Source organism: Apus apus, chromosome 1, assembly GCF_020740795.1.
Source record: "Apus apus isolate bApuApu2 chromosome 1, bApuApu2.pri.cur, whole genome shotgun sequence".
NCBI classification, from domain to species: Eukaryota; Metazoa; Chordata; class Aves; order Apodiformes; family Apodidae; genus Apus; species Apus apus.
The window spans coordinates 181,322,442-181,899,157 of NC_067282.1; the positions used below are offsets into that span (position 1 = coordinate 181,322,442).

General features: G+C 38.0%; 3 protein-coding genes and 1 long non-coding RNA gene across 10 annotated transcripts; 2 read left to right on the plus strand and 2 right to left on the minus strand.

Annotated features, from left to right (window-relative positions):
* The first annotated feature begins 194,034 nt into the window (after positions 1 to 194,034).
* Positions 194,035 to 467,177, plus strand: KCND2 (potassium voltage-gated channel subfamily D member 2). Its single transcript, XM_051632211.1, has 7 exons — positions 194,035 to 194,373; positions 195,559 to 196,732; positions 450,658 to 450,820; positions 459,614 to 459,712; positions 461,286 to 461,381; positions 464,999 to 465,246; positions 466,914 to 467,177. Exons 2-7 carry the CDS (start codon positions 195,618 to 195,620, stop codon positions 467,089 to 467,091), a joined length of 1,899 nt encoding a protein of 632 aa, XP_051488171.1. The 5' UTR covers positions 194,035 to 194,373; positions 195,559 to 195,617; the 3' UTR covers positions 467,092 to 467,177.
* Positions 467,178 to 473,266: 6,089 nt separating this feature from the next.
* Positions 473,267 to 523,965, minus strand: TSPAN12 (tetraspanin 12). 5 transcript variants are annotated; one of them, XM_051632278.1, is made up of 8 exons: positions 523,746 to 523,965; positions 522,861 to 522,997; positions 510,801 to 510,883; positions 510,040 to 510,175; positions 491,062 to 491,136; positions 486,665 to 486,772; positions 481,446 to 481,589; positions 473,267 to 474,859 (listed from the first exon to the last, which is right to left on the minus strand). In XM_051632278.1, the coding sequence occupies exons 2-8, from the start codon at positions 522,924 to 522,926 to the stop codon at positions 474,554 to 474,556; spliced, it is 918 nt and encodes a 305-aa protein (XP_051488238.1). In that variant the 5' UTR covers positions 522,927 to 522,997; positions 523,746 to 523,965; the 3' UTR covers positions 473,267 to 474,553. The 5 variants fall into 5 exon arrangements, with proteins under 5 accessions (XP_051488238.1, XP_051488221.1, XP_051488254.1 ...); XM_051632261.1 differs by lacking the exon at positions 523,746 to 523,965 and adding an exon at positions 523,409 to 523,613; XM_051632294.1 differs by lacking the exon at positions 523,746 to 523,965 and adding an exon at positions 523,385 to 523,406.
* A 9,709-nt stretch (positions 523,966 to 533,674) lies between these two features.
* LOC127390534 (uncharacterized) lies at positions 533,675 to 546,715 on the minus strand. The gene is made up of 4 exons (XR_007890881.1): positions 546,546 to 546,715; positions 545,195 to 545,304; positions 537,484 to 537,675; positions 533,675 to 535,031 (listed from the first exon to the last, which is right to left on the minus strand). It is a non-coding gene; the product is annotated as an uncharacterized LOC127390534 (long non-coding RNA).
* Positions 546,716 to 546,984: 269 nt separating this feature from the next.
* On the plus strand, positions 546,985 to 564,679 carry ING3 (inhibitor of growth family member 3). Of its 3 annotated transcripts, none has more exons than XM_051632225.1 (12): positions 546,985 to 547,143; positions 547,308 to 547,379; positions 552,441 to 552,541; positions 553,915 to 553,980; positions 555,236 to 555,332; positions 557,653 to 557,724; positions 558,025 to 558,141; positions 559,254 to 559,411; positions 559,776 to 559,966; positions 561,095 to 561,287; positions 563,131 to 563,169; positions 563,804 to 564,679. In XM_051632225.1, exons 1-12 carry the CDS (start codon positions 547,116 to 547,118, stop codon positions 563,918 to 563,920), a joined length of 1,251 nt encoding a protein of 416 aa, XP_051488185.1. In that variant the 5' UTR covers positions 546,985 to 547,115; the 3' UTR covers positions 563,921 to 564,679. The 3 variants fall into 3 exon arrangements, with proteins under 3 accessions (XP_051488185.1, XP_051488196.1, XP_051488206.1); XM_051632236.1 differs by having other exon boundaries at positions 559,353 to 559,411; XM_051632246.1 differs by lacking the exons at positions 546,985 to 547,143; positions 547,308 to 547,379 and adding an exon at positions 547,549 to 552,268.
* The last annotated feature ends 12,037 nt before the right edge of the window (positions 564,680 to 576,716 follow it).

Below are 576,716 nucleotides of genomic sequence, written 5' to 3' on the forward strand. Positions count from 1 at the left end.
TGCTGAATTTGTAGAATCTATAAGACCCACAATTGCATGGTACAGAAGCAAGTGCGGGAGGACAAGCTGTATAACCCAAAAACTGTAGTTGAATGGACTGTCCTTGCCCACATGGAGAGGGAGAATACAAAGGCTGTCTGTGAGTCAGAATAACACTAGTTATGAAGGACTAGATTTGCCTCTACGATATGCCTTTGAGATATATTTACCTCAAGTTATTTGCTAAGCTTTAGGCTAAACCTCCCTACTGTTCACATGCAAGGCTGTTACCCAGACTTGTATTTGCTTTAAATATTGTATTGTGTATTCCTGGTGAGGTTTCAATAGTAAGGGGACTTCAGGGCTCTGGGAAGAGAGGCTGGGGCTGCCCTGTGTTGGACAAGTTCAGTTCCAGCCAGCTCCAATGGACCCACTGCAGGGCATGCCTGAGCTCAGCAGCAAAGATGGTAGAACAGCTGGCAAAATGTGCTTAGGAAAAAAAGCTGTGAGAGAGATGAGTGGGGGAAATGTGAGTTAATGTGAAGTCTAACTGGTCCAGATTAATTCAGCTGTTTCCCTCAGGTTGTCAGATATTTGGAGTAACTTTTCAGTGAGGAAATATAATCGTTTTTTAGATACAATTTTTCACTTGCACAGCTCAAGAAAAATGTGCATTGGAGTATCTTTCTTTTTTTCATAGAATCATAGAATCATAGAACTATTCAGGTTAGAAAAGACCCTTGGGATCACCAACTTCAACCATCATCCCTAGTCTACAAAGTTCTCCCCTAAACCATATCCACCAACGCCATATCCAAATGACCCTTAAACACATCTAGTGATGGTGACTTAACCACAACCCTGGGCAGCCTACTCCAGTGTCTAACCACTCTTTCTGTGAAAAAAATTTTCCTACTGTCCAGTCTAAACCTGCCCCGTTGCAGCTTGAAGCCATTCCCTCTTGTTCTGTCGCTGATCACCTGTGAAAAGAGACCAGCACCAACCTCTCTACAATGACCTTTCAGGTAGAGACTGATGAGGTCTCCCCTCAGCCTCCTCCTTCTCAAACTAAATATTCCCAGTTCCTTCAAGCATTCTTCATAAGATTTGTTCTTTAGGCCCTTCACCAGCTTCGTTGCCCTCCTCTGTACTTGCTCCAGCTCCTCGATATCTCTCTTGAATTGAGGTGCCCAAAACTGGACACAATACTCCAGGTGTGGCCTCACCAGTGCTGAGTACAGGGGGACAATCACCTCTCTACTTCTTCTGGTCACACTGTTTCTAATACAAGCCAGGATGCCATTGGCTTTCTTTGCCAGCTGGGCACACTGCTGGCTCAGATTCAGCCACTTGTCAGTTAGAACCTCCAGGTCCTTTTCTGCCAGACACTTTCCAGCCACACTTCCCCAAGACTGTAACCTTGCCTGGGGTTGTTGTGGCCCAAGTGCAGGACCCAGCACTTGGCCTTGTTGAAGCCCAGACTATTAGCATTAGACTAGCGATCTAATTATCCAAGTTTTCCCCAGAAGTATTTTAGATTAAGTTTCAAAAGGCAAAAGAAGTATTTAAAATTATCTGTTTCATCAGAATATGACCTTCAGCAAGAAGCAGTCAACAAGATAGTGTGATAGTCAGAACTGGGCCCCAGATAAGTCAATTATATGCAGTTTTGTGAGGTTTGAGAGTCTAGAGTATTCAAATCAGACAGTAGAACCTGTAACTCTGCTAATGTTAGCCATCACTCTAGACTTACAATCTTCTGAATAGTATTTCAGCTGATTCATCTTTGTTCTGTGACAAAGACATGGATTCCAGTGATTCATTACTGTTACATTGCCATTAGCAGATTATTCACTCACCTTAAGGGCTTGTGTAATGGCAGTGCACCATAAGAAGAAACCATTCCAGGTTGTGCCAGATTTTTTTTTCAATACTTTAATTATTTTATCATCAGGTAAGTATTAAAAAAAATAAAAAAAAAGAAAAAGGATTCTCTCATGCCTGTTATTTTCAGTTAAGACCTGAAACAGTAGATAAAAACCACAATGCAAGGCAGACTGAGGATTCAAGCAGTAATGCAGACTATACGTCAAGTCCAATGTTCTGAGGTAATAATTTAAAAAGCAAGCAATAATTTAGTCCACAAGTACACGGAAGTTATTATGCACTCATCAATAACTCATCCTCAGAGTTAGTCATGAGCTAGGACTATGGAATTTGCAGCCACAATTTTTCATTTCCTTTTGCACCATGATAAATAAGAAGGATATGACCGACCAAGCTTGGTACCTGCATTTGCTGCACTGCCTCTATTCCAGGCAGCATTAACTTCCAAATCAGTCTGATAATAATTGTTCCATATTAGAAAGAGTGATACTTCTGACCCAATGAAATCACCTGACTATCTAGGCTCTCTAGATAGTCAATAGAGAAAGTAGGTACTTTCTGACATCTTGTCTTCCTAGGTCAGGTGATTTGTATTCCAAAATTCCTTACTATCTCCCTGCCTGTAAGGAAGATGGGATTTGTTAATTCTGGCTACCTGGATAATGAAGTTCAGTTGTTCAGGGATCTAGCTTAGACCAGATTCAACTCCTTGCTCTTACTAATTTAGGATTCTTAATTAATTACTTAGGTGAAATGAATCCATACCTTCAGCTGACTAACTACTAGACATCTAACTACTGCCTAAATCAAGAGACTTCAGTCTCTTTCAGACAAGTATCTCTTGGACACATATCATACTGGGAGCTTCTGCACTTAAGGCAGTTGATTTTAGTTATCACTGTAAATAACCTCTTTCCAGCCTCATCCCTTCAGTCAGCCTTTCTTCATATCACACATCCTTCACACACACACACAAAAGGTTCTTTTATCATAAAGAACTATGGTAATCCTCCAAGAATAATGAATTTTTAATATTTGTATTGTTACAAAGTCTAGACGGTAGACATGTGACACTAAACAGAACAATCCCTCTTTCACCCAAACACTGTGATGGAAAGGGCTAATTTTTCAGTCTATATATGAATTCCATCAGGCAGCTACTCAAATTAAGATGAGATACAGGGACTTAGAATTATAGCAGTCAATGGAAAATCTATCTCTGTGAATGGCAGCAATAATAGTTACAAGAATATTGTTGTGATCAACCTTACATTACAGCGTTTTCTGCCAGCAGCTGAAGTACCACTTGCTGAAGAGCTCATAGCTGTAAGAATGCATAGGTATATTTCAGCAAGTTCTATTTCATTTTGGTCTTCCTCAAATGCATGATATATTGGAATGATTTTAATTTTTCTCCTCTCCCTGCCTAATATAATTTTAGTCAAATGTACTTTTTTACTTTCAAAAGGGTTTGACTGTGTTAACAATGTTGCTATTGTTCCTCCTATTAATACTCCAAAATATTACAGGGGAAGATAGAGTCCTTTCAGTAAAATCCTACCAAGCACCTTTTAGTACTTTCTGGTAAAAAGCACTATCTCAGTCATTCCTAACAAGAAACCACAGTTTGCAGTGACTTCGTTTTTTACGAATGTTGGGGACAAATGATTCTGTTCTGCATCTGAGATGTTCGTTTGAACTGCCTAATAATGTGAATAACTGCAGTGGTGTTCTTGCTGTGTCTCCCCTTGTGTTGCTCTGTCATGCCTGCTAGAATTCTCACCATAATCAATTATCACAATATTGTGAAGCTGATGAATATGTATCAATTAATTTCATATCCTGTTTACCTAAAGAAGAATCAAAGAGTGGGATCTCGAGATAGCATAAATAAGTTTAATTCCATTATCTTTAATGAAACTCTGAGGTTCCAGTCTGTACCACAAAGGTGCCTAACTTTGACTTCAGTTAATGACCTGGTGATACAATAAAAAGTTAGTTTGAATCACTGACAGTGGAGAAAGTAGGCGGCATTTGGAGATTTGCAAGTTTGTTCAATATTTAACTTGAAGTTATAGCTCACCTTTTTCTTTCTTCAGTCTTGTGTTAATTGACATTCCTACCATTAGGCATGTACCCAACTGAAGCATTGTGGTCCTTGATACAGTCTTTCAGCACCTCTGGAAGATTCCAGGAATGAGATTCCTCCATTATAATTTCAGTAATCCAAGGTGAGCAGATCATATTAGGCCCCTTCTGTAGTTAAAGAAGAAAAGGGGTAATAAGATGCAGTTCATCTGACCTTTGGTCAGATTTATTCCATACTTCTCTCATCACTATAAAGGAGAATTAGTGTCACCTGCTGAGACATAGATGTCTTCTTCCAGCTGATAGAATATCCAACAAACTTGACAACATTTTGCACAAAATAATAAGACTATATGCAGACTTGTTAAAAAGGATAAATACTCCAATAATTAAACAATTAAATACTTACATAATTTAATAATTACTTAATCCAAAACTACTATAACTTGTGCAATCTCCTCTGATGAAGAATTATTTCCTAGATTAACAAATACACATCTGTGAATCTCTGAAGGGTGAAAATGTTGTGCCAACAATTTTTTTCCTTATAAATCAGAGTATTCAATCTGAATAATTTTTTTCTGTCCTTCTTAACAGCACTACACCAAAAAAAAAGAAAAACCTCCAGAGAAAATACTAGCTACTAGACCAGTCTTGCAATTAAAAATAATAATTATGAGAATGTGAAAAATATTTATATGGTTTATGCTCAGTCCTTGTAACTGTTTACTTAGATTTCCTGTATTTATCCATGTACTAAAATATTCTGAAGGTCACTCTTAAAAGTAAATTATAGGGTATATATATTTAATATTTCTTTAAAAGACAAGGTTTAAATAAAGAAAAAGTGGATATTAGAGGGCAGTTAATTTTTCTGAAAAGTAATTAATAATAGCAGGAACCTTATGGAGTTCAATGGGGAGAAGTGTAAGGTCTTACACCTGTGAACATGTAACCCAGGAGTGCAGTTCAGACTGGGGTCCACCTGGCTGGAAAGCAACCCTGTGTAAAGGGACCTGAGGGTCTTGGAGGATAACAGGCTCACCATGAGTGAACAGTGTGCTGCAGTGGCAAAGCAGCCAACAGGATGTTGGGCTGCATCAAGTGCAACCCAAGCTGGGATCTACTTGGTTGGGGACTAGGTCTGTGGAAAGGGGCCTGTGGGTCCTGGTGCACAACAAGTTCAATATGAGTGAACAGTGTGCTGCCAACAGGATGCTGGGCTGCATCAACAAGGGCATCACCAGCAGACTTAAAGAAGTCGCCATCCCTCTCTACTTGATGCTTGTCAGACCACACCTGGAGTGTTGTGTTCAGTTTTGGTCCCCACTCTACAAAAAGGGTGCGGACAGGCTGAAGAGGGTCCAGAGAAGGGCCATAAAGATAATCAGAGGACTGGAGGACCTGCCATATGAGGAGAGGCTGAGAAAACTGGGTTTGCTTAGCCTTGAGAAGAGAAGGCTTAGGAGAAATTTCATTACCATGGTCCAGTACTTGAAGATTGGCTGCCAAGGAGATGAAGACTCCCGATTTACAAGCACTGACATGGAAAAGACAAGGGGTAATGGGCACAAGTTTCTCCTGGGGACATTTTGATTGGACACAAGAGGTAATTTTTTCATATTGAGGACTATCAAACAGTGGAATAGTCTCCTAAGAGTAAGGGTAGATTCCCCCACATTAGACAGCTTTAAGTCTCAACTTGGTAGGGTGCTGAGCCATTTAACTCTCATTGAACTATAGTATTACCTTGAAAGATTGGACCACATGATCCTTGATGTACCTACTAACCTGGAACTCTATGATTCTATGATTCTGATTTATCACACTGTATGTTACCTCACAATTTGAAGCAGTGTACACAATTGCTAAACACCAAAATCTTGGGTGGTTTGTTGTTTTGGGTTTTTTTTATTTACAATCCCCTTTAGAAAATAAATGATTCATATCAAGGCAGTGTTTGATAAATCATATTAGCAGGTAGAAGTTAACTGAAAATAAAGCTGATTTAACACTTGTTGTAAAAAATCCATGTTATATGCTGAATTTATATAGTAAATGCGATGTTACATATGTTTGACCTTTTTTATATATATTTTTTAAATGAACTGAAACAAAGACTTTCTGACATGGCAATGACCAGGGAAAGAAGTAAAGGAAAAGAAAGAGAAAGATCTGAAAGCTTACTATTATTTCACTTAGATGTAATGCACCTGGGCAGTATTTGGAAGTTTTCTATCTTAAGTTATATTTTTGAAATTACTTAAATTTTACTGTGTTCACTTCTCTTCAGAGTTACCTTCATCTGTGCCATGTACTGTATAAAATCTTACCACATTTATTAAAATTACAATTACTTGAGAATATAATGGTCTTCTGCCTTCCCAGTGTTTCCCTGAACAACCAAGAACCATGCTTCTAATTTTACTTGGTAGATGATAAAGGGCAAAACAATTTGGTTTCTAATACATAAGCTAATAGTTTGGTATAAAGGTTGCACACTTGTGATTGCATTAGATCATTTTATCTAATAGATTTGAAGTTTTCCCAGGTGAAAAGTTCAAAGAGAGCCTCAGAATAAAATAATATATACTCAATGACTGCTGGGTTTAGTCACACAGAAAGATATTTGCTGGCTGCATTTCTGAATGTTTTGTAGGTATTGTGTGACTTGAAGTGTCTTTTTTTTGTTTGTTTATTTAAATTTTTAAACAACATGCTCTGTGTCATCTTGAAAAAGCATTAACAATGTAAAAAGATGATCCAGATCTACTTTTCTGTTATTTCAATCATCTTTACAGCTAGGAAAAAAAAATAAATCTGATTTGTTTTTTGAAGTTGTGCTTATAACTTCCCTTCTCAAAAGTCACTAGGGCACATGATTTTTTTGTCATCTGAAGCATAATAAGCAACCAGGCAAAGAATGAATGTTCCAGCAGTGCTCTCTCTATTTGTGTGCTACTAGATCCTGAAACACTTGATTAATTCACTGGGTCTGTAGCTTTCAGATTCGGCTCCTGTGAATTTCTCAAAAGAACAGTTCAGTGTGGTGGGTTTGGCCAGCTATGCTTATAGGCATGTTCATACTGTAAGTGAATGACTAAATATTATTCCTTTGGTGCCAAAGCCATTTCCTCTGCTTGATGGCTGCTAACAAAAAGTCATTTTCCTAAGACCAGTAGAACATTTCTGCCCTGCTGTTCCATGACATTTCTTGGTACTGTCCTCTTGCAGCTAATATAATTAAGTATTTCCTTCATGTTGAAATAAATCCAGCTGAGAAGAAGTTCCTGGTATTATAATTTCCCATGTCTACATTGAAAAGTTAAATCAAATTTATCCTCAGCAGTTTTCTGTTTACCTTAACGAAAAATGCATGCAAGCCAATGAAAATGCCATCAAGTCAATGTATTTTCATAATATGTTTTTTATGCTGTGGTATTATGACAGAGGAGAATTCTAAAGATTCATGTGCAGTGGTCAGAAATGTTATTATTAAAATGTATTCCATGCATTTTCAAATATGTATGAAGTAGTACGTATTTCGTTACTTCTGTAGAATATCCAGTTGCAAAAATACACCAAGAGGGCAAAATATTTAGAAGGGTGTCTGGCTTTACAAAGTCTGGCAAATTTGTATTGCTGCATATTGTGCTGTTTAGTTAGGCTCTGTCTGCATTATTTATAAATTTTCTATGTCATAGTCTTGACTGCAATTTCACACACCATGTTGGAGTTATCTAAATTCTGACTTTGGGGGACAGGTTTCAGAGCTCCATGTAGCATTTATTGAGGAAACTGAAGCAAAGGGAGGTTACCATTGTACTGGGAAGTCAGGACAGACAAACACTTTACTATCTTGTCAGACCACTGAGAGTGGCTTGTCAACTAAGCAGCATTTTTCCTGACTTTTAAGTTTTCATTTGTAAACAGAACAACAAGACAGTTGTAATGGAAAATGAGCACTCTTGTATTGAAGTGGGGGTAGCCAATCATAATGAGCTGTAGTCTCCAATTTTGCTCATTTAAAATTTCAATATAACATGGGGTCCAGACAAGTTCTATGTGCAGCACTAAATCTTTGAGTCATTCTCTGTTATGACTTGTTTCATTATTTGTATGGGATGGAGGAGGATCTAGGTTACTTTCTTTCTTTAATGAAGCAATAGGATACTTTAGGCATTATAAACAGGAGCTGTGACATCTCTGGAAGTAGCCTTAACACCAAGTTTAATTCTGTAAATCTGAGATCATAAAATGTCTCTCTGGTTCCTAAAAGGTGATACTAAACAAAACTTTTCGTTGTCTTAGACTGAAAATTCTTGCCCTCTTTTTTTGTCAGAAATGGCAGGAGCTATGTAAGGATTGAGCAGTAGAGCACAGCGGGTGATAAACTGGCAGATGTTAATTGTTTATTGTTTCAGTGAACTATGAGCTACGTATGGTACAGCTGAGGAGCAGCACACTGCCTTCAGTTGCATCTTCTGCAGAACTGATAGTCTCCCACAGGTAGTCTGGATTGGCAACCATGAAAGCACTTTCCTAACTAGCTGCATTTGGAGCTGCAAGATCTTAATTACAAAAGACCTGTCAGAGCCTGCTAATTTCTGAAACCCATGCGTTCTCTGAGTAGGTTAATATTTTTATTGCCAGTAGAATTCACATTGCTCCTACAAGAGGTCTTAAATCTGAAAAAAAAAAAAAAGACTCTTGATCTTTGAGGTCCCTTCCAAACTGGACTTCTATGATTCTATGATCCAAGAGCTTAAAGTTCAAGTACTGAGTGAGTCATCAAAGCTGATGGGATATTCTGTAGTTCTCAGTCACCACTATATTTTCTATCTGCTCCGAGTGGTTCTCCTTCATCACACACAGATTTTGAGGATTACCTTTCTAAGGAACTTAGCTTCTTTTTCAAATTAATAGGAAATGAATACGCCTATTTGTGATGCTTTGAATTATCCTCCTGGGCTGTATAAAATTCTGATGTACTGTGAAACCAGATAACCTACATCACCTCATGATGAACTAAGATGAAAGCAGAACCCATTCAAGTCAACAATGTCGATTTTTTATATATCAGTACCATGTTAAGACTGAAATTTAAAGTCGCAATATTAGCTGTGCTCAGGTTATGTGGATAAAGGTACAAGCATAATTCCCTAAGATGGTCAATGTTTTTCTCTCCTGAAAAACAATTTCAGTGGAAGCTGTTCCATGGTCAAAGTCCTTGAAAGACTGAAGCTGCCATATAGCATGTAGGGAAATATCACTAACACAAGGGAGCATTGCTTTTCAGTGAAGAAAAAATGTAAGTGGAAAGGTACAGAATTCCAAAATACTAAAAGACAAAGTTGTCTGGCCAAAAGGCTGACAATGTCATGTTGATATAAGAGAAATAAATATTGAAATGAGTTAAAGTAACATGTATAATTTTTTAGTACTCATAATGCAGTGAAAAGACTCATTTACCACTTTTACATGTTGAAAGAAATGCCAGTGGTGGTGATTTTTTTCCTTTTTCATTGTGAAATAAACCAGGATGCCTTATTTATAACTTTTTTAACAAGAGGCAGGCTAGACTGCTAACTCCAGGGTTAACAATGCCAGCTCTTAAGTTTGCACCCTGGCAAGTAGGTGCTGTGCTTGGTGTCATAAGAGATCATGTATTGATGTTTCAAGCCACTCAGGAAGTGAAAAAAGTGAGATTTTAAAGTAATCTCTACTCCATTTTTCCTTCTAACATTCAAGCTCTCCTGAGTGGTTTTCATTTGCTCCTTTTTCAGGTCATTTAGTTTCTTTTTTTAGCTGTTATTCATTAAATATTAAATTTAAAGCATTTGATCAGGACACTCACAGCTGGCAATGAGTCAGATCTAAACATTATAAGTTACTGATTTTTTTTGTCACTGTAATTTCTCTCTTACTGCTAAATGACTTAGGAGACTGCTCTAATGGAGTAAAAACCCTCTCAAACTAGCCCATGAAAAAAGTGACATAAATCAATGGGAAAGATATGGCAACAACAAGATTTATCTCCATAGTTTTTATTAGTAGGATATGAATATTAATGGCTGTCTCAGTGTTCCCTCTAGGACTTCTTCCTCTTCCCCAGGGTTCCTTTCAGATGCTAAGGGCTCTGCAAAGCCTCCTTTCCAGTCAGTAACACCACATCTTGCCATGAATCTGTCACTCTCCTTCAGGGATGAGAGCAGCAAGAGCTGCAGCAAGGAGAATTCATGGATGTTTGACCTCTCATCCAGTCTGTGTACCAATACTGCTTCAAGCTCATTCTCCAGCCTGTGCTGGGACTTCAGAGCCACAGTCTGATGCACTGCATTGCTTTTGACTCCAGACACTCTGAGAAGAAGCACTAAAATTCAAATATTATATACTGGAACAAGCTGGTTTTGTCAGTGTTCAGAATCTTGTGCCACCATTTTGTGTTCTTGATTGCTTCTCTTTTCATAGATTTTCCAGCATTTATAGATACAAGAAAAATACATGAAAATATATAATGAATATGAATGAAGTGTTCCAAACCCATCTCCTTAAGCTGGTGAACTTCCTCTTTTAGGATCCAAGCTGCTGCTGATTACTACCTCTGAAAAACTAATTTTATTTTCATACTGTTAAAAATCTATAGTTTTTTAAATCAGATTTTACTATAGCTACTGTTTGACTACAAGAAAGCATTCAATATCTCATTTTCTGTGTACTGCTCTACTGGAATAAACTTGAAGATGACCTTTTGTCTCCATCTCTCCCAATGCAAGGGAGATAAATGGATTGCAATACACATTTCCTGTGCACCTTTAGGAAATAAGGATCTGAGGTCCCCTTGCAACCACGATTTTTTGTAAATAGAACTGACTAGGGAGTCTGAAATAGAACAAAGTTTTTGGTTCCCCTTGCACACCGCATGATTGGAAGGAGATTTGGAGCTGGGCTAGACAGTGACTTAGGAGCCAGGACTCTCAGACATCAGGCAACTTAAACCTAACAGCAACAAGTATGCCCATACTGCTTCTCCCAATAGTCACTACTATAAGATACTCATTGACAAAATATGCTGCAAGGAGCCATAGCTCTATGAGCACTGTACTTCACCAGTGCATTTATTTTCTAAACAAAAGTTTTAAAGTTCCTTAAGCATAAGCCCAGATATTCTTTGCCTCACAGTTAAATTCACTAGTGACATAATTCAAGCTTCTGTGGCAAAGTAACCTACTCAGCTGATGTTGGGCAAGCACTGGACATTGCATACTTGATTTCTCCAGGGCTTTCAATATAGTTTTTCACAGCCTTCTCCTAGAGAAACGGATGAATTATGGACTAGGCAAGCGGTCTGTGTGGTGAGTGAGGAACTGGCTGACAGGCCACACCAGGAGGATGGCAGTACACAGCTCCTTTTCAAACTGGCAACCTGTTGCAAGTGGGGTCCCCCAAGGATTGATGTTGGGCCCAATTCTCTTTAATATCTTCATAAGTAATCTGAATGATGAGATCAAGTGCACCCTGACAAAGTCTGTTGATGGTACCAAACTGCATGGGGAAGAAGACATTTTGAAAGGAAGAAGCACCCTGAAGGAAGACCTGGATAGGCTGGAGGAGTGGACCAATGAGAACCTTACGAAGTTCAACAAGTACAAGTGTAAGCTCTTGTACCTGGGAAAACATAATCCAAAAGTGCAGCACAAGCTAGAATCTACTTGGCTGGGGACTAGGTCTGTGGAAAGGGGCCTGAAGGACCTGGTGCACAACAAGTTCAATATGAGTGAACAGTGTGCTGCAGTGGCAAAAAAAGCCAACCGGATGCTGGGCTGCATGAACAAGGGCATCACCAGCAGAGATAAAGAAGTGACCACCCCACTCTAAACAGGGCTTGTCAGGCCACATCCGGAATACCACGTTCTGTTTTTGTTCCCACTATGCAAAAAAGATGTGGACAGGCTGGAGAGGATCCAGGGAAGGGCTACAAAGATAATAAAAGATCTGAGAAGTCTGCCATATGAGGGGAGGCTGAACATAGTTGGTTTGTTCAGCCTTGAGAAGAGAAGGCATAGGGGCACCTTATCCCCATGTTCCAGTATTTGAAGGGCAGCAACAAACAAGATGGAGGCTCCTTCTTTCAAAGAGTCATATGGAAAAGATGAGGGGCAATGTGCACAAGTTACTCGTGAGAAGATTCCAATTGGATGCACTAAGACAATTTTTCACAATGAGAACAATCAGCCACTGGAATAATCTCCCCAGGAAAGTGGTGGATTCCCCAGTGTTGGACAATTTTAAGATTTAACTGAACAGGAGTCTGGGCAATCTTGTTTAGACTGTGCTTTAGGCAAGAAAGGTTGGACCAGATGCACATGATCCTTGAAGTCTCTCCCAGCTGGTGTTTTGTGATTCTATGATCCTCTGATTTTGCTGGACATATCCAAGAGATGAAGGCCCCATGTCTGTATTGAAATTAAAGACAGTCATGTAATTTAAAAATTCCTTATGTGCAAATAAGTATCTTACCAACAATCTGTCTGTCTTTGCACAGTATAAAACATGCAACAACTTAAAATATTTTATTGTCTCCAGGTTTTTCTCAGGAATTTTATGACAACACTTACTCTGTTTCATCATAGACCAGCTAGGCTAAAACATTCAAAGAATTTCACATTAAGACCATAGCTCAAACAGAAAAGGCATGCTCCAGATTTGCTTTCCAAAGATAGATTCCTTACCCCTATTTCACTTGACTTTACTCTTTCCATTGATTGATCAGACTCTTATGGACAAAGTAGAGTTGTGTACTTTTAAACAGAGATCATTTTAATAGTGTTGATCTAATGCAGGCTGTTGAGGCTATTCCTACTGGAAATATGAACCTGATAAGACCATTACACTCAATCTGATGCATTCAGCCTGATTGCCATTCATTCAGAGAAATAACTCTGGCCCAGTCCTAGGGTATATAATACCTATACCTTTGGAGTAAGTTCATGGTTCTGCACAGCTTTCAGAAGCAGGTTCTCCATCAATTAAATTTCCTGCAGTAGGCTGCAACAAATCAGTCCCTGCCCTAACTAGATATTTCAGCAAAATTTTAATGTGTAATAAATGAAAGGTCTGGCTTTTATCAATAAAACAAGAGATATCTATTTTTAATTATTGGTTCTAACTTATAAGAATGTGACCAGATTAGATTGTACAGAAAACGCCTTTGAAGTGTCTAATATTACTATAATTACTGTTATTCATCAGCTATGAAATGAGAATTTTAACCTGTGTTTTCTTCCATGAAGCTATCTACACCTGATACACATCTACTGCACTATTAAGTAAAAACTCAGAGGAAAAAGTCTCAGTGCTAATGTGCAGAATGAAAGGAGAAGTTTTTCAGGTGGCTACCTAGAGAACAAATTGTGGAAGGCGTTTTAGCAGCTTCAGGGCTGAACAAATTGGTCCTTATTGCATTTCCTTGTGCAGATTACTTCTAAGTCCTGTATGCCTCTGTATTTCTCCAGAGAAATAATAGCTTTTAAAATGAGTAGGCTAATGAACTCTGATACTAATAGAGCTGGGGTTTTGCAGGCTTTGTACCTTGTTTGATTGACTTTTTAGCTGACTTATACTAAAATTGCCTTTTCTGCCTGTCATACACCTATTACCTGCTCCAGTGTAACAATGTGACAGTGAATTGTGAGCTGCAGAAAGTAGCAGACTGGCATCAAAAGTTGTTAGGGAAAAAACCTTTGAATAACCCTGCTCCAATCTGCCTCTAGCCCTGTAGATGTTTTGGTGTTTTGTTTTGTTTTTTTTCTATTAACACTTACAGGGATTAACTATCTGGAAGACATCTAGACCTCCAACAAAATTCTTAGAAATAAAACAATGGATTATTAGAGGAGGATGAACAGAAGTAGCAGGTCATATGGTCTCTTAAGCTCTGTTTCTGTAGGAAAAATATTAATAAAATAGGTACCAATAATATTTTTTCATTACTGTTTGCAGCAGTATGAGAGTAAGTGGGCTAAAGAAATGTACCTGCCAAGTGGATAAACAGCACAAATTAGTTTTGTAGGGCCAGCTGAGGCAAAAATTCTTGCCACGTATGAGGATCCTAGATAAACTGTAGCTGAATCCTAATAATGCTTTCTTAATGCTTGGAGCTCATTGCTGTTTGGGTTATAGGTGAAATTGCCAGAGCTTTCTGAGGTCTCTCATTGGAAATCAATCCTTCTTAAGCAGCTGAGAGTTTACTACTGGAAGTTCAGGCAAGTCTGAAACCTCCTTATTAGCACATTGTAACATGTACATACCAGATCCTGTGATGCAATGATTTTGTGGAATTGCACTGCCCTCCACCCTACCTGCTCCAATTCCAGAATGCTCATAGGACTGTCTGTAGGCTCAGAGGTTAAGTATTGGACAAGAAAAGTAAAGCATGTAGATAATTGTTAATACACTCTAGTTTCCAAGTGAAGAAAATTTGCAGTTGAATGGAATCTGCTCTGTCACAATATTATTTAAAAAACCCACAACCAAAATCTACTTTAAATAATTAATTACAACAGAACAGCTGGAGTAATTTATTTACCTTCCTATACAAGACAACATCTTCAAGTACCCAATAGGGAAGTGTTAACTATATAAATCCAAAGTTAAAGATGAAGTGTTCAATTGATTCCCTGACTTGAAACCTGCAGCTACAGAGCCAACGCTACAGTAATTTTGGTAATTATTTCCATGAAAATATCACAGGTTATCAAAGGCCAAAACAATGTTCAATCAAAAATTAAAAAAATGCTTGATTTGCATTGATATAAAGAGGTCATGTAGATACATCATTATTATTTTTCTTGACAAGGCCACATACCAGAGATTCAAATGCCTTCTTTTAGTTTTGAAAAGTGTATCTTACATCCACACATTGTAGCTGTTGTTACTATTTTTCAAGTTATCTTAATTTTTGTGGACCCTCTATATGCAGTGTCTGAAAACATTAAAAAATATGTAGGAGCAGAGTTCTCAGGTTGTTAGGTGGCAAATGGCACTCACTCAGTACATTCTGTAAGTATGAATCAGGTGACAAATCAGTATCTCATGGAAATTAAGAACACTAAAGGAAATAAACAAGAAACATTTACATACATGTTTTCTTCTTAGGATAGATTAATTTCTGGATAAATGACACCTCATTCTTTTACTTCTTGCTTACATATATCAATTCAAATATGACATAATCATGCTTTCTGAAATCAATTGTGTGATTTTTTTTTTTTTTTTTGTATCTGACCACAGGAATGTCACTATTGGTATTCAGTATCTTGCTTCCTGCTTGCCAGACCTAGAGACAGAAAACATAACTTTTTTATCAACACTAATTTTCATCAAATTCATTTTTTCTTTCACAAATATTTACATATTTTTACATATCTTTATTGCGTTATTCTTCTTTTCTTGCAGATGTATTTATTGTCATGATTATTTGCTATGATTGCATTTTAAGCTGACATTGTGGGATATAAAAGGCAGATGAGTTTTGTGCCTTTAATCATGCTTATTAATCCACGAATCCTCGATTCTTAGGGATTCAGTCACAGAACTAGGAAATACCCTTTTCTATTCATCCATTCAGAGCTTTTTTATTTGAAGAAAATATCTTAGGAGAAACTGCTCTAACAGAATTGTTTCTGCAACTTATTCTAGGAAAACTTTTTCGTATAATAAACATTTCACAAAATAGTGATTGTGAAGGGATATTTATTTTTACATAGAAATGTAACAAAGATAATTTATGAACTATGAAATATGATTATTTGACTCTTGGCTTTGCATACTAGCTTATGGTAATGCCCTGCCTCAAGTAAGCAGTAGTAAGCAGTAATTCATGTCAGAAGATGCATTGGCTGAAATACAGATTTAGAGACTTTAGCATCTATATACATAATGACACATCAAAGGTAAGAACCAAAACTGCTATGTTCACCTTTGACTGTGCAAGAGAAAGTAACTATTATCTGCCTCATGTTTTAAAATATCTGACAATAAAGATGTTCAGCTTTTCTATTCATGATTCATTAAGTGGGAAAAAAAAAAAAAAGAGCAATCAGGTGAATTAGAGTCATTGGCTACCAGTGAACATTTGTTTTCTTAAAGGCAATTTCTTGTTTCTGCCTGGTCAAAAACTTTATGATCTATAGTCAAAGAGATTCAATTATCCTTTTAAAATGGTAGATTATCAAGCTTCAAAACAGAGCATAACAAAGCAATGTACAATGGGTACAGGCAGCCAAACTGGCATTATGAGGAGAAAGCTCAATTCTATAGGATTTATTAAATCAGGCACAATCCTCAAGCAGCGAATTCAAGCTAAAGCAAAATAGTTATATTACCATGGCCTTGATCCTAAGCTAATAAACCCTGTCAAACTTGATTCGGCACCAGAGAAAATAAGCCTAGATATCTTGGCACAATCAGTTCTGGGAAGACTCATTTGTTCAGGCAGAGCATCACATGGTCATGATAGTGTTCATCTGTCCAGTTTTGTGGTACTCTGTCAAATCCCAAAACCTCTTCAGGAACCAGATGCAGTGGTGAATGCATTGTAAAGCTTCTCACCCTGACTCCATGGATATCAACTTAGACCCATCCCCTGGAATACATTGGGCCTATAAGGTCTGAGCTATTGGAGACCAGATGGAAGATATACAAGCATCAAACTTCTGGTAAGCAACAGTTTTAGCAGTAAAGGCAAAACGAAAAGGGCTGAAAGTCATAATATTTTCCTGAAAAAAAACCCCAGCCCTTCAGTATTGAATTACTGGTCTGTCATCCTTAATAGAGTGTCTGGAAATATTTATTAATATCAAAATATATAAGCTAAATGGAAAAAAACCAACTTAAAATACATGGTCAAAGGGTGATAGGACAGATACCAGTCAGATGGCTACATCCTCTGCCTCTTTCTGGGCTACAAAGATGCCTCTTTGCAGAGCTCTTCATTTGCGCTCCAGCTGAACAAGCATGTACTTAAATCTGTACATGCTCAGGAAAGGGCTAGAGTTCATGTTTAATTATAATCACTTTAACTGCTTACAGGTGTAATCAGTGTGAATTAAGCATGTGCTTAATTGCATTGCTGAACAAAACCACAGTCCTGAACTGGTTCTCATGGAACCCAAGACGAGAGAAGTCACTTCAAATAAGATTCTTTCTCCACTTATTATATTTTCCCTACAACAACAACATTGCTTATATTCAACATTAAGTCTCTCCTGTAAACTTTACATTTCTCAAAGGTAGAACCAAAAAACTTAGGTTTCATAAGCAACATTTTTAGGAGCTTTCTCTCTCTCTTTTTTTTTTTTTTTTTTTTTTTTGTGAAGGCGATGGTTTTGTTTGTTTGTTTGTTTGTTTGTTTAAAGTAATCTATTTCCTATAGTAACCCAAGGAATACATGGGTAGTACTTTCATGGATGTTAGCTTTTTTGTGCATATTTTTGCATATGGTACCAGTGCCAAAATTAATAATTTCTTAAACTGTCAGGAATATGTCTGAGTTTGTATTCTATTGCTCACTAATTTTAGTGATTCAAATTTCTGTTTTGTATATTCAGGATTTTATCTGCAAACATGAAGGACATCACTTAGGATCAAATTTTTTCAAAACTGACATTCTCGGTAAATAACATAACTATGTTTCTGTTCTTCACTCTTTACACAGATTTTCAGTCTCTGGCCATTTTCATAATGCCTGAGTACTGCCTACCAATAAGCTTTGCAAGGAATTAATCTTTTGACCTTTGACAAGATCCCTCTGACCTCTGCCTTGGGCAGTCTGCCACCATCAACCTCTTCCTGTGGGAGCATCTCAGTGTGGGTGAAAGGCCTATATAATGATTTTTGTGGTTTTGTTCTTTATTTTAGCATCCATAAACTGTTATTCTTCACTTGATGAGAATTGACTAAATGAGTTTGTGTTTATAATTAACTAAATATTATAAAGTCTTCATGGTACAAAGTTACCTACTGCATTGTATTTGTACAGAGTTGACAGTATTGGCTTCAGTCTTGAGTTTGGCCTACAGCAGTGTGCTGGGTGTTGGTGCCCTGGCAATGGCTGTGACTGGCCCCTATAAAGAGTACTTGGAACTGCCCTGGGCTAGACACAGACAGTTTCAGCCAGCTCCAACCAACCACAGCAGGGCATGGCTGAGAGCCTCAGCTAGGATGGTGGCACCTGTATGATAATGTATTTGAGAAAAGGCAAAAAACAGGGACACAGAGAGAGAGGAGGAGGAGGGCAAAAAGAGAGTGATAAAAAGCAGTGGGAATAGCAAGGTCAGAGAAGCAGAAATCAAGGAGGTGTCCCAGGCACTGGAGCAGAGATTTCCTTGCAGGCTGGGAAGAGAGCATGATGAAGAAGGTATTTTCCTGCAGCTCATGGAGGACCACACCAGAACAGATATTCACACTGCATTCCATGGACTACCTCTGGACCAGAGCAGGTGGATATTCCCTGAAAGTCGTGTTTCCCATGCAGAGCTCATGAAGGACTGTAGCTAATGGAAGGACTGAAGCAGGGGTGAAGAGTGAGAAGGAGCATCAGAGAGCTGCTATTAACTGACTGCAGCTCCCCAGTCTCCATCTCCCCCTTGCTGCCAACAGCTAGATGGGAAAAGGTAGAGGAGATGGTGAGGAAGGAGTAAAGTTAAGCCTGGTAAAAAGGGGTATAGGTGGGCATTTTTCTGAGTCTGTTTTGCCAGTGACAGTAGTTGGTAAGTGATTTCCTTGTCTTTATCTCAACCCAGGAGCTTTTTCATCTTTGCTTTCCCCATCCTGCCAGTGAGGGGGAATGGCAAAGCAGAAGTTGGATGTCTGGCAGCTGGCCAACATCAACCTGCTCAAAGCATCTTCATTACTATTTTAGTAATCTAAGAAAATAAATTACATGTTAATTGTAGAGTAAAAGACAAAGGACAGAAAGGGGTGTTTAAGCTACAGGGCACTGCGGAAATGAAAGAACATTGACCCTTATCTTATTTTGGAGATTAAGCAAGGTATACCACTGTCGGGAGAAACATATCAGAAACTTTCAGCAAGTACACAGACAAAAGAAAGGACTAAGATCATGCTGGATCTTGCTGTGATCAGGGAACTTATGATGATTCTGACAGTTCTGTGTTCCTTCTTCTCCCTGCTATCATCATACCATTTCCTAAAAAGCTTTAGCAAATTTGCCTCTTTAAAGAAATCTTACTTACTGCAACACCACTTTGGTTTCTGTCTGTTTGGCTGATTGTATTTTAAGGTAAAAGACTATGTTCTCAAAGTGAAATACTAATGCTTGAGGTTCTTATATATATAAAGTAATAATTAAAGCAATGTAGGGAATGACACAGTCAATTACAGAACTAAATTATCTTGTGCAGCTTAGACTTTCTTGGATGTAATCCTGGTTTCAGACAGTTAACCAGTAACAGGGCAGGTCATATTTTCTGCTGGAATAGTTTTTTATTTCTTTACTGTGTATTTCATAGATAAAATACCAATGTGCATAGAGTATACCTTCATAAAATACTGTAATACTTTGCTTAGTAATTTTAACAACTTTTGTATATTTATTTTTCATTCCCTCTTAAAAAAATCACTGTTTTTTTATCACTTTGTGTGTGTATGATAATTTTTTTTTATTAGTTCTGGTTTTTTACAACCCCCGCTAGAAAAATTTTCAGGTTTCTCACAATGTTCTCTTTCCCTCCTGGTGGAAATAAAATATTTATAATTCTCCAAATGCTGTTTTACATTCTCTTGTGTAAGCTTGAAATATTTTTTCCTTTTCTCTCTTTCTCCTTAGTCATTTGGAAGAAAAAAACCACAACAACATAAAAAAAAAAAAAAACCGAGAAAAAATAGCTACAGTTACATTTTGGACTGTGTCTTTATAATCCTCATTCCCTTTTGAATGTGCTCCCCTGAGATGTAAGTTACATGTCTCAGCTCCTTCTAGTATTTCCAAAACAGCTTTAGAGTCAAAAGTTGCTTAGAGCTACAGCATTTTGGTTATATAAAGTTTAATTATGTTACAGAAAATCACTAGTAAACTAACTCTCTTTCACATCCACTGTCAGAACTCTCAGTGGAGTCTATAGGAGTTTGACCAACATAAGAAGTGTAGATTTTCTCTTCAAAGACTGCACAGAAACCCCATGAAATCAGTATAGAAGTTCCAATAAAATTCACGTGACATTACACAAGACATTAGCTTTCTGTAAGTTCCTGGATGTTCTGTACCAAAATGGTTTGGAGGAAATAGAACCCTTTTTGTTTATATGGACCCAAATCACATAATCATGTAGGTCTGAAAGGGGATGGCTACAATTGGAATTTAAAGGTATCAGGAACATCCTTTGGCCCTGACATTAAATTGCATGGTGTGTCATCAAGCACTTTTTTCCCTCAAAATAGGATGCCCAAATCCAAACTGACAATGGTCCCTGGCACATGCAATTACCTGGACAATGCAGCAGTCACCTGGGAGATTGTTGTTTGGTGTAAACCATGCTAGGGATTGTACTAAAATTTAAACAGTGTGGACAATCACAGGGTATTACAAGATCACACTCTGGAACTGTTTACTTGGAAAGACATTACCAATGAAACAGCATGACTCTTCCATTCCTATTTCTTGTATTCACAGGTAGGTTTTTCATGTACATTTATATAAGAATGGTCCACACATCTTCCAAAAGGTCTCCACTCTCCAAAATACTGCAAGCCACAGAAACGTTTCTCAGATACTCCACAAAACTTTTTTAAGCTCTGAAGACAAGCCTCCCTTTATGTGTGTGATTCATGTTGCTCTAAAATAATTATTTCAAACGGGTTATGTGAGTAATGCAATAAAAGTGTCTGTTCCTTTCCATTGGGCATAAGGAGGTAGATCATCATGTGATGATGGCAAGCACAGATGTCTCCTTGGCAGATGTCTTAGATAAATTTCATGCTGAAACCATAATACTGTGAGCCTAAATTCTGTATTTTCCCTGTAGTGGAGCTCACCCCCATTACATCATATAGTCTCTGCTATACAGTTTAAAAGCACTATCTTTAATAGTTAAATTCCATTGTAACATTTTCAAAGTTGAAGTCCAATGAGACATTTTACTTTAAAAATACAGATTAATAAAATTCTAGATTGTAGGAATTTATTCCAGTCTTTATTCCAGCTTAGATTATAATTTGATAAACAAAATAAGCTCTCTGGAGACACAGAATGGATAAATTATTTCCTTCATGCGTTAGACTCCAGTTAATGGAATCTTTAGGACAGTCAAGAAAACTCCATAAATGCTTAGATACTTCACTCAATAATGTATACTTTCTAAAGCTCAGCTTATTCTTCTAAGCCCAGCATAATATAAAAAGGATAGAGACCTGTTTAGTTGCTGGAACACAGGTTCCTTCTTTATATTAATTTTCCATTTGGATTGAGTGAAATTTCAAGAGGTTAAATTATTTGCTACTTCCAGCCACCAGCATCAAGAATCCTTGAAGTTCAAGCATTTTTCAGTTTGTGGCCACCAAAAAGACCATTATATCATCCTTTAGACCTTGAAGAATGTTCTAAATTATATATACAGCAAACAGTTTAAACAGATACAACACCTAATTTACATTTCTAATTCAAGTTGTAGTGGGTACACTTGGCAAGGTTTTTGTAGCAGGGGGGCTGCTGGGGTGGCTCCTGTGAGAAGCTGATAGAAGCTTCCTCTATGTTGAACAGAGCCAATGCCAGCCTGCTCCAAGATAAACCAGCCACTGGCTGAGGCTGAGCCCATCAGAGGTGGTGGTAGCCCCTCTGTGATGACATATTGAAGAAGGGTAAAAGACTGCTGTGCAACAGTAGCTGGAAGAAAGGAATGAGAATATATGAGAGAAACAGCTCTGCAGACACCAAGGTCTGTGAAGAAGAAGGGGCAAGAGGTGCTCTGGGTACTGCAGCAGAGATTCCGCTGCAGCCCATGGTGAAGACCATGGTGAGACAGGTTGTCCCTCTGAAGCCCATTAAGATTAGTGGTGAAGCTGTCCACCTGCAGCTCATGGATGACCCCATGCCAGAGCAGGTGGAAGCCTAAAGAAGGCTGTGATCCTGTGGAGAGCCTGCACTGGGGCATTCCTCTCCTGCAGGACTTCACCTCATGGAAAGTACCCCCACTGCAGCAGCTCATGAAGAATGGCAGCTCATGGGAAGGACTCATGTTTCAGAAGCTTGTGGAGGACTGTATTGCATGGGAGGGGCTCCAAATTGAAGCAGGTGAAGAAAGCAAGGAGGAAGGAGCAGGAGACAACGTGTAATGAACTGACCACAACCACCATTCCCCATTCTCCTGAGCCACTCAAGGGACAAAGAGGTAGAGAAAACTCGGAATGAAGCTGAGCCTAGGAAGAAGGGAGAGGTAGGAGAAAATGTTTTAAGATCTGGTTTTATGTCTCATACCTTACTCTGATTTGACTGGTAATAAATCAAATTAATTTTCTCAAGTTGAGTATGTTTTGCCCATGACAGTAATTGCTTAGTGATCTCTCCCTGTCCTTATCTTGACCCACAAGCCTTTCATTGTAATTTTATTTTTTCCTACTTAAAATAAACATTTTTCCCCTGTTTTGCACTTAAGTCCTTCTTCAGACTTCTCTTACAGTGGAATAATTATCACAAATAATCCCAGTATTACATTTATTTGTGCATACACACAATGTGAAGTAAAACTTTAAAATGTTGGTCTTAAGAATTCCACTAGGAAGATAATCTGCCTATGCTCCCTGTGTAGTCTGTTGGCATCTGAGAGTTCAGCAACCCCACATCAGAAGCAGATGCCCATCCCTTCCCACTGAAATTGACAGAGCTTGTGGCAATTTTTTTCTGATCATGAGCAGATTAGGTCTGAAGTTGGGTTAGGCTAAACTAGACAAGTATGTGTAGGATATCGCACCGTATCTGACCCTATTCTTTGCTCAATAATGGTCTCTTGTCTTAGCTTTTAAGGCCTTAGCAAGAAGAACTGTACATTAAAGGACAGGACCTGTTGAATCATCTGGGCATCTTTGCATTGTAAAATATTATTTGAAGAAATAGAAGTTTCTATGGGAAGAACCATGATTCAAGAAGGAATGATCAGAAAACCTAGGTGCAGAAAGTCAACTGGGACGATGTATGATAGCTAGCTGCTTCTGTAAAGCCCATTTTAAAATATTCTAATGTTTTAATTTCCTCACTGAGTCATTATTTTATGGTCTTTCACAATAGCTACAGTAATTATAATAACCGTTATTATTGTTAATCATAATTTAAACCCTAAGTCTTTAAGCAATTTATTCTGAGTCTATTTCTGATATCCTATCAGTGTTAAATGCACATTCTTCAGCCTTTATATTCCAATAACATGCCATTTGTATCAACTTACTTAAATCCCATTTTACAAAGGTTTTCAAGTATCAGAAGCATTCCTCAGAAATGTATTTAAATCCTCTCATTTACATTCAAATTATGCTTTTCTTTTGCTTTTAAATTCTTCCCTTTTAAAAGTAAAGTTTATATGACCCATGTCACTTAGCAGCAGAGAAAAAAATAAGACTGATATGATTTAAAAGTAAATAGTTAGTGATGTAGATTTACAAAGTGTCACTACTAAGCAAGTAATTTGCATTTGCAATTGAGTTTTATTGATGAATTGTTTCTGATAGGTTGTGGGTTTGGTTTTTGAATTTTCATTTAGAAATAGAATGCATTTTTATTCATGTACAGATTTGTTTATTCTATCTGGAAAGAAGTGAATTAATTCTCTCTGGCATATGTTGCAGGTTTGTTTCTAATGTAACAGAACCCTTTTTAAAGTTTGAATTAGCATTCTGCCTTGGCAAGATCTGAAAATTGTTCCAGCTTTATTGACAAACAGAAGAAGTATGAAATTGAACATGATCATTTGAAACCTGGATGACATCTTAGTATCATGAGTATTGCAATATTTACAAAAAAAGGTTAAGAGGTTTGTCATAAAAATTGCTTTTAGAATGGATTGACATTTTAACAGTATTTATGCCAATATTGGAATTGCTGCTGTGAGGGGAATGTGAAATACAAATATTCATATGCTTCATTGTTAGCTGGTTCTGATCTTTTGGGTCATTAATCCCATATAATATAAAGAATCCCACTATGGCAAAAGTAGAACTATGGAAAAGATTGGAGGTTGTCTGTTTTGAGTAATTGGAGTTCTTAGTTTCTCTGACTGGATACGTGCAACAGCCATCAAGCTCCAACTCTGTGGTGCAACAAATTCAGGGAATGGATCATTCCCTTTTTCTCCAGCCTCATGCCTTGATCTCAACTGGTACAAAGTCCATACATGAGGCTCTGAAGGGGTTCCAATAGTTTGGCAGTCTTGCTGCTTGAGGGACTAGGACTGTAGAATCCTCTATGGCATGCACTCAGCCATGCTATAAATCACATAGCTAAAACTGGAGACTAAACTCTTGTTCTGTCTGAACAGAAAGCATTAGGAGATAGCTCTTATGGTACACTAGAAGTCCATCTGTTCCCCAAGAGCAGAATGGGATTGCAAGGGAAATACAATATTCCTAATTTCTTAGGCAGTACAGCTTGCATTTATAGCACAATATATTCATAGTCTGGACTCAGAGATATCTAACTTGGAGTCTTTTTGGAGATATATGTGAAAATATGTATATATTTATATATATGTCACTGACTAAGTTTCATTATACTTTCACCAGAAATGTGCCCATCTGCCCTTTTTCTTTCATCTGTATTTTTATTTAGACTAGCTATTTATAATTCTGTATTTCAAAGCTTCAGTTTAAAGTTTTATTGTGTTTCCATTATTAATTTAATACTGAGTTAATTATAAAGATAATGTAAAAAGACTCTCTAATTTCCAAAGAGGATTTTCTACTTATTAACTATCTGAAATGAAACTGATGACATGTAGCAGATTTTTCTTTTAAATACTGTGAATTATGCAGTTTAATGTGGAAATATAAGCTTAATTAAATTTGAAAAAAAACACCACTAAAATTAACTGGAATTGGTAATTAATCTTATTGTAATGGACCTGCTTGCCTATCACCTGAGTGAATGTACAGATTTTTTTTTAAAGTGATTCCACTAATGTAATTTTTATGGATGTGGGAGAAGCTGAGAATCAGATCTTGGAAATCTAGGACTGCCTTCAACAGTTTACACAACTAAGCACGAATGGCAATTATCTGCCCCAAAATGCATTTCTCACCAAAGAATTTTCCACATGGCAATTCAATGGGTCAATCTTAGCATTTTACTCATGTCATATGTATTTTCTAGCCTCTAAAGGTTAAATCTCAGAAGTTAAACTAAGTAGGCTTCTAGAAAGTACTCACTCAAGGAAAATTGTTTTCCAGGGTTTTTAATGCCTGAAGAGTATATTTGGAAACAATGGCTGCTAGTAATTGGATTCAATAATTCATGAATCAATAATAAATTTATATGCACACAGACACAAAAAACCCTTCCTTGCCTAAGGCATTAGTGAAACAAGCATAATCTCCACTGTCTATTTATAGTTTGAGAATTTATTTGGTGTTCTGTTTTGGAAGAAATGTGTAATCTCTGATTCAAATACTCTCTGCTATGGCCCAGGATTTTAAAGTATCATCAGTGCTGTGTTATTTGACTGTAAAATAGTACACCAACATATTGGATCAATTCCCAGTTTATTATTTTTTTTTAATTCATAGAGGATAAAAATTAATTTTGTTAGTGTCATAGAATCTCAGTTACTTTTGGAAAGTTTCAAAAAATACAGCTAGCTAGCAAAAAATTATATGCTAGCTTCATGTTAAGACCAAAACTTTTTTACTTTTTTCCCTTGCTCCTAAATGGACTAAATGCATTTCTGAAAACATGGGATTCCAAACATACATAATAAAAAGAGAAAAATTGGTTTAAGAAATATAAGCTGGACCAGAACTGGATAAAAAGTGTGGACAAAAGCCACCATAGTAATAAAACAGCAACCTGACAACCCGTCTGATGAAAGGAACCTGGCAAATCTTTTGGTGGCTTATTTTCTTTTCAGTTTCTTCTAAACTTAGAATAATTGTGTTTGCTTTCTTTGCTCTGTAACATACAGGAAGTCGATGCTAAAAGTAACAGCGTGAATTAACTGAGTGCTTAGCCAGCAGGAGTTTGTCAGCTTTCCCAAAAAATCAGATTACAATAAGTGTCTATTATATAGGAAACAGTGGTTACATTCAGTCCCTTGAGTCTGAAAATGTTGACCCCATTTCTTTATTCCTGTTCCTCCACCTATATCAATTGAGGTAAAACAGTCTTCCGAACTACTGAGGTGTTAACTGCAGTGATATTTGAGTTTCTTAGCACTGTTACTGTTAGAAATCTGCAAAACATCAAGCATTGATTTGGGAAAGCATTAAGACAATTTTGAGCTGAAAAGCAGGCCAAAAATAATGACTATCTTCTTCCTTTTAAAGTTAGAGTCTGTTGCTCGTTTTGGTTTTTTTTTTTTCTATGCAAGCCGTTGTATTTCTTCTTGACATAGAACATAAGCACAAACCTAATTAGACTAAACCTGAGTCCAAAGCTGCAATATGAAGGCAAAGGGAGATTTAGCAGTGAACTAAGCAGAGCTAGATCCTCTAAACAAAATTTAATTTGCTGTAGATAATATTAAATGTGCAAGGAGGGCTTTTGAGTTCAGAAGGATGACTCCTAATATACAGACCTATTCATCACTCTGTATCACCTTTACTATAAATAGAAAGAACATGAAATTGTTTGTTTAGCTGCTGATCATCACAGAGCTAGAATTTCATTATTTGCTATCATAACCAGCTCAAAAAAACCACTGCATTTCTACACAATTCAGGAATGTGCTTTTTTTTGTTTGTTTTTATCACCCCTTAATTCATAAATATTGCTAATTGTGCTTGCTTTAAGAGTTTGTTGTTATTCAGTAATTTGAATAAAATCTTAAGAGTTGACATTCAGGAACATTACTTTTAATTATTTCTTTTTTCACTGTTTTTACTATTCTGGAGCTATTTTACTTTGTCTTGATATACTGCTAACATCTCAAGGACTGCTCTCAGCTTCCCAGAAACTGAACAAAAGTATCCAAATAATTTTCTTGCTATTTTTTTATTTTAAAACTGCACACCACCTTGTGTGTTATTTTCAGAGGAAATAAAAATTTAATTTAACTTAGAAATCAGTGTTCTTTACTAACAGAAACTAACACTTTCCAAAGTAAACAGTAACTTCTGTGCAGTGGTGATAATTTTATTTATCTCTATTTTTATTTGATAAAGACATTATGTTCATTCCTATTTGCTGCAAAAACTGAAGCTTATCATTAGGACTGATCTAAATAGTGTTGTACAAGTTCAATTATTAAGAATACTGTAAGTCCTATAGCCCAACAGTTAGTTATCATAGTTATTACTCAAATTAGATTTGTGACAGAACTGAGTGAAATTATTTATTTTTTTAATAATAATTTTTCTTCACCATTTATTTTAACTGTACAATTGTACAGATATTTCCCATTGTCCTAGAGCAATTTAGGCAATTTACAAGCTTTGCTTTCTTTATAGCAGATGCAGGAATAACTTTTGTACTGGTGTTTTTCCATTTAATTGCACATAACTTTTCCATGCTCTCATTTTCAAGGACATTCTTCATGTGTCACCTGTGTATATAACTGTTTTTTCTAATTCCAAAATGTAGCTTTCAGAGAAGATAAAGAAACATACAGAAGAGGGGGGAGGAAAACCCACAAACTAAAACAAAAATAACGAAAAGAAAGCAAACTCTGAAAGGTGCAGTTATTATTCATTTTAATAAAAAGAGGAGGCTTTAGAACAGTTTTTCCCTTTTTCATAGAGTTGTGACTAAAAATTAAGTTCATCAGTGAAGTGTCCCTTGTTGACAAAGGTTTCCCCATCATTCTTAGCAAAAACTAGCTGTAATTCCAGGTCCATATAGTAAAAACGTAAGCATTTGGCAATATTTCCTGGGAGACTGGAAACTCTGAAAAGATCTTCTTGGGCAATTCCTGTCTATTTGAGTCTTTGTCAATTGGACAAATCCATATGAATTAAGGCAAGTATTCCATGTTTTCATAATCTTATACACTCCTTTGTAATATGCAAACAGTGAGACTCTGCTGCTTGCTTAGAAACCTAATACTTTATGCACATCTTGCTTTGGGAACCCCCTTAATGGATGCCAGGGAAGTGAAAAGTAGGTAGAGGCAACCAAGGATAAGAATCAGCGCAAAATACAATGTTTATGTTTACACTATAAAGGTAACCTAAGTTTCCAACACAACCCATTGAGCTCAGGTTAATACCACTAGTGGAGCCAAGAGGGTGAATCCTGTGGGGGTGTCTCAGCTAACCTAAGGTTTCTCCAGTGACACTGGAATCCCATTTAGGTACTTCAATCCTTCTGTGTTGGATTTAATAGGAAATCCAGCTGGTTGACATATGTGTACAGCAACCCAAATTTAGATTATTTAGTCTTGAATGTGTAACTTCCAATACTAGAGGCCCCAAACAGTAAGCAACTCCAAAATCTTTTTATTGGGCAGACAGAAGAGCCAGCCTCACTACCTGACAGAATTAACAAAGCTAATCATTATGGAAGCTACTGCCAGGCATGTGAAAGAGAAAAAAATGGTGACTGGGTAGAGTAAGCATTTATATCTCAAAGGTAAATTGTGGTTTCTGTGCTCTGAATAAGTGATGGGCTTTGTGACTGAAGGGAGTGTAGTGGGCTGTATTTTCCATATGGTCTTCCACAGGGTCCTGGTAGCGAAACAGAAAAGATACAGATTAGATGTGTGAACTAGAAGCTGGGTAAAAAAACTGTCTGGACTCTCAGACTCAAAGGGAAGAGGCCAATGAGTCCAAGAGTACCTAGTAATCAATTATAAGCCGTGTTCCTCAGGAAGTTGTAAAGGGGCTGATACTATTTAACAACTTTGACAGTTACCTCAATGAGGATTCATCCCTATCAGGTTCAAATTGGGGGTCATGGTTGATACGACGTAGAGCTGGGTCATTATTTTTGAGGAACCTCAAAAAGATGGAAAAATGGCTAATAAGACTCTCATAAATTTCAATAAGCACAAACACAGTCTTGTATTTGGGATGCAACAAGTAAACAGGAATAAAAATTCTCATTGGTTATAATATTCAGCATGACAAGGGTCAAACACTGGAAGGGGCTGCACAGAGAGGCAGCAGAATCTCCCTCCCTGGTGATTTTTGAACCTGAACTGCTCAAGACCCTGAGCTGTCCTGGTTTGAGCTGAAGGTTGAACAGATTTGAGTCACTTGCCCTCCTATGGTTTCCTCCTTACAGTAAAAATGAAAATAACTGATAAATCCTTTCACCAAAAACATTTTATGCTATTTTTCCCCCTCTCCCTCCCAATATATTTTTCACTATTTCAAAGCCAAATCTCTTAACCTGCTGTCCAGTGATGAGGGAGTCTGATGCCTTCACAATTCCTGATTAGGCAGCAAATGCCAATTTCCAGTATGCCCTCTGGAAGTCCAAATGCAGCCCCTGACTTACAGAATTGCCACTGAAGAGACAGGAGGAAACAAGAAGAAAGTCTTTAATAAAAAAAATAACACACAAACAAAAAGCTTAGATTGATTTCCAAACCTCCTCAAAATATTTCACTGTGGCAGAGAAAGAGAATCATGTTTTAATATATTTTTCAAACTTCTAAAAAATGTCAGACAACAGATTCGTTTTCCTTGTGTCCTTTTTATTTTGTTGTCTTCCTTTTTGGATTGGAGAGATTCAGTTTACAGAGTGCAAGCAAGCAAATGTTGAGACTTACCTGTAACCAAGCTAACACAGTAACATGCTTCTGAGGGTTTCAAGACAACTATTATGCCTTGTTTTATTGTATTATGACATTAGTATTCAGCCCACATTGAAAGAAAGCAGAAAAGACCACGTTACCATTTGCATTGTGCATGTTTGTGAATTGAAGCATAAGCTGACATCCTGCAGTGGCATCAAGGAATGCAAACAGCACAATTCATAAACTTGCTTTTCTCAGGTTTCACTACATTAGGATATAAGTGCTTGTGGCACATTTTACTCAATAGGACATTCTACTCTAGTTTTTCCTTCAATAAGAAGACAACTTACCTAATTATATTTGCTGTTTTAAATATGACATTAATATTGGAGTAGTAATTTTACATCCATAGCACTGGATGCAGAAGGTTATAAACAGATATACAGAGTATATTAGAAATAGCATATCTCAGAGAGTTACAGTTGAGATAAGAGAATAAGCAAGTCCAGCATATCCAGTAAATACAGAATCATAGAATCATAGAATCATTAAGGTTGGAAGGGACTCTAAAGATCATCAAGTTCCAAACCCCCTGCCATGAGCAGGGAACCCTACCACTCAGACAGGTTGCACAAAATCTCGTCCTCCAGGGATGGGGCATCAACAGCCTCCCTGGGCAACCTATTCCAGTTCTTCACCATCCTTATAGTGAAGAACTTCCTAATATCTAACCTAAATCTCCCCTCTCTCCATTTAAAACCATTACCTCTTGTCCTATCACTGTCTTCTGTGGTTCTACTAACCACCTTGGATGTAAGAGGCCAAAGGTCAAATACTGCTTCTTTCAGATTTAGATCTGGGATTTGAACTTGAATGTACCTGGATAATTGTCCTAATCACCTGATAGCTTTTGAGTACTTTTTCCTTTACCTTTCCATATACATGTTTGTAAGATTTTCCATCAGATAATAGCGTAAGACTGAGATTTTATTATCTATTCTAAAGTTTAATGATGAAGCTTCTGTCCCTGAATAAAAGGCCTTTATTTGGTGCTAGTGAACAGCTTTTGTGTCCTGAAGATTAGTAACTGAAATACAACTCAGACATTTACATCAATCCATCTCATGTATTTGTCAGTATCTAACACTGAAGTAATAATTGATATTAACTTTGATGGCAACATACCTAATTTCTGATCTCAGTACAAGGCACTGACCACAAGTTAATTACCTCAACATCATAATTATGTCAATATAGCATAACTTCCTTATTCTGTGTGTCAAGGCAAACCACAGAGGTTAGCAAGCAATATGGCATTACAATGGCTTCAAGCTCTTCAGATCTTGAAGCCCCAAGATGTTCAGAAACATTCTAGCCTTTGGATCCAAATGTTCATCTTTACTGACCTGAGATCAGAGAGGAGCATACAGTATGAGTCTGCTTGAGGCTTACAAGTGGTTCAGCTGCAGTTCTCATGCTAAAGCAGTGTCCTGTGCCTGCCAACAATGCTGTAATGGAAAGCAGGCTTTTGGATAGTCCAAGCCTGGTGCAATGTCACCGAGAATTATCTTGCCAGTTTTCAAAGCTCACCCATACACTCAACTATACTCTCTGGTCAGCCACTGGGAAATGGAAGGAGCACCTGTCATCTCCTACCTGTGATCTGTTCCCTGAACATTCCTTCCCTTTTGAGGAGTTAACGAAATCTTTTGTACACACATTTTGTCTACAGAAGAGATGAATCTATGGTCCATAGTGTCAGGAAGACTGCTTTAGTCTACTATTTAATATTCCTCAGGAACATTTTTCCTTGGTTGCTGATCTATGTTGTTTTTCATTCTACTGTGGTCTTGGCATGGAAATCAAACCTTAACATTTAATCTACATCTGAGTATCTTCATTCTCATTCAGAATGTTTTAGAATGGTATATACTAGAACAGAAGAAGGTATCTGTGACACATGGATGAAAAGGTAGCTATGTTTGATGGTTCAGGAAAACCAGAAAACTTAAATATGCTTTTTGAGTCTTAGCTGACAAACAAAAAAAAAATAAACCCCAAACTTCTCAGAAAATTTTGAAAGCTTCAGTGATCATTGTCACAGTTAGAGATGTTCTTAAAGATTGAAGTGATTCATGGTTAAGTCTTCTTTTCAACACAGTTTTTGGATATATTTTTTTTAATAATAATTTGAGGATTAAAAGTATATTAAGAGACACCACACGCCTTAGAATGTTACTAGGGAAATATTTGCTTTTCAATATTCACTGGCTTGAAATAGAGAATTTCTGAAGTTCTGCTTCACAGTCTGTATATGTAGAAAAGATTATAATATCAGTCTGGCATGGAGGCAAATGTTGCTGAGCTACTGATACAACAATCTTGCCGCTAGACCAGGAGTGTCTAGGTTGTTTTTTTTCTGACATAACAAAAAATGTTTATTTTAGGTAGCTATTTTAAACAATATTTTTATGGAAAATAAAATATTTTTAAGGCATCTTATAGCTAACAGACCAGCTGGGCACCTTAACAAAGAAGAAATAACACTCTGATGTGTGATCTAGGATCACTGCATTGTTTCTGCAGCTTATCTGAAGCAATTTTATACAAGCTGACAGATAGTTTGGTAAATGGTACAGCAAAGCTGGAACCTGAGGAAGGAGAAGGAGCATTTTTCTGATAATAAAACCTTTGCAAGCAGGCAAGCAAAAATACAGCTCACTTTCCACCAGGATGTTGCATAAGAGATAAAAGACAAAGGGAGACTTGCATACAGTTCTTGCAAAGATTAAAATATTATTGAGCAAGAGCTCTGGGTTTCATCCATGGTGATCTTGCATTGATCTTCCACCCATTTTAAAAGATAGAAGAGGAAAACTTACATTAATGGTTGGTTATTCTCTTTTTTTTGCAATTACTCTAGGTGTCATGGGTGAAGCCAGGCTGTCAGCTAAGCCCTCACCATCTTCCTTGCTCATCACCCCATGGGGAGAGAATTAGGAAAGCAACAAGCAATAAAACTCATGGGTTAACACAAGGACATATTGGGAGGGGGAGAGGGCCAATAAAAACTCCCAGGTAAAGCAAAATCAATCACCACTAGCATACCAATGCCTGTCCAGTCCCCAACCAATTATTCTCTTTTGAAAAAAAATTCCCCTTCAGTTTTACTTTTGGGCATGGTGTTATGTGACATTGAGTAACTATTTGGTCAGTTTTGGTCAGCTGTCCCAGCTGTGCCTACTCCCAACCTCTTGCCCACCCTCCAGCCTGCTTCTCAGGGGCAGAGTGAGAAACACAAAGCCCTGTCACTGTGCAAGTACTGTCCAGGAATAGCTAAAACATTGTTATGTTATCAACTCTGTTTTGGTCACCAGTATAAAGAGAAGCATATGGAATGATGTGAAGAAAATAAACTCTATCCCAGTCAAACCCAGTACATTTGGTTTTTATACCCTGCCGTTTGTTTGCTTTTTTTCACTTTCATTTACTCCCATCTTAGTTATTGTCTTGACAACCTAAATATATGGTGTAGTGCTGCAGCGTTCTATAGCGATGACCAATTAAGAGCTGGAATTTTTCATCTTTTCACATAATCTGTTCCTCACATCTCTGTATTCACTTTTCCATATTGATGAAATGTATGATTAATTTGAATGCAAAACTTCGAACATCATCAAAATTTTTATAGTCTGCTTACACTGATGTGGGTCAAAAGAGCCAATAGGTAGATAAGACAGACTGAACACACATTCAGAAGGATCAATAAGCTTCCCCTACCTACAGAAATTACAGCCGTGCAAAAAGGAACTTATTGCATAAAAACATAATGCAATTATTTCAGCAACAAATTTCTTAGAACTCAGATACTTGATTCCTCTTGTCAGCTGTACTTACCTTCAAGAAACAAAAACCCTTACAAATTCAAAGTTTGTAAAGGAAATTGCTTTTCTTCTTTGCCTTTTGTCTGCCTAACTAGTGAAACTAAAAATGACATAACTGACAACATGAAACAAACGATTTTCTGAGCAGGTGGCTTGGAAATTGTACTAACGCTATTCTTATTAACACCAAATGCAATATTTCCAGTAAATTTACTATTAATATTTGCACTGTAATTTTCAAAATATTCCTTTCCCACACACACTGAAAATAACTGTTCACCTTCAGGAACATCACACCCTTGTTAGACAAACCATACATAAATGTATGCTACTGTCTTTTTTCTAAGCTGGGGTTAAGACATAGCACAATTTTTTAAATGGTTCCTCACAATCATGTACTTTCTTAGCAAGAACTGAAATATGTGTAATATTTTTAGATAATCTACAGCTCTAGGACTATTATTTTATCTCAGTGCAATGCATAGGGTAACTAATGTTAAATGTTTTTAAATGTTATTATTACCTTAATATTAGAATTTAAATGTCTCACTAAACATACTCCTGGATTCTGCAGCTGGGAATTCCATTTCTGTACTGCAAGCTGCAGTCCCACAGCTTTGTCTATAGAGTAAACCATTCAATCCACTCATAACTTCATTAAAATCTGGTACCTCCATGAAGATACAGGATTCTTGTTTGAGAAATGCAATTGTAAAGTCAGAATGACTGTTCTTGCTTTGCCATGTTCCATTTAGAATCTTGTCCTAGATCTCCACGATTAAATTAATATTTTATATTTCAGGCTGAGGGGAAAATATAGATATAGTAAAAATCAATAGAATGTTTAAAATTAGTTATTTTCATACTGAAGATTTCCTTTCAGATAACAGGCTAGAGTAATTATTCCTTTCTGTGAGTTTAAGGGGTTTTGTTTTAAATTCCTATTATGCCATGAGAATTTCTCTTTTCCTGAGAACAGCTGCCTATTGAATTCAGGACTTCAACTATTGTTCCATTCATCTAAAAAAAAGCTTTGTGATCCAGCAGTATTATCTAACCATAGGCTTATTACTCAATTATCTCTCTTGCTAAGTCGAGGAACAGAAGTTTTTTAATTAATTGCAATATTTTTTTGAGAAATGTTAGTGTGACTTTAGGGAAAAGTACAGGACAAACTTTAGTTTCTTTCTAATTGAGTAAAAATGCCTCTTATCTTAATAAAATAGACCTAAAGTTAATTGAGCCCTTTAATGATACAAAGTGTTCTGAATAGGTCAATGGAAATTTTAGTAGTGATGCAATTGGACAGTTGAAATAAAATAATGGACCTTTAGGCCTAAATCTTCCCATTTGCAGTCAGCCCCTCTGTCCCTATTATCAATTTTATCAATTGTTTATAATTTTTACTTTTATTTGGAATTAAGTAATCTTTGCTTCTGCTTGAAGAATTTCAAGGCTATGTTTAAGATATGTTTTCTGAAGAGAATGTTAGCAGCATCCAAGGGCAGTTCCTTCAGGTGTTGAAGGTTTTAATGGCTTCACATCAGACTGTAGATATCAAATGCAAGATCATGAGACCTTTATAAAACAAGTACGGTGTTGATTAATAAAATAAATCAAAATGAGTGCTTTTTTATGACCTTTAACCACTATTCAGGGAAAGCTAATGATGTTGGCTGACAACAAGCCAATCTTTCCTGTAACAGCAGCTATTAAATCCACGAGAAATCAAGCCATTATCCAATTCATACCAATTAATCAGTTACCTTGGCTAAGCAGAACTAATATCCTACTTTGTTACTGGGACCCATAGTAAAATATAATAGCTGTACTGGGAGTCAGTTTTGTAACAAAACTAAGGTTTTACACCTGAATTTCTTTGATTTTTGTTATTTGTATTTGGTTTTAATTAAAAACAACTTTTCTGTTCTGGTTTTGTGATATTCATAACAGTTTGCAATAAAATGAAGGAAATCTATTGAGGAGAAAGGAGTGTCAGAAGCCACCAGCCTGTGAACTGACTCTAAACCCCATCCCCTGTCCCCCTGTGCCACTGGGGAGGAGGGAGAGAAATTGGGAAAAAGTATTGTTGACCAGGGAAGAAGGGAGGGGTGGAGTTAATATATTTAGGCACTGGGTTTTTTTGTTTGTTTGTTGGGGGTTTGTTTGTTTGTTTGTTTGTTTGTTTCTTGTGTGAATTTGATTAGCAATAAATTAAATTCTTATATTTCCCCCCTTTTTTTTTTCCCCCTCTGTTTTTCCCATGACCATAATTCGTGAGCAAACCCTCCTTGTCTTTTTTCTCAACCCACGAGCTTCTAGTTGGCCTTTGTCCTCCCAATCCACAATGTGTGTGAGGGGTAAGGTAGGAGGTGAGCGAGTGGCCATGTGGGTGTTCTTTGTTGTTGGGTTAGACCTAAACCATGACATCATTGTACTGCTCTTGTGAGTGACTCTTTTTGGTGCGTATTTTGTAGGGAACTGTGTGCCTTGGTATAGAAATGCCGATGGTTGGATCTGTTGACTGTCTTACCTTTTTGGTGGAACTTTTTTCGAAGATTGGGTGGCATTCCTCACTACTGTGGTAGTTGCACTCATCCACCCTGTTGCTTGTGAGTACACAAGTGTCATGACTTTGGACCCCACCCCCAAGTTCATTAGTTTAAAACACCATTCACTAAATCAGCCAATCTTCCAGAAGATTCCTCATCCTCTTCTAGATAAGTGGATCGTATATCTCCCAATTAATTTGTATTCATTGAAGAACATCCCATGATGATAAAAACCAAAGCCCTGGTGATGACCCCACCCATGAAGCCAGGTGCTGATCTGCATGACGTGTCAGATTCTGCATGCACATCTATTTCTGACTGCGAAAACAGAGAAGATCACTTGGGCCCCTGTCCACTTCATTTGTGCCACCAAAGCTCTGAAGTCTTGGTTGATCTTTCCCAGGTTATATTTTACTATGCCATAGGTACCACATAGAAAAGAAACAGGGGAAAGCAGCCTGTGCTTTTAACCAGTTGTGGCAGTCTTCCTGTGACATACTGGATCTCAGCTCCTGAACAAGCAACAAACTTCCCTTGGCTGTATATCAGGCAGGCAGATGGGTGCCTTGGCACCTCTCAGCAGAGTCACCAATACTAGAACGCTCTATTTCCTTTGGCATCATTTATTGTGGGTAACTGGTGAGGTCTCCTCCAGCTTCTGCCTGATTCATTCTCTCTGGTCACACCTTGCACAGGTGGAGTTTGCACTCTTCTCCACCCAGGTGCATTCCTCCAGCTCGGCAGCAGCTTATCTGATAAGAAGCTTTGTCTTGGTAGCCACCTTCACTTGTCCTAGGCTCTCCTGGCTGAGTAGATGGCTCCCAGCTGCTGCTGGGACTGAGCACAGTCCTCATCTGGTCAGTACCACCAAACTTCTGAAGATTTCAAAGCACTGCCTAATAGTCCTGTCTGGTTCAGAACAGTTCAGAACAGTTCAGAACAGTTTCCCACACCTGGAGACCTCAAGACTCTGAACAGATTTGCACAGGCAGCAGCTCTCTGGAGTGACCATCAGGGCTGCAGCCTAAGCCTGTGGGTGAGCAGAGGGGGCAGCAGCCCAACAGCTGTCTGAGAGAAGTGCCCTTCTTGCACTAACCTCCAAGCAAACTGCTGTACCTCTCCCCTCAGATGCTTCTCCCTGCTGACAGGACCTGCTCATGGTGCTCCTGGTCACCAGCACTCCCCAGGGACCAGTTATGTGCAGCTTCACTAGGTTCACTTCACTTCCTTGGCCATAAGGACAACAAGCTGCCAGGGACCTCACAAGCCTCACACCTTTCTCAGCATGCAGCAAAAACTGCTGCTGCCACTGCTGCTGCAAGCATGGAAGTCAAGCATAAAAGAAGAGATATTGTAGAACTGTAAGTATTTGCTTTAAACTACCTTTGCAACAGTTGCTTATAGGAAATAACAGTAATAAAATGAAATTAAATTGTAGTAGTTATTTTTAGCAGTGGCAAGGCACACCAAAACTATCTCAAAGTACAAAATTAATGAAATGTAAACATGTGATTAGGTTCCTTTTAAACTGAAATAAACAACTACTGAAACAAATACGAAAATGGAAAAAATTCTTGTAAACAGCTCAGAGATGCCATAGGATAAAAGCAACTACACAAATGTGTTTTTGCTTACCACAATTCTGGCTAACATAAATACTGCACGGGATGTTACTACTAAGGCAATTTTGATTCAATCATACTACCTTTTTCTAAAGAAATAAAAATAAAATTATTATACACACTTAATCAATGTGAATTTTGAACAAACCAGCTATTACCTCTTCTTCCTCAAACAGCAGCACTATTGAAGGATGTCCATGGTTCTGCTTTAGCCATCTGTACAGCTGCATAAAGGCTTCACTCAGTCCAATCTTTTAGTCTTTCTTCAGCTGACTTTAAAATCCACTTAAAGTGGAACTGCACGTGCTTTACTGACTTGAGAAGTAGAGATGGGCTGATAAATACAAAAAGTTTCACTCACTCTCTGTTACCATTATCTAAAGCCTTCTCATCTTTTACTATATGTGCTCAAATTATACTTTGGCTAAAAAGGGTCAGACCACGCTGACTGTATTGTAGCTTGTTTCTAAATCTCTGTATTTAATAAGGTTAAATATTTTGCTAGTGAAATTGCATAAGAAAGCTGAGCTTCAGTGCGAAACAAAACAAACAAAAACTCCCGGCATGCATGGCTAAGTTATAAGCCCACGAAAGTATGGAGTCACAATAGAAGTGCTGACACAATCTAAACCATAGCTTTGTGAACACAGCAAACTCTAACTGCTTCCATTATTAAAGACTTGAACTTGTTGTGTGTTTCATATAACTGATTGTGCAATCTGGTTATAACTTGTTTCTTAAATACTGTTTCAAAATATTCCTGATTAAAGAAAAAAAATATAATCCTTTATAATTTGGCTTTTTTTCTGTGTCTAGTGCTCAGATATTTTCTATGGTACAGCTTAAAATTATTTCATTGTTAGTGTTACAGATGGCTACCTCTTCTCTTGGAGAACACAATACTGCAAATGCACTAATAAATTTTATTCTCCCATACCTCAGCTTCAAGTTCCTTTGTCACTTCTAGCTCAGGCACATTTTGTGTTCACCTTTTTCACCTACTAAATGATGCAGGAGATGGCACATACCTCCTTTCCTCCCCAGCACCTGCTACCTACAACACCAGCAGGTGAGTGAAGAAAAAGTAGCCATTCTGAAACCATGACTTCTGTATATTTGCAAGAGGTAAGACAGATGAGGAAGAGGGACAGAAACGGATAGAACTGAGTATGAACACTAGCACAGGTTCAGTGATACTCTTTTGAGCAAGCACAGATTATTTCTCCCCTCATTCTGCAGGTAAGAGAAAATAGATTTTGTGCGCAAGAATTATAATCTACTTGCTTTCCACCCCAGGAAATGCATCTATGTGCAGCCAAGCCAGAATTAGCTCCTTACTGTGTGGAAACACAGTTTCCTTTGATTTGTGAAATATCTGAGATGACATATTTAGGATCACCTTTTTCTCACATCAGCGGATACTCGCCTAAGAGTGTCCTGAGTGCCCGCAAAGATGATGCTGACTTATCCAGTTTGTTGAAGCAGTAATTTCTGTATTTTACTTTGGTACAAAATAGAGACGTTGTGTTCTTCTAAAGTATTACTTTTAAATAATTCCTGGGAGAATTCTAGTTGTAAAATATTTTCAGCTCTTTTCTTAAGTTGCAGACATATTTTAGCACCAGACATAGCTCCCAGCATCATAATACTATTGAACAGTATTTTCCCTTCCTGTATGTGATAGAGTTGATCCAACTCCTATTACATTTAATGACCATCTGTCAGATTCAATTTTAGTTGATTCAAATCTCTAAGCAGCAGTACTTGTCACTGCTGTCCAGCAGTACATTGTATGGAAGCAAACAATTTTCATTCACATGAGCAACTAATGTGCAACATTGCATACATTTACATGTAATATGAAAAAATGGTGTAACAGGTTTTGAAATTATCCAATATCTTCTGTGAAGTAATCTGAGGAATGATAATTTACATCAGATAAGCATATAGCCCAAATTGTTCTTTTAATAACTCTATTCACTGGGGAATTATTTATTCATTTATCACAAATATCAGAAATGTCTGACAGTTCAGGTCACCTCCCCTAAACATCTTCCTCAGCAAGCATCCTTGTGCTTCTTCCGTGCTGTGAGACCTGAGTATTTACCCCCTGACCTTTTTATAAATGGGTGAACTCCATTCAAGATTAAAGATTTGTGCAAATGACAAACTGGTTCCAACTAAATAATTTCTAGCAGAGTTTGCATCTACACAAGAAATGTCACATGTGTAAATAGTAGAATAGCATAAATGAACTTGCTTTGCTTAGTCACCTTTTGTAGTGTACCTGCAAATCATTCAGGCTTAGTAATAACAGCAGCCTCAGATTACTAATGTGAGTTTGGTAGTGTACCAATTTATAGAGCAAGTTTTAGCTGGATTGTAAAATATCAAGATGCCGTATCTTGGAAATGCATCACAAGAACATGAAAAAGATTGGAAGATTGGTAAAATTATTTATACAGATTATCAGTATCACAAAAATTTTGGGGAGCAATTTTTTTATTATTATTTGGAGTGTTGATATTCCAGGAAAGATAGGTAAGGAAAGATACAGTGTCTATTCATCATGGTTATGTATAGAGTTTATTAAGAGTTGAGTGTCTGATATTCCTTGTCCTGGTAAAAGAGAAAGCAAGAAGGATGGAATAAAGACAGCAATCTGTACAGATCTTTGTTGAAGAGTTTGATGAGGCATTTCCTTAGCCTAATTGAAAGTCTTAACGTGGTGGCATCAGAGAATTCTAACAAAATATTCACTGAAGAAATATTATGACAAGCTATAGACTGACACTCGTGCTCATGAAATGTGCTGGGAACAAACTTTGTTTAGGAGATTAGAAGGGGGAAAGCTAATTTAGATTTAGTTCTGCCTAAAAGAGAGAATCAATCGAGATGCCAAAAGTATACTGTAGTATGGGGTGAAAGTAATCACAAAATGATAAAATGAACTACCCTAAGGGAGGCAAGTGTGACAGAAGAACTGAAATAAAATACTTTAAAAAGTCAGACTTCAACAGGGAACATGAGAAGCTCATATGCTAGGTCATTTAGGAAGATACTCTGAGAGATAAGGGAATGCAGCAAGTCTGTCAGTTACTGAAATAAACCATATTAAAACACGATAGCAAAGTAGCTAATGCATAAAGAAGATGCAAACACAGTCAGAGACCATTTTATCTACATCAGGGTTTCTTCAGTAACTTGAAAAGCAAAAAGAAATAATATGAAAGGGTCCTATGACTATGGGTGATATAATTAAGATCAGAGAGGAAGAGTCCATACTTGTAAGGATAAATCCAGAAATGCACCAGAGCATATAAGTTTCAATTAGGAAGATAAATAAAATTTGGAAAAAAAAAAAGAATGAGGTACTAAAACTGTAAGAAGCTTTTGGTTCTTTCTTTTTGAAGTCTAAGTTGAACCTAGATTGCAGAATGACATTTAACAAGAATGTGGTGATGCAGGTCTGATTCTAGAAAGGACAGCTCAAAGAATGGTGAGATAGTTGTATTTAGGCTACAAGTGCTTAGCAAAATCAACTACTGTGTTTATGGCACTGTGTGAAAAACATTGAAATATTATGGTACTTTCAGAAAATGCAATTAGTAGGGAAAACTTTTGGTGACTGGAAATTGAAAAAAAGAATAATAAGCCTATCTTCAAAAGTGCAAAAAAAAAAGAGGGAAAAGAGGGGCTGTAAGCTAGTCAGCTTTGGTCCCAGAAAAGTTCTACAATATATTGTTAAGTAGTTGCTGCATCTAGATCATTAAAAAGTGTTTAAGAGAAATATTTAAATATTAGTGTCCTAACTTAAATTATCCGTAAAAGTACATTTAGACTAAATCAAAGGAATCTGTATGTGTGAAAGGCTAAGATGTGGACACAATGTACCCTACCCATGACCATAATGGACAGTGGAACAAAACAGACAGCTGGATGCCAAGCCCTGTTTGACAGAACTTTTATCTCAGCCTTCTACAACAGGGAATACAATTATTCAACTCTATTTAGCACTTGTGATCCTTAGTTGTGATACCAGAGCCAGTTTTAGGTACTGCACTTTAAGAAAGCAAAAGAGAGTCTACTAGAGGAAAACATACATGGCAGGCATGTTAGAGAATGTGTGAAGCAAAAAATAATTAAATTGTCTTTTCTGGAGGCAGGAAATGGGAAAAAAAGGTCTCCTAATTATAAAGGGTTGCCATGAAGAAATAATTATGACAGCAGGAAAGGACAAGTAGAAATTAGTTAAATTTGTAATAAAACACCATAGATAAGATTTTAATTTTCTTTCTAATGTTATAAGGCAGTGCACCAAACTACTGCGGGATGTTACAGAATGTGCTTCCAAAATGGTTTTCAAGAGCATATTAGAAAAATATTTGTTAGGATGGCTTCATTGTAAGATGATGACCCAGGTGATTTTTCAAGGTCCCTTCTCATCTTGTAGCTGTATCATTTTCCTTCCTTTTCATTTAGTCTTAGTATAAATGGAGTACTTTTTCTGTCTAGAATTCAACAGACAGCATCTTCTGGTTTTATGCAATATATGTTATGGCACTGCTAACATTTCATTAGTGGTTGTTTGCTGCAGAGATGCAATATTTTTAAAAAATCAAAACAGACCTCAAATCAGAAAAGTGGAGAGCCTCTTCATTAAATAATAATTACAGAATTATACAGAATTAATTGTATCCAGATTTTTAAAAAGCATTTCACCTGCGCCATTTTAAAACATCAGCCATTTATTTCTACATTTACTGTTTAATTTGCAGTGCAATCAAATTCAGAAATGTCCTACATGGTAATTGTTTCAGCCTGATGATAAAGCTAGCACATTTTTGTACTACATACTAAATTATACTTTTAAAATGTTCTTTTAAATTAACTATTTTAGGAGTTATGTTGTCAATAATCCAAATACATTATTATACAGGGCAGCTGAGTGAGTAACACTGGGGCCTGAATGAATACTGTGCAAAGACTTAAAATTCTGAACTACTTCAACACATCATGTGACCTATGTTGTCTTGTAGTTACAGACCAACACCTTACTAGTGCTAAGCGAAATGTAAAAATTGAATTCCAAAAGAATTCTGTCTTTAACAAGTGGTTGTAAAGCCCTTGTAAGCCTAGTCTCCAATCTGTGACGCAAGCCAATTGTATTTCTTATTTAGAGAATTATCTTCTCAATTAAAGAGAAAATAAAAAGGTCAGGCTATTTTTAGAAATCTGGTTAATTGATTAAACTGCTGGCTGGCTGCTACAGCCTTATTCATCTCCCTCCAGTAAAGCTATCAATCCTTAATCAAAACTTCTTTTTTGAAGAGTTAATACACAGCTATCTTTACCATGTAATTCTTTGTAACTGATTTCATGTGCTGACAGTTGTTGGCCACAGCTTCCTCTTTAGATAATACCAAATGTGCTAAAAAATCAACTAAACTCATGATACTACCAGGAAAAACAGCATTTCTCAATTCAAGTTTACATAATGAACTGTAAAAAAGTGTAGCTCTTAATAAATGTAGCCTGACGACAAATGGCAGGATTCCTATTCAGAGAAAAAGTTGTGGATATCTAGGTATCATAGAATGATCTTTAAGAGAAGTCTAAGTATTCATTATAGTAGATAGAAATTTGAGAAGAAGAGCATGGTGCAGTCGCCTGAACATAGGTGTCAGTACTGTTTTGTATGCCACAGAGTATCCTCCTGGCTTCCAGCTGCAGCTTCAGTGCAGGCTTGCCACAGAACCTGTCACCGGTCCCACTTTGTAGGTGCCTTAGGTATGCCAGGACATTTGAATAATATTTAAAGTTTCTACATTAACATAATAATATTCTTACTTCCTAAAGCTACTTTTATACCTAAGAAATAAAATGCTTATGCAGACAAGATTTTCTTGGTATTTAAGTAGATTTTATTGACCTAAGAATTTTTTTTCTTGTCTTTCTAACTGTTCAGAGAGCTTGAATGTTTGGAAGTTTTTTAAAGGAATGTATGTGTGAAATATCTGTTACATGAAGTAAATTAGTCTGCTTTGAATAGCCAGGCTGAGCAGAGAACTGCAGACATGCTATTTGACTTCACATACAGAAAGGATTAACAAAGAGCTCTTTTCTGTTTTCAAATGTCATAATTACTTGCGGGTTTGTTTTGTGGGGTTTTTTTAGTAGAAATTATAGTTACCTTTGAATGAATAAATGTAAATCTTGTAATTAGAAACTCTGACAGTGCTTATATTTTGGCTATATTTTTAAATTATATTTTAAATATTTCTCCAAGTTTAACACTGGGCTGGCAATTATATGAATGACAGATGCCCCCTATGAACCCCTTTCCTTTCCCAGAAAGGGAAAGGGAAGAAGAATAAGGGAGAGAGACATAAGGGTTGGAAACAAAACTCCACAGCTTTAACGAAACAATAATGATGACAAAAAAAATATTTAAATATTTAAGTTTGGAAGGGACCATAAAGATCATCAAGTTCCAACCCCCCTGCCATGAGCAGGGAACCCTGCCACTCGACCAGGTTGCACAAAACCTCGTCCAACCTGGCCTTAAAAACCTCCAGGGATGGGGCATCAACAACCTCCCTGGGTAACACATTCCAGCCCCTCACCACCCTTATAGTGAAGAACTTCTTCCTCATATCTAACCTAAATCTCCCCTCTCTCCATTTAACACCATTGCCCCTTGTTCTATCACTATCTTCTCTGATGAAAAGCCCCTCCCCAGCTTTCCTGTAGGCCCCTTCAGGTACTGGAAGGCCGCTATAAGGTCTCCCTGGAGCCTTCTCTTCTCTAGTCTGAGCAGACGTAATTCTCTTAGCCTGTCTTCATAACCGAGGTGCTCCAGGCCTTCAATCACCTGGACCTTCTCCAACAGGTCTATAACTTCCTTGTGCTGAGGGCTCCAGAGCTGTACTCAGTACCCCAGATGAGGTCGCACCAGAGCAGAGCAGAGGGGCAGAATCACCTCCCTGGCCCTGCTGGCCACACTTCTTTCGATGCAGCCCAAGATGCGGTTGGCTCTCTGTGCTGCAAGCACACAAAGGTGGCTGATGTCGAGCTTCTCATCTACTAACACCAATCACTTCCAAAGAAGATCTAACTCCCTCATATACTGCCAATATCTCCTTTTCAGTGGGAGTATAGTTGGCTTCAGGGCCTTTGTAACTTTGACTCCAGAATTTAGTGGGTCAACCTCAAGTCTCCCCTGGTGCTTTCTGACAGGGGTTCCAAGTAGGACCATTGTCCCTGGCTGAAATGTAGAGCACGTTTTTGATATATGGTCCTGTTTGCACTGGTTCAAGGGCTACTGCAATTTGGTGGGGACAGAGCTGTTATTTTGTTAATCACATCTATTGGGATTTGGCAATTCCCATCTTTTCACTTAATTCTCAGGAACTGGATCTTTCTTGCTAGTCTGTTGACCTTCCTATTTTTAATAGCAAAACTGGCTTTCAAAATAATTTTGATTATTTTCTAACCTTTCTCTAAGACTTCTGTTGTGTAACCCCACAAAATGAGGTTGTCAATATATTGTAATATTTTACCTAAAATAATCTGTACCAGGCCTATGTCTATTTCATACCAAGTCTATGTCATATTTCTAAAGTTCCCATAAAAACATTAAAGTAAATTGATCTGATTTGCTGAAAGTTCTGTATCTGATTTATTTACAAGTCCTGCAACTCAGAGGGGTAGTATTGCTAGAGTATGCTTTATAGAACCCTCTAAGAACCCTAGAAACTTGACTAAGTAAAAAGAAAATATAAATACAGTGGGTATGTTCATTGCTTTACATGGCAAAAATGAATGTGGACTTAGCAGGAAGGGAGAATTGTATAATATATGATCTTAATAATACAATTTTATTGAAAGAGCAACTATTTAAGTAATTTTCTGTAGGCAGTATATGCATTCAGGATTCCTCCTTTAAGCATAAGACCTGACACAGAGAGAAAACAAATTCCCCATTCCTCCTGAAAGTTCCAACTTTATTAATATTATTTGAAAGATATTGCTTAAATCCATTGTGTGTAATCAAAATGTGATTCTCTATTCCTTTCTGCATTTGAATTTTACCTGAAAAACCTGTGGTACTGGTTCATTTAATGATATGATTGTGAGCATGAAAAAGTGTTAGGACAAAGGTAATGACTTAAGAGACTCAGATCTCCCAGTAAACCCATGTTTGAATATACTATACCAACTAGGTAAGCATCAAATCAACTTTTCCAGTTTTAGACCTTTTCTTTTCCCCTAAATTTTGACAATATATCTGCTTTGTGTGGTTTGTGCTTATTTCTTAGGGGAGGGACTATCCCCTTCTGTCCACATGAAGAACAGCCAGTATATGCAATGGTAAATAATAATAAATATATATATAAAAATTACAAGAAGCTGAGGGGTTCCAGGTTATTTGGCATAGTATTAATTTCAATGAGATGGGTACTATCACATTTGCATCTTGGATCAAAGTTGCTGGCAGCTCTTTCTTGCAAGGAGAGCTGTGGATATGGCATGCTAGAGAAGCTGATAGATCCTGCTGTGCCCACCTGCAAAGTTCTCCACCTCCACCATGTGTTGCCACAAACCTTAAAACCCTGTCTTCAAGTTCCTCTTCAGTAATCATGTGGTGGAAATCAGTTACTTTAATATTTACTTTGGTTGATGGGGAGTTTTCCATTGCTTCAATAAATATGAATTAAGATGATACTCATTAGTGGTGCCTGATAATTTGTGGTGAAATTTTTTGAGGAAGAAAAGTAGTGTTAATAATTCAAGTTTATATGATTGCTGAAAAAATTATATTTACATTTCTGTGACTCTGTGTACCTCAGTATCTCCAGAGAGAGTGAATATAGACATGGAAAAGATTAGATATACTGCATTTTTAATTAGAATTTAATAATTACTTCTAATGGTTCGTTGCTTTTTTTTCTTTTTCCTCCAAAGTGTTCTTCCATCATCTTTCTGATTTCAATTTATATGCAATATGTTTTTACATTGCAAATATTTTTTTTAATGTGATTTGTAAAATTGTCACTTTAAAAAGAATGGTGAAACTCTTTTAGATCAGTTTGAGTTAATTTGCTTTTAAAGGAAAAGTAATGTTACTCTGTTTCAATGCATAATGAAATTATCATGCTTGGAAATTCTCAAAGCAGTCCCAAGAATGAAACCATTTCTTCCCCTTCAGGCTCACATGGATGAATTATACATTGCCCTCTCCCTCCTGCTTCCATCAACTTGCTTTCCTTGAAAACATATATAAAGGACTACGATGGAAATTATTCTGAAACTTCACAAATCTTTTCTTTCAAGTTCATTAGTAAACCATTTTTTTGCCTATTGGCACTATAAAGATCTTTAATTCTAGGTTAATCTGACAGAAAGACAGAGCTATTGAGTTGCAAGGGCAGAAATCCTAAGTCTGAAATGTAACTGTTCACACTGGGTAAGGTTCCTTAGAAATGAGTGAATAAGATATCTTGACAAATGTTGCATGCTTAAGGTCTACAGACTTTCCGGAAATCACACATTTTCTAGCAAATCAATGTATGCACTTACTCGCTTCATCTGAAATGAAAAAACTTACTTTTGAAACATTAAGCTATCACAATCAAGACGGACTCAGATCACAGATCTTGATTGCTGTACTTAATACTTTTCATTTGCTTCGGTTTATCTTTGTGTATCCTGTTCTGTATGATTAAATACTCTTGATCACTCATGAGCTCATGCTGAGCCGTATCATCTCACACAAAGCAACACAGGGTAAAGCTATTCAGGATCAACACTCACAAAGAAAGCACTTGCCCCAAATTCTTACTTCTCTGTTATATCTGCGATTCTGGAGGCAACGTATTGTCAAATTAAGGCAAAAAAAAATTATTTAACTAACACAAGGAATTTATAGAAACAAGCACAACCCCATTCTTAAAATATTTCAGTGCAGTGGCTTTGTCAAAGGTTATGAAGTGAGGTTTAACTTTCTTTTGTGGCTGAAAAGTTATCTTCCTATACTTCTTACTTGCCTAGACTTACTTCAAAGTCAGAAAGAAGGTCAAGAAGTGGTAAGTTCACAGGAGAACCCAGAGGATTTTATGAAAAGTATACTTTGAAGGAGATCTTGTTTTATCATATTTTAGTGAAAAACTAAGCTACTGTTTGGTTTTATGTGTTTGGTTTTGGTTTTTTTAATTTTTGTTTTGTTTTTTTAATAAGAGGTTTTTTTCTTTGAATGTCTATTATTTATTTATGCATTTAATGTCATGAAAGCATTAGTAGAAGTAGGGCATGAAATGGAAATGGACCAAGACCTCAAGCTTAGAGCAGCCCCTGTCCTCTAAGACTGGTCACCCAGGTTGGCAATGTGACTTTTGCATTTCTGTCAGGCAGCAGGGCATTATGGAGCAGATTATCTTGAGTGCATGTGCAGGACAACCAGGTGATCAAGCCCAGTAAGCACAAGAGCGTGAAAGGCACTGCTTGAAGTACCTGATCTTATTCTATGTCAAGGTGACCTGTTTAGTGGATGAGGGAAGGGCTGTGGATGTTGTTTACCTGGGCCTTAGTAAGACCTTTGACACAGTTTCCCACAGCATTATCCTGGAGAAACTGGGTAAATACGGCTAAGGCCAGTGTACATTTTGATAGGTAAAAAACTGGCTGGATGGCTGGGCCTCAAGAGTTGTAGTGAATGGAGTAAAATCCTGCTGGTCACATGTGGTGTTCCCCAGAGCTCATTGTTGAGGCCAGTTCTCTTTTATATCTTCATCAATGATCTGGATTAGGGGATTCGATGCACCCTCAGCAAATTTGCTGATTATACTACATTGGGAGGGAGTGTTGATCTGCCTGAGGGTAGGAAGGCTCTGCAGAGGAATCTCTACAGGCTGGATAAATGGGCCAAGACCAGTTGCATGAAGTTCAACAAAATCAAGTGCCAGGTCCTGCACTTGGGTCACAACAACCCATGCAGTGCTACAGGCTTAGGTAAGATTGGCTGGAAAGCTGCTCAGAGGAAAAGGACTTTGGTGGTGTTGAGACAGCTGAATATGAGCCAGCAGTGTGCCCAGATGGCCAAGAAGGCCAACAGCATCCAGGCTTGTATCAGGAATAGTGTAGCAAGCAGGAAGTAGGGAAGTGATTGTGCCCTGTACTCAGCACTAGTGAGGTCACACCTCAAGTACTCTGTTCAGTTTTGGGGCCCTCACTACAAGAAGGACATTGAAGTGCTGGAGGATGTCCAGAGAAGGAAAGGAAAGCTGGTGAAGGGTCTGGAGCACAAGCTCTACGAGGAGTGTGAAGGAACTAGAGTTGTTTAGCCTGGAGAAAGAGAAGCTGAGAGGACACCTTATTGCTCTCTACAACTACCTGAAAGGACGTTGTAGTGAGGTGGGTGTTGGTCTCTTCTCCCAAGCAACAACTGACAGAACAAGAGGAAATGGGATTAAGTTGTATCAGGAGAGATTTAGATTAGGTATTAGAAAAAAATTATTTACTGGAAGGATAACGAAGCACTGGAATAGGCTGCCCAGGGAGGTGGTTGAGTCTCCATCTTTCAAAGTGTATAGATATGGTGCTTAGGAGCATAGTTTAAGGATTTGGCTTGGAAGAGTTAGGTTAATGGTTGGTAGAGTTAGGTTATGGTTGGACTTGATCTTAAAGGTCTTTTCTAACCAGAATGATACTATGATTCTGTGATCTTTCTCAGGCAGGGTGGAAGAGGCTTCTCCACCTCTGCACAAGTCACCTTGGATGTGAGAGCTTTAGCTTCACAGGGAAGTGGATAAACACTTCCTAGGGTGTCACATGCCAAATTATTAGTTGGGCTGTGAAGAGCAGATCTATTTCTCTCTTTCTGTGGTCTTCAATGAGTGGGGCTTTATCACTCTGCTTAGGAGTGCACTGCCTCAGGGGCAACTTCGGTAGAAAAGTGCCTGAATTCTGGATTGCCACACAAGATAAATGGATGATAGGAGCCTTTATTTCCAGACCAGAATGCTTTTGTTGTGTGTTCATCACCTCAAAGTATTGGACTATGGTTGTTGCTAATCTTCTGGGTTTAGGCATTTTGGAGAATGACCTGTGTAGATCATGCTCTTCAAGATATGTTTTGATAGGCTCATTCTTGGTATTGTTAAGGCTCAGTGTGTTGTCTGGATCCTAACTTCAATAGTGCTGTGCCTCCAATTTCCAACAGTAAAGTAGGGGCAGAGATAATACTTTGCTACCTTATGTATTTAGACTGTAAACTAAGGGACCTTCTCATACTGCAAATTTGTACACTGACATTGACATTCTAAAAGTGAACAAAAGAAGGCCCAATAAATACAATCTTTATTGGCTTTGTCTGGTTCCCATGCAAAATTGAATTTACAGTGACTGCTGCTACAATTTATTTTTCCAGCAAATCAGTTGCTATTCAAATGTTTATGCCATCTTTTAACCTATGATACTCTCAGGACTCTGGACTGTTTTCCCAATTTTCTGGACAGAGTGAGTTTTGCTTAAATGGATACATTTCCTTTATTTCATTTAATTAAGAAGTTTCTCCTGAATAATCACTTCTGTTCATACAGTGAAAGCAGAACTTCTAGCTAAACATAGTAAAGAGTAGCACCAATTCATTTTGTTATTCCCCAAATGTTTTCATTAGAGCAGGAAAGAACATCTTTGCATATTTGTTTCCTTTTCAGGATCTAAAGTCCTTATGTATGATAGCCAGTATCTCCTCAATAAATCATATTTCTTTACCATAGATCTTTTTATATCTTGCTCGTCTTAGACAACATTGTAACTGTAATTTTTAATAATTTCATTTTCTAACACCACCTGCCTAAAATGAGACACCTGCTCTCCATATCTATTTCCATTCCTCTCCATTAGGTTTTTTCTGAATGTCTTTCCTAAAATATGACACACACAAAAAAAAAAATTTATTTATCAAGATTTTTCAAAGTTTTCATAGAAAACTAAAATATTATCCCCTTGTAATGTTATAATAGATATAAATTTTCCTTACAGAAAATAATGTCTTTAAAAGCCCATTCATTTAAGTGGCACATTCTCTTTTTTTTTTCTTTTTTTTTAATATTGCAAATTTGATATAATATTTTTTTCTCTGACCCAAAATCTATTTTAAATATATTTTTTAAGTCCCCCTTTTCTCAGACTTCTAGTCTCTCTTTAGGATTAAAATCTTCATTTTCATAAACTGGTGAATAATGAGCAGGGAAACAGATATTTTCTTTTTAAGATAAAACCTCATTATCTTACTGTGAGTGACCCTTTCAGTGGAGTGATTATATAATATTAACAGGCTTTTTGGTTTTCTTTGAATGTTGATTTTCATCCAGACATATTTCCTCATTGTTGTAACAGCAAAAATGTTTTTTTCAGTGGCCGCTCAATGCTCCTCACTATTGTTTTGTGTCTATAAATACATTGTTTTAAATTAGAATACTGATAATTTGATGAAATATTAGAAATATTAGAATAATATAATTTAAACTTGGGTTTCCAAAGTAATCTATAAAGCTTTCTATACCTCTAAGGCAGATCTGAGAATACTCAAGTTCACACTTTCCTGCTCACTACTTAAATTAGAAAATTTATTTTTCAAGACTTTGAAAACTATTTTATGTCAAAATTTGTGTCAAAAATTGAAGTCCCAATGAAAACCCCACAATCCCCTATTTCAAATTTAGTTTTTGCTTCACTGTAAAGAAAGTAGATAAGATGAAAATATATTTTCCTTTGGCTAAAACTGACTACAAAAACACTGGTCTAAATCCACACATACATTTAAACGGCATACTAATATTACTGGTGTTAACTTCAGGGGTTATAATAATAAATGCAGACTACAGTACAATGCAAGTCTGCACAGACTTTTGCAGAATGCTAAACAGATGTTGATTTAAACCAGGGAATTTGCACATGCATTAAAACCACTACCAGTTTCAGAGTGTTTCAAACTAGGGTTAGGATCTTATCACTAACCGTTTACAGTTCTAGCTTCTGCATTTCCATTACATTTGAATTAAATATAGAGAAACGTAATAGCCCATGATGTGAAATAGAAACTGATAAACATTTTGAAAATTACTTTTCTGAGTTGAGTCCCATAGATCCCCTAATAGACATAACAGACTGAAAACAACCTGCCTTTCTGCAGAAGAGTTAGCTACCTGTATTCTGAAAATGTGTATCTTTGAACCTCACCCACCTTACAATCAAGTGATATTTTAATCATAATTTAGATATTTAGTTTATGTGGTCTAGGAGTTGAACCAAAAATCATGATCTGAGTTTATTTTTTTCCTCAGTCTTCTGTTGGATGAAATATCTTTCCAGCTTAGTCAAAGTGCATTTTGCTGATAAAGGAGAATATGAATGACATGGAATATTATGTTTCACTGGAATCTTGCATAAACAGAGGAAGAAGAATCTTACATAAACCTTTTGTTCAGATATTAACAAAAATTAAAAATTCAATCTATTAAAAGCCTTATGTGTGAAATCTGATTATCTGCAACATTATACATTGAACATAGTATATAAGGATACTCAGGTGCCTTATACACCCATTTCAAGTCTGTAATCTGAGTTCCTGAAGCAAGTGTATATTTTGTTAAACCAAAGACCAGAGGGAGACAAATATTTATACCTCTTTATATGGATTTATCCATGCATGTGTATACATGAAATAATGGAATCAGAATAGTTAGAGTTAGAAAGGACCTTAAAGATCATCTAGTCCAAACTCCCCTTCTTGGACAGGGACACCCACTAGATCAGGTTGCTTCAAGCCCCATCCAACATGGTCTTGAACACTTCCAGGTATGGGGCTTCCACAACTTACCTGGGCAACCTGATCCAATGTCTCACCACCCTAACAGTAAAAAATTTCTTCCTAATGTCTAACCTAAATCTCTCCTCTTCCAGGTTCAATCCACTACCCCTTGTATTCTCACTACAAGCCTTTGAAAAAAGTCCCTCCCCAGCTTTTCTGTAGGCCCCTTCAGGTACTGGAAGGCCATTCTGAGGTGTTCCCGGAGCCTTCTCTTCTCCAGGTTGAGCAATCCCAATTTTCTCAGCCTGTCTTCGCAAGAGAAGTGCTCCAGCCCTTGGATCATCTTCATGGCCCTCCTCTGGAATTTTTCCAACAGCTCCATGTCCTTCTTATGTCGGGGGCTCCAGAACTGTATGCAGTACTCTGGGTGGGGTCTCACAAGAGGTAAGTAAAGGGGGAGAATCACTTCCCTGGCCCTGCTGGCCACGTTGGTTTTGATGCAGCCCAAGACACAGCTGGGTTTCTGGTCTGCAAGCACACATTACTGGCTCATGTTGAGCTTCTCATCTACTATCACCCCTAAGTCCTTCTCCTCTGGGCTGTTTTTGTTCCATTCTCTCCACAGCCTGTATTTGTGCTTGGGATTGCTGCCACCCAGGTGCAGAACCTTGCACTTGGCCTTGTTGAATTTCATGCAGTTTGCCCACTTCTCAAGCCTGTCAAGGTCCCTCTGGATGGTACCTCTTCCCTCCAGCATAGTGACCTCACCACACAGTTTGGTGTCATTGGCAAACTTGCTGAGGGTGCACTCAGTGCCACTGTCCATGTTGCCAACAGATAACGCCATTAAATAGCACTGGTCCAAGTACCAAACCTTGGATAACACCATTTTTAACAGGTCTTCATCTGGAATATCAAGTAATTGATCACTCTTCTTTGAGGGTGACCATCCAGCCAGTTTCTTACCCAATTAGTAGTCCATCCATTGAAAGCATACTGCTTCAGTTTTGGTACCAGGACATTGTGGAGGACAGTGTCAAAAGCTCTGCACAGGTCCAGGTAGATGACGTTGGTTGCTCTTCCTTTATTCACTGATTCCTTGACCCTATTGTAGAAAGCCACCAAATTAGTCAGGAAGGATTTTCCCTTGGGGAAGCCATGTTGGAATGTCAATTAAATTACAATTAAAAAAAAAAACTTCTGCTATTAAAAAGCTTCATTTTTGGCTCTCCTGGTCTTCTAGGCACTCTGCTGCATAATAAGGATATATGTCATTAAAGAAAACACTTATGAAGGAATTATTAAATAAAAGGACTGACAAAAAAAAAAAGTTCTGTTTGAGTCTAAGAAGGGAACTATGTGCATTCAACCGGGATAGAAAAATAATGAAATGGTAGCTGAAAGATGGATATTTACAGATAAGTGGACACTGCTAGGAGTGTTCTAGGCATTGTATCATAGAATAAAATTAATTCTGTGTCCTACAATGCATTTGTTTGAACACCAACATATTTTTCTTAATAAGATCAATAGTTTAGACACTGACATAAATTTCCAAACACAAAAGCATTTTACATAACTATGCTAAAAAGGTTAGTTTATGCATCTTGGTTTGGCTAAAAAAAAAATTACACCCTTTGTGTTATGAACCCATTGCCATAGAAAATGGCCATGAAAATCCAAAAATAGCATGGGCTAAATACTGACATTTTCTTATCCAGTTGTATTTTGCAAACTGTTGGAAATAAAAACAAGTAATAATTTCAAAAAAATATTGTAAATGTGAAAAGTAATGTGTAATTTGGTTGTAAATATGAAGCTTTAAAAATCCCTCTATGAAAGCTCTTAGAAATATTGCTAAATATATTGAAATAAACATGACTCTTCTTCTACAATCCTGTGGTTTGCAAATCATCACTCAATCATTCCCATAGAATAATTTTCACTTGTCAAGCTCCAGCTCTGATTCTCCTCGAGTTTGTTCTGTTTTAATCACTGCTAATCACAGAATCACAGAATGATAGGTGTTAGAAGGGACCTCTGGAGATCATCAAGTCCAACCCCCCTGCCAGAGCAGGACCACAACAGAATCTAGGGCAGGTTCAAAGAAACACATCCAAATGGGTCTTGAAAGTCTCCAGAGATGGAGACACTCCATAAACCTTGCAATAGAGAAGTTCTTTCTCATGTTGAGATGGAACTTCTTGTATTCAAGTTTGCATCCATTGTTCCTTGTCCTATCACAGTGTACAACTGAAAAGAGATTGATGCTTTCTTCTTTACACCCAGCCTTCAGATATCTATATACATTAATAACATGCCTTCTCAGTCTTCTCTAGTCTAAACAGCCCCAGATCTCTCAGCCTTTACCTCATAAGACAGGTGTTCCAGTTCCTTAATTATCCTTATAGCCTTCTGTTGGACTCTCTAAAGTAAATCCCTGATCCTCTTGAACTGGGGAGCCCAGCACTGGACACAATACTCCAGATGTGGTCTCACTAGGGCAGAAGACAGAGGGAGGGTATCCTCCCTTGACCTGCTGACCAAACTGTTCTTAATTCATCCCTTCTTGGCCACAGGGGCACATTGCTGCCCCATGGATAACTTGTTGCCCAAGGTCCTTCTCCATGGAGCTTCTTTCTAGCAGGTCAGCTCCTAGTCTGTACTGGTGCGTGTTGTTATTCCTTCCCAGGTGCAGCACTCTACACTTATTCTTGTTGAAGCTTATTAGGTTTCTCTTTGCCCAGCTCTCCAATCTGTCTAGATCTTGCTGAATGGCTGCACAGCCTTCAGGTGTATCAGCCAATCCTCCCAGCTTCATATCATCAGCAAACTTGCTGAGGATACACTCTGTCCCCTCATCCAGGTCGTTCATGAAGATGTCGAACAGGACTGGACCCATCAATGATCCCTGGGGCACACCACTAGTTACAGGTCTCCAGCTGGACTCTGCACCACTGATCACTACCCTCTGGGCTCTATTGTTTAGCCAGTTCTTAATAATTTTCACTGTCTGCTCTTCTACCCCACACTTCCTGAACTTGCTCATCAGGATGCTATGGGAGAGAGTGTCAAAAGCTTGGTAAGGTCAAGGTAGACTACATCCACTGCTCTCCCTGCATCTACTCATTCAGTCACAACATCATAGAGGACTATCAGATTAGTCAAGCATGATTTCCCTTTGGTAAATCCATGCTGGCTACTCTTGATAAACTTCTCTTCCATGTGCTGAGAGATTACGTCTAGAATGAGCTGCTCCATAATTTTTCCAGGGATGGAAAATCCTTCTTTCCCTTTTTGAACACTGGAGTGACACTGGCTTTCCTCCAGTCCTCAGGCACCTCTCCTGTTTGCCATGATCTTTCAAAAATGGTGGAGAACGATAGAGCAACAACATCATCCAGCTCTCTCAACACTCCTGGATGCATTCCATCAAGGCCTACGGATTTGTGTATATTCAATTTGCATAACTGATCTCTAACCCAATCCTCTTTGACCAGAGGAGAGTCTTCCTTCCTCCATGCTTTCTCTCTTACATTCAGGGTCTAGGATTCCCAAGGGCTTGTCTTAGGAACTGAAGCAAATAAGGTGTTCAGTAACTCTGCCTTCTCTGCATCCTCTCTTACCAGGGCTCCCACCTCATTCAGCAGTGGGCCCACATTTTCCCTATTCTTCCTTTTAGCACTGATATATTTTAAGAAGCCCTTCTTGTTCTCTCTTACTTCCTTAGCCAGGTTTAGTTCTAAGAGGGCTTTGGCCTTCCTTGTTGCCTTCCTACATACCTTGACAATATTCCTGTAGTTCTCCCAAGTGACAAGTCCCTTCTTCCACAAACTGTGAACTTCTTTATTCCACATGACTTTTTTCAGGATGTTGCATGTACCAAAAATATTTGAGTTCAGAATGCAGCACTGCATGTACAAGCATATTGGTAAGATACTTCCTTCTCTGCCTTTCCTACTCTCTTAATGCACTCTATATCTTCAGGAGTATGCCTCCATACACACTTTTTAATCCCACCTTTTTCTGTAATTGAACTATCTCTTCTTGTTGATTACTAGTCACTTCCCAGCCGAAGAATGGAGAAAACAGACACTGAGTTCTTACAAATGCCGTGCTATCCATCTCAAATGGTCTACCACAGGCTTTTATTTTATTACATGCACCTATAGTTTATATTATCTGCTTTAAATCTCATATCTAGCCAGTAAAATAAATGTTGCTGACTGTAACCAAGAAAGCTCTTCTCTCTATGCTCTATATGTGCCCATTTGTGTTGCTCTTTACTTTAACTGTATGCATCACAGAAGAATTGTGGACATTACACTGCCATCGTTCAGCTACACAATTACATTTCTAACATGTGGGCTATCACCTCTGCTTGTCTATATTAGCTCCTACAATGAAAGATGAGGTGATCCAGAGCAAGGTCATGTCCTCTGCAACGTCTGCAGGTCTCAGTACTGCACAGTTCTGCCAAAGCCCACCAGTATCATCCTGAGAATTATGACCGTGTAATTGCTAAGCTAAAAAGTGATGCCAATAGTCAAACTGTTCTGTCTCAGCATGTTTAAAACCTGTGTACTGGTTAAAGAGTGCACTGCCCTACCATTCCCTCTTTGTTGTATCGTACGGGCAGGATAAATAAATAAATAAATAAATAAAATCCTACTGATTAATCCTTACTTTAACACTAAAAGTGCTTAATGTAAAAATTTATAACATTGGGGAGTGGGAGGAAAAAAAAGAGAGGGGAAAAAAAAAGGCTAAATAAAACGCCCAAAGATTAATTACAATTAGATTGACAAGCCAAACACAGAGCCCTGGCTACTGAAGGATTTGCCATTTGTACTCTTTTTCATCCTGTTTTGTGTTGCTTTATTTTTTCCATTTATTTAACTGAAAAATTTCCCTCATTGATGAAGTTAGTAGGAATCTAAAAATATGGCTGCTAAATTGCCAGTGTTTATCAAAAACTCATCCACAAGAGAGAAATAACCAATATATTCTACTTTAGCTGATCCACAGACTATTTGTGACTAAAAGAAGATGCACAGACTTTAGGAGTAAATAATGAGAACCACATTATAGTAATTGTATTGCATCATGGTTGTTTTTGTTTAATATACTGTTGTTTTTAATACTGGGCAAGGATACTTTTTTCTTTGACAATACTTGGACATTATTAGTGTTCACTTTTGCTTTATTGCACTGTGTTTTTAAAAGACTGGTTTTACTAAGAATACATTTTTTATTCTTTTGATTTAACACAGAAATCTGGCAAGCTAACTCCTCTTAGTGGGGATGAACATCAGTAACACTATCAGACTTCTTAGTGTTAATACAGAACTTACAAGTCTGAATCCTTACAGTGCTTGACACATTCTTTACTCAGAAAACTCATTTGATGTCAGAGATTTGCCTGAATATACCTCAATAAGAACTTCCTAAGGCAGGGAACTGTATGCAGTTATTATTTCCAATAGCTTAAGATTCAATATGCTCTTGTAAATAAATAGAATTATTTTCATACAAAACAAAATTTTGGTCAGATCTGGATGGTTACATATTTGCATAACCTTGATAGCTATTTTGATAATCCCATTGCCATTTTCCCACACTGAGGAGACAAACCAGCTTAAATACCTGCACAAACCAAGGGACACCAAGAGTGCTTTGCTGAATTTGGCCACCACATAATTTAATTTAGAATCATAGAATCATAGAATCATGGAATCCTAGAGGTTGGAAGGGACCTCGAAAGATCATCTAGTCCAACCCCCCCGCCAGAGCAGGGTCACCTAGAGTGCATCACACAGGAAGGCGTCCAGGCGGGTTTTGAATGTCTCCAGTGAAGGAGACGCCACAACCTCTCTGGGCAGCCTGTTCCAGTGCTCTGTCACTCTCACAGTAAAAAAATTCTTTCTGATATTCACCTTAAACCTCCTGTGCTCCAATTTGTATCCATTACTCCTTGTCCTATCACTGGTCATCACTGAAAAAAGCTTAACTCCATCTACCTGACACTCACCCTTTACGTATTTGTAAACATTGATGAGGTCACCCCTCAGTCTCCTTTTCTCCAAACTAAAGAGACCCAGCTCTCTCAGCTTTTCCTCATAAGGGAGATGTTCCACTCCCTTCATCATCTTTGTGGCTCTGTGCTGGACTCCTTCAAGCACTTCCCTGTCCTTCTTGAACTGAGGGGCCCAGAACTGGACACAATACTCCAGATGCGGCCTCACCAAGGCAGAATAGAGGGGGAGGAGAACCTCTCTTGACCTACTAACCACACCCTTTCTAATACACCCCAGGATGCCATTGGCCTTCTTAGCCACAAGGGCACACTGCTGGCTATTTACTACACACTTTCTTTATTCATGGTGGCAGAATGCATGAGTTTAAATGCATTATACCTCAGAGCCCTTTATTTCCTTGCACTCAGGCAGTTCATTAACAGTTCACAAGTAAGTCAAGTCTCAGTGAAATTAAGATGAAAAACAATGCACAATAAATCATGTAGCTCATTCAGGCTAATTCTGTATTGTTTCTCAAGGTATATTTACAACCAGAATTTCCAGTATACTTTTCAAAGTTCTAGCTGTGATTCTTTTCACTTCTTTGGGAAACAGGTTTTTCTGCTCTGACTGAAAATTGTGCATGTTGTATGATCTTCTGTATAATTGTTAATGTATTTATCTGATATTTTTTCTCCCATGGTTTTCCAAAAGTGCAAAAAATTCTCATCTCAAACCCTGACAATGTGAATTACTTTCCTATCTTCCAAGTCTTTTTCCTCCTTGGTTCTATAAAACTATTATAAGAAATTATAAATGAGAAGGAAACCAATTAATATTAAAATGGAGAATTAAATGATAGAAATATTTAAGCACAGATAGATGGAAAAATGTCACTAGTTTAGGCCATGGCCAGATCATTCCTTGCTTATCTCCACAATTAAGTTTGTTAACTCATTTTGGACAAGAATGTATTTTTTCTCAAAGTACACTGCCTGAGCAGTTGATTTGTTTTCTTTTTCATTCACCCAGAACATGGAGCAGAAGTCATATTTTAACATCAAGTACATGCTTCCAGTGGGATCAATTTCTAGAAACTGAAGGGCTTGGGTGCTCATTGGGTGTTCTCTTTCTTTTAAGTAGTTCTTTTCAGTCAAGTAGCTAACAGCAACTTTCTGCTCTGATTCTGGTAGTTAAACTTTTGCTAACTCTACAGCTGATCCTACACTTCCCTGCTGTCAGAGAAAATAAGTTCTCTAGAGGAAGGGAGAATAGATCCTCGGCTATTTTATTTATTTATTATTATTATTATTATTATTATTATTATTATTATTATTATTATTATTATTATTATTATTATTATTATTATTATTATTATTAAGGTAGTCTTTAGGAGGAGTAACAGTAGGTTGCTGCTGTTGAAAAATTCAGAGCCAAGAAAAAAATTTAAGTGTTTGTTCTAGATGCACAGCAAGGCAAAACTGAAGATCAAATACTTTGCCTGAGAACTAGGCTTTCTTTTCCATGGTTTGAGAGGTTTTATACGTCTTAAATTTCCCATGTTAGTCACAAACACTTAAGCTGACACTTTAGGCCAAATTTATTCCTGTGGATGTCACATGAGAAATATTGGTGCTTGGAGGAAAAACTTGGTTGCACTGGAGTTGCTTCATAGTCTTGCAGTCACCACAAAAAATATGTGCACACTTAAAAGTATTACTTTAGAAAATCTTGTCCTATTCTTCCAAACAATTACAGATTCTTTTCTCCCACATTTTTCTCAATGAGTGCCTAGACTTGCAGTACTCCTGAACACCTTAGTGCAAAATTATAGCTGTGTGCTTAACCATGTCTTAATTTTTGAGGGATTTCTCTTTTTCTTCAATTATTCTCATTTTGATTCCTAGATTTCACCCATATACATGAATGAATTTGCCATCAATATTTCTGAGAATATATCAAAAGTGGAGATAGAAAAACAGTGTTGCTTGAAAAAGAATGCTAAAAAGAAGTCGTGGGACAGATTAATATCCTGGGCAGTACATTCAGATTTCTTTTCCATCTTTCTCCTCTTCACAACATCAGTTCTCTGGCATTTTATTTTTACTGAAGGGTGTGATATATTACAAGAGTGCATAATTTCAGATTTACCAAAAATTAAAAGACTATTCCTGCTTACATGACAGCAGCACAGGCTAACAGTATCCCTGGCTGCACTAGGTGGAAGGAGGTGATCTTTCCCCTTTGCTTAGTATGGACCCACCAGCAGGAAGCCATGGAAGCCTCCCCTCTGCTGCACTGCCAGATTCATCCCAATTCCTCTGACACTTTTCAAATGTCATTACATTACCAGCTTCTTGGGGTTCAGTGCAATAAGCTTGATTTTTGTCTTTACTCGGACAATATACAAGCCTGAGAGTGTTCAAAGTCACCAATGACAAAATGAACACTGATTAAGAAATAATTTATGGCAGGAATACAAACAAATTCTGAAAGAGGCATTCCTGCCCTCATCCTCCAGTCCTTCCTCTGACTTTCACATCTTATTCACATACTAGCTAGAATTTTTTATTTTTTATTTTTGTTTTATAGATAATAAAAGCCCAAAGTGCCACGTTATGATTCCTGTTGGAACTCAGAGCCTCTTCAGTGTTGAATAGTTCTGAACTGAAATTATACAGGAGATTTGTCCCCTTTTCACTAACTTTTTTGAATGCTCTACGCCACAAGTAAAAATTCTGTTTCCTGTTTCTTCTTACTCTTAGTAGGATTAAATAATGCTATAAAAGATAAATCAGATTCTAACTTCTCAAACATCTTTCTTTGCTTTAGATTTATTTATAATTTTAAAAATATGTAATATTTTAACTCAAATGTCTCTGGCCCTTCATCACGATTGTTTCCTCCTTCCACACTGCCTCCATCTCAGTAACAGTGGGGTAAAAACTTATTTAATTTATAGATTTATCACCACTACTTTTTCCTAAGTGCTTCATAGAAGCATGTATTTGCACTTAGATTAACTTGAAATTTTTCTCTTTTCTTATTAAGGAAGTCAGATTTCTGTTTAATTAGATTAATCTATTTTTGCATTTTGAGAAATAAAGATAAGTCAGGAGCAGTGGGCAGAAAAAAAAAAGAAGAAGCATTTAAAAGCTGAGAAAAGAAAGGGGAAATTCTGAGGACAGTGAGGGCAGTGGAAAGATTCAATTTCTTCAACAGAGGCAAGACGTCACCCCAGGTTACTGTTCAGAAAATATCCAGATGGTTTCCTCTGCCTTCCTTTCTGACTTTCTATCAGGTCATCCTCAAATAGATTCACTCGTCTATTTTTAGTTCATTCATTATTCCTCTTCATCTCCCTCTGTGGTGGGGAAGGGACAAGTCTGGTGTCAGTGGAAGCAATTCGAAATGAATAGATGTGCTAACTGACCCCTTCACGACCACATCACAAGAAAACATTTAGTGCTACTATTTATGGTCTACACAGAGGATTCAAGCTCTTAAATTAGTTTAAGATAAAACTATCATTTGGAGGTTGCTGCCACAGCTTGTCCTACACAATTACTCTCAAGGCTAAAACATTGTTTCCTAGTGACCAAAAAGGTTTTTGGTTTTCAATAATTGCTGATCATAAATAATATTAAGATTTGCAAGTACAATTAACAACAGGTAAATCTTTAGTGCAAGATATAGTTTCAAAAACTACTCATAAAAATGTTTTAGTTCAAATATACATAATCTATACTTTCATTGCTGAATGTAATCTATTTTATTGGATATTTCTCACAAAAAAAGACTCAGATACACACAGAACTCAGATACCACCTGACAGATGGGCAGAACATTCTATTCTTTTTGATCTGGGTTGCAGCCAGATTGCATCACTACTGAGGAATCACATACAGGTAAGGAAAAAAACTTAGAGATGAATATTCCAATCAAGAACTGAGTATTTGATAGGAGAGCCAAATATAATAGGCATGTGGAATAAAAGACTAAGGGAGACTTCAATTTATCTCTTAATAAGTAAATTAGATTTTTCTTAGCAATTGTGATGGCCAAGAAGAAGCTGCTAAAGAATGGACAGTAGCACTGTTAATGTGACAAGGTGAATTTGATAGGGAGTTGCAGTATTGAGAAAACCACAGCACAGAAACTGAAAGATGACACAAAGACAAGGAGACAGAAAAGGTACGCAATGTCCAAAATCAAGACTATATCAGAACCAGGAGATTCTAACTGTTTGAAAACCTTGCTAAATTTAATCTATATTCAATTAAAGGACACACATCTCCGTAAAGGGGTTCCAGTTATTCCATTTAGGCAGTGATATACATAATGTCATGGAACAAGTCTCTCTCCAGGTTTGTTCATCTCTCACATTTGACTGCACAGCAGCCACTAGTATTATTTCAGATTAAACATTCATATGGCTAAATTAAGCGGAGAGGAATCCTACTCACTCTAACAACCAGCACAATCTAGGTAACGTGATCAGCAAGAGAGCTTGTCATTGATACTTGCTTTCTTAAGTTTTCCTGTTCCAGGATAACACGTTCAGTGCCATCAAGAAGACCACAACAATATCACTGGGGGAGGTACCTTGCTCTTTTCCTCATGTGCCCTCCCCACTGACAAAAGATAGAATCATAGGTTTATAGAATCATTTAAGTTGGAAAAGACCTTTAAGATTATTGAGTCCAGTTGTAAACCTAGCACTGCCAAGTCCACCAATAAACCACATCCCTAAGTGCCACATCTATGTTGGAACAGGAGGCAAATTAACAACCAAACAGACAGTAATGAAACTGCAAGATTTTAAACTGAGCAATGGTGAACATATGATATGAGCAGCCATAGAGGTGGCTTGATTAGAAAGGGAAAATTACTGAGGAGAAGCAAGTGTCTGCTGAAATATACAAACAGAAAAATTACCTGTGGACCTGGGGTCTAGGCCTTAAAACCAGAAAAATCCTTGAAAAGTGCAGCTGGCCTCTTCAAAGTACAGCTGGGATACCTAGAAACCGGATGCATCCTGAAATACCATCCATAAGCTCAAAACCAAGAATCTGTAAAGGTGATTTATCATCTGAAAAAGAGGCAACAGTACAGGAAAATGAAATTTGTCTGAAAGAACAACGACAAAAAAAAGTCAAAATCTATTAACTATTACAAGAGAAAAATCAAAATTAACAGCATTTACAAACTGTTTGAAGTTGTGATGTCCTATGCCCTCTTATGTCTCTGATATAAAAAGGACTTAAGTTTTATCCAAAATGGAGCTTCTCTTTCTGAGAATTTACTGTGTTGCATGTGTTTTGTCTTTCCTAAACAGGTTGAACTCCTTGCACAAACATACTGCCAGATCTTGGACTCCCACTGGGGATATTTGGCTGACTCCAGCCTCTGTGACACAGACAGTTTCTGAAATGACACTGTCATCTTACTGGTGCCCTGCTCTTGGGGTCAGTTTGGTTTGTCTCTCCCACCCCTGGGATGGTTGGGTTTACCTCTGGAATCAGTTTGTCCTCCCCTTTGAGGTGGTTTGGCTCCTTCTGAAAGCTGTGTAAATCACTTGATACCAGTATCACATACCTCTGTAAGTAATCTATGATTAGCATATCTTCTGTTACATTGTTAGCAAGTTTCTTCACTAATGAGAAGTTTGTAGTAGTCTGTAATAGTATATACGTAGTAGGCTGTCGCTGTGCAATTGGTTGCTGCTGTTATTAACTGCTGCCACACTGTTGTTTGAAGCTATATTATTAATTACTGAGAGTAATTTTTAAATAGTTTATTACAAATAAGACATCTGTTTCTATAGAAGAAAGAAAGTACAATCTATTCAGTAGAATAGATATTAATTATTCACTTTTTAAAATCAAAGATTAGAGTCTAGTAGTGACTTTGTGGTGGTTTACTTGTTCACGGAGATTTTGTGGTATTTGTGGTATTCTGTAATAAAGTAGAGAAATTTAGAAGATAAAGTCTCCGTGTTCTTGTGTGTTACTGAATCCTATGAACCCACAGTCATGATCTCTACACACCCTCAGGCCAGGTAACCATTTAGGTCATGACAATATGTCACTTCGTTAGTAATGTTGGAAAACCAAAGATAAAATTATAAAATTTGAAGCTGGTAGGGTTCAGCTTATGACCACATAAACTCATACGAACTACATATATGAGTATATAAAAGTTTTTAAGAGATACATACAAATAGAAATATGGAGAAGACAGGATTTCTACTGAAGTTCTTGATAATATTTCATCTTTTACAAATGATGATTGTAAGTTGGTAATTTTCCCTGGGGAAATCTGTGAGCTAACCTCTGCTACAGTATAAACTATTCAAATCCTGAGACATCAGAGAATTATAATAATTATGTCTACTATTGTCTTCTAACAGTATTTCAAGGAAATATACAGAAAATGAAAGGCTATTCCAAGATAACCAAATGGTGGCTTCTTGCTGGATTTTTTAAATTATTGATTTAATGGTCTGAATAAATGCATTTGAAAATGCATATTGTATAAAACATTCATTAGATTTGCTTAGGGAAAGAAAGTATAGAAATTGTATCATTAAGTGCTTTCACTTTAAAAATAAGTGGTCTGGAGCCAGGGATGGGAAGAAATGGAGAGAAGGCTCTGATAAGGCCATATTCCACTAGGTCACTGCAACTGGAGTACAGAGCACTTTTAAAAAACACAGACTTAAAGCAGTTCCTGAATACCAAAACTTACAAGACCCTTCTTTGCGCAAGGATTCAGAATTTTGTATGGTTAATTAGACTAAAACTGGAATTTTTCAAGCATTATTGCTGCACAAATAATCTGCACTTTCTAAACCAGTATCTTTCCAGGGGCTTCCTTCAACAGAGGAGGCAGCTCCTCTAATGGGATACATCAATGTGGAGTCCAGCTCCCCCAAGAACAACTCTGTTATTTAATCTTTTCAATAATGCTGTCCTGTGGTGCATTTTCTCTCTCTTTTCTGTTTAAAAAAAACAACCAACAACAAAACAAAAACACACACAAAACCCTCAGCAAACAAAAAAGAGAATAATTGTCCCAGTCAAATAAAATGGAATTGTATCATGTAACAGTGAAGAGGGACCACATCCAGCTGTGCTTTAAATGTTACACAAGTTTTGAATAAACATTGTTTGGACACCCACCTGCTGTGTTAATTTAAAAAAAAAAAGGGTATAACGCAGAACTGCTAAAGAGCAAACTCTGAGAATAGATTATTGAGCATAAGACCTTAAAAGAACAACAGGATGCGAAATTAGGTATTTGAAAAACAGAAACAAAATAATAAAGTAAGATAATTAATTGAGTGCATTTATTTAATTAAGCCATATTAGATTCAGTCCAGCTCCCATTCCCTGATATTTAAGTAGAATACAAATACGAAATGTATGGAATATGTAAAGACAGGTGTCATGCTGACTTTGATTAATTTTTTGTTCTGAAATCTGAATACTGCTGATAAAGAGTTACACTTATGTAACTATCATACAAATACTATAATGGTGTTACCTTAATGCATATTAACATGACAAGATGATCAAACTTTGTTAATTTTTATGGCACCATTCAGGGTTGCCTTTCTTTTCATATTTAGAGAATTGTTGACACCTGTTCCTGTCTTTCCACCAACCAAAGAAGAGTCTCTGTCTAAGGTGACCTGTTTGCTAAATGAAGTAAACCCTACTTTTCTCTTTAACCATTTGCTAGATATGTTTCAAGCAATATTTTATATCACCCTTTTCTTTCTACTGATAATTATTTTTCCTCTCTTTTGCCATACTTTTCCTTTCTTTTTATTCTTTTATTAAATTGTTTTCTTATATTTCTTTCCTATAACATTCAAAAATGCAACCTCAGAGAATGATGCAAAGGCAACTTCTTTTGAAATATCCAAGATATTCTTCAACTTACTGTATGGTAGTTATAAAGTTCAAAGAAACAGAAAGATTGGCAAGGGAACTGACAATTCCTAAAGAAAAGGGCTAATGGTATAAAACAGAAAGAATGCTGCAACATTCTCATGCTGAAATCAGTGGAGGAAGATAGAGTGGTGCTTCTTTTGCTCAACTGAGATAATATTCCTACCATTTACAGAGTGGTGCTTCTTTTGCTCAACTGAGATAATATTCCTACCATTTACTTTGAGCTGTTGTTTTTAAGTCCATGGTGTTAACAGTTTTCAAAATTAGCCTTCCTTGGACATGCAGGGGTACCACTCTTCTATCCAAGGAACAGAAAGCTGAATTCCTGGATTCTTCTTTTTTAGCAAGACTCTTAAGGCAGAGTTTCCATTTAAATATAAACTAGAACTTAAAGATGTAGGCTCAATTCTTTAGTCCTTTTTTATACAATAAAAAAGCAACAGCTGGAATGCAAACCTTCCATGAGAAGGAACTCTGGTAAGGATTCATAGATCCAAATTTTAGCTTTCAAAAGGGAGAAAAAAAAGGAAAGAATAAAATAAAAAATAATAATAAAAAAGCATCTATTAATTTTTGGTCACCAAAGCTACATTATAAAACCAGTGGAAAATTAGAGTATTTGTCAAAAGTCCATTTGTGGCTCTGTAATCCCTCTTAAGACAACAGAAGGGCAGATGCTGTTCCAGAGCTTAATCTGAATACTCTGAATCATTTTCTAGAGGAGTCTCTAGCTCTTCACTGACTATTGTGAGATCTGCTGGGTTATTAGTCTCATTACAGAATATCCCCTGAGGAAAGTCTATAGATCACACTGTCACTCCTCTTACCTTAGTGCTCTGTTTTAAGACAGAATTCATTATCTGCTCAGGTGCCTCTTTCTCTTCTGTGAGCACAGGAAGATGTGAGACCAGCTGCCTTAGGCTAGACCCCTGCCTTTAGGTGAATTAAACTTGAAAAGATCTGCCCCGCTCCACATTCATAAAATATAAAGGTGCTAAAGAGAATCTCAACTGTAAGTGCTTTTCAGCTGATAATTCAGTTTCATCAGCAGATCTAATTTGTGATTTTAAATCAGATGTCTGTGTTAACTCTTCAGTTCATTGCAATATACTTATTATTTCAGAAGAATTTTTCCAATCATTATCTTAATCATTATCTTCATTTTGTCTCCAAAACTGTCAAAGCACGGGGTAAAAAATAACTATTAAAGTTGTTTATTAATAATAAACATATGAAAGTGTATTTAAATAATGGTTTGTAAAGGACATAAGAAAAAAAAAAAACAGCACTAAAACATTCTACTTCTACTGTAACAAAATTTGAGTAGTTGAGTACATAGACTGCATATTTTTCAGTATGCTCTCTGTAGCTCTCTGTTTTCTCATAATTTAGCTGCAACAAAGTTTAATTTATAGGATTATAGAATGGTTTGCATTGGAACAGACCTTAAAAATCATCTAGTTTCAACCTTCCTACTAAAAGGCACCATCTTAGTCATTTTTAATGTAGTTTAGAAGTTATGCTATATAAAAGAGTTACAGTTGCAGAAATTGAAAAAAAACATGGTTTGCATGTACATTTAAAGATAATTTCAGTTATTTTCAAAAGGCAGTATACCTATTCACAAGTCTCATTCAAAGCTTTGGGGTATGGAGAATTCCATAATTTTCCTGCTCTTATTACAGAAAGCAAGTTATGAGAACAACTGGCTAAAGTATTTGCAAGTGAGGCCTCAATTTGCTTTACATATTAATATATATTCACCAAAATGGAAAGTGCTTCACTATTCAGTGAAACTAAAACCATTATAAAATAAAAATATGCTCTTACTGGATATAGAAATTATGAGGTTTAGCTTTCCCAGCATGCCAGATAAATTCTCTCAACTATTGTGAGCTATAATAAATTGTTTTATATTTGTGGCAATGCAATAAATCAGCACTAACTGGGTGTTAAGCACAATGTCTACTATGTCAATGGTTTTCTCTCACTGTTCCCAAATAAGTGCTCATCACTTCAGTGAGTACCTGGTGTTGCACAAAGGTGAGTTCATGCCAAAATTTTATGTCAATCTAAGCTTAATTGATATTTGACATTTGTTACATCTCCCAATGATTATTCAAAGTCCACTGAAAGGTGAAGTTATGTGGTTATGACCATTGCAGTGTTGTGGGCAAAGGTTTGTTGAGATACTGTGTGTTAATTTTTACTGTTTTTATAATTTTCAACTATATAACTCCAACAGCAGGAAACTAAAGAAAAAAGAAAAAAAATTTTTTTTCTAGGTCTGATAACTCATTGAGAATACAACAGCTTGTGGTTTTTCAGAAGTAAAAGCTTCCTTGGTTTAGTATTACACTTTAAAAACTACTCTTCTGATTATGCCCTCTCATCAAATGTGGCTCGTGGAGTCATCTCTTAGCATGTGAAACAAGATGAGGAGTTGTATCCCAGGGAGCTTACAAATATAATATGAGATCAGCATGGATGTGTTTTACATCCTTGGGCCTTAGATATGTAAAAAAACCCAAACAAATGGTACTACCCAGTAATGTTCAGCTATTGAAATATTTGACCAGATATTATTTAACACAATGACACCCACAGGTTTTCACACTCAGATATCACAGGGACAAGGGACAAAGAGTGTTTAGTGAGACAATGGCAGTATGGGAACCATATTTCTTTTTTGTTCTGGTCTCCTATTCCCACAAATCTCAATTCAGAATTTATATTGGAAAGTGTCATAGATAGGTCAATATTTTCTGTATCACTACATAATGGAATTATATTCATGGGTGGTTAAGCAGGCCAGTTATGTCAATCCCGGTGTAATTATCTTTACTTCATCTAGCAAGAGTAGGAAACAAACATATTGTCTTTCCAAATGAAAAAAAACAACAACAAACCCACAACAAAACAAAACACAAAAAGAAAACCAAACACAAACCAACAACCTCTTCATTTAAGAATATAAATTGCCATAAAAGTACATGTATAGATTTTCTTCTAGCACTTCTTAAATAGGAGACAATACCTTTCAAATGGTGGGATTTTGTAGTCAATCTTCCTTCCTGAAATAAAAAAAGGAGAAAGAAGTAGTTCAGGATTTTTCCTCTATAAATGAGAAGATTAAAGGACTACTCAGATAAAATCTTCTCTCGTTTTCTATCTCTTTTCTTCTTTTTTGCCAGAAGAAAAAAATAAGATCAGGCTATCTTGACTTTAAATGCAGAACAATCTTTTAAATCCTCATTATTCTTAAGATTACAGAGATTACAAGTCCATACAGTATTTTCTGAAAACAGATGCAGAGAAATTACAAACAAGTATCTAAATAAGAGACTGAGGATGCTTTCTTTCAAACACTGTAAGATAAAAAGGAAAAGACACAAAACATCAGCTGTTTTTCTGCCATTCTCTCCTCAAAGCAATATGATTGAGATTAACATGAATCAGAAAGAATGGCCTAAAAGGACTTTAAGTAGGCTTCTTAATACAAAATATGCTAATCTGTAGATGGCAGATTCAGCTGCTCTTTCAAAGATGCCCTGTATTGAAAAGGTATAAACCAAAGAGTAGATGGAAGTTAAAATTTTGCTTAGAAAAATGGATGCACAAGCTCTGCATTCCAAACACTTACTTGCTTTAAAATTCTGGTATTTCCAGTTTTCCTTTTTGTGACTTATAATCATTTGATGTCAGATTCTGCTTTTATTTATGCATACAGAGAATATCTTGGCAATTCACTTACAGAGCAACACACCCCTATTGCTGTAGAGGGTGATTTGTTTCTTTTTCAAGCTTATTTTCAAATTTTGCTTGGAAAAGTCATTTAACAACCAATTGTAACAAGGTTTTCATTTTTCCAACATGCTGCCACATTTCTTGAAGTAGTTTGCATCAGTATGGCACAAAATAGAATGTACAGAACACAATAACACTAAGCTGAGTTGAGCTCTTGTTCTCTTAAAATTAATCTACATTTAGAAGAAAATAAAATAAAATAAAAGCAGTGAAAAAATGATTGTGTATTTCAAAACTGCTTTCTAATGTAACCATCATGAATGCCACGCCATCCTGCTAAAAATCAGCTGTTTCTGGAACATCTGTTCACTTCCCAAAAAGATTAATCAAAATGGTGCCAAAGTGCAGGGTATGAGTGAGGTTTTAAAAAATAAAATTCATTGACCTATGAAGCAGAGATGTGTACTGTTTGTCACAGTTCTCAAACACCAAGTTTTTCCTGATAGTTTTTTTTTTAGGTTATTGTTCCTGATCACTGAAAGTTAAGAGCCACACAATGGAAGAAAATATTTTGAGGAAGACCTAATAGTGAAGTCTGATTTATTAAAAAAAATATATGTATATTGGGTTGCTTTACCTCTGTGTCTCCTCATATTATTTAACTGGGCAATTTCTAAACAAATTAAAAGGTAGAAATCTTATACACATGAAATTCTGACATATTTTGTGGAAATTTGGTGGTGAGTAGAGGATGGAAACCAAAATAAGCAAAAGTTGGTAAGAATCTGGCTCACAGAATAATTCCAATAAAGTTAACACATTTATAACTCCGAGGTATCAATAATACATCCTGACACAGGAATATTAAAAAATAAAAGACAAAGCTAGCCCAGTATTGCAGCAACAGACTTACTAAGGAGACCTAAACACAGTCTGTAGGAAACCAGCTGTTGCTCATTCTGCAGCTCATGAAAATACCTTGGCTTTAAATATTTTTTCTCCTTGAAATTACAAAAACAGTCATCATTCTTTCAGTAGATGGGCTAGTACTTTTTCTCAAGATACTTTTACTCTTTGTAACTGTGTGTCTGTTACAATTCATGGGTGTCTTATATATTTATTTAAGATTTTAGAAATGCCATGTGTATGACAGGTGACATGTTAAGTCAGTTTGTATTACGTTCTGTTAAGTGATGTGACAGAGCTATCAAAAACCCAATAGCTTTTTGTTCCTCTCTGATCTCCTTTTAGTTTTCTTAGAACAAGTGTGGTAGAAGGCTTGATAACTCTATTTTCCTGATTTAGAGTTGTACTGGAAATTTTTTATGCTGTAACCTAAAATTTCTATTCTAATAATTTTTCTATTTTAGTTATATATGACTGGTTCTAATATGTACACCTGTTGATACATTTCATTTTGTTTGGTGGGTGCCCTTTCTGTAAAAAATGTTTTCATACGGAGTAATAAAGGATTCTTACTTACATTGTTTACCTGTTTGTTATTTTTTTTCTGGGGTCAGAAGAGACTATTAGCAAAGAGCTAATAACAGAATATTATTGTTACTTTTAAAATGCAGCCCCTTATCTCAATTACTAAGCTGAAAGCTAAAAACTGAGTTAGCTCAGGAAAGATTATAAGGAAGCAATAGAACACCTGCTGAAGGATTTGAAGCCTTTCAAGTCTTTCAAAATAATTAGTTGACTGAGGAATCCAGAACCTTACAAAAGGGAAGTCTTTGCACTGGTATTTATGAAGAGAAAAGAGAAGAGGAGAAGGAGTAAGAGTTCTGCATAGGCTCTAAGATCTTGAAAAGACTGAATAAAACATAAAGAAATATCCTTTTAAGTAGGAGCTTTTATTGTTTTTTGAAAAGGCAAAGTACTTCCTGGGCTTATCTGTGAGTTATCTGTGATTGTTTAGAAATGTGTTGTTTTGTTTTGCTTTGCTTTTTTGATTTGGCTTGGGTTGGGTTTTTTTGTTTGTTTTGTTTATTTTTAACTTGTATTTAACCCTGTTTAATGGAACTTAATATCCAAAACACATTCCTCTTGGGCACATGTCCAAAATATTTGTAGAAGCAACATGCAGGAAGGTGGTGAGCAATAAAACTTAAATGATTACCATTACCAAAGTAATATAAATTCCATAATAAGTGACTATCTGTAGTTTAACAGCAAAACAGACATTCATTAAAATGTATTTCCTTCTCTTTCTTTCCCAAAAATGAACAAAAAGCCACTACAAAGTGCCAAATTGTCTGCAATGGAATTACTTCTGTCTGCCTAGTAGACAAAGCATAACAAACCAGGCATATTTTCTTTAAATTTTTATTACCTTTATCATGCTTGGCTTTCTTCTCTGCTCTATGAAAACTAGGTTTTTGTCCACTGAAATTAATTATATAATTTCTATTTACAGAAAAGACTCTCAGTTCAGCTCTCAAACAGAGGAGCTAACCACATGCTAATTACCATTTCATCAACATGTATTTGTGCTAAAGTATACGTTTGCCAAAATAAAAATAAATATGATAAGTAGAAACTGGTTTGTTTGAGATTATTGTTGAAGGCAAGTCCTATTCTTGGATCATCCATTTACTGCTAGTAATTTGAAGTACTTCATAGCATGTTATTTTTGAATAGTGACTCTACTAAGAAGTAGGAAGTATGAACCATTAAAAAAATAACTTAGATCTTACAACAGTGGGTAGAAGAATAAGTAAACATATTGACATTGAGGATGAAAAGTTTGTGTAAGGGCACTCTTAGCATAGCTGTGAATAGAAAAAGTTTCTAGGATGACAAGTATCCTATTCTTTCAATTTCTCAGGGAAGGCGTTGAACTATTTTAGATGTAGGAGTGACTCCCTGGAGACCTACATACTAACTAAGGGTAATTGGTAGGGAGGCAAAGAAGAGGAGAAAGGAGTTCACATTTTTTCCCAGTGAAAAATATACACCTTTCAATAATTTTGGAAAGTAAATGAAAAGTATAATATTTTTGGTAATTTTTAATAGTACTAAAATATAAATTTTAATTAAATGAAAATGTTAAAATCTAACAAAGTTAACCAGTTCCAGATAACTCAACTGCAACACTGCACCAGGCTCCACACATGTTTTACAGCAGTCATTTCCCCCTTTCCATTAAATCCTTATGTGGATGGTTCTGCTATACATTTCTTATGTGTCATCACATAAACCATTATAATTCATATTTCCAAGGGAATAGAACTGAGGTTGCATGAATAAATAATATTTTAGTTTGCCTAATTTGAGCATGTTTGATTTTGAAATTCTAGTGTACTTTTGATACAAGGTGTGGGATATATTTCTCACTATGTATAATATTTTATCTTCTGCAGTTCTTTATCTTTTTATCTTTGCTCTTACAAAATAGCAATTTGGACTAAAGCTTATCAGGCAAAACACAATTTGGATGGATGGTCTGTGAGATAGGTAGGAAATTGGCCAGCAGGTCACACTCAGAGGGTGGCTACCGGTGGTTTTGACTCAGGCTGGCAGCCTGTCACATGTGTAGTCTCCCAGGGATCAATATCGGCCCTATTCTGTTCAATATCTTCAGAAATTACCTAGGCCATGGGCTTGAAAGCACCCTCACCAAGTTTGCTGATAACGTCAAACTGCATGGTGAGGTGATGTCACCGTTTGACTCAGATCTGACAACAATGCTCTCGATCCCCTCCCCCTCCCATCCAGGTAGGGAAGGAGAGAGAGAAAAAGAGAGAGACTTGGCTGGATTGAAAACTGAGCCGCACAGCTTTAATGAAACACTAATGATATAAGAAAATATATACAATTATATACAGATGTGTTCAGATATGTGCAAAAGCCTCTTGCCTCCTTCCACCCCCAGCAACTCCCACCACACTCCCCTCAGCTGGAACAGTCCCAAGAAATCCCAGAGCTGCTGCTGGAGAAAGCAGAGAGTGATGAGGGTCAGGAGAGCTCAAGCCGAAGGGTTGACGGTGCTGGATGGACGGAGCCCTCCCTGGACGCCAGCCATGGACAAAAGAGAAGGGAAGAAGAAAGAAAGAAGGAAGTTGTCTTCTGTGATCTCTGACCTTCCTCTGAGCTTACGTAGATAGATGGAATGGCATATCTCTGGCCAGTTTTGCTGTCTGTCTAACTCAGCCTCCTATGGAGGGGTCATAGATCTCCCCGTAGTGTCTGAGCCGGCAGAGTGAAGGTGCGACCTTGAATACCGAGCAGTTAGGAAAACATTCCACTGTCTTGTCAGCTTTAGAAGAACACACTGTTGCCAGTTAAAAGAAAGCTCACTGAAGGAAAAAAAAAAAAAAAAAAAAAGGAAAATTGACTTCATCCTGGCTCAAACCAGGACAGGTGAACACATCAGAAGGGAGACATATCTTACAGAAAGACCTGGACAGGCAGGAAGAGTGGACTAGCAAGAGCAATGGTAAGTTTAAGAAAAATATGTGTGAAGTTGTACAGCTGGGACAGAATAACCAATGAGTCCAGTATGGACTAGGATCTGGGTGGCTGAGGTGCAACCTTGCTGAAAGGGACCTGAAGGGGACAACAAGCTAAATATCAGTCAGCAGTGCACCACTGCAGGAACAAAGGCAAATTGGGTCTTGGGCTGCATTCATGCAGCATTACTAGCAGGAATAAACATGTAATCCCATTATATTCAGCACTTGTCAGATCACACCTGGAGTACTGTACCCAGTTCTGGTCCCCACAATCAGGAAAGATGCAGACAAACTGAAGAGGGTCCAAAGAATAGCTATATAGATGATCAAAGAGCTGGAGAACCTGCCCTATGAGGAAAGACTGAAGGAGTGAGCTCTTTTATCCCTGCAGAAGAGATATCTCAGGGGTGACCCTACCACAGTATCCCAGTACTTAGAGGGTGTCTACAAAGAGGACAGACTACACCACCAGCAGAAGGCAAGGGACAACAAATACAAATTGCACTAGGAGAGATTTTAGCTTGACATAAGAAAGGCTTTATAGTAAGAGCAATCATTCACTGGAACAACCTCCCCAGGGATGTGATACAGTCCCCATTTCAAGCTGCAATTAGACAGGGTGTCAGATAATCTCATTCAGTCTCGTTTTTCCATGAAAGGTTGGACTAAATTATCTTTCAAGGTCCTTTCCAATCTGACCTAATCTATGATTCTGTTATTCACTGATTCTTTGAAGGTACATGCTACACATTATTTTTTTCTTTCCACCTCTCCCCCAGTCATTTAAATGTTTTGGAAAAAAATGAAAATAATGTGCAAAATTTCAGGAAGACAAAACAGCTGAGTGTTTCTTGACACCTTGAAACTGTCAGACCTGAGATGATATAATGAGCCAATTGCCCTGCCAGCAAAGTTTGGAATAGAAGTTACTAGGTGCAATTCTTTTTACAGATTTTCTTTTCCCAATTTATAGAGTGTTGAAAACCTGATGAAAGATCAGGATCAGAAGCTAGCATTCAAGTTGCATTCATATATTCAGCTGATTATTATTTTTAACTGACTTGATATTCTGATGACATAATACTTCACTGTACATTGAAACAAGAAATATATTTTCCACACTTGGTTATATATGTTCTCTTCAATTTCTAGTCTTGGTGAAATTGTGTTACAGAAGTTTATTTACAACAAATTCCCTGTAATAGGTTTGCAGGATTGCAAGAAACAGCACGTTGACTGCAAAAAAAAATGCCTTTCTTCCCTGACAGGTCATTGGAAGCAGCTTTTCATAATACTCCCTACAGAGATACACTGGCAGAAAGAAAGACAAAAAATTGAGCCATTTTCCTGGTAATAACTTGAAAGTTAACAAAAAACAAAAAAAGCCTAGATCAAAGTCCATCACTATGACTGGATATCATCTCACTGATTCAGCAGGCTTTGGATCAGGCTGTAAATGTGAGCATACTGGAGAAGGCAGATAAAAGTGAACAGCAGGTCTAAGTTGTCTCTTGCAAGTAATGAAAATCAGGATAATTTCAGATACGGGCAACAGACTGGGAGAAGTAACATCCAAATGAAGCCTTTCATATTATTTTTCTTATAAAACATTAGACAAATTGACTTAAGAGACCTATTTAACTTATAAAATGCTACCTGCTTAATGAGACTGTGATTGACTGTCAGTTTGGCAGTCTAAAGTTAATTTAATATTTTATAGTTTGGGGCTCATAATACTAAATTTAAAGCTACAAATATAAACTAATAAATTTATAAATTTATTATATAAATCATATAATATACATTTTTATAATACAAAGCTACAGTTACTAATTTTAATTAACTGAACATATGAGTTTATCTGAGAAAAAAATAGCCATTTTGACTGCCAATTTCAAACTAGACTCCACAGAATTTATTTCTGTATTGTTTAGTTTTTTCATTGTTGGTCTCAAGATCTATTAAAGTATTTTACTTGGTATCATGTTCCAATCATATTTTTCTTAGCCATTCACAGGAGCTGAGGTACTTCAGCAGGCTTATAATCAGAAAATCATAGAATGGTTTGGACTGGAAAAAGCCAAAAGATGAATTTTCAAGGATAGTATCCTAAAATTACAAGGCCATGCCTGAGGCACAGATAAATGTACAGAAAGAGATATGTTTGTCGAGGTTTGGATTGACAGTTCAAGAAGAGTGTGGAGAAACCAGACAGTCCAAAGGAAGGATAACATAGTTATAAGACTATAAGAGCTATGGGAACAATCTAAGGCAACTGTCTCCTGGCAAAAATACTAGTAGAGGCACTACTGGGGACTTAGAATTGCTTGAGTAGAAGTTACAGAGGTGGTGGAACCAAGCTCTTCTTGGTAGTACCAGATGATGTAAAAAGGAGATGGTTACAAATGTGAAGCTGGGAGGTTCAAACTGTACACACAAGAGAAAAAAAATTACTATGAGAAGGAATGGCAACTGAATATGTCATCTAGAAAGGCTGGGAAATCTCCATGTACAGTGGCTTCCAAAAATGTGCTACTCAAAAAGCAATAGTCAATAGCTTTTGGGCCGTATTTTCTGTTACAGTACGGTACTTTGACATAAATTGACAGGTCCAATGTGCTTGGGAAGGTTGGGGAGATTTGGCTTTAAATAAGATGATAGATGGGTTTTCAAATCTGTCTTGTCTCAAAAGCTGAATATGCAAAGTATTTTGGCACAATGTCATGTTTCCCCTCTACAACACCTTCCTTGGCTACAGAATCTGTGTTTTGATGCTAAAGGCACACACAGTCAGTCACAGTATCACAGAATGGTTTGGGTTGGAACGGATATTAAAGGGACACTAAAGATAATCTTGTTCCAACCACCCTGCCATGGGCAGGGACTCCTCCCACTAGGCCAGGCTGCTCAGAGCTGCATGCAACCTGGCCCTGAACACTTCCAGGGATGGGACATCCACTACCTCCCTGGGCAACATATTCCAGTGTCTTACCACCCTAGGAAAAAAAATATTCCTAATATCTAATCTAAATCTATCTAAATCTAATCTAAATCTGTCCTATTTCAGTTTGAAACTGTTCCCCCTCATCCTATCACTGCATGCCCTCCTAATGAGTTCCTCTCCATCTTTCCTGTAGGCCCCTTCAGGTACTGGAAGACCACTGTGAGGTCTCCCCTGGAGCCTTTTCTTCTCCAGGCTGAACAAAACCAACTCTCTCAGACTATCTTCATGGAGAGGTGCTCCAGCCCTCTGATCATCTTCGTGGCCCTCCTCTGGACTTGCTCCATGAGCTCCATGTCCTTCCAATTTTGGGGCCTCCATAACAGGGACACAGTACTCCAGGTAGGGTCTCATGAGAGCAGAGTAGAGGGGGAGAATCACCTCCCTAGACCCGCTGACCACACTTCCTTTCATGCAGCCCAGGATACTGTTGTCTTTATGGGCTGCAAGCACATGTTGCCAGTTCATGTTGAGCTTCTCACTAACCTACATTCTCAAGTTCTTCTCCTCAGGGTGTTCATTCTCTGCCCAGCCTGGACTTCTGCTTGGGATTGCACTTGGCCTTCTTGAATTTCATGAGGTTTGCACCTCTCAAGCCAAGACAAACTTCAGTGCTGTGATGGGAACACCTGGGAGCGGAGGTGGTGGAATAAGGTTTCTCCAGGGCCACAAAGGCAGGCAAATTCTCCAGCCTAAAGGTCTTCACATTCCCCCTTATGTAAACCAACTTGGTTGCAGTTATTGACCATGTACTTCTCATTCAGACATATAACTTGATGAACCTGTGTGATTGGTTAGTCTGGACTAGCAGCCAAATTCTGACCCAGCCTCTTGTTCACACCATAAAGGGAAAATAGGGTAAATAGGAATGTGAAAGCTCATAGGTGACGATAAAGACAGGGAAATTGCTTGCTAATTACTGTTTTTGGGGAAAAAAAAATGAATTGTGAAAATAAAATTTATTTATTTTCAGTTAAAACAAATACTTAGTTACTGATTCAAGAAGTGACAAAAAAGACAAAAATGGAAGGAAACCTCTTTCTCCCTCCCTTTCCAGGCTTAACTTCACTCCTTCACTCCTGACTCCTCTGTCCTCTGATTCCACTCAGACCCTTCAACAACAAAAATATGAGGAAGGGCACCTTATGATAAGTGCTTAACACTTTCTCTCTGCTATTCTCTTCTTCTCACACCTTACCTCTGCTCCAGCATGAGTTTTTTCATGGGCTGCAGTGCTTCAGGAAAACCTTATCTAATGCAGGTTCCATGGGTGGCTCTGTCTTGGAGCGATTCCACTTCCTTCTTCACTGACTTTGATGTTTCCTCTGTTTTGCACTGCTTTTGTTCCCTCCTCCTCTCTCTAATGTTTTGTCCTTTCTCAAATAACTTTTCCCAGAGGTGCCACCATCTTGGCTGAGGGCTCAGCTGCAGGAGGTAGGTTGGAACCAGCTGAAACTGGCTGGAACCAGCTGTGTCTGGCCCAGGGCAGCTCCAACCTCTCCTCACAGACGCTGTCCCCTATTCCCGCCAACAGCGTCTGGGCACCAACACCCAGCACAAGCAGGTAGACAACTTCCTCATGAAGGTGCAACAAGCCTCATCTGGGGGTTCTGAAAGACTAAAAAGTCAATAAACAATTATCTGCTTTATTCCTTTAAATACAAATTAATAAAATAAATAGTTTTGAAACAGATCAACTCTATTTGCAGATAAGATACACTATATCTGTATTGCCATGAACAATAAAAAATTGGTTATGCCTCTGTGTAACAACCCTTGACACACCCATTGAAATTAGACAATAGAAAGATCATGTTGTTCACTGACAAAATTCTTTCTCAGTGTGTACGTGCAACAGTCAAGAGCCCCCAGATTTTTTGCAAGCATACCAACCTATTCAGGCTTGTATAGAATCTGACAAAATATTTTTTCAGAGAGAGGAGCTGAACAAAATACAGAAGATGGATATCAACTAGTATCTCTGGTTTAAATATTCTGAGTAATAGCTTGAAAAACGAGGCCATTAAGGTTCGCTTATGAACAATAAGCTGTGATATGAGGAAATCATTAACTGTTTAGATGAGCCAAAAAGTACAATAGGTACATGTCAATAGTATATAAGAATAATATTAGATGTTTGATCCAAGAAAGGATAATAATGTAGGAATTTTCCTGAAAAAAACAGAATATTATAATACTCTTATGTAATAAAGTTAACATGAAAAATTACTGAAATCTTTATCAATTAAAAAATAAGAGTATGTCAGATGCCTGATGATGAAATTTTCCACTGGAATATTTACTTTTCGGTCACATTTTCCCTAACAAAAGTTTCACAGTTTCTGAGGGAATTCAAATAATACACTTGCAGAAGCTTAATGGTTAAGCACTTTATGGAAAATGGAAAATCCATAATTAAGTCCCAGCACCACCTTATAAATAACTGGATCTGGACCTATGACATCCTTAGCAAAGTCTAATCACAAGGCTATTGATGATTCTTCAAAGATTATTGAGTCTTCTCTTTTATTAAAAAACTTCCTGATGTAGCATAGTAATTATTTTTTTAGCTCAAGGAACCTAAATTACTGTTTAATAATATTACAGAGATAATAAAAAGAGATAAATAGTGACATTGCCATCACTGGACTCTCAGTTGATAAGTCCATATTACTGACTGATTAGAAATCTAAGGAGGACTGGAGGGCTGTTTTGGTACAATCTCTTACAATTTTTAGGATCATTCCTCCACACCGCATCTTTATTAGCAATGGTTTTTATGCATGGACAGGTGCATAACTATTGGAGGGCCTTGGATCCACTTGTCACCTGAGTGATCTGCTATCTGATTTCATCAAGAGGGAAACCACTTGGATCACATAACTGGTGCCCTTGAATTAGTGTTGCAATACTCCAGTATAGACACAAGGAAATCATGTAGCTGAGAAGATATCTAGGGCAACCTAAGTCACTACATGGATGCACCAAATGCCATCACAAAAAAATGACATAAATTTTTACCCCTTACAATTCTCTGTGGTCAAAATGGAATGGATTACTGAGCTCACGGTCTGGGAAATAAGCTCACAGAAGTTGCAGTTCTCAGAAGAGAGCCTGTAAAATGTTGATAGGAACATACCTTGTTTAAAAATGCTTTTTATTAAAAAAAGATAAAGGGGAAAAAAATCCTTATTACTATTCTGGATTTTCTTATTTTTTTCTCTTTTTCCCCACACTTCAGGTTTTTTGTCCTGCTCTGCTTTCATTTTTGGCAGTTAATTTGTTTTCTTCCAGTCACTTATTTGTTCCTGAAAGTATTTGTGCTGTCTCTTAGTTCATGGACACTTGACTTCTAGAACAGTTTAATCCTCTGCTACACAATATGATATTAAGAAATGTGAAGAACAAAAAACATGGTGTGGGATGCCAACTCTAGGGGAAAAAACAACCAAACAAAAAAACAAGCAGTGAAACAGAGGTAGCCAGAGGTCTAAAATTGGTGTACCAAATGCTTATGACACCCTTGTTATTAAGTTGACCTCTGGATTTTATTCCCTTATTCCACCAATTGTGGTAGTTTGTACAATCTCAATTAGTGTAATACAAGGGCTTCCAGTAATCTCTGTCATTGGTTGTCCCTACCACCTGCCTGTTCTAAGTAGCCCACCTTCTCTACAGGTGACATACATCCAGAAAAAAAATCAGTAAGGGACCCTGATAATTTCTCTTAGATGAGGTATTCAATAAGGTGATATGAAAGGAAGAAAGGATGCTTCAGAACACTTTTATAGGTAGGAATTGGTCCACCAAATAAGCTTAATAAAACAAGGTCTTATTTAAGTAGGCACTTGCAAACACTTTATTTCTCAGAGGCAATTTGAAGTGAGGCAAGACTGGCATTTCAAGCCTACCTCAGTGATCCTGTTAGCAAAGAATCTAGAAACCCTTCAAGGCCATATCTTTCTGAATCTGCCTAAAGCCCCTACCATCAGTTTGCAGAAGGAGACAAGAAACATGTGGGATGGCTTAAAAAATTTCCTTCCAGGGAAGTTCTTGGTTGTCCCAGACTGTTGAGACATCATCAGCCTTTTTTTCTTGCAGCTCCATGAAGGTGTCTGTGTGTCTGGGTGTCTTCAGTTTAATGCACTTGCTACTGTAATAATACACTATTCTTTGAAGTCTTGTTATAGCACTGGTTCTCTCAGGCTTCCAAACTTTTTGTGACATCCTTGAGATCTGAGTTTGCTCAGATGATTCCATGCAGTCTCTGCTCTTCTCGTATAATCTATTGTGATCATAGCATGTACAAATTAAAACAGTGGTATGAATGGTCAAAGGAACCTGCAATATTTCAGTTGCAGGGTGATATATCATTGAGAATTTTTATTCATCTACTCAGAAAAAAAAATGTTCAAATTCAATCAAGTTATGCACATTGGTTCAAAAACAGTATATTTCAAAATAGTAGAAGTGGACTAGCAAATTATCTGAGATTTACTGAATTCCATTATTTCTGTGCAACACAGACAAAAGATAGCATGTAAAATTTAGCAAAATCTAATTTTTCATTAGCACAATTCAAAGGAAAAATACCCTATTGGTTTTCTCATCCAATAAAAATCACAATGACTCTGACTTACACAGCTGAAGGACAAACTAAATGAAGGACCATTTCTTTCCATCCTTGTACTACAAAAGCACAGACAGTCTTTAAGAAGGCCTTGAAAAAAACAGATTATATGTTTTTGTTGGATGCCAAGTAGCATTGAGTTTCAAAAATTACTGATCTAGAAAAACAAGGAAGAAAATTACTTTTAACAACTCTCTGTTAATTAAAATCAAGGATTGAGGTGCCATTATTTTAGCCACATTAAGATCTTTTCTTTGTCTTCAGGTATACCATGGTTAGATGTGATTAACTGACTTATTAAAAAGAAAAGCAATTTAAACAAACAAGCAACATTATTTCATAACAATGTATTTTTCTTATGACTATTTGTGTAGGGGGTTTTTAAGAGGAGTTTCAGCTTTGAGAACTGTTAGAGGAAAATAGATCATGTTGGATCCAACAGCCTGAGAGGCTAGACTATGTCCACTCCATGTCCCCAGGTCCAAAGAGTGGCGAGGCTGAAGAAGTGTTCCCAGCAGATGTACACACACAGGACACACACAGAGATATATATAGACACACCACATATACATACATGCATAAATATATCCATACACATATACATACATATATATACATGCATATATAGACATGCATGGTCAGTCATAGATCAGACAGATATGCAGAGCACCCACACAAACACTGGGAGCACTGACTGCCTCATCTTGGTTCCCCCTCTGGCTGGACAGATGGAGGACCAGTGGTGAGAATGCATATATACATATCTACAAGTCCCTCCAGCAACTGCATTTACTCAGTTTTCCCAATATGTGCCCCTGGATCCCAGTCCTCCAGTTGCTGGCACCTGGACATATAGGCCCAAAAGCTGCTGCCTCACTCCAGTTGCTGGTACAGTCACACAAACACAGCTGGCCTAAATGCATTTATTAGAGCAACAGAAATCTTACATCAAGACTGGTGAACTCTGTTGATTGCAGGCAACCTTAAATGATTTCTATTTAAGATAGGGTCAGTGAAAGGTAAGCCCCAGGTTTATTGAGGAGATTGACCTGTTCAACATTCTCTGAGCACAAGTAACAAACATGGATGCAATTGCAGCCAATTCTTTCTATAAAAATTGTTTCTATGACATCAGCCTTTCATAAATGACTGGGTAGTTCAACCCAGGAAACAGCAACCTCAGCTTTCTTCCAAGAAGGAAAATTCAAAATCCGGTCCTGTCCTATGACTATGTTAAACAGATTAAACATGATTTCTCCTTTGCAAGTCCATGAGCGAAGAAATCAATTTAAAATTCCCTGAGGCAGAGATGGTATGGATTGGTGAACAAGTAGTTTGAATTCTCTCAAAAGAACAGCAAATCATGGATCTTAATTACTACCTAATCTTGTTTATGCATTTTATCCAGCCACTTGTTAACATAAAATATAACAATCTCAGGGATGGGAGTTGAAGTGGATTTTAGCTGCTATAAAATTCTTAATTATATCTAGTCATTAGTTCTCTGAATAAAATAATACCTCAGTTCACTTTCCAAAGAGTGTTTTGAGACATGAGTCCACAGAGACAATTCAGAAAGCTCTTGATCCTACTCTCTGTTTTTCTAAATTATCATCTGCACCATAATCTAACAGTCTATTTTCTAGTGATTACAACAGTGGTTGGTAGGCTCAACCTAGTGCTGTACCACACTAAGCCTAGGCAATCACCTCTCACCTGCATGAAGTAAGATGTAAGTCTCTATATTCCTGTGTCAGATTTCCCATCCATTTCTCATGACTTCTCAAGACTTTGTGATTAACCATCTCTAATACTTACCTTTGCCTACAGTTTCTTATTTTGAACTGAAAACTAGGAATATTTTTATATTGCACTCCCTGATCTATTGCTCAAATTTAATGTCTCTGAGTAACAACATTTACTATTTGTTAATCTTGTCCCAACATTTTATTTTATGAGTATTTTCATAAACGCATTGATTACCTCATGTGTACGTAAGATGATGGCACCCATTCTGAAACAATGGTCTCCTGCAGACTCTTTCTGGATAATAATTTTGAGTAAAATACTGAACATTTTGGCAGACTCCTCTCATTTCTGGAATCTCTGCCTTAGAATAAATATTTTGCTTTTATTGAAGTTTCTTCTCCCCACCACCTGCTGTTACTGGAAGGCAGTTTTGTATCAGGTTCAAAATGTATCTCTTCTGATGTGCTACTTTATTTCCTTAATGGCAGTAAGGATTAAATAGAAACTATTTAATGACTTTGTAGTTATCAACAGTGACCAGAAAAAAAAAAAACACGAAAAAAACAAAAAAACCACAAAACAAACAAACAAAAAACAAACAAACAAAACACAACACCAAAACAGAAGAATCTGGTTATTTATAAACTCATAGTTGAACTTAAATTCCTAGAAAAAGTAGTGGCATATGCAATCAAACAGTTTGTTAAACACCTACAAGAGCACAAGGTGATGAGTAACAGCATACACAGATCTGTCAAAATCAGGTAGTGTCAGACCAATGTAACTTGCTTTTATGACAGTGGAATAGGCATTGTGAATACAGGAAGAACAGTGGATGTCAGATATCCTGGTGTTAGTAGGGCTTTTGGCATTGTTTGACATGGCATTTTGCAAACAAAGTTAGGAAGTGGGGTCCAGTTTTCAGAAAGAATGAGCACAAAGCTGGCAGGAAAGCTAGATTCAGACAGTGATATTACCAGTGAGAATAGCAGGTTTCCACAGCAATCTGGTTTGATGCTCTACTTTTCAGTAATATTTTTCATTATCTAAGTTTCAGGTAAGAAGAAATTAAGATGAGTGGCAGGCATGTTTCAGAACACTAATAAGAGAGCAAGAGTGCTAGAGAATAGGCTGGAATCCATAATATTTTTTTTTTAAAGTGGACTTATAGTCTAAAAAAAATTGGGTACTGTTCAAATAAGGACAAGCACAAAATAATTTACAATTAATGAAGAGCAAATCTGGGTATGATGCTAGATCAGAATGTGAAAAAGAAAAAAAGACATCATAAGCTGCAGCCAGGAAAAGCATTTTCAGAAGAGACAAGTGAAAAAATGTGTTTATGTAAAAAGCATTGGTGATGTATATGATACTGGCCATCCATGTTTGCAAAAGATTTATTCATACTGAAGTAGATTCAACACAAGAATGTATCTAGGAATGTGGGGAACAGGAAGCCTATTTTGAAGAAGAAAAATGGTTTTCTTCCTTTTGCCTGCAAAACAAAGGGCAAATGAAGATATAACTGAGGGGATAAATCACTTTCCCACAACCTATATTACATGTATAAGCTTCAGGGAGAGGAAAAAAAAAAAGCCTAATTTAAGGTAAAGGAAAATGTTGATACAAGAGCATGATGAATATAAACTGTCCGTAAATTAAATTATGTTGGGAATTATAATACTTCTAACCATCAGAGGAGAGACACTCTGGGGGGAGGGTGTGGAAATTCAAACCTAATAAGCTGATTAAGCTCTATCTTCAAGCTAGTTGAAGGAATTATGATGAAGCAGCTGCCTGCTATAGCAGCTGGGACTGATCTTCATGCTTTAGGAGACCCCTTTCATTTCCAATTCTTAATATTTAATAGAAATTTAGAGTAAGTATATATAGTGGTTGATATACTTCCTTTAACAGTAGATGCCTTGATGGTCTCTAATAAAAATCTCTGCCACTGCCTGACACTTTCCTGGGAGTGCAGTCTGGCTTCAGGCCTCTGATGTGCCAAGGAATTCAGAGGATGACATCCTCTTCCACAAGGGACACCATCCCTTGGAACCTCACCACCACTCCTGTGCTGACTTCTGCAGCCTTCAGCAGCAGTTCTGGGCATCTATGCACCCCCTCCCATGCCAATCCCCACGTTAATTGCCTTGCATTTATTTGCCTGTCCTGATGGTAGCACTCCTTATCACTTGTGCTCCCTGGCTGTGAGTTAAACAGGAAACCAGGCACAAATCTGCTAGGTCTACCTATGAGATTTTCTGCTCAGCAGGCAACTTCTCACATTTAGCTTTGTTTCCCGCTTGCAGCCGACTGGGTCTATATACTTCCTCCATGTCTTGTGCCAAACATGACAGAGAGTGCCTTCCTAGGTTTCAATCACACCCCACTGTGATCTGTGCTACTGCAGTCAGACTGCTTTTAGTGAGCAGGAAAGAGAGATTTAAGGTGAGGAAGTGTGGGGTGTCATAAACAAAGCTACTTATTGATAATGTGATCTGATTGTTTCAGTTAACATCCCTCCTGTGGAATTAGCTGAACATTTGAGAGCGTCGGAACAAATGATGCTGTCGCAATGAAGGAGGAGGAGTTCCTTCAAACTTTCCTTCAGCTCAGAAACTGACAATCAAGTTTTTGGTGTTTTTTTGTTGTGGGTGTTTTTTTTAGTTATTATTTCAAGTAGAAAGGCTTGTGTAGTTAATATTTTTTTATATTTTTATCTCAAGAGGCATTAGAAAGTTTGGGGAGAGATTACACTATTGAATTTAGAGAAGAACTTTTTTAACATGAAATAACTAGTTTTTCAATTAACTTTTTTTTTTTTAAGAATGTGGATTCTTGCCATAGTAACAAAAATATTAACTTTCCTTGCTACACTAGTGTGTAAAACTGCTTACTAGATATTGAACTTGCAAATGTAGAACTCAAAATTATATTCTTAACAATGTAAGAAGCAAATAAAAGGCAAACACACTGAACATAACCAAAATCTTTTATGATCTACTCATGCTGTCTTTAAAACCAACATTGAAATAAGAAATTATTTTCAATGAAATATTCCTGAAATCCTCTGCAGGAATTTAAACTAAGATAATCCAAAGCATAAAATTCTATTTATTTCTTCTCAGACTCCATTTAGGGATTATTCATTCTTGCATTCTATACTTCAAGCACTTCAAAGTTGCAGCTGCAGATTTATTAGTCAGTTTCATTCAAAACTACTCCCAGTAATGAAAAAGCATATATATACACAAACAAAAATGCGTACATGCTTATATATATATATTTACAACTATGGTATAAATTGAAATTATACAGAACCTTTAAACAAAACAGTTGTTCTCTACCAGCATTTCTGAAGTTCTATAACTAGGAATTATTTTTCTTGACATTCTGAGACCCTGCTATATTAACAGAAAATTGAAGTTTCCAGGAATGTCTGCAATTACACTGACACTTTATATAGTTAAATAAGGAATTAAAATAATCTTTAAAAGTAGCATACTATTTGAGAAACACCTGTGCATGAAGGGAGAGAGAAAGAAGTATTTCTTACTTTCTTACTTACTGCTTACACACTGACATACATTCCTGCACACAACACACACCTTCTGTGGTCTCCTCACTGGCCCCCACTGCAGACACACAGGTCCCTTAGATCTGTAGTCCCCCTCTGGCTGCTGCACCCAAGTCTGCAGACACACACACACACACACAGGACAGAGATCCCTACACGCAGGAAATGAGAAATGGAGTGCAATGAGAAGACAGAACAGGCTGCAGTGATCAGGTCTAGGGAATGGCCAGACAACTGTGCTGACCAGCCCACTGCACAGAACTGATCTCTTGTCCTTTTTCCTTTGTTTTCCCTTGTTTGTTCCTCACCAACCCTTTTTAGTCCCTCCCTTTCCTCTCCTTTGGTCCTTCCCCTCAACACCCCACAGAAAATCTTGGAGTCACAGAAAGCTCTTCCTGACATCCTCTAGTAACTCTGACATCCCCAAAGGCAGTGATCATCTCCCATTGGCTGCCTGGGGGATCAGGTTTGTGGGTGTTACCCTGGGGCCCTGGGCTGAAGCTCCTCTGGGACTGCCTGTGGAGGAGCTACCTCCAAGGCTTCCTTTGCTTCAATGAGGTTGTTGGAGTTCCCCCAACTACTACTGTTCCCCTGGGCTCTTTTGGGTTCATGAAGATGAGCCTTTAATCACATAAACTGGCTGTCACATTATGATTTCTAATCTCTGATATATACCTTTTAGTTTTCAACATGGAGAACTACTTAAAGTATTCCCCAATGACAAATATCTCTCTTTAAAAAAATAAAATTTTGAAATAAAATTGAAGTTAAGGAAAACTATTACGAGGGACAATCATAGATGAGAAAGATATATTGAAAAATGGTGTTAAATCAGAATCTACAAGCAAATCTTGAGTCACTAACCAAACAGAAGAGGGAAGTAACATGTACGAAAAGTATAGTACTATTAAATAAGCATGTAAAAGATATTTAATGTAGTGAATCGATATGAATAATACAAACATCTGGAGGAAAGAAGACAAGGAAGACTTTAAAAACAAACAAAGAAGATGCAGGAAAAAAAATGTGGAATGAAAGTGAGGAAAAATGACAAAAACCAGCACACTTAGAAATTATTTCATATAAACCCATGAAAGACAAAGGGTAAAAGAACACACAAGGCAAGATAAAATTATTACAATGAGGTATTCACATAGTACCAGAATATGACAAGAAAATAAAAAAAATATTTTTATGTGGAAGGTACTGAAATAGACATGTAGCCAAATATACATACATCAAAGACGGTATAACAAAAGTAAAGATAACATTACAGTGAGGAAGGATTACTAGAACCAAACAAACAATTATTGAGTAGTTACCATAAGTGAGATTTCTTCCTGAGTAGAAATGGTAACAGAAACACACAATTAGAAGTAAACTCCTGTGAGGTAATTTCTCTGGTCTGGTACCCTCAAGTAAATACATGATGCTGAACGTGAGCAAACTTCATCTGAAGACAACTGAAATCTTCAACAGCTGCTATTGGCCAATGGGTGGGGCTTTAACAATTGAGAAGGGGGTTAGATCCCTGCTTCCCTAGTTCCTGTCCTAAAAGGTCAGTGTTGCTGAGCACATACGTGCCCTAAGGCTGTGCCATGAGATGTGAACAACCTGCTGTGTCAAGCCTTGGCTGAAGCAGATAAGGGACAAAGACATCCTGGCCAGGGAGGCAGCAATGGGAATCACAATGCTGCTGGCAGTGTGTGGCAGGCAGTGAGATACCCAGCTGTGACCTGTTAGTTGAACCAAACCAAACCTCATATAATCCTGCTGTAAAAATAAATTGTTTCAGAAAAAGCATACAGGTTAGAAAGATGCTGCGATTGTGTGGGCTTCCTGATACTTGTCTTTGTCTCTTTCTTTGTACAAGCCATACTTTTCTCTCCAAGTTTTGTGTATGTCACTAGATGCACTCATTCAAGGCTAAGATTAGATTTCCTGCAGCTGACAATGAGCTGCTAGTACACCCAGTAGCAGAGAGACACACTTCAACACATAAAATTGCCGGAATGGGTATGACAGATGAGAAGCTTTAGAAACCAGTGCAGTGCAGTTCTATTACTTTCACTATGAAAGCAGTCTAGTAAAAAAAAAACACAAAACAAATTGCCATGAAGAAAAATACTGAGCAGAAAATCAAGGGGAAAAGGGAAAATAACCAGCTTGCAGGACAAAATTTACCCAAAGTTATCCCACATAACTTCATGAATTATTTACACAGTGATGACTGTGCTTTGGACTATATCAGTAGTATTTGCTGCTATGATGGGAAGGGGATATTTTGTAGACTACAGAGAGGCAGTTAGCATCCCAGAAAATATGGGGAGAGGACAGATAGGACCAACCTGCTTACCTTCTACTGCATTGAAGGCCCACACAGGAACTAATATGGATGGATTGCCTGTTTTTTTTAGAAGGATGGGTTGCTCTATTCAGCCATTCTAGCACTACAGATAACTAATATTGTCACAAGATGGACAACTCTTATGTCTGAGGTAATAATTATGTAACCTTTTTCTATGACAGGCCTAAAATACCAACTTTCTTCCTGTCTCTGACTCTTGAAAGCCATAACTGTTCCTCAATAATGGAGGGAAAAAAACCTGATTTTTGAATAAAAGAAAAATTCAATCAAAGGTGTAAAACTGCTTAAAATCAAGAAAGCACTGCACATGAACATTTCACATATGAAAACAGAATAGAAACCATGAACTGACTTGCCTTTAACACAGTAGAGACTGATGAAGAAAACTGACCTGGAAATGTCTTTAAACAAATCATAGAGATTAAGGTATAACTGTAAGGAAGTTTCTACTGCTGACTGTGGTCACTTAAATAAATTTTAAAAGCAAACTCAAAACTAAATTAATTAAAAATACAGCAGTATTCATTCTGAAAAGGCCACATTAAATAAAATCCTTGAGGTAGTTCTGCTCCTGGCAGCAGCACTCTAGCTCAAACTCCACTGACATTCTCTTTATTAATATTCTTTTGGATGACATATTTCTGCAGCTTCAGACTTCATGAGACTGAAATGTAGCGTGTCAGTTGAGGAGATTTAAATAGCTCTATTTAGCTATTTTTCACTTTGATTTAGTCATTGGCAAAACATTAAATTTTTGAGATTTCAAGCACTTTTATGGTATTTTAACTTTGAAAAGTAAAATTTAGTAGACAGACACTAAAGCTTCAGTTGCTCATCTTAATTGTATTACTTTTTTAAACTGTGCAGCTGTACAAGAGGCTTTCAAGAGAGTTCTTGAACATGCAATGGAAACTGCTTAGCATAACATTTTTCCATTATATATTTGGAGCACCATTACTGTACTTAAAATCTAGCAGGCAGAATATGTGTTTTCATAGCTTCTGGGAGGTTTTCTTGTCAGTCTAAAATGGTTACAAGACAATGAAATATTTTTATAGGTTTGTTTGAAGTAAATATTGGATCTGTTTTTACAACTCTGCCCATATTAACGCAGTGCATGGCAGGAATGCTGTTGTGATATTCTGCGTGGTGAGGTGATTAGTCCTGTGTTTGCTGAATAATGAGGGGAAATTGCAGTGGAAACAATAATTTCTATCAGGTTTTATTAAGTGCCCAAGAAACATTACCAGCTCTAGATATGGCGGAAACAAAGAACGGTACATTTTGCCATCCTGCCAACTTGATTCAAGAGCAAACACAAAACAGTTCAAGTGCTTTCCTTGATATATGACTTTCCTTTTTGAGCAGCTATGCACAACTCTGTGCTGAGGGTTAAGTCTGAGAAGCTTTTATGAACAATTCATGGAATTGGTTGTTTTATTGTGAAGCTTCTGTTATGACTCAGGGTCGATTTTTATTTAAGAGTTTACAAGTGATTTTTTGGAGTTCACCTTCCAAAGAATGCAAACTTCTGTCAGACTCCATGATTCTGAGGCCACCCTGGAAATTGTCTAGCAATAAATTAAAATCAGGGCAATTAAAGAAGGCACTTCAGATCTCATCAGAGTTGAAACACACTTTAATTAAACAGAGTATATGAAGGAATCTAAAACAGTTTTTGTTGTTGTTGTTTTCTGCAAGTGAAAGTTTCTAACACAAGTGTTAGTAGTCAGAAGTTATCTTCATGTCTGACTGTTGTGGCTGGGGCCCAACCAACAACAAAGAACCAGCCACATGGCCACTCACTCATATCCCCTCCCTCCCTATTATGGGATGGGGAGGACAACTACAAGCTGGTGGGTTGAGGCAAGGACAAGGAGGGTTCAATCACCATCAAATATACACAGGACACAGACAACACAAAGAGTAGTGCTTAAATGCATTACCCCCACCCCTCCCTTCTTCCCGGACACAAAATATTTTTTCCTGATTTCTCTCCTCCTTCTCACAGTGGCACAGGGGGACAGGGGATGGGGTTTAGAGTCCATTCACAGTCCATTGTTTCCTGCCACTCGTTCCTCCTCAGGGAAAAGGATTCTTCACAGTCCTCCCCTGTTTCTCCGCGAGGTCCCTGCCATGGGAGAGAGTCCTTCTGAGGCATCATTCAGAGACACCCAACTCTGCATATGCACTGTAAAGAGGAAAGTCTGGTACTTAACTTACTCCACACTTCATTCTGGGACACCTAACTCAGAAGTCCTTTGGCCATGATGCATAAAACTGTGCAAAACTCTGTATGTAAATAATTCCTCTTGAAAGGATCAGGAGTTAAGCTTAGAAATGTTTATAGATCTTAAAACTTGTGTCATGAACCTTGGCACTCTCAAGACTTGTTACTCTTACAAATAGCCTTGTAATGCTGCTGATACTTCGTTATCTCAATTCTATCTCACCTTTTAGTCCTGCACAAGAACTTATGTCATTGGCTACTGTTTGTTGTCTACATTCACATCTAACTTTGGACTTTTTTATGCCAGTCTTTATGTCAGCAATAGATTTGTAACACAAACCTACACTGAAGCTTAATTCATATTCTAAAAAACATTTCAGATATGGGGACTACACAGTATTTTGCTATTATTATGCAAGATTACTGTCTATGAATAAGCTCAACTACTAAATCTAACAGGAAGAGTAGAGGTATGTAAGTGGGTTTATTTTCCCCCACTGAAATTTTGAAAATCTTTGCTGAACTACCAATTTAAGGATTAATTGAATGTAACAGTTAAGGATTTTGAAGCATGCAGAGGTATTTATTTATTAATTTAGTTACGGTCACTAAGCAAATTAAGAATTGTGAAAAGTCAGATAACCTGAACAATCCTGTATTTCTAGAGACCTATGGAAGCACAAGTCCAAAAACACAAAAGAAGTGATAATATAATTTGGAAGAATCCTCAGATTTGGAAAAAATATCCCCAAATGTTTTGAGTGCTCAGTGACCTATTGTGATGACTGTCAATGACAGAAAATATTTTTATCTACAAGTATATGTACCAGCGGTTTTGAGAGGCCCCAAATATAAAAATTCCACTTCAGCAGTAGCTATCAAACATGTGAAGTTCAAGGGGCTTCAATACACATCTGAACATCCTCCATCAATCCTGACAATTACCTTCCTCAAACATTATGAGATTTGAATAGTGCTGATACTGCTGTAAAATCCTATCAGCTTGTATTTCCCTACCAGTACTGTAATTTTCTATCACTATGCAGTGGTTCAGCTAGATTCCCCACTACACATAATGACAGCTTCTACACAACTGAGGAGCATCAGAGAAACTAAATGTAGGGGCCACATCCTTAGATTTTGGCATCGCTGTTTACTGATTGTTGTGGAGTGTTTGGTTTATTATTTAGCATTTGGAACCAGATGTAGCTACTGAGGAAGAATTATGCTTGGTGAAGTCTGATTGAAGCAGCAATTGGCCATATTTTAAAATAAAAAGTCAGAAAGTTAAGTTTTGCAAGACACAAAGTCCTGCAGGCACTATTGTTTCCCTATCAAATGAAAACGAAGCAAATCCCCATGTTTCAGTCACATTTCTGAGCCAGACAATAAATAATCTATGAAGAGGCACACTACACTTTTCCATGTTGACAAAAAACTCCTAAATCATTGTGATGTCATATATGAGAGAACTGTGAATTCCAAATGAAAGGCAGTAACGCATGGTGCATGTTTTCCACTGCTCATCCATAGGCACTGAAATGGACACTGGACAAACATATTTTGCAGGCATTTTCCATGAACTGTTGAAAAGCTGCTGATTTCAACGGCTCATGGACTAAGGTATCTTGCTGTTGAGTTACTTTCACACTGCTCTGGAGCATTTCACTCAAGCAATAAAAGTCAGCTCCTTTGTAAATAGATTCTTCACATTAGACTTTTAACAAATGCAACACTTCTGCAGTTTGAAATTTTATGGATTCACCAGCTTTGTTGTTTTATATCTTTCTTACTCCTCTCCTTCCTCTTACTTATTTAATCTTATTCTTTTCCCTTCCCTTCTGAGTGTCAAAGTCTGAGAATGTTACTTGATGAGCAGTTACTGAGTGGGCACTTACTTTTACATCTCGTTTTAAGACTGTTAGAAAGGCTTTTATGCAACTGTTAAAGAAAGGTTTACCACAAATTGTATTAATTTTATAATTATGTTTTTATTAAATATATTTATTTATATTACAGTAATGTATTGAGCAGAAATAATAAAAGGAAATACAGCTTCTGGCAGACCCACGTCAGAGCAGAGGAAACAAGTAAGGGGAAGATGCAGTGGAAGAACAGGATGAGAAATAATTAGCAAAAGAAAGAAACCACCATGCTCTAACCCAACTTTATGCACCAATTCTCACCTCAACAAAGGGACTAACTGCAACTTGCAATGATAACAGAGGGAGCAGAGATCAAGAAAGTGGGAGGAGAGGTGTCTGAGTGAAGTTCAGCCTGGGAAACAAGGAGAAATCCAGGTTTTTTAAGTGTTTGAATGTTTGCATTCTATGTTTTCATTACCTGAATCAGTGACTACATGTTTAGAGTAATTGACAGTAAATTAAGTAAAATTCCCCAAGTTTAGTCTGTTTTGCCCATGACAGTAATATGTGAATCATTTCATAATCTTTATCTTGACCCTTGAGCCTTCTTGATCCTGTTCTTCCCACTTTCTTCCCTGGAGTGGAGTCACAGAAGAGAGAAAAAGTGGTAGTGTGTTCTTGGCTGACAGGCAGCAACAACCTACAAAATGAATAATGCATTTAAAAATGCTGACATGTTTTCTTCTCTTAAGTTGTTGCCTCATTTAACTATGTTCAACATATTTCTGAGTCAGCTTTAATTATCTCTTTAAAAATTCCATGACTAATATACAAAAGAAGTTTAAAAAGAGGCCATTAAAAATGTTCTTGCTTTCCTCAATGCCATGTTTTAATTCACAGCTAACTTGAGTGAAATTTTGAACTGCTTAAACTTTCTATTCAGTTCTATCACTGTCACAGGGCAAGTAAATCCCACTAGACAAAAAGAAAAAAAAAATAAAATAAATTGGGGAATTAAAATTATTTGAATTCTTTTAAGTCAAAATGTTAAAGAAAGTGAAAACAAAAACCTTTGAGATTTGGATTTTGAGCTTGTACACTGAAATTATTCAGCTGCCTACCCAATAAAGGTACCATCATAAAGTAGGACTAGTTGGATTATTATAACTGTGAAAGTATTGGGTTGATGGATACATATTTCACTGAAGATCTGTTTGGGAAAGTCTCAGATCCAAATAATAGGTTCAAGTGGTTCTTGTCTATTTTTCAGTCCAATTAGAAATGCCTGGCTATAACTGTAATGAAAAGCACATTTTTAAACAGGGGGAAAATTTGCTATGTAAAATGTAACCTATGACTTCTGGTCATTTTCAAATCTCAGTATGTTTCTTACTTAGCTAAATCAAGGATATTCATATAATTTAAAATAGCAAGTGAATACCAGGGTATTCTGGAGGTGTTCCTGTCTTTTTCTCTTTTTGCAATGTCAATCATTCTGCTCTTGATATCATATATATATAACAATCTGAGTCAGAGAGATCCAATTTATAAAGAAAGAGTTACTCTCCCAGTGTTACTCTTTCCTTTCAATCAGGCTCTCTGCCCTTCTCTGTTCCTCTGAAGTTCAATCTTTATTAGAAAACTGGGGGAATGAAAAAGGTCAAATGTCCTGTAAAAATGTATTTATGCAGATGAAAGAGCATCAGACTAATATTTCTGAACTTAAACCCTGGCAGCTTGGTGCTTAATGAGACAACTATGCTCAAAGATTTTCTCTCATTCACCATTCAGGCTTTGAAGAAAGTTTTCTGGGTTATATTAAAAAAAAAAAAAAAAAAAAAAAAGACCTGAAGTGGAGCTTGGTGAGATTTAACAATGAAGTCTAAAGAAGAAACTGAAAAGCTGCTGTAAGGCTGCACATAACCACCACAGGTTTGTATGTTTTCTCCAGGGTCCCTCTGGCCAGAGAAGCAAGGGACTCCTTTCAGAAGGGAGTGAGAAAACTCACAGCTAAATTTCCACCCTAAATTATCTCTGAAGGAAGTTTTATTTTCATTCACTGTGTCAGAAACCTACACAGGTCAGGTCCAGCAACTGAAGTTAGTTTTTGTGTTGAGATGTGGATTGGTGCATGTCCTGAGCTCTTTGCATCACTACAGTTCCACTTTAGTTCAAACATAAATTTGCTCTATCCACAATCCCTAAAAACTGGTGCCTATAGCTGAAGTCACAGACTGACAGAATTGTTTAGGTTGGAAGGCACCTCTTGAGATCACCTATTCAGTTCTCTGCTCAAGAGGGGTCATCTGGAACAGGTTAGCCTGTACCATGTCCACTCAGGTTTTGAATATCTCCATGAATGGAGATTCCGTGATTTCCAATATATGTCCAGTTTGTTTAAGCACTCCCTAATCTTGTCTTTTTCCACTGAGGGTAAGGCTATCTTGCTTCAGACACTCCCTCTGATCTTAGGTGCCTGCGGGTTCCTGAATGTAGGTCTTACCAGTAAAGATTGAGGCAAAAAACACATGGAGTACCTTGGCATTTTCCATGTCACCAATCTCCTGCCTCATTCAGCAGTGGAGGGGCATGTTTTGCCTAGTCTTCCTTTTGCTGTTTATGTACTTTTAGAACACTTTCTTGTTGGCTTTGCCAGATTCCCCTCCAGGTTATCCTTGGCTATCCTAATCCTATCCCTGAAAGATAGGACAGCAACTGTATACACCTTTTGGGTCACTTGATCCTGTGTTCACCTCTGATACACTTCCTTTTTTTTATCTAATATAAGTGTTCCTTGCTCAACCATGCAGTTCACATACTGCCTTTCTTTGTTTCCTACTTGATGGTATGACTCTTTCTGGAGCTTGGAGGAAGCAATCCCTGAATATCAACCAGCTCTTCTGCACGCCTCTTCCCTCTCAGGCTATATCTCATGGGAATCTTCCAAGCAGGTCCCTCAAGAAAGGAAGGTCTGCTCTCCTGAAAGACAGGATAGCAGTCCTGCTTTTTGCCTTACTCCCTCCTTTTAGGATCCTGAACACCACCAATGCAATCAAGGCTGTCTCTGACTTTCACATCCCAACCGGTTCTTCCTTATCTGTAAGTATCAGGTCCAGGAAAGATACTTTCTTTGTTGGCTCCTCAATCATGTGTCAGGAATGAGAATAGGTTAATGTGCACTTAACAGCTCAGTCTGTTGCCATTTTCTTCCTTCTAGGAAGCAGTGATATCTGTTATAGAATAACCTAACACTTTGAGCACCTGGATTTTATTTTATTATTAAAATCTGAGAGCTTTCAAAGACCTTATCCCATCTAATCAGTTATGTACCTCACTAATAGACTATATATATATTTTAACAAAGATTATCTCGTAATTATGTAATTTTTTTCTCTTTTCAAAGAGTGAACTTTATTCCAGTCTTTGAAAGGATAGCTAGAATCAGCCACCTCACAGAAAGGAGTAGTCTCAAGAGAGAGACAAAAGAACATTTATAAGTTCACACTCTAATATATACCTATTTATGTCTTTAATTAGGCTATGAAATTGCCTATTGAAACTCTTCCTTCTGCTTTATCAACTCAAGAGCTAACGCCATGACCCGTCCTAAACAGACAGTTGATAAATTAAATGTAATTAACTAAAATTATTGTGGAAAGTAGAACTAACATGAAAGATATTAAAAAAATAATGTTGAAGAAAAAAAAAGATCCATAGTATTTTGTTCTTGAAAAGGATGAGGTAAGCAAGCTTTGGCAGAAAGAGAGGAATGCTTGTCATTGATCTATATCTGAACTAGCTACCCAACACGCCTAACAGACAAGAGGGAGTGATAGTAGTTTTTTAAAGTGTGATTCATCTGACCTAGTTTGGAAACCTACATTAGGAGCTGGTGAGCTGCATTCTAGAAATGTTTGTTTTTCTCCATTGGCTATGAAGGCAATATACACTGCTGGCTCAGGCATAGACATCTATATTGCAGATGCTTACATCAGATCAGATTGATCCCATGCTGGATGTGTGAATGAGGTACATTCAGCAAGTCAAGCAACTCTTTAACTAGAGAATGTAGCTGTGCTGTTATGATCTAAGGAATGTTGATAAGTTTTGATGATACTCGGAGCTTCTGTTATGTAATAGTAGAAAAAACCGCTAAAATAAATATGAGTTATGATAAAAGATATTGCTTAGGTCTCTATGAAAGATGGAGATAAACAATGGCCCTTGTTTTCTCAGAGTATTGTATTTGTCTGTGCAGGAAGAACAGAAGTGCTACAAAAAATACTCATATGATCAGCGGAAATTTGGTTTCCTGGAAGAGCCTAAAGAAGATTAAGTGTAAATTTACCTCTTTTAAGTAGCCATAACAGTTAAATAAATGTTATAAAATCAGCACTATGTCACCTCCTTTACTAATTACAGGAAAACTCCAGGAATTTGTAAAACAATTTCTCTAATCTGAGAATTTTTCCTGCCAGCCCTTTCCATACCAAACACATACTCCATACTTCATACCTTTTATATTATTTTAGTTTTTCAGGCATTTTAATATCCGAACACTACATTATTTAAGTATTTGTTACTATTCCCTGTCATTCCTACAGCATTTGTTGAGCTGTAAACCTGCATGACTTCATAGATAAGGCAGCTTTGTGATGTTAGCAAGAGCTCACTCCAGTTTTTCCCTGTGTCAGTAACGTTTTTCCAAGCTTTCCCGGAAGATGCAGTAACAGGGTAAGAAGATCTGTATTCCCGTAGAAGGTGGGTTTTGTTTGGTTTTGGTTTTGTTTGTTTGTTTGTTAGGTGTTTTGTTTTGTTTTTTGAATTGGTTGGGTTTTGGGTTGTTGTGGGTTATTTTTCTGAGTAACAGTCAATGTCTTTTTCAGTGACATATAACTTGCTGATACAAAGAAACATAATCTGGAACAATGAGTACCTCAAATGGAGTGTAAAAAAATTTTATAGTGACCTCTGAGTGCTTGGGAGGTAATCTCAAATGACAGTGCACAATCACTACTACTATAAACTATAGCAAGCCATAGCAAATATTCAGTTAATTAATCAATCTCCTCCTTATTATACCATCTGCACATCTGTCTAAAATAACAGTTGGCAAAATGCCACCACACTGGTTGATTTGCAGTAAGAATAACATTTTTGCTGGGATCTGTTAACAACATCATGTGAAAAATTTGTATCAGAGACAAAAATAAAGTGATTTTCAGTTTGAGTTTTAAACCTAACATCACAGCTTGCTTCAATTGCATGGTTATTCCAACCTTGTTTCTTTGGGTTTTTTTGCTTTTGATTTTCAACAGCATACCAGGCTGTTGGCCTATAACCTTAACAAGCAAATCATGAAGACTGCATGAGTACATAAAAAAAATAAGTCCGTACCTTCGGTTGTCTAACTTCTTAGCAAAACATGCTGCGTTTTTAAGATTAGCCTTACTTACTACTGAATTACAACTTAATATTTGCATTTCTTTATGGTCAGTCAATTAAAGCTGTTAATCATGCTGTCCCACAGAAGAAACCATTTCCTTATTAGATGCTGTCAGTGCACAGCATCAGTAAAGGAACTACAAAGAGCTGGAAAAAGAAACTTCTGGATTCTAGATACTGGCAAGGGGTTGGCTTATCAGCTGCCAGGTATTGAAACATAGACCAACCCACCTATTGAAGGTATCAATTGTTCTCACTACACAGCATCACTGGGGAAAGATTTCAACAGTGGCTCTCTGAGAGGTTAGGTCTGTGGGCAGACAGAGCCTGCTAGGTGTACAGATGTGTATTCACAAATCTAATGTTTAGCAGGGAGGGAAGTTTTGTCTAGATGCCCTCCACAGTCAACAAAAAGAGAATGGATTCCTCCAAGAGAAAGTTCATGGCACGTGTCTAGCATAAGTGTTTTGAGACATCTGGAAAATTTCATCTTCTGCCATTTTCTATAGTCAGAGCCTAGGGAAAGTTGGGGAAGGAGAGCATATGTTTATGTTTGCATACTTGCTGTTTTCTGTGCTATATTCTTTCAGAACGATTGTGGGCAGATGAAGAGAAGGTTGGTTTTATCTTGTCTTATACAAAATGGGTTAATCGTGCCCTTTTGGGGAGGGACTGCGTTTGGCTGGGAGAGTATCAGACGGGGAGGGGATCTGGCTTACAGGCTGCTCTCAATAGTCAAGGAAAGAAGTGATCTGGCCATCTAAGAGGACTGAATTGAGTTTAATTCACTCAGGAAGTTACTGAAAGCTGCCAATTAGAAAATCAGGCTGGAAGAAAATTCCTAACTTGGCAGCTGTAGTAGGCAGGAGATAGACTTTCCTAGGATATATGATTTTTCTCATTGAGAGTGATTACTTTGCTCTTTGATCAGAACATTAGAGACTGCTGCATTGGTCTCCTGCATTGTGGAGCAGGCCTAATAGTTCTTCTATAAAGTCCTGCCCAGCTTGAGACTTATTATCACTCCTTGAGCACCTACCCTGAGCACTGCTGGAGCCTACAGTTATGACAATTCAGGCCATGATAACTGACATTTTATAAGGTTAATTTGTTCTCAAACAAATGGTTTTCCTGCATGGATATTCAATGTAAAAGGTGCTACATAGTTTCAAGCTTAGCTAATATTATTCTGATGTATAAATATTTGTGGTTTGAAATGTATCTTGTGTCCTAGAGGAAACAGCAAAACATGAAATCCCAGTTAGCATAAAAGTTTAACATCCTTATTTTTTCAAGTCACTCACATAAAATGCTACGTTTCTTTAAACTTGCGTTCTGACCCCTAAACTGTAACTCTCATTCAAAGTTTTAGTCTTTAAGAAGCCAGGGGAAGAAAGCCATGCAATCATTGAAAACCTACTGACTGCACTACATTAAATAGTAAGTCCTGATATATTCAGTAAAAATAGTGAATATTTAGTAACTATCGTTGCTGTCTACATCCTTACAAACACATGGGATTTTTGGATGCTTAGGCACATATTTATGAAATGATAGCATTCTTCACACATACTGTGATCCTGGAACTGTGTCTGTTAAAGTAAATGAAAACAAAATTATCCTTCAAATATTTTTAAATTCATGTAATACTTCCTATAACATCTCCACAATGGAGATTCCAATAAATAGTACAGCTATTTTCTAAAACCCCAGCCACTCAATTGAGAGCCAAAATAGTCTCTACATGTATTTGAGAGACATGGCTGCACAGATGAAGAAAGTGTTTGCTTTAAGGTAGAGAAAAAAGAGGAAAAAAAAAAAAAGCTAGTTGAATCTTAATTTTCTGGGTTTGACTTTATTTCAATTTTTCCTTTATCCTTTAGAGTAATAGAGTAAGGAACAGAAACACGTATTTTCAACTCCTTCTCCTGCAAGTGTTTTTCCTTATTTGTTTGGGGTTTTTTTTTCAGAACCTTTCTTAAAAATCTCTTTGTGAAAACCTATCGAGTTATGAAACTACCTCTTTGAAATGTGCTTCACAGTGAGTGCTTTGCCAGTTTGATGTTATAAGTTGTAGTTCTGTATAAAAATTTACCCTGTCTTACAGATCGTTATGGACAAAGGTAAACAAATAGTTCCAAAATTAGTTTAAAATATGATTTAAGTCTAAATTCAAATAACTGGAGGTCCATAAGGGCATGTGTTGTTTTTCTCATCTGTAGGGTTTTGCAACATTTTGTCACAACTAAATTTTTAAACTTAAAAACGACCCTGAATCTTCCTGACATTTCTAGTGGTCAACTGGTTTTTCTCTGGAATGTTGCACAACAAAGGCTGTGATGTTAGGGTTGGAATTGCAGCAGTACCATTAACTGGAGGTCATTTAAAAACTGTACCCCAGAACAGCTTTTTGGAAAAGTTCCCTTTCCAGTGGTTTTATCCTTTCATCTTCTTATGTGCATATAAGCACATCGTCAATGATCTGTCACTATTTTCTTGTTTTCCAAGTATTCACGCCTTTCTCTCAACTCTACAGTTCCAAATGAGAAAGCATTCTGTCCCCTGATATTATCTTCCTTTTAGTTCCTTCTTCTTCTTTCACTTCATCATTTTGACTGTTCAGATACTTTTGATTGACTGGCTGTATGCTGGAGGCAGTGACAGAACTTCCACAACTTTTTTCCATGCTTTTTATCATACAAGTTAGGAAAAAAAAAAAAAAAGGAAAAAAAAAAAAAAAAAGGAAAAAAAAAAAAGCTTTTTGATCACTGAAAGTGTCAGGAATTTTCTAGCTAAAAAATGTTCCCCAAACTAGAAATATCCTGTTCATGGTTGTTTAAACTGTGTTAAAACCATTCCAGAATTAAAAACTTCACTCATTTTTGTGACACAAATAAGAGGCAATTTTGAAGGAGAGTTCTGTTGATGAACAGAGATTAATTAGGTGGACCTAACTTCACTTATCCAATTTTGTGTCTTTAGTGGGGCTACCTAAGTAAGGAGTCCATTCACCTTAGGCTCCCTCTATCATTAGTGAAAAAAAGATATTAAATTCTAAAAAATGAATCAGCTTGTGTAAGATACTAATCATTCTGTCAAGATGTCTATAACTCTCCATAAGAGAAGCTCTCAGTAACTAGACTTCTAGTTTAATTGTCTCCATTAAGTACCTAAGAGAAGGTGGGATGAACTCAGGTCATTGGTTTTAGAACTGAAGCAAAAAAGAGGGACGATAATATCCCACTCTCTGCACACCTGAGTCTGGAGATCGAATTCTAACACTTGTAACATACATTCATGCATATTTGCATACCAATACACATGTGGGGTTTTTTTAAAGCCTCAGGCAAAATGGACCAAAATACTGCCACCATTGTACTGCTGTTATGTCTAATAACAACAGCAATAAACAAGACATTTATAATGAAAAATGTATGAAAATAATGTGGATAAACAGAGATGATACAGGGCTAGCTGAAAATTTGAGTGTACAGTTCTGGAGGAGTTCTACCTGACAAGTAAAATCGCTTGCTTTTGTTAAAGAAAACTGCTTATTAACTAGACTCATCCTTAAAAGTTCTTTTAATAAGTTGTTGGTCGATATAATAGAACTTATAATTTCAAGCAACAGTGACAATTTCCTGAGTCGCTGGGGACTGAACTAAATAGAACAAAAACAACCAGTCAGCCTGGGAGTGCTGTGTATTATCATGTCTCAGTCAAGTTCTCCTGAGGAATTTGACTTGTCTCAGAGAATAACTTCTCTGCTGAGCTGATGCTTCACATTCTTCAGAGAATGTGGAATTCTTGTGGTTACTGATGCAATTAATTACCAGTATAATTAAAGAGAAAACTCTCAATCTCCTAGACAGTTGCTTCAAGATGCCAGTTCTTTGCAACAACCTTCATGGCACTTTCACTAGGAATTGTATTTCACTTTTTTAAGGTATTGGATTTATTCCACTGCATCTGACTAAAACTGAAGAAGGCAAAATCGTTCAACTAATCTAATCAGTGCACAAAAATAAATGAAGTCTAGTGGAGGTACAGAATCACATTTTAAATGAATGATAGCATGCAAGTCCCTGAAGTTTTCCTCTATCAGACAAACATGAAAGAAATATCTTTGAATGATTAATGAATCATTAATTAATTTTCAAGTTCAGTGTCTTTGGTCCCCTACATATAAAAGGCAGGAATTGGAAGTTTTCAGTGATGACAACTGTAGTATGTCTTGAAATTTTGATGCATTATAGGAAAATTATTCTTACTCACAATTCAAATGCAGAGTGCTACAACATACTAAGAAATGGATATTGTATTTTAGGTATAGCACCAAGCTTGAACTGGATGGTTGCTTAGAGAATTTAGCTTCCTTCCTGTAAGATTTAAGTTTTTTTCTCTATGAGCTTTAATGCTTGATTGCTACTTTCTTATATAGCTGCTAATGTTTGGAACGTCCTGAAAACAACAATAAAATTGAAACTCCTATAAACATGTAAAGCACAAAATGATACATTGTTCTATAAGACATGACCTCCCTGAGTTCTGGCACTGAAAGTGTAAGACAGATATTCATTTCGTCTCTGTATGGGTCTCACACTTGCTGGGTATCAGACTGCAGTAAATCTAATAGAGATTGAAACAGAGCCAGAAGAGGAGAAAATCTGAAGTATAAATAGACCTTTGATTATTGTTTTATCTCAGTGTATATTAAGTCTGAGGTGTATTACCAATGAGTCCTTTTGTTCTTGAGGCTTATGTGTAGTTCTAAAGGGTAGAATTTTCCTTACTTTTTACCCAGTGTACATAATTTCATAAATACTTCCCTGAAAAAAGCAACCACAAAAAATGCTTTTTTTATCCTTATTAATTTTCTTAACCTGTTCTTTCACTTCTAATATCTCTAAATTCATCAATCAAGCTACATAAACTGCATGATGTGCTCACTGTCTTCACCTAAGACATTTTTCAGAATCAAAGTTGCTACATTTTAGGAAAGTATTATGCACTAAATTCTGTTTTTGTTTCATTGCTTTTGGAGACAAAAACGATTTTACTTCATAATAAAGAAAATACATTTTCTGGGCTCCTCATCAATCCTCTTGGTACATATATTCAAATAAGTGCAAGAGCATTTGTCATTAGATAACTGGTTCTATCATATTGAGAGCAGTTTGTTACAGTACTAGAAGCAAATTAATGAAACCATTGCTCTGTATGTGCTACAGAAATAGGCTTCCAGTGCTTGAGGAAGAGGGAAAATAAAATCCCAAGGAAACACTGAATTTTTCTAGAGAGCACATAGGCAGAGACAGTGTTTGGATTACGTTTCAAGGGTCAACGCCATACAATGTTGTTACAGCCTCAGGATCATGTTAGAGCTAGCATTGCTCGTGGAGTCATCGGTACAAAGCTTGAAACTTCTATCCCTTTTCATTCTAGTCTAGGCATGTAAATGACACAAATTCAATACTACAGTATCTAAGATCTTAGATTATGCCTTTTGCAATTGAAAGATGACGCTAATCCTCTTAAGTGATGACTTTACCATTATCACTTTATGTTTTAAATATTAAACTGATTTCTGTACTACACTCATAATAGAACTACCTCAGAATAACAGCAGAAGTTTCTTCTAATGCAGAATAAAGCTGCTAATCTCTTGAAAGGTGTGTCGAGCACGTGTCCACATCTGTGTTCACTTTAAACATTCATACTGTAGTCATAAATCTGGATGAGCAAATAAGAGCAGTCACTGATGCTCCAGAATATGAATGACTAGACTAATCATTGACATTTTAGCAATTTCTGCAAATTGTCTGTCTTCAGATATGCAGGGGACTTCCATGCCAGCTTCCTCTGCAATCTGCAAAAGCTCAGAATGTAACATCAGGACCATTTATTTTGTGTTGATTATGTGTATCTGTTTGTGCTTGCTTCTTGATTTAATCACTGCCCTGAATCACATGATTGCTTTCAGAATGATGCCATGGAAATGAGTCAATTAACATAAATGACCACGGATTTTGTAGGTGTTCTAGAATATTAAATGAGCAAGCTAGCACAAAATATCAAATGGCAGCTACCTTAAAGCTTCTCTAAGGCTATTTTGAACTCTCCTTGGTGCTTATTTTTCCAGTTGATGTATCATGTCGTTGCTCATTGCCATGAGTAATCATAGATATGGAGATTTGAGTATGGCCCTTGACACTTGTCAACATTATTACACATTTTGGGGTTCTACTGCATTCCAAATTCTCTCATATCATTTGAAGAGGAAAATAAGTAAATTGGATAAAATTTTTGAGAATCTAGCTCTTTTTAAATAGTTGGTTTTCAACAGTTAAAATTTCTGCATCAGTCAGACACAGGTAAAGATGCTGCCACATTTACTGTGTTTAGGGCTTGTTAAATGTCTGTGGTTTTGTCCTGTTTTGCTTAAAAGCTGTCCTTTAGGGATTTGATTGTTCAATCTCTGCATGAAACAGTAAAAAGGAGGTTCTATCAGTTATTTATGAAAATCTAACCATATATAGTTACCAACATTAATAACTATATAGAAACTCTATTCTATGTTCTCTGAGTCATTAAAAGTATAACTTTGGCTTTGTAATGCAAAAAATACTGGGTTGGTCTGGCTGCTGACAGGCCTTTTCTTCCATTGAAGAAGCAGGTGGTGATCTGGGCTCTGTGTCACTAGGGAGCTCCTCTGTGTTCTCTGAAGGTACAGATTTACACAGAATAGTGGATAATAAATAGGCTTTCATTAACAAGGTTTTGGAAGAACAGCTTGCTCAAAACTCAGCTCAGCACATAGTAATCAAGAAGCAATATATCCCACTCATTTTCTGTCGCTCTCCTGCAGTTAGTGGGTGCTGGTCTTTGGAAGTAATTGAAGACCTGTGCCATCATGGGATTTTAACCTGTGCTCTCTATTGGAATTTTGGCACATTTCAGCACAGAAAATTATCCACCTTGTTATAGTTAATAGACTCATGGAAGGTGGGCTCCTGAGCCACACATTAACACTTAACTGTTATAAGAGGTAATAAGACTGAAACATCAAAACACAGATTGGGTGCATTTAAATATCAGTCTAATCACAGAATCACAGAATCATGGAATCTTAGGGGTTGGAAGGGACCTCTAAAGATCATCCAGTCCAACCCCCCTGCCAGACCAGGGTCACCTAGACCACATCACACAGGAACACGTCCAGGCAGGTTTTGAACGTCTCCAGTGAAGGAGACTCCACAACCTCTCTGGGCAGCCTCATCTTTTACTCTGATTTGTTTTGAGTAAGGAGACAACATTTACAATATTTATGAAGTGTATTTTAAGTGGGATAGTTGGATCACTTAGCTTTCTGGATTGCCAATTTATTGAGATAAAAAATAAAAAGCAGCAAAATTATCCTGAAAAATTCATTATGAATCTCTGAAATTAATTTCCTAGATACTGAGGAAACTTTTATTGAATTTATTTAAAATTAAATGGTAAAGATTAATTTGTTCAACTCACAAACTTTTGTATACAACATTATTTCAAGCTTTTCTGTAAGCATATAATTTTTAATTTGCACAGAAAAGAACATTTAAAATATTTTTCATGTTTTTTTTACTTCAGAAAGTGAATTAATATCCATAGTGGTTTTATGCACTGCAAAGAATGCTAATTGTCACTAATCATATTATTTCTGTGTGATTCAGAACATTTCTACTTACCAAAGAATCATATTTTGAAACTGCAGTGTTAAAGTCTAGGAAAAGAAAGTTTCATTTACTGTGGAAAACTGGTTTTTAGTTGTGCTCAAACATCCATCACGAAACAGTTTGCTTTAATACCGAGGTTCACATAAAATCACCTCTCTTCTTTTTCTTTTTCTCTTTTTTTTTTCCCTCTCATATGATTTATTCTTCCTTATAAAAGGCAGAAGACCATGGACAGAAACTAATATTCCATCTTGCAATTCTTACAGAGCTATCATCTTGAATACAGCCTATCTCTAAACCAAGCATGAATGTCTAGGAAATAAAACCTTGTAAAAATGCTAATATTAAAATAAATGATCCATGAAATAATTATTCCAGCAAACAGCAAAAACTCTGAACTTAAATAGGGTTGTCTAGTCTCTTGTCCTTTCTATTGGTCTAGAATTCTGGTATTTTTACTGAAAATTTTCGGTAAACTCAGATTGTTTCTTAGCAAGACTTTCTAATATAGAAAAAAAGTTATTTTTGATTGATTTGTCTATTATCCTTATGATAGTTCCTGATTCTGTTCTTTAATACCATGTTCTAGCTTTTAAAAACTGTTTGAGCTATCTGCAAAAGTTACTATTTGCATGATTTCTTCAAGTATACAAAGTGTTACCCTACAGAAACTGGGCATAATATTTTTACCTGTACTATTTCCCAGGCAAAGCTAGTGAGCCAGAAGGTAAAACACTTGCTAGAATCTGCCGTTTTCAGTAGAATTGAATCCAACTAGTCCAAAACACATGGAACAGCAAATGGATGCAAATGGATAGAAAGAAATGCAAAGGGGAAGGAAAGATGTCCCAAGAAACAAGGCAAATTATGAAGTTAGTGGAAATTTGAGCAGCTGGGTGGCGATTATGAGATGATAAGGAGATGTTTAGAAGGAAACAGCTAAATTTAGCAGGAATTAGACACTGGGAATTTCTCAAGAGAAATAGGAAATCAGTGGAACTGCTTGTGAAGTAACACACTAATGAGCATGAAAAATGATGAGAGTTAGATTCTCTGTGATATTCACAAAAGTTAAGTTCTTCAAAACCATTAATGAGTTTTTGTTGCAGTGGAATTTCAGCAGGTTCTGACTATGTCACTGCTCTGGGTTGCCTTTGAAAAACTCTCCACATTTTATAACAATTTTATTCACTTTCTTAGGATTTAGTTTAGAGTTTGATTTGATCAATTTTGTTTAGTATTTGATAATTCTGTTTACATAGCTACTACTATTTTAACTCTACTGACTTAAGGGGATAAGTTTTCATTTTTATGCTAATATAATTAAGGAAACAACAATGAGAAAGGTTTTATCTAATAGTTTGTCATAAGTGTGTTCAGTCATCTTTAATATCAGCCCCCTTCTAACAATTAGATTTGAGGGCTAGTATGTGGGAATTTTAATGAACTCTCTGACTCACAGCCTGAGCTTATCCTCCCCTGCGTAGGACCAGTGCCCGAATCAACAGAGACAGGTTGGGTTTCCAGGAGTTTCAGACATGTCTAGACCTGATGCCACACAATGCTGAGGTCCTCACTAAGCTGGTTACAGAGCCAGAAGCAAAGTGTTTGTATTAGCAGAGCAGGCATTTCTGCTCTAAGGTATCCCTGAGGTTTTCCGGTCTGCAGTGGATGGCCTGCATGGTACTGCAGGCTGCCAGATCAAGACGCCAGTGGTTTTGCATCCTTCTCCACTGAAGAACTTAGGTGTGCAATGTGCCTCTAATCTCATTTTATGGGCACATGAAAAGGCAGAAATTCACTGGCAGGAATCACATAACTCTGCCAAATGCATAAACATAATTATGATAGTTACCAAGTCAATGCTGGGCTGGGGAGATCTCTCTGAGTCTCTGGTTGAAATTCAGTGAATGCACTGAAAGACACTGGGAAAGATTCTCTTTTTCTGAAACAATTTACTTATAATTGAGGTAATGCTAAGTAACATTACCAAAGCAGAACTGCATGGCTGGTGGCACAGCTGACTAATGCAAACAAGAATCTTATGGCTTTTACCCTCCAAGGGCCTTTCTTTATGACACTGTGACCTCACTGGACCCTTTAGTGCAGCATTTTTACCTAGACCAAGGTTTTCTATAACAGATTGAAGAACTGCCAATAAAAGAGGCTATGTATGTAATATATATATTTTGTGAAGCAAATTATATTAATCTGTTGATGACAAGAAATGTGGTAAAAAAAATCCAGTCTGCTTAGATGTCAATGGCTGATGAGGATACATTATTCAATTTATTGCTATTTTATTACACATTGTTTAACTAAGACACATAGACTAGTGAAATCACGGTTAATGTGGAAGATTAGCACTGGTAGAACACTAAATATTACAAAATGTATGGTCTAAAATAAAGATGTGTTTACAGTTATTGAACATATTTTATCTGTAACTCAACTCGTATTTTAATTTGGAACAAACTATTCTTTCCTCCTGTGGCACTGAATTTGTGGCATTATTTGGGTTATCCTGCCTTGAACTACTTCAAAACATCATCTTATATGAAATACTAAATCTGCTATTTTTGTTGAGATAAGTTTGCCAAGTGTCTGCTAGAGACAGTAACAGTTGTACTTTTAACTTGTGCCAGTAACTCAGAAAGTTTAAAATACCTAAATTGGGAGTGTGCTCAATTATAGACCTTTCCTATAAACTAGGAGACAATGCTAGACTGATATTCATAGACATATGATAATTTCCCTCTGGAAATTCTGAGTCAGACACCTTGATTTAGCAGAACTACAATGATATATGCCAGCTGCTGATCTGGGCTAGTAACTTTAAATAGTATTCTGTGTCCTCTGGAACTTGTTATTCAAGATTTTCTTACAGATTAATGCATAACCAGTACAACTTTTTCAATATGAAGTGAGGTAATACAGACAGTAGATGATTAGAGGAGGTAAAATGAAAAGTATGATTAAGGTGTTTTTCTTTTATTTTCAGAGCTTTCTTTCCCCTCAAAACAGTCTGGAGTACAGTTATTTTTTCCTGTCCCATTTTTTTGTATCTAACAGATGGCTATCATTGCAATAATCTGTTCATTTTTTTGACCTTTTTTTTAACCTTATTTGGTTATCCCTGATTTGTTCACTGGATTCAAGTTTTTCTTTCACCCAACCATATATTACAAGGACTTTTAATGCCTTTCCTTATGCTTTGCTATGCTTTTTCTTAGTTCATTTGGGAGCTATTTAGTCCTTTTTGAATATACAAATCAATAATTATTGGCAAACAGACACATTAAGAATTACTTCATCATTAAAAAAGCAATTGAAATAGAAATCTGCACTGTGATTAAGCATTTTCAGCAGAGAACAGAGTTAAAATGAGTAAGAGTTAAGGCAGTATCTACATTACACGAGTGATGTGGTTTTCCTGATCAAAATTTTCTGGGCAAAATCCTCACAAATTATGGTAATAGAACTGACACTTATGGGCAAGTAATGTAGGGCCTTTGATCACCTTATCTTGCTGAACATTCCCTAGCCTTGCTTCACATTGTCTTAAAATCTGACTAAAATGATATATTCCAGCTACTGGAAGATACTCAAACTTTGTGCCTGTTTGGCTCAGTCCCAAGGGGATACCTATTCACATCTACGCTGCCTATCTATTTGATTTAGCTTATTTTTGTGTGCCAACATGTTCTGCTTTCCTACACTGTGATTTACATGTCTTCTTTTAGTTATAATGTGGGGACTACATTTGCCATCAGCACCCTCCATCTTTTTCTGTTTAACTTTACCTGTTTTTTCTTTCTCATATCTTTCCACCTTGCCTTTGTTCTTTACAAAATACTCCCAGTGCATTAAAAGGTTGCTGTAATTATCAGGTTTCACTGGAGCATTCAAACATTTCTTACTGTGAAGTATTATTGCAGTATCAAGCAATTTAGATGAACTTGATAAATGACAGCAGGTTAGCTTTATTAAGGTTAATGGCTTGATGATTTACAAGTGAAGATATATTAGAGTCAAAATTATTGCTTTAATTGTTCCATCAAACAATGTGAACTTTGAGTATACTGTTTTGGAATGCCCTGGAGAAGTGTCATGACTATTGTATTAATCCTGACAAGGCATCTATTTCAGATGTGCTAACAATTTAGAAACAAATAAGTACTGCTGCTTATAGCTGCCCAGTAACTTAAAGGTTAACTTAAAGGTTACTTTCTCCTGTCAGCCATTAATGGCCAATAACAAACTGAAAATTACCTCAGACAAAAAACAGAGCAGGCTAATAACAATGTAGACTGCTGGACCTCCTGTGGTTTTAAATAATGTTAAAGCCTGGAGTGACTGGGGTTTGGCTGCAGCTACATGCAGTTCTAAGCTACAGTAAGAGCAGTGATGGACTGCTGACACTTTTTCCCTCTCTTCCTTTCAGTCCAGTCAGAACTGCTCCCCACAGAAGCCTCAGCTGTGATCTGCTGGTTTGCAGCCAGAAAAAAGAAGAATCAACAAAGCGGTGGAGAGATCATCTGAATTTTATGGCATCAGAAATGTTTTTGAAGCAGAACAGATTCCCAAGTGGTACAGTTAATTAAAGAAAAGCCTTACTTGGGGAATTAATTCTGAGACCAGAATGGGTAATAGGAAGTTCCTTCCAGTACAAAGAACATCCTGTTGATGACACTTTGAAATTTACCAATCATGTGTCAGTAATTACATAGGCATGATAACATTATTTTACTTAGCCAAGAATCATATTTTGTTTGCTGTTATTGTTAGTTTCAATAACAAAATAGTACAATGAAACCTGCTGATGGATTGTCTCATAGGTATTTTTTGATTCACCAGGGATATATCAAACTGCTATGTAGCAATGTTGTTTTCAGAAGTTTTTCACAGCAATGCTTTGAATTTCAAGGGAAAAGATCAGTATAATCCAGAGGAGATTCAAAATGGTTAATGATCCCTGCATATTTCTATACTCAGAAATACAGCTGTTATTCTTTTTCCATTAACAAGAGCAAATGTACCCAACCCAGCCTTGTTAGCTGTAAGTAGGCCTGTCTTCAGAGACCTCAGTAAAGCTATACTGTTTTCCATTCTGATTAAGATGATCAAATCTTCCCCTGTTTTATCTTCCTTTCATTTTTGCACATGGCTGTAGAATGACAAATGATTCTGCTGACTGCTTCCAGGAAAACTTAGTATAAGATTATTTGTAGCAAGTAAAGTAAAGCAAGTAATAGCAAGCAAATTAGTCTACTTAATTAATAAACCATTTACTTTAGCAAGTGATGAGTGACATCAGGATTTCAGGGGGATGGAAGACACAAGGTTCAGTAGACAGGAAGCAAAATATCATCTAGCTGCAAGGTTAAGTGTAGCTCTTTTTTTTTTTTTCTTTCCTCCCCTTTCCCTTGCTTTCAGAACTAAAAAACTGCTGCTCCTCTGCTGCTTCTGTCTTTCCACCTTCTTCTCTGTAGTTTGGGTGATTAGGGAAAGAACAGCAACAAGCCAAGCTGGAAGCTATCGCTGCTGCTTCTGATAGGAAAAAAAATCTGATAATTAGATCCTGCTTAGTAGCAACACGCTGGCAAGACTTTCACACAGTGTTCCATGGGCATGACAACTAACAAAAATGCCTATGGAAGACATAGCATTAAATTGTTTATCTGGACGTTAGGTCAGAAGGAGGGCTGGAGGAAGTGAAAGCGTGGCTAATCTTGGTATTTCAAAGATTGATTTGTAAAATTGGTAAAATACAGTGTGAGTTTTTATATTTTCCGCTCAGAATAAATAATTATTTGTAAGAATAGATTCAGGAAATGGCAGTGTGCCTTGCAGGGAAAACTTGGTCTGTCTGTGGTTTCTGTCACCTGTTGCTGTCTCGGCGTTAGTCTTGGGCATGACATTGCAAGATGAAAAAGGTATCACTTTTTGAAGATCTTTTCACTAACTTAGACTTGCATGTAAACTGTTTTCAACACTGAGCCTCAGCTTGCGCGCCCGGTGAGGCCTGGAGTGTGAATCCAATCCATAAATACCATAACAGACAAAATTGCAGGTGAACAATTGACTGCTATCACACATTTATCATTAATTAATGTGATATTTGTGACTTCTTAATGCTTCTTAAAAGAATCAGAGTTTTCTAACAGGATAGCAGCTTCTCAGGTGCTCAGCTAATTTCTTAATGACAATTTTATGGAGTAATGACATTCAATTGTACCTTTAAATTGTTTATAGCTCTTATGACCTGAAAATTGATTATTCTGCCTCATATTGAGCACTTTTAAATTTCCTTGCTGAGAATTAAAGACTTATGCAACAGATTCAGTCCCCAGTTTTACTATATAATTTCCTTCTTATTTCAGGATGCAAGTTCAAGCAGACTACCTAGAAAAAAAATCAACATGCAGATTCAGTGCATTTAGGATGTGGCCAGTGGGATCGTATGGTTCAATAAGTTGGACTATCCAGATACACCTACTCCATTGCAATGGCCAATTCCAAAATAACGTTGTTGCTGTTTATAATTGGGGAATGACCTCTGAGGTTAATAACTACCTGACACAGCAGGTAAAACAGTATTTCTTGTTTACAGTATATACTATTTGGATTTCAATATCAGAAACTGAAAATCTGGTGAAAAACTACTAGGAAGGATTCCATCCTTTCAGGAACATATGGTAATTTTACATTAACTGCTATCTTTTGTAAATGTGACAGCAGAAGCATATGTGGAAATGTTTGCATGTGGAGGGGAGCAAAATGTGTTTTGCTGAAAATAAGACTTCAGCAATTGTCACAGTGTATTTGATGGTTAACAGTGTTGATGTGAAAATGATTTGCTGAAAATTGCAGACCGAATTGACTAGTCCTTAATACTCAAGCTGAGAAAAAAGGAGATGCAAAGTAAACATCTGGGGCTTGTTTTACTACAATAACACCTAGCTCTTTCTATAGTCTCCAACTCTGACATTTCTGCAGACTGGCAATCTAAAAATTACTTACACATGTGAAGTCTCACTGCGCCCTCCCTATTAATTAATTAACAAAAAGAAATGTGTCATTGTCTCATTCTTAACATCTACTGAGGAAAACACTATTTGAAACCAAGGTGTGAAATTCCCACGTAGAAAGAGCTGTTTTATAATGTTGTGTAAGAAGATAGTACAGAATATGATGCTTTAGTAATAAAAATGGACTGCTTTTTTCTATTTTCTGTAAAGCATCATAAGCTTTAGACATCTGTTCATGAAGAAAATATTTTTCAAAACAAGGAGGCAGATTTTTAAACTAAGGGATTATAACAGTTGCATGCAGCAGATAGGATACTTGTCAGAGAATAAAAAGAACAGAAAAAATATATTAAAATATCAAGCATTATTGCAGTGCAGTAAGAAGAGTAGTTTTATATTAGAAATGAAAGATTATGATAAAAAATATCTATAAATACATATGGTAAAGGATGGGAAAAAGCTGAAAATTACACAATGTTAAATTGACGAAAGTGTTCAGATAGGGGGAAACATTGTTCTTCCTTCTGTTCTTGGGATGTCTTGTTTCTTCTGGGTTTTTTCATCACTTACTGAAGAGTCAGCTTCACATGACTGAAGAACTTGGCTGTAGTTTTCATTTTCAGCCAAATACTAAAATAGTTGTCTAAAACTTCAAGCTTTCCCACTTTGATTTTGTAAAAATAGTATAAAAAAATCACAGGAAAAGAATCTTATTTTAGCAAAGTTTCTAGCATTTAGACAGTCAAACCAGTCCAAAAATAGTACAGTTTCAGTATTTTTTTTTTTTTTTCTCCATTTATTGATCCAAATGGAAGATAATGTTTCAAGTTAAAACCTACATTAATTGTCTGAAACTACATAAAATTTCACTTGGATTCATTCAGAAGATTTTTTTTTTTTTGCAACTCCTTTTGTCATTATCTTTTGGAGGCAACCATTTAATGGCACTTTAGGACAATTCTGCTCTGAAATCATCTCTTATGGCTGAGTGTTAATATGGCAATATTAGTTCCATGTCCTGTAAAATCCTGTAAAACCAGGGGGAAAAAAGAACATCTTCTGCCATTCAGTTCCTTATAACTTTACCTCAATTTTCTCTTAGTCCAGCATTTTTACATGTCTTGTTCCTGAGAAGACCTCAGATTTTTAAAACACTTAAAAACACCAGCATTTAAAGACTGCATATTTATAGAAGACACTGTGAAATCTCTTTGGACTTTTTCTGCTTTGCACTGGTAAGCCACTCTTCCTGGTGAAAATCCCAAGGGCAACTCTGCAGAAGTGCTGCTGTCTGGCAAGATCAGTGTTTCCCTGATGTGATTCATCTGTGTTTCAGTTCTAAAAAATTATTTGAATTTTGTGGGACCAGAAAAGGGAGATATTATTGTAATGAACTAGCAAACACATGTTCAAATGCAAATTTCCAAGTTTTTTTGTCACAATATGTAAGTATATAGTCAGGTTGGAATTGGTGTGTGCAGTTACCATTTAATGGTTTTCTGTTAGAATCATAAAATCATAGATCCATTCAGGTTGGAAAAGATCCCTGGGATCGAGTCCAACCATCACCTCTATTCTACAAAGTTCTCCCCTAAACCATATCCACCAAAAATGAAAATGGAAAGGCATACAAGGTCAAAATGCAGACCCCGGACTGCATTTATAGTTTTGACTCTGCTTACTTACAGCATGTTTTTTTAGTTAGCTGAAAGACCTTTGTGAGTGCATGAAGTAAGCAAAGCTGGCTGTGAACCAGTTATAAGTTTAAACATTGCAAGATGTGACTGCTCCGTTTAAAAGAAGGCAGTAGAACAAGCAAACTACCTTAACAGATTGGATACAGGCAAACGAGATGTAGCAGGGTTGTGTTTTACAAGACTAAAACACTTCTGCAAATGCACCACTTGTGACTGTTCCTCTTCTGATCTAAAAAGGGTTGCTGCCTTTCATTTCAATCATAATGTCATTCATGGCAGGGGTAGAGCATGGGCATCTGATACCTCATTTCTGCTATTACATAGTACAGCAGTGCACATTAGAAGAATCTCTGAAGAACTATAGGGCATTCTTAGACTGATCATTGTTAATGGTATTTTCCTTAATGGTATAAAGTTTTCACCAATAGATGTTTATGAAGAAACAAATATCCATATAGGTACCATGATAATTTAGCAGGGTTATGGAGAGTAGAAGTAGGGAATAACAGAACTGTTTTCTGCAAATGCTGTACCGAAAAATTTTCCATAATGTCATAATGACCAGTAAATATCTATCAGAACAGCATCTCACTTCCATAGATTTAGTGATGTGCCCAGCCACTTCCCATAATTCTTGTTAATTTTGAAATGCTGAAAACAGCTCTTTGACCAGAAGCTTTCAACAGGGTAGCTCAAAAAATCCTAGAAAACAGCCAATCCCTGTTATCAGTTTGTTGATTCTAGCTACGCATCATAAGTAACACTCAAATGAGACATGGAATCAGCAGCTTGTAGTTTCCAGTAAAATACTTCATTTTTCATCTCAATTAATTTTTCTTCTCTAAAGAGAAATCTTTGTGATTTTTCTATTCAGTTGTGAAACTGAGGCTGTTTGCCTCCTATGCATTCACTTTATATCAAGAAGAGCTTTAACATATTAGGGACTCAATTCGAAAGAGAAAGGCTTTTGCATTGCACCTTCATGAGGGAGAGGAAACATGTATGTTAGCTCATCTATTGTTTTGATGAGCATTTAGAGAGGTAATAAATAAAAAGTGAACAGATTTTTTGTAGCTCCATAGGGCATTTAGATTTTAGATTTCATGTGCTTTTGACATTATGGGCGTGGTAATTTAATTTTAATTCTGTGATTACCATGCTTACCTTTATAAAGGTAAGCTACCAAGTCTAGATGGATGCTCCTGTAATCTGAAAATAAAGGTAAATCCTTCTGTTAGTTGTGTCAGCTTTATATCAACTTGCTCATATGCTACGGTAAAACTGTATTTCTAAGAAACATCTGACATTGATTTTAACAGTCTAGCTGGTAGAAAGTTAGAATAGAAACAGGATACAAAGCAGAATTATGAATAACATAAGCTTTACAGACAGAGATTCTGACTTCAAAGGTTGGAACCTAATATTCGCTATCATTCAGGCTTATTTCTACATTCTTACTTCTGAAGTTGAATTGACTAAATTCACTTTGACTATCAATGAGGGATGAGCATGCATACATAGAGACAGTAAAAACTTACTGGTGATTAATTATCTGATGACAGCATTCTCAACAAACAAGAAAGCTGTATGCACTGTGTCCTTAGTTAAGTCCAGGAATAATGGCTGGTCATACAATTGTGTGAAAGAAAAAACATTTTTGGAAGAGAAAATTGTATCTTTAAAATAAGTTCTATACCATAGTGTTGTCAGTGTTTTCAAAAGTGCTGAGAGCTGTGGACTTTGACTGGACTAAGCCTAGATATGCAAAGGAATTTTTAATACTGAAACCTGCCTGAGGTGTGGATTAAGTGTCCTTATTCAAGGCATAGCAAGAGAAATTTAGGCAAGAAGGGAGTTCAGTGAGATAGTCAAAATGGAGGAGGAAACAAACTCCTAAGGAGGACAAGACAAATAAACACTATGACTCAACCTTCAAAATTTGTTACCCCAAGAGGGTATGTGTAGAAATTGCATGTTGAACTTGATCTATTTTGTAAAAATAAATGTTTTTTTTTTCTTTTTTTTTTTTTTTAGCAAACATTTAAATTGAACTCCATGTATCCACATAAATGTCCCAACCATTAGAATCCGGAAGCATAGTTTTACTAATAAAAATAAATAGGATTACTGCACAAAGACACACACACACAAGAGCAATGAGCAACATAATGGTGGGAAACTATATGCCAACATCTGGGTTAGCTGCACGTTACAGACTGGCCTGGTCACTGTCAAATATCAAGTAATGTATATCAAACATATATCAGTCTAAAAGTTTTGGGTTTAGTAGTCTTTTGTGCAGGTTGAGAGTTTTTGAACATGTACCTAAGGCAATTTAATCCAACAAACACCTACTCAGAAAATTTTCTAACACCTAAATGGCATTACTCTTTTCCAACAAAATCTCTTTCACATTCCCATGGAAACTTATGGATGTTTTAGGCATAGGGACTTTTCACATTCAGCTGCAAATCCAGTCTGTGAATAACATGTGCCTGCAAAGGGTATTTGGAGGCATCTCAAATTATATGGTTTTCCAAAATTCCTCCATTTCAAAAAAGATAACTATTTGTGTCCTGCAGATAAAAGACTGTTATGTTAACTCAAGCTATATTTACAAGCTTGGCTAAGAAAGATGAGGACTATTTAGGGATCCACAAGACTGTGCTGAGATGGTTTTTGAACAGAAGATTTCTCAGTTGTGTCCCACCTCCACAAAAGGACAGGATATGGTCATGCACTATTCTCCTAATCTTCCTTTCTGTGCTTTCTGCTCCCATTTCTTCTTTTCTAAACAAAGGATATTGAGGTGCACAGGTCCAGAGCAAATGGCAATACGGCCCAATAGCCTTCATGGTACAGACATTAACATCGTGAGTAGCCTAGAGGTTGTACACACCTTAAAATACTTGGAGTCTTGCATAAAGAACTTCTGTTAATGAAGCCTGATTTATCCTGTAAGAAGCAGTTCTGTAAAGCATTCTCCTGGAAGCCAACCCCACTTGACCTCAATAAGCCTGTGGAAAGCAGTTTCTTCAATATATACTTGTAGACTAACACCAGAAACTAATTTCTGTAATAAATATCTTAAAATCTAATTATTTCCAAGTCTGAATTCCCTCAGAAGATTTCCGTTGGAAATCACTTCAGAATCAGGTACATTCTCTGTACTTGTGAATACTGACTCCTGCTGTAAGCTGCATGTGAATCACAGCCTCCGTTAAATGTGGGAAAATATTCTTCATTCTCTTCTTTCACACTTGCTTCTCTGAAGAAATTTTTATAAATCTCTGCTGTTTCAGTCACATTCTTATAGCTTATTCAGAATTCAATGGCATGCATGCCATAACACTTAACATATTGTGTGAAAGTTATCTACAATAAAGTCTGTTCCTTTTAAAATGTTTGCCATCATTTTTCATTATAGATGCTGTCAAAACTAAGTTAGACAATATACTGTTTGATCAAACATCTTGTTTCAACATATACCAAGAATGTTCAGCTAAAGCAAATGTAAATGGGTCTTGAGGAAGTAGCATTTCCTTGTCATGATATGAAGGAGTCAATGTTTTGATATATTTTTGGCAATGAATTCTAAAATCCAGACCATGAGTGCTAAAGAGCTTGTCAGTTTGGGAGCAAATGCATATGCCAAGGAAGCATTAAACAAATATGTAGCTACTCACTTCAGAGAATGACCAGAAATGAATAAAACTTTCACAAGGAACTCAAGCTGAACTACTGTTAAGTGTAAAGTGAAATTTTAATTTACTTTTGACAAGGTGGAAAAACAGACAGGGTCATAGTGTAACTGCAGTATAGCGTGCATGATTAACTTTCGGTGGACCACTTCCCTGGCAGGATTTTATACAGGCTGTATTGTAGAAATAAATAATCATTGAGAAAAAACATGTAACTCAAAATGCAAAAGCATGCAGAAATAAAATAAAATTTAAAAAGTACGGAAAAAGTGAACAAACTGATTTCATTTTCTGATCACAGGCCTTGGCAATGGGCTCTACATCACTGTTCTGTTTCCTTAAAGCCATAGGTCTGTCTTTACTGAAAAATAGGTAGAGGAGAACAACTCTCTCCAAAAACACTGCTCAACAAAAAACTTTTCTCCTCTGCATGGATGATGTATTTATTTAATCCTTTAATAGAATGCTAAGTACAGCTCTCCTTCTTAAGGTCTTAGATCAAACTGAATTTTTCACTTCTACCAGTGGATGGTACAGTCTCTTAGCATATCTGAAGCTCAAATGATCAAAGTGGGGGAAAAGCCAGCTCCTCGTGCAGTTGCTTTCAGTTTCCTCATGCGTAGTTACATCAGTGCATTGAGAAGCAATATTCTACAGGGATGGATGCAGAATTAGCCTCTGTGGTCTCACCAGAGTTTAATGGGTGATCTGATGCTAACAGCATCAGTTTCTGCCATCTGTTCATAAGGGGCCCACTAGCTGTTCAGTGAGCCCCTGTGTTAGTCATGCTAAAAGGAATTTGGATGGCAAAAAGTGAGTCATGTGAATGCCCCCACTTAACTAAACCATCAGAGTAGTAAATAACTGAAGACAGGAAAAAAAAAAAATTAAAAAAAACCGGAGCAATTAAATTCAATTTTCTCAACCCTTTTAAAGAGGTAAATGCCAAGTTTTATAGTAGAGAAACTGTATTTATTCACTAGAAATAAATTGTCTAAGCAATTTAGACATGTTTGTCTAAAACTAATCCTGGTTTCACAAATATGTTGTTTTATAAGTAGTCTAAGCTGTGTAGTTTGAATAATATTGCTACCTATAGTCTGTTTTTAACTAATAGTCTTCTACATGTGTTGTTCTGTCTAATTTCTAAAATTTCTAAAATATAAATTATATATATATATGTATTCCTGATACCTAATAAAATAGGGGGAAATAGTAATACCAGATGATATGGAAGAAAAAGTTATAAAACTAAGAAAATTAAATATTTACCCTTGTATAAGAGTATATTTAATTGTATAAAAAGCTATTCAGGAGAAAAATGTATGCAAGTGAAACACAGTTGTTTAAATATTTATTTTAAATCATATTATGGTTGAAGAAAATAGTTCTTAAATTCAAAGAAACATTGGTACTTATTATTTGCCCAGATAGGATTATGTAGAAATGCATTTCAGGAGAATTCCACAGGGTATTAAGTACAGACATGAAGCAAAGTTAAGGATTACAGCTAATCAAAAGCTAAGCATAACAAAAATCAAGGATATTTAGACAGATTTTTAATTATCTAACTGTTTAAACACAAATTCCCTGAAGGAAATTTTGTCAGATTTATAGACATCCCTGAGAAATGTGTCTACAGGAAGGAAAGGTTTTTTACTCTAAAAGTGTTTATTTGGATGTTCGTATCAGCCATTTAAGCATACTTTAGTTTGAAAGTGGCTACAAATTATATTATTATCAATTAGAGCTTGCCTTTTAAACAATGACCTTCATTGCTTCCATATTTTCTTTTCTAATTAGAGTCTGGGAAAGCAGTTATTTCAGACCAGTTTCCACATCAGTACTGAAGCAAAGTTAAATGGTTTTCCGCTCTCTTTACACGAGCTGAATAAGCTCTAGCTACTGTCTTGTTCCTCCCTCCTGCTTTTATTTATGTCATACTTAATTCCAGCTTATCTGGTCTTCCAGCAATTAAGAATTATATTAGGAAATTTTGCATTAAAAACTGTGCGTTTAGTTGAAGCTAAGTAGAAAGACATGTTCAGCTATTGTCTATTATCATGGGCTGCTCTGACCTTAAAATAAGTTTTCATGGTGATGTTATATCTGAAATATGTCTGGGCTCAAATTGGCCAGCATTCACACTGCAAGTATCCATGGGCATGCAGTACACCTACTGAGTGCACTGAGTACACAGATTAAATGCAAAGAGGAAAAACTGCTCATAGGAACAAAGATATAGGGGACTGTATCCTTCAACTCTAAAATTACACTTTAGAAAGAGAGGTCATTCATCAAGGGTTAGAATAAGATTATGCTCTTTGCTTTTTCTGCATGAGGGGTCCGTGGTGCCGCAAATCTGACCAGAAATGAGAAAATTCCTTAGTTCACAGTATTTAGGAGAGGTGTGGGGTTTATATGGCAAGGTTTTGTCAGGAGGGTTGGGCCTTGGGAGTGGTTTGTGTGAGAAGATACCAGAAGTAGTCCTCATGTCAGACAGGGGCAGTTTCAGTTGGCTCCCCAACAACCCCGCTGCTGGTCAAAGCTGAGCCCATTGGCAATGGTGGCAGCATTTCAGGGAAAACATACTTCAGAAAAGCTGAAAAATGCTGTGTAGCACATGTGAGAGAGTAGAGTGAGAAGAACGTGAGAGAAACAACCCTGCAGACACCGAAGTCAGTAAAAAAGGAGGGGAGGAGGTACTTCAGGCATCAGAGTAGAGACTCCCCTGCAGCCTGTGGAGAGACTGTGGTTGTTCCTCTGCAGCCCATGGAGGACCACGTGCCAGGGAAGGTGGACAGGCCCTGTAGGAAGCTGCAGCTTATGGAGAAGCCAGGAGAAGAGCAGGCTCTTGACAAGAGTTGTGGTCCATGGAGAGGTGCCTACATGGAGGAGGTTTTCTGGTAGGAAATGTGGCCCATGGACCCAAGCGGGAGCAGTCAGTTCTGGAGCAGTGGATAGGACCCACAGTGGAGCAGTTCATGAAAGACTGTATCCCATGGGAGGAACTCCACACTGGACTGGGGGAAGTGTGAGGAGGAAGGAGCTGCAGAGACTAAACATTGTGAACTGAATGCAACCCCCACTTCTCATTTCCCCTGCACTGGTAGTAGTGAGGGAAACAGGACAAAGAATTTGGAACAAAAGAGTGAAGTTGAGCCTGAGAAGAAAGAATGGGATGGGGGGAAAGTGTTTTAGTTTTGCTTTTGTTTCTCTCTATCCTACTCTATGTTTTGTTTTGTTTTGTTTTGTTTTGTTTTGTTTTGTTTTGTTTTGTTTTGTTTCAACTGGGAGTAAACTAAATTAATCTTCTGCAAGTTGAGTCTGTTTTGCCTCTGACAGTGACTGGTGAGCAATCCCTCTGCCTTTATCTCAGCTCATGAGCTTTTCTGTCTAATTTTCTTATCCTGTCCAGCTGAAGAGGGGGAGCACCTTGGTGGGTGCCAAGGTCAACCAACCACAGAAGTTTATAATTTTGTCACATCACATGCATCCCTCTCGGTCTTCTGGGTTCTGTTGCACCATCTAGCATATGATGAGGTGGGTGGTATTATTTTCCCTAATGTGCTAATCTAGTCTCTGTGAGTGTCCTTTGAAGCTGATGTCTCTTTCATGCCATGATCCTAAGCCACAGACACCCCATGCTTCGACATGGGGAAGGCATTCACTTAATCTGTTCCAAAATTGTGAGTTTATTTCTCATCAGTGAGCAAGAATTTTTTTGAGCTTGAGTTCCATGTTAATATTTTCATCCAGCTTATGCTGATTTATCTGCAAATAATCACCCATGACTTTGCACATCCATCTTCAGAGTGAAATCTTCAGTGAACTTCTTATGTAGATATTCCACATCTAGAGTTGCAAATTTTGCACCTACAAGAGTTCGCATTTAAAATTGTGGCCCTATTAGAACAAATTATAGAGTATTAGCATCTGCTGAAATTTCAAGGCAAAATGGTATATGGAATAGCTAAGATTCTAGAAAATGACACAAGCTATGATGACATCTATAGTATATGAGAAAGTCATGTTGATAACATAAGAGTTAAGAAATGATTTAGAGGAAGATCCTGAGACATCTTGTGTGTATGATGGCAAACTGGAATTTGCATGTAAAGGGAAAAAATATGAAATTATTTATTCTAGTGGTATGAAGTGCACCTATCCTAGCACTTGGCAGAAGCAGTGGTAGCACCTGTAAACAGGAACATTGATGGTGAAAAAGCAGTCTAGAATACATACCCTAGAGGCCCTGCAAGTAGTATCTGTTATTTTTTCAGGAAGTTTTGATATAGGAATGGTTTTAAAATAAAGGAATTTATGGTAGTTTACTTCTAAAACTTTGCATAATAATATAAAACATACACAAAATACGTAAAGCACAAGTTACAAGCCTGCAAAGGCTGCTATATGTACAAAAAAGTGCAAGAAGAGGTTACGTGACCACACTAATGAAGAAAAAGGAGCTGCAGATGGTAACAACACCACGAACACTTACCACAAATGCCCTGTTAGGGAGCCATTTATGAAAAGTATCAGGCTAATGCTCTTACACTAAACTACTGAGTATACCAGTTTTGCCTGGGGTAGTTAATTTTCCTCACAGTAGCTTGTATGAAGCTATGTTTTGGATTTGTGACCAAACTGTGTTGATAACACACTGATGATTTAGCTAAGGCTGCATGGTGCTTACACATCTTTAAGGCCTTTTTTTCTGCTTCTCACTCCACCCCACCAGTGAGAAGGCTGGGGGTGCACAAGAAGTTGGGAGGGGAGACAGCTGGGACAGCTGACCTCAACTGACCAGAGGGATATTCCATGCCATATTATGTTGTGCTCAGCAATAAAATCTGTGGAGAAGAAGGATGAAGGGGGAATATTCAGAGTTATGGCATTTGTCGTCCCAAGTAATGGCTACACGTGATGAAGCCCTGCTTTCCTGGAAACAACCTGCCTGCAGAAATACAGAAATAGAATTAATTTACTTTCTTTCTTATCAGCAAGAACTTAAAGAATTAATATCTGCTGTGGTATTTTCTGTGCAGATATAAACCCTTCTGTCAGAAAGACTGACTAACCTTGTATCTTGAGTGCAATTTGAACTGAAAGGGTAATGCACCAAGGACAAATTTCTTAAGATAAACAAATAATCAAGCAAAATCCCTGAAACTATAATTTCTTTTTCCAAAAAGTAAAGCAAATGCTTCAAATGTGGAATAAATGTTTCAGAGTTATGTAAGCTCTCTTAAAAATCAATCCTGATTTGAAATTTCACCTTTTATGTATTTTTAAATAGAAATAACATTAAATTGTTTTTGATCATTCCAAAATAATTCATACTGATTATCCAGGATTCTTGTCCCTTTGACAGTTGATTGTCTTCATACTCTTTGTGTCACAAGGCAAATTGATCAGTTAACTGTGTCTCCAAATCTTGAAGATGAAAATGTCAGTAGATTAATCAAGTCCTGTTTTCTTATACTTTGCCCCCAACACGAGGAGAAGAATATTCGTGGCTTATTTAATGTAGGGATCCCTAGTTCTTGCACAGTTACTTCTCTTTACTTTTATTTTATGGTTGCCTCTTTGCATTCCGTCACTCTTGCTATATCTTGGGGAAAAAAAAAAAAAAAAAAAGAAAAGAAAAAAAAAAATAACTACAATGTTTAGAAAATGACATTTTATTCCTGCTGTTGCTCAACAAGAGTGGTTCCAAACTCCATTCCAAAGATAATAGCTGCTTGTGTCAGCTTACAGACTGTAATGTCTCACTGCCCATTACAAAAAGTGTTGCACAAATGTACAGCCATACAAATGTCTTTGAGTTGCTGCAAACATACACTTTACTGCTCAGCTGAAAATGTGAAATGTGAAAACACATAAGCATCTTGACCATTATTCTGTTCTCTGAGTCTCACTGTAGCTTTTAATTTCTAGTAAGCATTTCAGTAACCTAGAAGGTTATCTGCATCAGATATTCAAAAGGTTTTTCCACTGTGCATCTGCATGAGTTCTTTTATTTCCAGTCCTCATAAATGATCCACAGGGGACAGAAAAAGGATCATAAATGAACAAAAAATACTAAGGGTTCTATTGTGGGTTAGACAGTCAAGGACAGGCTTCTAGATAACCTGTGAGTCCAATAAACATTTGTAAATTGCTTGCCATCTGAGTAACAAGGCAACTACTGACAGCACTTACTAGATACTAGTGGCAGTCGATGGCATTTCACCTTATTTCCTCACAGTGATTTAATGCAGATCATTAGAAGGATGAGAAGACAGATATCTGTTGACACAGAATCCACGCATGAAAGATAAAGTGTAGAGGTGCACTTCCTGTAAAGCCTGCTCTGGTGCCTTTCTTCTTAAGGACATGAAAAAAATTAATACATCATTCTCAGCCCTTACCTGGTATTTCAGACAACACAGTATCTACGTAGATCACTTCTGGAAATGTTACTCAAGGACTTCTGAGGGTGTTATTCTGAACCTATTAAGATCAATTTTTGTCTTAAGTTGAGAACATCACTTTTGGGATTCCTGAGGAAAAGGCTATGAGACCTTTCCCCATAGATGTTGGAGATGGATACAGACATCCTTGTGTCAAAAAGGAAAAAAAACACTCCTTGTATTCATGCATTACTTGGATCTGTGTGCCTTCCACATAAGACACAATTGTTTCTGGCAGTTGCAAGACTGTATATCTGCATGGGCTGAACTTTAAAGCAACAATAAAGAAAGAAGAAATGGCAGTTGATGCTTAGGGAAGAGAGTATTACATGATACATGGAAGGTGACAGCAAGATACTAAACATTGACCTTGGTGAAAGTTGCATTGGATTTATAGGGATCATCTGATTGGCTATACTGTGTTTAACATAAAGTTGTCAAAAGTAAATTTTACTGTTTGATCTTTGTGTAAGATACAAATACTGTTCTCATTAGGACTATTTAAAGAACAGGTTATAAAGGTGAAAACTGTCAGAGCAAGGTGAGAGCCAGGCTGCAACCAAGACAAAACTTTTTGTCAGAGCAGCAAAAAATAAGGCAAATAGCACAATTTGGTCAAGGCAAGAATGTTACCAGAAATGTCTGGGTCTTATTTCTGCTGCTCAAGAACACAAAGCTCAAAGCTCCCCCTGAATGCCCCTCCTCCTTACCCCAGAGAAGGGGAGCAAACCACTCCACAGTTGCACAGACTCTCTGTTGCACAGTGCCAGGTAAAGTGGAGCAATAAAGTCACACATCTTTAATTGTCTCTGCCCAGATTCTGATGCACAAGAAAAGGTAGCTTATTTTCTTCACCATATTAATCCGTAGTCTCTCTGTAATATCTGAAATAATTTTTTTTTCTCCATGCATCAGAGTGGCATTTCATTGTTAAATTTGTTTTCCTAGGAGTGCAGCAGTGGGTCAACATTTAAAAAGAGTAAACTTTTCAACTGAAAAAAAGTTGATAACATTTGTCTCTTGTAGTCTCAAATCCTCCCCATATTCTTACAAAGCAAAGACATGAAAAGGGAATACTCTAATCATGATTAACACCTGAGCTTCTGTTTATAAACACCCACTGTTCTCACAAAACTGTTGTCATTGAACTTTATTCAGAATGACAAAGGTACCTGAGAAACAAGTCTCCAGCTAGAGAGCTGAAGGATAGGATACAGTTACATTGAAGACATTTTTTTGGAGGTAGAGCTTGTGTCTTTTACTAAGATTGCTCAACACTTTCCATTATAAGGCTTTGCTTTCAGTTATTTACAAGGTTACTAAATTGAATTTGTTTGAGTTGTAAGGTTTTTTGCCACTAGGTATCTGCCTCAGGCTGAATTTCATGTATTTATTTTTCTTTGACATGTATAAATATATACCCTGAGATCAGGGACTGAGAATGTGGAAGTGGAGAGTGGATGTTTTTTGTTCTCATAAGAACTTTCCAAATTGTGCTACCAATTACACAGTAATTTCCTAGTAGATGTTCTATAGTGGTTTATTAACTATTAAAACTGTCAGGCATTTCACATGCCCTGAGATTTTCCTTTCATCCCAACCTCAGTACCTTGGATTGACCTGATCTCACTGCCTCCTGCTTTCTGTAACTCTGTTTAGTTACAGGTACTCAGGAATGATCTACCTGGATGATTATAATAACCTAATATAGATGTGACAAGAACTGAAACAGAGAATAAGAAGTAAATTATGTTGAAAGAAGAGCCTGGAGGAAAAAAAAGGCAAGAACAGAGGAGATGAAAACTGCCTGAAGATAGATATTGAAGGGAACTGGAATCTAAGAAAGGAGATTGGAGAAAATACAAGAAAATGGTAAGAGATTAGGAGGATCCTAGGAATCACGAAAAAGGTTAATCTTAATATGTCATGTTTTAAATACCTTTACCACACTTTCTGTTTTTCTCTGATCTGAAATAGGTCCCATCTTTCCAGAATTACTGTGCCCATGGCACTCGAGATAAGGGCTTACTGATTTTTATGTATTTTAGAAGCCATGTTTTTGTTTATATATCTCTGTATGATATTACTCATAAGAACATGACATTAGTAGCACATGTGCAGCTACAGCTTGGTTCTTCTTCTTAGTCAGCTGTCTCTCATCTTTTCTGTTTGCAGCTGAATACCTTTGTCTTTGAACTTTTCCACTTTGACAGCAAAAAATGTACACCTTCTATCCAAATGTATTTTTCTGACCAGTTTGTCTCTAACCTTTAACAGTTGCTTCTATAAAATGTTTACTTTGGTTGTTTGTTCAAGTATCATTGAAGTCTGTCAAAAGCCTACAGTTTCTCATCTATATAAGTCTGGAATAGAAAGAAGCAATTAAATTAGTCTGACATGATTTGTTCATGGCAATTCTGTATGGAAGATACATATATATTGGTTATCTGCCAGATGGTTTTCTACTCTGCTTCCTCCCTTTCCTACTGCATGGTAATCTATTCCCAATTTCAGTTACTTCATAATCTCAAACGAGGTAGGTCTGCATATAGGATTTAAAGATTCTTAGGATGTTGATGCTATTATGATGACATTTATTGGAATCTACTTTTGCAATTTTCCTCTGAAAATCTGAAAAAAAATCCCTCAAAACACATACAGAAGATTTTAAATAAAACAAAACAAGTACACACCAGGTAAGAAATGACAAAAGTGGAATTGTCTTATACTGTTCAAGTATAATCATACGTACCTTAATACAGTGGCAAATTTATATTTTATGAGAATTCTTGTGACTCATTCAGTATTCTAGGTATATAAAACCTTTAGCAATTCTTGGTTACGCAGTGCAAAAGCATAGGAAAACCTGACCCAGTTTTTGACTTCTAATGAAAATCTGAAAGATACAGATGCTCTTAGGACATGTAGGACATACCGCTGAGACCACCTTTAGTGGATCAGTTTGATGATACCAGGAAGGTGAAGTTATAAGAAAACTACATCCCTGCTTGAAGTTTCAGTGAGAATGTGAATTTTTATACAGTCCCTTTCTGCAAACCGTCTTTACTTTTTGTTGCGTTTCTTACTTGTGCAATGTCTAGCACAGCAGTTTCAGATAGCGTGTTTGAGAACTACAATAATTAAATCTATCATTAAGTCATCAGACAAGAATTACAGTAGAACTCTAAACCTATGTTGATCTAATTCATTTTTGCATTGTTTTATTAATTCTTTCATAAATTATTGCATTGATCAGCTTGCTGTATTAAGACAGTCACATGAGGGTCTATGATCTGGTGCAATACAGGAGAGTGATCTGTGTCCTATCAGCAGACATACCTTACTGAAAAAATATTATTCTCTTTTTCATATATTCTGCTAATGGAGGTAATGGTCGCAAGCACTGAGTAACCAGCATTAACTGCAATGTAAATAATTATTGCTTTTACATAGATCCTTTTTGTCAAGTAATTGTACCTTAGCTGAAAATCACCTTTTTATCTTTGTTGATGTTGTTCCTGTATTAAAAGGCCATGCATTAATCAAGTAAGCAACAGAGGCAATGACCTGATAGAAAGATGAAATCTGGGAATGCTAAAAATACTGCTGTATGTAAAGAGCAATGACCAAAGTGAATAACATCACAACCAGCCTCGTCTGTCATTTGCAATAACTGTATTGCAGGTGTAAACATGACAGGCTGAGTATTAGGTAATAAATGTGTGGTCCACTTTCTGTCAGTGATCAGTAGGCTTCCCTGAATCTTTATTGATTCTGTGCCCACAGACATCCCTGGAATTGCATTCAACTAAAAACTGAAAACAGCATTCAAATCACACAAAAAATTTCCTTTTAAAAAATTCTTTGATGATCAAAAAAGAGCCTTTCTGTAAGTGACAACTGAATTCTAGGCAATCAGAAAATAAGAACCTAGAATTGTGCCCTCATTAATATTTTATGCTGAATTATTTTATATATGCAAATTCAACATTTTCATTACTCACATTGCTCCACACCCTCCCCAGTGGACTGTCTATATTTAAATTCCCAATGGATTCTGTTCCCTCAGCTTCTCTTTTTATCTTCAAATATCTGCTGAATTCCCTGACTGCCTATTCTCAGAGGTTTTTAACTTCTCATGTCCACGTCTTAGTTATTCCTGACTGCATTTTTCAGTTTTTCTGACATCTTTTGTCTCCTGGTGTCACAGCTCATTGTCAGCTCTCCAGATTTCACTCACTTTTATCAGTCAAGCTTTTAAATAGTCTCTGCCTTCAGCTGGAGTTCTATCATGTACCTGCCTTATTGTAAATGTCAGTCTTAGGTCCATACCTGTTTGCCTTCACTTGTTTGGTACCCAGATCTCCAGACAGCAGCAATGAAATAATAAAGCCCTACTTTCAAATGCTCTCTAGAACCTACAGCTGCCAGAAACACATCTGCATGACTGCAGATGTACCTCTTGAACTAGATTCTGTCCTACAAAATGCACAGGTAAATATGATATGGGAAGCACTGTGTCTCTGAAGTCCAATTTTCTCTGTTCACTCCTGTTCCATAACAGCAACTATTATGGGAGCTACAGCTGCTTGTGAATGCTTAGTCTGTTGGGTATGAGAAAATGTGACACTGCTTGTAAGACCGATGGGCCAATAATGCTAATGTTGACATGCACTGCAAAAGGCTCCTAGGTGACACTCCTTTCCAGTTCTTATTCAGCACTGCCTGTGTCAGTACAAATGGTGGTGTTTGTGCCACTTGCCTTAATGTTCAAGCCAAGAACTGAAATTAAGCCAATGCTGATCCCATCCCTTATTTCACTCAGCTTCCACTCCCTAACTCCTGGTCACTTATTAAGTGAAATATGCTTGGGAACTGCAGAAGTGATCAATTTTTCCAAGTCAGCCACCCAACTGGAAAATAATAATTGTAAACAATCCACTTGGGTACTCCAAAACACTTTTAAAGTTTATTAAGTTGTTATTAAGTTAGAAAAGCAGAAAAAAAAATGACATCCAAGGAAATACTTACTTAAGCATCAAATTGAACTTTTTCATAAACTTGTATTTAGAGTGACCCCTTTATGATGCTAAACTCTGAATTATGTCATAATTGGGAGATAACTTGGTGCAGTTTAACACCAGTTAGCTGCAATTTCTACTTCAAGATTGCTTGCATTTTGGAGGAAATAATAAAGTTTTTACAGACATAATGGAAAGGCTGTGTTCTTTACTGTGTTAGCCAATGAAAGTAATGCAGTGAAACAAGGAATTGGAGTCTTCAAAGGAGTTGGTAGCTATTTATTCCAATGCACATCACTCAAAAAACCTGTCAACAGATTATGAGGATTAATTGCAAAATAAGAAGGGAAATAAGAAGTGGTTTAGTCCATAGACATATCCTGGAATAATGCCCAAAATCAGCCAGAACAAAATTTTAGAATTCTTCAGGAAATTCCATTTTTTAAAATTATGTAACCCAAGTATCATAAAATATTAACATTTTTTAAGATGTGCTATGTGTAACAGCTTTGTTAAGCAGTATCTTCATCATTTCTTTTGGCCTGAGCATGATGAACACCTTCATTACTTCATGCATTGAAGTATATTTTATTCTCTTTAAAACTAATTTAGAAGTGTTACCTGGTAATGTAGTAACTACAATGAGGTCTTCAAATCTCACTACTGAAAGAATGCTGTTTTGTGATTCAGGGCATCATAACTGTGCAAGAGATGCCAATAGCCAGAAGCAACCAGCAAACACTGTTATATGCCAGAACTTCCTTATATTGTCATTTGCCAGACTTATGAAATCTGTTCATTTCTTGCATTCATACAATTTACATGGGAAAACCACTTCTTTGCACTATAAAATGCCACTTCTTTTTTTTCCTCCTCACACTGTGTGCCATTAGCTCAATGTTGTGAAGCTCTTGCATTATAATGGCTTTCACATTTCATTAAACAAGCTATTTCCCATTCATTGTCTTATCAAAAATTAGCCCTGGTGTCACCTGAATGCCAGTGAAAAAGATGCATAAGCTTAAGGTTTTTATTTTCACTCCTCTTGTGAAGAAATACTGAAATGTTTCTGCTTGTTAACTCCAGTAGATCAGTAAACCCTTGTAACTTTAAATGCTACTGACAGCATTCAAGAAGTTGAGTCATTATGATATGCTTATTGTCAAATGTGCCCACAGCAGCACACATCAGTGTCATCTGTTTCACCTCAACTCGTATTTTCTCAATTGGCACAAAGGAGCAAATACAGCAGTCACTGTTCCAATTTTAGTATGAGTTGAAGACTGATAACGTTCATACAGGACCTGTGCTAACTTCTCATGCCCCTAGCATAAGAAGAACATGGAGCTCATGAAGAAAGTTCAGAGGAGGGCCATGAAGATGATCTGAGGCCTAGAACACCTATCCCACAAGGACAGGCTGAGAAAATTGGGGCTGTTCAGCCTGCAGATGAGAAGGATTTTCAGAGACTTTATAGGAGTCTTCCTGTACTTGAAGGGGGCCTACAGGAAAGCTGGGGAGGGACATTTTACAAGGGTTTTTAGTGAGAGGACAAGGAGTAATGGATTAAAAATGGAAGAGGGTAGATTTAGGTTAAACATTAGGAGGAAAATCTTTAGTGTGAAGGTGGTGAGGCATTCAAACGTTGCCCAGGGAAGTTGTGGAAGCCCATCCCTGGAAGCATTCAGGGTCAGGTTGGATGGAGCTCTAAGCAATCTGATTTAGTGGGAGGTGTCCCTGCCAATGCAGGGGAGTTGGAATTAGATGATCTTTAAGGTCCCTTCCAACTCAAACCGTTCTATGATTCTATGATTAATCAGCTTCAGATTTCAGGACCAAACAATGCGGTGGGAGGCCTGTGTACCCTCTTCTGCTGCTAAATAAGGTTGATGTCTATTATTTGTTTCTTTTTTCCTTATAATTTTTAAGATTATTTAAGATAACTAAAGACAGAAGAGGCTAGTCAAGAGCTTGGCAAAGCTCTGTTAAAGAAAAGCTAGAGCTCTGTGCTGTTGGTCTTTATGATGCTTATACGGTTCACCATGAGTCTGGATGTCTGCATTTTGTCTGCAAACAGTGGAAAAGCATAAAATACAGCTAACAGAATATATCTGTGGCAGATATTAAACATCCTACATTAGACCGAAACTATGTGGATCAGCCTTGCCACAGTTTTTGGCATTCAAACACATTTTTCTAATTACATTTTTTCTAATGCTTCAGCACTTGAGGCCAAGAGACTTTAGCCTTTCCAGACCTGAATATCTTGGAAAGCTCCTAGGCTCCTCTGTGTTTATGGGTGTTACAAAAACCAGGAAAGAAGAGACACTTGTTAGCATTCTCCAAATTATAGTTTTGCTGTCTGCTCTTTTTCAGTCCCTTTCAGTTGTCATTGTCTGTGTATGACGTATATGAAAAAGGAACAATATTTGTCTTGTACAATAGTTACCTTTCTGTCATGTTGATAATGTATAAGCATATTTTTGGTGCAGAGAATAACCTTGCAGTGTAAGACATGGCTTGGCACCAAGTTTGGGAAATCATGTGGCACACAATCCATAAATTTATCCTCCTCTGAATATGGGAAAGCACTTAACAAATGTTCTATTTATATAGAGTCTGGAGGCTGACTCTAACTTAGGAATCAGTACAATTAAGACAATGTATAATTCCCAAAGCAGTATATTGAATGAAACTAAAACAAAACATAGAAATTCTATAGCACTTTTAAATATATATACATCTTTGCTTATCTAAATATTTAGCTAGTGTGACATGTTGCTTGTGCATCCAAACCTGCATTATAGGACAAAGACTCTTCCCATTCTTTCCAAACCCTTTTTTTTACATATAAACATCAAAAAGAAAAATGTGAAACTGAAACCATGCATTTTACTAAGAGTAGGTCTCAGGCTCCTAACGGACAAGATGTTACTGTTGAGTCTGGCTGCTCATGCTGAAAAGTAAATCTGTGTCTCTCATAACAGCCTTCACCTGAGAACCAGACTTTGGTCTTGAGGATTATTTGCACATCAGTCACTCAATATTCTGGACATGTACTACAAGCCGGACTTAAAATGCACATCAAGCATGCATCAATAAACCTTAAGTTTCCCAGAGGTGTATTTAATAGTTGTTCTGTGACTGCTGAGTTAGAAAGTAAGGGAATTCTTGCTATGATTTAGATGGTCAGTCTGCTTTTTCATAAGTCAGGGAGGAAGAGCTTTGCTGAGTACTGGGGAATTCTGCACGTTTAGTGTCTGTCCTTTTCCCTTAAATGTTCCATCACCTCTTCAGGCAGAGGTCAGGAACACTCTCTTAACATGCATTCTGGTGCAGCAAATGGTATTAATGCAATCCCTTCAAGCACCATGGAAAAAATATTCTTAGTGAATTGTGGTTTCTGAGAAGTAGTAAGGGAAAGAGTACACTCCCTAATGCACTTGTGGGATTCGCTCTAGACACCGGTAGTCAGAGAACCTCAGGGAATTTTTAGGATTTGCAATATGCAAGCAAGTACTTTCCATAGCACAGAATAGTTAATAAGCCCTGGCTTTTAGCTTGGTGTTGCACATCCCTCAAAACCCCTTAAGAACAGAGTATCCTCTTCCCTCCCTGACTGTACAACTTAGCATTTAGTGCACTGGAAAAAAAAAAAAAAAGAAAAAAAAAAAAAAGAAAAAAAAAAAAAGGTAAAATCATACATTGCATTGGGAAGTGACGAGCAAAGATCCTCAGGACTATCAGAACTTGCTTCCATGTTTCCTTCATCTGAATTGATTTAGAATAACCCATTTCAAGTTTAAGAAGAAGCCAGTAGTCTTCTCTGAATAATGGTGGCCACTCTTTTTTTTTTTCTTTTTTTTTTTTTCCTCTCTAGGTGAACAGGAAGAGCACAAAGCAAAATCTTTAGCTCAACTTTTATCCCATTCTAAACTCTAAAGCTTTTCCCATTTGCTTTTCACATCATATTGCTGCTGTATTTCCTGTGCTTTGGCTCTGTCACACACAAGGTTAAATGCGGGAGCTCATCATGGACAGACATGCAGGAATCAATATGATTAGGTGAATGCCAATTTATTTTACTTGCCAGCCTTGCTTATATAGCCCCTTGCTGTCTACACGAGTCCGAAACCACTCTAGTCATTGGTCAGTTGCCATAAAGCCTGCCACGACCTAAACAGTGAGTGGTTCCTGGCACACGCATGCGCAGTCATGACTCTCCACCTCACTTCCTTTGGCACATCCAGAAGTTGTTTACTTCTCTGCTCACTTTTTCAGTTGGTATCCATGGGAGCATCCTTGCTCAGGGGCCCAGATGTTTACAGTAGAGGCTGGATGGCTCACATGTCCACTGCTCGCTAAAAAGCCCTCTGCAGTTAAAGTGTTCTCATTTCTCTTTTGATATGTTCACTGTCTACCTGTATATATCTGAGATGTTCATTCTAACTTCCCCTTTGTGGTCAATGGAAAAAAACCCAAACAAACAGTCATCTCCAGGGCACTGTTTATCTACTCTATTTCAGACCTCTACACCTAGATTAGTTGAATTTGCACAAGAACTTGTTTGTCTGCACAAGCTATGGAGTCTAAACAACGAGCTGAAATGTTGATGTTTGTGCCTTAAATGCCTGCATTTAGCCAAATAAACCTGACCTCAGATTTCCCTCCCTCCTCTTCAGTGGATTACACAGTATGATTTAATAAGTAATTTCCTCCCTTTAAGCTGATTTTCTACCAGAAGAAACATGTTAGCATGTATATATTATGATTTGAAACAAGTTAGCAGTGCTTTCACATGAATCGTAACTATTTTCTTTGTATGAAAGAAGGACAAATATTGAGTTTGACACCATTAATAGCACTTAGATTGAGCAATTATTTCTATGTCCTTCATGCTTTGTTTTATCCAGACTGCTTCTGGGCACTCTCACACTTATCTAACGATGGAATATAGGCTGGAAGATGCGGAGCAGAGCAGAAGGATAATATATATATACCTTTATACACCTTCTTGACTGTACTGCTGTTTTGCCTCCGAGCAGAGACCAGGGGGACCTTTTTAATTGTGTAGCATGTGATCCTCTGTAATTACATATCCTTCTTAGCAGAACTGGCATCTACTTGGCTGTTTCCTGTACTAAATATTGCATTTCTCCAATTTTCTGGATACTTTCTCATTATTAGATAATGCCACTAGTTCTAAGAATTCCTTATGCACCTAAACAAGACCCATATCACTCACTACAAATATAGTATCCTTTCTGAGACCCTTTAAATATTTGCATTCATTATTTGAGGTTGCATTTTTACACCTTCATTGCTAATATGTGATTAATATGAAAAATATTATTGGTATATGATGGCAGGAAACCTTTTTAGTGAAGACTGATACAAAAAGACCACCTAAAACTATCCTTGGTTAGTAGTTTGCCTTTACTTGGTCCTTTGTTTGCATCTGCTCTGATCCTTGTAAGATGATTCAATGATGCTTTTTTTTTTCCCTCGTGATAGTTGCCTCTTTAATCTTGTTACATCCTTTTTCTTTATAATTTTATCTCTACATGTCTGTGCTACTCTTTTAAATTCTTCCTTAGTAATCTGGCCTTAGTCCTATGTTCTGTATTCTTCATTCTTGTGTGTGGAATTTAATCAATGATCTCTTGGTAGTCTCCCTATTTTTCCTCTGCAGGGAGATAATTTGTAATTAGTCCTTTACTTTTTCTTTACTTTTTTTTTTTTTTAAAGTAACAGCTCTCTTTAATTATTTTACTTTTGTTTACCATCCCCAGAAATAGACCTTTCTACTTCTCTAACTTCATTAAACTCTACACTCCTTTTCACATTTTGTCCTGTCTTTTCTGAAGGATTATGTAGACTCTAAACAGTACAAAAGCAGAATTTAGGTGCCTGTGTTGAAATGTAATAGGAGGATTTTATTTTTGCCAATGTACAAACAAATACAGAAACTCAATGGATTCCAAATAATGAGTACATTGACAAGACATGTACCTGTCAAATATTTCTGAAAAAGTAGCGAAGCAAGCTGGGAAACTGTAATGCTTTCATTGCCAATAAAATCCAGGTTAGAAAACTCATTAAAAGATCTGTTGTTCATCATTTGAATTTCTTTGACAACCTCCTGTGCCTGAGCACAGTGAGTGGAAAATCATTTCCTCTTGCTGGAGCAAGGACACTTCTCACCAAGCTGTGTCAGCGCAATGCACCATCATTCTTCTCCCCTTCTCTCCCTGTGGCCCACACCTCCTTCTCCAGTCTGTGGACTTATAAAATCCTGGACATATTCTTAGTTTAGTAACTTGACTCCCTCCTTTTTTTTTTCCTAAGATCTTCTATGACCATTACAAAAAATATATTAGAATTGACAGGTTTATTACCTTACCTATATCCTTTCCTATGCGAAGAAATCTGAAAGTTCCAGTAGTGGTCTGGGTGGGAAGACATCAATGGAAATACGGAGTCTGAAAAACAACACAGCTTTTAGGAGACTAAAGTTGAAGCAAAGAAAATTAAGAGAACATAAGTGTCCTAGACAGATGGTTCTGACTTCTATCATAACAACCTTCCACTCTTTCTTGAGTAAAAGGGAACAGCTTTTTCCTAGTAAAAGGATATAAAGAAGATATTTGGCAGAAATATAAAAATATTTTCCTTTCTTTTTTCCTGTACAAGCTGCTTTTTATTTCAGATTTTCAAAGCACTGGAGAAAGTTATTTAAGTCACATTATCTGCTATTTAAAGCTAAGAAACTGGGATTGAGAGTTCTGAAGTAGCTTGTCAGTACAGAAAAAGTTATAGAACAGCAAAGAATTAAGCCTTTAAAAAATGTTATCTGTCTTCCTTCCTCACTCACTCCCTCTTCATCTCTACCTCTGTTTCTTCTGCTTTTCTTTCTCTTATTCCTTCCTGTCTTCCTGTCTTTCTTGCCTGTGCTCACTTTATGGTAAAGTCTGTATCTTCCTGTCAGCAAGAATCTACCATAATTTAAAAGTTGTAACAGTAATGCAAGTGAACAAATACTCAACCATCTCATATGGCATAAATGTCAGAAGGGAAATGCTCGGAGAATTGCATGTAACATATAAAATGCAAATGTAATATATAACATCCCATGTGGAAAATGAAAACACTGAGCTCAATTCTTGCCCTTTACTTGCCTTTTACTTTGACTACCACTGCTGAAAAACTAAGTCATAAACTCTCCTGAATCTCATCTCACCTTTACTACACAGATAATGCTGAAGTACTGAGGTAGCTGGTGCCTCTCAGAATCAAGATAAAATGAAGCTTCATAGTAACTTGTTATATCAAGCTCACCAGTTCTGCAAATGCTTTAGCTCACTTTGGCTAGCTAAGAACACACTTCTTTCAGCTTGCTCCTGTCATTAATCTCTCTTGACTCTACCAACAGTTTCTCCTGCAACTAGCCACTCAGAATGTGAACTTGCAATAGGAATTAGAATACTTTTACTTTCCTTGCGAAAGAAAATTGTTTTTCCTCCTTTCCATGCTATTAGCTGGTGTTTCTCCCTGCCTCCCCATCTGCTACTATAATGTCCTAAAGTTCTTAGTGAGTGGTTGTAGCTCTTCTGTTTATTTGCTTGGGGTTTTTTTCTGAGTAAAAGATGAAGCTGGTTGTGCAGTACACTATTGTAGCCTCTGTAGAATTCCTATTGAATTGCCACATTTTCAGTTACTTTATAACTTCATAAAACTTGTATGTTTTAGACTGATTTCTTTGTAATGTCCTTGGCACCTACCTCAGTTAAAACATTTTTGTTTTATATTTTTTTTAGCTTAGCCAGAGCGGTTCAGCCATTTCAAAAAGTAATACATATTTAAAAAATTCTGTAGAACTCAGTCCTTAACAGTTCTAATGCTCTGTGGTTTGGCAGAAGGCTTAGAACTGGCAGAGGGGCTGCTGTCTGTCAGAGGAGTGCTTTCATAATTAAAAACTGCTTCCCTGTGTGTTCTGAAAAATTGCCAATGCAGGAATCATTGGTGACAGTTAGCAGCAACCTTTAATAATTGCATCCTCCAGGACAGAGGCTGACCCAACCATAAAGCAGCATCTCCAATGGCACATACTTTCCATTGCAGAGTTACAGCAGAAAGATTTTGGCCAGTACCAGCCACATCCAGTAAGTTAGGCACATCTGTGACCATCTTTCATGATCAGTGTCAAGGGTCATCCTGAAGGAGAGAGCTCTCAAAATGGGATGTAAGAAACCAAAAACCAGAATATAGGGAAAGAAAGAAATTGATTTAGCAAGCCTTTTAAGACTGTAGCTGCAGAAAGTGTAGGCAACAGTTCTGAGAACCATGGGCAAAAATTCTAAGACTGGTAGCAAGCCATGAAGCAGATAAACAGAGAGGTAAAGGGGGTTTCCAGAGACAAAATCAAGAAGGAGGGAGGTCAGTCTGTTAAAGCACACAGGGTAATGCCAGGAAGCTGGAATTTCCAGGGCAGAAAGGAGACAAAGATCATAAAAGAGAGACACTGATGAGCAGAAGACTCATTCATGAGACTAGCTAAGGTATTGCTGGGGAAATTATATGGTTAAAGCCATCAGAAAGAGGATCCTGAAGGATGGTGTGTAAATACATATCTGGGCAAAAGAAATGGGACTGAACCAGGACACCACTAACACCCAGGCCGCTTATGTGTCTCCCTGCATACTGCAGCAGCTGGCACAGACTCCTTTCCTCAGGAGTGTCATCATTCCTGTATGTTGTATAGAGACTCCAGAGATTTACCTCAGAGCTGTGGATTTCATTTGGCAATAAGTTGTTCAAACATTAGTCTTTGCAATGATCTTTTTCCAACCTTCCCACCATAGCAACTGTCTATTTTCCTTTTTCCTGTATTCACATCCCCCACATCAGTGTAACCATCTGTTGAGTTGGAAAGTCAGTGTATTTTAATGGACAAATCTGGATTCATCACTAATTCAGAACAGAGTGCTTGTTCTTGGTTTAAGTTCACCCTGTCTAGTATGGCATGAACGAAAGGCAGAATTAGTTTAAAGTGGTAGGACAGTCTATACATAGCCCTTATGCCAACTCTTTGTAAATGTCTTTGTGCTGGGGAAAAAAAAAGTCTCAGTGTTCAATCAGAAATTATCATCTGAGCTAAAATAATTATAACATAATAATAATTATAACATGCCTGTACACCAATGCACGCAGCATGGGGAATAAACAGGAAGAGTTAGAGGTCTGTGTGCGGTCTAAGGGTTATGATCTGGTTGCAATAACAGAGACATGGTGGGACAGATCACACGACTGGAATGTGGCCATGGATGGCTATGTGCTTTTTAGGAAAGATCGGTCGGTGAAGCGAGGTGGTGGAGTTGCTCTTTATGTGAGAGAGCAGCTAGAATGTATCGAGTTTTGTGCAGGGGCTGATGAGGGGCAAGTTGAAAGTCTGTGGGTAAGAATTAAAGGGCAGGGTGGTATGGGTGATACAGTTGTGGGGGTCTACTACAGACCTCCTGATCAAGATGAGGAAGTTGATGAGGCTTTCTACAGGCAGCTGAAAGCAGCCTCACAACTACAGTCCTTGGTCCTCATGGGAGATTTTAACTACCCCGATATCTGCTGGAAGACTTACACAGCCAGCCTTTCACAGTCTAGGAGGTTCCTCCAATGCATTGATGACAACTTCTTAATGCAAATGGTGGACAAGCCGACTAGAAGAGGAGCGCTGCTGGACCTTGTGCTCACCAACAAGGAGGGCCTTGTTGAAGCAGTGGTGGTCAATGGCAGCCTTGGCTGCAGTGACCACAAGATGGTGGAGTTCAGGATCCTGTGTGGGAGGAACAGAATACCCAGCAGGACCAGAACCCTGGACTTCCACAGAGCAAACTTCGGCCTTCTCAATCAATTGTTAAAGGAAGTCCCATGGGACAGAGTGCTAGAAGGTAAAGGGGCTCAAGATAGCTGGACAACATTCAAGGACCACTTCTTGCAAGCACAGGATCAGTGTGTCCCAATGGGTAGAAAATCTAGTAAGGGAGCTAGGAGACCAGCGTGGTTAAAAAAGGAACTGCTGGGCAAACTCAAGTGGAAAAGGAAAATCTGTAGATCGTGGAAGGAGGGGCTGGTTACTTGGGAGGAATATAGGACTGTTGTCAGAGAATGTAGGGAGGCAACTAGGAAAGCTAAGGCCTCCTTGGAACTTAACCTTGCAAGTCGGGTTAAGGATAATAGAAAGGGCTTTTTCAAATACATAGCTAACAAAACTAACACCAGAGGCAATATAGGCCCACTGTTGAATGAGGTGGGTGCCCTGGTGACAGAGGATATAAAGAAGGCAGAGGTGCTGAATGCCTTCTTTGCTTCTGTCTTTACTCCTGCAGGCTTTCCCCATGAGCCCCAGTCTCATATAGCCCCAGAAGAAGTCAAGATAGAGGAGGAGTTTGCCCAGGTAGATGAGGATTGGGTTAGGGATCAGTTGAGTAGTCTGGACATACACAAATCGATGGGTCCAGATGAAATGCATCCAAGGGTGCTGAGGGAGCTGGCGGAGGTCATTGCTAGGCCACTCTCCATCATCTTTGGTAAGTCATGGGTAACAGGAGAGGTGCCTGAGGACTGGAGGATAGCAAATGTCACACCAGTCTACAAGAAGGGCAAGAAGGAGGACCCGGGTAACTATAGACTGCTCAGCCTTACCTCCATCCTTGGAAAGGTGATGGAACAACTTGTCCTTGGCACTATCTCTAGGCATATCAAGGACATGGGGGTCATCAAGAGCAGTCAACATGGTTTTACCAAGGGTAAGTCATGTTTGTCTAACCTTATAGCCTTCTATGAGGAAATTACTAGGTGGATAGATGATGGTAGAGCGGTGGATGTGGTCTATCTTGATTTCAGTAAAGCATTTGACACAGTCTCCCACAGCATCCTTGTAGATAAGTTGATCAAGTATGGGTTTGATGATCAGGCAGTGAGGTGGATCAAGAACTGGTTGAAAGGAAGAAGTCAGAGAGTTGTAGTCAATGGGGCAAAATCTAGTTGGAGACCTGTGACTAGTGGAGTCCCTCAGGGGTCGGTACTGGGACCGGTGTTGTTCAACATCTTCATCAACGACCTGGATGAGGGTACAGAATGTACCCTCAGCAAGTTTGCTGATGACACCAAGCTGGGAGGAGTGGCTGACACACCAGAAGGCTGTGCTGCCATTCAGAGAGACTTAGACAGGCTGGAGACTTGGGCGGGGAAAAACCTGATGAAGTTTAACAAGGGCAAGTGTAGAATTTTGCATTTGGGGAAGAAAAATGTCATGCACCAGTACAGGTTGGGGGCTGACCTGCTGGAAAGCAGTGTAAGTGAAAGGGACCTGGGGGTCCTGGTAGACAGGAGGATGACCATGAGCCAGCAGTGTGCCCTTGTGGCTAAGAAGGCCAATGGCATCCTGGGGTGCATTAGAAAGGGTGTGGTTAGTCGGTCAAGAGAGGTTCTCCTCCCCCTCTATTCTGCATTGGTGAGGCCGCATCTGGAGTATTGTGTCCAGTTCTGGGCCCCTCAGTTCAAGAAGGACAGGGAAGTGCTTGAAAGAGTCCAGCGCAGAGCCACAAAGATGATGGAGTGGAACATCTCCCTTATGAGGAATGGCTGAGGGAGCTGGGTCTCTTTAGTTTGGAGAAAAGGAGACTGAGGGGTGACCTCATCAATGTTTACAAATACGTAAAGGGTGAGTGTCAAGAAGATGGAGTTGAGCTTTTTTCAGTGATGACCAGTGATAGGACAAGGAGTAATGGATACAAATTGGAGCATAGGCGGTTTAAAGTGAATATCAGAAAAATTTTTTTTACTGTGAGAGTGACAGAGCACTGGAACAGGCTGCCCAGAGAGGTTGTGGAGTCTTCTTCACTGGAGACATTCAAAACCCGCCTGGACATATTCCTGTGTGTTGTACTCTAGGTGACCCTGCTCTGGCAGGGGGGGTTGGACTAGATGATCTTTCGAGGTCCCTTCCAACCCCTATGATTCTATGATTCTATGATTCTATGATTCTATGAACATGAGAAGTCACAAAGCTTCATTGATTTTCAAGCCCAGAAAATATTGACCATATTAAAACAGAAGCTCATAATAGTGTCCTTTTCTCAAGATGTGGCCCTCAGCGACTTAGCACTTATGAACAGGATTCACAATACACATTAGATCAAAGAGAAAGATGCTTATGCCAACCTGCTGGAACTGAAAATAAATAAATATTTTTTAAAATGAAAATTTGCCTAAAAAATCAGGTTTTCTTCTTGATATAGCCCAACTACCACCCTTTCTAAAAGACATACATCGAAGTCCCAGCTACTTGTCCTCACAGCAACTGTCTTTCTCTGTGACTTTTTAAAATCTTAAGAAAGGCAGTAGCCCTCATGAAAATGTCCTACCAAATGGAACAAGTCCCAGGGCAGTTAGTAAACCTGCCTAATTATATTGCTAGGATAAGTTCAACTCCCTCCTTGGACTTTGCCTTAAATTCCTTATTACATATTTCAATTGTTTCTAAAGAAGCCTTTAAAAAAAAAATGCAGTTAATATTTTTTCTAAATTACAAACACGTATTTTTCCTTGACTTGAAGATTGGTGAAGTATTATTAAGCCCACAAAAAAATCCAAACAACCCCCCCCTAGTTTGGACACAGAACAATATGGGAACTTTTCCCTGAAAGGGATAACTTAAACAAAGCAAAACCAACAAACAAACAAAACCCAAACAGCTGTGAAAATTAGAGGTTATATCTGAAAATATTTTGTATCCTTAACTTTCAAGTCTGTTACCATGGAATAAATGTATTGAGATAATATATTCTAATTTGATACATTTTTTAACTACTAGGCCATTCAGTTAATCCCTGCAGCTTTAAAGCGAAGAATTTGTAAGAAAGCAGAAAAGGGTCTTCATGTTTACATATTCATTTCATTTTTAGGTTTATCCTTTTTTTCCCCTCACACAACACTTTTTCTGTTCCCTTCTAATACAACAAAGCAGAAACATTTGATAAGACAATAATAAACTGTTTACTTCTGAGGAAAGGATTTCAAGATTCAATAGAACTTCAGTTCAAGTAATTAGTCTAATAGAGGAAAGGCATTATTCTTTTATCTTGTACATTAGAAAAACCTGAACTCTTTAAAAACAAATCACCAATAAACACGGAGCTACCCACAAAAAAAGTATCTCTAACAATGTCTCAACTGATAATGCTGTTTTAACAAAACCAAAACTGGGTCTGATTAGCAATTCTCTCTTGTTTCTAATTTATTACAGTTTTCCAGGTAAAGTATGGTGACCAGAATTCAGTGGTATTATAAAACCTCTACTGTGTCTATAGCCAGCAAAATTATTTTCTTTTTGTTTAAAATGATGTCACTGGAAAAACTAGACTATTTTTGCCAATAGAAATATGTATAACTCATCTGCAGCTCTTCTATCTTTCATGCCATAAGACTCTTGTTAAGTGATGTCATTGTTTAGCAAAACAGTTTTAAACAATGTCTTTTGAAAACTAGAAAGTTATAGTTATTACCCTGCCAGGGAGAGCTTCCCCATACCAGTGTGACATAGACTGTAGCCTGAACAACTTGTTTCTGCAGTGTTGTTGTTGCTATGGGAACGGATGCAAAATGCTTACTGCTGTACTATAACACAATTACGCATATTGTGGCCTCTTTAATTGCATTCTTTAAGAGTCACCACAAACGAAGAGAGAGTATCAGTCTGGGTGGACTTTCACTTACCTTGAAATGACCATTTTGAGTTAATATTGCAGGATATTCTTTCCTCTGTTTTAAATGCTACATTGTCCTATAGCTCTCACACAAAACCAATAAATAAATAAATATGTCTCCTAAAGATATCCAATTAATTACTGCATCTGAAAGACTGAAAGAGAAAAAAAATGGGTTTATGGGCTTTCTGAGCCAGCAGATCATACATAGTAGATCTTGACAATTCCAAGCTAGTAACAGTGGAAAATTCTTGAATGAAAATATGCCAGTTCCTCCCACATCACAGTCTTACATATTTAATTATATCTTCTTAAACATCTGGGATATACTGTTAATAATTCTAGATTTAAATCTTTCTTATTAGAGTGATTGTATCTCCTTTATTTGTAGTTTGTACTACAAAACAGCTCCTTTTTTTTTTTTTTTCCTCTCCTCCTAATGTTGATTCTCCCTTCTAACTTATATATTACCTGGTGAGTTACTGAGCTGCTGCCTTCAAAAGAAAGCTTTGTTGTTTCAGGGAGGAGAAAAAAAATATTAAAAAGTAACAAAAAAATCAACATAATATTTGATACATCTTGTGAAGAGACAGAAAAAGTGAGGGTAATTTCCAAGGCTCTACCAAGTTTGAATTTTTTTACTATGTTTTATGTAGTGCTAATTTCTCACTGTTTCAGATGTAGTTCTGCCCCTAACCTGTTGCTTTTGTTACCTAGCTCTTCACACAGTCATCTAGTGAAACCCCAGCTGTAAAGAAAGAATTTTCCAGGGAAGGGAGGGATGGAGGGAGGAAGGGAGAGAGAAAGTAAGCTATTCGGCAAAGCAAAGCAGCAGGTGAAAAGAGGAATATCAGACTGAGAGTCCTTGCTACCTCAGCCAGGGAAATCCTCTAGAAAGGTGATACCATGCTACTACTGTACAAAGTGCAACTTCAGAACAAAAAAAATGGAATTTCTAGCAAATTCCTCTTTGAGTTTTAATATTTCAGTAGAAATTGAAATCCCATATGAGACTGAAAATTCTAGCTTGGAAGGCTACCTAACCTGAAAATGTATAAAGATTTACTATACTTGGTAAATAGAATAAGGTATTTTCCAGAGCTCAGGTGAAAACAATCTTCTGTAAAGGAAAGTGGTTAGATCAACAATGTGAACTTTTTGACACCTTGCTCATGATTACAATTTTCATTGAGTTTTAAGAGCCACCATATAAAGCTGCCCCAACCTGAAGATCCCTGACAGCATTTGCACGCCAAGGCATTAGGATACTATGGCACTGTACACTGTACACACTGGATGGATTGTCATGGGCATGACACATAAGCTCAAGCCTTTGCTTAACACATGAAAATGCTATTATTTGAGCCATGCCTATCCTATCCATAGTGTACTGCAATGTTGAAAGGGACCCGGCTTACCACTATAGCCTTGAGTTCCATACTCCTAGCTGATGCACAAGTTACATTAACAGTAGAGATGACACCCTCTGCAATCTGCTTGCCCCCTGCAGATGATTGAAAAAAAGAATAAATCCAAAGATTTAAGGATTCATCATCTCCCATGGACTGCTTGAAAAGAGTAAAGAAGTACAAAATCCTCAGGATCTCTGAACCCTGCTGGGTGAAAATAGCAAAACAAAATACACAAATTCTGTAAGCTCAGGACAAGTTTTCAGCTTTGAACCTCTGTATTGAACTGGAGCATTCAGGTTCATCAGGAATACTAAAAAGTGCAAGCAGCAAGAGGACCTCCTAGGGGTAGAAGAGCAAGAAACAGCAAGAGCAAACACTTTGAACTGATCATAAAGAAACAGCTGAACTCTCAAGCAGATTGGCCTGTGATGGAGATCTGAGGCAAGTCATAGAAAGAAGTTTTACAGAGCTGCCAAAAGGCGGAAATGCTTGAGAGACAGCTGTGGTATGGTCCAAGCACCGTGATTTTTTTTGTGTTCCAATAATGATCGCTCTTGTTTAAACCATTATTACTAGTACCTGTATTATCATCATCACTGATATTGATAATTTTAATTTTTAAATACCTGTGTGCTTCTGTGTCCCTGAGACCTAGCTGAGGCCTCTACTGCTCCCAGCAGGAGCAATCAGGTAGATTGACATCTCACAGTCACTGGGAGAGCCAACAGAAGTCCAGGAGAAGCTACGGCCCCAGAGACAGGCTGCTCCCAGGCAAGGAGGCAGCTGATCTTGTTCCAAAACACTGGGACAAAAGCTGTGCTATGACTTGTCAGCATTGTTCCTGTCTCACACACAGTAAGCATACAGCACATTTTTTGCTGTCTGGTAACCTCAGCATCTACACAAAACTTGTGATAAGGCTCTTCAAAGTCTCACAACAGGTCAGGTGCTCTTGTCGTGTCAATCACCTGAACACTTTTCTGCTCATTATTTCCTTTTTGAAGAAAGCACTGGCTACATTCCTTTGTCAAAAAATAAGTTCAAACTCTGACTCTAACATTTGGAAGAGAGAGTATATAATACAGAGGACTACAGGGAGGACAGAAAAATATTTCAGATTATCAATGAATGCTTCATTCATAGAAGGATAGTTTTTCAGAAATTATTCATGTGTGTTTCAACAGAATAACTTCAAATTGTTAGGTCATCTGTCAGGATGAGAGAAATCAAATGGAATTGGGAAAGAAAATTAAATAATAGTAACAAATTATATATATATGTGTATGTGTTATTTCTTAATGGACATACAATTAATTTATATTTATTATCTTAATTGCTTCCTTTTCGGAACAATGCAATGATCCTCTTACAGAAGGACATTTATTTCAACCAGTATGTGACATATATTTAAAAGATTACTAGATTGGAACAAACCCACAAAAGGACATAGGCTCCTAAATCTGTCTGGAAAACTCCTTTAGATGCTTGAATCTGCTCTAGATGACCAGAGCAACCTGCTAGGCAACTTGCTCTAGATGGTCCTGGTTGAGCTGGGTAGTTGGACCAGATGACCTCCAGAGCTCACTTCCAACCTTAACCATTCTGTGATTCTGTAATCCAAAATCTAGATTCTAAAAAATCACATTGAAGAGCCATAATTGCAGAATGCCTGAGCTTTCCCCAAGTAGGGACTGTTTTTAGATATTACTAGAACTAGCTATGTAAGGACAGCAACGTAAAGTTATTTGGTCCTTTTTTTCCACATTATCTGCTAGGCTGAGTTCAGTAGACATTCATAGCACACTTGTTGGCTGAGACAAAGTATATTGCTGTCACAGGAGAATGTGTTGTTTTCTCCAGCTTTATCAGTAACGAAATGCACTTCTTCAGATTTTAGGGACATCCCATATAAAAAGCCATCCTGTCATTGTCTCTCACTACCCATGCCACTGTTGCTACCACCAGGCTTTTTTTCTGTTCCGCAGCCTGTTGAAGCAAGAGCAACAATCTAGTCCCTTCTGGCTTAGCTATTTCACTCACTAGAAAATGATTATATGTTCAGTATTCAATATTTAAGCATGACTTTACAGGCTAGTGGATAGGAAAAGTATCATTGATTATCTGCTCTACTGAATGCTTAGCATGGTGCAGTGATCACTTACTGGCACTGACTCTCTTTGTTTAAAGGAGTATGCTTTACACTGGAAGAAAGTTGTTTATGTTCACTGGTCTTACAAAAATGTCTTTATTTCATAGGGAAAAAAAAGTTTTGTCAGGAAGTAGTAACAGAAACTTATTTCTTTATGAGTTACTGTATCACATGGAAGTTTTGAGGTGAGATGATAAAAAGAGGACAGAAAAGCAAACTCTCTTCTTCTTCCCGACATGTTCTGTCAGAGAAGCTGAAATAAGCAACAGGTGTCTGGAGCCAGTGTACAGGAATGGTATCCTGTAATTGGGACTTAACTGTCTGGGTTCAAGCCCTGTTTTCACTGTCTCTTACTAGGTACTTCAATGTCTCCTTTTGCTACTTGCTGTCTTTTATGGATTTTTTTCTCCAGATATGAACTCCCATTTCTGTTATTGACCTTAATTCAGCAGACTTAATTTTCTTCAGGCGTTTATTGGAAGCCTAAGAACTGGAGCTGGGATCCTGGATTCCACCAGGCAGCAAAAAGTTTTCAGGAATCAGTATGACGCTACCCATAGCAATCCTTAAATCTTTTCATGGATCTAATCCCAAATTACTATTGGTATATAATTCAGAGGTAAAATGGGAATATGTGAGATGAGTAACATATTTTATAGCTCTTTCCTTGTTCATTTGTAAAATAAAGGGGTCAAAAATATCTTGTTCTGCCTCTAAGCACTATGAAAAATAAAGGACTTTTCCCTCATCAGGTAGTTTTGTCTCTCTGCACTACAGTGTTGTCTTTCTTCTGTAATTCAATACTTCAGTCCTAATGTTCACTTGCTTTCTGCATGTACACCTCAGATTACACCTGTTGAAGCCATCTGTGGCCACATATTTTATAGTTCTGTTTGTGTTTATGTAGGATTATCAGCCAGATCAATGCAGGGAATGTGGTGAAAAGTAAAAAAAACAGTGGATTTTCTTAAAACTGTTACACTCTACAATGACAACCAAACTAAAATAAATGAAGGCTTCATGGAGAACTTACAGCAGGCTTCTGGCTCAGAAAATTAAATTTCAAATTGTATAGTGTAAATTTTCTTGATATAACTATATTGTATATAGTTAAGGAAGCACACAGTATGGAATAAGGGGTGGATTGTCCTGGTCTGAAAGGACCAGAACTAAAATTGTGTACACTTATACTGACCTGAGGCTTCAGGGGACGCGTGTCACTGCCAGGCACAGCGGGGCGCAGCTGTGCCTGAGGGGTGGAGAGGGTGGGTCAGTGGCCCCAACGGACCAATCACAGTGCTCCAGCCAGTGCTGCTCAGAGCGCCCTCTCCTGGTCTCTCTGGCAAGGATGCTGCTTGGGATGGGATCTGTTTGTTTGTCATCACTCCCACTGCTGCTGCTGCTGTTCCTGCATCCTGTTTTGTTGATGGAAAAGAACATCATTCATTGAGACAGGTTGCTTTCTCCTGCCTCCCCAAGTAGGATCAGCCTGGCTGCTGAGTCCAGTTTGGGAATTTGTGGTCAGGATATAATTACCAGCTAAGGAGTGTGGATTCCTTATTTACATATTTGTATATATTTTATTAATCATAATAACTATTATCACTATTCAGAAAAAATATTCTATTTTTTTTCAAGCCTAAAAGTCTTTCTCCCTTATTGCCCTTTTTATCTTCCTCTTGAAGGGTAGTGCAGCGATAACAGAGAACATCTATCACCTGGTTATTGGCTAAAACCAAAGCTACATGCTTTTCTTAATAATAATTTGGAACATCATTTGTTATCTTCTTACTGTCTTTATATCCTTATATGGGATAATAGGACCTCTTGTCTATTCTGTCATGAGCCATTATTGACTACTTTTAATTTAGTGAAATAAACTTTTGGTTATCTTTCAAATAAAATGGACAGCCAATAATAATGTAAAATAACAATGGCATTTATCCAGGTTGCTTTCCCATTTCCTTCCTTCCTTCCTTCCTTCCTTCCTTCCTTCCTTCCTTCCTTCCTTCCTTCCTTCCTTCCTTCCTTCCTTCCTTCCTTCCTTCCTTCCTTCCTTCCTTCCTTCCTTCCTTCCTTCCTTCCTTCCTTCCTTCCTTCCTTCCTTCGTCCCTCCCCTCCCCTCCCCTTCCCTTCCCTTCTCCCCTCCCCTCCCCTTCCCTTCCCTTCCCTTCCCTCCTTTACCTCCTCTCATCTCCCCTCCCTCTTTTACCTCCCCTCCCTTCCTTCCCTTCTCCTCCTCTCCCTCCCTCCCTCCCTCCCTCACTTCCTTCCTTCCTTTCTTTCTTCTACAATTGAAGAAGCTAGTGCAACTATAAAATTCAGAGCACAATCGTTCCTTTCATGCAGAAGCTTTGTTTGTTTCTGTGCTAAGAGCTCATATAATTTCACATCTGAGTTTTATTTTCTATGTAAAATAATTATGTACAAATTAATTTACATAGCCATATCAATCAAGAAAATGAAGGTAAAAATTTGCATATTTTATGCTTCTCTTTTTCAAATATCCATTTATTGTTTTATTGTCACTGCTGTGAACCTAAAATCCATATTACAAACTTCAGTGTTAAACATAATCCTTAGAATGTGCTTGCTCGAAGATCATTAGGCTGTGACTGTGAAGATATCAGTTGCCACTTCTTATCAGTTCATACACTGATAGTCTGAACAACCACAGACTTAGCATGTGAAACTCTTCACTGCACTTACCTTGTGTATAAGTGTCAGTTCTCCATCACAATTGGCATGAGCAGCGAAAGGGATAAGGAAGCAGTGATCTGCTAGAGAGTCAAGAGTAAGGCACTTGAAAAGGCACACTCTTTCTTGTTCTGCAGTGGGTGTATTTTTCATTTAATTTCATTGCTGACTATGCTCTGTTATCACAAGGTCTCTGCCAGTGTCACATTTCCTATGTTGCCTATGCAGTGATCATTGCTCAAATCTTTCTTTTATTTGGCTTTTTTAATAAAGAACATGTTTAGTTTAAGGCCACAAATATTTCCTTAAAACTAATTAATGGTTAATCAACTGCAAACTGTCCCTCTTACTTCCAGAGTGGAAACACAAAAAGAAAATCTGAAAGGCATAGTGGCATTATCCTGCTGTCAGAAGAAAAGGTAAGGAAGGGGAGGATGTAGAATTTTTCCTGATGCCATCCTTTCATTTGGAACCTGGTGTGGCTGGTGGAGATCCAGAAAGGGGTATAGCTGCTGCCCAAGCTTGCACAAAGACTGTCACCAGAGACCAAGAGGACAGTTACTATAAGTGACAATCAATGACTTTTTGCTTACAGGTGTCCTAAGTTTGACTGACAAGACAGACATACTTTTGGAGAGCACTTTTCAGAAGGAGTTTGTAAGTCAATCGACTAAAGAAAAACCCTGGCAAAGAGTAGTGTATCACTTTAACACCCCATAAAATAATTGGGGAGTGAGACCTAGGTGAAATAGTTCATTGAAGAGAACATGCCCCAGGTGAAAAGTCCATAATTCTGTGCTTCCATAACTCATTAATTTAAATACCTGATGTGGTAGCTATGACAGCAAGAGGCATGACAGATACTGTGTTCTTTTTATTGCAATGTCTGTGAGTGGCTGTCTTCTAACCAAGCTTGAGTTATCTACAGTGTTTACATCTGAATTAGTTACCCTAGGCCTCCTTTACACTTAGCAAAGAGGAATTTGTGCTTCTAAGGTGATACGTCACCTCAAATTAGACATGCAAAACGTGCTAAATTAGGGCCCTATGAACTAATTGCCTCAAATATAAAAGCATGTGTGTTGTCTTTGGTGTCTGAGGTAGAATGCACTGTATGTCTTTGATGAGCTGAACATATATTCCAGTGTTGATTTAATCTGTACTTCATTATATGAATTCTAGTTTGAGAAGAATGAATACTCATCTACATTTTCAGTTTAATGAAACATGCTGCTCAAAATTCTCTGCAAGTGTCTAACTAAAGTTTAAGTATGCTAATCATGGCAACTACTTCATCATCATTCCTGTTTCTCCACTGTGACACTGTTTCCTTCTGCTATAGGTTCAGATAATCACTGCTGAAACTCCCTCATTTCATGGATCAGTTGCCTTATTGTGTCCTCCCTGCGAGTGTCCTGCCTCCATGTTACATGCAGATGCTTCATCTCTTGTCTCACATTCCCTTCCTGCTTCTTCCTTGAATCTTTATCTCCATTGAGAGCTGCAGTTTGATGTCAGGTAAATCAAACACTTGTGAATTCTTCTCATTCTTAATCTTTACAAGTCACACAGCCTAGAAAAAGATTTTTAGTGCATGAAGCTCAAGCAATGAAAGTGAATATATGTACCTGACAGGGAGCCACAAAAAAAAGGAGAGGTGGCAACATGTATCTGCAATGGTTTATATGGGTTTTAGGTAAAGTATGATTCAGCTACCTATAGCATATTGGTATAAATTGGTGCAAGTGTTAGGATAATTAAATTAATATTTTTTTCTACATCATCTTCAGCCCCATTGGCTCTTCTGGAGAACAGTAAAAAAGGGAAATTCCCCAGTAAAATTATTTCTGATTTTACAGTGTACCTTTTGTTGCAAAAAATACTGTCTTAAACATAAAATTTTCATGTCAGCTTTAAGCCCAGAGCAAAGGTTTCTTGATGAATTATAAACCCCTGAAAATAGGGAATTATAATGTAAATCCTGACACTATCCATAGCTATTGTGGTACAACTAACAATAGTATATTAAGTAGCCTACCGCATATTGTTATGTTGATAAATATGCACAAGATAAAACATGTCATTTTAATATTCTAAATTCAAATAATCAATATGTTAATATATTATAATACACTTCCCTGAAATATAGCAATGTGTGCACAAATCTCAGACAGTATTCTCTTAGAATGTCCCAGCTAAGCAGAAATAAGTAAAATGTATAGGTGATATGATTATAAATGTATTGATATATCAGCTCCTTCCTCTTACCTATTCTTTTTCATTTTTCATTTTTGCTTTCTTTCTCTTTCTTTCTCTTTCTCTTTCTCTTTCTCTTTCTCTTTCTCTCTCTCTCTCTTTCTCTTTCCCTTTCCCTTTCCCTTTCCCTTTCCCTTTCCCTTTCCTTTTCCCTTTCCCTTTCCCTTTCCCTTTCCCTTTCCCTTTCCCTTTCCCTTTCCCTTTCTCTTTCTCTTTCTCTTTCTCTTTCTCTTTCTCTTTGTTTTTTCTTGTTTTATACTATGGAGTCTACCACTAGGCTTTTCACCCCAAGGACCTCATGTTAAATCTGCCAGCGGTCCTACAGTCTAAGCTATCTTTATAGCTTTTTGCAGTTCTTAGTCTTGCCATCCTCAGGAAAGAATCCAGACTCTGAGTCCTGGAAACTTAAAAGCCCCATGTCCTTGTAAGAGTCGCAGAAGATCAGTATTGTCTCAACATTGTCATCAGTGACTAGACCCCAAAATCTGGACTAGCATCTCTACATGAGTCAGCAGTGGCTTGCTGAACTGGCTTGCAGATGCAGAAACCATGGAGAACGGACTGAGGTACGGACAGTGCCAGTACCTGGTACAGGTCTATTCTACTGGAGCAGCAAAGCAAAGAACTGCTGTCAAGGAAGATGGATCATGCTTGCTGTGCCAACACTGAGGAAGCCTCGGTTGAACTTTCCTCATTATAATGTTATTATAATACAAAAACACACCTCCTGGTAAGAAGCTACCTGCCTCCAAAGCTGGCCATGCCTCAGAGACTCCTCTCTGGGCATGCATGGAAGCCTCACTCCAGACAGGTGGAGATTGGCACATTTCCACAGGACAGAGGTGGAGTGGAGGTGGGTCCAAGGAGGAGCAAGGTGTGCTACCCAGAATAAAAGATGGTTCCTTAGTAACCGAGCTTGGAAGATCTTCCTCATCAAGAGATCACGATGGCTGAAGAAGAAGCAGTGGAATGCCCTCTGGATTTGGGACCATAGGGACGCCTTTGGACCCGTGGTGGTAGTTATTATCCTCTTTCCCCCCCTTTTTACCTCATCTTTCCTATTTTTCTTCCTTTCTATCTCAATCTGCTTTACAGGCAAGACCAATGAAGTGATTGTGTGTTGATAACTTAACTCCATGGGCTTGTTGCCATTTCATTTTTGCATTTCAGGATCACAGCTGAAACGAAGCATCACTCATCCACCGAGGAGTGGACTGTGACAGTCCTCACTAAATCATGGTCCAAATGGACTGGAGAGTAGCAAATGTAACACCCATCTGTAAGAAAGGCAGAAAGGAGGATCCAGGAAACCATAGACCTGTCAGTCTGACCCCGGTACCAGGGAAGGTCATGGAGCAGATCATGTTGACTGTTATTAGAAAACATGTAGAGGATAACCAGGGGATCAGGCCCAGTCAGCATGGGTTTATGAAAGGCAGGTCCTGCCTGATGAACCTGATCTCCTTTTATAACCTGATCATCCAACTATTGGACGAGAGAAAGGCTGTGGATATTGTCTATCTGGACCTCCAAAAAGCATTTGATACAGTTCCCCATAGAACTCTCATAAAAAAAAGCCTGGCTGTTCATGGACTGGATGAGCACACGATCTGTTGGATCAAGCACAGGCCCAAAGAGTAGTGGTCAATGGAGTCAAATCCAGCTGGTGGCCAGTCACAAGTGGTGTTCCTCAGGGCTCAGCGTTGGGACTGTATCTGTTTAACATCTTTATTGATGACCTTGATAAGGACACAGAGTGTATCATCAGTAAGTTTGCAGATGACACCAAGCTAGGCAGGAGTGTTGATCTGCATGAGGGTAGGGAGGCTCTGCAGAGAGACACGGATAGATTATAGCATTGGGCTAATGTCTGGGCTTCAACAAGGCCAAGTGCTGGGTCCTGCACTTGGGCCACAACAACCCCAGGCAAGGTTACAGTCTTGGGGAAGTGTGACTGAAAAGCTGTCTGGCAGAAAAGGACCTGGGGGTTCTCATTGACAAGCAGCTGAATAAGAGCCAGCAGTGTGCCCAGATGGCCTGGAAAGCCAATGGCATCCTGGCTTGTATTAGAAATTGTGTGACCAGCAGAAGTAGAGACATGATTGTCCCCCTGTACTGAGCACTGGTGAGGCCACACCTGGAGTATTGTGTCCAGTTTTGGGCACCTCAATTCAAGAGAGATATCAAGGAGCTGGAGCGAGTACAGAGGAGGGCAACGAAGCTGGTGAAGGGCCTAGACAATAAATCTTATGAAGAACGCTTGAAGGATTGGAGAATGTTTAGTTTGAGGAAAAGGGGCTGAGGGGAGACCTCATCAGTCTCTACAACTACCTGAAAGGTCTTTGTAGAGAGGTTGGTGCAGGTCTGTTTTCACAGGTGATTAGCGACAGAACAAGAGGGAATGGCTTCAAGCTGCAACAGGGCAGGTTTAGACTGGACAGTAGGAACATTTTTTTCATAGAAAGAGAGGTTAGACACTGGAATAGGCTGCCCAGGGAGGTGGTCAAGTCACCATCCCTGGATGTGTTTAAGAGTCGTTTGGATGTGGTGTTGGTGGATATGGTTTAGGGGAGAACTTTGTAGACTAGGGATGATGGTTGGAGTTGGTGATCCCAAGGTTTTTTTCCAACCTGAATAGTTCTATGATTCTATGATAGGAAACAAACTAAAAGACGGGCATTGGAAAAATGGGGTTTCCACTTCTCATGTTTTACCTTTTCTCAAGACAACCTAAAAATGTCTGTGTCCTCGGTAGCTAATCCATATGTGAGTTTTAACAATTCCATTAACAAATTCACATTCACTGGTATCTTGTTCTTGTTCAACTGACAGACATAGATCATACAGTCTTTTTGTTTCCCTTCATTGTATTGATTTTATTGGTAGTTCAACCTTCATAAAACAGAAAGTCAGAATAGGAAGCAATAAAGAAAAAGAACTAATCCCAAAGCTCGGCTGCTAGATTTCAGCCTGAAAAATTCTGTGCAGAAGGGTTAGTATATGGTCTGTGAATAGATAAATTTATTCTGAAGTGATATTTTTTTAATTATATATTCTGATCTATTAATAATTACACTGATATATTGTTTTGCTGTATACTGCTGTATTTCATACCCATGTTCTGCTATTCTGTATATAGTCTGAACATGGTGTCAGATTTTTTCCCCATATTCCTCCAGAGAGACATGTGACACTAGAGCATTCTCCATCTGAATAATCTTCCTAAGAATTTAGCTACGCCTGAGTTCAGCCAAAAAATTTCAGTCTGATTGTGGCAATTAGCATAATTTAGGGCTAGTAGGCAATATTGTATATATACACTCTATAGGAAAAGAGAGTTGCTCCTTTGTAGGAATAGAGGACCCCAAGTACAAATAACATAGGAAAGGTATTGAGAACCACTTAGTGTGAGGGTCAGATCTGGTGCCACCCAGCTGACACTGATGGAGAGACTCTGTTGTCTCTCCTGTGGGACAGGGAAGTAATACAATTTGTAAAAGTGCACAAAGGTGTGATTAGAGTGTTTTGGTATTCAAGCACATTTTATTCTTTTCGCTCTCATTTGGCCTTGCACGGTGAAAGAGAGTCAGCATGGTTTAACATGTGCTTACTTGTTCAGTTATATTATTGGTCCTTTTGCTTTTTCCCTCCATTTTTTTCTCTGGAGTTGATTTCTTCTTTGTGCTGAATTTTCTTTTTAATAGCGTAAATATTCCAGTGCTATCTTTGACAAGCAAGTAGATGATTTTTATTGTCATAATGGAATGTGTCTGGATGAAAGGAAGAAAATATGTTCTCTGCTTCTCCTTAGGCCTTTAAGGCCTAAACAGTCAAAGTAGTCTTATCTATTTAGTGAACATGTAAATAATTTCAGCATTACTGAAAAGCATAAAAAATAATACTTGAAGGCATATTTTAACTCACCCACCTTCAATGCTGGAAATAGAGGGAAACAGTATAAATGTACCAGATCTCGAAGAATTGAAAGTTGCAGAATTCAAAGCTGTATCATTGGCAAAGTAATGAAAAAGTTTGTGGCTTTTAGGGGATTTGAAGTAGTTAAGAGTGAGATTTTAGCACAATTTCCTAGATAAATATGTGTTTTTATTGTCCTGTGAAGCATGGCTTTATTATCTGGGCAACAAAGAAGTGACCACAGAGCTTTTCTCCTTCAGGCACTGTGGAGCAGTCAAAAGGGAAAGGTCAGTAGCTGATACTTGACAGTGTGTACAAACCCAGTGACTTGATTTCCTGTCAATTCCCATTTAAACTTCTGATAGCTATATGCCCATATTAACTACCTATCACAGAATCAGTATGGTTGGAAAGGACCTCTGGGATCACCAAGTCCAACCATCAACACAAAAAAACCCCAAACAAACACGAATGACCACACACACTCCACCAAAAAACACCCACAAAAATCCCCACAACCTTGGCTACTAGAGCATGCCCTGAAGTGCCACATCTACATGTTTCTTGAATACCTTCAGTGATGGTGATTCAACCACCTCCCTGAGTAGGTTGTTCCAGTGCCTGACCACTCTTTCAGTATAGAAATTCTTCCTAATATCCAATCTGAACCTCCCCTGCTACAACTTCAGGCCATTTCCTCTGGTCCTATTGTTATTTACATGGGAGAAGAGGCCAACACCCACCTCACTACAACCTCCATTCAAGTAGTTGTAGAGGGCAATGAGGTCTTCCCTCCGCCTCCTCTTCTCCAAAGTAAACATTGCCAGTTCCCTCAGCCACTCCTAGTATGACTTGTTCTCTAGGCCCTTCATCCACTTCGTAGCTCTCCTCTGGACATGCTCCAGCACCTCAATGTCCTTCCTGTAGTGAGGGGCCCGGAACTGAACAGAGCACTTGAGGTGCAGCCTAACAGTACTCAAGGTGTTGTTACACAAGCGACTGATTCATTGCCTGATTTTGCAGACATAGAAAGATAAAACTTTTGGAAATCTTTATATCACACATAAGACGTTCTGTTGTTTCAGGGGGGACTCCTACTCTGCCTCTGTCTTTCTGTACATAGCAGCAATAAATAAGAGTTAAACTTCTGTACCAGTCAATTTCATACTTTCCATAAGCATTAAATGCATTTGGAAGTGTGCTGTTCTTTTATGGATCCACAAAGGATGATCTTTATTATAGTATTTTAAATCTTCATTCAAACATGCTAATTATAAGCCTTTCATAAACACTGTATTTTGTATTGAAAATTGTTCAGAAATAATTTATTATTTTCTCTCTACTGCTTCTGCTATTTATGAAATGCATTTAAAAGGAAGTCATTGCTAAGAATTTAAGCTCATAGAAAAAATCAGTGATTTTGACATGATCTGAAGAAAAATATATGGTAGTTATATTCAATTTTCATGCATCTCCAATTTCTTGCTCCATAAAACATGCCGTGTTTTCTGTTCTAGTTGTGAAAATGCTGTATACATGGACATTCCACATTTTTAAAAGCTTAGTTCCTGCTTTACTAATGTAGCTGTCAGTCAATGACACATTTTTTTAAAAACTAGTGTTTTAAAATAAAAGTGCTGCAAGAAAGTTTATAATCAGCCAGTCAATAAATATGCATCTTACATTTCCTTGCTATTGCAGTAAGAAAGAGAAATGAAGGACAAAGCTGACCACAATCAATAACTAATTTCACTAAGAAGAATAGGCAGTAGTCTGGTTCAGCATGTCTACATGTTATGCTCACTCTGGATGAAGCACCACATTGGAATTTACCAGGCAACAGCTGGCTGAACAGAATAAGTTAGTGAAAAGCAAAGTATGGGAGGATTTCATTTATTTTGGAACTCAGAATACATGACGAAATGTGTAAATAACGCAACTTAGAGTGGCTTAATACTGCAGCAAAATTATATAGAATCTCAAGAAAATGTTTCAAAAATGTCTGTGCTACAAAGACAGTTGCAAGATATAAATAAAAGAAGGAGCTGAGGGCTGCCATGTCTTGCTTCAGTAGGTTATGGTGTAACAGATTTATATAGTTAACCATTTGTACACTCAACAAACAATGCTAACAGAATTATAAAGGGAAATTTCTAAATATAAACATTATTATAATATAGTTATTCTTTTTTGTTATTTAGATCTTCATAAAACAACTCTTTTGTGCTATGGTACTACAACTTCAAACTCTAGTGTCCTGCAGATTTTATGAGAACAATAAATGCCGATGTACATTATTGAGTTATATGTATTCAGAACGTAAAGATAACTGTACTAAAGAGGCATACAGCTAAAGATCAGAAATTCATCAGTATTCAAAAGTGGATTGATTGAATCTCTCTCAAAATCAGCTTTACAAGAAATATAAATTGACAAAAACACAAAGAAGGAGGTCAGCAGGAGGCCCCAAATGCAGGTGAAATTAAAAATAAATACTGAGGTTTCAAAAGGTCCATTTTCTCATTCTCACTCTGAAATGGATCAATTGGAAATACAGATAGCAATTGGAGTATTCAATCAAAAATCTCTGCTCAGAGGTTTTTTTGATAGCAAATTAGAGAGTATTCTTTCAAGGCTAAAAACACACTGAAAAGTTTTACTGCAGCTAAAATTAAGTAGGATTATTTATTTATTTATCATGTGTCTGAGTCATAATATTTTCCAGGTAATTTTAAAAAATTAAACTAAATTGGTTTTCATGCCCAGAGGGCTAACATTCAGAAAGGCAAATCCACAAACAGAATCCACATTTTGGACAGGTTCTAAAAGAAAAGATTTAATGAAAATATTTACAGGAAACAGAGAAGCAAAGATGTTTAAAGTCCATCTGGACATGGTACTGGAAAACTGGCTGTAGGTGGCCCTATTTAAGCAGGAGGATGGACCAGAAGACCTCCAGATGCCTCTTCCAGCCTCTGACATTCTGCGATTCTGTAAAACGTTCCCACTTCTCTGTCATAGCAGTCTATCCTTCCTGTTATGTCAATTCAGCTGCTTGTGAGGTTTTGCTCTGAACTCGTCATGGAACAGACCCAGATAACAAACAAAACAGGTTTTATTTAACTTCTATTGCAGTGTTGCTTGTAATCCAGATTAATATAGTAGTGTGCACGAGATCATAGAAATTATTTGGGTTACAAATAATGCTGCAGTACAAATGAGCAACAAGCCACAGTGCAAGATTGGCAAGGGGTGGCAAGGCAGAAATGCAATAAACTTCAGTTATTGCCAAAGTTTCTTCATGATGAAACTGTGGCACTCAAGCTTTTGTGTCCATCTCGTGAAAGAGAAAGACATTAGGTTAATGTTCTTCCTTCTTTTTAGCCTTACCTTGTCTAGCTTCCTTGAAACAGACTAGGAGCACTTGCACAATGACGTGCAGATGCTGAAAGGTACTTCAGGAAGCTGTGTTGTCTGAGCAATTTTGTGCTGCCTTATTTGAAGCACAGTACCTCACTGTGATCATGATGATGTCTGAAACACATCCTATGTGAAAGTACATGAGGCAAGGGGACAGATACTGCTGGCCAGCAGGAAACCCTGAACAATATTTGTCTTTCAAGTTTGAATGAGACTCCAGAATTTGGCCTCCTTTCCATACATTGGGCAGGATTCAGTGTTTTAAAAGGCCAGCAAAAGTGCCTGGTTTTGTGTACGCACTCAAAACATGCAAGAAGAGAGAAAGATATTCTAGGTCTTCCATGGATTAAGAAAATTTAGTCTGTTACTTTTAATCTTCCAGGAGTGTCTGATTATATCCACAATATCCTCTCTAAGGTTATCCTGTATAACCTCTACACTGGGACCTCTGGTCACAGGAGTCATGGAGTCCTATGCCAAGGAGCAGAGTGAGAGGTAGTCTAATGAAATATTTGGATAGAAAGGGGAAAATGGAGTTAGCATTCCTGTCAAGACAGAATTTGGGTTTCTGCTTGCTTATTTGAGCTTGCTGCTTGGTTACATGAGAATGAGGTTTCTTCCTTGTAACAGAAAGGTTTTTGCTTTTATTATGCATGTAGTCCCATGCATTTTATGCTGTTACATTTGAAAACATTTTTGCCATCCATTTTTAATATTTTTTTTTTTTTCTGGATATGGCGTTCCATCTATTGACAGTGCCTTCTCAATATCATTGTTATTAGTGAATTTTGCATCTTTACTTATTTTTCTCAGGTCACAAATGGAAATCTTAACTGACTTTTTACCTATTATCAATACCAGAAACTTCCATTGACAGTCCACTAGCTTGCACTTATTGTGTCATCTCCTCAGCCCATACGTGATCACTTTACCATTTCTCTGTTACTATTTACATTATTCTGTTAAACTAATAGTTTTCCAAGTGATATAATTTCAGATGACTTACTGAAGTGTGAGCAAATAAATTTCAGCTGAATTGCTACGTAATAGACTTGCTATGCAGGAAGTATAGTAGGCAAACTTACAAAGAACTTACTTTATTTCCTTTATCTTGAAAATCATCTAGTTTAATATTAAAATATAATATCTCAATTTGGCATGTCTGTTTGTTTTGGTTTTTTGCAAACCCAGTGTGCATTTATAATTTGGAGGGGTTTTTATGGGCCAAATCTTACTATCTGTGCAAACAAAAGATACGACGGCATTACAGTTGTCTAGACAGTAACTCAGTTCTAGCTAGAGAATAGGAACAGAAAAAACAGACATAGAAAACAAATGGGAGAAAGAGATTAATGTCTTTATTTTTTCAGTAATTCTATACTTGGTAAATAACCTCTGTTACTGAGTAGATAATTGTGATCTTATAAGCACCTCATGCTTCACATGTCAATTAGAGGCAGGAAATGAAGAAAAATTAACAAAACAAATGTTTCTTTTATAAGACTATATGTAAGAGAAAATATTACAAGATAAGTTTATGAATTACTAAATTTATTCATGTTTTTGTGCTAGCTCAAAATAATCCTTTAACATGGAATGTCAGTGGAAAATATATGGAGAAAGGAATAAGTATGCAATTCCATTTTTGTAAGCAAACACTCATGGATGATATTTATGATTTTTTTCAAATGGAAATGATTGCCCACATGAATTGAAATAGTGCTGTTGAAGTAAATCGATAATTTTTCTACATAGTGAACAGATAGATGTACCAATGATGGTCAAAGAAAGATCCTACAAGAAAACAATTTTTTTTTAATGGGAAAAATACGTGTTAATATTTTTCCGTTGTTCTAATTTCTTAACACCCATTTGCTTGTTCGCTTTATTCTTTTGCCTTTTTCATCTTCACCAATAATCTCTGCTCACCGTTCAGGTTTATGAAGTAACCTGGAACTGACACTTATTTTCAATGGGCTGAAAATATACTTGCAGATTCATTGAATTCCATTAGCTTCACTCAACAGTTCAAGTTTTTTTGACAAACTAAATAAGGCATCCTTTTTATCTTTTTTGTCATAACTGCTTTTCTGTGTCATTTCACAAAACATCTCTAAAGTTATGCATATATTTGCTAATTTAAAAAGCTATGAAATGTTAAATAAAATCCTTATGTGTATAAAGGCAACTTCAGACATGTGCCAATGCGCTGGTTCTCAGAGCCTCAAACTAAATCCTCAATTATATGTATATCACCTGACAAGTCAAGCGGTATTAAAAGAGTTTTAGAATACATGAGTCAAGGAATTGCAGCATGAATTGCAGCATGCTCTTGCACCTTCAGATAAGATTCAAAAGAGAATATCTAGTTAAGACACAGACTATGACACTTTTACATTTGTCCTGTCTTTCCTAGGGCACATTCAAGAGCATATTTGTTTATTTCTATGTGTATACATACATTTTCCATTCCTATTTTTGGGATCCAGAGTCATAAGAGTTCCTGAAAAAGTTAGTTGCTGTGGAGGGGTGGTGCACCCACAGAAATCACTCAGACTGCATAGTGCCAATCTCTCGCTGGTCTGAACCAGATTGTACTCCCTCCACTCTTTTGTGCCAGTGCTCCTGGCTGCCACATTACCCTGACTCCATACTCCCACTTCTCATTCAGACCTCTTGAATGGCTAAGAAGTTGGTCAATAGCTGTTACTTCTTCTCTCCTCTCTTTTCCATCACGTTCACATGCAGAATCTGACAAAATGAAGTATTTGCACAAAATATAAAGGATATCCTTGTACTTATGATTTTCACCCATACATGTGCAACAGGCTTCATAACTGAACCCAAAGAAAAAATAAATAAATAAATTAGTATTTTAGGAATGTGAACTGCATATAAATGAGTGTTTGTGTGGATACTGAACAGCAAAACTTTCTCAGGTATTCAAACTAAAAACTCTTTCATAACTGGAGAAGACACAGATAGCCATTCCATATTCCTTCCTCATGGTAAGTTGTATTTTGAGCCCCAATGTATGTGTGAAAAGCATGCTTAGACATAGAGACTATCACAGTATCTATATCCTGTAATAAGTCTTCCTGGAAAAGCTGTATCCTGTAGAACTGAATGTAACTTTCAAGTTAGTCCCACCTTGAGGAAGACCTTGACTAGATGAGCTTCAGAGATCCTTTCCATCTTAAATTATTATATGACATTTTGAGTCATATATTGCCTTTGAATTGGACTGGTATTTCTGGCAGATGATGACATTTATCTAAAATTTTGAGTGTTAGGTCCTTTCAAAATATCATTCTGGGAAAAGTAATTACCAAAAAAACTCACTATGCATTCAGTTCTATTTTTTTTAATTTCAGAAGCAGGAAAAACATGTAGAAAAATAATTTTTAATGAAAAACATATTTTAATAATATTTTTCAAAAAATGTTTTTATATATACCATTCACCAAAATCTTAAAATATGCAGACATTTTAATCTACTCTTTTCCATTTTTCATAAAATGTTGGTCAATGACATTGATATTTTTTTCATAAAAACAAAGTTACAATATTGGATATTATTCAGTTGTCACTTCACAGGAGAGCTATTTTCCTCCAGATACAACATTCTATGCCAGCATAAGCTGGTTATCTTCTGAAGCTGATAAAAATTCAAAGAATATTAATGATAAATATTTAAATAAGCTAAAATTATTACATACCATCAGGGCTATATAGTGTGCTGTTCTCATGTGTGCTGGTGTCAGAACAAGTTAGCTTTCCTCCTGGATATGAATATATTTCATTCAGAGATAACAGCGTTGTACAATAAAAGTCAGAATTTCCTGTCTTGGTTTATATTATGTTGTGTTATTTTTTTATTAGACTGTTTACAAAAAGGTAGCAACTTAGAAAAATTTTCTAGAGGTCAGATTCTCATTATTGGGTATGGGAAGCCAATGAAAATAAAACAACTGACAGTGGCAAGCTGATGACTGAGATCTTCTAATTTAATTAAGAAACTAACTGTTATAAACCTATTTTTTAGGAACAACTGTTGGCTACATTCTAGGTATTGTGTCTAAGTTTTTAGTGACAGGAAAGCATGTCCCAAAAGCTAGAGTAATCTATTATTCCTTGTGACTTCTTTCACAAAACAGTTTCAGACAGGATTGTTATAATAAAATGCTAGGAATAAAGGTAAAGAATGAAGCTTCCATGACAGCAGCTGATAGGTTTGCTGAATACAGCAGATATGTGGACTTCAAAAGAGAACTAATGAGAGAAAGAATAGTTGCACTTATAAAAGAAGCCCACTTCTGGGAAGAGACTGTCACTCAGATTGAAGCACAGGCAATGTTACCATTCCCAGAGCAGAACTCCTGTACCAGGTGGCCTTGATACATGGAAGATGAGCCAAACAAAACTGAAATAGCAACAGGAGTTTACTCATAGCATAAAAATAGCACACAAGTAGGGACAGGGAGAACAATATCTCTTCACAAGAGAGAACAGGAGAGCTGTAAACGAAGGAGCACAGTAACAAGCAACAGCTGGAAACTTTGAACAGCACAGAGGAGGACTGAGGGAAGTATCAGATAACTGGTACTTTCCTAACAACACAGAGGCTGGCCAGAGAATCTGCAGATAACATTGCTGTCATCAGTGCACATCAAGATCTCACATCCCAAGGGACAAGATATGCAGGAAAAAATATATGGTAGTATTCAATATTGAACTGAACCAACTATGTGTTACATTTAAAACTAACATGGGGCAACAGCTGCAGTACTGCCAGAAAAAAGAAAAAACAAACAACAAAACAGCAACAACAACAACAAAGCAACAAACCAGTACAATATTTATTCAAAGCAAGACATCTGTGGAGATCAGGTAAAACACTATATGGCCTCAGAGAAACAATGTTGGACATTTCTGTTTAATTTCAAATGTAAGATTTTTTTAAATTAATTTTGTTAAAAAAGAAGGATTGACAGTATATCCTTAGGTTCTAGAGATATTGAAAAGTCCTGGTTCACCTCCATGATAAAAGATGACTATTTAGAGAATATTTAAGCAATTCACTTGAGGAAGAGGGCTGCTTAGGCTAAGTACAAAAAAAGACTTAATCAGCAACTTCAGATGCACTCTGATTCCTGCATCTGAAAAATAACAAATAATCGAAGAGGCTGATAATAAGGAATTAGATATCACTTAGTGGAGTGGGAGCAGATTTAGCAAGAGCACTAAGAAAGCAACACTCTTCACTTTCTCCTGTTGAAGTCACATCTTATGGGACAAGGACTGATATGTAGCTGCACAGCTTCTGCATCAACACGCAGGCTGCACTGTGTCATCAAAGCGCAGCAATGCTTTATGGCAATGGCAAAATGTCTCCTATTTTATATTTACAGAACAACATTTATGCATAGGCAAAGACATATACTTTCTACAGCTGATCAAACAGTAATTCTGGTATCAGACATCAAAGTATTCCCAAGACAAGACATCTCAGCAGGCCTTGGAAAACTCCCTCTTGTAATAGTCTTAACCAAGTTTGGAAGACGCCAGTCCAATGAAGAAATACTGTCAGAGGTTAAACAGATCTCATAATTACATTATTGACTTTTTTTCTAAAGCAGCACAGAGACTGTAATGGATTATTGGATGCAACTTCTGAATTTTTCAGGTCACTTACTATATGAATAGGCAAGGAGCAGGTAACCTGGGAAGTATACATGTAATCGAAGACTTAGCAAGAGCCAAGCAAAAGTGCAATATCTGTCTTATTTTAGTATTAATACATTTGTGATACTGAAAAATCCATTAAGATAGCAATTTATTTGGGAAAGTGTTACTTCTATAACACCTACATAATAAAAACATGAAGTGATCTCCTAATGATTGTAACATAGGGGTGCTGAGGAATTTACAGGAAAATAAATAGAACTGGTATCCCTGCCTGTTTTGACAGTGTTAAACCCACTCTACATCTATATTAGCAACAGATACATCTTTTAATGCTTTTAGAGCATAGAGCAGTGCTCACACACAGCAATCAGTAAGCTAATAACATCTTTCCCTTTCATTCACGGTGTTTCACAGGCGATCACTATACTCTTAGAGCATTAATAAAGACTGAAGAGAGCAGCCACTCAACCTAGCAATGACAAAATGCTTAAAACACATCTAAGTCTGCCATTTCTCAGAGGTCCTCTGTGGCATGGCATTCTCCTCCCCTTATCCAATAACTGAGTAATCTAATAGCTCCTGTTCACCTGAGATGCATTCAAATTCCTCATTGGTCAGATGAATCTGAGGTGATATCTCCACCCACCCAAAAGAAAACAGCATATAGATATATGACTTCCTTGCCCTGTGGAAAATGGTTCTCCTTGAATTAATTCTGAAATCCTAATCAGACAAGAGATTGACTCCATGTTTTAGAGCTTAGACAGCTGAATGAAGGCTTCCTGTCTCAGATAAAAGGTTTGTTGTACAAGTGAAATAGATTTAAGAAACGTGAGAGGCTGACCCAAAGAGACTCTCATGGTTAAATCATCCCTTGGAAAAGATGTGTTCAAATGCTCTCAAGGTGAGGAGAAGGGTGAAAAAGAAATTGTGAAACTGTGTAATCTGCAGCCACTGTGAATGCTCTAACCAGCCTTTTTTGGCTATAGTATATGCAGAACATACTCAACTCAGCACAGTGCATATAGTGACCACGTCACACTGCAGAGAAGCTAGAAGAGATCCCTAGATTTTTGACTCATGGTGGGTACCAGTGGAAGAGAAACATTTATCTACTCCCTACTATCAAGAATTGATTGCTTTGGGAAATTTTACTGCAGGAATAGAAGACTTTCAGCACCTCAGGACACATTATGATAACATTAACCTATAGGCTGGTTATGTGCTCAGGGTCTAAACTTGAGACTAGGCTGGCAGAGAAGTTAGAAGAGCCCCAATTATTTGTAGCTGTAGCTCTTGGCATACAGAACTGGATTTTTCTACATACACAAATAAATTATTAGAAGCCCTCAGGTATCATCATTTCACTCATAACTAGTAGATGACCTTCTGCTACAGAGGTAAATGGCCCAAGTGGAGCAGATGCAGTTTTCTTTCAAAAACTGAGCACATCCCAGTCAGAGTAACAGTCACTGTATAAAGAGCTTCAATTAAACAGCTGCTAATGGAAGCTGAAATAACAGTGGGAGTCAAGCTCCATATTGACTTAATGAAAGCAACAATTTCAGTATTAGCCAGCTAATAATGACATTACCAGCAACAGAGATGTATTCAGCTAAAGGAAAAAAATAATAGCAAAAATAAAACTAAGAAACAAAAAAACCCCAAACAAACAAACAAAACCACCCCAAAACAAAATACATTCATCTTTCTGTAAGGTTTTCAGCAAAGGGAATGCATTTTTGACAGACCTGCTGCCACATGGGTTGGATTGCAGTTACCCATATGCAGTTGATTGCATGCTTCTGGAAGGACAGTACATTTTATTACAGCACTGTATCCTAAAAGTAATTATTTCAGAAAAGTAGAATCTAGCAACTTGTTTGGTAATCTGCCCTAAGCAGGTTAAATTCAGGCTCTTTTACAGTGCCCAAGAAGCATTCACAGAACAGTCTGGGCAAGGCACTACTCCAAACAGGTTGCATGCATAAGGACTCTGAAGAGAGAAAACTATGTGCAGATTGCCACCACAGATTGGTACTTGGCCCATTTTACTTGCTTACGAATACAGCTGCTACTAGAAAACATTGTGTTGGGAAAATCACTACCTTTATCAGGAAACACTCCAGAAAAACTCTTCAAAACTTAAACATGCAGAGGATGATTACCAGTTCTACACAAAAAGCCTTTGGTCAGACCCTCATGTAACACAAAGAGGAGCATTCTACTGATTTTAAATGAAGTCAGTAGTATTATACTGATTTCCATGTGCTAGGGATCAGGCCCATTGCTTCACAGTACAGAATCATCTTCATTTAAGGTTTTGTTTAAACAGTTCTAAGATATTTCATTTGTCTGGAAAAATTGCTTCTGAACTGTGTTTTGTTGGTCTGTGTCCCTAGATAAAAAGGGATTAGAGCCTTAAAGGCAGAGAGAACTATAAAGAACATCATCCATTTGTTCTTACAGAGGATCACTAAATGCAGTAAATCAGATACTATTAAAATCTTGGAAGAGCTGGTTCAGAGAATTTCATTGACAGAAGAATGATGCCTGCTTCTTACACAGAGTAGTGGGGTAAGAAACAAAGGCAATAATGAAGGACAGATCTTTGAATGGAAGAACACAATTTTGAGTTGCTAATAAAGGCAAAATATTTTAAAATACATATTTTCCTCTATATGTTTTAGATATCTGTGATTTAAAATAAGAGTTTTAACCTCTTTTTGGCAGGCAATGGCAGGAGAGGTAAAATTACGAGCTCTTTAATGGGCCTTCAGATGAAATGTCCAGCTATTATCTGCCTTACTTTATCTTTTAGTCAGTATCTTAAAACATTCTGACATTATAAATACATTAGAAAACTGATGCATCTGAGCCCTCTATCTAATGACTATTGCAACTCCATAACTATCACATAGCCTAAAGCCATTCTATAGTTTCTCCTTTTTTGCTGTCTCTTATTTTTCCCTTTTCAAAATTATGATTACCTCATCTGTATACTTTGAGTTGCAGTCTGTCACTTTCTATCCAAACCTACATTACTCCAAACACAGACTGATGTCCCCGTGAAAGAAAACATTGGAAGGAAAAGTAACTTTCAAAGCTGACCGTCAGGAAAAGGGAATCTGGACTAAGAAAGGGAAGTGTTTTCTCATGCATTGATAATACACAAATTCTTTTGCATCTCTCTACACATAAGTGGAATAGGAGAATGCACCAATGTTGAAAAGAAAATGAGTGAAGTTGAGTAGTTTTGCACTGAAAAGTATCTCAAGTGAGAAATTAACCTGGGTTTCCTATAGGTTCTACTTAAGACAACTGGGCTATCATGACTTCACAGGTCTTTCTGTTGGAGCATCACACTTTGGATAACTCCCATTTGGCCAGGATGACTAGAGATTGACTTTAGATGTTTCCGGTTACAGTGTTCAGGAACAAGGAGAATTCAAAAGCCCATCTAATTACTTTGAATTTGCAATTAACAACTGCAGCAGCCCGAGGTTGTCAGAGCATTCAGAATCAAATTCCTGATTTGAGTCAGAAGAACTGGGAGCCAGACTCTTTCATATGCAGACAAATTACTTGACCATGTGTATATAACATGGGTAGAGCAAGGAAGGAGGATAAAACTTGCAAATTTCTAAAAATTTGCCTTGCAAGTTGCTGTATTTTATTGCTTAATTTCCAAAAATCTTTGGGGATAGGAAAATTGATTCTCACTCAGACATCTTTGGAGAGAGACTGCTGACATTTACTGACATTCCCTAAACACAGATAACAGAGCTACAAGTCCTGGGAACTGCTCTATTTGAAATAGCTTCTACAGATCTGCTTCACAATGTGCAGGGGTAGTATTTTCCCCATCTCATCAAGCATTCTTCTACACACTTTCTAGACTGGTTAGTCAGATCAAGTTTGAACTTGCTTTTGCTGACTGCACTAGGAAAATGCACCCTAATGCTACCCGTAATCTTAGTCCTCCCCATCCTTAGTCAAAGGACTTATCTCATCTATACTAAAGCACTACCAAAAAATCATGCAAAGTCACATATTGACCAACTAGTAGTAGTCTCCAAGCTGGAGATTAAGAGCCAATTCCTATCTCAGTTACTGATGTCATTTTGATTCCTCTAAGATCACTTTATCCTGGAATATCTGTGAAGATAATGGGTTCCCAAAATATTTTTTTACAAATAGGAAAACTGGCATAAAAAAATTAGCAAGTAACTCTTTTCGATTATGCAACTGTACTCTTTAGGTTATTTCAGAACCTTAATCTAAACCTTTGGGTAGTATTTAATGCATAGCTAGTGAAGAGGCCTTTGGTAACCTCCAGATCATGCCACATGTTTCCAGTGAACCATTTTGGGAGCTTAATTCCCAGAAAGGATACAGAAACAGCTCAGGGACTACCTGGGAAATAACTAAGACAACTAAACCCAATGAGGCCTTTCACTTATAAAGGGTATTAAACTCACAAAGAGGAGAAACAAAGAGGATTTTTGCTGGCCAAAAGGTAAGTCACAAAGCAGAGCTCTGGGATGAGGGGCAATGGACTCAAACTCGAGAATAGGAAATTCCACCTTAACATGAGGAAGAACTTCTTTACTGTGAAGGTGACAGAGCCCTGGAACAGGCTCTCCAGAGAGACTTTGGAGTCTCCTTCTCTGGAGACTTTCAAGACACATCTGGATGCCTTTCTGAGTGATCTGCCCTAGTTGGTTATTTGGTGTTGGGGTGGGGTTTTTTTTGGTTGGTTTTGTTGGGTTTTTTTCCTGCTCTGGCAGGGGGGTTGGACTTGATCTTTGGAGGTCCCTTCCAACCCCTAATATTCCGTGATTCTGTGAAAACACAGCACTAATCTTGAATACCTCTGAATTTTTATTTTGGGGAGGATTTCTGTTTGTCAAATTACAATGAAGAAATAGGGCTAGACATCTACATGTCTCATCCAGCCTGGTCTTAAACACCTCCAGGGCAGAAGCTTCCACAACCTCCCTAGGCAACCTGTTCCAGCACCTTACTACCCTCATGGTGAAGAATTTCTTCCTGATGTCTAAACTAAATCTAGCCTCTTTCAGTTTAAAACCATCACCCCTTGTCTTTTTACTACTCTCTCTGATGAAAAGTACCTCCCCAGCTTTCCTGTAGGCCCCTTCAGATACTGGAAGCCCGCTATAAGGTCTTCCTGGTGTCTTCTCTTCTCCAGGCTGAATAGTCCCAGCTCTCTCAGCCCTTTGATCATACTCTTGGCCCGTCTCTGAACCCTCTCTAACAGCTCCATGTCTTTCTTGTGCTGAGAGCTCCAGAGCTGTATGCAGCACTCTAGGTCAGTATGAAGGATAAATTTGTGTATGTACTGATTTTTAGTAGCTTACATATCTGCGGTGTCTTATCGAAATTGGTTGCACTCCATACTTCTTCACTGATGAAGTTCTAGTCAATGGAAAATGTCTACTTCTCTGTTGTTTTCTGTCCCCTGGCCTCCAGAAGAACAGCATCTAAACAGACTTGCACAGACTGCACTGAGGGAACAGGCTCGCTTCTCAGCACGTGATGTAGCTGGTACCTCCATCTGCTTTGCCACGGGAGTGGAAGACGTCAATACAGGGAATGAAGACTTGGAACCGTTTCCCTCGCCTTCAGAATTGCTCAGGAAGTAGTCAGAGCCAAGGCTGTCTGACAGACAACATGTCTAATATCAGTGATCAGCATGGTGTAAAATGTGTCTCTGCATAAAACATCCATTGACCAGCTGATTTAAGATTTTGTGAGGGATCAGCCCTCAGGACCCACACTTTTGGGAAGTGGTGTCAAAACCCCATCTTAACGCCTCCCCCGCCCAGCGTCTCCCACCTGCCAGACAAAGTATGCCTGAGAGGATGGAGACAAGGATGATGGTCTGCATATGGCCTACAGCCTGCAGGTACAACAGCTGAGATAAAGACGACAATCTAGGGGTGAGGGGGCACTCCAGCTGCTCAGTCTTCTGACTCAATCACACTTACTCATCCTTGTGAAACAAGGAAACTAGGCCTATAAAACAGGGAGCTGCAACGGTGGACCTGGGGAGCCTCACTGACACCAGCTCTCCCCTGTTGGCTGGCTCAATGCTGGATGCAGGACTGGTGATCTTCTATTATCTATCTCTCTAACTTTTTTTCTCCTATTTTCTCTCTCTCTTCCTTCCCAAAATCATTAAGTAACGCAAGGCCTAACCACAATTTTTTCTCAGGCCATGCAGCTTGAACATATACGAATTGTGACTCCTGTGATCTAAATAATCAGTTTTTATGATCTCTCAGCCCGAGATAATAATTGAAGCACCACTATTCCTCCTATAATTTTAATTAAATCTAATCTTCAAATACAGACCTTGAATGTCATTTCAGCTTAAACTGGTCAAAGGGTATTGGACAGTTGAGCATTTCCTTGGACTGTGACATTTTAATCACTCTCCCTAGAAGGGCCAGATCTGAGACAAAGGTTGGATCCAGCTGCACCAAAGCTCTCTGAGGAGTTTAGAAAGCAAGGGGGTCCAATCTGAGTCTCCCTGGGTTGCTTTACTCGGGTCGTGACAGATGCTCTTGCAGGTAGGTCATCCTATATATATTTTCCTATTAAAACAGAACTATGATTATAATTAACCATCAGGATATTGTAGATTTTCAAAACCTAGCTTATGTGTTAAATACAAGTTTATATTCATGTGAAACTATTTGATTAAATTACATTAAATATTTATGTTGCTATTTAAATTTATAGAGAAGAGAAATAATCATTGGAAGTCAATTGCAATTCTAGACTAAGATTTTATGTTCTATACAAACGAAATAAATTCCCAAAGTAAAATATTCTTTTTCTATTAGTAATTACTGAATACTAAGTCTCACACAGGAAAACATCCAGTCAAATTTCACTCCACAGCTGACCTAAAAATATGTACTCCTGGACTTACTCCTTGGCATTTTCTTAATCTTCTTGTGTTGCTCAGAGTTTATAAATTTCAGGACATTTCTGTAGTGGATGGATTTCCAGCTACCCTAATAGACTCACATTTTTACTACATTTTCAGCCAAAACTTTCTGCTAATAAAGTGAGGTTTTCGCCTGCTACACTGCAAAATTAAATACAAAATGTATTTATCCAGGGAGATATATGTGTTTAGGTGTCTGCATAATCAAACAGCTTTTCCTCCAAAATATTTCATATATCTACTTTATTGTCTGGTCTCTGTTCTCCTAATCATTAACAAGCAATGGTAATATTGTTCTGAATAACAGTATATTATGGATTCTACATACCATCTCAGATCTGGTAACATTAATTTAGAAAAATACCTGTTTTACTTCTAAAAAGAGTTATAGAGAGAGATAGCTATACAGAGTTATATCTGTACAGATGCAGATATGTGCAGATATGTGGAAATACATACTGCCTAGCAGAGAGAAACTGATCAAGGACTCAGAAGATACCAGGTCAAATCTAACTTCTGACCCTGCTTTACTGTCCTATTTTCAGATGAACATGTTCCTTTCTTACTTAGTTTTCTGTATTTGCCAGACAGAGATAATGAGCTCTATTGTTGAACAGCTGTATAATAAAAGAGCAAAGTTCTCTCTGCCCTGACAGATTTCTATGAATGAGCTGGGACAAGTGATATGCGTCAAGACTGTATGAAGTTTAATTGTCCTGAAAACATCTGGGTTACTCTTTATAAGTACCGTTGATTCAATAAAAATACTCATTTATGTAAGGCTCAGCATTATGTTGTATTAGCCAGTAAAATCTCTTTATGGTTGATGTAGATTTCTTATGGGTTTCTGTTCAGCCTTTTGACTTCTGTGGAAACTTACACTGCTGAGTCCTATCAAATTCCTTTAAGCAGACAGCTAAAAGGGCTAAAAGTTTATGTTGAGACCACTGTACCAAGTATCTACCAAGTGTGAATGTTTTGCTGTTGCTGTATGTATCTGATAGCCTTCCATGTCAGAGAAACTGCAGGGCCATTCTCCCCCATCTTTATGTCATTGGCAAGTGTTCCTTTTAATTCAAGAGGAACAGAACAAGACCTTGAAAAAATAAAATTGCAAAATTATATATTCTTTGCTGAACGATGATACTTCATAAAGCCCAATTTTGACTTCAGCAATCTTCCCATTTTCTAACAGAAAAGGTTTTGAGGACAGGAATTATATTTTATGCTTCACATGCAAGACAGAAAACTGGAGCAGCAATGACTGTGCCCCAGAGCTGAGGGAATAATTCAGAGTTAATAATTTATTTGCTGAATATAGCTTCCTTTCTTTCTTTTTGAACAGTTGTGAAGAGGCTTCTCCCTTTCAGCTGCAAGAGGCAATGGCACACTGGCTCACTCAAAGTGAGCAAGAGGCCATAATATACCTTTCACCTACGTAGCCTGCATCCTTGTTGGAGTCCTTTGACCACAAGCCTCTACATGATGACCCACCTCTTGGCATACAGCCATGTGTATTTCCTGATTCGTGAACCAACCAGGCTGACATGTGGCCTCTAGAGAATCTGAGGAATTATGGTTATCTGCTGCATAGAACCAAGACCCACAGGCCTGGTTTTGGGTGTTCACAAGGCAAGCATCAACAGCATGAGTCTCATACATGCTACATGGCATAGCTCTGAACAGAAGACTGAGATTAGTTTAGAGATTCATAATATAATAATACCACTAATTTATTCATTAACATTAGCCAAATTCTGCCTGCAAATATACTTGCTAATAGTGTAGTCAGCAGTTTACTACGAGTATGGAGTAACAGGAGGCAGTAAAGATTATTTTTATTTTGATCTTTTATTATTTATTGGTACTAACAAACAGATGTAGGTCTTTTGTTTGATGCATTTGACTGCCTATGCTAATACATGTCTTGCCCCAAAAGTCTGGCTTCATAAATTTTCCATTCTACAAATAATTCTGCCCATGTTTGGTGATATTGTAAGACTGTTTTGGCTATTCATTAAGTTAAGAATATATAAAATGTTTGTACAAACAGACTATGTGTTTGATAATGATGATGGTGTGTGACTATAATTGGAAAAGAAGTGCAGGAGATTACAGGTGAAGTATTGCAGGTAGCATATAAGCAACAGACACTTTTTTTTTTTTTTGTTCTCTGCAGGGTAAAGGAGAGCAGAGCTTAGAACGAGTAGCTTATTCTTCAATTTCAATAATTGCATATTAGAACTCCAAGTATGACTTTCACTGGTATCATCTACTTTTCAGTAACAATACGTATCTTAAGTAGCCTCTCAGTAAATTAATTTCCTAGAATGTTCTTGCAAAGTGAGCACAAAACGAGTCAGAACACTGCCACGGAAATTCAATGTTTCATTTAAATAAATATTTGCAGATTTTACCCCTCATTATCTGCTTAGCAAAGAAGGGCAATGAAGCTGGTGAAGAGTCTAGAATGCAAGCCTCATGTGGTGTCTGAGGGAACTGGGGTTGTTTAGTGTGGACAAAAGGAGGCTGAGGGGAGAACGTACCATTCTCTACAACTACCTGAAATGAGGTTGTAGCAAGGCAAGGGTTCGTCTCTTCTCCCTAGTAGCAAGTGGTAGGACAAGAGGAAATGGTCTCAAGTTTCACCAGGGGAGTTTTAGATTAGATATTAGAAGAAACTTCTTCACTGAAAGTGTAGTTAAACACCAGAATAGGCTTCCCAGGGAGACAGTTGAATCACCATCCCTGGAGGTGTTTAAAAGACATATAGATGTGGTGCTTAGGTGCTTAGGAACACTGAACTTGGTAGAGTTAGGTTAATGGTTGGTGAGTTACATTATAGAATCATAGAATCATAGCATTCCAGATTAGAAGGGATCATATCGTCCAACCTTTCTAGGTACTACTATAGTTTATATGAGATGGCTCAGCACCCCCCTGTCAAGCTGAGCCTTAAAACTGTCCAATGTGGGGGAATCTACCGCATCCCTTGGGAGACTATTTGATAGTCCTCATGGTGAAAAATTTACCTCTTGGGTCCCATTGGAATCTCCCCAGGAGCAACCTGTGCCCAGGAGGGGCTGTGGGGGACAGTATCAAAAGCCTTGTAGAAATCCAGGTAGATGATGTCCACTGCTCATCCTGCATCAACCGAGCAGGTTACTTTGCCATAGAAGGTGATCAGGTTTGTCAAGCACAATTTGCCCCTGGTAAATCCATGTTGGCTTTTCCCAATTATGTGCTTCAATTGATTTGTGACTGTCCCCAAGAGGATTTGCTCAGAAAAGCCACACCAAAAGGTTCAAATGAGAGTTTAAGGTTTCCTTTCATCACTGAGGTTATTTTTTTCATCCTCAGACTACACCTGCATACTGATTTGCATGACAACTCAGAAGTCCAAATTGAATGAACATTGCCTCTGACCACCATTGCATCCTTAGGGCAACTAGTGCAAACACAATGATGTGACAATTCTTGTTACTGACAAAACGGGGTTTGCATACCCAATTAGATAAACTAGGTAAGAATTTTTATTTTCTGAAGCTAGTCCTTTTTCAGTGACTTCATTTGGATTGTCAGAAGATAAGCATCTTTTGTGTAATGTTACCTGACAGTTTTCCACAAAGTGGTTGCATGGGAATTTTTTCTCCTGATATATAAACAAAAAATAAGAGAACACAACTGTATTTACTCAAGGCCTGCAGAAAGTAAGAGGAAGAAGAGGAAAGGAAAGATACACTTCTCCACTAATTTTATTGCCATAAATGCAAAATCAGGGGGGCATGTTTTTAATTCAAGTAAAACAGATTGGATTTAGGATAATCTGTGAAATACATTTTACATCATCAAAGCAAGAAGAGTAGGCTTTATAAATTCTGTGAGAACAACAACATTTTTTTACACAATTCCTTCCTTTTCCCATCTGAAAGCTGGCAGATATACTTTACCATAAGAGAGGTTCTAGGTGACCTCACTAAGCTGGTCTTCTGAACAGTCTTTCTTTACACTCATATGTAGGAACTTACCTACCCCACCAAGGAACCTTTCCCATCTCACTCAGTCCTCATTCTCCCCTATGGGATTATTTGCCTTGAAATCCATTTTATGCTCCTTTTCCTTCTCGGGATTGCCTCTTTATTCAGTCCCAAGTAGCCATGAAAAAGCGATCTTGTCAGGAACTTCACTGATGAGATTTCCAGCATCTTTTCTCCAAGTGTTTGGTACAAAGTAAAGACACAAGCTTGAAAACTGGATTGCCTTCTTGCCCTTTCTTCCTTTTCAGGTGCTTCAGCTGGGGAACGACTCTTCAGGTCACCAGCAACAGCTTTCACCAGAGAAATGAACTGCTAATTGGTGTGGACTGCTTGCCTGTAAAGGAGGAATAGTTACCCCAATGGAGCAAAAGATTACCTTACACAATCTACTGCAGGCATCCACCAGGTGTATACATGAGGGATCTTCAGAAACCCCTTAGCTGATTCAGTTTTTAGTCTGTTATGAATGTGGCAAATTGCTCGGCAGCCATAGGATCCGAAATCCAAGCATAAAATAAATCACAGCCATGTTGCACCAATTTTGGCCAAAAGTCAGGGGAGGCATGGACTCTTACAGTAATAAATTAGATACCTTGTTTTTAATCTCTTCTTGTAATAAATTTTGTTTACCTGTAATCCACTAACACTTGAAGTACTATTAGTTTAAATGTTTATGACATTTTACATTCTGCTAATCACACATTGAGTCCATTGGAAAAATGTTGGTTTGTCTTTTATTTTCAATGAGGCTTAAAATACAAAAACTTTTATTGTTTCTGTCACTGTTTTTGCACCAGTGTAATTGTTGATTTCATTAATGTCAGCACAACTCAGAAATGAGTTTTAGATTAGTTGATCTGCTTTTGCTGACTAAATTTGCAGCAGCAAAGCATAAAGCACTTCAGGCTCTTCAAAAGCAATCTTTTTATTTCTTATTGAGAGACTGGTGGTTTATAAAGCAAACAGATACAGATTTCAATACACTCATTTTTTTGTCACCTCTATGCAATGAGGGATTTCTGTGCACTAGAAAATTAGATTATACATATTTTTTTGTAATTTGGCATATGCAAAACATGCAAAGCATTTTACCACAATTGTACAGCTGTTACAGTCACACAAGATTGTCTCTATAATTAAGAAATACAATACATCCAAACAAGCAATATATATGTGTGTATATACATAAGTACATATATATACACTCACAAAGAATAGTTATTTTGCAGTAGCAATGTATGTGTTTTGTGGCATCTGACAGTTCTCTTGGTGAAATTAAATGCACATCACACTTCGTCTTCTCAGCTTTTGCATGCTGCCTAGCTTTCAGTTTGGTGCTGCCTAGGTATGCAGCCACAGAACGTGTAACAAATTTTTTGCCTGCCATGAAATGGTGAACTCCCTCCATTATTTTTAATGAAAAATTTGCAATTAATTTAATTCTCACGGCATATTCCAAAATAACTCAGTGAAATGTTTACTGTTAGCAGTACTGGGTTTAAAAGCAATGAGAAAGGAATCAACTTTTGGAAGATTTTACATGCTATAATTTTCAGATCTGTAACCTACAGCAAGGGATGAGGGATTAAGAATATGTATGAGGATCTGAATTTCAGTCTCTGATATGACTTTTATGTATTGACATCTGGAACAAAAAGGATTAGATGCATAATTTAATCCTATCAAAGTCAACTGTAGTTTCTCTTTTCTACAGTGTTAAATGGACAGAATCTTCATGCAACAGCATTTGACTTTCTAAAAGCGATTGCATGACATGGAAGGGATGTTGACTAAAGGCACATGATATAAACAGCTTTGCAGCTCATCAGTAGCTTTTTTTGAATTAGGAGACTATGTTTCATTTTTCAGTTCATGACTTTTTCTGTCTTACAGAGTTAGACGTATTTTAAGGATGTCTTCTTGCTGTCACATATCTATTTTATGAGATGCAATTGCTTCCCTTTCTCTATGGGTAATAAAAGAAGCTTAGAATACTATCTTAGAATAAATTCTTAATTTTTAGATGTTTAAACTTAGGTGAGATGCATCCCACCTTGCAGTGGGCCTTTAGAGAACCTCTGCAGCTCTCTTCAGGTTCCTCCCTGGGCCGATTCTTCACTGAGTAATGCTTCGTGTTTCGTACAGTCTTCATTATAACCTTGCAATGTCATCAAATAAGAATGACAACCCAAGAATTACCTTTTGTTTACTTACCTCATGGAATTGCTAATATTTGTACATGTCAAATACCTAAAGATTAATTGGACAATAATTCAGTAGTTCATGCACAATACACAGCACTAAATATTATTAGGATTTCCTATTGCCACTAGTAATAAAAGTTACTCTTTACAGTTGGTATTAGCAAACATGTTCTTTTTTTGTTGTATCTGTTTTCCTGAACAACAATTACGGCAATCTATCAATCTTTTCTATTAGACACAGTTATATTATAAATGGCAAGAAGTACCATATGAACAAGAGTGTTTAATTTTTATAATTTAGGCCCAAATTGTATCCAAAACTCTGCATATTTAGCCTGCTTTGATCACTGTGGGAGATGTAAGTAAGCATGTAAGATTACAAATTAATCTTACTTACACAGCAGGAGAAAGATTTTATGTCAAGGAGCGAGAATTACAGAGGCATAATCAGAACACTTATTAGCTTATTACATATATTAGTCATATGGTAAAACATGAAATACTGAGCTGGTACTAAATTATAGGTAAACAGTGTCCAAGACACAAATAAGTTTTCACTTGAACATTTAAAAACTACTGCAGGTGTTCTGGATGGCTCTTCAGGGTCAAAACACTTGTTCAAGAATGTAAAGTTAATCATGCATGCAATTACTGGGAGGATCAAAGCCTAAAAAAATGTTAGCTTTCCCAATTATAAACTTAACCGATCAGCATAGCATAAAGCTGCAAGGTAAGCAGGTACATTCTGCTTCAAATAACTATGGATTTTCCAACTGGCTACCATACCCTGCAGGTTCCTTTCCTAAGACAACAGTATGGACATGTCCATGTTTACAGATGTGTCCTTACATGAGGAATAATGAATTTTAAAATCAGACCTTGGCCTGTCAGTAAGAATTCTGTATTGAACATCCCCATGCCTACACAAAGCCCTGCTGATGCTCATGGTACTGAACAAGGAAAAGCAAATTTTGTATTAGCTGTCACTATAGAATTGAATCCAAAGAGAGGATTGTCCTGGTTTGAGCCAGGATGAAGCCAGTTTTTCTTTTGCTGATTTTTTTTTATTTCAGTGAGCTTTCTTCAACTAGCAACTGTGTGTTCTGCTAGGTTGATAAGACACTGGAATGTTTTTGTAATTGCTGGGCTCTCAAGGTCGTACCTTTGCTCTGCCGGCTCAGACACTACAGGGGGATCTGTGGTCCCCCCCGTGGGAGGCTGGGTTAGACGAACAGCAAAACTGGCCAGAGATATTCCATTCCATATATCTACGTAGGCTCGGGGGAAGGTCGGAGATGACAGAGGAAAACTTCCTTCCTTCCTGCTTCGCTCTCTCGCCGCTTCGCCTTGCCTGTCTATCTGCCTTCCTTTTTCTCTCTTTTCCTCTTTCTTTTGTTCGTGGCCGGCGTCTGGGAAAACACCATCTGCCCATCATCGTCGAACCATCGACCTCAAGCCCTCCTGACCCTCGTAACTCTCTGCCTTCTCCAGGAGCAGCTTCGGGATTCCTCGGAATTGTCTCATCTGAGGGAAGTGCTGTGGGAGTTGCTGGGGGTGGGAGGAGGCGAGAGGCTTCTGCCACACTTTTGTATAATCACTATATATATATATACACTCTAATATCACGTATTAATATTCTAAATAAAGTTGCACAGTTCAGTTTTCAATCTAGACAAGTCTCTTTTTTTTTTCTCTCTCTCCTTCCCTACCTGGGTAGGAGGGGGAGGGGATCGAGAGCATTGTTGTCCAACTGCGTCAAACGTTGACAGGATATAAATATAAATTTTCACTTCAACAAAGAAACCTGTTTCACAATCTAAATTAATTGAGTTTTGAAAGTATACAGTAAAGAGTAACTGTATTTTATGCTCTTTTATGTATTTTTATTTTTTCCCACAAACAGTCCATTCTCTGAAAAAACAGCCTTTGGTTTGAAATAGCTTCTAATCATCTTGGCTAACAGGGGACATCTGAAATTCTGTTTTCTGACATTTTCTAGGTAGGACATTTCTTTTTATTTGGTTTTAAATTACTTTTTTGCTTTGTTAAATGCCAAAATTACAGAAAATTGGAAAAAAAACCCACCAAATTAAATGTGTCTAAGAAGATTTAATGAATAAGTTAATTTGGTTTTATTCTTTTCTTTCAGTGGAACAATCAATGAATTTCAGCTCTGCGTCAACATATAACAGTATTTTGTTTTGGTTTTGGTTTGTTTTTTTAATTTTCCTACTCAGGAAGTGAACTGGAAAAAAAAGAAATAAATCCAGTTATTTGCAGTTATACTACCAACCATAAATTATTTTATTTGAAAAACTACCAGCTTGTCAAATACATACCTAATTTCAACCAAAACAAAGAAAACCAAAAATCTATAGCAGCAATTTTTCCGTCTTTACAGCTTTAAAATGAAAAATGTTCTTGATTACAGAAAACTTGTTTATATCAAGCTTAAAATGACATGAACATGTACATTTCTTACTTTTCTATGAGTGTATACATGTAGGCCTTTTTCCTTATGTCATTTATATTTTACTTAGAATCACAGTATCTACATTCCACCAAACCAAATGGCAAAATACTTATTATTCACATATAACACTGGATTTTGTAATTTCCTGAAAGACTGAGTGCGTTTAACCAGATACTGTATTTGAGCTTTCCATATGTAATGAAACATAGTAGGAGATGATGAATTTAGAAGAAAGGCAGGCCCACTTATGGTCTGATATCATACCTTTAAAAAAAAAAAATAAGAAACTAGAATTCTTTATTGCCCTTTGTTCATGTTAGTCAAAGAAAAGAGAACAGGAGAATATTTGCAGTAGAAAAAGTGCTTCTTTCATAGCAGAAAGATTTCTTCAGTGATATAATGATATTTGCCTTTAGTTGTACCTTTGAAATAACCATTTTTCATTATACACAAACAAAACTGAATGTATTCTTGTCTCAGTTACACAAGTTTAAATTCTACTAAATCTGTTTCCATAGCTTTAATCAGAAGTGCAACAGTGTAAACTGGAGTGAGTGTGGCTTGCAGCAGTAAAATCACTCCTTGTTGAATTGCCTGCTAAAGATCAAAAGCAGAAAATGGAATCTGATCACTGTGAAATGTTTCATATATGGCGAATTAATTTTGGGAAATTTACTATAATTAAGTTGTTTGACAAACATTTTTACTGGGATTTTTTTCCTGAAGTATAATTTTGCACTGGTTTTATTGTATTTAAAATGTTAAAATGCCAAATATTTTGTCTTTTTTTCAATTTTTGTAATACTGTAAATTAAATACATATTAGTTATAAAAGAATTACCTTGTCAGGTCTTACACCAATAGAATGACTGAAACATGTAATTTATCCAGTGTATCACAGATCAATACATCTTGATGCTGACTAGGAAAAGTAATTTATACAATGGCAGCTATATTCTGAGCTGTAGTTTTACCCATGTGGCAGTATATGGAAAAGCAGATACATATTTCAAATAGGACTTCTTCCTGATGATACTGAAGTTAATAGGAATGACAAAAAAGGGCTTAAATTTAATAAATATGACCCACTCTGGTATCTTCTTGGGTGGTAAATAAGAACTTATTATTGTGAGGTGCTAAACATTCTTAGATGCCATTAATTTCATTAGGAGCAGGAGGCAGGCAGCACTTCTCAGGAGGTGCTCATCATTAGCTCAAAATTGGGTTCCTAATGAGAGTACAAATAGTTACCATATTTAAAGATGGCTTATTCTCTCAGTGGCTAAATGTCATAGAAAATGACTAAATTTCCCTTGAATATTTTCCTAAAACAGAAATGGCTTGAAGAAATGTGGGGTATTTTAACTGCTGTTCTTCCAATTCTAATTCAAGTTAGTGGGATTGGGGATGGCTTTTATCTTGGACATACTGGGTTTTATTTCCATCCAGACTTTCTGAAACTCACCAAAATCTTACTTTGTTTCTAAGTGACAGACAATGATAACAGAATGTGACTGAATCACAGAAAACAAGAACTGCATAGATTATTTGCTATCAAGGCAATACTAACAAGGTAAGATTATTGATGCTTTACATTGGAAAATGGGGAGAAAAAGGTTATTATTGTGCTTGTAAATACCTCTTCTGTGACCTTTTCACAGTCACCAAGAGATGCTACATGCCTCTCTCTGCCAGCCTGAGGATAGCCAGACAAATCTCCAATATATAAGAAGTTTCATCAAGCAACAGGTTTTACAGGTATGTTTTTTGCTAATGTCTAAGCATGTTACAGAGTACTACTCTCATCTTGTTAGTATCATTTTAATAATTTTGTATGTCCTTGGTATTTTTATTATGACATTCGCTTAAACCTTGACTGCATTAGACCTACACATACACACACATCTGTTACAATTTTTTTCTTGAGATCCCCACTAGCTACTAAGTGCTTGAGCTTACATGGACTAGGGTCTAAGCAGGAAATATGCCACAAAAGAGCTGTTGTTCAAGAACAGCTGCTGATCTACACACATCTCTAGCTACTAGCTGCAACTGTTTACGTTAGCAGCTGTGAAAAAGCTCCGGAAAGATTTTTACTTCTTAATTGTAATTCTTTGTTGCACTTCAGGGGCATTGCAGCCAGGCAAGAGAAATCTTTGTGCTATTCCTTGTAACTGTTCTGTGTAACCAGTTTTATCTACAGGGAGAGAAATATGGAAAGCCACAGTAAAGACACGGGGAAAGAGCATGTCCAAATCTCTCTTTTCTGCAGTATACTGATTAGAAATTATCAGAATTAACATATCAAAATAAGGAGAGATGGCAATTTGTTACCTGTGTTTCTAAGTAATTGAGTAAATTTCCAAGTTACTGAGTGAATGCAATCATTTCCCATGTCAGTCTGTCTGTCAAACTCACAGTAATTCTTGAACATCATTTTAGATGATGAGCCTAAAGATAAGCAGTTTTTATAATTTTATGAGAACTGGCAAGTGGATGGAGAAGAGACACCCTATTATTATTCCTTGTGAAAGAGGCTAATGAGATCACCCTTTCTTAGACATCAGAGAGAGGAGGGAAACCAGACATCATTAGTTATGCTGCACACATTACTACTCATTTTTTAAAAGCTTTCCATGTTATATTATCTTCTGTTATAATTGCTATAAGTAGGGGATGAATGAGAAGAATACAGTATGGGGGTTGGAAGGATTGATAGCCCATCTAGACAACTCTTTCATTCAGTATAATAGATAAAATTAGATTACCAAACTTATTGTGAATTATATGACCAGTTTGCTGAAGCTGATGAGAGCAGTACAGAAGCCTTAAATGGACTTTTACCCATAACAGAACTGTCATTGATTCTAGGACCTTGAGCTACACAAGTGGTTTCAAGTTGTTTCTTTAAACAGAGCTGTATTTACAGAAATGTCCCTCCTGCCTGGTGTTTCACCCCTCTGCTTATATTCCTTTAATGTGAATTAGATTGAACAGATTTTTTTTAATTATTTTTTTTTTTAAGTTCACATGGTGTATGTCAAATATCTAGACTGTAATTGCTCTAGTCTTGAGACTGTTTTATGTTATATTGTATAGTAGTTCTTTTAAGTTACTGAGAAATACTACATACACCACTGGAAGGAAACTCAAGATCTGATATTGTGATTATTTTGTTCCTTGTTATCTTGCTTTTAAAAGGCTGTAATTCAAATTAGGTATTTTCTTGCTTTTTGATTAATGAACAATGGTACTACAGCAAAATAAAGTTTTTAATTGATAAAAAGGTGCAGCCTCTTTATGAAGCAAGTGTGATTTAATTGAAACATCTTTCTTTTAACTTGGACAGCAATAATATTGTGCAAACTGTCAGATTGTCTTGGCAGCAAAACTTATAACTGAATAACCTGTGCTGAAAACTGCCCCTGAGGTGTAGCATTGTTTATCAAGCAAAAAAATATTTGTTTAACTTTGTGATGAAGCTAAATAATGGATAAGTCTAACATATCTCTGTGACATATTTCTTTTGGGAGCGTGTACAGCATAATGACCACTAAATTTATGACAGTTTTAAATTGTAACTTATTGGTTTTATGACTGCTAACTTTTTTTTATTTTATGACTGCTAGGTCCAGATGACATCCACTAATACCATGACATCAAGCCTAATTAACATGTTTCTTAGGGCTTGTTAACTTTCCTCTCTCTGCCCTCATTTGTGTTCCAGGGAAATAAAGCTGGTTTTAGATGTTATGAAAAAAAAATGCTAGCTTTTCTGATTTTTTTTTTTGCTTGATTTTTTAAAATTTAATATTGTGCAAACAATCATGGATAATGTTTCACTTCTTTAGACAAACTCCAAGATCTTTTATTTCATCCTTTCTTCCAATTGGAAGCTTGGACCTAACAATCACTAGTGACGCCACCAGGAACGCCACAAAAATTGTATCTCCTCCCTAAGCTGGAGAAGGGGCTTGCTATAAAAAACTGCCTTCTCATTGCTGTTTATGAAATTAGAAAGCAATCATTAACATGAAAGGTTTCTATTTCCTGTTCTGAACTGTGGTACAGGGGCTATTAGCAATTACTGGCATCAAAAGTGCCCCTACAGGCAGCTCTCCAGATCTTCTCAGATTTGCAGACTTACCAGTTCATGCCTGTCTGCCTGACCTGAGGCTTTTTCTTCTGTGAAGAGTTGGCTGGACTAAGGAACTAATTTGTAATGCAAGATAATAACTTTATTCAATCTACTAACTTTTGAAAAATGTTCTATATTCATATGTGCCAGTGAATGACACATTGTTTCTATTTAACTATATTTTCACACATATTCATCTCTTTCATATAGGATTCCTATAAAGCCTCTGAGATTGGAGATAGTGGAAGTTTGCTGGAACAGAAATCAGTTATTAAAAACAGGTAGTATACAATTCCAGTTGGTCTCAGTAAGAGCTGTATTACCCCTCTTTGGGTACCCTCCATATAAGGTACTGAATAGCAGAGCCAATGTAGTAACAAAGCAGTTCAGAAAGGATTTGCAGTATAAGAGAGATGGGACTAATTAGGCAAAGAGCCATTGATCGTTGTGAGGCTTTTGCAGGAACAGAGGAAGGTGGCTGTCATCCAAACCCTACATTTCCTGGAATACAAAGAAAAAGAAGCATACCTAAAATGGTAACATTTGGATACTGATTGAAAGATTCCCACTGTGTGAGTATGTTACGGAGTTAAAATAAAATAAAATTTTAAAGAAGTTAAAAAAAACACTGTATTTTTTATTTTTGTTTTGCCCAAATCATTTTGCCACACAATCTGCTGCCTGTGAGGCAAACAGCTCCTAAAGTGCGGAACACAGAGAAAGCTCTGTAAGTAAATACATTAAAAGAAACTTGAAGAAAAAATAAAGATAATCCATTTTAATTTATTTATAAGTCTAAAAATATTGTCAAGACTGAGGTAAGAAAAATTGGAATGAGAACTCCTGGAAAAGTATTAATTTTACCAAGCTTGCTTTGCTTATCTGCTTTTTCCACAAATTTTCCACATTTTTAGCAATATTGCCCATCTTAATTAAAGCAGAAGCAAATATAAAGGACACTAACTATTTTTTTGCTTTATTCAGCTAACATTAGGCATCTATTCCATCAGGTAGCATCCCAATGGAACAAAGATTTTATAATGCCACTGAGCATAGATTTCATAATTTCACTGATCAGATTACTCTTTCCAAGTATAAGTAGATAGACAAGGACAGTAGGGCTGTGGATGGCCTGGAGTAAGGAGCTTAAAACCTTAAAAGAATTATAGAGTCATAAAACAGTTAAGGTTAGAAGGCACCTTAAAGATCATCTAGTTCCAACCCCCTTACATGGGCAGAGACATCTTCCACTAGACCAGGTTTCTCAAAGCCCTGTCCAACCTGGCCTTGAACACTTCCAGAGATGGGGCTTCCACAACTTCCCTGGGCAACCTGCTCTAGTGTCTCACCACCCTCATAGTGAAGAATTTCCTCCTAATGTCTAATCTAAATCTCCCCTCTCGCAGCTTAAAGGCATTACCTCTTATCTTATCGCTATATGCCCTTATAAAAAGTCCTTCTCCAGCTTTCTTGTAGGCCCCCTTCAGGTACTGGAAGGCCACTATAAGGTCTCCCCTGAGCCTTCTCTTTTCCAGGCTGAACAACCTCAACACTCTCAGCCTGTCTTCACAGGAGAGGTGTTCCTGTCCCCAGATCATCTTTATGGCCCTCCTCTGGACCCACTACAAAAGCTCTATGTCCTTCCTCTGTTGGGGGATCCAGAACTCAACCCAGTACTGCAGGTGAGAGGAGAAACTTTAGTCTGTGATATTCTTCATAGTCTCTGAATCTGGAAGCTACTGATATGCAAACTGAATTAATTTTTACCTTGGCCATTGTCTATGGACACTTTTAAAGAAGAAAAGTAACCCAATTTGAAAATTGAAAGGCTTGAGCTTTCCAAGCTTGTGCAAATTTACTGTGTCTTCCAAGCCTTCATAACCACCCTAGCAGAGTCCATCTCATCATGGTTACACTGGATCACAGACTGCCCATGGCCCTTTCACTGTTACTCCTGTGAATCAGTTCTTCTTTAACATATCTTGCACATTTCTTTTATAAACATTTCCAGGCAAATTCCCTTCCTTCTGAGACTGAGATTCTAATCTGATTTACACTTTTCACTGTTGTAAGGCTTGAGAACTTACTTAATTTTTCAGTGTAATGTGCAAAGTAGGATTCAGTGCCTTAACTCATACATTCAGCTCACCTGGACATTTTTATTCAAGTTTTGATTCACTTACCCACTTTGATCCTTCAGTTTAGTCAAGTTTTATTCTCAATCAAGAAGAAACATATGAAGGAATGGTCATGACTGAATCACGGGCTGTTAATTCTGCAGATATCATCTGCCTGCTGCATTATGATCTTAATGTGCATTGCTTTTTGAGAACCAGATTAGATAAAATATCTTAAATCTTGTCTGATACATAATTTCCCAATTGTGCAAGCAAATGATGAGACTCATATGTTAAAGAACAAATGCACACAAAAAGAAAAAGCAAGAGGCAAACTCTATATACTTAAAAGAACCAACTAGTTGAAGTGGCATGTTGTCACACATTAATGCCAAAATCTGTCAGAACTAAGTACTTTACTAGTGCCTCACACTTCAGTATGAGGAGTGTTTCTAATCCATGCTATACATTCTAAGAGGGTTTCTTACTGCTTTTTCTCTCTTTTTTTTTTTTTTTTTTTTTTTTTTTTTTTTTTTTTTTTTAAGTTCTTGTGGAGTGAAAGATCAGTATCTGATGATACTGGAGATTCTGCATGTGATTAGAAATGTGGCTGCAGTGACACAAATAAGTCTGGCAAGAGGCATCCTTGTCAAAGAAGATTTCCCAAAAAGCTTCAGTACAACCAGGAGTACGAACTCCCATGGTTATTTAGTTTTCTGCATGAATTCACTCTCAGTTTTGCTGTCTAAGGATGTGACCTTAAATTTAGACACCTGAAGTCCAGAGTAGTTTTCTCATTGACTTAGCAGACTGGCTCAGGCTCTCATCCTCATCCTGCCTAATTTGAAGTATCCAAGACTCCAAAGTTAAGGATCACAGTCATTACCTGCCTACATACGCTCAGATTGCGTGTAGAAATGGATTGCCCCTCTGGAGTTGTTTCTCTCCCCATCAGTTCTAGGAGTTTATGATGAGTAGGGTCTTAATTAGGTAGCACAGGTGCCTAAAGCTAAGTTTCTTGAAATTAGGCCTCGTTATACAGATGAAACAACTATTCCTTTGAAGATACTATATGAACCAAAACATGAATTCAAAAAAAGACATATGTATTGATCTAAAGTAAAGTTTACAAGTTTTTTTTATTGCCATTTCATTGGTTGTTAAAGTAACAGTTATTTGAAGAGGAATTTTCAGAACTTGACATGATTAATACATAGTTTAATAGAATTAATCTTTTATATAATATCCTGCAGACCAAGAAAAACATACATAATTACTAAATCAGTATTTTTTAATTTAAAACAGATAAATTAGATATATATTTAAGATCAAATCAGCCCCTTCTTTGGAAGAACGTATGGTTTTCTTGAGATGATTCCAAGTACTGACTGAATCCCACCTTAAGCAAAAAAAAAAACCACAAAGCCACAGCTCTGCCCTCTCTTCCATGCACGAAATCTGTAATACATACATAAAAAATCTTTTACACAGATATAAGGTTAATTATGGCTATATTAACTCTCAGATTGGCTTCAAAATTTAAAAGAAATGGTGCACATTGTTCACTTCCCCCCCAGTATGTCTTAATCCTCGACCAAGTAGAGATCATTTTTTTTAACGTCCAGCACAACCCTTTTCTCCATATAGAAAGAAGGGCAACATGCACTTGCACTGCACAGTGACCTGAGCCTATTTTAGCAAACTCCCAGAAAGGTGGCTTTTTGTCTTTGGAGAATTATGCCCGTAACAAAAGCTTCCCACTTACTCTTTCTGGCCCACACTACAAAAAGCAGGTAGTTATACACAAGATAAATCTATGAAGGCAAGTAAACTGCAGACTATGAATATATGTATTTTTGTTGATTGGATGTTAGATCAAGGAATTATTTTTTCAACTTGCTTTATAGAATCCTTATCCTCTGTGACATTCTTAATCTCATGACCCAGTTCTTCAGTGGGTCTGTGATCAGTAGTCTTGAAATCCTTATACCAGACTTTTCAACTTAGAAAGTCTTAGGAATGTTTCCTTCATTGAAAAAAACCCACAAAACACAAAAAGACCCAAAAAACAAACTCAAAAGAAAACACAAAAAACCCAGTATTCTTCTTCTCAGACTGAGAAGCACTCAGACCTTCAAACAGGCAATACACAATGTAGAACAGTCAGATCAGTAGAATATTCTGCTAGTAATAACCAGAGAGTGTTTTGGAAGAAACTTTGGTGTTTTGAAGTAGTTTTGGTTCCTATAAAATTAAAAAAAAAAAGCCCTTGGCAGTTTTTTACCAAATAGTAGATAAATCTGCTTTTTTCTATGGACACTGTTCTTACGAATCCAGAAGGGGGAAATCTCTGCAAGATTTTATGCATTTGGTATTGACAGCAAAGAAATATTAGTATATGAATGCAGGAATGGTGACATTTTCTTCTAGATTAAAGAGAATGGAAAGAAAAAAGTCAGACATATAGTTTAGGCTTAAGGTTAAGGCTTACAAGGTGGCTTTAAATATTTGTAGTGTTCTTTTCTCGAAGTAAAGACCACTGGCTTAATACTAGAGGAATTAAGAAGAGAAGATGTACAAGTACATTCAATCTGTATAAAAATTCTTGGTTTCAAACATTGTAAATACTTCTGAAAGTATTAAAGAAAAAATTAAACACATTAATACAAACTTACGCATCATAGCTGTTATCTTCTTTAATCCTTAGAGAGTTCTTTGTGCTTCAAGACTTTGCAAAGAATTAAGAAATGGCTCATATTAAGAGTCCATTGTGTATTCCCCTTAGTACCATTTTCTTCTTTTCTTTCAGTTACTGGGACTCATTTTCTTTGCTTGAAAATAGGATTTTTGTCTCATTTGAGTCTCTGCTATTTAATTCCTACTTGAAGTCATAATCCTCCCTCTCACATCATGCCAATTTCTTGGTAGCTAATTCTGATGTCACAGACAGGATTTTTACTTCAGAAGAGCCGATTATTTAGGTACCCTTTATGTACCAGAATTTAGTCTTCCTGAAATGTACAGAGTAAGGAATACTGCAGCCTGACAATTTTAAGGTACTAAACTTAAGGCACAAATTGTGAAAGCTTGAGCTCCTGAGTATTACTTTTTATTAGTACATTAATGGACTTTGTGTTAGAATAAGAAGGTAATAGGAGTACACTCTGCCTTTGCCTTCCAAGATACACTTTCAGAAAGATGCCTTTGTGATACACAGGCCGGCCACAAAAATTTAAGGTGAGGTGATAATTTTTCCACACAGGCAATGGTGTCAGAAAAGACTTTGAATCTGGACTGGTTTCAAACCTCTAATTTAAAACAGACACAATGTTACAACACTACCTGATACCCACTTGTCCAAATGTATAGTGTGTGTTTGGGTTTGTTGTGTTTTTTTCCATTTCTTCATGAAATGTCTAAGTCTCTGAAACAACTTCAAGTTTACAGAAAGAATCAGTGTGATTCTTTAATGGAAACCATCTCCTCTCTATAGGGAAAACCTTTTGTTGTAAATGAAGAATTCTATTCTGGCAAAACCACAAAGAATAAAGCAGCTGAAAACAGTAACTGTCTTCTATAAACCTAGGCATGTTAAAAAATAAGGGCAGTTATTGATTACAAAAAGGATCTATAGCTGAAAATGAAACATCTTTTGATTATTTGCCTGGAAAGGAAGTCCTCTATTATAACCTCAGTGCTGTGCAGACAGGATCATAAATTGGGCTATATTAATTGCTACACAACTATCTTTTTGTAGCACCAAATAATAAAAAAAAACACCCTGATATTTCATACAGGCAAAGACTATCTGCATCATTGAAAGCTCAATACCTACAGCTGACCAAGTCATTTAAAATCAATGAATTAATTTGTAGGATATAATGTACTGAACATTTGAGCCAGAAAAAACCCAAAACAGAAAAGTAAGCAACTTCAGCATAACTACAGAAAGTATCCTTTGTCTTATGTGATATTTTATTTCATGTGATTTGATACATATGATCAATCATCATCACAAGTTTCCCTAAGTTAGTTAGGATTTGCACTCAAACATTTTTAAACCTTTTCCCTCCAAGCTTTCAAGCATTTCTTATATGAACAGCTTGGAGATGACAGTGCTGATATGTTCATATTTTTTCATGGGAACCTAAGCAGAATTTAATAGCTATTGAAGTTGAGAATATTATCAAAATACAGAAAAGAGTTACCTCTCAAGGTTAATGATATTTTCGGTGTATTATTCTTTTGGGTTTCTTTGGCATATACCTAAAATAGGTTGTCAGAGTGGGAAGTTTGTTCAGAAGATCTTCAAGTATAAAGGAACCTACTTATGATTCCCTTGGAAGCCACCTAGCACTAAACCTAAAGAAGAGTACATTAGGAGGAGGAGGAATACCTTCTGGCATCTTGATGCGAGCTCTGTGAAGGAGACACCGAGCGTTTTCAGAATCTTAACTAAAAAAACACAGATAGCTTCATCTATCTAGGGGAGCTACGAGCGCGGCACGCGGAGCTCGAGGAGTTGGGTCCCCGCTTCCCCGCGGAGCCCGGTCCCGCCGGCGGGGCCCCGGCGGGGGGCGCGGGGCGGGGGCTGCGGCCCCCCCGGCGGGGAGCGCACTTCCCGTCATCCACACGCCATCTAGCGGCGGGAGAAGGGGGCGGCTTTGCACGGGAGCGGGGAGGAGAGCAGGAAAAGGCTCCCGTAGCCGTCCCGGCTCTCGCCTTTCCCAGCGCTGGTAAGAGCCATATGGATATTGCAGCGAGGACCCCGGAGTGGCTCTGGGCGGGTTGTGAGGAGCAGCGCCGCACTTCGCTCCCAGGCATCTCATTTCGTCCCCTCTTCCTTCAATCAGTTGTGCCCCTTCCCTTGAAAGGAGCGAGCGCTCCGGAGGAATCCCCTGGATACCTCACCTAAAGCGTCTCCGCCGCCCGATCCCTGCTCTAAGCACCGACAACTCCAGCGGGGCTGTGCGGAGCTGCCGGCACACACACACAGACACACACACAGACACAGACACACACACAGAGGCGCGCGCACACACACACACACACACAGACACACAGGCACACGCGCGCACACACACACAGGCACACGCGCGCACACACACACACACACACACACACACACACACACACACACACAGGCACTCCCCGCCTGCCCTGCCGCCGCCGGCTCAGCCTTCCGCAGCCCCTTTGTTCCGCCCGCGGAGCGATGCTCTCCACGCCCGCCCCGCGCCCCGCTCCGCTGCCGCCCGCCCCTGCGCCCCTTGCCCGCGGGCGGCGGCAGGGCGACGTGGCCCGCCCGCCGTGGGGAAGGCAGCGGGAAGCCCCCCCCCCCGCCCCCGGCCGCGCCAGGGCCTCGCCGCCGCCGCCCGCAGCCCGCGGCAGCCCCGCGGCAGGGGCAGGGGCAGCGGCCGCAGCCGCGCCTGACAGCAGCCCCGCGCCGCAGGATCCGATCCGCGCCCCGAAAGGACGTGCTCCGCCGAGTTGCCAGGCGCGATTACGTTGTTTTTCCCCCCACCCACCCCTTGAACTTGTTGCTTGGCGCTCGGCGCTGGCGGACGGGGTGGGGGTGGGGGAAAGCCTTATTATCGATGTCCCTTTGGATGCGATCAAGCTTTCTCAGGAGCAACTACTTCCCCGCCGTTCGCGGCGGGGCGCGGAGATCTAGCAGCAGTACCCATATTTCCAAAAGTCTCTATGCAACTGAGCGCTCTCGACAGACTTTCCCAGGTAGGTGCCGCAGGCTGGGCACGTCCAGAGGGATGCGAGAGCGGAGCCGAGGGGAAGGGGCGAGAGGAGGGAGGCGGGAGAGGGGGGAGATCCACCGCCGAGTCTCTACGGAACCCCGTGCCCCTGCCCCGCGCCCGCCGCGGCCTCCCCCGCCGCCGGGGAGCCCCTGACCTGCTCCCGCTACACCTCCACGTTCCGCCGGCTTAGCCCTTCGCCGCCCTTTCGGCCGCTCTCGGGGATCCCCCGTGCATCCCACCTTCTGCGGGTGGGTGTCTCCATAGCCCCCGCTGCTATTGCCTCCAGAGTCACCGCGGCTCTGCCCGGCCCCGGTCTCCTCGCTCCGGAGCAGCCCCTGCCAGTGCCCCGACAGCCCGTCCCGGGGACGCTCCCCTCCTGCTTCTTTTCCCTGGGGCGCTCCCCCCTCCCGGCTCCCCTTCCCCAGAGCCCCTCTGCCCTTCAACGCATTTCCTACACGGAAAACTTGCCTTAAAAGTTTAATGCTGCCCCCCGGAGCTCCTCCCCCTGCCCCGCCGGCTCCCCCGGCCCTGAGCCGGGGTCAGGAGGGAGTCCCCGGGGCGGCGATCAAGGTCAGGGAGAGGATTGGTCCCCCTGCTGCTCCGGGGCTGCGGCTGGGGAGGTGAGGGCGGCCCTCCCTGCCCATCCCCTCCGCCCCGCCACGGCGAGCGGGCGGCGGCGCCGGGCGGCCCCGCTGCAGCCCGCCCGGGGACGGCTCCGCGGCGGCCGCGGCCCGGCTCCGGCAGCGGGAGGGGAGCTGAGCGGAACGGAGCGGAGCGGAGGAGGGGCCGGGGGACCGGCTGCATCGCGCGTGGAAGAGAATCTCCTTCCAGGTGGCTGCACCGCTGCACCAGAGCTGCTAGCCGGCTCCTGCGGTTAGTGCTTTATGGACCGTTGCTTCCTTCTAGGGGCCTCGCATGGATCTTGTATCCAAAGGATCTGGCTGCTAGAGTATCTGCTTTGAATACGTTGATTTCCAAGTGCCCTGATTTGTTGTCCTAACTAGCTAACCAGCCCCTGGAAAGGATATTCTGGGATGAAAAAGGGGAGGAAAGAAAAAGGAAGAAGAAAGGCTTTCAGTTAATACTGAAAATCACAACAATGCTCAGAAATTCTGTTGCCTTGAAAATGTGTGAGCCTTTGTATCTTTATTTTCCCTCTCTGTTTTAGTGGCTGGACCAGAACTGTCTCTAGCTTGACTTCCTTAACTGTAATAGGTGTTTGGAACCATGGCAGCAGGAGTAGCAGCTTGGTTACCCTTCGCCAGGGCAGCAGCCATAGGATGGATGCCAGTGGCCACAGGTCCTATGCCAGCTGCTCCGCGGCAGGAGCGGAAGCGAAGTCAGGACTCTCTGATTGTGCTGAATGTGAGTGGCATCCAGTTCCAGACGTGGCTGGACACCTTAGAGCGCTACCCTGACACTCTGTTGGGCAGTTCGGAGCGGGACTTCTTCTACCACCCTGAGACACAGCAGTACTTTTTTGACCGGGACCCTGACATTTTCCGCCACATTCTCAACTTCTACCGTACCGGGAAGCTTCATTATCCTCGCCAGGAATGCATCTCAGCTTATGATGAGGAGCTGGCTTTCTTTGGCATCATCCCTGAGATTATTGGCGATTGCTGTTATGAGGAATACAAGGATCGCCGGCGTGAGAATGCTGAGCGCCTGCAGGATGATGCCGATCAGGATCCTGCAGCTGAGAGCTCCCTGCCCTCAATGACAGCTCGGCAGAGGATGTGGCGGGCCTTTGAAAACCCACACACCAGCACACTGGCCCTGGTCTTCTACTATGTCACTGGTTTCTTCATTGCTGTCTCTGTTATCGCCAATGTGGTGGAGACAGTGCCCTGTGGGGTAAGCCCAGGTCGCATCAAAGAGCTGCCATGTGGAGAGCGTTATGCTGTGGCTTTCTTCTGTCTGGATACTGCCTGTGTCATGATCTTCACAGTTGAGTATCTCTTACGTCTGCTGGCAGCCCCTAGTCGCTACAAATTCGTGCGCAGTGTCATGAGTATCATTGATGTGGTTGCCATTATGCCGTATTACATTGGTCTGGTGATGACAGATAATGAGGATGTCAGTGGGGCTTTTGTGACACTAAGAGTCTTTCGTGTCTTCAGGATCTTTAAGTTTTCCCGCCATTCACAGGGGCTGCGCATCCTGGGCTATACCCTGAAAAGTTGCGCCTCAGAGTTAGGCTTCCTCCTCTTCTCACTCACAATGGCCATCATCATCTTTGCCACAGTCATGTACTATGCAGAGAAAGGTTCATCAGCCAGCAAGTTCACCAGCATCCCTGCAGCCTTCTGGTACACCATTGTCACCATGACAACACTGGGGTAAGTGCAGCTGGTGTTTGGTTACAGCCAGCATTTCAACAAGTGTATTGGCACGAATGGAAAATGCTCAATTTAAAGAAATGTTGATAGAAAAAATGCGAGGGTAAGTTTTTGTTACAGAACTTCATGAATACAACTCATCACTTCTTTCTAAATGTTTTACACCTGCAAGAGAGTTAAAAGTCTTGCTGAAGTTGAAATAACCCAAAACCTTAAAACTGCAGATAAACTGAAAAAGCAAACAACAAAACAATCTTGAAACTGTTTGGGTTCTTTGCAATTTTCTCTAACACTTTTTTTGGTTTTAGATAGTGAAATTGGAGTATGTTATGAATATCTGTGAGTTACCAGTGGATTTTTAATGGGGTAACATGTTTGCTGACAGGACTTGTTAGAGTATTGTTAAAGGAGTGATAACTATAAGGAGAGCCCAACTGTGATATTTTCCTTTGATCATACATGGAAGTACGTGGATCTGCCATTTTGTTTGAAGTAATGTATTAATGTAGACTTGGATATTGAGTTCTGTATTACCAAGTGATTTGTTTTCATATAAATAAACCAGGTATAGATACCTTAATTCTCGTAAAAAATATTCCTGGTGTTATTTAAGACACTGAATCAATTTCCTTGGATTTCCATGCACCTGTAACTTGTAAATGACAAATGTCAAGCTATACTGACTGGTAACAAACTCTAGAAAATGATTTGAGGATGTGTGAGACATAAGGCAGATCAAGAATAAGTCTTAAAACAGAGTTCTAATGAAAATGTAAATTATTTCAGAGAATTAGGAGTTTAAAGATGCCGTTATTGACATTTGACAACTATGCACTTTAGTGGAAAGATGTGAGATAGTATTATTTCATGAAGTCTCTGATACCAGAGTTGTATTTGCTGATTCTGTGCCCTAGTTGTGAAATGCATTTATCTGTAATTATAACTGGGATTTAGACAGCTGACTAATTGAGAATACAATTTTTTTCCCTATTCTTAATTTTGAGCTGTAGAGTGTCATCTATGAAACTGAAACTTTCTTGATTCCTTAGGAACTTTATTGTTCTTCAATAATTACAGATGTTAAAAGACAAACTTTTCATTTTGATGAAGATAAACCCCATAATTTTATTAGTCAAACATTTTGCTACATCTTGTTGGGACTGTTGAGATTTATGAAACATTAATAACTTTTAAATTTAACAAAATGAAAGTGCATGATTAAACTATTATTTAAAAACTTATTTATTATGTGCAATTGTAATTTAGTTGGGAAACGCACATGCAACACATTGAAAAAGATAAAGGGACTGTCTCATGCCACCATTTTTTATACAGGGCTTTTATCTTCAGCGTGGTGTAACAAATGAAGATAAATATAGTGCATTGTAAATATTTCATATGACTTGTAAGGGCAAGTTATGCTAAAAAGGAGTGACAAGGGCTTTGGGAATTCTAATCTGCTTTTTAGGTTCCTTTTTATTTTATTTTATTTTCATTTCCTCCTGGTAATGGCAAACTGAATGTACAAGTTACCAGGAGGAACAAGTTATACATGTTAACCAGTTCCATAGTGCTGTATTTCCTGATGCTGATATTTCTTGACGTGTGATTTTAATTAGAAATGTGATGATTTCCACGAATTAGGTCTTAAGAATTTACCAGTGTTTAGAATGTACAATCTGAATATAAAATGGCAGGAGCTGCTCTGTGTTTTCTGTAACAAAAGGTGTTGTTTGAGCAAGTTGTGGTGGCAGTGATGGGCAGTCTGGGCAGGACCTGTCCATGGTACTGAACATCGTTTTGTCTGGGTTTTATGGCCACTTTGCAACTGGTTATGACGTGGGTGTGGTATGTCTTTGGCATTGCTATGATATTTTTTGTTTCTTTCACACGCACAAAAAAAGTATTATTCTATAGTTCCAGTTATTGAGGCATTATTCTGAGTAAATTCTGCAAAAGTACTGATGGCCATTAAAAATCTCTTTGAATAGAGCCTAAGAACCTAGGTTAAAGTCCACAGACAGATGATGTTTAGGTCCTGAGAAGAAGAAAATGGGTTTAAATCTTGACTCCTTTTTTGAGGTAGCTTGCACAGAGAAAGTTTTGAGCAGGTTGTACAGAGATCCAAAGTTTCACCTTCAGAAGTTCAGGTATGATTATAAGTTCAGATATGACAGACATAACAGATTTCTGGGAAAACTTTAATCAATGCATTAGCTAGATGGTGTACTTTTGTAACATCATGATACCTATATAAAAGTTATATTTAAATGTTAAATATATATAAATATATTAATACATAATAATAGATTTAAATATAATTAATATAATAAAACTTTGAACTCCTTTTAGCTGACAGAGTAATTACACAAAAAGAGAGGGAAATTACAAGCAAAAGAATCAAGGGTCAGTGAAAGCTGATTGTAGTTAGTATTATTACCTTTACTCTGTGCTAAAGCTTCTCACCTGTTTACTAATACAGAACTCTCATTCTTTTTTAATTTTATTCTAGCTGAATTAGGGCTATATAAATGGACTCAATGTGAACAACTTCTTTCATTTAGTAACAAAGCAAGATGAAGTCTTTATGTTTTAAATTACAGTAGTACACAGCAGGTTATGTGGAATATTACAAAAATACAAGAAAACTAATGCTGAAGAGTGGATTAACATAAAGTTGAGATTTTGAGTCTTGGTGTCATTCTCATATATTGCTAGATGGCAGGGGTATTGAGTAAGCAACCTTTGTGATTTGGGGAGTTATTATCTTGGAAGTAGAGCTATATTTCTCAGTTCTGCATGATTGCTGAGCAATTAAAGTGTCTTTAAAAAACATAGATTACATTTTCTTCTGCAGAGTGCCAGTGATTTCAAATATTACTACATTTTAGCCTCCAAGGATATCCCAGCTAATAACTGTTCATAAGTGCTCAACTCAATTAGTACATAGTTGTACCTAGAGATGCTCTGTGAAATAACTGAAAGAAAGGGAAGAAAGGAATAGAGAAAGAGAGAGCAAGAATGACATAAAGGCCGAAAGAGAGAGAAGAGAGAGAAAGGTGGTCTTGCATAACAGCATGCACTCTGCCAGAAATTGAGCTTTCTTATTTAAAATTTCAAATTATTGTTTTATCAGTATTAGTTGTAGCAAAAGCAAAAGTAAAGTAGGGACAAGAGACAAGAGAATAAAATTGACAGGTCACAAAAAAGCTTGTGGAGGTTCAAGATAACAATGAAAAACATAGAAGTTAGGGGCATAAAGGTCAAGAAACAGGGTAGTGTAAAACCTGACAGAGAAAAAAGCTAAAGTCCTACTGAAATGGGACTGACAGGCTTACATGGGGGATTCTGAACATCTACACACGTAACAGCACAGTTATGTCACTATCTGCTGTCACCTCAGAACATGATAATCTAATAACTTCTCTTCTGCCCTGTCAGTAGCCAGCAAATGATCTGGAATAGCTGGTGAGATTTGATAGTGTGAGGGTAATGTTTGTTCCCAAATCAGACAGAGCTATAGTGTAGTTTATTTTAAATAAAGATATTCTACTTTAAATAAGAAATACAGTGCTCTTCTGGGACTAGTTCTAAAGCTAATCTAACTGCTAGAGTAAACTTCTATATTTCTAGGCTTTACATTGGGTAGCTTTGTCAAATCATACAATTTCATTTTATAAAGGGAAATATTTTATAAAGGGAAGCTTAAACACAAGACTACTCCTTTATTTGCTTTGATTATATAAACTAGCAACAGAAAGCCTCAAACAGTGAATAGGGGAATAGGGCAATGGAATTGATTTTCCTGCATATTCTGATCTCCCATCTTCTCTCCTTTTCCATTGTTACTGCATCCTTATGTGTATGTTCCATCTACTTGTGTGCTTCACTTGTTCTTTCAAATTGCCACTTTCCATAGTTCTCCTGTTCAGGGATGTGGCTACTAGCTTGTTCAGGTCAAGTTTATTTTTCATATTAAGACCCTTTTGGCTTTATCTTTTTCTGCTTCTTTGTTCCATATTTGTCATTCATCCTTCAAAACAAGATAAAATCTTTTCTTCATTGTAATTGTCATTCATTTGACCTGAACTTTTCTTGTAACAAAGTTTTTTCCTGACCTTTGTTTGATCGATTTTTTTCTTCATGAACATCATAAAATTTCCACAACGTTACTTTTTTTCCCAAATGCCACACACATTGTCTTGTTTTCCTTTTCAAATCATTGTGAGTGCATTTAGTTTCTTATGGTCTCTGTGTACCAGTTTGAAAACATCCATCTTTTCAGCACTTGTTTTTAAAAATTTGAAATGGTTAAATAGAATCTGAAAAGAGAGCACAAAATTAGAAATCTTAGTTTTGTGAATGATTTTGTTAAAAAGTTTTAAAATTCATCAGAAGAGTATTTCCAAAGGTAAAGATTAGCAAAGTTGGAATATTATTTCTGTGCCTCATAGGTTCATATTGGCTCATGGATTCATTTTGTGTTTGATATTTTCAACCCTGTGTCAAATAGCATTTTCTATTTTTGTATTCTTGTATGCAATCTAGTGAATTTTGTATTTTACGAATGTGTTTGATGTCTTAATCTATTTTCTTTTCACAGCAGAGATGTTTAGCTTGAATAGTTACAATACTATATAACAGAGGAGGGACAAAATGTAGTGTAATCACCTGCAAAGCACTTTACTAGATATTCAAAAAGGGCTCCAGGGAGAAATTGAAATACTGAATAGTAAGGGTCATTTTGATGGCAGTAAAAAAAAATATTTGTTCTCCAATAAAAAGATTACTCAAACTGTATTAGGCTGTTTTTCGCTTGACAGAGAACAGGAGTTCTTATTTATAATCTTATATATATATACTTACTGAATGTTCTTATTTAGTTACACTAGGGACCAGCTTTCCTTTAAAAAAAATCTGAAGAGCTTGTAGAGGATCAGGAGCTGCTTACTTCATGCATTTTTCTTTAGCATGAATTTCCTTACTTCAGTTATGAAGAGCATGAAGGTGTTGCTTAACTAAAAGGTTGTTCTGCTCAAAATCTAATTTCTTTGCTCCTTTGATGGAAAGAGATGGAATTTTGTTTTCTTGTTATTGTGAGTCAAGATAAGAAAAATGAGATTGGTGTAGGCCAGGATGTAGCAAAGAAATATGCTGACTTAGTGCAGCAGAAAATATCGCCTTAGAGTGTAATTATGACTGTTGTCTGATCTATTAATTATGGCCTATCATTTAGCTAATCCTCAGTGAACATTGTGATTTTATTAAAATCCTTAAGTGATCGAACCCAAGAAGTTAAAACTGAATGATGACAATCTGTACTTGACTCAACATTATTGTGCCTCTAAGAAGAAAAAAATTCAATATAAAAGCCATATAAATCTATGAATACAGTAGTAGAAATAGTGCTACTGTGCAAAAAAAAAAAAAATATCTGGAAAAGGAAACTGTAGTTCTGAACATAGGAACTTATAAATACTGCAGAAATAAAATGATCATCCAAAAAAACAGTTGAGAGCATCTTGAAGCTTCAGAGTGACAATTAATTTCTCAGTCATTTGAAATAAAGTCTAATTGATTACTCCTTTTACTTGATTTTTATACCATTGTAGTCTACTAGCAGCAGTTCATAATTTACATCATGGTAAACTGATGAGATAAGAATCTGGTTCAGCAGGGGTTAAGTGGATTGATTGTTCAAAAGAGGGAATATAAATTAGAAATACAGAAACAAAGTTTGGATTCAGCCTTACCATGCTTCATGAGTTACCTGACAAAAGAGCTCATGGGGTGCTTGAAAAGATTCTGTGTATTTCTGTACTTATCATTTACTGGGCGATAGATAGAAGCACTGCTTTTTTGTGCAAGACATGGTCTTTGAAACATCTTTTTTCTGAATTACTTGTGCAATGGAGAAAGGGTTTTTAAATTAATACACAGAATCACAGAATCACCAAGACTGGAAAAGATCTGTAAGATCATCAAGTCCAGATAGTTCTGTGCTACATTTCCCATAATAATAATAGTTACTATGCTTGGACCTTGACCTATCACAATTACTAGCCTAAATTTTACCATTATTTCCTAAGTATTTTCTGCTGGAGCATATGGTTTTGATCTTCTTATGCCTCTGGTAATATTTTTTAATCCCCCTGTTAAATAAAAAAGTTGTTGGGTTTGTTTTGACAAAGGCAATCCCTTTCACCAAAGTATACATATAAATTTGCATTATTTCCCCTCAGTTCAAGAAGGATAGGGAAGTGCTTGAAAGAGTCCAGCGCAGAGCCACAAGGATGATTAAGGGAGTGGAACATCTCCCTTATGAGGAAAGGCTGAGGGAGCTGGGTCTCTTTAGTTTGGAGAAAAGGAGACTGAGGGGGGACCTCATCAATGTTTACAAATATGTAAAGGGTGAGTGTCAAGACGATGGAGTTAAGCTTTTTTCAATGATGACCAGTGATAGGACAAGGGGTAATGGATACAAGTTGGAGCATAGGAGGTTTAAGATGAATATCAGGAAAAATTTTTTTACTGTAAGAGTGACAGAGCACTGGAACAGGCTGCCCAGAGAGGTTGTGGAGTCTCCTTCGCTGGAGACATTCAAAACCCGCCTGGACGCCTTCCTGTGTGATGTACTCTAGGTGACCCTGCTCTGGCAGGGGGGTTGGACTAGATGATCTTTCGAGGTCCCTTCCAACCCCTAGGATTCTATGATTCTATGATAAACTTCAATAAATGTGAATTAAGATGAAATACAAAATAGCGCTTCAAGCTAGACAACCTGATGTGAAATAGGTGCAAGTGTTCTGTGGAAAATTACTGCATACCAATATTTACTGAGGTATCTGATAAATGAAGGCTCAGATTTGAACATGAGCACATAAGAAGCTCATGTGACGAATGCAGAAGTCCCAGAATATTTTAGTTTCATTTAAAAATAATAATAATTAAAAAATTAATCCAACAAGATTCAGTTCTAATAATCCAAATAAGATAGCACTCCTTTTCTCACACCAGAGTAGACACACCTTATGCATTATTAGGAGGCATATCTTAATGTACCCAGTCATAAGTACAGAGTTCCTGGTATCTGTTCAGATTCTAGCAGTTAAGTGCATTTACAAAAGCTAATAAAACATTAGAAGACTTCTATCTGTGCAAATATTAAATAAACTATTCATATAAGCAGTCACATTATTTGTGTATTTTAAAAAACAGTTGTGTTTGTTATGTTTCACTGTGCAGTGTTATTCCTTACTGCTGGTCTGCAGGTCCTCTGTCCTGAAGGGGAAAGCCTTTGGAGCCATTGTATAAACCTACTTAATTAGGGCTTGATCTTGCACTGTTACAGAAAATGGGATGTTGCCTAAAAACCTACAAAAATGTTACTAATATTAAAAAAAAAAATTAATATTGCATATATCAAGTATTTAGAAGCAGTATTTTGCATTTCATACCTGGTTTCTCAGTTTCATCCGTGTTATTAGTTTCTTTGATCTGGTTGGCTTAATGGTGAAGCCAATACTTACAGAGATCTGAGTTTAGTAGTTTATAGGAGACAGACACTGCAAGGAAGATTTTAAAAGGCATTTAGGTATCTGGAGATGTAGACAGGCACTCAGCTTGAATTCTCAAAAGAGGCTTAGGTGCTTAGAAACACAAAGGAGAACGGTTGAAAGCAAGTAGGTACCTAGTCACCTTAGAGAACATAGTGTTAAGTGCACAAGAATAACTGCTAGATTGAGTACTGTACTGAGTCTCTGGGTATGTCCTACTCCTATCAGAATCAAATTGCTCTTACAAGGGTTCAGGGCTTCTGAAAATACCGTGTGCTCTGTGTCCACGTTATGCTGTAGGAGATAGAGTGTTGTGTATGTGGTATTCTTAGGAAAGACGAGTAAGTAATTCAAGAAAAAAAACAACAAACATGAGTGAAAGAATAATGTTAAGCATCCCAGGGAGATGTATTTTTTTATTCTAATTTTATCTCCCTGTGTTTTTCAAACCAACAGTTCAGTGTGAAAAAGTATGTAAGAAATGTGAGTTACGACATGCAGGTATTGTTAAATTAATGAAAATGTTTTTAGAAAACAGCTACAAAATTATAAAAGAGGAGATTACATTTTTTAAAAGAAACACCCAGTCTGAGGATTTATTGATTTCAGTAGGTCGCACATTAAACTTATATACAGTAAATTTGTTAAGATGGTGATGTTTGGTAAGAAAAAGTAAACAATAATTCTCTATTTTACCACTGCAAATGCATCTTCTTCTTTGGAGTGCTGCGAGATAATTTTATTTTGTGTCTATTTGATTTTTTAATGTATATTTTTGGTATACATAAGTGGGAGGTTTGAGAAGTACTTTGACTACATTTATTTTTCATTTCTTGTGGCACTAGGGATTTTGTAAGCATGGTATATGGCTCTGCTAGTTGATTTTTACCTTAATCTGTGTTCCTAAATGAAACATCTTTAAAAAACATTTTCCTTATTTTTTCCCAGTTCTTTGTATAAAAAGTTCTTTTCTTAATGTAAGCATTATGCATCATATCCTCTTTGAGGATACATTGTAACTTGTGAGTTGACTCTAATCAGAGGGTGTCTAGCTCAGCTTTGTACTGCCACTTGCGCTAAAGCTTCATATAAAAAAATAACACATAATATTAACAATGCTTGCCTATTTTTTTCAATTTTTTTGCATTTTAAAGTTATAAAATCTGTATCTGCATAAATAAATTTGGCTGTTCAATTAGTAAACATTTGGTTTCCTTAGTAGATAAAATTTGTTACGGTATAACAGTCAATAGGGACTTCTAGGAATTTATTTAATTAGTCTGAGTACTTTGGTAAATTAAAAATAAGTGTATTCTACTACAGTTTTAAGTCACTTTGGATAAAAAACATAAACAAAACCAACTGTGAAACTCCAGAAAAGTACTTATAGTTTAATTTTATAACATATTAACAATTCCAACTAATTATTTTTTTGGAAAAAAAACACCTGAGACTAAATCCTGACTTTCTTCATACATCTATCCAGACACTTGGGGGTTTTTTTGTATTATACTGGCAGATTCTCAAAATGTTTTGGCTGATGCACGGGGAGCAGTCTTTCGAGATATCACTTGCAAGCTTGGCCCTCCAGACATTCCTTTTAAATGGCTAAGAGTCAGACTGTGAGGTTGTGAGGAATGTAATCTAACATTGTGTAATAGCTCACAGTCTGAAAGTGTCTCCTGCATCCTAACTCATGGCTTCTTTCAGAAAGATGAACCAAAGGAGTATTCTGTATGATGGCATATGTAAGGGGAGTGGGATCCTTAACTTTTCATTCTTATTACTGTTCTTCTTCCCCCTTTTTAATAACCCAAAAGAGGAATTTTGTTACTGTGTTAGTGGCCTTATTTTCAGTTTCTGCAACTTTCATCTCTCTCAGTTGCAGCCAGTTAACAACTCCCTGAGCATCCTTATCAGCTATGGACAGCAACTACTGCACTGTGCAGTGTTGCTTAGGAACAAAATTGATGCTCTTTGACACGGTGGATTACAGCTGCAACATGCTGGTCCCCAAACTCTCTTGCTTCCCATAGAGGAATGAAAAGCAGAGAGGCTGAAGATGCTTTCTAAATCTTTTTTTGTTTTATGATTCCTGATCGCTTCATTGTTGGTAAATAGCAGGTTAAGAATTGCCTTTCTGTTGAAAGCACAGCAGTACCAGAAAGTCTTTAGTAACAACCCTTTTTAACAGCAATTTAGTATTTTAAATGCCACGGTGTCTTGTATCCCTTAAAGAATTGAGAAATTTTTTTTTTGCTTTGGTTACTGATGCATTAGTTTACATTAGTTGATCAAATCCATGTTGAGACATGGATATCAAGGACTACAGACAGGCAAAACTGTCTGTAGACAAACAGAGTATATATACCTATTCTCATACATCTAGTGAGAGCAAGATATGTTATAGGTACAGGCATTTCTTGTGTTTATTTGATATGTATATATATAAAATGAAACTTTGAATATTTGCATTGTAAACTCTACAATGACTGAGAATTTAGTTAGTTATGATTTGGCACATAAATGGAAAACTTCAAAGAATACAAATTGAAGATTCCCCACAGATAGTTTAGAGTAAATCTATCCACAAACTGGCTTCGTGATTTGACAAGCTCGGTATTATTTACTGTCTTAAGTGAAAGGGAGGCTCAAGTTTTACTGGATTTGCTTGTGAACACAGTAATCAACCTATAGGATGTTAATCTGTGTCAAAAGGTGCTGAGGTTTAGGTGTAAATATTACCAAGAAAGTTCCTTAAAAAAAATAAATGTGGTACATATGCTGTTCTTCTTGGACCATATGCAATTGCTGGCACCTCTCTCCCTTTACCCCGTGTCAGTCAGATCATTGCATAAATGGTAGCTGCTGAGAAAAACTGCAACCGTTATCATTCATTTAACCTACAGTTTCTTTCATTCCAAGGCCTAAACTTTTGAAATTTAATGCATTAAATCATTCATGGGAGAAGCAAGGCTGCTGGTCATGTTTGTGAGCCCTTCAGTACAGTTCAGCCTCTTGCCATACCAGCAGAGCTGTGACAGCCTCTTCCCTCCTTTGGGGACAGGCACAGCTGCAGTTTGTGTCTGGCACATGTGACTGTATGCAGTTCTTTTCCCAGTCCCTATGTTTGTGTGGAACAATATAGCTTTAGAATGTATAGATCATATTTTAGGTTTGTGGGTTTTTAAAGGAAACAATCAGGACATGATACTCTTTTAAAGGAGACAATCAAGATGTACTGTACAATAGAGTTATTATAGAAGAATCTGGAGGTGGAATTCAAACTTATTTCTCTGCCAGTTGCTTACCATCTCTGGGAGTTATTTGTAAGCTCTAACTTACTCATCCAAAAGTTAGATCCTTCTGAACTAGTCATCCTTTTCTTACTTAGCAGGTAGTGAAGAAAAGCAGGTATCTGGAGTTGCTCATTCCTCTGCACTGAGTGTAAATGAAATGTATTATGGTTAGCAGAGACTTAAATATTTTAAATACCAAGTGAAATGGATGAGGTAATTCCTAACCTCCATGTCTAGCTGGTTTGGTCTAGTCTCCTTGTTCCCAGTTATGTAACTCTGAAAGGCCCTAACATATTCCTTTCCGAGATCATAGCTGAGTATGTGCTTGGGATTTTATGACAATTCCCACTTTATCAAAAAGGCAATGTGTTTTCTATATTAAAACTAAAAATATTCCTGTTTTGTGTAACCCTCAAGGCCACCTCAGTGCTTTTGCCAGTTTTTTTCGGTTTTACAAAAAACACAATCCATTTAAATTTGGGAGGGGAAGAAAAAAAAAAAAAAGGAATTCTAATGTTTCTGCTGGATTAGAAGAAGCCTCAAGAAAACTGGAAGAAACATGTAGGTAAGTATCCACTGTAATTTTCTGCAGGAAAGTAGTCGTTCTTCAATAAGCAGTGCTTTTGAGTTAAGCTATACAGAGCTTGAAAGCAGCAACTTCAAAGAGTTATAAACTATTCCTTTTCTTCTGAATGGGAAACCTAGATTGCTTCTCATGGTGGTCTTATTAACTGTTTCACCAATGTCCTTTTTTATAGTGTCCTGATGGACAAGTGTCAGGCACATTCCCCCGTGCCATTATTCCAGTGTCATCCAGGAGGTGTCAGAGCTCCTGACTGCAGTTAGGCATTGTGAACACATAGCTCTGAAGCAGACATCTTAGAGACACACTAAAATGAATTTCAGTGGGGTTACTCTTCTCATTGCAGTATCCATTTTCATATTTAATTACATTTAAAAATCAAGGGAGGTGATTCTTCCCCTTTACTTTGCTCTCATGAGATCTCACCTGGAGTACTGTGTCCAGTTCTGGAGCCCCCAACATAAGAAACACATGGAGCTCTTGGAGTGAATCCAGAGGAGGGCCAAGAAGATGATGGAGGGCTGGAGCACCTCTCCTGTGAAAACAGGCTGTGAGAGTTGGGGCTGTTCAGCCTGGAGAAGGCTCCAGGGAGACCTTAAAGTGGCCTTCTAGTACCTGCAGGGGTACAGAAAAGCTGGGGAGGGACTTTTTACAAGAGTACAAGGGGTAATGACTTTAAACTGGAAGAGGGGAGATTTAGACTAGACATTAGGAGGAAATTATTCACTCTGAGGGTTGCCCCATCCCTGAAAGTGTTCAGGGCCTCTAGATGGAGCTTTGAGCAACTGATCTAGTGGGAGGTGTCCCTGTTAATGCAGGAGGGTTAGAACTAGGTGGTCTTTAAGGTCTCTTCCAACCCTGACCATTCTATGATGATTCTATATTCTTAAAAGCTGCCTCCAGACTGGAGCACTGCAGAAGCCTGAGGGCTACAAGAGAGGATTATGGTCAAAACTGCTTCAGAGTTTATGTCTTTCTCATTTGCCTTCTGAACTTTTTTCACTTCTCTGCAAATCATACCAATCTCTTCTTTGAGGAAATTCTGTAATTGGGTATGAAATCCTGTTATCAACAATGATTTGGTTTAACTCATTTTGGTTCCTCTTCATGTTCTGCTTTTCCAGAGCAGGAAGTCTCAAATTTGCCAGCTAGTAGAGTTCTATACTAGTGTGAAATAAAACCATTTCCTTCAGTATGTTTCTCTTTTGTGTAAGATTTCATGAAATTATGTTCCCCTATGCATTAAATGGCATGTTAAACTTTTTTTTTTCTTGGAAAGAGATTAATAAACTGCACAAGAAATAATGTGTCCTTTTCCCCCCCTCAACTGGATAGCTCTATCATTAACTTCCAAAGAAGTTATAAAGCAAAAGTGCTATCCTGCACCACTGCATCACTCCAGAAATTTTTCTTCCCCTTTGAGGGATAGTAAAAGAGGAATATAGATACTGAATAAATCTTACGGTGCTTCAGATGCTGAGAACCATGCATTCATGTAGCATTGGATGGGTTTTCCTACAGCATGTTGCACAGACCCTGACCATGGAGAAAAGATTCTCCTTTTTGGCCCTTTGTGCACGCATATAATTTCTTTTTATTGCCTTTAGATGAAGGCAAGGCCACACAGGTGGCATAGTCACTGGTACTGAGTTACATACAGCTCTTCTGTTACAATCATCTGGTTGGGTTTATCCTGTGAACAAGGTATTTGTGCAGAACATCACAGCCTGAAGGCTGGGATGGACATACAGCAGAGGCCTACTATGCTTACTCAGCTTCACTGTTATGTGGATTGCCAACTCTTTCATGTACTCTGGTCTCCCAGTCAGGTTCACTACGATAGGTCTGTGGTGTGAAGTAGAAGAGCAATGTGCCTGTTCACAAGTTTTCGTTACTATGGTATAAGAATGGATAACTTACTGATTCTGTTTACTGAGTTTGATCAGAGAATTATAAAAAGTGCCAAGAACCTTTGCAGTCAGACTAAGTAATATTGAGATAAGGTGAATCTGTTCAATTAATATCTAGGACTCTTCCAAAAGAAACCTCATATTTCTTCTAGAAGTTTCCTAATAAAACATCAAAAGCTCTTGCCATATAAGGTAATAGAAAAATCTATTCAGGAATCTTAGAACTTTTCATCAAGTGAAACTTTGATAAAAGCAAAATCTAGTTGGAAAATATAATGTCTGAATTTCCTGAAATGTATGAATGAAAACGCTTATTTATTTTGTGTAGAACAAAAATTTGCAGTGAAATCACATGTTTAGATTGTTTAGACTGAATTGCTTTAGGGATTTCAATTAAAAGCAATTTTGACTTTTCATCTATACATTGATAATTTTTTCAAGAAACACTGCTATGAGAGAACAATTTCATCTTTTGAAGAAGGGCCACGTTCCAGCCTTTACTGTTCCATTCTTTTTTGGTACTGAAAGGCTGATTAGAAAAATTAATGGAAAAATATCCACCAATACATATAAAATGGAAAAGGCATGTCTTCCTTGGGAAGTTGTAAGTTGCAGATTGCTGAAAGCTGAGAAAGTGTAATGGGGGAGGTACTCTTGCCTGTGGTTATGTCTTAACCATGTCATTTGCTTCTGGCCATGACAGGGTGTTGGGCTGAATGGCTCCTTCATTTTGCCCTCTCGTGTTCTCAGTTAATGGATATGACCTAACTGTGGGTGGATCAGGCTTATATTAGGGAAAAAAAAAAACTGTTTTATACTTTTTTTTCCTAAATTCTTTTAAAGAACCTTGGACATTGGATAAAAGACAGCTATCATAGAATCATAGAACTACTCAGGTTGGAAAAGACACTTGGGATCACTGAGTCCAACCATCATCCCTACTCTACAAAGTTCTCCCCTAAACCATATCCACCAACACCACATCCAAACGACCTTTAAACACATCCAGGGATGGTGACTCAACCACCTCCCTGGGCAGCCTATTCCAGTGTCTAACCACTCTTTCTGTGATTTTTTTTTTCCTACTGTCCAGTCGAAACCTACCCTGTTGCAGCTTGAAGCCATTCCCTCTTCAGTACCAAAGCTTCAGAGGTTCCAAGAGTATCAGAGAGCTTGAAAATTCTGCAAACAGGAAAAGAGCTGCTTTAAACTCACCATTATTTCTTATGTCTCTGTTTCGTTCAGCTACTTATATAATCAAAGGTCATAATCTACAAGCTGACAAGAATTTATGTCAGTTTCCAAACTCTTAAACTTAATAAGCATTTCAATGGAAGATGAATAAATCTGCAGCACCTGGGGACTGCTGAATGCCTTGCAGGATTTAGTGCTACTCACTTGATCCAAAGCCCATGGAAATCAATTAGACTCAAATTTGACCTGAGAAGACTTTGCATCAAGCTTGTGTATGAACAACTCTAGGAAGATACTGACCACGAAAAGAATTATTTATTTGAATTATTTCATACTCTAAGGATTTAAACCAAACTCTGGCATTGCAACAGGGATTCCTGGCAATACATGTATTGCTAGTAGTATCTTATACAGAGATAGGGTAAAAAAAGCAAAATATTTTAGTTATAAAATGGGAACAAATTGGCATATTTTTCCTTAGCTTATCAGTCTTTTTAACTCAAAGAAACTTTCAGGCAACCTTGAAAGAATATCACACATTGATAGCATCAGAGAACATGACAGCCAAAGCATGATGTGACTAATTTTGGACTGGTATAACAGATCTATTTAGAGTAATAAAGGTTTTATCTGTTGGTTGTTCTGTTTACTAAAATAGTCAGTGAATAATGTGCCATATATTATCTCTCCTCATTATCCTGCTGGTATAAAGGACCTTTAAACTGATAGTTCTGTGTATATTTTGGGATTCCCCTGCTTAACTACATTGGGATAAAGTCATATATAAAATGGGCATAAAGAAGAAATACCCAGTTCCCAAGAAGGATCTGTCAAACAATCAGTTAAAATGAATGGCTGGCTAAGACCCATACATATCAATGGCACAACGATTATTATGAGCATTTCTATGCTTGTGTGCCTTTCCACATTAAAATTCATCACTCCCCATGAGAGGGCCCACACTTTCTTAGATTCCTCCCATACATGATGGTCATTAGCTAATAACTTGTTTAATGAAAAGCATAAACTCGCAGGCAATTTATTTATTTTTTTAATGTGAGACACAAATGCCAATACTCTGAAAATCCCGAAAGAAGGGTTGACTGAGAGTAGGTTTATTCCATTTAACAGCACATTGCATTGTTGGCAAGGATGCACTGCATGAATGACTTTATGCATATTCACAACTGTTTCTTGGAAGGAAATGTCTTATTAAACAGCAATCATATAGCACATGTAAATGAGTTTTGTAGATAAACACATATTTTTATCCTCATTGCCTGTGATTAGTTGTCGACTTAAAAAAGTTTTTTCTCATGGCATTTACTCTTCCATTTTACAAATCATCTTGAGAAAAGAAGGCACTGGAGAGGCCTCATAGTGGCCTGAAGGGGGCCTACAAGAAAAATGGGGAGGGACTTTTTACAAGAGCATATAGCAACAGGACAAGGGGTAATAGGTTAAAACTTGAAGATGGAGTTTTAGGTTAGACATTAGGAGGAAATTCTTCACCAGGAGGGTGGTGAGACACTGAAACAGGTTGCCCAGGGAAGTTGTGGAAGCCCCATCTCTGGAAGTGTTCAAGGCCAGGTTGGATGGGGCTTTGAGAAACCTGGTCTAGTGGAAGTTGTCCCTGCCAATGTAGGTGAATTGGAACTAGATGATCTTTACGGTCATTTCCAACCCAAACCATTGTAGGTTGGAAGGGACCTTAAAGATCATCAAGTTCCAACCCCCCTGCCATGAGCAGGGAACCCTACCACTAGATCAGATTGCACAAAACCTCATCCAACCTTGCATTAAAAATCTCCAGGGATGGGGCATCAGCAACCTCCCTGGGCAACACATTCCAGTTCCTCACCACCCTTATAGGGAATAATTTCTTCCTAATATCTAAACTAAATCTCCCTTCTCTCAGCTTAAAACCATTACCTCTTGTCCTATCACTATACTGTCTGATGAAAAGACCCTCCCCAGCATTCCTGTAGGCTCCCTTCAAGTACTGGAAAGCCACTATAAGGACTCCATGGAGCCTTCTCTTCTCTCGGCTGAACAGCCCCAATTCTCTTAGCCTGTCTTCATAGCAGAGCTGCTCCAGCCTTTTTATCATCTTGGTGGCCCTTCTCTGGACCCTCTCCAAGAGGTCTATCTCTTTCTTGTGCTGAGGGCACCAGAACTGTACACAGTATTCCAGTATTATGTCTGATTTCCTCTTCTGCCTGAGAAATGTCTTTTTCCTTATTGCATACATAAAGAATGCTGATTTTTCGCTGTTCATCTTGTATCACAGACTTGAAGAAACAGAACAGAATTCAGGAGAGTCTAAATATGAGCCTAGGTGAAATAGTCAAATATATGTGTCTACTTTCAGGTGAGCTAAATGACTTCTTGGAATCATTGACTGCCATGACTGGAATGGGGGCTTCAACACTGACTCATGTGCAAAAACCTACATGTACACATCAAAAAGTATCTTCACTTTCTACTTGAATCCCATTCCCATACAGCAAAATTAACTGACCATTGTGCCAGAGCTGTGAATTCTTTTTGTTTCTTTCTTTTTTTTTCCCCTTCAGATTTGGAATCCTATTTTGTGTAATGATCTTATGAAGTTTAACTGCTGCTTATTCCATTTTCAAGCTTCTTTCCACAAGATGCTTTTTCCTAATGGCATTGTCATAGAATCATAGGACTTGTTGTTGTCAGTGTCAGGGGCAACTCGAAGAGAGTGTCAGCATCTTTCTCAGGAGAAATAGCACAGAAAATATTGAAGAGGTCAGAAAAAATTGTGTATCCATTGTCTCGTAAGGCCTTATGGTTATATTACAGTAGCCTCTGTACACATCTTTAGAGAGTCCTGGGTAAATATTTTTCTGCTAATTGAATAGAAAGAGAGAAAATACACAACATTCATGGCATTTAAATCTTTGGCCTTTGGTAGTGTGTTTAATAAACAGTGGAAAACTGCTGAAATTATTTTTTTTAGATATAAAATATTTCTAGAAGACAAAAGATATAGAGGAATATTATGGAACTGTACTACAAACTAGTGAAATGAGATGAGAGAACCTACAGCAAATAAATCTAAAGACATATATATAGTGAACATTATGACTTAGAACAAAAAGGGCACTAGAAACTACAGAGGAAATTATACTTGCTGCATTAGAAAACTATTGTTAAACATTTTGTCTTTCTAAATGTAGAAGTAATTTCATACTAGTTTCTTTTCATTTGTGACAGTCTTACTGAACTGATACAAAAGAGAAACATTTTTCGCCTATGCATTTTTTTCTAAGCAGCAATATGGGTGGAAAATTTAATTATTTCTACCAGCATTTGGATTTGGTGGCAAAGCCTACAGCAGTTAATGGAAAAGCTTTCATTTTCTTCAGAAAGCTTTATATCAGAATTCTAGATATGTCTTACTCTATATAATCTAACATTTCTATACCATTAGTTCATAGCTTTAAAAGAACTCACTCCAATGGGGACTGGAGTGTTGGATTTTTCCCACATGAAATCCAAAGTAAAGGTTTTGACCTGCTTTCCTTATCAGAAAGGAAAGCAAGTCTCTTACGATAGACTGGTGGAAATGTTAAGGAGAGCTGAAAACACTGCTAGATTTTTTTGTTTTTTAAATGTTAAATGTGTCATGGAAAGGTTTATTTACTTTATGTACTCCATGCCAAAATGTATGTTTCAGCCATCAGGGTGGAACATATCAATGTGTAAAAAATGCAATAATTCTTCAGGTCTGAGGTGAACTCTGTTTGTTAGATGCTGTGCAAGCTTCTGAGACTAGGCACCGTGACGATTTTATAGGCATCTCATTAGCAAATAGTAGCGCTGCAGCAGGCTCTGCTTTACTTATTTTTTGAAGAGATAATGGGAAATAACTGGTTTCTTTGTGAAGTCATAAATAATATGACAGAAGGAGATGAAATGCACTGAGATGTGACAGAAAAGCTAAAAACTTGTGGGGTTTAGTATTTTATGGTGCCAGTTCTCTTTTACCAGTACATGTAAAACCAATAGATATGTTATAGCTGTTTTTCTGAACACTTATCAATTTAGTGTACAAGCTACTGAAATGTGGGTGTCTTAAATCATAAACAATATCCCAGTTTTTATGGTTTTCGTTGTTTGGGTTTTGGTTTTGTTTGTTTGTTTCTTGAGGTCTTTTTCCATTTTCATTTTATACAGAAATAGCATTTCTCTATTTTTAAATTCCTGATATGAAGTGCTGACTCTACCAAGTATGAACATTTCTGATATTCATTCTGTCCATTCTTTGTTCTCAGTGGGAGTCCTGTCCTGAAGCTGCATGCAAGTATGCACACAAGGTCCACTGTGATTTCTCAGTACTTTGCACACCTGATAAAAATAAAAGCTAGCTTTTTTCCCCCTGTGTGTATGTGTGGCTGAACTAAAAAAAGAAAAATGTGTTTTATTCTGGAGTTAGACATACCACTGAGATAGAGATTGAGGTAGCACTGTCCTCACCTGTCTTGATTCCTGTTCTTTTCACTAAGAGATCTGTCATGCAGTATATTATGAATTTCCTCAGAGACTGTGGTGATTACAAAAGTAGCAATCTTGTTGGTTAGTCTTGGGAATATTTCTGAGTATCATGACCCCACAATTCTTTGCCTTAAGTTTGGCTCAACATTTAGCATGAAGCTGGTATAGAAGACAGCTCCACAGCAATTCAGCTGGTTCTTCTTAAGTTACTATATCCTGTTCACCTTCATGGTACCTAAGCATCTATAAGTAAACATGCTTCTATAAGTTGAACAAATTATTTTTCCTCCAGCAAAAGGAGCTACTTCAGAGTTGGTAGTTTAGACATTGTTGCAGCAGGCAAATGTGAAAGTCACAAATGTGTGGATCTTATCCACTATGCCAGTGTAAGTTGCCTGTGCAAAGCATTTTATGGTTTTATAACATCCATTTCTGCATCATCTAAAGACTAAGCTTGTCTTCTGAAGCATGACCACTTGACTGGTGGAGTTCCCAACATTTTCATGTGGGTTGCCGAGCCTTGTCGCTTGTTTATCTCACATCAGCTTTACAGCAGTGTAAATCCATTGTTTCATGAGCTACTCCTAGTTTCCAGTAGTGTGACAGTAGAGTGAGGCCTGATCTGTTGTGTTTAGCCCTACCACAAATTACATTTTTAATTCTTTTGGAGTAGTGAGATGTAGGAAACAGGTGAAGCAATTGTATTGTGATTTAAGTGATGTATGTATATACAAATCTAAGGTTAGAAACAATTTTCATTAACCAATTATTATGTGATGCTTATTATTGTAACTTGAATTTTCTCTTCAGGGCCAATGACTCAAGAAGATTAAATGTTTGGTTTTCATTGAACAATGGAGTGGTGACTCGGTGGTCCATACTACTCACGTAAAAAGGAGAGTTTCTTCACCAATTTTTCAAATAACTGAGAAACCACTATATAAAAATATCACTTAGTTCTGGAAGAACAAATTACAGACAGTCTTTCTCATGAATTTTAGGAAGCTAAAGATTTCTTGATCTGGAAGTACAGCAGATGAGACACATGTTGTGATCATACATAGCAAAAAGGGCAGATTACAGTTCCTGAAGTATGTGTCCATTTCTGCTAGCTATTTCATAGGGACTGTTGTTTTAAGTAATTTTTCTTTGTTTGCCCGTTTTGGATCATACTTCAGGGAAAGAAAACCCAAAATGAATAGTTCTCTTGAAATGTCAGTTCTCCATGTGAGCAAGCTATGGACTTTTTTTTTTTTTTTTTTGAAAAGTTACCAAAAAGTTACATCTTCAATCTGTTACTTATATAATACATTGAAAGATCTAAGATGCAACCCGGGTGCCTAATTTTGATACTGGGTATCATTGTAATTCTCCTTTTTGAACTGTTTGGGAGGTGTCTGAGACACAGAGCCTTTAACAGATTATTTCTATCAGCAATTCATTCAATTAAGCAGCCACACGTGGATAATCAAGGATAATAAATGGAGACCCTTGCTTGGAGTTTCAAGTAAAAGAGGCAATAGATTGAATCAGTGTTGTATTTTGCCCCAAGTGGTTTGTGGTATAATAGTTCTTCATTTGTTACTCTCTATCTTTAATACAGTTTCAAGCTGTTTCAATAATATTCCAAATATTATGTTTCAGAAAGAAAAGTGCCTAACATTTTTGGGTTAATTCTAGGTAATTTTTTTATTTTTTTTTTCTTGAGAATAATACTGGATATACAGTAAAATACCAGATAAAAGTTCTAATTATCTATGGAAAGTAGTAAATGTTCATCAATCACATCAAGTATTAGGTGTATTTTAATATACTTTTTGTCTCTTCTTTCTTCTGAGATAGTAGTTACAGACTCAGCCAATATGACATTGCTGTATAGCTTAATCCAGATTCCTCTGAGCAGTTATAGGTTTTGAATAAGCTGATTAAAAAAAGAGAATAAAACAATAGTTTGTATGACAAATTTTGCTGTCTTAAAATGCATGAAGTACATAGAATGTATCAAGCATTTACTCGTTAAATGCAGTGGGGGAATTTTTATTTTCAATATATATGATGCATTAAAAATACAATAAACACTTTTCAGCCATGAATCACTTTGCCAGGAGAACTGTAAAATAGACAGGGTTGATTTTAAAAGTCAATAAAAAAAAAAAAAAAAAAAAAAAAAAAAAAAAAAGGTTACACTAGTATTTTCTCAGTTATGTGTAGGACACAACTTGAGCAAAAAGGGTCCAAGATTGTTATTAGGCTGTTCACCTAACTGGTGGGACCATTCTGTTCTGTTTCCATTCCCAGGAAAAGATCTGATTATCAGGCATTACAACCTAGTGAGTACCTCTTTTTTGCTTCCTGCAACCTTTTCACATGTATAAATATTTCATAGAAAAATTTCTTTCCAGATTCCCTTTCTAGTGCAGAATTGTTCCATCAGAGGAGCTTGACACCCTTTGCTCTGATGGGAGGAGAACACAATTGTATTGCTCGACAGGATCTGAACCTAGAGGTGTTCTCAGTTTATGTTCCCAAATGGTGATAGATCTTCCTACCTGTGAGAGATGTAAATTTCTTAAAAAGTAACTAACTAATTTGCTATTTTTTTCTGAAAAAGCTTGTAGTTCCCCATGCAGCTGTTTTCAAAGGACTACACTGTTATATACCTGACTCTTTCTGAAAAAAATCCCAAACTTTTTGAGGCCTATTAAAAATGTACAATATACAGTTTGTACCAAATAATTTCATAGTGTGTGTATATCTGTGTATGTATACATATATATAAAAAAGTATAAACATAAACACCGAGAGTATAAATTTAGCATATATAGTAATATAAAGATAAATTATATGCAATTATAATAAATCTTTTAGAAGCACACCTTATATATACTTCAGTATGTACAAGAGTATTCAAATCTTGAAGTGCTGCAGCTCATTTTTGTCTATCTGCTTGTTATTTTAGATTGTTACAGAAGCATCTCCTTTTCTTGAGTGCTTTATTTTTGCCCCACTTAATTTCAGTAAGACTTCTCGCATATGTAAGGACTCAAAATCTAAGAGTCTCTGTTTCCAGAATCTGACTCAGACACTAGCTAAACAGTAACATCTTTACCTTGAACCTCTCTCTTTTCTTTTAAAATTGGCGGGAAGCCCAGAAATTTTCCTCATTAAAGGCATGTTAGCAATTTTTAGCCTACTTTCATGCTAATTTGTTCTTGTAATCATAAAATTAATCAAAATCTTTTCCATTGTTTAAAACTAAAGACAACATTTTTACAAAATCATTTTCAAACATCTTGAATATGAAATAAGTTGACTATTAATGACAGAAAAATAATTACGGTCAAAGTTGTGTCCTTTAGGCGAATAGTAAATAAATTAGTGGCTGATGCAAAGCCCATTAAAGATCCTGTTGACTTCAGAGAATTATGGATTATGTCTCAATAAAGAATCTTTACTAGAAAAAGACCTCAGAAGAAAGGAAAAAGTAGGTATCTGTAGAAGTATAAATTGCATCACAGTCCAATCTTCAGCCATAATAATTATCAAATTTGGGCAAAATTTTTGAAACATAATCATGGACATGCTCAATAAAGGAGGATTTCTTGTTCTACACTTATCTTTAAAATTGTCTTGTCCTTGTAAATTTTGTAGTCTAAAACATGCATTTCTAGATACATGTTCTTCCCTGGGTGTTTTGTATATAGTGCCTTCCTTCTTCTATATGCAGATTATTGCTTCCTGACATTCTCTGTAAAATAAAAATGGAACTGATAATGGAAATTCAGTTCTGGAAAAATCAAAAGAGAATACGCTTTCCAAATGGCATAGTGTTCCCAAATGGAGAGGAAAAAGAACTGAGTAGTATTAGAACAAGAATTCAAGTGGTGAAAGTGCAGTTGAAAGTGAAGAAGCAGGTTGAGAGAGCTGAGACTCTTTAGCCTCAAGAAGAGGAGGCTGAGAGGAGCCCTTATTAATGTCTATAAGTATCTAAACAGTGGGTGCAAGGAGGATGGAGCCAGACTCTTTTCAATACTTCCCAGTGACAGGGCAAGGAGCAAGGGGCACAGGCTGGAATGTAGGAAGTTCCATTTTGATGTGAGAAAAAACTTTACTATGAGGGTGACAGAGCACTGGAACAGGCTGCCTATGGAGATTGTGGAGTCTCCTTCTCTGGAGATACTCGGAACCCACCTGGATGCAGTCCTGTGTAATGTGCTGTAGGTGATCTTGCTTTAGCAGGGGAGTTGGACTAGATGATTTCTAGAGGTCCCTTCCAACTCTGGCCATTCTGTGATTCTGTGATTTTTTATTAGGACATCAAAGATCCAAAGGAATTTTGAAAATTGCTGATTCTCTTCCCATGATAGCATAAACTGAGGAGACCAGGCTCAGTGCAGGCAGCAGGGCAAGGTACCCAAAGAGAAGACATCATCAGGTGGTGCTCTTCTCCGCCTTGGTCTGAGATCCCATTCTTTGTGTGTGAGCATGTGTTTAGTCTTGGGAAGACATTAAAAGCTCTTAGTTTGGAGTTATGCATGAAGAACTTTCCCATTTTCAGATGGTCTCTAATCAGTGAAGATTCCTGAGAAGAGTTTGCTTTTCAGGAGCCACTTGTCAGGTTTGAGGTTCAGAGTGGAAGAAAGAAAAAAGATTATTTGCAGAGTAATTAAATTTATTTCAGCAAGGAATACTATTTTTACACTGATTAGCTGAGGAGAAAGTGCTTAAAAGTAACACTGGTTTTGGTAGAAAGAACAATAGGAGCCTAAGGTATGTATCTGGTTTTGGAAGATCAATGTCACAAAATATTTGCAAGAGCTGTTTCAATGCTGTCTTTTGAAGCACTGTCACTAAGCTATGAAAAAATAACAATGCCTTCTATATTGATTGTTCTGCAGGAAGCCTGCAGAATTATTCCTTGAAAATGTTTAGTTGTTAACTTACTCATCAATCATATGACTTCAACAGTATTCATCAGACATAATCATGACTAGGAAGACCTTTAGAAATGCATTAGAGGAAATAGATATGATGGAAATTCTGTTTACTAAAATTGTGCTAATACAGAAAAGCAAGAATGTATATAAGATGGTTATATATCAAATTACATGTCAGATAAATGGTAGGTCAAGCTAAAATATCTAAGTTAAAAATTTAAGGATTATTTTTATTATTTTATTTAATTGTAGGAACTTTGAGCATTTTGCATGGTATGAAACTTTCAGCTTTGCTGGCATAAAATCTATGGAAAATATTTGCATTTTTTGCATCTGAAAAAACTTGTGACAGTTTTAAATGTTTTATTATGTGATTTAGTGCTTCATTAATCCTTACATTCATCCTGTATTAAGTGAGTTTATAGTTTTTAAGAACTCAACTTTTTTTCTCAAGATCATCAGCAAACCACAAACTCACTGAATTCTGACTATCTCACGTAATAGATGTTTAAAAACTTAATTTTACTCAAGGGAATAGCTAAGCAAATTCATTGAACATGGAAATTAGTTTATGTTTGTAAGCACATAGAAAACTATCTGCTTCATAAAATCCTTCAACTTAAAATAGATGGAAGAGGAGACAATATTAAGGGAAAGCATCTAGTATGTTGGCTGTGTTTTCACTCTTTTCTATGCAGTCAGTAATGGCCACAAGATTCTGGCCTTTATACACCTTTGATCTGACACATCGTATGAATTCTTAAGTCCTTATGTCACTTCAAAAGCAGTGGATCATAACTTTCCAGTATTTTGGGTAAATGGATCAAGCCTGTGTGCTGCGGGAGTGGAGATTCCAAAATTCCAAAATGTCCCTGGTATTACTTCTTATGAGTCACCAGAAATTCTAAGGCTTTTGAACAAAATAATATGCATTCAACACATTGTCATCACATTGTCTCATAATAAATACCATATCAACATAAACATTTTGCCAGGAATTTTCCAATCAGGAATATATGTGTTGCTTATTGCATACTTAGTCAGAAGGATTATTTTGTTTTTCATAAAAAATTAGTATGGCTGGTATTTCCTTTTTAGCAAAAAGTTAAATAGTACATTGGCCAGAAAAATGGGTTAGGTGGATATAATAATGAAAAATGTTTCTAAATTCTCAACCATTAGTTCCAGTGATTTCTTTGAAAACCTTTCTACTGAAGACAGTTGCAGAAAATGTCTTTAAAATTAAATAGCTTCCAGAGGATGACAGTAATGTGTATGTAACTTTTTTTGTCTATAAGGCTGTAAGAGCTGAAAGGTAATGCTTGTGACCATAAAGTCAGCAATTTTAAATATCAATTAAACAGACTTTTAAGAATTTGAAGACATTAACTTTTTAGAAAACTTGCATCCAACACTTTAGAACACTTGATAGACCAGATAATGAATAAAATAAGTGATATTTAATTTCAGGAGCTTGTTTAAATGATCATAGTTTTCTAGTTTAAGCAATACATTACATGTTTATAAGAGAAAAGTTTGTTTTAAAGACTCTCAGGAATTACTAGACCCATAAATAAGTCTGCTGATTCATCTGAAGTCCCCTGACTTCCTCTGACTCCTCAGTCTGAGTTACTGTTTATCTCCTAGAGTGCTCAAAGGATGCTAATCCAAGTTTTGCAAAGTCTTGTCTTCTCTGATTTCTGAAATAACTCAACTGTCTATTCTGACATTGCTGTCCCACGCTCTCTGGCAATAATCACACCATGCCTGGGCTGTGGATTTTGTCTCTTAGTCACAAGTGAAGGAAAAGCTGCTTTATCATTAATCCCACAAGGAGTGTTACAATGTGGGGGATATGGCCTTACAGCACATTATTTTGTTCTTGGAGAACAAAATTGCAGAATTGAGGTGAGGTTGAAGGGGACCTCTGCAAATTGTCTTGGCCAGGGGCTCCTGCTCTAGGTAGGGTCACACCCAGCCACTTACTGAAAATCTCCTTGGGTGGAGTTTGCACAGCCTCTCTGGGAAACCTGCTCCGTTGTTTGACTACTCTCACAATGAATATATTTATTTATTTATTTTTAATTTTGAATGGTATTTGCTCTATTTCAAAAGTGGCCCCTCACCTATTTTCTCCAGATACTATTGAGAAGAGTCTGGCCCATATTCTTAGCTTCTGCAGTCATCAGGTATTTGTATATGTGGAAAAGATGCCCCTGAGCATCTTCCCCAGGCTGAACAGTCTCAGCTCTCTCAGCCTCTTCACATAGCTCACATGCTCCAAGACCTTAATCATTTCGTGGTCCTGTGCTTGACTCACTTCAGTATGTTCATTGCCCTCTTGCACCAGGGAGCCCAGCACTGGACCTAGCACTCCAGTTTTGGCGTCCCCAGTACTGTGGAAGGGAGAAGGATCACACCTTCAACCTGCAGGTGATGAGATCCTCTTCTAGATTCAGCACAGGAAAGGCTGTTGGCCTTCCTTGCTACAAGGGCACATTGACGGTTGTTCCACCAGAATATCTAGAGCCTTCTCTGCAAAGCTGCTTCCCAGCCATTCAGCTCCCCAGCCTGTACTGTTGCACGTGGTTATTCCTTCCCATGTGCTGAATTTAGCATCTCCCTCTTGAACTCCTTGAAATTACTGTTTGCTCATTTCTTTAGCCTGTTAAGATCCTTTTGGCAGCTTAAGTATCTGCTGTATCAACTACTCTTCCCAAATTTGTATAATCTGAAAATTTGTGGAGAGTGCACTTTGTCCCATCATCCAGGTCATAACTCAAGATTATTTTACTGACCCCAGTACTGATACCTTGGAAACACCACCAGTGACTGACCTCCAGCTGGACTTTTTACTGCTGACCACAACCCTTTAAGCCCAACAGTTCAGTTGGTTTTCAACTCAGTGTCTGCTGATCTAGCCTGGACTTCATCAATATGCCTTGAAAACAACTTTAAAAAATATTTTTTCCCTTGTTTAGTACAAGCTACATAATATCGCTTGGTGGTTTACAGTAACTATACTGCATTTACTATGTTTTTGGAACAAGTGTAACAGAACAAATGATATCTCATTATCAGCCTTTTTCAGTATCTTATCTTTTTGGTGGGAGAGAGTGGATTTTTTTTTTTTTTTTCCTAAGGGAAAGCAATGCCTTTTCTCATAAGTCAATCTTTCTTCTTTATCTCAAATATCTCTAGAAAAAAGGCATTTCCCTTTCAAAAGGGAAACATTCTGATGTTGGTAAACATATTGAAAAAAAGTCCTGAAACCTTCAAAATCTTTTCTAAATAATGCCATTTCAGAGAATGACACAAGATGACATAATCTCCGTTTTTTTAAAAAGGGGGTCTACAGAGGACTATTCACTCTCCTTTGTTTTTTCATTTAATTTGTTCGTGATCATCTTGAGACATGCAGCCTTGATTATATCCAGTGCATGAAGATAAGGACACACAAAAGTCTTTGCAAGGCTAAGCATATGGAAAAAGTGTAAGGACTAATAATCTGATTTCAGAAGAGCACATAATTTTAGTTAAATACAAATCAGAATATGAAACCAATACATTTCAGTAGAATATTAGGAATGGAAAGAGTCTCCTTTTCTTATGGTATGTGAGAAATATAAGTGACTGCTGTGAATATGCTTTACATTTTTGTGACTAATAAAAAAATAAGGTTCTAAGTTGAATAAGTTCAAGAGAAAAAAGGATAGGAAGCTTAAACTAGAAACCTTTTTTTATTTGTTTACTGATTTCTTCATTCACATCTAAATCTGGAAAGACAAAAATTAACATTAAGAGAAGTGCTCTTATTTGAGCAAAGTGGTGATTAGCCAGTCTTACTAAAAATTGGTAACTTCACATGGTGTGGTAAAAATCTGAAAGAAATTCAGCTTGAACAAGCCTAACTCAATAAAGTGACATTTGTTTTTACTTAGAAGTCTCCCATGACATCACCCATTCTGTAACTAAATTACTGTCTGGTTATGACAATGTTGGGTGCCAAAGTAATATGTTTCCTATTCTGTCTTGGTTCTTTGAAAGAAAAAAAAAAAACAACCCACAAACTAAACTGTTCAAAGTTGCAGTGAATATTACTACTAGGCATATACAGAAGTTTATAGAAGTTAACCTTCACAGTCAATTTTCATTCTTATTTATGGAGCATTACTTTGCTGGAGCAGTACAGTTCAGATTATTGTGTTAGCTTCTGGCTCCATATAGATTCCAGAGCAGCCATATGATTGCCATGACAGCAAGAAGCCACTGAGCTGTGGTCTGTCTGGCTCTTCTCATTCAGGCCTTCCGGAATTACGTGATTTCTTGGTCTTCATGGTCAGAATCAAAGCTCATTACATGCAAAAGTGAAAGGAGCCAATAATACTGAAAACACTGAAAACCAGGACCTCAAGCTATTGGAAAGTGTCCAAAGGAGAGCCACAAGGATAGTGAAGGGTCTGGAAGGGATGACTTATGAGGAGCAGCCAAGGTCACTTGGATTATTCAGGTTGGAGAAGAGGAGGCTGAGGGGTGACCTCATTGCGGTCTATGGCTTCCTCATGAGGGGAAGAGATGAGGCAGGTGCTGATCTCTTCACTCCTGTGACCAATGACAGGACTCAGGAAAATGGCAGGAAGCTGAATGAGGGGAGGCTTAGGCTGGATATCAAGAAAAGGTTTTTCACCCAGAGGGTGTTTGAACACTGGAACAAGCTCCCCAGGGAAGTGGTCACAGCACCAAGCCTGCCTGAGTTCAAGAAGCGTTTGGGTGATGCTCTCAGGCACATGATGTGATTCTTGGGGTGCCCTACACAGGGACAGGAGCTGGACTCGATGATCCTGATGGGTCCCTTCCAAGTCAGCATATTCTATGATTCTGTGAAAACTTAGGAAAAGGGCAGAAAATTACTTAATGCTTATAGATCAGAATGACAGAGTCCCAGTACAGAAACAAGAGAGTAAGAGGTAAGTAATTTTAATAATTTCTTTCAATCAATCAAATTTCTTCCATTTCCATATTTGCTTTAAAATTATTTTCTGTGATTCTCATTGCTCGTAGGAATTTGAAGTCTTTCTGTAAGGGGAAAATAGGTTATGGAATGAAGCAGGTCTTTCTCATTGGCCATATATAGGTTACATAGTGAAATGTGCCCAGAGCTAAACATGTCCCACATGGCTGTAAGAAGCAGCTTATATACTACTTTGAAGTTGAGACTGTGAGTCTCTAAAGCACCTCTGGACCTGCTTCATGCTTATGAGTTTAAGTCAAATTCTCCCACATAACCACAAAAAAAAAAAGAAGTTGAACCTTCAATTTATCATGTAAAATTTAAAATGGTAGTTTTAAGACATAAAAAGTTGCACCTACAGTATGTTTTAAAGTCTATAATGTATCTTCTAAACTACAAGCTCAAATAAATAAAAAAACCTGAGGAAGAAGGGAGATTTGAGAATGCTCAAGATTCAAAACAAAGTAAAAATTATTTGCAACTAATGAATTAAGAACTTTGATGTTAAATATGCGATGCATTCATTCTGTTGCATTTGAAATTTAGAGTGGATACGAGGCTGAAAACTTAGTCACATTTTAAATTTTAGACAGGAGAGAGCATTTTAACGTTCTCTGTCGGAACTCCTTTGGCATGATCAGAGCTTGTACAGAAGTCTTACATATAGTGACATATGAGTAGGCAATTCTGTAGGCATATAATGAAGGTTACTAAACAGAAGACATTAAGAAATTACTTTTTGAATTAATAGCCAATTCTGTAGGCATATAATGAAGGTTGCTAAACCAAACACATTGAGAAATTACTTTTTGAATTAAAGGTAATATGAAAAGAAGGCAATGAAGTTCTCAGTTTTTATTAAATCTGACACCTATTTTATCTTTTACAATTTGATTTCTAAGACAGAAGTGAAAACTTGTGTTTTCAATGGATGAATAAATAGTTTTGTCCAATCCATGAGCACACAAACATTGCTATCAGGAAAAGAGAAAAGGTGAATGCATCTGTGAAATGCAGTTACATTTCTGTAAAAATATAAAGACCATTGGTGATGTAAAGTTAATTATACGGGTTTCCTTTTTTTTTTTTTTTTTTTTTTTCAAAAGATCCATTTGTGCAAACTTTGTAAGGGAATTAATTATTAATTAGTTTTATTTCAGCTATAGCTCCAAATTGAATTTGAAGAGTTGAAGCAGAAATAAAAGATCTAGGTTTGGTTATGCACATCATGAGACTTGTTTTATGACATGCTTTTAAAGCAGCAAAGTTGATGTAGAAATGTTTCTGGAAATTCCTTTTTTCATTTAAATCAACTTTATTTATTTATTTATTTATTTTTAAGGTCAGATGAGACTGTTCTGATCACTGCATCAGACTTCATATCTGACACAAGGTGTAGGAGTATTCTGAATTAGTTCTGGTTTATATTTGGGAGTACAGCATAAGAAGTGCTTCCTACTCTATTTGAAGAGCCATCATGAAGAGTCCATTGCGGTCTTTTAATATCTGTTGAATGGTGTGTGACATTTCTAATTTGAATGAAGGAGTTCTTCTCACCAAAGGTTAATTTAGATGTCTCTCTACAACTGAGCAAGTTTTACAGTGGAGAGTGATAGGCCATTTAGAGCACAGTTCATTTACCTAAGATAAAAAGTAGCATGATAGAAATGTTCATAGCTGCCCACAGCCTGTAACGAGAGTTGAGGCAACTATTCATACTAAGATGTCTGCTTCTGAGCAGAAGAAAACTGAATCCCATTCAACTTCTTTGTCATCAATTTTGAACACTTGGAAGTTGTTTTATTTCCACTGAGCTTGATGGAAGAGTATATCATCAGTATGTGTTCTCTGGACAGACATTGCAGTATTCACCAGGAGCAAATCAGTCACCAGCTAATAGAGTCTCTTTGAGAAGTCAAATGGGCAATTTGGTCCTGGAGTCTTTAGTATAAAGCATGTTTTCCAAACCCCAGACACTCTTGAGGTTATTCCAAAAATTCACCTTCATTTTCAGCAGTAGTCTTGAATTATGTCCAGCAGAACTCTATGCAGTATTCTCAAAGCACTTTTTCCAGAGACAAAACTGCAAGTAATATAATGTGTAATTGTGTTTCCTATGTATATATTCGAGAGTCACACTGGCTTTTTGTCCACAGCAATAAAACTGTGGACTGTTCAGCTGATTACTACAAGTTTTGTTTAATTTCAAGTAAGTGAGGCAAGAATTAAGTGAAACCAGAAAAAGAGCATTCATACAGCTAAACTGACCCTGTGAAAATGTATTGAGATTTCCTGCGACACAAAAAACTGGAAGCACCTTGTCAGTGGGATGGAATATTTGCTTGTTCCTTAAAAATATCTGCTGTAGGTTTATTTGATCTTTACAGAAGATTTAAGTAAGACAATTGGAAAACCTGCATATTGGACCAATCAGTCAAATTTGAGATGATGAAATAAAGGAATATCATGTGTACTGAGAAGTATCATCCTTATTAATCCCACATACCAGGAGGGACTCTGCATAGTGTGCAGAAGACTGAGCAAACCAAATAGTCTTTCCAGAAGTCTTTATCTTAATCTGATACAGCTTGGAGTAAGGGCTTTGTAAGGACTGTCAGATTTTTCACAGTGGGAATTTTTTTGAGTTAGCAACAACTTCAAAAGGAAGTTGCTTCAATTCTTTTTAACAGGTCAGATATCCCAGTTAAAAAGAGGTCAACCTCAACAATGGAGCCTTGCAGTGTGGAAAAGTGTATCAAGAAAAACAGGGATAATTATCTGTGTATACAGACATATTTGAAATATATATTTATAGCAAATATTAATCCAAAATCCCGTTTGTCAGGGAAAATGTTCATATATTTAAAGTGAAGATTTATATCAATAATGGATAATTTAAAGAGCACACATACACCAGAATCACAAGAGGCTATTAATATATTTTCTGGCACTTCAAGGCCAAAAATAAGGAAGTCTTGCCACTTACTGTGCTTGTACCAGCAAGTTCAGCTTCCCCTGACATTTTTTCTTTCTTTTCAGCAACATGGGAGCTCTTGTTAGGAGTTTGGCATTAGACAGTTCCCCCCTCCCCCATCCTCTCATATTCTTTAATTCCTGCCTTTCTGAGCAGTTCTATACATTTTTCATCTGAGTGTTTGGTTTCAGTGCTCAGTGACTCTTCTAAGCTTTTCAAGCCTTTCGTAGGTTAAATATATAGCCCTATGCAATTGCTCTCTTCCTAGTGTGTCTGCTTAAGGAGTTTCAGGTTTTGAGGTGGATTTCATGCTTGGGAAGTTCTTGTTTATTTGTTTAAGCATTTGTTATGATGGGCTGATATTCAGAACTCTGTCTCCTGCCGAGACCCTTCAGAAATGTCTGCAGCTGGAACTCCTAAACACAGGCGAGATCTTAGCAGGTATTTATGTTCTGGTTGAACTGTTTCTTGCCTCTGAAGTAAATTGTTATGAAAATCTCTCCTTGAGGAATAAATGTCATGGGAAAATTCATCTCTACTAGTGCAATAATTCTAAAAATAGAAATGGGTGTATATGTATACATATGGCTGCTTCTATCGAACTGTAGAACAGGATGGCTGTCTTGGCTGACCTTGCTGATCATGTTCTGAGAAATTTAAAGACTAACAATTGCACAACTCAGAAAGCTGAAGGAAGGACATGCTTTAGATTTGGTTCATAGGTGACAGGTGAAAGCTGATCCTTGCACCCACTCATCACCTATAATGTTGGGTTAGAGTTATCATTGAATTCCACAGCAAATTATCATATCACCTTATCAGCCCGTTGTTTTACACCTTTGTGGGTTTTAAATGGTCCCAAGTCCCCATACCTACACAGTTCCACTGTCAGTTCTGAGACTAAACTGTGGTTTAAAATACTATCCATAAGCTGCTTATAGTGCAGGATGTGTGATACATACCAGATAACATCATTGTTGTGTGGCACCAATACTGCCAGTTGTTTCTCACCTTTCAGCTAGTGCATGATAGCCAAATATTTTGCTAAATCAGCTGCAATGTTCTGTCTGAGTAAATTGAAAGGCTGTTGTGTACAGCACTACTTGGAAGACTGAACATCAGTCCTGACTATACCATTTGCCTTTAACCTGAGTTTGTTATTGCTAAAGTTTTAGTGTGTAAGCATGAGTTAATCTTACAGGTGCTCATCTAGATCAGCTCTACTCTTTCCATTATTGCCCCTACAGGCACACTGTTTCCTGTCCATGACAAAGAATTTTTTCCAAGAACCAAAGCAGGGCAATTACAAAGTTATGATATATTCAGGACTAACAATCCAGTCTCACTTGCTATTATTCCTCAGGCAGTCTCTATTGAAAGGAAACAGTTCAGTAACAACTGTTTTGTGAAGAAGTAATGGCGATCAGCTCAAGGCCATCCAGAGTATATTGTCAGAAATATTATCCATTGTGCATTACTGTGCAGCTCCACTCTGGATGTTAGGCTACAAGAAGATCTTTAACAGAAATGACATTGACACAATGCAGTGCTTTGCCTCTAGTCATGTGGCATCCCTGCACTTCACTTCATAGAGCAGAGTAGCTGTTCATATACAGCTGTCATGCAGCAACAGAGTGAAGCAGTGACCGCTATTCTCTGGTGAAATTAGGCAGTTCATGCTTTGCAAAGGTTTAAGCTTACAGGTCTGAGGAGACAGCATTTTGTGCCTGTTTTATGGCGCATGTATTTAAAGATTTCTCTGGATAAATGGCTTTCCCAAACAAATGTGCATTTTCCAGCTTTTTAAGTAAATGAAAGTGAGCCATTTTTCTGGCATGAGGAACACCTGCTCATAGATGTCAATTACTCTTTCTCTTTTTCTGCCTTTAAAAAATGAACTATTCTAAATTGAATAGCCATTTAAGTGCAGTATTAATTAATATTTCATTGCTTTACACTGAAGAACAGATCAGGAAAAGGGTTTTTTTTGTTCACTGACATCTGGTTAAACAAAGCTAAGTGGAACCTTCTGACATTATCAATGGAAAGAGCTGAAAGGAAAGCTGTTCTGTACAATGGCCTCCATATATTTCTGCAAGTGTTCTGTTCTGATCTCTTACAAAATAATGCAGCTTGTGCTGGTTATATTTATTTTTCAAATAAGCTGTAGTTACAGTGTGCATGAGCAATTTTTATTGTTTTTGGAGCCAACTATAATCTATTTGCCTATGTTTACTTGATTTCCGAAGCCTTTGTGGACTAAGCTGATCTTGCCTCATTGAACTGTTAGTCTTCCCATTGAGTAGATCAATCTTAAACTTCTTTATGAACTCAGCCCTAGTGAGTCATCATTTATTTCCATTAAAATCCAGTTACCACCACCAACTACTGCAGCTCAACCATAAATGTGCCTGTGCCTTCCAGATGAAAAGCAGAAGTTCTTAATTTTGTTAGGTATGTTGTTTTCTTTATGAAAAAAATCTACTCAATAGTTATGGAATACAAACCTTCTGAACTCTACATAATATTCCAAATAAAAGGAAACTGCCTGAGGATGTTTTTCTTCAACTAATCCATTTCTAGTAGGAGTGTCTTCACTTTCCCTTACATCCTAGCTTATGCCTAATCATTCAGGTCCTGCAGCCTGCTTCTCTGATGGCAGGCACTTCCAAGAAGGCAGTCAAGAGCAAGGTCCCAGTCTTAACTAAAGTTAAAAGTCCTGTTCATAATGCTGTCTTATGTTCTCACACACAGAAGCATATGCACACATTACATTATGCAAAACAGCGCTGCATACTTGTTTTTGTTTTTATGTTCTGAAGTCATAAAGAGAATGGATTTATTTTAAACAATTAAATGTCTAATGCCAGTCTTAATCCACTAATTAGAATAAACCCAATATATGATATAAAAAGCTATTTATAATGAAGTATTTCTTAGAGACTTTAAATATGCCTATATATATATATATATAAGGGTGGAGGAATAAAACAAGCAAACAAACAAACAAAAAAGATACAGCAAATTAGAAAACATTTCATTAATAAATCCCATTCCTTATTATTCCGTGTGAATAAATTTTGACTAAATAGCTTCTTGAATTATGCTTTGAAGCTAATGAAAAGTTCTGATCAGGAAAAGAGTTTTGTGCTGCCAGTAAAGTTGACACATATAATGGAATCTAATTATTTCCACTGAAGCTTTATGTTCTCACTTAAGTGAAATGTACATATGTAGCATAAAGTAAGACATTAGGTTTTGGTCTTGCAAAACACAGGAGAGTACAATCCCTCACATTTTTTACTGTACTCTGCTCCTGCAGCTGCAATACTACATTTTCCTGAATTAATTTTATATGGTTTTATAAATTTGAGTGTTTCTTTTAATATTTTTAATAATGCTTTAATTGGTATGTTTGAGCATGAAATGCAACTTTTTTTTGTTACATGTTATTTTCATCGATGAGTTGGGAAATTTACATCATATATTCCTACAGTAAGGTAGATATTTGAGTAGACTTAATTTAACTAAAGATTCAGTTTATCTGCAAATACGCCTAGTAATTGATAAACACTGAGCTGTTGTGGCATAATAAAAATAACAAAATAAAATATTAAGAAAAAAACAGGACTAAGAAATTACAGCCATTAAGTTATTTCATAAACTGGTCTCTAAAATATTAAAATCCCTGTACACTGTTATTTAGCTGTCCAGCAGCTCAATGTGGAATATCCATAATGAGGAAAAATGCAAATAGTGTGGATATAATTTTTTAATAACATAAATCCCTTGTATAAGCCATGTTGCCAGCTCATATTTTTCTGTCTTCAGGAAGTAGAATAAATCAGATTTTTTCTTTACTTTGGACCAGGTACAGAAGCAAGGAAAATAATGGCAGCACTTTGTACTCTGTATGAACAGTGGACATTACGTGCTGCATTTTCTTTACATCCACAGCCTGGAAAGAATCACTAGCCGTACCTGCTGTAAGACATAAGCTGTGACATTCATACATTTTCATGTTGCTCTTGATCAGGGCTTACTCTGCTGTCACTTCTCTGCTTTGGTCATATGCCACGAAACTACTCTGCTGATGCCTGAATTGCAGCATAGCCAAAGGTAACCTCTGCTGACAAGGTGTGTTTCCTGCCTTTCCCAGTGTATTTCTCACATTTGTCTGTCCTTTAGTTCTGCAGACAAAGTAAATGTATGAATTTAGAAGCCTTGCCATAATTATTTTACTGATACTGCAACAAAAGGTCAAAAGCCTTGCTGAGTGGCACTGATACTGCCAATACAGCCAAACCATGAGAATTCACTTTTAGGGCTACAAAAAACTGCGAGGAAAATAGTCATTCAAAGCCTACCCTGCAATGCCTGCCCTGTAGGCATTGCAGAAGGCACTCTTCATGTTCATTAAATCAGACACCCTCCTTGGTAGCCCCTTCTTCCGACTCATTTGTAGTTTTGCCTCATTAAAGACTGATTGTGGACATAATGTTTGGCTCAGGGATAATACTGACTGGTGAATATACTTAAAGAATGAGTCTTCATTTGACTGCAATTGTACTTTACCATGTAAATTTACTATTCAGTGCTAAATTTCCCTTCTTTTGAGATAAGCTAAATGTGAGAGATCTGTCCATTCAAATATCTGGGTTTAGCAGTAAATCTAGGGGAACATACAACTTACAAAGTAATCAGTAGATGTCTGTGACCTACAGGAGGGACATACCTTTTTTTGGAAGAGCAGATGGCCCAGTCAGACGCCCTAGGCCATCTTACACAGAACTACATGCCTAGGTTTAGACAACTGAATCACATTCAGAGAGTCTATAAAGAAAACTACAGGACCCGCTGAACTTGGGAATAACCAGAGCAGAAAATGTCAAAATAAGTGAAGTTCACAATAAGGCTAGTGATAGTAAAAGTCTGTATTGAAAGAGTGGAGATATCAAACTGGAAATGCAACTTCTATATTAACCTGTTAGTACCTAATACAAAGACTGCTTTTTTAAATTAAAATGCGCTTTGTACTTATTTCTGAGTCTTTTTTTCAGAGTAAAATTTAAGTACACTAGACTACTCCACATTATATGGGATAATGAACTTACTACCTAGTTAGGTAAGAACAGTTAAGTTTGACTTAAAATAGTTTCCACTTTGATCATGTGTTAACATAGTAACATAGAACATGACACCTCTTTGCCTGTACATTATGAAAAATACCAAATATGAAAGCTGGGGATTTGCTGTATATTCTTGAGTAGAATATTTTTTAAGTTACCAACCTGTTTGATTAGAAGAGGCGTATGCATGAATATGCTTTCGTAGCCTTTGGAAATTTTTAATCTTTTTTTGAAAACATTGATCTTGAAATTTTGCTGGGATTATTGGAAGATGAAAGTCCTGGAACATGTCATTGCAGAGATTATTTCTCCAATGAATATTTAACCTGTAATGTTACAGTTAGAATATTTTGTTTATTTTTGATAGAACATTTTGGAAAAAAAATGTATTTACGCTGTTACAGGCATACATCCAATGACAACAACAACAACAAGAATTATTTATCATGTCACTAGTGGATCAATCAAAATAACTATAAAAACACCTTATGCTTATTGTTTTCATTGACTTGAGATCACCATCACAAGTCTGTGAAACTGTCATTTTTGTGTAAAGACATCTTCTTTCAGAAGTAAAAACTGAAACTAGTGTACATTCAACACTCATTGTTTCTCAGGTATAGAAGTGACTTTTAATAGTCTTTGTCCTTCATAGTAATTATCTAGTTTCATATGTTGTGTTACAATTCAGAAGTTTTACCATTTCAAACTCCTCAGGTACTTAGTCCTTCTTAGAAACCAAAGATTTATATTTTCAAAAAAAGTCAGTCTTCACATGTGACCAAGTATATGCTGTATATTAAAAAAATAAACTAGTAAGCCAGCAACCTTGGAAAGAAACAGTGTTCACATAAAAAGGTTTTGCTAAAAATAGATTTTTTTGCAATAGTAATAACAAAAAACTAGTTACATTAATAGGTGTCCTGGAGAAAATTAAGCAAATATTAGTGATTTACTACAAATTCAAAAAATAGGAAATTCAGTATCTGAAAACAGGAAGCCAAACATAAGAAAACAAAATTATGCACCTGCTGTAATACAGCATTTTAAATAATGAAATTCCTATTAATACGATTAATGGTTAACAATGGCTGAAAATGTGTACAAGATACTTTAATGTGGCTTGTTGGTATAATTCACTTCTGTAGGAAGTTTTGTAGTATAGAATATTTTTTTTTTTCCTGAGAGTCTTAAAAGATATGTAGTATTCTTTGCAGAAAGGATTTCATTTATTCTCTTATAGAAGCTTTCATTGATAAAAGAATCTTGCCACATGCTGAACTCACTAAATATATCTAGTTGTCACCGTGACTTCCCATAAATCTATGTGTTCTGAAGTTTCTCTGCATTGTACAACAGCATAAGCATTATGTTTGGGACTTCCTAAATGAAAAGTGTGACAAGGCACAGTGCCACTCGCAATACCCTGGAAGGGTCTAATCTGCAACACACCAGAAATATTCCCACTGACCTAACCAGGTGTTGTTTTGGGCCTGAAGGGAACCTGCGTAGCAGTATGCTTGTTAGCAATAGACAAAGAAGTAAGTGAAACAAGTCTGATTTTTCAAAACAGGGTTTTATTTTTTTAGAATAGAGGTAAAATCTTTGTTAGGTTTTATTTCAGATGAACCAATTTTGCACACTCTGGAAGAAATAGTACAATGACTCTAACATCTGGAGAACTGAAATGAACTTGGCAATTATCAGTGAGTATGGTATGCTGTATTTGTTTTTAAACCTTCAGTCCTTAAAATTCTTAAAGCCTTCAATCCTTAGACATCAATTTCTATCTTCAATATTTTATATTGAAGGCATGATTTATTTTAATTTCTTATTTTAAGGTAAACTCTCTGTCTCCTGTGAAATAAACCTCTTAAGTGCCTTGATTTCTACGATTAAAGTTCAAAATTAGAAGTAATACCACTTGCATATTAGCACTTCATAAGCTTATTTTACATGGTGGCATCCCCTCTGAAAGTGGTATTTCCTGACATTATTTATGGCATGTTTGTAGTGGGATTTCAGTACTGACAGTAACGATAGCACATTATTTCCTTTGGTTAACAAGAAATTTGCATTTTGTTCTAGTCGATCAGCCTTGGAAAATAAATGCATACTCATGCTACTTTTTTGTTATATGAAGAGTGATATGAATCCATTTCTATGCAGATGTTAATTCTTGCATATGAAGTTATTCGCATTTGTTTTTTGAAGCTATGTTGGAAACCTGAATCAGAATAGAAAGATTCAGAAAAGAAATTTTCATACTGGGTAAAATCTTAGCAGCACGGAAGTCAGTGGGAGTTCTGCTTCAGTGGAGCTAGGATTAAATCCTATTAGCATATAATATAATAATATTTCCCCCCCTTCTCATTTTTTCCATAAAGCTGACTAAAAAGGAAACCACAGCCCACTGGCCTTAGCCTGCAAACCAGTAGTATATTTACAATCAGTAACCAACTGTATAGTAAATCAGCAGTGTTAATTTAGTAAAAGCATAGTTTCCCTTTAGTAAAGCCCAATAGAAAAGAGTAATGGAGCTGCTGAAGGGTCTAGAGCACAAGTCTAACAAGAAGCAGCTGCAGAAACTGGGGATGTTTAGCCTGGAGAAGAGAAGGCTGAGGGGAGACCTTACTGCTCTCTGCAGCTACCTGAAAGGAGGTTATAGTGAGGTGAGGGTTGGTGACCCTAGTAACAAGTGATATGACAAGACGAAATGGTCTCAAGTTATGCTAGGGGGGGTTTAGGTTGGATATTAGGAAAAATGTCTTCACAGAAATGGTTGTCAGGCACTGGAACAGGCTGCCCAGGGAAGTGGTTGAGTCATTGTCCCTGGAGATATTTAAAAGACGTGTAGATGTCGTGCTTGGGGACATAGTTTAGTGGAAGATCACCGAGTCCACCACCCCTCCCAGATAAGGATCACCTAGAGTACATCACACAGGAAGGCATCTAGGTGGGTTTTGAATGTCTCCAGAGAAGGAGACTCCACAACCTCTCTGGGCAGCCTTTTCCAGGGCTCTGTCACTCTCACAGGAAAGAAGTTCTTCCTGATATTTACATGGAACCTCCTATGCTCCAGTTTGCACCCATTGCCCTAGTCCTATCACTGGACATCACTGAAAAAAGCCTGGCTCTGTCCTCCTGATACTCACCCTTAATGTATTTGTAAACATTGATGAGGTCACCCCTCGGTCTGCTCTTCTCCAAGCTAAAGAGACCCAGCTCCCTCAGCCTTTCCTCACCAGGGAGATGTTCCACTCCCTTCATCATCTCTGTGGCTCTGCGCTGGACTCTTTCAAGCAGTTCCCTGTCCTTCCTGAACTGAGGGGCCCAGAACTGGACACAAAATTCCTGATGCGGCCTCACCAAGGAAAAATAGAGGGAGAGAAGAACCTCCCTTGACCTACTAACCACAGCCTTTCTAATACACCCCAGGATGTCATTGGCCTTCTTGGCCACAAGGGCACATTCTCCTACACTGCTCTCCAGCAGGTCAGCCCCCAACCTGTACTGGTACATGGGGTTGTTCTTCCCCAGATGCAAGACTCTACACTTGCCTTTGTTGAATTCCATCAAGTTTCTCCCCGTCCAACTCTCCAGCCTGTCCAGGTCTCACTGAATGGCAGCATTTCAGAGAGCCAGCTGAGCACGCTGGTGGCGTCCTTGGGAGGCAGGAGGCCTTCTGGTCTTCATTAATACTAGAACAATGCACCACTAGTTCAAACCCAACTACAACCCCCTCCCACTTTGAATCTAGCTTAAACTCTATGAATGAGCCCTGCTAACTCTTGCCCTAGTACCCTTTGTCCCCTGTGGGACAGGGTCTTCGCATCCAGTGCCAGCAGGCCCAGTGTCCTGGAAATCAAACCATCCAGGAGTTTTGTCCCCTACCCCCTTCAAGTCTAGTTTAAAGCTCTCTCTATGAGTCCTGCCAACTCCTGGCCAAGAATTCTTTTCCCCCTTGTTGATAGCTCTATGCCATTTTTTGCTAACATACCTGGTGCCCTGTAAACATCTCCATGATCAAAAAACCCAAAGTTCATCTGACGACACCAGCCTCTAAGCCATTCATTAATCAGTCATGTTTTCCTAGTCCTTTCAGCTTTTCCTCCCACTGAAGGAACTGAGGAAAAGATCACCTGTGCTCCTAATTCTGCAAGTATTCGTCCTAGTCCTCTGAAATCCCTTTTAATCGCCCTGGGACTTGCCTTGGCAACCTCATCAGTGCTCACCTGCATGACCACTAGTGGGTAGTAACCAGAGGGCTGCACCAGGCCTGGGAGTTTCTCGGTAACATCCCTAACCCAGGCCCCAGGGAGGCAGCAGACCTCCCTGAGGGCTGGGTCTGGCCAGCATACAGGGCCCTCAGTTCCCCTCAAAAGAGAATCTCCCACAACAATTACTTTCCTCTTGTTCGTAGCAGAGGCACTCCTAATGCATGGGGCAGACTGCCTCGGAAACTCCCTGGACAGACCTTTGTCAGTAACCTCAGTTACCTGATTTTCCTGATCCAGGGCCATATACCTGTTCTGTGAGGGCACACGTGAAGGTGAGGGAAGCCTGGAGGGGGTTTGCCCGTTGCCTCAAGAAGGGACCCGCTTTCAGTCTCCCTCTTCTCTCAGGTCCCCTACCTCTGCCAGGCGACAGGAAGGCAGAGGATCCTTTACTTCTTGTGAAACCTCTCCCTTAGGGCTTTGTCTCCAGGTTGGTAGGGTATTACTCCATCAATCTATTTCTCTTTCACAATCCTGGATACTTTGTAATCTTTCTACCTCCTCTTTCAGCTCACCCACTAGGCTAAGTTACTCACCTGGTTACAGCATACACAGGTGGTCTCTCCTCTCCTCCGATACGACTGACAGGCTGAGACATTCTGTGTAGCCAGGGATCTGGACAGCTGCATTCTTGAGAGGGACCTCTGTCTGGGTTGCCACTGTCCTCCTGGCAATGGTGTTCACCTGAGTGGATACCATGGCTAGGTCCTCTTCAAGGGGTGGATGATCACTAGCTGAGTTCATACCCTGAACCAAGAGGGGGCCTGCGCCCTGCTCCACTCCCTGCCTGTGCCAACTGCCACACAAACTGCCGCGCCACACCCTTCTACCTCCCCATGCCCTGTTTGTCTGATTCTGGTCACCAGCGCTCCCCAGGGGCTGCTCTTCTACCTGAGGGGGTCAGGCCGCTGTCCCTTTGTCTCTGCCCATGGTGAATCAGAGCTGCTGCTCCCCAGAAGCTCTCACTCGCCACCCAGGGACAGGGGCTGGGACTGACTCCCCCCCTCCCTCTCTCTCTCCGCTTTTCTTTCTCTCTCTTGCCTTCCCTTCCTCGGTTTTACCGAGGTTTTCCTTGCAGTTTAGCCACTGCAGAAGGGGTCCACCAGCACAATCCCTCGCTCTGGTGTCCCTCGCCTTAGTGGCTTCACCAAAATGGCTGAAATGGTGCTTCCTTGCTCCTATACTCTCTGAAATGCAGAAGAATGTTTCTTAGTTGTTGAAAAAATGGACGTAGAAGGGCATTTGCAGTTAATTTTTAAGCCTTAGCACTTGTTGACTCCAGCAAACATTAGGGTACTCAGCACTTTGTATTACTGACTCCACAGGTATCACCTTACATGAATACTTTGCATAATGCACATGATCTCAGTGAACCCATTTCAGCCAAAAGAAATGAAAGAAAACATTCCTGAGAAAACAGGGTTTGACAGCAATGATTTTTTTTTTTTCTCATGTGTGGAAATTTTAGTGGAATAAAAGATGGAAGTGGGAATTTTTTTTATTTATTTAGGAAATAGACTCAGCTACTCTTTTTCTCCAACTCAGAAACACAACTGTTATTTCTGCAAAGTTTACGAAGTATGGGTAACATCAGTGCTTCTGGAGCAAGTCACTTAAGTGCTACTTCACATGACCAAACATTGCAAATAAGGCATGTTTTTATGAAGAATATTGCTTTAATTGCTGTTTAGTGCACTATTTCTACACAAGTGGATAAAGAAATCCTTCCCTTGTTTGTGTGCACAAATTATGTTTATGTTATCAAGTGTGAACTGCTGAGGATACCAAAGTTTGAGCAATCACAGGACTGATCGAGGCTAAGAAAAATATGAAAGATTTGGAAGGAATTTCCTTCTACAAGGCTATTCATAAACAACAGGTAAATGAGTGCTTTTGTCTGAACTCTTGAGTAGTTATCCATGAAAGCACTAAGTATGTCCAAAAATTATTTTAAAATATTTCTAAACTATAATGACAGATATCTCTCTGAGGAAGAATGGTGTACTTTTTCATTTGTCTGTTGTTTGTTGATTAGCTTCAAAGTGTGTCTGTTCTAATTTCTGAGTCTTGAACATCTGTTTCTTTGTGCAAGAATATCTCTTTTTACCCATTTTATCATGTCTGTTGCAGCTTTGAGTAGGAGGTGTAGTCTATTTTTTATGGTTTGTTTTGAAATGCACATCTTGGTTTTGTGTCATCTTTGAAATTCCCATGCCCACTTAACTTTAGATGAAAGAAAGCTGTTCTTTTATGCAATAAGATATGATCTAGAATGCATTTGAGGATGATAATTGCACATTTCTAAATGTCTTCAAAGACAGAAGAATGAAGGTCAACAAACTGATGTTTCAATAAAAAACAGTGGATATGCTGGCCATGCCAAAGTGATTTGAAACATTCTCTTGAGTCTTTTATGTTTTCTTCTTTCATGAACTGGACTGAAATGGGAAAAAATAATATCCACTTTGTCTGATGAGTTTCCACTTTTCTTCAAATCCAAAGTGAATCAAGTCTTTTTTTTTTTCTGAAGTGTAAGATATCTTTCTTAGAAACACTCAACAGGACATGTCTGGAATGAACTACATTCCCCAGATCCAACACTTCTAGGAATGACAATTTATTAGACAACATTTGCCTGAAACTCTAATAGAGTCCTGAGAGTCTAGACATCCTCTGGAGGCACTAGCTTTTCTTTATAGGTCCTTCCTGTGTCATACTGTAGAAAAACAGGAGTCCTTGGCCCAGGGAGCTTCTATTGGAAATTTAGGTGTAAATCCCATTACTATCTTCCTTTGAAATAGGCCAAAATTTGTCAGATCTGAAATACCTCCAGTGAAATACTTCAGACAAACAAAATGTTTTTTCAATAACAAAACCGTTTTGCTTTTTCTGGCTAATTTTTCTAACCACAGCACTCAAAAACTAATCATCACCCCTTTGTGATACTTTTGATTCCATATTATTGGAACTCATATCACGGTACAGCCACTGTTTCTATAAATTCATTGATTTCTATACATTCATCTTTCATCAAAGAAAAACCTACAGTGCTCACACTGTGAGCATTTTAGCTGAACACTGACTCCTTGGATTCTAAATGTTACTGAATCATCAAAGAAGTCCCTTAGATTGTGTTTCCATTTACCTCAGTTCTCTCTTTTCTAACATAGATGAGTCTCATTTTTTTTACGGTTAACCAAAAAGTCCTAAGTATACACTCAAGGCAGAAAAGCCTTTAATTTTAGAGAGACTATTAATTTTCAGTTTTTATTTCTAAACCAAGTAGTTAGACATGTCAATGCTACCATTGATCTGGCTTTCATGAGTTAATTCATCTACAGGCATTATGCTGCACTTGTTATTAAGACCATATTAACATTTACAAGGCAAGACTTTTTTAAAAACTTGATTGACCATCATTTGGTCCACTTACATTTTATCATCCTTGCTTTCTGAACCAATACTTGTTAGTTATAAACTGTCATGAATTGGTTTCAGGCTCTATCCTGGATTCCTCCCTCACTTTTAAAACTTCTACCTATAGCTTCACTGGCACAAGTAATCCTTTTAAAGCTAAATTAATCCATCTTTTGATATTTTTCTTTTCCAGTATGAGAGCCAATTCCCTGTGGGTCATTTGGCAGCCATAAACATATTTAATCAGCATGATTTTAAAGCCTGGTCTTTTAGAAAGTGAAGGTTTTTGGAAACACAAGAGTATGAATTTAGAATGATCAAGAACCACTACACCATTTCCTTCAGGGAACTTCTGGTAGCATACAGGATTCAGATGTAGTGCATTAGCAGACTAAACCAGATTTTAATACATTACAGCATGTTTGGATACATCTCATGTGAAAACAAAGTATAATCTAGATTAGGCTGTTTCTTATTTAAAATATGTTCCTGATTTTACTAGAGCACAATTCAGACTGGGATCCACCTGGTTGGAGAACTGCCCTGTAGAAAGGGATCTGGGGTTCTTGGTGGATAACAGGCTCAACATAAGCGAACAGTGTGCTGCAGCAGCAAAGAAAGCCAACAGGAGGCTGGGCTGCATCAACAAGGGCATCACCAGCAGAGATAAAGAAGTCATCTACTTGGTGCTTCTCAGACCACGCCTGGAATATTGCATTCAGTTTTGGTACCTGCTCTACAAAAAGGGTGTGGACAGGCTGGAGAGGGTCCAGAGAAGGGCCACGAGGATGATCAGAGGACTGGAGGACCTGCCATATGAGGAGAGTCTGAGAAAACTGGGTTTGTTCAGCCCTGAGAAAAGAAGGCTTTGGTGAGAATTTATTACCATGTTCCAGTACTTAAAGGGTGGCTTCCAAGAAGATGGAGACTCCCTATTTACGAGTGACATGGAAAAGACAAGGGGTTGAGCACAAGTTGCTCCTGGGGAGATCCCAGTTGAACACAAGAGGTCAAGTTTTCACCATGAGCACAATCAAACATTGGAATAGTCTCCAAACAGAAGGGGTAGATTGGACAGTTTTAAGTTTCAGCTTGACAGGGTGCTGAGCCATGTCATATAAACTATAGTATTACCTAGAAAGGTTGGACCAGATGATCCTTGAGGTCCCTTTCAACCTGGCATTCTATGATTCTATTACTTTATTACTATAGTTCTTAAACTATGATTTTATACTATAACAAATTTAAATGTATCACATTGTCTTATTCAGTGCTGAGACTCTGCTAATGGTTCACATTCAATCCTCTCCTTTCACAAAAACAAAATAGATTAAAATAATCTTAGATTATTTTAATAAACATTTAAGTAAGCATTCTTCTACATGTATACATGTAAATATTTACATGTATGTAGTCTTACATTTATATCTGAAATAAATATTCATTAGTTAACATGATTTGCACTTTGACCCTACTATACCCATCAAGTTGATGAGCTTCATCACAGACTCCACTGAGCTTACATGGCAAGAGGAAGATGGCAAGAACAGAATCTGTCACAATCCAATATTCGGATACGTGGCAATTTTTTTACGATTTTGCCAGGACAAAACAAAGACAACGAAACATCGGGTGCACAAAGAGGCATCGGGGCTGGCGTGCGGTCTTACAAGAGATTGGGCAGAACCCCCTTGCTTTCTAACACTGGGAGGCTGGTGCGGCTGGATTCTGCCTTCCTTCTCCTGGTAGAAGCCGCACAGCAGCTGCACCCTTTGTTGCCCGGCAGGACCTGAGAAGAAATTTAAAGGTGATCCCAAATGGTGAAATTAAGATGCAAACGAGGTCAGATGTCACACGCACAACAAACTTTTATTAGAGTAACACAGCAAAGTCCCTAGAGCAGATAGGACAGGGAGGAAAACAGAGACAGAAAAGAAAGGAGAAAGCAGAGATACAGAGGACAGCAAGCGAGAGCATAGTTACCACCACAGTCCAGCGATGTTGTCGGTGGGGAAGTAGTTCCTGGTGGGGAAGTGCTTCAAATGCACCCATAGAGTCTCAGATTTTTATACAGTTCTTGCCCACTGCACCCCCACTTTTCTCCCTGAATAAGTGAGAAAATCCTTCTATCTTCTCCATGCTTGTCAGAGATAGCAGGGGGCAGGTATGATGCCAGGGGCTATGTAGTCTTTGGCTAATTGATGAGATCAGCCATTACAAAAGAGGAGGTTGAGGGAACTGGCACCACAGGATTAGTTTGTTGCAGTGGAGTTTCGGTCCTAGGAAGTGGCTTGAGACTGGCACTCTTTGTCTTGTCCTGCTAAGTCAGTGGTTTTCATATCAAGGCCTGTTTATCACTGGATATTCTGCTCCCAGTGCCAGCTATAGAACTCCTTTGTCTCTGATCTCAGCATGTCCCACACTAAACTCCCCAGTTCTCAGGTACTCGTCGCAGGAGGGGAAGCAAAACGGTTGGGTGGGTTGCTGAGACATCTCTTTAGTCCATCAGCAAATGTTGTTCAACTCTCAGATGCCACAAGACAGACAACAGATATCCTGAGTGCCACAGTCCATCACTTATCTCTTGGAGTGTTCGAGACAAGCACTATACATCCTGAATGCCACAGAATCGTAAGATGCAAATGTTGCAGTTCAGAAAAAGCATGTTCAATACATAAGTTAATGTCTTGGAAACAGAATTCTAATACCAATTTACCAATACATCTTCAGATTCTATTTTTAAATCTTGAATGCATTTACCATTTCTGACAGTTATTTTACTCTTTTTTCTAGTATATCTCAATTGTTATCAAGTGTAAAAATGTCTTCCTCCTTCTTCCTGCTTTCTCCAAATCTGATGTGAAATCTTTTCAATCTCAATAAATCGAAGTCCGTGTTCAGAATTAGAATACTCTCCTAGTAAAGGGAAGTGGGGATTTAGCACTGCTGTTCTATTTATCAGTTGGAGGCTTAGATCTCTGTCCTACCAGCTCAGAAGTTAAAAGAGATTCACAAGATTGACGAAAGTTGTAAGGCATGTTATTAAAGCAGCTATTTTATTTTATGGCCACAGACTTCAGAGACACTTTATATTCATAGTATAGACTGGAAGAGACTAAAATTTTCACTATATTGCTGCAAAGGTTATGCAGTTCTCAGTTGAAACCACACCAGAAGCCTTTTGCTGTAATTTTTACTAATTACTTGGCATGAAAAAGCGCATGTTTTAATGACAATAATAATGAGCAGAGCCGTAACCCTCAAGAGAGAAGACTCTGATTAAGAAATAAGATGACAAACTGTGTAATAATTCTGATTAAAATATACCTTAGATACATACACAAGGTGTTGTCAGTGCAGACAGTCCCTAATGTACTTAAGGGGTATGTTAATCAGCCCCTTCACATATTTAATTTAGATTACCACTTTGCATTTTGAAATAAAGATTTTTATGCTTAAATAAGAATCTCCCTCTTAAGTTATAAGTAGACCCAAGAGACCGTTTCCTATTTCTGTAGCATTTTGAAAGAATTGTTTGTTTAAATACGTAATGGAATCAACACTACTCAAAAGGACTTTTTTCTTCTTTTTCTCTTGTTACGTGGTTAGTCGTCTTCTTTCATTTTGTCAAGACTTGTTGTCAAGTCAGCATTTATTTGCACTGTCAAATCAATTTTATACTAGTAAAATTTAGCCAGGCCCTGCTTATTTTGCTAACTGCAGGAAGATGTTAGTCAGGCTGGGGAAGTCTAACTGGTTATGAACTGTGACTTCCAGAAATCATAAGAAAAAGGAAAATCTGTTCATTACCCATCTCACTGGGACTGTAACAAAGCTCTGCTAATGAATTTAAACTATTCTGACACATCAATTTATAGTTCTTTTAAGGACTGCATTTTTAAGTATGCTACCTATTTGTTGCCATTCCTTAAATCTGGCAGAGGTTTGTGCCATATTTTGTCAAAATGAGTAAATGGGAAATATACCTTCTAGATTGCAAATACATTGTTTAGTAAGAAGTTAGAGAGATATGTGGGAAAGAACTATCCCGACCAGCATGAGATATTATTGTGCATTTGATTTGGTCATCTGCCTTCGATCATTCGGAAACTTAGGTCATGTTATTGCTAGCATTTGGGCTTAATACTCCTTTAGATAAGGGTTTGTAGCTAAAAGATACTGAAATTTTTTTCTCTTTCCATCAAATACTGAAGGCTCTGATGTTCTTGAATGAGAAGTGCTAGATAAATACAAAGGATACAGGGCATTTTCCTTATGAATTCCACTAGAAATTTCCTTTCCTCTGCCCCTCCTCTTCTTTCCTCTCAACACAGTTAGGCAACATGCCCAGGCTGTTTCCTACCACTGTGCAAAGTCTTAGTATACCCCTCTTGCAATCTGATGTAACTGCATGTGTCCATTCTCATGATCCAAAATATGAGTCCTACAAGTCTGGAATTAGGAAAGATATGTAGGAGGAAGTTTCTTAGTGTCAGTTTGACACTTTGCATAAATTAGCACCCAGACAAGCACTTTCATTGTGCTGAAGCTCTGGGTAAAACCATGAAAACAAGAGATGATAATCCCCTACGCACCTGAGAAGAAGCTACATATAATCCCAGATTCTCAATAGATTGTACCTTCCTGGTAGTGTCATGCATTGCCCAGGCTTTACCAGCTAAAAAATTTGCACATGGACATTTGCATCCTCATAGATAAGCTGAGGAAGTGTGGTCTTGATGATCAGGTAGTGAGGTGGATCATGAACTGGTTGAAAGGAAGAAGACAGAGAGTTGTGGCCAATGGGACAGAATCTAGTTGGAGGTCTGTGACTAGTGGAGTCCCTCAGGGCTCGGTACTGGGACCAATGTTGTTCAATATCTTCACCAAAGACCTGGATGAGGGAACAGAGTGTGCCCTCAGCAAGTTTGCTGATGATACTAAACTGAGAGGTGTGGTTGACAAGCCAGAAGGTTGTGCTGCCATTCAGCGAGACCTGGACAGGCTGGAGAGTTGGACAGGGAGAAACTTGATGGAATTCAACAAGGGCAAGTGTACAGTCTTGCATGTGGGGAAGAACAATCCCATGTACCAGTACAGGTTGGGGGCTGACCTGCTGGAGAGCAGTGTAGGAGAAAGGGACTTGGGGGTCCTGGTGGACAGGAGGATGACCATGAGCCAGCAATGTGCCCTTGTGGCCAAGAAAGCCAATGACATCCTGGGGTGTATTAGAAAGGCTGTGGTTAGTAGGTCAAGGGAGGTTCTCCTCTCCCTCTGTTTTTCCTTGGTGAGGCCACATCTGGAATATTGTGTCCAGTTCTGGGCCCCTCAGTTCAGGAAGGACAGGGAACTGCTTGAAAGAGTCCAGCGCAGAGCCACAGAGATGATGAAGGGAGTGGAACATCTCCCTGGTGAGGAAAGGCTGAGGGAGCTGGGTCTCTTTAGCTTGGAGAAGAGGAGACTGAGGGGTGACCTCATCAATGTTTACAAATATATTAAGGGTGAGTATCAGGAGGACAGAGCCAGGCTTTTTTCAGTGATGTCTAGTGATAGGACTAGGGCAATGGGTGCAAACTGGAGCATAGGAGGTTCCATGTAAATATCAGAACACTGGAAGAGGCTGCCCAGAGAAGTTGTGGAGTCTCCTTCGCTGGAGACATTAAAAACCCACCTAGATGCCTTCCTGTGTGATGTACTCTAGGTGATCCTGCTCTGGGAGGGGTGGTGGACTTGGTGATCTTCCGAGGTTCCTTCCAACCCCTAAGATTCTTTGATTCTGTGATTCGTATTGGAGAAAAAGAATTGTTGGGTACATGAGAGGCACCAAAAAGTTCATTTGCAGCCCACTGGAAGGTCTAATTATGGATCATGGTAGAGCTCTTCTAAAGATGAGCAGCAGGTAAGCACAGGGAGTGGATGTACCTCTGGTGTACTGTGAGGAAGAGAGTGCATGTCTGGGCCACCTCATTTTGGATCAGGATGGAAGAGAATAGAGGAAGGAGGCCTTCTTCCTTCTCCTGCTCTTTCTATAGTGCATACCATGCCAGGGCATTTGAGCACAAATTTGAATGTAGGGTTCTCCCCACAGAAGCTAAGAAGAAGGAAACTCTTTGAGGTTTGTACTAGTCCTCAGCATTGTCTTATGGGAGTGGAAGTATGGCTAAAGAGAAGCAAAGGTTTTCTTTTCTTGACCACATCAGAAAACCTATCTGACATCTCAAGTTGATGTAGCAGTTAGCTCAGAGTGTCTAGTCAGAGCCCTGTCATCTTGCTTTGACTATTGCTTTGACTATTAAATTTTGGCAAATATACAAATATATGACTTCTGAGAGTATCTAAGAAAACGAATACAGTTGCTTTTCTCTTGAAAATATTTTGTATATAGTGGATGTTATTTTTATATACATACCCGAAAAATGTATTGTGATCAGTTCCACTTGAAATCTGCAAGCCTTTATTTTGGTTAAAGATAACAAGCTCTTTCTTATGTTTTACTTTGTCTTAGTGCCTTTATCTGTCCTCCGGTTACAAAACACATTATGTCACTACATTACACACTAGATAAGCACTTGATTCTCTATTTTCAGCCTCAGATTCTCTTTTGTGTAAGTTTGAACCATCTAAAATTGCTTGAAATGAACCAAAACTTATTACTCTAACTAAAAAACTGAATATTGATTTAGAAATAACTACATTTCCTCTCTAAAATTTTTGAAGGATTAATTGGCATACTGGGAAGGATCAATATTGTACCTCTTAAAGAAGACAGATAGGATGAAATGTTGTTTGACAAGCTTGTCAGAAAGAGGGTAAAATGGCGCTAAAAGCTGTATTTAACATCAGCCCATTTGGTTATTCAGTGTGTAGGTTTTTAAGAGTTCTTCCAGCAGAATTCTTTCAGGAAAAAAAATCATTGATAGATTTTAAAGGTAACCCTCTTATTATGGACTTACACTTATGTAGGACTTAGCCTTTCATTGAATAAATATATATCTGTGGCTGACTGCATAATGGAAGAGAAAACATTCTTTTCTGTTGATCAGTTTTACTAGGAAGAGTTAGTATTTGGTGAGAATGATGATTTGGAGTTCTGTAAGGTATTTTGGATTATATTTCCTTTTTTTTCTCCACTGAAGCAAATTAAAGTCTTCAGAGAAGCATTACCTACCCCGTTGCTGTAAGCTAACAGTCTATACACTTTCAAAATTTACAGCTATTTCAATAAAAAGACCAGTCATAGAAACAGTTAAAAGTTAATACAAAACAAACAAAAAAATGTCTTGGCACTCATGACATGAGCAGAGGATTGAAACTTAGGGAATCACTGACAGGGCACTGACACATAAGTGCAGAAGTTGTAATACTTACAGAACAGCAGAAACCCCCTTGGCACACATTTTGTGTAGTTTTGGCACTGTTTAGCTGAAGCACTGAATCAGAAATAGCCATGAAGGACAAAGCCAAGGAACATCCTTGCAGGATCTCTGTGAACATATTCATGAGAATTAATGGTGCTGGAAATAGTTGTCTTGGTGCCTGCTGTTATCCTCAGGCATCAGAGTGCTAATGAAGGCCACCTCATTGATTAGTGCATCACGATGTGAGGTAAACAAGAGACTGAATTCCACCTCTCTACAGGATTTCTAAAGTCCTACTGAAGTTTCTTCAAATTCAGAATTATGTAAAATAAATATGTTTTTACGTATTACAGCAAGAGACATTAATCTCTATTTGCTGGGAAATGGAGCCGTTTAGTTGCTGTGTAAAGCAGGGTGTGTAGAGAAGAGTGAGCTTGTTCCTTCTGTATCATATGCTGTCTTCTTAACCTCAGGGAAAGTGGAAAGATGTAGGAGAGAAAGGGTAGGAAACAGCTTCACCAGCTCTCCAATGCCAAAGAATCTATCACACTAAGAATATCACCTGCGGCTGAGATGCTTTTCACTCCTCTGTGCCACCTGGTTGGTGAAGAGGGAGAGAAGTAGATGAGATAAGCCAGACCACCAAGTGCAAAACTGAAAAATACTGTTCTCATTTCAAACATGTCCAAAGCATCAGAGAATTAGACTTTATTTTAAGGAACTGAAGGAATACTGTGTGAAAGGACTGTGTCATTAAATCGGGTGATAATTACATACTGGAAATGTAAATTGTATTTCTTGTGCAATTTTTAAAATTTCATTTCTATTGTAAATACTTCAAACTATGAAGCCTAATTTACTGCAGAGAATATGTGAAATAACACACAGTAAGCTGTGCAACATCTGTCTGCATATACCAAATTTCATTCAGTAGCAGTAAAATAGTCTTTTTAATTATATTGACCATAACCTTCCCTTTCTATTTAAAAGCACATTACTGTTGAATGCCCAGCTGCAATTTTCAGTTTTTAGTTTACCACTGAACTAATGGAAAATCTTTGCAGTTATATTGCATATTCAAGCTACAAACTCAGATTACAGAGGAGATCACATGTTAATAATTACATTATATGCTTCTCTATAAATTTGAGAGTGGTAATACTTTTTGAGAGAGTACTTAAAGGTCATTTGTGTAACAGTATTTGCTTTTATAGTAGATTGAACAGCCTATTCTTTTCCTTGTATTCTCAAAACATTGGCATGGAGCAGAGAGCCTCCTGAATGTAACACAATGTTATGAATAGCTATTGCAGATGTGGACCAACAATTATTGCCAAGAAATAGCTCTTTGGAGATCTTTGAGGCTGGTGGCTAAGCTTTTGGTGCGCTTCCTAATGTGTTGTATCCACACATGAATAAACAAACATAATTAACATGATTGTGAGCAGCCTCGGCAGGATACAAGATACACTCTTGTAATACAATGCAAATGTGATAAACTTTTTCTTGAACATTATGATGATATAGTGACTGCTGTGTTGTTCTCTGCAGAAGTAGCTAGATTCTCAGAGACAGTTTCTAACCACTATCTGCCCACTTTGGACACCATTTTCTGGCCAGTCAGCATTTTCTCTGGACAAATTCATTAACTGTGAATGCTGTTGTGAAGACCCAAATAAAGGGTGACTTGCTCTGGGCTTTATATATAGGAGTTAAACATCTTTGTACGTTTAAAATCCTCTTGATTCCCATCTCCAACTTAATATGCCAAAAGACTTTGAAAATCCATTTCTAAACCATTATTGGTTCCACTTTTCTTATCTATAACATAATAAAATATGAATTATAATGCCTATCTACTTATTTGCCAAAATTATTTATTGTTTGTATTGTGCTCTGGAAATGAGAAACATTATTTTTTGTAATTGAGGTTTTAGGATCAAAAGAAGCTTGAAGAGCAGAACATTTACTATTTTATTTCTTCCAGCATTGTTGTTTTTTTTTTACTTTAAATAGATTTCACCATATTTGATTTATGCTCTAGCTCTTAAAAAATACTGAGAAAATTTATTCTTGATTTTTTCTACTTTGATACTGAGATATTGAATCATGCATTCTTACCTACTGCTGTTATTTGATTGCTTAATTTTCTTGTTTCTCAAAACATACATGGGATATATCTCAGGTGTGGCAAGTTATTGCTGGAGACCAAATCCTTTGATATGTGGGAGTAATTCCTTCTAAACAATAGTGTACGTTTGAGTATGCGAACTGAAGAATTAATAGACATAATTTCCCACCTACTCCCTAGTTCCTCTTAAGCTGCAGATGAGGCATGACATAGAATTTGATAGGAGGAAGGTCTGAACTTTCATCAGTATCAGACTAAACATCAAATAGCACTTCACTCTTATTTGTTGCTGAATGGTCTAAAACATAATTGCAAAGTACTCTTCTAATTAGTTATCTTTAAAATTTTGCCTTTAGCACATTGCATTCAGCAGCTTTGTGAAGTGTAAAAAATGTCACAGAAGTGGATAGTGTCTGGGGAAAGAGCTACTTTTTTCTAATCCTAAAAAAAACCCCAACAGCTTGTGAGGGTCAATCTTTTAAAGTGTATGCTTCACTGAATGCAATTATTAATCATTTCCCTTCAGGAAAAATATTAAATTAAGTGTTAAAGTACAGATCTAAACAGTGTTAAGGGCCCAGAGCTACTGAGTTCATTGTTTCAGCTATATTTCAGTGTAAGATAATTGACCTTCCATAATGCAAATGTAGAGCTGGCACTGAATGATACAAAATGATTCATCCTGTCTCAGTATTTTATCTCCTTGCATTTATTTATTTATTTCTGTGTCCATCCTCTGCTGTCATGAAGGTCTCTTGTCAGTGTGTTTAGGAAAGAGTCCTTAGTTTTGGATTATTTTCTCAAATACAACAACTTCCTAGTGAAGATAGATGGAAATCAAGGCAAATAATGTGTTCAAGAGTTTCTTTTTATGATTTAACAGTCCCCTAAGCCAGGTGAATTTACCAGATTAATTTACTGAGATATAAAACTGTACTTGTTTGCTATGGTTAAGACTTTCAAAGGTAAAAAAACCAATCTCCTCAAACTGTATCAATCAGGCTCAAAAAAAAGGTTGTAACAGAAATCTTCACTGTGCTTGTGATACTGAAAAAAAAACCCTAATAGGCAACCTAGTGTTTTGTTATTAAAGTGCTTTCTGTAATTACTTTTTAATACTATGCTTGACGTCACTAATTACAGATTGAGGCTTTTCCAAAGCAATACGTGATTCCAGATGCCTTCTCTAAGTATCATGCTGATAGCATCTAAACCAGAAAAGATACTGCTGGTTTACTGACCAGAAGAAGCAGATATGAAAATCATTAACAATGTAAAGGAAACAAGGCTGGGGCATGTGGTAGGATCCAAGAACAGCAGTGCTCATTTTTTCTACCTTAAATGTAGTGTCTTCGCATGTGTATGTATAAATGTGTGCATAAAGCCATGCCTCTCTCTGTATATATATTTATGCATGCATATGTTTATCTTTGTTGAAATATTCTGAGAAATAGAGCTGCTCTGTTACTATCACAATATGCTATCATGCATTATTTTGTATCCTTGGCAGCATTTTACGGTGGAAGGAGTGTTGCTGAAGAACAGTGATTTTGAAAAGTGTGATTAGGAAAGAAAGACTGCTCTGGTGGGAAAGATTATGTCCTGTGTGATCAGAGCTTACAGTTTGATTCATTACTCTTTCACAAGACAGTTAACTTTAGACAAGTCAGTTTTTCTTATCTTGTACAATGTCTGTGATTTGGCAAAGAAACACTTAATCTGAAAAAAATCCTGTTATCTCAAGTTGCAAGAAAATTATAAAAATGTCTAATTTTTTCCATGCAGAATTTTGTTGTTGATTGAAAGGCTTCGTTCTAAGTACTAATGTAGATTATCTGTAATAGAAATGTCACGTATATGCCAGACAAAATTAAGAAGATTAAATGTATTTTTTACCATCAAAAAAATCTTTCCATGATGCTTTGAAAGGTAATGACCGAAAAGGGAGAGAGGTAGGAACTAGAAGCAATGAAGAATCTTTGTTTCTTCAAATTAGAGTGGATATTTCAAAACCATTTTTGATATCTAGGTCCCAGCTGCCTTAGTGAAAACAGAGATTCTTATGTAAGTAGTTACACAATTCAGGAAGTGGCATCTGAAGAGGCTGATCACAATTATTTATATCATCTACTGTCACATCTCCTTCCATACAATAGCCTAATAGCAGAAGTGATCATGGGCAATGTGGGATGTCTTGTCCTGACCCCAGCTCTTAGAGCAGGGACTTCAACCTGTATCTCAGGCTGCAGGGCTGTAGAATCTCCTTCTCTTATGTAATACTATGATATAGAAGAGTTCCAAGAAATTACCTTATTTAAGAAGAGTTCTTCAATCACCTTCTAAAGGTCACCCCTTTCTCTGTGTGTATGGTGACTACATTTATAAATAACAGAGTTGTGTGTTCTGGGCTGATTTCTGCTCTCAGGTAACCTACTCAGTTCCAGATATAAAGAACCAGTCCAATGAAAGCCAAAGCAAACCCAGTATATCCATGCAGAAAGTTCCAGTTTTGACAACTGGTGTTTTGGTATGGAGTGATACCCTGCTGAGAAGTAACTGTGAACATAAACAACCATTTAAACATTTTGGATCTTAAATGTTGATGGCCTCCTTAGAAAATAGAACCACAATCACAGAATAACAGGTTGGAAGGAACAGCAAGGATTTTCTTGGCAAAAGCATGATTTAGACAAGATGGCCCAGCACCCTATCCAGCTGAAGCTTAAGACTGTCCGATGTTGGGGTATCCACCAGTTCTCTGGAGAGACTATTCCAATGGCTGATTGTTCTTATTGTGAAAAATTTTCCTCCTGTGTCCAATTTGAATCTACCAAGGAGTAACTTGTACCCATAACCCCTTATCTTTTCCATGAGACTCCTTGTAAAAAGGAAGTCTCCATCTTCTTTGTAGCTGCCCTTTAAATACTGGAATGTGGTGATGACGTCTCCCTGAAGGCTTCTTTCTTCAGGCTGAACAAACTCAGTGCTCTCAGCCTTTCCTCACATGGCAGGTTTCCCAATACTCTGATCATCTTTGTGGCCCTTCCCTGAACCCTGTCCAGCTTGCCTGTATCTTTTTTGAATAGTGTGAACCAAATCCGAATACAGTCTTCCAGGTGGGGCCTGATAAGAACTGAGTAGAGTGGAGTGGTGAATTAATTCTTTATTTCTGCTGATGATGCCATTGTTGATGCAACCCAGCATCCTGTTGGTTCTCTCTGCTGCAGCAGCACATTTCACTCCAGTTGAGCTTGTTGTCCACCAGGATGTCTTCTCTAAACTTTTAACTTCCTTTTGTTCTCCAGCTACTTTTGAATTTTCTTTAAGGCTGTTAGAAGCCCTTGGTAGCTCACAGTATATTAAATTCAAACACACTCTTATGGGTTTGAGTCTTGTTCAGGAAACAGTACCAATGTTTTAAGCTTTATCTTCCTTTAGATTTCCAGATGGTTCCAGTTGACTGTTCTCTGTTAGGGCAAAGTTGGAACCATGCACCACCTAATATCTGTCAAAATTTGTTAATCACATAGCAAAGCTGTCCTGTACGTTACGAAGTGGCCCTAGGAAGTGGTGGTAAAACCATAATCCAGTGTTTCAATAGATGCTGAGAAATCCAGTAGTTTATCTTATTTCATCAACACTGTGTGTAGTTCAGAGAGAGGAACAGGTTCATTCCCATGAATACCAGTTTTAGTTGCAGGTTCACAGCAACTGCTTGCTTCTGGGTTTGGCAGACATTTATTTCAACATTCATACCACTTCTTGCTTTACACCTACCCTCATTCTCTTTTTCTGGGACTTTACAGAAGACACAGCTCCTGAGGGAAAATGAGAGCAAGTTCGAAATCTTGGAGCACATGGCTTTCTCCAAGTACTTTGCTCTGAAGTCTGCTTGAGGGAGTAGTTAATTGGAAACTGCACAACTTGCCCTTTTACCTGGAGTCTCTTCTCCTTGGCTTGTTTTAGCTTCTGGAGTGCATCTGTTTATTTTTTTTTTCTAGTTTATTTTAAGTCAGTCAAGAGAAATTTAAATTTCTTTGAGACCATATCAAAATCTGTCTGACCAAAAATACTGAGCTTCTGTCTGTTTAAGCTGCGCTTCTAAAAACTGTAGTACAAAATTTGTTAGTGTGTATTTGGAGAGTTCATAGAGCAAGTTAGTCTTATGTAATTTTACTCACATACTTCACTTTGGGTTCAGACTTTCTGTCCTTGCCTTGAAAGACCCTCAAAGTTTTGCCCCAAGCTATCTGTCTAACCTTTATTCCCTACTGCATTCCTCTTCTTTATGAACACCTGTCTCAGTGCTTCATTTGTCCCCAGTCACTCTCTCCAGGCATTTTTCCATGATTGCACGTTACAGTTTCCACTTCTTTGCCAAGTCACAACCCTACTTTCATTAAATTCCAAAATAAAATAAATACATTTCTTTCATCAGATTTAAAGTATGGAAAGAAACAAATGAAAAGCCCACCCAAATCCTGATCTGAAGTGGTAAGCCAGTCTCCTGTTTCCTTGATTCAGAACTGCTTACCTAGGAACATGACTAGGCAAATAAAACTGCAGGACATAGAAGGTGATCTTTCTCACAAAAAGTAATTAGAACAGATTTATTTAAAATCTGCTGTGCTGCTTAGTCAATATCATACCAGTAATTTCAGTATTCATTCAAGTGTTTTACATGGCTGTCTTTTTAATATTATTTCTATGACCCAAACGTAAAGGTATTACTGCTGCCTGATGAAATTACTATTCAATGAGACCAATCTTTCTCATCTATTTTTAGCAATGGCTCATTAACACAGCACTAATTAGGGCTAGATTCTGTCATGAGGAAAGTTAACAAAGCAGTAAACACTTCTCTTAGAAAAGAAAGGATTTCCTTAGCGTTCCTTTCCCTTAGAGATTGTCAAAGTTTGATTCTAATCTGTGCTTCCCCCGCAATCCAGGAAGCTATTGGCACTGCTCCTTTTGCTGGAGTTCCTGGCTCTGTTTCTGCTCCATAGAAGGTTGTCCAGTGCTCATCCACCAAGAATGTAAACATCTTCCAAGAGTACCTGATGTGGTTAACATCTGTCCCATGCAGACCAGCGTCTGATTCCAACTCTGGGGAGGGTGCAGATGGAGAGTGATACAGTTCTCTTTTTCAGTTTGAGGTCTCCTTAAAATGTAAGCATAAAAATATAAACAAGCAAGCAAAAACATTTTCTATCACAGCTATTCTAGCTGCTGAATTTGAGATTTTTGCTAGAGGTTGGATGTGGTCTCTGATCACTCCTTACCCCTTTCTTCTGACTGGAAAAGGCCATCAGTACTGACACAGAAAGGGCTGTCTGCCCAACCCTGCAGGCACAGGTAGGTTGTCTTCCACCCATTGTTAACGTTGTCCAGACACACTGCAGGGCTTGCAGCCTAGTCTTTAAATGTTTGATTTGTTATTAATTTTTTACTTGTAAAAGTATCATGGCATTTAAAAACATGCTTCACTGAAAATCTGTCCTAAACTTTATCACTCTGAAATGTGAAAGTGGAGGCATAATACATAACCTTTAAAAGATTAAAAAACTTTCATCACATTTCACTCAGGAAGATCCTCTCCCTTGCCTCTTAACACTACAAAGTAGATTGGCACTACACAGAGAATGCACTGCACCAGAAAGTTTGTTTCCTAATTCTTTGACAGGCCTCCTAATTCTTTTTTCTCCAGTGTTCTAGAAAATAGACTGACAAAAAAAAAATATCTCTCAAACAATGTAACAGCTAAACTTAGCACTGTCAGACAGTACAAGATCAGAGCTATATGTTATACTCTGGACCTACAGCTGCTGTCAAGAATCTTCTAACCAGCTCTCTGCTTAACGAAGCTAAAAGATTCAGGGGGAAAAGTTGTTTGCTTTTCAGCTCACTTTTTAAAGTTGATTACTCTAGTGGGCATTAAATCTTTCTTACGAAGTTTCCTTTCAAGATAAATTGCTTGGTTTTAATTTAAAAAAAAAAGTTAAATCTTTAAAAAAAAAATCCTTCACTTTACTAGTATTAGATAGCATGTTGTCTTTTAGACATATGCAGGAATGTCCCCTAGGAATTCTAGTGTTGTTTGCCAGTATTCCTTGGGGGATTTGCAGGAATGCCAACAGCCATTCCTGCTTCATCAGTTATTTTCCTCCCATATTTTATTTTATTTATCTGTGTGAAGATTTCTTATTCCTTTTATGCCATCCTCTGCTCTCTCATTCTTCCTTACTTCCTTAGTTCCATTAAATGATCCTGAAGAAAGCAACAGATGTGTTGAAAGCAGCAGAGATGGGGGGAAAGAGAACATTCTTGTCTGGTTCATTCTCACTGAAAATAGTAGGTAAGGAAAAAGAAAGCTGTCAAAGAAAATCACAGATTGGTTTGGGTTAGAAGGGACCTTAAAGATCATCTAGTTCTAACCCCCCTGTATGGGCAGGAACACCTCCCACTAGACCAGGTTGCTCCAAGCCCCATCCAATCTGGCCTTGAACGCTTCCATGATACTGAACTTCATATCATAGAAAGTCCAAGAAGTCACTGCAACAGACACTTAACAAATCCTTCAAAGGATCCTGAAGGATTTTAAAAGAAAACTGACTTATCTGTGATATTAGTAACAGAAAGGTTGCTTCCAACAGCAACTGTGACTTCAGTGTGACCACCCATAGAAGACACTTTCTAGGTGCTTTGCTGCAGATGGTGAGTACATCTTATGACAGCAGCTGATTCATGTAAAATTAATCAATTTGCCCAAAGCAAATTTGCTCGGTTTCCACTGCTTTCGCAATTCAAAACTAACCTGTTTTTTAAGTTTCACCATTATTGTCTGAAGATATATAGAAGAATCTTAGTATGAATGACATCATCTTCTGGACTGGCTTCAAGGGCATTTAGAAATGTCACAGTTCTTTTAATTTCACCATAGTGCTAGTGATTATTCTTTTTTAATCATTCAATCTTAATCTTGCTGAAGTCAACTCACAAAGAACAATATCTACTCTCAATTAGAGAACAAATGGAAGACTTTTCAGCCTTTTAAATATCCAACTCAGATCAAAGTTTGCTAGCAGAGAAGTGCATAATCCATGGGAGGGTTAAATGATATCTGTAGTTCTAACAAAATGTAACAGAAAATTACAGCTGAAGTGGCAAAAATACTGAGCATGGAGTGTTGATAAAGGTTTACTCATTACATACATTCATCCTTTTAATATTTATGTATAGGAGAGAAGGTGTTATTCTGTGTTACAGCTGTTCTTCATTATAGGTGAACACCCTCACTGTTTTGGTTTCTGCCCATTGCTTCTTGCCATGTCATTGGGCACCGCTCGGAAGAGTCTGCCTCCATATTCTTAACTTCCACCTCTACCAGGACTTTATACGCATGTATGTGATGCCCCTGAGCTTTCTCCTCTCCAGGCTGAACAGTACCAGCTCTCAGCTTCTCCATGTAGCTCAAACACTCCAAGCCCTTCATCATCTTTGTGTCTCTTCTCTGGATTTGCTTCAGCATGTCCATGTCCCTTTTGTACCGGGGAGCCCAGGACTGGGCCCCACACTCCAGCTGTGGCCTCTCTAGTGCTGAGGAGGGGAAAGGATGACACTCTCAGCTTGCAGATGATGTGATGCTGTTCCAGAAGCAGCCCTAGAGAGACTGTTGGTCCTCCTTGCCACAAGGGCTCCTTGCTGGCTCACAAACTGCCATGGCCTTCTCTGCAAAACTTCTTCCCAGCCGGTCAGCCTCAGCCTGTACCAATAGACACTACTATTCCTTGCCAAGTGTCTGTTTCTCCAGGTTGCTGAAAATCTCTGAAAGCCAGCATAACTATGTGGTACATCAACCACCCCTCTCAGTTCTGTATTGTCTGCAGATTTGCTGAGGGTGCACTCTGTCCTGTGGTCCAGGTTATTGGTGAAGATGTTAAAACATACTGGCCCCAGTATCAGCCCCTGGAGTACACTGTTAGTGACTGGCCTTCATCTGGATTTCATGCTTCTGACCACAACCCTTTCAGCCCAGTAGTTTAGCCGGTTTTCAAATTAGCTCACCATTCACTAATCTGGCCTATACTTTATCCATTTGTCTGTGAGGATTTTATGGGATGCAGTGCTATAAGCCTTAATGAAGTTAAGAAAAATATCAAATGCCTCTCCCTGTATGCACCAAGTCAGTCATCTCATGGCAGAAAGCTTTCTGATCAGTAAGGAATGCTTCACAAATCCATGCTAACCTCTCCCAGTCACCTTCTTGCCCTTCATCCTTCACCTCACTCCATCACTTTTGCAGGGATCAAGGTGAGGCTAACTGACCTGTATCTCTGCCAATCCTCATTCCTGCCCTTCCTAAGACAGGATTGACATTTGCTGTCTTCCATTCCTTGGAAACTTCCAGTGTTTGCCATGACCTTTCAAAGATCACTGTGAGTGGTCCTACAATTACAAATCCTGAGGCCAGCCCACCTCAGCACCCTCCTGGGTGCATGATCAGATGCTATGGATTTTATTTTTTGCACATACTCACTGATCAGACCCTCCTCCACTGACGCTTCATCTTCTTTGCTACAGACTTCTCTGTTCCCAGGGATCTGGGATTACTGAAGTCTCATCATACCTGTAAACACTGAGGCAAAGAAGGCCTTGAGGCATTGGCCTTTTCCATGTCCTTAGTCAACCTGCTCCATTCAGCATTAGGGCCATGTTTTCCCTAGTCTTCCTTTTCCTGCTGGTGTACTTGCAAATGCCTTGTGGTGCCAGCTTAATTTTCCCCTTTGCAGTTCAGTTTTTCTTTACCTAAAAATCCTACAACATCAAGAAAAAAAGTGTTATGTATGAAAAAAAATTAAAAATGCTGTACTGAACCTTGCATTTTTTTTTTTACCATGATCTAATATTGATGCACTGACTTTACTATGGATAATCACTAACATCTGGTAAAATGTAGTTCTTTGCCCAGCTATAATTTAGTGCTGCATGCAAAGACTTCAGCTATCTATAGAAAGAACCCTAGAATTGCCCAAGTTATTTAAAAATTGTTATCCTACACAACACAATTATTTATGATAGTGTGAATAAATACATTGTTTTATTATACTGTAAGCACATAATTTGACTTACTAGCCTCCAGGATCCCAGATAATGTCTCATATAGCTTCTTAAAACAAAATAACTGCTTTACTGACTCAAGTATAACATTTTGTCTGGTTGGCCAATATAGTTTAAGCAAGCAAATCACATATTTTAGTATCTCCACTCTGAACTATAAGGTTCTTGTTAAGAGAAACTATGAATTTCATCTCAGTCACAGACTTCACAGTTGATACCATACTGTAGTTTCTGGAATCTACTTCACTCATCCCTATCACTCTGTGCTCCTTTTATGCATTTCTTATGGTCTGTCTCCAATCTTTTACCCATATTTTCTACTCAGTATGGTCCCTCTCTTTTTATCTCCACCTTTTTCCTCTTCATTTTCTGTGTTGACCCTTCATATCAGAGATAGCACCATTTGTTAGGCTCAACTCAAATTCACATTTTCTGTCCCTATAGAAAAGAAGCAGGGAGATGATCAATGTAGGATTTCAACAGAATTTCAACAGAAATATTTACTTTGCCATAGCTTTAAAGCAGTTTCTTAACAAATATTCTATGTGCACAGTCATCAGTAGCCTGATTTCCAAAAGACCCGGTGATATTTTACTTTGTTGTAGTTCCCTTGAAATAAAGAAAGGAGGCGGTTGGGTGGCTCTGTGTGTTACCATTCCTTAGAGTTTGCTGTGCTTATATAGAGACTTTTTCAGTGAAGTTTAATGGTCTCAATTAAAATGCAATTTCAGCCGGAAATTTGTCCTGATTGAGAGTAGTTTCACTGGCAAATGGGAATTTTCTGTCTTTTCAGTGCTGAAGTTGTTTACAACACATGAACACAATCTTTTTCTTTCCGTGGGGAAAACTTATTTTTCTCTGTAGTTCACTAAACTACTGAAATATTTGAGTCACTGTTTTACTGAAGTTCAGTGAAATAGGATATTATTCTTCCCTCTCCTTCCTTCTTACTGTGATTATGAATGTTGATTATTAGTGTTTTGTATTATTCCCAATTTGAAACTCATTTTGCACAGAAGTTATTTTCTGCACAAAAAGCAAGAGATGAAAGATGAAGTTCTGTGTCCTGATTATTTGTTCTCAGAAGATGACAGATTGTTCAGGTTTTCAGGAAATGGATGGTAGAATAGAAACAATTATGTAATCTTTCCTAGAATGACTGAACTTGCCGTTACAAGTCTAAGAAGTGAGCTCACTGGCTTCTGAGCTGGTGTAAATCATCATAAATCATCGTCAGTTAAAACTATGCTGAAGTAAGGATCATCCTTCTTTCTGGGTGGCAGGATGGTAATGAATTGCTACATCAGATTGTGCTATTTTAAAGAGATGTTAAAGTATCAGCTTCATAAAGAGTTTGACCAGCATTTGCACTAACCAGTACCTTTCAAAAGTCACTATCAAGGTGATATGCCAAATAAGACTATAACAACCCATTTATAAATTAGCTTGAATACATAGAATGTGCCAGAACAAAAGAAATTAATATAAGTCACTACATTCTCACCTTGACATAAGGCCACAGGAAAGAAATAAAACAAAGTTAATCTTAAAATGAATTCAGCACAGCCTACGAATTAATCAAGTGTAGCATCAAACAGGCTTTTGGCCTCATAGAGGGTGTCCTGTTTCTTACCTAATTCTAAAAATAAACGTCCAATCACATACCTTCAGTATCCAGCAAGTGGATTAAAGGCAGATCCTTGAATTTAAATCTAGATTTGAAGGCAGGTTTCAGTCTGGAAGAAAGCCCAAGGTACCTGAAGGTCCTTTTTTGTACTCATTTTGCATCTTTGTAGTCTCCTGTAGTAGTAACTTCAAATTTTTTGCTATCCCCTTTCATTAACAGCTTCATTCTCCCTCTATGGCAGCATAAAGATTGAGAGCTGGGCCCAGATTCTACTGTAAAAGCAAAACACATATCTTCTAAGTTCTGCACCTTCCCAAATTAAGAACCCATCCTTGTGCCTTGGTATCCTTTCTATCCTACTTTATACTTCAACTCTCTTAAAGCTAAACCCTAATTTAGTTTCTTGTACCATTCTCTTAAAGCTAAACCCTAACTTAGTTTCTTGTACCATTTTCCAACCTTTCTCATACACTTTGTCACATCCTGTTTTCTCCCTTTCTTCTCTTTCCTTGTTATTACCTACAACTTCAGAAATCATCTTGAACTTGTTACTGCCCAGGGTGATAGCTGAGCTTTTTCTGTGAAGAGGAGCAACCTCAAGAGGAGGGAGTAAGACCAGAGACGTGGGACTCAAAAGGTGATGCTTAAGTCATCAAACCATAGTCATCCTTACAGTAGAAGGAGTGAGCAGACCGCAAACTGAAATACAAGGTGCAAGTTCATTGTGCATTGCAGGACATTTTCAAGTGTGAAAAAACTGCATGGATCCATAAAAGATTAAATTTGTCAATGCTAAAACACATTCTTCTGAGGTAATGACTTACTAATTTTTTAGTAGGCGAAACTGTGTGACTTGCTATAGATTAACTCATTCACTTCCATAGGACTTAACTTTTGAATGCCCAGTAGAAGAGGGTATTTGTACAGTAAAGCAAAGCATGATCATTTACTGAAGATCAAGCAGAGGTAAACTTTGAACCTGGATGTGCTCTCCCATATGGTGTGTAGGTGTTGTAGTATTTAATCATTAAGATGCAGGTGAGGAGTAGCACCACATCTTCGTTGTTTTGCTAGAGTAAGGAAAGCTGCTCAAATTAAAAGCCTGGTTTCAATATCAACAAAAGAAAAAGTTAAATAATTCATGAAAACTATTCAAAGTTCATCCTTCTATTTTTGCTTTAGTGCTAGACTTACAAGACCTGCCGTCCTTATTCAGCGTTTCATCTGTTTGAATTTTAAGACAGAAATAAGAAAATAAGCTGCTTGAACCATAACTAAAATAACTAACATCTAATGCCTTAAGGCTTGATTTTTATAGCTATAACATCCAACCCTTCAATTTTTTAATTTGCCAAGCCATTTACAGAGTGCCACAGAAACCAGAAGGCTTTCAAGCTAGTTATCTCAAAAGAAATACGGAGAGATAACGCAATTTCTGTAAGTACTGTCACACTATGCAGCATTTTGAATTAGTGTTCATAGATCAAGATTCTAAAGAGGGCTTTGGCCATTGACCAAAAGTGGAAAGGATACATGCCTTCTGTGTGCACTCAGAAAGAAATAAACTAAAGCCAGACATAGTTATTTTCTCTACCTAGTAATTATACAAACACATCTTTTATTTATAGAAGTGTTCTATCCTTGACTCCTTGGAGTGCTATATAAATGCTCGGAACAAAAATGTTGGAAAGAGGCCAGATGAAAAACCAAAATGTCCATCAGAGGTAGAGCTAAAAAGAATGCTACACTCTAAATTAGCAGGGCTCTTCAATTCAAAAGCTGAATTTGCACTCAGGAGTGCAGTTCTGCTTTAGGGACCTGTTTGGGTTTTCACAGTTTCTTTTACAACAAGCTGTCACGTGATGTAACAAAAATGCATATTCTCGGGAGCAGATTGTATTGCAATGATTATACCAACTTTTCTTGTGATTAAAGGTAAAATAAATATAAGTAAATTAGGGGCTGGGGATTATCCAGGTGTCCCTGATAGGAAAACAGCTGTTCAGGGAGTCCTTATTTGGAGGCATGGAGATTGTTTGCTTTTTCACTAGCTGGAAATGAAGGCAAGAAAAACTGGGAGCGGATGGAGGCAGTGTTCTCTCCCACAGTGGCAAACTTACTTTCAATGCTATGAAAAATTTCAGGATCATTAAATCAGGCTGCCTGTACTTTTTCTTCCATGGCTGATGGCTTACCTGGTAGTTCAGCCATTCCAAGTAAGCTTCATAACTTAATGCATTTCTTCAGGATCATGTTTACTGACAAGCACTGGCCTAAACTCTTAGACTGCTCACAAGTCCATCCTTTAGAAAGATGTATAATTGAGGAATAGTGTTTCCTGCTACAAAGGGGTTTGAAGTAGCTTAGACAAACCTCTGTTTAGATTTTTCTAAGGAATTACATTTTGTAGAATCTATTTGCAGATACTGATGTAGATATTTCAGTCTAGAATTTTAAAGGCTCTGTACACCAGCTTTTAAGACTGGAGTTCTGTGCTCAGCACCTTGTGGCTTTACCATCATCTTACTGTGCCATTAAGCTCTGAGCCCAGCAAATACCTCAACTCAAGAGTCAGGGACCTCAGTCTGCTGAAAAAACATGGCATAGAAAACAGCTTCAGATGGGTGTAAGTGATAACGATGGAGAGGACACATATTTAGCCAAGTTACCTCAGCAATGCCTCCATCCTCTCAGTATATTTAACCATGAATTGTGTTCCCCACAGCCATCATCCAAGCATCTAGACTGTCATGGTTTTAGCCAATAACCAGATGACAGATTTCTATTATCCTCCCACTGCCTTCCCAGGGTATAGAGGAGAGAGACTTTGAAGACTGAAAAAAAGCTAGAATAGGTTTACTGAAATAATAAATAGCAATAAAAATGTTGAATTACATGCAAATATTTCAAAATATGTAAAGATATTAAAGGATATAAAGGAATATACAAATACAGAATCCACACTCCTCAGTTGTAAATTACTTCCCAACCAGAGAAGTCCCAAACTTCTTTCAGCAGCAGCAGACAGAGCCCAAGTCCAGGGTCCTGGTGACAGTCAACAAAAGCCTTGGAACAGTCAAGCCATGCCTATTTGGGGAAGACAGGGAAGGGCAACCTGTCTTAGTTAATAATGTTCTTCTTCAGCAAGAAAACGGATGCAGGACACACCAGCAGCAGAGAGAATGATGACAAACACACCCAAACCCAAGCAGCACCCAGCCAGAGAGGCCAAGAAAAGAGCCTCTTGAGGAGCCATTTTATACTAAGCACCAAGGGCAGGAACACCATGATTGGTCCATTTGGGTCACCTGACCCACCTGCTCCTCTCCACAAGCTCAGCTGCTCCCCCTGTTGTGGCTGACACAGCTGTCACAACACAGGCAGGGCAACCCAGGGAGACTCAGATAGGACCCTCTTGCTTTCTAAACTCCTTCTCAGAGAGGAGCCTTGGTGCAGCTGAATTCAGCCTTTGTCTCAGACCTGTCCCTTCCAGGGAGAGTGATTAAAATGTCATGGTCCAAGGAAGTGCTCGACTGTCCAATATCAGATCAGATTAAGGTGAAACAACACCCAAGGTCTGTTTTTGAATATTAGGTTTAATTAAAACTATAGAAGGAATACTGAAATGACACTTCATTTATTATCTCAGACTATGCTATCATAAAGGCTGATTATTTCTCATAGAAATCACAGAATGTCTTGTTGGAAGGGACCTCTAAAGAGCATCTAGTCCAACGCCCCTACAATAAGCAGTGCCTTCTCTTATGATCTCTTCTTTTTATGGTCTCTTTAGATCATAAGAGTCACAATACACGTGTTCAAGCTGCATGACCTGAGAATAAATCGAGGTTAGGCCTTGCATTATTACTTAATGATTTTGGGAAGGAAGCGAGAGAGAGAGAGAACAGGAGAAGAAAAGTTAGAGACAGATAACCAGTCCTGGATCCAGCATTGGGCCAGCCGACAGGGGAGAGTTGGTGTCAATGAGGCTCCCCAAGCCCACCATTGCAGCCCCCTGTTTTATAGGCCTAGTTTGCTTGTTTTGCAAAGATGAGTATGCATGGTTGAGTCAGAAGACTGAGCATCTGGAGTGCCCCCTTGCCCCTAGATCATCGTTGTTATCTCAAGCAGAATTAAGGCCATATGCAGACTATCATAATTGTCTCCATCCTCTCAGGCAGGCCTTTAGGGATGCAAACAAGACTTTGTTTGAGGGGTTACAATAGGGCTTTGACACCATCTCGCACAGGTGTGGGTCCCTTGCAACAGCTACAGCCTGGCAGCAGCTGCGGGATGCCTGGGTGGCCTCAGGTTAATATGGCCATGGAATTTTTTATCATGATACTTTAAAACCAAGATGTAGATATAAGATTCCTTTCCTATAGTGAGAGGAATATCCATAAGGAATGTGGGAGATGAGCTCCTCACTGCTCACCTGACCTGACACAGGGTCTTGAGCAAAGGTACTCCAAGCAGGAGGAATGTGCCTTCACCTCCACGATCTGCAGTTTCTTGCTTGATAGAACTGTTCCTTTTCCTGTTAAAATTACAGAGTGAAGGACTGGCTTATGGTTTATCTGTAGAGCATTTCTCCAAGGAGTGGCAGCCCAAGATCAAACCTCTGTGTCAATCGTTAGATAATTATTTAGACAAAACAGAACTGCTCCAGGAAGATAAATCTAAGCTCTTACAAAACTGAAAATTAGAGACGACTGCATATACAGATAAAAGGCATGAAACTGGAGCATGAGATTGGAGTGAGGTCTAAGGTGAAGGTGCTGAAACCAGGCCAATTGCTATTGCTGAGAACATGACCTTTCTAACTGCCTTGTCCTGCAAGACCAGCAGAAGTGCTGCCTGCCCTCTGTGTTAGCAGGGACACCTCAGCATTCATAGCAGGCGAAGCAAGGAGAACTCACACACCAGTACTAATTTGGTCTTGAGAACAACTGTAAGCTGGACAAGAGAATGAATGATGCTGGCATATCCCCGAGTCCAGTCCTTAAGAACTGATATCAGTAAATGTTAGTGGGATTTAGGTTTTAATGGCACTGACCTACAAAGACAAAAGAAGCTCCCTCTGATGTTCTTTGGACTAAGGTAACAAGTTTTCTTAGAGAATTGAAGCTTTAGCTGCTGCTCCAGCTAGAGCTAAGATAGCTTTGTAGAAGCCTTGTTAAAATGTTTTGCGTTTATTTTTTAGCAGCCTTATATGATTATTAATTTTTTTTAAAGTCACTTCTCAAATTGTATTATTAGCAATGGGCAACAAAACAAAAATCCTTTTCAGGATTTCTTTTCAGGATTCTTTTCAGGATCAATCTTTACAATTAAATTGCATTTAATTATAGTAATTATTAAAGTTTAGGATTATTGCACTCACAGGATTAAATGACATATGCTGTCACAATTTCTCACAGCAAATGTAGAATGTCTTTTCCATCACTTTCTTTGTTAGTTGGATCATCGAAGAGTTGGCTGTTATTTGAAGTTGTCTTAAAACTTCCTAAATTGTATATCCACACCTCTTTTCTTTGAAATCTAGGTTATTGACCAATATCAAAGTTTAGCTATTGTAATAACTATATGACCTTCTATAACTCTTTAAGCATGATGGGATGATTAAACAAATCTTTCACTTGGTAATGTTGCTTTAAAGCACTGCAAAAACACTATGTCTGTAACACTTTCTTTAAAAAATTGGAACTGATTTAATCAAAGGAAGTGGGTTTTTTAATGTATCCAAAAGGTGGTAGAACAAAATTTTGTGTAGGCTAAGATTGCCTCCTGTACCTAAATTAAACCTAATGAACTGTGGGCTAACATTTGGAAATCCAGTTAACGAGTTTTTTCCCATCAGAAGATTGCTCAGAGTTGATGAAATCAGTTTCTTTTTTTTTTTTGTATTGTACATATCCTCAAATTATTTTGAAGTATTACAGAATCAGTTTACCATATTAGAGTCTGTGCGTTGTGTTCAGAGATCAACCTGGGAAAAGAGATGGTTATTCATTTAGTCCAAGTAAGATGTAAGTTCTGAAGAAATGCTACACTTGTAGGAAGTACAGTTTCTCATAATAATCTTTCATATTCAACATCTATGTCTCAGTTATGTGGCACTGTTTTTTGTATAATATATGCAGGCAATAGTTTCACAGTTTTCATGGATTTATCAGTATTTCATAAGATGGAGTAAGGTCTCTGAGTTTTTGTTTTTATGTATCTTGTATATGTTATCTCCACAGTATTTAAGCAGTTCAAGAGTATTTTACCTGAGTTATCTACCATCTATAAAAAAAAGGTAGATAATAATTTTTCAAATCTTCTGTCAAGAGAGGAGGTTGTTTTCTATTATGCCATGTGTCTTTATGGGCTATTTACCTGTATGCTTGACTGTCTTCATCTGAGTCCATATCTTCATGTTAGTCCTAAGAAATACACTTTCATGCAGATGTGCTTCACCCTTTTTGCTTTTAAAAAACTTTTCCTTACATTACCTTTTTAGTAAATTTATTTTGCCTGTGAAATAAAACAATCTACTACAGCCCCAAACTGTTGAGTACCCTAGTCATAAGCCATTGTTTACACAGGTGCATGTTCAGTTCATTGAAAGTTTAAAAAAAATGCCTAAGTCTAGAACCACACTGTGCTGTGCATCTTGTTTATAGCTGCCTTTGTTATGGCAGGAGATATAGATGCTTCCAGTGAAAATGGAGGCAGAACTGGTTGGACTGTTTTCCACACTATCTAAGAATTTGGTAAGTTCTACTATAACAGCTGAGGAATGAAATAAAGCTTTTATCTAATCAGAAACTACAGGAAGATGAATACATACCCTAGCAACTCTTTCTACTTTTTTGATAGAATGTGATGCCTAAATTACTAGGAAGTCTTTAATGGTCTTGATAATGCAAAGTAAAAAGATTACAAAATTGGCTAGCACGGGATGGGGCGTGATTACAGAAAGAATGTCTCCAATTAATTTTAGCCCTTAGATATGGAAAAAATTATCCACATAATGCTGTATTTCTGGTATTAACATTCAGCCCTGAATTTTGAAACATACAGAACCTCAAACCCAACACACAAAACACAAGTGAAATTACTACAATAATTTCCTTTATAAATATGAACATTTATGTTCAAAAGCCCAGCTTGCTTAAGTACTTATGGAAATTCTATGTTCACATAATGGACTATGATTTTGCGTGGTTTGGAGATATTTCTGCTTTCAAAATCAGATCCTTTTATTGATTTATGGTATGCATATAATAGTGTTTCTTTCAGGAAAAACATAAAAATAAGATTATGTACTCACAATATACTTTTAAAAGTCAGCACAGTAGTGAGCTGAAATAATCCAGTAACCTAACATCCAAAGAGAATACTAAACATACAAAAATCCCAAGTCAAAGTAATAGTAAGACCATAATTTTAAACCAAATAAACTAATCAATAGTTATTCTTTTAACCTCTTTAGCAGCTTTAACAGCAGATTTATTTTCCTCTCATTACCTCTCTGTTATGAACAAAACAACACAAGAGGCTCCTAAGAAGATCATTCAGTCAGTGTCCCCCTGTGATTCTCAAGATCAAATTGAGTTTCAGGCTTTTATGTCCCTAGCCATCTTGACATGAATTTTCACGTCTCAAAATAGCAATAATGACAGAAGTTTCTATCAAAGCCACAACCATACAAGCAGACACGGGTTTGTCAATAGACCTTGCATGTGATACATTGTACACGAATCAGTAAAGGATTTATGCCTGTAACTCATTTGAAGTTTGGCTTTTGAGCCTGTACCTCAGAATTATATAAAAAGAAAGGTACATAAGATTAGTAATACAACATTTCATGCCATACTTCGGCATTTAGCTTCAGATTTTAGCTCCACTAAGATTATAGATACGGGTATAGATATTGTAGGTAAACCAATAAAGTTTTCTGTCACTGAAGAAGGGAAAAAGCTTCTTATGAGTGTGCATATTCTTTTTATTACCCTCTAGAAGTATCTGGTTTCTCCCTTGAATAGAAAGGGAGCATAGATTACTGAAGTTTATGAAGTAGCTAACTTTAGTATGATTAAAATTATGTGAAACAACATTCTTGCATTATGGATCAGTAAGCTTTACATCACATTTGTTCCTGAGAAGTGCAAGAAGAGGTACTTTCTCGCATCACCTTTTCTGTTTACCAACCAGCATTTTGGGCTTAGTGAATTACTGACTATTGAATTTAAGAAAACACAATGGGGAAATAAAATCTGTGAAGGTAGTAGAAGAAAGTAAAATGGACAGATGGTCAATTTAAATCTAGATTGTTTTAATATAATTTCAATGTTTTGAAAAATAAATAAACAGATAGATAGATAGATCAAGAGCCAGAGACTAGTGGAGGCAAGAATTCTTGCTCATTTTTTCTAATGGACATAGCATCACTATGTATTTAACCCTAACAGGGAAATTACTACTTTTCAATTATTATGTGAACCACATTTTCATGCAGGCCCATCTATTTCTGAAGGATTGGATTATTCTAAAGGGTTTACTGCATGGTGCAGGTTATTTTAAGATTTTTCTCTGAATCCTGTAAAATGCAGAATTCTTACTCGTACTGTCTACCTTTGTTTTGCAATGTAAATGTTCTTTCAAGCATGGAAAAAAAATTATCTGTGTCATGATATCTTTATTGCTTTCTGTAACTCCACACTGTGAGAACTTTGGTTTCCTGAATTTGGACACATCTTGTTTCAATCATAAATCATATTTCTTATGCTCAGTAAAACACAGCACAGAAATACAGATGTTAGAGTTGCCTAAATGTTTCTAGATTGAAACCAGGACAATTACTTCGGTGCTACACAGCAAATAACTAATCTGACCTGAACTTCAAGGCCAGCTAATTTGATACCTTTTTTTGCTGTAGAAAAACACCACCATTGCTTACCTGATGCAAGCATGGTGTCATGCTGAGCTTCGTGGACCTACTTTCATGTGTAGAGTTCATCCAAGTAGACCTACCATGACAGTGGTTTGTGCAATTAAGACATGTAAGTAAATTTAGAAATACAAGAAAACTTACCTCCCATCCTGAACTAGGCATCTGAATGGGATTGAAATTCATAACCTGGTAACCGTCACATTTATCTATAGAAGCCTGTGAGCATGGATAATTGAATCATTCTTTCCTTTTAAAAGATCAGAGCACAAAAGGGATAGAGACAGTCTGAATGGATTTGCCTAATGCTCTGGTTCTGGTCATCTAAAGAATAAGGCTTGGACTCCCAGGCTTGAGGATTTTCTCATCCTTTATTTCTGGCTTGAGACAGAAACAAGAGGTCCCTTGGCACAGTAGAATGCAGTGTTTCTAAAGACAGAGTGAATGCCAGGAATGCCCATCTCTTTGAGACATTATCTTGTGTCTTCTGCTGTCAAGCACAGTGAAATTCCAACCAATCGTACTTCTTCCGAGACAACTAATTTTTTTCACCTCTCAATGATTGGTGTTAGTTGATTGGAATTTTGATAAACATGTGGACTTTTTAGTAAATCTGGCAAGTGAAAAGGTTTCTTAGAGACTGAAGCTGTGATATAATCATAGTTGTAATATTGCATTTCTCTGCAGTAAATGGTTCATGTCTTCCACTTTAATCTGTGCAGAAAATTTATGTCATTTTAAGTGAACAGCTCATTTGTAGCTGAAAGTAAAATAAAGCTGAAATAAATGGCTAGTAAATTGTAATAGTCACTTACAGAAAATAAGACAGACTCCTATAAATGGAAAATATTTTATTCCAATATATTAAGAAGGTTCAGCACCATAAGGTTAATTGCTTACAAGGGGCTAGAGCAGAGTCAAGCCAGCTCTGTTGCATTGTAAGCTGGGTAATTGGTGGAGTGATTGAGATACATGAGATAAATGTAGATTTACTCATCTGTTAGCATTTATTATTTCTGGTTAAAGAGCTCCTCTTGGAAACTTTCTGAGTTTTGTAGAATTTTATTAGAATACTGGCAAAACTGCAGTGGGAGTAATAAAATGTAATTCCTCTGATTATACAAGCACGGACTCAAAATGGATCTGAAGGTCACTTGCAGTGCAAACTAGCTGAAGTCCAGGGTATTGACACTTGTAGTTTTCACTTGAAGTGTTGTTCTCAAAACTCTGATGTAAAAGTTACATCAAAGCAACAATTACAAGTACTCACAAATACATACATCTCTGTGGACATGTAAAGTTGTTTAGCAGTTCTGTAAGAAATGAGTAGCTATGTATATTTTGCATCACTAATCTACTAGTTACTCTTTTTCCTCTCACAGCACTAAGCTACAAAATGGTGCTCTCCTGTCAAACACCTGATCTAGTGATCTAATTTAGTCCTGATCTTCAAATACCTGTTCTGTACACTGACATCTTAAATGTAGTACCTGATAGCTTTGGGCATAATTTTTTGAATGAGAATCAATGTGTTTCTTTCAGGCTGAAACTGCGGCGTGAAAAAAGAAATTTTCCTATAATGATTAGCAACTCTGCAAAGTTAGCAGTAATTAATTAAGTATAAAGCTATATATGCAGGGCTGCTGTTTCAATTTCTGTAACTATCTCCATACATAGAATTACAGAATAGGTTACACTGGTAACTACCTATGAACTGAGTACTCAAAAAATTCATTGCAAATAATAGATTCTCTGTTTCTGAAAAGTACTTCATAGACAACAAGTAGTTGAAGTAGTGGAAGAACCAATGTTCTTGTTTGGATTTTCTATCACTTTTTTAATCTCTAATTGAAACTTTTTCTCTTTTGGGGGCATTCAGAACATATCTCTCTCTCCTGCCTGGATTTTCTCATCTCTAATTTGAGGTTAGTTCACACTCCAATGACTGCCTACATTAATACATTAATAGGTACATTAATAGGTTGCTCACAGAATCACAGAATCACAGAATCCTAGGGGTTGGAAGGAACCTCGAAAGATCATCCAGTACAACCCCTGTGCCAGAGCAGGATCACCTACAGGAACTTGTCCAGGCAGGTTTTGAATGTCTCCAGTGAAGGAGACTCCACAACCTCTCTGGGCAGCCTGGTGCAGGGCTCTGTCACTCTCACAGTAAAGAAGTTCTTCCTAATATTTACATGGAACCTCCTGTGCTCCAGTTTGCACCCATTGCCCTAGCCTTATCACTGGACATCACTGAAAAAAGCCTGGCTCTGTCCTCCTGATACTCACCCTTAATATATTTGTAAACATTGGTGAGGTCGCCCCTCAGTCTCCTCCAAACTAAAGAGACCCAGCTCCCTCAGCCTTTCCTCACCAGGGAGATGTTCCACTCCCTTCATCATCTTTGTGGCTCGGTGCTGGACTCTTTCAAGCAGTTCCCTGTCCTTGAATGGAGGGGCCCAAAACTGGACACAATATTCCAGATGCAGCCACAGCAAGGCAGAATAGAGGGGGAGGAGAACCTCCCTTGACCTACTAACCACACCCTTTCTAATACACCCCAGGATGCCATTGGCCTTCTTGGCCACAAGGGCACATTGCTGGCTCATGGTCATCCTCCTGTCCACCAGGACCCCAGGTCCCTTTCTCCTACACTGCTCTCCAGCAGGTCAGCCCCCAACCTGTACTGGTACATGGGGTTGTTCTTCCCCACATGCAAGAATCTACACTTGCCCTTGTTGAATTCCATCAAGTTTCTCCCCGTCCAACTCTCCAGCCTGTCCAGGTCTCACTGAATGGCAGCACAGCCTTCTGGTGTGTCAGCCACCCCTCCCAGTTTAGTGTCATCAGCAAACTTGCTGAGGGCACGCTCTGTTCCCTCATCCAGGTAGTTGATGAAAATATTGAATAGTATCGGTCCCAGTACTGACCATATTCATATTGTTCATATTTAGCAGCAGTCAAAAACAAACAAAAAAACAAATCATACATAAATTAATAATAAAAAACCACACACACACACAAAAACCCAAAACAAAACCAAAACAAAAACTTATTAGACTTGAAATTATTATTTATTTAGCAAATTTGGTAGACTTTGGACACTTGGTTCAAATGTTGATTGTTAATTGACAGATACACTCCAGATTATTACAGCAAACTCTTTTCCTTACAGAAACTGCCAAGCAAATGCAAAAGTGAGGACAATCTCAAAAATCTATGGAAAGATTAGACTTTTCTTCAATGCTTTCTTAAATGGGAATTAATCAGAAAAAAAACCAACAATATTTCATACTTCAGACAGAACAATCAGAATGTTATGAGTAGTTGTGGAGGCATAATATCTACCTTAACAGCCTTCATGTCTAACTGACCTGAAAACCTTGTGAGCTGAGCATCCTGGTCATCCACTGGCTCAGACCTGCCACATGCTTCACCTACAAAATGCTTCTGACTCCTCTCTGAAACCAGTAGTTATGTGCAGGCCTGGGGCACCCCAGAAAGTCTGGTAACACCTGCTACCACAATCATAACATAATTGTTGACACCGCAAATCTGGTCTTTCAAAAGGTCCCAAAATTGCCCTCAAAATGCACTGAAATCAATTGGACTCATGTAACCAATAAATCCCAGCTGTGACATTTTCTAAAATGTTCCAAATTACAGATGAAGATTTTTCTGTGGCATTTCTACTTTTTCCTCCATCAGGAAGCAGGTATTTAAAAGTGTATCATGTCTCACTGAAATTTAAAACTGTCAATATGTGAAAGCAGAGCTGAAAATGTGATTATCACTCAAAGAATGTGACTCTGACCTCTTTTTTTGAAAGGAAAGAATGCACTTACTATTTCCATGTCTCTTAAATTTAATACATTTGCAAATTATGGAGTATCGATCCAGTTAAAGCAAATTTTAAAAGTATAATTTATTATTCTACTATTCCCTTGTTTGTTTAAATTATAACAATTTTTTACAAACAACAAAAACTTCAATGGCAACCTGTTTGTTTTCCAAAGCATGTACACATTTCCTTAATGAATAGCAAAGATGGAAATATTTAGGAACAGAACAGCCTTTCAATCATTTTCCTAATGACAAAGTTTAAAGAAACTATGGAACAGATGAAGGTTATCTCTAGTCAACGTTATCTCTGAAAAATTGATTAAATCTCTGACACACACTCTTAAAGATCCTTGAAAATTTAGAGCTGGAAACATACCAAGGAACAAAAAACAACCTTACTTCTTATTCTCAGATACTTAATACACATTGGCTTAAGTTAGTAATTACATTTATTCTTGTACTTCTGACTTCTCCACTAATTAAATTTGTCATGACAAGAAGAATCGAGCAAATAATTGACTCCTTTTAGTTTATTACTCAAACTGCAAAATAGAAAAAAATATTTTCAGCTTGACTAAAATACTTACATGACAATAATTGAAAGTTTCACTATTTTTGAGTGAGGTTCATATTATTCTTAATTGTTTGTTTTTTAAAAGTGGAAACTTTTGAGTAATAAGTAAATGCATTTTTTCATGTTTTACAGGCAGCTGTTTTCAAATAATCAATTTTTACATTATCTTTAAAACACAAGTTTTAATCTGAATTAATTAATCCAAAATCAGAAAAACTGACAAGTAATTCCAGTAAAATATTTTGGTGAACAGTATCATTAAAAGACATGCATAGCCAACTGATGATATGTAATCAGATGATTCTATATAATCAATAGATTATAGATTCTGAAACATTTTGATCAACTACACTCACAACCTGTCTGAGGGAAAATTAAATAAATTTAGTTCATTCTTTACAGGCAGAGTAATTAAAAACAAAATAGAATCATAGAATCATAGAATGGTTTGGGTTGGAAGGGACCTTACAGATCATCTAGTTCCAACCCCCCTGCCTGGGCAGGGACGCCTCCCACTAGACCAGGTTGCTCAAAGCCCCATCCAACCTGGCTTTCAAAACTTCCAGGGATGGGGCTTCCACAACTTCCGTGGGCAACGTGTTACAGCATCTCACCTTCCTCACAGTAAAGAATTTCCTCCTAATATCTAACCTAACCTGCTTCCAGTTTCAATCCATTGCCCCTTGTGCTCTCACTGCAAGGTCTTGTCAAAAGTCCCTCCCCAGCTTTCCTGTAGTCCCTCTTCAGGCACTGGAAGATTCCTATAAGGTCTCTCCGGGGACGTCTCTTCCAGGCTGAACAACCCCAACACTTTCAGTCTGTCTTCTTGGAGGGGTTCTCCAGCCCTCTGATAAGAAAATAGATTGTCTTATTCCAAACTTGGCAGTATGCTGGTTGAGATCTTCTGATCTTGTACATTAGTTGATAATCTTAAATTTGCTGAATACACAAAAAAATCCCAACAACTCCCATCTCCCCCCAAAAAAAAATTAAAAAAAGAGGAAAAACAAAACAACCAAAAAAACAAGCCCTCAGAAACAGAACAAAGCAGAAAGCAAGAAAAAAGCCCTAACATTTATGATACTGAATTTGGTCTTGCCAAATAAATGTGGGAGGGAAGATCAACGCATACAGACATCTGAGAAACTGGCAATTTATTTCCTTTCTTACCCATTATTAAAAGTTCTAGGTCAGTGTCTTCAGCAGAGCAGGAGTACCTACTCCTTTCAAGTGTAGCAGCACAGAAAAAGGTGAATTATTCAAAGGCACTCTGCTGCCCTTAGATTTAATTTTAATTCATTTATCCAGTGAGCAAAAAGCTTTTACGCTTGGTGTCCAAACATTTGCTGTGTAGGGACAACAGTGCAGACAACGGTGGGACTTGTCTGTCCCAGCTGTGTTGGTATGCAAACCTCCTCCAGCCTTTTTGGGCTGATGTAGCAACAGCTTTTAATGGTGCATAATTTTGCCCTTCTTGTGATTATTCACCTAACAGTTTAAAAAAATGCACACATTAGAATTTTCTTTATTTGTCTCAGTAGTTATTGACTCTCTTCTGCTTTATGATGATGTAAATCACTTTTCTGAAGGGAATTACATTAGTGTAAAACAGCTTGCAGAGAAAAATTAGAGTTGTTCCATTTCTAGAAAATAAACAATATTATTTCTCTCTAAAAGAGTAGGAAAGAGTTTACACATTGATCCAAACTTTTTAAAGTCTCACTTTTCAATATTACTGTATATATAAAAATAGGAAAGTAATACAGTTCTAATTTACAAGGAACTGATACAGAGTTGACCATCCAAAGCAGGCACTATCCACAAGGGATCCTTTTCTTCCAGGCATTATGTTTTTACCCCTTTTGGTATGAGACTACCCTGTCAGAGAGATGCTTGAGATCCTTTTCTGTCCCAAACACATAAATCATGCATGTGAAAAGACTGTAATGCGTAAAGCAGATGAGTCCAGCTGAACTGGGCCCAAAGAGTGGTGGTCAATGGAATCAAATCCAGCTGGGGCCAGTCACAAGTGGTGTTCCTCAGGGCTCAGTGTTGGGACCGTTTCTGTTTAACATCTTTATTGATGATCTCAATAAGGACATTGAGTTTATTATCAGTAAGTTTGCAGATGACACCAAGCTAGGCAGGAGTGTTGATCTGCGTGAGGATAGGGAGGCTCTGCAGAGAGACACGGATAGATTAGAGCGTTGGGCTAATGCTAATGGTCTGGGCTTCAACAAGGCCAAGTGCTGGGTCCTGCACTTGGGCCACAACAACCCCAGGCAAGGTTACAGGCTTGGGGAAGTGTGGCTGGAAAGTGTCTGGTAGAAGAGGACCTGGGGGTTCTAATTGACAAGTGGCTGAATATGAGCCAGCAGTGTGCCCAGATGGCCTGGAAAGCCAATGGCATCCTGGCTTGTATTAGAAATTGTGTGACCAGCAGAGGCAGAGAGGTGATTGTCCCCCTGTACTCAGTGCTGGTGAGGCCACACCTGGAGTATTGTGTCCAGTTTTGGGCACCTCAGTTCAAGAGAGATATCGAGATGCTGGAGTGAGTACAGAGGAGGGCAATGAAGCTGGTGAAGGGCCTAGAGAATAAATCTTATGAAGAACTCTTGAAGGAGCTGGGAATGTTTAGTTTGAGGAAAAAGGGGCTGAGGGGAGACCTCATCAGTCTCTACAACTACCTGAAGGGTCATTGTAGAGAGGTTGGTGCTGGTCTCTTTTCACAGGTGATTAGCGACAGAACAGGAGGGAATGGATTCAAGCTGCAACAGGGTAGGTTTAGACTGGACATTAGGAAAAATTTTTTCACAGAAGGAGTGACACTGGAATAGGCTGCCCAAGGAGGTGGTTGAGTCACCATCCCTCGATGTGTTTAAGGGTCTTTTGAATGTGGTGTTGGTGGATATGGTTTAGGGGAGAACTTGTAGAGTAGGGAGGATGGTTGGAGCTGGTGATCCCAAGGGTCCTTTCCAGCCTGAATAGTTCTATGATTCTGTGATTATATCAACCTATACCCATGACAAACAGATTTGTTTATTTGAGCTTGATGTTCAGGGAGGTAGTTGCTACATTTCAGGATTGAACAGCTGGAAAAGCAGCAGGTTGCCACAGACATATGGGGAAAAAAAGATTCATATGTTTTTTGTATAAAACACAGGGTTCAGCTCAGATAGAGTGTTGGATGGGACATCTGACCTTTATGACCAGTAAGACAGAAGGGAGTTTGGGACCAAGGACTAGTCCCTTTGGGCATATGTCTTTAACTGTTATTGTCCATTTCATCAGCTACTTCTAAATATTTTCAGTAACCTGGGCTATTCATGTGAATAATGTGAGCAGGCCATCACCCTAACTTGATTAATTTGCACCTTCAAGGTAATTAGCTCCATATGTTCCTTTCCAGAGGCAACCTGTGTTATATTCCAGGCAGCAGCATAGTTGTCTTCCCTTCTGTCCGTACTCCCTTTTAGGTTACTCAAGAAGGTAAATTGTGCTCTAGAATTATTACTGCTCTTCTCTGTAGTGAAATAGGTTAATGTTAGGGGACATATCTGAAGTGCAACTAAGAAGAGCTGTGAATCTGTTTACTCATGCTTGTATTTGTGAGATTATCTTTTTCTGAGGTCAACTTCTCATTTAAATACTTCTCATTCCTTTTCATTGGTAAGAAATGATATAAATTATAGGTAGTAAATATTAGAAGTCAATTTTAGGACCTAAGGATTTAATAAGTTAGGACTTTGCTTCTGCTTGGGTTCAGTTTTTGATTAAAAAATTCACAAATTCACTTTTATAGCTGTATGTTTATTCTGTTGTATCCTCTAAAAAAGTCTTTCATTATATATCCTTCTGGGTATGCAACAGTATAATTTAGTGCTGAGGCTATTTTATATAGTTGTAGTGCTATGGTTACTGTGGCACATAAACAGAAAACTCTTGTTACACGACAAGTTGCTTGAGGAGGGCAACTTCATTTTGCTTTCAGGGTAAACAGGATGGGTAGGTCACCTGTAGGTGCATAAAGGAAACATTAGAGCTAGTACAACAGTCGCTAGATTACAATTTCTCCAAAATTACATTATGAAGCAAATTAGAGGGTGTCTTTCAAAATATTGTGATTTAATAAGACAAGTGAGGTCATTCTCACTGGGAATGATAATACCAGTATGTTAAAGGGAAGGTCACTTTTATGTAAAGTTAATCATATGAATCCCTGAAAGTTGACTGTTACGGTAAGGCATTTTATGGATCTTAGCATTGTATGACCTTTATTTGTGTTAGCATTATAACTAAAAATCCATTAATATATGAGAGCATAAAAAGGTCATCTTCTATCCTTTTATTCTTTTAAGCATTTGGATTTTTTACCATGTATTGCATACCATAGACTCAATGTAAGATTTGTCTTACATGTAAATATGTCTTGCAGGATATTTTCTTCATAAGACTGACTTTTATAGTGCAATTAAGTTAAAAAATTGAATTTCTAGATTTTGGTTTGGAGTGAAAAATACTCAATTTCCTGCTTGATTGTTATCCCATAATATGCCAAATGGGCATAGTTCACCCGTTCCTAGAAATTGTTTTGAAAAGATCTTTAATCCTTGCAGTTATTTTTTTTGGGGGGGGGATTTTTATTATGAAGACTGTTATAAAAACAACATTGAAGCATAACTGGTTTTTAAGGAATGATTGCAGAGCTTTTTTTTTTTACTTCTTTTCCCTCAAGTTTACCTTGTTGACATGACTAAATAAATCTAGATGTTCTTCAAAGTGCTGTAAAAATACTGGAATGGCAGAAGAAATTTTAAAATATAATTTTCATACAAATTTTCTAGTATTCTTTGGAATATATTTCTGTAGGTTTTTCCCAGAGAACAGAAAGTCCAGAATGTCATAAAATGTTTTGACAAAAGATTTTTAAATGAGAAATCTTCTAGGTAGTTACTCAAGATATACATCTAAACATTGGTGAAGATAATCTAAATTATCACATGTTTTTCACTGTGTTTTTCATGCATGCAACAAAGTCTTTTTTTATCTTGAATTAAGAGATGGTGCAACTGCACTCTGTAGATTTATTTTCCCCCCTGGAACTGCATGCTCTCCTCTGAACTCTAGACAATGGTCACTGTTGTGATGTTATTATGTGCATGCCCAGCAGAGTGCCAGACAGCAAGGAAAAATAACCCAACTGAGATCTGGTCTGTAGTGGTGCATTTGAGACAGAAGTTCTGCTGGAGTCAATGGATTTCCAACATTTTACACTGTCTGGGAATCTGACCCTCAGTTCCTGGTCCTCAGGGAACTCATACAGTCAGACTAAAAAAAAAACAAAACACAAGTGTGATAAATATCCCTAAATCATAGAGGAAATCAAGAATTAAAATAAGAGATCACGGTTTGCTACATGGCTTAGTCAACAATCCTGGAAGCTCACAGGAAGAAGTCACAGTGGATTTTAAGATTCTACCAAGGGTAAATTTCTCTTCCCATAGCATAACTACTGTTTTAGATTGTTTTTCACTTTTTCTATTATTTTCAATCTTTGCTTTTTGTTTTCTTGGTCTCACTCCATTCCTTGTCTTCCTATGTCTTCCTGTGCCCACTGTTGTCTCTTTCCTCATGATACCTGGGATGAACAAGAAGGGTGAGTCAGGTTAGGGAGCATGGCAAGGATCTGAATGCACAACCTGGACAGCAGCGTATGCGTCTCGAATAGGCTCCAAAGAGCTGGATGTGTCTCATGTCTGATATAAGCCATTGTAACACTTATTTTTTATCTTTTCTATATGTGAAAAAAAATTGTCAGTAGTTGATTACATTATTTAGTCATTAGGTATCATTACAAATGACCACACCATCTTTTCTTTTCTTTTTTTTTTTTCCCCTAAAAAAATAATCAGTACAGTTTTCTGCAGTAAATACAGGGGTTAAATTTGTTGTTTTAGCTATTTTCCCTCATAGCGTAGGAAATAATAAGGCATAAGGTTTTTCCACCTTTGTTTCCTTATGAGAACAGTAACACGATGAGCCTTCAGGCTTCTAAGTTCATAAATCACCTAAATAGGAAACAAGACCCATGTTTTTCCTAATTTATCATATTGTCATTTATTGTGGATATCCTTTCATTGGAACTCTTCCTGCACTGTATCTTGCTCATCTTCTTAAGGCAAACCTCTCGATTGCTGTTATGCATCTTACATTTCTGCGCTTCCTGTTGGCTCTTCTCACATCCACTTCCTTAGCTTTGTCATTCCCACCACCCCCTCTCACCTCCTGTCTGCTGCTTCAGTGATTCCTTTCTGCTTGTCCCACCTCCATATTCAGGTTTAACAATATGCTACAATATTTTCAGATCTAAAATTGTGTGCTGGAATAATGGATTTCTCAGCCAATGAGAAATTCAGCCTTTCTTGTCTCACCTAACTTTGAAGCAGGCATTATATTCTTAGTAACTGATAAAGATCACCTGTCACACCCTAAGTTATATTTCTCTGCTCTTTGTAGCTTTGTTTTCTTCTACAGACATTTTATTTTATTTTTTGCTAGAGTAAAAGTTATTTAAATAATTTATTTAACTTCTGATTGCGTAAACATCCAAAGATTTAAATATAGAAAGTTTCAAGAAGATTGCTTCATTTCTTTTCATGTTATGAATAAACTGAGCATTTCTTATTGGAACATTTCCAGAAAAATACTAAGTGATTGCCTGGTGAATACACAGCCATTGTTTTTTTATTCTTAAAACAGGCTATATTAGGTAATAATTAATTTTTTTATATTGATTAAAATTTCTGATTAAAACCTATTATATGATAAAGTTAAATAACTTCATAAATGAGCTTGAGTCTCAAAACAAACATGTAAGCTAGAACACTGAGTAAATGGTTGGGGTTTATTTTTGTTGAGATTTTACTAAGAATTATAGAAATAACTTGAAATCTTCAGCTTTTTGGACAGTGGTGGTCATTTCTAGAAATAAGATGTTAACCTGAAAAAAATAAATATTAAAAATTAAAGTCTCTCTCTCTGTAAAAACAAGCAGCACAATCCATAATGTCAAAAAATTACTTCCTAAAAATTAAGTTATCATTAGTCTGACTTTTTGAAGTTACAATATTTATGGTATGTTATCTGAAACTTTTTATGTCTTTTACCTAACTAGAAATCATTACAAACTATAGAAAGTAGCTCAGTATCCAAATACCATTTCCAAAAGTCAAATAGGTTCTCCATGGTACACTATACGTTGAGGCAAATGTTTTGAGGTTTTATTGTTTGTTTGTTCTAATATAAGAGAAAAAAAAGCATAAATACTGTAGAACTAGGACAAATACGGGCCTATAAATAGCAATCAGTCTCAGTGAAGCACAGCAACTTAATCTACATTTGCAGCTATTCTGAGCACAAAGTTAGATTGAAGGACATGAAACTTGTTTTGGTTCCCACTGTCTTCCCATCACTTTTGTCACTGCAAACATTCCCCTGTTCCCCACTTGTCTCATACTCCTCTAATCCCTCAAATTTATCTCTGTACATTTTTCTCATTCTTGACATCTCAGGTTCCTACTTTCTTTCCTCTGATGAATGACAGAGTGGCTTTCCCCTTGAATTTTCATCTTCTCATCTTTGAAAAACTGTTGTCCTTAGGCTCCTTGAAAGAAGCAGAGAGAAGGTCTTTTAAACTTGCTGACTCTTTCTGAATAAAATTAAATTATTTTATCTAGAAGAACTGCTTTTAGTCTTACCTAATACTGCTAAACCAGGCAGAGCTTCTAAATTACATATAGGAACAAACAATATAGACATATAAATAAATATAGGACACATAATATAGTGTATAAAATAAGGTGGCACATAGGAACTTAAATAAATGGTGATTTGGAGCTCTTAGGTAGACGTGTTGCCCTTGATCAATATGCCTCTCATTTCAAGCCTGAGTCTACTACAGTCCCCTGGGGTTGAGGCACATCATTTGGCAGACAAACTGTAGCAAAAAAAACAGAAAGAAAAGGGACTTCCTCAGAGTTTCTTTTTGTGTCATTCCGAACTATTTTCTTAAGAGATAGCAGAGTTTTTTCTCAAAATAGAATTGGCAAGAGTCCTCAGCTTAGACCTCACGAACACTGATATCTCTCAGAGCTTAATACCCCCTAGAATATGATTTAAGTTTCCTCTCTGAGGCAATTCGGCTTAGCATGTCTGGGCCAGTCTCCAGGGAATTTAGGATAATACATTATTATTTTTCCACAGTCACCTACGCAGCACCCTGAGGTAAGATGCTGATATGTCTAATGTCATACAGGAAGGCATTGTCAGAGCTAGGATTCAAATTGTTTCCGAGTGGTATTTCTGATCTCTTCAGGTGCAGAAGGCTATCAGTCTCAAAGACACTTGAACCGGCCAGAGTTCCACCAGTAGCTCAGCAAGAGATTGCTGTATGCATCCTGTCAGAGGCAGATAAGGAGCCAAGCAGCCCTAATGGGATCAGTGGTAGCCCACAGCTGTACCATGCTGGTTGCTGGCTGGGGTTGCACAGAAAGCCAGGGAGCAGGGGTGGGTTTTGATATTTCGTAAAATCTGCTGGGTATAATTTCTATGCTGTGTCTTGAACAGATGTTCTTTTCTGAGGTTTTCAAAGCCAAGCAGGCTGAATAGGTTGGTATGCAACTGGACATGACTAGACAGGCTGTATGCAGGTTGTCCTTCAAGCAGAGCTTGAGCTGTCCATGGAACATGCAAGGATTTGAGGCACATCTGCCCTTATCTATTCAGTGAAAGTTTGACATTGCTAACATCCCAGAAAACCAGTATAGATTTCTTTAACATGCCTTTGTTCAAGGGAGGAAATTTGTACCTGTTTTTTCTTACATGAATCAAGAGCAGCAGATACTAACCTTATCTACCTCATAGATAAGACCTGGAGTACAAGATCAGCCAGTTGTTAGGTTGTAGCCCAGGAAACTGCACAGAAGCAGCAGAAATTATTATGAGAAAAGGAAGGCATTGTCCTTCCCAAGAAGCCACTCCTCCATCTTAATCTGCTAGTCTCTGTATTGTTGTTTCAGTGCTTGCTGCTTTTTTTTGGCACCTCCTTTAGGACTCCGTGCTGCTGAATGGCTGGTAATACAAGAAAGCAGACCTGAAGGAAGCAATGGCACCAGGAATTAGAAAGCTGGCAAGGAACAGGGCTTTCACAGAGGCAGCTGCAGGGTTGGAAAGTGAGGAAAAAAGAACTCATCAGCTACAAGGCTTATAAAAGAGACATATTTGGGAGCCAGTGACCTTGAACAAGCTGATCTGAAGAGAAAATATTAATTTATAACATGAAATAGGCTTACTTCTTGTGTTTTCTTCATGTAGGATCCTGGTTAGATGCCACTCTGTGCTGTCCGAAGTAGCTTTCTTGTACCCACTCTCTTTCTTGCCCAGAACCATTTACTCAGAACCCTTACTGGGGAGGAGAAATGGGCTGAGAAGCAAAATGCATTTCTCCAGTAGAAATATTAATGCTAACATGTTCTTAATTTAACAGAATATTAAATAATTTTCAAAGCCTTAAGTATTGCTTTGTTAATAGTAGATTTTTTCAGGGTTTTTTTCTTCTGTATGTATGTTATTCAGCCTTACGTGAGTTTCCTTACAGGAAACAGGTTCTAATTTGTATGCTGCTTCTGAAGCATGACCTTGGAATCTCTTGTGTATTGATTAAGACAGCAGAGACACCTAAGTGTTTGAGCTCTAATAGGTCATTTCAGTATTATGCCCATTCTAAAAAGTTTTAATTTGATTTTTATATAAATATCACATTGTCAAATTGTTTCTTTGTCTGCCAGTGCAGTTTAGCCATGCAGGGCAGTTTGCAGTTAGCTCATATGCTGTTCTGGAGTTCTAAAGGCACAGCTGGCATATGCAAACAACCTTTATTTCTATCTCCACCTTTGCCTGTTCTGCCTGCCAAGAAGTTGGCTCTGCACACAGACCTCATGTTCTCTTTGGTACCCTCTCCTCCTGTTCCCTCTGTAGATCTGCTGGTCTATGAAGGGGAGCTATGGTTTTGCCTTTGTTGTGCAACATGTAGCAGTGGCAGACAAAAACCTGAATCACAGATGAAGATATAAAAGCCTATTATCTCTTCATTCTGAACCTTTTGTTATGACCCTTTCTCTTTCCTAAGGACAGAACTCTACATACCCCCAAGAAATGGATGCATCTTGTGGAATCAATAAAACCCTTACTAAATACCTGTCAGTCATTTCTGCTCTGTAATTCCTTTACTTTTAAGCATATTTTTTTCTGTTGTTCAGAAATCCTGTGCTAGAAGACTGCTGTCCTGGATGTTCTTGTGTTGCTTGAAGGGGAGATGACTGAGTTAAGGCTATTATTTTAGTATATCATAAACTTGTGAAAGAGAAGGTTGAGAGAAGGGAGGGTGAAGAAACCTGTTTGTAAATGCCCCAAATGTCCCAAATACACAAGGGCCTCCAAGGAGAACACTGATCTGGTGACTAATCTTCCAGATACCAGTGGGGCCACTGATGCTCAAAAGTAAGCATGCCCTTAGGAGCTTGTCTTCACAGGGTAATGCTAAGAAGCAGCATCTCCCATTGGCTGCTGGCATTCATCTCTTTCTCACCCTGTGTGCCTCCTGATGGTGCAGAAAAATGCTTTGTGTAAGGCGATGATGTAATTCAGTCTCATAAAAGAACAGCCCTTGAGAAAACAGCCACAATGATTTTACATCACACAGGAGTGATGTATAACAACCTCATCAGTCAACATTTTAAGTTTCATTTAAACTACCCTGTTGGAGCAATGGTGAGGAATTTAAACTTTAAAAAACAACTAAAAAGATGTTTTATCACATAATCGAAGCTGTCACTAAATTATTGCTAACATCATGCTTTTTTGGTTATGTCTTTTGAAAATACATGATATAAAAAGGAATGAACAATAGGTTAATAAAGCCCCAACAAAGAGAAGGGAAGGATTATGTAAGGGAATCCTATGCACCACCTGAAACGGTGGTGCATCCAAGGTATCACCCTGTTCCAGACAGTATAAGCTGACCTTGTTCACTGGGTGAAGCTGAAATGGAAAATTGAACTGCAGTTTTGGGATCACAGGGGCAGCCAAGGGCCATCCACCGCTCAGGAGCTGCCAATGCATGTTCTTGTGCTGTCCTAATCTAATCCATGGTTAGCTGCTTTCGGTCACCTAGATAAGATCTTTATACTGCTACAAAGCCCCCTTTCAGGGAAGCATCTTCCTGAGGATTTTTCTGAAAACTGTTATGTTTTTTGGTCACATATTATATGTTGTTTAAAATGATGCAAGAAAAAAACACAACACATTTTGGACATTAAACATATTTTTTCCAGTTTTTAAAAAAGATGTACATCTGACTATGCACTATACTGAGTTTCTTTTTAGGAGTAAATACACTATGACAAGCAGACTTGAGCCAAAAAGTAGCAGGATAAGGGCTTGGAATTCAGATTTTTTATAACATCCTATGCTGATCACATCACTGGTCACAGATTATAATGGTATCAAACCATCTAGCAGTGCTTTTCACAAAACTAAAAGGTAGTTCATATGTAGAAATCTGATTTTATTTTCATCAGGATAAAGGGCTCTTTAAGAATTTTCCAGTAACAGTCTCATTTGCTAATTAAAGACAGAAGGTTCTATCAAATCAACTCAAAGGCAAATCATATCTTCCCTAAATATAGAGTATCTGTTCATCTAGACAACACACAGATTATATATGTACCACCATGCCAATAAAGAAAACAGAAATACAAGGTATCCAGCATTAAACACATGTTGCCAGAGTTTATCCCTCTGTGCGTCAGAACGACTCACATCTTTATAAACTGAAACCATACACGCACACATACATATACGCTTCTTTTTTCCTCTTCTCCTATTTATACCCCTTAGATTCTTTGAAGTAAAGGTCTGATCTTTTATTACACCAAGCATGACTACATCTCCTATATTTAGCACCCTGAAAAAAAATGTTTGCACAGGTGCATCCAAAAGCACTTGGGCTTCTAGCTATTGTTATCTATCCTAGTTTCCTCCTAGATTCTATGGCATTGTATTTTCCAGAGTCATTTGGATGTTGTCTGTTTCTTATTTTGTTCCTATTTCAAGTTAATTTGGGGAGTTTCTTTAGCATTATAAGTGTGTTAACACTTCCTGCATATTCTGATTAATTTGTTTTTCACATTCAAACATTCTCTAGAGCCCTGCACTTCATGTAAACCTTTATATGTGTTCATGACAAATGCAGAATTACTATAAAATCAAAATAATGTCCATGCATATTTGCTCTAGGTGCTATACACCCATGGGGGGTTGGACTAGATGATCTTTCGAGGTCCCTTCCAACCCCTAAGATTCTATGATTCTATGATTCTATGATTCTATGAGCTGAACTTTAATGATCCACAGCTCCACAGTATATTAAAGGAAAATGGGGACATGTCTGTACTTGTAAAAAAACCTGAGCTCTTTGAAGTCTTTTGAAATATATTTTTAGGCAAGTGTTCAGTTTCAATGACACAGGTATAAAAGGAAAGTGACTGTATGTGTGTTGTGTGCATGTATGTACATTTGTAAATTAATATTTATGTAATAGTTCTTAATTTCTCAGTGATATCAATTGCTGATATATTGTTTAGCAACTGGGATTATCTGTCACACAGAAAATATTCATTACTTCAGAAAGCTGCAGAAAGCTTTATGGGATTTACTCAAAAGATATGAAGCTGTTTTGCAGAGCTTCCTCAATTAACAAAAAGAACTCAGGACTGTAGCCTCATTATAGTTCGGATAAGATTTCAGAAAACACATTGCTCAAAATGGAAATAGTTCATAGAATCACAGAACAATAGGAGTAGGAAGGGACCTCTGAAGATCATCGAGTCCAATCCCCTGCTGCAGCAGAAACACCTAGGGCAGATCACACAGAAACACATCCAGACGGGTCTTGAAAGTCTTCAGAGAAGGAGACTCCACAACCTCTCTGAGCAGCCTGTTCCAGTGCTCTGTCACCCTCACAGTAAAGAAGTTCTTCCTGATGTTGAGGTGGAACTTCCTGTGTTGTAGCTTGGTGCTGTTTCCCCTCATTCTATCACAGGGCACCACTGAAAAGAGACTGGCCCATTCTTGACACCCACCCTTCAGATATTTATAGACATTAACAAGGTCCCGTCTCAGTCTTCATTTCTCAAGACTAAACAGTCCCAGGACTCTTAGCCTTGCCTCGTATGACAGATGTTCCAGTCCCTTAAACATCCTTGTAGCCCTCCATTTGGCTCTTTCCATATCCCTGTTCCTCTTGAACTGGGGAGCCCAGAACTGGACACAATATTCCAGATGCGGCCTCACCAAGGCAGAATAGAGGGGGAGGAGAACCTCCCTTGACCTGCTGACCACCTTGTTCTTAATACATCCCAGGATACTATTGACTCGCTTGGCCACAAGGGCACATTGCTGTTGCATGGGTATCTTGTTGCCCACCAGGTCCCCAAGGTCCTTCTCCATGGGGCTGCTTTCTAGCAGGTCAACCCCTAACCTGTATAAATGCATGGTGTTTTTTCTCCGCAGGTGCAGGACTCTACACTTATTCTTGTTGAACCTCATTAGGTTCCTCTTTGCCCAGCTCTCCAGTCTGTCTAGATCTCGCTGAATGGGTGCACAGCCTTCAGGTTAAACAGCCAATCCTCCCAGTCCTTCGTATCATCCACAAACAAGATGAGGATACACTCCATCCCCTCATCTAGGTCATTGATTAAGGTGTTGAATAAGACTGGGCCCAGTACTGACTCTTGGGGAACACCACTAGTTACAGGTCTCCAGCTGGACTCTGCACCACTAATCACAACCCTCTGGGCTCTATTGTTTAGCCAGTTCTTGATCCATCTCACTGTCTGCTCTGATAACTCAGACTTCCTGAGCATGTCCACAAGGATGCTATGGGAGCCTTGCTAAAATCAAAGAAGACTACATCCACTATTCTCCCTGCATCTATCCATTCTGTCACACCATCATAAAAGGCTATCAGATTAGTCAAACATGATATTTTCTTGGTGAATCCATGCTGGCTACTCCTGATAACCTTCTTTTCTTCCACGTGCTTAGAGATGACCTCTAGAATAAGCAACTTCACTGTCTTTCCAAGGATGTAACATAATAGTAATTCTCAAAAAGGAAAAAAAAGTTCAATGTATATTTCTGTTCCAGGGGAAAAGCCAAATTCTATAATTACATTACAGGATGAGGAAAAACATTTTCTGTTAAAATTGTAGCTAGAGGTTAAACAGTAACTACTGATGTTAAACAATTTCAAGCTTCCATCTGTAGATAGCTTGCATCTAAGAGCCTTGAAATCAAGGAGCTCTCTAGATTATTACTACTGATTTTTATTTTTTTTTAGGTTTTTTTTTTTCTTGGCACAAGTAGAGAAATTGCACAAGAATGGAAGATAGTAACTATTATTTCATTATCTAACAGTAAGTCAGCCAACTTGGGAAGCAGAAACCTGCAGGAAAAGCAATGCAACAATGGTATGGAACTCAATTACTAAAGTTTTAAAAAAAGATAATAGAATGAAAGACAATCAGAAAGACAAAAGGAAGATTATTTCCCTCAAAGACAGCTTCATTTTAATAAGACTATTTCTATCGATAAATTCTGTTTACATATTATGTGTAAAATGGTCTAAGACAATGATTTAGCATTGTTCTTATTTTGATCTGAAAAATATGGGAAAGGAAATTTACCATAAACTCAAGAAGTTTAAGAGTATACTAACTAGCTAACACAAATGAACATATAGAACGAAACTTCTGCTATTCTTAAGATATCAGTCTCATCTTGTTTTAATTTATGCATAGTGAAAAAATGTTAAACAAATTTTTCAGTTGACAGAACTCAGGGTACTGATAAGTAATGAAATAAATAGTAGCTCTTGTAGAAAGCACTGCGGCAAAATCCAAATATGGTCCTTATGTGCACAACAAAACTATATTAAGCAATAGGTGATTTCATCACTTCAGTCTGTAGTGTTGATACAATTCCCGAGTGATGCTCTGTCCATCTGATGACTACTTGAAGAATTTTGATACAGAAACAGCACAGGAAAATTTCATTAAGTGTTTAAAAATGTGAAAAGTAAAATATACATTAAAAGACTGGAGAAGGGCTATGTAGTCAGTTTATAAAATAAAATGTCAAGTAAAATTGTCCATGGCATGTTCTGATGTTGTGGGTAACAAGCATAGGCTCTGTAATCTAACAGACAGAAATTATTTTTTCCACTTTAAAAACTTAATCTACATTTTTAGCAAATTCTGATACCTTTAAAATCAGAAGTAATAATTTGCTCTGATAGGTATGTTGTTTGGACAAGTACTGACCTTAAGGGAGCCCTGCAATCTTTGTTAAGCAAGTGGCATTTATTAAAAAACTACACTTTAGCTAAGATACCATTACAGAAATCAATTTCTAATGCTAAAATCTAAAAAGCCTAGAAGGTGATACTGAAGGCCAGGTAGGGATGAACTGTTCATTTTGTTGACATCATTAAGAAAAAAAAAATAATATATTCCAGCTAGTTTAATTCCTTGAAGCTGAAATCCCGTCAGGTTTTGAGAAACCCTGTATACCTTTAACATTTTATTTTATGTCTCCAATAAATTAAAAAAAATAAATCTAATTTAATTTATAAAAATTTTATTCTGGGAAACAGAGGACACAGAATGTAGGTCCTCTTCTCAGGGTGAATGGTGACAGATCAATAAGGTCCAGAAAGAGTGCCACTTCACTGGAAATATTAAAATTGGCATTTTTTTAAAATAACAATGTACAACACAGAAACCAGATACCATCTTTATCTTAGGTTAAACTTCTTTCAAACTCTGCAACTAGGATATCTGAAGCTCTTCCTCTCTATGTCTTAGGTACAGTAAAATGGTTTTAGAGCCTTACATAAATGGATCTCAGAATACTTAAAAAGAATTTTCCTCACATTAGAGAGATATGTATTGCTGTCATCTCATTTGACAGAATTGGATAGCAAGTGTGAGAGAAATTATTTTATTGATATCATGGAGGAAGGCAATGACAAAAGTGGGACTTAATACCAGGGTGTGTGATGCTGATGTGAACTGCTTCTACTGGCTGAAAGTCCTACAGACCTGGCCAGCTCAACAAGGAAACTATAGCTTATCCTCTTCGTAGGTCTGGCCATTTGCTTGCTTTCCTTCTGGTTAGCCAGAATCACAAGTAATTTGTTTCTTAACTCAGTCAAAGAGTACATGCAGTATTTATGGACCTGATCCTTATTGCATTTATTATTTTTTCTTCCAAGACAAATCAGGCCAATTCAGTCACTTACATGCTCTCTAGATAAATGTTCCAAAATAAATGGTTTTGTATATGGCCTCTGATTTAGTTAAGGAGATCCTTTGGCAACAGTCCCTAAATCTTGAATTGAAACTCATTTATGAGTGAATAGTCTCAAGTGAACCCAAATAACACGGTCCTGTCCTGAAATTATCAGGCTAATGTTGGAATAAATGTGCTTTACATTAGTGTCACAAATGCTTTTGTAACTGCTGTATCTCCCCTTTAAACTGCATATCTTCTATTGACACTGAATGTTGAAAGACACAGTAGGATTTGTTTGTTAAGTAATTAAAATAAATACTATTTATACACCAGGAAGCAATAATTTTATGTAAGGGTAAATACTTCCGTTTTAAAGGATAGCATTATAAGAAGATTAAATTATACAGTGAAATTTAAAATGTTAAAACAAGCTAAAATATATTGCTTTTGCTATCTAAATGCTATCTTGACTGTTTTATAAAAGTGGTATGGGCTTTCGGTTTGAAAGTTGAAAATAATCTCTGTGATGTTGATGGTGAAAGAGAGAGACTGTAATGACACTTAAAGTGGTGGAAAAAAAGTCCTTTTTTATCATTGTTTTACTTAAAAACAAATGATTTCATGAAAAATTATTTCATTGAAGTAGCCATTGTAACATTACTAATAATGGCAAGAGACACAGCAGGGATGTAGGAGCTAAAAATTCTGGGAAACTTTTTTTCTGGTCGGAAAACCTCTTGTTTTTAATTTCCTGACAATTTTAATGACCGATGCCTGGTGTCATCTGAAGCAGTAACTTCTTTCAGTGTACCTGCCAGCAGGAACTGAGTTGGTCCAATATTTACTAACAGCAGCATGATCAACATGACATCAAGATAAAACTTTGGAGAATATTAGAATAGTGTATAAAACTAGGAACCATCATTAATGCCATGGGTCTAAATGGTATATGCCATTTTTCTAACTGTTGTCAAAGAGAATACAGCAGGGTGCTTTGTTCCTGTAAGAGCTGCTCATGTAGCTGCACAATCTTTTGATTTAAACCCTCACAAGCATGCCTAGAATGTCTTGTGGAATAAAGCACATTGATTCAACAATTCAAAGTACTGTAGAAGGAAATTATATGTAATTCCTGTTCTTGTAATAAGCTGCTTAAGACCAGGCAAGGTAGAACACTGGTGTGGATGGAAATGCCGGACCATTTAAGGTCCAATGCTGAGAGGTGCAGAGCTTCTTGTGAAGTTCTCACTGGAGTTCAGAGGTGTGAGCATCTCTCAGGAGCAGGCTTTCACTTGCCAAATATAGACATACAGCGTTTTTGTTCAGAAGATTTGTATTAGGCTAGTCTGCATGCTATACATAGCTGCTCTTTCTTTTTGTGGCTTGTTCTTTGAGGGGGGTTATTCACACCATCAGACTTCTGGCATCTAACTTGGGGACTGAAATTAAGGCTGTGGGCTCCCTACTTAGTGGTGCTTCAACTTCAATTTAGAGCTAGTCAGTCCTAAATATCTGCTATTTTGAAAAGGTGACAAGCAACTAAAGTAAATTTTAGTACAAGATCTTTATTAGTGTGGCAGAGATTATATCAAAATACTGTACCTGAATGAAAATACATGTTTTAATCAAGGCATAAAATCACAAATAGCAAGTGTCAAATTCTGTAGACAGCTCCGTTGGCTAATGGCAGATTGATGGAAACACGTAGTGTAAAATCTATGTTTTCTTTATGTGTGACATATATGTGATATTTAAGGTTTTCACCACTCACTGCTAAACTTGAAAACAACACATTTTATTTCAGAAAATAAAGTTAAAATCAGTTGGTAATGTTTTCATTAATTTTAGACATTTTGCTGTGTTTTTCAAGGGCACTTACCTTTCTTAATGTTTCCTTATGTGTTTGTCTTTAAAAGTATCTTGTGCACTTTTAAACAGCAGCACTAAGATCAATGAGAGCTGCCAGTGTGCAGTGTCTCTAAAAATCACACCACCAAACCTTTAGGTTATGCAGGTCCAAATTACAAGTCTTGAAGCACATCTACAGTTTTTAATAAGCAGTGATGGCAGACCTGTGGCATGCGTGACAGAATTAGCACACAGGATTGTTGTCAACAGCAGAGAAACAGCCACGGTTCTTAACCTGCTGCTCGTGCAGCAGGTAACAGGCTCTGGATAATGGCAGTGGAGAGATGGATAAGAGGGAATTCAGAGGCCAAATGGAAAAGGTAATAGCACAATACATTAAAAAATAAAGCAGAACCAAACCACCACCAACAAAAACAAACATAAAAAACCCACAAACAAACAAACCAAAACCCAACAAAAGCACACGATTTTATGTAAGTCCTATAAACTGAGAATATAGAGCATATTAATATTAACATGGCAAAAGGTCTTTTTACTTTAGTTTCAGCCTCCTTGCATGAATGCAAGAGGATCAGATATAGGTAACCTATAGTTACTTAGGAAATTCCAGGTCAAACTGGAAGATACCTGGTGAATTTAAGTGGGCTGGATCCCATCCTTACTACCTCACATTTCTAAATGCAGAAATGAGATAAACTGTAAGCTACTACTCTCACAGAGTCACAGAATAGTTGAGGCTGGAAAGGACCTCTGGGGATCTCCTGGTTCAAGTCACTTGCTTAAGCAAGGCCAATTGACCAGGGCCATGTCCAGATGGCTTTTTAATTTCTCCAAGGATAAAGAATCAAGAGTCTGTTTGAGCAAAGTTTGCCAGTGCTTGGCCACATTCAGAGATAAAAAGTATTTCCTGATGTTCAAAGGGAACTTCCTGTGTTTCAGTTTGTGCCTATTGCCTCTTGTCCTATCACTGGGCACCACTGAAAAGAGCCTGGCTCCATCTTCTTTACTTCCCTTCTTCAAGTATTTGTACATATTGATGAGATCCTCCTTGAGCCTTTCTCTTCTCCAGGCTAAACAGTCCCAGCTCTCTCAGCCTTTCCTCATATGAGAGATGTTCAAGTATCTTAATCACCTTTGTGGCCCTTTAGAGGCCTTTCTCCGATAGCTCCACATCTCCCTTGTGCTGGCAAGCCCTGAAGCGTACACAGCACTACAAGTGTGGCCTTGCCAGTGTTGACTAGAGATTCACAAGGGAGCTGTGAAGATAAAAACCTGAAATATTATTAGGATCTCCAATATCCTGGTGACTGGAAAACAAAATAAATCACACAAATAAATGCAGAAAGAATCTGAGCTAAGGCAGTAAGAACAGTCTTAATTATGTTGTTACATAAGCCTCATGTGTTTGGCTTTCTGAAGAGAACAGCATTCCTGTAAGGCAGCTTGAGTTTCTTTTGTCTCAAGTTTCTCAAGTTTAAAAATTAAAGAACAGTTTTAAAAAGTACTGTGATGTGGAATCACATGGACACAGCTATGATTTATTCAGAAGACTTTGAAGGTATTCAAGAGCATGGACATTGTAGCATTAGGATTTCTATTTTCTCTAAAGAATGCAGAAAGAAGGATCTTGCCTCAGCATTGAGCTCACTTTATCTGTTCCCTTATGCAAAGGCCGTACATCCCTGGCTCCTCCTGCATGTCGCTGTTCCAGACTTCTTCAACTGCTCATCCCAGTTGTGTGTTTTCTCTCTCAAGCTATTCATCTTGATGCAATGTTCAAGCCATTGGCCAGTGTATCCACATTGCTGTCTTTCCACATTTCTGCTCTCTACTTTATGTACTGAGGAAATGCTTGAATTCCTCTTATTCAACACTGCTTACAAAAAGACCTCAAGCAACGTCTCTACTTATCCTTTCTTCCCTCTTCCTTCCCCCTTAACAATCATTACAAAATACACTTGCAGCAGGAAAACTGTTGACCTGTATTTTGGCAGTTATACCGCCAAAAGTCTTCACAGTTTTCTCTGTGAATGAAAATAGTGCCAATATTTTCACTGGCTATAGCTTTTAGAAATACAGTAACTTCTCATATTTTAATATATAAATGTGGTTTCAAATTTTAATATTTCTGTATAGAGAAAGATGTGATGCATTCCTGGTTTCCATGTTAAATCTTATTTACTGTGCACTATTAGAAGTCTACATTTCAAAAATGTTTCTCCTGATGAATCCCATTTGACTTGGCTTCTTTGGATACTTTGGCACTAGAAAGCTGTTAGTTTTGTAGGTCAAGCTCCAGTGAATGGGGAATTGAGTGTTTTAATGTATTTAAAAAACAAGCAGGGAGAGCAGACTTACAGTGTTACTTGAATCACTTTCATATGCTATGGCAATCTCAGTACTTGATGAAAAAGCACATATGCATAAACCCAAACACAGACAGACTTCAGGGTTTTTTTCTTGTATCTAAGACAGAAAAAAAAAAAAGCATTAAAATAAAAACAAGGTAAAGAAAAGTGGTCTCAAATCTTGATAGAAAACACTACAATGTTGTCAAACTTCCTACTACTACTGTACCAGAAACCTGTATTTATACGTGTAGCCATATACATTTCTTATTTTAAATCTATACTGTGATATAATCAATTAAGCAATATCTAGAGCCTCTGGACAAACCTAACTGACAAGTGCAGAGAACAATTTAAAATCATCTAATTGCCAACAGTTACAAAAATTAATTGTCATTCTATGGATATATTCTCTTTCTAGAGGCAGATCATGACGTATTAAATAGAAAATGGAATTAGAACACGCAGTATGGATTCAGTGTAACATTTTACATCTCAAGAAACAACCTTATGGGAAATATTGTGTAATACAAGGAATAAAAGTTGTATTCAGTCTTCATTGGTTTCTTTCATGGTTTTGTAAATACTGACTTGTGATTCAAAGAGGGCACATGCATTTGTTTCCTGTTTGTTTTCAATTTTCAGTCACATATGTTCTTTGGGTATATTTGTCTTCTGATTTTGTCACATCTGGCTACCCCAAAAAATAGTATCCCTTAATGAGAGAAAACAGAGTCAAAGCTGTAATGAGATTTCATCCCAGTTTAATTACTTCAGAACTATCCAGGAATGCAAGGGCAGGAACCACAACAAAATGCTGAAACAGATGGATCGTACTGAAATTCATCCCAGTCATCATGCAATACTGACTTGCATAAACCTTCATTATATTCAATAAGCATTGATAAAATACTTAGTAGTTCATAGATCCATGTGGTCTTCTGACATTTTAAATTGCAATGAAAGGTAGTTCAGTCCTTGCTACTAGGAGAACCAAGATTTCATTTGTGGACTTATGGGTGGAAGTAGCCCATTGGATCATCATGGGTGATGTTCTATCAAATGAAGGAGGAAAAAACTTATGCCTAGAAATTTCTACAACCAGTTTCTAATCATCAAGGTACAATATGACTGCAATGGGAAAATGTTTTTCCCTTTTTATATTGCATGAGTATTTTCTGATAGATTGGGGCAAGTAGAGTCTGTATCAGTCAATTAATGGAATTAATGCTGTAAATTAAGAGGTTTTTCTTTGCTTCCTTAGGGCAAAGTTCTAGTTTCTGTTCTGGCAGTGTAGTCATCTGGTAATCAGTAAGAAAACAATAATGGTGAAGTTTTGATATCTCCATTAGCATATATTGAGAATTCATATGGCCCAATTTTTTCTGTGTTGTTGATTCCTAAGGAGAGGCTTCCCACTCAGTAGCTATTATGTAAATCTCCCTGTTTAATCACCACCTGACATTTTGCCTTGACAAGGCTGATGCCTTTGCTCAGCTGATGTCTGTAACCTGCTTTCTCTGCGTCTCTCTTTTTGGACAACTTTTGCCGTGACCAAAGACACTGCAAGAACAATGTAAAGATCCAAAGAGTATAAAGGAGTTATTTTTTGCTATTGCACACAGCAGAGAATTTGGACAAACAAGAAAGGAGAATAAGTATTAATATGCTTACAGCCCCAATAAAGCATGCAGCAAGTCTGTGCTGGCCAGACAGCTTGATGACAGGTGTGAAAGGGTCAGCCTCCACTAATCCTCAGTGCTGCTGGTGTGCCATCTTTATACCTTCTCATGTCAGTGTTTTTCTCCTGGAATCACTGAGTTGCCAGCTATCCCTGTTTCAACAATCTTACCTCTGCCTGTCATTTTACCCTTCTTTTCTAGTTTAGTTCTTTTTCACAGCTCTTTCTCACAACTTAGCATTTTTCTCAGAAGTTTGAGCCAAGATCACCCAACCATGTTATATCAGAAGCAGTCCTTGAGTCGCAGACAGCTCTGAGACGATCCCTAGGAGAAAGGTTACACACTAGTGTGACATTAGGAGACTGAAGCTGTTTAGTGAGGAAAGTTCAGAGTTTTCAAGTAGGAAGGATGAAGTGCTATTCATCCCTGGCTGTACAGTAGCCAGGCTTTTGTGAAATTAAAATGACCAAAGCTTCACCTTTGTCAAGCCTAAATTTTAGGATGAAACTCTAAATAGAGGAAGAAAAGTCAAAGTACCTTTCAGCTTCCCCTCAAAACATTTACCTCAGTGAACCATGTATTTCAGAGCCTTCCATTTTCCCACTAATTCACCCCAAACAATTTATCTGTCACACATTCAAGCCTCCTCTGCCTAGGAGATTACAAGACCATCTGCTCAGGTTTAGACAACACAGTAGTTAAAATGCTGGCATCCTTTTGCTCTAGCACTTTCTTGACTGTTGCCACCAAAGGAGGTGAATAAGAGATAGCACTTCCACGTGTGTGAGGTGAGGGAGGGATGCTGAACGCCGACAACATGTTAATGAGTAGGAGAATGTGTAGATGGAGAAGTGAAAGATTTAGCTGGTGTAGCAGAATATCAAGGGAGAAGCCAGCTAAAATACTCTATCTGAAAAGGAGAGAAAAGGAATTTGAATTCCAGAGAGAAAATGAGAAAGTGGAAAAATTTAATAGATTGAGAATAAATTGTCTGAATGCCAGAGGTGTGCCAAGGTTTCTTCTGAGCAGGTCCAGAGGAATAGGGCAAGTTCATCAGAAGAACTGAGAAGTCCAAAGAGAACAGGTCACAGATCCTGCCTAGAAATTAAATGGAAAAAAAAGCAAGACATTAACTGTCCTGGTAGAAAAGATTTGTACTATACCATCATTATTATGCCAGAAGAGTGAGCTTTTTATATGCAGCATAATTCAAGACAAGGCAAGATAGGCTAAGATATGTATGTAGAAGCACACACAGATAGATATCAGTGATTATACAGCAGGTAAAATTCATGTCAGGCAGACTGGATGCTATCTGTCACAGTTAGGTTTCCACAGAAGGACTGGAAATTGATATTGGCAGCTTCCTGGTTAAACCGTCTATCTCAATATTCAAAAAAAGTGTTTCTCTGCTATTAAAGTCATCATTTGAGTTTATATTTTTTGTATGTAGACAGTAGAAATAAATCAGTATATCCTTAAGAGGCTTCGTGGCATAACAATAAATGGTTGTTTTATTCTTCAAACTGATTTATTATGTTTCAAATCCTTCCTAAGACAATTCGCTTACTCTGAATACACAGTATGTTAATCTACAAGTCTCAAGCTCTGTTTCTTCCTCACTGCTCTAAACCTGATGTTGATGTTGATGTTGAGGCTTATCATTCTCCCGTGTTTTCAGGATAAACAAAAAGTTAAAATAAAAATTCGGGGATTTTTCCTCAACCCTTATGCAAGGGGAGAAAAAAAAAAAAAAATCACACAAAAAAACCCAAATACTGGAAAACACTTTGGTGGACTAATATCACAATATTAAAAAAAAAAAAAAATCATTAAGCATTTAGACAAATTACATTATTGTTCTTTTGTTCTTAGCTTTATGTAGTAAAAATGTAAAAACTCAGAAAGACTGTATTGCTGTCCAGAAAATCCTATCCAGAAAAATCCTAGCCATTAACAAACCAGTGCTTTGATCAAAATAGACAGACTGGTCTGTGAATGAGGTGATACAATGCTGTGCTTGAATTAAATCATAAACTACTGCATTATTTTTGTGTCTGCTTTTGGGTTTATTCTGTGTATTCTACGTATTTTAACCGGAATTTCGCACACGATTTCAAATAGAATGAAGCTGATTAAAATTAAGAAGGTTGTTTATGGTGCTTGTTTCTTTTTACATTAAATACCAGCTAATCCATAAGCCATACATATTGCATTTTGCTGGTTCTCTGCCAACAACAAAAGTTATTAGAGCTTTTTAGTTTACTCTTTTAATCAAGCAACAATATATAACATGATACTTCTCCCAGTACAGTAAACTCAGAATTCCCCACTGAGTGCAGTTATCATAAGACAGAAGCTGTGGAGAATTTGATTTAAAATTGCAGCTTTTTGATTAAAAAGAAAATTAAATAAACCAACCCTGTTACCAGAAATTAGAATAATAATTTTTTTTAAGATTGCCTTGTGTTACTTCTCATGTCTTTTTACTCTAAATTTGACGCTATTAACTATCCTAATTGCAATGAATATACATTCATGTATAGAAACTGCTCATGTCTTGCAGTCTCTGCTTAATTGGCTAACCCATTTCTATATATTTTATATATATGTAATTATTTATGCATTACATAAGAATAAGAGGTTCCTGAAAAAGCCTCTGGGATTCTGGGTGGGGCTTTAAGCAACTTGGTTTAGTGGAAGGTGTCCCTGCCTATGCAGGGAGGTTTATCTTTAAGGTCCCTTCCAACCCAAACCATGTCCTGATTCTATGATTCTATGGCTCTATGATTATGACTATATGAAAGATGAGAAGAGTATTGCAAGGCATACATGAAGTAGATTATTTTTAACCAATATGTAACACTGTTGTAGTAGATCATTAGCTGATTACTGTGCCGTTTTCATAAATATGTTTTTTTATAACACCTACTCTTTGTGAATATGCTCCATGGCTGGCACCAACTCCATATTTTTGTTTTTTCTTTAGTATGAGGAACTATCTTTAAAAAAAAAAAAAAAAAAAGTTGCTTTTGTTAGATACTGAAATTTCAACTTCTTTTAAACATGACTGATAGCAGAACTTCATGCTATCATTATGTCATGCTGTTTGTGTTTCAGTAAATAAAACAAGCTTTTGAAGAGGACAGGCATCAATTCAGGAACTAAAAGATCAGTCATTCAAAGTCAGAAATTTTAGTTGAAATGTGTTGTGCTTATATTACATGCTATAGTTGTAGGATGAATTCCCCAAAACCATGGAAATTTCAAGGTCTTCAGTAGTTACACTGCTCTTTTTTATCTTAGCAAGCAAACTTTTAAAAAGCAAAAGCTGCACTGTGATGTAGCTACCAAAAGAATAGCTATAAATCCAATTTCATTCCTGTCTGGACCACAGTGTCATGTTCAGAATAAAGTCCCAGCTTTTGAATGATACCGTTGTAGTACTTTCAGCTGCAGGACTCATGATGTTTTGAGTTCTTGGCTGTCTTGGAGGGTATAAAATTTAAAGAAATTGCTAATATATATATATATATAATTATTGAAGTCTCATATTTAGGAATTAAATTCAGAGCATATAACTACAGCACAAAAAAGCACAGAAATTACCACATAGAGGCTGCTTCCTATAATTCTCAATTTTAAAATATTATTAAATAAGACATAGAGGAGAACATGCTAGCCAATCACAGTATTCAGTAAAGTCCTAAAACTAAAAATTGACATACATATCAACAGAAGAAAATTAGAAATACATACTTTAATTTACTGCGATGAGATAAATAAAAATCCAGATGTTTAACAACACATGATCCTTAATGGAAATAAGATTTAAAAGTAGATTTAAATTTCATATCCCTGAATACAGTCTAGTACTCAGAAAAATAAATAACAGCTATTAATAAAATAACAGTTAAAGCAAGTGACTTACTGGAATTTTTAGATACATAAATAATTTTTATTTTGTGACATCTTCTGTGACAAGGTCTGGAAGATAACTGATGCAAAAAATAGTATTTTTTTTTTAATTTTCTTATAGCACCTCTCATGCTGACTTTTAACCACTTCTCTTTGATTTCTTTTCAAGGATATGGAAAAAAGTTAGGACAGAAAAGGGTAGGACAGACAGAAATGTACCTTAACTCTCTAAACATGATAATTGGGTTCCAGCTGAAGTATGTTAGTAATACATTTATCATTGATAGATAATTTCTTGATGTCAGCTGAACATTAATGTTAGTACTGTTATGGAACCTCTAGGTACTTTTGATAGTGTGGATCTTAAAATTGATGTAGGCATGATTGTGACAGTGGACAAAGTTATCCTATTGTTCCCTTCATTCGCGCTCCTCAGACTGAGCGAAATTACTGTTGAGCAATTTCTTCACACTAAAGGTTCTCACAGGATGCTTAAGATTCAGGATGCTGTCACCTCTTTTAAATCTTTAAGGATGTATTAGATTGCAAGGATGTGGTGAGGAGATATCGGTTGAAATATGAGTAGCATCTTGATGATGCCCAGTTTTACATCTCTCTCGCATTAAATATTCTACTGACATCAGTCAGGGCACTGATGAAAGCAAATTGCCTTTTCATGTCTGAAGGAGATAGAAAGTGAGGAGATAATGGTGGCATGTGGGTATTTTGGCAGTCTTCCGAATCCTGAACATTTGCCAGAAATGTGGACAATTAGATTTTTTTTTTAATAAAATAATAACATTTCAGATATGGACCTTAGTATCCTGGCCCATGCTTTTGCCACCTTCAGGCAAGACTAGTTAAATATGCTTATTGTGGGCTAGGCCGAAGAGGTAAATGATGGAGCACTCAGTGACCACTTGTTATTGTGATTATTAGATACTACAACCCCACAATGCACATATCAAATGCCATAAAGTTGGCTTTCATCAGTAAAGAACTAAATAATCTCTCCTCCATGGAAGAACACTTGCTGTCTCAATTTTAATTTCTTGTCCTCTTCTGCACTATAGGATAGAGGCAAGTTCCATTATTGCTTCTTAAAAATGTACACTAATTTGCTATCACAGTAGTTTTCTCCAAATCCTTTTAAATAAAACTAACCACCACACAGGCAAACAAGAAAGCCCAAGAAATCCCCAACCAAAACCAGATAAAACCCAAATGTCATCTTCTTAAACTTCACCTAAATTCAATAAATAATTTATTCCACGTGGGCAGGATTTATTTTTTTTTTCCTTCATTGCAAAACATTAAACTAAGGAATGAGGTGAGAGAATCTGGACCATCAAGTCTTGTTTCTTCACAGCTCTCAGGATCATGCGAGAATTTTTTCCCCATAAAGGAATTAATAAAAGGGATTGCCAGCTCTGTTCCAGTGAGAGTAAATGTGTTTGTTTGAAGCAATCAGTGAAGCCTGACTAGTTCATTAAGATGTGACCATAGATAGAGTAGTAAGCCAGCGAGGGATCAGTATAAAATGCTGAAATCTCACAGAAGACACCTACAGGTAGAAATTATGTGAACCCTAATTTTCTTTCTCCTGAACTAAAGTACTGTACATGAGACAGTCCCATGAGAATATCTGCTCTAAATTCTTGCTATTTCTTCAAAACGAAACACAAACAAAAGGAAACTAAAAATACCTAGGCTCTCTAGACTCATAGCTGAAGAAGTAAATGGCCACATTCCTGGAGTACTGAACCACAGCGCTCTGACGTAGTTCATTACTAGAAAAAGATGGCTTAAGTCAAATCCTGACAAACTAGTGCTGTTAAGCAATTTCATCCTGCTTCATACTGCAGCTCAGTTTTACCATAAAATCATAGCCACCAATTGCCAACACATCATACCCTATCATAACTCTGCACAGCATGAGAGAACTGCAATTTCCAGCAAGGGGCCATCATCTGCTACACTCCACCAAGCACACACTACTGTAGCACGTCCGTGGCTGGCTGCCAGACCACTTCAGCACTCCGTGTCCAGCTCATAAGTCAGCCTACTAGCATCAGGACACCATAATGGACATCATTGTGAGAAGAAGGATTTAGCATAGCTGTAGAATGATGCAGCTGACATACTCATCCTGATACATCACCTTATAAAACCAGTAATATCCAAAAGAGGGGAAATAGAGTTGGCTGGCCAGATTACGGTGCAGCCAACTAGACCCTATTGTTCTCCAAACCTCTGTATCACATTAGCATATCAGATTTCAAACTGGCTTTTGGAAGCTCAAAATGTAACATGACATTTCATACGTAAAACCGGCATAAAATTCTCAGGCCAAACTCTGTCCTGCCTTATACCCTTTTAATGCTATGAAATTTTCTCTGTACAGTTAATGCCCAGCAGGTGTGCTAATTTTAGGAAAATGTTCTGTGTCGTGTCCATGCCACATGGACGGTAATGTCAGGCTGCACGGGAGGAGATAAAATCCACAGTGCACTGTGAAGTCGATCTAGGCTTTCAATTCCACTGGATGATTTGATGATCAGCATAGGAGGCCCACTAGAAACAACAGTAACAACAAAATTAAACCTGTCATTTTAAATGTTGCTCTGTGTGAGGAAAACTGAATTATCAGGTGAGGAAAGCTTGCATGAGCAAGTGTATTTGGCTAGTGTGTCTTAACCAAGCAATTGGCACCCAGACAACTGGATGAGTTTAAAAAACCCTAATGTATCAAGTTTAATCACCCACAGATGAGTGGCTCTAGCCTCCCTTTGGCACAGGGCTGGGTTTTACAGTCTACTAAATCCATCACACTACTATCACACTAGTTGACCTTTGAAGGACAGTAGTAGTTTTTTACTTTTGTCATCATATTTTCTGACAGGATGGTGGGGTTTTCCACCTTTCTGAGAGCAGATGTGGAAGTGCCATGAGGTAGGTTGGTTCAAGTTGTGGTTTACATAGGCACCTGTTTCTGGGCATCCACAGATAGAAGTAGAGAAAGGTGAAAAATGTTGTGATTATTGCAATCCTGGAAGGAATAAGAAGAAACTGGTGAAGGCTGTGATGTTCTTAGCAGGAATTAAAGATGAAGATCAGAATGGGGCTTGTCTTCCTTCTTAGGGGAGGATTATGCAGGTATATATTCACTGTATATTTTGACACACAAAGCACAGACCTCACTGGATAGAACGCATGGTAGAAAGAGGAAGGAGGAGGGCTGTTTGCAGACTCACATTAGGCTCCTCAGTTAATCTCTGCTTGGAGCAGAGAAGGATTGGTGTGAATTTTCTACAAACCGGAAGAAGTGAAAAAAAGAATAATGAACTGTACTGCGTGAGTTATGTCATATTATTCCCTAAAAAGTTAGAGTAACTTGTAAATGCTGAAGTAAACCATATCCCTTGCCTCCTGTCTTTCATCTCACACATTAAAGACAATCTTTACCTTTCTCTGATGTTTGGTGTTTCATGATCTTCAGCTGTTCCAAGTTCAGAGTGTGATCAAAATTTACAATCTTATTTGGATGGCCAGCAGCATTTTCAAGTATCACTTCCTGAGGAGGTATATGTTATAAAGCTTAGAGAGCACTCAGGAGCCAGGTAGTCTATGCAAGAATAAAAAGCACTTTTATTAACTCAAGAAGTGCTCAGTATAAAGCAAATTAGTTTGGATGCCTGTAAACATCCAGGCTATGATTCAGTGAGGTATTTAAAAGAGACAATTAACTCAAACCCTACGCTTACAACCTGTTAGTGAACAGCTTAAGCCAGTCTTTCATAAAGAAAGAAATGCTCTTATAAAATCCTGTCCTTTAAGTAACGTATGTGTTGAAAGTATTTTGCTTTGAATTAGGCACAAACTGAGTGTCCAAGAATGTTAGTAATACCTTTTGTAATACCATACTCTCCCATGAGCACAGCCTTTCCTAAATTTGCAGTGTGACTATCCTTTCTTTCACAATCTCTGACTTTGTGTTGCAGGAAGTTTTTTAGTACACTGACTGGATAAAATGTCCAACTAAAAATTCTAGATTGTATCTTAAATCGTGGTTTCTAAAACTACCAAAATCATCTTTATCCCTTCTGACTCTTCCTGGTATTCTCTACATTTTAACATTTAGAAAACATAATATCACCTTCCAAAATGCAAGTATGAATTTGGAGAAATGTAGACTTCATGCCTGATTTCAGGTAGAAACCTAAAGTTAAACTAAATGGAGTAATTATTGTTGTCTCTTTGTATTTTGTAAGCAGTTAAACATTCGCTTAAGATGAATGGTTTTCAGTGTTGAAATCAAAAGGAATTAGAAAGTCAGTAATCCAGGAAGTTATTGGAGGTGATACATACTTAACCAGACTCTCCAGTACTACATTTTTGGATTTGCAAGTTGTCATTTATATTAAAAAAAAAAAAAAAGGAAAAAAAAAAGGTAATAAACTGTGTCTCTTTTGTTGTTGCTGCTGGTTACATTTTCAAACATTATTTTCTCAATGGTCAAGATAATTGCTCTTCATTATGCAGTCGGAGTTATTTACATTAAAGTAACTGCTATAACTGCCTTTTCTGAGTGGAAAGGCAGGAAGGATATAGTGTGATTATAAAGGCTGTATGAAAAGGATTACTTTGAAATAAAAGCTTTGTATCTGGATGGAAGTTAGTCCTAACATTTCACCACACTGGCCCTGGGTATGGAAATTTAAACATGTATGGAAAATAAATTCTCTGTTCTGTCAGCTGGCAAAGAAGTCATGCTGATGGATGGGAAGGTGACAGTTGTCACTGAGCAAATGACTGGAAAAATCATGAACACTCCAGTTCCTTTAGGTATTTGCTGTCAAGATGAAATGAAAGAGATCTTGATAGCAAGAGCCATTGAACATCCAGATTGATCTCTTTCTTTACTCAGGGCAGAGGTACCTTTGTCCAAGGGAAATCTTTGTCAAGGGCAAGCAGGAGCAGAAAGACAAAATAAAACTTGCAAAAAAAATTAAGTAGCACTTCTAATAACCCCACTTTATCTTCTGAGATGGTGTTATGTCTGAATGAGTCACAATTTATGATAGCCCATATCATACTCATGCAACATGTAGATATCAGAACACAGGAGATAAATATTATGTTAGATTATGAATATTAGGAAAAATTTAAATAGGTACTACTCTTGCTTTTTTTCATGTAATTCATGTGGCTTTAATTTCCAGGAAATTCAGTTTGTATTACTGAATATGCAGGTTTGTAGAAAGCATATGACAGCAGTGTCTGAAAACCACCATTTATGTTGTCAACAGTATTAACAGAAAGGAAATCTTAGAACAGAAAAAAGCCTGAAATGTTTTGCTTTCTTAATATTTTTAGTGAAAATATCCACACGAAAGAACAACCTGTATCAATATGAGTAGTAATCATTATATCCACAGCTTGTTGTGTGATTTCAACTGGTGCACAATTGGGCTTGTTTGAAAAGATTGTATTTTGTATGTGCCACAGGGATTTCTCCCAGGAAAGTGCTATGTAATACAATAATAAACAGAGAAAATGAGAAGGGAAAAGAGAGGGATGTTTACATTTAAAACTATTCAAGGTAGCTACACCTACAACTGACTGAAAAGTTGCAGAAGAATTCCCAAACACTGAGTCACTGGACAATAAAAATGAAGATTCAGTTAAGTAATGATAGGTGCAAAGTGATATAAACAAAACTGTCTCCAAACATCTGACAACAATTATACAGTGATGTGCTCTAAATTAACTTTTGCCACTCAGAAAAGACTCATCATGAATAAATTTCTAAAAATACAACTTAGTGATTGGAATTCACCAAAAATAAACTGGCATAATAGGTAGAATTTGAGAAGAAATACATGATGTCATGCATGTCTGTAGTGCATCTTTATCTTGAATGCTGTAAGGAGTCATATATATACACATATTTTTTCACATACAAATTAACATACAATTACACTTGAAATCATTACTACATTTCATAAATTATACCATTAGCTTAGCCTTATATTTTGAGCTGGACACTGAAAAGTCTTGTATTGGACCTGCCATAAACAGGGCATTACAAAGAAAAACTCCTGGGAAAGACACAATAGTTTTATTTAAAATTATGAATGGCAAAAAGGCAAAGAAGAAAGATTTCTCTAAGTTTCTCACAACAGGGTTATTTAGGTGAGGTATGAATTAAAATAACACGCAACATCTCTAAATTGATCAATAGAAAGTGCTGGTTTCCTCCAGTATGTAATTTAAATTTTGTGATTAGGAGGTGGTTCATATACATAAGTTGAAACAATAATTAAATTCATGGAGAATAAGTCTCAGGATGAGTATTAATGGTTTAGAGGCAATTTGTGGCTCAAGCTATTGCTGCTTATTGCTGGAAAAAGAAAGGATCCACCACAAGGAAGAGCACTCTATTCACAAACTAGTCTTACTGTGTCTCTGTTGTTTTACTTGGGCTTCTACTCTTGGCAGCTACCAGAGACAGGCTAATGGGCTCAGTGAAGCTTTGTTCTGTCCCATTATGACAATTCATACACTTACCTTAGATCAGGTCTCCTTAGAGCGGTATGTTCCAAAGAACTTAGAAGATCTTTTTAATTTATGTTTAATTAATTTGTTTCATACTGTATAGATTTCCAAAGTAATAACCAGTCCTATCACAGTAGAAGACCAGGTATGCATGACATAGAATAAGGGGTTTTATAATTGCATCATCACATCATGACTTGCTGCAGAGCTGTTAAAGATGAAAAAAATTAAATTCACTCCTACTGCAGCAAAAAATCGCTTGTTTTTCTGAAGTACCCATTGGCCACCATTCTGGATCCCTTGTAAGTGTTCAGACTCAGCATAAATCTGCATTTTAATGCAGTTGGTGTTGAGTATAAGATATTTATGATTTCATGTGGAAACTTCTGCTTCTTAGCTCTGTCTCAATTCAGTGCTAATATCCTTTGCAGATTAACAGAGCAAGGCATTTTCCTTCTTACCTTTATAATTTTGAAATCCTACTTTTCAACTGTCTCTGCTTAGTGGCGGACATATGTCCTCTCAGTCAAGTGCTTACGTTCTAATTATAATTAGTCAAATTCCGTTCAATCCATTGCTAATTTAGAATATTAGAGGTTTAGCCATCTCAGCCTATCAGCCTCTAATTACCAGGATGTTGGTGCTTTTTGCCTTCTGACAATTGGCAGCAGTACTTTTTGTCAACCATGATGCTTGTTAGGAAGACCTTAATTGCATTTCCACTGCCCACACAAACATTAAGCAAGTATAAGGGGCTGGTAATCTCCAATTTTATTGGTAACCTTCACATATTTGTATGCTGGGCAGCCTGCCCATGCTGCAGCTGTTTAGTCTTTAAGTCATCCAGAGGTCTGGTAGTCAGGGATCCCTGGCTCTTCCTCTGCTCCCTGGGCAAACAGGCGTATTTTGTCTTGGAAATAGTTAAATGTTGTCACTTTGTTTCCAAACCAAACCATTATTGGACTGCCATACTTTGACAGAAAATGGAGATTGTGAGATTTTGTTCCAATGTGCAGAAATGCCATTCCCAAGTTAGTCAGATTGACTTCAGTTGCCACAGAGATGAACATAAACTGGGCATTCTTCATGAAGAAAATAATAATATTTTTTTTTTCATTAAGATAGTTTTAACCCTCCATCTTCACCTCAGCTTGCACATCTTCTGCACACACTCCTAGAGCTATGAATCCTTGACTAACCTCCCAAGGGGAGGTTACCACTATACTTTATATTTACCTCTTTCCTTTCACTCTCTTGGAAATTACCCAGTGTGAAAATACCAGCTGTCAAAGAGGAAAAAGAAGGTTTCTCAATATGTAATTTGTTCTCCCAAAGTCACTTGAACATCTGTGTATTTTATCTTCATTCTGGATCTGGTTGGGGAAGTTAGAAGTGAGGAAGAAGTTTAGAAGGGCATTTCAAGAGAAGATTGATTAGTATTTTCTCTTCCATCATAGCTCCTAAATATACGTTTTTTTCTCCCAAGGAAATCCAGTTACTCCCCTCTCACCTATTAAAATGCTTGGGGATTACTCTCAAAGAACAAGTCTGACTTAAATTGCTTTTTTTTTTTTTTTAAATTTCCTTTATCTATGTATCTATATGGATAGAATGTGTCTCACTGACTTTGGTATCTATAAGATGGGTATTTACATCTAGCTAACACATTGCTTGTGGTCAAGAGGAAGAGTACTCAGCAATGGATTTCTTTGCCAGTCCCTCTGTCCTGTGTTAGTCACTGCTGTATCTCTGGGTGACATTCCTCTCCACCACCTACAAGGAGTTTAGATGACTTGGTGTATCAACCCACCATGGTAAATGTATAAAATTAGGTGGGAAGAATCTCACCCTGTATGTCTAAATTATTTCATTATTTGGGGTCCGGAAAGCAGAAAGAAGTAATTTAAGTGGACAGTGTAACTGATGCCACATGGGAACTTCTGCCTGCAATATACATGCATATGATTATCCACAAAGCATGCCTGAAGTGGGAAAACTTCATTTATACCGCTAACATGCAAGTTTAAACTGTTACAAGAATGAATTTGTGCACTGGAGTATTTGTTTATTTTCTTAAGGTCCCACACCTTAATGCTTTTTAATCAGTTTCATGATTTTATGGTGCTGGAGGACCTCAAGATTTTCCCCCAAAAAATTGTGAGAAAATATTGACACTTGTGATTCATTATGATCCTGTGCATATTATTTCATGACTACACTTCAATGTAACCACATGTAATATAGATTATAGAGGTTCTGTCATATGTTTTCTTTACAGGCCTAGTATTAAATGTCTCAGCAATTTGCTTTCATTTCCTGTTGCTTTGAATGTTTCTTTCTCCCCATTTTTTAAAATTTCAGTTCCTCTTGAAGGAGATTCTGGTGCTAATAATGTTGGTAGGAATTTTGCTATTTCAGAAAATTCTTAGCTTTGTCTTAGATGACAGGTTTCATCATAGCTATATATGGTGCACTTCTCCCTAAGACTACTGGAGATGGTGTAACTAGCATCTTCTAGCTGAAGATGTGTATAGATTAAAAGTTCACTGTGAGTTCAGTTTGGATACCCATGTTTGCAAAAGTGTGGAGAATTATTTGCATGTAGATAAACAGAAATTTGGTTAAAAACCTGAAAAGTCATTTAGCTTCTCAATACAGATTGAGAGCTGAATTCAGGAGCAGAGGATTAATTTTTTCTGACAAAGAAACTACTGACTGTTAAAGGTCTCTTTAATGTGAAAAAATCCACAACCTAATAGGAACTCCTAACTGGAAGACAGTTAAAATAAGTAGGAAACTCAGCCAAAATTTGCAGCAGTGAGATTAACTGTTTGCTGGAGAAAACTACAGGAAACCAGTAGAATCTCAGTGGCCAAATGTTTTTAGATCCAGCCTGGATTCTTTTCATTAAGCTACTCGTTGCCCAAACTCAGTTTGTACAAATCATTGGCTTCAGCCCATACAATGTGCAACATTTGGAGTGATTAATTAAACTGAATAGAAAGGGTGTGGCTGCACAGTCATATTATAATTGTGTTAATATTTATTTTACCTGCATTTGGTGGAATTTTCTTAAACCACACAGAGGACTAAATTTAGATTTTATAAGCTGACACCTGTACTATAAGAGTTTTCCATTTCTAAACCCTTTATCAGCTTCCATTTTGCTGACTCTCTACAGAGCCAAAGGGCCAAAATTAGTTGAACATCTGGTATCTGTGTGTTCTATAACTTTTCTACAGTTTTCATGTGATTCTTACTGTAAATGAGAATGAAGCAACAAAGATGGTGTAGGTGTGTACAGTACATGCACATTTTTGTGAAACTATACCAATAATTCATGTCTATACTTGGTCCTGAGACCGTTTCTAACCAGCTACTACTGTGTTTAGTTGTCACCAAACATCCAGAAAAACATTCAAAAATAATTATCTTCAGTTAAATTATAAAGTGAGAATTAAATTAATTGAAAACATGGATAGCAGAGAAAATTAAAGTTCTTAATCAATTCATATTATGAAGGGGAATACTTTGATCATAGTTTGCAACAGAAATTCATAGGACAAAATTGAGACTTCAGTCCAGTAGAAAAAGTTATAACACATTACAGTCTGAGAAATGAAGACTCATAAATTTAATATCCAGAAAGGCTGCCTGGAGTTTGTGTTTTTTGCTTTTGGAATGTGAGGTTTTGGGGTGGTCTGAAGTACACTTGACACCTTGCAAACACTATATCAAGCAAATTCCTCAGAGGTTTTGTGATGCTCACTGTGCTGAAGGAGGTGCAAAGCCACAACAGATCTAGCTTCAACCAAGAGCTTTAGGATCCAAGTTTTACAGGTGACCATAAGTAAGGTGAGTTGATAGGGCACCCACCTGTTATTTATTTTAACCAATTAGCATTTTCCAGATAATTTTTCAAGGAAATTTTTCAAACAATCTAGAAATTAACATTCTAATGACTTCGCAAAATATATAGTCTGTGTGCTATAATTTGAAATATCAAAATGAGATTTTCATTTCAACCACAGCTGCTGAAAATACTAGTAATCATTGCAAGATATAATTTACAACAGTTATATGGTTGTATTAGGCAGGATATAGGACTAAATGTTCCATTTTCTCTTTGCCTGAAATTCTTTAAACTCATCACCAAGTAGCCTTTTGTCTTTATTTCAGTCTAGGATCATTTGATTCAAAAAGCAGCTATTGTTGTAAAAATCTGATTAAATCAGAAATGGAGTGTTTACTTTCTGTCTGGCTTTCCAATTGTGTAATTCCAGTGGTTATTATCAAGGTGCACAGTTAGAAAATCAGCAAATAATTTAATTCTGAATAGGTTAATAGTTTAAGAGTTTTTAAGAATCTTTTGTGTTCCTCTATGTTTGGCTCTGAAATTTGATATTAACAAATATTCAGGCTATTAAGTGAATTCTCATAATGGTACTGTAACAAAGAAAATGGCACTATCGTAGCATTGCTGACACTGCTCTTGATTCTTTACTTCCACTATGCCTGATGAAATAGTTTATTTTCTTTGTTGCTGATTCAGTTTTTACTACTTCTGCAGGTATCAAGAAGAAAAAAGCTTAATTTTAGTGCCCAAGAGTCTCAAGTATTAGACTATCAATTTCCATTTAGGACTTGACATCTGAAGTGGAATACTACAAAGAAACATTGATTTCACTTTCTGTATGACTGTACTTGAATACAGCAAGCTGAACCTGCAAACATGAATACTCAGCAATGAAACTAGGAAAAAGAACTAGAAAAATAGGCTAGGGGGAAAAAAAGGCTTTGGATCCCGTTAAGCAGATGAGGGAACCCATATGACACTTGAGGTTGCTTTAATACAGAAATGATCACAAGTTTCTTGCAAAATGTAAAGAAATCTTAGATGGGAATTGGCTTTTTATAAAGGTATCACCTTGATGATAAAATTGTCATGGTCAGTGGAATAGTGACTTTGAAATTTGCCCTTAATTGCAACCTCCCTGGCCAAGGAAACATCAGGGAAAGGTCTTTTGGAAAAGTGTGCTTAAAATAGGAATATATCATGGCAGTCATAGACAAATGTATTATTCCGTGAGTTAAGCAAAAAGTAGCAAAGGCAATAATGCAGATCCTATTTCACTATTGAACTAGCTGGCAAAATGTTCTATCTTCAGATTCTGCTTCATTGTAATAGTCTGCTATTTATCCTCCCTTTTAACCTCTGATAAACATTATTTCTAATCATGTATTGTCTTTTCTTAACATCTTATATTGATTTTGCACTCTAGTACCTCAGTAATGTGCTAGAAACTTCATAGTACAGATAAATAGCACAAGATACCTGTTACAGACCCAGAAGCTGAAGTTTATTGTCAGATCTCAAATGTGAAGCAGCAACACCTCAGCAAAGGAGGGAAAGTTTGTTGATTGTTTTAAGTTGTTGCGCAAAGGTTCAATGTATTCTGTAACTGCACTGGGAAAGGTGAATAATGGTAATTAGTAAGTTTTGCAAGATGTTTATGTAGATTATGGTGTGTTACTAAATTTACTAAAAGTGTACAAGAATTTCTGTACCTGGCATGAGCATGCTCGCAGCTTTTGGAAAGATATGATCTTGCGTATTTTAAACATACTTGGTAGTAATGAAGCTCCACTCATTGCTTAAGTGAAAGGGACAGGGAACTAATTAATGTGATCAGTGCATTCAAAATGAAACAATGAGCTTTACACATAATAAGAGATACTATATAAAGGTATTATTTGAACTATTATTTTTTTTGACAACAACTGCAATCCTTTTCCACAGATGGCCATGGTAGTTTAACTAGGCTGTAGACCACAGGGGAATCAGAACTTGGTCTGTACCCAAGCTAGTCTATCATATTCTACCTTCTGTAATAAACTACATGCAGACTTTAGGTGAAAATATACCACTTTGTTTAGATAATGCCTCACAGAATTATTCAGCTTTGACCCATTGTGCACTTCACTTTGAAAATTCCTTTGATGTTGAGTACGGGTAGAGCATAGAAGTAAATGAATTATAACCTTCATTTGTGGAGCTCAGCATTTTATCTCTGTCATACCACTGTTATGAAGTAGATGTGGTTATTAATCTTCAAATAATTTATCAGATGTGTGTTTCACTCTAAAATATATTTAACTTCTGTATAATCACATTGTGGTTTCATTATTGCACCAATAGGAGATGTTTTATTTCAGTTCTGTTAACAGTTCCTAATAAATCAGACATCACAATTTCTCTCTTTTTTAAGTACGTGATTTATAGAAAATTAAGGGCCCAGTCCAACTCTTCTGAAAGATAATGGCAGTCTTTCAGTCAGGGTGTCTCATTAGTTGTCTATTATGAGGAATAGATTTCACCACTTCAGGCATTATTTACACACATTTTTACTGATATATAGAATGCAGTTCATTAAAATATTTCTTGCAGTTAATATAAAAGAAATTAAATAAAGTAGCACTAGGTATATAAGTAGCCAGAGGATAAAATTAAGGAGTATAAAAATAAAGTAAAAAACTTTCAAATAAATGTACAGCATACAGAAACGTCTTTTTTTAGTTAACACATCTGTGGCATAGATTTAATATTTAATTATGTTTATAAATGGTACCTCAGTACCTAATGTCACTTCTATTTTAGAACTTTTTTCCTGCTATTGTAATTTCACAAGATTGAATTTCTCTATAAATATATATAGCTGCAGTGTCTTTTATTTTTTTACTTACTGTATTATATTTGAAAAGTATTTAGGGGACTGGAGGATAGAAGGACAAACAACAGGATGATATGGCTTTGGAAATGTTAGAAACCAAATTTTATTCCCATCTACTTCAGAGGTCATGGGTTTCCATTCACCCTAAAGTGGTTTGGATTAGGCACTTATTCAGACAAAATCAAATTGTCAGGTACTCAAATTGTCCAGAGACTCCTGGCAACTACCTTATTTCAGGTGAGTTCTGAGTTCTATGTAAGTTTTTAACATATCCCTAATATTATTTTCCAAGTAGTAAAGCTACAAATAGAAAGAGGGAAAAGCAGACTAATAGAAGTAGCTTGGCAATAATTTTTCCTTCTGTTATTCCACCCTTTTACTAATTTTGCTCTGCTATTTCATTTAAATTAGTACTGCTGAAGGATCAATACAGCACTTCCGTGTTTCTCAGCCTTGTCAATCTACCTGCCATACTCCTGAAGGAAAGCATCTTTATTACACTCTCACAATGTGATTGAAAATGAGATAAAGGTATTTGGTCTTGGCAGAGGGACAAATAATAGCAATTTTTCTTGGCTGGAATATAAATTATGGCATATTAAAAGTATGGAAGCTTGTGGATTTGGGTTGTGTTTGTTTTTAAAGAGGGCAAAGGCAAGAGAAGAGGAAAGGAGCAGGAGCAGAGAGGAAGGGAGACACAAAATTATAGTCCCATTTAGAGTTGTCCTAGTTTGAGCCAGGATGAAGCCAATTTTCCTTTTACCTGATTTTTTTTCCCCTCATTGAATTCTCTTTTAAGCAGCACACTTGCTGAAAGTAGCAGTCATGGAAGTCAAGCCCTCTTTTATTTTTCTTCCACCCATGGCCGGTGTCCAGGGAGGACCCTGTCTGTCTATCTCCTTTGATCCCTAGGCCCGTGTGTATGTCACCCAGTGATGACTATGGAAAGCCACAGGATCACACACACATTCAGATGTTGGACCACATCACAGATCAGTATCATAGGGGTATTTTTTCCCTTTAAGATTTGCATGGGCCACCTCTTTTTCAGCTGTAATTGAAATGCTTTTGTAGCAGCAGCTGCAGCAATTAGTGAGGTGGAGGAGTAATGCTGTAGAAAAGTATTTAATAAATTTCAAGTGTTTGCTGATAGCTCTGCTCTCCACAGAATGGCCTGTTTATTCTCAGGAAAAAGAGTCTGAATCATAGGGTTGTAAACATTCCTTTCAATTTTTTAACAGCCTTCAAGGCCCTTTGCTGCAATTCAGAGCATGAACATCAGTAGGAAAGCATGGCTTGGAAGCTCCTCAGATAGATTAATGGGATAGGCATTTGATCAGTGAAGGCAACTCTGCTGACTTACAACAGTGATCTTTCCCTACGTGCAAGGATAGCAGACAGCAGGATATTCAGAACAGTTTATATTTCATCAGCAAAAAGGACGATGTGTCTACCCAATTTACTTATTTACATATAAATGAAGACATTTTGACCAACAGAAGATTGCAAATGGAGTATTAGTAAACATTTGACCATTGTTTTTGATGTAAAAACTTGAAGTCAGTCATTTTAACCTGTATTCACCATAGTAAAACCAGCACAATTTTCCCCTCTCTGCATTCACCTGTATTACCCTATCACCTAATTTTCTGTCAATTCTTGAATATGTTCTGTGCTTTCAACCACACCTAAGTTGAATGCTTCTTCACACTTCACTGCTTTTTTGCCTTCCACTCTGAGGTTTATTTACATTTTTCACCTCCTGCACTCAGTAATACCTTTTCCCCAATGGAACCAGAGAGCTAACATTCATTATGTTTGTTGGCCATGCATCTGACATGATTAGCTCTAATTAGCAGATTTGTGTATTCATAAACATAGTTCACAGGTAGATCGTATTTCACGTGACCATAAGTGCATACTAGTAGGTCTCATAAATACCTTTATACTCAACGTCAGAATAATCTACTAACACTAAAGAACAAATCATTCTCTTCCACTTCATCCCTGCATTGTCTTTGACGAACCACTCTCAACACTGATTATAGCATTATATACTGAAGTATAGGAGCAAGCCCAGGCTAGAGTTTCTGTCTCCTTGCCCCCTTTTCCTAGATTTGCTACACTAACATTCAAGAATTACCCATAAAAATAAGCTTCTGAAACTTTATCATATCCTTCATATAATTTTAAGTAGCACGATGAACAGTGTTGTTTAATGGGTTTTGGATAATTAATCAGTATCTTCTAGGCAGAATAATAAGATTGAGAATAACCAGATTCATGTAGAACAATCAGTAATAGTTAATGCACAATGAATTGTATAGCACTTCAGTGCAAATGGGAGCTATTTTCTTCAAGCTTAGATTCATCTGTTATGAGGTTTGGTTCTCTGGAAAAATCCAGGAGCTTTAGCTGTAGCAGAAATTAAGAGATCATGCCTTTAATGGATATAGTACTTAATCAAAAACTATGTTTGTTGCCTTATATAACTCATTAAAATGTTATTTTCCTGAATATTATAGAATATGTTACGTCTCAGACATTTTTCTATCTGATCCCTGTGTAGGTACTTCCTCATAAAGACTTGCTTGTATTACATCTGGTGTTAGCTTACAGTATGAATTAGAAAGAAATAGTTAACGAAATAATAAATGATGCTTTAGCTTTGGAATTAAAAGGAAAATCCTCTTGAGATTTGTCTCTGCCCTATCTTTGCTTCAGGTTTGAAGCCACACTGTAATTGCTTTCTTTTCCATAGATCACTTGGTCACTGTAGTACAGGCATAGGTCACTGCAATCAGTTTGTGCAGCTGCTGAACCGTGGAAACCCTCATTCATAGCTGTGACTTGCAGTCCTCCAACCACTCTTTTCACACAAACTAAATCTTCAAATGCCCTTTTAGGTTCCCAGCTCAATCAAAGCATTTGGGAATAGGCAGCTGCTGAATGCAGCAACGCGTGAGTAGAGGCAAGGCATTCTCCCCACAGTTCTCTGAGTCATATTAGGATAGGCTTCTCAAAAATATAGTTATAGACAGATGTTCAGTAATTTACCTTTTAATTTCATTGACATGTCTACTCTGGAGAGAGCAATATATATTGACATTTTGCATCTAGTTACTTCCTTATTGATGGCAAGGCCAGTTGGCAGTTATTCCCCTAAGAAATGCTAAGCAAATACTGCAAAACTTATTCACGAACACTTATTTGAACTGGAAAAAACAAAACAAAACAAAACAAAAAACCCAAACAAAAAAAAAAACCTGACTGTGTCTGTGGCCCCAGTGGATTCACTTTCTGCAAATATTCTAGCAAACAATTTTAAAAGAAGGCATGTTCACTAAAGGGCCCAGCTGAGCAGCTCATGAATATTCAAGAAAATATTTAAGCATATGCTTAACTTTGAACTTCAAATTGTACTGAGTCTCAGAGGGATTCAAGCATGTGCTTAAAATTCTGATTGTAATTACTTACGTCAAGAAATTTACCATACTGTGTCCTGAAGTAAGACCATATGCACTGACAGCCATCTAAGATCAGCTGATGGATGGTAACTTGCGAAATCGGACCACTTGTGGTCTTGTTAAAGTCTTTGCATTAGTGTAAATTTGTCTCTTGGGACTTTTTAAGGTAACTTGCTTAAAAATTTCTATCAAGCACTTAACTTGCTTTACCTTAATCCACTTCTAAAGTGTACAGTGATTCCTCACAAATGAGGGATAAGAGCATATCAGAGTTTTATGAGTAGAAGAGCAACTGAAACATAGCTATGTCAAACTATATTCCAAAGCATAAAAAGCCTTGGGTCTAGATTTTTTCTGCATCTAGCTCTGTTAATAGACAGTGGAGCCTAGGTGGCATAGTCATCTAGGGTTTCCCATTTCTTTCCTATGTCTAGAAACAGAAAATATGAAAAAGCTATGTTCTTCATTTACTTCGAATAGGGTGAGTCTGAGCCTTAACCTTATAATATGGATTAAGGAAGGTATTTGGTTAGAGACTATTCTGTGACACCTTTTATTCTTCTTATCATTAAAATATATTTCTTGACCTTTAGCAACCACTTAAAATCCCAACAAAAGTTTGTGACACTTGAAAATCGAATTCCTCTCTGCAGGCATAGATAAATGTTTTCTTTCCTGCAAAACATTATATACTTCATAATAGACTATTTATTTATTTTTTTATAATGACCATGAAACTTAATTTTTCATTGACCAGAAGTTACCTAAAACATGCAGTTTGTCTGTCTGTGATGATTATTTGATGAACCCTGATATTCCCATTTTTTATTGTTTATATTGTCTACCCTAACATACTGTTCTGTCTTGACTTTGATAGTTTGCTGCAATATGAGGATATCACCATTGGTTTACAACTCCTTAAAATTGCTAGATAACTTAATTCATCTTCAGCTGCTATAATAAACACTTGATAATGATCTTTCCTTAATTGCTCAATTTATAGTTCCACTCCCTCTCTTTTGACTTTCCTCCTTGTGATAATCTGTTTTCCCTCAATGGACTTTACAGAAAGCAGAGAATTCTTCCCAGACTAGAGCTTTGATGAATTACTTCTTTTCTGTGCACCTATTTGGGGGGTATGAATTGGGATGAGTTTTTTTCTTTATATATGTGAAATGTCAAAAAAATGCCACTCCAAATGGATCACTCAGGTCAGTTAGAATATCCAAGCATTCCAGTAATAATTATAATTACCCTAACTATTATAATTTTTTTTTTTTTTAGTTTTTGACTTATATAGACAAACATCATTGTTGTTACTACCACAAAAAAAAAAGTCAATAAAAGTTTATTGTTTTCAAAAATTAATATAAATGTTTCAGTGTTCTGCAAAAAAAAAGAAAGGAAAAGACACTCATGCGAAACCTGAAGTTCTCCCTGCTTAAAAATAAAAATTGCCTTAGCGAATTCAGACAAAACCTGAAAATCTAGTGGTTCATTAAAATGGTTTCTTTAGGTGCATGAACTAATGGCAAGTCCTTTAGCAGTTTCATTTAGTGGTGTTTGAACTTCTTTCTCCCATAGTCATTTGAAAATAGGAAATGTTAGATCATGTTGACAAGTTGTCGATTAAAGTTAAATGTTGCTAGCAAATGCCATTGAGTGCCCTAATTAAAACTACCACAGCTCTTCTAAAAGTTAACAACATATGTCGTTAGAATTGTATGTTAATATCCCTTAGTACAGAAACAAATAAAAGAAAGTGTAAAACTGTGCTTTAAAGACTCATTCTCATGACTCTTTTATGCATGAAATTCCTTAGAAAATATTTGGAAACTATAATAAGTAATTTGGAATAGATAAGCATATTTTATTATTAATTTTATTCCCTTCCTCTAAAATGGTACTGACAACATGGTTTACAAGTGCTTAGTTTGTGCCCTGTGCTGCATGTACAGCCAAGCAAAAGTGGAAGGTGATTCACTGTCTTAGACTGACTTGGGAAACAGTTCTGCATGGTGGTCCACAGACTTCAGTGATTCTACCTAACTTGGTCTCAAATCAGTGTCACCACATTTTTATTGGAAAAATCTGTGAGCTTTTAAGGCAGAGAGCAGATAGTAATTAGTGAGCGGATAGTAATTTTCTTTTCCCTACATCAACCCAAATCCAATGATAGTCTTTTTTCTGCTGAAGGGGAGGAAAATTAATGTTTAAATCACTGCAAGTCTTTTCTGTAACAGGACATATTCAGCCCAAATCTTAATTGTATAGGGGCTGAAATCTATGCATCATGACAGCACTGGTACGTTTTCTTTCTGAAGACATTTATTTTTTCCTCACAAAAACAGGTTTCCAAATAATTTGGAAAATCTGAGTCCATCAAGCACAGTTGCTCATGGCCTTTCAAAGTAGCCTGGTGATTTTTAGACACATTTTTAGGCTGTCCTACCAGTTATTTTATTTTAGAACTGATTTATGACATGACTGAAATATTAATTCTGTTTCTGTAATACCCAATTAAAAAAAAGGGTAGGGGATCTGCCAAGGGGGAAATGCATTGGAGAAGACTGTAAATTAAATTACATTATCTACATATAGTGAAATATTTGTGAGGTTGATTGTGTGGGGGAAGTATGTTCCTCAGTTGGCTGGTGAATTAAGGTATAATTAACTTTGAAGTACTTGATTAGGCATTTTTAGTATTTAAATGCTTACTCATATGTTATCATGGTATTCTTGAAGTACAACATCCCCCATACACTAGCAAGACATGCAAGACAAAACAACACCAAACAGGGAAAGTCTGTACTAATGCAGTATACGGAGGGAGATGACAAGAGCCTTCCATATTCATGGTGCAAATAGCACCCAAAAATCCCAGTTCTTAGGAGGTGTAGCTTTCAGATTCTGCTGGATTGGTAAGTCTTCCCAAGCAGGAGTTCTTGCCTTATATTGAGATGTACTTACCCCAGGATCTGAGTTCACATCTCTATCAGTGACATTAACTTCCAGTTGGAAAGAAAAACATTATCCTTGTTTCTCTGGAAATATTTTTCACCTCTGCACAGACACTTGCAAAACTCACATATTACACCCAGATGATGTAATTCGACTCTTACTTGGAACAACATCTAGACATATCCTTTGATCTATGGAACAAGCTTTAGGCAGCTTTGCAAGGAAATTTTTCTGAGGCAGTGTCTAAGTGGGGGAGTTCTTTTTTGGGTAGAAGACAGAAGGGGAAAAGTACTGGAGAAGCTGTACACATTTCTTGCATGTACTTGAAGAATAAGTATCTAACTTTTTAATCAGTTTTAATCCCAGCTTGGTTTCATGTTGTTTTTATTTTGATAATTAGTTGTTGGCTTCAATCGATGATATGTATTGCCTTCTATTTGTGCAATTGGTATAATTACATAATTAGTGTAAGTAGATGCAATCATCATTAGAAAGTTTTGGATTCCATGGAACTTTATGGAAATCATGTAACATGCACTCAGTGAAAGTTAAAATACTGTAATGTCATAGAGTCAACCTTTTTTCTTAAAATTACATTGTGATTTTTCTACACTATAGCTCAAAACTGTGCCTGTATTTCAGGTTGCAGTATGAGAGCAAGCTAAGTGTATTTCTTGTCAAATATTATCCAGTAACTTCTAGAAGCATGAAATGAGAAGATTTCTCCTACTTGCCTCTAAAGCATAGGCATAAATACCAGCAACAAAAATTCTTATACAGAAATATGCAGAGACATATTAAGATTCAAATTCAGCAAACACCTCTTTAGTTTTTTACAAGTGACAGCGTAGTATTGTATTAACATCTGCTTCATATTAGACAGAGCATTAGACACATGGATGGATGGATGGATGGATGGATGGATGGATGGATGGATGGATGCATGGATGCATGGATGGAGATATAGATATAGATAGATAGATAGATAGATAGATAGATAGATAGATAGATAGATAGATAGATGTGTAAAAAAGCATAGGTCATTGGAAAGTAGGAATAATAAGTCAGAATTTACTTAATGGAGACCCTGCAATGATTAATAGGAACTTCATTCAAAATAGTCCCATTATACTTACTCAACAAATTTTTAATAGTACTTATTGCATAAAAAATATAAATTTCTGTGCTACAGGAAAGCTGGAAAAAATAAAGGTATCACAACATCCTGAATTCCTAGGAATTCTGCCTCATAGCAAAGAGTTTGATGGGCTGCTCTGCTGGGGACATCAGCTAAACCCCAGAGACAAACTCATCTGCAGACATCTCTAAGAGAGTGTTGTTTTACATTAAGATTTCAAGAACCAGTCTGAGGACCTTAGAGCAAAAAAATCCTCAATTCTGTAGAAGGGTCAAGACTTCTCTTTGCCATCTCACTATTCAGCTTTGCTGTGAAGTTGTGTGATAAATACTGATAGCAGCACTTAAGTGCATTATTAGTGGACCATATATTATATGAGGAAATGATACAGCTGTAAAAAGCTGTGGATAATGTGAGGAGTTTTCTTAGGTTTTCTGTTTCTCGTAATTCTGATATTTGACTGTCTGTGAAGAGCAATCAGATTTTCCAACAAATTATGCATCCAGGCATCTAACAGGTACCTGAAATGTGAAATTATTTTCCAAATTGTGACTGCTGAATATTAATATCTTACTTACAAGATGTAGCCCTGTATCGATTAGATAGTGATTTCTAGAGCTCCATTCATAGCAAATGTCACTTCCTCATAATCAGTATCCAGTGACATATACTGCTTCACACTAATACATGTGAGAAATTCCATTCACAGAAGGAAAGTGCTACCTAGCATGCATAAGCATTATTATGTTCCATTTACCTAATAATTTTAATCTACAAGGATATGGGAAAGGATGAAAACATTTACTTTATTGCCATTTTGGAATTGCTATTTCTAAACCTTGGAACTCTGAAACAGACAAAAGTTCTAGAAATCAGTGCGAGTTTGTCTCATTAACTATTTTATATATTAAATAGCTGAGTAAAAATGTAAATCCTTTTCCAATTACATTTTCATTTCCATACAAATATTTCTGAGATTGTCTTTCTTCTGATAGAATATGCTTTTCGTATCAGACATGTATCAGAGTCTTATTTCAAGAACAGCATAATTAAGGGTATCAGATTGCAAGATATTTTTGATATTGTGGGGAGAAAAACAAAGTACCTCCTGTGGATCATAGCTTCATTTCTGAATATGCTGCAATCTTTACCTTTTCTTAGTTTTGTTAGTACAATGACTTGAGTATTTTGAGATGTGCAACTCTTTCAATTCAGCAATCCTAGATAGGAATTAATTTTACTGTGGAGGAAATATTCTCATATTTTTATGATGTGGAGTTCCTCAAACCTAGAACACACACACCCCCCACCCTGGAGATAAAATATGCCAGTGTTTTTTACCCTTTAATGTGTGCTCCACGTTTCAAGAATGTTTGGGTTACTTTAAAAATTTAATTGGGATGCTGTGTAATGCTAGCTAGGATTGTCACTTTTGCAGTGAGGCTCAGCCATGCTCCCTGCTGCTCTCTCAATTCTGCTGATAGACTGGGAATATTAGCAAATCTTACGACGAGAATAATGCTGGCATACTTACCTTCATTTATGGTTTGAATAGTCCAATGTTTTATATTTAGCTCTACTTTATTAGGTTATTTCAATGCAAGCAGCTAATAAAGGGAATACACTGTAGACATCTGTAATCATGCTGAGCATGTGAACAAGCAGGGTTGCATTGTACACCTCAGATAATATTTTAAACTAACTCTAAGGAGAGATGCTTTATAGTCGCCCTCTGTTCTCACATAACAGGTGCATGATTCCCACTCAATTAATTCTAAGTTGAGCTACAGAAAAAAATAAGAGGTAATTTTCAATGACAGAGGTCAGTACATTAAATATTTAGATCTCTCTGCCTATAGCTCAAAACGAAATATCTTGATCACTGTTTTAGTTCTTGGAATCCTTCATTTTAGTGATTATTTGCTGCAGACAGCAGACAGCAGTCAGCCTGATCCCTCAGCTCTCTGTCGGGCTGCAGTTTCCCTCTTTGTCCTCTAAGGACCAGGAATGACACAGAGACACCTGCATCCTTCCATGCTTTGTCAGAGTCTTTCTTATCACCATCTGACCATACTTGTGTGATTTATAGACATTACTAGTTTACTCAGATTTCGCTTAAACTAAGTCTTATCTTACCACTGTAATTTGTGCCACCCTCCCAGCCTTTTCTTTACCATGTGTATTTGAGGCCTGTTCCTTCTCTGAGGGTCAATATGAGTGCACATTGAGTCATTGTGTCTGTCTATCCTCAATTAATTGTCAGTGCATTCTTTTCCCAGGAAGCAGTCATTGTCCAAAATCAACTTGCAGGTGCAGGCCTGGTTTTCTTTTTCCTCTGCTCAACAGTGCAAGGCTCTACAAACAAGATTTTTAAAAGCATTTTGACATCTATCTCCCACTGATTTTGATGAAAGTAAAATGTTTAAATACCTGGAAAAATCTTGTTATAAATGACTTAGCAAAATCCAGTTTTCCAAAGTGACTTAAGAAATACCTGGAAAAATCTTGTTATAAATGACTTAGCAAAATCCAGTTTTCCAAAGTGACTTAAGAAGACTTAGGAGCCTGAGAATTCAGATACACAATTAAGTTACTACTGCTTAACATGTTACCATTCAGGAGCTTAGCTTGAATTTCAGTCATTTCAGGCTAGGCTAAACAAAATTATCCTATATTTGCCCCTGGCTAAATCTGAGTGCACAAACATTTAAAATAGCTCAGCTAACTCAATATATCTTGTTAAGTCATAGTAATATGACAATGTTCCTATTTTTCCAGATTTTTCTATTTGAAAATAAATGAGATTTGGAACTTTGATAAAATAATGAGTTTCCATGGCATTACATTTGTGCTGTGTCAGCTTTTTATCATTGACTATCCCTTTTTTTGCTCCAACCCTTGGGCACAAGGTGGCAGATTATCCTCTTTAGTATGTTGTGGCATATGTTCATATAAAGCAAATGTTTTCACACTGAGAGCTATAGAATCTTTAGCTCATGCCAAGATGTATTATTTGTCATAACATTAAAGATCAAGATTAGTTTTTACAAGTATATCTTGGATCTAAGGACAAGGGAAGTGATTCTGACCCTCTGCTTTGGTGAAACCCCATCTAGAGCACTGAGTACAGATCTGGAGCCCTCAGCACAGGAAAGACATGGAGCTGTTGGAGAGGGTCCAGAGAAGGGCCACAAAGGTGACGAAAGGGCTGGAGAAACCTCTGCTATGAAGATGGGCTAAGAGAGTTGGGCCTGTTCAGCCTGGAGAAGGCTCCAGGGAGACCTTATAGAGGCCTCCCAGTACCTGAAGGGGCTACAGGAAAGCTGGGGAGGAGCTTTTCACCAGAGACCGTTGTGATAGGACAAGGGGTAATGGTTTTAAGCTGAAAGAGGGTAGATTTAGGTTAGACATCAGGAAGAAATTCTTCACCATGAGGGTAGGAATAGGCTGCCCAGGGATGTTGTGCAAACCTCCTCCCTGAAGGTGTTTAAGGCCAGGTTAAATGAGGCTTTGTGCAGCCTGATCTAGTGTGAGGTGTCCCTGCTCATAGCAGGGAGGTTGGAACCTGATGATCTTTAAGGTTTCCTCCCACCTTAACCATTCTATTATGATTCTATGATTCTATGATCTAAAGTTATTTCTGATCTGAATAACTAGAACTTATGTAGTTATAAGCCTGGTTTACATTAGCTGCAAGAGATAATAATGAAATTGTGGCAACATTATACTCACTGTGAGCTAACTGCATCAATATTTACCCAGCTTGTCAAACAGATGAATTTCATTTTGCAGCAGGTACACTAAAACTATTTCCCAAGCTAACAAGTTAAAAGTTTCTGTAAGAACACAAAAATGGCCACACCAAAGATCCGTGTAGTCTGGCATCTTACTTCCACCAGCAACTTGGAGCAGCGTCTCTGAAAGTATCAGATTAGGGTCAACATATTGTCATATCTCCCCTGTGATACCATCCAAAATTGCAACAATCTGAGTCTCAGTTTTCTAGTTCCAGAAGTTAAATATTTGGTTTTCATGTCCTTTGTAAAATATTTGTTACTGGAATTAATTTGGTCAGTTTTTAATTCAGTGTCAACTTCTGTATGCACATTGTCATGCAGCAATGGATTTATCAGCATTCTTTCTGGGAAAAAAAATAAAATGAAATAAAGAATCTGATTTTGTTTATTTTTGACCTGTATATAAGTTATATTTGATATTCCCCAGCTCTTTACCTGTAGCAGTCTGGACATAACTGTCTTTCCTCAAGGTCACAAAGAAAGGCTGTGATAGAGAAAAGGTCTGAATCTGTTTTCCTTATTTCTGTCTTGTGACATAGCCACAGAACCAGCCTTCTCTTGCATATATCAATTTAAACTATTTGGAATTCAGATGAGTTTGCCTTACTGCATTCCTGATCTGAATCAAGCTGGCTGGCAGTGAATTCTTCTTTGCTACTGCAGTATAGATAAGATATACTATTATGAAGGAAACATTGCAATGAAGGCACTTAAATGTTCCAAAACACCTCCCATACATCAGAAACCCAGGTGTTCCTGTTCAGCTAGTATATATGCTTTATATGTATTTTTTATTTTGTTTTATCTCACAGTAAACACTATAAATATGTAGGCTTTATTGCCAGACTATTAAGTGTGTGCTATTTCTCCAAAGAATAACCTTGTCCTATTGATTACCAGTAACATCTTTCAGCTATGCTACAAAATCTCTTGTGAATTATTGTCATGTGTTTCACTGTCATAGGAAAATGCCAGTATTACATTCCTGTGTTGTGTGCCAACATTCATCTAAATCTAACTTAGTTCCCTTAAGTGAAGGGAACAGCTCTTCTTTTTATTATTTTTGTTATTTTTTTTTAGAACTTGTGATGGTTTTCAAACATTTGCAGTCAGAGGTACAGGTATTGAGTAGTCATTCTCTCCAGTCAAGCATTTTCCCCCTTAGATACAGAATCAGAGATTCATAGAACAGTTTGGCTTGGAAGAGATGAAAGAACACCTAGTTGCAACCACCTTGCCATGGGCAGGGACACCTCCCACTTGAACAGGTTGCTCAAAGCCCCATTCAACACCATTTCTGGGATGAGGCATCCACAACCACCCTGGACAACCTGTTCCAGTGTCTCACTACCCTCAGACTAAATAATTCTTTCCTAATGTCTAACCTAAATCTCCCCTCTTCCCGTTTTAATCCATTACCCCTTGTTCACTCACTACAAGCCCTTCTATAACGTCACTCTCCAGATTTCCTGTAGGCCCCTTCAGGTACTGGAAGGCCACTAATAAGTCTTCCCGGAGCCTTCCCTTCTCCAGGCTGAATAATACCAACTCTCTCAGCCTGTTTTCTTAGCAGAGGTGCTCCAGGCCTCTTATCATCTTTGTGGCCCTCCTCTGGATTTGCTCCAACAGTTCCATATCCTTCCTGTGTTTGGGGCTCCAGAACTGGACACAGTACTCCAGGTGGGGGCTCACGACAGCAGAGTAGAGGAGGACAATCATCTCCCTTGACCTACTGGCCATGTTTCTTTTAATGAAGCTCAGGATAAGGTTGACTATCTAGGCTGCAAGCACACATTGCTGGCTTACAGTGAGTTTCTCATCGACCAACACCCTTAAGTTCTTTTCCTCAGTCTATTCTCCAGCCAGACTGTATTTGTGGTTAGGATTGCCTGGATTCAGGTTCAGGTCCTTGTAGTTGGCCTTGTTGAACTTCAGGAGGTTCACAGGGGCCCGCTCCTCAAGCCTGTCAAGGTCCCTCTGAATGGCCTCTCTTCCGCCCAGTGTGTTGACCACACCACACAGCTTGATGTCATCAGTAAACTCACTGAAGATGCATTCAATGCCATGCGGCCAACAAAGATGTTAAACAGTACTGGTCCTAGTACGGACCCTTGAAGAACTCCACTAGTCACTGGTGTCCATTTGGGCATCAAGTTGTTGACCACTACTCTTTGAGTGTGACCATGTCTTTCCAATTTAGAGAGCAGTCAGTGTCAAATGCTTTGCACAAGTCCAGGTAGATGACACCAGTTGCTCTTCCCTTATCCATCAACACTGTAGCTCCATCATAGAAGGCTGCCAAATCTGTCAGGCACCTGCTTAGTATTCATGTGCCTTAGCATAGTTCTGCTCCATGGTATTGCCAAGCGCAGATGTGAGGCTTATAGTTCCCTAGGTCTTCCTTTTTCCCTTTATAAATATGGGGGTTATGTTTCCCCTTCCCAGTCAGTGGGAACTTCACCAGACTGCCACAACTTCTCAAATATGATGGAAAACGGCTTTGCAACTTCATGCACCAGTTCCCTCAGGACCCACAGATGCATTTCAACAGGTCCCATGGACTTGTGCACCTTCAGGTTCCTTAGATGACCTCAAACCTGATCTTCTCCTACATTAATTGGTACTTAATATAATTTACAAGTTCACGCCTTTTCTGGTTCCTGGTGTATTCTGCTCTGACTGTTATCTGCAACTTTAGCATCATTTCAAGGAACCAACAGCTCCATCCCCAGGACAACATTTGGCCATTAAACTTTTTCAAGTAACAACTGTTTTTTCCAAGATGAATATTCCAACTTACTTATGTATTTTTATGTCTCTGTAAATTTATTCTTTATTACTCGGCTGAAGTGACCTGTAACTTTAGTAATGCATACAGTATGTTAGGAGGAAAACTATTCATCTGTCTGTGGCAACTTTTCATAAATCAGACCCTAATTGCATCTTACCCCAGTGTCTTTTTCTTATCACTGCATTTTCCTCAGCTGAAATAATTCTCATTGATGGACAATTTCTCTTGTAAAGCAGTTTTACATAAAGCTATTTCCTAGCAATTGGTTTATAACTATGTTGTTGCAGAAATAATTTCTCCGTAAGTTTTATTGTTTTGTTGTGTTCTTTTTCTCTTTACTTTTAATGAAGAAAAACAACAGTAATCAATGCAAGATTTTCATTCCTTTTGCTTCTCATATTTTTTTACATCTAAGAAAGAAAATAACATTTAAAAGAGAAAATATAGCAAGCAAAACCCACATTCCTTATATATGCACATAAAGGCAAAACACCATGTAGAGGCTCTATGTTCTGCTCAAAAGAAGACAATGGAAATTCTTAAAAGAAAAGGCATACAAGGATTCACTCTAAATGCATAATGTTTTGTCTATTATTAATACTTCTGATAGCTTCTTGGACACTGAAGCAACAACTGTAAATTTAAGCTAATTTGAGCGTATTTTCTTCCTTCATGTAGTCAGAAATGATGCACAGATACTTTTGTTAACCGGGTACATTTTGCACAAGGATTATTTTTAAAAGTTCAAGTCTCATTCCAAAGTGTTTTAGCAAAATTTTGAGTAATTCCTGGCAATATTCCGAACCAGCATTTGTGATTTATTTCTGTGTAAGAGAAACATTAGTACTACTAGATATTATCAATAAATGTTAAACTCTTCATTAAAAATGCTTCTGATACATTGCTTGTTCAAGAGATAGGCTTGCGTACTGTGATAGCTTTTTAAACTGAATCTACTTTTTCCTTCCATTCATCCATCTTTGAGTTTTGACATATGCTGTCTTTCCATGGAGGCTTCAAGAGCTGAAATGACCTTGCCAAAGATCAAGAGGCGTGTCTGGAAGAATTATAAGTTCTTGGAAGACAATTTATGTGATTACTGTGTAAAAGAGTACTTGTTCTGTAGTGATTGATGACAGCACTGACAGTATTGACTGATCATTAGAAATATTTATAGGGCAGCTCCTTTAGGGTAGTGGTAGATGGGAAGGGGAGATTAAATGCATATCAAGAAGTCAACAATTTCTCTGTGTATGGAAACAGAGCTTGTAGTTCTTTTGCAATATCTTTAATTATTTTCACTGTGTTTTTCTTCTTTCACAAACACAAATGTACCATCATTGTCTCCAAAATGACTTGTAGACCCTACAAAATTAATAGTGCAGAAGATGTCTTCCACTTATTTTATAAGCAGCTAAGCATCATTTTTGCTATTAATATTATAAATCACTGCTTATAAAATGTTCATAAAGACATGTTAAGAAAGATGAAGATAATGTTGTTCACCTCTTTCTCAAGGTTTGTAACACAAATGGACTTTAAAAAAATATGCATGCTCTGTTATTTTTTACACATAATTTTAGACACTGGAGTTTTCTACTTATTTACCAGGTGGTGTTGATACATTGATGAGTAACTTAAGTGATATGCTAGTATTTTAGCTGTTTATAGTAATAAAAAATAGATGGTCATTAAGGTGGCAATTTAAATACAAGTATACCTAGCATTATTCTCTATTTCAACACATCACTTAACTCCGTTACCTACTGTTGTATATAGTAAATTGAGACGCATGCACACTCGCATCCTCCCTTAATGTATATTTATGTGTAGTGAGAGTTCTTATATAGTGTGAGTAGAACTATCACAGCATGACAGAGCATATTTAATATACTTCATTTATAAGAAATCTATTAAATAGAAGTATGTTTAATTGATTTAAGATTCCTCTTCTTTCATCCTATTGCGACATTAGGAAGACTTGCTTACACTAAAGTCAACACTTTTAATTTTTTGAGCAATGGAACATATTGCTCAGATAGGTTGCAGAGTCTCCATACTTGGAGATATTCAAAGATGCCTGGACACTGACCTGGGCAGCTGGCTGTAGGTGGGTCTGTGTGAGCAGGGAGTTTGGACCAGATTACCAGGTCCTGTCCAACCTCAGTTATTCTGTGTTTCTGTGCTTCTGTGAAACTAGGCTCTGAAACTTCTCCATATAAAGTGCACTATTGCAGTTCTGATAATAGGTTGCATGTAGCACAAAGTACAAAACAGTAAGTGCTCATTAAGATGTACTGATTACATTGTTTTGAAGAACTGAAGTAGAGAACGAGCTATGTTTCTCAGGTTTTATCTTAGTGTATTTACATTCACCAGTAATAGAATAGCTAGCTATTTTAGATTATCAGGGGAAAAGTATTAAAGCTACTTATAGTATGTATCCAAATTTATCACTCCTTTCCTTCATATTACATTTTATGGTTGTTAATTATTAGTTGCTTTTAATTATACTTCATGGCCTTTGTCCTGGAGACTATCCAAAGTGTAGATCATCATGGTATGCAATTTAATGAAACAGTTTCTAGGCATCACGCCATCCTCAAGACCATGTGAAACAATTGTTATTAAAATTAGGAAAATATTAGTATGCCTATTTAGATTATGAATAATGTTAGGGAAATGGTTAACTTCATTCCATTGAGGGCTATTAGCCTGATGAAACTTTGTGGTTTGGTTTGGGTTTTGACTGTAATTCCTAACCACTTCAAAATTAAGAGCATAACAGCAGTGTGTCATTTCTGTTGCTCCATTTGCTGACAGAAAGCACAATGGTTTCTTATACTTCTGAACCTAAGTTCATGTGTAGGTGTAGAAAGACTTGCCTCAGTGCTTTGGAAACAGCTATTATGCAGGATTTGTTCTCAGAACAACATGACTTCTCAACTGAGTGATTCAGACAGCTGAGGTGAAATAAAATTGACACAAGTTCTCACACAGGCCATTGACATCAGTGAAGGACTGTTGGAAAAGCTAGGTAGATCCTTGAGCTCCTAGACCATGCTGAAATCCCTGGCCAACCATGGTTACTTGTGCAAAGCTACCAGGAGTATATTATAACATTCGTTATCGGAGGCACCTTGCAGGTGTATATGTATAAAGGCAATAAATGTCTGTGTAGATACAGAGAGATGTTACATAACTATAGGTTAATTTATGCGTTTTGGGAGCCATTTGTGATTTTACAACAATGTTTTCATAAGTAATTTTGAATTTTACTACTTGAAGAAGCAGTCATGCAAAGAACTAGAAAAACTGACTCAGAGTCTGATCCCACAAAGAATCCCACAAAGAATTGCTGAATGACTAATTTTAGTTTCCTGAATTGTCCCATTGCTGGCTCCGTGCAAATTTCTGCTGTAATGGAAAATGCTCTAATACTTTTAATGTCATTAAAATGCAGTTGAAGACCAAGTAATAAAAAAAATGTTTAAAAACAATTAGCCATGATTTAAAAAACATTTACGTATTTATGAGCTACCTGAGATCAGTGATATATTCCACTCCAGCAAAATTTGTCAGCTTAGGACCTTTGCAACGAACTAGAAGAAATAATTATGTGGAGTTCACAAAGAAAGCTGATTCTGGAAAAAAGAGTTATGCTCCAGAAGACTGTTTAGGACTAGTGAAGTGTGAAGGTACCAATTAAGCCAATATGTTGTCATATGTATACTGTAAACAAATTGGAAATCACATCAACACAAATGTAAATGGTATCAATGAAATTATAGGTATAAGTACATGTATAATTAAAAGTTCCCTAGGCCAACAATATATCATGAGGATCCAAGCAGAAGCTTTATTGTAAGAAATGCTAAAACTTTTTGCTCATATTAAAGTGCATTCAATATTACTGCTAGTAGGAAAAAAACACTTTTGTTTGGCCTGTGTGGTACTCCAATATTCTATATCATACTCAAAGTATAAAAAGCAAGACAATTTGATATAGTTGTCTCATTGAAACACATTTTAATATAAACACCAAAGACCTAATTTCTAATGAATATGATCCCATTCCAGGAAACTATAAAACTGTTAACCTAAACCAAGCACCTTTGGTTCTCTTTGCACAAGTCTGTGATTTAAGAACTTTTAACAGAATTTTTCTGACTTATTTCTTACTAAATTTGAGCTGAGATTTTAAAATTCCTAGCATTGTTCTTACATGTTCAGAAAATAATCTAAACAAAATAGATACTATTTTTTCCTTCAGAAACAAAACTTAAAATAGGCTTCATAATAGGCCTTTGGTATAGCAATCCTGGGCCTGAATTTAGCCATCAATGTTCATTGCAATTTAGCATTTTGTTATTCATGCTAGTTTTTTAACATTACTATTTTATTTATTACACAATTAATATTTTATGAGTTAAAGCTATTCAGCTGCTTCCTTTAGAACTGCTGCATTTTTTCACAGATTTTCCCCTCAGTGCTTTACTTTGCTAAACCATGCAAGCCAAATAGTCAAATTTAAGAGCTGACTTCCCTCTCAGGTATTTCACCTGTTAGCAATTTATCTGGATTTAGCAAAGTAGTTAAGCATGATCTTAAACCATTCCTGGTCAACTAAGGGGGTGCTTCTGTTTTTCTGTTTGAAACCCAAACCAGCATTTGACACCACATGAGAAAAACAACAGAGTGTTTCTCAATTACTGTTATTCTGCCCTTTGTTCTTTAGTGATCTGTTCATGGATCTCAGAAGTTTATCTCTTTCGATTGTGACATCTCACCTTTTACCTTTATTTATCTCTTTCTGCTTGTACTATTCCTGCTTTTCTGTGTTTTTAATCTTCACACATATTTTTCAGGACAGGGTGGTTTTAAAGCATTTTTTATCTGCAGTTTAAGTGGTTCACTTTTTTTTTTTCTTTTCTCAGTTCAGGGGCAACCCATAAAAATTTCTAACTCTCTTTGCACTCAAGAAATTTCACAGTGAATATGATGTGGATTTAGATTCTTACTATGGAGTGACATCTTTCTAAACTGAAAACCATCTAAACAGAGTTAATATCATGGTTTCAATATTAAAAGAAACAGTTCTTACAAACTCAGGTCATTGTCTTAAGGGTTTGTGATAGTTTAAAGTAATAGTTTTTGCTTAATTATAATGATCCTTTCATGAGTGGAATCTCATTTGTGTTAGTAGACAAATGTTGATTTTAATTTCAAAAGTTCATTGCAAGTAGGTTGTGTTCTCTTGATTTAGGTAATTATGCTCACTTAGTACGTTAATGGCAAGGACTGCTCAGGCTTTTTAAAAACCTTCTAGCTCTCTGTAGAACAGTTATTAAGAGGAGCGGAGAATATGCAGTTCTCTTTGATCACTTTAATGAATGTCAGTGTTTTTATTGCCTATTCACTTATATGCAAAATGTAGTGCAACTGTGTATTAGCTACTAATTAGAGTTTTATTCAAGATAAAACAACATAAAAGCTACCTATGAAATAATTAAGATTTTGAACAATATTATTTCTAATGATTATCAAAGAGCAAGACAAATATTTTATAATTACTTTAAAAATGCATATGCCTTATTGCAGAGCTTTTGCTCTTGCTTATTTTTATGTTTATAAGGACTTATGTTTTGTGAAAAAAGACAAATGAGAGCACAGCCATTGTCCCAACTTTTGCCAGCCCGTGGGCAGCAATAGGGGAAGAAAGCTGTGAGAACAACATTAAATTTTTATCTCCTTGTTGGTCTCAGTTGCAACATTTACATTTACATTTTCCACAGCAAACGTGGCAGCATTCTAATAAAGCTCTCAGGCAATGGATGGCCAGTGGCTACAAGTAAAGAATGTGGTTATTGAATCATGTTTTAGTTAGGTGGATCATATTTAGATAATCCTTTACCACATTTTCTGTGTATTCATGGAACACAACATTGTAATATGCATGAGATTAAATGCTCTCATTGTAATTCTGTTCCCAGTGCAAGTCCATTATTTCCAGTAGCAATTAAAGTTATAGCATAGCAGAGGAGATGGTACATTCTCTACTGCATTAACTTAACTGTTCATAGTGCAGTTCTTTGTGTGCAATACAGTAAAATATCAGGACAAACATGTCTCTGACACAAACAGATGTTTAGGAGGTGCAGGAGATAGGTTAAGAGTAATCATTTATCCAAAGAATAAAGGCCCAGAGGCATAATTTAAAAACAAACACACAAGAAGAAAGTATGTGAAATAACTTATTACGTGGGAAATCATGCTTGAAAGTACCTCTCCTGTATGGAAAATGTCATAAATAAGGAGAAAGGTCATAGGAAAGGACTATGTAAATTAACAAAAAAAAAATAATTCTAAAGAGAACCTGAATAAAATGCAAGCCCAAGTGAGAATAAAATCATGGGAAAGAGAACATAATTTTTAGGTGATGCATAAGTCTTACTTTACAGTTTATATTGGACTTCAATAATAAATAAATGTGTATTTATATCTATTTTAAAATAAATTTGAAGTTCCCCTTTAAGTCAAGTATTTCCATTCCTTTAAGAAATTCATAGGAGAATGAGATTTTTTAATGTGCACTAGAAATTAATAGTGTATAGTAACTAATCTTTGGTTACTTGAAATAAGCTCATTGATAACTGGAGGGAAAAACTGAGAGTGATGCTTAATCCCAGAAACAGGAGAGAGATGAGAAATTAGGCATAATTTTCCACTTTATTTAGCTCTAGCTTTTTATCACTCCAGATCCTCAGTGCCATTCAGCTCTTGATAAAGTCTTCCGCTTTAATAGACACAATAGCATTACTGATGCTATCTGACAGCCCACATGGTAACAAGATAGGCCAACAAAAGGTACTCTGTATGAATGAAATAAAATTATTATCTTCAAATGCTAGAGCTACAAGGAATTAATACCATTCAGAATAGTATTAATTTATGCCTACGTTTCCCTTTAGACTCATTAACTGAAGCATGCTGTGCAGCAGCTACTTCCCATCTTCCTGCAGCCAGGAGTAGTGCTGCAGATCCAAGGATGTGAGGTAGCCAAGCACAGTCAGCAGATTGGCTGTGCCTCACCACTAAGACATTTTTCAATAACCTAGAATAATGCACGAGTATTACAGAGATGCTTTTATGTAGTGCTTCTTGATATTTTTCTGTTTCATGCTTGTCCATTGATAATTTCAACACTTTCTTCAGCAAGTGACCTAAATAAACTGACGGCACAGATGCGGGCTAGGTATACCAATATAAGAAGCAATTGTTTTGGTCTCTGGACTAACACTATTAGCAATAATGTTCCAACTTAACTTTGGCCAAGCAAAAAGCTCTAGTAAAGTCTGATGGGGCTTTATCAAACACTCTGTTTTATTATTATTATTTGTATATATGCAGCAGCTTTGCTAAATGGATGGCATCATTTTCTTAATTGATGCCCTGTCAGCAGTTGTACCTAAGAGTTTTTGGAAGAGGACATTAGATGGATGTTGGAAGAAGTGACACTTTGCTCTCATTAGCCCTGTGAGACTGCTCAATCTCAGAACGGATTGCTGGTCAAATTCCTGCCTCATAACCTTGAATAAGGGCTAAAAGAACACATACTTACAGATTTCACATTGCCTCTTTTTGTCCTTCCACTGATTCCCCTACATGAAAGCAAAAATCTTGCGGAGAAATCTGCTTCTAACATCGCTGCAGCTTTCTGTTCCCACACAGCTCACTGTAATCAAGTTAACATTTTCTTCATCTCCTTTACTTATTGGCTTACCTAATGCACCTCGGTTCAGTGGAACACTTTCCGTTGGCTTGCTAGCAGCACACTGTGGGCACAGCAGCAGATGTGCAAGATCTGTATGCCTGATCTTCTTTGGCACTTCCAGCTTTCACCTGCTAGATGCTCTCCTAAGTTTCCCCAAGATTCACCAGACAAGATTCACTGTAATCTACACGATCTGGGGAATCCATTACAAAAGTGCCTGCTCAGTTTAGTGCCATCAGTTTGCAGGACCCACCCCTGCTCTTACTGAATTGTCGACAAAAAAACTTGTTACTCTATCAGATCTTGTATGCCAACATGGCATTCATTCTGTCTAACCTTCAGAAATTAGAAAACATAGCAATTATACCCTTAAAAAGTCACTTTTTAATTGACTAATTAATCATTCATTGCCCATGGCACTAATAAGTCATTAGTTGTGTAGTGGTTTATTGTAAGGTGCAATATGTAGGAGGGCTTATTTATGCAACTCTTCGCTGAATGTTGAATAGGTTATTTAAACATAATACGTGCTTGTTATGATCAATTATGACTCAGAATACTAGGTATGTGTTTTTTCTGTTGAAAAGTAACAAGGTAAAGACTCATTTAAAGCATCTTTACAATTCAAGTACTGTAAAAAGAACTGTTAATACAGTATCTCTTTCAGTACTATACCCTCCAGAGAAAGGGTTCTTCTGTCTTGCTACATTGAAATCTGCTCCCATTTGCTCTTTAGTTTTGTTTTTCAATTGCTGTTCTGTCTACTTGAGTTATTCATGCTTCTCAAATAGCTCTGCAATGTAAGAACTAAAGTGAAATACGTGTTGTAAACAGACTTCAAGGCATGAAGGAAGTTAAGTAGCATTATTCCAGTTTTATATGCTAATGTTTTAAAGGCTTCAAAATTATAATATGAAGTCAAAGTTATTGGATATATTAACCTGTGTTTTGAAAACACTGTCTGAATTTAAAAGAGACATAATTACCACAAAGAAAGAGAGAGACAGAGAGAAAAAGATGGTAGCAGGAATATTATGTGTCAACGTTTGCCAATTTAGAGTCACTGAAGTAATTTCTTAATTGCTACTTTTTGATTTTTGCCTCAAGAATCTCATTTACAACCAAACAATTAACAACATGCATTTCCCTCAAAAAGAATATAAGTAAAATGTAAAAACACATCAAATCTTCATTGCTTTAAAAAGTCTGCAGTACATTTTATCTCAATAAACATCTACAGAAAACTTCTGTTCCTGCTGGATTTGATAAACTTGAAAGACAGCACTTAGCACCTCTAGAATAGTTGCTACGGCTTCAGCCAAAAGCCCAGTCCTATTAGATAGCTGCAAAGGAAGACCTTGTTTGCTATATCCCAGCCTCCTGTAGTTGATAAAAACTTGCACACCAAGGCTGCCACAGAGAGGAAAGAAGAGCTGGAAGGTGGGGGAGGAGAAGGCAATCTGAAAGGATTCATGGTGGTGAGATGCTGGAACAGGTTGCCCAAGGATGTTGTGGATGCCCTCTCCCTGGAAGTGTTTCTGGGAGGATTGGACTGGGCTTTGAGCAACCTGTTCCAGTGAGGGGTCTCCCTGTCCATGCAGAGGGGTTGGAACTAGATAATTTTTAAGGTCGCTTCCAACCCAAACCATTCTATGATTCTATGATGATGATAACCTGGAGAGATCACCCTTGAAGGGTGAAAGTTCCCTGAGCAAAGGTTAAGAAGTCACTCATATTTCATGTTCTAATAGGTTGAGTTAGTGAATCAAACAAGTATTGTAGATGAGTACATCACACTCTGCTAACCCTATTCTTTCTCCTCCAACTAGTGAGTGAAAAAACTGCCACTTATAATATCACATTACTTTACATAAAGTTCCTGGATGCCCTGCAACTCTACTAATACACATTCAGGACAAAGAAAGCTGTTGACAGCTTTCTTTGCTGGTCACCTAAGGTAAAAGGCCGCAGTGTCTGAGTCCCATTTGCTCAAAGGCATCAGATCCCTCAGTGATGTAAAGGAGTTCACTGGAAACTCTCCCCGCAAGAGCTTTCTGCAGCCAGGGTCTAACAAAGTATTAAACATGTGCTTAAATCTACTCAACAAAATACAGGGTCTGAAGCATGGAAGATACACTTAACAGCTAAGTAATCCAGGTGAAATTAATCATGGCAATTAAGTGCATGCTTATGAAAAACAAGTATTAAAATGGTTGCTCTATTAGGGCCTGAGTTTGTTTCTGGGTTATCCCATGGAAGGGAAGACATAATTCGATAATTATGTAGTAGTCAGCCTCAAACTCCCTCTTGCTTGTAGAAATGCTTCTGTGAGCATTTTTATACAAGTTAATGAAAAAATGAATACTTCAATATTCTGTATATAAAATTACTAAATCAAAGGATTATTTAAAAATCATAGGAAAATATTTCCTAATCCATTTAAATTAAACTAAATTGGAAGCTAGTCAGTCACCTTCATAACTATTTAAAATGGTGATTGTGCAATACTTGCATGATCAAAGTTAATGTAATATTTATGCAATCAAAGTTAATGTTAAGACACATAATGATTTTACAAGATGAGCGCTGAATATAAATGATAAATTAACATAATTATTAAAGATCATAATATTTGCATGGAGAAAAAACGTATTTTTTTGCAGAAGTAGTGGTTAGTTTCATTATGTCTGAGAGGATTCCATGTATTATTTATGTTATGAGAAAGCTTTGATATGCCAGTTTATTATTTGACCTTTGTGAGTTATTTTTTTGAAACGGCAGCAGTAAGTGAGGGGTTTTTTTTAAATAGAATGATATTTAAGTGCATAGACAACTCATCTTCAGTGGCTCCTACTCAAATCTTGAGTCCAATCCATCTTGGTCATTGACTTGAACAGGAGCACACAGGCTTTCTAATTGTCCTCTTAGTTTTATATTCTATTGACACATTTTATGGAGTTGCCTTGTCTAAGTGAAAACGCAGAGACAAGAAGCCTGAGGGCGCTGCATGCAGCTTCCCCAGACCTGTGGTCCACAGTGGAGCTTCTTCTCCCCATGCTCTGGGCAGGCTATTGCTCAGCCCCTGAGACAGCAGCCATTGGGCAGGGCCTGGCACATAGCAAACTAAGAAGTGATGCCATTGTGCCTGGCTTGTCACACCTGTGGAAAGGTGAACTTTGCAAAGGTCATTTTAACTTTGCAAAGGTTTTATATTCTGACCTTGTACATGAGGTTCAACATTTCAGAAAAATAAGGATTTGCCTTCCTTTGTAAGATGCTTACAGGGTGTTTATCCATTCTCAATTAGTGACTATGGAAAAACATTCTTAATTTCCCTCATTATTTCTATTAATTATGCTCTAGCTCCTCCTAAGTGTCTTTTGGATTTGTCCCAAAAGCCTACTTCTTAAAAATCCCAAATATCCTTGACCTGTACTAGAATTATTTATCTCTTGGGTGTCTGAAACCCCCACTGAACATCAAAGAAAAAGACGTTTGCCTGAGCTGTGGGCCTAACCATTCAGTCCAAAGAGGATCTCTTCTCATGATTCCATGTCAGAGATAGAAATAATTATTAGCTGTGAATATTTCTAATAAGGATTTGTGTAGAACAGAGATAGCTTTAGGACTAGAATAAGTGACAGCCCTCAAAATTAGTGGCTATTGAAATATACTTAAAATTTTATGTTTAAGTAATGAATCCTTAGCAGCTTAGTTTCAGTGAAGCTGGCCCCAAAAATGTCGTCATATCCAAACATATATATTTGACAATGGTAAGGGTGAAATGGGCTTTTGAGGGTCTGTGGAGCTTGTTGATGTGTTTTATATACATATATAACCATGTACACAGTCATAACATAGATGGCATTTTCTTGTAATTTGTACCAATAATACAAATTACAAATGCAGTAAACCTTCTGCATGTGCATTTGTAATTATACTATATATATTTTAAAGTATTATATTGACAACAACTGTAATGTGCTCAGGCAATAAAAAATAATGAGAAGCTGTTCTGTAACATGTCCTCATGCAAATTATTTATTTTGTGCCTACTCATAGTGTACTCTTTGAAATTAAATTGAAATTAGGGAATGCCTCGAAGCCTGACTATCCTGTACCAGCTGTCTCAGTCAGCTGGCTCATCAGTCAATACAGACTGCAAATCACAGCTATATTTGACCCTGATTGGGAGACTATTTTGGGAAGTGTGCCAGTGTAGTGAACAAATTATACTGAAGAGATCATATCCTTTGCAACTCTTGAAATGAAGGCCGCAAAAATAATGATGGCTACCCAATGATGACTTCTGTTCAAAACAAAGTCATAGCCAAAAAAGCTTTTACAAAAACTTCCATAGCCAGACTGCATCCTATTTTTCTCTCCAAACATTCTATCTTACTGCCTTTCTTTTTCCCTTCCGCTCCCACTTTTCTCTTTCATAGTCTAAAAAATTACTGCCTTTCCAAGCTGTCTTAAAGCTCTTGCTGGCCAGCCACTGCCCTAGAGCATACCCCCAAGACACTGCTATGGCTTTCAGTCTTGTATCCTTCCTTGTTAGCTGAAAGCTTTTGGCAAAAAAATGTTTGTTTATTCATTTATTCTTGGAGAAATCATGTGTCACAGGCTGCTGCTGTGTTCCACATCACTACAGTTTTAATATCAGATTGGAAGCTTTGAGAGTTTCAGGTGTTGTGTTTTTCTTTTGGCTGATATTACTAAGTACAGATCAAAGTTCATTCATATGTGAACCTCCGTTTAGGTCTAGTACCTAGCCTAGCTGTTTTTTACTGGAGGAAATGTATTGTTGAACTTCTTAAGTAAAAATAGAAATCAATTTACGCCTAAATTGCTAAAACACCCTTTTTGTGAGGTCCTGAAAATCACAATGACTGTCACCATGTCATACTGTATCCTGTTGCTGAGCCACTTTATTGACCCCCATAATAATAACATCTCTGTGGTTTTAGGACTGTTTAGATGCACATAATCACCCCGACACATACATTCCCAGCTGGTTCACTCACACTCTCAGCAGACTTTTTCAATATTCATTTTCATTATTTCATCCATGACCTAAAGGTACATCCCATGAGCACCTGCCAACCTGCCTTCACCACTTTCCTTCATATCACAAATTCTGCCTTTCCTCTGCTGCAGTGCTTACACAGCCCCTGACAAAACTCTTGTCGCTCATACGGACTGATGTTACTTTGCTGTGTCTTTGCAATCTCTGTCTGCACTTGCCAATGAGCTGTCTTCAATCTAAGTTGCCTGCCTTTGTTCTTCTATTTCCACAATACCTGGTGCAGTGGACAAAGGAACCCTACCGGTGTTTCTTTGAGGTTTTATACTTAAAGTAAAGAGAGATAATATTTTAAAAGTACCTAGTACCTAGATTATCTTGCTAATAAGGGAAACAGAAGGAGTTATTACTGAAACAACACTTGTTTTCTTCTTAAATGCTAGGATAGTGCTTTCTTCTTCACGCTTTTCTGAAGAAAATCCCATTTTACCTTGACGTAAGCAACCTATTTGCTTTGAGAAAATTGTCTATAGGTAGGATTTACCATAAGAATGACTCTACTTAAATATTTTAATCTTCAGATTTCAGTTCAAAATTTAGAGTACTATGTTTAGGGAGAGAAAATATAACATCATACAAGTTCTTTCATTTTTGTTTCCTCTGCGAGGTAAAGAGGAGTAAAAGGGTAGAACAATATTCACTGTGTAAGTGTGTGTGCCTTCCTCATCGCAAGAATATCGTGCAGTGAATATCTGCTCAACTTCCCTCCCAGAAAGCTGCTTGTTCATGGCACTTACCCAAGCTGCTTTCCTCATTGCTGAACTTGAAACGCTCTCTCACCTTGGCATGGTTACAATTATGTAAGTTAAATCAAGAAGAGGTAAAGGTGAGCCAACAACACAAACACCTTTCCTGGAGAGGTATGGTGCTGACCCAGAAGTAACACTGAGCAGCCAGGACATCATTGCTACATGGAATATGGCTTTAATAGAGAAAGAATGATCTAGTGGTATCTGTGCATATTCGGTCATCGTTGTGTTCCCAGCTGTTATGGTGTGTACTTACTAGAAAGATTTAAATAAGGAAAAGGAAAAATAATGTGCAGTGTATAAAATGTTCCGCTTGCTACACTGTAGTACAGTACAGTGCAACATTTAATCATTGACATGCATCATTCTTTTATTTTTAATGATCCAGATGAAAAGCACATTGCTCACAGTATAATTTTTACCAACTTATGCAATTTCATACATTTGGGTATATTAATAACAATAATGCTTTTCTCTGCAGAAATGCAAATATTAAAGCACATTATAGTCAAGGCTTTCACAGCAAAGGTTCAGAGTAGAATAAGGAAGTGAAGGACATGACTTTATATTAAGGATTTGCTTTAAATTCTTCAAGTTGGCAACTAATTTCTTTCGGATGTTATTTTTTTCTCTGATATTATTCTCATGGCTGTATTAGGTGTCAACTGGCTTTTTATTCATATATATTATGTGTATAAAATAAAGACAAATTACTCCAAATCCTAACTGTAGTAAACAGAAATGGGCTAAGAAAGACAGGAAATTATTCAGTAAGCAAAGACTCATTTTGTTCTTTTGGATCCAGATAGCATTAGATAGTATTTCAAAAGCATTAATTATTGGCCTAACTTCTTTTCCAGTTATATCAGCTCAGTCATTGAATTCTATGAAACTTGCCATTATTCAGTGATTTTGAAAACCCTACACAAGGTAGCTATTCAAAAACAGAATAAAATTACCAACTCAAAGCTCAATGTGTTTTATTTGGCTGTTTTGTTATTTGTATCTCCTAAAAAGCCAAATGTTCAAATGTTTATGCTGATCAGCTCTTATGTTAAGTACTTAACCTGTACCAGACTTACATTAAGCCAATGAAAATCTGGGGTTTGAGTATCGATGCTGTTAACAGTTAATGTAGAAAAGATAAAACCATTAAGTTCATATAGATGTCTGAGTGCAAGTAATTTATGTAAATACATAATGGAATATTCTTGTTCATTTTACTCAATGGCCAGAAGTGGCAAATGCCAAATCCTTCTGAAAGATGGTTGTTTCTTCTTTATTAACAAATTGTGGGACACAGTTAAGATATAGTTAATTATGTTTTTGTGTTAACATCATGCCCTATTCATTAAACACAACTTTCTCTTTAATGTACCCAGCAAGAAAAGGAGATTCTTTTCTCTTAGAATTCCATCTTTGATAGGATAGTGTAACACATTCTAACTGCAATGTGCATAAATTGATAAACATGTTGCTTTGGCATTTTTGTATCACCAGTCAAAAAGAAATGTGTACCTGTTCTGTATGTTCATGCAGTTTAATTTGAACCTGAATAGGAATAATATATTTAATAGTCTGCTTCAATCATTTTGTGTCATTATGTATTACTAAAGATCTCAGAATTTGTCGAATACATTCATTAAACATGACACTTACGAAGAAGGAGTAGGCTTTTTCTTGTACTAGCTCTCCATCGGGAACAGCATATTTCATGGTGATTTTTTCTTGATGAAGTGATAGAAGTGTTGAGCTCTTTTAAAATATATTTCCCACTTTTCTGCAGTGCTTATAATGCTTGGAGACTAATGCAAATGTCACTCCCCATAAAACTGAAGTTTTAATGAGAGGAAATTAACAGATTCAGTATTGTTAGTAATATAATTTAAAAAGTCTTTAAGATGCAGATTCAAGAATTCTTCCATTAAAAAGGCTCTATTTAACATATATATCTCTAGTTTTCCTAGAGGAGATTTCTAAATTGTCTAAGTATACTCTCTAGAATATATAGTATTTCACCTTCTCTGGAAAAAAAAAAAGAAAAAGAAAAAGAAAAAAGAAAAGAAAAGAAAACATGTTTATATAGGCCATGACTACAATATTTTTCTTTACCTCTCTCAAAATACATATATACATACTGTATAAAAAAAGTGAAGGTTAATAGATATTTTTATGAACAACACATACGTTGTGTCAAGTCCATTTCATGAGTTATTAAACCTTTTCACTGATCAGTTTTTTTCTTTAGTAGCACAGTATTTGCAGTAGAAAATTTCTAGTGGAGAAAATGCACCCAGTAGTGAAAGCTTGCTGCATAATCCTTAGGAAGTTTGTTGTTTCAGAAATCACACCATGTTGGGAAGGAATACATGCTCAGGTGCCTTCGTTATGTTTTGTGTTGGTTCTGTGAAACAAGATACTATCTGGGGCATTTGATTTTGTATGGTTGGCTGTCATGCTGTTTAATCTCGCTTTAGTCATTAGACCTTAGCTAAGAGAAGAAAATTCCACAGGAATACTTACAACAGATGCCATATTGTTCTGCAAAGCTGTGTTTTAACTACCAGGCTGGGTTTGTGCATAAGCTGCTTAACATCCCAAAACTCTCAAAGCTTTCTGGTGAGCAGACTGATTCTCCCTGGTAATCAATATACCATTGAGAAATAACGGCCTTGCCAGACACCTAACTGTACCAATTCATGGCTGTGCAGGAACGTGAATCCTTCCATCATAGCTCGTAATTTGGGGTATCTGGGGGCCAAGAATGATATTTAACAAAACACACTTACTTTATATGTCTTCTCCTATAGTACAGGCATCACTTAATTGTACAGGAAAAAAAAAAAAATTATTAGGAACTAATTATAAGAACTTATCAAGTAATATATTAATTAATTTCATTTCATTTCCCATGGTAATATCTTCAGCTCATTTATATCTCATTTACATGAAGTATAAATGGACCTTAAGGGCTGTATTACTTAAAAAAAAAATTGGAAACAATGAAGCTAAGTACTTTATTGTTACCCATAACAAGTGGCTTCACCTCAGTCTTTTTCTAATTAACCTCACAATATTAGCTTTCTGTACGTTTGGGGCTAGGACACCAAAGTGACAGTTAGGCACATAAATTCAAAATTTGGATCCTCTAATCCTTACTGTCCTGTGATCTCTCACTTCTGAACTTTTTTGAGTCTTACCAAGAAAGTTTTGCAAAACCCATTCTTCCAGTGCTGAGCAGGTCCTAAAACTGCTGAACACTTTGCTCCCTAATCTCCAACAATATTTATAAACTGAAAGATCCCTCTGGCTCTTTCACAAGCACAGTGTCATCAGGAGGACAACTACGCTGTCTTCTCCTCCCCAGCTCTTCTGATAGGTAGAGTATTTGTTTAGTAATAGGGACATCTTGTCTCAAATCTATGCTTGGCCCAAGCAGGGAGAAGTCCCAAACCAAGCCCCCCATGTCTAAGTTAGTCTCTACCACTGAGCTAAAAGGCAATAGAAACTGGCACACCTCATTTATTTTCTTTAAAATGCTATACTTTTTACTAATTGAATAGTTTTTTTGCAGTATTTTAAGGATGATCCAACCCAGCAACTGTTGTAAGTGAGGTATTACTTAGACTGTATTTCCACTGGAGCTGATGCCAGGCAATTTGGCACCAAAACCATTGACACAAGTCATGTGTGGGGCCAGCCTCAGAAACATTGCTTAGGAGCTTTGCTAGTAGAAAGTTAAGTGCCAGAGTTGGTGGAGCGTTTTTAAGGTATGCACTTTGCGCTCAGTTGTCAAAATGACATTTGAAATCTAAGCTGCTGTGCAAATTTTAACCTTAAAGGTCTAATCTTAAACTGAATCCATTTTCCTATGTCACTGTAAATTCTTTAGGTTTACAAACAGCTAATAAAGGAAGGAACTGGAGTGTCAGTGTACTAAGGTCTTGCTTGTTCTCTTTAAAGCCCGCTAAACTGTTAGAAAACTCCCTATGACAAAAGGAATTGTCAGTTTCAATTATCTCTTCTTCTTTTCCCTTTTAAACCATCATGCCTGGTCCCTCTGGATTTAGGTATTTGCAACAGAGATACACAAAGGAAATTGCTCTTTTTAACCAATTCCTTTGTAGTACTTTGTGCAATTCATTTCTCAATAGAATAAGACTCCTAGCAATTGCCATCTCAGGAGTAAAATGGTCCCATAATATTTCTTCTTGCTCTTCAAGAGGAAGCATCTACAACCAAAGTTCTTAGGGCGTTCCTGGAATCAAGACTTCTGAAAGTGCTTTATGCTACAATCCACATCAACCTTGTTAGGTGATTTTAAATGCTTCTGAAATTAAAGCGTATGTATGGTCCCAGCTGAATTCAGCTTATATGAAATACAGTAATATGTTAGAATATTGACAAATTTTAAAGGGAGAAGGGGAATATAAATTTTGCTGACTTAATGATGGCTTTGATTGGAAGCTTGCAGCCAGACTCAGGTGCTGATTTTAATTGCATCACCAGACTTTGCATCATTAATTTATATGGATTTTTTTTTTTTCAATGAAAGTTCTTTGTAAAATGGAATATTTGATTCTCAGGCTTTTATGCATTGAGTTCTCAATGAAGTGTTAGACATAGCTATGAACAGTATATATTTCTAGTCTTTACATTTAGACTGAAGTTGACTTTGCCAGTTGTCACTCAGTTGAAATAAATTTTCTTAGGTCTTACAAATTTCACAGAACTCAACAGGGAACATTGCAAAGTTAGGCCCATAGAGAAAAAAAAATCCTTAACATTTTACAAATATTACGGAGATTATTTCACATTCTTGCACACTTCTTGTTTTTCCTAAAAGAGCCTGTTAGATTCTGATGTCACATTGCTACCTCTTTCTTAACATGAATTTTTTTGGGAAGTGTTTAACCAAAAGATAGCAGGAATTTAACCTCCAGTAAGGATGACAACTCTGTGAAGAAGATGGGCACTTTATGCAACCTCTTGTGTATTGGCAATAAATAAGCCAAGAATTTCAGTGAAAAAAGAAAGAAGTATGACACATTTTGCTAAAATTTGACAATTTAAATTCTGGTGTATACATGGATACACACTGATTTTTTCCAAATGTACCTACTCACATTGTTATAATGGATCTTTTGACTATTATGACTAGAATAGTCCAACCATCAAATCTACAACATGTAGCTGAGTACAGTTACGAAGTGTGGTAAATTCTAATTATTTTTCTAAAGTACAGCTATACTCAGCACAGTCTTGACCAGTGAAACCTACATGTTTGTGCTGTTCCCCTCCAAGTTATTTATGGCAGAAATGGTAAGAGAAGGCTACAAGCTGCCAAAGTCATGCCTTTTTCATTCACGTCCTACTCAGACATTTTGGAGTATGCCTTTCAAGATTCGTTGAATACCTGGAGAGGGTACTTGTCCAGGCATTTTTTGAAGCTGTTCAGAGGAAGGGAGAAGCTTCTGACAACTAAGCCATCTGGTCAAAGGCTAGAGACATGTGCATTCCAGCAATGTGAGAGTTTAAATTAAGCATATGAATTAAGAGCCCTAATTAAGTGGCTAACATATTACATACATACAGTCCATACACAGAAAGAGTTGCTGCTAAGAGCAGTATGTAACTATATAGATATTAGTCAATATTACGTGTTGTGTACATTAAAGTGAGGTGAATATCCTCAGGTGTCATAACCTGTGAACTGCCTTCATTGTGACAAGAGGAACACATGGAGATTCCTAATGTATTAGAAATAAATGGTCTCTTTGGCTCCTTAAGCTCAGTGGCAAGTTGGTCTTTTACTTGAATGAATAAAACATTTCATCCACTGTGGTGATAATAAATTTTCCAGTGATTCTGACGGTGTTTTTTCTCTAGAAGCAGATGATTGTTGCTGGGTGTATCAATTTTTTCTTCCTATTTTGAAGAGATGTTTGAATGGCATTAATTGAAGAAGGAAAAAAAGTTATTCAGCTATCTTTGGTGGATTTTATTCATTTTTCACTGGTACTCAATGCTCAGATTTTATTGGTTATATTAAAACCACTATTTTGAAAATGACACTGGGATATCTCCTGAAGGTGAATTTCAGTTTGAACTGTTGGCAATATGTTATGTATTGGCTAGTTACATCAGTCATATGGTACTGTTTATGTTAAGTTATATAGCTCTCTTGGAATCGGGGAACACAACACAGGATGGTATAACTATCAATAGGCAAAGAGTAATATACTGTAGGTACTTCTGACTATTTTTGAATGACCAGCATATTCAAACATATTGCAAAATAGATAAAAAATGGAATAATAATGAAAATAAAATACTCAACAACTTCTTCAACTAAGTTGGAAAAGGTTTTAAAAATTTGTCCATTACATTAGCTGGGAATTTTTTTAAATTTTGATGTTTTGCTGACAAGTTTTTATTCTCTGTTGTCATTATTTGTGATTGTCTCAGAAGTTAGGTTTAACCAAAAGCAAAGAAATAATAGAATTCATAATATAAAAGCCATGGTAACTTCAGGGATGCGTATGTCTTAAATAATTGATTTTAATAACATTTAATATATTCAATGTGTATTAATATTCATTCTGCATACACGATTTGAGGCATGTGAGTTCATGTCTAAAATACTATGTTTCTAAACATTACTGTATTGGCACAGGTCTATCATTCAGCTTATTTTCTTGTTGATTTTTCATATTTATACATTGCAGTTTCTTGTATGTGTAATTTAATTTTGTAGATATGGTTACCCTTACTAAAAAACTCTATTTCATTTGCAATTGCTTCCTTCAAGTAATATCATTACAAAAAATCACAAGTATTTACACTCTTAAAATTAATTTGAAAAATTTGAAACTCCCCAAAAAAGTGCTCAGAAGTATGTTATTAATCAAGAGATAATGTCAATGACAACAAAAGTTGTCTTAGGTTCATCATCTCCAGCTGCCACATTAATGTTGAGGCAAAGCCAAGACATTTATTTTCAAAGCTGGAAACATTGATCTTATGACATTGCTCTATTATGATGGCTTCATTCCTATTGTGTCAAGAAATTGATGAAGAGTTAACCATTTTATCAGATGAATTGCAGTGCAAGAGAATGACAGATGTTTGGTGTAATAGTATTCATTTTCTTCATCCTACATTGACCTTATTTATCCAATTAGGTGCTAGATTAAATTTTAAAGTAAGTCACACTATTTGCAAAAGGGGTTCTTTATCATGATGATAAATGAAAGAAAAATTATTGTGGAATAACAGATGACAATATCGGTCATCTCTCTCTTACTGTAAAGACATTCAGCCTTACCACTGCAATATAGAAGGAATGTTTTAAGTTTAGGATTCATTTTATGTGTCATATATAATTTACATGTCTAACTTCCACAGCCTTCATCTGCACTGAATGTATCAATTTCCTGTGCATCAATGGAGCAGTCAAAATATCAATATGATGGTTAGAGAAACAGATTACCTCAGATGAATGGTTGTCTTAAACCATTAACTTCCATAACATAACATTAGACAGTCAACAAATAGTGTAATGTTGCAGTGTATTCTAGAGCTTACCAACATGATATTACAAACTAGAAGCTGAGATTATTCAGAAGAGCAAAATATATATAAGCTAATTCACTTTCCTTCTTTGTGATTGTCCTTCTCATTTCTGTGAAAGCAGCATTATTTCTTAATGAAGTAGCTAGAAGTTTTACCCCAGTCCAATTTTTGAGCTTTTCAGTTGTACTCAGATTTCATCTTCAGTGCCAAAGGAGAAAGACTGACTCCACAAGTGTCCAAATAAAAAGAGAAATCTGGTAAAAGTGCTCTGCATCTTTCTCAGGAGAAGCCTGTTTCTACCTGTAGACAACTCAGAAAGCCTAGAGAGTCTGTCTTCTTAAATGAAGCACCTACAATAGGATCACTTATGGCTAGATGTTCACATATGGGAATTTTAAAGATTTTTCTTCACATGGCCATTTCCCTGTAGGAGCTTCAGCTCCTACAATGAAATTATGAATTGGCAGCAGTCCCAATAACCCACGACTTTCAACTTCAGAGTTGATACTGTTCAGAAAACTTAGTAAAGTAACTATAGTTGTTGCCGGTTTTTTACCCTTTAAGTCCCTCAGGGGGAAGAGGTAATCTAATACACTGAAATTTTAAAATCACATTATATTGTCAGAAGCATGTTTCTATTTCGTCAAGTAATTCTTACTGAGGTGTTAAATTCACTGTGAAGTCTAACATTCAGCCACTTGTTCCACAAGATAAATGGAGGTGGAAGTGGCCATCAGGTCCTGAGAAACAGCATAATCAGAAAAGAACATTTTCAGTTCCTTTTTTAAGTAGACTAAAGAAAGTAATCAATCTTTTTTTCTCTTGGGTCAGTTGAAGCTATGGATTTATGCAGTTGAAAGAGAGTGTGTTCCTCATTTGTATGAGCATGTCTTAAATCAAAATTTATCTTCATGGAGTCTTTCAGTTACAATTTCTCTAGTACAGGTTTCACTTAGGAAAATGTAATGGTTTCAGCTTCTAATAAAAAAAAAAAAAAGATTGGTTAAAAAAAGTAAAGAACAATAAAGCATACAAATTAAAAATTAAAATCAGTAGAAAATCTCCAGAAAAATGTGAGATATGGTTGGGTTTTTTGTTGGAAGAAAAATTGATATGAATGCAAGCAACTTCATAACACAGGAAAAAAAATCCAAAACATCACTTAGAAATATAAAATCAAAGCCATAGAAACAAATTTAAACTAGTTTAAAAGTTTCTGTGGTATACCTATGCTTTTTAGTATCATTTTAATGCATTTAGAAGTAAACAGTATGAAACCCTGCTTCCATAGAGCTCAAGCAGAGTTTAGCTGCTAAGTTCTATAATACCCAAATTTAAAGACTGATCACAAAGCGAAGATGCTTTGTTGGAAACAAAAGTCTTTGGCAACTCAGATAGCAGAGAGGTAAAAAGCTGAAAGCTGGAGGCTCTGCTTTCCTTACAAATTCAGGGATCCCTGCATCTGAAAGCCAAGGCGAGCCCTGCATATTCCTCCAGCAGCGAGCATGGAGGCCATCTCTGGAAGCACCAGACCACCTGAAAGGCCTTTTTTGCCCAAGTCTCCTGCTGTTTTCCTTCTGTTGACTCATCCTCCCTCTGTGGACAGATGTGGGACACTTTTTCACCTTATCCCCCAGCAGTTGCTATGGGGTGGATTTTGCCTCACTTAACACCTTTGTCTCTGTACATCACTGGTGTAATTTTATGTCTATAGCAGCTGTGGCATCACAGTTACTGAACTTAGGCTTTCTTTAAAGTCACTGAAGAGAAACAGGCATTTGCAGATTGCAGGACTTCTCCGCAGGAGTTGATTTCTGCATTAGGAATCATGCCTCCATGACGCTAAAGGATGTCCACAAAAGACAGTAAAAAACCACATGGACATCTGCAATTAGTCCAATAAATCCTACTCCCTCCCTAGCTTTAGATGTGTGTCTCACAGAGCATTCTCCACTTCCTACTACATTCAGATTCTTTTTGTGGTATTTCAGTAAGGTAAAGATTACACAAGCCTAAGCTTCTTATCTAAGAAGAGCTACAGTAAATAGAGTCCATATTTCTCATGGTTAAATCAGGGGGGCTTTAAATATCCTTTGTTTCTAGTTGATACAGTAATCTGGAGTTTAGCAGTGATCTGTTTACACAAAAATTTTGCAATGCCTTCAAGAAAAACAGGATTTTTTTAAAACCCAAATAAAACTACTGTAGATACTGAGAATACTATGAAAATAGGCACTATACTGTGTAATTGAAAAGAACACTGCTAGGATAAAGGGAAAAATTAAGGTGAAAGAACCTCCTATGCATTAAGTTTAAATTAATTTTTCATACCACATGATTAGACTCCAATATCTGATCTTCTTCTATTAGGAAAATGAGGATGTGATTGATGGAAAGTGAACATTTTAATATACACCCCTCAGATCTTGGCAAGATATTTTTCTGGGTTCTCAGAATTATCTTCTGCCCCAAAGCATATTCATAAATCATTCAATGTTGATACAAAAATGGCTGGTTTCCACAGAAAAACTTGTTTCTGAAGCCCTGGAATGATGCTTTAGAGTGTTTTATTATGTAAGACTTGTAACAGAGTAATCAATCTGAAGAATTTAGGTCATAATTTTTTAAAGTAACACTAAAATGCTTGCTAACTTTTCCACAGACAGTTGAAATTATTACCTATTCACATGTTTCAAAGTATTCTGTGAGTGTCACAAAGCTTTATCAACATGTCAGTGAAACTTCAAGAAGTTTATGTGAAATAACATAGCTACAGCATAATATTTGGATACACTGGGAAAACCATAGGAAAAGGAAATATCATAAAATACTTGATAGAAGTATCTCTTATTATTGTGAGTGTACCAGTGTTTTAAATAGTTTTAAAAGTTTTTCTTTAATGGAAAATAAGTCCTTGTTTTTCAGTTGTCTATTTCTTTTCCAGAGTTATGTTAATTCTTTGCATGTTAGTATTATAGCTCTCTCCCTAGATAGATAGTTTGTGCATAAAGACCTAGTGACCACTGTCCACCAGGGTTGATGTACTCCCTTTACTTCTCCCCAGCAGTGCCTTTCCCTTCTATTTCAGTCTTTCCTCTTTTCTGGTGGCTGGAACATTGCACAGAGCAGCTTTAAATTGGTAGCATGCTGTTCACTGGAGAGTATAGCAAATTAGTGTAAATTACAGGGTTTTGTACAATATACACTACAAAGCTCTTAGCAAACTATCTGTGGAGTTCTAAGACAATAAACTGAATTCAAAAGTTCTACCACAAAATCCACTATTGAGATCAAGGGGAATTGTATCCTAGGAGCAGGAGGAAACATCATAGACTGAACAATATTCTTCTATACAGCCAGTACAATATCACTAACTTCAAAGTGATTTTCAGAAGGAGTTTAAAAAACCTAAACTTGCTAATAAGTTAATAAGGAATAAGGGAACTATTAGTTAGATAAAGGAAGAATGCATTATTTGAAGATAAAGAAATGCAGTGTAAAAAAATAGCTAAGGATAATATATTTTAAAAAAATAATTAAAAAAAAAAAGTGATGGCTAGAGAATAATAAAAAAAGGAGATAAGAGATGGGAGGTGACAGAAAAGGACAAGGAAGTGAATAACAAAACCAGACAGGGAAAATGCATCCGAGGAACAAGGACCTGAATGTTGACTTATATATAACATTTCTTTATCTTAGACCTCTCTGCTTGTTTACTTATACTCTCAGTAGCAGGATGATAAGCTAGCAGAGATGGTCCTCTATTTGCAGCAGAGCTTAAGCCACCATCAATATCTGGCGTCAGAAAAATTAGATTTATGCTGTCCAAAAAGACTTTTCAACTCCTTCTCCAACACTGCAGTGAATTGCCCAGTCTGTCTAGAGGCCATCCTCACTGGGAGAAGCCAACCCTGCTTTGGCTATCCAAACTCAGAGGAAGTTTGGCCAATGAGATAGTTTATATGCATGAAATGGGATATTGTATCAAATAATTTTCAAAGTACTGTAGAATTATAATCCAGTGAACAGAAAAGGTCAGCAGTGAGTAATCCATACTGTTCTCAATTACTTTGATAAAACCCCTCTATGCTATTGTAGTCATAGATATTCTATATATGTCACTATATGTCATAACAAAGATAATTTTTCAAAGGTATTTCAAAGATTTCTTTTTACTATGTCTAGTTTTTTATTGTTGTACTTGCAAAGAGAGGTCGAGATCTACTGTGAAGCACACATGGGCATTAGTGTTAGAACCTTTAAAAATTACCTAGAGAGCTCTTATACACATAAATATGCAGCTATTACTAAAAACAAACAAACAAACAAGACAATATTTTTTTCTCTGAAATTTGTCAAAATTTATGGTGTGTTATGCTTAGTAGGTGGCAAATTTATCTCCCTTCCAAAAGAATTGTTAAATACACTTTACTGTGGCTTAGGTAAGAAACAATGATTCATATAAATCAGGAATTCCTAAAATATGATCTGTTTTCATCCATCTGTGAGGCTACAGGTATTGGGAATGGGATCAATTGTTTGAGCTGCTCACCAAGACTCTTGCAGTAGCCAAAGGAGAGCAAGGAGTATCTTTCAAGCATGATACTTCTCATTCTAAAGAGATTATATACTCTTCTAAAACCAGTGAGACAAATTTTATTATAAGAGTGTCTTTTTATTTTCCTTGATAATATAAAGATACTAGCTTGGCTAGTTCTGATGCAGACATCAACACTGTGGATGTTTTAATTCAGATTAAATTAATTTCTTCATGTATCAGTATCCGGACTGTAAGTATTATTATTGACTCTAGCACCAACAGGAGCTAACTTGGAGGCCCACTTTGCTGCACAAGGAAACAGTAGAAGAAGCTCTCTGATCCAGAGAATAGATGGGAAAGAAAAATAGAAGTAATATTCTCATTCTGCAGGTAGGTGTCTGAGACACAGAGTAAATAAATTAATTTCAGTTAAGAGTTTCCTTTATGTAGCTGTGTCATATTTAGCACAGTGTGCCCCCCTGAATGGGATTCTGAGGTGTTAGTGCCCTGCTGCTTAAAGCAATGATATTTCGAAAAGGCCAGAGGGAATCTACAAAGGACACGGTGACTGAGCCCTTCATTCCAAAGCCTTCATCCAGTGCTTGATCACAGATCTGTTATTCCTATTTTATTTATCTAAGATGTTTTTATGGCTACAACGGATCCAATTTTAGGTGCTTGACTGGTTTCTACAGTAAACCATACATTCATTTTACAAAAAAACCCAAAAAGACCAAAGTGCGAAGTGTAGTCTGGAGAACGAGAAAATAATCCTGATATGCTTCATATCAGGAATTCCTGATATGCTTCAATAGGAAGAGAGGATTTTATTACCCCACTTTTTAGTTCATTGATCTTGCTAAGATTTATAGATTCTTTAATTTGCATTTAATTTCAGTTGAAATTAATTTCATTTTCAGAAAATAATTCTATCTGCATTTAAAAGCAAGAACGGTTTATTTTAAATATAAAAAGTATTTTCAAATAAGTAAACATATTAATATCTGTTATTAGCTGAATAAAATAAAAGTATTACTAGTTTCAGCATTGGGATTATATTCTGCAATTTTGTCATAAATTATCTTTAATTATTCTCTTTACAGTTTGTCCGTCTAATTTTCTCCTGATTGCATCCTCCTGTGTATAAACCATGTAACAGTATTCTCTTCCTTGGAAAACAGTCTAAATTTACAGACCACACTATTTCCTGTTGGGTTATATGAATAACATTATTCAAGTTTTCAGCTGCAGGTCTGCATAAATCCTTTTTAAAACATCTCAGGGAGGAAAGGACAGAAACAGTTTTCAAAATATCAGGACAGTGTGGCCAGTTATAAAACACTGTACCACCACCAACTCAAATCCTTGTCTTTTTTTGTTATTAACTAATGCATCAAGTTTCTTTGTCACACTCACATTAATTTCCCATTACAGTGTTTTGGCATTAAAGCCAGTAGTGTCATACAGTTTGTCCTGAGGAACAACAAACAGCAAAAGGCGTCTTGTCCAGTTACTTGCCAGAAGAATAACTGGAGACTTTCACATTTTGCTATTGCTTGATGCATATCAGCAAATTAATTTTGTAGTTTCGTGTCTTACATACTTGGGTTTTGTAGAAATTCCAAGAACGATATTTTGCAGAGTATTGCTCCACTGAAAAAATGCTGCAATTAATTTCAACACCAAAATATATCGAAGTATTTTTTACACACCTTTTTTCATTATGTGTATTTCTTGAGCTTCATAAAATAAATCCCTGTTCTTGCCTTTAGCTATCTTGAGGACAGCAGAAAAAATAAACAACAGACAAACAAAAATAACAAAACAAACAACATACAAAAAAAACCACCAAAAAAATCCCAAAAAACTAAAATACAATAAGAATTATCATGAAAAACTATAAAGTATTTCTAACTGTTCCTTAACCTGCACATACCATAAGCTTGTATAAAAAATATAGGCCTTGTGGTACACAGTGAACCAAAAAGGACAATGAATTTGGAAGCTGAGTCTTCCTTAAGGTCAATTCCACTTGTTTGATAACAAAAGAGGTCTGCTTTTAAATTGAAGTGGACTTACACCATTCTGCTTTATAAAAGGTACTACCCTTAATTTTGACAAAGACTAGATTTGCAAATGATCTGAATAAATATTTGAAAATTGTAGATACACAAGTTGTTGTTTTTTTTTTAAATCTGCTACTTGGCTTAGAAAGAAGTATCTGATCAGTGAATGAGAGAGGAGATACATTTTTAAATCATCTTGTAGATGGAGAAGAGGCAGTAAAAAATACAGTAATTTTAAATCTATATGCTTTTTTTCTGAGTTGTATTTCTGAGTTGTCATAAGTTTATTAATATTTGTGTAGCAGCATAGGATCTTCCATCCAAGAATCTTAAGTAGTGTACAGATTAATTAATTTCACATCTTAATAGCACCAAAACTGAATTTCTGAGCAGGACATCAGAAATCTAGGAAGCTGGAAACACTAAATTTAATGCAACATGGGACTAGAACTGAGAATCCTGTATATGAACTCTCATTGTTTTAAACAGCTCTCTACAGAGAAGCATTTTCATTATTACTCTGCTTTATTTATAGGGTTCCAGAAGTTGGCTATTTAAAATCCAATGCTAGTAACTTCTGAACAGACGATTTTGCTGCTTCTTTTTATGGTTTGCTAAATTCATCAGCATAAAAATTAACTATAAAGAAAACGGATTTTTTTTAGGGAGGTTGTTGCATGAAGGCAAAAAGCCGTGTGTGTGTGTGTGTGTGTGTGTGTGTGTGTGTGTGTGTGAGTGAAAAGGATATGTAGCTGAAGGGATGACAGTGACACAGATGTGTGGTTGAGGGGGACCCACCTGTTGAAGCCAGAGGATTTCAGACTACAGCCCCCTTGCTATCCAAAACTCATTGTATAGAGGGATGCTGGGGGCAGCTGGACTGTGGTCTTACGTCCCAGGTCTTAACCAACAGTTTATGACTAAAGGATCATGTGTGTTTATATGTACAACCGCTCAACAGTGGCTGTCTGTCCTACTGTCCTCAAGTGCGTCCTGCCATGAGAACGGATTCCCAAGGCAGCAAATATGAAGTGGTTGGATGTAAATGTAAGATAATTTATTAAGGCAACAGATATAACAAGTTCCAGATAGCTGTTGATAAGTGCACTGACTAAACTAGCACTACTAATAGATGTTATTATTCTAGCAATAAATGCTAGCAATAATAATGTTTGCAATATACCCAGGGATGCTTTCACCCCTACCCAAAAGGTGAAAGTCATGATATCTTACCCGAGGAGGCATCCCCGCATGGGGAGAAGAACAGATCAAGCCTGTCAAACCATTGCAGGGGCTGAAGCTCTTCTCTCCCCAAATAAAGGATTTCAAGACTAATTTGGCACCTATTGACAAGGGGGGACTTAGGTCATAATTAGTGTACTGTTTGGTTCTCAACAGACTAATTATGCTTATTAATTAGGAAAAAGGTAAGGGAGACACCCAGTGCTCACTTCACATGTAAATCCAAGCTTTGTTTATGCCCAGGGCTCACTTTGTACGCAAATCACCAGAGGAAGTTGAGCAGGCTTTACTCCTGGCCTTTATGGCATGACCTCTGACCGCAAAGCCCTCACTTCTCAAGTCATGCACAGTCTGACCATGTAGACAACAACAGTGGTGTGTCCCTTCCAGCCAGTGGGTCGGACCTGTCCTCCTTCATAGACATGAATTACCCTCCTTGTTGCCAAGGCCAAATGCCAAAGCAAGCACTACTCATCTTGCAGTCCTCTGCACGGGAAAAGTAGAACAAAGTACAATATCAGTTCTGTTTTCTCACAGAGGCTGAACTTTGTTTAGCAAAATACAGATTTATACAACATCTCTTCTTTCCATTTTCTGTATAATACTGCATTTCCAAAGGATATTTTATACTATGTGTAGTTCTATACTTCAGAAAACAGACACATAAATGATAAATTGTTTTCCTAGTAAACATGAGAGGTAAGGAAATGCCTCTCACTTCTATGATTTATGTATCATTAGGATGGCCAGGAAGGCTGTCACAGCATCGCTGAGTCCCAGTTTCAATCATAGAATTATTTTCTAGAATTAGTTCTAGATTCTTAAAACACTTTTGTACCACTGGAGCACAGAAGAAATGTTAACTATACTCTTGATGTATGATGAACCAGCACACACACACTGTCATGAGACATTCATGAGAATGTGGTTCCTAATATAACACTTTGTCATTTGCAGTAATTAATTTTTCACTTAAATTCAGTTACATTATGGCTACATCACTACTGCTGCCGCTGTTACCTTCTATTGCTTCCTTTATTCACATTTATCATAATGATAGCCAGGGATCCTTTTTCAGACTTCTGCTTTGGATCCTTTATGACAAGGACAATTAAACATGCCATTCAACTTTAGGTAAGAGTCCTTTCTCCAGTATTTCAACTCCTAAGAAAATATCTGCATATGAAAAAAATTCTTCTCAACATTAGCTCTGTAAATACAAAAAATCAAATACAACAAATAAAAAATTATGGTGTATGTTTAGGATTTTTCTCCCAGCAAAGCAGAAGAAAAGCCAAGCTGCATGCTGTTATTAGGTTTTTGAAGGGCAGTTCTTGAACTGTCCTTCCTGAAATAACAGCCTTTCATGACAGCAAAACCACAGCAGCCAGTCTGTAAGCAAGAGCTTAATAATGTGCATTGCACAGTGATTACTAACCCGCCATAGTCCAGATTAGTTTTAAGAACATATCAAAGTAAATTACAATAGCAGTCCTGGGAATGTTTTTGTATTTGTTTGCATGCTGTTAAAATGTTTTAATTGGTTTCAGAAATCTGTTGACATTAAATAATTCAACTCATTATGCTGCCTCTAACAATAAACTCTAAATTACCTTGCACTTTCTCTATAGTTAAGCACAGTATGTTATATAGTGAATATCTAGAATATGTATTTTAAAGCTTACTAGGCAAAAGCTTTTTATTACAGACACACAGACATTGTTTGTGCACCTTAGAGAGTTGAGTGTATTATGGTCGATTCAGGAAGAGTAAATACATATTTTGTATTGAAATACTGAGCAATTAGTGGCGAACTACAAAATATAAACTAAAACCTATAGTGAAAGCTCCAATCTAACGCATACTTTCTGCTCCAGTCAATTTGTGGCATAATTTAAACCGAAAATTTAAATGCATTCATTGCAATTTCATTTGGTTCTCTGTGCTGTCACTGGGAGGTTTATCTGGTAGGTAACTTCCCAGACAGCGTCCCAGGTTAGAGGCTTTGAATAGAAGCCCAGATACAAAAGATTTTTCACTTGTACTGCACATACATGGTAAAAGTAGCATTGAGACTTCCTTAGGCTATAAATATAACTGGAAGATGGGTAGGAATGGCAGGGCACCAGTAAATTTTGTCTCTCTAATGTCAGAGTGCTAGGATGTGCCGTGACATTAATGAACTAGTACTAAAAAGACATCTTTCAGATTTTCAGCATAGCTGAATAGAACTCATTCACTTTAATAATATCAGTCAAAATACTGGAAAGAAAATAAAAATCCACTTACGATCTAAGGTTATTTTTGCAGTTTTTGAGGTTGGTTGTTTCTCTTCTAAAAGGATCTGTTGCTTTTTTTTTTTTTTTTAAGCAAAACTGGAAAAGCTTTTGGAAACATAAAAGCATAGTTCATCAAAAACATGCTTGCTTTCCCCAGCAAATAAGAAAATCTGATCTGCTCACTCATTCCACCAGCCAGAAGCCTGCTGCCCTTTTAGCACAGTGCTGCACAGATTGGTGCACTTTGGGTCTATATGAGGGGTGGACAGGTTTGATGTCACCCTCTGGGGAGTGGAGGAAGGTGGAAAAGTTGTTCTAAACAGGGTCACAGCTCAGCTGAGCTAAGACCTTAGACCTCGGGAATGGAGGAGGTATCCTAGTCAGCTCTGGACTCATCTGTTTCACGACCTATTCTGCCATCTATTTCTGGAAGGCAGGCTCCAAAGATGAATGAAGTGGAGACAGCTAGCAGCACTACAAAACAGTTGCTCCCAGATGTGTCCTCCCAGGAACAGATGTAGATGAAGGGAAGGCTGCCAGGCTCAGGGCTCACCTGCCCCAGGCTATGACTAGCTGCAGCATCCGTGCTGAGATTTGTGGCTGGTTGTGGGGGATACAGCAGTCTGGAGCTTGCTGAGCCATGCACTGAGCTCAAGGGTTTAATGTAGAGTGTATATGTAGCTGGTGACTTACTTTTAAAGGAAGTTACAGGGATCAGTCTTTCAAAACAATTAGAGAAGTTTGCAGCATAGAAGGATAAGATATGAGGAAGAAACCTGTTAGCCGAGCAATCTGCTATTATTTTCCATCCTAAATTGCACAAGTCATCTTGGTTTAATAGTTTGAGCATGTGAAGTCTGAGGTACAAGTGCAGGGAGACTGCTGTGTCACCTGAAGACAGCTGATATGCTCTGAAGGTCTCCATGAAGGCTGCATGGTTCCATGAAACAATTTTTTGCACATTAAGATCTTCAGATTTCTTTTACAGTCATTAAAATATTCCAAATTATGCTGTATTTAGAGGAAAGGGACTAATTATCAAATACGCTGTTTTCCCTGAAGCCTGTTTCAGTTCACGATGCTCTTCAGGGACCAGGAGAACCTACATGTGAGCTTTAAATATAACTGCAGCCATGTTCTTCACGTTCTTCTTTGGGGAGCGGATGGAACTGCTTCAGACACTCAGGTGTATTCTCCTAGGACTAAACAGAGCATTTGAAGGGGAATAAGTAATGCTGCTGTCCTCTTAGTGTATCACAGTCCTCTTTCTTCTGTTATTAGGCTTTTTTTAGACAGAGAAAGTAGTAAGAAAAAAGTATTTTATCATAACAAAACTTGTGGAAAAGCTTTATAGGAGGCACACTCTTTGTCAGATTTTATTCTTATAACTAAGACTGTGAATTTCAAGGAAGTGGAAAGAAGACTTTGACATTTCCTCACTGGGAGCTCAGTGAGTTTAGGCCGCTTTGGAAACAGGGTTACAAAGATGAAAGGCAAGCAGTGACTCCAGTACATCCTTTCACCAACCATGGTGAAATCTGAAGAGATGGGGAAAGAAGAAACTATAATGTTGATGAACCCAACTTCACCATTTTCTTTGCATTATTCAAGGTTCTTCATGACTTACCAGTTTCCAGACCAAAGCAGAACTTTTCTATGAGGTGCATTGGTCTAAAATATCTTAATGGGGGAATTAAGAGTGATTTCTAGCCCTTTGAAGAAGGTAAAGGGGAAATGAAATAACTTATGTTGCTTTCAGCAATCTGTTCTAATCTAGCTCCTTATCTATCACATTAAAGATTATTCAAGGCAATTAAGAAATTATTATCAAGAACTATGTGCTAAAGCCTTGTTATCTGGGTATTGAGAACACAGCTTCAAAATAAAGTGCTACACCTCAAAAGAGATTCTAGCAAAGTGTTTGAACGTATAAATACAAAAGTTCAAACAAACTCTGAAAAGGCAACATAAATCATTTTTTTTTCCCCTTCTTTTTTGCTCTAACGTTGAAGGTAGCTGCATAACATTTAATGATTTTAAGTTATATGGGGAAAAAAAAAGAAGCATAAAACACATCTAAAACTACAAAGTGATTTGTTTTTAATACTAAAAATGTAAACAAAGGATCTGCTTCTTTTGAATAGAGTTTAGATCATAAGAACTTTATGGTAAAATTTTAATACAGCAAGACTTCTGTTTGTGAGGATATGAAATTATTTATTCTTATTTTGAAGGCCTTAAAATTAATGGTACTTTGGACCTCTTACTTCTCCTGAATGCTCTATCTGCTGGCAGGACAACGTATTAATTTTAACCAAAATATTTCATACTGATTGTTTAGTTCAAAAGAGGAAAAGTCCTTACCAAAATATTTCATTTTAAGGAATAATAAAATAAAATTAAAAGCTCTACTCACAGCTACTAGGAAACTATTTAAATAGAAAGCAAATTTTGCTACATTTAATACACAACATTCCTGTCATGCATGACAATTAGGAGAATTTTCACTGCCAGTGAAGGCACGCAAGTTTATAACTGTTATGATTTTTTTCAAGATTAGACTTATTATGATGAATAGTAACACATTAAAGCTAATGATGACATTTCATTTGACATTTGGTGGTATATAGATTCTCTTTCAGGCTTTTCCAGATAGACTGTTAACAATGGATATGGTAAAGGGTACAGAAGATTCTAGAAATAGTGATACTTGAAAAGATCATCATGATTTCTCTATGTACTGAAGAACGTTTGTTTAAACAAAATGCACTTGTTATAAAATGTCCTTTGTATTTTGGCACATACATAATTTCTGATATTCTGTTTAACTTATCCTTTTCAGTAGGGTGAATATTTGAGCAAAAGAGTTTTCCTCCCTAGACTGAGAAGCACTAGCTTTCTTCCTGCTTGCATCTTTCTATCTTCAGTCAATCACTTTCAACACTAAGTCTCATTAAGTCCACCCTGAAACTTGAAAAAAACCACATTGTTTCCTTCTTTTTTTAAAGCTCCTTTCAAAGGCATCAAGCAAGGGAATTCTTGCTTGAGCAATCATACAGATAATGTTTTAGTCTTAGTTTATTCTGAGGCTCAACATCTTATGATTTGAGTACATGTAAGCTAGATTGAATACAAATCAATAGTCCATATCCTCTTTCTTGTTATGTATCTGCATATGACAAAAAATCAAGCCTTCCTGACACGTGCTAGGAGCTCTTCTGGGTAGGTGACTGCACAGGGTTATGTAATTAACGTTCTATTTCCATGGGTTTTGTGTGATGGGAGGGAAAGAAAAAAAAAAAAAGACAGATAAAATGTAGAGCATCAAAACAACCGATCCAGCCCAAGCATGATAAAGGATATTCCTTAGCTAGTTTAGAAAGTGCCCTGGATGAATTTTTCTCAAGGGGATTATGTAGCCTACAGGACACAGGATGGTTAAACCTGAATTAAGGTACAGTGTTGTCAATGAAGTAATTTCTAGTTACATCTACCAGTACTTCTGAGGGATGAATGTATGTCTTCACTTCAGGGAAGTCCAGCCCTACAGCCCATAATGCAACAATCACAGGTAGGAGAGCAAACGAGACTCTGACTCTGTATTTACCTCGACTAAACTAATAATTTTTTTTAAGTGTCTCGTATTAAGTGTTAATTATGCATACCAAGTCACAGGATGTGGGATTCCCCTCTTCCAAGTGAAAATCAGGCTTCTGTTTCCCTGAACACGTTTCAGTGTAAATTTGCATTCTTTTTCTTAGTTTTTCAGCTTTCCTATTGATTGCTTAAATCTTTCTGTAAAAGCTGCTGATCAGAATTCAGTGATTACGTACCAAACTTTAACATGTGACTTTCTCTTGCCTTAGGGCCCATACTGCTGCCTCTAAAACTAAAATGTGAAATATTCTCTATTAATTAGACCAGCAGTAGGAAAGTTATTAATCTGTTTAAGATGAGCAAATAACACCATGACTTTTCAGTTTATGAAAAGAACTGAAATAGGGTGCAAGTTTGAACTGGTGAGGGTTATGTGTGTATTATTTTCTTATTTTCAAGTTGACAGACCTTGTAAGAAACAAGTGATTGCACTGGATGAAATGATGAAACAATTCTTCTGAAGTGAAATGTAAATACTAACAGTGGCTGTTGAGTAGCAAGTTTTTTTTCTTGTCTTTGAAAGTGCTAGAAATTGGTTTCCTTAGCATTCTTAAGATTAAATGTTCCACTGAGTATAACTTTCTGTTGAATAAAAAAACATGACTTGATGAGTTTGATCATCCTGCAGGTGGGACATTCACAGAACTGTTAAAATTGATAATGGTTTAGCTCCTCTTCCAGGTTGCTAGAGCTGTTTTCTCCCAATATGTATGTGACTGTGGTGTATTATTCCTCTTACAAGAAGAGAGTTGCATGCTGCAGAAACTACACAAGGCCTTCTGTCTTTCTTTGTTATGATGCTTTCACTTGTTCTGATAATTCCTCAGAGTGTGTGGCTGGAGGTGCAAGGGACCTTTTCTTTAGGATGTTTCACTGAAAAGAAAAAAAAAAACAGTTGCAGGTTACCTAAAGCCTTTTACTCTCTTCAGTCTTTAATGTCAGACTGAGTTAATTTGCTCGGATGATGGCTAATTCTTCATGTTGTTTATCAGCTGGCACCTCAGAATGTAACAAGCATTTCTGTTACTTCAAAATGCTCTTGCCTATAATTCCAGCCTGTATTTCGACACATATTCCCAGACTGAAAGCCATCTTCCAGCTTCCTTTTGAAATGTCAGTTGTAAGATTTCAATTCTGTTTGCTTCTCGTTTACTTCTACTTAACAGTTTACTAACATTTCACTAAATAGAAGTGTTATTATTCACCCCAGGTGTTTTCCTTTTTGCTTACTTAGGAATTTTAGCCTAGGCAGGACCAAAAATAAATAGTTTTGTATTACTTAAGTGACTTTGATGTTCATTCTCCTAGTTATCTCTGTCAGCAGAGAGGCAACTACCAAACTTTCAGGAATTTTTATTATAGATGTATTTAGATTAATGTTAAAACAGCACAGGCATAGGATACAGACCAGAGTATATTTCTTGCTTGTAAATTAGGATGTACAGACAGCCATGGAAAATGAAATTCATTAATAGTTTGCATGAATATCAGAATTGAAGGCATTCCAGGATTCAGAAAAGGTACTGATATTGTCTGTGCTCTCATAATACTTGTTCACTGGGAATTTGATTGCTGTTACCTGTTACTGAAAATAATTGTAATATGAAAATAATTTTCTGACAGTATCAATAAAGATTGTATTTTGAACAAGAGCCCTAAGCAAGAATCCTTGGAACTGTATTTTTCTGGGAAACATGGGAGCACTCTGTAGTAGTCTTGGTATTAAAACTTCAGACTCTGCTTTTTGTATAAATACAGTGCAGAAAGTAAGTGTAACTGAAATAATTGTCAGATTGAAATCTAAACCCCTAGGTTTTACTGCAAGTTCCTGGCATAGATACAAATGTACCCCCCTGGATTTAAAGATAATGCTATTTAGGAGGCAAAAGCAACCCACTGTTCTGGCTTAAAAGAAGTCTGTCACAAAACAATTACAGTTTTACATCCTTTCTAGCAGGATTAGTTAAAATATTGAAAACTATAACTTGCCCATAGATGATACAACTGCTTCACTCCGTGTAGTTACATAACTCCACTGTAGTGTTGGAAACGGTGATTTCATCTAGTGAAAGATTAGATTGGATACATTCATGCTTCAAAATAGAATACTTTAAAAAATTCCTTGAACAGCTAGAGACTGCGAAAAAAACTTACCTATTGTGGTTTGGTAGCCTGATCCGAAGAATTGAGCCTCTAGGCAATTATATGTCATTGCATGCAGTGCTTGTCAACAAAGGAAAGAACAGCTGTCAATGAGGGGGAAAAAGGACCTGGTGTCTGTGACTTTGCAGTTATTTCACTTTGTGGCTTGTAAGGCAGAAATAGATTGGAAAAAAACATAAAATAGCTCCTCTTTCTGTCAGAATTACACTTTTGAAATTGGCCTCAGAAACAAAATAATTAAAAAGTACTTCTATTTTTAGGAAATACTCCTTTTTTGACAGTTGACCTAAAATATCAGTGCTCTTTTTGTTTGGTTTGGTTTCGTGTTGTTTGGGGTTTTTTTGCTTTCACTTTACTAAGACAAAGAGCTAAGAGCCTCTTTACTGCTTCTTCATTGCTCTCTGGTGACTGAAGCATTTGTGGAGATTTGTGGAGATTTGTGGGACAGCTACTGCCCCAGGCTAGTGGATTTGCTGTCCAGCTCAGGAGGATACACACACATTTTTTACAGCCTAAGGTTCAGGTTTCATTGCTTACAAAAATATTCTGCAAGACATCCTGAGAAGCATAAATACCATTTTATATATGTACAGATAACTATGGAAATGCTTGCCATTTCTTCAACAAGTAGTAAGGATGTATGCATGTCCCCCATGATCCCAACCAGGTTCTCGAGGGCTACCTGATCTGGTGCTTCTTTACTTGCCTCCTCTCACCACTTGTGCTGCATCTGTGCAGCAATGCAGGTAGGTGAGCAAGGGTTGTTGAAGGAATAGAGATTGGGTAGGAGGAGAACAGTGCTTTTTTGGAAAGCAGTACCTAGCTGTGTGAGGATGGTGAAAGGAGATCTGTGGCCTCAAAAGGCAATACTCTACTACAGGGATGTGAGGGAAGAAGAAAAGTAAGCTCCTAAATGGAAGAACCAGGAAAAGAAAAGAAACACAGGAAGTAAAAGACACACAGCTACCCTCGGACTCTTCTAAATTCTGCAGATCCTTCCCACCTCTTGATTTCTTCAGACCATATGCAGTCCTCCTTTCTGTCCCCTACCTGATTCATACATGCTCAATATCTCCAAAATTTGACAAAAGACTCCTCCAGTACCTGTATATTCCTTCTGTGCCCTCTCCCTCCCTAGGCTAGCATCTCCCACCCTTTCCCAGTGTTTGAAAACCACACCAACATTTCCAGATCACACCTAACACATCTCCCCCCCTCCTTGCTCAGCAGATCACCCCTGCCCAAAGCTGCCTGCAAGGATAAGAACACCTGCCCTTTTGGGGAGCAACAACCAGTTTTGCCTACGTTCATGGGCAACATTGAGCTGCTCCAGCTCTACCATATATCCCAGTTAACCACCCTGTCCTGCCCCCTCCTCATGGATGGTTGTCCCATGAGGAGTCGCCTGCACGGCTGCCTGCTGGCAGCTCTTGAGCCCACAGCTCACTGTCCTGGCATCAGGAAGGTGCAACAGCCCAAACAATTTCCTACAGCCACATGGTGCTGCAGGCTAGAGAAATTGCTTGTCAAGCAACATCTGGCCCACGTACATGTTCACTGTCAAACAAACAGCAATCACACAACAGTTGTTCACTGTTAGGTTGACATTTTATATTTCATGTTAAGTTAACCCTCATATAAAAAATAGAATCATGCAAAATACTGTCAGGTATATTTGGCTACCTGACTGTGTTATAAGAGACTACCCCAGATATTTTATTTTTCATGATATTGTAGCCTTTTCAAGACAGTTTGTTTAGTGATCAGGGGCATTTTGCAATGACTACATGAATATCTGGGCTCCTCTCCTCTTTGACCCACTCTTCGAGTCTCAGGTAAAAGTTGGAGATCTTTTTTCTGATTGATGGTATGTGTAGTAAGAGTTTTCAGCACTGTTTAGAAATGTTAATGTAAAATCTAGGCATATTCTCCTTTGTCTCAGATTTAGCAATAATAGGTCTCTTTGTTAAATCCTGAGATTCAGATTATATTTGCATTCAGATTATATTTTCAATACTGAGTATAATGTAAGTAAGAGAAAATCAGTCATCTTCAGAAAATAGGAACTTCAGTTGGTAAATAGGGAATGAGAAGATAAAACTGCTCTTGTGACAAGCTGCCTAATTATGGTCACCAAGTGCAACCCTCTCTGTTTACACAGGCTAGATGGAGGCTTTAGTTTAGCAGATGAACCCCCATTCCCAGGACTGTTGTGAATAAAACTCAATCTAAGTCAGAGCTCCTCTTCTTTGAAAAGGTTGCTCATGCTTCACCCCACCAAAGCGTGAGCAAGCTCCATTCAGCAACTACAAGGCCTCTACACATGGCTCCACATGGGCACTGGCGGCCACCATGATGCTGAGCTTGTGCTGGCATCTGGAAGACTTTCTCTCCATAGAGGTGTGTTGCACTCTGCTACAGGAGGAAACAGAGTCAGGCAGACCAAGGAGTAGGAACCACAGAAGAAAACAAGCAAGAGTAAGGAAAGTTTATGAGGAGACACAGTAGTTCAGGGTGGATGGGAAGGGAAGGAGAAGAAGCAGAGAAAATGGGAACTATCCCCTACAGCCCTGTTATCCCACCCGCCACTCTATGTAGTCTGCTATGTTGCCTCTTTTTTTCTTTTTTTTTTTTTTTTCCCTTTGTTGAGTATTAAAGTTTGGGAAGAATGGGAAAAAACCTCTTTCTCCACAGTAAACTCCTCCATCAGCCAATAGCACACTTTACACTCCTGCACTGTTTTCCACTTTTATTTTCACCCAAAGCACCATATATTCCAACTCTCCATCCCTGCAGACAGGGAGCATCACTGCATCAGGGTGGGCATAGGACTTCTATCTGTCTCTTGCTAGAAGGGCCCTCGTTTGTGCCTCATGGCAGGAGCTTCTCCCTGAGGGCTAACCCTGGTCACAACAGTCTGCAAACTAACCTTGAGAGGGAGGCAACTTCTTTGAGATCTTGAACTGCAAGTCTTTTCCAGGATCTGCCTACCCACAATTTTATAACGGGATTTGTTGCCCTGAATGAATAGAGTCCCCTCCACGTACACATTCACACTTGTCAAATTCATCCAAATTTATGTTTAATATACTAACTTAAAGATGTGAAAAAAGATATTACAGTCAGCACCAAAACAATGGGTTCCTGCTTACATAGAATCATAGAATCACAGAATGGCTTGAGTTGGAAGTGACCCTAAAGACCATCTAGTTCCAACCCCCCTGCATGGGCAGGGACATCTCCCACCAGACCAGGTTGCTCAGGGCCCCATCCAACCTGACCTTGAATGCTTCCAGGGATGAGGCTTCCACAACTTCCCTGGACAGCCTGTTCCAGTGTCTCACCACCCTCAAAAAAAAGAGTTTCCTTCTAATGTCCAACCTAAACATAAAATTAGAAAGAATTATCCAGTCCTGAACTCTGGCTTCGCATTGTACTAGGAATCAGGTTTCTTTCTGAATTGTCATGTAGAATTTCTGAGATTTGCTTTTGAAAGCTGATGGGCTGACACAGTAGAATTTCCTTTCCTGACCTTTTTCAGCTGACTTCTACAATCTGCCCGAAGAACTGGCAACCTGCTCCCCTGGGATAGCCAAGCTAGGGAGTTCTTAGCTGCTGTTTCTTCCCTGTGTCCTTTTGATCAACATGGATCTCTTTTTCCTTCCTGCTTCTATTCCTGAATGGATTCATACTGCTGTTCAATGCAAATGCAATAAGTGAGTGCTCTTCTCCACTCCTTACTCAGGGCATTTCGCCTCCTAGTTAGTGCTCCTGCTGTGTTTTTCACTTACCACTTTTCACTGGTGTAATCCTCCTGCCTTAAATGGCTTTCCTGTGAGATCGCACTGCTCTCAGAACCATTACAAAACATTATAAATCACATACTGTAAAAAGTCTTCATTGTACTACATCTTCTCAAGCTCACAAGATTCAGATTGTTTTTAAAGTTTTAGAGAAACCATGTGCCATCTGTGGCAAGGGTGACAGACTGCTTTGTCTGAGTCTGCTTCCTTCTTATTTATTCTCAGTTTTATGCAACACTTCCCCAGTGTTCCATCTACTGGGAAAACAATCATGATGCAAAATAAAATACTCAGAAGGTAGGAAATGCCAAAAATAACTTTACCGTGGCACTATTAATCTCTCCCTTTTTGCCCGGCCAGTGCATATTTTTGAATGTTAAAAATATTTGCTAATGAACAGATTGTTTGGTCGCTCAGTGAGTCCTCAAGCCCCCACATTGTGAACAAATAGCTAAATTTAATCCTCTGAAAACCAAGTAGCACAAAAGTCAACACTTGTGTCACAAATCTATAACACACAATGCTTGATGTGTATTCAAGCCTTTACCCTCATTGGTGCTCAAGACCTTAGGTTGCAGGGTAAGTCAAGTACTTTACTAACATAGATTTTATTTTAGATCAAATATAACACAAAAAGCTATCTACAGTTTGGCTGTAATTCAACCTACTCACATGAAGTTTATCACCTTTGTAAAACTGTTGCCGCTTCTTTACTCTTCCCCTGATGATTTTTCCAAAGAAATAGTGGAGGAAAGGTGAAGGGCATCCCTGCTGAGCATGCCACATGCTTCATGATGCTTTCTTTCTGTGGCAAGGGGATATCATATCTGCTTATTTCAGAACCAAATATAAAATAAATACCAAATGCAAATCAACACCAAAACTGCTTATTTCAGTGCTGCTTAGCAAGCATTTAACAGGAAGTAAAGCTTGAGCCTAACCATAGCAGGAATGATAATCCTATATGAAAAACAAAGGGTGCAAAATTCAAACATTTTAATATTTTAACATAAAAGTAGAGTTTTCAGAACACTGAAAAATTATGTCTTAGTATTCAATTATTTTTTTTAAAAAGGTGTTTTAGCCTGATTATATTCTGTAATTCCCTTTTCCTGTTTATGGGCTGAGTTGAGGCAGACACAGATCACAGCTGTGAGCTGTTAACACCAGTGTAGGCTCATGGCTTTGCACAGGTTTGGCAGACTCACAGTGTTCTGAGTTTATCAGTTGTTGCAGACTCAACAGACTTCTAGAGGTTATCAGTTCTGTTTTTCTATCCAGACCTATAGATACTTGTAGTATTTGGGGGGGGGGAGGGGAAATCACACAAAAATTTCTGATGTAAAATTTCAATAGACAATTTTAATATCTTTCATTTCCTCTCAAGTACATATATGGAGTGCCTAGTACTTATGTATGGGTACATATATATGTGAATTTATACAAACACAGAAAAACAACAGGAGTGTGTGGGCAGTGTGTATAGGTATACTAGGTATACTATGTTTCATTTAATTTTGAATACACATTTAAAATTGGCTAACATGTTCTGTATGGCTTTAAAAGCATGTGTTTTAGTATTCTATTCACTTCTCAGCCTCACACCAATGAATAATCAACAAGGGATTAAATTAAAATCCAAAGAATGTCTCCTACTTAAGCTGGAGGAAGTCAATGCCTCATTCTGCAAGATGTGGATGTGCCCTGGGTATGAACTCAGCACATTCAAAGCCTATTGATTTTATTTCCCATGGAGGGGTCTATCCAGCTCCTACTAATGCCAGTGGGCACCTTTTCACTGATTTCAGTAGGCTTTTGGAGCAGATTTTTAATCTCTTTGCTTTTAGTATGGACTTGCAGAAATCATGAACTGTAAACTTTTATGTTTGACCAGCTCTTTGATATGAAGTGTTTTAGACCCATGGAGTTAATTTATTATTTACGGAATGATTTAAATTCAAAGCGACAATAAATGTGATTTTCTGATACATAAATGCAGTTTAACTGCTCAGTGGTACAAAAATGTATTCAGCAAAGTGCTAATCTAACCTGGGCTTTGCAGAGACGTGTTTTCTGGGGGAAAAAAAAAAAAATAAAAAATAAAGTTATGTATCTATTCATTATGAGTCCATTTAGAAATCTAGAAACAAGTCATTATGCTAACTCAGTTTTAAGGCTGAGGAAATACTGAACACATATATCCATATATATCTTTCCACATTTATTTAGTTAAAGCTTTAACAGTACCTTTATAAGGCAAAACTATTTAGGATGCAGCAAATCTTGAAAAAAAGGTTCATCTTAATGGGAAATATCAAGAGGTGGATTTAATCACCTGTTCAATTACACATAAGACTCCAGTCCTCTCTCCAGTTGATATCGCTAACATGCAGGGCAATAAAAGTTAAAAAATTGCATTTTAATGATTTATTCTCAAGTTCATATTCAGAGCTTCAGCCATGTGTCTGCCATTAATGTTAATAGGGGTTACACAGCTAAAGCTGTTAAGAATATATACCAGAGTTAAAACCCTGTCATATGACAGAACATGCATTTTTGTTTAACTAATGAGATTATGGGTCGTAGTAGAAATTCACTGTGTCCTAACGTGAGCAAAAAGAAAAAGGAGGAATTATACACAGCAGATGCTGGGAAGATTGTTATTGCTAGAAATTAATTTCCACCACTAACACAACTTTCTCTCCATCTCATCCTCAAAAATGCATTTGGTGGGAAACAGGGCCCTGGAGATGATGAGTCAGAAAAAGCTTAACACAAATAAGTTTTCTGGATCTGATGTGTCCAAGAAAAAAATATGTGCAAGCTTTTCCACCTGTTTAAGGTAGGGAGAGAAACAGTAAATCTTGAAAAAAAAAAAAAACAAACAAACAACAATTTAATCTTTCAGACTTTATTTTGTTTTGATTTGATTTTTATAATCTACAAGAGCACCTTGCTGGGGATGCCTAATATGTAGGAAGAGTTGCATCAGCTTTGGGAAGCAGTATGAGATCCTGTCTCCTTCTCCTTTCCTGAGCTGTGTTAGGTTGAAGAGAGGCCATGTTTCCATTATAACCCAAAAGCTCAACGTGAACCAAAACTGCAGCAGCTGCAACTGAAAGGGAACTGGCCCAGACCACGCAGGTTGGGATGCATCAAAAAAGATGGCTGAGTGCTGAGAAGATGCCCAGCTGATCTTCCTCAGCACCTTCTCAGAGATGGTGGGTACAGGACTAGAGGATGTGAGACATGATGTTAGAAGGACTGGTTGTTGGCTTTCCTGCCCAATTGTCTCTCTTCTCCTTCCCTCTGAGATTAAATAAGAAAAGAAAGAATGTATCTGAAATTCCTAACTGTGAAGACATTAGACATTTTCTTTTATGGAACTTACAGAGAGCAGCCATAAGGTCTGGTTACCCAGGCATTGTTCCCAGCATAAGACTGGCTACAGTCTTAAGATCGTCTTATGCAAAGATAGGCTCTCTGACTTGGTGCTGGAGGGATCAGCCTTTGTCCCTGTACCCTTGGGAGATAACTGCAGCCTTGGGAGTTAGCTTCAACCTGGCTTTCCATCCTACCAGCAACTGAGCTGCTTCCCTAAACTTTGACTCTGGATTTCATGTGTTGCTGTGTGCGGAGAATGTGCAAAGATAAAAGATTCAAACAAAAGCCATAGATTTGGTAGAGTGATTCTAAAGCTTTACAGTCCTTAAAGGTTTCCCTTCACATAATAATGAAGCCTCATTTATGAAAAAATATCAAAGAGGACCTGTGATACAGGTATCTGAGATCAGATATCTGAGATTCTACATGCCAGTTCAGGTGATGGGAAGGTGCATCTTGTGTAGTATGGTGTTCATATGACTAACAGGTGGGCAAAGGTTCATGAAATAAGAGTACCACTTGTACTGAGTCCTGTGACAGGACTCATGGGACATGTTCTCCAGCGGGGGTTTGAATGTGGTGAAGTTTCATGCAGCTACTCTGGGGTCAGGATTGCAAGAAAAAGAGAGAAGCTGCTCAGCAAATGATTGTACCAAATGGGAAATAGGTCTCAGAAGCATAAGTTTGTACAGGTGCTGTGAGGTTTGGCAGGCTTGTAGAGAACCAGCAACAAGGATGAGATGGCAAAGTGCAGGAGTGCAGTAAAAAATGTGGGCAGAGGAGGAAGTGGCCAGCACAAAGCAGCTGTGTGTGGAAGCAATCTTCTCCACACATCCCCCATGAAAAAGATAGCTTTCACAATAAAGAAAGGTAGCTTGGAAAAACAAGACTCAGTTTATGGCACTGGGATTGCTGAATTTTTTCTTGAGGAGTGGGGAATATTTTTTTAAATTCAAAATTTTTTCTACTCCAGCAGAGCTTCAGATGTGATAAAGGGTTCTGGTTATGGGTTACACAAAATTCAAGCAAGATATGGAAGACAGTCATCAGGAGTGCCACTTAGTAAAGCAAAAGTACAAACCTAATTCGGAAGGAAAAAAAAAACACACAACAAACAAACAGGGAAATAAATTACTGGCCACATGCACTAGCACAGACTGTACTTGTGGCTCACTGACAACTGGTAGGATCTTCCTTGAGGCTCATTGCTAGGCTTCAGTGGTGAGGGCAGTTCTGAGTTGGCATGGAAAGGCTGTATCTAAGGTAAACCATCTTCTTCTTTTACCTTTTCGGTGATTTGAACAGTGATGTATCTGAATATGAATGGAGAACTTGGAGGTAATAAAAGAACAATGTTAAATGCTAGGGAGAAAGGCCAGAGGCAGAGCTGGAACCCATTCCTTGGAGTACAGGTTCCCCTAAGGGCCTTGCAACACAGGGTTGGCCAAGGAACCCGTCTGGCCTTCATGTATTGAAGGGTTAAGTGGCCAGAAGTTTTGATGTAAGCAGGAAAGTTGGTTATTGTTTATTATAAAACTGCATGTTCAGTATCAGAGACAAGGCAGGCAGGCAGGCAGGCAGGCAGGCAAGAAGGAAGGAAGGAAGGAAGGAAGGAAGGAAGGAAGGAAGGAAGGAAGGAAGGAAGGAAGGAAGGAAGGAAGGAAGGAAGGAAGGAAGGAAGGAAGGAAGGAAGGAAGGAAGGAAGGAAGGAAGGAAAGAAGGGAGGAAGGGAGGGAGGGAGGGAGGGAGGGAGGGAGGGAGGAAGGGAGGAAGGAAGGAAGGAAGGAAGGAAGGAAGGAAGGAAGGAAGGAAGGAAGGAAGGAAGGAAGGAAGGAAGGAAGGAAGGAAGGAAGGAAGGAAGGAAGGAAGGAAGGAAGGAGGGAAGGAGGGAAGGAGGGAAGGAGGGAAGGAAGGAAGGAAGGAAGGAAGGAAGGAAGGAAGGAAGGAAGGAAGGAAGGAAGGAAGGAAGGAAGGAAGGAAGGAAGGAAGGAAGGAAGGAAGGAAGGAAGGAAGGAAGGAAGGAAGGAAGGAAGGAAGGAAGGAAGGAAGGAAGGAAGGAAGGAAAAAATGGGGAAAATGGGAAAATGAACCACCACCAGGCTGGGAATCCAGCTGAGACAACTAGCTCCCAGTGAAAGTTCAGATAACTGTTCGATAGTGGTCCTTATAAATCAGAGTCAAGACAAATATACTGTGTCTTTTCTTAAGGTCAGAAAAGAGGATTAGAATTCCTAATATCTCAAAAAATGAGGAAGACCTTGCACAGAAACATGGGATTAATTCCTAGTGATGATGCGAGTTCTGTGTGGTGTGAGAAGGGACAGGCAGAGGAGTATAGAACATCTGGCTGTTCATCACTCAGCAAAGACCAGCTGGCAGCACAGAAAAAGAACTGTTGGCAGGTCTCCCTCAGGTGGTGGAGCTGACACTGCAGAAGTTATTGATAGTTCTCCATTGCAAACTACTTAACTACTCTGGGGGGGAAATAGTACCAAAATACAGTCTTGTTTTTCCCTGCATTACCTTATAGAACCGTATTACCTTTGTAACAAATACTTCCTGTCAAAGGGGAAAAAATGTTTGCTGTACCAAACATTATGTCTTGGATCCTTCCAGCCAAACTTTAAGGAATTTATTTTAAATTCCAGCTTACAATATTAACCCTACAATATATTTACGAATGTGGCTTCTAAAATCTTAATGCCGCGAACTCTAAAATATTCCAAAGCAGAAGGAACATAAGATGCATGATAACATGTTTCTGAGCCAGTAATCTAACTAATCCAATTTAATCAACCCAGTAATCTAACCATAACATTAAAGAACTCTGTAGTGCCAGTATCCCTTTTACTTAAATAAAAAGGAAAATGGAATGTAATGTTCCATTAACCTATCTTGGATATAATAAACTATGAAATTAACTGAAAAATTAGTTGTCTTGTAAAGTCAGTAGGAGCTTCTTATAGCGTCAATCATCCTTTCATTCATAAATCCCTCTACTACATCCTACATCTGTTTGAAAGTATTCACTTGAATTTTAAGTAAAGCTAAGCATTAGCCTTCTAGATTCACTGTAGAAGATTATAGATTATAAATAGACTATAGAAGATTAAAATGCAAGCTCATTTGATAGCTTGAATATTAAAAAGAAAAAGAAAAAAAAAAAAAAGAAGCAAAGGCTTAACAGCTTTTCAAACTCATTAAAACCACATATTTTTCTGATGGGGTGACAGAACTTCCCTGAGTGTTTCACTTTATTTCCTTGTTTTTCCACACCACCACCCACTGGTCTTGCAATCTTTTTTTTTTTTTTTTTTTCCCCACAAGTTATATCCAGACTTGTAAGCAAAGCCTCTCTGTATGTAGCAGTAATAAATGGTTGCAACGTCAAACACTGAAAAATGGTTGACTACACTTGAAACATTAACCTGGTAGCAGTTGCTGAACAAGAAGCTGAACAAGGACACTTCATCAATTGTCTCCCTAGAAAAGCCTTCCAAAAGTTGTGGTTTAAAGATAAATAGCATTTTAATTCAATCAGACATCTTTCACCCTTCAAACTGCTGACTGAGGCCAAAAGTGGCAGATGCAACTATCAGATGTACAACCCTTGCACTGATGAGCAAACAAGCTGTGTTTTAACTCTACAGCTTTCACCTGTGTATTTATATAAAACATCATTGTAGCATGATATAACAGGAAAAGTCTTTTCTCTCCTCCTCACTGTGTCCTCATCCACACTTTGTGCTGGTCTACATTTTATGGCCTAATGGTATAATTTCTCATGACTGTAGTTTATCCTAGCAGCATACACAGCATCTCACCAGGATTCCATTAATGTGCACTGGTGCTTGCCTTGGTGTCTACTGCAGGTGAATGAGAGAAGTCATATCCCTATGTGTCCACAATAACAATAATTCATGTTCCTCTTAGCTGCCAGTCCAACACTGAACGTCTTCTTGTTTTATGCATCCACTCAGCACCTCCTGCCAGAACTGCTCCTTTGGTTGGTACACTTACAGACACTGATATCTAATGCATATTTTGGAGGAAGGTTTAGGTCACATGTAGTCTACTTGGAGCTTGTAAGAAAGAGTGAACTTTATTAGGTGAAATACTATTCTGGCAGAAGTCCAGGCAGGGACTACATAAACCAGTCTCACAGCAGATGTGGAAAATGGTTTCCCCAGAAGGGCTTCTCAGAGGCCAGCCAAGCAGATTATTCTCCTGCTGGGGCTTCATTGCTTTTTTAGAAGACCCTGCCAGCTTTAGGTCTAGGTGGTATTTAAAGTAGTTATTCATAACTATGGATATTAGGTCTTGCCATTACAGCTGTAACACTGCCGAAATTGTTTTTCTGTTGCATCAAAGTATTTTGCAGCACAGAACTTCCACAGATTGTGGAAGCAGATAATAAGCATAAGAAATAGGAAGGCATTGAGTAGAGTATTTCTCACCTCGGTATGGAGAAAAGCAGATATGCCCATTTTTTTAATTGCTGAAAAGTAAATCTTCAAAAGTATAGCTTGCATTTTAGAACAGAATCACTCACTATTGTCTCACTGTTTTAATGTCAGCATAAAGAAAATTGTGCAGTAACACAGCAGGTGTTAAACATAATAACAGTCTGCGCTAGAAAAACCTTTATCTGATAACTAAATTAAGAGGAAGTTGATGGAAAAGGTCTAACTGAATATCCGTATCTGGATGATGATAGACTGCTTGTTCTTTCCTCCCTTTTAGTTTAGGCAAATGAGTGGCTGGGATCTGACCCAATTATTCTATTTAATTTCTGGAGATAATTTGGAACGTGCCTGGATGTGAACAGATGCTGAAACACTCTGAGACGTTAATTTTTAATGCTCAGGTTCTTCTCTGTCAAGTAATTTGGTTTATATAATACGGAGATCAGTAATTATTAGACCTCAGTGAGAAGCTCTCTGCTTTGAAATTCCCTTTGTGCCTATTGTTGCATTTAGGCCAGTACTGATCTTTCTAAGCCTGAAAGCTTGGCCTTTTGGATTGTTTTGTGGAATTCATTAACACCCCAAACTGTACTGATTTTCAATTTACTGGTGTGACTAGGAGACTTTCCACTGAGTTAAGCCCTGAAAAATATCTCAATCTCTCAGAGTTGCATATAGCCATCCCATACTTTAGGCATGTGTGTCATGGAGAAACAAAGCTGATAGTATCTTAATACAGAAGCTGAATGTCTGCCTGGTTATAGTACTCCGTTTTCCTTTGCTTTGGTTCAAGTTGCCTCAAAGAGGCAAGCATTTCCAAAACATACAAGGAACTATCCTATTTCTTTACTTATTTGTTTCCCCAAATTTACATTACTAAAAAAATGTCCAAATAAATGCATGTTTCTTACAATTGTATTGCAAAAAACTTAAACTACATAAATTTTTTTTTTTTGTTGTTAAAAGATATGTTTTCTCAGTGCCTTGAGCTGCCATTAGATTTACGGCAGCATTTTAATTTGTAGGGGCTGCACAGGGGTTTGGAGGTTCAGGGATTTGCAAGGGTAGATGTGTGAAGTGTCTGTTTACCATTTTATGTGCTAACCTTTAATATACTGAACGCACATTGATTTGAGAGCAATGTATTTTTTGAGTACAACGAATGCACTTTAGGAAAACAGAAAAACAGGCAAACAAAAACACACCCCAAGAATGTGAGGATCTTGGTGAATGATTCCACCTTCCTAAACAGTATAGAATGACTATACACTGAGTGTCTCTGTGTCTCTTGCAGAGATCTTTGTTCATGTTTCTAAACTATATAGACCCTTAGCTAAGGTCCATAGAGTCTAGAATATGAAACATTGGTGTGAAATTATCACCTTTTTAACCATATTTTGTGCTGTGGCCTGAAAGTCAATTCTGTTTTTTCTTTTTCTCAGGATCTTGTATGTCTTTTTTAAATGTCTAATACATGGCATCTTTATTTTCTCATAAAGCAAACATCTTGTTATTACAGGCATTGTTTTCTCATTCTGTGTGTCTGTGACTTTATTACTTTTCTCAATGACAAAAATATCATGATGAGCCTTTGTTTTTTTATTATTTTTTTTAAAATGTCTGCTTACCAAGTGTGTTAGCCTTCAGTTATCACCCATAGAACTGAGTAGGGAGTTGCAAAAGTCTCTCAAATAAATAGTGGAATCCCATTGTAAACAAGTCTCTGTGTTACAGAATGACACTCCTGTACATACTGTAGTGAAGAATTTGTGGAAGCAGAAAACCACCTGTTCTCCCCTCAGGGCACTGAGGCTGTGGTGCCTCATTCTGTATTGCTTATAACTCAAGGCATACAATGAGGAAATAGGGAACAATATTGAATAGGCTGCAGAAGGAATAAGCACATCAGAAACTATTTCATCTGCACTGTGCTGAGGTGCTTAGCAGAGCTCTTACTCAGCTTTTCTACTCAGAAAAGAAACCACTGCATAAAAAATAACACTTGAGTCCCAAACTATGGTTTAGTTACTGTTAGCAAGTGAAAATGAAGCCAGCAGGCCAAAACAAGCAGTTCTACAGAGGAAAAGGAAAGCACTAATGAATATTTAAGTTGTACTGATATATGTATATTTGTATTTATGCATATTATTTCTTTATTTATTCCGAATGTATTCCATGCCTCTGTATACATATGAATATGTATATATATATATTTGTAATTAGGAGGGGAACTGCTCCCTATCTCATGTTCCTGGGGGAACATGCCTCCTTTAATTGTATTACAGCAGACTCAAAGGAGTCTGAGTCTGGTCTGACTTGTGCTGGGACACATATATGGATTCTCAGAAGGCACAAAGAGATGTATGCAGAATAGTTCCTTAAGACAGGCAGATCTACCCAAGTCCTACTTTTGACTCAGCTGACTGTGATAATCACAACTAAAACAGAGACGTGGGAAGCAAAGGCAGCCGATGGTGACCCTAGAGCATTCATCCCTGGCATGGGACAATAAGAAACATTGCACATGAGGCTTTCACAATACTAGATATGGATACATCACTACCTTGGTGGCATTCAGCATCTTCTCTCAGGATTGCATAAGTTTTGCCCTAGTTTGTGCTTCACAGAGGAAGCAGGAAGCAACCCAGTATTCACTGTACCAGAAAAATAAGGGTATAGAAGGGGGACATCTTTTACCCACACATTTTCAGAGTATCTTCTTCTGTACAGATAGGGATAAGCAAGTTTTACGTGGCATGACATGTTGACACATGTTAACACAGATTGAGATGCAGAAAGTTTGCTCAGCCATCAGACCACTCCAGAAATCCTAATAGAGAGCTCAAGCCAATAACAACCAGGCAACACTGTCTTAGAGTTTTTGTTCTTTTATACTGGTTCTTTTTTTATTTACAATGTGATTTTATTGACTATGTTTAGGTATGTGCCTACAGTCTGCAATGGGTCATTCTCATTAGAGTTTCTTGTGTCAGCCCACTACAATGGGACACCATGTGTGAGAGCAATGTTGTTTAATAAACCACACAGTGTGACTGCCTTGTCTCCTGTGGAAGGATGGTAAACAACATTGCATCAAATTTATCTAGCTATGGAAAGCTCAGGCAGTAACCTGTTCAGTTTCCTTTTACAAGCCAATGTATTTTTCTTCTTTTGTAATGTAGTTTTCTTTTTTGTAGTGTTAAAAAAAAAAAAAGCAGGGCTGATAAATAAACAGATGGAACAGAATTTTAGAAACTTTGCCCAAGCAAATTCAGAAGCCAGTCAGAAAACTTAAAAAGAAGGAAACTAATTTATCCAACAGCAAAAACTCTACAATCTTCCCAGACTTTATGTAAATTCTTTATTTTTAACCTATGTAGAGCAGATGGAAAAACAAACCAAAAAAAAAAGGTATCTATGACTAATCAAGTCTATGAAAATGACAAAGACAAGATAAGAAAAAACATGGGATTTTCTAGTATATAGCTCTGCTATTTATACCTATTTCTGTACAGCACATTTTTCTCATGACTTAAAAAAAAATCTATTTGGATGTAAACAGATTTAAAAATTCACCTTGGGAAATAGTGCAGCAGCTGGTTAGAATTATCAGACAGGTGTTTTATATCTTATAGCCCATAAATTTGTAATACATTTATATATACATACTTTAGATGCAATATCTACAATGCATCTATACACACTTTAAATCTCCTGTCAAAAGAATATGAAACAAAAGCACAGGAAGTTGTTTAAATGTTTGATTCCTGTTTCTGAAAATGAAATAATTTTACATTTTAATTCTAGTAAGAGTGAGAATTTCTGTGAACAGTGTAGAAATGTTGAAGCATGGTCCTTAAAGTAATGATTAATGTTTAATCATTAAGTCACTTTATAATTACGGTAAGCAGTCATATAAGCTACAAAGTGTGTAATAGCTGTGTCTAATTATACATTGGTGCTATTTCAGTATCCAAATTGTGTACATTGCTCAAGATTTATTTTTATGCTAGCAATGCTATGAAAAAAAAACATTGAATATATAAGAATTTGGTTTGTCCATATGTATTAGAACATAAATGCACTTTCATTTGATACACACTTTCAGACATTTCTTGCAATTATATGTATGATTTTATCAACAGACAGGGCTATAGCACTGGTAAATCTTCCCAGGTTTTTTCAGTTGTTTAACTGAAAGGGCACAGTTTTCTGTTCTCTTGCAGTAGGGAATCCAAGTGTCTTACATCATTCTTTGAGTGGATCTGCCCTACTTTATCCTTACAGCAGGATGCTGCTGTTAGTTTAATCCAAGGGCTGATGAAGCTCAGGATCACTCAGGTGTGATGTTGGCTGGTTTATTTGATGGTCAGATGGTTCCACAGCAGTGCTCATTAGGAAATGCTGGATGCATTGATTATAGGACCCAGCACTTTAATGTCAGATTGAACCACCATCATAACAAATTAACCTACATTTTAAAGCAGGAAGTTTGGGGGTTGGGTTTGTTTAATATTTTTCTGATTATTTATTCTGATAATTCATATGGTTATAAACGTCACTTTCAGACTAGATTTACTTGTACACAGTTTATAGTCACTTGTTCTTTTGCCTATTGTTGTGTGCCTATTGTCTGTTGCCTATTATCCTGTTGTTGAAATAATTCTTTACCCTTTCCAGTGTTCACCCTATTACATGTTTTTAGTGGCACTGAGTGACCCCTCAGCTGCTTTTCCCTGCAGCAAACAAGAAGGCACTGTCTCCTGTTCTATAGGAGGCTCTGCACCCAACTGAGCACCACAATACCCCAGCCTCTGGTTTTGTCTGTGAATATTTTTTTCTTTTTGCACAGGTGACCAGAACTGCACACAAAGCTCTGCCAGAATCATCTATGACAGTGGCACATCCCACCTTTTACTGCTTTTATTTAACGAGCCACTGACTATACTTCAAAACACAGACACACACCTGACAGCATCACAGAAATGTCTCTCGATAACAGTGTATCCAGTAGATCCTTTTCCTCTTTAGTCACCTCCAGCTGGTAAAGTGCTAGATCTTGGCAGAGATTTCTGGGTCTTATCCTTAAGTGCATGTCTTTGAATGTCACATTAATGATTTTTACTTATCACAATATATTTGTAGATATAGTATCCCTATGATAACCTAGTTCTTCCCTTGACAGTAGTTCCCAACTTTCTCTATTTCTCAACTTCCATCACAATCAGCTACAGTAGTAACTGCAGAAGTAACAAAGCATGTAAAAAACCCAACCAACCAAAAAAAAACAACACCTAACAACACCCCAACAAACAAACAAGGTGATTGAAGCTAACAGATTTCACTGAGTTCTTTCTGAGAAGTGCCAAAACCCGTTCCTTTCCATCTACCAGTTTTTAGGTATCAACATTTTCCATCCAATAAATTGTAAGGGCTGCTAACAGGGAGAAGTTCATTCTCAGCTTTGGAAAGCTAGTCCAGTTCCAGCATTTTTCTAAAGGGTGCCAAACTGCAGACAAAAGTTTAAGATTCAAACCTTAAATCACACTCAAGCTCAGAAACAAATGTAGGCCTAAGCAACAGTAACAACATGCCTGCCCAATGCAGAAGGCCATGAAGGCAGCCTTTGAAGGCTGTGCATTGAAGCTACAGTTTTTTCTCTCCATCAAGCTTTAGTTGTACTGCTACCTATGATTAAACTATTGCAGTTACATTACTAAACATGTATGTGACTCAGAAGTATTAAGAGATTTGGGCATCACAGTGTCTGCAAGAGGAAAAAGCAACTGAAAAAAACTGAAACATTAAAACTTAAAATATACATCAAGGACGTTAATAAGAAATATCTAAGAGGATGGGATTACTAAATCTTTTATCATACAACATCACAGTATCAAATCACAGGTAACTAGGGACAGATAAGCAAAAAGAGAGCATTTCAATTTCAATAAGTGGATGTGAGGAATCATGACGCTTTAAAAACAACATCCTGGCTCAGGATAATCTACTTGTTATCCAGCCCCTTAAACTGAACAGGGGGAAAGGTCCTTATTGTAGGGCATGCTTAAGAAAGCATTTTATCTCTATGGGAGTTTTTTTGTGATTTCGATTTCATTTTACAAATCTGTGTTTGAAAATTACTCATGTGACTTCATTCTTATATAGCCATATAGTTAGGTTTCTTATTTCTTGGTACAGAGCAATCATTAAAACAACATTACTGGGATTTTGTCAAAGTGTCAGTGTCACCCTTTTGGATTTTTCTAGTGCATCCCAAGGCAGCAAGGTACATCTCCAGTGAGCTGCCCAGTTTGCTTTTAGGTATTCAGAAATTTACAAACAGAGCATCATTATCCAGGAAATTTAATTGTCATATAAAAAGAAATAGCTGAGAAAAATGTTATCATTGCAAGCATCTGAAAGTTCATGGAAGTTAGGCTTCTAAGTCACTTAAATTTCAAACAAAAGATTTCACCCTTAGATTCAGGAGCACTAGAACCTATGCACATAAGCCATGTAAGTTAATTTTAAAATGTTTATGCTGTGTGTAGCTTTTAGGGAATTAATTTATGACATTGACAATCTAAATTTTCCATTCCTTTCTGTAAATTTCCTATTCAGGAGGAGGGCTTCAATTGAGTTATAACTCAAGCATGCAGTAATTAACATTTCTTCAGTCATGTCTTTAAAGTGATCATTATGGTCAGGAACTTGCTTATGTAAAATCTTATTCATCAGATGCACTGCTTCTACACATTCAGTCATACCATTTCATTAACATTTGCTTCTTTGAGTGACAAAAATAATTACCAGCATCAAGTCAACACAACCATGAGATGGTGATCTGCTTCTATTCTGGATGGCAAATCACTTGCAGAATTATTAACTAAATAGCATATTCTCTATTACAGCTTATATGTCAGCCAATAAGAGAACAGAACTGAATTTATTTTCTGATTTAGTGATTCTTTTTTTCCTCCTCATTGTTTACAGAGCAAGAAAGCATGTTTGCTTACAGGACAAGGGAACACAGAACTGCATAGTGCTGTGTAGAAAGGGTTGCTTTACAGAATGAAACTGCACCTCAATATATTTGCATAAGTGCAAACAATATCTGAAAAATAAATCATTCAGAAGTTGTATTTTTTAAAAAAAAACATGCTCAATGTAGGAGGCTATGAAAATGATATTTTAAAAGGTTTTACAGTCAAGATAAACACGTTTTGTAAGATATTTTAAGTAGTTTATTTACTTACATTAAAAACAGTAAATAGCTCAGATCCCTTCCTCCCGCCCTGAAAATGCAAAGAAAACACAGTAACAATTTTGCAAGAAAGCAGAATAACAGGAAATAATTTGTGTCACTTATATTTCCTACTTTTTAGGGAGATTTTTAAGTCTTCTTTTTTCTTACTCTCACTCTTGATGTCAAAATTCTTCAAGTGATATTAATTAGTTTAGCAAAACTCAGGGAGTGTAGTAGAGTCTAGTTTATTTGTAAAATCAGTACAGATCATTCTCATTTGCCAGATTGTTTCAACACCTTGTGGTAGACAGAAGACTGAATTCTACATGTAGCCCTTGGGACATGAATATACATAACGCTTACACTACAGAAATAACTGCACTTTTCCTCACCCCTTCCCTGTTTGCAATGTCCAGTGCCAGGAGAAGAAGTTAATGTAATCAAAGGGTTGAAGGAGAGATTAAGAAAATTGAGAAACCCTGCACTGCCATTACTTCTGTCCATAAACATAATAGATGATCCTTCCTCTTTCCCTTGTGTCAGAATTGCTTTAAGTCAATAAATTTGACTTTGGCAAGGAACAGAAAGCTCCATGCTCTGTTACCAGTCTCCTCCTCCAGTTCCACCAGCCCCACAAATCTGCCTTTTGGGCAGGTTGCAGTTCTGTGGCACTTCAGTTTAGTGTGCATTTCATCATATATTAATAATCTTTATGCAAAAAATATTCTGTGCTTTATTAAGCTCTTAAAAAGCAATGTCCCTTAGCAACTGGGGGCTGCTCAGCACACAAAGAAGGTGGTAAACCAGTCCTGAGCTGAGTGATGTTTCCTGACAGGGAGATAATACACTCATAATAGGATTCAATTTTAAGTGTTTGCTTGGCTCAAGACCACAAGTAATGGCATGCCATTGTGGTGTAATTCTTGAAATAATCATGCACATCCTAGTTCCTTACAGATGAAAGCACTTTAATTTAACCAAAATATACAGTCCTGAGCAAACTGTGTTATTTGTCTGAAAGCTGATTTCTTATAGAGCCAAGAGACTGTTCTTTTAACCACTAATTGGTGTTTTCCTCATTTGATAGATTTTAGAACTCTTAAGAAGACTTCTTTCCTGCCAAGCTGATGTCAGCTGAATCCATCAAGTAATGTTCTGTTTATATCAAGTTTACACATGGCTCACTTGAACATATTTTTTAAATATTTCATTGAGATGTTAATGTGAAAAAGTTGAAAATGTGTCTCCCCTTAAAAAGTAGTTGCCAAAAGAAAATAATCTGTCCAGTTTCATAAAACTTACGATAACTCAAAAATCACTTACAGTCATATATACAGATTCATACACTCTTCATGCATTGATATGTATTGTACAGGGAGATTCTTTAGTGGTAAGAAGAATGGTAATGACAATAAGGGTATTGTCAAATACTGGAAACTGTATTGGTGAGAATCACTTTTAAACTGTGGAAGTGTGATTCCCCTTGCAAGCAAAGTGAAGTCCAGCTTTTGAAGACTCACAATCTATACCAGGGATAAAACATTTAAGAGTAAGGACTACACTGTGTTTCATTTCTGCACAGATTAATACAAGGGCAGGAGCATGATAACTTCACATTTTCTCCTTGTATCTCTGTGTTAACTACCATGTGTTTGCAAACAAGTGAAGAACAATGTAATAGGGCAAGAACAGAGAGAATAAAGAGTTTGGTGGAGATGGAGGTCTAGGCTCATTCTGTCTGACTTGACTGAGTCTCCTAAATAGGGTGCTAGTAGTAGTAGGTTACCTTTACAATCAATGGCTGGAGGCAGATGCCTCTAGAGAGCAATTTGGCCCACCTCAGTAAGTGAATGGGGACTTGCTTTCTCTCTCCATGTTGATCCTGAACTCAAATGCTATGAATCCAGACCAGAATTTTATCTGTTGCCCTTGTATAGTCATGGCTATGAAAGTATATCGTGTGTATGCTTAGAAATGAGTTGCAGTTGGCTTGCAGAAGGGATCCAGTGAATATTAACAAAATGTAGATGCCGTATGGTTTGTTGCAACTGGCAGTAAAATACAGGAGCCCTTGCATTTTTTTAACACAGAAGCAGGTAGCACCTGAAGAAGCTAATTTAATTACAAAGTGAAGGCAAAAGCAAATATATTTTCTTATAATTTGCATACTTCTTAGTGAGTTACTTCTGCATAGTCTACCTAAATAAATTAAGAAATACATTCATTAAAAGCAATCATGATTTATTTATTTTTTATTATTCATTTTGGAAACAATTTTTTAATGAGAACCAAGTTGTCTGTTTAGGTCACTTCATTTATTCATTGTTCCCACTGTACAGAATTGTGTGGCTCTGATTCATACTTGATTGGATTGCTGGATCACAGGAAACAGATTACTGTTAAGAGACCAGACCCGTGTCAAATATGTTTAAATGGGAAGAACATTTATTTTGTAATGTCATTGTTGCTTTGTGTCCAATTTGAGAAAATAAATCTCTAAGAGTACTGTTAGGCCTCGGAGGCAAAAAATCGGAGGAAAATCACTTTTCTGTGTGCTTCAAAAGAATCCTCAAAAGAGTTTAAGAAATTAATCCCAACTACCCTGAAATGATCTACAGAAAGTTGTCATTAGGATAACTTACGGTTTGTTGAAATACACCAATATCTGCCAAGGCAATATGAAAGTCTTTGAGGGAAAACATTAAGGGATTCTGCCTGCAGCAAAACATTAAACTCTTGACACAAAGGAAAGCAGAGGATACTCATTTGTCAAGCTTCAGCTTTGCTCTACACTGAGTGTAAAAAAGCATGCAACCTGCAATAACAAGCCTAGAGCTTTTGCTACAGACATTTGAAGCTGTCCTCTCCATTTCACAAGCTGATCTTCCCTACACAAGATTCCCGTTACTACCCAGCTGATGGACCTTGTGATTTCTGTGGACCACTACTCCAAAAATTTTAGTGCCTTACAGAGCACTAAGCTGAAACAGATCTCAGATCACCCAATCTATCTGCCTGTGCCATAAAAGCAAAATGAAGATTAACTACATTCACGTTGTTTCTTAAAGGTTTTGCCTATCTAGTTCTTTGATTTTCTACATATTTCCTCCTCTGTAGTATCTTGCCCAAAGCAAGAATAATTTTTTAATTCAAATTTCCTTTCATGTTAGACCTTGTTCACAAAATGGCCTGAAGTTCAAGTACAAAAATAGCAGTGGGATATGCAGTATATATTTAAGAAGTAGAGTTCTATATCCTAAGAGTGAAAGGTTCCTCTGAATGATGAAATTGCTGTGTGTAGTTACACTGCTTTGCAGATTCACACATTGGAAAACTTTCTTACAAGCAAATTCAGTCCAAATCTCTTGTTCTGACTAATGTATCCAGCCAGAATTAAGAAAGAGAGAAAATGCAAGATTACTTTTTATCATGCTCATACTGCACAGATCTTGAGGCCAGATGAAGACTATGCAATATGTAACATAATAGGTACAATAATGTGCATCCATATGAATAGTTAGTATATCTGGCAGCTTTCAAAGCCAGTTCCTCTAATTCCTTGATACATCAAGCAATAGATTCCCTTTCCTCAGTGTTGTGCTAGGAATGGAAATGTGTAAAGGAATAATAGAGCACATCTCTGTCCTGAAATAATACCCCTGAGCAAGGTAAAATCTCATGAGGTGAAGCCACTGTCTTAAGTAATCACCAGAGCAGGAAAACTGGGAAAGGCCTTCACCAACCCTACAGAATATGCCACTTTTCTTCATACTCAGTTAAAAACACTGGGTACAAGAGGAGAAAAGGAGGAGTATGACTGCAGAATACTGTCTGCAAAATTATTGGCATGTGTGACAATCCCTGTCTGAAGAACGTATTTTCCCTGAGTAAAGTTTAGCCAAAAAATTTGTGGCATGCAAAGGAATACTGCATTTTTCCCAGGTCCCACTGAAGACTGTTGCCAATGAGTGATACTGGCCATTAGTGAGAAGCTTTCCCCCCCTTTCCAGGGAAGAAGCCCGGTTTTCTTCTCATTTTTCTTCTCTCTCTTTTTTTTTTTTTTTTTCCTTTTTGCATGTTTTATCCTGTTTTTTTTCATTGCACATCTACAGAAGTCCTGTTCCCATTACATAAAAAAAATATGGATCTGCCCTGAGTAATTCTGTTTTTCTGGCCTTAAATTGTTGTGGATAAGCCATGAGAATGTGTCCTGATCTTCCTGATCTATAAATCAGTGGTGAGTGTTAAGGAATGGCTGACTCCATTGGGCTTGGGTCCCCAGAGAGCTTCCCCGTCCCTGTTAACCAGGGCAACTCTGGGTCTGTAAAATTGCCATGGCTGAACAAACTGGACACAGGAAAGAGGACACAGGCATGTGCCAACACCCACACACATACACACACACAAGCACAAATGTGTAGAGGATGCTTTTCCTTGATCCTGCCTCACTTACACACACTCATTCATACATGCATTTGCCCTCTCCATGTTCTCTTCCAGACAACCAGTAAGTTTTTTTATTACAAAGGCCAGTTTGTAGTGGACTATAGGGAGAGGAAGGTGACAGTGAAGCAGACAGAAAAAGGAGTTGTGCATATATATATATATGTGTGTATACATATGCCAGAGGAAAATAAAATAAATATTATTAATATATTTTTAATTTACACAAATACTCTGAAGGAATATGTAGTAAACTGCAGATCTGATGATAGCAGTTCTCCAGTGGAATGATTTGAGTGGGATGATTTCAAGTAATGAAATGAATATTTCATGTCCCCGGTTATAAGGGCCTACACATTCAAAAGGCAGGTAATACTGTCATCTAAACAATTTGTACTTTAGATCCCTAAAAACTATATCATAACTCACACTTAATGAACTTCTTAATTAATGACAAATAGACACTGTTGAATAAGGAATTATTAAAATTTGCCTTTGTAAGTTATGCATTTTTAAAATATTAATAATACTACCCTTTGAGTAGAAATATACTTATGAGAAGTGGTCTGAAGTATTAATTCCCAGAATTTATGTACAGAGGCACTTTATTTCAGGTTGATTACTGCTATCAGCTGCCTCCCTTTAAATTTCTCTAGATAATCATAGTTTAATGAGAAATTTATTTCATGTGACTACATACTTGAGTGTGGATCTGTTCATAAGTCTTCCTGCACAGTACCTGATGTCCTTGGAATATGTTTTCAAAATATCTACTCACTAAATACTAGTTTAGAGATACTTTGTACTTTTACACAAGAGAGATATACTCAAGAGAAATAATGGATAGAACAGCTGGTGATGATTAATTTTTTATACAGGAAAGTGGTATTGAGAACAAATTAACTGAAGAAAGTAATATAGATGTTTGGCAAGGGGGCATAAACATAAGGTATTTTTGATGGAAACAAAGAAAAAAATCAATGGTTTTGGGTTGCTGATGCTGTGCTCTCTCCTTCAGTTATAAATTATAAAATGAAAACAGATGGAAGTTGGTTCTCTTTCTTTTATCTTCCTTATCTGCATCTAATACAATGATCTTGTTAGCTATTAAAAAACATGGCATATTCCTTCACTGTGCATTGGCTTCCTTTGAGTTCATTTAGCTCACCAACAAGACATTTTGCAAGATTCAGACACTCCTGAATGGAGTCTACAGCTTAAGAAATACAAAAAGCTTGAACATCTGTCTCGTAACATTTAATACTATTCATTAAAATAGTTGTGTTAAAGTTACTTCCTTTTTAAGGCAATTATAGAAGAAATCTTGTGGGGATTGTTTACTTAACAAGCCAGCAGAATTCCTGAATTATCAGTATTGAAGTCCAGCAGCTAGGAAAGAAGAACCCCTGTCTGATGTTCAGGCTATGGTCTGGCTGTGGAGCAGTTCTGCAGAAAAGGCTGTGGGGGTCATGACAGAGCAAGCTGAACATGGGCCAGAAAAGTGCCCTGGAAGCCAAGGAATCCAACATTATCCTAGACTGTATTACAAGCAGCATAGACAGGAGACTGGGGGAAGTGACCTTCCCCTCCGCACTCAGTTGTTAGACTACATCCAGAGTATTGGGGAAGGACTTTGATGAACTGGTGCAAAGTCAGAAGAGGGCCACCAGGCTGCTCAAAGGGGTAGAAGCACTTGCCTTGTGAGAAGCTTCTGGGGGAAAAGGGCTTCTTCAGCCTTCGGATGGGAAGGCTTAACAGCTGCTTGCCAATATGTGTAGGCAGGTTCCCAAAACAGATAGGATAAAACACTTCCCGGTAGCGTGTGGTGGCAGGACAAGGGACAATTGGTATGAGTGGAATCAAGTGAGGACTAGGCCGAACAGGGCGCCCGGGGGGATAGTTCAGCCTCCACCTTCGGCAGTTTCCCAGCAGGGACGGGAGGAGCCCCCGAGCCGCCCCGTCCCGCCCGGCGGCGCTGTCCGCGGTGCTGATGCTGCCGCACGAGGCAGAAGAGGTGCTGAGCACACATCCTGGTGTCTTGTAGCAATAAAAGGTGTAGGATCCTAAACGGAACACAAGCTGTCATTACATTATATGAACTGTCTAACTCTGCTGAGACATGAAGCTGCTGTTGGAAACGTGGCAGTGAAACTCTGATAGCATACAAGGAAATTGATTCAGTAGCAGGGACTCTTCACATTCCAGTTCAGTGGAAGAAGGGCACCATTCCCTACTGGGGAGAGAAAAAAGAGACAAAACTTACCAAGTCCATGTTTTAAATTCAATCTGATGAGCTGTTTCTTATATGCATTTTTAAAACACCAAGGAAGAGAAATTTGGAAAGTCCATCTAAGGACTCAGTGGAGCCACACATCTTTTAAACCAAACATAATGACTTTGAACTAACAAAACTTATGCTGACTGTACTAAAAAGATTGATTTTTCTTTTTTAGTAGATGCTCTTCTGACTTTCCATAAAAGGATGCTATTTATGTCCTTTAAAATATTTATTTGGCAGCCATTGCTGGAACTCCTGAATGTTAATTAAGATGCTGGATAAATGCTAGAAAATATTTCCATCACCTTTGTCTTCCATTGATTTAAAAAGACCGAAGAATGGAAGCTAAGTATCTGTTGCAAACTAAAATAGTGGGCACTCATCTGAAGCCAATGAAAAGCACATTTCATACTTCAGTCATTTTCAGCATTTGCTACCCTCATGGAGGAAACAACACAAGAAAAATTTTATACTGATGGAAGATGATTAAGAGGTACATTTGTGGATGTGAGCAATTTAAGGACATAATTAGCAATACCCTAAGTTCTCAGAAGAAGAAGATGCATTTGTTATTGCAATGAGCACAGAGAGAATTTTAAGGTGTTGTCTTATGTTATCCTTATAACTTTTGAAAGAGTCGTTTCTTATTAAATTTTATCACAGAAGGTATTCACATATCTACCTTCTTGTGCTAAAGAGTTCATTAATATTTTCAAAGTGAATTGAAGATCTCAATATAAATAATACTAACAGTTTCTTCTTTTTTTTTCAAAATTTGGTATTCATCCAACAAAGATTTTTATATGGATGTCTCAGCATCTCTGGTTCTGTAGCAGGACTTCTAACTCTTAGAAAAGAAGATATAAATATTGCATTCATTTTTCATTTAATGAAAGCAGTAAAACAAATAACCTCATTTTCTAACTGTTCTCCAATCAAAAAAGAAATTCAGTATGCTCTCAGTCCTTTTTAGTAACAATTATTTTATTATCTCTTATATAGATTAACAGAAAAGTCAGTCTTGAATTATTCCAGGGGGTATTATTTAGTGTTTTCTGTGGGCATAGGTACATAAAAATAAGACAATACAATAAAATACCATTCTAAAATAATAATGGCTATGTTTAGTATGACGTGTGAAAACTCCCATTAGAAACTTTGTAAGTTGAGTCTTTAAAATCAGCTCAATAGGAAGGTGTTGGTACTGTTTTGATAGGAAATATTAATGCCTTCTTTTTAAAATGCCAAGTCACATAATCATTTAAGAATATAATTCTTACAGACATAGTTATCTGTTTTCCTTCTGGTTTGTTATTTTCAAATCTTCACTGAGACAGTATTAAGTCATCACATGGTGGCCCTAAACAGGGGGGAGAAAGTGGCAAGCTGAGATATATATAAGTTCTCTTGCTGTACTTCTTTATTTTTAATATGTTTAGTCAGTATTGACTGCAAAGCAAAGGCTCAACATGTTTTAAATAAAACTTCAGCAATCAATTGCAAATAAGGCATTTAAATATCTCATTCACAGAGGAGAGTAATTACTCAGGATTACTCAGGTTTAAGAACCACAGCGTCTCTCATTAAGCCTTATTAGTTGGAAAAAAAAAAAAAAAAAAAGTAGAGTAAAGCACTTATACCATTTTTCATGGTATTATATAACAATAACATGTAACTCAGTATGTGATAAATACCTTATGATCATGCACAGTGTCAAATGATATAACACATCTTGTGACTTGGAACTGATGAAGCAAATCAAGCAACTGAAGAAACACTAGGAAAACAGCAAAGCAAAGCAGTAGATATTAATAGCAGAATTTAATGATCTTTTAAAATGTTCCCAGCAAAAATTACTCAATCTGACACTCAGTTCCTATGTAGACCTTCTGTCTTCATCCACATTCTTTTCATCTTAGTAGAAGCTGCACAATGTACATATGTTTCCCGAAAAGAAAAACAGAGTAATAGGAATCACAACCATAAAACTGAGCTAGTGCTCCCTCCTCGGTAAAGGCATGATAAAATGGTTGGTCCTAGGCACTCTGAAATACCTAGAATTGCAACTCTTGCTATTGGATATTTTCTTTTGCTGTTTCTCTTCTCAGTTTTCTATAGACAAGTGTCTGCTTTGCTGTCTTCCAATCTAACTTTCATCTACTTAAACTAGTAGAAGCATGATGAAGTCTGTAGTCTTTTGATCTACCTACTCATTGGCATATTTAGGCCAAAGTATCCAAAAAAGTCCATTAATTTTACATGCCTCCATTATTTATTTTAGGAAACTGGGTCTTACATTTTGATAACCTCTCTCATATCTATAATCAAAGATGTTAAGTTTCAAGAAGTAAGAAAATTATTCTCCCCACGATTCAGGTTGAGTCTCAGGAAATGGGTGCATACCTGACCTCCATGCTGAAAGAAGATTGCCCCATGAGTCACTCAAGCTCTTACATTCACCTGTGAAAAGTTTTTCAGAGCTCTAGCATTAATTTGAAGAACAGGAAATGTACTTGCACCTCTAATTGCAGTGCACTTCTCAATCTAGACTTAAGACTTTTAAGTGTGCACTTCAGAAAAATTGTTGTAAGGAATGCTGAGGTGTTAAAAACACAGAGGAGAATGCCTAGTTAGTCTACAGTGGCTACCTACATACTGATACTGACATTCATTTTATCACTTCTGAGGTTATCCATCATGATTTCGCTGGGCTTCCAAACACCTTCTAATTTAGCAAAACCACAAAATATAGCAAAAACCAGAATGACTTTAGATTGATTTTCAGTGACAAAAAAACTTCTGGCAGGCTCTCTGATTGGAAGCTGAATACATCTTATGCAGCTTTTAAGGAAAAAAAATACACTGCTGGAACATTCTGTTCCACAGAACTCTCCCACACTCTCACATGTGCTTGTCAATAGTATCATCTTCACAGTGATATTTTCTGAGGAAGGAACTAGAAAGGTACCAGCTGTTTGCTCACTTTCCACAATGTAAAAATAATTTCATAACAATACATCTATCAGTGACTGGCAGAAAGCAAATTAATTTGGCAGCTCTGGACCACATATTTGGACTGGAAGAGCAAAAAGTCTCCATGTGACTTCTGGTAAAACAGTTGTTCAGGTTGCAGGGACTTTACCAAACGATGCTTTAAATCTCTGAAATCTTCAGTAGAGTTTAAGTTATTAGAATAATCCCTCTATTTTTTGTTCTTCCCTTTTTTTAGTTTACTGACTTCTCTGGAAATATGATTATTCAACATGCAGCTTTTCAAGTATCTCCTTCCCTGAATAATCAAAAATAGCTCAGACAGTTTATTGGCTGTATTGGAAAGAAAGCTTCACAGAATCATAGAACAGTTGAGTTTAAAGTACATTTCTTGATATTATCTAGTTCAGCCCACCCACACCCCATGCTGCCATGTTCAAGCCAGCTAGAGCAGGTTACTCAGGATATTGTCCACTCCAGTTTTGAGTTTTTGCAAATAATGGAGACTCCACAACCATCTCAACTACCAAGAGGTTGCATTCTGTTTGCTTTAGGCTTTGCATCCTTTTGGCTGGCAAAAAAACCCAAACAAAACATTAGTTAATTCAACTGATAAAACCTGGAGAAAAAGAGCAAAGGAATATGGAGGAATAAATCTCATTGTCCCTATCCTCATGGTAAGTAATTATCAATTCAGTTGCAAAGTAACTAAAAGGCAGCACTAATTCTGCTCTATGCATGTATGTGTGTGTGCATGTGCACACACGCACATGCATGTTGATTTACCTTTCTGTATTTATGTATTTAGATATGTATGGTTCATTTATAAAAGTTTTGTAGGAACAGACACACTTGAATAATATGAAAAAATAAACATTTAGACCTGCAGAAAACCATGTCTGAGTGAATTCATGTCCATAGAAAAATCTCATTAAATAAGCTGCTGTTCAGAGGTTGCACATTGTGTGACAGGCAACTGTTAATATTGTCGTAATCCACTTGCCAATGAAAATGACTTGCTAAAAAAATCCAGAAATCCAGTCAAGTATCCATCCTCTGAAGGCCTCTGTAATTTCCTCCTCAAAATTGTAGGTCACTGATAATGACCTAGGGGTAATGGTTTTAAAATGAGAGAGGGAAGATTTAGGTTAGATATTAGGAAGAAATTCTTCACTATAATGGTGGTGAGGAACTGGAATGGGTTGCCCAGGGAGGTTGTTGATGCCCCATCCCTGGAGTTTTTTAAGACCAGGTTGGATAAGGTTTTGTGCAACCTGGTCTAGTGGTAGGGTTCCCTGCTCTTGGCAGGAGGGTTGGAACAAGATGATCTCTAAGGTCCCTTCCAACCTTAATGATTCAATTAATCTATTCTATGAATCAAATGCATCAACAGGGCACTCCTTTATATGTTTTCTTGCAGAGTCACACTGGTCCTGTCGGCCACTTCAAAACATTTTCAAGAGGGTTTCATCTTGAGTATTACATCTATGAGTCTAGACATGAAAGACAAAGACAGTGGGCAAAGTGGGGGAGATGCAAAGCGTAGATGGACTTTGTAAGTGAACCCAAACCATCTGAATTGTGCTAATTATGTCGATTGTCTCTCCAAAATAAACTCAGTAGCTCTGGAAAAATTTAAAAGTAATTTTATATCTCCTTTTCCATTTTTTTTTGTTTGTTTGCTTGGTGTTTTATTTGTTTGGGTTTTTTTTTTTAAGTATATTAATATGCAAATTATACTTGCCAGAAGCAGACATCTGATGTAATCTCATAAGGCAGAATTTGAAATTAGATGTGTATGACTGTTAATGTTATAGGAGCTACTAACTACATCTGCTAACTAAATCTGTAAATTATAAAATCTTTTGGCTTAGTGATCACACCGGCCTGAAGGAGCTACCACTTAAAAGAAATTATATATATTACTAATAACTATTTCTGATGCTGTTGACAGAAAGATAATGCATGGTCTAATATCTCAGGATTCATCTCAAAATGTGATCAAGGTGACATTTCCAACCCATGTAGTGTTACCATAAATGCAGGTGATCACAAAATGCTGTTTATGCAAGCTTAAATGATGATTTTAAAAACTTGATCTACTGAGCCCAATTCAAGGCTGCTTACAGTGATGATAATATTTTCTCTTCATAGTTAAGAATATTACCTGTTTCCAAACAGCAGGGCTCATCCAGCTTTTAAGTAGATAGCAGTAGAATTTGAGTAGGAAGCTCAATGACACTTGAAACAAAATAAATTGCATGTTACTTGATAAAATTATTATCTGGAAGGTAAGACACAAAATCTGCTATAATGTAGACCTACACAGGGTAGATTTTAATATCTGCTTATACCTTTTAGTAATATTTATACAGAACACTGGAGAAACACCTTAAAGTATGTTTTTCTTCCTACATACAAAGCAGATAAATTTATACTAACTAGGATTTTCTGGTGAGTTGGATTTCATAACTAGTTCTGCTCTCATAGTGATAACAGGAAATTCTCCTTGAATTTATCTTCTAGTGAGAGGTTACACATCTCCACTAAGTCAGAATTTTTCAGATTTTAATGCTAAGAGGTATTGGAGGAGGGTCTGGAGCAGGCTAACAGTGTTTGACACTAAGGGATCTCCATAGCCAATCTAACAAGGTCTTAGGATTCTTCTTGTCAGAATTCCCCCAGGAGTACACACCAAAAGTAGAAATGGGGAGAAGGAAGAATAAGTGATCTAAGGCTGCTATTGCAGTTTGGAAATGCCCAGCTCCGGCAGTGCACTCGGAGGGCTCTTACAGTTGAGGGACTTCAGAGATGCTCGAAGGTGGCTTTTTTAGCCAGTCTTATGCCCAAGTTCTTAGGTCAGGACTATGTCCTGAACTTGGGTCACAGCAACACCATGCAATGCTACAGACTTGGGGAAGGATGGCTGGAAAGTTGTCCAACAGAAAGGGACATGGGGCTTCGGATTGATAGGCAGCTGAATATGAGCCAGCAGTGTGCCCAGGTGGCCAAGGAGGCCAATGGCATCCTGGCCTGTACTAGAAATAGTGTGGCAAGCAGGACCAGGGAGGTGATCGTCCCTCTGTACTTGGCACCTTGAATGCTGTGTCCATTTTTGAGCACCTCAATACAAGAAAGACATTGAGGTGCTGGAACGTGTCCAAAGAAGGGAAACAAAGCTGGTGAAGGGCCTTGAGAACGAGTCTTATAAGGAACGGCTGAGAGAACTGGGGCTGTTTATTCTGAAGAAAAGGAGGCTGAAGGATGAGGGGAGACCTCATCACCCTCTGCAACTACCTGAAAGGATGCTGTAAAGAGGTAGGCGCTGGTCTCTTCTTACAAGTAACTGGTGATAGAACAAGAGGAAATGGCCTCAAGGTGCGCCAGGGGAGGTTTAGACTAGACATTAGGGAGAACTTTTTCATTGAAAGGGTTGTCAAACATTGGAACCTGCTGCCCAGAGAGGAGTCACTATCGCTGGATGTGTTTAAAAATCATCTAGATGTGGCACTTGGGAATATGGCTTAGTGCTGGACTTGATAGAGCAGGACTAATGGTTGGACTTGATGATCTTGAAGGTTTTTTCCAACCTAGGTGATTCTACAATTCTATTATTCTAAAATAATATTAAATAAGTATATAAACATAAGAAAGCATTTGTTCAGACTTTATTGTAATTTTTTCTCATAGGATCTCAAGAACAAAGGTTTCTAACTGCTTTGAGGGGGGTGTGGCCTAAACCAGGAAATGTGAACCAGAGTCATAATAAAAAAAAAAAAAAGACTGAAACAAAAGTAACATGGTATGTACCTAATAATCTACCCTTTGAGGTGAGATCTCAGCCTACCCAAGGGAGACTTGTTCGAGCACAGAAGGCTGGGCTGTTCCCTGATTAGTTGATATGCAATGGGGCAGATCCAGGAAAATGTTATGACCATGGAAATAAGTTGGATGCCATAATTGCTGTAGTACATCTGCATCATCCAGTATCTTGATAACTTTATCATCTTTGTCTCTTTCTTTCCTTGTGCTCTTCAGGAGTAGGTCAAGCCATGAATTTGTGACTCCTAGTGTTACAGCTGCAGTTTCTTACACTAACTGAGCAAACCTGCTGAACTTGGCACAAAATGGCTCAGGGACTAGTCTCCCAAATCCTCAATGATTTGAGGACGTAATACAATATAAAGCCAGAGAGCAAGTTTCTTCTTTTGTCCTTTTTTAAACTAGAGCTTACAGTTGGCTTTCTGACGCATGTTTAAGTCCTGATCCAGTAATTGACTTGACTTGGAGTTTCTTTGGTACTATAATACCTATCAGTCACAGGACTGATTTCTTTGCAGGTACTCAGCATCCAACAGCTTCCATTGACTTTTCATCTAGAAATGTTCAACAAGTGATAAGAAAGAGTAAATACACAAAGGTATTTAAGAGTCTAAATGTCAACTGAAATATATCAATGTAAGTTCAAGCATCTAAACAGATGCTTACAGAAAAAGTTTCCCAGCTAAAATGAATGAAAGAGTTAGTTCTATCTGTGAGGTTTTACAAAATTGAAAAAGAGATACCAAAGCATGACATTTCATCCAAAGTAAGTCTGCATATTTTTTTAATATCTAGGAAATACTGACTGAATCTCTCATTCCTGCTTTCCCCTGAATTGAATGCCATCAAAACCAAATTAAACCTGAGTTCACAGTGAAGCATATGTCTATATTTTGGCAATGGAATTTTGTGTTCACGTGATAACCTCCAATTTACATAATTGGTTATTTTTAACAAAAAAATGGTAACTATTATGCAAGAAGTTGCCAAAACAATTTTACTCTTTGTGAAATCTTTTATTGCAGCTTTCTTTGAGATGGATAGCTCACCATTCTTTTAATCTGATCCAGTTTGCTCATACCTGATATAATTCATCCCTGCACAGAATGTGAATGAAGAAATACACCAGAGATGAATTTAATCTACAAAGTACATGTTCCTTCTTGGTCACTTACTCATGTTCTTGCTATAAATCTATGGATTAATTTAATTTCAACTAGGAAGCTGTAGATAAAAAGTGGCAAACACTTCAGTCAAGTGAATTGTCTTTGCTTTTGTCAGCCTTCCATCATACTTTACATTACTTAATCATACTATACTTCACAGCAAGTACATGGGAAAGACATGGACCCATTCAAGTGGGTCCAGTGCAGGGCCACAACAATTATCAGGGGTTTGGAACAAATCTCCTGTGAGAGAGATGGGGTTGTCCAGCCTGGAGAAGAGAAGGCTCTGGGGAGACTTTACAGTGGCCTTTCAGTACTTATAAGAAAGATGGATATAAACTTTTTAGCAGGTTCTGTAGTGATAGGACAAGGGACAATAGTTTTAAACTTTAAAAAATAAAGCAGATTTTGACCAGACATAAGGAAGAAAGTTTTACAATTAGGGTGGTGAAACACTGGAACAGGTTGCTCAGAGTCCCCATTCCTGGACACATTTAAGGTCAGATTTGATGGTGCTCTGAGCAACAATCTAGTTAAAGAGGTCCCTGCTCACTGCAGGGGGGCTGGAATAGATGACCTTTAAAGGTGCCTTCTAATCCAAACCATTCTGTGATTCTATGATTTTACTTGGTACACGGTAGCCTTTTATGGAATGCCTCTGAAGCAAGTGATCCCCGCCTAAGAAAACAAAAAGCTAGTGGAACCCAGACTTTTGTCTAATCTGAGACTCTTGTGTATATTGGATCATAGGAGGTTTAAGGTGAATATCAGAAAATTTTTTTTTACCGTGAGCGTGACAGAGCACTGGAACAGGCTGCCCAGAGAGGTTGTGGAGTCTTCTTCACTGGAGACATTCAAAACCCACCTGGACGCCTTCCTGTGTGATGTGCTCTGGGTGACCCTGCTCTGGCAGGGGGGTTGGACTAGATGATCTTTCGAGGTCCCTTCCAACCCCTAGGATTCTATGATTCTATGATTCTATATGTTATTCCACTTTTCAGAAATCAAATTTAAATTACAGATATCTTAAATGTGCTTTCCTAATAACATTTGTTGCTTTTGAAGATTTGTTGTTCAGCAGTATTTCTGTTTTTCCCTCTCTGTACTTTCAGTGTACCCTGTGGACTTTGAATAGTCTAGTAATATAGTGAGCTTTCAATGAAATTTATTATCCTTTTTAGGCTACATATAAATATATTGAATAAAACTTTGGCATCAACATCAAAGCAATAAAATACATCTGTTCTCTCCAGCTATTCCATATTTTATGTGTTTGATGTTAATCTGAATGTGATATTCAAACTTAATAAATGTATGGCAAAGGGAAAAGTAAATGTCAATAAGCTTCGTTGAACACTTTTATTAAACGCTTGTGTTGTGTAAAAATACATCTTAAAGTTAAGAGATGCAGTAAATTCTCTATGCCACCATTATAGAGTTCTGTAAGTTACAAAAAGATCTATAATCCTCTATAGAATATATTAAATAAGTTATTCTGATATATTAAAAAGCATTAGCGTATTCATATTGCCCTTATCACTGCAGGCTCTCTTCAGCTATCTGCTTCTGCCAGCCTTAAATTGTACATGCAGTGTGTGCACAATGAATAATACTACCCCAAAAGAAAGGATGTTTTACTTTTACTATTTTGTTAAATCCTAAAATGAAATAATTAAAACATTTTCTACTTGTTCTTAATAATTTCAGTTAAAGTCTATGGGCTCTAGCAATGAAATGACATTATTTCTCTGTGCTAAAGCTATGTGCATAAACTGTGTTTTAAGAATGTTTTTATCTACACGATCTGTATGAAAGGAAACTAATCTGCATGCAAAGACTCTTCGTAGGACTAGTATTCAGTTTTCCAGCAGTCTCTCTTCTAGGAGAAACTTGTGCAGCAGACATGGATTATGCCATCAACCTCTGTAAGTGAAATTGATATCACTAGGAAGACGATTTCTGGGACTATATTCTGCATCATTACACATCCTTCCCTACATGATTCATATTCAAGTCATTTAACAGTGTAGCATCTGCAGGGAATGAGCTACCCTGTTCACAGCATCCAGCTCCTCCAAATGTCAGGTAGCTCTGCTTTAAAGCTGATCTGTGATCACAACGACTAGAAATGGTTTATTTCAGACTTTGGAAAGCACTATAAATAGTAACAGTGACTCTCACTAGCTGCTGTGAAATCCTGGGTGAACATAAGTTTCGCCTTGTCAATAAAGATAAGAGTTACTCTAAGAACCATCAGGCAGACACATTCACCTGCACTCCTTCAGTGCTAGTCACTTTAATGTCACAATGGACTCCATCAGCCTTGGTGAAGCTAGCCCAAGGTGTGTTTGAAATCACAAGCAGTTGCCAGGCTGCTTCAGCAAGCATGCTGGAGAAGGTTCCCTTGATGATGTACACCAGGTACACCTAGCAATGTGGTTGTAACTTTGGAATTGTATGTATAGTTTCCACTTCTGCACTTAGGCTTTGCTTTGTGACTTGGCCAGTAATTTCTGGAAGTACTGGGTTGCTAAATTGAGCCCTCTTCCCCATTTCCCTCATCCTACTTTGCATTACTCATTTATTTCCAGTACTTGCAAAATCAGTGCTGGTAATCTAGGAGCCATCTTCTCCAAACTAAATAATCTTACTTTTTTTTTTCTCTTGTAAGACCATTTCCTCCTCACAGCTGGAGAACAAATCTTGAATAGAATTTCTCTGAGGTCTAAAATTGGAGAAAAATATAACTTTAAAATGTCACATATAAATCTGTGTCACATCCTTCTATATAAAAATTTCTCTGTGTATAGTCATTCCCTGCAGCAAAGCCAAAGTATGAAGCCCTCAGATATGGTTCCCTATTTCATGAACAGCTAAATTACTTTGGCTTTACTAGGGGGCACCTCTGGGCAAACAGCAATTATCATGGCTAGCTAGCACCTGAGCGATTTACACATTCTCAGGTTTCCCTCTCAGTCATTTGTTTGAAAGTTAAATTCATGGCTTTACCCCTCGGCTATTACAATTCTAATCCTTCAAATCAAAGTAGAGCATTAAAAGATGCCTCTTACACTTCCAGATGCACATGACTAGGTCCCAAAACAGTTCTGCTAACCTCCATTAATTTATGCACAAGTGGATTGACATGATTAGCTGTTCTTTTTTACTGCCAGAGAGAGCATTTTAAATTCAGAATTAGCAACAATACAATAATTAGATTTTAATCCCCATCAATTTTATCGGATATGAAACTTCAAGCTGACTTCAGGTGAACTTTAGCTTTCATACAGCTGCAATCCTGAAAACTCCCAATTGCCTGAGCCCTGAAAACTGCCCACACCTTGAACCAGGTTTCTGTCTCAGATGCTGCAGAGCTCAGCCCACTGCAGAGCTCCCTCTGCCACTCCCCAGCAGTACCTCAGTCCCAACAGGTCTGAGCAGCTTGATGCTCTTCTCACATCTCTTCTGTCAAAGAAGCCAGATACCCTGCTGCCCTTTTCAAGGAGGGCTTTCCAGGAACTGGGAGAGTCGAGCTTCTCAGACTCCACTTTGGCAATCACTTTCTTTTAAAACATGGCCCAGTTACACTCTTTCAGTCCTCAACACCAACCCACAGCCTAATGGGTAACACATAGCTTCGTAAGGGATGAAGCATTGGTTCTTACCTTTGGGCTTAGGGATTCACTCCCATCTCCTGGAACAGATGTGTAAGCAATGGCGGGATAGTGTTAGGCCTTACTTTTGAGTGGGTTCTAGGGTGAAGACATCTTTTTGACTAGTCCCATCTCCATAGATGGCATGTGACTAGCAGAAAGCATGTCAATAACCCTTGGGTCTAGAGTAGAAACTCCAGGTCTTAGGTGAACTCCTGCCTCAGGTCTCCTGAGCAGCTGTGCTTCCTGTAGTCTCCTCTGTAGAACAGCAAGTCCTACACAGCTTCCACAGCAGGAACCGAAAGACTGAATCATTGATTGATTATTCTAGTGGTTGACTTGAAGCATAGCACTGAAGCCTGTTTGTCAGAAGCCAAGTTCTTAGCATTTTCTGAGAAGCAGATCTCTCATTTTCCTACTATATCTCTGCTTTTCCATTTTTTGAGCTTGTGTGGCACAGGTGAACTTCCAGACTTTCCAAAGTCAGCAGCAGCTCTGCCATTGATTTCAAATTGTTGTATAAATCTTTGTAATGAGCATACAAAACCTATAAAAATAAGATGGAAAAGTCAGAAAATGGCAGGTGCCTATCCAACATTCTCAGACTTTCTGCTCCAGTAATATATACTGAAGTTTAATTTTATTCTGATACTGAACTTCAAAATGAAGAAAACTAATTAGGGAAAACAAGTGAAAACTGACAAGTGAGATGGAATCAGGGAGATCAGTCTACATAGCCCCAAAATATAAATAGAGAAGTCATTTAACCAATTTTTTTTCTCTGGAAAGTTGTCTGTTTGCAATTTAGACTGTTTACCTGCTACTTTCTGTTAACTTTAAACTGAGTGTTTTTCTAATTTAGCAGATTGCCTTGAAGCCTGCTACTGGCTACTAGAAAGTAAGCTTGATCTTTTATTAGCTAGAGTGCTTTGTCATATTCATTATACACTAATTTAAATTTTTAGATTTCAGAAGTACATTTATATTAGCATTCTTTTGTTACTAGCAAATGGCAGAATAATTAACATAGAATATTTGATCTAATTAATAGAATTCATGTTTGGTCTTTTGAGTAAAAGCTCAGAATCAAAAAGGAGTAAAAAAATGATAAAATGTTACTCTCTTGATATGTTCTCGATACTTTGGTTGGTGTATCCTTTTATGTTGCTTTATGTTCATTTTAACAGAAATGCCTCCTTATCTGCTCTTTCATGCTAATGCACTTTTCTGTTTTATGGGAGATAATACCCTCTAAACCAGAACTGATAGTTTAACCATAGAAGTGATAACACTATATATACCGTTCTGAAGTTAAAACCCAGGAATTCATCCTTGCTCATGTCATACTGTGTTTGCTTCTGTTAAATTCTATTAAAGAGGCAAATTTCTTCCACAAAGACCTAGGGGAATATTCTGAGCCAAAAGTGTTTAATTTTTTTTACATAAGTCAGTCACATTAGATAAAACATATCATGTCTCTCTCCCATGCAGATGATTACCTTTCATCTGGGAGATGAGCAGAATTTCCTCATCAGTAGTTAGAGTTTGAATCCAGCAGGGAAATGGGCAGTATCCTCACGGTTTCTCAGCAGGTGTTGGGTAGATACCTAATCTAAGCTCAGATAAGATAGGCAAAGGAAATTGTCAGTATGATTGCTAAGTCTGTGTTAAATGCAAATCATGAAGCAAAATGCTCTTTAAATTATTCCTCAGAAGATACTGAAGGCGTTTCACCTGAGGAAGGTGCTGTTGGATGTTACCAAAGTATGCCCAGGAGGGTGGAGGTCTCACAAAGGTGGGGTTTGCGAAAAGGCTGTTGCTGCGGATGACGTCACTGTCCCTAGGTGTCACCTCGGGACCAACAACGGAATGATTACCCTGAGTCCTGGACAGAATTTACATCTGTGCTCAGCTAGCTCTGGGCAGAGCAGGCTAATTCAAACTGCAGTGGCAGATGCCTGGGTAAGCTGCCAGGGAGTGCACTGAGGAGCATTTACATGCTGTATCCTGGCCACTTGGCTTCAGAGACAGTAACCTCTAGCAGCAGAGAGGGAGCAAGGAACCACAGGGGAAATAGCAGCAACTCTCAGAGTTATTTCAGCAGTGCATGACTGTCTATGGCCTGACACGCTAATTGCTCTTTTTTTCTGTATTTTCTGAATGGTGAATTTTCAAATAAAATGATGTGGGAAAAAATCATGAAGTTTTTGATGCAGGGAAAAAATTCAGTTGACATCATTTCCTACTAGTGCCTGCATGAAGTGCCAAAGCAGGCTAGAAGTTCTGAGAGAAACTAGAGCAAACTAACGCAGCTTACAATTGTTGGCTGGGCTCACTTCAGCCAACTACACAAACAGTCAGTAACTCTGAGAGAAACAATGAGTGAAAGGGCAATATGAGTGTTTCAAGAAATGACTGCTGAAAGAGCTAGGATTAAAAGCTGAAGATAAGCTTGGGTATGTGCAACACCTCCCTCTCTACAGACTAGGGTGCTCAAGCAAATACAGATGGAAAGGAAATCAGTTTTCCCTTTGTTCTTGGCTGAAAAATAAAATGTTTTCACCCTCTGCTTCTGAATTTATTAAGCAAAAGATCTTCAGAAAGTTCTCCTCCATGGAAGAAATAGATTAATCTCTTGTTAGATCAGCCTATGCTGGTTTGAAAGCCTCCAATTCAGATTTGAATTTAAGAAATAACACAAAGGGGAAGGTCCTGTAGAGAAGGCTTTCTGGGGATCCAGATTCTTCAAACAAGATACTATGCAAACTGAATGAGACACCTCTATGCTCTGTGGGAACACTCTGCTACAGGTTACAGCCTAGTAACTTTCTGATTTGACTGGTCCTGCTAAAGCCAAATAAGAGCTTTGTGACTAAAATGTTTCTGATAATATTATTAACACAAACTTCCATAGAGGCAGTTCACTATTTACTATTTGTTCTGAAATAGGATAGTCAAAAGTATGACAGCTGCTGCTAGCAGTTAGATTTGTCAATTCCCTCTCCCATTTCTACCATTGAAAAAAAAGTCCCAAAAACACTGTTACCTTAGAAAAACTAATTGACAAAGAACATCTGGCTCCACCTGAAACTGGAAAAAGAGAGTGGAATTGTGTGTTTATGCACTGGAAGTCTGTATTTTTTAAGAGTGTAACATTGTGGATTTGTGTCTACTATAAGAAATATTACCCTTTTGTCATCTTATAAATCTTCTATTTTGAGTAATGGCTGAAAGATGTCTCAGCTATATGCTAAGACTAAGAACAGTTAGCTATCTAGTTAGCCAGCTAGTTAGTTAGGTGCTTCAGTATTTTGTCACACTGATACAGAAGAAAGGTACTTTTATGGCTTCAGTTCAATACTGGAGCTCAGTACTTCAGCTCAGTGAAAACCTTTTTCTATTTTCTGGCTCCAAATTCTCATCATATTGTGCCAGAAGGTGTCTTCCAGTTGTTAAATGACAACTGGATAGACATGCTTCTTGATTTTCCCTGGTTTTAAGTGCATTTTGAATTAAATTATTTGTAACCAAGATAAGCAGACAATTGGCATGTAATTTTCCATGTGTTTCACAATCCCTTAAAGTATAATTCTCTTTTGAGCCTGCTTTATTGGTCAGACCAGCTGCATACTCTAGAATGGCTTAAAATAAGTAGTTTTGCAGCTAAAATAACCAGCAATGATTGAAGTTTTGTAAGCTACATTTTGTGCGACTACTTCAAATGAATGCTTACTTTCTTCATGAGGAATAATGAGCACTTATCAGCAATATTTTTTTTCTAAATTAAGTTAAATGATTGCTTTTTGATGAACAACAGATTTACTCCAAAATATATCTATGAAGAGCCTAGAGCTATTCTCTCAGTTAAGTTGAATCTAGCAAAAAATATGGGCCAAAAGTATGGAGTGGAAAATTCCAAAACAGCAAGTATTGGTTTTCATCTGTTAAATTACAAAATGAGAATTTTAATTGACTTATTATTTAAAAGAATAAAGGTTTCTAAGATCTTTTTATAAAGAAAACACAAAATTAATTAAATACTTCAATAACATTTTTCAGGTTCATTTCAAATTATATATTTCTTCTGTTTCATCTTATCCAGCATTTCCAAATATAATATCTCATTTCCCTGAAAGCACAAGCTAGTTTTTATCTACCATGCAAAAAAACCATCTTCCCCTACTACCAGTCCTATTTCCAGCTGTAACTTTAGCAACTGTCCCTGCAGATATATTTTCTTTCATTTTAAGCATGACTGACCAAAAAAATGTACCAGCAACATTTCTATACATCTGTGGGGAAAACTACCAGTGGTTTCATTTGTACCATAAGAATTCAGTCTACTCTTTTTCCTGCAGCATGTCATTGAACTGCAGGTACTTACTCCAAAATGGCATAGTCAGCTGTTTAAAACAGAAAATAACAAAAGGAATTACTCCTATTTATGATAACATGAATAAGTCGTCATAATCAAAGGGAAGATGCCAGTAAAAAGAATCTGTGTAAGCTGCTGGATCTATTGGACACTCATCTATACACTAACTCTTATGCAGGATTGTATTCCTAACTATGCCTTAGAAAAAGATGATTATTATGCCAGTGCAATTACTTCTTCCCTGATAAAGTGGTAGAAGTAGTACTGATATTAAGGTATTTTCTAAAGAAGCACTTGCTTTTGGGAGAAATACTTAGTATTTTCCAAATCCTGAAAGGAATAGTTGCAAGTAACAGGAAAAAGGAGGTAGGGTGTCTAATTTTTTTATTATTGCTATTAATATTTATCTAAGATACACTGCATTTAAATTCTGTTCAAGAAAGTAATCTCACTACTGTGTAATTACTGTATGTAGTTAAAATAGCATACCAGCATCTATGGGAGATTAGTTAAATGTTTATGTGTACAATTCATTGACTCAAATATAATTCACACTGCTCCAAGATTTAAACAGTATTATAACTGCAGCAACCAGAGCAGCCATCTGTAAAAAAAAAAACCAAAAAACACAACATTGGCTCCAGTGGTTTGATTTTTCTTAACAAGGTGGGTGGGATATGTTGGGCATGAACCTCCAGTATGATCATGAAAAATATTTTCCATGAGTTGGCCATCATCACACACTAATCATGAAGGGAAAGAACAGTTCATAAAAACTGTTTCCTTCCCTGATTTAAAGTAACAGAGTTAAGACTCTCCTAAAGAGCTTCTCAAGATTTTCTTATCTCTACGAGTCTCCAGCCTGCCTTTAGTCAAAATGGTTGTTAGGTTCTACTGGCAGATATCCAGGCGTAGGTGTGTGGTCTGAAAATCTGCTGGAGTGGAGTTTACAGCAACGTAAACTGCCTGTTGTTTCCTTTTCCAGTAAGGGTTTGAAAAAAGCCAGCTTGGCTTGAAAGATTGGACACAGTGCCACTAGAAGACTCCACACAGAGTACAACATCAGAATATGCACCGAAGTGCCTTCCCTGCAGAGCCCTGGCCACACTGAGAGGTGACCTTTCTCTTAGCATAAGATTGATGAAAAATGTGTTGTATTCTAATCAGATGAACACCAAATTCAAGAGGTCATGTCAAGGGAAGAAGGGGAGATATTAATCTGTAATAGTTCAATATATGTTAACTGTATAGTATCTGTGCCAGGAGTACATAGTGTAGTCCACAAGTTCTTACTGGGTCCCTGGCAAAGGACTAATGTTAAATGACCTTAGCTGTATTTTAATCCCATAAATGGTTGTGCCTAATTCATGCAGCTTTCTCAGAGACAGCTTGCATTCCCAAGCCTTGTTCGAGTATGAATAGATTTTCTTTTTTTGTAGTTGGGAGCTCTTTTTCATTCTGTTGCTATTGTACTTAAACCTCTTGTTTTAAACATATTTATCTGATACATAGGTCATTCTTAATTTTATTTCATATAAGCTGCAATATGGTACAACTAGAACAAATGTAATTCTCATTTAAATGGCATGACATCTTTATCAGTAGTACATTTTCCTGTAAGTTTTTACAACCACAACGAATTAAAAGTTCACTTGCTATTCCAGCTCTTATTACAGGAATTCTCTGTAGCTACTTAAAAAATTATAATCTTCTATCAGATTCCTGACAAAACATAATTCAGATGTGTTCCTCAAACTGACACTGGTATTTCTGGTTCCAAGGGTATGCAGATGACAAACACACATTCTTTGATTAACAAAATCACTTACTTTCATATACACTTAATATTCTTTGTCTACTGGTACTCTAGGAGCACCTAAACCTAGGCTAGTGTTCAATGAGCTGATGTACAAAGTGGGAGCAAAAGATAAAACTTGCCTCTTCATGTCTAAGGTTTTAAATCAGAAATGCATTTAAGTGTCTATTACAATTTTCTCTCCTCAGAAAACCACTTAGGCAGATCATTTCAGCTAAGCACATGTATAAGTATGTTCCCATTAGCAAACATTTTCTGGATCAAAACCCTGAAATTATAAGCTTTAGATAAGTTGTTAATTTTGTTTGCACCATTGAAATAATTCTATTAATGTTATACAGTGCTCTCTGTGTCTATCTGTAAAAGGTGCAGGCATTTGGGAAAATCTCATGTGAGGGGTTAGTGATACCATGCCTGCCATGTTTGTTAATGCTAAGAAAAACCCTGACAATTCACAATGCAGACTATAAAGTACAGATCACTGCACTTACACTAACCTTTTTGTTCAGCCTCTGGATGGATAAAGTTTTAAGGGTACAGTTCTGACTTACAAGCCACAAAAGTTGTTTTTACTGTCAATTGTCATAGTATTTTTCTTTTTTTATGCTTTTATCTTGTGAGTTAGATTCTTCACGTAATAAAGTGAATTCCTTTCAATGAAGAGACAAAGATTTAATTATTTTGTATTAATTCTTTCACGGCATTATTCTGCTGAAGAACTTCAGTGCATATTTATATTTTCATGTGGCTAAACATGTGCATTTAATAGCTTTTGAAAGGCAAGTTAATGGCTACCCTAATTAATAACAATGATATAGTGGGGATTTTATAGCAAATTAACTGTCCAACAACAAGGCTGAACAACAATAATATAAAAGTTATGGGGTGTGCTTCACTCCAGAACTAACAGAGAATAAATAGACTGCAAATACAGAACACTAAATAATTCCTTTGTAAACCAAGCTTGCTCCTCATTTACAAATTTATATCACAAGTATCCATCTTAGTTAAAAAAACTGTATGCATTAGTCACAGAATACAGGAGGGGAGAGCAGTACTGTTTGCTTGCTTGTTTCTTTGTCTAAATATAGTAATTGTATCACTTCAGTCATTACAGTTTTGTGAACCATATACCTATAAACACTCTTGGTTTTCAGTTTTCTCAGAAGAGCTTACAACACTTGGTAATCACTTTGCAGCACCTCTACAAATTAGAAGACTGTTACTTTGACCAAAAAAAAATTCAGTATCTCGTAATTGACTTTGCTTAGTACTTTCTGGTGTGGTCAGAAAAATTTGACTTCTAAATACCAGTCAGTGAAGAGTTGGTTTGTATTTTGTATTCCAAGCTGTGAAAAGTAGAAACAGCTGGGTTGAAATTCCCAAATCACCTTAATTCTCACATGGAAGGAAGAGTAATACTGAGCATGTGTATTCTTTCATCCTACTCCTCTCTATCTTGTCATGAGAGCAAATGGCAGATGACTGAGGCCCTGATTAGTGGGAAGAGAAACACAAAACAGGTAATTGACAAATCCCAGTTGCCGTGAGGAATGCAAGGAGAACAGCTCAGCTCTCTTAGATGATGCCAGGGCCTTGCATCTTTACACCTTTATCAGAGAGAGAGGAACTGAGCTGGGAAGTCCCAAGGGTGGTAGGAAATCACAGCTTGAAAAAGAAAAGATGATATGAAGCTGATAGACATGCTCACATTACTCCTCCTGTTTCCCATGCCTCTGCTCACTATTCTCCTAATATGAGTATTTCCTATTTACCCAAATTGTCACTGATGTTTTCCTTCTTTCCTAATATGTCTCATTTCCTCTTATCACTTTCCCAAATGTTCCTCTTGTTCCCAGCCTTTTACTCTTCAAATCCTTCAAAGAACTGATTTTCTTTCTGGAAGTATGTTGTGGTGACTTCAAGTCTTTTGAGATACTCAGATTTCATGTTTGTGCTATACCTTCAAAAACTGAAACAAGCAGACAGAGAGTGGCATTTTCCATTTATTGACAGTCACCAGTCTAAAACAAAACTTGGTTTTCTAGGTGATATTTTAACACCAAGAATCAATGGCAATTAGGCTATGGGATCCTTTTGCTGCCATTACTATATTCACCTCGGTGTCTAATCTAGTTCAAGTCCGTGATTCTACTGCAGCCTTTTAAAAATAAATAAATAAATGAATAGATCACTTATACCATTGCACAGATAATTTGAATGCATGACAAAACCAAATGGCATCAGGGTTAGTTCTGCTGAAGAACAGCCTGCAGAGATCATTCATAGAAGGGAACATCTGAAACATTCGTGTTTCCTGGGAATAAGTAATACAGCTTTCCTCAGCTCAAAACTATTTGTCTCTGGGCATCTAGTCAGAAGGCAAATACTCTTCTGACAGCAGGGACAAAGGAAAATTCTCCCTTAAGCAGTGGTGAGCCTTGCAGAGTTGTATATAAATTGAAGATGAGCCAGATGCTCTGGGTTCTCATGAAGTGACTTAAGAGGTCAGAACCATAGGCATTGATGTACTGTGTCTGTAATGGTTATTATAACATTTGTAACTAAACAAACACCATTAGCTTTTTAAGGAGAACTTTGAAGTTTCTCCTACATGGCTGCCACAACACTTTCAGTACAAAGCAATGCTATTCTCTTAATTTTGTAAACTGAAATCAACTCAATGAGGTAACAGAATTCCTCTCCCAGTAATGAACACATCAGACTATGGCAAATGTTTCATTTCTAAAACAAACAAACAAACCAATTTCAATTTTTTGGGTCCGAACATAGGATCCTACTGGGGAGGTTAAGAAAGGACTCTTGTTTTATCCTGTTCTCCTTTCTTTTGTTGTACAAGTCTCAAAGAGCCAGATGATATCAGACTCTACCTTATTGTAAAGAGGTGGGGTGAAGAATTCTTTGAAGAGGTACAGCATCAAAGGCAGTACCTGTCAATTGCTTGGAAATTCCTAAATGGTAGAAACTATGTATTTTATTTCTGCCACTCCTTTATGGAAAACCCTGACTACAGGCCAACCCCAAATCCTAGGACGGAGTTTAACTCATAGCATTTTCTAATCTCTGTCCCTGTTGCAGGTCAGACTAAAATCTCATTTGACCAAAGAAACTGCAATTCTGAATATAATTTTAGGAGGCAGAAACCAAGTGGATGTGGAAGAGGTTTCTGTTCCCCTTAAAGAAATAGACAGTTCTTCTCTAAAGTACTTGGCCTTAAAAATTAAACACATCTGTAAACATTTTAAATATAAGTGCATTCTTTTTCTGCACAAAAAGTAGGAGTTCCATCATAATATGTCATAACTTAAGGAATGCAACATTTTCACTTTCACATAGACTTTACTGTGAGACTGAAGTAAGAAGCAAAGGGTCTCAAATCTGATACTAGGGGAGAATATTTGACCACATGGAAACCAAAGTCACCCACTGACAGCAGTGACAAGATTTCAACTTGCCCTAAGTACTGCTTGGAACCTTTTGTCAAATTCCATTATTTCCTGATCAGCTATGCTGAAGTTGTTGTCCCCCACCTCCCTTCTTCTTCGAATATAGCTTTTACTCTTAAATAACATAGACCTATCCATTTTTTATCCTTCTCCTGCAGATCAAATAAGAGTTTGCCAGTGGTTTTACGTAAACTGAGTATGATGCATACTTCAAGAAAGTGGTAGATAGATGCAGACTATGATTATTTCACTTTTCTTTGTATTTTCAAATACATTTGATCAAGTATGTACTTTGAATTATTTGCTTTGTTTGCTGCAACAATGCAGAACTCTGCTTATATGATATACCAGGGCATTTTTACTATTCTAAATTGATGAAACTCCCCATTAACTAATTTTATTATTATTGAGTATTTTTCCAGTGTAACACTAGGAGAAACACAACAGATTTAAGTCATAAAGCTCTCTTCATACTGCTTTTAACAGCTTTTGTTCCTTGAGGGCCTGAGGAAAAGGTGTTACATATGCATGCAACTTTGCTGCCAATAAAGCTGAAATAAAATTAGTTAAAAACCTAGGGAATTCAGAGGTTTTATTGACAGCTTTTACTATTCAAAAAAATGCTACAGTAATATAATTTCTGTTCCTGTTTATATTAATTGACTAACAGATTGTTTCATACGGGATTTTTAAAAGATTTATTTATCAAAAAATCTTCCAAAGCAAAGAAGAAGGCAGATGGAATAAGCTATAATTGCATGCTGCTCTGTAGTTTAAAAACATTTTGTTGACAGAAACCTGGTAGGAGTAACACAACCTCCAAATTTGCAGAGGTGCCACTGAACTGCTGCTCTCTAACTGTAAGAAAAGGTCACAGTGGACTCAGCAGTATTTGTGATTCAGTAACTTGCTCCAAATTCACCAAGCAGCCTGTGAAAACACTCAGATATTGAGCCTGGTGGTTCTACACAATAGAGGTGTTTTTTGCAAAATCTGGTCTCCCTCTGTTCACTCTGCAGTAGATGGGAAAAGAGACTCTTTCCAAGGACTGACTTCAAAGACCAAAGTTCCTATTCTGAATCTTTTGGCTTCTGAGTCTCACCAAGACAGGGATAATACTCTCTCTCCCTGAGAACTGTATTATAAGGAGTTACTTGTCTGTCTGATGTTAAAGTAGGAAATTAGAAGAGGTCATTTGAGTAGAAAAGAACATCCTTGCTCAGAATAGGTTACTATCAAGTGCTTTGATTCCTCAAAAACGTATTCATATTAATTTTAACTACTGAGTGTTCTCAGGGACTTCAGCAGTACTACATTTATCATATTAAGTCATGCAGTTGCCCCTGCCTTTGCCGCAGGGAGTAAGAATTCACTTTGGCTCTGCACACAGAGTGGAGTGAAAGAAACACCAAATATTTTAAAAATTTAAATGAAATATAGAGTTCCTTTGTTATAATTCCAAATATTGTGGGGATGCTTCCTACTGTTCTCTCTGTCTTTGAGGGTGCCACAGCTTCTTATGCAAACACAATGTTTACCTGAAAATTGATTTGTTTCTTTGAATGAGTAAGTGGGATTTTTTGGTTTTATTTTTTGCTGGGAAAGAGTGGGTCTATATTTGCTTAAAAGATTTGTGGACCTTAAGTGAATATTCTTTCATAAGTTATCTATTTGTAGATTATGTGATGAACTGTGAGGAAAAAAAGTGCAATTTAAAGCAAATTATCGTAGCTGCATAAATTTCACACAAACATATTTTAAATCATGTAAGTATTCATACGTGAGTGTTAGTCAAGAAAATAAAATAAAATGTTTCCTCAACAAGGTAAAATAATTCAGGATTTGTATAATAAATTTTGCTGAAACCCCACCTACTTTATCTATATACATATATCTAATATATTAGCTAAGATTTATTTTTCAACACTAGTGTCACCATTAGACTAGTTCTTCTTAGAAGAGTATAGTTGTGCTGAAAAAGCGAAAACTCAACCAGAATAAAAGATAGTTCAGTACATAGGGGCATCCTCAGATGAATGCCTGGTGAAGAACTAGACGTGTTCAGAATTTCTCTGTGCATCAAGGTTATCCATTTAACTGGTGTCTCCTTTACTATCTAAGACCATGCATTTTTCCAGCCTAGGAGATTTCACACATGAATGGTAGTAACACATTCTGTAATTATCCTTCATCCTATGTCTTTGTCACAAGGTGTAATGCTGCAGGTTTTCATCATTAGAAACAGGGCAAGAATTTAAAAGACTTCAAATAAATTTTACATGTAACTGTTTATTCCCAGAATTCTTAGAATACATAGGAGTGAGTTTTAATCAAAGTAATGCTTTCTTAGGCATGGGAGGGAAGAGGGAGGTCATAAATATTACTATTATTAATCATTATTTTGAGAAGAACAATAAGCAACAAAATTAATTATTTCAGAATTGTTCTGATTCTTTTTCAAACTAAATACTTTGGGTTCAGTGGGTTCGCAGAAAAAATACAGAATTCACCGTTCTGAAAATTTAGACAATAAATTCCAAGCAATTACTAAGAAATTAAGTTATCAGTAATTCATAATCAAAATGCCTCTAATGATTTTGATGCTCTTGTTGGCTAGTCTAGGTCTGCAAAGTCAATGTAAAACAGCATCAGCGATGACAGACAGGCAGTTAATAATTTTTGGTAAAATATATTTTCTACGTGCCACTTAGAACTGGAGCAGGTACAGCAAATCAATGAAAATATAGTGCCAATTTCATCACCTCTAAAATTATGGTCTTTTCAGAAATATATGATGATATGAATACCACATCATTTAATTTTATCTTCCATGTATAGTAATTTCTCTATTATTTCCCTGTAAAGCATGATCAGCTTCTTGGAGAAATATTTTATAAGCAGCCCAACATTTCACAGAAACTGTTGAATAGAAGATATTTAACTTTTACTACCCATTCTTCACAGATGACATGCAGGCCTACCTGCAAACCTGTTCTGTGAGGCTGCAGAGCCATTGCAAAACCAAGCTGCCGGAGGTGAGCAAGACCAGAATTGGTCTTCTGGGCCAGCTTCATGTTTCATGTTTGCTACATCACTTATTCCCTTTTTCAGAATTTTGCCTGCCCAACTTAAATGTTACATACACAGATAACTTATAGTTCCCATTGGGAGCACCAGGGGCTCCCACAGTTGGCTGGGCAGGGTCCCCCAACCAAGGCCTGTCCATCCCTCAGGCAATGAGACGGGCTCTGGCTGGAGGTTCCTGCCCTCAGTGAGTAGGGCAGACCACAGGGGCACAAGAAGTAGCCCCAGCCCTGGGCAGTGAGCACCTCCAGCGTGCTGGTGATGTACCAAGGCCAGGACAGAATGTGTACCTACTTTGGTGGGGCCCATGGTTGGGCAGGGCTGTGGGGAGCTGGAGACAAGCCCTGCTGTGGCACTGATGGGACAAGGATTGGCTACTTCAGGGGAGTCCTGGACCTTGGCAGGACTGGGGGAGGTACGAGGGGCCATTAGTGTCCTCAGGGCCTTGACAGTACCAAGGACCCTATAACACCTGGTTGGCAAAGACAAGTGTACGTAGCTGTAACTTTTTCACTGTGTAGAATAAAGATTAATTTCCACTTGCAGGACAATATAGTAAGCGTAGGTGTCCAAGTTTCATACTGACTAAGGTATTTAAAGCCAGGAGCAAGTAAGTGAGCAATAAAGTGCGTTCTCAGATTTGGAGCATTCTCACACTAGGACAAAACTCCAACACTGGTATATCATTTGAAGTATCTGCTGAGCTGCTTTCATCATTTGACATCTTCTTGTTCCTTAGATCCACTAGCAAAGGTTCTGCAAAAGTGAGCCGACCGAACATGTGAGAAGCTTGTTTTCTAGACCTTCAGTGTACCCTCTGTCTGAAGCAAGCATGGCCCCCAGGCAGAGCTCCTCCAACTTGCCAGTGACAGTTCCCTCTCTGATGAAAAAGGCTGTATAATACAGAGGCAGAGGATAAAAGACTTAACAAAGTGGATTTTTTTTTTTTTTTTTTTTCCAGGTAGTTTCAGGTTTCTTTCTGTGGAAGCAGATGAAGAAAGGATGTTTTTCATGAGGGAAGCACTGTAAGCAGAGGCAGCAGATAAAACTGTCCCAGTAACTGAAGACTGTACCATTTAGCAAGAACCTTAGGACAGGACTGTGCTGCATGCCAACATCATTCTTGTCTCAGCAAATTGAAAAGGGCATAAAGGAATGTGACGATTTTCAGGATACCTCCTTTATTTTGCTATAGGTCACTAAGGTAGCAGCTGCTAGAGGTTAACGATGCATTGGCAGCTCTTCACCCTGCCCGACCCTCTTCCCACCCCTGAAAGAAAGGAGGAAAGAAAATAACCAATATGTGTAAAGGTTGAGACAGGACACAAAAGAAAAGGAATCCAAACAAATCTTAAAGGTGGCCTAAATAATTCCTTTCAGATACCTGATGAGAATGAAGAAAAAAGACATGTTAAAATTAAGCTGCAACCTGAATAGGTTTTAAAAACAAGTAGTAGGATACATGGACTTTGAAAACTAAATTAAGTATCATTTCAGCGTGAGCACCATATGGCTCATAGGTCTGGGGAATGACAGAGAACCTTAGCATGGGGCAACATTACTTACAATATCCCAAACATATAAGTATCATAAATTATCATCTTAAATAATTAATTTTTTTAAATAAAACTAGTAATTATATTTTTTAAGTATCAATGTCATATGATCATTATTTGCTAAATTATCAGATACTCTGAGTTCGGTACTGGTTAGAGGCAATGATCTTGTGATGTTCGTAGCAGGTATTAATAAGTACCAATTCTTCCCCAGTTTTACCATGTTTGAAAAGGTATGTAAAATATGCAAGTGTCTCCAGTTAGCACCCCACTTGATCCCATTTTTGGGTAAGACATTTCTGCATAAAGCTGCAGCAAAGATGTACACGTGTGTATCTGTTCTGTAAATAACAACAGAAAGCAAGGCTGTCATTCAGAGATCCTTTAACAATTTATAAACTCACTTGCAAAGGAAATAAACCAAGAAAATAACTCCACTGCAATAAGCCATGCCCTTCTTCATTACCAAGATACTCTGAATAATTCTGAATACATTCTATGGGAAGTGACTTGATGCACCTCTTGGAGTTCAATAACAAATACACTTTTCAGTGTTAGGGTCTCTTAAGCTTCAATACTAAACTGCGTGAAAACCAAAATGTGCTTATGAACTAATGAACTATACGATAGGGTGGGCAATTAAGAAGAGAGCCTTAAAAAGCACTTATGGAGGAGCCATATTCTGCTCCCATTTTCAACTCTGCAATCCATGTTGGCTTCAGCAAATTAGAAGTGCATGAGTCTGATGACAGCACAATTTCTCATGCTAGCTAAGCAACAGATTGACTGTTCCTGAGAGTTCTTCCTTTGTATAAGTACTTCTTAGGGAAGGAGCAGAGATTGTTTCTGAAAAGGTGTATCACAGGTGTCAAGGAGTGTTTTGGCAGTACTGTTCTCAACAGTACATAGTACACAAAATAACAATGGCCTCCTTTCTTCTTCAAGTTGTCCCTTTTCTCTGCATTTTTCCTACAATTGATACTATTTCAATTCATGCAGCAATTTATATCAGTAATGAGATAAGCATCCAACAGGTCTGTAACACTCTTCAGTTCACTGTTCCTGGGTGAGCTTTCATTTCCTAATAAAAAAATATATATTTTCAAAAATATGGTATTTGTTGCCATTCAGCATTTTTTATACTCTTGGATTTTCAAAAACGTGGTGTGTAGTAAGTAATGGTTCCTGATCTTTATTATCAACTCCATGACAAGTGTGAACCTATGCCAGCATGGATCAGATGCATTGGCTTTTAATTTTATCAGGTAAATAGGAACCATTTGACCTTTTCTGTGCCATACTTCTAATAATATCTCTTTTATTTATCTAAGAGCTTTCTCCATAGGTTTTAATTGCAGTTGTACTGTGTTTTTACAGACCACAGTACTTCATAATTTATAGTGTGACCACACAACTAAATGAACTCTATAGATTCTGTGGATTTCATAGGGAATACTTCACCTTTTTTTTAGTGAGGAGATAATGGAATGAACTGCACATATTTCACAAAGGAGATTTATTTTTTTTAATATTTTGCCAGAAAATGTGGTTACTTTCTAATTCTTTAAGTGTTTACAAATGCAATTTATTTTGCTGGAAGGAAGATACATTCCAAAAAAATCACAGATAAGTTAAGAAATAAAAAAATAACATGCTGTGATGTGATCAAGGGATTGCTTTTTTATCCTAGAAGTGCTAAGGCATATATATGTTTGCCATGGTTACCAGTCATTTAAAATTTCACATACAGGCTTTTATTCTCTTTGTTTCTGAATGTTTGAAAATATAATGAACGACTGTATTCACAGATGCTGAAGTTTGATGATGAAGGGCTTGTAAAAATGGTTCCTGCAGTTTTGAACTGTCACAACCTGAAACTTCTCAATTCAGACTAATTTCTAGAAGCAATTAGTCTGAAATAATTCTTTGGATTTCAAATGAGAAAGTCTGAATGCAGTAAAAAGTCAGTATTCAAATAAGCATTTCATCTCTGCTCATAATGGCATTAGTCTTGTGCAGGTGTAACTGGCGAAGAGCAGGCAGAGATGGTGTTGTAACACTGTACATTTAAATGGCATGTGGTAGTTCTCATTCTGTGTGGAGCAAATTGCCTGAAAAGTCCTTAAGATGTAAAAGAAGTTGGCCAGTTCTTCCAAATGTATTTTTAGAAAGATAATACGATATGAAATATATCCCATCACCTTTAATGTAACTTGTATCTCTTAGAAAAAATAAAAATTGAAAATTGCAATTTTACCATGTAATACAGAAGTATTGAGAAGTATTTTTGGGGGGTGCATGAAAAAAAAAATCAGCAGTCTGTAAACTTAAAAAGAGATTTTTGTGTATATCTTGTAGTGGGAGCATAATCACTAATTTATTAGCATTTTTTAATTGAACTATCAGTACAGTAAATGGCTTTTTTGAATGAAAGCTGAGCATCCCCACAGCTCCATTTTCTAAAAATAAGCCTTGACTGTTAAGTGAACTCTGTCAATGAACTGTCATTTGAAAATGTCTAAACATATGAGAGGTTCAGCAATTAGAGAAAATATTAAAAAACAAACAAACAAAAAAACAACAATGAGAGAAACAGTGGTTTCAGCCATTTGCTATTGGGGTTTTAAAGTCTACAAATACCTGAAATTGTGCATGATTTTTCTGGTAAAGATAATAGGCCTGGGATTATGCTCAGGCAAATATAGATATTAATCATCTTTATTTTCTATGCATTCTATCCAATAATGACAAGTTATACCTCTTATACTTCAGGCAACCTGTTGTGGATTTCAGAGTCTTCCAAGTAATTTCCTTTTGAAAGAGAAATCAGGGATATGTAGCTAGATGTTTTCTCCCGTAACTTGTTTTATTCATGCTGCATAGACATGAGGTCACAAATGGCAGAGAGAGTAACACTTCCCTGACTCTTCAGCTGTGACCTTTTCCTTAACAAATGGTCTGCCCCAAGACAAGATTTTAGTTAAAAACTCAAGGGCATAGAGCAGACTCCTTTGATCTAGCCAAAAGGAGACTGTATGACAATACAAACAATGTTATTATATCCCTTCAAATATATACTGACCACATAGGTTCAGAAAACACTTTGTAAATGGTGCAAGCTTCTAACTTCTACTATCCTGTTCCATATCCACACACATTTTTCTATTTGATGAAACACATTCCATCTCTGAATAGTGACTGACTGGTCTTCATTGCTTGTCTGCTTCATTTTCTGTCCTTTTCCTCTCCGCACCCCTGGCACCATTACTAACTCTTTGCTCTCCATTCTTCCAGTTTTTCATTTCCAAATCACAGCTGCCTAGGTCAGTCTGCAACAGGCATCAGTATCCTTTGGCATCCTTTAATCATTATGCTGAAAGTAGCTAAGAAGGCTCTGAACCAAACTGAGTATTGTTTCAAACGATAAAGTGAGACCTGAATCTTATTTTGCTGTGGACTTAGATCATTGCAACACCTCTGGAATCATATCTCTTTTACAGTGGTGTAAAAAAGTACTGACTCAGATTCATCATTAATAAATATAGCTCATGGCTTTGTTCTTGTTTGGGATTATGTAGTGTAGCCCAGAGAAAAAGAATCATTAAGTCAGGCAGTTCCACTCCTCTCTCCACTGCTAGCTCCTTATCAGCTGTACACGACAGAAATGAGAACACTTCTTGATTTTCACCACTGTAAATGAGATCTAGTTCAAATTTATAATTCCCACATTTGCAGCATCCCTTCAGTAGATTTTTTCTCTAAATTTAGAAGCAGATTTTTATTCTAAATAGTATTTAAAATCTTCATATGGGAGTTAGAAAGGATGGCAAGTTTAGGGAGTACATCTATAAAATTCTCCATAAGTGATTCCACTGGACCAAAGAGAGTAACTGCATAGAAATGCACTTCCAAAAAGTATTAAACAATTTCAGGTCTGCTTTAAATGTCAAGGATTTGCCCTTCTCTTGTAGAACAAGGATATAAAAAGTGTGTGATCAAGACTTAGCCTTTAATTTCAGTTATGATTTACAATTGCTGCAGCAGGGGAGGATAAATTATTCCTCTCTGTTTGTTGCCTTTCATTTTTGGATGTTGGGAGTTACTGTTTCGTATCCTACGGAAATAAAGCCATATTCTGAACATATTTTTATGAAAAATCAGTTAATCGTATACTTTTTTAACCCCTCTGCACACAGCAAAACAGACACCAAAAAAACTGGCAAAGGATTTGAACTCAAGCTTAAAAATAAAAAATAAAATTAAAAAATAATAATCTGTTTGTGTAAAAGAGACTATATATATGCAAATATGAAAAATATTGAAAAAGATGCAGGCTTTGATAGGATTTTTATACAAACAGTATGTAAGGCTCCACTACACAAAATTTATTTTCCTAAAATTGCCAGAAATGAGGCAGAAATGGTCCTTAAAGAATTATGCTTTACACTGAAAGTTATTGAGATAAAGACATAGTAGATCTTCTAAGGAAACCATTAAAAGCTTAACAGTTTTATCTTGCAGGTGTAGCCAGGCACAATGTGGTTCAAGCAGATCCACTTGGATGTGCAAGGGAAATGGCTCCAGTGCTGTGTTTAGGGTCCTCTTACCAGACTGAGTAGTGTGGCATGGCCTTGCCAGTCTGCTTCGGTCCAGTTCTTGGCAAAAGCTGATAAACCCTCAGAGTGCCGTGGAGCTCAATGCATAGGAACTCGAATAGTTTTTTAAACAATCAGTTTAGGATGAACAAGAAACATTAGCTCAAACTGAGGACCAGCCATACCAACCTTGTAACCACCACCAATTTTCTGGGACACTCCTTTATTAAGTCTATTGCCCAGGTCTCTTTGATACCCGTTGTGTTGCATTCCCAGCAAGCACCTACCCTTCTGGTACTGAACCTCTTAAATGGGTGATACTCCTGCTGTAATTCCCCAGGCAGTTTGATGGAGACATAGTAAGAATGGATTGGGGTTCATATATTTAATTTCCTGAGTCAGTTTATACCAGATTATTTAGCAATTTGGTCCAAGATTACCCAAATACTTCTGCCAGTCTAATGGAGGCATTGGTATGGAAGTGGAAAAGAAGGGCAGGTGGGAGAGAAGGGCTGTCTCTTTTGGGTGTAGCTTTGTTCTATGCAAATTAAAAGTGGTTGCAGAATGATAAAGGTACTTCTAGAAATCAAACTGATGTTTGAGTCTTTTGTAAAATGTAATTGAGACAATCAGTAGTAGGAAAACAAGTTAAGGCTTGCCAAGTACCCGAATAGTTAAGCCTTCTAGTTGATTTCCAAGATAAAACTGTTAAGCTTTTAATAGTTTCCTTAGAAGATCTACTCCTGTGATGGAGTAGGCAGGAGATGCCTGTGGCCCTTTGCATGGTCCCTGGCTGGGTAACCAGGCACCCAGTAGATGTATCAGCAACTGCACAGAATGGCACTTGCATGAATAATCCTGCCACAACTGAGCTGGCCTCCTCCAGTGTCTCTGCATCTGTGGCACAATTAATCTGTCAACTAAATGAACTGTCTGTGGATAACTGAGCACTGGCTGTGTACAGTAGAAAATGAACATACATAGAACATTGTATTGTGGTAGGGTAAGGACAAGTAAAGATTACCAGGTAGGTCTTCCTGTCACTGTAATTTATAAATATACTTTGTTAGCACTGAAGGCAATCAACCGAAAGTGGTGGGCAGAAATTGTTTCCCTAAACTTAAATTACAGTGGATAGTAGCTAATCAGCTGTGTTACAGAGTAGGAAAAGTCCAACTAAAATTGTGTTCATTACAGCCATGGTTTAGTGACAGGCGTAACTGCAATGTCATCTGGTAGTGACAAAATCATTTCTGTGTTGTTCAGGAGGAGCAGCCTGTGCCATAAGCACTACAAATGTTTGTGGAAAAACAGCTGGTGCACTGGAAACCAGAGTCTGTGTCTTCCTTTGGATGTCAGGGAATGGGCTGAGCAAACTGTATTTCAGCAGGGACAGCAGAGAAAAGCTTGTCAGAAATACAAAATCACCAGCATTTGTTGGCTCAGACCGGACAATGCTGGATTTCTAGAGCAGAAGCGCAGAGCCGAGGGGAGATAACCAAGCAAGGCTTGTCCCAGGAGTGCCAGCAGGTGGCTTTGCAGCTAGTATTTAAAAAAAAATTCTGACGACAAACACACATAAGGGACTATTTAGGTATGAACAGAAAAAAACACCTGCTGTGTTTCAAAGAATAACGAGCAAAGGAAGGCAGGGGGTAAAATGGTGTTGTCTGTTATCTGGATGACATGCTCATAACTGGGAAGATTTCGCATGAACATTTATAAAACCTAGAGGAGGCTTGAAAGAAATTGCAAAGATGTGATTCTAAAGCTAACAAAGATTAGTGTGCTTATATTTGTTGGATTTTTCCTCTCCCCACACCCCCAAGCCAGATAAGTAGCATATGGGTTGAAAATTAAGGCTACATATCTTCCAAAAGTTAAAATCGTGTGTACATAGAATGTAAACAGGGCCTTTAAGAATTCTCCAGGGTTGAGCATTAGGGCCATAATCGGAACTAGATGTAGGAATCTGTGGAAGAATAGAGGGAAGAGTCTGTTAGATTGGCAAAATGTTGTACACTGTAGAATGCCTTGTGGGATTTTATTTTTTAAAATGTGATTTATTCATTTTTGCTACATGAGGACTGCTTCAGATGTTAGATGCACTTTTTATAGGGACATGTAGTGCTAGGACAAGGGGCAACAGTTTTAAACTGGGAGAGGGTAGATTTGGATTAGATATTAGGATGAAATTCTTTTGTGTGAGGGTGGTGGGACACTGAAACAGGTGGCCAGGGAAGTTGTGGATGCCCTCTCCCCGGAAGTGTTCAAGGCCAGGCTGGATGTGGCTTGAAGCAACCTGGTCTAGTGGAAAGGGGTTGGAACTATATGATCTTTAAGGTCCCTTCCAGCCCAACCCATTCTATGATTCTGTGATATGATTCTATATCCAAGGTATGTCTCAGTTTATTCTGCAGCTTAGATAGGACTATGAAATATTCATTTGGTTTGGTATCTATTCTCACAAAGAAAAAAAGTGAAATGGCTGTGAACAGAAGAAAATAATGGTTTTTTAGCAAGCAAAAAAGAAAACTAATAGTTTAATTTACACCAAAATGATGGTATCCAAAACAATAATGTGTAATACCTCCCTTCCAGGAACTGAGTTGCACCTTCCGACATCTATAAATCTGGGCTTGAAAACATGTTACATTTCTTTCCACAATACTGGCAAAAACTGGGAGAAATTACTAAAGAAGAACTCAGACTAGGGATTATTAAATTCCACACAGATAAAGCTTTTTTCAGCTCACAGTAAAAAGCACAAAGAGTTGGTAAAAATACTTCAAAGATGTACATTCCCTAGCTGGTGACAGTGAAGAGTTTGGATCTTACCAGATAATTTTAAAGACTGTCAGAGATGTATGCTAATCTGGAGTTCCTGTCCCAGCTGCCATTTGTTCAAGGAAAATATTCATAAACAAAGAAATGCTTCACTGACCTCTTTATTACAGTAAAAAACATTGCTCTATAAATATGAAAAGCTCCTATACCAGTTAAGAAAATTACTTTCACATACTCTGACTAACTTCATCACATAGCAAAAGGGAAAATTTCTAATTCAGGAGATTGAGTTAAGCATGGAAAATGCTGGCTGAAAACTAAATGTGATAATACCAAAATATCTACCAGAACTAAGCAAAATAGATTGAAACGGCAAATAAAAAATAAGGAAGAAGTTCATTTAGGAGGCAGACATGGAAATCAATATATAGAAAAGGCAAGGAACAAGTGTGACAGTATTAACAACTGGCATTGTGTCACCTGTGGTTGCAACCAAATTGCTGAACACTGATTCTTCAAGGAAACGCCATGTAAATCTGGCCAGGCAAAGTAGACACAGTCTCTCAGCGCCCAGAATTTGAGGGCTGTGATAACAGCCTTTTCTATTAACACCTGAAAAATGTTTTGAGAGGTGTTTTATTCTTATAAATGTCATTTCAGAGAAACTTCTGCGATTTACTTGGACAAACTTCAGACATTCTCCTAGCAGAATGAAGTAAATGTTCAGCTTTGAATGAGTTAACAGAGCCATTTGGGCAGATGTGTAAATAACAGTAGAGAATCCTACATGGCAGCAGCCCAAATTTCTTGTTAGTACCAAGACTTGGCCTACCACCTCCTGTTCAAAATACTTACCCAAAGCTGGCATTCTCCAACAAAAAACAGCCAGAAAGTCAGTCAGAAAAAAGTCAGTGCATCGTGTAAATCTACATTTCACCACTTTGATTCCACAGCGACACAAAGCAGGGTAAGAGGAATAGAGGACAGGTTTAGGGAATGTGTTGCAATATCAGTGGTAGTGGTATGTTAGGGAACAAGAGAAAATAACAAAAATGAGAAAAGGCCAGCTGTTCCAGGGCATAGACTTGGAAGTAAACTGAAATTATCAGATTTTTCATTGACCAAGGAAAGATAAGATAATGCCAGAAAAATAAATGAATGAAAAGGAGTAAAAAAAGTTCATCTAAGTGAAATTCTGGTAAAAAACTGAGAACTTTCAGTTCAATTTGCTTTCCTTAACCATACAATTCTAATAACAGAAATGTTCAGACTTTAATAAGACCAACTGTATATTTGGTGTTGATTTACAAGAAAGGCTGGGCAGTGGATTAGATTTTTTTTACATATTGTGATATGACTCCAAGTTCCACATATTTGCCTATTTTCTTTTCTCAGAACAGTGTGTTTTAAGCACATATGTGATTGAGAAGGTTTTATTTTCAGCCATGATTTAAGGTTCTGCAGTAACATAGGTCATGTTGTTTCTCCCTGTTGTTTTCCACTTTCTTGGCAGTGCTTTGCAGATGAAAAATAACATGCTGTTCAGTATCTGCTTCTAGGAAGGAGTGCTGGAACTTTTGATTTCATATCTCCACACACGGCAAAAGCATAACATAAAGCTAGAATGAATACACATGCTTCTTGCTGCAGCTCTGATGATAGAATCACAAACTCACTTTTACTCCAAATTTTTAAAAGGTGTCTTTAAATTACCCTTGACGCAGTTCATAATCAAGGCGTGTGAGGATGAAAGTCAGACATGGGGAGCTGCAGCCTTGGAAAGCAGCTGTAACCTCACCTTTCTTGGTGAGGCCATTTTATGCAGCATAAAAAGGAATAATTTGCAGCTGAAATTATGGAGGGATCTAGAATCCTGCATTCACAATTTCATGCCTTATAACCATAAGGATGGACGAATGATCCCTTTTCTCTATGTAAGAAATTGCACTCTCTCCTTACCTGAAAAACAAAAAAATGGACAGGATGGGGCAGGTAAAAAGACATTACACATCCTTGGCTGCACCTCACTGCAGATGTTGTCTACAAGAAGTACAATTTTCAGAAAGAAGTACCTGCCTGTAATTCAACAGCAATTGTTCTTTTTCCCTGTAGAAATAGTTCCTGGTTCAAGCAGGCAGGCAAACATATGCATTGCTTTCACAGAGAGAAACATGCTCTCAGCAGTGCTCAGGTAGGCAGGCAACCAGGCATGAAACTGAAACCACTCAGGCACAGACAAAACAATTGCAGGCAAATGCAGCCTGGAGTAACTGGAAAAACAACCAAACAATAAAAAAGATAAAGAGGTTGAGGGGCATCGATCAGGCCTCAGATCGGCTCCTACTATTTTTTATATATATATTCACAAAATTTTTTAAGTAAAAGCAGGAATATAATTGAGCTACCCCAGCACCAACACTTGCCATTGCCAGGGGAAGGAGTTACAGCCTTGTTGTATAACTCCGTACAGCCTGTGACCCTTGCTCCTCAAATGTGGATGCACACGGGTGGGCTGTAAATTTTGCCACTGCAGACTGGAGTAGCAGTGGGTGTCAACCTGAATCAGAACTGAAATGTCTCACAAAGGCAGCTGAATGAACCTTTGTCATCTGAAGATTCATGAAAAAGGAACAATAAGACATTCATCTATTAATACAGAGCAGGCAGGGGATGATGGGAGCACCTGTATGGAGAAGACTAGGATGGCCCAGAGGAAAGAAACAGCAGAGAAAGGGACTGCTGCAGTGCCAGCCTGGGGTCTGCTCAGCCTTGACCTGCAAGTACTTTTATACCTCCTGGGACTTAAAGATCCCTGACTAGTGACGGCTTTTGGAGGGAAGAAGGAGTGGCATGAACCCTCCATGTCATAAAATAGTAGAGAGGCTGAATTTTCCCTGAGCAGCCATCCCTGTTGAAAAAAATTATGAAAGCATCTGTACGGACATTTTGGGCAGCCTTTCACATGTCTAAGGTTTGGAGTGCAAAAAAGAATAAGAAAGGCCTACTCATGGGGAAAAAAAAGCACAGTATCAGAAAAAAAGAAAAGAGGTCCGCCAAATGAGTTTATTCATCAGCACATTACACATTTGACTGGGTGTCATGAGAGCCTAGTTCTCAGAGTGACACTTTAGTGTCCATGTTTTTCTTTCAAAGACATATCTGCTTTCATGTCAAGTCAGTTCAGTTTATCAGTCAAAAGAAAATATTTATTTCTGGCAGACATGCAAATACATTCTGGGATTTAAAAATCTAGGTGAAATCTCTGAGTCATATTACATACATATACCTTTCTTTCTCTCTTTTGCTTCTGTCTAAAATAATTCTTCTTTTTGCGGACTTTGGGTGTCCCTCTGGTTTTCTGAAACAGGGAGAACAATAACTATATATCTTCTTTTCTTCCCAACCCAAGAGATAAAACTGTTTGTTTCGGCTTATTTGCTTGTGTTTGTATGTATTTATGTGATAAGGGGCAGATGCATGTGTCATGCATGTGTAAATGAACTATTGAGGGAAAACAAGCTAAGCGTTATCTTGTGTTCTGGAAGCTTTTAAAGTAATGTGGGTATTCTTATCTCGTGCAGAAGAGGGCATGATAATGTCCATTATCCCCTGAAAGTTTTGTTCCCTGCATACACTAGGCTGGTCTTGTTCCATTGTTTTAGAGACCATAAATGCTATCAGAGGAAACAGTTAGCACAAGGCAAGCAGCTTCTCAACAGGCAGGCTTTAACATTTAGGAATTTAGTCAACCCCCCTGATGAGAATTAATGGGAAGCCAGAACAGAGAACTGAGAAATAAGGCAGCAGGTTTATGGACTAGAGGACAAAAAAAATCTATGCTGCATCCAGACCTGAGGCCAAAATGGGAAGTGTGAACTGATAGGCAGGACTATAGACCATTTCTGCTGGTTTATTTGTGATCGTCTGATCAGTAGGTGAGAGTTTATAGCATCTGTGCTATTTAGTAAGAGTTAATTTAGAGCTGAGCAGGCAATGGCCTTTTATTGCAGTGAGTGTTTATCATCAGATGAGATGTTGAAAGCTTTTGCTGCCGTCCAGTTAAGGCAGGCTTCAGAGGCAGTGAAGATGGCCCTGGCTGTTCTGCTGTCTTTCAGGTCTAGTTTTTGTGCAAATTGAATGGGAAAAAAAAAAAAAAATCTGCTTCAGTTCTTCTTTCAGGCTTTCTCTTTCAAAAGCCAGAGGTTGTCTGTAAGGCCACCCCGTGTGTGGGTGTTGATCACTGAGCTTTGTTCTCAGGGGCATGGAAGCAGCAAAGAGACAAGCAGTTCAGAAGTATTTGGCAAGCTGCTATTTAGCCAACAGCTGTAGTCGTTCTGAATGAGTCTGAAAAGAATCTAGCCCATTCTTCTGTAGCAAATTTCTGGTCTATTTTTTCTTCATCTGAACTCTCTCTGTGAACACTCGCAGTTGTACCAGTTCAGTGCAAGACTGAACAGAGCACAGTAAGAAGCATCAACAAACAGTCACATAGTCTCTTTCCCATCATCTGCTGTAAGCAGAAAGGCATGGGTGCAGGTGGGACAATTCATCTACCCTGGTAAGCTCTGTTCTGGTACATTGCTTCCAGTTGAGCCAGTTCAGGGGCTCATCACCCTCTTCCCCTGTGTTGCGTTTATGTGGCAAGCTTTTGATAGCAGGATGGGGTGAAGGGGGAGCTGCATGGGTGGCTCCTGTGAGAAGAAACCGGAAGTTCTCCCCATGTAGGAAAGAGCCAGTTTCAGCTAATTCCAAAAAAGACCCACTGTTGCCTAGAGCTGAGCCCATCAGCAATGCTGATGGTGCCTCTCTGATAATGTACTTCAGAAACATTAAAAAATGCTGTGCAGCAGCTGTGAGAGAGACTGAGAAGAATGTGAGAGAAGCAGCCCTGTAGACACAAGGTCAAAGAGAGAGGGGGAGGTGGTGTTCCAGGCACCAGAGCAGAAATTTCCCTGTAGCCCCTGGAGAAGACTGTGGTGAAGCAGGTTATCCCCCTGCAGCTGATGGAGGACCATGCTGAAGCAGATTTTCACACTGCAGCCTATTGAAGAACCCATACCACAGCAGATGGAGGAGCCCTCAAGGAAGCTGTAGCCCATGTACAGCTCACACAGGAGGCTTCTTTCTCCTCCTACTCTATTAGAAAGGGGAGTGAGAAAGCAGCTTGCTGGGTGCCTGGTGGTGAGTTAAGGTAAACCCACCATATTCTGTGTTCCAAGTGAAGTCTGGACATGTTCCAGGCAAGCCAGTTTAGGTGTTACTGACCCAGTGCTGTACAAATATGACTGTAGAAGTAGAATTTAGCTGTGTTCACAGGCACTGGGCCAAAGTAAGTCTGATTGGAGCTTATGTAGTCTACAGACACAAACTTAGCTGTCTTTTAATACCTTGCTCAAATCCTAAGTAATTTACAAAAAATTAGGGCCTGGCTACACTTTTGAACAGACATGCTGTAAACACCTGCAATATCCATGGACTTGATGATCTTAAAGGTCTTTTTCAGCCTTGGTAATTCTGATAATCCAGTAGTCCAGAGATTCTTTAGAGAAAATACATTAAAGCATTATCATATACAATGTAAATAAATACAGCTATGAAAAATGTGTTGAGCTAAAGCTAAGCTGAAGAAGGTGTTTTACAATTAAATGAGAAACAAAATCAAGGAGAATTCAGTAATTAATTTTATAAAGCCAGTCATTATTTGAGTACCATGGCACATCATCTATTTCATTTTAGAATATCACTAGGAAAGTTAGTCTGGAGAGAGAGAAAAATGGTAACAATTCACAAATGCTATGAGCCCAATCATTATTTCAGTATTCTTTGACTGCTAAACAGTAAGTGTTGGCAGGGGGAGGGGGAAATTGGTAATGGTACAGAGCAAAAGTGAAGATACGATATTGATGTTAACAGGGCACATTACCTGTCCTGGGTTGGTTAGGGCTAGAATTTTTAGGACAAAATTTCACTTTTTTTGTAGTCTTAGAGTTCTTATTAGTATTTGTGCAACATCTTCTGTGAGTATAACTAGATACTCTGTAAATACAAAACAGTCTTTCCCTGCAGGTTAGGTTCCTCAAACCTCACAGCAACACAGAGCACAAGAGGGTACTTCAGCCCACAGGGAGTGCTGATCATTCATCTTCTGTTAAGAGCTGCCAGCTCATTGTGGAATCATAGAATTGTAGAAGAATGTCGCTAGAGGTTGTCTGGTCCAGCATGCTTGAAACCTTGCTACCTTTAAAGTTAGGTTACAGTGCTCATGCCCTTTCAAGTCAAATTCCAAATATATCTAAGGGCAGAGATTGCACAACCTAGTCGTCTTGGTTGCCATCTGCCAGTTTACCAATGTACCTCTTGAAACCAGACACAGTACACTAGGTGAATTTCACAATTGCTGAATAGATGTGCATAACAACTTTACTTATCCTGATGGCTTAACTCCAGGTAATGGATTTCTACATGTGGTTAGGAAGAATGTTCTTCTGGCTCATGTTCAGCTTGCTTGTCAACACACTGATGCTCTTCTCTGCAAAGGCATTTGGCAGTAAAGAACATGGTACAAGAGACATGGAGTATCTTGGCCTTTTCCTTGTCCTTTGACACTCGGTCGCATACCCAGCAGCAGACTTTCCCTTTCCTTAGTATTCTTTCTTCTGCCAAAGTACTGAGAGAGTAAAATAGAGGGATTTTGGTACCACGTTCCCATTGCCTGTTACAATGCCTCATCTGGATGCTGTTGGGTGGGTTTTTCCACTGCCTTTCATGCCACAGGGGACAGCAGGAATGTGGTCTAAAGAAGCATGAGCCATATCACACAGAAAGGCACCAGTAGAGGCTGGAATAGCACTCTGTACACCCCTTATCCCTTTCTTTCTCTCCAGTTTGGTATTTTATATGACTTTTTGGTCAAAGTGCTGCCTGGGTTTGCTAGACTGAAGATGCGTTAACGATGTGTCTGTATCCAAGTGATATACAAACCAATGTAACTTGCAGCCTCACCTTCTGCAGAGAGTTCTGGTTTGCAGAACCTGCAGGTCCCAGCAGTCATTGTGCCATTCCATACATCAACATGGGCCTCACATCTCTGTTCCTACTGGATGCGATGATTAGCCCATACAGTGCTCCAGGAGTCTCATTTGTTGTCTTTCAGCTCTCATCAGTTTTCCAGTTCTCAGAGGATGGCTGTGGGTCATTTTTATAAAATGAGTAGCAGTTACAGAGACTAGCATCTCAGATCATTAAAGAAATCCCATTGCATAATATTTTCAGCCTAGAATAGTTGTTCCAAATGCTTAAGAAGTGGCATTACATTTCACTAAATTTTTATTTGCTGGGGGAAATTATTTAAGCTGAGCACTGAGGAGCATACAGGCTGCTTTTGTAAATGAAGCAGTGCTTTATATTTTATTCTCTTTTCAATGGGATTTTGGCAAGTAGGGGAATAAGAAGAAAGTACATCAGTCTCCAGACTACATGTTACTGACATCTGTAATTTTCTGTTGACTTTGCTAACACAAACTTTCAGAAATGTTATTGTTTTTTCTGCCTCAGTAAGAAATCCAGTCCTGGATTTAGCTGCTTTGTGTCAGTTGTGGTTGTTTATTAAGGCTAGTGGAGATTAGGGACCTATGAAATGTCCAGTAAGATATCTCACAGTAAAGAGATTCCGGTCTGGTGTGTTAAATAGGTTTGAACAGTTTCTCTATAATATTTAGCACATACTAATATAAAACTTGAGCATGATCTGATTTACAGATAATCCTTTAGAGTAGTATCATAAAAATGTATGAGCATATAAAATGAATAGGAAAGGGAGAAGAGCATGTGTATCTTAATAGACCGAGTACATGAAATATTGAAGTACATATTCCATTGCTTAAGGCAGAGTAATAATAAAAATTGCAATAAAAAAGAAGTAGAATATCTTTAGACTAGAAATGACCTGTCAACCTCAACTGTAAACCACAAACAAAGTCAGAAGTATGATTTCTAACACCAGGCATTAGATACTCCAACCACAAGTATCCGACTTTTAAATATAAAGCAAATATATAATTTATTAGACTCTCTAAAAGTCTAGCCAAAAGTGGTTAATATATATGCACTTACACATGCTCAAGTAAACATGTACTGACAGGTAAGCATAGTCAAATAAGGAGGAAAAAAGAACAATTGAAATATTCTGTTAATCTCAGGGGGAAAGTCAGGGTTTATTTCCCTGAATATTTACTGATCTACTGAGAAGAAAGATTTTTGATCTTGACAACTGGAAAGGAAGTCTGAGGAACATCCAAAGAGCACCATCTTTGTCTCTGAGCCTCTTGAAAGTTTTTTCTGAGAACATAAATATATGGGCCATGATTCACCTCTTCTACTTTTCTCCATGTTCTTCTTATGTTGGGGACTCCAGCATTGGACACAGTACTCCAGGTGGGGTCTCTCAAGAGCCAAGACTAAATTAAATTAACTATCCTTTTTTTCTATGGTACTAGCCCATTGTTTCCAGTGGAAATCCATTGCTGTAAATGAGGTTAGAGTTTAGTCTACAGTGTTCATGCAGTGCCATGCAAATTTTTTTGTTTCATTACCTTAAAAGTTGTCTTCATTAAAAAGCCCTATTTTAAGTCCTCTGTCACACTGATTTCAGAACTCTACTTAATAAATGACATATTTTTATATTAGAAGTCAAAGAAGATTGTATCTCCAGAGCTTAAAGAACTCTCATTACACAGACTTGTAATTGTTGGTCATTATGGAATTACCCTCCCAGTAAATTTTAACTCATGAGTAGTTTCTTACAGTGCTTATAAATCCATTTAAATTGCATTTAAATCCAGAAAACTCATGTGCAGGTTGTTTTTGGAAAAAAAAACCACAAACACAACAGGTTGTTATCAGTAGTTTTGGCCCTAATCCAGCTCCTGCCAACTATAAAGGCTATTATGGGTCTAATCCTGCTCTTGCTAATTCAGTGAAGACAAGACGCATAAGGGTACATACTTGCCTTTACATTGACTTTGGCTGGGAAAATACCCCTCTCTTTCTTCATAAGATGCTCTTGCCCTTCTGAAATACTGAAGATAGGAACTGAAATGGGACCTAAGGGCATTTTGCATACAAGAAGGACAAAAAATACTGTGTTAGGTTTCCATGAGTGCTACCCTGAGATCTCAAGAGGCTAGCATACCAAAAACAGCATTCATGACTGTGTAACGACAGGATTTTTATTCCAACAAAGCAAAATTATTTGTCTGTATAAGGAAGAGAGAAATATTTTAATGAAGTCTCCACCGCTAAGTGTTCTTTTTTTATGGTGCCACTCGGCCTTTGGCAAGAGCTAACCCTGTAGCCCTAAAGCATTTTTTGTGTAACAGCTCAGCTGAATAAAAAAGGGCTAGATATAATGCAGTACATGACCTCCACAAATTCATCCCTTTTATGGGAATAGAATACAATAAGTATCAATGTAATTACATCTGACATGTCCAAAAGATTTCTGGAGGAACAACAGTGTTTATTATACTCGTTGCTTTATGTCACATTCTGATTTATTGTTCAAATAATATGTTATATCGGTTTATAAACTACGTAAGGTGGGGTTTTTTTAAGGATTAAGTAAATCTGCTCAATCTCTTAGCTACAAGCTAAAATGCATCAATTACTTGGACTGTCATTAAGTTTTGATTGTCTTCAGTGTTTCCCCAGCACTGCTTAGGGCTTAGTCTTCTTACTGCAGCAAACACTTGTACTAACAGGAATTTGGCACCACTGTTTCATTCCTGCGCTTAGTTGAACTCTGTATTTCAGGAAAACTAACCACATTGACTGTTTTTGTTTGATTGCTCATTTTTAATAATAATTAAAAATAGCACAGAATGGATGCAGATGAGCTGAGTCACTGTCTTCCAGTCACCAGCAAGCGCACCCTAAAATGTGGTCCATATTGTCCACAGAGGGTGACAGACCACCACCTCAGAGCATAAGCATGCCCCTGTCCTTGTGGGATACCAGCAGCATTGAGTAGCAAAGAAACTGGAAGTAAAGCCATTGGGTTACATGTCACTTCTGCCCGCCCTCTGAGTTGATGAGATGAAATCTAAATGCCAGCACGGCATTGAAATGAAGCTGATAAATCTCTTGAAAAGGAAACAAATGCATTTGCTTGGATCTCTCACCTAGCCTTCACAGAACAGAGTCATTGAGCAGGATGCCCACATGTGTGGTTGTCCACATAGACATATAATAATCTATAGTAATTCCTGAGGAACCATGCCCATGGGCACCTCTTTCTTCTCTTCCTTTATGCCCTTTGTTCTTCAGTCTCCCTGTGAGGCTACCCTCATATTATGTGTATGGTGACTCAGGTTTATATGAAGGAAGGATCTCAAAGTCTGTAGGCCATGACCCTACAAACTGAAATTTGATATTGAATGATTGGACAGTAGTTCTTATGACCAAGAGGATCAGAAATTACCAGATGGAGCACTTTTAGGCTGAGGAGAGGAGGGGAAAAGCAAAGTGGAGTGATATAAAATCAGAATTAAAAATTACTTCTCAGCTATGTTCTGATTATTGGCACAAATGGGAATTGCTGCTTTTTTGCCTAATAAGCTTCCATTAATTTTATAATATTTTCTTTCTTTTTTTTTCTTTTTTTCTTTTTTTTTGTGTGTGAGAGAGAGTTGACCTCCTGTGGATTTTTTCTCCATCCCTTCCCACTCGTTCTGAAGAGGAGCAGAGGCCAGTGGTATACCTGCATGCCTACTTATCAAAAACATAATGTGGGTGATAGATAATAGAGATCTTCTAGCTCTTGAGGCAAATGCATTTAGTCATTAATACTGATAAGCACACTTAAAGAAAGAGGCCTGGAGAGAGGACTTGAATTGCTATCTGATGTATGAACTTGTAATAACATCATTTTGAGTAAAAATAAAGGAAAACTCTCCTAATATTTACAACCAAAATTTCCCCTATGTTGAAAGCAATGAAAAATGGTTTAGTGGCTTTTTAGCTGTCTCGACATCCAAAACTGATGATTTATGCTCTCCAACACAAGTAACTCTGAGATCTCACAGTCTAAGCTGACCAGCAGGGTGAAGAACAACCTAAAATGTTCTGAAGGAAAAGCCAGCAGATGCAACAGGGTCACAGTAATAAAACCACAGGATTGTTCAATCTCAGAGGCTTGAAATATTTTTACTCTTTCTATGAAAACTGTTCATTTAGTTTTTGTAGTTCTAGAAGGAATCTTAAGTATGGGAATAAAAGAGATGGAAATGGTTCTTCCCACTTCTGTGCAGTTTGGCTGTGGTAGTGGAGTCCTGTGTACCTCTTCCCCTTCTTCCCAGTTGGCCTTCTGTAAGAGGAGTGCTGTAAACACAGCTATGGGGGAAAGCAGGGGACTAAACAGAGAGGCACAGCATCAAGGAGAACCTCTGGTGTGGTACCAGGTGAAGCCAAGCAGGGGGCGAGTAAAAATGTGAGAGCAGAGCATATTCTGAAAAGAGATGGGAGAAAATTGAGAGGTCTCTCACAGATAATAAATCAATATGAATTATGCAGATTATGTCATTAATTACTATACCTTGTCATCACAAACAATAGCATTAACACCAGCACTGATGGGGCCTCCTCTGCAATTATTTCTAGGTTGTGAGCCAAATTGCAACATCAGGTACTTAGAGCTGAAAGCCCTACTGGACTAAGTGAAACTATTGTTGCAAGTGGAGAGGCCAGAATCTGATCCTCATGGACAGTTATATTTCACCTGAAAGTATTACTTTTAAAAAGATTGGACATGTCTTATTTTCAGGCTACAATGACCCAGGGTATTAAATCTCCAGGCTAAAAGCCAGTTTAAGAGTCCTTACAGTCATGAGACACCAACTCTTACCTCCCACAGGAGAGCAGAAGTACCTTCTGAAGACAAGTTTGTGCAACACGACACAACATTCACAGTGCTGACATTCAGCTATACCTGTCACTATGCTACCTCTCATACCATGTCACAGCTGAAGGCCTGCAAGTCATTTATTCACCCATTCCCTTGACTCACAACTGCTGTATAGAGCTGAAAATCAGTGAGGACTCAGGGGTCAATTGTCAGGCAGCCCCAGAATAGTTCATAGAGAAGCAGTGCCCCGAGGTATATAATCTTTTTGCACCAGCTTTGCAGCCTTGACTCTTTTCTCCCAGGATGCCTGCTCCACCCCCAAAGCTTTGCAGACATAATGTGGGCATAAACAAGAAAATGGCTGTAACAAGAAAGTCAAGGAGAAAAGGAAGGAAATCAGTGTTCAGCACACTGAAAGCAACAAACCTGATAGCAGAAAAGGACAGAGGTCTTATTATATAAAGGTCTTTAAAAAGACATTTATACTCAGTGAGAAGAATAACGAATTGAAAATGCATAAAAAGGAGAGGGTTTGGCAGTCCTCATTAAATTGTGTCTGTTGTTGTATAGATAAAAGAAACATAGTTTGAACCAAAAGATTGAGTAGAAATTTAAAATCCAAGGACAAAATTTGAATGGCACAGACAAAATTAAGCAGAAGGATTGTCAGACATTGATTAGAGTTCCTGATTGATTTTGACAAACAGAAAGATAAAAACATCAAATGTAGTTATGCTTGAAGTGCAGACAGGTAGAGACAGTTAGATTATTATTTGATTCTGTTGAGGACCTTGAGGTCAAGCTGGAGAGAGTGGTTCAGGAAATAATCTCTCAGCTATGGTCAGAGAGCTGACCAAGTGGAGCTTTACTAGCTTAGTTATTGTTTACATCAAAGGGTCCAAAAACACAGCCTGCAAGGCCAAGATAAATGATCTGCAGTATATTGCTTTTATAGTGTTTTCAATTAACAATGTGATTCTAAAGGTTAACAGTAGTTCAAAAAAAGCTGGTGTGTGGTTCAAAATGTTCAGGAAACACTGGTTTGGGCAATTCACTACTCAGTGGATAAGCAGAAGGAGCTCTTCTTTGCAGCACAGAAATTATTACTGAAAAGGCAACTTCTACAGTGCTTCCATGTTGTTGTCTGACATACCACAGCACTTCTCTGAGCATGACACAACCTTTGGAAGGGGAAAGAATTACCGCAGAGCCATAATATTAATGATTCAGAAAGTCTCATGTCACAACCCTGCGCACTGCAGTATCTAATCATTAGGCATAACGATTTGCACACAGGCTGTGCCAGATAATGACGGGAGAATTAGACACCTAAAAATGGAGTCTGCCCTCTGGGGAAGGTCAGTATAAGCCAATTGGCGGGGAAAAAAGCCAAAGCAGTCCTGTGGTACTGAATTCCTATTCCCTCACAGTATCCAGACCCATGCTACAAGGAGGGCTACATTCTCTGGGAATACGTACTGAGCCATCATCTTAAGTGAAAATATTTGTCTTTGAAAATCTGAAGAAGGGGAGGATAGGATAAGGCTTCTCTTCCAAAAGGCAGGGAAAGAGGTGCAGGTGCTCCCTCTGAATTGCAGCCTTGATGTTTGGTGGAGTCAAAAGAACTGTTAGGGAACCAGGATCAAAAGGACTTTCTGGATGAGTAATTTGACCCTCCGTGAAAGCTACAGTGTCCAAAAGCTTTACTCACTGTTGGTGGGTAAAGTAAATTATCTGTATCAGAATTAAAAAATGAAAATTGATTTGTTTAAAAAATTACAAGATTTCTTGTAGCTGTGGTTTGATTGTTTACTTATAACAGTACCAAATTTCAGGCTCGGCTTGCTGAACATCTAAACATTTTATGAAACACAGGCTGCACAGGAAGAGATTTAGAAAAATCCCTTTCCAACACTCCCTATAGCATGATTTCTTGAATACACATGTAGAGTATGTATCATATCTCTCTGTGCAGAGAAGTCTCACAAGACCTTCCAAAATCCTTGATTTTATCATCGGGCACCTGACAAATTTTCCACGAATATTTAATGAACGCTGAAGCTTTATGGAGTTTGCATTTTAAAATGTGACTGAAAAGATGCATAATGGTCCAGAAGCTCCATTTCTGAGGGATCCATGAGAAAATTCAAGAGTTATCAGTGATGTCTAAAAAGTTAGCTTTTGAAAGGGCTCTGGCACAAAGTTTTAAAATGTTGCACACAACAGAGATGCAGACTTTTTTTTTCTAAATGGAGAAAGCACATGGAAAATTCATTTCTTTACAATCGTGAAAAGAATGGTGGTGCTCAGCATTATGAAGCATTATGCCTGAGTGGCTGAAAGGTTTGGTAGAGAGATACAGAACCTTCCAGTTATGGGACATGAATTCAAGTGGGAACGGGGTTAGTAGTGACAGAAAGTCATTACCATGTTATTGCAGTTCACTAATGTTTAAAGATACAGTGGTGGCTTGAGTCCAATTGCTAGCAAACAAGAGGTCACATTACAAAATGCACTATCAAAACCGGCAGCAGTAGGCAAACCCATTTCTGTTCTTTGTAATATGCTGCTACCTTTCCATATCCCAAGCTACGCATTCAAATGTCAACACTCAAAGAGGGAGTGGTGAAACACTTAAAGTCTACATTGGACAATCTGATGAGGAGAGGACTTTAGTCTTCCTAGCCATTGATCCAATAATTCTCCTGTGCCATAAATGCAAATTCTCCTATTTAAATTATATAAATTATGCAATTCCAGGTTTGTACAGCTGGTAGAGGCAGTGTCTGGCAGCTGGGAGGGTGAGGGCTTGAGCTATCCATGGGCAGAGGAGCTCACACAGGCTTTTGGTTTCTTTGCAAGAATGGGATATAACTATGCTCAGCTGAAATGAATTACTCTGCCAGGAAACTTTCAGAGGATTGAATGCTATAGCTTCCCTACCTTCTTTCAAGGTTTGGGGTGATTTAGCACTGATGGAAAGCTGAGTTGTGAAGAGCCTTGAGTGAACTCAGAGGAGGCTTTTGTTTTGCTAGACTTCTGTATGGGAATTATTTCATTTTCCTGGACTTAGCTGAGCAAGCTCAGAAATCCCTGGAAATTGAAAAAGAGTAAGAAAGACAATTAGAAGAAGGGGAAAAATAGTAAATACTTCATTACAGCACCTCAAATTAGGTGAAAATATTTGAAGTAAAACTAGTACTAAGGAGCAAGTTGGGAGGATGAGGAAATCTGATTATTTTCAAAGAGAAGAAAATAGTTTGCTTTAATAGTTCAAGAACAATTCTGAAATATTTCCATTATCAGTATTTTAACATATTCAACTCCAGTGTTATTTAACGGGACTAAATATGTGGAAGAAAAACTAGAATGTTTTTGCTGAAAAAAGCAGAACAAAGAGTTCCAAATTTGCTGGGAATCATCTCTAGATCTTGATCTGACCATTAGAGCACTGAACAGCATAAAATCTAGCAGTGGCTAAAGCCACTGTCAGTCAGAGTTTTACCTGAACATGGGAGCAGCTAGATTTGATTCCCAAGTGTAATCAGCTCACTGATCTCAGTGCTGTGCGCAGTAGCTGTCACAAAAAAGGCCCGGCTGTCCTTGCAAACTTCCACGGTGCTTTTCTAGTGTTAATGTGATTTATACTTGGAGCAGTTTTGCCTGATGGCTAATATATACTCAAGAGGAATTTAGGAATGGATAGGCACTTCGATGTTTTGTTTTGACTTTGCTGCTTTTTAGCACAAGTGTTGCAGCTGGAAGAAATCGTGTAAGAGAAATGAATTGCATAAACTTTTCAGCAACATTTCTGGGATAAAACAAGAACACTGAATCCAGACTGTACCTAATCAGAGAATTAATAGAAAAATTTTCCCCTCCCCTGAAGAAAGGTAGTACATCAAAACATACCCCTTTTTATGTTCTGATGTTCCTGTTGCTTCCATTTAATGTCTCGAGTAGGAACTGCTGGAAATTCTTTATCCTCAATTGTATTTGTATCGATTTATTTAAAATGCTGACTGTTTGGGATTGATGTACATTAATCCTGGTTCCTATTTCTTCATTTCTCCATGATATATAAAATGCTGTCTCTTACCTTTGTATTGCTGTTTCATCCAGTTCTTCCAAGAAAGGATTTTCTGAAAGAAAAACAAAACAAAACAGAGCAAACAAAGCTACATTTCTTTTTAACCAAAATGTTGGTAGAAATCTAGGGGTGCATTTGCTTTCTCTGGTTAACACAGGTGCTGGGCAAGATATGTCATTTCAATTATTATTTTGTAAGCTGTATGTCATGACAGTCATCAAAACCCCCACGCTGTGCTGGAAGCCTAACAGCTCCTTTTGCTCTGCCAGTAATAGAGATGTGGGAAGTAAGGTAAATTTTACCAGCTCCCCCCAGTAAAGATTTGGACAGAGAAGTAACAAGGGTGAGAAATCACATATTAACATTGTGAATAATAATGAATCACTGTCCAAGCTGGCATCAGAAAAATAAGCTATTCTGAACTTGTCCATACCTCTTTTTTGACAGCTGTGTGTGGTTCTGCTCTTGTTTTCTTGTAAAAAGTGTAAAAGAATTAGAGAAGATTCAGAAAAGGGCAAAAGGTTTGATCAAATACAGGGAATAGATTCTGTATGAACAAGGTAGGACTTGTCAGGCCAGAAAAGAGAGCAGGTAAACAGGTATGAGAACACAAATGACAGAAGGAGGCTGGTTAGAGATCATGCACCAGCTGCTTTTTTGAATAAAAGGACCTAGTTGGAGGCATCATATGGAGCAAGGAACCATAGCCAAAGCAGTCAAAAGGATACTGACCAAGAAACTGCCTCACAACAAACAGTGTTGTGAATGCCAAAAAATATGCATGGATTCACAGGGACAAAAAAAAAGCCCATAGAAGTGCAATCCACTAATACTTACTGACTACAAAGAAATTACAGTTCTGGTACTTCTTCATTTATTTGTAAGTGGCTGGAAGATGAGAGAGCATTCAAGGACGTTATCATGTATATTTAGCTTGTTCTTTTTCCCTAAATGTTTGTTTGCTTAAGGTTAAATTTTGGAGACACTAGTCTAGGTGAAGTTTTAGTCTGACCTATTACTAGCATTCTGTTGTTCACTTCTAAGCCTTGAAAGAGCTGGTCAGTTCATCCTATAGGTGTGAGGGCACATGCTCTTGACAAAAGACCTGTTGAAAAATTTAAGTCCTGACTAGATGAGTAATACAATTCACTGATTTTTAGGAAGAAAGACCTTGGAACATTTTCTCTTAGGGAACTAAGTTAGAGTTACAGGAGCAAAGATCAAATTGTCTTTCCCACCTTCCACCTCCTTCCCTCTTTAAGTTACTTTATGATTCACATAAAATAGAATTTAAAAAAATGGAATCTACATCAAGCTCCAGAAAATGCAAAATATCTGAGTGTCAGAGAAGTATATTCTTCCTGTAGTCATTTATACCATCTTGTGAATTATTATCCAGCCAAGCATTTATTCTCTGCCTATTACCATGGTATCTTAAAGACTTGAAATCCTGAAGTAATACAACAAAGTAATAAATGAATACTATGTTAATTAGATATAGTATTCTCAAGACTATGGATTACTTTAGGAAGTGAAGGTATTTTTACTTACCTCTGTTTCATTCTTCCAAATCTAACCCAGGATCATTTCACATTCGCATATAGTGGTGTTTAACAAATAGAATTAGCTCCAACATATCAACTTAGATACTTTTCTTATTTTAAGTGTACAGGTTAAATGCTTTAGGCAACACAGTTGAAATGCTTATTAAGAAATCCCACTTAAACTTATTATTGCTATTCAGAGTATCTGTTGTTGGATGTAATAATGAAATAAATTACTAACTAGTGACAACTTGCCAGCATTTAGTCACCAAAGATCTTGGAAGCTCTATGGAACAGCTTTATAACAATTTACAGCACCCTCCTTAGACAAGGACACCATTTTGCAATTGTCAGATATAATTTGACATCTCTATAATACTGCTTTATGCATAGCACTTCTTTTGCTACTCTCAAAATGGAGAGTTTCTGTTGTTCTCTGATGGTTGTTTTTTTTTTAAAGTGGTCTTAAAGCTAAAGCAGTTAATTGATATTTGCTCCTTTGCAGCTTATCTGCTTTGTCCTAGAGGTAGCATATTTGTGAAGGGAGTTAATTGAGATCAGGAGATCAGTTTATTCACACATCCATGGTACCACGAAGGCAGAGTTTAACCAGTCACTCTTTGTGATGTGTGGCAGTCCAGCTGATGAATTTTATTGCTGATGTACTGTGAATTTTATGTGCTTATGTGAGTGTGTGGCAGCCCTTCATCCACTGTACTAAGCATAAAATCCTGCCAAATACATGGCAAACCTCTCACCAGGTAACCATCTCCATCACAGATGTCAGTGCTGGAAGCCTCAGTTCTGAGGTATTCCATAATGGGCCGTGACGTTACAGCATTAAAAAAAAAAAAAAAAACCAACACCAAAAATGGCCAAAAAGAGTTTTGGAAGCATAAGACAGTTCCTGCCACAGTGTGCAGAGACCCTTAGCGGTGATGATCACAGCCTCAGTGTTACCTTTCAGCAGGAGAGGGCTCAGGCACTGGTGGGGACCACGCAAGGTAAGGGCATCTGTACTTGCTGCCGGACCTGCTACCAGGTGAAAAGCTGTGCAAAGCTTCATTTGCCTGCAAACCCTGAAAAAGGCTCATTTTCCCCTATGAGTGTGAGTGATGGCCAGTGCATTGTGAGAACCACCATGATTTAGGTAATACTAGGAAAGGCAGCCTGCCATTTTTGCATCAAGAACAGGTTTTTCTGCTATGCTGCTTTTCTTATTCATAAGGTGTCTGATCCATTCAGAAATATTCCTTTTTACCTAAAAACAAACGTGCTTATTTTTGCCTCTGAAATCTGGGGAAAAACAACAACAAAAATGCCACTTCAGGAGTATGTCTTTGTGACTGTAATGCAGCTGTTACAACTCAGCTGAGCTGTAGCTCTGGTATTTTAAATACCCCCCGTACAACATGAACCAGACATCATACACCTGTGATGCTTTGCAGCAGCTCAGGAACAGTTAGGATATTAGCTTTTCCTATGGAGTGAGGGAGAGATGACCAAAAAAAAAAAAAAAAAAAGTTTACCTTTTTGAATTTAATATTTTATGATAATAAAAACAAAAGGAATTTATTTATCTGGATCTCTGTCTTGATTGCAAGAAGACAGGAATATTTTCTTGGGCAAGTCTTCTAACTTTTTAATGCAAAAGTTCCTTGCTTTTGACCTGTGAATACTAAAGCCCACCTTTACAAATCTATTCAAGCTTCTTGTATGCAAGCCCTGGTTCACATTAAAAAAAAAAAAAAAAAAAAAATATATATATATATATCCATGAATTTTATTAAAAGTTTTGATTTCAGAAACTGCTAACGCAGCCAGGTGCAGGGGCAATTGTTTGAATCTCTTGCACTGCAAGCTGAAAAGCTCAGGGAGCTCTGCCACTCTTGAGAAGCAGATGTGGTTTTCATCATTCATGAGCAATGATTCTGGCCAGCACTTGGAGGAACATTTGTGGACCCCAGAGGGGACGACGTCCATCACTGCTGAGCAGAAGAGAGGGCTGTTGCAACAGAAGGCCCTTTGCAGCAGCAAAAGCAGCAGGGAAGATTACTTGCAATTCTACACAGAATCTCCTTAGGCTGGACTAAAATTTGGAATAATCCATGCAATCTTCCACATCTCACACTAACAGCAATATTTTGTATTATTAGAAAGTAGTTTTCCAAAACCATTAGACTATTTTAAGACCTAGGTAAGGCTGCAGATTCATCATGATTACTGTTGGTGTCAGGGAGGCTGGGATTTGCTTCCTTTGCCTTCCAGTCCATGCCTGAATGGGGGGCTGGCTGCCTAAAGGCATGGGCACACAGGCACCTGGATATTTTTCCCTATGAGTCTCACCAGAGCAGCCTCTGGGGCTCTGTCTGCAGCTCCTGGGGAACAGGCAATGGCCATTAACTGAGAGGGGAAGGAAGAGGGCAGATCCATCGCCACCCCACCCCAGTGGGAAGAGCACCAACCCTGCCCAGAGCAAGCAAGCAAGCTGGAGGATGGGAGGGTAGACCTTGTCCTGGAAAGGCAGGACACTATTTTGCTAATCTACTCCAGCACAAAAAGCTTGAACTTCACCTTCATGACATGCTAAATCCTCTGGGAAACGTGGTTTGTCTCCCACATATGAAAAAAATGTGCTTTGCTGGCTTCTACAAAAATGGTTCCGTTTCCATGAATTTCATACTGGGGTTTTTTTTGTTCTTTGGTCACAAATTCCCTTGCTTTTAAAATACATATTACCAAGTTAATTTTAATGACTTACTCTTTGTTTTACCACTCCGTTGCTTCCTGACATGTTTTGTATGCTTGAAAGCACAAATGTTACCAGCTTTTCTTTTTAGCAGACGACAGACTTCAATCAATTTAACATTTTTTTTTTAAAGAATGTAAATGAATTCGAAGGAGGTGGAAGAGGGCACATACCTTTGTAACACGCATTTCAAAACGGTTTTTTTAATATGCATTTATTTTTAATGCCGTTTATGCCCTCTCGTGTCAGAAAATGTTACTGCAGTTGGGTTGTGGGGTTTTTTTAAATATTGACAATTTTTTCATTAACTGTATCTTCACTATCAGCCTAAATTATTTGATCTTTGTGAAAATAAGTCCTGGATTTATTCCTACTATATCTGTCCTACAATTTCATAGTTTTGATGTAGAGGTCACCCAGGGGCATGTTTCTATAGAAAGTAGTCTATTCCACACATGAATCGCTTACCTGTCAAACACACAAAAAAATATTGCTAAATTACAATTTCTGTAATTACTTCTCCTCCAATGCACACTTACTTTTTGCTTGAAAAAGAATACTTTTGTGTTCAAACAAACAGAAGTTAAATAACTAGTGTTGTCCCTCATTTGTTAAGTTTATTTAAAAAAAAATACCTTCTCTGCTCACCTCCAGGAAAAATGGCCAAAGATTATGACTCGTTTCAATTATAATTCAGACATTTCACTTATAAATTATTCCTTCTTAGAGCCATCACAACCCAGTAGATTCAGGAATAAGATAAATAGCTGATGGTGGCAGTAGTACAACCTCTGTTGTCTGGGATTTCTTGAATTATGGGTATGCAACATCAGAGATATCCCTCTCCTCAGTTAGAAAAGCATTATTGCTTTGGCAGGTGAGACCTGATGTGGCAATAGTTAGGTTAGAGGTTGGGCATATGTAAACCCAAATTCATTCCTGTTTCCTGAGCTCCTACAACTGCTCAGCCTTTTGTATGTGATCCAAGCTGCATTTCAGACCCCCAAATCTGTTATGCAAAGCACTAAGAAATCATGTCCTTGTTACTCAGATCAGTACTGTGAAAGTTGCAGTATTTGCAAAATAAAGGAATCCACTGGCTTGCTGTCTTCCCTTGCAGTAAGGAGTCAAATATACAAAAGTGGTCTGTCACCTGTCCAATAAAAACAACCCAGACAAAGATACGTGCATTTAAATCCATCCATCCTGTACAATGTCTCTTAGTGAACAGACATCCACGGAGCGCAAGCAATAGCACGTGTCTGACCTGTCTGGACTACATCTAGTGAAACCCAGGAGTTAGTTTGATCGTAGAATCATAGAATGATTTGAGTTGGAAGGGATCTTAAAGGTCATCCAGTTCCAACACCCCTGCATGAGCAGGGACACCTTCCACTAGATCAGGTTGCTCAGAGCCCCATCCAACCCAGCCTGGAGCACTTCCGGGGATGAGGCTTCCCTGGCCAACTTGTTCCAGTGTCTCACCACCCTCACACTAAAGAATTTCTTCCTAATGTCTAACCTGAATCTCCCCTCTCCCAGTTTTAATCCATTACCCCTTGTCCTCTCACTACATGCTCTTGTAAAAAGCCCCTCCCCAGCTTTCTTGTAGGACCCCTTGAGATACTGGAAGGCCACTATCAAGTCCCTCCACAGCCTTCTCTTCTCCAGGCTGAACAACCCCAACTTTCTCAGCCTGTCCTCACAGGAGAGGTGCTCCAGCCCTCGGATCATCTTCATGGCCCTTCTCTGGACTTTTCCCAGGAGCTCCATGTCCTTCTTGAGGGCTTCAGAATTGGACACAGTACTCCAGGTGGGGTCTCATCAGAGCCAAGTAAAAGAGAAGAAACAATCATGTGTTTTCTGACTTGTGATTTGATAGAACTTGATTGACACAACTAGTTTGTCATGACCTTTCCCTTCTCACTTTGTCTAATGAAGTAGAATGCTCCTGATAACAGGGATCAGTATAACATTTTTCTTCATTCATCCTAAGCATACAATATTGAGATGACACTTTTGACATGACAAAAATTAGATTGTCAGTACGAATCAGAAATGCCCAAAAACTGACTTGAGCTTTGGCCGCAATAATAGACATATGTGGAACAGTCTATGTACAAAGTTATGAAAAGACTGCAACTAGGAGAAAAAGCACAGAAAGGAGAATATGCCTGCAGTTATAGTCTGAAAAGCAGTGAGACAAGCAGGGTAGCACTAGATAAAACCTTAAAATAGTTTCCTTTTGAAAAGTGACTCTGTGAAAATTGCTTAATAATATTCCTTATTTGTTGCCTCCATGACTGAAGAGATCAGATTTTCTGCAAAATTTAGAGTTTGTTTTAGAGATCAAGTATAAATTTCCACTTTGAAATATAAGCACCACAAAACCACCCTGCCATCTGAAAATTGAGTTATATTCTCTCTTAGTTTAGACTTTCCAAGGAATAAAGCAACTACTGGTGGGGCAAAGGAAGAAATATTCCCTTTGTTTTGTGTCACCCACTTCTGTTGGTAGCATCCAGTGATTTATGAGGTACAAATAAAGGTAATTTTTAATCCAACAGGAGGAACTTGATTAACAATTCTGGTCATGCCTACACTAGACTAAAATCTGTGTCACTGTCCCAAAGGAGAGCAAGGCTAACCAGGGCAAATGTAGTAAAAACTCTTTTGTCACAAACATGAACAATTATGTTTTTCACCCTGTGCAGGAAGGCTAATTCCTTGGAAATCATTTCTTCTGACTGTAATTTTATTTCAACATCTCCAACACAGTGTTTATCAACAGGAGAAAAACTAATTATGTAAGAGTTATTAATGATATGTAAGATATTATCAGCACTAAACAAGGGACAAACAACATTACATTTGGAAAATATCACTATATTACAATTTATTCAAGCTGAAATAGAAAAATAATTTTTAATGCTATTTTTAAATAAGCAGTATATCCATCTATCTGTCATTTGGCCCAGACGGTAGAAAAAAATTGTAAAATACCTTCATGTATCAAAAAAATCCTAGTTTTTCTATTTCACTGCATAACACTGAAATACTGTGAAAAGGCATCTCCTTATGTCAGTGGGAAAGTCCACACATAAATACTGAAATGTTAGAGATGGATCAGCTAATAGTTCCTGTCATCGCTCCTAAAGCATTGGTCTGTACTTGATTCACATAATTATAATGTCACATTATCAACAGGATGAACTATATCCCTGAGCAACTTCAAACCAAATTAATTACAGCCAGCAATGCCTTCTGCCCACAGCAGCCACTGGTGGCAATGTGAGCTTATGAAGGTTCAGCAATTTAACATTTCAAGTGATAGGCATCTAAATACAGGCTTAGGAATCTAATATAAGGGATCTGTTCCAGTACTACTGAGAATGTGTAAAATTTTGTACTTCAAGAACTGGTTGTGTCAGATATATGTGTAAATATATATTGTCTTTTAAATAACTTTCTGTCAATACACTTTTATTCAATTTAAGAAAATACTTGGATTGTATCTAAAAGGATGAAGTAAAATAGTGGCAAATACTGTAAACCAGCAATGACTATCAGGGATTTGATCCTAGGACTTCTGCCCTAAGCTGACAACCCTGGCCCCATGCCCAATGCTCTCTTCATCGCCCTGCCTGAAAAAAGCTGGGGTTAGTTAGGTGTCGGGGATCCCATTTGTCAAAGGGACCTTGAAAGGTCTTTTATCCACTTCCCTGCTCAAAGGAAAGAACAGCTGGGCATGCATCATTCCTGACAGCCAATCGTGGGCTCTGGCTTTAGGAAGATAAGTACCAAAAATGCATATGTAGTGAGGTGTGAATGTTGATGTGAAGAAAATCATGACTCTATTTCTAGTATTTTTCCAGTTTTATGTATCTCGTAATTAAGACCAACTATATTAATAATTTAGAAGATGGATTCCATTACATAATGTATTCTTATCCAATCTTGCATGTCACAAAACCAGAAACTAATAGCATCCAAGTTCTGAGCAGGTGGGGGGTTTATTAGTAGAAATATTCATTTTTTATATTTTTTTTTCCTGTGAATATTTTACACTTGGGCATGCTTTGCAAAGCAGCTAAACATTTGTTTTACACAACGTAATCGTTGTCATAGTTTAAGACTTGGTCATCTATACTACAGCTGCCTGGATGACAACTTATGTGAATATTTAAATGAAACACTTTCTACACTTACAAAATGCAAACCATCCATCTTCACCTACAAAGCAATACATATTCTCCCTTTGACATACGCTGAGCTCTCATTGCTAGAAAGTGTTCTCTAACCCCATACAGATTCTCCTTCATCTGTTATCCTCAACCTTTTATCCTCTTCTCATGATTAGGTGCACTATTGGGACCATATCACTTGAAGATTCCTCCCATCTTCCCTATTTTTTTTTTCCAATTCCTGATGAACAGACAGGTTTTGGTTTCCAGATAGCATTTTACAATGCCCCTCCTTGCAGTTTTATTTCTTACCTTTTCTTGTATCAGGGAATGTGCTATCTCCCAGCTCACAAGCATGCTAAACTCACATGCTACAATCAATGTCTAATAATATCTTGAAATCCAGTAAAGTTAAAAACGGAATGGTATTTGAAAGTAATTTATCTCTATTAAACTCTGTAGCATGTAATTACATAGTTGTCCTACAGAGTATGGTAGTCCAGAGAGTGCAAAGAACTGGTATGTCTTAATAAGCTGTCACTGGAGTGCCTCTACATACTTCAGGAGCACTGTGTTCTTAGTTGTGGGACAAAATAAAGAAAGGTGGTAGCCCAAATAATTCTGAGCACTGCCAGGATTTGCAGTCAGAATTTGTTTGATTTCTTGCTCTTGGCTTGAGTTTCTCCTGCTTGCTTTCAGTTAGACCATATAAGGAGGTTTGGAGGTCAGCTAGTCCAGCCTCCCACTCAAAGGAGGCCTTTCAACAGCAGTAGGTTAGGTCAGCCATGCTATTGCTGAAAATCTCCAGGGATAGAAAGTCCACAATCTCCTGGGCAATCTGTTCCAAAATGTGCTGCCTTCCAAAATGAAAGTACTGTATCAACTTAAGTGAGACAACAGATTCTTTAGGCTGCCATCTAACTTACCAAGTGGCCTCCCTAGGATCTTGATGATGGAAAGTGATGAGTTTTTCTAATAAGCAAACAGAGAAAGGGCTTTATTTCAAGACTGATTTTTCTTTTCTTTAGCAAAGTCATTCTCTCTCCATTGCAATGGAGGCAGCCTGGGAAGACTACAGCAGGCAAAACATAGATGCCGACAGATTGATGGACAGGATACCCAAAATGGCTTCAAATTAAAACCACATGTGCACAACACTGGGCATGCTGTATATGTATGCATATGTGGGTGAGGTATTATTTGTATGCAGTGAGTGTTATTTGCAAGAGAAATAAAATCTATTGTGCAATTAATTAGTCTTGAAGTTCAATACATAGAAGAGATTTTGTCTTTACTAAGCGTTTTGTTTTCTTTAACCCAGATACGGTGACATGGTGCCAAAGACAATAGCTGGCAAGATTTTTGGTTCAATATGCTCCCTGAGTGGGGTCTTGGTCATTGCTCTTCCAGTTCCTGTAATTGTCTCCAACTTCAGCCGTATCTACCACCAGAATCAACGAGCAGACAAGCGCAGAGCACAAAAGGTGAGCTCCTGTTTTTTTTCTCCTTTTGTTGTTAACCAATAGATAAAATACAACTTTCTATAGGCTGTGCATCCTCAAAGTGAGTATTTCTTAGCAATAGAAGTACTATTTGTATGTGCTACATGCCTACCCCATGTCCTATAAGTAAAAACGGTTTTATTTTTAGGGGTTGGGGCAAAGGAACAAAAGAAAACCACAACCAAAACCAGTTCATTCATCTTTTCTGTCAAAATTTACAGATATCCTATTGTGGTAATTCATCCTGCTTGTTAGACTAGACCTGGTATTTTCAGGAATTATCTGCAGTCCTACCCACTGAAGATTTTTCTGTGTTTCTCAGGTAGACTTTCTTTCCACCACAGTCCTCTGAGAAGAAAACACAACCAAAGAAACCTAATCATTATTTCTAACATCTATCCTAAGAGCTTGCTTCACTGATCCATGTATTTAATTCCCAGGTTCATTCTCTGCAGAATCTTATTATTGGGGAACTTGACTTCTCAGCTTTACTTTGCTTAAAAGGCTTCAGAAACAGCTTTAATTGGAAAAGCTGAAAGCAAAAGTTTGTTTTTCCAGCTTCCTTGATTTGCTGATTCTCTCACTAGAACAGCAACTAGCTCTACAACAAGACAGTTTCCCTCCCTGACCCATATAGGCAAGGTCGGGAGCCAAGAGGAACTATTTACCAGGTCACATGCAGCCAAGCCTGGACAGTCACCATCATCTACACATTACTGCCAATGTACCAGGCCCAATCCACTTCACCCAAGGCTGTGATGCTAAGCAGCTCAGATGGCATCTATGAGTACCTGAAGCCCTGACAAGGAAGCTGAGCTGTATTACCTTCTGCTCCTCAGCTGATGGCAGTCAGAAGCTCTGGATACAATATTGTCAAGGCTGAGGTGTCACCACTTGGGTTTTTTATCGCCCTATGGCCTCTCATCAGGTTCTAGGTCTCCAGTGATCCAGGGAGAGCAGGATCCCTGCCCACAGAGGTGTGCAGGCAGGCCATGGCTAGGACCTACATACACAGATCAGGGAACACAGGCAGCTTCAGGCTGCATCTCCCTCATGTAGACAACAGCACCAGGTTTAAAGATACAAAATGTTTGTGTGTTTGTCTCTGGCCACCTTTTTGGCTGATTTCTTCATAAAAAGGAAGTAAATGTATGCAGTGATACCATTCCCAGAATATCTTAAAATCAGAAGAAACATGACCAAGTATGAAGAGGTTCATGGCCAAGAAAGCCAGTCATAGGCCCAGGCTGAAAATCCTTTAACGGCCACATCTTTGAGAATTATTTCAGATGAGGAAAATGGACGTAAGAGAAACCAGGCATATCACAGAAATGTCTGATCTTTTTAGAAACCTGATTCCAAATACAGGCTCCTTCAGTGATCGAAATTCCACACCTTTTACCTGTCTACTAATTCCACTCACCTCTTTGCATGCCATTTTGTCCCATGTGCTAGTTCCAGCTGTGCATTCGCCTCTCCCACAGCTGTAATATACAGAGAACACACCACATCTACACTGTGTTGTTTTTGTTATGAACTTTTTCACTTCTGTTTGTGTAACAGCAGCAGACCGAGAAAGAACAGTATCAGCCTGAACCTATGGCTTCATTACAGGGCCTCTGAACATTGCACCAGTCATGGGTAACAGATCTGCTTGATCCCAGCAATCAGTGTGCCTGTTCGGAGCTTTCATAATAACTGCAGACACAACCAGCCTTAGTTCAGATAGAAACTGTGTCCTACTGCATGTCATGAAACAGAATTTTCTGTGCCTGCTTTACCCTTGTCAGTAAAAAAGAAATGGGCACTAGAAAACACCTTGCAAAAATTAGATTGGCAGACTGGCTGCTGTTCCTCAGAATCTCTTCATTAATAGAAACTGCTTGAGATAAAAACTGCCTTTTTCTCTTTGCAAAACAGTGAGTTCATTGTATGTTCCAAACAGGAATATGAAGTGATGAATGGCAGTCCTGCCAAGTGTCTTTTCCTCTGCTCCCCAGAACAATGCCAACAGTAAGGATGAGAGATTGCCTTTGACAATGTTTATGCCTTTCTTGCTTTGGAGAAAATGGTTTTGAGGTCTGATTAACTTAGCACTAGATGGGTGTTTCATCGATGTCTCCTATTGCAAAGCTAATATCTCTCAATCTAAAATGACTGAGATGTTGAATTGAATATTGTTCTTACAAACTGAAAAAAAAAAATAAATCAACTAAAAGCATTTCTTTGATATGGTATAGTCCATATTGAGCTATGAAGTACAGCCTTGCATTTCACAGAAGGGTTCTACTGCATTTTATAAGAATATTCAAACAAAAAGGTCACATTATTGAAGTCTGAAATTCCTTCTTCATTCAACACAACAGAAGTTTTACACATTTTCTAAAATGTGTTTCCCAAGGCACCAATCTATTCTCTAAGGCTGAAGAGCATAAGCTTGAAAGAAGATGCTGTTTCATGGAGCACAGCATGAAATCCTGCAGGCGATGGTACCTCCTGCTGGCAACAACAGCTTCCATCTGATAGAGAGTTGTATATTTCAGTTGAGCAAATTGCCTTATCAATATCTTATACAGAAGCTGAATCAAGGTAGTCTTCAGAAATGGCAAAACATTTGGCCTGGAAAGAAACTTAAGAGAAAGTTCTCCATTGAGGAGCTGAAATCTAGTCCCAGGAGCACTGGCAATTTTAAACAGAAAAATGTTGTCATTTATATTAAGTTTGTTCATGAGCCATGTGACCATAATTATATGTGTTTACTGTGTTTTGCACAGTCATTCAAGATTAGACAATTCCATTAGTTTCTTTTTGCCAAAAAGATGTTACACATTAATACTCAGGAGAAGATGGAAGAGTGAAATTTATTTGTATACCATCTCATTTTAAATGCATTTTAAAGAAAACTCTTGCTTCCAATCATGGAAATACATTGTTGCAAAAGAGACCTCAATCTAAACAAAACAAAACAAAACAAAGAGAGGAAAATGAAGCATAAAGGAGCATCATCTTTGCTTATCAGAACATTTTCTTCTATCACATAATAAGGTCCAAGGATCTGACCTATCTTGTACATAAGTAAATAATCCAAAATATATATTGGAATTTAAGGCAAAACTAATTATGCCCTGTAGTCTTGCCATGCCTTTTCCTGAAGTAGATTTATCACTACTGAGACAGTTTTGAAGAATCCTATTTGTGGAGCTTTTCTCATCTAGTGACAACTTATAAAGACCAAGGTATTTTGCCCATCAGTACCTTCAGGTGGCAATGTTAATGACAGATGTGTTGTAACTAGTCCATGTATAAAGAAGAGAAAAGGAAGGGAAAGGGAAAGGAAAGAATGGGGGGAAAAAAAAAAAAAAAAAGTTTAGATAAGATTGGATATAATTTCTTATTCCATATGGGATAGGTATCAAGGCTTAAGACACATTTAGACCCTCACAGTGTCATATTTACTGGATGACTACCAGCACAGGGAAGGGAAAGTGGAAAGCATAGCTACCCCCTTGGAACAGGTGTCTACTGCATCCCAACATACTGAGGCAGCTCTTACAAAGCAAAAATCCTCCCTAGCTCAAATGAAGCATTACTTGCTGGATGCTTTCCCTGTTTTCCATATATCTATTTTTCTGCATCTTTTGAAGGCAAGAGCCTTGTATCCTCTTAACCTAAGCCCTAACTGTGGGTCCATCTGCCCGTTATTGTTCATTAATTGAGCCTTAATTTTGATTGTTCAAGCACTTTCTCTCTAGAGTGACTGTGCATGGTGCTTCAACAAAACACCCAAGCACCTATAATCTCCAAAACCTACTTCATGCATAAAAATCAACCTGCAACTTTCATGTGAATATGGTCTTCTAGCTTTACAGAGAAAAATACATCCTGAAGATTGGCTTGGGTTTATTATTTATTGATTATACATGATGTATGTATCTGTCAAGTTATGAATAATTAGTTACTAGATAAATATAAATAGCTCTAGGATAAAAAGCAACAACTGCTTAACAGCACCTGGCAGTCTAGAGCTGAGCATTTGCAGTAGGAAGCCTGCTAGCCATTATTACTTCTTTAAATTAAGTAAGCTATTAATCTCAGTGGGTTGCAGAAACATAACTAGAATAATCTACCCAAGATTTTTCAGTTTAGCACAAAAGCATCTAAAACTTGTGTTTACTGAACAATAATAAGAATAGATTGTGAAAGCAAGGCATGACAGCAAATACTTGAACCTTATTTCATTCCATATCCATTAATGTACAAAGTAAGCAGCATTTTCTTTTCTGCTGCACGCTGACATCCTATAAATTATTGTCAGCTAATCTGAAGTCAGTTATTTGCAATTACTGAAAATTAGAAAATCAGAGCATGAAATGTGGGTCTGATTTTTCACTTGAAAGCAAACATACAGGATGTATTATGAAAGACCAAATAAAAAATGATGTAGACAAGAATGTTACTATTTTTTGGGCTATTTTGGCTATTACTCTAGAAGCCACAGTGTTGAGGTTTAACCCCAGGGGGCAGCTAAGCACCACCCAACTGCTTCCTCACTTCTCCCCAGCAGGATGTAGAGGAGAGTCAGAAGGGTAAAAGTGCGAAAAGGAACCAAAACCAAGAAAAAAAATAAAGCAAAATAATTGCTCACAACCAACAAAATTATTCCCTTGCTCTGTCCTATAGCGAGGGCAGCTCTGGCCAGTCTCCACCCCAATCTAGTTTTATTGCTGAGCATGACACAATATGGTGTGGAATATCCCCTTGGTCAGTTGGGATCAGCTGTCTTGGCTGTGTCCTCCCCAACTTCTTGTGCATCCCCAGCCTGCTCGCTGGTGGAGTGAGAAGCAGAAAAGGCCTCGATGCTGTGTAAGCACTGCTCAGCAGTAGCTCAAACATCCTCATATTGTCAACACTGTTTTCATCACAAAGCCCCATACCAGCTACTATGAAGAAATTTAACAGTATCCAAACCAAAATCAGCACACAGAATGATGGTGAAGGAGTCCTTATATTTTAGTCATATAAGATCATTAAAAATTGATAAATACTAGGTAATTAATTAGTATATTTTGAGCTTTGATAGTAAGATAATTGCATAGTCTGGAAAGCAGCAGAAGAGGTGCAATAGGAGCTGTACAAGTACTACATAACCTAGGCTACCTAGGCTTCTTGTGTAGGAAAATGACAAGAGGCTTTTGCCAAAAATTATTGCCAGTACTGCAGTAAGACCAACCCTAAAGTGTTCCTGATAAAATCTCTCTCTTAACACAGCTGAATAGCTGAGGACATCCTGAGTGTTAAAAGCTGGATACTGTAAATACCCCACAGTGCTACATTTAGCAGTATTTAAAGCCTTGTGAAAATAGATGTTTATATTTCTAAAACTGACAGAGCTAGCTGTTGTTGAATAACTTTGTAAGGCTTCTATAAATGCAGCCATAGATGAGGATCCACCTCTAAGTTCTATAATTTGAAGCTAAAATAAAGCTTGATGCATTCAAAAGAGAAGTTCAGTGCAAATACAAGGGATGAGCTAAGAATTAAAGCTGATCATCAGCTTCTTTAGGAAGCTTCAGACAAGATGATTAGGGTGGAGTATGATCAGAATAAATGAAATAAATTTATTACTTCAGCTACATTAGTTTTGTTCTAGACAGTATAAAAATTACCAGAATCAGAGCTCCACATTCAATGGCTAACAGGGAAAACCTCACAGTAAAGAAGACAACCTACTGCAGGAGAACTTAATCCTTTTTTTTTTTTTTTTCCCTAGGTATTCCATGAAAGGGGAGCTAGGAAGGGCTTTGCAGTAGCCAGAGGGGCATTTATCACTCCTCTTCTGTTGTACGTGACAGAGAATGCAGTTCAGAGGCTAAAAGAAAATACAATCCTTCTGTAATCACAGTTTTCCTGATGTCAGCACATAATTTTGCTGTCCTTCATGGGAATTCAACCCCCAGCACAACCCTTAAAATCCTGTAACAGACATGAGCTTTTAATGATTTCTTGGTAGGACATGTGAGGAGTCACTAGACTACTCATGCTACAGGCTCTGATATAAATCAGGCAGAAGCACTGAAAAGAAATCCTATCACTTTAACAGATTTGTAAACACCTCCAGTTTCAGGAGTGTTTTTGTAAGCTGAAGTATAAGCATGAAAGCCACAATATCTGGTTCCTGTCTTAGTAAGAGATTTATTGTCTTCTCTTTGTTAAATGGTGTAAATTCAAGTGATCGGAATGAGTCTCAGCTAGAAAGATGTAAGCTATTCCTGTCCACGTCACAAAAGCTTTCTAAGACACAATAAATTCATATTAGCAAAGCAATTTGAAATCTTCACATTGCAAGTACAACCTTAGGACTGTATGTGTTGTAGCATATTGACATATTAAGATACTCTGATGAACTGCTATATTTTTTATATTTCTTTATTAAATGGTGCTGCACCATAATTATTGCTTCAATCACTGAAAGAGAAAATGAATATGCATGCTAAAAGGTAAAGCCTAAATAAGGTATGCAAAATGTTTCTTCATTAAATCTAATTAATTTTCCTGTATAAGGAGCACTCTGAAAAGTACCACAGCTAAAACACTTGTGACTGAAATAACTTATTTATGGGGCTCCATGTTGCACTCTGCAAAGGCATCTCTAAAGCATTTCAAACTCCAAAGGCTGAACAGCAGAGCTGAGAGACCTTTAATATATTTATGAACATAACCCAGTGCACATGTCCCAGCCCATGACTCCTCAGTGCTGCAGGTAAATCTCTTCCCCCAGCCTTCAGCCCATCGTGCTGGTGTTGCATCTCAACAGCTGCAGGCTTTCTGCCTGCCCAAGAGATTTTTAATTGCCAGCCCTGAGTATTCAGCCCTCACCACATCCTTGGCCTGGGATGTGCCACCAAGTAACCTGTGTGAGCCCGGAGGGTTGGAGTTGTTGATGGTTTGCCCCACTGGTGGGCTCCTGAGGACCCCAGGCCAGCCTGGCACGTTGCCCCTTTGCGTGGCTCACTGCAGCATGCTGGGCTGCCCGGGGCTGCTCAGCCATGGTGCTTTGTGAAAAAGCCCTGACTGGACATGCCCAGTCCAGCCTCTGGGGACCTGCTCAGGGTGACCTAGTGTGGGGCTGCAGGTGTCCTTTCAATGTTAGCAGGAGAAAAGGGGAGGTAGGAATTCACCTGTTCAGAAGCACTGTGGGGGTGATCCGGGCACTTCACTCCTTACTGCTACAATGAAGTGCATTAACAGCACTGCTGGAAAGGCTGCGCCCTCCGAGGAAGGTGCCTAACCCATGTGTTATTCTAAAATGGCCAATATATCACAAAATCAGGAAAAAGACTCTCATATGAGCTTTTTGACTCAGTGACACACACATGAACAGCATTTCTTTATTTTATTTCAGAACAATTGAAAGATAATAAATACATGATAGAGAACCTCAGCCAGATCCCAGCCATGTTTGCTGTTAGCTGTCATGAATTTCTTGGCTCACTCTTGAGAAGATCTTCTGTGAGTTTCAGGCTGTGAGAGCAAAGCAATGTGCTGTTGAGTCATACTTTATAGTCAATTAATTATTAATCATGCCAGAGAGATCTGGCGGCTGAAGTGACCAGGCTGCTTCCCTAAGTGTTCAGAGATTCTCAATTATTTCATGCTGACTTTTGCTGCCACAAAAATTGGGGAGAAGGAGAGGAAAATGTTCCCTCTATTTTCTGAAAATATCAACTGGCTAATTATCAGATTAGAAAACCCTAATAATCTATCAGTCAGTTTTTCAAATTCTTTACTGTGTCTCCTTCTCTGCTTCAGCAGGCATTCAGCTCCAGATGCTGCTTGGCACTTGGCTTTCAGAATCAGAAACCTATGCATGAAGATAACCTCAGCCTCCCTCTTACACATGTAAACAACCACAAAAATTAAGGAACAAGGATGCCACCCTATGAATCCCATAAAATCTTCTGTTTTCTGTATTATTGGCTGAGAGGGTCTTTTCTTCATGCTTTCCCCTAATGTTGGCTTCTAACTGCTGTACAAATATCAGTGTGTCCTTCACTCATGATCCACCATTCATCCCACTCTGGGATGAAAGTCACCTTCACATGCAATGAAGCTCACCTGAGAAATGTCAGACCTCTCTCAGCAATTTGGCACCTGTCGTCTCTGAAAAATCAGATTATAAACAGATTTTGACCAATGATGACAATTATTAAGTCTGATTATTCCAATAGACATGAAGAGGTAAAATGTCTTTTAAAAGGCCTGGCAAGCATTCAGGAACTTACCTGGGACACAGCATAAAGAACACTCTCACATTCTGCTACTCTAATAAACCAGAAGGCTCCGAGAAACCAGCTTACAGCAGTTGCACTATGACATTTTTTCTGAACCATTTATTCCCCCTTAAATAGATTTTCATTGCAGGAGCAGTTGAGATGGATGCCCATGTTCCTGCCCCATAAGTCATAAGGACTGACACAGTTGCAGCAATGCAAAAAAAAAAAAAAAATGAGACACTTCTGCTGATCTGTCTAATCCCTTCTCCACAATCATTGTTCTTATTAGCTGATGCACGCGAACAAATAAAAACTTCTGCCATCTGCATTTTAAATGGGAAGATGCTTATGATTTGCTCCACCTGGATTACAGATGCTATGCAGCCTTTCAGTGGTTGTGATACTGGTATTCCTAAGCAGCTGATTCCAATTAGCAGTTTTAGATGAACAGAATAATGGATACGAGTACAAGTAACATTCTTCCTTTTGTCTGTTTAAACAGAAAGCCAGACTTGCTCGAATTCGTGCAGCAAAGAGTGGGAGTGCTAATGCCTACATGCAGAGCAAACGAAATGGCTTACTGAGTAACCAGCTGCAGCAGGTAATGCTTTTATATCTTCCACCTCCAGAGAAGCAGTTAATGACAGCCCCGAAATGGCTAATTCTGTTTATCACCAGGGCAAGTCAACTTGGGTGTTTAGGTAATGTTACCTTTAGAGGTAGATTAAGGAAGGAGAAACTGGATAATTACTATTATTAAAGGAAGCTTATGAGAGTCAATTATGAGACATTGGAAGACGAGGGAAATGGCCAGATAGAAATGCAGGATTCAAATATAACCCACATTTTTAAGAGTTTGATCCCCTAGAAGACCTCATTAACAAAGTACAGTGTTTGCCTCTTATGAGGTGGGTTGGATTTGTCTCATTGGCTTTATACAAGTAGAATATGGGTGACAAAACCATCATCATTGAGGGAAAGAGGTAGCTCCAGGGCACCATTTGCAGAGAGTGTTGCAGAGTGGAAACTATTCCCTGGAAGTGCCTGCTTTGCTCTGAAGATAATCTTGGCACTGAAATCTAATGCTACCTGAAGCAAATTCCCCCCTTATCCCTGCTGAGGAAGCCAGGACCTGGAGCAGGAGCCTCGGGCAGCGGCCGGGACTGGGATCCACAGCAACCCACACTGTCAGAGACAGCGCCGTGGCTGCTCGGAGCTGTGGCCAACTGAGAAACAATGAAGACACAGTGTTTTTTAATCCCTGCCATTTTCTGGCATTTTGGCCATTCCCTGAGGGATACAGGAAGGCTTTCATTCCTCTATGCCCTTTCTGTTCAATACGTGTTTAAAAGCTGAAGGCTTTAACCTATAGCCAGAAGAGGAGGAATGGGCTGTCCGTCCATCTGTCCGGTCTAGCACAAAAGATGAGTAGCCAGAGCCCTCGCTTCCTCTCCTGCTTGAAAGAACTAAAATCTTTGAACTAAAAAGACACTAAATAGCTTAATTGCCATGCAGATTTAAAATAACCCAAAGTTAAATTGTAATCTTTCCTATTATCCCATTTCCTCCCCTATTTAGTTTTCTGCTTTCTAGTGAATAATTATGAAAGCAATTAATAAACAGTGGATTCTTTCTACTTAATACTTCATTTTGTGTCAGAAACATCTGCTATATGCTTTCCAAACTCAGCAGATTAGGATCACTGACATGAATTTTCATGTAAGCAGCAATACCACAAATTCTTTAGTGCTATGAAATTATCCCAGGAGGACAAATATGTTTAATTTCTTTCAAATGAGGCACATTCCCAGGGGGGGGGGGAAAAAAAAGTATTTTACTGTCACTTAAATTTATGATAATTTAAAGTATGCATTGATTCAACATTCAAAGCTTACATGTTGATTGCACTTGTAAATTGTAGTATTCTGTCTATGCATATAAAATATGGAAACATTTAAATGGAGGTAGAAGGGAAGGAAGGGAAGTATTTTTATTAAAAAAAAAAACAAAAAAGCAAAAGAGAACTCAGGTCCAAAATTATTTGGGTTATACCATGTAGATAAAGCATTGCAGCTATGCTACCATGTACAATCCAGATTAGTTCTGAACAAATATTTGGATAACAGCCCTCTTGTTCACAAATGAGAATAATACAGAGTTCTATGTATCAACAGTCCTCCAGTGAAGAAGAACAGGCCTTTGTTGGCAAAGCTGGCTCTGCCTTTGAAACACAGCACCACCACCTGCTTCACTGCCTGGAAAAAACTACGGTAAGAAAAAAGAACTGTGTTTTCCTGTGAATTCCAACACCAGCCTAGTTTTGAATGTTTTCAGTATTTCTTCTAATTAATAAGCCTTTATATGAAAGCAGTTAACTGGGAAGAAAAGCCATTTAATCCTATTTTAAGCCATTATACCCACTGTATATAAATAACAGAGTCCGGATGTGAGCCTCTTCTAGGGTGAAAGATACAGGCACCAGGGAAATGGTATCAGTACAGCTAAGCTGTATATGTGGCCTTCAGTATGCTTTTCATACACTCCACAATGTTTTCATTTGCACTTTTCTGCAGTACAGTTCATAAAACACAATTTGTAATTCTTACACATGCAATACTCAGTGCAATCAAAGCAAGTTTTAGCCTGAGCAAACACTGGGCTTTTGTACAGGAAGAGCTGCTGAGCGCCGACTCGGACATGAACGCGATTCTCACTGAAGTGGCTGTAAAAGAGGATCCCCAAGCATTCTCTTCTGAAACTTCAAGTGCTTAATCCAGATGCAGGTGCAAAGCTTGGAAGTCTTTTGGCTTCAGTTTAGATACTGAGATCCCTGTGGAAATCACTGATGTAATTCATAATAGCCCAAGTATGCTCATCTAGAGTTGAAACTCCCTATAAATCAAAAGGACTACTTATTATGTGCTCTCTATATTTTTCCCTGGTCAATACCAGAATAATTAAGCAGCCATAAAGGATAGCAAACTGCAGCAGAGTTATGATTCAGTAATAACCAAGTGCCATGTTTACTAATAGTGTATTCCTAGACAGGTAATGTCACAGAAATAACCCTAATCATACCTAATTTTACATTGTTTCCTGTGTTATAATTTCCTAGGGAAATTAAGAACATAATATTTATATTGAATTTAATATTTGTAGATTTGGTAAATTCACGTAGGACTAAAATTGCCTCTTTGTATACTTCGATATTTTTGCAGGGGGTTATATTGTCATGTAAAATTTACCTTATACTGTAGGAAAGTTGGTCAACGATTAAAATAACATTTACAAATTTATATCTAGTTTTATAAGTTCCAGTTGCATGTAAAAAATTATTTCTCTTTCAGTTTTGTATATACAGAAGAACTTTATACTATTTTGTCTTATCTTTATAGTCTAGTTTTAGATTTTCATTAAAAGACCAAGTAATGCTTCTGCTATATTCGATGGAGATCAAGGAGAAAGTCTTTCTGCTCTTTCTCAGAAAAAAAAAGAGATTAAGAAGTTTTCCCAGAACAGACCTTGCTAAATTAAAGAACGATGTATGTATATGTATAATTTAATGTTCTCCTTTCAACAGCATTTCTTTGTAAGTAGAATGGCCTAGTTCTAGATGTTACATGACTTAGATAGCAATGTGTCATCCCACAGATGCTTATGGCTCCTCCATTCTGACTTCTGGAGTATTCATTTTTATATAATGTGCTGTAGGACAGTATGGCTTGCTTCCTGTTCATACTATAATGTAGTTCTTTGCCAAGATTCAGGCTGGGTCTTTTGGAACATTTTTGAGACATTTTGTACTAGGATCTGATCATAGCAATCTGCCTTAAAAATTGTTCAACAGTGTAAAGTTACAAACATACTAAAAAACTCTAGCAGTAGCGACACATCTTGTCAAACTCTCAGAGAATTAATGGAAAAAAATTCTATTAATTTGATTTCTTGAAATTTTGGACCCTCAGCTTGTGGACTCAGGCAAGTTGCCGATTCCTGGTATAACATCAGGAGTGAGGTACATTCTTAGCCTTGCCTCATCCTTTGAAATATCATTTGGTATAAGCATCTGTTCAGATTATAGTAAGTGAAGGCACACTTTCTGGTTTTTAGCACTTTAAAGTCAATAGGATAAGATCTCTTCCACTCTAAAAATGCAGTGTGGCCAATGGTAGGGAAGTCTGTGAAGATTACTTTAATAAGGAAAATAATTGCACTGAAAGTTATATTTTACAGGCTAGTTTTAGCCAATTTGAGAACAGTTAATTAATAAGTATAATCAGATACATTAACTAAAGCCATTATATCATTTCAGAATGTTTCCAATCTATATTAAAAATTCACTCAATAACGCTCTTTAATGGACTCTAAAAATTGAATTGAGTTGGTTGTTCCATAAAAGTTATAGGAAGCACAAAATTACTTTTAATTGGAAAACTTGCAGAATTCTTGGCAAACGCACCGTAAGCTACTGAGCATAACCTAAAGTTGGCAATAAGGTAATTTTTCTCTCTGACTGTTACGTCCACTGCGTGATCATATCCAATACCTTGATTGTGACTGACCTGCGCCTTATAGAAGTCAATTTTCAAGCAAGTTCTTTCATTCCATACCACTTGCAATTGACATTCAGTAACACCACTCATGGAAATAAAAATATGCCTATAATGGCGTTTCCATTTGTAGCAAACACTTGGCTACAGTTGTTACTCTATTTACTCTGCTCACATATTTTGCATCAATGCTGTACTGTAGTTCTCCTGGAAAACATCAGCACCTTTCCAATTAGGGCATTGATCTTTCGAGGAAAAAATCATGTTTCTCATTCTAATACACAGAGAGGCAGCAGGCTAACAAATTTTAAGTGAATGAGTCTGAGCAGAGTGTAAAACAGCCCAGAAAATGCTCCCTAAGCCAGACTGATTCCAGTAGTAACTGGAAAGATGATTTTTGGAAAGAAGGCTTTCTTGCACTGCACGTGAACATAGTGTGATATCTGCCTAATTTGGGCTTCTAATTTAAAATTACAGTAAAAATTCCTTCTTCCCTCATACCTACCACTATTTCACACTTTTTCACACACAAAGATGATATGGAAATCACAGCTATGTGTGGAACACTCCCTAATCACTTGCTGTGTCCACATCAACCAGCCTTTGCTTGACTGTGGATGCAGCTCTATGACAGCCTTATCAGACCACTGTCTGCCCTCAGATTAAGCAAAGATTGCATGAATAAAGACTACCGTATTTAACTAAATCCTCAGTCTTCTAAACTGCTTTCAATACATCCATCTACAATAATTGGGAGCTTTTGATGCTTTTAAATAACTGTCTCATCTCCTCTAATATAAACTTCTGCTTAATTGAATCTTTTACATAGATGAATACCTCAAAACACATTTTTAGATCCTGATTTCTAACATGTAATTCAACAGGAAGCTTTATAAACTCACCTGGAAAATATTTATGATTTTTATTATAATTTGGTACAATAAATCTTCTTTATTTCCAAATGACATTTAGAGCATTTGCATAAGCACCACTTGCATTTTTATTAATAAACATAATCTCATATTTTGTGGCACTTCCTAGATTATACAGATATTAAAAATGCAAACCACGTTACAATCATGTGCTATTTTACAAAATAATTTGGATTAACTTTTTCTTAATTAGAACTCTGAGCCTTTTATTCCAGCATTTACATTTGTATTGGTATTCAGCCCAGGCTAATAAGGGCTAAACACTATAATCAAGACTAAACTGTCTAACTTTCCCAGTTTATTCAGTTGTGTCAATTGAAGCCCTTAAACAATCATGATGAGTATGTTCACTTTAATTATCCTTCTGTGTGTGCTTTGTCCCTTTGTTGGATTCCTCTGGGCTAGAACCACGAGTTTGTGGATGAGCAAGTCTATGAAGAGAGCTGTATGGAGGTTGCCACAGTCAACAGACCCCCCAGCCACAGCCCCTCTCTCTCGTCTCAACAAGGTGTTACCAGCACTTGCTGCTCACGAAGACATAAAAAGACTTACCGCATCCCAAACACCACCATCACCGGCAGCCGCCCTGGCAGCGTGCAAGAGCTCAGCACCATCCAGATCAGATGTGTGGAGAGGACGCCTCTGTCTAACAGGTACTCCACATGCACACCAAGAGCTGAAGCCCCTTTCTTCCATAGAAAAGGGAGGTAGAGGTGGTGTGGCCTCTGCAGGGAGGCTGTGAGGCTAGAGATGAAAGCCAAATAGTCATCCAAAACCAGACATTAATACTGAAGCATCCTACACTTATCTTCCTCCTTTCTATCCTTATTTACAGTACAGAATGTTTCCTCTACATCCGTTCCTGCCCTCTCATACCCTCCCCACCAGCTACAGTGTACTATTTCCAGCAAATAGCATCCAAAGACCCCAAATTAAATAGAGTACTAAGTATTATATGCCATGGACAAATAAATAACAAGAAAAAAACTGGCATTGGAAAAATGTGTAAATTTGCTATATGAGACGAGAAAGTGGGAAGAGAAAGAAAGGTCTGCCCCTGCTGTTTCTACCAGTTTGGTTCAGAAGGATAGGATAAATGAGACTTCTTGCACTTCCACAGAGCAGAGAAATAAAGCTGATTCCCAGAGTCCTACGTGTAATAGACATCTGAAAGACTCTTCTGAATAAAACATACAAAATGGATAAGAAAAATGTATTTCCTAGTTTGAGGAATTATTACAAAAGTGAGGAAAGTGCAGTTTAAGAGTCTGTAATTTACTGAAATTCTCTGTACTCTCACAAGTACACCATCTGGCCTTCGGGTATATCCAAACACCATCTCTTAAAACACAGCAAAGGTCTCAGGAGACTCAGAAGTGTTTTCAATTGAACTCAAATACGCCACCATTTAAAAAAGAAGCATTTTCAGCACTAGCTGCTACAGAACTTGTCTTGTTAAGTTACATTTTGAGTAGCTTGCTTTGTATACTTACTAGCTTTGGATTTCACTTCTATGAACAATCCAGCAGCTTGGAGCTACTGAAGTTTTTCAACTGTTGTGCAGTGAGACTTCCTGGCCAGCACAAAGCTCCAATCTGTCGTAGCTTTTCAGGAAGTACTCTGCCTTGACTCATCCTTTCTCTGTTAAAGGACTACAGATGATCTTTAAGGTTCCTTCCAACACAAACCTTTCTATGATTCTATTACTTTTCTGCACTGTACTTCTAGTCACAGATTATGTAAAAATATGAAGCATCAGCTTTGTGCTAGAAAAACAAGCCAAAAACATAAGCAAAAAATGCCAATCCTGCCTGAAAACAGTATGAGTTTTACAAGTTTCTGATGATGCTGAGGTACTGCAGCAACTCCATGAGCATGTTAACCTCCATTAGTGCATTATCACTGTATCTTACTCTTGAGGATATAAAATACCCAAAATGTTCTTAAATAAGCATGGCACGGAGGAATCGGTAAGAGACTGGGACTAGCCCTCCATTTCTACTTTCCTGCACAGCAAGACATGTGGCTGTGAGAAGTTTGCTCCCCAAGGAGCAGGTCAAATACTTCTCCTGCTCAGAAACACGTAGGTGATGAGCCCAGAAAACTTTTAGAAGTGCTGAAGTGGTGGGAAGGAAGTGAGAAAGGGGGCCTGTCTGCGGACACAGCCATGACCACCTGCTGCAGGGGCACAGAGTGGATGGGTGGAGATCTCTAGTGGGGCAGGATGGAGATAGCCAGCTGAGGGAATGGAATCAGGAGCACAAGAAGTTTGCAGTAACATGGACTTTATTTCTTCATGGATTTTTGTTTCTTCCTCCAGCCGTTCCAGCTTAAATGCCAAAGTGGAAGAGTGCGTTAAACTAAACTGTGAGCAGCCTTATGTCACCACAGCAATAATTAGCATCCCGACACCTCCCGTCACCACACCAGAAGGAGATGATAGGCCAGAGTCTCCCGAGTATTCAGGAGGAAACATTGTCAGAGTATCTGCTTTATAAAATAAGGAATTATTTATAAATTAGCATAAAGACCACATGCAAGCTGAGCTCAAGAAGTAAGAAATGAGTCGCGAGGAATGAGAGAGCTGATGAAGGCAATGCCCCTTGACGTGAGCACCAGTGGCCGTGGACCGAGAGATTCAGGAGAAACAAAACACTTTGTGGGTTTTGGTGTCGTAGCGTGTGAACCAAAAGGAGTTTCTTGCCCCTTGTTCGAACTGACACGGTGGGATCTTCTGTGACCATCCTGACTTACTATATGAGCACAATGAAATGTCCCCATTGATGCTTCTTCTTGAGAGCTCTTTTTAGAAAAAAAGAAAAACCACAAAACAAAAAATAGAAACAAACCTATGTTCCTGCCGAATACAAACCAACAAGAAACATTTTGATAAAGTGTCTTTTTTTTTTCCTGTTAATAAACGACAAACTTGTTGAGAAACTATCAAAAAATGAAAGAAAAAAATGCTCATATGAAATATGTTTGTACTGACTGAAAGAACTAAAACCATAATGCATGCTGAAATTATTTGGAGCTGTGTTCTCAGATTACTTTTGTTGTTTTTCAGGTTAGGCATGATAAAATATTACTGTAGAAAGGGGCATTTCCGTGCACTTACAACAAGCTGATTGTTAATGTTCCATGGTAGTTGTACAAATAACTTCCCTTTGAAAAATGCAGTATTTCTTATTCAAACACTCATTAGTGAACTAAAGGTGTTCAGTTAGTTCAATATTTACTATTGTTTATCTTGCTTCCTAGGTACTGTTACAACTGCAATAAGTCATCGTACACCTGTTGTATCAGGAATCAGGATTTCTTTTTCGTTTTCAAGGTATTTTACACAACTGCATCTACACTATAAACTTCTAATGGCAAACGTTTAGAATGTTACAGCCAAGCCGTGCACCACGACTGTGTTATTTAGTCATTGTTCTCTTTGTCCACTGTCCTCTATTTCTAGAACAGTTTGTTGTCCACTTCAACATTACTGTACTATTTGGGATTTCAAGGCTACTGATGAAACCTCTCATCCCACTGTACTCTCGCAGGATCAATCTGATTTTATTGAAATCACAACAAAGGTGGTTTTGGGATCAGCTAACACTTATCTCTAAACCTTCCTTGTTGACATTCTGCAGCATCCAGCATATTGGCTATGCTGGAAGACACCAAAGACACCCAGTAAAAAGACGGCTAAATTATTTTTCTAATAATCTGTAAACTTGCATCCTAAAATTTGTTTGAGAATTTATAATGTGTGAAGATACTTGACTACCTAAAACTACATATAGAATAATGGATTGAGTCCCAGAGCTATAAAAATTTAACTTCTTTCAATTGGAATTTAGCCACATGGGCAGGCCTAAAAGCTAATGTGAAGGCTCTAGTATTTAAGGGTTTTTTAAAAACACATTGATGTTAGCAGAAACCTTTCTAATAAAAAGTGTCATTTTTCTTCATGAGAATGCATTAGGAGATGTATCATAATACTTCCTATATACGTGACATACCATGCATCATATACATCAAATATACACGGGATATGTGCATATCATATCACTACATACATATATACATCAAAAACACTGGATCAGAAATATTTGCATGTCTGCAAAATAAAATGTGCATATAAATTAAAAGGCTCAGTGCAGTAGATACCATTACAATAAACGGTTAACACAGTTATTTAATAGTTTGAGTAGTGTATGTTTCAGTACAGTATTTGCTAGCACTCTACTGACCTGAAAAGAACATTACATTAAAAGAAAACACCCACTAAAAACTGAAACTTGCTGATGATACACTTTGTACTGCACACAAATACCGGTCTTTCTACCTGTCAATAGAGACTGAGAAGTAGATGATGGACTATCATACCACAGTGTATACACCAAAATACAACATCACATATTAGAATTAAACTGCAATTAAAAAGAGTCTATAATGTAATGCATTACACTCTTTTCTTACTGTTTACTTATTTGGAAGCTAACTTCCCACTTTTCTGCAAATCAGAATAATTTACTCATTGTAAACAGCTTCTACATTTCCTTCAAACCTCAGCAGAGAGCAGGAGTACAGGCTGTCCTCTGACCCACAGGACTGCTGCTTCTGAGGAACTCTGCAACCTGGCTCTGCTCTCCTCTCTTTTACCATATTGGAAGCTGCTGAAGCTGCTGCATTATAGAAGTTTTAATGGGCTTTAAAAGAGAGGCAGAACAGACCCAGAGTTTTCACCTGCATCCAACTTCTACCCACGATTACTCTCACAAAAAAATGGCTTGGTCCCCAGCTTTTTCCAGTTATTGGTGTAAAGACTGCCTTGATATTAGCAATCTGCAACAGCTTCTTTAGCCACATGGTACTTTTTGACTAGTTACATCAGGTAAATAATGCAAAAAGGCAGTTACTAAACCCACTTTGGAACAGATTACATGCAACCCAGGAAATATGCTGACTCCGTCAGGTCATGTGTCTTTTAAAGTCTCTTTATTCTCCTGTTTGTATGGACTACAAAGAATGCACTACAGCAATACACTTGAGTAACAGTTATACCCTTAAAGCAACTTGTACTTTCATTTTTAAAATGCAGCCTAAGGAATAATTTAGTATGAATTTGCAGAATTCTAGTCCTGTCTCCTATTTCCATATGTCACATGCAAAATCATTAATTCATACTGAATTTGGGAAATACACATTCTTTTGGTGTTTAGGTGACTTAAATGCTGTTTTGGTAGTGAACGACTGTTGATGACTGTGTAAAATGCATCTGTACTGTACATGAAATGTAATTATTTCTGTGTATCATACAAAGAAACCAAGGCTGTTGTTTTGACAATTTTGTTTGACAGTCATATATCGTATTTCAGAAGGCAGCATAATACATGCGTTATGCTGAATAAATAGACATTTGAGGAATAATTAAATAAAACATCTGCATGCTTGAATGGGTCACCTGGTTTTGATATAACTTATTCATGGAACTTTTTTTTTTCTTCTAATAAGATTGAAGGAACATTAAAACTGAGGGCAACAAAATGTCTCCAACACCAATTCCACTGCTCATCTCCTGCGTGAGTGGTCATCACCCTTCCCTTCCCAGTCTGCAGCAGCAGAGAAAATTGGGGCATTAAATTATTTCCAGCAACATGAACTTCACTTTTAAAAAGGTATTTCCTATGTTTTCAATAATCTAGAGACTGACTGCTCGGCTGAACCTACAGAGGCTCATCAAATCTGATATCAAATTGCCTTGATAAAGTATTAGTGCACAGATCAGATCATACTCCTTTTGTAGCATAACAGCGGGTCACAGCACCTCGGATGTCACTTACAAACGGCAGCCAGCAGTGCAGGTGATGCTGATCTCTCAGCTGTGTACACCATAGCACTGGCACACAAGACAGCTACCTCTCCCAGGAGCTCACTGCTCCTGGGGGGAAAGAGGTAAAAGTAATGCCTGCCTGTGAACCACCCCAGAGCATTTTTTTAAAGAGAATGACTGTCCTCCCATTAGATGGCTACTGGAGACAAACAGAAAGCGTAGACTTCACACTTTGAGGTTTTGGGTAAACTCACTGTGGAAAAACGCTCCCAGCTGAGGGAAGGCTTTTGCAGCAGAAAGCACAATGGAACCCCTACTGCTCTGAGAAGTGTGGCTCTCAGAGAGGAAACTGGTCTGGAGGAGGAGAAATTAGTGAAATCACAGGATCATGGAAGTCTGGGGCAGGGAGGGTGTTTAGGAGGTCATATGCTCTTTCCTGCATCTAGGGCCCATCAGGACTTTATTTTCCCATTGACCATGGAAACATCTGAAGATTTTCAGGTGTTCTGGAATAGCAATCAGAAGACAGGATATGTAAATGTGCAGATAAAAGGGCAGTCCGAAGCAAACAACATATTTAGACTGACAAAGACTGTAAGATACACCTAATTCCCATGAGACAGCTTAGTTTCTTAACTGCCTGCATTCCCTATTTATCTACTTTTAAGGTACCCATGTTCATACTTTCTGTGCACAGGAAACTGAAGGTGGGCGAGAGCTGAATAGAGCAAGCAGACGCATGAAAATTCTGATCTCAGGTTTCAGATACAATCTCACTTCAACAACAGAAATTCATATGAGTTAAACATAATCTTTTTTGTGGTAAAAACTTCAAAAGCTATTTGAAAAACGCTGTCTCCATCATATTTAACAGTATAGTCACTGTGACCAACAACCTCTCTTTTTGCTATTTATCCTTTATATATTCCCTTATATTTACAGGTTGCTTTTACAAAAGGAACTGCTATAAAGAATAGAAAACATAGTTACATTTCATTCAGAAAGCCCTGTCATACAACCTGCTAGCAGATGAGGCAATAATTTATTCAAAGACCAGGAATAGTGAATTTTGCCTTACTCAGCCCCACTGACACAGGCAGAGACTCATGGACTGGGTATGATTCACCGGGCTGAACAGAAACACCTGATGGGGGCAAGGGGCAACCCATTTTTTAACATAGTTGCTCTCCTCCATGTTACGCAATTTGCAAAAAAACATTATGGAGAAGCTCCACAGTTGCTTGTTGCAACAAGAAAGATTTGGTACATTACAGTTTATGCTGCAGAAAAGAAAGAACACCTCCCCCCCCCCCCTCCTCCTCCGGGTACTCCTGCAAAACTGAGGGGAAAAGGAAATAAAAGGATGTAGTTTTCACTGCTGCAAGTATCCTTAAATGTTCGCTTCTTGCCAAGCAGCTTCTCTCCTACATATATCCTAAAGCTCTACAGGAAAAGAACAAGCTCATAGCAGCTGAGTCAATCAATTTTAAGGCTCTTTGAACAAGCCCTACAAAAACAGAGACACCTCATAGCCTGAGCACAGTGGATGGAAAAAGTTTAAAAGTGTTCCAATTTACAGCCAAGACCTATTTTGGCAAGCGTGCTTAGATACTCAAAATAGAAGGATTATTATTGTGGGGTTCCACAAACACTGGTCTGGGAGGTTGGTCCTGTATCACAGGAACCCTGTCCCAAACAATTCCTCTGCTCCCAAACTAACCTGGCTGCACAGAATGGCAGTGCTTCCTCACCACCTACAAAGCCTAAAACCAAATTACCTGGGCTGTCAGTATCTCTCATTCCAGCCATGGGCTTCTTCAATGATCTTTCGAGGTCCCTTCCAACCCCTAAGATTCTATGATTCTATGATTCTATGAATGAATGTCCTTAGCCCAGACTGCTGTATTTGTTCCTCATGAGCTCTAACCCCAGACACAAGAAGGTAACATAGGCAACGCTCACTGGTAGCCTCAGGAATCCTCCCAGGGGAGGACTCAGAATAGCTGAAGCTTTGACCCACACTCCTTGGGTAAAACTTTAGGCATCAGGATTTACTGGACCTGCTCTTTTTTGCATTACTTATAGTGACACTCCTACAGCTGTGTAATCCACATTTGAATGTAGCTGTGTACATGCAATCCATGCAATCCCAAATCAAATGATTCCACAATTTGTGGCTTGGTTGGTGTTTTTTTCTTTTTTTTTTTTTAAACGGAGGAAAAATACCAGCAATGGCTCAAATCCACAGTGTTGTATCACAGGTCTCTGTAGCACTCTGAAGTCCAGAGCTGGTCTGTATCCAGGCCCTCTCAGACACTTGCTCTTTATCTACACAAGAACCTCAACTTGAGCTACAGAAATACTGCCCAGGCTGAGCAGAGGGGAAGAATGAAGTGTGCAGTAACACTGGGCAACACGACTTCCCGAACGGTGCCTGAGAAAGTATTCCTGAGGAAGTTACTTCAATAAAACTTTTGGGAAGGTCTATCTTTAGCCTTTTCTTACCTCCTAAAAATAAGTATTAGCATCTCTGTAGGAGAGGTACAAATGCAGAAAAGTAATCTTGCTTACACTGCTGCCCTTGTAATAATTACACCCACACGTAGACTCCTAAAGAACAAACAACCCACAAACTGAAGAGCTTAATTTCAAGAGCTTTCAAGCTTCCAAAGCTTTCTCAGAAGCATTAAAAAGAAAATGAAATTTACAACACAGTTTCTCCTTGACAGAATAAGCGGAATGGGTCAAGATACATCAAATTAACTCACACTAGCAGGAGGACTGTCCCAACTCCCACACAAAGCATTCATGCTCTAGGACTTCAAAATAAAAAAGCCTTTATAGAATTTAAGACAAAAGGAATTTTATTGTCTACCAAATCACACATTTTGTTTGTTTGTTTTTTTCATTTTCTTATACAAATTCCAAAACAACTGAAAGAATTTTTAAAAAGTAGTATTTTTTAAAAACCCATTTGCCACAAACTACTGTACTCAGTGGAACAAATATATATTTCAGGAACGTGGCCAACTGTAAAAATACTCCTATGAAATAAACATTGTTCATAAAAATACAGTAAAATGCACTTTCCCCACCTCAATAAATACATTTTAACGCTGTTTCCAGTTGGCCTTTTAAGCCACTGGAGAGCTCTTAATGAAGAAGCAGCCAAAATATAACTTCTCCTTATGCACTTTTACAATTATTGCAATAGCATCCAGAACTGTAAGCATTTTCCTTGTAGTCTTTTGTTTCTACCTGCAGAGGAATCACAGACAGGAGAAAAGATCTGTCTATAAAAATGTGCTATTCCCGTATTGATTCCCATTTTGGAAAGAATGTTTAAGGTTTTCTTTCTTCTCACTAAGAAATAGTCCAGAGAACAAACTGTTTCAAAGAAAATTCTCCAGAATTACTCAGAAAATTAAAGTCTATTGTCTGGAGTAATAGTTTTGTTTTCAATCCCTGTTTAATATATTTAAAATTAAAAATTAAACAGTTATGTAGATAAAAATAGAAGTTTTACAACATCTTTAACAAGAGCTAAGAAAAGTTTCATTAGAAAAAAAGAAAATCTTGCCCTTTTTACAAATTTTGCAAATTTTTAAATTCAAGTATTGACTTGAATTTTAGTTCCGATTTCCATGCACACACAAAAACACACAATTTTATATACATAGATCCCTGATTAAGACATTTTCCAAATGGCTTTTTAAAAATGTTAAAGTCAGTTTCAACTGATGTTACATCTTGTTTGCCCAAAGCACAGTTGTTTCTTCAGAAGATGAGTATTTATCTTCCTTACTTGTGATGCTTCCTTATAGGTTCTGTCCGTATAACTGAATTATTTGGAACACATCACACAGCTTGTGACAATAAGTTAAATATGACTGTGCCCAGTGAATGAGTGCCTTCTAAAAAAAAAAACAACCAAAGATCAACTCTGTTCATGGTTGAGGCCACGGATAAGACGTTGACAGTCTTATCTTTTCTATGCTGGCCTCCTTCACTTCCATTCATTAGATGTTTTCTGAAGCATACAGACTGGTATATTTGACATACTCCATGTAACAGAACAAAACCAACAAAAAACAATTAGAAACCTTTGCAGCTTCTCAGATTCATTGCATCACCTATAGCTCTTCCATTTCAAAGTGTGTATGAAAGCTGTTTGCCATGGATGTGTGTTCAAAGATTCTTGTCAGGCTTGGTTTCAGTAGCTCCACAGAATGACACGACAGCTGCTGTGAGGTATCACTCTTCATGGCCATGATCTGATCCACCCCGGGATCCCTTCTGTCGTAGTAGAGAGCCCACAGCAAGGTAATAGTGAGGATCATAGCCAGGATCTGAGTTACTCCAATGGAGATTCCTAGAAATCTCAGCACTTGCAATTGCTTCGTCCCCCTCAAAAAAGTGTACATTTTTTTACCGCATCCCTATGAAACAAAAATAGATTAAAAAACATTAGTCAATATTATTTTGCTTGCAGTTCTCAAGGTTTAGCTCATCCTACCTAGTGCTGGCATTTCTGGCTCCCCAAAATTTCTCCCACACCTCCTCGAAACAGTACTTTATCTCTTCCTTACTGCCATATTCAAGTTTATCAATACACTGTGAGTTTACTGCATGTAACAAGCTCCCAGAGATCCATGCTAGTCTTCAATTCAGAAATCACTGAGAGTTGATCTGAGTTTCTATTGACTACCACTGAATTTTAAAGAAACTCAACTAGTTTTGCCATTAAAACCTCTTTAGTAATCTTGTTTCTCTCCTTAAATTGCAGATCTTCAAGGCTGTCAATTATTGTAAACTCTTTCAGGCTTTGTACAAATAATAATCAAAATCTGAAGTTAAAATATTCTAGGAAAAATCTTCAGACCTGCATAACCTCATCAGTGTTTCTTCCCACCTTTTCTCTTTTAATGATTTATCTGGACCCATTATATGCCAGTTTATTAAGTTCTACAGAAAGTCCCCAGGGAGTAGAAAAATCATTACATTCCAGACATTGTCTGAGGAAGAAGAATCGAACAGAATAACCTTTAACAGAGGACTTCTGACGAATTTCCAGAATGCAGTGAGCACAGACAGACTTTCTTTAGTACTCAGTGGCAATAATACCACATATATGGGGCATTACTCCTGCTTTTTATTCTTGAATAGAAGCACGTCGTCACTACAAAAAAGTATACGCATTTATGCTAGTTACACTCAGTCTATCCATAGAGTATATTTTTAAATTAACTGGCTTTATTCCTGATCTGAATGTAGAACCTTCCCCAACCCCTACCATTCTACGAGTCTCTGATTGTATGGTATTATACATAATGTCACTGTGATGGTGTTATACCGAGAGCCAGTTTTGCACTATATCTTGTCTAGGCTAGTGCTACTTAAAGCACAGTAATGTCACAAACGGCTGTGACAGTAGCTGTAACAACCTGCCCTACATCAGGCTCTGCACAACCCCAAGCAGGCAGCTAGACCCTGCTCCAAAGAGCTGACCATCCACATGCTGTATGAGGAAAATGAACACATACACCACCCTTGCAATCATTTACAGGAAAATAATTATTACTATTTACATGGAAAAAGTCTGCTGAAAACTATGTTAAAACAAGCTGATGTTCCCCAGAAACTGAAAATTTATCTCTTTCTACACCATCAGTGCACGCTCCAAAGCGTGCTTATGTGTCCAAGTAATTACTGTACAAGGCTTTAGGAAAGCTCCCAAGCTCTCACGGCAAGGATCCACAAAGAGACACCGGCTCTGGGAACTACTGGATCACAGTGCAAATACAAGCTACAGTGCTTGTTGCTCAGGAAAGCTGATGCTCAGTCTGAGAAAGGATAAAACTCTTCAGAGTGGGCCCTTAGTTACTCCGGTCCATGCTTACTCTATTCTAAAATCAAAGGAACACAGCCACCAAGGGAAAAGTCAGAGTAGTAAACTGGATGGGCTAACACTCCAAGTACCAATAGGCATCAGTTGCAGAAAAAGATATCAGGAACCCATCAAAATTTGCACTGTCTTCAAAATCTCATATTTGTGTTCATATCCTAACTACTTTGAAAGCAACTGATCAAAGCAACAGAATCTGAAGGCAGGACATGACAACACTTTTCAGTCACACTGAAATTGCACAAAGCAAACAACTTCAAATGCTACATTCCTGAATGTATTCTTGCCTCACACACACAATTCATACTGCAGTCAACAAATTTTCATTTAGGATCTAAATAAAATCATGTACTATTTAAGAATTGTGCCAGAGTAAGTTAAAGGATCTCAATGTCTTTGCTCCACTCATCATTCCACTGTCATTTTCTAAACATTAACACAGTTTAGAACCAGAGCAAGGAGTAGGTGTGAATTATTTGAAATTTGAGGGGAAAAAAAAAAAAAAAGAAACACTGACACAAAAATCGTAATTTAACTTCATGAGGAATAAAAGTCACATTGGTGTCTTTTTTTCTTCAACTAGAAGTCAGTGTTGTAATTATACTACTTTCCAAATTTGTTTTTAATTACAGAGAAACTGGCTGCATTATAATACCTTTGATAACTTGAAGGGATGAAGGTACATGCTGGTCACATATTAAAAATGCTCAACCACAGCAGTATTCAAATTCAGTTCATTTGTTGCCTAGAGGAAAGATCCATTAACAGAGCGCAATAACATTAATGCCTGCATCTCCTGCAGTACAGCCACATAACTGAGACAAATTGTGCCCAATCTAGATAGACCGCCTCCCTGCATTTAATGTTCTTACAGTTCTGCTCTAATACACATTCAAAATCGGTTTCAAAATTGAGAAATATCCAGCCACTCCTGTTATCCTCACATTCACACATTTTATTTCTGCTTATGTGACACATTCATAGTTGGTAGCCTGCAAATAAAGACTACATAAATACACTTTCCTCAGCAAAAGTAAAAGTTTGTCACTAAACAGGGAGCTCTTGTTGACAATTCAAAAATAGTATAAAACTCTGCAGTGATCATTCAGAGGAATTAGCTTCAAACCCCTACAGTGCTATGGATTAAAGGCCTGATTCATATTTATTACAAAGGCCATTTTATATTTTCCGTCTTAAAATGGAAATAAGGCAAAAAATTTTCATTTCCTGCAACTGGTTTAGGACCAGACCTTAAATAAGACACTTCTCAGAGCAGAAAAGATAAACCAGCAGCATATTCAACATATCTGTTAATTACTCTGATTTTGAGTATACACAAGATTAGCTAGAAAACAAAAGAAAAAAACATTGAACATGCATGCTGAAGATATCAACTCCTACCAGTCATTTAGTCCAGGCTATAGTTCCTGATCACAAGATGCGCAGACCTCCCCTTGTACTCAAGACCACAATGGAACTCTAAGGCCACATCGTTATCTGATGCACCTCCCTCAAGACCTCCTTCTGAAGTCAGTTTGTTCCATGAACTGCACACAAGGTGAAGCTCAAAGAGTAAAAGCAGTCCAAGAAGACTAACACATTTGAAAAAAAGCTTTCACAACACAGCAGGATAAATGTGATTCCTGCCAAATACACTCTCAAGCAGAACGATAAGCCACCTTACTTTATACAAAAACTATATCGTGAGGAATTCCAGCTTAGACTACAGAGAGCTCTGAGATCCCAGCAGAAAATTACAGCACAGCTACAACAAAACAATTTTATCAATCCTAGCCAAACCAAACTTCAGTTTTCAGACATACTACAAGGAATTTTTCCAAAGTACCAGAATGGATTTTCAAAGCATTTACATAAGCCAATTCAAGGTTAGCGAGGCTAATCTCTTCAGACTCCCTCTCAAACCACCAGACTATGCACGTTTGTTTTGAGTCACTTTCTAAAAAAGCTTTTCTCCTTCAGTTCTCCAAAGCAGAAGTCAGATAGATTAGCCTTGCAAGTGTAAGTTGGTTTTGCATGATATTAATTAACATCTAAGCAAGTCTATTGTCCAAGCCTGTGAGACAACACACAGGCAAGTACCATGGAAAAAGCCATGCTTTGCCAGCTGAATATTGTACCTATCTCAAAGAGCAACAGAATATTTCTGGGGCTGGTAAAACAGAAAACAGCCTGTCCTTTTTTGGAACAGATCCTGCAGTAGACAACCAAAAATAAATTTTTGCTAAGAGCTGAATCCATCCAAAATGCTCTGAAGTATGGCTGCGAAAGAACAAAAAATGTGCTCTTCCGAGATTCTTTTAAATAAAAGCCAGCCAGCCTTTCCTTTTATCATGTGGGTCTCAATAAAGCCCTTATGTTCTATATCATTATCATCTTCAGCTATTAATTTTATCAAAGTATAACCAAAAGGACCTGAACATATGAAGTGGGCAGAGAACCACTTTCCTGGAATATGGCTGCTGGAATGAAATGCTAGCAGAAGACATGAGTTCTGAAAAGAGACTCCAGTGACTAGTACACCTTCTCAGAATTTTGTGAGCTTCCTGAGCTCAAAAATTAGGTTTTTATTGAGTGAAAATAATATTGCATACTCTTGCCTTTTCACATAAGCAGGAATGTTATGCAGCTTTCTTACACTCCTTGAGGGTTCTCTATGGCAGAGTTGGACTGTCTGGTAGCAATACTGGCAACAGTATTAGAAAAAACAACCATTACTGCAAAGTGAGTCACAGTTATTTCTTCTTCGAGAATGTGTAAGAGATTGGCAGGCCCCAGAAGAAGCCTGAATGGCTTTCCCATTTAGAGTCTGACACTTCTGAAGGGTAACCAGTGCTGCAGGCCTTGCAATAAAGCAGGAGAAGCTCTACAAAGCAGTTGGTGGAAAGAAAGCAGCCGCTGCCAGTCTTTAAGGTTCTTTAGGACAGACTGGCTTCCCAAGGCACCTGCCTTTTGGCAACTCTACCTTCTCTCTTCATAGAAGAGATCTAGAATGGGTGTTTCAAAGTCCAGAATAGATTATGTAATTTTGGCTCGTATGCAAAAGCTCATGTTCATCTCCGTTTGTTTATATAGTGAATCTTTCCCACTACAGAGGTTCTCTCTCTATGGCTCCTGAACAAAAGCCACATATTAGATTCTTGTAAGAAAGAGTTTTTAACAGCAGTAAGAGACTAGGACAAGATAAAATGGTTCTTTGGGTGCTCTTTGATAATGCAGAGTTGCATTGTCCACTAGAGAAATGTTCATGTTGCAGCATCTGCAAGCACATTTCTCAGGTCTGTCCTCCTCCCTGTGCACCCTATATTACGCTTAAAGCAAGCAAATGAAGAATGCATCTCTTCTCAGATCTAGCTACTTTACTGAGGCATGCTTTTTGTTGCTACTGGACTACATGGACTGGATAAAGGTGACTTCTTAACAACATTTTTGTGAGAACAGTTAAAACAGAGTTTTAGTAGAGAACATGTTTACTTGTTTTCATCATTTTCACCCTAAGAACAGTGGAGGAACTGAAATACCTGCCTCCTTGCATGAGCCCTGTTTACAACAAAGCTCTCATCTTCCAAAGGACTCCCTAAAAGCATCCTACACTGTACATACCACTAGAGTCCTCACCACCATAGGATAAATAGAATTTCTTAGTTTGGCAAGATGGAGACTTTACACCAAAACTATTTTTTTATTTTTTGCTTGGAGCAAATTTCAACTCCAACCTAACCAATATAAGGTTAACTTAGGTTAGAGGTTAACTGTATTGATACCAACTTAGCTCACTTTCAGGTAAGGGAGAGTGGGTTCTTCCTTCTTGCCTTTCTTCCTTTGTTCTCCCTTCAGTATTAATAAATAATAAAAATAAATAAACACAATTGTACTGGGCTTGCACAGCAAGCTTTTCGTAGTGGGGGAGCTACATAGGTGGCTTGAGAAGCTGCTAAAAGCTTCCCCATGTCCAAGAGAGCCAATGCCAACCAGCTCCAAGACAGACCTGACATTGGCCAAGGCCGAGCCCATCAGCAATGGTCAAGCTCCTCTGGGATGACTGATTAAGAAGAGGAAAAAAGCCTTCACAATTGCAGCAGGAGAAAGGAGTGAGAATATGTGAGAGAAACAATTCTGCAGACACCAAGGTCAAAGAAGTGGGGGCAGAACATGCTCCAGGCACTGGAGCAGAGATTCCCCTGCAGCCCATCGTGAAGACCATGCTGAGGCAGGCTGTCCCCCTGCAGTCAGTGGAGGTTCATGGTGGAGCAGATATCCACTTGCAGCCTGTGGTGGACTCCACACTGAACAGGTGGATGCATGAAAGAGACTGTGACCTCATGGGAAGACTGTGCTGGAGCAGGATCCTGGCCAGACCTGTGGGCCCATGGACAGAGGAGCTCATGCACGTTTGCTGGCAGGACTTGTGATCCCCCATGCTCTAGCAGTCTGTTCCTGAAGGATTGCAACCCATGGAAGGGACTCAAGCTGGAACAGTCCATAAAGAACTGCAGCCCATGGGAAGGACTTGTATTGGAGAAGTTTATGGAGGACTGTCTTCCAAGGGAGGAACTCCACACGGGAGCAGGGGAGAAGAGTGTGAGGAGTCCTCCCTTTGAGGAGGAAGAAGCAGCAGAGACAACATGTGATTAACTGGCCACAACTCTCATTCTCTATCCCCCTGTGCTGCTGGGAGGGAGGAGGCAGAGAAATCAGGAGTGAAGTTGAGCCTGGGAAAAAGCGAGGCAGGGGGAAGGAAGGGGTTTTAAAATTTCTCATTACCCTACTCTGATTTGATTGGCAATAATTCACCTAATTTCCCCAAGTCAAATCTGTTTTGCCCGTGACAATAACTGCTGAGTGATCTCTCCCTGTCCTTATCTCAACCCACGAGCCTTATGTTATATTTTCCCTCCGCTGTTCAATTGAGGAGGGGAGTGACAGAGCAGCTTTGGTGGGCATCTGGCATCCAGCCAGCCTCAACCCACCACCATAAACACTTTCCATAAACACAATTACTCTACAAACCTTCCTGCTGGAGTGCAAGTGATGAGTTTAAAAATGACCTGATCAAGAAGAATGCACAAAACACTCTGAAATATCCGTATTTTATTTCTTACCTCCTGATAAAGGTCACTGAGATCTTCATGATGTGCCTGCTTAGAGCATCCTGGGAACTCTGTGACACAGCATGAGTCAGGAGGCCAGTCCATCTCTGTCATTTCCAGCCAGTCTGTGAAGTACACCACCCCACAACATTTAAACTGCAAAGGAAGGATTAGCCAACATCAGTAATAATGATGCTACTTCTTCATAAAAGTAAGTCATCAAATAAACAAAATAAATTCCTATTAATAACTTCCAAAATATTTACACAGTTAAAAAACACCTACAAGAGCTTTCCCATATCTTCTTTAGCTGTACTCTGACGTAAAAGCAAGGTGAAAAATTTACGGTGTTGACCAATGAACACCTCATAAACAGTCAATGACATTGCTCTGCCCTTTACATCATAACTGCTCCCTCAAAGGATGCTTCACAGAAATTGTGCTACCCTGTAATTCTGCTAGCTTTACTATAAGGAACTAACACAGGATAATTTCATGTCAAAAGGGGGACTAAAGAACAAGTATACCTGAGGCTGAGGAAAGCAGTAGGAAAAGACAACAAAGGTCTTACTAGTGAGGACCGTTCCAGCAAGGCTACAAGTATGCTGAAAACCAGATGAGAAAAAAGCACAGATTTATCTCAATACAGAAAAAGATTTTAAAAGTAAGCAAAAAGGTATAGAAATCACAAATGCTGAAACGAAGAAGGAAAATGGAAGGAAGAAGTATCATACTAAAATAAACACTGCAACAGAATCAACCATAAAAGTAGACAGTCTGGCTGCAAAGCACATGAGCCATAATTGGCTATAAAAACCAGCAGAACTAACAACCTGTCTTATCCTCTGCAAAGCCACCAAGATTTAAAGCCAAATGACCAGCCTATCACATTCCTAGCTGCTTTACATTAAAAAAGAGCTGAAGCAGCTACATGAGATTTTTCTTCAGCATTGGATGGGGACTTGGTATGACTGAAAAAAAGCCTTGCTTGCAGAAACAAGACACTGCTTTTTTCTGTCTGGATATTCTCCAGTACCAACCTGCATGTAATTCATTGCCTGGTTCCTTTGACCCACAGCCATTACTCCTCTTTATCCCTTTCAAAGCCAGTCAAAATTAAGTCCTCAGTCACAATCAAGCAGATCAGTGCCCAGAAACCATGTTGGCACACAGTGTGCCTTCACTTCACCAGTCCTCTTACAAATCTCAGTTCTTCCTTTTTCAGCATGGCTTAAATGTATCTGTTTCTATCAGTTCATTAGTCAGTCAAAATCCTCCCAACACAGCACATTCTACAGAAAGCTCAAGCGTTGGCTACCCATTGAAATTAGCAGACAACCTCATTAAACTTACTTTTCCCACGCTCACACCTTTTCTTGCCCCTCCTCTGCCCACCCAGCTCTTCGAGATTTCAGTCGATCCTTCCCACCTTCCTTGTCACAGTCACAAGTCTGATATTAGACCTGAAGGAGGTCTGGGGGGAAATACATTTCCCATTTCTCTCTCAGATGTTAAAAGATACAAAAGAAGGAGAACAAAGCTGAATATTTGGGAACAAAATTGTAATTACAAGTTTTTTCTTTAATGACAAGTTTGTAATTTTTACAAGGTTTTTCTTTTTCCTAATGTCACCGTTTGACTCAGGTTCAACAACAATGCTCTTGATCCCCTCCCACCCAGGTAGGGAAGGAAAGAGAGAAAAAGAGACTTTGCTGAATTGAAAACTAAACTACACAGCTTTAATTAAACACTAATGATATAAGAAAATATATACCATTATATACAAATGTGTTCAGATATGTGCAAAAGCCTCTGCCCCGCCCCCCCCCCCCCCCCCCCCCCCCAGCAACTCCCACAGCATCTCCTGAACTCCAAACAGTCCCAAGAAATCCCGGAGCTGCTGCTGGAGAAAGCAGAGAGTGATGAAGATCAGGAGAGCTCGAGCCTGGGGGTCGACGGTGATGGATGGACGAAGTCTTCCCCAGATGCCGGCCATGGATGGAAGACAAGGGAAGAAGAAGCAGGAAGGAAGTTGTCTTCTGTGATCTCTGACCTTCCTCTGAGCTTATGTAGATATATGGAATGGAGTATCTCTGACCAATTTTGCTGTCTAACTCAGCCTCCTACGGGGGATCACAGATCTCCCCATAGTGTCTGAGCCGGCAGAGTGAAGGTGTGACCCTGAATACCCAGCAGTTAGAAAAACATACCACTGTTATCAGTCTTAGCTGGAATGCTCTGGTACTAGTTAAAAGAAAGCTTACTGAAGGGAAAAAAAAAAAATCAGTAAAGGGAAAATTGGCTTCATTCTGGCTCAAACCAGGACACCTAAACAAAAAACTTGTAACGCTGGCTGAAGAAGGGCTCAGGCATGGTGCTAACTCAGACACAGATCACATACCAGGCTCATACATCCAGTGTCTGAGTTATGACTTGACAGAATAAAAATGAGAGCCTACCAATTAACCAGGAGCTGTAAAAGAGCCTTCTCAATTCACTTCAAACTTTCCCCAAATCATTCCTCTAGTCAGAGATGAAACATAGGAAATCTGATTTCTAAATGGAACTTTTTCTCCCCTGGAAGAGTTAAGGCACTAATACTGATTTTAAAACCAGACATTATGATGACACTACAATAACCAGAAGAGGCAGCTTGTAATTTATTCAACCTATACATTTAAACCAAGACACAGTATCAGCTCCATTATGGGAAATGGAGACCATTTGATGGTACAGAACAGACACAAACACTCCACCTCCGTAAGAAAGATACTCTGTTTCACAGAGCACTTGTGTAGCCAGAGCAGGGAACTACAGAGATGGGAGGAGTGTTTAACCTCAGGTAGTGCTCACTCTTTCTTTCAGATCTTAGTATAAATACAGACTAAACAAGTGCTGCCAGGAAATGTTTAAATAAACAGGAAATTGGTGCAACAATGACATATTTCAACAAAGGCAGCACAATGACAGGCATTTAAAGAGTCCTCTTCCTGCACGTGAGTTATATTTGGAGTTAATGGGTTTTACCTTGGGCAGTTTCATGGTTATGTAACATAATACTTCATTATTTAAAAACAGTTCTGAATTTTAGTAGGTTAGAGGGCAAAGCTTTTTGGTTTGTTTCCTGCCTTCCCAGTCAAAGGAAATAAAACCCCTTATGACCATGAGTCAGCAGTGTGCCCTTGTGGCTAAGAAGGCCAATGGCATCCTGGGGTGTATTAGAAAGGGTGTGGTTAGTAGGTCAAGAGAGGTTCTCCTCCCCCTCTATTCTGCATTGGTGAGGCCACATCTGGAATATTGTGTCCAGTTCTGGGCCCCTCAGTTCAAGAAGGACAGGGAAGTGCTTGAAAGAGTCCAGCACAGAGCCACAAGGATGATTAAGGGAGTGGAACATCTCCCTTATGAGGAAAGGCTGAGGGAGCTGGGTCTCTTTAGTTTGGAGAAAAGGAGACTGAGGGGGGACCTCATCAATGTTTACAAATATGTAAAGGGTGAGTGTCAAGACGATGGAGTTAAGCTTTTTTCAGTGAAGACCAGTGATAGGACAAGGGGTAATGGATACAAGTTGGAGCATAGGAGGTTTAAGATGAATATCAGGAAAAATTTTTTTACTGTAAGAGTGACAGAGCACTGGAACAGGCTGCCCAGAGAGGTTGTGGAGTCTCCTTCGCTGGAGACATTCAAAACCCGCCTGGATGCCTTCCTGTGTGATGTACTCTAGGTGACCCTGCTCTGGCAGGGGGGTTGGACTAGATGATCTTTCGAGGTCCCTTCCAACCCCTAGGATTCTATGATTCTATGATTCTATGATCCCTCTCTCAAACGTGAGCCAAAAAGACAGTGTTAGAATCCTTTTGGAAATTTCCTTTCCCACTCATTTCTAGCTAAAGACATATCTTAACCTTGACAGCTCCATGAAAGGAAACTAACAGAGCCATTATGAAGGAGAGCACAGTTTAATATTAACACAGCATATAGAAACCTTTATTATATTTTACCTGCAGATTCTTCATTCTATATACATCGTATTCTTGAATCTACAATAAGTCTAAAAAGTGTTGGTGTCCTAACCTTACTGGCAAAGGAGAAAAGTCAGTGTTAGCAATTTAATTGAATTTAGTAACATTATTTTTTTTTTGGCATTTTATTGTCTTCAGGGCCTACAAAAGCTCAAGAGTCAGGTTTCAATGATGTTAAAAGATATCATCACTACACAGGATTTTACATGACATGAACTTGCATTTATTCACCTATTCATTTAAAAACAAGTATTTTCCTTTAGTAGATAAATTACACTTAGAATCACAGAATCATAGAATCCTAGGGGTTGGAAGGGACCTCGAAAGATCATCTAGTCCAACCCCCCCGCCAGATAAGGATCACCTAGAGTACATCACACAGGAAGGCGTCCAGGTGGGTTTTGAATGTCTCCAGTGAAGAAGACTCCACAACCTCTCTGGGCAGCCTGTTCCAGTGCTCTGTCACTCTCACAGTAAAAAAAATTTTTCTGATATTCACCTTAAACCTCCTATGCTCCAATTTGTATCCATTACTCCTTGTCCTATCACTGGTCATCACTGAAAAAAGCTTAACTCCATCTTCTTGACACTCACCCTTTACGTATTTGTAAACATTGATGAGGTCACCCCTCAGTCTCCTTTTCTCCAAACTAAAGAGACCCAGCTCTCTCAGCCTTTCCTCATAAGGGAGATGTTCCACTCCCTTCATCATCCTTGTGGCTCTGCGCTGGACTCTTTCCAGCACTTCCCTGTCCTTCATGAACTGAGGGGCCCAGAACTGGACACAATACTCCAGATGCGGCCTCACCAAGGCAGAATAGAGGGGGAGGAGAACCTCTCTTGACCTACTAACCACACCCTTTCTAATGCACCCCAGGATGCCATTGGCCTTCTTAGCCACAAGGGCACACTGCTGGCTCATGGTCATCCTCCTGTCCACCAGGACCCCCAGGTCCCTTTCACCTACACTGCTCTCCAGCAGGTCAGCCCCCAACCTGTACTGGTACATGGCGTTTTTCTTCCCCAAATGCAAAACTCTACACTTGCCCTTGTTGAACTTCATCAGGTTTTTCCCCGCCCAAGTCTCCAGCCTGTCTAGGTCTCTCTGAATTGCAGCACAGCCTTCTGGTGTGTCAGCCACTCCTCCCAGCTTGGTGTCATCAGCATGATTAGCATGTATTGCTTCAGATCATTAATTAACTGTTGTCTTACCTCCCTCTGGAAGAAATTCCAAGCATGGGTCAGCCACTGGTACCTAGGTAAGCCATAATTGGTCATCCTGGCTTTCAGAGTGATCATATCAGACCACTGCACTGGAACCTGGAACAAGGAAAGAAAAGTGATTCACACAACAAATCAGTTGGCTTGTGGGTCCAAACCCAGAATTCCATCTATTCTGAAATCTTACCAGTGCAATGACCAGAATAACTTTGTATTCAAATAAAACATAAAAATGCATGTTCCAGTGTTTACAGGACTAAAACTTTATATGTCTTTTTCAAAATACCAGAGGAAAAGTTATTTGTAACCTTTGCTTACAAATTAATGTACACCGGAAAAGGAGCTCCATTTTTGAGAGATTCAGAGCTAGTTGGGAATAGCTTGATTATATCATTCCCAGATTTTTTTAACTGGCATAAAATTTCAATGGAGCCCCACTCAAGTCATCAGGGATGGCTTTTATCTATCCCAATTTAGGTATCTCCCTGGCCTCTTTTTAGACAACAGAAAGAAACAGGTAGTGGTATGGGGCAATTAATCTCAAAATAAATATTTTAAACGCAGCAGACGAATCTCTTGAAGTCTCAAATCCACATCACTGTCTAAGGAGACAAACTTAAACATCTAACTTCTAAATATATAAAATTAATTGAGATTAATTCCACCTTGAGAGTCTTTTCAGTAGCTTTCTGCCTTTGCCTGGAGTCCTGCACACAAATATCCTGATTGTACTTGATTTCAGTATCTTTTTCAAGAACAGTAATGAGGACATGCAGACAATGAGGCCCTGTGAACTCGTTTGTTTGCACACACTCATGGCCTTGTGAATCTTTCTTTCTGAAAGAAGGGCTCTTGCAGTGTTTTCCTTTCAAATCTGACCACTCAGAAGTGAGGAGCTGCTGCTCTCCATTGTGAAGACTATGATCCTCAGTTAGTAATTTGTTAGAAACAGAAGCAAGTACTGTGGCACCTGGCATACAATGCAGTTAAGGGTCAAGATAAGATATTACCTTCTCAGCAGCACAGATTTCAGCGTGCCAAACTAAAATAAGGAGCTGCAGACTTTGCAGTTGTCCTTCTAGGCACACATACTATTCATGCTGAGTTCTGCCTTGTTCCCATTAGCTTTAATAGTCATGGTGAAAGAAATAATAATTGAAATATCAGCTTTCATTGGGAGAGTGGGGGAGCCAAGTCAGTCCAGAGGCTGTGAGTTAGCTGTGCCATCCCATTTGAAGGGAACAGTAAAGGCATTCTGCAAACAGTATGAAATTTAAGTTAAGGAAAAAAAATAATTATTGCAATCCTTCCCAAGGTGTCTGGTCTTGTCACACTAGATGCTCTACAAAAATATAGGGACAATCACTACCTGATTGCCCCCGTGATGCAAATAAGAACATTTGATAATATTTCATTATCACTGCTAAGTTATACTACGATTTTGATGCGCTGGTAAAGCTTCATGTATCACAAACATGAATAAATTAATACATATTCCAGAAATTTAGCATACCTTTCACTACAGAATTTTTATTTCTTAAGCTATATATCACTGAACTCACAACTGTTCACGTGAAAAATATGCTAGCAGTAAAGTACTAAAAATACTTAAAAACAATATCACAGAATATATCTACCACAACCATTTACACTGGTCACTATAATAAAATAATTTGGTTTTGTATCCAAAGTGTTTCCAGTGCTTGGAAGTTAGCACTGTGCTTTTCTTGGATAATATTTGATACTGCTGCAATTAAGCTCATATTTGCTAGGCTGTTTTTTTATTATCTTATTTTAGTTGAATACCGTCCAAGGTTATGAACGTAACACATGGTGCCCAACTTCTTCATGAAAACAATGGAAAGCAGGGAAAAAGAAATAATCAAAAAGTGAGAAAAGGAAATTAAAAGCAAACCAAAACAAACTATAACCCACTGTAGGAACGCAATTGGAATTCTGGAGCTAAGGAGGGATATTGGAATCTCTGCATTTGCTCTAAGAATGCCAACATGACAAACTAAGGATATCAACATATCTATTACATAGCTTCTCCTAAGCTCACACAGTAGTGCGCAATAATACACAATCTTGAGATGCATTTGTTTTGACTACACAACAACACTTTTGTATAGAATGTAGACAAACAAAAACTAGAAATGTTGGTTTGATTTTAGCCTAAGTTCTGTAAAGCTCAGTTTGCTGTTGAGATCTACTTACTGTATTTCTAATGAGTATCAAGGCTTGACCAATGCCCAAGTAAGCGGAGAACCCACACTGGCTTTTCAATCTTGTGGATGGAACAAATTAAGTCATGAGGTAGACTGCACATGAGGTATCATGAGCTGGAAGAAAAATTGTTTATACAAGGTCTCCTACAACAACTTGTCCACGTTCAAAGGAGAGCCCAAATGGATCAGCAGAGGCGGTTATACCTCAGTGACATTTTTGACAACATCACCCACCGACCTACACTAATGCCAACTGATTCTCTGAAACCCATGAGGGGCTCTTGTGATTTCTTGCTATGCTGAAACCAACAGGATATGAAGTCATCCCCATGTGTATAAGAGGAAATCTTCTTTATCAAGTAGCATAAAGCACGCTCTAGGGAAGTGATCTGCACAGGTATGAAAAACCCACTGAAGAACAGCCATGCTCTTTCTGACTGCCACATTCTCTATGGGTCTCAGCAACAGGAAAGCTGAGTCTGGCCCACCTCATCACACAAAGAGCAGCAGTGTTAGGACAAAGGGAATATGTAAGAAGTCAGATAGAAAGAGAAAACAAGAAAGGCACAAGATTTCAGGGATGAGGAATGAGAAGTGTAAAGGGAGAGAAGAAGAGAGACAAAGAAGAAAAACAGTGGCCTGAGATTTTTTTCTGTTCTTTCTATTAGCATATTCATACTCTCAAACTACTGGAAGGGAAAGGAAGAACTGAAGGAGACTGGAGTATCCGAGTTTGCTGTGACCCACTGCAAAAGCCACAGACATGGAGCTCAGTGCTACGTCTCTGGCAAAGGGGAACAGGGACAGATGTGTTTTTTTTTTCTGGAAGGATACAGTTTCATCAGTGCCTTAACAAGATAGGGATATGCTAGCTTTTATAAAATGTCACTATTTTGGATTTCAGTAGCATAGCAGGGAAGTGGAAGCTTGGGGGTCACACTAACACACACCCGTAATGTCAGGTTCTCTAACTGAACAACGAAGGCTGGTGAAGTCATATCTGGTACACGGAAGGCTGTGGTATTTCAGGCAGCTTCAACTGACAAGATTTATGTGGTAAATGGATGTTAGTTAGAACTCTTATCCTTGGCAAAAACCCTACAGAGGGCAGCTATGCCCATAGGATGAAGCATTCCCAATTTAAAAATGCATCAAAGTAAGAAGACATTTAAAAAGTAAAGGGAATGTAAAGGGATAGCCTTAATCATTGTTACGTTAGAACACTCTTCTGGAATGAGTTCAGCAATGAATACTGATGCAAAGTGCTGCCACATAACTTCAGACTTCAAATTTTCCAGAAATTCTTTTGGTCCCAGTACCGTGCTAACACCAAGAAGGCTCCCTCCCATTTTAATGCAAAGTCAGTGCTACACACTGTTGTAAAGACTATATTGGTCCTATCTTGACAGCTCAGAGAAAATATTTGTCCTTCTATTCATAAAAATGTACTAGATTGAGTACAAGACACAGGGATATAGCATTCAGCAAAACAACATTTCAGTTTAATTTCTGCTTAACAGCCATTTTCTTGTGTGATAGTTACAAGTCTTCAGTTTGAAAATTAAAGTTGGTGCAGTTATAAAAATGAGACAGAAATAAAACCTCTTCAAAAGTTTACAGCAGAGTGTTTTATAGCTAAGACATGTTTCGCCTAAAACTGGCATTTATAGCTTGTGGAGGCAGTGCAAAGATTTCAGCAGACAGCAAGTGCTCTATTGAAAGAACACTCTGTTTAGAACATATTACACTCAGCTATGGCTTTTTAAATTACAAAGAACTTTTGGGGCAAAATCCCTTCAAATTCTCATATTTCGTCTCTCAAAATACTTAAGTCTGAAGTTGATACTTCATCCTCAGAACTTCCATAACCTCAATGAGAATCTGCCTAAGCAAGAATTAAATAAAAATGAAGTCCTTAAATCAGGGGCTGCAGGATTTGGCTCTCAAAAACAGAGAGTGTGAGGAGAAACCCAGAGAGATCGTTCCAGACAGACAACCTTACCCAGAAGAATTCTGTGTTTAAAAAAAAGGCTGTCACATGAAGTTAGACTGTTGGAATAGTGAACAAAGATAAACACTACAGCAATTAGAAAAAGAGCTGGCTAATGGAAATACTTGTTTTCTTCTGTTGAAAAAATGCAGCCTCCTTTTCTGACTCACCGTTATTTCCTGCTCATAGGTCCAAACACCACAGGCCAGTTCAACACAGAATATTACAAGCAAGCTTCCAAAGTACTGCAGAAAACAGAATGGTCTTTGTTATTTATGATACGCAGGTAAACTTTGAAAAAAAAAAAAAAACAACAAAAAACATTAAAAATATTAAAGGGCATCTCAAAACTGGAATCTGAAATAAATTTTTGTAACCACAATATGAAAGATTCATGCAGTAAACCTTCTAAAATGTTAAGTCGCGTCACATTTCTTACTAACTTAACATGAAGCATGTGAACATTACCACCAGGAAACAAATTAATTTCCTTTTTGTCCAAGAGTACATGGGGTTCATGACATATGAGTTGGGGCTGTTCAGCCTGGAGAAGAGAAGGCTCCAAGGAGACATTATAGCAGTCTTCCAGTAGCAGAAGGAGCCTACAGGAAAGCTGAGGAGGGACTTTTTACAAGGGTGGATAGTGATAGGACGAGGGGTAATAGTTTTAAGCTGGAAAAGGGTAGATTTAGGTTAGACATCAGGAAGAAATTCTTCACTGTGAGGGTGGTGAGGCACTGGAACAGGTTGCCCAGGGAAGTTTTGGATGCCCCATCCCTAGAGGTGTTCAAGGCCAGGTTGGACGGGGCTTTGAGCAACCTGGTCTAGTGGAAGGTGTCCCTGCCAAAGACAGGGCAGTTGGAACTAGATGATCTTCAAGGTCCCTTCCAACTCAAACCATTCTATGATTCTATGATTATACTACAACTATCACAAAGAGGACAACCTTTTTTCACCTCATATATGTGAGAAGAAGAAATATAATTTTGCTCAGTCCTATCCATTAAAGCAACATATTCAGATTATGCTAACAGCTAAGAAGGGGAAGAAAAAAAAATAAAGAAAAAAAGAAAACAAACAAGGCTGTGTTCTTATTCACATGATTGAGGTCAGGCATAAGCACACAAATATTTACTGAGATGGACTGAAATATCTTTGTTTATTACAAGATCTAACACTTGAACTTTTTTAAAACCAAAAATATGGGTACAAATGAAGAAGCTGTACAGGTCTTGGTAATGACAGTTTAAAAAAACAAGGGTTGCTACAACCAAAAGAGTATGACTATTTTCTGTATAGCATCAACAAACCCTTTCTGAACTGAACGGTAAAGCAGTGTGGAAATTAAGACTGCTGTAATTGGTGTCCTCTATTAAAAAGTAACCAATTTCTCATTTATTTAAATTGACAGTATAGTTCCATTCATTCTCAACTCCAAACTTGCTTCCCTGTCAATGGACTGAGCTCCCCCTAGCTCTCAGTACACAAGTCCTAAAATTAGAGTCTTCATGGATTTTAATTTCATTTAAAATTCAAAGAAACACAAACACAATATAAAATAAAATAGAATAAATATTTAATTCCATTAGTAGGATACATGCCAAAAGGCTTCTAATTTAGTCCTTTTGTTCTGGAATGTATGTATGAGCTGTATAAAAAACAAAACAAAACCCTGAATTATTGTTTTTTCCTATTAAAAGTTCAATAAATGTATTTTTTTTTTAATAGAGACTATAAATTCACATTTAACAACCATTTACATGGCATCTTTTTTTTTCATTCATAGAATCATAGAATCATAGAATCCTAGGGGTTGGAAGGGACCTCGAAAGATCATCTAGTCCAACCCCCCCGCCAGATAAGGATCACCTAGAGTGCATCACACAGGAAGGCGTCCAGGTGGGTTTTGAATGTCTCCAGAGAAGGAGACTCCACAACCTCTCTGGGCAGCCTGTTCCAGTGCTCTGTCACTCTCACAGTAAAAAAATTTTTTCTGATATTCACCTTAAACCTCCTATGCTCCAATTTGTATCCATTACTCCTTGTCCTATCACTGGTCATCACTGAAAAAAGCTTAACTCCATCTTCTTGACACTCACCCTTTACGTATTTGTAAACATTGATGAGGTCACCCCTCAGTCTCCTTTTCTCCAAACTAAAGAGACCCAGCTCCCTCAGCCTTTCCTCATAAGGGAGATGTTCCACTCCCTTCATCATCTTTGTGGCTCTGCGCTGGACTCTTTCAAGCAGTTCCCTGTCCTTCTTGAACTGAGGGGCCCAGAACTGGACACAATACTCCAGATGCAGCCTCATCAATGCAGAATAGAGGGGGAGGAGAACCTCTCTTGACCTACTAACCACACCCTTTCTAATGCACCCCAGGATGCCATTGGCCTTCTTAGCCACAAGGGCACACTGCTGGCTCATGGTCATCCTCCTGTCTACCAGGACCCCCAGATCCCTTTCACCTACACTGCCCTCCAGCAGGTCAGCCCCCAACCTGTACTGGTACATGGCGTTTTTCTTCCCCAAATGCAAAACTCTACACTTGCCCTTGTTAAACTTCATCAGGTTTTTCCCCGCCCAAGTCTCCAGCCTGTCTAAGTCTCTCTGAATGGCAGCACAGCCTTCTGGTGTGTCAGCCACTCCTCCCAGCTTGGTGTCATCAGCAAACTTGCTGAGGGTACATTCTGTACCCTCATCCAGGTCGCTGATGAAGATGTTGAACACCAGTCCCAGTACCGACCCCTGAGGGACTCCACTAGTCACAGGCCTCCAACTAGATTCTGCCCCATTGACTACAACTCTCTGACTTCTTCTTTTCAACCAGTTCTTGATCCACCTCACTGCCTGATCATCAAACCCATACTTGATCAACTTATCTACAAGGATGCTGTGGGAAAATTCACCCAGTCTGGAACTGAGTAATCAGCCTTAGCAGCTACTGAACAGTTTCTTGCCTTGACTTCCATTAACTGATCAACTCTAACTCCCTGAATTACGTTTGTAGATGCATGTAAAAATATCCATGTGACTTTTTTGAGAAGAAACCTGTACTCATAACCTTCTTCCACAAAGGTCTGTTCGATAAAGATGGTATTGAAAGAAGAGCTCTTGTTTTACTAGATTCCACCACATTAGATTGCATCTTCATAGTCATTATAGGTGAACAACACACCACATATTCTCACAGATCAGCACTGTAAGCAAACACAGAGCTGGAGTAAAGACCTTCAATAACCAATACATTCATCCTCCAAAGGTCCAAAAGAAGATCAAAAAATGAGTCAAACCTTGAAACATCCATAATGTTTTTTCTAAAAAATAAATTAATGAGCTTCTAGAAAATGCATCCACTACCACTGTAGTGCTTGCAAATTATGCAAAGGCTTCTTAAAAAAACCAAGGAAATCTACTTTGTGAAGTATTCACTTTGAAAGGATGAAAGAATGTCACATGCTTTAGCTCTTTCAATTCATTTTTAAAATATGTTTAAGGACATTATGGCTAATATGGACATTTCTGAGAGATCAACTAAAGGTTTCAGTGAAAAGTGAATTTGAGTTCTCAGCTGTCAAAGAAAATTTCTTGTTCTATACTCTAATTGAATAACAAGGCTGCGACTGCCTGCTATCTCCAAATCTTCTGCAAGACTCACACGGATCATGGTAAAAGCGATAGGTCTAGGGATGGACCTGTGGCATTCTCTGGAAAACTGTTAATGTACAGTTCCTTGTAACATTTCATCAATTCACCAGCCTTAACATCTGAAACTTCCTCATTTTTGTCAGCATAAAGATAAAAAAGTTTCTGGTAGCAGTTGAAAACATAAAAACCAAATCCAAGATTTTATCCAGTTACGGAATATAGCCTGGGATAGAAAACTATTTAGCCAGATTCACTCATAAACCACCTCTGGGTTTGTCAAGAACTAAACACTGCTGACTCTAAACACATCTGGAAACATCAGGGCACCAGATAATCAAACCTGCTGAACTGAGAAAGCAAATCATCTGTCCATAAGGCAAAAGACAAAAAAAATGGCACAGAAAGTTCAGAAACATGAAAGTCTATTCTAGGCATTGAGCAATTGCAGGCACACCAAACCCAAACACAGGAACTTCAGTTTCACTCTGCTATTGAAGAGAAATATTATACTTCTCTCTAATGGTTTGCAAAAGAAATAACTCTTATAGAAGTTGTGTGGAGGGGAAAAAAACAAACAAACAACCCTCTAACGATTATTTATTACCTCTTAATTTCCATCTTTTAAACACAGAAATCATTACTGGCTTCAATGCTTATTCCTTGTGCCCAACTCAATTCCCACAGGAGTGGGAATGCTAAATGCATCTTCTTGCATTTACACACTTCTGTTTACCAGAAATAAGGACTTGGTTTTGAAGCAAAGCTTAATATTTTTTCCTATGCGCTGAGTGGCTAAATTTGTAAAGGAGGCCAACTCACCAAGGAACACCACTGTGCATTATACTCAAAACTGTGCCAGCAGATCACTGATACTACCTTCTATAGCACACCTCCCTCAGAGCACTCTTAGCCGTTGCTGAGATATTTTCTACTGGTTTTTACCTTTTTTTTTTTTCTTTCTCTTTGGTTGTTGTGGGTTTTTGTTGTGTTTTTTTTGAGGGGGTTAGGACATGGAGAGGGTAGGATAGGGAAGGCACAGAAGGGAGCAAGCAGTTTTGCAAAGGTATCTGCACGTTATCATAAAATAAAAACATGTACAAGCAGTAATGCAAAGCCATGATCACCTCAAGAACTAGACATCTTTTGAGGGTCAAATCGTGTAGACTTCACGTTTCTCTTTTTTAGACAATTGGTAATCATTATCATTCTCTCTGCAGCTAGACTATGCAAATCCCTGAGAAAACTGAACTGGTGCCTTCATCCTGTTACAGCAGAGTCAGTTTCACTAAAGGATTTCCTCCAGCAAAGCTGTGAAATAGCTAAAATGTTGCTTCCTTGAGAGAGTTTGAATGTCTGAAATACTGGTAGAAAACATCCTTTTGAGACTAACAAATCAATGTGAAAATATTTGACAAGTGAATAAAAAAAAAAATAAGGCACTAGGCATTTACAGCTCCTCACACTAAATCACAGACACGCGTGTGACCAAGATTCTAGACTGCAGCATCCCTGCAGTGTCAAATGGATGTTGCCAATTAGGGGCTGGTTCTCCTGCAACGTCTTTGTTAAGCTTGCTCACCACCACTGGCAGCAGGGGAGGAAGGCAGGCAGCAGCTTCCCAACAGAAGCATCTCCTCTAATGCCTGGAACCTTACACAAGCAATGAACAGGTATGTGTGAGCGGCTTCATCCCCAGAGCACAGAACTGCATCACTGCAACTGCCTGCGGGTGCTTAAACAACTGTATTTTTCCAGTACATCAGTCCTGAAACAGAGGTGAAGGAACTGGGGACTCTGGGGTTAAGGAGAATCCTGTTCCCCCTCCTTGGGGAAGAGGAAGAGAGGAAACAGGAAAGAAGTGGGAACAGAAACCAAGTGATTACTGTGAAAACCACTCTCAGGTATAGAAAAGACAGAGGAATGAAGGGAAGTCCAAGGAAAGATACAAAAAGATTCCCTACGTAATCACCAGTTCTGCTGGAATACTCTTGATGTGATACATGAGTAAAAGTGACCGCAGCTGACATCCTCATCCTGCCCTGAAACCTGTGATACAAAAACCACACACAGCAACAGCACAGCAACCTACCACAAATGAATACTACTTAGTGCAGAGACACTGTCAGCTACTACAAACAGCTTCCAGAGAGGCATTACTCTTGTGCAAAGCCCAGTAAGTCCACTTCTACAAGGAATCAATATGCAAGACAGAAAGGACAGCAGAATAGTAGAACATATTTAATGGAAACCAAATAAAGATTAAATTTCACCACATAAGGGAGGTAGTCATCAAATAAATAATCAAAGACAGAAAAGAATAAACCAAAAATGAGGACTAGCATTGAAGTAATAGTTTTTGTGCTTATTCAGATAGCTATCTGCATAAAGGCTATCAGAACCTGACAATACATGGTATTTTAAAATATACATTAGAAATCAAAGTAATTCAAAACTATTTTTAGAAAGATCTGTAAGGACTGTTTAATAGGATCAGAAGTTTTAGTCTGCGTAGAATTCCTGGCACTCTGTATGTGGGTAAGCTCCATATATGCCAGTGCTCCATATGTGGAACATAAATTCTCTGGCATATGCCAAAAATATTATTTTATTTCTCCATTTAAAGCTAAAAACTTAAGTACAAAATTAATTTATCCTAATTAAATTATTACAGGTTTTCTGCTATTGTATTTTTTCTACCAAACTAAGCAAATGATCACCCACACGGAACACATTACAGGAACACATTTCTTTCTTGATCATCTCAACCATTTAGATACAAACACAAATAAAAATAGCAGATGCAAGCAAAAAATCACTATTACTGAATCTAAGATATTTTGCATGTTTGAAAGGTGTTTGTTTCAAAAATTCCAATTCTGTCCAGAGAGTAACAGTGAACACATACATGAAGAGCCTCTCAATATAAAATCTCTGCCTCGTGGCTTTCTCTCTTGCAGAGAATAGGCATTTTTTTTGTTGCAATTGTGGGCAACTTCAGGGAACGATATAAAGCATTAAGCGCAGTATGTTTTTTTGCAGAGATGTAATAAAAAACTCTTAGTGTAGTTCTAGAGGTTTTTTTGTCTTGAATTTGCCACACAATTCCTGCTATTAACCACTTAATAATATAATTTGTCTATGCCTTTCAGGCAACAAGTGAAAAGAGATGGTGAAAAATAACCTTCTATTTCGGTTACTAACACAGTAAAAGGATGGTGGAAAAACTGAGACTTCTGAAAACTCAGTAGCTGGACAGTGTTCATACAAAATTTTCTCCTCCCACTCCAATCCCCATTTAAAATCCCCTTCTCCAAATTATTTTCAAGAACACATTTTTTCAGAGACTTTTTGACACTAGAAACATTAAATTCTAATTACATTTAGGAAACAAAAGCTAGAGTTAAAGCTCTAGTGTCCTGCAGTAGCTTCCTTCATGTTGCCTTGGCTATTGCACTGAATATCCAGTGCTCTAGTATCAACCACTCTGATAATCCCACTGGCACAGATATAAAAAACACATGAATGCTCTCTGAGGATACCCTTCCAAGCTCTAAAGTAAGCATTACACCAGAAATTAAGCTAAGAGCAGGAATCCTCATAGAGATTTGATGACTTAGTGGGCTTGGTGACCAATGAGTTACTACAGCCCTCTGGTGCCAAGCAGTCCAGGCAGGTAAGGGTAGCAGTACAACAAAGCCATGCACACCCAACTTTGTTCTCGCAGTGGTACCATATGGGAGTTTTTACTCTGCCACAGATGGGTTCAATAATTTTTTGCTAATGACCAACAGAATCATAGAATCATTTAGGTTGGAAAACACCTTTAAGATATCCAGTCTGACTGTAGGTGTAACACTGCCCACCACTAAATCATGTCCTTAAGCCCCACATCTCATGTCTTCTAAGTACCTCCAGGGATGGTGACTCAATCACTTTCCCATGGAATGCCTCATCAGCATTCAGCTCCTATAATATGTAAAGTCAGCAGGCTGTTAGCCCCCACACAAGGAAAATCAAAGACCTGAATATGTCCCTTGTCATACTCTCTTGATCCCACTTGTACCAAATGTGATACGATCACTTTGCAGTTTGAAGTGTGATTGGAAGCAAGAGTCGAGACAACTTGTGAAAACATGAACTGAGACAGGGTTCCCTGGCATCAGAACCAGAAAGGCAAAAGAGTGGCTTAATTTGTCTTTTTCGTCTCTCAAAACTTTTGGTTTGTATGCTCCACGATGCTCCTGTTACTGGGATAATGACCCTATTTCACCTGTTTTGACAGCTTCCTTTTTAACCACTGTGATCCAAAAAAATGTGAAGACACTTCACAGCCTACTAAATTCATCCCAAGAGAACAAATATATTGCATCAAACAACATACTCAAAATATTGGCAGCTTCTTAAGCTCACTTCTAGACAGTGAGAAAGCAAGGGAGCATCCTGGATACGAAAGCAAATGACAATGGCAGGCAGGGGTTGCAACACGGTGAAAAAAAGTGAGAGCGCAAGGGGGTGTTGCAGCTTTTGGAGAATGTGGTCTACAAGACCACATAAATCCTTCAATTTTTGAGCAAATATCCCTTTCTTTGAAGGATCAGTGTACTTATTAATGAATCATCATTCATGTGCTCTGTGTTTCATTTAATAAACATCTTTTTTCAAGCTCTACTGCTCTCCTCCCAAGCATTTTTCTCTTCTTCCAGAAGATGTAAAACGTTTTTATTTTCTCCCTCAGACTCAAGAAAAACTACAACCCCTTATGTTAGAGCAAATGAAGAGTAGCTGATGAGCAAGTTCTGTCTCCTCAGACTTGCTGTCTGGTGTCACACCAACTTCTTGGGCAACGTGGTCCATGTGTCAAGAGAGGCAAGGAAAGCACTGGGAGGGAAGGGCAAAGGCTGGAGAGGATTCCAAGGGTAAGGCAGCTGCAGCATGAAACATTTTTGGAATCTCTAAAAGATCACAGTATGTGGTATGTAAAACGCCAGAAGTTTTAAGAGTGTTGTGCATTTCCCAATGGCTAACAGCCTGAGAGCATCAGCCGTGTTCTTCTGAGACGCAAGCCATCCAGACATCTGTCTGCACCCTGAGAAACATCAGATGACCACCACCGCTGGATCACCAACAGGAACCAGCCTCTTTATGTGCAAAACCTAATACAAAGTCCTTCCTCCCACACTAAGTTACAAGCCATGGTTCCCTTTACTTTTGTTACAGTTTAAAAACTGTCGAGGTTACTTTAATGATTATTCCAACAATACTTCTTAAAAATAGTGCAACGCTCATTAAATGGAGTCGGACAAGCTGGACAAAAAACTGAAATCCTCTGTTTATCCACTCCAGCAGCACAAACTTTCCCCTGCCCCCCTTCCTCCCTCCCCAGCTCCTTCAGACCTGCCCTGAAGGGATTAACAGTCCATTTCTCATTCTGATTGAGAATTTGGTTCACTTGCTTGACAACACAGAAATTTGTGAGAGACGCAATCACAAATCAACAAGGAAATGGGCTGAAACCACCAACTTACGACTTTAGCTACTGAATGCCACACAGTTCTTCAGAATGAATACATTTCATACCAAATGTCAAATATCTCTATTATTCCAGATTTTGGTTTCCCAGATCACCAAATCTTGTCAATCTGTACTCATCTTAAAGCCTGTGCCCTTTATAAAGTTCAAGTTTTACAGAAACAATTATAACTTTTCTCAAAACCTTTATAACTAATTTTCTGTATAGAAGCAACTTTTAAAAATGAAAATCAAAGGTTTCCTTTTCTATGGTACCTGCCCAAGTTCTTTTGATTGACCCAGCTACTTTTTTAAAAACTAAACAAAATTATTTATGAATAATTAGAAGTTTGTTCACAGCCTCAATTCTTCTATAAGATACTGATGATCTGGTTTCAATTTTCACTTTAACAGCTAATGTTTGCTTACATAAGGGAACAAGTATTACTTCAGAAATAAGCAAATGCACACTTAAGAAAATTATTAGGATTTATTTGCCCAAGACTTAATTATCTCAAATCAATGAACTTCAAGAAATAATGGTCATTGCAAAGTCATGGCAAAGTACTGAACAGGACACAGGTAAAGACAGATGTCAGACCATGATTTCCTCAGGGCTTACAATATTCCCTTCCCCCTCCTTCTCCCCTTATTTCAAAACAGTGCACCCTTCATTTCTCTAAACCCTCTTTATTTTCTACCAAGGAAATTCAACACCATAAAAATGCTACTTCAGTCAAGAAAATTCTTTGTCCTTGTAAAACAGACCAATTCAGTGCCGATAAAACACAATAACTTTGCCTCAGCATGCCCCCTGACACTTCAAATATTCACCATTTTGAGTGAAAAAGTGCTCTTAGATTTAAAACCCATAAACCAGCCCCTGTGCACACAGCAAAATATCTCTGTGGTTAATTAGTCAGAAGGGCAAGATCAGGCAAGAAAAAGAGATTAATTTACCTGACAGGACTCCACACTCAGCTTGTGGCAACAAGAATGCAGTTGAACCACAGTGTTAAGGTATGCCTCACCAGTGAGGCTGGGCTCTGTTTCAGACAAGACACAGAGGTTTGGCTGGACTCTGTGGATCAGTTTACTCATTTACTCCCTCCTTGCTCTCAGGGACTCTCCTGATCCCTCTTTCAGCAGAGGAAAAAAAGCAGTAAGAGGAGAGAAGCTAGGAAGGACAGAAGGGAAAAAAGCACTACAGCAGCCAGACCACATGTCATGTCAGCAGCTTCCCATTTTCTTTAAATATCTGCAGGGTGGGTGTCAAGAAGGAATGGCCAATCTCTTTTCAGTCATGCCCTGTGATAGGACGAGGGGCAATGGATGCAAGCTAGAGCACAAAAAGTTCCACCTCAACATGAGGAAGACTTCTTTACTGTAAGGGTTGCAGAGCACTGGAACAGGCTTCCCCAGAGAGGCTGTGGAGTGTCTTTCTCTAAAGACTTTCAAGACTCAACTGTATGCATTTCTGAGTGACCTGCCCTAGATTCTGGGGTGGTCCTGCTCTGGCAGGGGGAGTTGGACTCAATCTCCAGAGGTCCCTTCCAACCCCTAACATTCTGTGATCCTCTTCCCAGTCAAGACACAACATTCCTTATTCCCATCCTAGTGTCATTCCCAGATCCCTAGTCTCAACCCCAGTCCCTTGAACCTACTGCTATATCAGTCCTTTTTTTTTCAATAGCTTCCTCGTACTCACTTCTGTCATTCCACTTCATCAACCTTTCCATTACTACCTTCCCTCCTATGTTCACCAAAGTATCCCTACAGAGCCCTTTTCAGCTCTGGCACTATTTCAATTTTTTCTACTACTCTGAGCATCCATGGCTTTCCAGAACTTGGCTGGAGGAAGCAATATTAACAGTGTAACAAGTGGGAATGGGGGAAAATTGGAAAAAAGGAAGATAAAAGGAACAAGGCTAGCTTCAAAAGCTTTGCATCCTGGAAACAGACATGGTGACGCCCAGTAAAACTAATACTCAAGACATACATCCCCAAGAGCAGGCAAAGTTGTCATTCCCAACAGGTGAGCATGTAGTGAAAAGTTTCATGTTGAAAACATACTGAAACCATAAAATGGATACTGTCAACATATGTTTACCTTTTACTTTAGCAATCTACCTTTTTTCAAAAACATGAGCAAGTGGCTTTTCACTATTGCAGACATACACACAAAACCTATCATTTTAATCTATGGTATCACAACCACACTGTCCAACCTTGCTGTCATAAGTCAAAGACATTTCCCTGAATAGCCCTCAAGGGGCTGCACAGTTCTTGTTACTTTGAGCGCCAAATAGTACTAGTACTGTGCCAACTCTGCCCTGGTATAACATGGCTGTACATTCCAGGCAGCTGCTAAGTGTCAGGGCAAGGGAAGCAGATCATGACTGTGAGCACAGCAAACATTTGGGTTTAAGCCAAGCATTCACAAGAAGACCTGAACACTCCCACCATCTCAATTCCTGTCGTGCTCCTCCACCCCAACACTCTTCCCTCCATGCTGCTCAAATACGCAGCTGCTCATCTGCTGTTTGTTCAGCAGGCAGCACCCTTCATCTCTGAATGCCTCTGAACACCAGGCAATTTGTGTGTCTCTCATCTGCAAGTTCCCTCTCCTAATTAAGAAAATTAGGCACCCTTTCAAAGCAGTTGCCTTTGAAAAAGTCTTTTAAGTACATACACAGTGCTGTAAATTTAGGTTGGAGAAGACAAGGCCAGCAAAATGCACCCCATGCTTAGGCAAGCAGACAGAGAGGTTGGCACTGGATACCAGGATCAACACAGTCCACTGCACTGTGCTGTAATACCTGTAGAAAGCACTCCCACCTGCAAAGTCCAACTTTGCTCTGTGGTGACACTGTGGCATCACCAACGCTGATTTCAAAATGCAACATTTGATTTAAACCTTAAAAACCCTGATATGAACAGGAAAGAATAATAACCTCCAACCCACTTCAAGGCAAAAAGATGTCTAACAATGATTAGTACAGGCATGCTCTCAAGCAGTTCACCTTTGAAGTTTAGAAATATGTAAAGGAAAAAAAATGCTCTATATTTATTTTCTTGACAAAGTTGCTAATATCTGAAACTACTAAGATAAAATAAAAATTGGTGACCTTTAAGTGTATTTTCTCTCACAAGTGGAATGTCAAACATGCAGCATTTAAAAATACAAGCTCAATGTCCTTCCCCTTACTTTGCCACTGACTATCTGAATTTAAGTTTTAGCACAGTACCAGCTTCTCATCAAACGTGTACTACAGTATTACAAACCCACTTAAATATGTCTTTAGACAAGGCAGATCAACCTGTCTTGTCAATCTGTTTTCCTTCTGCTCACACTACATCTGTAAATAAGCGGCTAAAAAAAGGCACAAAATGTGAAAATTAGCTCAGTCTTTGTCCTGTTTAATTCTAAAATGCACATGTTTACACCAAGTGTATTTGTAAGTTATTTCTTTCTTTTCAATGCCTGGTAGTTAAATAATGAAGTAATACTTCTGCTTAGTAAATAACTCCAGTGCCAAATGTTAGTACAAGGTATTGGAGCAGCTGTGACTGTGGTAACAGTCCACATGGGTCAGACAAATATCCTGCACTGTTACAGAACAAATAACCAATACTATGTATTATTGAAGAAATACATGCTGCCACAAAAAATATAATTATCACTAAACTCTCATACTAATTCATGCCAACTGTAGCCACAAGTACTGCCAAATAGTCGGTGCTATGGTACTGCAGAGCAGTTAATATTTCACACAGAGTAGGAAGACATTAGCAGTTACTGTATCTTGCAACATAGCAGATGTCCAAATTTTATCCTCCCTACTACCTCTGTATCCACATGGACTGAAATGGATGTATGGGTACAGAAGAATCTGCCCCATGATTAGTGGTTCCCTGTCATGTTTCAGATGGACTTTACAGAAACCACTTTGACCAATACTGCATTTACCTGGCTGAGAACTACTGACATAGAACAGTCACATTCGTATTATGGTTGTCATGTCTCCATCTTACCTTTTCAACTAAAATACAGTATCATTTCATTTTTTCTCTTTATGAAATATGTTTTTGAAGAAAATATCAGTTTAGTTTAGTGACAGTTTCTCAGGTTGTGTTTCAACTCAATTAACAGACAATTTAGTCTGTCAGTTTCCAATCTATAACCCTCTTCTGCCATAAACGAACAAGCTGTTTGACCACACACCAACAGTCTAACAACATTTAGTTCTGAGGAATATTTCTCTGCCAAATTTATGTAAAAAATCAGTAACAGGATTTGTCCTTTTGACCATCAAGTATTTCTAATGGATTTTCCCTTTGTGAAAACACATGCAGACAAGTTTAAACTTGAGCTGTTTGAATGCTATAATTACAGAAAACTCATAAACGCCAGAATTTACAATGAAAACTCCACCCAGGAAAATATCTTCCAGTGGGATTTTCATTAAGCTCTTCTTGTCAAGCAACAAAGTTTACTCTTGTTGTCTTAATAAAAAAAGAACTTAAAAATAAATGTGCACACCCTTATGGTTACTATTCTTTAAAAATATATGTATGTGTGGTTTAGGTTTGGGGTTTTTTAGGCTATGTGCACAACAGACTTTAAAAACAATCCAAAACGTACAGAGCTGAAGAAGAGGCAAAGGATACTTCTGGATTTGAAAAACAAAACAAAACAAGCTAAAGAATCCTGTTTGAAAAACCATGACAAGCACCATAGAACCTGGACTCTAGTTGCTCATCCTTGGACTTTTTATACATTAGAAGTTAGTGACTTGGAGTAGTCCAGATCTTCCCATTTAGGCTGGCATCACAGCCAACTTCTCAAAGTGAAAAATGAGCCAGAAAATCAATCTCACTTCCAAAACTCTTGAACGAGCAACTCAGCTTTTCTCAGATCTCCCCTAAAAATAACAGTGCACAACTTGCCAACACCTTGGCTTGACCAGCCTGCCACTGAATGAGCAACAAAACAACTCCTTAATAAATAAGCATGTTTGGTGTAACCATATTACAGGGCTGTAATGACAAGTAGAAAGGTGCCCTCCCATATGTCATGCCAGGCTGAGCAGAAGGACATTCAATGAACCTCACTCAGAGCTCCACTTACAGAGGTTCAGTTTACATGCTGGTCACAACAGGAGTCAAACTGGAAGGTGTTTCTGGTTTCCTAACATATTCCTCTCCATAAACCAGAATGCTCTTACGGAAAGTTTACAAGAAAAGTAAGAAGAAAGAAGAAAATAAAGACTTCAGTACTTAACAAAAATTCCCTCTAAAGTTGTGTGGCTGATATTATAGAAACACCTACTTCTATTGGTTTGGCTCAATACTCTTTCTAAAGCTGTATCATTTTTTAAGCATATAGATGGAACCGAAATTATGTAAGTTGGCCTAATTTTGCATTGTCAGATGCATTGGATTTGCCTGTTAAAGAAGCATTCTACTTAGAAGAAAATTACCGTAAACTTAAAACTTACTTGGTCAATATAGTTTTATTTTAGAAAGGGCATCCTTTCTAAAGGCAATCTTCTAGATACAAAATACAGTTAGGGATTTAATTTCTTCTGCACCTCTGAAAAATTCTCATGATAGGTTCTAAGAAAATACAGAAGGAGGATTTAATTTGACTTAACACACAAGGCTTTGTAAGTTAAGTTAAGCATCTGATAAGAATTTCTAAGTGGATCATACATTATTTTAAAAGAAACCAGAAAGGACTGAAGAATTCATGTTACACTGTCACATATTGATTGGCAACTGAACCATATCAGTTTAGTAAAAAGAGCACTTGCAAAGCAAAACCACACTTTTAAGATCCAAATATAATTTTTCTGCCCCTTTTTTGTTTAATATGTTACAATAGAGCTTGAATCCATTCTAAATCTTTACCTAACAGCTTCTCACTATACTTTATCTTACATTAAGCAGAGAAGAAGTGCACAGCTCAAATCCTCTAGGAACTAATTTCAAGTTAAAGGCATGTTGTCTTCTCCAGAAATCATGCCCTCTGAAGATATCCTTTCTCTTTTTCCTCTAGATCAGAAACCTCTTGGGTCTTCATCCCCTGAGATGCGCTGTAAGTCATAGGTGACAGAACAGGCCTACACATGGAGAACATGCTCTCATGTAAGGTCTTTGGAGGCCATGTCTGGGACCCCATGTCATGCAGTTGGAAAGGAACTAAATTGAGCCACGATGGAAATGTGAGAGGGTGACCCCAGCTGCAGCAGAACACAAGGCAGGGCCCAAGTGTGAGTGAGTATCTCACACTGGACATGCGACACTTCGCAACTCTCAGGCACTCTCTTCCCATGATGCTTACTCTACCGTGTTCACAGCGTATTTTTAGACTCCTAAGGATTAAGAAATACACACGTTGTACTTCATAGTTCTGAATCAAAATGACCTGTTGTACTCATCATTACATCTTACTTTATTTCATTAAAGCCATAGAGTTTAGGTTTTTGTGTCATTCAGGGTTTTTTTACATTTGTCAAACTTTGTTCCACATTATAGTCCTTCAAATACTGTGGGTATTAAGTACCCTGATGGACAAAAAAAATACTCATTTTTCATATGGACAACAAACCTACCTATCTTAGGTGATTAATCTCAACACTTAAATTACCAAAATAGAGCACGAGAACCTCGTAACAATTTTGAAGAAATTTTCCACACCTGAAGAATCGACTTTTACATAAGGACACTGGCCATTCAGAACCCAGAACAAAAATACATTACAGTCACTTAAGGTACATATGGGCTCTTTATGCCCACAGGACAATATATTCCTGAAGCAATTAAAAATAAATTATCACAGCTTTAAAATGCTGGTTCCACAAATAATCCACAGCCTGCACCTCAGATGACTGAGGTATTATATTTTCTTACTATTAAATGCAATAAACATTAGTTTAATATATATTTATGCCCCATGCAAAGTTGAGAAGGCTTCAAAGCATTTAATTGCAAGAAACAGTTTCAAAAACTAATTAAAATAATTATGTATTCAGGTGTATTAAAAATATCTAACACCATAGTATGTATTTTTATGGTCCTTATGCTTTATTAGATTTTCCAAAAATCCAATTAACAACATTAGCACTAGCAATTAGCATGCTGCCAGGAACGTCAAGATTTATATCCAAATATCTCTGCATGCCATCATTATGGCTGTTCATGTACTTCAAAATGAAGATTAAAAGCACGATTGAAGAGGTTGTTAATGTTTTACATGAAGTTTCTTTTCTTTTAGTTCATCTGGTTGTACAAAAGCTCATTCTGTTGATCCATCACTTTTTCGATTGGTCTGATGAATGAAGCGTTCACTTAGGTCTGTGTACTTCTGTAGTATAACATGACTGCATTCATTTAACGATTAATCAAAGACAATGACATGCTTAGGAAGATAGCATTTAGTTTTGCTTATCAGTTTGCTTAGCAAGAGCAAATTCTCAGGCTCCTGAAAATGAAATATTGCAACTTGAAATTATAGAAATGTCTTGTTTTGATTTAGTGCAATTTAACTGCCTAAACACACTTTCAATAAATTATTTCCAGATGGCATTAAAAGATAGAAAGCATTTCTTCTTTCACTGGCAGTTTAAATAAACTGAAGGCCGTAACAAGGTTAAACTGTAGATTCTGTTTAATTAGTTGTGATTTTTTGTTTTCAAGGCTTGTACTGAAAACAAGAACTTTTTTTTTTTTTTCAGATACTGGGTAACATTGCTCTTCCATAATATAGTTGGTTTTGGCTTTTAATTAATTTTAATTCACATTAAATACCATCACCACCATAAATTAAAAACATTTTATGACAAAAAACTACTAACCTTACTATAAAACCTAAGGGCTTATAAAGTTTAGTATCGTTTAATACTTTCACTACGTATATAAAAATATGTTCAAAGCCCTTTTAATGTATGTAAGAAAGATTACTAGATAAACAGTTACATGCCAAGAACTTACATTAATTAATTATTTTTATGTAAGTGATCATCACTAAGTAAAATGTGTCTTAGAACTTGTTCCCATTGACTTTAACATTGCAAGTTTGAGATCTAGAAATAAAAAATGCATTACTATTATATCACTATGAAGTATTAAGTTTTAAATGAGAGATTTTCCTAACTACATAGCTCTGAAAGAACAATCTTCATATTGTATAAATATCCAAAAGGAGAAACAGCACTTGTCCTCTCACAACTGAGAAACACTTCTGCTGCAGACCCTCAGGTGGAAATTTCAAATAAAGCTTACTCCCAACCTCTCAAATAAAAGAAGACATTTTAAAACAAAACTTCAGTATGGTTTTATAAGTGTTTTAGCTGCACTTAGACTATTTTCTATTAGATAAAAGCAAAAGTTGCATAAATTGCAGTCAACTTCTCACTTCTTTTTGGGTATTCTGTGCAAAATTTGTGAGGTGTAGGTCATATAGTAAAGCCTGCACAGATCCACAAGGAAAACACAACCATATGGACTTTGGGAGAACCCAACACACACTGCAATGAAAAAACAGCAGAAACCCAACTCTACTTGGATAAGACATCTGAATATTCTCAAGAGCTGAAGAATTTTAGATGTCCACTTTCTCCTACTGCAATGACAGTAGTCAAGTTCATTGCACTTACAGACTGCTCGGAACCCTGCTCATCCTCACATGAGAATAAGTCATACGAAGAGTGGCTGATGGAACTAGGGATGTTTAGCTTGGAGAAGAGGAGGCTGAGGGGAGACCTCATTGCCCTCTACAACTAGCTGAAAGGAAGTGAGCTGGTTTGGTTTGGCAGGACTCATGAAGGAGAGGTTTGTGGAGCACTCTCTCCCATGGGAGGGATCTCGTGGGGAAGCAGGGAAGAACTGCAGGGAATTTTTCTTCCTGAGAAGGAAGGAGCGGCAAGAACCACCAACCTGTGAACTGACTCTAAACCCCATCCCCTGTCCTGCTGGGGGGAAGGAGGGAGAGAAACCAGGAACAAAGTAATTTTGGTTGGACTCTGTGATCTCAAAGGTCCTTTCCAACCATTCATTGTTGTCCCAAAAACAGCTGACAACACCATGACTATTCTGTGATTCTGTGATTAAAAGACAACGCCCAACTCTGCAAAGGGCTACTGGCTAGGTTCTTAAGCAGTGTACAAGCACACAGCACTCCTTGATCTCAATTCTGCTAATGGTTCAAATATTTTTAAACCTTTAAAATTGGTATCAGTTTAATGGGCTTTCTGAGGCTTTTTTTGGTTGCCTGTTGGTATTTTTATTGTCTCCAAATTCACTGACTTCCAATTGAAGAAAAATACATTTGGCTACCTTGACAGTTGAAGCCTCATCACGGTTAAACTGTACACAGAGCCTTGTGCAAGAGAGACCTTTGCTTTTCAGCTGCTGATGGCTCAACAATAAGCCTCCAAACAAACTATAGAGTTGGCTACTTAGAATTTATTTTAAAACTTGCTCACAATCAAAAGCAACTGCAAAATTCCCAGGCACTAAGAGAAGGCAAAGCTTCTGAACGCACTCAGAATTAACTTTAATTAGCTACAAATGCTATTACTTTGCACACACAATCAACTGTGGGGATAAAGCAAAATCTAGGTTATTTAGCTATTTCACAGCCAAGAGCCAAAACGGTAGTATAAGGGTTTATTTCAGAGCAGACTCATGTTCCTATAATTACTGCTACTTAAGAGTTTGAGTTATTTTTCCCTTCAGCAACTCCTCTACTAAATGAAGCGGATTTTTGCAAATGAGACACTGCCTGTCTTTCAGTCACAGCATAATGCAGTCTGGGCAATAAATTCTTTCCTACTGTGTGCTTTGCAATTACAATTCCTCACCGATATCATAACTCAACACAGTAATAAAAAATAATCAGTATTTATCTAGTGCCTGTGGATTAAAACTTTTTCTAAACTGTTGAAAAAAAGAAAAAGTTAGCTGGTTTTAGAGGTTATGAAACGTACCCAGACAAGGAGTAACAGATTTCTTTTGACTGTTCCACAGTAGCCCAGCATTCCAACTATGATGAGGAAGCAGCAGACTGCAATCATGACCGGGTGGACCACAGGAAAGTAAGTCAAAATGACAGCCTCCTCCACCCTACAACCAATCAGAACCATAGTAAAAAAACCATAATCACACAAAAATGATCCAGAAGAAAAATGTCCTATAGCCACTGAAACGAAAATGGTGGATTAGCAGATGTTTTATTTCCAGTACCTTTCACAGAAATCTCTTCTACATGGTTTTAAAGTCAAATGCTGCATCTGAGTACCAGAAAGTAATGTATCATCTGAAATCTCTCTGGAGTGCAGGCAGTCTTCCTGTCCTGCACTTGTACCGTATGTAGCACAATGAGGCCCTGTTCCATCACTAGCGCTCATAAGCACTGTTGTAATAAAACTAACAGCATTCTTAAATCTCTAGCCTGAATAAACTATTGAAAACTAAACAATAATATAATATGGTTACATGTTGGCACAGGGCCAAAAATTGATCCCTGTCAGAAGAGAAAGGCACAAGAATAAAACAAGATGGAATTGATCACTTTCCCCTTATTCTAATTTCAACTGATGTCAGAAATGATTGCAAAAACACACCTTTCAACAAAAGAACAATTAGCTCAACTGAAAGCTTCTTAATTCTAAAAATCCTGATTAGAAAACTTGCCATATAAAAAACCATGATCACCCACACAGATTAACAGGTTTAAGGAAAGCTTTACCTTGTTTCTGCGGTTAAAGTGAGAACATTATTCAGGTAGTCTCTCATCCAAGCAGAAACACCTAATACGCTGATGGACATCAACTAAAAAGAAAAGATGAAGTTATTTATCATGCATTTAAAAAAAAGTCAAGATCATTCACAATTCAAGTAGAGGATCAATCATGAGTAATTCATCCATGCTTCCATTTATCTGAACAGCACACCATCTCCAAAACTGTACTCCTACATGCTTGGAGTTGGTTTGCTGCCCAAGTTTTAGGGAGCCAGTGACAACTACCTTGTCTTCCAGTACAGATAATTAATGCCTGGAATACCTTCTCAGAAAAGTGATGCCAATGCTGCCTCAAGTCCCATCACTGCACAACGTACCACAGAAACAAAAGGGAGGGTTTATGCTGCTAAAATCAGTAATTGTTCCATGGCCCACCAGTCTATATGAAAACACAAAGCCACTGCAAGATACACAGCCAATGAAGAATAATCCAAAGCCAGGTACAGGATACAACAGTACTCATACACTGACACATAGAAGAGGAAATTTATCTTGGGGTCAAATTTAGAAGAACATGATTCTCTCACTCATTCAGATAAAAAACACACCATGAGCACCAAACCTGTTTCCTGAACGGTAAACTTACTGTACTTCAATTATAAACCCCAGATAAACAAAGCATTTGGATACCTAACCTGCCAGGCACTTGAGAGGCATAAAGCCACTACACTTTCACTAGGACTGCTTCTACAGCAAGTAAACCCCAAGACCGAACCCACTTAGAACTGCCAGCACACACAGAAAAGATGAAGACTAGAATCTCCTCCTAGATATACTCCTTGACAATGACTATCTGCTTGGAAGAAAGCATCAGGCAAATATACTACATAGCAACCAAAAGCATTTTTCTAACACAAAGAGGGGTAAAGTAGACTGGAAGCAGACAGCTTTCCTTCACACGGTCAAAAAAACCAACAGGAAACATTTTTAACCCTCCACATCTCCCTGCAAGGCCTGCTGATACATACAGAAAAAGTGTTAGCTCATACTTCCACTCTGTTTATAGTGAAATCCTTATGATAAATTTGATTACTTTGCTTTATAGCAGTGGTGCTTATGAGTGAGAAGTGATACCAACATGAGCTAGCTCAGAATTACTCTAAAAACGTACACGTACAATGTCCAAAGCAAATTATTACTGAAAATGACCTGAAAGCCACAGTGCTGTGTCACACCAGACTCATGCCCATGAAAATCAGTAACACTCTCAAACTGGGATAGTGATATGACCCAGATGGAGAATAGACAAATACTCCAGAATTTCCTTTTGAACAAAGAGGTTGGCAGAAGAGCAACCCTGATAACTCAAGAAAGGAACTCAGCAACACAAAAGGTGTATTCTATGGCACATAATCTATAGAATAGAATCACAGAATCAGTGAGGTTGGAAGGGACCTTAAAGATCATCAAGTTCCAACCCCCCTGCCATGAGCAGGGAACCCTACCACTCGACCAGGTTGCACAAAACCTTGTCCAAATTGGCCTTAAAAACCTCCAGGGATGGGGCATCAACAACCTCCCTGGGCAACCTGTTCCAGTTCCTCACCACCCTTATAGGGAAGATTTTCTTCCTAATACCTAACCTAAATCTCCCCTCTCTCAGTTTAAAACCATTACCCCTTGTCCTATCAATATCTTCTCTGATGAAAAGCCCCTCCACAAGTTTCCTGTAGGTGCCTTTCAAGTACTGGAAGGCCACTATAAGGTCTCCCCAGAGACCTGGCAAGTGATTGGTAGCTCTTCGCTAGCAAAGCCAAGTGCTGGAAAAATTAATACCCCTTCTGGTCAGCAAAAGTGAGCCTCTGGGCAGGAACATGCTGCAAGATGAAAGATGGGTTTGCAACATCAAACTACCCTGTGTAATGACTGATGTTTAGTGATGAAAGTTTATTAAGCACTAATGTACACCCATCAGTTGCTTGCTCACTGGCTCCACAGCCCCTGAGGAATCACAAAAAGAACATGACACTAGCACAGACCTCCACCACTTCTTCCTTATGCCTCAGCATGCACATGTTCTGTCCTCTAAAAGCACTACCCTCCCTCAAGTGCCAACTGATATACAGGAGGCTCCAAGCACCCACTACTTCACATCATCTACAGTAGGGGCAGATCTTCAGTTAGCTGCACAGAAACTACACTAATATCAGTAGCACAATTCAGCCCACATGCTCAGTAGGCAGGAGCAACAACAACCACCTCGCTCAAAACCTTGATGTGTGTCCAAACCTACCAGCAAAGAACAGCAGTTGAATTGCTGCAATTCACCACAGTGTGATTTTCAAGGAGTCATGGGCAGGGACAAGGTCCTGACTACAGTTTTTGCTCATTAATCTGGAAGATGGAAAGACGGTAGCCTTAAAAAACTGGCAGCTCATACTTCAGCTCTTGTTTTGTAACTAATTTAGATGTAAAACAGAGTTAGAACTCTGCATCGAGCAATCAGACAAAAGGACACCAGTTTATGAGAAATAAAACTACCAAGATATTTTTGCCACATTAGCAGTTACATTGTTTCACCAAAAAGTTTTCATCCAGGCCTCACAGATGACAGCCAGTCTGCGGTGCTGTAAACATAATATGATAGTAGGCAGTAAAACATGTTCATTTGTTGCAGCTGGATGCACAAGTCACTATAGGTTTCATTCTGAACTATCACAGTATGTTACACAGCCATCAAGATGAAACTGAAGAGTTTACAGAACTGCCTGCTGTCATATTCTATTTTAAATATATTTGCATACTTATTAAACAAAGGTAATACATTTATTTTTATATATGAGAAATATGCAGATCACATAACAATATATTAAATTTTCAATCTAATTTATAACCAATTTTTAAATGCTACTAGACTTTTTTCTAAAAACTGAATTACAATATCCAACAATGGACTCAAACTATTTCCAAACATAGTTTTAATTGACTTTGGAACTCTTTCACATCAATTATGCATCAAAATGAAAATATTCAATAATCTTTTATTCTTTAACTATATATTTTAACCCTGTATTGTGACAGTCCTACTCATAATGTCTTTTAGGAAAAGAGAACCCAATTTTCAGTTAATAAATGAACACTGATTTCTATCTTTGAGGGAGCAAGACAAATTGCTGTTGCTATTTGTACACCTGTTTTAATTCTCTCATCACTTTTTTTTCACTCAAACATTCCAACACCTTAATGCTTGACAATGAAAGTTGCTATGCTCAAATTTATGAGAAGGGTGTTTTCTTTCATTATTAAATTGGAGGAAAGATTAAAAGTATCTTCCGTATTTAAAAAAACCACACACCACTCTTTTTATTGTAACAGGGTAAACAAATTCAGGCCATGCTCTGGTAATCATACAAAATGCTGACTAGAAGCGCTACAGAGCAACTCGCTTTGCAGAAAAAGATTTCCAGCTCAAATTATATTACTTATAAGACAACATTCATCAGAATACATCCTCTACTTTTAGTAAAGAAATAAACCTTGAGAAAAATTTCCAGTTTAAACTGATTTGGAAAACCTGAGCTGTGATTTAACAAACGGGGGGTGGGGGAGGTGTAAACAAGGGGGCGAGTGTTAAATCACTGCAAGGTCATGAACAGAGCATGTTGCAATGCCTTCACAGGATTTTCACAATTTTGTTCAATATTCAGACCACTGAACAAACATAGATGACTCAGATCCCTGGACAAACACAAAACTACATTTTTTTGGAAGGGAGGAGTGTAAGGGTGGGGGGAGAGCAGGACAAGGGGTCTTTTTTTGTTGCATTACCTGGCATAAGCATTGAAAGCATTTCGAGAAAGAAAGGTAGCCTACAAAAAAAGGAAATTCCCTGCTCTCCCCTAATGCATCTTTTACTCTACAGACATGCCAACATTCAGTTTTAGCCAAGGTTCCTATATAGTGCTATGCCTTAGTCCCCTCCCCCTTGCAAACAGCTGAAGCATGTACTTATTTTTAATCTGGTTTTCCTTGCATAGCTGCAACAGTGAGTTAACAACCTGCTCTGCATTTGGCATGGGCTAGAACTTGCACACTTTGCAATATGGCAACTGCAGGAGCACTGACAGGTTGCTAACGGGTCACCTTCTTGAGGGAAGCAAGCAAGTTTTCCAGCAATCACCTGTACAAAGTTCCTATAGCATCTCACTGTTAAGAGACTTTTTGTCTCTGGGGAGGCAGAGGCATGTGCTGCTGATCATGGGCAATTCGCAGCAACACTTAGAGCTCAAGTGTCCAGACTCATATCACAAGACCTACAACACCATGAAAATTATATACCTTCACATGTACACAATATACTCTTGTTTCTGTAAGACCTTGTTTTTGTTCACAGATAGTAGTCAAGCTCACAGATGGCAATCAAATTATTTTTAAACATAGGGTATATACCTGGATGAGCGCTATGAAAAACCAGTATGTTCCCTATGATCCATAGAACCTACATATCAGCTGACTGTGGGTACACCCCTTAACTTTCTTGTTTTACATGTGAATACAGTAGCACATGAAGATTACTAAAATAAGGGTGCGTTTTTAATCAATCACATATTCCTATAACACTGCACAAAATGAAACTGTTCCCATACCTTGGGAAATAGATACTAGATTAAAAAATTTGTATTATTCCTATGGAACTTGCTTAGTGTCTAACACAGACTCTTGAGATGATGGAAGAATCTTCAAGGTACAGAAGCAGTGCCTGAAGATTCATGAGTAACTGCGTAGCAACCTTCTACAGGAAGATGTGAATTTAAAGAAAAAAACATCAAGTACCTACAGGCCAGATGGCCTTCCCAATCCTGAGGGAGATCATGGCTTACTGGTATTAGCGCTACCCCTTGACTTACTGGCTCAAACCTAGTCAGCACAGGTTTTTGCCTTCATCCCCAAGATAGATGAAGTAAGCTCAACATAGTTAATTGTGAAGATTACCCCAAAAAATATCTGTGGTTTCACTGATTTCCAAATGACAATTAAGAAGCATATTACTGTCATTTTTAACATTAAGACGGGGTTTATTTTTTTGCTTTCAACCATCACATCGAGATACTCTTTTTTTCAGGACCGATGGATTTGCAGAGGCCACACCTCAAGTACTATGTTCAGTTCTGGGCCCCTCACTATAAGAAGGACATTGAGATTTTGGAGGGTGAGCTCCAGAGAAGAGCTACCAAGATGGTGAAGGGTCTAGAGAGCAAGTCATAACAGGAGCAGCTGACAGAATTAGGGATGTTTAGTTTGGGGAAGAGGAGGCTAAGAGGAAACCTCACTGCCCTCTCAGACTACTTGAAAGGAAGTTGTAGGGAGGTGGGTGTTGGCCTCTTCTCCCAAGAAAATAATGACTGGACCAGAGGAAATGGCCTGAAGTTGTGGCAGGGAAGGCTCAGATTGGATATTAGTAAGAATTTCTATACTGAAAGTGGTCAGACACTGGAACTGCCTGCCCAGGGAGGTGGTTGAGTCACCATCACTGGAGGTATCCAAGAAGTGTGTAGATGTGGCACTTCAAGGCATGCTCTAGTGGCCAAGGTTGTACGGTTTTTCTGTGGGTGTTTTTTGGCAGAGCGTGTGTAGCTGTGTTTGTTTGGTTTGGGGGATTTTTTTGTGTTGATGGTTGGACTCAGTGATCTCAGAGATCCTTTCCAACAATGATTATTCTGTGATCTACCAATTCACCACTGACATGCCATGCAGGGTGAGCTTTGTCACCTACAAAGATATATATGGGATAAAAGGTTATACGGAAGTAGAGACAAAGTTGACTTATGGATGAACTCTGCTTTACTTTGTTAGGACACAGTTCAGTAATGTGTATAAATAATGCAGTCTAAAGACACCAAAAAGTAAAAGCTTTTTTAAAGACCAGAATTTAAACTATTTCTCCTATAGCTTGCTCTGCTGAAGGGATTCCTTAAAAAGAAATTGAAGCTGAAGTTATTCTTGCATGGCTTTTAGGTAATTTCTTTATAAAAGAATGCTAAGAAAATCAGGTTTCAATTACACGTCTACACTGCAGTCTCTAAAATCAGAACATAGCAGCCTAGAATGAACCCCATGTTTGTGCTGCTACAGGTACTCAGCCAGGCAGCATTCGTTTCAATGAATATTACAAGTCACTTAAACTCCTCAAAAACTTGATCCTAACTTCATTTATTCCAAGTGTCTGCAAATCCCACTGATGCAAGTGGAAGCTGAAAAGCAGTAGAAACACAACCATTACACACAAACTGGTTACAAAGGGGCGGATAGATTGATTTCTTTCTCATGTCACAGTAGATTTGAAAAATGAAGCAAAAAATTGCAAGATTCAACACATAGATTTGAGGTTGGAAAAAGCAGGAAAGACCACTAGTTATAATCACCCCAAATGCCTCTATGCATAACACTAATATTCTCTTGCTCTAAATTCTCAGGTGGTACACACAGCCAAACCTCAAAAGATTTAAGTGTGCAAAGTACTCAACACAGAAGGAAAATGAACTGTAAGCTCTTTCCTAATTTTATGTTATTTTTTTTGTTGACAAGCACAAATTCAAGATAGATATGAAACAATTTATGCTACCTGTCAGGAAGGTTTATTGGCTGTGACCACATAGGCTAAATTAGATAGCATTGCAATGTACATGAAGAAAAGCTTAGGCACTGCTCAACAGAAACTGCGTATCCCCAGGCAGAAAATCCTCACAAGGCGAAGGATGTGGCAGCACCACTGGCTTGGCTCAAACATCCAGTGACACTATTAATCATGGGTTAAGAGATCCTTACCACCTATGACAGAGTCATCTGCAACTTACAACCTTGATTTGCCCAAGCCCTATAGTACAGTCATCCTCAATTACAAGCAACACAAGAGCAGCTGCTCCTCCTTTACGCTCTGCATGCTCACCAGAAAAAGAAATGCATTAAAAAAAGCTGGCAGTCTTCTCAAGGCAGAAAGTCTACACAGACTTTTTTCTGCATGTTAGCTATACTTCACTTTTTTTTTTTTAAGTGAGATAATTGATAAAATAATTGTGCTGCTATTACTTGCATCTATTGTCACTAACAAGTTCACCAATTTTTACCATAATTTCTTGAAGGAACACGTGGTTGAGCTGCTAAGAACAGTAAAACATGCCTGAACCTCTCTAAGTTATTGTTTTGCTTACTCCTCTACTAGTGCGAGCAGCCAGGACACTGTATTTTTCCTGTCCTTCGCACTGTTTTCTAGTTCCTGTTCTAGCACAACCCCCAGGGGCCACTCCACTGCCCTTGGATAACCTCCTGTGTTGTGCCTATGCCATTATTCTAAGCTGGCCATGTTCTGTGACTGAAGGTCTCTCTAGCATAAATACTTGCAAAGGTGGTTTCATTGGGAAAGAGTTTGCAGCAAAGTACAGCAGAACAATTACAACACTGCAAAATGTAATGAGAAGGATTTCTGGGAGGAAAATTATACTGTGCTCAAAATGAATTGAGATGCTCATGTCACATCCATGACTGCCACTGGGCTGGAACAGTGTCAGGAGCTTGCCAATAAAGAAGAGCCCCACCAGAAGAAAAAAACCTTTAGTCTCATAAAACTGTATAAAATATATTGTAGAGCTATCAAAACTATGTTTATCCAAGTCCTCACTCTAGAGCTAATAAAGACAAGCATTGCCACCAAGAACAGAAAATCAGAAAGCAGTAGGAGCATGTCTTCTCTCAAGCACCACTAAGATTAACTGCTTAGTTAAGACTAGGTCTTGGCTACAAAACACCAAATCATGCATTTTTGAAGGTTCTCTCTTTTTATTAGGCTGTCCAGAATGTAATATGCTGGAAACAGCAGTATTACAGAGCATAACATGAGACACCTGCAGAAACCAAGTTGGATATCTCAGTCTCATAAATTATTTTAAGAAGTGATGCTCATTTATACATGAGGATAACAGAAGAATTAAACCAAATGTTAACTAAAGGATTTAGTTTGAAGGATATTCTTTATACAGGGCGCTGTCAAAAAAATTGTGAAACCTAAAGAATGAGGAGCTCCTGAAACTGCAACTGCCATTACTTTGAAAGAGACATCTTGCAGTCACATGCATAATTCAATTGACCTTGGAAACAGCTTCCAGAAGGGCATCATCAGGTCTATTACAACAGTTAGTCACTTAAGCAACAACAATTAGAGCACTGACAACAGATTTATTCCCATTTTGAAGAGCTGGTGCAAGCTGAAGCTCCAGAAGTACCAATCCATTCACATCAACAAAACCAGTGCTCTTCTGGAGCAGCGAACTATATTCATTGCTCTATTATCAAAATAGGACGAACCACTAAAACAGAGCCTTGGGCTTCCAGCTGACCGTATATAAATTACTTACAGTTAAGCAGCCTTCAGGCCGAAAGTGACAAAAAAGATAATAAACAACATTGCCTGCCTCCCTTTCAGGCACACACAGGTTCATTGCCCTGTCTACTGTTCCACATCACAGCTCATTAGCTGACCCTGTTAAAAAAAGTTTCTTTCTTTCCAAATAGACAGCATGCATGTGTACACTTACAAGCAATGCTCTGGAGAAACTACAAGGATTGCAGCACAGTGATTGCACTAGTCTGCCCACACCAGGCTGACAATGACAAATGCTGGAGTCTCATCATACACGTGGAGACAGTTGCACACATGACGTTCCTGAAGCTTACTTTGGATATTCCCTTCTAAGAAGTTGACAATCAGATTGTACCAGACAGTGACCTCTGGCTCTTGCATACTTTTTATCAGGCCTTCATAAGCTTCAATCCCCCAGTTTGGAGGAGAAAGTAATGTTTGTTCCACAACTTATAGTTAGACCTACCGCTGGACACACCACAGTGAAACGAGAATGTCACCCTGTTCCAGCCAGCACCCTCAATCAAACCGTGGTTTTAAAAAGTCAACACACACTGTTTGCACACCTTCACTGTCGTCAGCTGAACACTGAAAACTGACAAAGCAACTGGGCACACTATCAATAGGCTTGAAGATGTTTGGAGTCAATAGCCCGAAGGAAGGCAGGAAGGAAGAGAAAGCATAAAAGCCTCTGAGATCGGGCTTGAAGTGAATCACACACGTGCCTCCCGAACTGGGAAGTCTGTACAGATGCTGGAACCATGCATCACTCTCAGTGCACTGGGACGGATCCTGCCATGCTCAGGATGCAGGAGGAACGTGGCTGCACATTTTCAAGGGGCTGAACTACTCTTAACTCCCAGACATCCAGCCCATAACCTGGGCTGGTATTTATCACAGCAAGTGCTAACATAAGCAATACCAAGCAAAAGCTTTCCAAATGGATAATGAGCAATGATGGAAAGGGGAAATCATGGCCCCCATCCCCATACCAGTGGGTGTGCACCTGCTGCCAGAGAACCTATCACAAGAAAAGTGTGCCCCATGGGTTGTTCTCTGACACTCAGAAAAGTCAGTGGCGAAAATCCTGCTGAGCCCAACAGGAGAAAATTCAAGCTCTGACAGAGAAGGAGATATGGCAGGTTTCACTACAAGAAGCAGCTTGCAGCAGATCTGTATTTAGCTGTTAAATACACATCTGAACAGGACCAGAGAGGAAGCTGAAAGAGGTTTTTACACTTTCCTACAAAAAAATCTGATGTAACTGCAATACACATACCTGCCCACCCACCATGCATCTTGTTTCTTGCCACACAATTCTGGCAGAATCGGGGTTTTTTTTGCTAATTTGCTTTGAACAAAACCATTGCACTCATCTGCTTTGTAAAATGCAAAGAACTTCTAATGGACTGGCCAATTTTTCACGAGTTCCAACACCTTCCATTTTATATACATTGTGGAAGCCAGATTTAATTCTTTGCAACATCTGTGGTGCATGTCATCTGCTATACTGGCATTTATTACATAATTACATATGTGCATGCATCAGCACTACACAGATTTCACTTAGCTGCTTCTGTGTAACTTCCAGTGTCCTGGCCCCTGCTAGGTTGATTAATTACAGACATTTTTTATATTTTGAAGACAAGCATGAGAAGTTACCATTTTCTTCCCTAGGATCTGTCATACCACAACAGACTAAAATGATCCTTTTTACTATATAACTAGGCAAAAATAAAAAAATAAATTAAAAATCACACTTTCTAGCTAAGGGTGATCTGAGAAATCATTATTTAAAGGGCAACAAAATCTTACAAATGAGAAATTATTTCTAGCCATGAATGTTTTAAACCAAATCTAGACATGAATCAAGTATGGACAAATTAACAGCAGCATTGCATTACAGATATAGTTGGTGCTGCTCCACTGCCAACCTCAAAGGTGCCTGAGGTCCACAACAGAAAAAACACATGAACAAAGCAATTAAAAGTAGGAAGGAGCACTCTGACATGGAATGGAACTTAAAATTTAGGCAAGAGGGCAAATACATTTAAGCCTCCCAGGTAAGAACTTGATCTCCCTAGAGAGGAACTGCAACACAACTCACCAGTCCCCTCCAGACAAGAGGCAGGCTTTCCTACGCAAAGAAATCACCTCAGGACTGAGAAACGAAGCAGTTGACTCCAGCATCAAGGCCTGCCAACACCACACAACAGGTCGACCGACACAGCATGAAGGTATAACCTCATGTGTAACCTGGGTACCGCCTAAATGGCTACTTCAACCACAAAAAGCTGTCGCTGAATAATAAATCTGATGGGACACAGGAGGCAACGGGCATCGAGGGCAAAGGAAAACAGCAAAGTTTAAGGGGAGAAAAACAGCCAACAGTGAGTTAAAGTGTGAATGAGAACTGATGAGGAGAGCTCAGGGCAGGAATCATGGACACCAGAGGAAAGCAGCGAACAGCAGGGCAGATGTTTTCAACCATGTGGATGTTTGTTCACTCAACTCTAACAACATATGTGTAAAAATCCAAAGCTGAACTCAGGTCAGCTGAACCCTGGGAACCTTCCCCTTAATAGAAATAGTATTTATTTAGATTTTGTACAGTATTCAATGAAAACCATGTATGAGGTGACAAAACTATGAAAGAGTTTTACTCCTACATGCACTACAGAAATAACATATTTTTCAACTCTATTGAACACAACATACAAAGCTACATATTTTCAAGCGATTTTCAGACAATTTGCATTGCATAAAAAGTACCATCCTGTACCAAATACTGTTAAACAGTTTCCTCTCCCATTCGTATTCCGATCTCCACTTAATTTTCAGCAATCATGGGACTTCTCAATTCCATTATAAACTATGCTTGGTCCCAACACATGTATTATCCCTGCATCATTCAAGTCTACAGCACCTCAGGAGCCGGTGATTGTGATCAGTTTTAGGATGTCAAACCTTCTGCCCTTTTGTTCTCTTATGCTTATCCTGCATAAATCTCAACTGTACAGACGAAGCAGATTCTCTTTGGTCCAAATGAGGACTCTGAGCAATCTCTGTCATGTTGCTTGTCCAGAGCTGTGAAAGTTTAGGAACAAGTGCTGATCACACCCACTTATGCTGGAGATCGAGAAACCCTGCTGCTATAAATACAAGCTTTGACTGAAATGCTGAGAACAATAGAAATCACCCAAGGCCTTGTCTGCCAGTTAGAATCTGGCCTCTGAAACCACAAAAAAGGACTCCAGGCAAGGCCTTCGCAGAGCAGCTGACCGCTCTGGAGACACCTGCAAGAAGTGAGAGTTCAGCTCGGGTCGCAGGATGCTCTGAAATCCACCCAGGCACCCATGAGTATTTCTCTCTACATATTATAAGTGCACAAATTCACACGTGTGTTTATAACGCTAAGCTAACATCACATCTCATTTAACTTCCAACTAGCTTCTTTTTCTTGGGGAGGGGGTCTAAGTGACCGGTATTCCCTGATGGCAACTGCCTGGCACGGGGCGGGCACCCAGGTGGGGAGCCCCGCGGCTCCAGGCGGCCGCGCCCCGGCGCCCTGCCTGTCACCGCGCCGCCCGGTCGCCACCTGCTCGGCCGGTGGCGGGAGCCTTGCCCGGCCCGCCCCGCGTCGCCCCACTCACCCAGAAGAGGAGGTTGAGGGCGTACAGCAGGCAGCGCAGACACTTCACCGCGTCCTCCCTGGCCATGGCGAGCCCCCGCGGGAGACAGCCCCATCCTCTCACCACATCCTCCTTCCCAAGGCCGAGCTGCCAGCACCCTGCAGGGAAAGAGGCGGAGAGGGGCTGGGCGAGTGCCCCTTGCCGAGGAACCAGCGCGCAGGTGGAGGCGGCGGCGCCGAGCCCGGCGCGGGGCGGCCCTCCCGGGCGGGAAGGCAGCGGCCCAGCCCCGCGGACACCCCCGCAGCGCCCACCGCTCGCTCACCCTCGGCAGCCTCCCTTCTCCTCCCGCCCCGCCCGCCGCTCCTGGAGACACTGATGGGCGGGCTATTTTAATAAAAATAGTGAAATCGTGGGAAAGGGAGACGCCTCGAACTGCTCCGGGAGGCGAGGCGAGCTGAGGGCGGTGAGCGGAGGCGCTGGCCTCCTCCCCGCCCAGGAGGGACGCGCTGCCCCGGGAAGGGCGGCCGGGGGCAGCGGCCACTTACCGCCCGGGCGCCCCCCTCACTCACTTGCTCCGGCGAGGACGCATCGGGACGGGGCGGGGCAGCGCAGCGCGGAGCCGCGGCGCCCATGCCCGGCGGTGCGGGCGCTGCCTCCGGTGGGCACTGGGGGGAAGCTCCCGGCGGCTGCCCCGGCCCCTCCGCCCGCCCCGCTCCGCCGAGCCCCGCGGCCGCCAGCGGCACCGACTGCGCCGCGCATGCGCCGCGCCCCGGCCCGCCGGGTCCTGGCGCCGCCGCCGCGCTTCCCGCTCCGGCCGGGCCCGCGGGTGAGGAGGGCCAGGGAGCGGCCTGAGCTGCTGCCAGGAAGCGGCGGTGGGTCTAAAACCTGCCCGCTATGGACACGTACCTGCGGGGTTGTGTGGCAACTACGTGCCCCAGTTTCGGTGGGAAAGACCTCCGGTTCCCTTCAAGCGATCTGGACCCGCCTGGGTGGGTCTGGCTCTCGGCCTGTGGGGCAAAGCCTGGAGGGGGCATGTCCGCAAATGTGTTCCCGCCGACAGACAGACAGGCAGACAGACACGCTCAAAACCCCATTTATGACGAGGTTTGGAGATTAGTTTATTTAATTATTTATTCCCGTCGGGGAGATATGAAGCAATAGGCGCAGACAGGATTCTATGAAACCCTCCTCTGCTGGCATGTTGGTGCAGAGTGGCAAATACTTAACAGAACACTGGGGTTTTTGCAAGATTTCACAGACATTTCACAAAGCTCAAGTGTCGTTGCATCAGAAGTTAAACCCTGCTGACATCAAACCCCAATCTGGTAATTAACAGCCTGGCACCCGTTCCTCACCACTAAGCAGCAAATCGAGAGGGGCAAGCATGCTGGAGATACATTATGCCAGAAACGGGCAAAGTCTGCAGTTATTATTCAGAAAAAAACAGCCACTGACCCGCCCCACAACGTCCATAGTACTTATATGTGCCACAACCAAGCTAACAAAGTAACCTTACCTCTGAATTCTGGTAAACTGTGTGTGCACCTTGTGATTAGGCTGGTGAATTCCTGTTGGCATCTGTATTGTTTCAAAGTATGTGTATCCATATTTCAAAAGGAAGAATTATAGTTCAAAACATAGTTATTTGCTTATTAGCAAAGAATTTTCCACAAATGCCTATAAAGGTGTTGCAGTGCCACCATGACAAAAATTAGAAGAAAATACAATGAAAAAACTTTTATTACATAGAAGAGAAAATGGTCTTCAGTACATGTTATATAAAGACTGTTTTAACAACTGCTAATTAAAGCTGAGAAAGAGCAAAAAGGAAGTATTGGATGAAATCTAGCTCTTGCAAGGTCAAAAAAAATTCTTGTTTCTTGAAACACTAGCAACAATGACTTGAAAAACACACAAACTCCAGATATCCAGATGTTTATCACTCATTTAATCTTTAATTTCCATTATTTCATGCCATTAGTGAGGAGACAGACTCCTCAGGTGTATTTATACCTCCTTGAAAAGAAAGCAAGATGGATATGTATGACCAGAAAATCCCATGCAACAGGGATTTTATGTCAAATTTATAGAAGTAAAAATGGTAGTAAAGTTGAAAGTACTCAAGAATGTTGCAGAAATGTGTGTGTGAATATTTTTCTTCCTTGAAATTTGCTAAGCTTTAACTTCTATTTTGGTCCTCTTTTCTGGAATCAAGAGCCCCTCCAGGAAGTGCAGCATGCCACATTCCTAATCTTCAGTGAATACGGCTGAGTCCATATCTAAATAAGGCAAGCTGAGCTGAGCTGTTAAAAGGTGACATTGTACATTCATTGTGCTGTTTACATATCATTCATTCCTCTTACTACTGAAGGCTTCACATGAACAGTCAGTGAGACAGATGTTGAACAGGTACAGTATTTTCAGTGAACCCCTGCCCATTTGCAAAAATAGTGTCAGTTTAAAACTGAGCTCCAGCCTTGGCTGAGGACAATACAGGCTGTTACAAACCAAATAAAAAATAATTGAGGTTATGCTTGTGTTCTTGATTGGTCCTGGGAAGAGAACAAATTACCTGAGCAATTTTTTATGAAAAATGCTTTACAAAAATATCCCATTATCTTACACCCAGTGATTTTTATTTAAACATGCCCAAAATAGCAAACGAGAAGTTCTCTTGCTTGTTTCATGTATTTTTTGGCTTAGAGCTGCACTATTCCTAGTGCATAAGGAATTTGAAGAAAGGAAAAAGAAAACCAGTCTCTTAGACCTCTTGTTAAAAATTCTTCTAAAAATGTCACTTCAAGATTTTGTCTCTGAACTTCCATTCTTTGAGGACTTTGGTCATAAGATGATCTCAGGCTAATTTTTTAAAAAAAAATCTTTTACAATAACTCCATGACAAACAAAGAGTATCCCCTACTTGGTCAAATAATTTTTCTGTCCTTTTGCAGTTAGCTAAATAATTATTTTTCCACAAGAGATTTTGCTCAAAACCTAAAGAAAACAGGTCCTATTTATGAGTGTCTGACAAATGCTATAGTGTCCCAGAGAAAGGTCCCTTTGGAATAGTGCTTTCTACCAGGCTGACAAACTTTGTGAAATTTCCATGATGTCAACACTGGGAAAAAATCCACAGAAGGTTCCCATGCATTCAAAACAGTATCTAAACTGGAAGAGTTAGCTGATCACCCCAAAAAATCAGAAAAGCTACTATGCTGCTTCAGTACATGCTTCTTTGTTTTCCTTTGAACTTTGAAATACTTTTCCCTTTGAAATACTTCAAACATTATTTAGGGCAAGACTAGAGGGGTTTTTTTTACAAACAGAAGTTTAGTGGCAAAGCTCTTCACATTTATAATTTTTTGAAATAAGAGTTTGCTGTTAGCAAGTAATGCTTCTTTAATGTGTAGCACAAAGACCTATGAGCACTGAAACTATTGAAGCTTTCTGGATTGGCATTGTTTGCTTAGATTCTCCCATGTCTAATAAACTACAAATTGTGAAGCATTTTTTCTGTTACAGGGCATCCACAATAGCTTTCTAATAAGAATTCTGTAGACTTAAGTAATGTTCATGATACAGCCTTTCCATCGGTGGCAGAGGAGGGGGATGGAAATACCAATAACTACAATAATCTAGAATCTTTCATTTTCTCTGCTTAACTGCCTATTTCAGTTTGATCACTTTGATCTGTCAGCTAGCTGCTCTTTGTCAAATGTGCTTGGAAGTGGCCAGCAGGTTCAAAAGCTATTAGAATAGTGTGGATTGACAGACACAGGTCTGCATGAATCACAGAATATTACAGTATGATCTCATAAGCCCTTCTTCATCAGGAAATCTGACTAAAAGGAGTAGATATTAAAGATACCCATTAAGCACATAGCTGCAAGTGTCTTTCATTTAAACTACATGGGTAGCCTGATCAAATGGAATAGCATTAGACATACGTGTAAATTTGTAGGTGATAATTGCCTAATACTAGATGGCAGGAAACTTTATCACTGAAAAAGCAATGAGTTAAAGTAATGTCTTTTTACATGCTGCCATAACATTTAAAATTACTCAGATGAGTCCTGAATGGAGGAACGTACATGCGTGTGTACTTTGGCACATATTTTTTTAATTCTGTGTGGTATCAGGCTACTCTAATGAGCATATTGTTCATGCACAAATTTCTTTACAAGCTAGCAAATATGTAAGCAGCCAATGCTGACCTTTGCAGATGAGTTTTTGAACCTAGCTGGTGGCTTATCAGTCTCAAAGGCGTCTCACCACTTGGTCTTGCTTCCTCAGTGTGTAGCTTGATTATAATGGTATTCTGCACTCTGGTCCTGTCCTGCTTAGCCCATCTCTTTCTCAGCTTTGCCCCACATCTGTCTGCTCTGTAGCCTAGACTCAGATTCCCTTCATTTCCTTCCCTTTGCTCCTTGAATCATTTACTCGAGCTCTTCTGCCCATGTTTCCCTTTTCCTGCTCTTTGTTTGGTACACTGCTTACCTGCTCCAGGATCTGGTTGCCTTGTTTTTGAGCCTAGTTCTTGCCTGGTCCTCAGCACTGGTTATGACTGTCTGTCTAATCAATATCACTGTCTAATGACAACATGAATGTCAGGGGCAGGATGAAGGCTTGTTTAAGAACAACATTCTCAGCTAGACAAATATCCCTCTATAAAACTGCAGGTGTACCAGTTGGCTCAGGAATAACCTGTCTGGTAAATGCATGTTTGTAACAGGACCCATTAATGCTCAAAACCATGAGGTAAATGTGCACATTTAAAAGGTAAAAGACACAAACTTCTTCCAGTTTCCAAAGCTTGGTTTTACTTGAACATGAAAACAACAGTCCGGAATAAGGTTGCACTTGGAATAAATAAAATATAGATGATGAAGAGTTTAAAATCATAGTCTTTAAAACACTCTGGCTTAGTAGGCTCTGGCAAATGTGCTTCCCTGCTTCCTAGTTCAGCAGCTTTCCATGGCTCTCTGAATTGAAATAACACCTCAGTAGACTTTTTTATTCTGGGGACTATTTTCCTTTTCACCATCATTTCAAAGGCTTCACTGCAGACCTTGTCTCCTCTCCCCTCAACACGCAAGATGGGTAAATCCCTGAGTAATGTGGTCTGACTTCACAGCTGGCTCCTTCTAACCTGAGTTACCCTCTAAGCCTGTGTTTCTACCTCTTTCCTTTCTGCCTTCTGTCCTGGCCATCAGTATGTCTCTAGAAGTTCCTCTGGGTCATGCTTTGACTACTTCTTTCTTCCTTAACTAGAGGACAGCAGCAGCAGCAGTGACAAGGTAAACATCTCTCCTCTTCACATGTAGTAAAAAACTCTACTTAACAAAACACACAATGTATTATTTGTACACAGTATATTTTGAGCAAGCAAGCAGAGTTGTAACATAGATCACAATGTGTGTTAGTGTTTCTCTGTGAAAATTAATATGGATATAAGTACAGACAACCATGAATTCTTCAAAATCAGGGCATGTAGAAGATGAAAAAGAATGGAGCAAAGCAATAATACACATTAAAAATATGAGAATAATACACAATATAGGAGCTGGAAAAATAAATAAGATTCAATTTTTCTCTTAATGCTAAGTGAAAAAGACACATTTTTCAATATTTATTTACTTTATTAGTTTAAAAAAAGAGCATACAAATGTATAAGAATCTGCATGTCAAACAATTTATGTGAGAATTAAATTCAGCTGGAAAAATATGTCCTTGGTATCAAAATTAATACATTCAGAATAACAAAAATTATGTGTCTGATAATCAGAAACAGATGAATCTGTCTCTGAGATTTCTAGGTCAACAGTCTTGAGATTTGCTGCACAAGCCAGGGGATGAGAATCCTCAGTAGGGGTGCACATCAACTGATTAGGGGTTAGCTCCCTGTTAGAACAGCCTAAAAATCCCATCCATTCCAGAAAATATGCACAGCCAGGCAGAGATGGAAGGCTTCTACCAGAGCTAATGGCTAAAAAGTATTTAAGCAGACAGGGTAACTGTAAATTTCTTAGAAACAAGCAAGAAGATGTAGCGTGGTCAGTAAGCCATGTGTCATAGGGCTTGGAAAAAGGAACATTTTATGTATTTAAAAGAGCAGGGCACTTAAAAGTGACTCACAAGGAGAGTCCAGCTAGAGGATCTGAATAGTATGGAGTCAGATTGTCTTATCCCTGCCATAGAACTAACTTCTTTGCTGTTTATACTAGACCATTGCCCACTGCCTATTCTTCCTTGTCTTATGTGAATGAAGAACTATTCACCCTATGAGAAGATCAGGTTCAAGACCTTCTAAGAAATCTGAGGGTGCACAAGCCAGTTGGACCTCATGAGATGCATCCATGGGTCCTGAGGGATCTGGCAGATGAAGTTGATAAGAAACATCATAGTTGAGAAGACATAGCAGTCTGGTGAAAATCACACTAAGTGGAAAAGGGGAAACATAACCCCCATTTTAGAAAAGGGGAAAAAATGAAGACTAAGGCAATGTCAGGCCAGTCAGTCTTACATCTATGCTCAGCAAGATCACGAACACTGGAACAGGCTGCCCAGAGTCTTCTTCACTGGAGACATTCAAAACCCGCCTGGACGCCTTCCTGTGTGATGTATTCTAGGTGACCCTGCTCTGGCGGGGGGGTTGGACTAGATGATCTTTCGAGGTCCCTTCCAACCCCTAGGATTCTATGATTCTAGGATTCTATGAAGCAGATCCCCCTGGAAACTAAGCTAAGGCATATGAATAGTAAGGCAGTGAGTGGTGACAGCCACCATAGCTTCTTTAAGGACAAATTGTGCCTGACAAGTTTGGTGGCCTTCTAGGGCAGGGTTGCAGCATTGGTAGGTAAGGGAAAAGCAACTGACATCATCCACCTGGACTTGTGCAAAGCATTTGACACTGTCCCTACCAACATCCTTGTCTCAAAATTGGAGGGACATAGACTTGATGGATGGACCAGTCGGTGGATAAGGAAGTGACTGGATGGTTGTGGTCAATGGTTTCATGTCCAAGTGGAGATGAGTGACAACTGGTGTACCTTGGGGGTCAGTACTGGGACCAGTCCTGTTTAACATCTTTGTCAGTGACATGGACAGTGGGATTGTGTGCACTTTCAGCAAGCTTACCAACAACATCAAGTTGTGTGGTTCAGTCAACTCAGTGGAGGAAACGGATGCCACCCAGAGGGACCGTGACAGGCTTGAGAGGTAGGCCCATGCCAATCTTTTGAAGTTCAGTAAGGCCACATGCAAGGTCCTGCACCTGGGTCGGAGCAATCCCAAGCACAATTACAGGCTGAGCAGAGAATGGATTGAGAACAGCTTCAAGAAGGACTTGTGAGTGTTGGTTGATGAGAAGCTCAATAAGAGCCAGCAATGTGTGCTTGCAGCCTAGTAAGCAAACTGTGTTCTGGGCTGCAACAAAAGAAGTGGGGCCAGCAGGTCAAGGGAGGTGATTTTCCCCCTCTATTCCACCACTGTGAGACCTCACCTGGAGTATTGTGTCCAGTTCTGGAGCCCCCAACACAAGAAGGACATGGAGCTGTTGTAGCAAATCTAGAGGAGAGCTATGAAGATGACCCAAGGGCTGGAGCACCTCTCCTGTGAAGACAGGCTGAGAGAGTTGGGGTTGTACAGCCCGGAGGAGAGAAGGCTTGGGACAGACCTTATAGTGACCTTTCAGTACCTGAAGGAGCATGCTGTGATAGTATGAGAGGTAAAAGTTTTAAGCCTAAAGAGGGTAGATTTAGATTAGAATTAGGAGAAAATTCTTTAGTGTGAGGGTGGTGAGACACTGGAACAAATATGAAGGGGGCTTTCAGAAGAGACTCCCACGCTAGCTAAGGTGAATGTGCTGCTCTGCACAGAGATGCTCTGCAGTACAGAAAAGCTCTCACACACTGTTGTTCCATCTAATTACAGGTAGCCTTATAGGATTTCCTTCCATAACAGAGGACCCAGGTTTGAAACATAACAATTAGATCTCAACTCTGACCAAGAATTAGCAGAGATCTTACAAGTGGTGATGAAATGAAATCTGTTGTTGCAAAGTAAGAGAAGAGCACTTAAAAAATTTTGTTTCCTTGTGGCCTTAAAGGGAGGTGGGAAGTATTCTTCTTGCCACACATTTCACCTTCTCTCTTTTCCTCCTTATCCTTCTTTTATCTACTTTTTTCTTTCTTTCTAAATGTCCTCTGCAGCCAGCCTTCTTTTCCTTCTAAGTTTCCATTCCTTGTCCATATAGTTCTCTGCATTGAGATTGTCATCCAGCAGCCATATAAATGTCTGAGGTGACATCTGTGTCTGGATCTCTTACACCAAAGTCTTGTGATGACAAAGCCTGGAGCTACAGTGCGTGAGATGCCTTAACACAGATGATGTTCCCTTCTTCTTGGATCTGAAAGCCCCCCTGGCTAGCATACAGTTCCAATGAAATTTGCTGATAAAACTGTCATGGGAGGCTTGAGTGAGATGCAGGAGAGAAGTCTGTCACAGAAATGACAGAGATGAGTGGAAATTCAAAGATACTAAGAACAGGTAAGATAAAAGAGAATGTAAAAATCAGGAGAATGATGGAGAGATGCTGAGGCTTGAAAAAGAATACAAGGAATATGAAGGTATCTGAACTATATAGTACTTTGCCATTATTGTAAAGCCTGGCAGGAAGTGTAGAGACTTTCCAGAGGCTTTAAACTGAAGCTCTTCAGAGAAGGAAAGTAAATTGTGTGGCTTCAAATTTCTTCATTCTAATAACGTTCTTTTTCTGTGTTAGGAGACACAGGTTTTTACCATGATTTTAAACTTTTTAACTTTAATGTGTGATAAATAGGTCTGTATTGAACAAAGGCACATGCCTGCCAAGATACTTACCTAAACAGAAAAAATATAAAAGGTATGGAAAGTCTTTATGAGAAGGGTGCTTCTCAAAGCATCACTGTTTTGCTTACTATCTGGAATTGACAAGTGGCAGGTTTTAATTGCTTTGAATTTATATGCATAAGAAGTGAACACATTTGTGTATCTAAGGAAAACTGTTTTTCTCCCTAGAATGATGAGTGAGACCAGGGTTAAAACCATATATTCCCTTCACATTATAATTGGTCTCACATTTGTGCAATATGAAGGATTCTTCGTGTCAGAAAATAGCCTGAGTCAGCAAATAATTACCTTTCATTAAAGTTGGGATCAGAAATGGATCTTTCATGGGATGGAGGATGGCTGTGATTTCCTCCCCAATTTCTTTCTATTTCCTGTATATTATCTGAAGTAGGTCACTTGTGCCCTAAATCTGAGCTCTCTCTGCTAGTTTTCTGTAGGCAGTACTCGGCATAGGCTCTGATTTTGCTTTGGAGCTTCTGTACACTTGTTGCAAGATAAACAGCAATACTTCATAAATACATACACTAGAATCATTGTACAGCTTCCTCTGAACACAAAGCTTCATTATTTTCACAAGTACTTGTAATTCTCAAGTATTTTGAATTTTAAGTTGGCAGATAAGACTGCATGGCATTTATTTGTTAAAAATCCACCATAAAGAGTCTCTTTATAATACCTTTCATGAGTGCATGCCATTTTTCATGGGCTGCTTATCATGTAAACAATGTGTTACTGAAATTTTGATGCATTACTCCCATGGACCAAACAGCCTGGGGAGGGAGAGTGCTGGATTTGCCATGCAGACATAAGGACGCAGAACTGGACTGCCACTCAGTGGTGCTGGACATCATCAGTTCTTGTGCCACTACCCGTTGGCACTGACATGGCTGGACATAGCTACATAATAAACCAGGTAAGATAAACTGGTCACAAAGCGGGGTGCAGAGCTGCTATACACCTCTAGTATAACATCCTAGAAATGCCAGAGTGACTGTAAATAGACCTTGTAAGCAATTCTGAAAAACACAGTAGGAACCCAAATGCCATAAAACTCAATTTTGTCGGACACAAAAACACCATTATTAAAGGGAATTGTCTGCTCTAATCTATCACATCCTTGACTTGGACACTTACGTACTGTCATTTATTCATGATTTTCCATGGAAGGTGTTAAAAAGATATTGCAGTCCTATTGGATTGTTTATCAGAGCTCTTACTTCAATACTACAGCACTGGGTTGCTTTTGATAGCTATGACATGCCTTAGTTTAAATAGTCTTCTCTGTTTGCATCACACTAGTGTTTATTAATGCTTCTTTTTCAGGATCAAAGGATATCTCACTGCATGTCAGAAACTCATTAAATCTATATTTGTAAATAAAACATTTGTCCCACAGCACCAGGTGTCCTTGAACCACTGCAATGAACAGCTCAGCGGGACGTGTCTTACATGTACTCAGTGCTCCAGTGAATGATGAAAATGTGACTTGTCTGTTAAGTGTCTTGGGAACAACTTGTTATGGCCTATAAAGCAGTAGAAAAACTGCACACAGTGGTATGTCCAGAACTGAAACTCAGATCTAATTAGACTCTCATCACATGGCTTATTTGAGACTGAAAATCTGCTGGACTAATTGCAAAGTTTGCTTTATAGATTATTAGGCTAGTTTAACAGCCATAGTTCTAATGGTGTATGAACTATTGCTTTATGCACTTTGTTGTACAGATACTAATTGCTGTGGCTTTTGTGTAATATTTGTCTGTATTGCTACTATTTTTGCAAATGAGACCAGCCTCAGGTAGCCTTTTTAGCCAGTGATTTTTTTTTTTCATTTTGTGGAGGTTGTTTTTTTGTGTGTGTGTTTTGTTGTTTTTGTTGTTGTTACGGCTTTTTTGTGGTTTTGTTTTTGTGGGTTTTTTTTCAATGAATGCAAAATAAGTCAATCCGTTTTCCAAGTTAGAATTTATTTTCAGGTTCAGCAGCACCTAAATACCCAGACTGCTATTCATGCTTCATAACTATTGAAAAGCATTTAATTCAGTCCTTTAAAAATGGAAGCAGAACAGATTATATGCACAGTAGTATTTTGTACACTAAAGTGATTAATAAAAAATACTAGTAATTCTTCTTCTGGGAATGTCTCACATTTGTAAGGAGCTGCTGGATCTGGGAGATGAGTGCGAAGAACTTTTGTCTGTGTCACATCATGACAACTTCTTGGTGTTGACACTAAAATGACTAGGGCTAGCCACAGCCTCACACTGCACACAGCTACTGGGCAGCAGGGACATGCTTTCTTCCTTCACCAGTTTCTGGTACTTGGGATGGCATTTTTCATTGCAGAAGGCTCAACTGTGAATTCATTAAAAATTCTCTATAGCCTATAAAATCCCTGTCCTTATAATGAATTACAATGATATTTTTGTGCATTTGATCACATTTATTAATACAGCCATATCAACTAGTGAATCCACACTCCTACCAAAATCTAATGCCAGATGTTGCATTTGACTTTTAAAGAAGCCAAGAGAAGGAAAGAACATTTTCTTGGGAGTGGAAAGCGGCACTAGTAACAAATTTTGAGAAGACTAGAGGTAAAGGGAAGTGACTGGACAGAAGCACAATATGAAGCCCAGAATCAAACATCTTAATTTCTTAAGTAGGAAGGAAACTGCATTTCTGATTTTTAACACTCATTTGACCTCTTCCCTTATTCTAGCTTTGACATATTTTTTTCTTATTTTTTTTTCTGAAGCAATTGCTCTTCTTACCAAAATGTCCATGTAGTTTAGCTTTCTCTTCATTAAACACCAATCCGGCCAGGAGATAACCATCCAAACTGTTTTTGACCAGCCACCATTTTTCCCACATGCTTTCATGACTGACCATGACTCTGCAGTCTACTCACCTTCACCATCTTCTGTCATTTCCACTTCATGCTTTATTCATCTGCCCTGTTCCCTCTCTTCTCTTCCTTACCCTTAAATCTTTCTCTTTCTTCCCCCCATCTTCTATACATAGATCACTTTCAACAGCAGTTTCCTTTTATTTTGTGCAGCCTGAATTCTACTAGACAAGTCTTGGAGGTCTTCACTGTAAGCTTTCCTATTCTTCCTTTATTTCTCATACGGACATCTCCCATGTGCTCTGTCTTTAGTTTTCAGCAGGTTGTCTTTCATTTTCTTGTAAGCATTCCTCAGTAAAACTTTGCTTCTACCAGCTGATGTAAGTGAAATCCATCCCTTGAAAATTCCTCCCTTTCTGTATTTGTCCATTTGCAGTCCACACTGGTTCCTTCCTTCTCTGAAATCATGAGATGATTCATTTGCAGCTGGGACTTAGCAGGATTTTTCATATCATCACATATAATGTGTTAAGAATATACTTTACTCAGCTACAGAAGAAAAAAGAAACCTCCCACTCTGCCCAAATAAGAAAGCAAAAGATGGAATTGCGTGACATGGTCATAGCTTAAATATATATCGGTATACTTACCATTGGGTTGTTTTTTTCATGCTATTGTCAGTCTTATATTTAACATGTAAACTTAGCAACTATATGTTGTACTCATTAACACTGATGTATTTTTTCACCATTGATATTATTTTCTAAATCTGAAAACATAAAGGTTGAAGAATGCTTTGCTCTCTTTGGTAGTCAATAAGCTTGGATAATATGATTTTTTAAAAATACTTAATTATATTATATAAGTATATTTAACATTTGCACAGCCATCACTACTGTTAGAAGAGTTCATCTTCTTGTACAGCATTATATAATGTACATTTTCTGTTTCCTTAGAGATCATCTTATAATACAAATAACTAAATAAAAGCTCTTTCATATGGTTAAATTTATATTCAAGGAAGGAAGCATTGCTTGATAGTGGTCTTAATGCAATAGAATAATGGCTGTGCCCAATTGACAAGAATCTACAGGTTCTGTGGTACCTTGGGTCCCTTCTCAAACTAACCATTCTCATTTATTCCATAAACACAGTGTGAAACCAGTAATGGACCTTTTATGGGATCACCATAGGTTACTTAGAGAGTGCTTAAACTATTAAAGTCTCCACTGGGAGATGTCTGCCTTGTGATATCTTCCAAAGATACATAAAGTACATGTATGCTTTGTCCGTTACTTGTCTTTTTTATACAAGTAATAATATGAACAAAAGGAATTTATTAATAAAACAGGATGGCAATGCCTGAAAAGTTGTGGAGGTGAAGCATATCATCCTTCAGACCATAGATTTGTTACATTTCATGTTAACTTCATGTTGAACAGAGAAAAATACTCAGAACATATGGAAAAATTAAAGGTGATTAAGATAAAGCTATTCTGAAGATGGATTTTGGCATTCAATTATGTTGTTTCCATGGTAACTCCTGCATCACATAGCACCTGTGTACATGATGTGAAGGCATGTCTTAAAGTTACACAAATACTATGACAGGAAGGGCAAACTTCTCTGAATCTTTCATCAATGTGAAGTGAGTATTTTATTTCCATTACAAATACAGAATTTTCTGTAATTCACAGGGTACCTAAGGTGTGACATTGCAAATGAAGTATGATCCATAAGAGAAAACCACGTTGTGTTTAAAGACGAAATGAAAAAAAAAAAAAGGTTTTATGAGGAAGAAGGAGAGCAGTGGGTTAAAGGGACAGCTGGTGCATGCATGTTACCCGATATAGGAGTTCTGCTCTCTGTTACTATTTTGTTACTGCTGTGGTAAGGCAGCAAATGATAGCTACTAGTAATTCACTGAATGAGGCACGTGTGTCGTCCAGATGTATCCATGCCTTCAGCCTGCCTGTGAACTGACTGAAGAACAGAGTCTCTACAGAAAATCCCTTAGAACTCATCAGAGGTGAGGAGGCTGGCAGGATTCTACAGAAATTACTTTCAAATTTGCGTAATTTATCTAAGTATGTGTCAATGTTTTGACACCTTACAAGATTCTATAATGACACTATTGCTTCCTAACAAAATCTGTAAGATACATAAAAAATACAACAAAGTTATAACATTCCATTACCTTCTATGTGTTTACCTTTCTGGTGTCCTCTTTGCCCTTTTGCAATTCAGTCTTATAAAAATCTTCCATAAAACCACACAGATCCCTTCACTGAAAATATGCATTATTTTATTTTCAAGATTATGGAAAATACTACTATGAACAAGATCTCAGTAGCATTGCCAAAGTAACACATGCATATATACATATGCATTCACATACACACTTGTACAAATATAGAGTGGATGTGTGTATTGGAGGAGGTGATTAAAATTCAAATCTGAGCAGGTGATTTAAGCTGAAATCCTCCCCAGATTACAATTTTTCTCCTTGATTCAAATATGCTGGTTCTGAACTGAAAGTCTGTATAATATGTGGATTCTTAATAGTGAATGAATTCTTGCATCTCTGAGATAGACAGCAGACACAGAGCATTTCCAGACTATAACTTCATATGACACTAGATAAAAAGGCTTTTAGCTCTGGTGACTCCTAATTTTGCAGGGCCCTGTAAAGTCTCTAAAGACTGATCTGACTTGCACTTGTCTTCTTATTAACAGCTTGATCTGACCATACCACTTGCTGCCTATGCTATACATTTAACAAAATGTGCCAATACTTTCAAAAGCAAGTACCAAGATTACACATTATCTTTATGCATTTAACACTGGTTAAGAATAGGGAACATTCACAGTAGGCAGATAAATACATAGATGTATTATACTTTTACTTACCTATGTAATAACTTTCAGTTCTAGCATGATAATTTAATCTTCGTTCTGTTTTAGCTTGTTAGAAACACTCCCATTTGGCACAGAAACTTCCAGTTCTCTGCTGGAAACCAAATATTTTTCTTGCCAGGGGCAGACATTCTTCAGTCAAGTTCAACTAAGTGGCCCACAAGGGAGCTGCCTCTGTTGTCCAAGCTAGGAAGATACATTTATGAGCCAGCATCAGTAAATACAGAAGGCAAGCTACATCTGTCCTCCAGCACTTGAGGTCACTGAGTTATTCCAGAACCATTAGTCAGAAATTTAATGGAATTTCCCATTTCAATTATTGGAGCACATTAGACCATACCACAAGCCAAAATGCCGGATTCTTAATGCATTCCCACAAAAAAAAAAAAAAAAAAAAAAAAGGTAGAAGGGAAGGGGAAAAAAAAACAAACCCTGAAACCACGAATCAGGTTTTTCTGTCTGGCATCTCTTAGATATTTTTATAGTACAGATAGGTTCAGAGTACAGATAGGTTCAGAGAGACAAATTCTTTGAATATGAAAGATTGTGTGCCTTTTAATGAACTCTGCAGCCTACAATAAGCCATATAGTTTGTAGGAGCCAATGTCAGTCAGAGAATTTATTCATTGTCTAAAATAGGGGGCCGCAGCAGGGGCAAGGAGAGGTGCTGGGGAAGGCCCACGAGCAGGCAGGCCCCTGTAAGGGAAAGCTGACAAGACACCAGAAGGCAATTCCTGTGAGCAGGGAGAATGTGCTCCAGCCTCAAGGGTTAGCTGTGAACCCAGCCAGCAATGTGGTTGAGCAGGGATGAGGAAATAAAAGTAGAAAATGAGTACTTCTTTGCAGGGAGAGTGTGGTTTTATTCTGTGGCGCTACTTCCAGGGTACCACATAGAAATATGGTAGAGGTCATTTTAGCTAAGCAAACGTATAATTGATTATCCAGCCATTGCATGTCACTACACAGAAAATGAATACATTGCTCTGAGATCTAACATTTATGCAAATATAAGACCATCAGAGTTAAAAAAATGGAATTATATAACACTACAATCTATTATTGTAAATGACCTGTTGTAATTGTAGCTCTAGACAACAATGACAAATTACAGTCCTCATTTTGAGGATATGAGATGCATTACATAATGCAGATCTGTAGTGTTTAGAACCATTAATCATCATCTTCTAGCAGGACTGTTTGTGTTAATCCTGTTTACAAAATAAGAGACTTATTAAGACATACTATTTTAGGCTTTTCTTCTTCCAGAAAACATTCCTTAGAAGCAAACATTTGTAATCTGAATTTATGTTTAGCCTCAAAATAGAAAAAATAGCTCAGATGTAATCACAGCAAAGAAATGTTGACATCAGTGATAAAAAAGAATTAAGACCTGTTTCTATTTTTATCAAATACTTACCTGTTACTGTGTTAATTAGGAGCTAAATGTTGTTAAAAATTACAACATTGTGTTAATTGCTAGTTTTAAGATTGTACCTTGTGCAAAGAATTCAAGGACCACTGGATTTTTCTCAAAAAATTTATAAAATCCTCTTGGAAGGTATATAAAGTTTTTCAGGTTTTCTGTCAATTTTTTTCAAGGGAGATTCTCCCTTTCTTTACACAGAACATTGTCAAACATAGAGTACCAGATTTTACTGCTAACAATGGTATTTCTTAATATGAATGATACCAGGACATAAACATAATCACAGTCAAACTGATAGGAGTTTATAATAATGTATAATAAAAAATATTTTAAATTAAATCTGTTCCCTGTTGTTGAAAGATGCTTAGTGTCACGTTAGACCAGGAAATGTTTTTTTGATCCTGTAAAACTTTTTAAGGTTTTTTAAATGTTCTTCTTCTTTATTAAATGGTAATAAGCCCTTTCAGTTTTATGGATACACAGATAGTCGATGGCAGTGAGAGGAATTATCCCCGGATGTGAAAGATTCAGGTTCAGTCTGCAGGTCTGCCATTCCTCCCTGCCCCAGAAAACTGCTCCAACCAGCAGGAAACCATCCCTGCAGTGGTTTGTCTAAGCTAGAAATGGATTCTGACTTTTTGTATTTGTACATTTTGTTTAAATGTTGTGGGGTTTTTTTCCTTTAAATTCTCTACAACAAAGCCAACATCCCAAATAGAATTATCATTAGATCAAATCTATAGCAGTTTCTCTCACATTTAGCAGTCAAGTGACAAAGCTAAGATGAAGAAGAAAAAATCTCTGGCCCAACACCTAAATAAGGCAGAAGAGACTCCTGAATTTGCTGCTTATTTCCCAAGAGAGTTTCACAATCACAAGGCTATTACCTATTATATCTCTCACTCGCTTTGGGTTTTGCATTTCAGCACAAGTCCTGTTGAAGCACCTAGGTTCTTGCAAGTGCTTTACTATTTAGTGAATGAGTATTTTCCAGTAAAAAAAAAGGTTTAATTAAAGAATTCCCAGTCAGCTGCATTCCCAAGTCTTTTGCATTAATCTGTAAGGACAGTGAAACAGAAGAGATCTGAGACTATAACTAAGTGGAATACAGGATTTCTAGTTAGGAGGGAAAAAATACTTTTTGCTTTCAAATTGAATGGGAGTAAAAACTGCAGTGATTTTATTAATTTCCTTATAAAGTATTGATAGTTAATTAAAAATAAGGACTTTTACTTCTTAATAAAAATATGTTCCCCTGCCAAATTAGCTCAGAGTTGATGACAGACTGTAAATTCAACTTGTGGCCTCCCATGAAGCAGCTCTCTTTTCTGGTTAAGTGCTTAATTCTTATAACTGCTGTGATATTAGAAAAATTAATGGGCAAAATGTATGGAAATATAAAAGGCCAGACAGCTCTGCAACCAATATGTTTACAAATGAGAGCTGGAAAATCTTTCAGATAGAAGCTCTTCACTGAAATAAACTCTTTTGTAAGATCTCAGGCTCATGGCAGAAAAGCTGGTTTTGAGTAGCATCCGACCACTTGCTGCACTGGAATTAGGCTGTTAATTTTAATGAATGCCAGCTAATGTCATGTCAGTTAAGTTCAAAGTGACTATGTAAGTCTCTTCCTATTTGGTTGAAGAACAATACTGACACAAGGCAGATGTCTAACAAGCAAACTCTCCCCGTGCACTGAAAGAAAAGAATATCACACACTTAAGATTAAATTTCTTTTCTGGAAAGAACTGGCTTGGAAATACATTGTGAATTGTGGACATACCTGAAAAATCAATCCTCCTCAAATGGACTGAAATGGCACTCACTGCCTGTTTTCGCAATGCAGTTTCAAGTAACCTTGGGCATGCTTACATTAAGGATTTTTGCATTTATGCAAACATTAGGTAATTTGTTGCATCATTATGGTATTTGCTGATTGCAAACTTTTAAAAGTTATCTAAAAATACAGAAAGGTTACTCCACCAATGCATGAGATGAAAAACAAATTAGGTATTAACTTAGCCTGTGGCCACCTTTTATTCTTTATTTCTGCAGTAACTAACATAACAGGGCTCACCCCATGTGGGCCATGAATTTGCATTTCAGACTAAAATTAATATACAAAAAGAACCGTAAAGTAAGCTGATGCAAGCCAGTAGGGAATAATATTAGTTCATTTGTCAGCTAAGCAGATATATTTTTAATAGTCTTGCAAATTTGACCAAGGATATATAAAACAGGTACGTTTAGATAACATGAATTACTTGTAAAAGTTAAAAAATCACACAAAAGAATGTCAATAGGACAATTGAAGAAGAGCTTATGTGCTCTCCAAATTGTATTTTCATCAACTGTATACATTTCCAATAAACTAATTGTCATGTAGATTAGCTTCCCCAGAAAGATGACTTGGTTATCTCTTTAGAGCATCATAGCTACAATGGGATTACCATCTTGAATATATCCAGTAAAAAAATGTCAATGAAGTCGTTGTTCTTCCCTTTTTTCCCCAATTTTTGTCTAACAACATCACATCAACAGGTAGATCTGTGTGTCTTATGCTAAATTCAAGTAGATCTTCTCTCCTTTGCTAAGAAGTTATGGTATTTGCATTTTGTCACAAGGATCTGTCCTCTCCTGCAACTTCTCTGAGTCTGAACTCTGTAACTTTCTCAGTGCTCTAATCTCTGCACAGTTAATGCTTAACAGTCGTGAAGGAGAAGGTGGTTTCCTGGTTATCCTCACATACCTGACAGTGTATGCCCAGGAGCAGTGAAGCTTCACACCTGCCCTCAAATTCTGCAGCCTCTCCTGTGGCAGCTGTGCTCCTTCAGTCAAGCACAATGTCACTATTTTGGCAAATTTCTTGGAGTATTTCCTTCCCCTGCTGCTAATTTAAACTTCTTTGAATTTGCTCCAGGGACAAAGTAGGCTACAAGGGCATTAGATGGTGTGGGGGATAATAAAACTGCATTGTCACCTCCTTTTTTTTTTTTTTTTTTTTTGCCTTTTTTCTTTTTTACCAGCTCCATCTGCAGATCTCAAGACTCAGAACACATCTTCTGAGCAATATAGGGGATAGATGTTGTCATATTCCACATTATTCTGTGCCACTGATGGAGCAGCCATTTATAGCATCTCTTGGTGGAAAGCTAGCAGATATGGACATCTTCCAGTCACAGAATGTGCTGACCTCATGGAAAAAAAAATACTACAGTAAATCTGACAATTATAAAAAGAAATATCTTTCATTACAGATAATCAGCTAAAGGCATTTTAAACTTTTACTAGAAGTGTTAAAATAACCATTAAAGTAATTATTTTCAAACCGTATTTCCATGAATGCCATGATTTTAAGCATTCAGGATTTAAAGAAAATTAAGTGAACAAAACCAGACATTCTGTGAGCAGCAATACTACTTAAGTTGGTTCCTTGAGCTTTTGTGACTTACAACAGTGCCTAATAAGTTATGTTCACCACCTGAAGCTTTTCCATGGTTGGGGCACTCTTTGCTCTCCTATGTGGATTTTCTTGAGTCTAATAGGTGTAAGGTTCATACTGCAACATTTTTGTTAGCGAAAAGAGATTAAAAAACCCCAAACTGTTAGGGACAACACAGTATGCAAGGAGTACACCATTAAAACAAGGTTTTCTTTTTTTTCAGGTAGGTTGAAATTAGTCAATTCAATATACAGGCCAGAGTGAAAGGAGAGATGAAGAACTGTACATACAAACATATGGATTGCTCATATAAGCTTTATTTCCTTAGGAAGTCAGGATAAATCATTTCACTGATGAATATATAAACAGCAGTTGCTCATATCCTGCAGACTTTCAGGAAATAACTGAAATCTGCAAGTAAATTTAACTGAGTCTGTAGCAGACAAAATTTAGCTAGAAGATAAAGATGTAATTGCCTGAGTCTGCACACAAAGTCAAGCTGAAAGATAAATGGCAGTTTCGTTTTCCTGTTGACTGTTAAAGCAAATTAATTATCTGGGGTCGTGAATTTGTTTCCAGAAATAGGAATGTGAATTTCAGGATTTGAAAGGGTTTGTAGTAAGTAGAAAAGCAAAGTGACTTCTCAGATAGATTACCATCCAGCCATAATGCTTCTGGGCCAAATTTGCCCTTTTAAGGATCATTTCATGGAAGTGCCAAGTTTCTGCACAGTATTGCACTAGACAAGGGTAACATTATGTATTTGATAGTCTCACCCAGCTTTTTCCTAGGATACGGCTTTGGATGGAGTTTCCCATTACATAAAGTTGATTGTCCAGAACAAATATGATCATGCTGTAACCCTTACACGGTGCTCAGTCTCAAGACAATTTAGTTATTTAACTAATGTCCTTCAACAGCCATGGCGTGTAGTGCAGCAGGAATGATAGTTATTTCCTGCAGGGGGAGAATAAGGCTGTGGGTGATGCCCCCGCAGCAGCAGAAAGGGTGAAATATGGGAGATGGTGCTGTTCCCAGCAGCTGGGAGGGACAGCTGGACTGGGAAACTAGGAAGACTGGAAAGAACAGAAAACCAGCAGAAAAATAGCAGGCAACAAACGGGAAGTGAAGAAGAATAAAAATAAAATAGTTGAAGGCATCTGAGGAGACCAGCAGACCTGATGCTGACACTGGCAGGCAAAACTGTGAGGAATGCTGCGACTGACAGCTCGTGCTCACAGCAGTGCTCCATGGTGAATGGATTCTGGCCCACCAGACAGGACTGCTGTAGTGCAGCAGTAGCAGGTGCCAAAGAAAAGCCAAATGCTAATTTCTAGTAGTTTCAGAGCTACCCAGGCTGGCAGTTGTAGTATGCTATGTTCCACCACTGCCTGGTGCCACTCAGCTGTCAACTGTGTCTTGAAGTTCTTCTGCGAGAGCAGGCTAGCCTTGAGGAACAGAGGAGCTTTGCTTTCTGCTCTCCATATGGCAGCAATCTCTGTGTGCAACGGGCAGTGAGGATCCCTTATGAGAAACCGAAGCACAGGAACCTACCAGCATTAGCTGAGACCTGGAGCATCAATCTAGGGATTAGCTAGGTAGGTCTTTCTGGAACTTTTCAAATCAAAGCATAAGGAATGTGTCCTTGAAAACACAGAAACAAAACATAAGGACTACAAGTTTGGAATCATTGTATTAGACAAGAGCTAAAAATCAGAGTACTGAAGAAATTATACTACTGTGAGAGTCTTCCATGGGTGCAGAAAGCCCCAGAAATCCTACAGCTTAGAAGACAGAATGGATCCGGAAGGAAAAAGGAAACAGAAGGGCCAATGGATTGATAACACATGGAATACAAAGAGGGAAAGGATGGAGTTAGAGATGTGTCAAACAACTCTACACAGGGGAAAAGCGAGAAGAAATTAGAAGAGCAGAAAAAGGATGTTACAGAGATCTGGCATGGGTAAGGACAGAAGAGAAGGAGAAGATTTAAAAGTCTTAACTCCATCTGAGAAGTGTACAGCAAAACATAAATCCATGTTTTTAATCAGCTTTTTTCCTGTCACTTGAAAACTAAAGAAACCTATGCAAGCAATTAGCTTCAGGTAGATCACAGGACAGCTGTAATATTCCTTTATTCTGTCACAGGTGATGAAACAGTTTCATTAGTATGTCATGATAAGCAGCACTCAGAGACACAACCCCACTGAAGCTGGTGTAGCTACTCATTTGACTATACAATATAAATTAACATTAGCAGAATTAGAAATTTGACAGTATCTCTAACTGCCTAAAAAAAAGTAAATACTGAAGACTACAGGTAGATAAATATGTTCATGTTTGCTTTTCAAATGATGCTGAAAAAAAAGCTTATTTGTATTTTGGTTTATATTCTACTACACAATCCCATCCACTCTGAACAGCACAACAAAGAACAATTTTTGAAGCAGGTTCCTATTTTTATCAAAGCCTCTCACATGCTCCAATAAGCCATGAAACATAAAGGGGGGCACTTGAATACAGCAGACTGTTGGCATGCCTGAGTTTTATCTAATCTGGAGAGTACACATGGTGTTACTAAAGGGAATGACCAAGACACAGCCCCAGGAACTGTGTTTCTTGGTTTGCTTGATCTGGGCACCACAACACAGAGGAACTAGATGAAAACACCCTTGCACAATAGCCCTTAGTGAGGATCTTTCTGACTATTTCCAAGGTTGCAAAAATGAGAACGTGGCAAACTCAGGCAGGAAAACTGCAGCATCGGCAAAGTCACAAGGTCCCAATGTCCTGGATGTCCTAGGATTTCGGTCACAAAACAAATGGTAAGAACTTACTGTATGGCTGTGTTTTAGTTCTGGTTCTCACAGTAGACTCTCTGTATGGTATTTTTGTACAGTATTTTTCTCTTAAACTTCCACTGCATGAAATGTGCTCCCAAACATGTCTATGAAAAAAAAAAGGTTTATGAAGTATTAAAGCCACCACCGAGCATAAAAGAAAGCGACCCCATCAATTCCCTAAATTTACCTAGCTTTTCTCCTAATAAATACAGGATGCCATTATTTTGCTGTGCTTTTGCATGGGTTAAGTTCTCGTGCTGTATCAAACCCTTTCACTGCAATAAAAGTGCAGGCATTTATATTCCTAAGAAGGGTCAGTCTTGTCTTCTACATACCAAAAAAGGATAACAAGCAAAAACTTCAAAACACAAAACTTTAAAAATATTTTCATTCCTACACCAGTGTGTCCAAAGACGTAAAGAATGATCTGTATGAGCAATAATATACATATTCTTTCAGCTAAGGCTCCTGGTGGATAGTAACTGAGCTCAAGGACCAGCTAATAACTTTTCATTGGTATGTATGAAACTAGTTGGTATTTCTGTTTTGGCAGAATCAACTACATGGCTAATGATGGAGTGAGTAAGGCAAGTGACCACTTTGGCGCAGCCTTTTTTTTTTTTTTTTTTGTGAAGTTTAGTTATTGTTAAACTTTTTTTTTTTTTCCATTTATAGTGACACAGGAATTTAAAAAAAATAAAACTGCTTAGCTATGCCCTATGCATTCAAGACATAGCTAATGTCTTCATACGTGCTGCAGACAAAAATTATGCTTCACTTCCCAAAATTCATCCTGAGCTAACACCTCACAATATATGAACTTAAAGCATGAGAAAGAATGCCATTTTCCATTGATCCTGACACTCAGAAACATCCCACACAGGTTTCATTCAGCCTTGGCTTAAGCAAACACTTTCTTTCCTTGCTTGAATGCCTATGGCACAGATGAATGCACGAAAAACAAATAAAAAGCACCACAAAAAGCGAGCCTGTTCTGCTACCCCAATTCTTATGCTCCTGTACCCGAGACCACGCAATCCCTTCCTTCCCCACTCAAAAAACACACCCGGATAAAAGCATCAATCCAGTATTAGGGCAATAAATATGAGATCGTTGTAAAACGGTGATGCAGTAAACTATTCGGCGGGTTGAAACTGCATGAAAAGCCCCAAACATTTAAAAACAAATTACAATAAGAAGCATTGTAACCGGATCGCAACCACGACTATCTGGCTGCTGGTTTTTTTTCGTTTGTTTGTTTTGTTTTCGGTTTTTCCCCGGCTCCGAACAGCAGCCCCGCAGCCCCCTCGGGTCAGTCACGAGGATGCACAGAAATTTGGGTCACTTCATTAGTTCTGCCACTTCTCGGGCGTTTTACGCACTATTACCACGTGTGAGCCCTGACGAGCAGCAGATAAACCAACAAACGCGTCGAGTCTGATAAAAAAGCCGCAAGGTTTTCCCTGCTGGCCGGCAGAGAGCGGGCTGAACGGGGCTGCCGGAGGAACACCGCGCTCACCCTGCCCGGGGCAGCCGCCGCCGGGACGCGGCACTAAGGGGCGGGGCGGGGCGGGGCGGGGCAGAACCGCCGCCCGTCCGCCCGCCCGGCGCGGAGCGGGGCCCAGCGGAACGCCCCGGGGCGGCGCGGCGCCGCAGGGCATGGCGGCCCCTGTAGTTTCCCGCCGCCCGTCCGCGCACAGACTACATTTCCCGTGAGGCCGCGGGAGAGAGCGCGAGGCGCGGGGCGCGTCAGCGGCGCGGGCAGCCAATCGCGGCGCGGCCGGGGCGAGCGCCGTCAGCCGCCAATGTTGTTTTCGCTGAGTCGAGCTGCTGGTGTTGTTGGCGGCGGCGCCATATTGGAAGGGACGAGCCCCCCGTTAGCGAGAAGCCCCTTGGCGCTGGCCCGGCCGCCGCCATGCTGTATCTGGAGGACTATCTGGAGAGTGAGTGTGTGCGGGGCGCGGGTGCCGGGCGGCCGGGCACGGCCGGTGGAGGAGAGCCGGGGGGAAGCCGCGGCGAGGAGGCGGCGCCCCCCTCCCCCACGGCGGCGAGTGACTGACTTCCTCCTTCCCTCCCTTTTCTCCCCCGCCCCTCCCTGTGCCCGCAGTGATCGAGCAGCTTCCCATGGATCTGCGCGACAGGTTCACCGAGATGCGCGAGATGGACCTGCAGGTGCAGAGTACGTGAGTCCCGCCCCCGCCGCCTCTGCCCGCCCCCTCCGCTCCCCGCCCGCCCCGCCAGCGGGGGGCGGCCGCGGGCACCGCCGGCACCGCCGCGCTGGCCGCGGGTCGCGAGCCCGGGCTGCGGGGAGAGGAGGAGGAGGGGAGGGAAGAAGGGGGCGAAGCGGGGCCGCCGCCGCTGCTGCCGCCACGGCTGCTGCCGCTCCGACCTGTGTGGGCAGCTCCCCTCCCCGCCGCCGACCCGTGCGCTGGCCCGGGGTGTTCGCCCCCCTTCGCCGGCCGGCGCCCCGGCTCTCCGGCAGCGCCCCTCCGGTGCCGGGGCGGAGGGGCCGCACCCCGGGGCCGGACGCGTGTGGGCGGCAGCGGGTGCCTGGCGTCGTCTGCTGCGGGCCGGCGGTGCAGGCGCGGGGCGGCGGGCGCTGCTGCGGGAGGCGGCGCTGCGGAGGCCCCGCGCGGCGCCGGGAGCCGCCGGGACGCAGCGAGGGGCGGGGCGCGCTCGGCTGGGGCCTGCGCGCCGGGCAGCCCCTCCTCGCCTCCCCGTGGCCCGCAGCTGAGTCTCGGCGCAAGTAGGATCTTAGAGGAGTTTCGTTCCTGGGCTTGTGTTGCTCCCAAGGGCATTTTCGGTGGCACGTCCCAAACTCTTTAGATTTTTGATCCCTAAGAGCAGTGATGGTGGTTTGGAATGTGAGTTCTGTCCCACTCCTTCAGCAGGTAGTGGCGTGCTGTCTCTCAAACTTTCCAGCCAGCTCCTCTCATCATAGCATGTGTGAAGGTGCTTTTTGCTCAGCCTGTTGTGCCCTAGCAGACACGCAGCCAAACGCACAGTCTGCTTTAGTTTTCTTCATAGATACTTTGATTATCTCTCTTTATATGCTGGTACAATGTGCTGCCTTATGCTGTTTTCAGGATGCCTTGGTGTCTTTTCTAATGAAATCTCAGCTGGGACTTAGGTGTCCCCTAACACCCAGTTAGGTGTTGCTGTCATTTAATTCACAATTCATGTGGTCATCTATAACTGTGACACAAAGATCTTTGTTAATGAAACTCATACTGCACAAAAGAGGAGATGAATCATCAGCAGAGAAGAATTGTGCTGTTTTAAAGAAGAAAGAGAAAGAGCAAGGAGTGAAATAACAGCGTGAATGCTATACAGGAATACAAAATGCAACATGATGTGGGAGCACAGTTCTTGAGAACAATAGTTTAACCTATAACACTTAAAAGTGCAGTGTCAGGCTTTCCCTTGGATATTTACTTCAGTGGGCAAAACAAGTCTACTTGACAGACTTCATTGGCACATGTTGAACTGGCTGTGGGATTTATATGTACTCTATACCTAAGTGCTGTCTCAGGTTCAGTGCTTGAAGTTGTGGGAGTAGAGCTATGGGTCCCTGTGGGAGATAACCTCTGGAGTAACTATCACTAGGCAGCATCAGGAGAAGGAGTGAGCAATTAATTGCCTTACCTAGTTCTGAGTAAGTTCACGGATTTTACTTCTATTTAGTAGGGAGCCAAAGGAGCAGTAGTTTTTTGAAGTGTGTTTCAGAACTGAGCCAGCTAAGTACTGCCAAGGTTGCATTAGTGTCATTTCCTCTGCTTTAACTGGAAGTGGAAAATAACACTCCATATTGTATTACTGGAAGTAGCAAATAACACTGAGTATTGTATACTGAGATGAACCTTAGTCCCAGAGAAAAATTCTTTCCAACCTTGGTACTTCTGTAGTTCTAGCACAATGAGTGACAAAGCATCCAAAGTCATTTACAAAACTTCTGAACTAGCATCTCTTCAACATCAGTTGCCAAATTGTACACTGAATACTATGTGCAAACCTGGAGGTTGTTCTTATGCTGTCACATAGTGACTTGCTGTGATGATTAAGTGTTTCTTAAGTACTTGAAAACAGTACTTTGATGAATGTTGCTGCTGCAGAAACCTACACGAGTTGTAATTCAGCGATAACTGTGCTGCTGTGTTTTAGAGTCAATGTTGCCTTTACATTCCATCCTGTTTGGACCACGTGCACTTCTAGTGCTGCTGTTTGTTTTTGGAAGTAATAACAAACCAGCTATGCCTACTCTATGTCCTGATACGGCTGCTGTGGGAAAAGTGAAGACCATCTGACTCTTGAGCTTTAACTGAGCTCCACATGGAGCATAAAATGTGTTTCTCTATTTAAGTTCAAATAATGGGTTTTACCTCCATGGCAAAATGTCAAGCTCTGGAAAAGACCTCTTTTCTAATAGGATTTCTGGCAGCTCTCTTAGGAAATCTGATCTAAGAAATTCATATTGCAGAATTACAGTTGGATAAAAAAGTTAGGGGAGGAGAAAAGGTGAAGGAACTTGAGTTTACCAGGGAGGACTTTTCATATAATTCAGTAGATCTGACCTGCCCTTTGCTGCTTCTGCCCTTTCAAGAGAGACCAAGTTACTGTGAAAATTTCCCCTTACGTAGTTTCCCATAGACTGATATGTGTCCTCAACCAAAAGTAAAGAGGGAAGATTTTAATTGTCAAGTTTTTCCTGTCCATGGAGCCATTAGAAAAATTATCACCCAACTGTTTGCGCTCTGGGAATAGAATCATGGAATGTGTTGAGTTGCAAGGGACCTACAAAGGTCATCTAGGGTCATCTAGTCCGACCACCCTATAATAAGCAGGGACATCTCCAACCAGACTGCTCAGAGCCCTGTCCAGCCTGACCTTGAATGTCTCCATGGATGGGGCCTCCACCACCTCACTAGGCAATCTGTTCCAATGATCCCCCACCCTCATATTTAAGAGCTTTTTTCCTAATGTCCAACCTAAATGTACAGTTTTCTGACTTGAAACCATTACCCCTGTCCTGTTGTTACATGCCCTAGTGAACAGGTCTTCCCCAGCCTTCTTATTGGCTCCTTTCAGGTGTTGAAAGGTTGCTATAAGGTCCGCCCAGAGCCTTCTCTACTTCAGGCTGAACAACTCCGACTCCCTCAGCCTGTCTTCATAAAGAGGTGCTCCAGTCCTCTGATTGTTTGTGTTGCCCTCCTCTGGACATGCTGCAACAGGTCCATATCCTTCTTGTGTTGGGACCTCCAGAGCTGTAGACAGTACTCCAGGTGAGGTCTCACCAGGGCAGAGCAGAGGGTCAGAATCACCTCCCTGGCCCTGCTGGCCACACTTGTTTTGATGCAGCCCAGGATGCAGTTGGCCTTCTGGGCTGCAGTAGCACACTGGTAGCTCATGTCCAGCTTTTGATGCACTGGTACTCCCAGGTCTTTTTCCACAGGGCTGCTCTCTAGCATGTCTTCCCCCAGCCTGTATTAATATGTCTGGTTGCCCTGGCCCAGGTGCAGGACCCTGCACTTAGCATTTTTGAACCTCATGAGGTTTACCAGGGACCACTTCTCCAGCTTGTCCCGATACCCCTGGATGGCATGGAATAGGCGATGGAACATTTTGTCTTTTGGCTTTATGGACCAAATTTTAGTAATTTGGTAGAAGAAAAAGCTTTTACAAGTCTCTGAATGAAGTATGTGTTGCTTGCTTGCTGCTCAGGCTTCTGAATTTTCCCCCTGAATAACACAGTGCAAATGGAAAATGTTAATTGTACAGATTTTTCGATTTTTAACCTGTTTTACACCAAAACTGTTTTACTGCTGTGTTTCGTTCTAAATAAAGCTGATGTGAGCCTTTGTCACAACTGTTCTGGCCTGGGATTAATTGTGCTCTGTCCAGTCAGTTGTTAGGTTCCTGTTGGTTTTTATGCTGGACACTCCCAGTATAGGAAGAATCAGTTCATGTTTTTGATAATTTATTATGAATAATTTTTGGTTATTTATGTGAACAGTTATTTCTAGTGGTGAATTTCCGCAGAGTGAGAAAACATTTGAGCTTCATTGGATTTGAGAAGTTAATCATACTTGAGGATTCATCAGTTTCTTGATCTAGTTAATTTTTTATTATTTTTTTAAATTATTTTTTCTTGGTAAGAGGTGATGGCCACCATGTGATCCAGTTTTAATGATGGTTTCTGGAAAGCATCTGAACAATTTTACACCTTGAGCCTGAAGTCTGTAGGTAGCTGGTGCATTGTCACGTTTAATTTGAAACTGCTGTTTGGACAGTATCACTGAGATTGCTGTGAAAAATTTTTCAGTACTATCATCTATCCTGAGACAGCAATGCTCTCAAAGCTAGTTTGACTGAGGCAGCTGTGTGTTTTTGGAAATATGCAAGCTGTTGCATACACAAATGTCCAGTTGTTGAAAGAGTAAACTCAGTGGTTTGTTAGGGTTTTTTTTCCAAGGAGTGTGAGGGAAAGGGAGGGGAATCGCAGTTCCTGTGTGAATAAACAATGAAACAAATAACTTGTAGTCGGTACTTTCCTTTCTTATGATAATGTTAGAGAATTGGTGGCTTTATTCTTCCCTTTAGGATATTTCTCAACCTTGGGTAAGTGGGAGGACTCAGTCCAAACAGTAGGTCATCAGTGCATTTGTCCCTTAGTGTTACCCTGTGGAGGTGGAGGGAGTAACCTTGTAAGCACTTTAAATTTGCCGTCACCCTTCCTAGCATACAATAGAGAGGGCTTTGACATAAAGGCGGTGACTTGACTCTTCAGTTGCTTTTTGAGGCACTAATTTTTACAACTATTTGGTTTTGTATTTGACTGTTTCTCTTAGGAGAACATTTTGTTTCCTGCTCAGTTTGTAACTGGCTAGAATGTTCCAAAGTCAGCAGTCTAGAGCCCTGGGTGAGGAGTTTGGGTCGTGCTTTAAGTCACTACCACTGCTCTTAGGGACAAAAAACCTTTAGAACTTGGAGTCCTGCCTGTCCCATGCTGGAGAGCACAAGAACCTAGATGAGAATCGTACCAGAATGCAATTCTGCTTCTTGGAGAGTAAGGTAAGTATTTCCCTCCTCTGTCCACTGTCACTTGGTTGTTTTGGTTTTTTCCTCTCTAATAGTTTGCACCTCAGTCCTGTCAACTTTGTTTAAGAAAAAAAATACGCCTTATTTCATAATGTTTATTTACATGAGAAGATAACATTTAACTTAATCTTTTCCTGTGCGACAGATGCAATGGATCAGCTTGAGCAGAGGGTAAATGAATTTTTTATGAATGCAAAGAAAAACAAACCTGAATGGAGAGAAGAACAAATGACATCAATCAAAAAAGTAAGGATATCACAGGAGCGGATCACATTTTTCTTTTGCAAACAAAGATAACCTTAGAAAAAAATAGCTTATGATTGATGTAGACTTAAACATTCAGAACTATAGCTTATGAGTGATACAGACTTAAGCATTCAGAACTGTGACTTCCCTTGGGCTTTCACAGAGATGCATAGAACTATGTAGGAGGAAAGAAACGGCTGAAAGGTTTCTTTAATCAAGCATTTCAAGTCTCACCCAGTATTTGCTAGTATTTTAAAAATTACAGTAGTCCTGAAATAGTGAGGAAACCAAATTTTCAGCTTAGAATTTTTGTTTCTGCTTGTATGACATGCAGCTGATTGAGTTAGTTTGTTTTCCTTTTGAGGATATTTTTCAGCCTTCAGCATTCCCTGTGATTCTGCCTATGTCCTTGTCTACGCTATACGCATGACATATGTAACTTAGAAAGGGAGGAATGAGAAGATGGATGTGTTTTATTTTATCCTTCAACACTTGAACATTGGTGGTGGTATTGTTAGTCAGGTAGTTCATAACTTTTGTCAGAAGAAACTCCTTTCTAGTTTCTTACACTTGCTACTTCAGCCCTTTATTTGACCAACGGTGTTGTGGGTTTTTTCCTCAATTAATAGAAATGGATTTCTGTATTTAAAATAGGAAAAAGTCAAAGCTCTGACTTCATTAGAGTAAATGAAAAATTTGCTTTTGAGTGTAGTTGGACCAAAATTTCAGTAGTTTTTTGCCTAAGCAAGATACTTTTCATTGAAATTGAAGATAAAAAGGCACTTAAACCACTTTAGAGTAAAAACCTATAAACATAATTTTAGGAAAAAAAGTTGTGTGTGGATTTTCATTAGGTAGAGCAGATTTTTAAATTTGGTTGCTTTATTAAAATGATAATACACTTAGGAGTTATGTACATGTATTTTAAAATTATTTAAACTATATATACATCATTATTTAACTGCAGTGCTGGAAAGGCATCCACTCACAGTATAATTTAGCATCATTTTGAAGGGCAGTTGTATCTGCAATACTCATGAAGACATCATCTCATTTTTAATCCATAGCCTTATGCTGTGTAATAAATCCAAGACTGTTTCTGTTCTTTTAGAATTTTAAATACCACTCTGGGAGAAAGTTTCCACATCTTGTAGTTTGACATTTTCTAAGGCACAATCAATACATTGATAAGTAATGCATCTTTCATTTAAAATTTAGCTGATTGTTTTGTATGGTAGTTTCAAAATTTTGCTGAAAACTGTCTTGAATTTCTCCTTTTAACTTACATTTTGTGGTGAATAACAATAGCTTAAAATGACTGAAATGAATACAGTTACGTTCATAATTGAAAAAAAAAATTATCTTCATAACAGGATTACTATAAGGCTTTGGAAGATGCAGATGAAAAAGTGCAACTGGCTAATCAAATATATGACTTGGTAAGTAAACAGAAGACCTGTGGTGAATTACCTGAGTTTATGCTCCGTGGAGTTCTAAACATTTTGATGAGCACTACAGCAGTGTTACCTGTACTGTTATGTCAGCTACAGGCAAATATTTTTTCTGGTGAAAGAAAAATTTAAGATTTTATTGACTTTTAAGAATTTTGCTGTTATTGTGTCACTTAAATACTTAACAAGTGTCACTTAAATACAAAACATATAGAAATAAGGTTTTCATGCATGTTGATTTTATCTTAGTTATTTTTTTCTGAAAAAAAGTCCATGAGTAAGTTACTCTTCTTTACACCCTGTGGATTTTGACTTTTACAAATATTTATTTTACAGTTTCTCAGAGAACATAACCTGAAAGTCATAGTGTACTAAAATATAGTAGACATAGAATAAATATTTCTTGTCTGATTTAATGTCACTTGAGCTAACCAAAAGTTAGTTCCAAAAGTTGGAACTTACTCGCTCTCGTTTGGTTAGCTGGTAACTGCAAAACCCTGTTCAGTTTGTAATAGTTTAGAGACAGGTACATTCTTCTGTGTGACTACAGATGAAGAAAGCATTTGGAGCACAGTGTTTCTTTTCATTATATTAAGTTCAGATTATTTTTTTTTCTGTTAATTTTCAGTAGCCAAGGGCATGTCATAGTTTACGCAAATAGTAAATTACAGTAGTCTTTACACTTTCAGTGTAAGAGGCCTTTTTACATTTTACCTTTTCAGTAAAAAGAGACCTTTTTAGTCAATACTGAAGTTTACTGATCGGTATAGTGGCATATAAATTGCAATACAATTAAATTGCAATTTCCTCAGTGCAGTCCAACTTCTTGTGAATTGTGCATCATGTACTGTTGCTTCTCTTCCCCTTTCTATCCCCATACCCACACCCGAGTCCTCTTACTCCTTTTTCTCAAAAGAAACTCTTAGAGATGTGTCTTGGAACATTGCCTACAGTAAGAGTAGGGCTTCCAGCTACTGAGACAACATGCAGCCTCATTGTATCCTGTGATTGACTAGGTGGCTTAGGAGCAGCAGTGCTGTTTTGGTGTTAACTCTAGTATGTCTGCTGAGTTAGGGAAATGTAGGTGACTGAGTAGTTATGCCTCTATGCATTTTCATACATGCTTAGTAATGCATGGCAGAAAATTGCTGGAAGGGAAAGATTTAGTAGCCTGAGTTTAAGGATGTAGATATTCATGTTCTGGAACTGGATGCTATTTATTGTTGCTTTGTCTTAAAAACAGGTAGACCGTCATTTGAGAAAATTGGACCAGGAACTTGCTAAATTTAAAATGGAACTTGAAGCAGATAATGCTGGAATTACAGAAATATTAGAGAGACGTGAGTATGCATTATTTTCTTTGAACTTGGCAGATTTTCTGTCCATTTGAAAAATTAAAATATCATATGCTCGTTAGTGGCTGTGTTTTGACCCACATACTTTTAATCAGTTAGTGGTTGTCAAGTGTTAGTTTCAGCCTCAGTTTTTACCAGAGAAGTCAAAATACAATTAAGTAATTAGAATAGCTTTTTTTACACACAACTGTTGCACTTAGAGAATTGCTACAATAAGATATAAAATTCTTTAATTTTTGGTATTTAATTTCAGTAGGTATTCAGACAAGTATTTAACCTCAGCTTGCCACCTACTTAGTTGAAAGTGTACTCTTTCTTACTTGAATTGGTTGCTGCCAAATTCAGGAGAGTATTTTAGTTACAGGTGTGGAATGTCAAGTAAAGTTAGGTACTCAGTTTTCTTTTTTTAAGAGGGAATGGGATTTTTTTGTAATGGAATAGCAAGGGAGAAACATTTTGCATAAGAAACCTGTGTGCTTAAAAAATATGTCAATGCGGGTGTTCAGAATGTGAACAAAATGTAATGTGACAGCTTTTTGTCCAACTTGGTGTGGAAGAATCTGGCCTTTCTCTACAAATCAACATTTAGACATCAAGTTCAAATGTGAATATGATAAATGTAAAAGTTGATTTAACTACTGTGATTATGGAGCTAAGAGGCAGTGACTATTCTCGTACCCAAGGATAGCGGAAAGTAACCTAAATCACTTGAAGAGATTAGGAATAAACATTCTTTCTTTGAACTTTGTGTGGCTTTGTCATAAAAGTTGGGAATTTTCAGGGGTTTTGCTTGGAATTGCTATTACAAATAGCGCAAAAAGAAAATGGCAGAGTAAGTGCTTTTAAAGAACAAGCAACTCCGGAAGAGGACTCGTTTATTTTAGGTGGAATTCAGATGCAGTTTTTTAAGAAGTGATACTACCTTAAGTTGAGCTGTGTGTTTAGTGAGGTAGGTAGGTACAATTTCAGGAACTCAAAGGACAAGTACCAGACTATATGTAGTAGGTATTCTGTTTTTATTTTTAAATAAAGTGTAAAGTAAAAACTTTTTAGTTTTCAGAGTAAGTACACATTGTTGAGGTTCCACCAGAGGGCAGCCTTTAGACTCTTTCATAAAATGATTAATGTTAGCTCAGTCGTTATGCTTTGAATCTCTTCTACAATAATTTTCTTTATACTTCTGTAATACACTCATGTACTTTTTGAAAGCACTGAAAAGGAAGAAGTAAAGAAAAGTTGAAGCTACAGATTTTGAAAAATAAATGTGAGTTACGTTGTTGAATTGTGTTCTCTATGAGTGTAAGGTGGTAGGTACTGCAGCTAGTTCTAAGTCTTTTTGCCAAAGATTGATGCACAAACTGTTTTATATTGTTCTAATGGAAGTTTATGGTCAAAGTTTCTCTTAGCCTCATAGCCAGTGTTTTCTTAGATATAGATTTATATTTGTAACCCTCCCTTTTTTCTTTCTCTTTGTTTTGTTTCTTCTTCTTTGGATTGTTGAATTCTTTTTCTTAAACTAGATCAGGTTGCTCAGAGCCCCAGCCAGCCTGACCTTGAATGTTTCCAGGGGTGAGCATTCTACTGCTTCTCTGGGCAACCTGTTCCAGTGTTCTACCACCCTCATTGTAAAAAAAATTCTTCCTTATATCTAGTCTAAATCTACCCTCTTTTAGTTTAAAACCAGTTCCCCTTATCCTGTGACTATAGGCCCTGATAAAGAGTTTGTCTTATAGGCCATCTTTCTTATAGGCCCCCTTTAAGTATGGGAAGGCCACAATAAGGTCTTCCTGGTGCCGTCTCTAGGCTGAACAACTCCAACTCTTTGAGCCTTGAAAGACTTGCGTGTTTTGACTCAATCTGATGCAGTGGACTCAGTGGAAGAAGATGCTTCATTAATTAATTAATACATTTTACGTGTTACAGTCTTCAGTTCATAAGGTTGTAGATTGTCAGTACTTTTGATGCAGCATTCTCCATCACTGGCTTGGGTGCAACTCAGTTGAATTAAGTGGCACGTTGAGGGCAATGCCGTTGGGTTTTTTCTAGTTATTCACCTTGATTTTAACTTCTTCATTTCAACAGTGGAACGCCAGCAGTCAGCAAATTTTATTTTAAAACTTTTCTTCTCACGGGCTCCTGGTTGTGCTACAAGAAGGGTTGCAACTCCAGCAAAAATCCTTCTGATTAAAGTAAATACAACTGCATAGTGATTTGGTTAATATTATAAAGATTAACTGACTGTCTAAAAGTCAAAACTGTGCCACTGATGACTGAATTTTACCTATCCTTTTTACTTCTCTCTTAGGGTCTCTGGAGCTGGATACGCCATCACAGCCTGTCAATAACCATCATGCCCATTCTCACACTCCAGTAGAGAGTAAGTATTTGAGACTTAAAAACATGTCCACTTTTAATGTTTCTTTATCTTTTGTGGAGTAGTATTATGGAAAGAAAATGAACAGAACTTTTTTCTTTTTCTCCAGACATTGGGGCGGGGCTGGGGGTTGGGGGACAAAAGGCAGAATGCAATGACATTGATGTCTATTCAGAAGCAGTACAAAAATGAAATTATAAGGTTTTGTTAGTGGGAATTAATTGAAAGTGCTTTTATTAAGTCTAGTTTGACTTTCAAGTTGAAATGTTTTGCATTTAAGTTTCTTTCATTTGTTTAATTTAGAGAGGAAACACAACCCATCTCACCATAGTACAACAGATCACATTACTGAAAAGAAGTTTAAATCTGAAGCTCTTCTGTCTACCCTGACTTCAGATGCGTCTAAAGAAAATACGCCAGGTAATCTTAATTCTCTTTCATTTAATTACTTTCTAATTAGAAGAAGAGAGAACTAATTTTCTTTGTTAGCTACTGTCTTTTGAAATCAGAGCCTCATACCCTTTCCTCTGGGGTTTTCAGTCATTTGAAACATTAGAAATTGCAGGCATTATTACTCATCTGTGTTGTCCATGAAGCACATCAGATTTGTTGTCATATAACAGCTGCATGTTGGCTATTTCTTTTTATTTACACTGCCTGGAAGAAGATAACACTTCAGTTTCATTCAGCCAGTACTAGAAATAAAATATATCAGTGCATTATTTTTTAGGAAAAAGAAATGCACAGAGCAATTTCCAAAGTAAGGGAAAAAAAAAAATTACTATTTAGGGATTGGTCTGACAGGGCATTTGGCTGTAAAATACAATTCTTTCATATGTTGTCTGTTTCAAAAGAGGTGTGAAGCCCTTGAGTGGTGAATAAAAAAATCTCACAACTTTCTTCCCATTTTTGAAATTAGGGTGTTTCATAGTTTATTTTCTGAAAATAAAATATTGTGAGAGTTATAGCAAGTCAACTAGCTTATGTTTTGGGATTTAGTGCTGTTAATAATTTTTTAGTATTCTTTTCAAGGAACGTAAAATAAGGTGGAGAATAAAATGCCACTACGTTTGAGCAGGTGTCAATCTGTAGATGGCGATGGAAATGTGTTGCATTAGAACTGTGCTTTGCAGTTTTTAGAATTAAGATAGTTAAAAGTTTTACTTCAGAAACAGTATAGATTTACAGTCAAATCCTTACCCTCTTCTTCATCATTGCAGTGGAGATAGGTTTTATATAGACATAGCAGCTGCATCTGTTTTCTGATAGCTGGATATGATAGAGAGGACTCTTTCTAAAAGGACTCATTTCACATGAGGATAGGTGGGGAGCAACTTTGCTTCTTTTTTTTTTTTTTTTAGCCAATACTGGCTGTGTCAAATACCTTTTTAAACTTTTTTCCAAATGATCAGACTGCTCTGATGCATAAACAGAGTTCTTACTCTTTCACTGGTTGTCATATATATCTCTTCTTAAGATGCGAAGGAACTCAGTTTCATTTTGAATTTCATAAATGTGTTCTGTTCATCAAGGGTGTCGAAACAGTAATTCATCATCCTCTTCAAACAATGCATACAATACAAACTCTTCTCAACCATTGGCATCATATAACCTGGGCTCATTATCTTCAGGATCTGGGGCCGGTGCAATTACCATGGCAGCAGCTCAAGCAGTGCAAGCCACGGCACAGGTAATGTCGGAGCATTCTTGTCATTCTGCCATCCACTATTGATTAAGAAGGAAGACTAGTGATTTTTCATTAATTTATTTGTTTATTAATCTGAATTTCCATGATCACTTTCAGCTGGTGTGATCCAGTTCTCATTGGTTTTGTTTATATGCTACAGTGTCATCCTGTAAAACTTGAAAGGGACAGCTTGTTTTCTAGCTTTTCCTGTAGGATATTATTACATTTTTTTGCCACTTACTAGACATCATTTTGTTAACAGGGTAACTAATGTACCTGTGCAAAAAATGAGCAGTTAGCAGCATAGTATATGGCTTTTGTAAGAGCTCTACTGTGTGATCTGATACTACATCAGTATTCCTTTTAGATGAAGGAAGGAAGACGAACATCCAGCCTAAAAGCCAGCTATGAAGCATTTAAAAACAATGATTTTCAGCTTGGAAGAGAATTTTCATTATCCAGAGATTCAACTGGATATTCATCATCTGCTCTGGCATCTACGTTAACACAGACATTAAGTTCATCAACCACAGATTCACGAAGTGGCAGAAAAAGCAAGTAGGTTTTCTTAATTGTTGATGGCAATTACAGCTTTTAAGACAGCTGGGCTTTCTTTTAAAAGTTATGGGCCATAATAGAAATAGTTCATATTTAATATCTGGGGAGGGGATCAGCAGAAAGTAGTTGTTGCCTGCTGGTCTTTTTTTGTTAAGGGCTTTTGTCCTCTCACCTTTTCTTTGAGCAAACTCACTTCAAGGTTTTAAACAAATGCCTTGATTTGCTTTTTCATCTATGATAGTCTACTTTCTTCACTAATTTTTCTTTGTTCTGGAAAGAAGATTGGGCCTAATGGCAAAAGTTACAATTTACTGTGCAGTTGTTAGTAGGATGGTATTGAAATTATCTGTAGATCTGCTTCATGTCACTTCACAAATAATTACAATGCTTTCTGATGGCTGAACATCTAGGACAGAAAACAGAATTAATTTTGTTTCTGTTTAAAATTGTTTTAAATTTTATTTTAAACAACACAACATCACAACCAGTTGACAAGTTGTACTTTAAAAAAATTTATCTCAAAATGCCCATCCTTTTTCTTCATAGAAGTCTTCATAGAAATCACTGCTCAGTAATTTTGTCTTGGAAGCATTTTTCATCTATGGATATCTTGGGTGTCAGAGCTAACCTATAAGCAAAAGGAAAGAATTTGTATTCTGGCACTGTTCTGTGGAGTGATTGGTGATGCTTGAGTGGAGATTAACATTGAATTGGTCATCTTGAAAATGCAGTTATCAATTTACCTGACACATTGCATTATTCATATGTAAATTCTTCTTTTGCTGGTAACGTAATTTTCATGGGTACTTTACACCAGGGCTATATATGGATAATTTTGTGAAGAAAAACATTCATTAAAGCCATTTGGCAGTTTAAAGCTCTTCAGTTCCTTTAATGAGAATAGCATGCCTTGCACTTTTAAGCTGGTAAGACTTGTTTCCTTTTCTGAAGAGCGTTTAGTGTGTCCATTTCAGTCCTTGCAGTTGTTGAATGGAATCTGCTAGGGAACGATGCTTTGGGATTTACATACTGCAGTATTTCAGAGTCAACAAAGTACTTGTTTTTTGATTATTTCAACTGGCAGTAAATGAATTTAAATTATTATATACTATTTTTTTCTTATTTAAGAAACAACAACAAATCCTCAAGTCAGCAGTCCTCATCATCTTCCTCTTCTTCGTCTCTGTCGTCATGTTCTTCTTCATCTGCACTGGCACAAGAACTGTCTCAGCAAACAGCAGTAATACCAGAGTCTGATTCTAATAGCCAGGTTGACTGGACCTACGATCCAAATGAGCCTCGATACTGCATTTGTAATCAGGTAAGCATGGCTTCCAACCTGAAATATAACCAGAGCTGCTATTTCGCTGTTGTTGAACTTCTTTCTCTGATTGCTAATTTAAAAACATTTCTGTTTGCCATCTTTTGAAATTTGATGTGTTTTAATTTACTTACTGGTGATATGAATAATCACAGAATCCTCATGGTTGGAAGGGACTTTAGAGATCAGAGTCCAACCATCAACACACCAAAAAAAAAAAAAAAAAGAAACACAAACAACCACACACACTAGACCAGAAAACACAAACAAAAACAAAACACCCCCAAACCTCCCAAAACAAAAAAAACAAACCCTACAGCCTCAGCCACTAGAGCATGCCCTGAAGTGCCACATCTACACACTTCTTGAATACCTCCATGGATGGTGACTCAACCACCTCCCTGGGCAGGCAGTTCCAGTGCCTAACCACTCTTTCAATATAGAAATTCTTCCTAATATCCAATCTGAACCTCCTCTGCCACAGCTTCAGGCCATTTCTTCTGATCCTGTTGTTATTTACTTGGGAGAAGAAGCCAACACCCAGCTCCCTACAGTCTCCTTTCAGGTAGTCTGAGAGGGCGATGAGGTCTCCCCTCAGCCTTCTTTTCTGCAAACTAAACAACCCGAGTTCCCTCAGCTACTCCTTGTATGACTTGTTCTCAAGACCCTTCACCAGCTTGGTAGCTCTTCTCTGGACACACTCCAGCATCTCAATGTCCTTCATGTAGTGAGGGGCCCAGAACTGCACACAGTACTTGAGGTGTTGCCTCGCCAGTGCCGAGTACAGGGACACAATCACTTCCCTGCTCCTGCTGGCCATGCTATTCCTGACGGAGGCCAGGATGCCATTGGCTTTCTTGACCATCTGGGCACACTGTTGGCTCATGTTCATCTGGCTGTCAACCAACACCCCCAGGTCCCTCTCTGCTGGGCAGCTCTCCAGCCACTCTGCTCCAAGCCTGTAGCGTTGCATGGGCTCGTTGTGACCGAAGTGCAGGACCTGGCACTTTGGCCTTATTGAACCTCATGCAATTGGCCTCGGCCCGTCAGTCCAGCCACTCCAGGTCCCTCTGCAAAGCCTTCCTATCCTCACACAGTCAACTGTTGAAGCTAAAAACAAGCAAGTTTTCCAGTGATGTGACACATCTGAAGGGTTTGAAATCCTTTAATGAAGACTTCAGGAATAATTAAATTCAAAATCAAACAGGTTCACAGTGAATTTAGTTAAAATTTTAAGTTAGTAAGGAATTTCTTTTCTCATAGGTTCCTTTAAAAAAAATAAAACAAACAACAACAACAATCTAAAAAACTACACAAAAACTACCCCAAACAAAATAAAAATCTTGTTTTGTAAAAGGCACCTGGAAACCGGACAAACTGAATGACAACATTAGAAACTTGTATTTTAAAATGCCTGTTGCTATTTTAAACACTTTTAAGACTGTTGGATTTTTTAGAGTTGGTAGAATTCTGTAATTCTTGAACGTATTGATTGGTTCACGTAAAGTGCTTGAAATTGTCATGTATGCGAGGGAAATGCCAGACATCACCAGAATCTTGAAAACTGGGCTGATAATGTACTGAGCACTGTTGCTTAGACCAAAATGTGCTTCATTCATGTTTTGAATGCTGACCTTTTTTATCCAATGTGAAATATACAGAAATATATTTTTCATTTGCTGTGAACTTGTTCTTTGGGTTGTGTAACAAAAGAAAAATATTTTTGCTGCTGTTAATGGAAAAACTCCTCAAAGGAAGAAACTTGAACTTTTGCTCTTTGAAAACATTGATTGCTTTTCATTAGTAAAATAATTATTAATAAGGGTTTTTTCTTATTTACTAGGTGTCCTATGGTGAGATGGTAGGCTGTGATAACCAAGATGTAAGTAACAAGTTCAAGAGATTAATGAGAGGCTTGTGCATGTAGCTGTTGCTTGGAGGTGTTACTTTTCTTTAGAGCTGGTTTTAGAGTGGAGTTTTTTAGAGTAATGTTGGAACATACTTCAGGAAACCTTTCCTTATGTGTCCCAAAAGCTCAGGTTCTTTCAGAAGGCTTCACCCTTTACGGTGAAGATTTGAAATGTTTTAAATGCCCTTTATTTCTAGGAACCTTCAGCGTGTCAGTACTAATATGAGTTGTCTTCAAATAAAGTTTTAAAAGAACAGTTGAATGTGGTCAAGTATTTACTAAGAATACAGCATTTAAACAGAAGTGAGTGATAGGATTACTGTTGTGCCACTCAGTGTTGTCAGACTTCAGTATTTCGATGCCCAGCATACATCTTTTGCTCTGTTATTTGAATGCATAGATGACTCCTGCAGTTTTTTATCGCTTTCCTTAGTCTGATTAGGGTATGGTAGGGACTAAAATTCCAATCTGATCTCCTTTTCTCCCATGACTTTGTGTGAAAAGCAGAATCTGCTTTTTACTCATGCTTCATTTTCATAGAATTGTATTTGTGATGTCTCAAGAAACACCTAAATCCTAAACCCTCTCTTTAACTCTGTTTTTATAGTGTCCTATTGAGTGGTTCCATTATGGGTGTGTTGGACTGACAGAAGCACCAAAAGGGAAGTGGTACTGTCCACAGTGTACGGCTGCAATGAAGAGAAGAGGCAGTAGACATAAATAAGTTTCTTCATCTGGAAAAAAAATTTACATACTAAAAGTTTTATAGAGGACTTGGGATGGGGAGGAAGCCTCACCGCACTTCCTTGCAACCACTTTAGGGTTAACATAGCAGTCATAAGATCTTGAACTATTGATTTTGCTAGTTGTGTTTTAATATTGTAAGTAAGTTATTTATGCACATTGATGTGCTGCAGATACTATTCCAGTGAGCCTTGGATTGTTCCAGTGGCCAACATATGCAGACATTTGTCCTATCAAACCATTTTCTCTAGGCAGTGGGCATTCTACAATATTCAATCTTCAAAAAATTCCAGTAAGTCAAGATTTTAAATGTATGTTTTATATTCAACAGATATATTCTGCTGCATGTACTGTACTCAAGAGCTGTTATGTAACACTATGTATATATGGTGCAAAAAGTCAGTGCTTCTGAAAAGAAAATGAGACAATGGTTTTTAAAATGCCTTTATAGCTTTGGTTCTTTATGAAACTTAATTCAGCAGGCTGAAGAAAAAGGTTCTTGTATACAGCGGGCTGTTGTCCTCTAGGGTACTTGAGTATGTAAAAACAAAAAATGCTGTAGAATGAAACAAACTTGTGCCATTAGTCTTTATATGTTTCTGCTCCAGAAAAGGTGCAGGAAAAAAGGTGTTAAAGTGATGATAAATTTTTATACCAAATGTGTTTATTTTTTTGTGCAGGTAATCCTTTAAATTTGAATTGTATTAGGTGTTAAAATAAAACAACCTCAGCTCCTCAAGTTAATGTTTTCTGTACGTTTGTCAAAGGAAGGTTTGTCCCCTGAAATGGTTTGAGAATATTGTTAAGTTTGCATCAGAAATTACTATACATGACCCTTGTGAAGGATTGTTTTACAGGACATTTCTCTGGTGGGTGGATAACTAATACATATAAAGGCAAATGCTGAAATGTCATTTGCCTTGCTCTCTCTGTCTGCAGATTATAAGTGGCACCTGCTTAAATGGGCACAAAAGTTCTGTTTTCTATGTGGTTAAAAAAAAAATCCCTAGTGTGTCAAGAGATATCCACAGGCAGGATTGCCTTCCTGTTTCCATGGTGGAGATGGAAATAGAAAGGGGATAAGAAAGCCATGTAAGCGTGTCTTGTGGCTGCCTTATTCCTTCCTGGACAGTGTTTTTCACATAAAAAACAATGCACAGTTCATGAAAGAGGAAAGGGAGAAACAATTCATCCTGGTGTGGAATCCCTAGGGAAACAGGGAGGATCATGTTAGGAAGCCTAAATGCAGGCCTCTAAGTGGTTGGATCTGTTAGTGGTACAGAATCAGAAACTGATTTTTAAATTAGACTCTTGACCATCAATGTACTGGAGAAATTTTCTATATTTTTTTTTTCCCCACTGGCTTATTTTGAATGTAGTTTGTAGATTTCCTTTCACAGATTATTTCCTTTTGTTGTTTTTGTATGGCTCTTCAACAGAAACAAGATTATGACTTTGTTTTTCTTCTTTCCACTACTGAAAAAATACATTTACCCTTTGGAATGAAGATTTTACTTTAGCTGTAGGTTCCTCTTTGGGCTGTCCAGCTGGAAGATCATGACCATGGTAGCTTTCCAAACCCATGCAGAGGGTAGGAAAGACAGAGAATCAGTGTTTCAATGTGAGACTGTGCAAGGAAAATAAAAAGAGTTAGGCTCATTAGTAACAGGAGTATGACCAGAAAATTGAAGCTTTACCTAAACCAAAATGAAACCAGGCTTCTGTCACAACATATTTAAAATAGAAAAAAACAAAACAAAACAAAACAAAAAAAAAGCAACAACAAAAAAAAACCACAAAAAAAAAAACAGGCATTTTAAATCCATTAACTGGGGAAAAGTAGCTATGTAAGAAGGGAAATATGATTATAGGTAAAATACGATTATAGGCTTCAGTAAAATAAGAGCTTAGAAGATGGTGAAAATAAACAGGAAAGAGTGTAACTGAAGTTCCTTTAAACTGGGAACTGGACCCACTGTGAATGTATTTCAGTGAAAATCTCAAGTCTAAAAAACCACTTGAGGACTAGAGTATCTGGTTTTAAGTGAGGCTATTGAGACAATAGAGATAACAAAAACTGTTTGTTCTGTTGGAAACTGGTGCCATGCTATGAACTGAAGTTAAATAAGAAACAAGTAATCCAGACTTTTCTTGGACTGAATGTCTCTGGGGCAATGAAGTAAGTCCAAGGAGAATTAAGACTAAGTACATCAAAATCCCCCATGTTGGGGGTACTCAGGTAGTGCAGAGCCTGCCAATCCAAATAAAATATTCTGTTGCTAGCGTGAGCTGTTCACTGTTTCATTGGACAATATAAAGTATTTTTTCATGGAGGAAGCTAGTTCAAGAACTCACAAGAAGAAAAAAACTATCTTTGTGCTCAGGTATTTTTTGTTTTGAAGTTAAGAAAACAGAAATGGACAAATGTGAAAATTGTGGGGAAAAATGCATTGTCGAAGTCAAAGATGTAGAACACTAAAATGTGTATGTGCTTTTGTTTTCTTCTAAACAGGAAGCCTGTGAGAGAAGCCTAAAGGTCAGCATGTGATTATGGTGCAAAAAGCACCTGAAAATGTACAGGACAAGCAAAACAATTTATTCACTGCAAGAGTATTTAGACAAGTTTGAATACCAGGGCTCCTTCTGCAGGTCACTTGAGGATTGCTCTCAAAGGCACCAATAGAAGTGGGTCTGCAACAAACTGATGGGCCAAACCTGCCTGAGAGTTCTCAAAGAACTTAGGAGTGCACCATATGACTAATTATTATGTATTTTAAAAACTAAAGGAATGGAAGGCACTTAAAAAAACGCCAGTTTTTAAAAAGCTTCCAGTTGGATTTTCAAGCTTACTTTTCAAACATTGGGACAGTCTCCCAACGGAAGGGGTAGATTCTCCCACATTCAACAGTTTTAAGTCTCAGCTCGACAGGGTGCTGAGCCATGTCATATAAACTATAGTATTACCTGAAAAGGTTGGACCAGATGATCCTTGAGGTCCCTTCTAACCTGGCATTCTGTGAGTCTATGATTGATAGAAACTTTTAAGAACTAGAACTAGTATATGTGCAAATAGTTACGTATTGGCAGAGTCCTTGCCTTTCAGTCATCAGAGTTCTTGGAAAGCTTCACTGAGTAGACAAAGCCAGTTTGATGCATACAGGGTCAGTGATTAAACAACAGTGGAGCACTGGTTGAAGAGTTGAGGTCCTTCAATGTTACATGGCTAATTGCAAAATAGAATAACAAAGAGTAAATAAATAAATTGCCAACACTCCCAACGCAGAGGTTGCTAAAGGAGTCCAGCAGCAAGCACTCTGCTGCTCAACAGGAATGTATAAGGTCAATTAAAGAGGAGGACATAGTAACATGTTCGCACTTACGTTGGGTTCTCAAAAATACCAAAAATGGAAAGTGTTAAAAGTATCAGAACAATCTCATGATACTGAGTGTCTGATAAAACGCTCAAAGAGGATCTAATAGGGGTCTGTAAATTCAGGAGTGCTGTGGAAAACGTGTCTTTTGATAGAAGAAGTAGTAGGGAGGTAGCCAGTCCAAAATGAAAGTGCATTTTTTTTCACATACCATGTTTAACTTGCCATATAGCTTACATGGGTGTAAAAAGTGACTGAGACGTTAATGGAAGGAAAGCCCATGAAGGCCTAAAATGCAGAAGTAACAAACCTGGATAAAAAACTCACTAGAGACTGATCACTAGAAATTAAGAAAATCTGTAATCAGGGGAGCATTCCTGTATGCCTGTGACAGTCCTACAATCCTCTGACATACACCACTGAACACTGATACAAGACACTAATTTAGGTAACCCTTCAGCACTATGCAGTGCAGCTGGTTTTAGTTTCATCTCAGTGCTCCAGCATTCGGGTGAATTTTTAGGATGAGGAAGTGTTTGTAGTACCACACACTGAGAAGCAATGTGCTAAGCACTTAACAGTACAAAAAGTGATATTTGCCTTGTAAACTGTATTGTCTGTTTGTTTTTGTTGTGAAGAAGTAACATTTTTTCTCAGCTGTGAGTTTTATTTATCCCAGGTTTGAAATGTAGAAGAAAGAGGTAATACATTGCTGCTTCCTGCTCTGAAAATCCTGCTGGGTTTTCTCTCTGAATAGCACAGAATAATTTGCTTTCTTGTCTTCTTCATTGAACTTTGCAAAATCTTGTTCAACTACACACAGTAAAGATTAGGAATTCTGAGGTTTGTTTTCCCCTTTCAGTTCCCCCTCACCAGGGAGGTACTTTCCACTGCAAGCTGGCTTTTCTTGGCAAGTTTTTTCATCTCACACCCTCATCCTGCTGGAATGTCTGGACGATGCACTTTTCTTGTTCAACAGATGCAACGGGTGACAGCAGGAGGACCCTGGTGGCCTTCACCTTGACAGCACAGAGTTCAGATTTGCACTTCCAATAAAAATCTCTGAGAAGCAGAATTTCATGAGGGACAAGGGTCTGACTTTTTGTACTCTCTTAGGGCTATATATGAGTAACTCCAGTTAGGTCACACTGTATGTACATTCTGCAGTTTTGTTACTCTTCTCCAGGATAATGCTCTGAGAATAATGTAACTAAAACAAGAAGAATGTCACTCTTCAGTACATGTATAACAAGTTACAATGATATTCCTCTAGCACTTTCAAATTCTTTTTTTTTTTATATATATATATATACTCGTATGATAAAGTCAAGCAGCAGCTTTTTTTTTTTCCCGTCTATAGCTTGTATTTAGGAGCTATTTGAGTATGCAGAAGTTGTAAACAAGTTGCATGATTACTTACAGACTTGTGCTTGCATACATAAGCCTTATATTTAATAATAATAACAACAACAATAATAATAACAATAATATTTCCTACATTATTTCATATACATTTAAAGTCTTTATTACAAACATGACTCTAACTGTATTCCCTTTGTTTACTGAAAAAAAATAATTCCTCAGGGTATTGAAAAAAAACCCCACCCTAGCATATTACAACTAGAGTAGAGAAATACTTGCTTCATGACTGTACAAGAAATCTACCTAACACAGTAGAAAATCACAATGTTAGGATTCACAGCCCCTTCAACATTTTAAATTGCTAATACTTACTATTACCTTGTACATCTGAGAACTTCTGAATATTGTGACTGCTCTGCTCCTTTGCAGATATTTATTCAATGTCATATACATTAAATCAAATCTGAATGTCCACATTTATGAAACTGGCTACTGTCAATTAAGAAAAGTTACACTGAAGTTTAAGAGTATGTGAAGGGATTCTTGAATGAAACAAAGTGCAGTTGTTCAGCTACAATTTCTATATTTCTTATAAAAATAACAAAATTTGGGGAAATCTTAAGTATACTTATGTTGCTGGACATTGAATTACTCATTAGGTTGACAATTAACTTGTTTTTCCTAATTGGGGTTATACTACGCCTTTCTTTACAGAAAAATAACTAATAGTTACACTGTACTTGCACACATGAGAACTGGTGAAACAGAAATAGGGAACCAATGAGAAGATCAATTTACATTGTTTCAGGATAATGTGGGAGAGATGTTTAGATAAGCTTTGCAAGCGTGAGTGTAAGTAAGTGCTGAAAGGGGTCAGTCAGGGAGGCCTATGGAGTTAGGGAATCCTTTCTTGTCAGAAGTACAGGAATATTTTCCCTGTGTTGATAAAGGGAATGTTTTTTACAGCTCTATTTCTATTTTCTTTTATTCTGGTGAGACTAAAATTACATTGTTTCTGTGTGTGGGTAAAAGTAAGTGCTCATCATATTTAAAAATTGTTTTAATAAATGCTCAGTTCTGTGGTTTGCTTGAAAAGGTGACAACTTGGACTGTTTCTGCTGTGATAAATTGTATATGGTATTCTTGACTTAAATTATGTTAAAATGTGTTTAATTTCTCTGTTGTGTTATTTGAGACTAAATTAATCTCAGGCTTTTAAAGAAAGCAAATTCTGTAGATGGATGGATTAGTCCATAGTTGAATGAGATTATGATAAAAACGTGTTCCTTAGGTTTGGAAAATGTAATGGTTCTACAGTCAGTAGTATTGAACAATCTCTTATTTTAATTTAGGGAAGTATACCATACATTTCCCAGGGATCTTCCTAATAGCCTTATACACTTGGAATGGCTAAGGAGCTGAGGAATAAACAGAAGTTAAGCTAGGAGTTCTTTTAAAATTACCCTCCAGAATTAAAATTATGTGTTATCATTTTAATCCAGAGTAGAAATTTTCTTAGACAGTGACTTGAAGCATGATTTTGCACACAGAAGTCCTGATTTCAGAAGTAATGGTCACCTTTGAGAGAGTCACATCAAAACAGTTCTGCTTATCTCTTCTATGACTTTGTTGGTTGCTCCGGTAAGACAGACACAATGTAAACTATGCACTGGGAAAACATTTAAGTGAAATTTTAGCCCAGGACAGGAAAACTAAAGATGATTCTCAAAAACAAAAAGGGAAAAAAATCTGACTTTAAGGTGTTTTTGTTATTATCTCCACGAATGTTCAAGATTTACCAGCTCGAAAGTACTTTTCGTTTTGAAAGTTCTTTCCAAACACTCACCTACTGCTATTTACTTAAAGAATTCTGTTAAGAGGGTGAAAGGAATGTACTGGGAATGTCTCTTTATGGAGGCTGACAAGCCTTTTAATAGAAAATATTTGAAGTTTTCCTTTATGCTACTGTTTAAATCTTCTGCAGTAATGAGTTAAACTCATGAAGGAAGTAATAATCTAAAGATACTGTTCATAACTACATCAACACATGATAAAACTGTAACCTGATTTCATATTTGGCTAATGATGGCATGATTTAAAATCAACCCCAAATATTGTCTGTAATTCTCTTTCTAGAGTCTATTTTAAAATGAGTAAATTAACTATCGGCTTTAGATATATTTTATTAATTTTCTGTGTTGACACTACCTGGTTTTATTTTCCAAAACAAGTAATCTCTTCAGTATCCTTTAATTTTAAAACGCATCAAAACATAGTAATATGGAAAAAGTTATTTATTTAAAAATATTTATAAGATATTATTCAGCTATGTCATACTGTATGTCACAGGGTTTATGATTTGGTTGTATTTTAATTGTGTAAAATCAAATACTAAGATATACTGCTTCTAATAATAGAATATACCTCCCTAATTAAAAAATATAATAAAACATTCACATAAGAAAAAAAACCAAACAAGCCAGCAATCAGATAAGGAACAAAAATGCTTCTATTTAATCTTTGTCTCCTCTGGACAATTCAAATTCAGTGTGAGGTACAGAAAATGACAGCAAAACATCTAAGATCTCTCAGACCTGACCTTGCTTTTTCAACAGTTTCTTGCCTGGAGTGCTATTTCTACAGATGACCCATTAATCAAAATGGTTGAGACCACCCCCAAACAGTTTGATGTCCATTCACCTTCCCCCCAGCTGTACCACAGGCTCCAGCATGACGGCCCTCCCGCCCCCTCAGCTTCCAAGGCGCTGCCTCTCATCCCAGTGCAGTAGCCACCAGGCATGTTGAGCAGGCTGGGCAGCCCAACAGACCAGAGCTCCAAGGTGCTGTAGTGACCCTGCATGGGGCAGGACACAACGTCTGCATGCCAGCTGCAACAGGCACTTTCTGTGCCTCCTCCAGTGTATGTATTCTGACCACCTTGCTTTTGTTAGTTGTAAAAATGGTTAAACTTCTTTTTCAGCTTTACTATTAGAATTACCATGTGGAGCAGGTTGTCAAAAGTCAGTGCTTAAAAGATGTCATGTACTCAAGGATATTTGTAAAGTAACTGCTGCGCCACAGTGGTTGCTGTTATCTTCTTCTGCTGCAATCATGCTGTGGTAGCTGGACTTGTGAGAGAAACTGTACAATTAGATCAGTAAGTTCAGAAGTATACCAGTATCTTCTTCTGCTTGTCCATAAGAACAACAATATAGCATGTCTTGCATCTCCACATATTCTATTTACTTGTACAATAATTTCTCATATATGTGCACAATATGTGAATTGCCCCAGGTGACACAGTTCTGTACTGGCTTATTGCATATTCTGGCAGCACCACAAGAATGCAAAGAACTGGAATAAACTGTTATATACTCTGATATATATAATATATGTAATAATAATAGGACTGGTCAGATGAGAGACACAGGTAAGCATTTAGTCTGCCTTTTTGTGTGATACGGTTGTTTTAAAATTCTCCTTGTTAAGAGAGGAACTCCACTAAACTCTTACTCATCAGTACAAAGACTGTGGATAGGAAAAAATCAAGTTGTTCTTCCCTTCTGCCTAGAACACCCACATGTATGAACTCAGCCTCTGAAATCAGTGGAAGCATTGATGTGGTTTAAGCTGTACATTTCCATGGATATTTACTGACTATACTGGAGCTAACCAGAATTTAACGATCAAAATGTCTGAAATTATTTGGAGCTGGAAAACTTGATACAAAATCATAGAGCTTGTTTGCCAGCTGTGGCCGACACACCAACTGAATCATCTAGAGGACACACAGAGACAGCTGTTGATACCTGAGAGCATTGTACCCTCATTTTGTATGCATACAATAGAGGTAACACCAACAATATTTTCTTGTTTGTAGGAAACTTCCCTTTGTTTCCCTGCTACAAACGGCCTCAGGGGACTGCTGAACTTAAGAGACGCTGGGATAGTCATTCAAAAGTCTGTCAGTGGTTTCAGCAAAGCAACCATTGTGCTAAAGGAAGAGAGGATTTTCCTGGTCATGGAGCAGTGAAGAGAAAGAAAGGCAGCCAAAGGTAATGGGACAGAAAATAAATTTAGTTTAAGGAATTTTGAGAGTGAATTGGAAGATGAGTGTTTATGGAATGAGGAGTCTAGCTGTATTTTTCAGATTCTGAAAGTTGATTTATTTGAAACAGAGCTTGCTCTTGAACATGAGAGCAACTGTATTAAAAAATGGTGTCTGGGAATAACTGTCATGAATTTTATGGTTACTTCAGCTTCCCTCATTTTCTGGACTGTTTTGAGTCCACTTGTGCTGTAGAACAGAAAGAGAAAAAAAAATGGTCTACTAGTCTTGGCTACCTACATAATGAGGCCAGGCTAAAGTGAAAACGGAACATGACAATGAAATAACTTAGTTTACACAAAAGAAGAGACCTTTGACTGGACCTGGACAACTATGACATTTTAGGTCTACATTTGGGATTTATTGGAACAGAAACTAGAACAATTACCTTAAAAATCAAACAACCAAACCTACAAAACCAAACAAACCCAGAGAAAATGAAGAATGCTAAACTTTAGAAATAAAAGGGTTTGTAAATGCTTCTCTTCCCCCTGCTAAATGCCCTTACAGACTGGGCCTTTCCTTCACATTTGTTGCTCTCATTCCAGCAACTCCATGACTGACTTGCATGCTTAGAAGCTCCCACTGTATAGGAAGCTACTTAGGACATGTCCTACTGTCACCCTGGAGGCCTGGCTGAATGATCTCTTCTTCCTCTTTGCAGTAGCCTAAAAACCAGTATGCTTGTCCATGGTTGTCACTCTCCACACTGTCTCTTTCTTGTGGAACCTTTTCTGACCTGGTGCTTAGAGTAGAAGGGAAGGGCCTGGCATGGGGAGCGTGTCCCAGGGCATGGAACAGTTGGTGAGCAATATGGATACCCTCAATTGGAAACATCATTTAAGCAGGCATGGAGTGGCTAGGGCAGAGTCAGAGTCTTTGGCATTCTCAGTTTCTTCCCACTCCTGTTGGTCATTTCAATACACTTTCACCTGAATATAAGCATCTAGGAAGAACTGCAAAGAAAGTACTGCTGTGTAGCACATAAAGTGCCTTCAGAGCCCTCCTGAAGGTACAAGGCAGGCAACAGCTCTGCTTGCTAAGGTGCAGGAGAAAGTAGAAAAGTATTTGTGCAAATAGCTTTCATATAATAAGCCCAGAGAATGTAAACGAAAAAAAAACAGTAAGAAGGATCTAGATCACCTAAAAGAAGAGATTATGTACTGTGTTAAAAGAAGAGAATGATTGTGAGAGAAGACAGAGCTGTCCTTAGAAAAAGTTGTAGGAAGAAAGACGAAGACTGGAGAATAGAAGTTCAAATGTTGTCACCTGAGGTGTGAAGGAGAGGGAGACTGGCAAAATGCCAGAGATGTGGTAAAGCATAAAAATAAAATATTAACTTAAAAAAAAATAGGAACACAAACACTGTCCGAGGCCGTGATATATTTCACTTTGTTCCTGCTCTGCATACCTGAAAATAAATGTCCATGTACTTGCAGCCTATTTGGGCAATTTTGATTATCACTGATTCTTATTCAGCTCTCAGCAGTAACTGATGAATCTGAGCAATCAGACTAGCTACCAAACCCATAAATCTCTGTAAGATCAGAATAGCTGCTGCAAGGGAATTATGTCAAGAGCCCTTGAATAACTGTAGACAGGAAGAATCAAAGAATTTACTGATCCATTTCTTCCTCCTGACATGCAAATTCACCTTTTAAGCAGGAACCAGTATTTTCATAAGAGTTTGGTCTTTAGTTGCTTTCCCTTCCCCTCACGTCAAGCAACTTTCTGTAATATTAACATCTATAAATAAATAAATACCTGTGTTTCATTGTCACCCATCTGCCAAAAATGAGTAATGAAGACCTCATCTGAGATACAAAGAGATGCCTCCACAGAAATAACTCAGTTGGTCCAGATCCTACCTAAAACTTAAAGGAAGCTGAGGTAGGTTGAGTAGTCTGGTGAGTTGAGTATCAAGCTCACTGCCTAAGCTTTTGATACTGCCTATAAGGTCCTGTGCTCTTCCTCTGTTTACATCCTCTCTCACTCTTCTTCTCTTGTTTAACTTGTACCAGCACTAAGACCCACTGGACCTTTCAGTTGATCCAACTGACTCATCTGGGAGAAAACCAACCCTGCTGTGCAGTTATTTCTCATGAAAGGATCTAATGAGCACCACAAGGTAGAAAGAGAGAAAGGGAAAGCACAGGAGCAGAGGCAAGGAGGAGATGCTAAAGGCAGGGGAGAGGCAAGAAAGTAAGATCTTCCCCTTTCCCTTACTAGAAATGGGAATTACTAGACTGGCTGATCTGCCCATGGAACTGCAGACTTAACAGCATCTTTCTTGGGGCAAAACATCCAGCAATCACAGCTCTTAACACTCTGATAAAATTTACAGTCTAAGGAGCTAAAACGGACTATATTTAGACTATACAGATACGTGGACTGTAAATCCTATGATAAAGAAAAGTAAACCCACTAGTTGTGTAGTCCAGATCATTTATTGTCTCTTAAATAAAATCAAAATATTAATTGTTAAACAATAATGAGAAGAAAAGCAAAAGGGGAGTCTCCCCTAAAATGCTTCTCCCATTAACATCAACTGTTTTGCTTCCAAGAATTTGCAGAATTTTCTCTCCTAGCCTGACTTCACTGTGAGCCAAGATCAGAGAGCTGAGCCAAAGCAGCATTTAGACGTGAGTTTCTGCTCTCTGGAGTGCTCTGTGGAACAAAATCACAATATCATTAAGGCTGACAGTGTTCTATGAATGGGAAAAGGGGAAAGAGTCTGGGTTTTTACTATGATGGAATAAATTTCAATTTCAGTAGTATCAAATCTTCCAATATGCAGTAATGAGCAGTTTCTTCACTCTGTGCCAGTCTTTCCCATTCACTGCTTAGAATGGGACCACACACGAGATTGAAGATATTACAGATCTAATTGCAATCTGGATATAATTCAGGGTAAAAAGTAAAAAATCCGGGAGGGTGTGGCTGAGCAGACTTTCTCCAGCCCAGCAGGAAAAAAAAAATGAATTAAAGTTGTCCATGAACAATGGAAACTACATATAGGTTTACACTGTGAAGATGACAGACATGATTACAAGGAATTGACTATCAGTTCATTTAGAAATAATCTGTTTGAGCTTATTTTTCCTGTGAGCTCATTTATCACTGAAATGGTTGCTAGGACTCCATACTTTGTAATTTGAAACTTGCTCTAGAAAAGAGCAATTGTGAACGAGTTTTTAAACACATTTTTCTTCTTGGCAACCTCAATATAGTGAATTTTTTAATGCAAAATAGTTTTTATTATATCAAGTCCTGATCTTACAAACACTTATATCTGGACTTGACTGTATTCAGAGCTGCAGAATGATTTATGTTAGATCTCTGAGTAAATTAAACATGCATAAACTGGATCTGTTCATCTGGCCTTAAGTTCCTGCTAATTTTCTGTGCCTAATATTTTCTTCTTGGTTGGCTCCTGGCAAGCATCTGTACAGGTCACTATTTAGACCATGGAAATCATTCTTCAGTGGTCACTAGCTTCTACCACTGAACAAAACACAGAGACTTGTATGAAATGGAGGCTGTGTGAATATGAGCTGGATTGCTTAAAACCTCAGTGAGATGATCAATGGTGCATATTACATGCCTGCATGGAATATTGGCTAAGTCCTTTCAAATCCTAGTCGCTGGCAATTTTTAGCAAGTCTTGTGACTTTAGTCTCATCTTTTCTGTGTCAGGGTATCTTTAACCACCTACAGTCTATTTGAGATGATGCAGATGGAACTGGGATTCTGGCTGCAAGGACTGCAGGTCACTCTTGAGAGTCATGGCTTTCTCTGCATGACCTTGACTTGTGCAGAGCTGGGCAGCAGCTGGCTGCTGTAGGGAGCATCCAGACAAGCAGTTCTAAGTGAGTGGAAGGAGCAGGGAGAGGTAAGCAGGCTAGAGAGCTCTTCATCCATGCAGTGGGAGCAGC

Bases quoted from the DNA above. Each gene is read 5' to 3' on its own strand.
- KCND2 (XM_051632211.1), top strand. From the start codon at position 195,618: ATGGCAGCAGGAGTAGCAGCTTGGTTACCCTTCGCCAGGGCAGCAGCC. The intron at 450,821-459,613 runs GTGAGCTCCTGT...CTGTTTAAACAG, and splicing joins ACAAGCGCAGAGCACAAAAG to AAAGCCAGACTTGCTCGAAT. The intron at 465,247-466,913 runs GTACTCCACATG...TTCTTCCTCCAG, and splicing joins AGGACGCCTCTGTCTAACAG to CCGTTCCAGCTTAAATGCCA.
- TSPAN12 (XM_051632261.1), bottom strand. From the start codon at position 523,598: ATGCGCGGCGCAGTCGGTGCCGCTGGCGGCCGCGGGGCTCGGCGGAGC. The intron at 510,176-510,800 runs GTAAAGCTTTCC...GATTGGTTGTAG, and splicing joins ACTTTAACCGCAGAAACAAG to GGTGGAGGAGGCTGTCATTT. The intron at 481,590-486,664 runs GTAAGACAACAG...CTTCCTTTGCAG, and splicing joins GGAATTTCTTCCAGAGGGAG to TTTAAATGTTGTGGGGTGGT.
- ING3 (XM_051632225.1), top strand. From the start codon at position 547,116: ATGCTGTATCTGGAGGACTATCTGGAGA. The intron at 553,981-555,235 runs GTAAGTAAACAG...TCTTAAAAACAG, and splicing joins CTAATCAAATATATGACTTG to GTAGACCGTCATTTGAGAAA. The intron at 559,967-561,094 runs GTAGGTTTTCTT...TTCTTATTTAAG, and splicing joins CGAAGTGGCAGAAAAAGCAA to AAACAACAACAAATCCTCAA.